We start from the raw sequence: 537,077 nt of genomic DNA on the forward strand, positions 1-537,077 counted from the left end.
GTGGGTGAAATGTTAGGAGTAAAACTACTATAGAAACCATGACCACACAGCCTGGAAAACCCACAACAGCCAGTGTATATTTAATAAACCAATCATGATTACTGGGTGAGAAACATTTTTGATGGTATTGTCGAAGGCTTTCACGGCCGGAATCACTTGGGTGCTGTGTGGTTTCCGGGCTGTATGGCCGTGTTCTAGCAGCATTCTCTCCTGACGTTTCGCCTGCATCTGTGGCTGGCATCTTCAGAGGAAAATTCCTCTGAAGATGCCAGCCACAGATGCAGGCGAAACGTCAGGAGAGAATGCTGCTAGAACACGGCCATACAGCCCGGAAACCACACAGCACCCAAATTTTTGATGGTGCTGCTTCTTTGAGTTTTAGAGTCTTGCAATGGTTCAACTGCTATTTTAAAACTGGTACAATGTTGGCTACCTCATAACGGGCAAGAAGACTGTCAGTAAATGGTTCTTTTGGCCAATATTTCGAGTCCTACAAAGGTCTTCCTACTAATAACTCAGTCCTTTGCATCCTAACTCCTTTTGAGTCTGAAGACACAGGAGGTGGATGGAACACGGGAGAAAGGCAGGACACACCTTCGGCCACACCCTCACCTCCACCAGGTATTCACCCCCCACTGCCCCCGCGCGGAAACAAGCCCGGTCGATGAGGTGCCTAAAAACATAACATTGAGGCTGCCACGGAAAGAGCCAGGTCCATTTCCCAAGCCGCAAAGACTGGAGAGGGGCGCTGTGTGCGCGCAGCTGCCATCAACGGCTGAAGCCACCAGGAGCCCTCACGGTCTGTGTGAAATCATCGCCCGCCTCCATTGTCGTGGCGCCACCTCACAGCCCCGGGCGAGACCGGCGCCTGCCCCCGGGGCTCCCCTCGCCGCTCGGGCTGAGGAGAAGCTCCCCACTCATCTAGGGAAGGACGAGAGAAGCCGGGAAGGAGCGGACATGGCGGCCCCCGCCGCCGCCGCCGCCGCCGCGCTGGAGCAGGCCGCGACCGGGCGGCGCGGCTGACTCGCCCGGGTCCAGCCCCTGAACGGGCGTCGTGGGAGCGGTGACAGAGAGCCGGAGCTGCGCTTCCCCGCCCGGCCATGTAGAGGGGGCCCGCCCGCTCCGGAGAGGCCCGCCCGCCCGCCCGCCTCAGCCGAAGGGGCGGGAAGGGAAGCGAGCGAAGGAGCGAGGAAGCGCCGCCCGATCGAGAGGGCCGCCGTGGGCTGAGAGCGGCGGCGGCGGCGGCGGCGGGTCCGGCCATGGAGGACATCAACTCCAACGTGAACGCCGACGCCGAAGTGCGGAAGCTGCAGGAGCTGGTGAAGAAGCTGGAGAAGCAGAACGAGCAGCTCCGCATCCGCAGCGCCGCCGGGGCGCCCGGCGGCAGCCCCAAGCGGCTCCTGGGCGGCGGCGGCGGCGGCGGAGGGTCCGGGGCTTGCACGCCGCCCCTGCCGCTCACGCCGGGAACCGCCGCCGCCGCCCCGCCGCTGTCATCGCCGCCGCCCTCGTCGTCCCCCGCCAGGAGCAGCCCGCTGCTTTTGGGGCTCGACCACGGCTGCCTCAGCCCCAGGGCCGGGCCCAGGCGGCCTCCGGCGAGCGAGGAGGACGGAGGCGAAGGGAGGTGGGGGGAAAACGCCGGCGGCCTCCTGGACGAAGTGGAGCCGCTGAGGCCCGACGAGCTGGAGCGGCTGGCCGGCTGCGAGGAGGACGAGACCGGCTGGTGAGGAGGGGGGCCGAAAAGGGCCGCGGAAAGGGGGTCGCCCCAAAGCCGGGCGGGGGCGGGGGCGGGGGCTGGCCTGCCAGTGATCTCGGCCTTCGGGAGTTGGGGAGGCGCCATCAATAACAAACGCCTTCCGCCGGAGAGATTGGGGTTCCCATAAGGAGTGATCCTTCTTCCTCCAGGGCCGGCGTGTGTGCTTATTTAGGGGTTCGCCTTCATCGGGGCAGATCCGCGCCTTCTACCTTCCCCTTCTCTGGGTAGAAGTGCTTGCTGGGATCTCCTTTTCTGGGGAAGTTGTGGGAAATGTACCCAAATCTCCCCCTGGGGGAAGGGAAGGGTTTATCGATGGAGAATCCCTTTGTCCTCTCCCCACTGATCACTTTTGTTGTAGCAATCCGGATTCACAGTGGCCGGGGAAGGAGACCCGTTCAGATTGGGCGGTGCTTTCTGAAGCATCCGGTTTTTTTCCCCCCTTAAATGTCATGAGATCTTGGGTGTGTTTGGAAAGCTTGTTGTGAGCAAAATGCTACATAGCTCACGTCTTGAGTGTTCAGATGTGCTTATTGGGGTGGTTTGATAACTCTAATGTGGTTTCGGCACTTTTCGGGGGGTGGGGGTGGGGGAGTTGAAATTGTGTGCTTCCTGGTGGTGTCCTTGGTACTTTGATTATTTATCCCAGCAATGAGTTTTATTGCTGCTCTCTCTAAGCCGGAACTACCTTGGTTTACAAACTTTCAGATATCTGACCCTTTTTCTCCTTGAAGTAACTGCTGAGCAAGTATTCTGTTATGATTTGAGTGATGGGCATGCATTTGAGGATTCAGAAAATGTCTGTTAGGGATCTTTAAGATATAATAATAAATTACATCAGTTTTCTGTAAGACTTCTTAACCCTCACACATAAAGAAATAGTGCGTATATTTCAGTGGTTCAGTGATTGTTACTGATGACTACAAATAGCATTAAAAATAAATATGTGAATGAAATCTTTATAGGTAGGCCATGCTGGTAGTGTGTGTTAGGATGGCTTTTAAATTTTGAACTGCAGTACAGATTTACCTGTTTACAGAACATTGTTGTGGTTATCGAGGGTGTGTGCATGAATAAAATTCATATGAGAGTTACTTTAAAATGCATATGAGAGTTGTTCCCCTCGTTTCCCCATTCCCTCTTGTGTGTGTGTTTTAAGGAGAATGCAACTTGTATGCATGTGACCCTTATAACTTGTTGGAGATACCCATGAATACCTGAATACAAATGTAAGTAGTGATTTTTAACAGCAGGAGACACAGTACAAGAAGTAATAGAAGAAGGCAAGTTAACTTCTTGAACAGAGTAAGGAATTGTATGGTTTAATCAGAAGGAGGGTAGTTTGAAAGACCAGCAAAAATATATATATGAAAATTTGGATCAAAACTACAATCCAAATTATGTAGCTCATGTATGTCCAATAACATCCACTTATTTAGCTGCTAAGGCAATAGAATTAATTGATCCATAGCTAAAAGGAATGAGGAATATCGCTAAATCAATGGATGTGAAAGGGACGTGAATATCTGGGGAGGCATAGGTGGTAGAAGTCCTTGCCTCTCACTGTCTAGCCTCCTTCTGTGTGAGCAGGCAGAAGCTTAAGGGTATAATCCTGTACAGAGAAACTCCAGTCAAACCCCATTTCAGTGCATTTCAGGCTGGAGTAACTCTCCATAAGAGCACTGCCAGTCTTTTGAGTGTGACTGTCAGACAACCGACTCTTATTCTTCCCCAACCCTACTCTGGTGAATCTTCCTTCCCCCTCACCATTCTGTTCCTCCCCTTCCACTTGACCTAGATTACCCCGGGCCCTGGATGAGGAGGGGGAACAGTCATATGAACTCTTGGTAGGGTTGGTCTCTGCTTCCTGGAGAGGCTTAATTGTTTTTAGTATTTCTAAATGGCTGTGATGATAATGCAAACCAAGAGCTTCCTGAGGTCTTTCAGATTTGCTTCAGTGATTATTGTTCAGCCTGTACTGAACCTGCAAGTGCATTTGGCCCAAATCCTGTATAAACTGTGTGGTTGGGTGGCCTGCCAATGACAAGCCTCTCTGTGTGAAATCCCTGTTGAGATACTTATTATGACATGTTTTGAAAGTCCCTGGTGTAGATTAGCTGCTCTCTACTACAAATACTTATAACTATTTTTGTATGCGTATAACATAGTCCAGTCTTCTTTGTGTAAGATAAAAGCATAGTTTTAGTGGATGGGTAAGTTTAAACAGCATTCATAAGTTCTTAAACTAATTTAAGAGCAGTGGAGTCTGCTTAAATGCAAATTGCATTTTGTTTATCTCAGCCTCATTCCTAAATAAAATGAAATAACTGTTCAAGCAAAAGCTGCCCTCTTAAAAATTGCATATTAATTTTAAAATTGTGTGGTCTTCTAATTAGACAAGTTTACTGTTTGGATATGGGAGTTACTGTCTTGTCCTGATCAGTAACCTGTAAGGTGACTCACTCAGCTAATTTAGGAGTTGTGAAATATATGAGGATAAGTTTAAACAACAATACTTGAATGCTCCATGATGGTTTTTGTGTGCCATGAACCAGGTAAAAAAAAAATATTTTAATGCCCTGCTAGATAGGCAGCCCAATTGTGTGTGGGGGTGGGGGGTGGGGGGAGGAAGATGAAGAAGGAGTTTGGATTTATACCCCCCTTTCTCTCCTGTAAGGAGACTCAAAGGGGCTTACAATCTCCTTGCCCTTCCCCCCACAACAAACACCCTGTGAGGTGGGTGGGGCTGAGAGAGCTCCAAAAAGTTGTGACTAGCTAAGGTCACCCATCTCGTGTGTGTCGGAGTGCACAGGCTAATCTGATTTCCCAGATAAGCTTCCACAGCTCAAGCAGCAGAGCAGGGAATCAAACCCAGTTCTCCAGATTAGTGTGCATCTGCTCCTACGCCACTGCTGCTCCTTTCATGGCAACACTTTCAGGACACTTTCATGGCAACTGGGAACAGCCGCCTACAATCGGAAGGGGAGGAAAAAATGTGAAAACTCCGCAGAAGCCCAAAACGCACCATTTGTTTCCAGTGGGTTGTTCATAGCTGAAGGGGGCATTCCTGAGCCAAAAGCCCTTAAGAAGCTCCGTTTCCAGAACATCCCCATCAGCACTGGTGCAGGCTCCTTTGGTGGAGGAGTGTTGGTGAAGAGCAGCTTCCACATTCAGGTTCTGGCAGAGTCATTTGGTGCCCCGCCACCAGCATTAGTGCTCCTCCCACTGGTGTATTTGCCCCTTGATTTAGTGTACGGGGCACTTTCCCCAGCGCCCTTTCATGCCACTTCCAGATTTTGGTTAAGAATACTATTTGCTTTCCACTTAAAACTACCTCTGTGTGTGGTTAGTAATGTTACATTATCAGAATTGGCTTTAGAGCTCAGAGCCTAGGGAATACACCCTATCAAGTTTCGTCACACACACTCACATGCTGGTAGGGGCTGATGGGAATTGTAGTTCCTGAACATCTGGAGAGCCGCAGGTTCCCTATCCCTGCTTTAGGGGAAACAAACCTGTATTTTAAAAAAAGAATCAAATTTCTAACTCTTGGGGCCGAAAGAGTAACTTGAAATTGAGCAGACAGTACCTGATGACATCTCACAAGCCAGCATGATTTCCAGTACTTCAAAAGAAGAATGTCAATGCTCTGCATAACATCTTAGTCTTCTGTAAGACTAAGAGGGACAGGCTAGGAATGTAATTTACACAGATCAAAGATACAGAGTTTCCTTGCCTTGACATTGCAGGTCTATTTAAAGTGTCTAAGAATGTAAAATGTCTAAGAATACAATTATATTTCTGAAAAGTTAATTTGAAGTGCAGCGTAATTACAAGAATTCTTCCTTTTCCTCACCCAACACAAGAGAAATGCATCTTACCATTGCATGCCTCTGAAGATGCCAACCATAGGTGCTGGCAAAATATTAGGAGCAAAAACTACTAGTCCATGGCCACACAGGCTGAAAAACCCACAACAGCCAGAATGGTTTCCAGTTGGCAAAGGGGTCAGACAAGGATGCATTTTATGTCCCTGTATGTTCAGTCTGTAAGCAGAACATATCATAAAGAAAGCTGGCTTAGATTTAGATAATAGTGGAGTGAGACTTGTTCTTGTTGCTTAGGCTCTCCTGCCATTTCTCTGTGTTCCTTTCTGCTGCTGGCTTCCTGGAGGTCCCTGCTCCATTTGTAAGGTCCAGGGCTGGGTCTGTCAGTTGTGGGGTGCTCCAGGGTCCCAGGGCGGGTCTTTGTGACAAGGAGAGGGTGGAACAGGGTGCTGGGAGGCAGCCCTGTCCCTGGACATATAACAATTAAAACAACAATAAAATACCATTAAAATAACCCCACACCAGAACAGCAGCTGTAGAGGGAGTTCCCAGGGAGGTTAGTCAAATGCCAGGGCAAATAGGAAGGTTATTGCCATGTGCCTAGGCACATGGTAAATCTCTGAGGGGAGACTGTTCCAGAGCCCGGGGGCAATCATGCCTGAAACCAAATTGACATGGGTCTAGAAAATCAGTTTCTTCCAAGTAAACCTGCAGCTGAGTCACCACCACTGTTTCCAGGACCTTGCCCTAAATTTGGGATGTTGGCTGTTAGGCAATAATTGCTCAACCTCGTAAGGTCCAAAGAGGGCCTCTTCAAAAGGGGTGGACTACCCCCTGGCACTATCCCCTCCTTCAAAGAGCCCTTTAGCACCTCCTGAACCCACTGGGCCAGCCCCATTCCCAGCTAGGTTTTATTAGCCAGGATGAACAAGGGTCCAGGGGACTAATAGTAGGCTGCATCCCTGCAAACAACTTGTCCATGTCTTTAGACATCAAAAACTGAAATTGATCCGATAAAACCAGACCAGACAAAATGATCACAGCAGATACCGGGGGCGGGGGGGCACCCAGGCTGCCATCCTTCAAGTAGAGGACAGTAAGCTGTTAACCACCCTGAATAACTCTGCTGGACGGCTACTTGCAGATGTAGTGTGGGCTGAGAAATACACCTTCTTTGCTGCTGCCACTTGGTAGGCCTGATAATGGGCTCTCATAAGTGTCCGGTCAGATCCGCAACACAATTTCTGCCTCCTGCGCTCAAGCCATCATCCCTCTTGTTTCATCTCTCTCAGATCCCCAGTATACTGTGGGGCCTGAAGGGCTCTGCCAGCAGAGTGAGGGCACTCAGGAACAATCATGTCAATGGCCCTCCTGATCTCACCATTCCAAAGCGAGACCAAGGTCTTAACAGGCCATGTCACTAGTGGCCATGTCACTAGGAAAATTTGCCAGAGCTCTCAAGAATCCTTGGGATTCCATCTTCCTCAAGGTCCGCCCACTCTGCAGTTGGGAGTGACCTCTGAAGATGCTGTGTGGAAGAATCCAGACAGTAGCTTTATGATGAGTAGTTTACCTCTTGTTTCTTTGTCCAGCAGTTTTCAGTCCAGCAAAGGGTAATGAAGCATATGTGGGGAAATCTCACACAGATGCTTCTATTTCATACTCTTAATTATGTGACAGCAACAGCATTACTGTTTCATAATTTTAACGTGGCACCCTACTTTGTTTTGGTTGCTCCAGAAAGGCTGAGTTTGCCTGGTTTGTGTTTATGTTTGGATCTGATGACAAAGATTAGTGAATTTTTTGAAAAAAAAAGAGTAGTCTAAACCTGCAATGCTTATCTACCCAGAGCTCAAAGGCAGGACTTTCATTTTGAAGTAAAAAGAATAACTTGTGTGAGGATATCTGACTTGGAAATCTCACTCTGTCAGCTTTTATATGGTTTATTTGGTTTAATCTTCATCAGTTTCAAGTAAAAAAAAAATCTGAGCTCCATTCATTTCAGCATTTGATCCATGAAGGGTTTAGTGCTACAATATTGGATGGTTTGGGATCTTGTTATGAACTCGTAGGTGGAGTTAAGATTTACAGTATGTGTAGTTATAGAATCTTTGGAACATGCTTTTGTGTGACTCAAGAATTTATGTTTGTGAATGGGTTTGTAAAACCTTATTTTTGAATACTGAAATTAACACTGGATCTGATTTTTTTCCAGAAGTACTACAACCATCAATTATAATATGCAGCAGTTCAGAGATACTCCTCTATTTCTTCAGATTGAAATTGTAGAGAGCTTCTTAGAATGTTGATTGGTCTGATCAGAATTCTTCTAATTAGCAAACGTTGATTTTTCAATGTTATGAACATAATCACTGAGACTCAAAATGTTTTGGGTATATTCAGATCCATTTGTATCTGGGCATTCCTCTGGAAATGGAAATTTCATGTTGTTATCTGCTCTGTGCCCGCAGTCTGAAATGTCATCTCTTGCTCATGTTTGAGCTATGACCTGGTTAAACATGCCCTTGTGTACTTTACAGTTAACTTGATTCAGCAAAGCACATTTTAAAAGTAGCAAGCTTAGCCTTTGAGCCTTTTTATGGGATTACAGAAAGCCATAATTTAAACTTATTAGGATATCAGAGCGTATGTACCTTTATTTAATATTGTATTCCTTTTTCTTCCATAGGTTATATACCTCACCAAAGAAAAAAGTGACCCCAGTTCAGAAATCAGTTAGTCCACTTGTTTGGTGTAGGCAGATACTGGATTACCCAACTCCAGATATCGAAAGTGCTAAAAAGTCATTGATCCATAGACTTGAACAAACAATGTCTGGTGAGTTTCTGCATCAGTGATTGTGTTTAAGTATACAGAGATGTGGAATCTGTTTTTAACAACCATGTTTTCTAAAACCTAGCCCAGGGCATTTTTAAGTCTAGTTGATGTTTATGGCAGTGGGATTCTTGAATTGCTTCTATTGAATTTCTTTCATCAAAATCAAAGCAATTGAAATGTTTAACTTTGGCTATATCATATTTGTTGCATCTAAATTCTAACACGCACTTGGGAATAGCAGTTATCTTGTGACTGCCTCATACATTACCATTTTCTGCTATGTGAATTTTTGTTTCAGGGAGCTTATATGTATGGTTCTGTAACATGTGATATTCAATGTCTGTGTGGGGTTTTTTTTCAGTTCCAGTTACTCAGATTAGGAAACTGCCCATTTAGGTTAATCTCCAAACACAAAATTGTATTGTGTTAAAGAAACCTCAGTTGTAACCCTTTTCTTTTAAAGAAAAGTGTATAACTACAATAGTAGAGGTAATGAATGAAATTTTGAGACAATTCATGAAATTTTGCTGCCCAGTAATAATTTAAATCCATAATTTTGAACTCAAAGAAGAAAATGTTGTTGACTTTGGATACTTCTTCACTTAATTCATTCCAACAATATTTTGGGTGTCCAACTCAAAGAAGGAATTGCCTGTGTCTATGCTTGACAGATGTAAATTCACAGTTCCTGCTTTACATTTATCCTGCCTCACGTTCTGTGAACGAAAACATGTAACTGGCCGGGGGAGGGGGGGTCCCACAAACAGGGAGCTGTGGTCTTGTGTTCTTAGTTCCTGCCTCATATTGCTTGTGTGAGTAGATCACTTCTCCTATTGAGCTGGAGGATATCTTGTGAGTAATTCCCACCATCCAATCAGGGAGGCAGGAAACAATACTTTCCCTTCCTATTAACCATAGGATTGTCCCTTCTTCCTAAATTCAAAAATCTCTGAATAGAAGCTAACTAACTCCCTTAAACATAATTTGTGCAACTTAACTGAACAAACTAACTCTCTTAAACATAATTTTAACAACTTAACTGAACAGTATACATACAAAGAGCGAGAGAGCATAATCAGGAAGGAATTAATAAGAATTGTCAGAGAAAAGCAGGTTGTCTAATAGGTAAGTTAAGGTAAGTGTAGTGAAAATTAAATAGGTTAAGATGGTGACATGGGAAGCCAAAATGTACTTCTTCTGCTCAGAGGAGAAGGACCTTTCATGGGTAAGTAATCTTTCTTCCTCTGAGCTGGAGGACATCTTGTGGGACCTCTCAGAATAGTGTCCCGCTGACGTGGGTGGATCATTGTCTCAAAAGGTTTCAACATCCTGTAAGATTCTTTGGCCACAGGCCATACTGTAGGTGTTAATTTTAGAATGTCTAATGAAGGTTGATATTGTGGACAACCTAATAGCCTTGTGAACTTCCTCCACTGATGCATTTTTGGTCAATGCTGCATTGGCCGACTGAGTGGGCTGCTATTCCAGGAGAGGTTTCAGTTTTCGGGCACAGTATGCCTCAATGATGCAAGATTTGAGACATCTGCTGATTGCTTAACAAGATACTGCTTACTAGGTTTGGTGGAGTGACAGATGTAAACATGGACTCAGTTTTCAGAAGGGTTAAGTTCTAAGAATGTACACTTTTAACCCCTTCTCACATCTGGGGGGGGGCGGGGGCACAGAAATTCCCTGAAATGTTTGGGATTTGGACAGACTGAGGGTAGACAGATTTCCTGTAGACAGTGGAATCTGGAATCAGCTCTGGATTGAAAGGCCGGATCCGATCTCAAGACAACCTTGTCTTTATGAAATCTGCATAAATTTGGGTTGATTGCTAAAACTGATAGTTCAGATACACAATATGCTGAGGTTACTGCAACCAGGAAGATTGTTTTCGTTCAGAGAAACTGAACGAATGGTGGCTTGGCAAGCATGCTTAGGACAGTGTTGAGCTTCCAGGTTGGAAGAAGATGAATCTGGGGCTTGTCCTTGACTTTAGCACCTTTTAAAAAAACCATGTGAGGATGTTTTGCCATCTGCCAACCATCTACTTGCTGAATAACTGAAGACAACGCAGCCACCTTTTTCCTTATCATCACGGAACGTAGTCTCAATTCCATGCTGTTTTGCAAAAAACTCAGAATAGATGATGTACTTAGGTTTAAGGGATATAGGTTCTTTCTTTCTCCTAGTCCAACACACAGCCTTCGAAGACTTGTTGTATGTGTGGTTTGTGGACTGTCTAGAATCTAGACCAGGGGTAGGGAACCTGCGGCTCTCCAGATGTTCAGGAACTACAATTCCCATCAGCCCCTACCAGCATTGCCATGCTGACAGAGGCTGATGGGAATTGTAGTTCCTGAACATCTGGAGAGCCGCAGGTTCCCTACCCCTGATCTAGACTCTAGATACAAAGATTGTCTGGGTGAGTTTTTTTGTAAGTCCTGAGTTTAAAAGGGATTTCCTTTCAATTTCCATTTGTCTGGGTCTGAGTGATAGATGGGATCCTTTTGCAGCATGGCCCAGTGTGGGGGAATTTCCAATGGCTGTCTGATTGGCACCTCTGCTTGAAGATCTGTTGAGTGAATTTGTTGCTTTTTAAACTCTGAATGCCTTAGCTTTTAGTACTCACAAAAAGCCATATAGAATCATAAAACAACAAAAATGCTTAATGTTTCACTGAGGTTTTGAACCTTAATTTGTCTGTAAAGAGTAGTCTTTTTTAAATGGGTGGAAAAATCATTTCCACTTGCGACTACATAGCATTTAAAGTAAACAGCTCGTTTCTAACTTCTTGCATACTGTTCTTGCCTTTTTTGTACAGCCCTCAAGAGACACAGTCTGTATAGTAATCCGTTCAGTGCTGTCAATTACGCAAACTCTTATAGTCCAAACACTGGCAGTCCTTACAACAGTAGCTACAACTCCCCTTCATCCACACCAGTGAAACCTCCTTTGATAAAACAGCTCATTCTTCCTGGAAACTCAGGTAAGGGCCTCTCTAAACATAATGGCCCCATTTTAAGTTTCAGGAGACCTCAATCAGCATTCTAACCATTTGTCTCATTAAACATGTCACGTTGGATGAAAGTTGCCTCCGTTTGACCACCTGATCATTGTGACAAGCTGCCGGGCTTCTCATCAGACTTAGGTTCCTTGATATGACTGAGTCTACCAGACACTAGTTGGTGCCACAGCCAGGTCAAAAAGGGCTGAATTGTGGGTTTCCCTGTGAGTGGCTCGCGGCTGTTGTAAAGAGCAAATTTTTCAGCTTCTTACATTATGTAGAGTGTTGGGCTATTTCCTGGGTTATTCCATTCAAAATATTCATGCCACGCATTCGATGTGGCAGAAAAAAAGCCTTAAAGTAACTGTGAGCTTTCTGCAAATGTGGGCATGTCCAAATTCATCATTGTCCAACCACATGGGTGCTTCTGCAGATAGCACAAAGTTGCTCAGTGTGATGGAATACGAGAGGATGGGGTGGGGAGATTTGGCCCTTACATATTCATTGTTTGTCCTGTTGGCACTTTAACTGGCGGGGATGGGGGGACATTCCAACGATGTAATTCCTCAGTGGGAAGGAATGTCGTGTGGGCCAGTGGAACTTGAACACACTTAGTTTATTCACAAGAATAGAGGGAGTCTTAGAAACCTGAACCAAAACCCAGTAATTTATGACTCTGTAAAAGCTGTTCAGTTTAAAATGTTTCCTAAGAACAAATTCACTGATCAAATGAGCAGTGCTGACACCAGTGGGTTTTGAAGGGTATTTGGGATTGCACTGCTAGTGTTTCAGCCTGCTTCCTTTTATTTCTTCAGACAGTTCTGTTTATCAGTCCTCAGCGAGGTTAATGTTATCTGTTGGACTGTAAATTTATCTGTGCTCAACCAAGGAAAAGTGTGAGGGTTGCGTGTCAGCTAGCTTGAAGTGCTTCTTGCACCACAGTTCACTTCCCCCGTCTATGTTAAATTTTTCATACAGGTAAGATGACTCCTGGATTCCTCCCTCATTTTTTTCCTTTTCGTTTAGGTCATTTCAAAAGTTCATCAGATAGAAATCCTCCACTGAGCCCACAATCCTCTATAGACAGTGAATTAAGTGCTTCAGAAATGGATGAAGACTCTGTTGGCTCAAATTACAAACTAAATGACTTAACAGATGTGCAGATATTAGCACGGATGCAAGAGGAAAGTAAGTAGTTTCACAGTAAAGAGTTGAGACATTTTTTTCAGGTTCCAGTCTTGATTTCTTTCGAAGAACTGATTCTTCTTGGTAAGCTATGGAAATTTAACTTGAAAAGTATCCGTGTTCTTAACAGAAAAGTGGCACATTTGATACTTGTAGACGCCTCAAATATTGTGTAAACAGAATTAAGCCTTTCAGTAACTCTAATTCCCGTGTTTTCTTTAATGTCCAGATCAGCATTGGGCATTAGGGTATCATTTAATCCCTGGTGTACTAATTTATGGCACTGCTTTGTCCTTTATACTCAGCAACTTGTAGTATGTGATAATATCCCAGTGTGCTCATTTGGAACTACAGCTCCAGCTGCCTTGCGAGAGAACTTTACAGAAGAGACTTGTACAGCACTCACATGGGCCTTAGTGCATGCAGTTCCTGGGCATTATAAGATAATATTATTTACCTCAACTTGAGGCTGCCTTTGGGTGAGGCATAGCCAAGCATCTTATAGGTTGATTGATGCCATGAGATGAGTGGCTTTGAAAGAGATGCGCTTCTAGGGATGTATTACATTATAACATGCCTTCTGTCCTTTCAACCTCAAAGGGAGAAAGGAAAGCTCTGGAGTTACATGTGAATTTCTTCCCTTTTGAATGTGGCTGAATGGGATGAGCATTTCTTCTAATCACAGGAATGAAGAACTATTAGTGTTCAGCCCCATTCTTCTTGTCTTCATGGCCAATTGGCCATGCCAGCAGGGACTGATGGGAATTGTAGTCCATGAATGTCTGAAGCTCCAGAATTGGACACCTTTGGTGGAGAGTATCAAATGTGATCATATGTGCAGACATGTTCTGTTCACTTACATTAGCTGTATATTTAAACCGAACCAAACATTGGACGTTTCTGCTTTTTGCCAGGTCTCCGGCAAGAATATGCAGCTACTGCTTCTCGACGTAGTTCTGGTTCTTCGTGCAGTTCTATCAGGAGAGGCACATTTAGCGATCAAGAACTCGATGCCCAGAGCTTAGGAATGGCAGAGGCGGGCTGCCATCACGCAGTGCTTGACTGTCAATCGATTCTCTCCATCACCACGCAACTCACCACGGCCTTCCCCAAAGCAGTCTCCGAGGAATTCTCCCAGGTCTCGTTCACCCGCTAGAGGAATCGAGTATAATCGGGTGTCTCCCCAGCCAATGATTAGCCGCTTGCAACAGCCTCGCCTTTCTCTTCAAGGTCATCCTGCTGATATACAGACTAGTAATGTCAAAAATGAAGGTAAAGGGCTTTGTCTCAAATGTTGTGCACAAAGCATTGAAGTGATGATGATGGTGGCTCCCAGCAAGCAGGCTGCTCAGTAGGTAGTATTTAAAACCAGCTGCCTGGTGTGGCGTTACTGCTGAATTGTTGAGAAAGGTTCAAGGAAAAACAAAAGCAAGTGTCTTGACCATTCGTTTCACTAGGCTAGCCGGAAATCAATAAGCTGAGTAAGTAATATGAACCTTACTGGGTTTCAGAGAAATGTAGACCGTCATCATTCTGGGCTGGCATAATTTTAAATTTGTGCTAGTGCAGAAAAGTCCCTCTGAAAGGCAGGATATCCAGACAAGAGTTTCAGGGCTATGAAAATGGATATTTGCTTCAGGGCAGTTAGTGCTCCTGTTCATAAGTTTTGTCCACTTAGTGTTTCAGTGGGAACAAAACTAGCAATGTCAACTGTTGCTGTGCTGAGGTGGTGCCTACTAAAAATGTGCTATGTGATTACTTGGAAAAGTAAAAGAAAAATATCCAAACTGCTTAGCTATTATAGTTGGGTTGATTATCATCTTCTAAAACACAGGTGTCAAACTCGCGGTCCTCCAGATGTTGTGGACTACAGTTCCCATCATCCCCTGCCAGCAGCATGCTGGCAGGGGATGATGGGAACTGTAGTCCATAACATCTGGAAGGCTGCGAGTTTGACACCCATGTTCTAAAACATACATGCAGGAGAGGTCCTTTTAGATATTTTGTTGGCTTGCAACGTTCGCAGATTTAACAAATTGTTTTTATTTGTAAAAAACAGAAAGCTAGTCAGATATGCTATAGGCATGACAGCTTCAGTACTCTTTATTTAGTTGTGTGACTTTTCTTTGGCAGTAACTCAATATCTTTAAAGGCAAGCCAATGTAATGTATAGTGAGTGGCAGAGCTGTATTTTAAGGTAAAAACCTCAGTCTTTCGTTCCCTCTGAGAAACATTACTGAAGATTTGAATTATAAACTGCCCTCAGTAAATTTCAGCCTCTTTTAAAATGGGGAAATGTAGAGGTTATTTAAATATACTTGAAGAAGAAACACTGACTGATGAACTCTTTTTAATAAGATTATCTCTAAAATGTTACTGTAGCTTCCTAAATAAGGTTCTCAAATAGATTTCTCCAAGGAAAGAGCAGTAGTAATGTTTGTGTTAGTTAGAACTAGTTGGGTGATTCCAAAAATGGAAGCTCATTAACAACAAAGCGGAATATTTTTTGTGACAACATTTTAATTTACTGGATATTACAGTTTTATATGGTGTTTAATGAAGTCCATAAGACTAGCATTTGCTTTGTGTCCATTGAAGTTGGCTGTATACCCGTTGTGGAGGATTCAAAATTAACAGTGCAATCTAGCTTGTGGGGGTGATGGGGAGCACTGTGGCGGCCAGAGGAGGCCTGGGAAAGGCAGCACTGAAGAACCTCCAGAGGTGTTTCAAGTGGTGCAGAAGGGAGGGAATTGCTCCATAGGAAATATAGGCTCGTACGTCTGTAGGTCCAGGGGTCCAGGGGAAAGTGTTGCCTGGCTGGAAATGTCCTCCATCTGCCCCCATCCGGCAACCAAGCGGACACCACTGCTGCTGTGTGTGAGCCCCAACTTCCAGGTATCACCACCATGGAGCTGAGGGGGAGCTGGCCGCCAGCACCTTTGCTGGCAGGGGTAGCCCTTACACTGGTGGTGGGGGCAGAGGCATTGGCATTCAGCCTCCCCCCTTCAACTGGATTGAGCTGCTGGACAGGGAGATTGCCCAAACATTATTTGGCACTGTTGTTTTTCTGTTGTTGTTGTTGGATGTCCCTTCTTGGCTCTTCACCTGCTTTACATATCTTGAGGCATGTCTGCAGATACCTTGCATTGCTAACTCTGCCTTGTGGAAGGGATGGGGGGAACAGATCAGACCAATGTGTTGTTGAGGAAGGGCGGCTGAAGAGTGGCTGTAAGTGCTTCCATTCACTTGACTCTTTAAAGCATTCATGTTCCTGTTCACTCCCATTCCTTGTTCCTAATGCTTTTCCTGACTTCTGTACATCCTGCGCACCAAAAGATCGCACCAAACTCTGCATGTTCCTAAAGGATCATTTGGGCAGGGGGCGGCCTTGGGAGTGTTGAGACCTTGTGAAGGCAGATTCAGTAGCCTTTTTCTTTCCCGCCCTTGTGCTCATATAAGCTACTGATTAGCTGTTCATAATTTTTGTAATAGATCAGGTGCATAGCATATACCTTTTCACAGCCATGATGGTATGACAGAACTGTTTTTCGTAATACATGCTTTTTTTTTGTTTTCTTTCTGCACTCTAGCTAAGGTTTTATATCTTTTCTAGAGCTTCAAAAACCATAGTTTTCCTAAGAAGTAAAACTGGCTGTTTTCTGAATACAGCCTCAGCATTGGGATCTGTCAGCCTAGAATGGAAAGACTTCATAGCAGAGACATATCTAGGGAAAATGTAGCCCGGTGCAAAATCTGAGATTTATGCATTCCCCCCACCCCCCACGTATGGGCAGCCGTCCTCCCCCACCACGACCAAACAACCACGAGGAAGAAGGAGGTGTGGGCAGGGAGCCAATTCACCCCCCCCCCAGGACTAAATGGCTGCAGCCCGGGGACATTTGAACTCACGCCCCTGCTTCATAGTAACAGACACCTCTCTTGTAGAAGTCCAACAGAAAAGGTTTTATAGACATCTCAGGGAAGGGTGTCTTTATTTATGGACTGTGCTTGCTCTTTTCATGGATCTTGTGGACTCATTTATAGGAGCTATCAATTAACCATTTCCAGACTTTAGAGAAGATCAGGAAAGGGACAAGAGTTCATGTTCTGAAAAAACCATGTCACAGACATCCCTGGGAGGCTAATCATACTAGGATCTAGGAAGCCACCGAGCTGCCCAGCTAAGTGGCTTGCCAGACTTTAGTCTACTAGAACAGAGTGAGAATTCATTAATAGGATTGTTCTCCTACAGAATAAAAAAGAAGATCTGAAGGATTGCATCCTTTTTATTACAAAAAGCATGTTTTCATTATAAAAACCTGAAAAATAGGTGCCAGGCTTTAAGAAACAAGCATGCATAGAAAATACAGCAGATTCCTCAGTATTATTTGAAGCTCTCTGCCTTCCTCCAAAAAGTAGTCTTTTTTCAAGCAAAAGCTCAGTTGTTGTGGCTTCTGAACTGACAGAAACAAGTTCAAGCAACTTGGCCATTTTCACAAAAAGGCATCCTGGCCTGACACCCTACACAGATACATGCTTCTCAGAAATGCAGGCATAGTTCGCCAAGGTGAATCAAGCGGAAGTCTGACATGCTGTCAGAGTTCAACCTGTAAATCTTTTGATGCCCAGCAAGCCTGTATCTGTCAAAGCCATCAAAGGAGGTGGCCAATACACATCTTGCTTGCTGCATTTGAAGGCTCTCAACAGCTCTGTCATTGCAAAAGTAATAATGTGGCCAAAGAGCAAAGCTTTGTCACTATTCCATAAGTTTGGCTAACGTCGCTCTTGCTGTCTTGCATGCCATGATTAAGCAGCCAGTTAAAAAGGAAGAGAGGAAGTAGGGGAGACGTTGGTTGATGAGATGCTCAAGCTTGAGAATCCCCGAAGGTGACAAGGAAATTTGCTACCTTCTCACCTGACAGGTTGCTGCAGTATTGTTTAGCCCAGGGGTAGGGAACCTGCGGCTCTCCAGATGTTCAGGAACTACAATTCCCATCAGCCCCTACCAGCATGGCCAATTGGCCATGCTGACGAAGAGCTGATGGGGAATTATGGACCTGAACATCTGAAAACACATGAGTTCAATTGCTATCACTCATGGAATACCCAGCATGCAGCATGCTGGAGTAAGAGGTAGTTTCTGATCTGGGGAAGATGGGATCCACTGACCTGAGGCCAATTCCTTACCAGTCACAAAAACAGAATGGCTAGCAGTGGAAATAGTGGCTGATGCTTTTTGACCACAAAGGTGCCAATATTCTCTCCTTTGTGACAAGAGCCTGTTTCCCAGACACTTCTTTCATAAACAGCAGTGATTTTTTTTGACTCTGGGTCTTGTCCTCCTTCATGGTAATGGCATAATTGCATGGGGCGGGGGGGGGGGGGGGACCAGATGAGCCGATTATGCTTATGTGCATGCTTACTTAATTTTTTTTGTTCACCTTCTAAAGTAAAGTCCTAGCACATGTTCCTCACCGGGATGAACAGAGCTGTTTTCTTGCCCTTGCTTGCAGTCTTTCCCCTTCATTTCTCTTTTGCTAACCTCAAAAGCATGGAAATGCCAACAACCAACAAGAAATGTCTGCGAAGGACCAAACCAGACTGAGTGCAGCGTGTCTGTGATTGGATTTCCCAACAATTTAGTTTTAATTTAAAAGCAGGCAAAGATGATTTGGTGGGTGAATAGAATTGGAATAGGGGTACTGTAGAGGGTTTAAAAAAAAAGTCAATTCCTACGGTACTGTTTCCCCAGTTTATACTATGCACTCCCTGCCCCTCCACTCAGGTGCTATTAGCCCTGGCATGCAAAAAAGTATTTTTTTCCTCCAGAGGAACAAACAGCAGCTTCAGGGAAGAGTTAGATCAGGAAAATGTTGCATAAAGAGAGTTAAATTGTCCTTCTCTAGTATCGGTATCCCTCAATCCAGTTAGTGCACCCCCCCACCCCCCCGAGCTGCATCACATCTGGTTTGGTCCAAATTTAAACCACACAGTAAATGGACCACTGGTGTGTTGTAAAGCATGGAAAAATTTGTTCCACCTAATCTATTTGAAGAAAATAAATCCTCTTTAGCCTTAGAGCTACATCAGAAGCTGCCAAGGAAGCTCTCAGCTCCTTTACGACAAGCCTGTTGAAAGGGAGATTATCTGCTCTCGTATTCCTTAATTGGGACGACTGATTTGGCGGCAGCCACCTATCCTGGTCAAGCAAGATTCATCCACTGCTATTCTTGGTGCCAGTTGAACTGATGGAGGCTTGAGATGCTGTATTCCTCAGAAGGGTGTCTTTTTAACGTTAGACCCTCCTGCAGCCTCAAGATCAGGTCATGCAATTTGTCATTTAGTTGGTCAACAGAATTTGCTAATTAATCTCATACATGATTTAATACCCAGTTATTCCTTGGCATTTACCTGGTGTAATCAGCTTTCTAAGAATTGAATGTGGTAAATAAACCCACTGAAAAATCCCCTCTGTTGATTTGGATGTGATGTTCATTGGACTTTCCATGGCAAGAACACTTTTAAGTTTGTGCTAGATTGAATAGTTAATATATAATACCCTCCCTGATGCTAATTTGGCTAAGCAACTGCTGTGCTGTGTCTTGGAGGGGAATGCTAGTTAATTATGTCAGATTATATTAGGTTAAAAAATATTACATCCTACGTACCCTTTAGCTGATCAAAGTTCTTCATTTTTGAAAGTAGGAATGGCAGGCATTTCTGTCCCTGTTTCTCTGTATTATGCTCTCACTGGCTAACAGTCAGATTTCCATACCTTAAATCCCAACTCCCATGCCAGAAAGCAAAATTTCAGCATTATTTTTTCTGTCTCCTGCCAATTCATTAAGGCAACTTCCAATATTTGTTTTAAGTTAAATGACAGAAATAATCAGAATAAAGTTATTAAATAATCAAACCAGGAAATGACAAAACATAATCATAAACATAATACAGGAACAAAAATATCACATTTAAATGTTTAGTTAAATATAATTTTGGTAATGTGGTAATATTACCACAAGTCAGTAGCGACTTTAACGCACATACAGTACATTGCCGGGCAATCATTTTCATGCTGTACATGTTTGTAGGAAATTTGGGTTTTCTCAGGACGCTTGAACTTTGGATCACCAAGGTTGGTAAAATGGTTGAGACTTCTGCATCAGATGGTATGTTGTGGTGTTCTTATCTTTCCTCAATACAGAAAAACTAAGGCGTAGTCTTCCAAACCTGTCCAGGACATCTAACAACCACGTTGAGTCAGTGAAAAACAGTAGAAGTGACTCAAACTTTCAAGTGCCAAATGGAGGAATACCTCGGGTCCAAACTCAACCCTCAGCCAGTAAGTATCTTTACAGTGATGCTGTAAACACAGCTTCTGGAGGTTGGCTGCAAAACCGGTAGCTATGTGTTTACAGTTTCATGGTAAAGGAATTAGACATTTCATTCTAATGATGATCACTTGGCCAAATCTGATATGTCTTAAGCAAATGAGGTGTTTTCCAAGTGCAGCTCTTAATAATGAAGCATGTGTGGTGTTATTCCCAAGTAACTTCTCGTTATTGGTATTATTCCTTATAGTCTGGTTTTCTACATGGAAACCATCACTCCATAAGAACTGGATTTTAAGCATATGACTTGGTCTCATTTTTATGTAAATGACATCTGACTTTCATTATCAAACAATATCCCTAAGCAAGAACTCATACAGTATACTGAATAGCCTCCTGCTGTGTTTCAGTTTGCAGCAACACACTATTTCATTCCTTTATTTAAAAGAAAATATGTTGATGTAGAGATTTTCGCATTTCCATCTTACAAGTGCTTGATTTCAAGGTTGTGCACTCTCTGTTGAGTTAGGCTAATATAAATAGAAAGCCAGGATTTTATTAGCTGTAATCATTCCCTTCAACAGATGGAAGGTTGAAAATACTAATGTCAAACTTAAATTTAGCTACTTTGTATGTCAGTCAGACCAAAAGGTGAAATCCAGGTTTTAAAATAGTTGGGATTTCATGTTATTGTTTATGTTCAAGAAATGACTGGAGCAGCTCATTGTATAAAGGTATAAAATGTTATACTTTTATAACTGTAAGCTTCAATCACCGGAATGTGAGTTATGATTTCATTTCAATCTTTAGTCTCTGTGAGAAAGGTGAAATGAAGTAAATGTATTTTAAACGTGGTATTTTAATGTAGATCCCCCCCCCTCAAACAAATTTTAAATTACTGTATGTAATCCTTTGAGCTGAGCATAGTAACATGACAGTGGGATCAAAGGCAAATAGCAAGCCCTTGTTCAAACATGCTGCTTTGCTTAATAGCCAAATTGGTCCAGAATAAGGAGTTGTGCATAAGCTTGTACAGATACTCACTGTCAAAGAATCGGGCTATTCTTAAAGGGATTTGGTTTGAGGGGATGTTCCCAGAAATATCAGTCTGATTTTTTAGTTCCTTTTTCATAATTTCTTGTGTTAAAAAAGAGATACAAGTTTTGCCCGTGTCACATAAAAATGCCTGTATGTTTTAAGACTTAGTTTTTACTTTTGAAGGAACATACAAATGGAACAAATATGTCTTCTGGCAATTTTATGCACATATAAGCCTTAATTTTTCTTATGTTTGTGCCTTGGTTTTCTGGGTCTTGACTGGATTTTCTTCTGCAAACACTGCACACGTAGCTCTCTTTTTCATTCTTTCCTTATCTGCCGTTGTGCATGAGCTTAACTTGGCAAGGTTGCTTTTGTTTCTCCCTAGGACCAATTTTGCTTTACTTGTTAACACCTAATTTATACTTTAGGAAGCTGCAGTTATTAATATTAGTGACCAGAAGTGTATCAGTGAGTCTGTCATGATGGCTTAAGCACAAACATATTTCATTTAAGCACAATTACAATCAAGTTTCTGGAGCTGTCCATTTATAATGGCTTTTGAACAATTTCAGTGCTTTCCATACTGTTCAGGCGTTGTTTACCTTTCAATTATGGATGAATTATAAATATTGCTACTTTCTGTAGCTTTTGTCAGCTCCCCTCTCTCTGGCCCCTTCCGCATATGCAGAATAATGCACTTTCAATCCACTTCCAGTGCACTTTGCAGCTGGATTTTACGGCGCGGAATAGCAAAATCCGCTCGCAAACAATTGTGAAAGTGGGTTGAAAGTGCATTATTCTACATGTGCGGAAGGGGCCTCTGAGTGAATGTTGCCAATCTGATGGTAGCAATTAATTCCATGTTACTTCATACTTCCCTAGATTTCTAAGGCAGGGAGAGACAGATATCCATCTTGCTTTTGGACCAGATTAGCGCTCAGAGAATAAAGTTTGGGAAGACAGGGTCTTGATGAATAGTGTGTATTATTGTAATCTTGCCCTGCATTCCACTGGTAGTCCCAAACTTACATGGAAGTTAATGCAAGTGTTGTCACTTTCGCCCAGAGGTAGATAAAGCTGTTTAAGTGGTTGTGATCTAACCACTTTTTCAGCCAATGAATAAGGAAGGCAGGAGTCTCCTTTAACCACCCCAAAAGACTATGCTGGGGACCATGGAATCTGTCATGTGGGCTTGGGGGGGGCGGGCTGTGGTAAGGAGGAAAGTTGGGCAAGATTGAATTGAAGCTTTCTGGATTCAACCCAGTGATTGGAAACTTTCTGACATGGAGGCAGAGGTAAAGTGAGAAGGGAAAATCAGATAAATGAGAGGTGCTCAGACTATAGATTATTTTGGACTTTCAAAAACATAGCAGCAGCTGAACTTCATTTTCAGTGTTACGCTTTACTGAAGTATTCCTCTTTTAGCTGTCTATGCACTATTGCTCAATGTAGGCATAAATCTAAAGGACAGGCTTGGGCTCTGAGGCCTGGTTCAGACTGAACCCAGGCTAAGGGATCAGGATCAGGCCATGCAACTTTGCTCAGTCCCTCCCTTGCACGCTGTTCCCTTCTCCTCCCTCAATTCAAGTTGGGTGTTGCTTGAGCAGTACTAACCTGTGTGAAACAGAAGCTGTACATACTCCCAAAATCATGTTAAAAACCTGGCTTTGGTCAGGCTTTTCAAGGTCTAGGATTGCCCCTAGTTTCACTTTGAAGCAGGCCATGACCACAGGGTCTCCGTCATATCTAAATGCTCTTCAAGTTTTGATATGCCTGTATAATTCTGCCTTTAGAAGAGAAGAGTTTGAATTCATACTTTTCTCAACAATATGGCATCTTACAGTGGCTTACAAACTCCTTTCCTTCCTCTCCCCACAACAGACACCTTGTGAGGTAGGTGGAGCTGAGAGAGTTCTGAGAGAACTGTGACTAGCCCAAAGTCACCCACCAGGCTTCATGTGTAGGAGAGGAGAAACACACCTGATTCTACCAGATCAGAGTTTGCTGCTCATGTGGAGTGGGGAATCAAACCGAGTTCTTCACTCTTAACCAGCACGCCCTGTTGGCTTTACACTTAGACAGGTTGTTAGTTGTCTGGTATCTTAATATACTGCCAGTGCCATCCTAAGAAAACTGTCCTTTGAGTAAGCCTCATTAAATAGCTGTGAAGAAGATCCTGAGTAGATCCACTCCGGATTGCTCTCTGCTTCTTGTCTCAGAGTGTTTTACTTCTGAGGCTTTCTACCTTTTTCTCTTATATAGAGCAGTCCATAATTATTGTTCCGTCTCTGTTTAATAAACTGCAGCGCTAAATTATTTGCCACAAACTTTTAGGAAGAGAACATCAGGTCAGGAAAGCCTATCTGAAAAGCTAGCAACCCACTGTGATTTTTATTGTTATTTTTAAAGGCAGACTGTTCAGGGGTGAGGACTTTGTGGAAAAAGAAAGACCTTTTAAAGATGACTATTTGAAATGAAACTCTGAGTTGTCTCTTAGGTTGGAAATTAAATCTGGCAGCTCACTGCATTGAGTGTCTCAGTGTAACCTTTCCCAGATTGAATGGCGCATGTTTGGCTGGTGGTTTGTTCTTCTTTCGGGTGCGCGGACTATCCTCGGTTTTGGCCTGCAAGAAGCTTTTAGGCTGCTCAGATAAATAACACATTTTGTCATGCAAAGTGGCCGACACCTCTTCCCTTTGCAATCCTTTATAGTGTAGTGAGAATCATTTCTTCAAAACAAAATTTATTTTTCAGCTGCTGCCGCCAGAGCTATAACTGCTTTTCATCTGTTTTTTGCTTCTTTGTGCTTCATAGGTAGATACAGTCCTAAAATCTTTGGTGAATTTTGAGTTGTATCTCAAAGGCCTTCTTTTCTCTCTTTAGACAAATATAACATGTCTTTGTTTCAACAGCTCTGCAAAGGCAGAAAAAATTGCCCCGTGTTGCCTTCAAAACCAAACAGCAACTTCATACTCCAGCTACCAAAGGAGGTAATTAGCTTATAGCCTCTTACTGAGCTGCAGCAAAACTCAGAAAAAATCCCAAACCCTTGGCTTAAACTTCTGCACTTCAAATAATGCATGTGGAGACTAACAATTCAGCACATTTGTTGGTGAATGTAATGTCATAAGTTTCGTATTGAGATTGTTGCGTTCTTCAGCCATTAGCTGGAGGGAGCGCTTTGATTCTTATGAAAATAAACTCTAAAGTCCCAAATCTTATATAAGTTTAAAATTAATGAGAGCCATTGCTTTACGTCCGCACAAGACTTTTCTTAATAGGTGAATGTAATCACAATTGTGTCAGGATTTGATTGCTTTCTGCTTTCGAGGCAAAGTTTAGCGATGCATATTAGTTTGGAGCACAACCGTCAGTTTCTTGCAATGGCTTATATTTTTGGAGTTTATTGCCTAGCTGAAGGTGTCTTAATTTCAAGGCTTAGAACTGGAAAAATTGACTGCTAAATTAAAACAACTATTGACTGTATTGTCAAAGGCTTTCACGGCCGGATTCAACTGGTTGTGGTGGGTTTTCCAGGCTGTGTTGCCGTGGTCTGGGGGATCTTGTTCCTAACCTTTCGCCTGCATCAGAGGGCAACAGGCACAGTGTGTAACAGACTTCCCTCTGTGATACATCTCTGAAGATGCCAGCCACAGATGCAGGCGAAATGTTAGGAACAAGAGCCACCAGACCATGGCCACACTACCCGAAAAACCCACCACAACCAACTATTGACTGGATCTTTTATCTAGAATTAAGTCCACCCTCTGTTGGCATAACCCTCAAGAATTTCAGCCATCAGAATAGTTCATAAGGAGTGTAATTCATTTGGCTAATTCTAAAGAGTCCAATTAAATTAATTCAGATAGTTCTTGTTTTGAAGGGCTAAGTATTTGAAGTAGTCCTACCATTGTAAAACGCACATCCATTTTTAAGCCACATCTTTCATTGTTGTCTTTTTTATAATGGTGGCACTTTCTGTACATTTTTTTTCTTTGCAAGTTCTTTTGGAACAGCTAGATGAAATTCTTCAGATCTGGAGATTTTGCATTCTTTCCAGAAATCAAGAGTTTCTCTTGGTCAGGGCTGTTGGCTTGGGCAAAAGTCAAATCCATTAAATTGTATTAAACTTCAACTTGTGAAGACTTTGAATAAAATACACCCACATGATTTAAATAAGCCCTTGTTATAAACATATGGTATTGCCTGGTATCAGTTCAATGCACTGATAGCTCCTGATAGGTTCTGCAGAGAGAAGTATTTCTTAGAATCTGCTATCCGATACCTTTTTGTCTAAGGCCCTTTCCGCACAGGCTAACAAAAGTGGGATAAAGTCAACGCGTTGGCTGGGGCATGTGCCTTCGCATGAAGGCGCATTTTTTTTCTTTCCCCGCCTTCGAAGCGCAGGACTGACCCCCTGAGCCATGATGCGGCCTGTTTTCCCTGCATGGCTCAGCAGATGGGAGCCGGGGAAGGGTTTTTCAAGAATCTCGATTTTCGGGATTCTCTTGCTCAAACATGCCTCACAGCTGCAGTCGTTTACTCGGTCATAGCTGCAAGGTGCATTAAAACAAAAGAATCACAAAAATTGCGATTCTTGAATAACCCGGGTTGGGGGAGGGGGAAATTCAAAGTGGATCCACATTAGGAGTGGGATCCATGCAAAGCTCCCCCCCAACCCAGATTTTTTTACTGGTGTTACCCTGGTGTAATTGGCCCATGCAGAAAGGGCCTGAATGAATTCAGAATTGAACCTGAACCTTATGTGTGCAGAGCATGTTCTGTACCCACTGAGCTACAACCCATCCTTATGGGTGGAAGCTCCCTACCTAGCAGGTGGAAGACCATTAATGTATCAGTTTCTAGATATAGGCCAAGTCCAATCCTGCTGGATAATTCTGCTGTTACTGTTGCTTGTTTATATGTTAGATCCAGACATCCACATATGCCATGGAAAGGAGTTGTGGTGCCTTAACTTTCTTTCTGGCACTCCGCTCACTCAACCAAAAGCCATTTCTGAGTATTGGGAACTTTGAGAACAGCATAAGGCGTGGTATGGGTGGCTACAGTGGGAAAGAGGCATTGAGATTGAATAATTTCACAACTCTTGTTCCACAAGCAAAAGCTCACCGAATAATGGCAGGCAGAATTTCTGCCAGTTTCACCCTCCCACTGCATCTACCCATGATGCATGTAACAGTATTCCTAAGAGTCCCCAAATTTCTACATGCGAATTTTCAGTGGGTAAGAAAGAAGGAGTTCTGGAAAAGATCCCTTCCATAAGCTTCATTCAGATCACCTCTGGTGATCTGGATCTTGCCCAATAGGCGCAATTTCTCAGTGTAACTTGTATTTTTCTCGCATTTTGAAACAAGGTGTATTAAAGAGCACTTTGTTCCGTAATCATTTGCAAAAGCCCTTGCAGAATATGCACATAGAGCCTTTCAAGTATCTTAGTATAGTTTGAAGTTTCTCTGGTTTCATAAGTTAGTTATATATTTGCGGTTAGTGAACTGGCTTGTCCAAGAGCTGTACATAAACTAGAGACTGGTTCTTGTTTCAAACTATGGCCCTTTCTGCACGGCAACGGTGCAGGAGTGTGTCGGCATACATAATGCCGACCCCCCCCCCCCCGGGACCGTTCGCACAGATGGTAGCAGGCGGCGGCACAGCCTTTGCACAGGCTGCGCCGTCGCTGAATGCCTACCTCGTCTCCTGGCCTCCGGTGCATTGCAGAAGCCAGGGGACACCACCCCCCACCCCCCGCAGGCTGGAGCGACGGCTCTGGAGTCGCAGGCCAGGGGCGTGTGTCCCCTGGCCTCTGCGACGAGCCGGAAGCCAAGAGATGAGGTAGGCGTGCAGGGACGGTGGGGGGGGGGGATGGTGCCTTCCAGCTGCTGCCGTTCGCACCGCAGCAGTTGGAAGATGCTGCTTCCGAAAAACCTTGCTCCCTGAGGGGGTTGCGAGGCCGGCGGTGCTGCGATGCAGCGGTGGTGGCTGTGCAAATTCCTCCCCAGGGATGCTGTTTTTAGCGTCCCTGGGGCGCTCTTTCCCGCCCGTGCGGAAAGGGCCTATGCTTCTTTCTTTTAAAGCAGCCATGTTACCTGCCATATAGATTTCATTTGTGATTTTTGGGTCTTCAAAGGCCATGTGCATTATGAGTTACTGGTATTATCTTGAACTTGATCTTTTCAGGATATTTCTAGGTACCTGAAGGGTGGTAGATAAGCATCATCTCTTGTCGGCCTCCTACATAGATTTTTAGCTTCAGGTCATGAGAAGGTATTCATACATTTCCCACACGGTTAGAAGAAACCATTGATAGAGGAAAATTATTACGCAAGAAGATAATAACGTTTCCTATGTTAGTTGCGTACTTGATGCAAATGTATGGTGAAACTGACATCTGTGTCAATTCATGTAGCTTATGAAATAGCCATTTTTATTCCAGTATTCATGCAGGAATATGAGAAAAATTTTAAGTCCTGGGTTTTAATTTTGATAAGGTATCGCCTAACCTTTTCTTGGAAGGTTTATTGTAACTCTTCCTGAGTTCTTGATGATTTAATAACTGTTACAGCTAAGAAATGTAAGTACTGTACCTCATTAATATACTTTCCAGGCTCTTATTATCATATGGCTACATGGAAGGTAACAAAACTAAATTCACAAGGAATGAGAATCTGATTATCATTATATTTTTGCCCAAGGCTTGCATACAGAATATTCTAGTTCATCATTAATATTTTGACCTACTTAAGTGGAGTTGTTTGTAAAATATCTAGCATGAGACTAGGACTGATATGAGTTAGATGTTTTGTAGTTTACTGGCAAGTAACTGAAAGTTTCCTTTACGCTCAACACTACATACATTTTCATAAAAAGGTAAATGTGTATAAATTCATACAGCCCTGGGTTTGCATAGTAGATCCAAAGAGTAGGGGAATTTTTTCTCACACTTAAGGATTAGTGGAGCTGAATCAAATATGTAATTGTTTGCTGACCAAGGATAAAAAATGTATTTATCAGATATATCCAGACTAGAGATATGAAGGCCCAGGGAAAAAAAACCTGGGATTTTTTTTCAGATTTTCTGATGGAAATTTTGGGGAGCACTAAAAAAACAACCCATACTAAATATTTTTCTATTTTAGAATTAGTGAAATTCTCTTAAAGATAAAGTGGGCATGCTGTTGATGTACATAACTCTAAAATCCAAGATGCATTTCAGCACCCAGAAGGGTACCTACTCTTCATGAGAGGAGAATTTACCCACAGATTAGGTAGCAAGTATCTTACTGCCGTACCTTTCTGGAGGGCAAAAAAGTTGGTGGAGGTGGGGCAGAAACTGTATTAGGGCCCCCGTGGAAGACTAAAAGTTTGATTGAGGACTGAGCTTTCTAACCAGGCAGTAAAAATTAAGATAGATGTGCTAATATAGCATAGCTTGCAGTTTTCTCTCGTGTATGAAGTATATTTGCAGTTTTGCTTGTATAAATTCCATAAATATCAAAATTGCATTTTTATTGTTATGTAAGTTATAAATGATGTACTGTATGCTGATAAAGCAGCAAAGTAGCCCAGGTTTCATATGATTGTAAATATTGCATATATTTAAAATTTTCTTAAATATTCCATTCTTCCCTCAAACCTTAAGGTTTTTTCATTGCTTCAAAAGTTCTGAAAATTGTATCTCTCTAAATCAGACTTTTTTCTGTAAATTCTAACTTTAAGGGTTTTTTTTTCCTGTTATTTGCCCTTATCTTTATTCCTTTTGTTCTGACTAGGATTATTTTAGGAATTTGGCAAAATGACCTCTCTTCATTGGGATCGTTTACAATTTAAGATGTTGGTTCTTAAGCTGGTCTCTCTCGCTGTGATTGTAAATCTTGCCAGAGCACAGTCGTGTGTCTTCCAGGTCAATGAAACAAATCTAGTGACTGTTGTTAAGACAAATAGCAAAGCTGAAATCCCAGGTATTGTTTACCAGACTGTTTAAAATCATGGTTTAATGAACAGAATTAGAAATCACATGGCAGTCATACCGTTTTGGGCCATATTGTTTGTTAAACATCATGGGCCTACCCTCCACAGATCTGCAGTTCTCAACAATCCTACTTACTAACTGCAAAACAAGGCAAATACATTCAGCTTTTTTTATCCCTAACCTCTGGCACGTGGTTTTGGTCCAGTGTCTAATGGGCAGTCCAGTTAAGTAAACTTGGGGAACGCTTCTTAATTCCTTCTAACAGAATCTTTCAATCCAATCTGAAACTTGGAAGTTCAGACTATAAGTGGCTGGGTGTTATACCTTCCAGAACAAAAACTGCCTGAATATGCTAGGTTTTGAAACCCTAAGCAAAGTGTTGAGGACCACCAGCTCAGTGGGCCAGACTACTAATCCCCCCCCCACCACCTTTTTCCTTGAGATTGTAACTTATATTTAACTTTTTGAGGTTCTGCGGACGAAGCAGTCCTGCTTGGTCATTTCACGAAGCATCGTCACTGGGTTATCATTTTCTTTCCCATAGTAGAATTTTGTTTGGGTCTTTGCACTGCCACAGCTTCTGAAGCTTTCTTGCTTTCCTCTAAAGAATGGATAACACGTATTAACGCTGCTAAGGTCTATTAATAAAAGTTGTCCTAGATTAACAACATCTTTTCCTTCTTTGGGCCTGTTCCATACTGAGAAGTTTAGATGGCTGGGTTTTGAATACTATAAATTCTTTGGTTTCTCAAGAGAAGAGGTACAGTTCACATTGCATGGTGCACTTTAGTTTGCTTTCCCTTTAATAGAGCTAACCATACCCTTCATGCATTAGGAAGCTGCTTACTGCTCAGTAGTGCTGTATATATTCGTAGTATGGACACCATTTTCCTGTTGGTTTAGGATTATTCAAAGTGCTCTCTGCATGCTGCCATTATGGGGTTCCTTTGGAAAAGTCCTGCCTTGAGCAAAGAGCCAACGTCTGTCTGCCACGTGATTCTCGCTTTAAAATGAGCTGTGCTGAAAAGGAGCAGTGTGAATATGCAGATGTTCTCTTTGCAGATGTGGGTCTGGATCGATGTTCTCTGGCAAAGACCTTCTATGAGCTAGGGAGTCTATTAATAACGGCGTCATGCTGGTCATAGCTTGGATCTCAAACAAAGAGATTCTTCTTCGAGCCACGTGCTTCTGCTTGCAAAGGATCTTTTTGTCACAGTAAAGTTCACAGCTGTATGCAATATGTTGGCAGTGTGGTTTGGTGATAACTGAAGTATTATACAGAGTCAGCTTGAATGTAAAGGACTATTGATAGACTAGCCTGGCTCATGTGGAAAGAAAGGGGAACAGAAATTAATTATTTTTCATTTTAGAGGCTACATTAACCTAGAGAGATCTCACAGATTTTTTTATCTTGCTATTTATTCATGCAGCCCATCTGTAAACATTGCTGTATTGTTCAGTGAGCTGTGTGCTTTATCTTTTTGTGAGAAATCTCGCCATGTATTGTGCTGAAAGTATATGACAATTCATTACAGGTTCAGGAGCTTTATAAACCTGCACTTACATTTGAGAGCAGTCAGACAGCCCACTCCCTTCATTTAGGAGTTCTTGTATGTAGTTCATGGAATTGTCTTTTCTTAAAGCAACTCACTATGATTGCCCGTTTCTACCTCATTTCCACTATCAGTTCATCAGTATCTCATTTCATAACGTTCCTATGAAATAATTCCTCCAGAAACGTTCAAGGAAGAGTTACCATCTCCATTTGTGTCTTTCTTCAAGATTCTTTTCTACTTTGACTGGTGTTTTAAAGTAGTAAATGCAGACTTCCTTGTGTGCTAACCTTGTATAAGGAGCTCCTGGAGCTTAGATCCCAAGAAGTTTCTGTGTAGGAGTTTGCAGAAGGTAGCTCATTTCCTTGGAATATTGGCCTAATAAAACATAGCCCTTCTCAGTGGGTGTAGCTGTACTTCCTGGATCTCTTAAAGGGGTGGTCTACATAGATATGTGATTAGTCTGCTTCATTTTGAGTTTAACTCTCAAATATCATTTTAAATTTAGATTGTAAGTGTCCTAACATCCCTGCTCCCCCCAGTCACAGGATATTTACAATCTAAATTTAAAGGAATCTTTGACAATTAAATCCACTGTAGGGAAACTGATTGAAATTTTCAAAGCTCCCCTCCATTATGTAAATTTATGCACGTAAACAAAATTTCTGGAGTACATTACAAACAAATTTACTGCATTACTTCATGAATAGATATAAGTTTTTCTGTCATTCTAATACCATCTTAAAAGGTAATAAAAATAGCCAGAAGTATCCAGTCTCGGGAATGTTGTGGAAATGCTTGAATTCATAACTTCTAAGACATTGGCCACATTTTCTTAAATTATGCAAAGGACAGTTCCAAAGGTATGTTTGGTGTATGAGGGAAATGTCTGTCTTCAGAGCATGTATAAAAGGAACAAATTAACTGCAGAACTGAGTACTATACAAAATAGATAAAGCAGCAACTGAAATAGCAATGTAAGATCATGATGTGGTACTAGAGGGATCAATGTAAGATCATGATATGGTAGGAACTAGAGGGGCAATTTGTAACAGTCTGCTGTGTTCTTTTTTGCAAGTAAAAACCGGTTAAGAGCTTCATGGTGTCTGTTTTGGCATTCTGTTTGGACTCTACCATATGCAGAGCACAGTTCAGACACTCTAACACCAAGCCAAAAGAAATCAAAAGGCCAGGTCAAGGAAGCTATGCCAAAGGGCATGCTTGAATGGCAGAGCCGTGACCTTTCTGCTCAGTTCTTCTTAGACCACTTTGGCAGCAGCATTTTTGAGATTTTTTTCTATTGTGAATGGAGCTATTTCTTTCTTCTGTTTTCTTGATAGTCTCTTTTCACTCATGAGATGGATAGCTTGTGCAGCAGATCCCCTGTAGAGGTGCCTCTAGAGCTAGAACGATGAAAATACATCTTTCATCGTAGCCAGTATTAGCCGGCCTTGGAATTCATAACCCGGGACAACCTGGTCCTTCCCAAGTGCTGTTCAGACTGTACCACTGAGTTCGTTTTGCTTATGCTCCCTCACGTGCCACTAAAAATGACCTACCAAAAACTCTGTGGGCCTCTTAGACAACTTGCACTTTTCTAGAAATATATACCATTCTCTTTTCAAGACCATGTCTCCTAGTACCACTCAAAAGAGAAGTTGGAGTCAGTGCTCTGACCTGTATTTCAGGTGACATTCTGGGAAATTGTGCATAATTATACTTGCTGCCATTCTGCCCAAGTATTTGGTTCACCTTAGTCAATCTCAAGGGTGCATACTTCTCTGTATCAACTTGACTGCAACATCACCAATTCTTCCATTTTACTGTAAGATTTCTGTTACTAACATCGTATACTTCCTTTTGGGTATTCCACAGCCGCTCTAGTTTTCTTGAGATGTGTATGGATTACATCCATGTACCTCCAACACCTGGGGACATCAGTCTTCCCTTGCATAGACGGTTGGCTTGTTATGGCAAACTCCCATCCTCTGTCAGTGCGTGCTCATCATTCTGTGTTTGTATGCAAATTTCAGTAATATCTGCAAGGAAGAAGATACCTGTTTCTGTACTTAAACTTGAACAAAACTGTTCTGTACTCTGCTATGATTTTCCTGCCTGAGATCGCTAGGTTTCATTTTAACCCATAACTAGTTTTGCATTCTTTAGACATTTGCAGAGCATTGGACTTCATATACAAACATTATGTCCTTCAGAAAGGACCTCTAACTTTGTTCTTCCTGTGGTGGGATACAGAAACTCCTGCCTGAGTTTCACTGGATAATGTACCTTATTAGGCTTTATGATAACCTGGTATGTCATCTACTCCCCACTTCCATTGGGACTCACTCTACAAGGGTAGTTGCTACTTTCACAGCCTTTGACATCTTGTTGCCTGATGTGCGTATTTACCAGCTTGGTACTTTGTCAAGGGCTGTTAAGCTCTTTGGCAGGAGAGTGTTCACCTGTGTTTTTCTAGTCGCCCCAATTCCAACTACCAAGTATGTCAAAATTATTTTCCCAGAGAACATGAGCAACGCCAAGACTACTTAAGTGTAACTAATAATCTGTAGATAATCATCTGTGCAGACACATACCCCACCCTCCTTCCACACTGTAGGGCCGGCTACATCGCTGTAGGGTAGAACTGAGCATGCTTTTTTGTTTCCCCATTGCTCAACTTGGGCCTCCCGGTTTCTTTTAGCTTAGCTGTAAAATGTTCTGGCTTAGCACAGAGTTCCAGAGGTGTGTTTGCACAGAGGACTGCTCAGAGAACACAATTTACAGGTAAGGAGCCTGCTCTTGCTGAAGCTGTTGAGATGGATGCCAGACTGCTTCTGAGACTGACGGAAATTCATTTTTCATACTGCTAACATCAGTGTAATAATCCCTCCAAGTTGAGCTCTGTAAGCATGAAACAGACTAAATGCTTCTTTCTCAAAAGATGGCTAAAACTCTTTATGTTGCATTCTGTGCGAGTAAATAGCACATTGTGGGTGCCTTTTAGGTTCTGCTGGTTTTTGAAATGTATTTTGCAACACTGCCTACAAAATGACTTTTCTATTTCATGATCTTCCAGTTCCTTCTCCCAGCAAGTTTCGGTCTCCAGCAGCACCATCTCCTCTGGCGCTGAGACAGCCGGTGAAAGCATTTAGCAACCATGGACCTAGTTCTGCTGCTCCAGAAGCCACCCAGCTAACACACAGCAGCTCTTCACCAGGGCCTTTAGCAGTTCCAAGTACAGCCTCTCCAAGCACAGGCAACAACATCAATAGTGCTACGCTTACAAGACCTGCAGGGACAACAGGGATGAGGAGTGGTTTGCCAAGACCTAGTGCCCCCTCCACTGGGAGCATACCAGTGCCTCGCAGCAAACTCGCACAGCCTGTTCGCAGGTTAGTCTGTTATGCTCAGCCATCTTTGCATATAACAGAAGAGTTTGGATGATAAGTTTATTGTTGAAATGACATGGTCATCACCGGCATGAAATAAAAAACATAAGCATAAAATGCCAATAAACTCTGCAATCATAAAATGCCAAGAGTGGTTAATTAAATTGTCCTGGAGCCATTAGTTGAGCACCTTGTGGGGGGTGTGTGTGTGTGTGTGGGTGTGTGTGTGTGGGGGGGTGTGTGTGGGTGTGGGTGTGGGTGTGGGTGTGGGTGGGTTGTAGGCAGTCCCCTTTGATCACTCAAGAAGCTTATGCTGGAGCCCATGGGGCTTAGAGTGACAGAAGCCACGTGGGAAGGGGGCTGTCGTAAGGAGGAGAATTAGGCAAGATTGAGCAAAACAAAAACAAAAAACCACCCGGCTGGATCAAACACCATATACCATGTTTGGATCGAGGATAGAAATCCCAACGTTTTAAATTTGCCCTCCAAACTGAGAACTAATCAAATAAACCAATGCAGCTCATGGATAGATGTCTTGGAGTTTTGGCCCTTCCTAACATACTCCAGATTATTTAACTACTTACTGTTCGTTGTCATTGTGCTCAAGTACAAAGTCTGAACTAATTTTGCCAGATGAAAAAAGTAGCTCACAGATTTGGTTTATGTAAAGACCGATTTCAGAGGAGCAACTGTTCGTCTGCTGCAGCCGAGACAATAGTCTTGTGATACCAAAAAGGCTAACAACTTCTTTGTGGTGTAGGCTTCCACGAGGTGGAGTTTAGTTTGCATGCGTTTGATAAAGTGGTTTTAGCTTATGAAAGCTTTTATCACACAACTTTTGTTAGTCTTTAAGGTGCCACAAATCTGTCTCAGATGTCTTAGCAAGGGTTTTCTTGTTTATGCATATAGATGACCAACTTCTTAGCTAATACCCAGGTATATTAATATTATCCACACTGCCACCTGACTTTTGTGAGACGGAAGAGCCCAGACCAGCTCAGCACCAAGAGTGGGGGTAGTAACTCTGCTTACTCCATGCAAAGCTCTTGTTAACCAGTGTACATTTCAGTGTGATTTGTTTATGTTGTTTGCTTTAAAAGTCTTGCTTTTCTACAGGGCAGGTTATCCTGGGCAGTAGCTGATCACACAGAGACAGCCTTCTTGTGCACTGCTTTAAAATGGCCACCTTGCAAAGGAACTTAGGATATGTTTACACAGCACAGAACAGAGCAAACTTGCTGAAGCAGGACTCTGTCTGCACAGTATCTGAATGAGGAGACCTCCTGAGAATCCAGTGAAAGCTTTCTGGATTTGCTTGCAGGAAGAAGAGTAGGAAGTCGTGTTTAATTGTGAGGATTAATTTTAGTGCTTGGCTAAGGGGAAAAGAGGAGCAGTCTTTTTTTTTCCAGCAAGGATCTGCCTGCTTGTTCGCCTCCCTATCGGATGAGAAAAATTATCAGGCAAGATTGATAAGGATTATTTTGCTGGGCCTTTGTGGCCGGCATTCTATTCCCCACCCTAGCCATGGTTCTAAATATTAACACTGATTAAATCTTAAATATTGCCCTTAACAGTGCATGTTTGCAGGTACCCAGACTAGGCATAAACTCTGAAATGAAAAAGCAGTTGGTACTGATGTGTTAAATAAAATAACCATAGCTGCTAAGAAGCCTGAGCACTTATGTGTTTTTATCGTTATGCTTTCACATGAATACATTTTGTGTTTCAGAACATTACCAGCACCCAAAACCTATAGCAACATGAAAGACGAGAGCTGGAAGGACGGCTGCTACTGAACTGCAAATAGCTCAGCGGGTGCTCCCTCCTTCACCTGGCTAAATGACAGATCGATATGCAGACCGATCAGATAAGACTTTGCGGGGTTTGTAAATCCCTAGACCTCTCTGTCCTTAATTAGCACAAACTGGCAGAGATTATAAAACAGCACTTTAATGACATTAACAACATCAGATACTTTGTGATCACTCAAATCACGTATTTTTTTTCACCTCTGGAGAGCCCTCACCCCTTCTTGCTTCTTAAAAATTATTATAAATGCTCACATGGGTAGAATGGCCAACATCTGGGTGTATATATAACCTAACCAAATGCCAAAGAAATGTCCATCCAGAGAAAAAGCAGCATGTAAAACAGTAAACTAAAATGTTCTAAACAAAACATGTGATTTGGTTTGGCTTAATTGCAGCAAAGTGCATTGTGTGAAGAAATAATATGTACATGTTAACATATTAATCAATGCACAAAAATTGGATTGTTACATGTTACTATGATAACGAGGTGGTTTAAAACAATTGTGGACAGTTTGGATGGAGAAAATGTAGCCACAATAAAGCAGTTGCTTCTGAAGTCCCAATATAAGAATGGCAGGGACATCATGCTGTTGTTTTACCTTTTCCAAAACAATTTTGACGCATTCAGTCTCTCCCTATCCTGAGTGGGATATATTGCATCCTTTTACATTGATGTATCTGGATCTGTGCTATGTATTTGGATTGCCAAAAGGGCTTCGTATCAGTTGTAAAATCTTTCTAAACCTTACAGTTTCTGGCTCAGGAAAGATGGCCTTTGTTATCACAGCCACGTTTTTTTAAAAAAATACATGGCTCATGTTGTTTCGAGTAGTCCTTGTTTTAACAGGAAGTTTCCTTGCAAAAGAAAAAGTATCCATTCAGAAATCACACCACAGTGCTTGTTGCCTGAAACTCAGCTGGACTTGCCTATAGATTAACATGAAGCAAAACCAACTATGCACCTGTAAGCTAGAAGCTCTAAGGAAATAAGTTGTACTGTTGATATCAAATGACATATTCATGTAGGTATTGTTTCACGGTATAAGGGAGTTTTCTGTACCCTTCTAAAATTTTGATTTCCTAAATTTATTTTTTAATTGTAAATACTTTTACAAAGTTATTGCCTATGTTAGTATTTTTAACTATGTACTTTGCCTTACACACCTGTATTTTTCATTGCTGGTAAACCTGCCACATGTTTACAAGGTATTCAGTTCTTCTAGTGGCTTTTCAGACTTACCAACACTTACCACTGTTTTTGCATATCCTTGTTGGAAGGATACCTATGCAGCAGAAATACTGCTATTAATACCCAAAGTGCCCCCACCCCCATTTGGGGTCCCCGGGCCATATGTGGTGGGATGACAGCTGGTTGGGTGCTAGTCACTTTCAAAGAGGAAATGCCTCTGATTTAGGGGCTCTCACTCTGTACAATGGGAAGTATGCAGAAGTCACAAAGTACATAATGAAACAAGTAGTTCGTCAGCTAAACTTGTATGTATTAACTGAAGAATCCCATTGGTATATTAGGTAGGTCACACTTAAATTTCATAAATGCTTGCCTCTTAAAACAGACTTTAAAATCTCTTTATGAAGAGGGTACTTGATATTGGAATTTCACAGCACTCGGATTTTTATCTAGTCTGTATATATTAGTGGATTAAAAGCCATGCAATTTTACTTGAATTGGAAAAGTGAGCAAGATCTCTTAATAATGGATTGCAACTCCAGCAGTCTGATCCCTTTATTGATCAAAGAGAGGCCTCTTCCCATGTTTTCGTTCTGAAAAAATTCTAGGATTCCTGCCACTTTCTAAAGGCACTATCTAAGAACAGTTTGAGCGCATGTCACCTGCCAAGAACAACTCAGCTGGGGCTGCTATACAGCCTTCTGGTTTTCTGCATAAACCAGACTTGAAGGTAGACGGAAATCTCTACCCCACATTTTTATACAAGGTGATTCACAGAAGCATTTGCGTGGATCACAAGCAGGAAGTTAATGATAATAGTTTCTTTTCATCTCCACACCCGGTTAAACAAACATCTAGTGTTAAGGGGTGTCTTCCAAAATTTACGTATCCAGTAACTTATAAGAGAACTGAAAGGGATGACACTGGAGACATGTGCTATATTAGTCCAATCATATTTAAAGTGCTGAGCAGAAAACAATATGTGGTACCCAGCTATTTTAGACAACTCTATCTAGCCTCGTTAACAACTGCTCTAATCCGATATCGCATTCTTCAGAAATGAAGAAATGCTAATTGGTTCTTTTATTAGGAAATTATTTAACTGATTTGTTTTATTCAGAAAACTCAGATGTTGCCTTCTTAACCAATCCACACGACCATATTTTATACACTTTTTATAAAGCTCAGCCATTGTGATCATTTCAAAGGCATATTACACTCTGCTACTGCATCGTAACAGACATTCAACAAATACAAATTCCTGAAAGAAGAAAACTGCCAGTTTACTAGGGGAGACTTTTTGTTACCAGTTGATTACTGGGACATCCTAGGGCTTTCTGTGTTTAGAGGTTTGGGTATATTGAAGAAGCGTGGAAACATGAATTTGATAAACTAGTGCCTATGATTTACTTAATTTATGTTTGATAATAGTAGTAAGGGTTTTATGAATGTGGATTATTATTATTTTTGTGCCAACAGCTGAGAATTGTTGTATGTATGTAGGCAGAAAAGAAAGAGTTCTGCTTCCAAAGTTATTTAATTTTTTTTCCTCAGTGTTTGAATGTTTTTCTAAGTGTTAATAAAAGTTAAAAAGGAAAAATATAAATATTATTACTGCAACACTCTGACTCCTTTTTTAAAGAAAAAATAAAATTTGTATGCAAAATGAACTTTCTGAAGTTTCTTCGGGTAAATTAAACTTTCTTCAGCTGTGCTAATTAAGAATGGGACCCTTTCTCTCTCTTTGTGGCATCATTTTAAGACATTTTAGGGGGGATACAGCCAAATTAGACACAGTAGCAACAACCTATTTTTAAAATGTGGATCTGTCCTCTTCATGTATAAAGTATGGCTGTGGGATCCACAGTCTGTCCCCCAGGCTCATTCCGCACATGCAGAATAATGCACTTTCAAACTGCTTTCAGTGCTCTTTGAAGCTGTGCGGAATAGCAAAATCCACTTGCAAACAGTTGTGAAAGTGGTTTGAAAACGCATTATTTTGCGTGTGTGGAAGGGGCCCCAGTTTCCCTTCTTTCTTAGCTGAACTCCAGTACCAAGCTACCAAGTGAGTCTTGCTAGGAAGAAATATGCCTATAGTGAGATTGTGAGGGAAGTGTTCACTGTCGTACATCCTGCACCCCTCTGCTCTTACTCAACTGTGCAACCTGTTACAAAATGTCTCACATGCAGCAGAGTATGGCAGTACTTCAATTGCTAGCATGTACACTCTGCATAATTGAACCAAAATTAATGCAGTTGGAAAATGGTTGGATCCAACCCACCATTTCTACAAACAAGAATAGATGGAATGGGAAGCAAAGGCTTATCTGATATGTTACTACTTTATGGTAAGTTGAAATGGGCTTGTTTCCAAGTCGGTGCTCTTCCAGCAAGGTGGAATTGTGCACAGAGGAAGACCACAGACAACATTGGAGCTGGGCTGCTAGGAATGCTGATATCAGAGAATGCTCGTTTTTAAAGTGTAACAATGGCTGACTTAATGTAAACTGAGCTGAAAGTTTGGCTGTGCTTTGGGTAACAATAAATACTAATAGGCAATGTGTTCAAAGTGGTCAATGTGCTCATATTTCCTGGAACCATTGAAAAACACAGCTGAGCTCCTAATGGAAGTCAAAACTGCTCATCTGTGGATGTAAGTGGACACTGTCCAAATAGTCAAAGTTGATTATTCCCACAAAAAAAGCATCCAGCACTATGTTAAAGACTGTCATAGTTACTCTGAACTGAAGCCATTTTTGATAAATACCTGAAGTGTACTCACATGGAGCTTGTGTATAAAATATTCAGACATAACACTTTATTTGCTGCACCTATGGATTAATTGTCTAGACGTTTTGGACTTTTGAGTACAATTCAAGAGGAAACTATTTTAATTTAGGGACACTTCTTTTGTTGTACTGCAAGGTTTGAAAGTATTTCATTCAGCATGGACAGCGACTTAATCCAAACAGTTAGTTCCCTGCACTTATTGCAGGGATGGAAAAGATACCTGCCTTTCTCGAGGAATGCTTTTTGTTGGGTGGGGTAGGATTTAATGCTTTGCACATTTCCATGAGTATTTAAAGAGAAAAAATACCATTGTTCTAGAGTGACACCTGCTGGTGACATTTGTCTTTGGATCTGATAAGACTCAAAAGATGTGTCTCGTTATTTGCATTCAGTTTGTTAACAGTGAAGTAAACAATTCTGGTGTCTCCATTTAGATGACATGGGGAAGATTGGTTGCAGAAGATGACAGCTTCTCTTGATTCTTAATTATTTGGAAAGCCTGGAAACATTTTGTGAATCATGATATATATCGGAAGTTTAATCAGAACAAAGCATCTGATTTTGCAGGGTGACTCAGCAGTGAAAATCTGTATAGTCCCCTGCCAACTGACGCTTGCGATCATTTTGTACTCCTTATTTTCATTCCAGTGTTGTATAACAAAAGGAAAAATTCTTCTGTAAGGATGAACAGTTTAAGCAAGGAACAACAGTCTGTCTTCTAACAGAAGATATGCCAGTCTGCCTAAATGAAGGTTTTTGACCCAGGGGCCACTGCCAAAACTTGGCAGCAGAATGCCTCTGCCATTTAAAACAATTTTCAGCTGATGATGCTGTGGTCACATATGCCTTCTTTAAAAGAGGGTTCTTTATTGAATTGGATCATACTGAGGCTAAATTCTGACTCAAAATAAGATTAAAATCTCTGCATTGAGACAGCATGCATGAGGCAATTAGCGTACTTAATGCTTTTGTACTATAGCAGCTATCCATTCAGCCACATGCTGCCTTAGTATACTTCAGCTTGCAAAATGCGGAATTTCCCGTTGAAAAACCCAGGCCCCGTTACCCACTTATTTGCAGTCTCTTTGCAGTGCCTTTTCCTCTGGGGGTAGCCTGTCCCGCCCCATTCTGGCCCACACTGGTCCTTGAGGAATTGCCTCAGATTTAAACACCTTGAAGGCAGTGGTGGGATTCAGCAGGTTCACACCACTTCGGCAGAACCAGTTATTAAAACGATGCTTGTAAACAATGAGTTGTTAAATTATAAGAATCCCACCAATGCTTGAAGGTCATATTGGTTCTTACGTACGTATGCTTCTGGATTTATCAATCTATGGTTGATGAAATTGGTGTCTAGAACACTCAAGTTAAACTCACAGGATGTGTTCTGTGCTGCCACCTTTTCATGCTAGGCCTGTAGTGGCGAACCTATGGCACTCCAGATGTTCATGGACTACAATTCCCATCAGCCCCTGCCAGCATGACCAATTGGCCACATGCTGTATAGGTGAAGCTTTGCCTACGTAGTATCTGCCTGAGCATATCTGCTAAATATGCAGAAGATCTGTCAGAATAAACAGGCGGCAATGAATGAATGAATGAATGAATGAATGAATGAATGAATGAATGAATGAATGAATGAATGAATGAATGAATGAATGAATGAATGAATGAATGAGCGAGCCTTTATTGGCATAAATTTAAAACAGGATAAAAACAGGATAAAATACACTTTACATCAGGCGGCACTGTTCTCTGTTCTCACACTGTTGGTGCTCTATAAACTTGCACATTTGTATATTCTTAGTTATGTTGCTAAGCTCACATCAAGGCAAATCCAGGTTGCCGTGTGCAAAGCATGAGAACCCGTAGCTGCTCCCTAATAGTCTGCAAAAAAGATTGCAAAAGACCAATGCATATAATGAATCTTTGAATTAGGGTGTTGTGGGTTTTTTCGGGTTGTATGGCCAGAATGCAGGTGAAATGCCACAGATGCAGGTGAAATGTCAGGAGAAAATGCTACTGGACCACAGTCATACAACCTGGAAAACCCACAACACCCTAGTGATTCCGACCGTGAAAACCTTCGACAACCTTTGACTCTTTTTTTATGGAGGGATTTTCCATGTTGCTTTTGTTGTTGCTGCAGAGCATCCACAAAGCAGTTTTTCCTGCGCTTTCCTTGCCTGAGCCCCCCAGCATTTCCTTCCCTTCCATTAGAAGACTATATTTTGAAGAGAATTGCTAAACTGCTGTAAACATCACAACATTAGAAGAGCTTTTTTGTTGAGAAGTTATGGCAATGTGCAGCCTGCATGCTGTGCCTTATAACTAAGCAAGGAATAGGGCTAGAAACTTTTTAGAAAAATGAAAGCTGAGAACTAGTACAATGTTGTAATCAATGGTTGTGGTGTAGCAATTGCCAGTTTTAAAAAACTGAAAAATTATTGAGTTGGTGGTGGGCCTAAGTGAGGTGAAATTGTGACGATTTGGGCAGGATTCACAAAATGTGCACCTTCCCATCCCTACAGGATTCAGAAGAACCTTGACTGATTTTCCCCAAAAGCCTGTACCAAACCAGGTTTACAAAAGATCACAGCAAAGGTGCAGGGGGCACAAAAGGAAAATATATAGAATATGTTACTGGAGTTCTCCTGAAAACAGCACTGTTGATCTGGGAGGAAGATGTATTGAACACATTCAGTATAAATACTAGCAGGCCCGGCCATGCGTTGCTGTGGCAATTGTCCTTCTCATCACAGTCCGCAACCCACACAGATGTCCATGCAGGTCCAATGATCTCCAACATAGCCTTTTGAGGTGGTCAAATGGAATTCCTCTTTCCCTTTTCAATGCACATCGTTATATGGTGCTGTCTTGTTTTTTTAGTATAAGGTAACCCTTCCCATTCCACAACGGAACTGTCCAGAGTGTGAATCCCGCTGTCTATGAGTCTGGTTGACATGCACAGTCCTGGCTTGGGTAAGGCAGAACTGGGGCAAGCAGGCTATCCCAGTCAGGCAGCAGAGAAAGGGTGGTGAGGTGCTCAGATCGAGGCCAGCTCCCTGGGTTCTTAAAGGACCATGTGCAAAAGAAGCGGAGCTGGTAGTGTTGGTTTGCCCCTACCCCGTGGATTTTCTTAGAAGAAAAAGGCAAACTCCAGCTCGCTTTTAGTAAAAGAGAGCTGTGGCGAATATGGGTGAGGAAGTGGGTAAGTGGTGGTTGGATGTGAGGGAGGGCAGAGTGAGGTGTGTGAGGATGAGCTGGATGTGTATGAGAGTGTGTGTGTTGTATGGTAGCAGTGGATGAGGCACAGAGAGTGAAGGTTACCAGCGTGCGAGGGGGGAACCCCACCTGACGTCTCACATGGCAAAGTGTGCATGTGTTTCACTTCCACTCGTATTACCTAACAGTATTACCTATTTACTGTTTTCACTGCTCATCTCTGCCCATCTGAGCGGGCATTCTAAGGGCATACCAAGCCCTCAGGCCACAGACATGCTGCATGAACATTCTAAGGGTGACAGTTAAACACAGCCAGCTTCATGGCCTGGTGCACCAGGAAAAAGACGTTTTACCTGGCTCAGGTATGGACTTTCGGCGATTTGAAGGTCCGATTACCTGCCCGCAACAGGGAGGAATGTCCTGTGAAAATTTGGGGGTGATCCATCCAGCAGCTTCTGAGGGAGACCATCAGGGACAAACACACGTTTAGATTTATATATATATAGATACAAGAATAAAACTGCCATCCTAAACAGAGTTAATGGGCGTGGAAGAGAGTAACTCCACTTAGATTGCTCTGAAAGCCTGCTGTATAAAATCTACAGTTTTCTTTGTAAGTGAGGATTCCCATGAAATAGTTTAAAGATCAACACTTTAACATACCGAAAGATCCATGTCATAGTAATACAACGTGACAGCCCTTCCCTTTTTAATCTAGCATGTTCGGTAGCAGCATTTTAATAATGGAATAATGGAAGCAAAAGAGTTAACAGTCAGTTTGGCTGGGTTTGAATGCCTGGAGGAGCTCTTGGTGACATCATCATTGTGTTATGCCTCCCAGCTACCCCAATGTCCACTGGGAGTATTACTGTTATTTATTAGTGGCAACACAGGAGCAATTAAGGGCAGAGTGATGTATTTCCAAGGGAACAAAGGAGCGGGAAAGGTTAGTCATAGCTCTCAGGCATGAGGTCAGAAGGCAGCTGTCTGAGATGCGGTGCTGTGCTGAGCCAATGGGCAATGTTCTGAAAACAGCCGTAACTAGGGTGACCACAGCTCCTCCTATGCCCTTAGCGATGGCACAGAAGAAGAAAATCTTGGCAGGTTCCGTTTGGCAGGCACCTGGTGAAATGTCCTCTTCTATGCAATAACGAAAGGCCTTCCTTTGCACCTGGCCTGCCAGCAATAACTTGGCGAGGACTTCGTGCTGCATCCAAGTTGTACAAAGCGGAAGTGAGTCAAAGAAGACCTCACCTTAGGCTCTTGAGATGACCTTGCTGATTTGTTCTACGCATAGTTTGTAGAAAACGGTTGCGGTGCCAGCACAGGGACAGCAAGAGAGTCCAGACAAGGAGACATTTCTTCCTTGTTCAGCATCACTTGTACAAACAGCCCAGATGCTCACTGGCTCAATTCTTTGGTTTTAAGACCTTGATTGATTAGGACTGTTTGGCATAGAGGTTCCTTCTCCCTGGGGAGAGTTCAGGGTGACAGTTTGCTATGTGCCCATGCTGACCAATATGCTTTTATAGCATTTGTGTAATGTTTTGTTGCAGTCTGAGCTCAAGTGACAGGGAAAATGCCTTTTAGAACCTTCATCTTTATATATAATAGCCATATGTTGGCCCTTAATACAGATGAAGAATGTCTGCGCAGGGTTTTCAGATTCTTGGTTTGCAGAAAAGCCAGTTTTTTAAAAACAAAACAAATTGGAAGATCCTCCGGCAGTCTATGCCTGCCTGCACAGTCACGGGCGCAGGGTGGTCAGATGCATTTGGGGTTGCCATAGTAACAGACATTGCATGGTGGGTGGATATAAGAAGGGGGGGGGGCATGCTGGAAGGAATATCAGAGCTGAAGGCTGAGATAGAGGATGGAAGCCAGGAACTAGAAAAGTGGGGAACCCAAGATGGAACCAGTGAAGAGAAGCAGGGCAAAGGAAGGGGTGCAAAAAGCAGGAATTGAGAAGAGCATAAGCATAAGCATTTTATTGTCATTGTGCACGCACAACGAAATTTACAGCAGCATTCCTCGATGCACACAATTTCAGACTCATACCCCATCCTCACTTTCCCCTTCCTCCACCCATCCCTACACAGCCCCAAACACATCACACGAAGCCACAGAGTTCAGCATAGCCACAGCTCTAGAGTAGAAGCTGTCTCTAAGCCTCTTTGTCCTAGTTTTGATAGACCTGTATCGTCTGCCGGATGGTAACAGTTCAAAAAGAGAGTGGCCTGGATGAGATGGGTCTCTCAGAATATTTTGGGCTTTTTTTAGGCTTCGGGAATTATAGAGTTCTTCCAAGGAGGGGAGAGGGCAGCCGATAATCCTCTGTGCAGTAGTGATCACCCTTTGGAGCGCCTTCCTATCTGCCACTGTGCAACTGGAGAACCATACACAGATGCAGTAGGTTAAGACACTCTCTATAGCACAGCAGTAAAAGGACACCAGGAGTTTTCCATTCAGTTGTTGTTTCCTTAAAAGTCTCAGATAGTACAGTCTTAGTACAGATAGTACAGATGGTACAGAAGAGGACACAAGAGTGAGTGACGTCAGAGTTCACCTCCTTAAATCTTTGTGGGTTCCCCTCCAGTACCTTTCTATTATTGCCATCTTCCATCGTAGGTTTAAATTAGAACAGTAGCTGACAATGGGAGTAGAGACAAGCCCTCTCAGGAGGGACGGCTTCATATGTGTATAGGTGATCTTGCTGTCCAGCCACAGCTGACTGATGATGACCCCCGTAGGGTTTTCAAGGCAACAGATATTCTGAGGCGGTTTGCCACCGCCTGCCTCTGCAATGGGCTGAGAGAGTTCACAGAGAACCGTGACTGGCCCAAGGTCACCCAGCAGGCTTCCCGAGGAGTTGTGGGGAATCAAACCTGGTTCTTCACATTAGAATCCACCACTCATAACCACTATACCACGCTGGCTCTCCACTTTGTATGTACCGTACACAAACTATCACAGACCTCCCTACAAAAATGTTTCCTTCAGAAGAGCTGTGTGACATGCAGTGTACGGAGTTGCCAACAGCCCTAGAAAAAATATATCCTGCCCTTTGATTCAGGTTTAAAGAGGTGCTATTTACTAGGCTGGTGGTGCTTTACTTCAATGCCATCAAAAGCTTCAACTGCCCTTTTCCACACATCAAGCCTATATCAAAAGACAGGACGTTTCCCTCCAGGCCTGTTGGCCACCTTAACCGTGTGTTTTTCACAACATAACTGCTTTATCATCTTAGGGCATAAAGATGCTAAAACATCACCTGACGGTAACATCTTATTTTCCTACAGGGAGCTTGTCTCCTTATAGGAAAACAGCAATGTGCTCAGCAATAGTTAATATTGAAGCAATCCCCTATAATGCAACCTCAGTCAGTTTCCACTGCCCAACCAGCCCCCCTGCACAAACCAAGGCAGCCTCAGAGATATGTCAAATTTTTCGTGGCATATCTCTCTTATCCCCTATGGGGCGGGCCAGGGAGAGGGCAGGGCAGCACCAGGGCGGACCCATCCCACCCACCTGCCCTATCTGGATTTGGCTATATAAGAAGCAGAGGAAGGAGAAGATCAAGAGAATTCATGGACACTCTCATGTGCAATACAGAATTTATGTATTTAGTTATTTATAGTCCACTTTTCTCACTGGGACCACGGTGGATTACACAAAGGAAGTCAATTACAGTCAACAGGATGGAACATTCAGTACACAGTGCAGTAGGGTTAGGGTTGTAGAACCAACCAGAAATCTAAACGAAGAACCTAAGCATCAGCAGAAATATAACATTAAATGATGCAAAGTTACATAGTAGAATCCTGTTTACAATAAGCCATGCACAGTAGCATAGATCAGAGTTCCTCATCATTTATTAGAGCTATTTTGTGAATAATTTTTGCACAGTGCATCCCTAGCCCCCATACTTTTCAGTTTCGACATAAAGCCCTCAAGACAATCATTTGTTGCTTGGGAGTTTGTTGTAATCCATATGCAAATGATATTTGCAGCTCTATATATCCTTATCCAAATTTTCTGGTGATATGATAGGGGTCCTGAATAACTGCCTGATTGCTGTGCTGCCCGCATGGTGTAATGGTTAAGAGCAGGTGGACTCTAATCTGGAGAACTGGGTTTGATTCCCCACTCCTCCACATAAGTGGCGGAGTCTTATCTGGTGAACCAGCCCACCCCTACATACCTGCTGAGTGAGCTTGGGCTAGTCAGTTTTTTGGAACTCTCTTGGCCCCTCCTACCTCACAAGGTGTTGTTTGGAGAAGTTAGGAAAGGAGTTTGTAAGCCCCTTTAAGTCTCGTTACAGGAGATAATGGTGGGGTATAAATCCAAACTACTACTCCTCTTCTTACTTGGCTAATATTGAACAAATTGAAACTAAATTCTAAAAAGGCAGAAGTGATGCTGGTCGGGAAGGCAGAGATCATCCTATCATGTCATTGTGATGCTACGTTACTTGTCACATGTTCACCCTCAGTGGATCTCATCCCCCCACCTGGGAGTTGAAGATGGATCCCAGGCCTACAGAGATTAAATACCTCTTCAAATGGATCATCACTATTTGTACATTCTATACCTATATCCATGTACTCCTCCTCCAACCACAAATAAGGTTTAATTCAGATGTTTTATGTTCCATTTAAAATCACTCTCTATATTCTTGCTGAGTTATCTTTCAAATGATTTTCATTTCTTATTACTGGTGTTCTGTAATTTCACATGGGAGAGATATATGTGCATATTCAGAAAGGAAACGGCAGGGGGAACTATTGCTTTCCGCTCAGTCTCTTTCCAGAGGTCTAGTTGAGTTACTCTGTGAATAGAAGCTCCCAGTGTTTTTTTATCTTAGGTGAGCTTCCAACGGAGGCCATGACGTGCGGGAAAGGGAAATAAGGTTAAGCCATCTCCATCTGCTACTTTTTGGAATGCGTAAGGCTTTTTTTCTATTAATTGCCTTGTTGGGGAAGGCATGCAAATATTGAGCCAGGATTTAATATGGTTCTTCATTTTATTCTTTCAGAGGTTAAGCACAATCTTATTTCATTTGACGGGTTGCAGATTTTTCATTTGACACAATACTGTGGCTATTTTGCAGCCGTGGCAAAACTGTTTCCCTCCTAGAAATTTATTCTGAATCGAATGCACAGCTGCAAATGGTTACACCTACTTTATATAAATTGCTAGTGCAAGAAAGTGCTTGTGGGGAGGGGGGTGGGATAATGACGGTCATAAGGCCTACAAGAAACTCACTGAAAAGATTTTTTTAAAAAAAACTGAACAAATCACAGGTATTTATGTTGTCTTGGCTTTACTCCTAGCCTTGATTAGGTTCTACCTTCTTTATCCCTTGCTGCCTTAAAAGATCCACTAGTGATATAGCTGGAGCCAGCATGGTATATTGGTCAGATCAGAGAATCAGGTCTAGAACTGGTAAGAACCAGGTTCAAATCCTCCGTTTGCTACAGAAGCTTGCTAGGTAGCTTTGGACCTGACACCCCCCCCCCCCTAAACTGTTCCATAGAACTGTTGTGAGGATAAAATGGAGAAAGGGAGAATGTGATAAACCACTCTGGGCCACTACTGGGGAGACGACTGGGGTATCAGTGGAGTGAAATAAATTGACTAAGTGTCCCCAGATGACTCCTGCACTCCCCCCTGCCAAATGTCTTGTTACGCGCACTGCTATGTAGCAACAATTCTCAAAGAAAATCCTTTGTGCGTTCCCCTGAGTATTGTAAAGGAGTCTTACCCTCTTTAATGCTTAGGCATTACAAAGAAATAACGCTGTCTACTTAGAATTTTTTATTACATGGTCTCCAAGAACAATCTGTTCATATTTACCACTGAGATCTCTCTCTGTTGCCTGTTCCTATGATAATTAACCTGCTCACTCAAATTAAACACAGGTTGGTTTTACTTTTCCCAGTGGACATTTAAAATGTTAGCTGATGGAAATTGTCTATTCTTTTAAAAGACAATAAATTGTGGGACCCCTCAAAGCCCCCTTCAAAGCAACACTGCTAGATGACTTTTCCCTAATACCACCAAGCCATGCTGTCTTTCAGTTGCTCTGAGATATAAAGGGGGGGGGGGGGGGTTTGTCAAAAACACACAAACAACAGTAAGAGCAAAACAATTAATTGCCCACCAAGTTTACAAGTATCTTTTGCATGGCTAGGATCATCTTACATCTTACCCTATGGGCCTTTCCCCACTTTTCCCTCTACCACTGTGGCTGTGCACTACTCACTGCACGCGTCATTTCTGGCGCGCGCCCTGGCTTCCCCACGACCCTGCACTCTGCGCGGGGTCGTCAAAAGGTGCTGTTTTCTCCAGCGCCAGGAATGACGCGCGCTGAAGGGGCGCGACAGCGGCAGCGTCGGGGCGGCTGCATTGTCGCCGCCCCTGTAGTGGGGAGTGCCCTGGGACCCCACGCTACTTGGCCCGAGTAGTGCACAGCAGAGGGTAAGTGGGGAAAGGCCCATAATCTACAACTTGATTTATTTACAAATTCCATGTTGCCCGGTTAGTATTGTTCACGAAAGCAAGAATGTCTGCATTTGTCTGTTCTGGCTAAATCATTTTCAGGAAGAGATCACGGAGGGTCAAAGCAAGCAGGCACAAACAATTTTAAAAGATGGGGAACAAATGAAAGAACTGAAGCAAGGATGATGTTTCAAAAATGGAAACTCACAACAAAGATCAAAGGACTGTTGTCAGATTAAGCTGGGCTGGTTCTCTGGTCATACCTCCCAAACTACTCCTTAAGGGTTCTCACCGAGGAGGGTGTTTTGACTTGCTACCACCCATTTGGAGGTAGGGGTTAAAACAATGCACACATGGAGTATTCTCACCTTTCTGTGTCCAGTTCATCACCTTCATTGTCATTGCCAAACTAAATATATCATACATTGTCCAAGGCTTTCACAGCCAGAATCAACTGGCTATTATGGGTTTTCTGAGCTGTGTGGCCATGGTCTGGTACTTAGTTTCACCTGCATCTATGGCTGGCGTCACTGTGAATAACTAATTCACTATAAATATATATAATGGCAGCACTTTGGTGTGTTTAAACAATGAATCACTCAAATGGTGTTAAAAAGGGTAGTGCAGTCAGATTTTCAGAGCAAAAAGGAGGATCAGGAAATACAGAAATTGCAGCCTGCCTCCCAGGTGAACTCTGTTCTGGTATCTGCAACTGCCTGATGAGAAAAGACCTTTGGAAGATGAGGCAGGGAGCAGAGAGGTAAACTATGAGTGGGTGGGTGAGGGTACTGCATTCCTTTCCCTCAGCATATATTTATTTAAATTGTTTTCACTACTCCCTTTTACAGACCCAAGACTCTTTTGGAGTAGTTATGTTTGGCATTCACACACTATCAGCAGAGTGTCACTGAAGTCCAAGAAGGACGGCTTAGAAATTTCTGGCCCACGTAACTGAATGCAGCTCACCAGTCAGGTCTGATGACGAAACAGACAAGCTTAATTTTTAATGCCTGCACTAAGGCTGCAAAACCAGAGGAATTATCAACCCCCTGGTACAAGACGAGGAAGAGTTTTGATTTCACTCCTGTAAGGAGATTCAAGGCTGCTTACTCACTCCTTCCCTTCCTCTCCCCACAGCAGACACCTTGGGGCTTTCCCCACTTACCTTCTGCTGCGCGCTACTCCGGGAAAGTAGCGCGGGGTCCAGCAGCGCTCCCCACTTGCAAGGGCAGCAACCACGCAGCTGCCCCAACACTGCCGCTCTTGAACCACCTCAGCGCACATCATTCCTGGAGCCGAAGGAACGGCACCTTTTGATGACCCCGCACGGAGCGCGGGGTCGTGGGGAACCCCGAGAGCGCGCCAGGAATGACACGCGCTGAGGGGGCGCGAGAGCGGCGCGCAGCAGAAGGTGAGTGGGGAAAGCCCCCTTGTGCAGTAAGTGGGGCTGAGACAGTTCAGAAAGAACTGTGACTGGCCCAAGGTCACCCCAGCAGGCTTCATGTGTAGGAGCAGGTAAACAAATCCAGTTCACCAGATAAGAGTCCGCCACTCATGCAGAGGAATGGGGAATCAAACCCGGATTAGAGTCCACCACTTTTAACCACCATGCCATGCTCATAACCATTGCACTGCACACGTGACACTGGACTGTGCTTGGTTTGATCGGACATAAGTTATCCACACCTCTTTTTATACTGCTTCCCCAGCTAGGGATTAAACCTTGAATCCACAGGAGGATCTTTGTGAATGAATCAGGAATCATCCACTGTGAGTCTTAAATGAATTAATCACAGGTTTGTGCAATTTGTGAACCCCTGAGATGACAGCAGGCTGCCGTTGAGATGCTCCCCAAATCCTCTGCATTCCCAGGAAACTAGCAAAACAAATTGCTCAAGCCGGTTGTGAGCAACCATGCAGAGCTAGGCACTGTACTCCATTTGGAAGTTCACATGCTTTAATGTAAATGCTAGGAGACTACTGATGAATAACAGCTGAAGCTGACAGACCAGAAGTGGCTAGCTGCCTTCTACTGAAGATCTTCTGGATTAAAAAAAAAACAACTGAAAATCACAGTGTTATTGTGATTTCACTTTTAAAATCTTTGTTTCAAAAAAAATATATAGACGAACAAGAAGGGAGGAAAAACTCAAAATCCAGCAACCAATTTTAAAAGGGGGGAAAGTAGGCTACTATTAAAAGCAGTGCATTAAATACATGATGCTCTTAAAGGTCTGACAAAGACCTAAGGGGGAACACAGTGGGTATGCGGCCATGGATACAAATGGGAAGCACAGTGCTATCAATTCAAACTGATGATATAGTTTGTGGAACATTGGGTCCTTAGTCACTGTGTTCTCATTTGCTGATTAATGGTACCATTACAATAATAATAATTTTAAAAAACCACAGGAAACACTTGAGTATGTGAAAGCAATTTTTATCAACTGCATATTGGTAGAGAGCTGAACATTATGCTGGGGACTGTGTAATGAGATATGATCGGAATTCCTCCCTTGAATAATTTTTGTAATGATCCTTCACACACAAAGGAGGAGTCTTTAGGACTACCGCATCATATATTATAATGACAAACACTACAGCACTATACTAACAAACATACACTTTCTCTGAGGCTCATTCCGCACATGCAGAATAATGCACTTTCAAACTGCTTTCAGTGCTCTTTGAAGCTGTGCGGAATAGCAAAATCCACTTGCAAACAGTTGTGAAAGTGGTTTGAAAACGCATTATTTTGCGTGTGCGGAAGGGGCCTGAGTTTTTTTCCCCATAGACTGAGGGCCAAACTACACATTACACAGTAGACATGTGCTACACTCTCAGACTGTATTCTATCCACCGGTAAATTCGGCTAATGGCAGGGAGAGTGAATTTCACTGATATTTCCCTTCCACTGCAGACCCCAATTCAGCCCTCCATTTGTTTCTTAGGATCCTCAGGCCTACAGGAACAACCTTCTGGGAAGCATTTTAGGCTGCAACAGGACGAGGTGATGAAAAAATGCCCTCCACCAATTGCAAATTACCACTGGCTCCAATCAGGTTTTTATGAGAGACCCAGTGGGTTTCATTAGAGGAGAAATTATTAGATCATTTTACTGGGCCAAAATCTTCCCCAACTGTTTTTCTAAACCCAAGAGAAAAGACACAGCTACCAAAATCATGGGGGAGGGGGCCAGGGGAGAGAAAGGAGAATAGTCAGAGAATCAAATGTTGAGGAAATCCCTCCGATTCCCAATCCTTGCTGCCCCCCCTCCCCCCCCCACCGGATATTTTATTATTAGAAAGTCAGCAAACTGTTACACAAATCTGTCTAGCCTGTATCTAGATCAGGGGTAGGGAACCTGCGGCTCTCCAGATGTTCAGGAACTACAATTCCCATCAGCCCCTCTGGAGAGCCGCAGGTTCCCTACCCCTGATCTAGATCTAAAGTTAGTGATGATTAATTTCAAAACATGCATGCATGGATGAGATTGCGGTGCAGATGCAAAAGTCCCGGGCTCATGCAGAACCAACAGGAGCATTACCTCACTGTCCTAACTTGAGTCCTGGGAAGAAGTGGGGAGCCACGCAGAGGCAGAAACTGGGATAAGATAGTCCTAGTAATATGGCCCCTTCTGCACATGCAGAATAATGCGCTTTGAATACACTTTCACAATTGTTTGCAAGTGGATTTTGCTATTTCCCACAGTAAAATCCAGCTGCAAAGTGGATTGAAAGGGATTGAAAATGCACTATTCTGCATGTGCGGAAGGGGCCTATGTAAGATCCCGGTTCTACCCTGGTATAATTGTACAGTGCGGAAATGGCCAAAGACTACTCATTACAAATGTTATATAGCAGTAACAATGAAATCTAGAACTGCCTTCTTGAAAGAAAGCTCTAATCAGTCAATTAAATGCTCTTCAGCCCCTGCTTTCTGGCTTGGGCTAGAAAACAGAGCAAAAGGAATGAAGTGAGTCACATATGATTAGTAGGTCTTGTTGGAGTGTGATTATGGGGAAAAAACTATTACGATCCTGCTTGTTCAGCAAAAATCTGTATGGAAATAGAGGGGGAGATTAGTTTTTCATGTTATAGCATTCATTGGGAAGTTTATCGCGTCAACGCACACAAATCAAAAGCAGTACCAGAAAAAAACAACCCTAAAAGATATGTTCTCAAGACATTTGGGCAGTATTCAAGCACAGGGAGTTTGGGAGCGGGGGTGTAGTTTGATGGTGGGTGGGCAGTGCCTCTGGGGTAAGAGACTCTGCACTGCCTGGTGCCCCCCCCCCCCCAAGCAGTCCCTGGAGTACAATCCATGATTTGCCCGATCCTAGATATGCCTTTGACCAAATGGAAATAGATTTTCTAAGACCAGATTGCCTTCTAGGTTAGGCTACAGCAGTGGCGCAGTGGTTAAGGTTTGATTCACTGCTCTACCACTTGAGCTGGGAAGGCTTATCTGGGGAGGCTTATCTGGGGAACTAGATTAGCTTGTGCACTCCAACACACACCAGCTGAGTCACCTTGGGCTAGTCACAGCTTCTCGGAGCTCTCTCAGCCCCACCAACTTCACAGGATGTTTGTTGTGAGGGGGGGGAGGGAAAGGAGTTTGTAAGCCCCTTTGAGTCTCCTACAGGAGAGAAAGGGGGGATATATATCCAACTCATCTTTTTCTTCTATAGGCTCAAAATGAGGTTTTGATTCCCTTTGTGAGATCCATGCATCCAGGATGCCTGGCAGCATTGCTAGACTGAGATGTTGAAGGGTGTGCATTACAGAAGTGTTTGTGATTCTGGATTCCAGGGAGAACAGGCTTTTCATTGTTCCAAAATTTACAGACCCCCATTACCATTTTGAGATTTTTATCAGGTGTGTGTGTGTGTGGGGGGGGGGTGTTCTGAATATTTGGGACCATTTTTCTCAACTCCCCCTGCCATTCCCTCCTCCGTAGACAGCATAAGCAGAGAGTAATAGAAACAGGTTCCTGTGCTGGAGAACTGCTAGCACCGCAGCGATGCTGGCATCTGAGCTTTGCACTGTTGGGCAGCTCTCAAACACTAGCATAAGTGCCTCAGTGCTAGCATAAATGCCCCCTATACTGGCACAAATGGCATTTACACTGGGGTCAGGGCACACCGCTTCTTGAGGGGTTCCCCACCTCCCACCTCAGGATCGAACTGTTAGGCAATGAGCGGTTTTATGCTCACCCGAGGAGTGATCCATTGGTTTCATTGTGGATCCATTGGTTTCCAATTTGCTCTGTGGGATCCAATGCCTCCTGGCGCCTCATTAGATGAGCTGGGGGGAAGACTGGCATAGTTGTGTCTCTGAAGCCATCAAGGAGATTTCCCCCTGGTGACCTCTCCATGCCCATTGAAACCCAGCTCTTTGGTACACCACAGAGTTGAGGAAAACTAAATGGGAGCTGAGACATCTAGAGTGAGTTTGGCAGTGAGTTGCCAGCTGGTCTTCCAGGACAAAGAGGTCTGACCATGGCACTTTAAAGACACCAGATCCACATCAACCCCTGTTGATGTGGAAATAAAATCCAGTATGTTGCCTGCTTGATGCACGGGACCTGTTCAAACCAAGGAGAGTCCTAGGGCTACCTTGGATGTCACCAGGTCCAAAGCCTGTGCTAAGGAGGCCGAATCTACATTGGTGTTGAAATCCCCCAACACCATCAGTTTGGGAGTCTCAAGCTGAAAAGGGGAAGTATATACCGAAACCTTTTTTCAAGTAATCTGCCACAGAGAACTGATGTTGCTCTGTCATGTATCCACCACATCTGTGAAAAATCTGTGTTAGGTAATTTACAGTTCTTATACATATCATGTGGAGCTCTATAAATTTTAGATAATTTATGCAGTGACAAGTGCCATTGGTATAACATTTTTATCAAATTTTCTCTAAATCTAAGGAAACTGAAAAAGTTAAGCCGTGCGTAAAGATATGTCTCCACTTTCCTTCAGGAATTTCATAACCCAGATCTTTCCCACTTGGATTGAAACAGATATTTAGAAATATTTACCGTTCAACATAAAATTGCTTGAATTTTGGGAAGTAACTTCTGACTTTTCTTTACAGTTTTTTTTTAATTTTGTAAGTTATCCCCGAAGCTGTATTCAAATACTTAATTTAAAAAACTCATGATCTGGAAATACTCAGACCAATTAATGTTACCATAATAAGTTTGATGGACTTCTTTGAAATCAATAATAGTATTACCTACATCAATTGATTCTACCTGTCTAAATTATACAACTCATATTTAACCAAATATTTAAAATTTATTTATTTATTGCCAAAAATTTAGGTGTCTTACTAGTGGTACCAAAGGTGAAATATCAGGTGATATTTGCAGGAGATCTTTTGTTATCCAGTTTCCTTTACTGCTATCCAGTTTCTTAAAATGGTTATTCAACCATAGAAAAATCTGCAAAGGAATCTTAACATAATATTGTTCTACTGCTGTTTCAGAAAGGTCTTAACTATCAGCCAGCCATTTTGTAATCAATGCTAAGCAAGAGGCATTGTGGATTAATGTAATATTGGGGATGCCAAATAATGCAATCCTGAGGGGAGGGGCAAATGCTGAACAAACAGTGTGCCCTGGCTGGTGCCAACATAAATGCCATTTGTGCCAGTGCATTTGTGCCAGGGCATTTACACTAGCACAGAGGTACTTAGGCTAGTCTTCGGGAGGTGCATGGCAGCACAACATTTAGCAGGACAGCCAGCATTATAGCATATCTGTCACTATAGCATATCTGTCACTGTGGCAACAAGGCCTTGATTATGTCACAATCAATGATGTCACAATCAACCCAACACATAAAAAGTGAGAAAACTGTGCCTACTCTGCAGTCTGCTAAGGTCTGCTGTATAGTATGAACCTTGCTATATATTTCTGCCTCGGGATCCTATTGGTGCCCTTTAAGGGCGTGGATGGAGCTCAGTGGCCTTTCAGGATCATAGCCAATCCAACCACAGCAAATTCAAGGAAACTGGAGAAGCCTTCGAACAAGACAGCAAGCCAGGGAACACCAGCAGATGACTGTGGAGAAAAGCTGAATTTTGCTTGATTAGTGACTGAGATCATCTTTATCATTATTACTGTTATCTAGCTGATTGAGAGGAGCTTGCAGTGTTGTTCCGGCAAAGATGTGACCTTTCCAGGCAAAAGGAAGAAATCCTTACTGGATCTAGAGGCTTCCAGAACAAATTCTCAGTTCAAGGAACCTCTTTTGCTCAAAGACGCATATGTTGAGGATGAAACACAGAAAGACAGCATGGTACGCAAACTGCGTGTCAAACAGTCCTCAACCGAAATGGATATTGTCAGCTGAGGTGATGCAAGGCCACCCTTCCCTGAACCCTTTCTGAAGAAAATCAGTTCAAAGGTAATGTGACCAGACGTCCCACTTTTGGCGGGACAGTCCCAATTTTCAACAATTCGTCCCGTGTCCCGTGGCGTTTTTAAAAAGTCCCGATTTTTGGAAAGAATGCACGACAAGCTAGGAACAGCGGGAGAATGGGAAGGAAATATACCTGTGATGGCGAACCTATGGGGTGCTCCCCTGTTTCCTGTCCTGTGCTCTTTCGCCGGCTCTCCTCGGCTGTCTTGTGCTGGTGACGGTCGCTGCAGAACCTCGCTTCCTGTTCCAACACCCCGTCACCAGCACGAGACAGCCGTGGAGAGCCGGCGAAAGAGCACAGGGTGGGAAACTTGTTTTCTGCTCTGTGCTCTTTCGCCGGCTCTCCTTGGCTGTCTTGTGCTGGAGACAGTCACTGCAGAACCTCGCTTCGCCTTGCCGGGTTGTCTTCTGCTGTTGCTGCAGCTGGGCTGCAGTGCCTCCCGGGGACCCTGAGAGCCTGGGGAGGTCTGGCGGCAGGACGCAAAGTTGGAGGGGGGACCGATGGGCGGGTGGCTTTGGAAGGGAACTAAAAAGGTTCGCCATCACTGGAATATACGGTTTTCGGCAGCCATGTGGCTATTTCGCCAGGATATTTTATATTATTTTTGTTAATTTTATAATGTTAAACTTTAATAATAACAAATAATTGTTGAGAACTGATTATCAAGAACTGATTATCAAAGTTCGCATTGTTGATCAGTTGTTAGAATTCGACCACCATTGTTTGGACTTAATGAACAATGGCATTTTTTGGCATTGGCAACGACGAAAACATTTTGTAACTGTCTCTCAGACAATACACCGTACTGCGTGCTAGTGCTAGTTAAACAAGTGATGTCAACAAATCAGCTATTCAGATAATTTAGGTAAGTAATTTATTCATTTATTTAATAAATACATAAATTTTCTTGATTTTAGCTGACAGTATTCGTATTATTTATATTTTATAGTGGCGGCAAAAAGTCTAGCGCCGGCCTTGAAAGTGACACAACTTACGTTAGAGCAAATTCAGGGGAAAAATAATACAAGTTAGTATTGTTATTATTTAGAAAGAAATATAGGATTAAAATTAAAATAATTTTAAATATATAGTTACTTTATAACAATCAAATTAATTTAATTCATAAACTAACAATAAAATATGTTCATGTAATTATGTACCTACTTGCTGTGTTTTAGCAATATGTACATAATAATTTATAGTATAATTTTAATTTTTTAAAGATTTTTAACATAATGAGTAAGAAAAGAGGATGCAAATTCAACAACGATCTAAGAAGTGAATTTCCTTTTATTAAAAAAACCAAAAGCGATTACATGGTAAAATGTGAGAAATGTAATGGTGAATTTTCTATTTCGCACGGCGGGAAGAATGATATTTCAAAGCACTTGAGACACAGAAACATAAAAGATATTTAAATACTGCTGCATCTTCCTCCAAAATACAGGATTTTTTTCAGCAAACAACTTATGGAGATGAAGAAAAGAAATTAGCATTAGCAGAAGGACTTATGTCTTTTCATGCTATTAATCACAATCATTCCTTCAGATCTATGGACTGCACATCACAAGTTGTCAAAAAGTTATTCAACCAAAAAATTGCCTGTGCTAGAACAAAATCCAAGGCAATTATGTGCTTTCCCCATATGCATTTTCAGAATTAAACAAAAATCTAGAAAAAAAATTAATTTTATATCCATATATTCTGACGCATCTAATCATAAGGATATAAAGTTATTTCCAACCATTATTAGATTTTTTGATTCGGAAACTGGAATAAAAATTAGAATTTTAGATTTCGTTTCTTTGCCAGCAAAACTTCTGAAATAATTTTCAGTTCCATTATTCATATTTTGGGAAAAAACAATTTAAAACATAAAATGATTGCATATTGTGCAGACAACATGAACGCAAATTTTGGAGGAAAAGCGAGAAGAGGTACAAAAAATATTTTTTATAAATTAAACAAAAACCTTAATCAAAACATTATTAGTGTTGGTTGTGCAGCGCACATAATACATAATGCCTTTCAAACCGCTGCTGACTTGTTGCCCGTAGATGTGGAAAATATTGTTATTAAAATGTATTCTTATTTCTATAGATACACTGTGAGCATTAAAATGCTTAAAGAATTTTGTGAAACTGCGGAAGCCGAATATCAGAAAATACTTGGATACAGTAAAACGTGCTGGTTAGCTCTTTTGCCAGCTGTCGAAAGAATTTTGAAAATATGCGATCCTTTGAAATCCTACTTTCTATTACAGGATAAATGTCCTAGAAGAGTTTTTTGAAAAAGAATCTTCAGAAATTCAGTTAGAGTTCGTACACAATCAAGCAGCTCTTTTTCAAAATGCTATAAAACTTATTGAAGGTGACAAAATTTTGGTAATTGAAGTAGCAAATGAAGTTAATAATTTAAAATTTCAGTATCAAGAGCAGTTAGAAAATAATTTTCTTCCATTAACTATCCGCAATAGTATAAGCCAGCTAGAAGAACAAGGTGCAATAAATCGTGCAGATATCATGAATCACGATAAAAAGTTCTATAGTAACTGCATAGATTATTTAGAAGAGTGGACGGTACATTACAATGATATTGAACATTTTCATTGGGTTACATTAAAACAAGAACTTAATTGGAATGATATGCAAAAATCATTCGATCATATTACTCAAAATTTCCCATCATTATTTATATCATTATCATTATTTATATATATATATATTGATAAGGAAAAGGTTAAATCTTGGGCATCAGCAAAAATCACAATAAAGAACAAATGGTTAGAAATATTTCATCATTTTGAAACAAACCATGTTCCATACAATAATGCACTAAAAATTGTGGAATACGCACTGTCCTTACCAGGAACTAATGCTGCGACTGAATGCGTTTTTTTCTACGGTAAATAAAGTGTGGACATCAGAAAAATCACAATTAAGTGTTGAGACTTTGAAAGCCATTTTATGTGTGAAATATAATTTAACAAATTCTTGTGAAAAATTTCATGGCCTTTTAAACGACAGCAATCTACTAAAAAAAATTCACTCAAATGAGAAATATGCCAAAGAATAAAATATCGTATGTAAGTAATAACTTGTAAATTCTACCCATCAAGTACTGTCTGCTGTGTTATTTCTCTGTCAAATTCTGACATTTCTCTGAAGTATCCCCTGTCACCTTTAACTCTTTTCTTCATTTGATGCCACTTGAAAGTATGTTATCCATTGCATTTATTTGCTAGTGTTGAGAGACTTCCATCTACAAAAACCAGGATAAAGGGGGGGGGATTAATGTCACCTCCCCCCTCTCCCGAGTGACTGATACTAAAAAGAAGACAAATTTGCAGGTTAATTTTACCAATATAATATCAAGTTATTGCTAGATTAAGGTAGAATTGAGCTTAACTTGCACTTGGGCATAAACTGCGAATAGGTGAAAAAAGTCAAGGGCTTCTAAGTAGTAGTTTAATATGTTAAGATGGCACAGTCATCCTGGAATGTGCTGATGGCCTCTTTAAAGAGCATATGGTAACTTTATTGAGATTAAATGAATGAAGGAACACAAGACTTAAAGTCCTTCATAGTAGTTCTTCCAGCCAGTTTATCTCCAGACATGAGCGAAACCTGGGCTGGAACGGCTCCAGATTACAGTATCCTGGGGCTAATATAAAACATGAAATGATTTTCTGAACATTACACCATATTGAAAGTAGCTACTTCTTCCAGGTGGGCTGGTCTATCTCATCTGGAGCTTAAGTGTAATTCTGGGAGATGTCCAGGGCCAACCTGGAGATTGGCAACCCTTTTTGAAGCCCTTTGTACTAGGAAAAAAGTTTATTCAGTGCAGAACACCCATCAGTCAGTGACCATGCACTGAATATGATGACATCACAGTATCATGCAGCTAACTGGAAAAGACTGCATGATGACGTCACTAAAACTTTCCCCTACCCTTCATCTGAGGAGGAGGAGGAAAGAGAGAACAAATCACCATTGGCAGGTAACTGGTCTAGGAGATATAAGAAATCACTCCCCACACCAGTGTGCTACTAACTATAATTTCCCACAGTATAATTTGAATGGCAAGCTACATTAGCCTGTACATATGTTACAATAAGTAGCCCTGGTATGTAAGATCCTGGTTCTACCCTGGTATAATTGTGCCATGCAGAAACGGCCGAGGAGGAGGAGGGAATTGTCCCAGCAGAAGCTGAACGAACTCTGAGCCAAATAACATTCCCAACAGGACCTTTTAAGCTGTAAGAGAGGCTGACTGTAGGGTGCAAAGGGCAATTCCTTTTTTTCTCGTAAGGCTGCACAATAATGATAGTTTCAAGGGCAATGAGAAAAGGAAACAAGTTCTTCCTTCTCTCAACCCCAATGCCAAGGGAGAGCTGCAGTGGTTAGAGTTGGGGTGGTCAACCTATGGTGCTCCAGATGTTCATGGACTACAATTCCCACTAGCCCCTGCCAGCATGGCCAATTGGGAGTTGTAGTCCATGAACATCTGGAGCACCGTATGTTGGCCACCCCTGGGTTAGAGCATCCGACTAGGATCTTGGGAGATCCTGATACAAATCCCCAGTCTGCCAAGGAAGCACACAAGGTAACCTACCTCAAAAGGTTGTTGTGAGGATAAAGCTAAGAAAGGAAAACTAATACAAGCTGATTTGGCTCCCAGGTTGTGGTTTTTATCTACAAATGAATACTGGAATGGAATACAAATGAGACCTGCTAAAGTTTCCTAGCTCAAGAAAAGGGGCTGGAGCAGCTGGTTCCCAAACTAGTTTACTACAACCAGAGAATTAATGTAGAGGGGGGTAGTCTTTTTTGCCTTATGCATTTCTTTTAAAAGAAACAGAATTCACAGAAAGTTAGGCTGCTGTTTGTCTTAGATAAGAAGGCATCCAAAAATGCTACCGTTGCATTATTATCCCAATCATTTTGTACTTCATGCTCCCAGTCTAGATAACAGACAGAGGGAACCAAGCCCACACTCACACAAATGTGCGTACACATACTCACATACTCCAGCCAGGCACATATTTTAAGAGGACAAACAAATACAACGAAGGAACACTCTACCTTGGGTCATTATAAAGCAAACATGCTTTTTGCCTTCAGTACATAAAGCACTATATCTTTTTTTGTTTTTGTGTACAAATGTGTACTTAAACAGAAGTACATACTTGCTGCTTTCATAGTGATATAGCAATAGTTTGTTTCAACAGACAACAGACTCTTCTCATACTCCTTTGAGACAGCCTGCTCTGTTCTAGTATCTCCATTCTTTAAATGCTATGAATACTAACACAAAATGCAGGTGGCTGTGCTATAGTTAAAAAATCAAATACAGTTGTAGACTAATAACTTCAATCAGAACCAAATAAAGTGAGTGATCTTTTAAAACTCTTCTTCAGACATTCGGCTCTGAAAAAAAAGTAGTGTGGAGAGAATAGAAATTGCTGGTGAAAGACACAGAAGAGAGTTTATAATTCAAGAAGGGGCTTTCCCTTAAAACTATATACCTATAGTTTTAGGCTTCTTTCTAGGGCTTCTTGTCGTTCCCAGAAGGATCGGGGTGGGGGTGGGGAGTCTTTTCTGAGAGGGTTTTTTTTTGTTTGAAGTTTTGCTACACCTGACTCTTTAATCACTTTTTTCTGAAAGCTGGAATTGAAGGAAATAAAGAATAGTCTCCAGTAAAGCCAGATCTTTCTATCACACTCTGGTGCAGGGGTCCCCAACCTTTATCAGTCTATGCAGACATTGGAAATTCTGACACAACATGGTGGCCATAGTAATAAAATGGCCACCACAAAATGGCAAAGTTGAGGGTGTAGGTTACAACAGGGGTGTTCCTGGCCTGGAGTGCCAAAGGTTCACCACCAAGGTATGGTACAAGCCATCTAATGTCTGCTTCACTTCTGGGAATGCTCCTAGCCCACCCCCAGCTGTGCCAGTGGCCAGGTTTAGGCTGGCACAGCTCTTAAGGGGACAGACATTTCCAAATTGGGCACTGCTGAGTTGAGTGACACCTGGTCACCTCCCAGTTGGGTCATCTTGCCAGCATAAGTGCAAGCCGATTCCCCCCTCCCTTTGGACTGGGCTGCCAGTCTAATTCATAAAAGGGACAAGAATGGCAATGTAATGTTCATTCTGCATGTATGAAGTGTGTTTGCATATAATTATTGTTCAAATGTGCATTTTTCACATTGCCTCATTACAATATTGCCACTTGTACTTCCTCTAGAGCCGTGGTGGTGAACCTTTGGCACTCCAGATGTTATGGACTACAATTGGCCATGCTGGCAGGGGCTGATGGGAATTGTAGCCCATAACATCTGGAGTGCCAAAGGTTCGCCACAATGGCTCTAGAGTCTAATGTACGGACCAGTCCCAGTAAAGTGAAATACTGAAGCAGAATTAGCTGGATGTGAGGACAGAACAAAATCTGGACTTTGAAAGAGAAGGTTCATCAATTACAAACACATCTGCTTGAACCTGGTGTGTCATTTTTATGAAACACTCCTCAGTATCCAAAGGTTGAACATGATAAATAGCAGAGAGACGCCGGTTTGTTAACAAGCAGGACTCATCATTTGTCAGCCCTTCCCCATTTGTTTCTACAGAATGGATACTGACGCAACATTTGTAGTAATTTCTCATGTTGTTTGTGAGGAAGGTGACATAAATTGTATAGATTTATGAAATACAAGGCACACTCGCAAAGTCATCATGAAAGCACACCCCAAATTCTTCTTTCAACATATTTTAATCTTTTTCCAATTATAAGGAAAGAACATACCGGGGGGGGGGGCGGGATTATGTTCTAGAACAGTGGTTCTCAACTTGGGGGTCGTACAAGCCTTTCACAGGGGTCGCCTAAGACCATCAGAAAACGGTCTTTTTATATTTTATACATACCAATTTTATGGTTGAGGATCACCACAACATGAGGAACTGTATTAAAGGGTCGCGGCATTAGGAAGGTTGAGAACCACTGTTCTAGAAAAACAAGGTGAATGTACTATGATGAAGAGCTGGTAAGATCCAGGAAAAAGTTTTACTGAAATCCTAAAGTTGCTAGATACTCTTGGGTAAGTCAGTTTCAAAGCCCTATCTATAAAATAGAAATCATAGTAGTTTACATAACAAGTAGTATTGTGGGAGAGAAATAGCAATTGTTGTAAAGTACTTTTCAAATTCAAAATACTATATAAACAACATATACCAGTGGTAGCATATAAATAATGAGAAAAGAAACAATCCCTTTAAGTATGCCATACCCTATATGTAATAATAAGGTAGATTACTCAAGCCAGTTACAGAAATGGCAAAACTAGGCCACTATATACTCAAAAGATACCCTAACAATGCAGAAAAATAAGCTACACACTACTCAAAACAAGAAGAGCCCTCTAAAATTAGCTTAATGAAGACTCCCAGGACGAATTGGGGGAATAGACATGGATGGTTGGGTGCTGCCTGGCGGGCTATGGCATGAAGTCACTTTTTGGAAAAATCCAGAAATTATGACACATCTCTCTAGGAATTGCTGAATTCTCTGTGGTAAAACCAAAGAGTTTTTAGCAATTCCCAGAGCAGACTGATGCCACCTCTGGGTTTTCTGGGAAGTGATGTCACACCATTGCCCAATGGGAATTTTGTAGATTATTTTACTCCTCTGACCCTTGGCCACAGGAGTAGCTGTGGAAAACAAGAGCTGGGGCAGGGAATCCCCAGCCCCCACCAGTAAACAGGCAGGCCAAGGGCTGGGGAGTAGTGTTGCCAACCTCCAGGTGGAGCCCGGAGATTAAAACTATTCTCCAGAAAACGTAGATTAATTATCTGCAGAAAATGACGGCTTTGGAGTGTGAACTGTATGGCATTATATCCTGCTAAAGTCTTGCTCCAGGCTCTACCTCTAATGTCCAGGAGTTTCCTACACCAGAGCTGGCAACCCTATTCAGAAGGCGTGAAATGCTCAACCACCCCATTTTTGCTCCTGCTGAAGCAAAGACAGTGCCTGGAAACCCTACCACCACCTGACCAAAGGAGAGGCAGGATAGCAACAATTTAGCCCTGATAACCACACAGGTGTATCTCTTTTCTTTGGCCAAGCAAATTGCTAATGTGAAGACTTGAAGTGGCAGCCCTCCTTCCTCTCTACCTGGCTCCTCAGGTTTACCTGAGGAAAAGGATCATGTCAAATGCAACCAAGTGTTGCTTGAAACCCACTTAATACTGTTAAGGAAGAGGTCTTGCTACCACCACATTTACCCAATGCCATTCAGTGCAGCATTTTTAATTACTTGGGGAATTTATATAACGAATGTCACCAGCTGCAATGCCCCTGCACGCTTTTCTTATCTACCGTGTTTCCCCGAATATAAGACAGTGTCTTATATTAATTGTTGCTCCCAAAGATGCGCTATGTCTCATTTTCAGGGGATGTCTTATTTTTCTGTGTTCTGTTCGTCGGGCATGCTTCCAAACAAAAACTTTGCTATGTCTTACTTTCGGGGGATGCCTTATATTTCGCACTTCAGCAAAACCTCTACTACGTCTTATTTTTCGGGGATGTCTTATATTAGGGGAAACAGGGTACTAAACAAAAGAACAATGTTCTTTTGTCTAAACAGGATTCCAACATGGATCACAACATTTTAGAAGCAGACATAATCAAATAATAAGCAGAATGAAAGTAACTATTAAAATATCCATCCAACAGAGATTGTATAAAATAAAGAACTAATAAATAAGTGACTGAAGAAACTTTTATAAGATAAGGTCCTAGGCTCTCTTCCTCAGATTCTGTGACCACTTTGAAGAAGCAAAAAAGTTGACTTTTGTAGCCCACTTTTCTCTGCTGAAAGGATTCTCAAAGCAGCTTAAAATCACAATCCCTTTCTCTTCCCATCCCACAACAGGCACCTTGTGCAGCGGGTGAGAGAACTGTGACTAGCTGCATGTAGGCTGCATGTGCAGGAGTGGTTCTCCAGATTAGAGCTCACCGCTCATATGGAAGGGTGGGGAATCAAACCTGGCTCTCCAGATTACACGTCTGCCACTCTTAACTACTACGCCACATTTGTTGTTGTTTTTGTTGTTGTTGTTGTTGTTGCTGCTGCTGCTGTTGTTGTTGTTTTTGTTTGTTTGTTTGTTTGTGTATAGGCCGCCTCACCCCCGAAGGGGTGACCTAAGAGATACATTCTTCTCAGTCCACTGACATTAGACTGTATAAGAGGGTAATTCTGCTTAGGTTAGCATTGATAGCCCATTGTGTTGATCTTTCTTAGGTCATAAAGTCTGGGTAGAGGATTTAGGGGCCTTCTCTTGTCAAAGTTCCTTGGTTCAGTTTAATTATATCGTTACCTGACAATATGCAGACAGGGAGAATAGAGACAGCATGCCTGTGATCTGATTCCCTTTATATTTTATTACATCACGTGAGAAGATATTTGTCATTTTGCAGCTGGTACTTCTTGAGTCATGTTTAATCTGATTTTTTTTTTAAAAAAAAAAAGTGTTAAGTCTCAGATGACCTGTAGGATTTTCCAGGCAAAATGGGTTCCAAGATGGCTTGCCATTGCCGGCTTCTATGTCATGACCCTGGTATTTCAGGGAGATCTCCCTTGTAGTACTAGCCAGGGCCACTCTGCTGAGCTTCTGAGACTAATGAGGTCGGGATAGCCAGGGGCTAGGTCAGGGCAGTCTGAAATCAAGAAGATGTATATCTGCTATCCTAGGAGACAGAAGCGCGCTCCCCTCCTCATCCCACGTTTTTGGAAAACCGGCAGGAAGGCGCAACTTTTTGAAAAACACGGGTAGAGGCCGGATCGGCCCTAGGGAGTGACGTGAAACGTTCCAGCCAATCAGAGCGCAGTGGACTGGGCACAGAGCACAGAAAGCCTTTTGTGCATGCCTGCGTGCCTGCGTGCGTGCTGGTCGTGGCTACGTGCACAGAGGTGCATGCATAGAGTGTTTTGGGGGGAGCTGTCCTTGCCGAAGCTCCTCCTCTAGGACACCAGTGGATGACGTTCAGGGACTGCCGCTACTTCTACAAAGCTGCGCAGGCGCAGAGGTAAAAAAACTACCTGCGCTTTTACGAAGCTGCATGAAAAAGAAACAAGCAGAAGGGAGGGGTATTGTTCTCACCCCACCCCAACACAACAGCCAATCAGAACAAAGAGCAAAACAGCTGCAGAGCAGATTGCGGGTTGCATTGTTTGATACCGGGATTAACTTCGAGCCCCTCAATAGACGCACGCTGCAATGGGGAGGGAGAAACCACAATAAAAAGGTGCTGTATCTTATTGAACCGGGGGGGAAACAGGTTTATTTTTTCAGGGGAAATTCACCCAGAGAAAAATTACAGAAGCACTGCCACAGAACAGTCATTATGGTTCAAGAAGGTTCCCTTCCTTTCTACATTCCCTTTCTTTCTAAAGACAGTTTTGAAGAGATTTACTAGGCATTGCTTCTGCTGAAATGTGGGTGAACTGAAGGATATTTGTAGACCAGACTTGGCTCAGCTGACTGCTGCATATCCCTGCTAAACGATGAAAGTTGTTTTTTTTTAATTTATTAACACATTTGTACTGGTTTGCCATACTGGTTAAACACTTAATTATCTGATTAGTGGACTGATGAGCAAACCAATACACAGTTTTCTTCTTAGGTATGAATTTCACAAAATTGACTTTATTATAGAAGCATATTTGTTAGTACTGACCCAATAGCAGAGCTGTGTTTTTCAGCGTAGTGTTTTTCCTCCTACAAGCTAAGATGAGGAAGAACTAAAACAAAAAACGGGCTGGGAGATGTCAAAGAAAAAGAGACTTCCTTTTTGTGTCCTCACAGGGGAGCTCCCTTGGGACACTTTGAGTCCCCAGTGGACAAAAGAACAGAATATAAATGTTGGCACGGGGTATCGTGTTTAATAAGAGTAAGCTAATAATTACCAAAATCTTTTTCTCTCTATTATTTTTCCTAAATAATGGAGAGAGAAAAAATAACCTTCTGTAAATCTAAAATCCTTTCCTTTTTCTCTTTTTCTTGCTCTCACTTTCTACTACTTTCTATTTCTTTCTATCATTCTTTCTTTCTTCTGCGCTTACATAAATAATAAACAATATGAAAGACCGTTTAAGAGTCTATTAGCAGTTCAGAACAATTTCGTTCCGTTATTCCAGAGAATATGGCTGTGTGTAAACATGTTTTGAATACCAGATCTCATTTTTGAGGCCTTGCTCTCAGGGAAGACTGAGGGAACTGTGTTTAGCCTAGAAAAACAACAATTAAGCAGCTAGTTAAGAGGGAGGGAGACGTGTCAACAAATATTGAAAAGCCTCACCAGAAAGAAATGCTAGAAACATCTGGTTAATTATATCAAATGGAAGAACAATTGTTCATTGTATGACAAGACAAACCATGCAAGTACCTGGTACTACTGAAGGGAATGGGAAGAGGGCGGTAATGTAACAAGCTGGTCTAGATCCCAGGCTGCTCTAGATGTTTATGTTGGCCTGCATCCCCTGGTGTGAGCCCTGTTTAGAACGCTACACGTGTCACAATAGTTTACAGTTCTGACACTAACAAATGTTCTGATGGTTTCAGTTTGTACTATTTCAGCAGCAGTTACAGTCCTTCGGAAACGGCTGCTTAGAGCAATGTAGGTATTGTGATCTCTGGTGATGATATATGTCTGAACTTTGAAAAAAGGCCTTGAGAAACTGACCTGATATTTTGCTAATCGTCTGGTGATTTGTTTCTGCTGGTTTTAATGTCTATGGTGCTATTTTTATATGTGAGTGTATGAAAAAAAAAGCAATATTTAAATATTTTAAATAAATACATATATTTTAAATCATTAAATAAATCAACAAGCGCCTTCACTCTTGCCATCATACCTTTCTAAGGACATCCATCATTAGTTTGGAGGCCACGAGGAAATGACTCTACTGCCTGCTATTTGACTTATGAGGAGGGGTCTTCTTCCATACCGAGGCAGACTGAACACTAGCTTCTCCTGTTTCTTTCTGCCTACCTCTGAGTGTTAATAGAGTTCAGTTTAAATATCTGCCCTCCAAAGTGGTGATTTTTCACATAGGGGCTTTCCGCACTACAGAAAGGAAGCTAAAGTCGACTCGGTTCCCTTTAGTGGGGGGCAATTCCAGGCAGTCTGCACAGCAACTTACTTGGCCCCCTGGAACCGAGCTAAGTGGGCGAGATCATCTTGGTGCCTGTTTTGCTCCTCGATCATGATTGGAGTTTGTGTTACCACGGGAAACGGGAGCGTTCTTTTTTTTTACAGTTTTTACAGTTTACAGTTACATGCCACTGTCCCGTTCTGCGCATGCCACAAAAGCAGCTCCTGATTGGTTGAACGGATGAGGTGTTGTTTTGATGCGTCCGCACTTCGAAGCTTCGAAGCGGTATCAACTTTGTTCCAGCAGAAAGGTGCAGTTCATAACTGCGACACGGATGTCGCAGTTCGGGGGGGGGGGGGAACTGAGACAAAACAACGTTGAGCTCAGTTGCAGTGCGGATACACTGAGGTGAACCTAGATAGAAACCAGTACAACTCTGTCAGTGCGGAAAGCCCCATAGACAGCTGTTATACCCTAGAAGCTAAAATGACTAAACTGAGGCTAATGTACTTTGGTCACATTATGAAAAAACAAAAATCACTGGAAAAGACAATAATGAAAGCAAAAGTTGAAGGCAGCAGAAAAAGAAGACTCCGGTCCTTTGTTTGCAAAACCTGTGCAAGGCTATTAACAATAGGATGTTTTGGAGGTCATTAATTCATAGTTTTGGGGGTCATTAATTCATCTGAGGGAACTTACCTGCTATTGGAGTACACTCCACCACATGTTGTATGCTTGGAGGATATCACAGAGCAGAAGGCATAAACTGCAAGGACAGATAAAAATCAGGACAGTCTAATGACTGGAGGGCAAACATACCTATTCACAGCATTCAGTAGAAATATTTGCAGCCAGAAAGTTCTTCTCCACAGTCAGTCTTAGAGCTGTTTCATGCATTACATTTCTGAGTTTGCCGTTGACTCCTCATTTCCTGGCAAGTGTACCCAATGAAAAATACATTAGCAAACATTGTTTTGTTATGTTTTAGATAAAATTTCACAAATTGTAAGTATATACCTAAAAACTTAATGTGAGCCCTAAGATTGCAGCTCATATAACAGAAGATCACTTACTGCAGGGGTGGGCAATTATTTTTTCCATGGGGTCACATAAGAAACAGAAAAAATTGTGGAGGGTCGGGCCCTCCTCCCGTCCAGAGGGGGCATGCTCAGGTCAGCCCTTCCCGCTCCTTGCCCTTCGGCGGCAGTTCGCATAGCAACAGTCACTCACTCTCGCCACCCTCCCCACCTTTTCCTCTCATGGCGCTTGCGCAATGTGGCGGGGCTCCGAGGGTGGGGAGAGAACTACAGCTTTTTAAAAACTCTCTTGTGATCCTCCCCTTCTGTTCCTGACACTGCGCCTGCGTAAGAAGACGGGGCTCCTAAGAGGGGGAAGTGCGCACGCACGCGTGAATGACCAAGAGAGGCTTTTAAAAATAATCCCAGTCTCGCGCCGCTTCTCCCGGCTGCCATTTTGATGACGGGTTTTTCTAAAGCAGGGGCCAGTCAGGGTCATCTGGCGGGCTGGATGTGGCCCGCGGGCCGTATAATGCCCAGGTCTGACTTACTGACTTGGTACTACTAATGTGTCACAAATGCTTCTGATCAATAACAATCGCCACCTGAAATTAGTCTGGACCTTCTCAGTTGTGACACCAAACTGTAACACTCACTCTTCAGGGATATTTATCTATCACATATTTCTCCTTCCTCCCCTATGTTTTAATTCCTGGGTCTGGGTCTCTCTTGCTGTTCATTTTTGAGGACAGGTAGAGCTTTCCCCTATGTCTCTGCTTCGGAAACATTCAGCCTTGGCTGCCTGGAAAAATAGCCCCCTGTTAAATTGATAATCGGCCAGGGATCTAGTTCCTCCTGACTGAGGTTTTATTAGTCAGAATAGATATAGGTCCCAGTTACAATGGTCCCCTTCTGCTAATATGATCTAAAATGGATCTTTTAAAAAGGCAGTGTTTTGGCACTCTTATATTCCAGATTTTGATTTTGTTTCTAAATCAGCAGTTATAGTATTACAATCCCAATTCCCTTTTAACTCTACTAACAACCTAGAGAGAAAAACTGAGGAAATGTGCAGGTGAACCTTTTCTTGTCATGGAGATAAATAACATTACCGGATAAATAACATCATCAAAAGCAGGGGTCTTCAAACTATGGCCCTCCAGATGTTCATGGACTACAATTCCCATCAGCACCTGCCACGGCCATGCTGGCAGGGACTGATGGGAATTGTAGTCCATGAACATTGGAGGGCCATAGTTTGAAGACCCCTGATCTAAAGCATTTATTAAGGCAGCATAACATTCAGTCTATTCCTTGTCCTCTGTTCAATCATGTGAAGGGAAAAAGTAAAAAATAAAACAGGGTACAATTTGTTTCAACCAAAACACCACAGCATACATTGACCCTCAAACAGAGCCTCATGTTTTAAATACTGAAAATGGGATTACAGTGATATATTTAAATAAATCATTTGATAGCTCATTTGAAGCCAATATATTCAAACCACTTAGTGAAATTTAGCTGTATGAACTCCCTTGGGTGGTGGTTGGGAATTGACCCTGTGCAGCACTATACCTCTGACTAGCAGCTTTGTTGTGAAACAAAAGATGAATATAAACTGTCGTTTCCAAAAAGGATCAATTCAATAGCTGTCTCACTGACTTAGACTTGTAAACAATGTAAAAGCAGTAAATAAACGTGGGGATTTTGTACAATTATGAGCTGATTGGATACGCTGTTCACAGCATTTTGGGGCACTTCCAACCATGAATGAGGGGGAAGAAGGCTGGGGGCACAGACCACTGCTTACCTGCCAGCGTTCAGCCACTCCTTTGGGTCCTGGCTGGGAAGATGGGTTATCTATTAGGGTTCAGAATTGGAAGAGTTCAGCCACAGAATATGGACATTGCTCTCCCAGCCACAGATGCAGGCGAAATGTTAGGAACAAGAGCAACCAGACCACGGCCACAGAACCCGGAAAACCAATTGGTCTCTCTGTTTGGTGTTGGCACAAAGGTCTCACCAGAGGTGGGATCCAGCAGGTTCTCACCAGTTCCCAAGAGTGGGTTACTAATTATTTGTGTGTGCCAAGAGGGGTTACAAATTGGGTCCACTTTTCCTTTAGAAATTCCATTAGGTCCAAAAATCATAAAGTCCTGTTGTTTCCTATGTGGCTGGTTAGCCAAGGTAGAAAACGGGATAATTCTCCCTGTTGGGCTGTTTTAAAAACATGTTTTAGTAATATGGTAAAGTTCCTTGTTTAAGAAAAGTATCCCTCTTTTGATTTCTAGAAACAAAATTAAGTATTTGAAAGTATTAAGTATTTGACAGGCAGTCAATTAGAGGAGAAGTAGTTGTTTCTGTTGGCAGTAGACGATAGGCCTTGCTATAATGAGTTTAAATTATGGACAGAAAGATACCAGCTGGAAATTAGGAACTTTTTTTTTACAGTAAGAGTTTTTTACAGTAACAGAGAAATTATCAATGCCCCACCCCCGGAATGCCCGGCCACGCCCCTGTTGTGCCCCACGCAGCCCCATTGGTGCTACGCTACTGTTTGAATCCCACCACCATGGGAGCCTGTTACTAAAATTTTTGGATTCCACCACTGGGTCTCATCCAGTAGTGTAAAGTGTGCTTTTCCTGCCACCAAGGTGTCTCGGCGCTACGGGAACTATCAAACAGTGCCCCATGCTGCATACTCTACCTCATGGGTTGTGGGGTATCCTGGCTAGTGTGTTTTGTAGGGCTGGGAGGAGCATGATTGGATATTGGGGAGGGGGGGTTGGCTGACACAGAGGAAGGAGGTGAGTGGTTGCACTCTCAGTTGACATCCTCAGCTGCTTGGAGGCTAGAGGGCATGATTGTGGCGGCAGTGGGTTGCCCTTGTTTTTTTGCTGCTCCAAGGTTGCCTGTGGGCTGCACTACATTTTTCAATGGCACAACTTTGTGCCTTTGTCTGGAGATGTCCTTAGGTTGAAAGTGCTTAGGGAGCAGACTAACTCCTGCCATCATGCCCCACAATCCACCTATGAGGATACTGACTTGTGCCAGAATGCAGCTGTTTTAAAGAGGTTTCAAAGAGAAGTTAGCACATATCGTTGTCCAAAACATACCTTACTCAAAATTAAGTCCTATTGGTCAAAGGTCTCTTTCTAACACTCCCTCACATACACACATAATTTCTTGCATTGCAAGTAATTATTTTGCAATGGTATAAATCATTTCAATCCTCACAACGGATGTATATTAAGTGCTCTCAAGTCTCTTCCGACCCAATCAATGTTTTATCGTTAACAACCTTGCTCATATCTTGTAGCTTCCTTTATAGTCAGTCCATCTCATGATGGAGCTTACTACTTTCCTTTAACCTGACTGTTTTCTTTCATCCTTTCTTTTTATAGCATTATTATCTTTTCCAGTTACTCTTGTCTTCTCATAAAGCATCCAAAGTACTGGTTCTGGTGGGTTTTCCGGGCTGTGTGACCGTGGTCTGGTGGATCTTGTTCATAACGTTCCACCTGCATCTGTGGCTGGCATCTTCAGAGGTGTATCACAGAGAGAAGTCTGTTTCACACTGTGTCCACTTCCCTCTGTGATACACCTCTGAAGATGCCAGCCACAGATGCAGGCGGAACGTTAGGAACAAGATCCACCAGACCACGGCCACACAGCCCGGAAAACCCACCAGAACCAGTTGAATCCGGCTGTGAAAGCCTTTGACAATACATCCAAAGTACGCCAGCATCAGTTTGATCATTTTAGCTTCTAGGGACAGTTCAGGCTTGATCTAGAACCCACTGATTTATCTTTTTGGCAGTCTGTGGTATTTGTAAAACTCTCCTCCAATATCACATTTCAAATTAATCAACCTTCTTCTTCATTGGCCAACTTTTATACCTGTACAGAGTAATGGGGAAATACTGTGGAGTAAATTAACTAGATCTTGAATGACGTATAATTATGATTAAAAATCTTTAGCTCCTTCATGGCTGCCCTTCCCAGTTTCAATTCCCTTTGGTTTTCTTGGTTGCAGGCTCTTTTTTGGTTAATGATGGAACCAAGGAACAAAAAATCTTGAACAGTTTCGATTTCTTAAAGTTGTGCAATTCCACTGTAGGTATTACTTTTGTCTTCTGGATGTTCAGCTGTAATCCTGCTTTGGCATTTTCTGCTTTAACCTTCACCAGGAGTTGTTTTGTGTCTTCACTATTTTCCGCCAGTAATGTGGCATCATTTGCTTACCTCAAATTGTTAATGTTCCTTCCATCAATTTTCACTTCATCTTCATCTAAATCTAATCCAAGGTTCCTTATGATATTATTCATAATGAATAAATGTTCCCAAATGTGAACTGGTTAATATTATTAACAGTTGAATGGCACTCTGCTTTCTAACAAGGCCATGATAAATCCATAGAGGCATTATTCAGAATGCATCCTTCTAAAGCTACAGTTCCAATGTTATTCCCTCAGGTGGACTACAATTATCAGTCTGCAAAAATCACTCTACTTTCTCTCCCAAATAATCCACTCCTGGGTTATCCGTATCTATCAGTTGGCAACTCCTATTATAAAATTCCTCTCCTTGTGCTTGCAAGTGAACTCCTAATTGTTTGTTAGTAAAAGAAGAGATAGGTTCTATTTTTACTCTACTTTTATTACCCTCTGTAATGACAAAAACAGAAATGAACTACGGTTACCAGTGTTTGAATTAAGGAAGATGAAGAGCTGGTGATGTTTTCCTTTGACTCCTTTTCTTTTTTGAAAAACTGAAAACAAATGGACTTGAACAAGGATAAACATACTTATTCTAGGACTTGTGGCTCTACGGTTTGAATACTAACAGTTATGCTATTTGCAGTCTCATTCAAAAAGTTTTTTTTTTAATAATCCTGGAGAATTTCGTTTTTCTGCTTGTGGCTGCTCCAATGTAAACATTGAATACACACGTCTGAATATTTGCAATGAAACTAGCAACACTATATCTGTAGTCCTAAGGACACTTTCCTAGGAAGCTCCATTGAATTAAACTGGGCCTTACTTCTGAGAAGATCTGTTCAAGATTGCTCATAAAAATAGGTGGTATAGTATATGTAGCTTGCACTGCTTAGCCACCTCAATCAAATCACAAAGAATATGTGACCGTTATCTTTAGCAAAAGACATCTTCCTTTCTGTTGTGAAGCTATAATATCCTCTCAGAAATCATACAGGTCATGAAGCGGGCCGCCACTGCGAACGCTCAGGGTTACTATGCAGAGTGAGGCAACTGGCAAACCACATCTCAATGCCTGAAAACCCTACAGAATCTCATAAATCAGCTCTGACTTGACAGCAGTTTCTACCAAATGGGAGGCTGACAGGCCTGACCCATGGGTCATGAGGCAGAGAGAAAATAATCTTTAGAAGATTCACTGAAATGAAACAGAGCACTGTGCTCTAGTGTGGCTCTCACTCATTTCAGTGGAACTTGCAAAGGATGATTACCTAGTACACTTGAGTCCCATTTTAATTAGTATATTTGAGGGGGGGAGGGAATAAACATTTGAACTTTTAGCATCAGGTGAGAAGATGTCTCAGACCTCCTCCTCCTCCTTCTTCTTAGCAGCTTTGTCCCACTAACGCAGGGTCCACTGCTGTGATGCAATAGCTTAAATCTGTAGGTGCAGAAGGTTTAGACAGGTCCTAGTAATTCACTTGCACAAGATATATATAATTGTTGATCTTTTATGCCGAGAACACACAGACATCTTCCTTCCTTTTGTGAAGCTATAACATCCTCTCAGAAACCACACAGGGGTTTTTTTGCTGAAGGAGGGGGGCATCTTCTCTTCCCACTCTCAAATCCCTGATAATAACTATTGTTGTTCAATGCCCTTAATCTATGGAAGGAGACCGTAACACATCACAGTAACCCACTGAATTGTGCCTGCCTCGTGAGTAATGAATAGGGACATCTGCCCAGCTCATTTTGCTGACATAATTATTTTTGTCTGGGTGAGCACCTCCCCCACCCCCCAAAAACCCTGAACTGCCCATTGCAGGAAGGAGCACTTATCTATGTTCCTGCTGTGAGCACCTAATGTGTTTTATGCTCAGGGCGAAATTTCCATACATTTCTTTCAGCTGGTAATTGTGCTTTAAGTAATAGTGGATGGAAGTAAGGATTAGTTGTGCTCGTTGCAAGGGAATTATTTTTGACACTTATTCTGTATAAGAGAAACTATGTCTGTTTGCACTGGCCAGACTACTAAACACAGCCTACTAAAAACTAAATAAAATAAATGCAAACAAGTATTACATAATTTGCAAAATAAAAAGCATTTCCCCCCCCCCAAAAGGGGTAGTAAGATTATATTGCTGGTGTTTGTATTTAAAGACCTATCTTAATTTATTTCCTTTTTAAAAATTCTGTCAGTCATGTGTAATTCATCATAAGGAGGTAAACTACATTAAGACATACGCTATTTTTTTCTGTGCACACTATCCACTGTACAGCCCCTTTTCTAAAATAACAACTTTTTAACAGTCCCAGGGGAAAAAAAGGCTTCTACAGAAAACCTGCACATGAAATCAGCTTAAGTCTGTCTTAATTTCTGTTATTCGGTGCTCAATGTCTGAAAAAGAAGGTAAATTCATTATGATGGGTAAATGCTCATCTTCTGAAAAAATAAATATGAAAAGAAATTAAATGGTGGGGGTAGGAGCGCATGTAATTTGCCATTCATAATGTTACTCCTGTGTATGGGCATAATGGCTTCTCTAACAGCGCACTCTCTGAGAAGATTTACTCCATCCTCAGCCCACTGAAAACCTTACCGTGCTGTCATAAGTCCTCTGTAACTTGACAGCACTTTCACCCCCATTTCTTGGAAGGGAATAACTCTGTTGAGGAGGACTCGTCAGTCGTAAAGTTGTCAGTCACAAAGTGCTTCTTGCAGGACCGCCACCAATTTCGGCGGACATTCTGTCAGAGAGGACCTTAATGGGTTTTGTCCCCGTGCCGTCTGCAGAAATGTAGCATCCCTGGCTTGCAACTGTCTGTGACACAGCACAGAAGGAATAACGGCCCCCCCCCCCCCCCCGAGTTTAAAATGGGTCCAGTTAAAATAAGGGAGCGACATTCTTGCACCTGAAGCGCTGCCTTTGGATGACAAGCCTGGAAAGGTCTTGAATACAGGAATAATTGGGACATGAGATGCTGCTGGACAACAACCCTGGCAGGATTTGAAGGGATGAAGTCGCGCGGGGTGCTGGTGGGGAGAAGCCACCTCCCTCGGAGCCTCCCCCCCCCCCCGCAACATCGCCTGAGTGACTCTGAAGGTCCCTGTGCTGAGTTGCTGAAGGGAAGGGGAACGAGGCTCTTGGGCGGCCTGAGGGAGGCGACTCGGGTCTCCCCTCGCTCGCGCGCACAGGGAGATGTGCTTTCTTTTGGGAGAGGCCGCCTGGCGGTCCTCCGCGTCCCCTCCTCAGAAGGCGCCATTGAAGCCGGAGACTTGCAAGCTCCTTGCAAGGCGCGCGAGGAGAGGCTGAGGCGAGGGGCTGCTGCCGGTGGAGGAGGAGGAGGGGGCCGAGGCGAGGCGCTGAGGAGGGGCTGGGCGACGCTGCGCTTAGTGGCACCGCCGGGTCTCTCCTTGGGGGCGCGCTCTGCTCTGCTCCGGTCCGGCGCGCCACAGCCAGAGGTGCGGCCATGAACAGCTCCTGGGCGGCGGCGGCGGCGGCGGGGGCCTCGGACGGCGCGGCCAGCCCCAGCCCCCCCGCAGCGGCGCCCGGGCCGGGGGGCGCGGGGGTCCCGCCGCCGTTCTGGGACAGCGCGCTGAACCAGGGGCTGAGCGTGTTCGTGGCGCTGGCGCTGGGCGCCACCATGCTGGGCTTGGGCTGCACGGTGGAGGTGAGCCAGCTGGGCGCGCAGCTGCGACGGCCCGTGGGGCTGCTGCTGGCGCTGCTGTGCCAGTTCGGCCTCATGCCGCTGGTGGCTTTCCTGCTGGCGCTCGTCTTCGCCCTCGACGAGGTGGCCGCCGTGGCCGTCCTGCTGTGCGGCTGCTGCCCGGGAGGGAACCTCTCCAACATCATGTCGCTCCTGGTCGACGGCGACATGAACCTCAGGTACCCGGCGGCGGCGGCGGCGGCGGCGGGCAGGCGAAAGCGGCCGGGCGCGGGGAGGTGGGCGGGCGCGGACGGCAGCGGAGCGCAGCAGCAGGCCAGCAGAAGGGACTCCGCGCTCGGACGCCGCACAGAGCCGGCTGTCGGGCTCCAGTTGAGCTTCCCTGCAGGCGGAAGTTCGACAGGCGCCCCTTAAGGAGACGCACCCGTGGAACTGCAGCCGCACGCGGGCAGGGGGAGAGCGCCTGCCGTGAAAAATCGCCGGGTCGACCTGTTGCAGCGGGAGAGGCGCTTTCTGATGCGGCGCTTTCTTCCGTTCCCTTTACTCCAGCATCGGGCGTGGGTGGGCGAGGGGGGGCCTTCTGCCGCCGAGGCAATGAGGGCTCACCCCCTTTGGGGTAGGAGAAAGAAAAAAACAGACCAGCAGCGGGGCATCCCGAGCACGTCCGCGCAAACGCGCAACCCAGTCCGAGCAAGAAAAACGCACCGCCAGGCGCCACCGGTACCCGACTAGTTAGAAACTAGTTAGAGGGGGGAAGGGACGGTTGCTGCTGGGGCATTTGTCTAGCTCTCTGCAAGCTGAAACGAGCGTCTTGAGGCAAGCGCAGTTGCTTTTCTGTCACAACTGGGTGTTCCCGATCACTGACACTGCCTCTCCAGGATGGAGCTAGCTGCATCTGCTGAATGTCTGCCTGTCACTCCCACCCCACCCCCCCCCCCACTCACTCATTCACTCAAAAGAATCCCCAGCTTCCCCGGCTTTGTAAACCCCGCTCTCTGCCGGCGGACAATAGGCGCAGCTCTGGAGCGGAGCCATGTGCTAGCACATACTTTGGGATGTTGCCCTCCTTCCTTTGTCAAGGGTGGTCCCCCGCTGTCGCCATTCACTTCTGCAAGATCGTCCAAGGGGTGGCAGACAGACGAGGTCTTGGCCAAAGGAGAGGCAGGAAGCCCGGGGGCTGGTGTGATTCTTTAGGGGCATCTGACTACCTGGCACACTTTCTGTTGGCATCAGAGCTGGAAGCATTAGTTTGTATGACCAGTGGATTTGGGGGGATGCAAATGGGGGGGGGGGAGCAGCGAGCCCAAGCAGAGGACAAGAAAACCAGATTGCGCCAATGATTTCTGCCCATTACAAGGGAGGTGGAGGTTCCTGAAGCCGCTATTATCCACAACTGCACTCACAAAATGTGCACACACACGGAATGCAAATGGGGGGATTATTTGGCTAGGCGCAGTGGTGGCAAACCTATGACACTCCAGATGTTCATGGACTACAATTCCCAATTGGCCATGCTGGCAGGGGCTGATGGGAATTGTAGTCCATGAACATCTGGAGTGCCATAGGTCCACCACCACGGGGCTAGGGGGTGGGGGAGAGGCAGATGTTTACATCCAAACTGCTAGCGAGGCCCAATCACAGACTGAGCAGGATGGGGATGGATTGGTGATGAAGTCGAATGAAGCTGTGCATCTTCAGCCTTGGGGGCTCTGATGACTTTCTCCCCCCACCCCCACCCCCACCCCCTGCAGCATCATCATGACCACGTCATCCACCCTGCTGGCTCTGCTCTTGATGCCTCTTTGCCTGTGGCTCTACAGCCGCGCCTGGATCAACACACCGCTGGTGCGCCTCTTGCCCCTGGGCGCCGTCAGCCTGACCTTGTGCAGCACACTGCTCCCCATCGGCCTCGGGGTGCTCATCCGCTACAGATACCCCCGGCTGGCAGACATCCTGCTGAAGGTAAGCCTGGACGCCTGCCTTCTCTGCTTAGACACAAGGGGGCGCACATCTAAGCCAGCTGCGACAGCAGGAAAGGCCTGGCCTTCCTGGGATCTTGCACTGGGCCTAGCAAAATGGTCCTGGGCTGGAATGATGCTTTTCTGTGGCCCACCCAGGGGCTCCGCAACAAAACCAGCCTCCTGCAACTGAGAAGAAAATAGAGGGCAAGAACTCCTCAGGGCTAATCCTCTTGGCAGTTATCCCAAGCAACAGAGGTGTCGTGAATGGGAACCATAAGGCCCCCACTCAAATATCATTTACTCCTCTTTCTCTGACTAATGCAACTTATTCTGATGGAGCAATGGCAGAACATATGCTTTGAATGTAGAATGTCTCAGTTTCAGTCCACAAAATGGTGGTGATTTTAATTATCTCTGTAGCAGGGCTGGGAAACATTTCTTGGGGAACAGTAGACTGCTGTTTGGATGGGTCACAGGAGTGACTCAGTTTAAGGCCTATGGTAACCACAACAAAATTGACTCCGGAGAAGTACAACAGCCATTTTTGTTACCAGCCCCACCCAAGTAAACAATGCTCAGAACACAAATGAGCAACAGCAGGTGGGTGGGAGCCCTGCTTAAATTCAGCTTAAGGTATGCAAAAGTATAAGAATCAAGAAACAAAAGATTAGTTAACTGTTAGGAACGTTTGGAACAAGATCTACCAGACCTCGGCCACACAGCCCAGAAAACCTAAAGTGTCAAAGGCTTTCACGGCTGGATTCAACTGGTTCTGGTGGGTTTTCCAGGCTGTGTGGCCATGGTCTGGTAGATCTTGTTCCTAACGTTTCACCTGCATCTGTGGCTGGCATCTTCAGAGGTGTATCACAGAGGGAAATCACAGTGTGTAACCATCAGCCATAGATGCAGGCGAAACGTTAGGAACAAAATCTACCAGACCTCGGCCACACAGCCCAGAAAACCTAAAACAACCAAACGATTAGTTAACTGCAGACATCACAATACATGTAAAATATAAAGTTGGGTAAATCTCCATGCCAATACCTGCTGGTCTTTAAGCTGAATGTTGCAGTCAAACAGGGGTGTGTGCTGGCCCCGCACCTATTTAACTTATATATAAATGACCTGCAAGATCATCTCAACACGGTAGAAGGACATCCACCGAAAGCAGGAGGCCATCCTATTCCATTGCTACTGTATGCTGACGATACTGCTATTATATCGCAAACCAGAGTCGGCCTTATGAGATATTTAAAAGCATTCTTCAACTACTGTGATATAAACGAACTGAAGGTTAACTACGTAAAATCCAAAATAGTAGTTTTCTCAACTCGCTGGAAACAGATGACATGGAAAATCAATAACATCCATCTTAATCAGGTCAAATCTTTTAAATATTTAGGCCTAAATTTCCAATATAATTTCCAGTGGTCACTACAAAGATCTTGCTCCATAACTTCCGGGAAAAGGCTGCTATCAGGTATCGCCCAATTCTATTACGGGAAGGGTTTTCAATCCATCATTGCTGCCCTGAAGATTTTCCAAGCAAAGGTGATTCCAAAGACTCTTTACGGGATCCCCATATGGATCAATGATTTCAACTCAGAAATTGATCTAATCCAAGCATCATTTCTGAGAAGAGTAATGGGAGTCCCCAATAGTATCACCTTCACTACTCTGTGTCTTGAATGTGGACTATCCACAGTCGAAACCCTAGCTTGGATTTTCACAATAAAATTCTGGCTCAAGATCCACTTTAGATCCAAGGATGACGACATTACCGTACACCTACTTAAAGATAATTACGTCTCCAAATGGTCCAAGGCAATTACCAACAAAATTAGGAGCATTGGAATAGATCTAACTGTCCTTCAAAACAGCAATGAGAACTTTATCTTCTGCCAAATCAAAGACAGACTGAAAGACCATGAACGCCAGGCTTTCTATTCATCCAAAATTCCAGTCTGTTCTCCTCGAGCTTTGGGCATCCTTCCCAAGTATGGAGTTTTAGCCAATTACCTAGCAGCTACTTTACCAGTTGCCCACCGTCGGGCATTTATGTTAGCCAGATTCAACAGTCTTCCTTCAGCCTCTACCAACGGAAGGTATCACCAAATTCCAAAACAACAAAGACACTGTCGCTGTGGCTCCATTGACTTTCTTACCCATGTCCTCCTAGAGTGTCAAATAAATGCAGATGCGCGTCTCAGATTAATTCACCCTTTACTAGTGGCGAGGAAAATTTCTAACTCTACTGTTGCCATACGTTTTCTTCTTGGAGATTACAATGCTCATACAACACGTATGGTAGCTCTATACCTGACAACCATTTTAAAGTGCTAATTTATTCTCATTTTATTACTTTTAACTGTATTTTTTAAATATATACATATATTATACCAGTACACTAAAACAAATTGGTTTTTTATTATTTGGCACAGAATCAAATTTTTAAATATAAAATATGATACATAAAACAAACGTAGAACTTCTTATAAAAGATAGGTATCGTCTCCAATCTGTCTAATCTGCATGGTAGGATACCTATTGCTGTATCATTTTGCTTTTAACTTGCTAAACAGATCTATTTTTATTGCAATTTTATATTGGATTGTATTTTTGCGCTGATGTGTAGGGGTATTTGTTGTCATTTGCTCTGGCTGTTTCTTTTAAAAAAAGGAATCTGAAGTGATTTGAGCCCCTTGGGGTCAACCGTCAGGTTATGTGGTCTGTTTCCTTGCTGCTGAACTATACTTGAGACTGAAGAATGTGTCTGTGTAAATCTTGATCTATTTATGCCTATTAAAGGTTAATAAAGATAAAGATAAAGCTGAATGTTGCCATTGAAACAAAAATAATCAGGAGTGGAAATGAAATAAGGAAAATTTGGTCTTGCTCTTGGCACAAGTTTTCCAATACCACATCTATTATTTAGGATATTATTAATTATCAGTTTAGTGCTATCAATATACACTGCATTTTACTGAGTGAAAGGCAGACTCCTGCTCCAGAGAGTATGACATAAATAAATTATATATCATCTTGCCATTTATTGGCAAGCAAAGGGATGGCCAGAAGTTTAGGTTGCTTTCTTGTAAAGTAACAGAAGTGGTGGGCTTTTCACAGCTACATAACAGACAAACATCAGCCAGCGAAGCTTTCCCCAGTGCATTAAATGCATGGAGTCTTAGTAATTGTTTAAAGTGACCCTCCCCCTTTAAAGTTTGTTTCATCCTCCATAAACTCCAGCAGCAAGTACCCAAAACTCAACATTACCAGTGCATGAATATACCAAAAGCTCTCCTGTGTTTTGAGATGGCTATAAGAAGGCAGGGTAAAACGGGTCAACATTAGAACAGAGGTATTAGTATTATTATTACTGTTGTGTAGGGGGTTGGATGACCCTTGAGGTCTTTTTCAGCTCTGTGTTTCTATGATTCTACTACTTCTACTACTATAGCACCTTTGCATTGAATGGTTGCTATACTAGCTAAGTTAATTGTAGATATCAGATTTTATCCAGCCACATTTTTCATTCAATGTTACCTAGTTCCCCTCCTTACTATGACCTGTTTCATGTCCATATGAGTACCTTGTCTCCTCACACAGTCTTTGTGGTGGTCAAAGGGGATTCTCTGTCCATTTTTCAACAGGGAGACAGCTGGCTGGAACCAATAGATCAACTAGTGGACAATTATATCTGTGTTAGGCTCTTATGGACAGCTAGCTCCATTAAAATATACAATATAAAAAGAGAAACAACTTAAATCAAAAGCAGTCAACCAAAATAAAATTGAAATGGCAGCAGGTTCTACCAATCACCTGTCTAAACAGGAAGGATCTAACCCACCTTCAAAGCATCAAGACAGCAGGCTGAGCCAAGGTTCTACTAAAAAGCTCCTCACAATAGGAAGTCTTTTTATTTGAAGCATTCAAATAAATAAAGAGGGAGGTCAACCACTACTTGAATTCCACAGGTGCAGTACCTGGTCAGGTGCAATGCTTTCCTGAAATGGCCAGCCAGGATTGCAGAAGGCATTTGTTTGCTATGATCCTGGCCTCTCTTTTTGGTGTTCATTATTCATTTGCGGGGCGGGGGGGGGGGGGATCGTTGCACGTGTATCATCAATAGGATAAATGCATCCGTATTCCAAAAACCCATTTGTCTGCTTCTCTCGTTACCAGGTTTCCCTGTGGTCTCTCCTACTGACCTTGGTGATCCTTTTCATCCTCACGGGTACCATGCTGGGTCCTGAACTGCTGGCCACTATCCCCGCCACCGTCTACGTGGTAGCTGTGTTGATGCCCTTGGCAGGTTATGGTTGTGGCTACGGCGTAGCGACGTTATTCCACTTGCCGCCCCACTGCAAGAGGACAGTGTCCCTAGAGACAGGCTGTCAGAATGTACAGCTCTGCACTGCTATACTCAAGCTGACTTTCCCCCCACAGCTCATCGGGAGCATGTACATGTTCCCTTTGCTCTATGCCCTCTTCCAAGCTGCCGAAGCTGGCCTGATCGTGTTAGCCTACAAGATATATGGCAAGGATTTCTACAAGCAAGATACTCTAGGTGGGGAAGAAGAAGATACTGACATTTCTTACAAGAAACTCAAGGAAGAGGAAGTGGTGGATACCTCTTATGGCACAGTGACTGCTGAGAACCGTGGCTCAGTGCACATGGAGTCCACGCAGACTGCTCTCTAGGGCAAGGGAAGGCATCCATGGCAAATGATGTAGCAAACCAGGAAGGGCCGGGGGGGGGGGGGGGGGGCACAAAGCAGTTCCTGTAATTTTGATTCCTGAAGCAGCCTCTGAGTATATGGTTCACAGCCTTGTCCAATATTCTCTTCTATAAGTAACAAGTCACCTGTGACAGCCTTACTTGTCATCATAAAGTATTTAATGTGAGCCATCTTCGTGAGTGTGACACAATATATTATGAGATGCAAGCAAGAAACTGGTACATAACTGAAAAGTGGGTGTAAAGGTAATTATAAGACGTGGGAGGGATGAGAAGGGAAACAAGGAGAAAGTAAACGCTGACGATGTCCGTCAAGTGTAACTGAGTACACCAGAATTCATTTTATTTTCAAAAAGCCTATTTGTATATCTTGCATATATTTCAGCGTCTGTGTATGTGGAAAGGTTAAATAACGTTGTACGCTTATCACTGGTTAAATTTCTTCCAAAGGTACCCGTCTATTAAACATATGACTGCCTGTTGATGAGAGACTGTTTCTTTCTTCCAGCGGAGAGCACAGCTGCTTGGAAGAAGAGTCATGCCGAGAACTCCTTTGTGCTTCTTCTCTGCATTCTGTGGGATTTCCTGCTGGGTGGCAGCCTCACAACCTCTCAGTCTAGCCCAGTCTCACAACCTCTCAAAAGCGGAACAGCAGCCCTGATTACTATTTACATAGGAGACCACCAAGGAAGTCCAGGGTCCCTAAGCAGAGGCAGGCAATGTCAAAACCGCACGGGGCTGCCATACATCAGCAATGACTTGGCCACACTTTCCACCACATAAGAAAAGGTTTGAGATAATCTTTTTTTGGCAAAGGAGTAAAACTTAGTAGGGGTTGTTCCATTTTCAATTCAGTTGTACATGATACGCACATTTGCCCTCTGAGTAAGAACTGCAGCTTCAAGAGGATGGATATGATCCTTCGCTGGATGTAGGCAAACCTACAGTGCAATCCTAAGAACACTTTCATAGAAGTAAGCCCTACTGCATAGTGAGATACTACCGTGTTTCCCCGAAAATAAGACAATGTCTTAAATTAATTTTTGCTCCCAAAGATGCACTATGTCTTATTTTCAGGGGATGTCTTATTTTTCTGCTCCACAGCTGCATGCTTTGGTGTTCTGTTCGACGGGCATGCTTCCAAACAAAAACTTTGCTACATCTTACTTTCGGGGGATGCTTTATATTTAGCACTTCAGCAAAACTTCTACTACGTCTTATTTTCTGGGGATGTCTTATTTTCAGGGAAACAGGGTATGTAGACCGGGTCAGGGATGCATATAAGTGTTTACTTTGTCTGTGCTGACAGGCTACATTTCTGCAAGGTCTCATTTGGGACTGTCTCTGCCCTGCCACCTGGTATCTTTTAGCTGATGATGCTAGGAACTAAATATGGTACGTTGTGCCTGCAAAACAGCATTATTATAAAGCACCGCTCCTTGCTACATGTTATCACATTCCAATTCATCACGAGTAAACTCTAGAATCAAACCTAGAATTAAATTGTTTGCTAAGGTTAACTCTTACACATTTCATTGAACTGTTTAGTAAATGCAATAAGAAATGGATTTAAACATATCACATCTTTAGACCAAAAGCCTTTTCTAATATTAAATATTATAAAAGTCTGACTTGAAATATCATTAAAGCATACAGGACCACCACAGACTCATAAGCTAATTTGAAATGCATTGTTTATAAGATGCAAGTTAGCAATACACTTAGGGTAAGTAAATCAGTTTACTGTTTACAGGCCAAGTTTGTGCATGTCAGCTTCCCATGGAGTTCACAGGAGCACGAAGGAAGCATCTGAAAATTTCCTTTTACTCTTTAGTACATGTTTACAGATTGTGAGCATCTAAAGCATCAACCGAGATTAACCACTCGACAGTGAGTACAACTTTGTGCTTTTATATTCAGAAAACAGGTGACAGTGCTCAGGAGGAAGTCAACCTCGTATTCTGGGGAATTTGCTCTTCTGTAAGGATGCCCTACCATTTTATTTACTATTTTATTTACCTCCACTGAACTGTGGACCTTACTTCAGAGCAAAGGTAAGAAATCCTAGGGTTTAGTGTATGCATTAAAAGAGCCATGCAAGCACCCGGAAATAAGTCCTCAAAAGCTCACCTGACCTTACTACTACTCTATAAGTACGCACAGGATTGCTCCCGTTAATGCCAATGGGAACACCCAGATCCCGCCCCGTCGGGGATTTAAGGCTCTTCCAAGGGCTGCAGCGCCTGGGACGCGAATGATGGCGATGTCGGTGGAGGAGGCGATGGAGAGCTACGTGTATCCCTCCTACAACCCCTACGCCTACCGTTACCCCCCGCCCAAGGGGAAAGGGCCGGGTCCCTGGAGGCAGCGGGGCGGTTACTTCTCCGGCTACGGCGACAGCGCGGCCGTGGCGGCGGCAGCGGCGGCCGAGTACTTCGACCACTACCAGCGGGCGCACCTCAAGGCCATCCTGTCGCAGGTGAACCCCAACCTGACGCCGCGGCTGCGCAAGGCCAACACCAAGGAGATGGGCGTCCAGGTCAACCCGCGCCAGGACGCCTCGGTGCAGTGCTCGCTCGGGCCGCGCCCGCTGCTGCTGCTGCGCCGTCGGGGCCCCGGGGCGCCGTCGGGCCAGGAGCAGGGCAGCCCCGTCAGCCACGTGGCGGCGCGCAGCGTGCGCTTCCCGCGGACCCTCGCCGTCTACTCGCCCGTCGCCTCCCGGCACCTCACCACCTTCCTCGAGGAGCCCGAGCCGTCGGAGGCGCCGCCCACCAGCGAGCCCGAGGACCGGGCGGGCGCCGCCGGGGAGAAGGCGCCCGAGGGACCCACCCAGGCGGGAAAGGAGGAGCCGCCGGTCTCCGAGGGGGCGCAGGAGAAGCCCCCGGAGGCCGAGGCCGCGGGGAAAGCATCGCCGGCGAAGGAGCAGCCGCAGCAGCCTCCTCTGGAGGAGTCCGGGCAGAGCAAGACCCGCGTCCGCTTCCAGGTGAGTCTCCGCGGGAGGAGGCGAAGGCGCCACAGGCCCCCTCCTGCAAGCGCCCGTGGCCAACAGTCAACCGGGAAAGGGGCCCCCTGCTGGTACCCAGAAACATTCCCTTTTCAGAATAGGGGGCAAGTCGTAGGTTGCCCCCAGTTGCGTGCATCTCTTCCAATTGGCCGTGCCAGCAGGGGCTGATAGGAATTGTAGTCCATGAACATCTGAAGCGCCAGAGTTGGGACACCCCTGATGTAAGCCCTTCCTTTCTAGGGCACAAAGTGGTTTTCTGCATCCACCTCTTAATTTTATCCTTGTGGGGTTGGTCGGGCTCTGTGTGTTTAATTGGCCCAAGGGCACCGGACAAGCTTTGAGAGCAGAGTGGGGGTTTGAACCTGGTTCTCCCAGATTCTCGTCCTGTGGTCTAACCACTACGCTGCAGTTCCTCAACCTCCAGAGGTGGTACTTTCTGCAGGAAAAGATGTGGCTGCTTCACCTTTTTTCAGATGCCCCTGAGGAAAGAAATCAAAATAGTAGCGATCGCCAGAGGGCTGTTTTCTTTATTTGAAAAAGCAAAGATGTAAAAGGGGTGGGGAAGGAGGGACTGAAGTGCCCCACTGGGTATAAGCAAGCCGAGGTCTTCTTGTGTAGTGATGAGATCTTACCACCAAGTCACACCTGAATGAGCAGAGAATTTGGCATTTTCTCTCAATCACAGACAGTCCAGAAGAAGGTGAAATTCAACGGTGACTCTTCCAGTCACAGTGGGGCCACCTCAGTGGATATTTTGGACTAGTGAGAGTAGTTAACTCGTTTTCACAAATTATTTATTGTGTATATGCAGTGGTGGGATCCAAAAATTTTAGTCACAGGTTCCCATGGTGGTGGGATTCAAACTGTGGCGTAGCGCCAGTGGGGCTGGGCGGGGCACGACGGGGGCGTGGCTGGGCATTCTGGGGGCGGGGCATTCCTGGGCAGGGCTGGGGCAAGGATGCAGCCGCTGTGCCGGTCCTTGGGCGGGAAACGAATGCATGCAGGTGCAGGCTGCCACGCACGCCGGTACACCTCCTGCTGGACTGCTTCAAGTTCTGCACGTTACTGCTGAGAGGAGGGGCGTAACGAAGGCAAAAATCACATGGCAAAATCACCAATTAGTAACTGCCTCTCGGCACACACAAATAATTAGTAACCTACTCTCGGGAACCTGTGAGAACCTGCTGGATCCCACCTCTGCGTATATGTATGGCAAAGAACTAAGGAGCCTAGAAAGTCAATAACTGATAAGTTTTCATAGCTCCTGAACATTAGACAGAGAACATTTCTGGGGTCATTTAATTCAGTTTCCTTGACCTGCATCAGCACCTAAATATGAAGCTTTGCTTTTGGCCAAGCAGGGGCTTTGTGATAATTGTCAGGTGATTCAATACTGGTTTAATTATTCCTCATGAGAGTGAATATTGGCAGAAGCTGTTCATCAGGGCTGCCCCTCACAGCCTTTTGGGCAGGGGTCTCAAACATGGGGCCGATGGGCTGGGTTCAGCCTCTTGAAAGGGATTATCAGGCCCACAAGCAATGTGAATCAGACACAACTCTGCCGGTCCCAATCTGGCTTGGCAAGCCTGCTGTGGGCTGGGGCTGAGGTAACCACTCTGCACCCCACCACCCCCGGCCTGAACTCATCCCAACCAAGGCACATTTATGTCATATCCGGTCCTTGGAACAAATGAGCTGGATTTATGAACAAATCTGGCCCTCTGCACCCACCCACCCCCGCTGTTGGGCAGTTGTTGCTGCCTTTTAGAGTGTGGGAAGATGCCATTGGGAGGTGGTTGACTACTTCTGCTTTTAACAGACAGTCAGGCTTTGGTTGGGAGAGTGACTTTTCTTGGGGGGGGGGGGAGGGAATCTGACTCAAGGTTCTCCAAAGCGCCTTTCTGTTGAGTGGTTCTTGGTCTCCGGACCTGCACTGCTGCAGCAGTATTTTTTTCAAGGGAGTGCAGAGCAACTCTTGACGTGTGCTGCTGTATCAAAGTGTTTTCCCCCAAGGCTGTGCTTTAATTTCTGTGCTGTCTAGTTCCTGGAGCAAAAATATGGCTACTACCACTGCAAGGAATGCAACATCCGCTGGGAGAGCGCCTACGTGTGGTGTGTACAGGGCACTAACAAGGTACATTTGGGAGTTGGTGGGGGAGGTAGATCTCGCGGAGGAGGCATTTACTTAACTATTGTTCACTTTTCATCCCCAGGTTTATTTTCGGCAGTTCTGCCGGACTTGCCAGAAATCATACAATCCCTACCGTGTGGAGGATATCACCTGCCAAGTAAGCATTGAAGTCTAGAAGGCTATCTAAGGCAAAATTTAGATACCTTCAGATGTGTTGCTTGCCTTGATACCTTCAGATGTGTTGCCCTTCATTTACTTGGATACATGTGCCTCGTTCATACACAAGGCAAGCCCTTCATATATAGACACTTAGAAGCAGTATTCAACTTTGTTGGATGTTGATGAACTGTTATCTGTCCCAGTTCAGGTATAGCCAGCCAGTTATCAGTCTCTGTATTTATGCTTTAACCAATATTGCACAGGTGTCAAACTCGTGGCCCTCCAGATGTTATGAACTACAGTTCCCATCATGCTGGCAGGGGATGATGGGAACTGTAGTCCATAACACCTGGAGGGCCACGAGTTTGACACCTATGCAGTATTGGTTAACATTAATTTATACCCATAACTTTTTTTTGCTCCAAGATGGCATATGGGCAAATATGGTAAATTTCCCCTACCATTTCAGTGTTGGTTTTGCTATTTGTCTCTTCTGTATTTCTTCCAAGATGCTCAAGGTAGAATAGATGTGTCTCATCCCATGGTATTTTCAAAGAATCCTATTAAAATTTGGCTATGGGAGTGGCTCAGGGTTACCCAGAAAGTTCAATGGAGCCAGGTGACTCCTGGGCCAAGTTCAGTGTGTTTAAAGTAGGCTCCTGATGGGCATCAGTCGTAATATAGAAAAAAACTTTGTTGTATTTCAATATGAGAGATGATTTAATCCATGGTGGTAAACCTTTGGAACTCCAGATGTTATGGACTACAATTCCCATCAGCCTCTGCCAGCATTGGCCATGCTGGCCGGAGCTGGCGGGAATTGTAGTCCATAACATCTGGAGTGCCAAAGGTTCACCACCACAAATTATATTATAGCTTTAAGCAGTCTTTAAGTTACAGAAGCATTCAAAACATTTTTTACTGGGAGGAGGCAAACTACCTTAAACTTGGAATGGCTGGCTCTGTTCAGACTCTTGTGCAGAGAAATGTTACATTTCTGTTAACATAGGGGTGCTGTTTAGAGTGAATTCAGTGGGAATGCGATAGTTTGCATACTTGCAGCTCATTGGAGATTAATACATTGATACTTTACTGTCCATATAAGAAATACTTGGGCCTGCCATGTGAGAATAAACAGAGAATGGGGTCCTTATGAACTAGTTGTGCAAAATTGTGGACTCTTAAAGCAAACCATTCTTTTCATGTATATTATGTCATCATCGACAAATAGCCATAGGCCTTCACAATATAAGGTATAAAATAAGAAATGAATAAAGAAATAAGTGCAATATAAATTGCTGAGCATAAATCATCAATCACAAGGCTTTCCAGTTGCTGAATAGACAATGTTTTGTATTAAGGATTTGAAATCATACTGAATGGAAAATGTACATTATTTCTATATTTGCACAATTTCATAAACTTAAAGGGTCTGTCCGGAGGCCTTTGAAGGCCTTAGCTGTGTATTCTAATCTCCAAGCGCACAAGACATCCATAAGATGAATATTGATACTTGCACACTACAGTAACTTTGGCAGTTGCCAGTTCTATAAATATTCCCTCAAAGATTGCCTGTCTGTTGCAGAGTTGCAAGCAGAAACGGTGCACCTGCCCTGTGAAACTACGCCACGTTGATCCCAAGAAACCTCACCGCCAGGATCTCTGTGGAAGATGCAAAGGCAAACGTCTCTCGTGTGATAGTACATTTAGTTTCAAATACATTATTTGAGCAGGAGAGTGGGATGTGTGCATGGAAGAACTCTGAATATTTAAAAGTGCGAGGAGCACAGATTTTGTTTGGAAGTAGCAGGTTGTAGCAATGGAAAGCTTGCCAGTGAAGCTGTAGTATAGCAAATGCAAATTATAATGCAACCTAACATCTACCTCATCTGTTAATTATATTAAGAATGGAAAGGAATCTGCTTGATATACTGGGACAAAACCAGATTCTCCTTATTGCAATCAGGGCTTGAAAAGCTAATTCAGCAATATTTTGTTTTTTGTTTTAGGGAAGGAGGCTTAGTTAACCATGGTCCTATCCACCTAGATGTGATAGAGAATGTGCAGCATCTTTCTGTATGTTCATATTTTTCAGAGATGCTTTTTCTTTCCACATCCTGAATGGTCCAGTACTGGCAACGGGAACTAAATTTTCATTGACAATCTTCCTAATCTGGCGGATGAAATTACACAAGTCAGGTTTATTTGTGGAAGTGCTAAATCTTGATATGGAAAGGGAGAAGTAATCACCAATTGTCTACTGTTTGGGGCCGGCAGCACATCTGTGCTACCTTGTGAACAGCTGTGTACTTATGGATCACAGGTGTTTGAAGGGTGTTAGATAAACTTAGACAATGGTTCTGAGCCAGTAGGTTGGATTAGAGTTGTATACATAATTCTGGGTCACCAACAAGCATAACTGGTATGTTGTATACTATCTCAGAAATTGCCTAATTGAAATTCAAAGGAGTGATTTACTTGTAGGTAAGTGCTAGGATGAATCTGATGCATCCAAAGTTTCCAGATGTTAACTTTTTTGTCCTCAACCATGACGGTGAATGTCAGTCTCTTAAGTTCCTGATAAACTAGTACCTGATAGCTAAATAAAGTGATTATGACTGTACATCTCTGCTTTTATCATTTAAGTGGAAATATCTTAATCTATGTCTGAGACTTAAGTATGAACCATTATCTCCACAATGCTCAGCAGGAGGCCATTATCCAAACAAGAATGAGGACAGACTTATGGAGGAGAAATCGATTTATGGCTACCAATCTTGATCCTCTTTGATCTGAGATTGCAAATGCCTTAACAGTCCAGGTGCTCGGGAGCAACAGCCACAGAAGGCCATTGCTTTCACATCCTGCATGTGAGCTCCCAAAGGCACCTGGTGGGCCACTGCAAGTAGCAAAGAGCTGGACTAGATGGACTCTGGTCTGATCCGGCTGGCTTGTTATGTTCTTATGAGGGAGTAGGGATTTTCCGAAAACAAAGTATGGTTAAGTTGACATTTGCACCTCATACTGTCCAGATTACATTCTTGACTAACAAGCAAACACCAGTTCTTAAAACATTGTTGAAACTCTGCTTAATTATTCTGCCCTGTGTCTGTACTGGCTGTTTTGCTTTTGCATTACATTTACAAGCACATCTCCATTTGGGTTCTGAATTCAACAGCATTGCCTCGTAGTGTGTTCAGTGCTGTGCAGGTGAAATGCATTGAATGATGTGCAAGTTCTGCATTATGGTTAAGACCAGTGGTGGGATCCAAAAATTTTAGTAACCGGTTCCCATGGTGGTGGGATTCAAACAGTGGCGTAGCGCCAATGGGGCTGGGCGGGGCACAATGGGGGCATGGCCAGGCATTCCAGGGGCGGGGTATTAATTCTCTGTTACTGTAAAAAACGCTTACTGTAAAAAAAAGTTCCTAATTTCCAGCTGGTATCTTTCTGTCCATAATTTAAACTCATTATAGCAAGTCCTATTGTCTACTGCCAACAGAAACAACAACTTCTCCTCTAATTGACTGTCTGTCAAATACTTAATACTTTCAAATACTTAATTTTGTTTCTAGAAATCAAAAGAAGGATACTTTCCTTAAACAAGGAACTTTACCATATTTATAAAACATGTTTTTAAAACAGCCCAACAGGGAGAATTATCCTGTTTTCTACCTTCGCTAACCAGCCACATAGGAAACAACAGGACTTTATGATTTTTGGACCTAATGGAATTTCTAACGGAAAAGCAGACCCAATTAGTAACCCCCTCTCGGCACACACAAATAATTAGTAACCCCCTCTCGGGAACTGGTGAGAACCTGCTGGATCCCACCTCTGGTTAAGACATTCTTGTACTTGTGCAGCATTGATTTATGGAAAACATAGCCAGGCTTGAGAATCTTATGTGCTTTCTAGAGTAAATTAAAAGTGGATGTTCATAAACGACCCAACAAACACTGGCAAGAAAATCAAATTGAAAAATACACCAATAACTTCAAGAGAGTCTTTGGGGCTTCTTGTTTTAACCTGGCATCCAAACTCCAAAAGGATTTCTCTTTTGTAGTCTTGGGCAACAATTTTGAAAGGGTGTTCCATTCCATATAGCAGTAAATGAAAGTAGGGAGGGGAGAAGAACACTGACATCTTATAGAGCAGCGGTTCTCAACCTTTGGGTCGCGACCCCGGGGGGTTGAACGACCCTTTCACAGGGATCGCCTAAGACTCTCTGCATCAGTGTTCTCCATCTGTAAAATGGATAAATGTCAGGGTTGGGGTCACCACAACATGAGGAACTGTATTAAAGGGTCGTGGCATTAGGAAGGTTGAGAACCACTGTTACAGAGCAAGCAGCATGTAGGCTGAAGTCCATGAAAGCTTAGACTGGATTAAAATTTGTTAGTCTTCAAGGTGTCACAAGATTCCTGATCTAGTTTGCTGTAACAGACTAACACTGCCTTCCCTCTGGAATCAACTCCCATAACTGGTTACTTTCTCTCACTCTGCATCTGATAAAATGACTCAATTTTGAGATTCTGCCTGCCGTTACCCCACTAGATTGTCCTAAGTCTCCCGAGTTAGGGAACCTTTTTTGGTGCAGAGCTCAAATCTAAATATTGCTAAATGAAGCGCTGTGGAGTGCCAAGCACATTCCTGACCTTTTATTTGTTTAGATGTATCTATGTAATTTATGATCATGCTTTTCCCCCAGTTGGGACTCCAAACTGTTTACATCACTGTCCTCTCATACGTTTGATGAAAGGTTAGTCTGAAAGTTATCTGTCGTTTTGGTTTCAAGAGTGGACAAAATGACCCATCGCAGAAGGAGACACTGTATCGTTTAACAGTTTGACAGTCCATTTAACAGATTCAACAGAGATTGAATCTCTTCTAAGAATGGTTCTGGGAATGGAGATGTGGTAGAGAGTTCTCATCTTGCAGGCTTCCAGAAACCTACTTTGTGCCTTATTTGGGGAGGGAGGCCACCTTCTGTGGTGGTCACAATCTAAAGCAGGGGTCTGCAACCTGCGGCTCTCCAGATGTTCATGGACTACAATTCCCATCAGCCCCTGCCAGCATGTGAAGCAAAGCTCATTAGAGGGCTGACTCTGTAAAGAGTCACTCAGGAACCCTGTAGGACTTGCTCCTGGGACCTGGGACCCAGTGCTTCAGGCAGGATTTCTAATATGGGAGTTCAGTGAGGAAGGTTGAGTGGGGACAGGAGAGAACCCCTCTAGTATGGGTTTCCTGAGAAAGGACATAGAAACTCCACACCCTCAAAGAGAGAGGCGTGCTGCTGTATGCTTCCTGCCACACAAGTTTAAGTATGCACCCAATTTCACTCCAGAATACTTTTAAACAATTGAACCATTTATGAAGGTAGAAAGCCATTGGGGGGCTATCCAGTGTTTTGCAAGGAGTGAGTGTCAGATTTATGATTTTACCTACCCTCTCGGTGGAAATCAAGGGTTTATGCTTGATGCATGGAGCTCTTGGCTCTCAAAGGAAGTTTGTTCCCTTGAGACAAGGGTTGCTGAACTGCAGAAACTGGGGCAGGAAGAGATTTAAGGAAGAGACCTTTAGGGACTTGCCAGAACAACTACTGTGTTAACAGTTCTTTTGTTGTTGTGGAGAGTAAGAGATTGTGTAGGATGTCAGTTGGAGGAGGAGGGTTTTGATCCTTCAGAGGAGATTCCTTCCTCGGGTTAGACAGTCAGAAACGTTTATTAGGCATCAAGAGGAAAATCAGCAAATCAAATTATGCAAGGTAAGGCAACTGAAAGAATGTACAAAAATATACAAATATAATATAAGCAGAAAGAACCCAGAAGGTTAATTCAATCAGGCAATTGGCCACTATTCCCAGTAGCATAGAATCCTGATTCAGGAGATAATTCAATTTAGTTAGGAAAGCAAGGGCCTGCCAAAGTTGGGGCCTAAAGAAAAAAGTTGGGTCTAAATTCCCTGAATTTCAGACAAACAAAAAAATGTGCTCAAGCAACACTTCAAAGAGTTCAGACAATAAAGTGTGCTTCTGGTGTATAGATTTCATAAATCTCCCTAGAGGTAGTATATGAGGAAATGTGTTGGCTCTTGCTCTAGTAACCACCCATCATCATCCCTTCTTTGGGTAACAGACGAAAATCCTATTGTTCTGAGAATATTCCTCTGAGAAAAGATGGGGTTTTGGGTAGTGGATGATTCGATTATGAAGATGATTCGATTATGAAGATATACACAGGACTACATGGTGACTACATGGTGTCTCTTGTCCGCCTAGAGTGACTGTTCCGGGCATCACACATTGTCTAGATAGATTCCAACAGGAAGTTGAAAGACAAGAAGCTCAAAGTTAGCATTCTCAGAATTCCCACTGGTTCAATAGGCACAAATCATGGGCCTCAGTACTTGGATGAGAAAGTAGTGCTGGCAGGAAGCTTTTGGGTTTAAAAATTGGAAAAGATGGGGGAAGTATTGCATTGTAGATCAAAGAGTGCATAGAATCAAATAAGCTGGCAAACATTAGGGGAATGAACTCCCCAACAGAAAGGATATAGGTAAAAATAATGGGTCCTAAGCCAGTGATAGCTAACCTTTTCAACACTGAATGCCCAAATTGCAACCCCAAACCCACCAACATGGCAATTTAACCCGAGTACTGATGTTTTAGTTTAGAAAAAACGATTGCCTCCTAGGTGGTAGTCGGTGGCTCTGCTTTGAAGCAACCGTGCAACTCTTCCAATGGATGAATCACGACCCTAGGAGGGTTTACTCAGAAGCAAGCCCCATTGCCAGCAGCTGAGCTTACTCCCAGGTAAAGGATCACGTTTTAGCTCTTTGCATGAAAATCAGTGGGGTTTAACAGCACTTAACAGGGTTACCTACACTGCTTCCCCAAAACTAGGTCTTAGGTTTAATGCTAATAATTGAGCCCAGTGGCCCAGGCCAGCCTATATATGGGGGGGGGGGGCACTCAGTTTGCGCGTGCCCACAGAGAGGACTCTGAGTGCCACCTCTGGCACCCGTGCCATAGGTTCGCCACCACTGTCCTAAGCGGTACTTAGAAATGAGCGTGTATTGTCGTCCATCAATCAAACTCTTGAGGCTGATGATCAGATGGAGGAGGAAATAAGGGAGATGACTAGAGCAGCTAATGTTTTGGTACTGGAAGACTTCAGCTATCCTCACACTGACTGAGCAAACACATGCTCAAGTCACGCTGTAGATAAGAGATTCCTAGACATCATAAACAACTGGAACAATTGGTCACAGAGCCAATGAGAGCGGAAGTGATCTTGGACTTCATTCTGAGCAGGGCTCAAAACCTGATGAGAAATGTAGAGGTTGTTGCACCAATTAGGACCAGTGACCACAATGCTATTAGGTTCAGCATTCTTGTCAGTGGACAGTTGTTACCACTAAAGTTAAACATTGTAACATTTGATTTCAGAAGAGGGAACTTTACAGAAATGACAGGAATAGTTAAAAGGAAGCCGAAGGGGAAAGCAGCAGAGTCAAATCCTAGAGAACGCTTCAAAGCTATTTTGAAACCACGCTAATTGAAGCCCAGATAGACTACATTCCAGGCGCTAGGAAAGCCAGTTCTTTAAAAAAGCCTGCATAGCTGACAATACATGTCAAGAAAGGTGTAGAAAGGATTTCTCCTCCATCCCCACAGACCTCAGCCCCCACCCCCCAAAAATCAGCCTGTGGCTCTAGCCACGGTGACTAAAAATAATAATTCAGAGGCACGAAACCTCTGAATACCAGTGCTAGGAGGCAATGTTAGGGAAAGACCTCAGCCACTAAGAGCGTGTTGTTGGACCTCCAGAGGAACTGGTTGGTCAGTGTGTGATACAGGTTGCTGGAGCAGATGGACCACTGATCTGATACAGCAGGGCTGCACTTTACCCTTTTGCTGAAGGGGGAAAAGGATGGCCCCGGGTTTCTTTACAAGCGTCTGCATGCGAACTCAATCTCAGAGATGCTCTGCTGTGCCTGAGGATAATCAAAATACATGTCCACAGTTTAGTTCCAATCCCTAATTTCCTTAAACAGAAATAAAGGATGTTTCCACAAGTGTATGATGTTCACAGTAGTCTGGCCAGATGGTCTTGGAGAGGAGTTCACGCCCTTCTTAAGCATTTGTTCCAATCTCAGCTTCCAGTGTGGAGGAAAATAGACTCAGGTTTGCCTTTCCCCATGTATCTTTTGTTACCTGCACTAACACTAGCGGCATTAGCAAGGCTACTGGAGCCTCAGCAGTGGAGTCCAGTAATCCAAATACGGATCTGGAACTGTAGATTCGGTGGTGGTGGTTTCATTTCCAGTCTCAATGCAACAGTTCTTGCAAACCGATCAGTATACATTTATGCCTGTATGGTTCTTATATCTCCAGTGGTTATGGATCACAATTACATCAGTCTTCTCTTCCAGCATGGCCAATTGGCCATGCTGGAAGGGGCTGATGGGAATTGTCCCCCCCCCCCCCACCCCCCCCCCCCCCCACCCCCCCCCCCCCCCACCCCCCCCCCCCCCCACCCCCCCCCCCCCCCACCCCCCCCCCCCCCCACCCCCCCCCCCCCCCACCCCCCCCCCCCCCCACCCCCCCCCCCCCCCACCCCCCCCCCCCCCCACCCCCCCCCCCCCCCACCCCCCCCCCCCCCCACCCCCCCCCCCCCCCACCCCCCCCCCCCCCCACCCCCCCCCCCCCCCACCCCCCCCCCCCCCCACCCCCCCCCCCCCCCACCCCCCCCCCCCCCCACCCCCCCCCCCCCCCACCCCCCCCCCCCCCCACCCCCCCCCCCCCCCACCCCCCCCCCCCCCCACCCCCCCCCCCCCCCACCCCCCCCCCCCCCCACCCCCCCCCCCCCCCACCCCCCCCCCCCCCCACCCCCCCCCCCCCCCACCCCCCCCCCCCCCCACCCCCCCCCCCCCCCACCCCCCCCCCCCCCCACCCCCCCCCCCCCCCACCCCCCCCCCCCCCCACCCCCCCCCCCCCCCACCCCCCCCCCCCCCCACCCCCCCCCCCCCCCACCCCCCCCCCCCCCCACCCCCCCCCCCCCCCACCCCCCCCCCCCCCCACCCCCCCCCCCCCCCACCCCCCCCCCCCCCCACCCCCCCCCCCCCCCACCCCCCCCCCCCCCCACCCCCCCCCCCCCCCACCCCCCCCCCCCCCCACCCCCCCCCCCCCCCACCCCCCCCCCCCCCCACCCCCCCCCCCCCCCACCCCCCCCCCCCCCCACCCCCCCCCCCCCCCACCCCCCCCCCCCCCCACCCCCCCCCCCCCCCACCCCCCCCCCCCCCCACCCCCCCCCCCCCCCACCCCCCCCCCCCCCCACCCCCCCCCCCCCCCACCCCCCCCCCCCCCCACCCCCCCCCCCCCCCACCCCCCCCCCCCCCCACCCCCCCCCCCCCCCACCCCCCCCCCCCCCCACCCCCCCCCCCCCCCACCCCCCCCCCCCCCCACCCCCCCCCCCCCCCACCCCCCCCCCCCCCCACCCCCCCCCCCCCCCACCCCCCCCCCCCCCCACCCCCCCCCCCCCCCACCCCCCCCCCCCCCCACCCCCCCCCCCCCCCACCCCCCCCCCCCCCCACCCCCCCCCCCCCCCACCCCCCCCCCCCCCCACCCCCCCCCCCCCCCACCCCCCCCCCCCCCCACCCCCCCCCCCCCCCACCCCCCCCCCCCCCCACCCCCCCCCCCCCCCACCCCCCCCCCCCCCCACCCCCCCCCCCCCCCACCCCCCCCCCCCCCCACCCCCCCCCCCCCCCACCCCCCCCCCCCCCCACCCCCCCCCCCCCCCACCCCCCCCCCCCCCCACCCCCCCCCCCCCCCACCCCCCCCCCCCCCCACCCCCCCCCCCCCCCACCCCCCCCCCCCCCCACCCCCCCCCCCCCCCACCCCCCCCCCCCCCCACCCCCCCCCCCCCCCACCCCCCCCCCCCCCCACCCCCCCCCCCCCCCACCCCCCCCCCCCCCCACCCCCCCCCCCCCCCACCCCCCCCCCCCCCCACCCCCCCCCCCCCCCACCCCCCCCCCCCCCCACCCCCCCCCCCCCCCACCCCCCCCCCCCCCCACCCCCCCCCCCCCCCACCCCCCCCCCCCCCCACCCCCCCCCCCCCCCACCCCCCCCCCCCCCCACCCCCCCCCCCCCCCACCCCCCCCCCCCCCCACCCCCCCCCCCCCCCACCCCCCCCCCCCCCCACCCCCCCCCCCCCCCACCCCCCCCCCCCCCCACCCCCCCCCCCCCCCACCCCCCCCCCCCCCCACCCCCCCCCCCCCCCACCCCCCCCCCCCCCCACCCCCCCCCCCCCCCACCCCCCCCCCCCCCCACCCCCCCCCCCCCCCACCCCCCCCCCCCCCCACCCCCCCCCCCCCCCACCCCCCCCCCCCCCCACCCCCCCCCCCCCCCACCCCCCCCCCCCCCCACCCCCCCCCCCCCCCACCCCCCCCCCCCCCCACCCCCCCCCCCCCCCACCCCCCCCCCCCCCCACCCCCCCCCCCCCCCACCCCCCCCCCCCCCCACCCCCCCCCCCCCCCACCCCCCCCCCCCCCCACCCCCCCCCCCCCCCACCCCCCCCCCCCCCCACCCCCCCCCCCCCCCACCCCCCCCCCCCCCCACCCCCCCCCCCCCCCACCCCCCCCCCCCCCCACCCCCCCCCCCCCCCACCCCCCCCCCCCCCCACCCCCCCCCCCCCCCACCCCCCCCCCCCCCCACCCCCCCCCCCCCCCACCCCCCCCCCCCCCCACCCCCCCCCCCCCCCACCCCCCCCCCCCCCCACCCCCCCCCCCCCCCACCCCCCCCCCCCCCCACCCCCCCCCCCCCCCACCCCCCCCCCCCCCCACCCCCCCCCCCCCCCACCCCCCCCCCCCCCCACCCCCCCCCCCCCCCACCCCCCCCCCCCCCCACCCCCCCCCCCCCCCACCCCCCCCCCCCCCCACCCCCCCCCCCCCCCACCCCCCCCCCCCCCCACCCCCCCCCCCCCCCACCCCCCCCCCCCCCCACCCCCCCCCCCCCCCACCCCCCCCCCCCCCCACCCCCCCCCCCCCCCACCCCCCCCCCCCCCCACCCCCCCCCCCCCCCACCCCCCCCCCCCCCCACCCCCCCCCCCCCCCACCCCCCCCCCCCCCCACCCCCCCCCCCCCCCACCCCCCCCCCCCCCCACCCCCCCCCCCCCCCACCCCCCCCCCCCCCCACCCCCCCCCCCCCCCACCCCCCCCCCCCCCCACCCCCCCCCCCCCCCACCCCCCCCCCCCCCCACCCCCCCCCCCCCCCACCCCCCCCCCCCCCCACCCCCCCCCCCCCCCACCCCCCCCCCCCCCCACCCCCCCCCCCCCCCACCCCCCCCCCCCCCCACCCCCCCCCCCCCCCACCCCCCCCCCCCCCCACCCCCCCCCCCCCCCACCCCCCCCCCCCCCCACCCCCCCCCCCCCCCACCCCCCCCCCCCCCCACCCCCCCCCCCCCCCACCCCCCCCCCCCCCCACCCCCCCCCCCCCCCACCCCCCCCCCCCCCCACCCCCCCCCCCCCCCACCCCCCCCCCCCCCCACCCCCCCCCCCCCCCACCCCCCCCCCCCCCCACCCCCCCCCCCCCCCACCCCCCCCCCCCCCCACCCCCCCCCCCCCCCACCCCCCCCCCCCCCCACCCCCCCCCCCCCCCACCCCCCCCCCCCCCCACCCCCCCCCCCCCCCACCCCCCCCCCCCCCCACCCCCCCCCCCCCCCACCCCCCCCCCCCCCCACCCCCCCCCCCCCCCACCCCCCCCCCCCCCCACCCCCCCCCCCCCCCACCCCCCCCCCCCCCCACCCCCCCCCCCCCCCACCCCCCCCCCCCCCCACCCCCCCCCCCCCCCACCCCCCCCCCCCCCCACCCCCCCCCCCCCCCACCCCCCCCCCCCCCCACCCCCCCCCCCCCCCACCCCCCCCCCCCCCCACCCCCCCCCCCCCCCACCCCCCCCCCCCCCCACCCCCCCCCCCCCCCACCCCCCCCCCCCCCCACCCCCCCCCCCCCCCACCCCCCCCCCCCCCCACCCCCCCCCCCCCCCACCCCCCCCCCCCCCCACCCCCCCCCCCCCCCACCCCCCCCCCCCCCCACCCCCCCCCCCCCCCACCCCCCCCCCCCCCCACCCCCCCCCCCCCCCACCCCCCCCCCCCCCCACCCCCCCCCCCCCCCACCCCCCCCCCCCCCCACCCCCCCCCCCCCCCACCCCCCCCCCCCCCCACCCCCCCCCCCCCCCACCCCCCCCCCCCCCCACCCCCCCCCCCCCCCACCCCCCCCCCCCCCCACCCCCCCCCCCCCCCACCCCCCCCCCCCCCCACCCCCCCCCCCCCCCACCCCCCCCCCCCCCCACCCCCCCCCCCCCCCACCCCCCCCCCCCCCCACCCCCCCCCCCCCCCACCCCCCCCCCCCCCCACCCCCCCCCCCCCCCACCCCCCCCCCCCCCCACCCCCCCCCCCCCCCACCCCCCCCCCCCCCCACCCCCCCCCCCCCCCACCCCCCCCCCCCCCCACCCCCCCCCCCCCCCACCCCCCCCCCCCCCCACCCCCCCCCCCCCCCACCCCCCCCCCCCCCCACCCCCCCCCCCCCCCACCCCCCCCCCCCCCCACCCCCCCCCCCCCCCACCCCCCCCCCCCCCCACCCCCCCCCCCCCCCACCCCCCCCCCCCCCCACCCCCCCCCCCCCCCACCCCCCCCCCCCCCCACCCCCCCCCCCCCCCACCCCCCCCCCCCCCCACCCCCCCCCCCCCCCACCCCCCCCCCCCCCCACCCCCCCCCCCCCCCACCCCCCCCCCCCCCCACCCCCCCCCCCCCCCACCCCCCCCCCCCCCCACCCCCCCCCCCCCCCACCCCCCCCCCCCCCCACCCCCCCCCCCCCCCACCCCCCCCCCCCCCCACCCCCCCCCCCCCCCACCCCCCCCCCCCCCCACCCCCCCCCCCCCCCACCCCCCCCCCCCCCCACCCCCCCCCCCCCCCACCCCCCCCCCCCCCCACCCCCCCCCCCCCCCACCCCCCCCCCCCCCCACCCCCCCCCCCCCCCACCCCCCCCCCCCCCCACCCCCCCCCCCCCCCACCCCCCCCCCCCCCCACCCCCCCCCCCCCCCACCCCCCCCCCCCCCCACCCCCCCCCCCCCCCACCCCCCCCCCCCCCCACCCCCCCCCCCCCCCACCCCCCCCCCCCCCCACCCCCCCCCCCCCCCACCCCCCCCCCCCCCCACCCCCCCCCCCCCCCACCCCCCCCCCCCCCCACCCCCCCCCCCCCCCACCCCCCCCCCCCCCCACCCCCCCCCCCCCCCACCCCCCCCCCCCCCCACCCCCCCCCCCCCCCACCCCCCCCCCCCCCCACCCCCCCCCCCCCCCACCCCCCCCCCCCCCCACCCCCCCCCCCCCCCACCCCCCCCCCCCCCCACCCCCCCCCCCCCCCACCCCCCCCCCCCCCCACCCCCCCCCCCCCCCACCCCCCCCCCCCCCCACCCCCCCCCCCCCCCACCCCCCCCCCCCCCCACCCCCCCCCCCCCCCACCCCCCCCCCCCCCCACCCCCCCCCCCCCCCACCCCCCCCCCCCCCCACCCCCCCCCCCCCCCACCCCCCCCCCCCCCCACCCCCCCCCCCCCCCACCCCCCCCCCCCCCCACCCCCCCCCCCCCCCACCCCCCCCCCCCCCCACCCCCCCCCCCCCCCACCCCCCCCCCCCCCCACCCCCCCCCCCCCCCACCCCCCCCCCCCCCCACCCCCCCCCCCCCCCACCCCCCCCCCCCCCCACCCCCCCCCCCCCCCACCCCCCCCCCCCCCCACCCCCCCCCCCCCCCACCCCCCCCCCCCCCCACCCCCCCCCCCCCCCACCCCCCCCCCCCCCCACCCCCCCCCCCCCCCACCCCCCCCCCCCCCCACCCCCCCCCCCCCCCACCCCCCCCCCCCCCCACCCCCCCCCCCCCCCACCCCCCCCCCCCCCCACCCCCCCCCCCCCCCACCCCCCCCCCCCCCCACCCCCCCCCCCCCCCACCCCCCCCCCCCCCCACCCCCCCCCCCCCCCACCCCCCCCCCCCCCCACCCCCCCCCCCCCCCACCCCCCCCCCCCCCCACCCCCCCCCCCCCCCACCCCCCCCCCCCCCCACCCCCCCCCCCCCCCACCCCCCCCCCCCCCCACCCCCCCCCCCCCCCACCCCCCCCCCCCCCCACCCCCCCCCCCCCCCACCCCCCCCCCCCCCCACCCCCCCCCCCCCCCACCCCCCCCCCCCCCCACCCCCCCCCCCCCCCACCCCCCCCCCCCCCCACCCCCCCCCCCCCCCACCCCCCCCCCCCCCCACCCCCCCCCCCCCCCACCCCCCCCCCCCCCCACCCCCCCCCCCCCCCACCCCCCCCCCCCCCCACCCCCCCCCCCCCCCACCCCCCCCCCCCCCCACCCCCCCCCCCCCCCACCCCCCCCCCCCCCCACCCCCCCCCCCCCCCACCCCCCCCCCCCCCCACCCCCCCCCCCCCCCACCCCCCCCCCCCCCCACCCCCCCCCCCCCCCACCCCCCCCCCCCCCCACCCCCCCCCCCCCCCACCCCCCCCCCCCCCCACCCCCCCCCCCCCCCACCCCCCCCCCCCCCCACCCCCCCCCCCCCCCACCCCCCCCCCCCCCCACCCCCCCCCCCCCCCACCCCCCCCCCCCCCCACCCCCCCCCCCCCCCACCCCCCCCCCCCCCCACCCCCCCCCCCCCCCACCCCCCCCCCCCCCCACCCCCCCCCCCCCCCACCCCCCCCCCCCCCCACCCCCCCCCCCCCCCACCCCCCCCCCCCCCCACCCCCCCCCCCCCCCACCCCCCCCCCCCCCCACCCCCCCCCCCCCCCACCCCCCCCCCCCCCCACCCCCCCCCCCCCCCACCCCCCCCCCCCCCCACCCCCCCCCCCCCCCACCCCCCCCCCCCCCCACCCCCCCCCCCCCCCACCCCCCCCCCCCCCCACCCCCCCCCCCCCCCACCCCCCCCCCCCCCCACCCCCCCCCCCCCCCACCCCCCCCCCCCCCCACCCCCCCCCCCCCCCACCCCCCCCCCCCCCCACCCCCCCCCCCCCCCACCCCCCCCCCCCCCCACCCCCCCCCCCCCCCACCCCCCCCCCCCCCCACCCCCCCCCCCCCCCACCCCCCCCCCCCCCCACCCCCCCCCCCCCCCACCCCCCCCCCCCCCCACCCCCCCCCCCCCCCACCCCCCCCCCCCCCCACCCCCCCCCCCCCCCACCCCCCCCCCCCCCCACCCCCCCCCCCCCCCACCCCCCCCCCCCCCCACCCCCCCCCCCCCCCACCCCCCCCCCCCCCCACCCCCCCCCCCCCCCACCCCCCCCCCCCCCCACCCCCCCCCCCCCCCACCCCCCCCCCCCCCCACCCCCCCCCCCCCCCACCCCCCCCCCCCCCCACCCCCCCCCCCCCCCACCCCCCCCCCCCCCCACCCCCCCCCCCCCCCACCCCCCCCCCCCCCCACCCCCCCCCCCCCCCACCCCCCCCCCCCCCCACCCCCCCCCCCCCCCACCCCCCCCCCCCCCCACCCCCCCCCCCCCCCACCCCCCCCCCCCCCCACCCCCCCCCCCCCCCACCCCCCCCCCCCCCCACCCCCCCCCCCCCCCACCCCCCCCCCCCCCCACCCCCCCCCCCCCCCACCCCCCCCCCCCCCCACCCCCCCCCCCCCCCACCCCCCCCCCCCCCCACCCCCCCCCCCCCCCACCCCCCCCCCCCCCCACCCCCCCCCCCCCCCACCCCCCCCCCCCCCCACCCCCCCCCCCCCCCACCCCCCCCCCCCCCCACCCCCCCCCCCCCCCACCCCCCCCCCCCCCCACCCCCCCCCCCCCCCACCCCCCCCCCCCCCCACCCCCCCCCCCCCCCACCCCCCCCCCCCCCCACCCCCCCCCCCCCCCACCCCCCCCCCCCCCCACCCCCCCCCCCCCCCACCCCCCCCCCCCCCCACCCCCCCCCCCCCCCACCCCCCCCCCCCCCCACCCCCCCCCCCCCCCACCCCCCCCCCCCCCCACCCCCCCCCCCCCCCACCCCCCCCCCCCCCCACCCCCCCCCCCCCCCACCCCCCCCCCCCCCCACCCCCCCCCCCCCCCACCCCCCCCCCCCCCCACCCCCCCCCCCCCCCACCCCCCCCCCCCCCCACCCCCCCCCCCCCCCACCCCCCCCCCCCCCCACCCCCCCCCCCCCCCACCCCCCCCCCCCCCCACCCCCCCCCCCCCCCACCCCCCCCCCCCCCCACCCCCCCCCCCCCCCACCCCCCCCCCCCCCCACCCCCCCCCCCCCCCACCCCCCCCCCCCCCCACCCCCCCCCCCCCCCACCCCCCCCCCCCCCCACCCCCCCCCCCCCCCACCCCCCCCCCCCCCCACCCCCCCCCCCCCCCACCCCCCCCCCCCCCCACCCCCCCCCCCCCCCACCCCCCCCCCCCCCCACCCCCCCCCCCCCCCACCCCCCCCCCCCCCCACCCCCCCCCCCCCCCACCCCCCCCCCCCCCCACCCCCCCCCCCCCCCACCCCCCCCCCCCCCCACCCCCCCCCCCCCCCACCCCCCCCCCCCCCCACCCCCCCCCCCCCCCACCCCCCCCCCCCCCCACCCCCCCCCCCCCCCACCCCCCCCCCCCCCCACCCCCCCCCCCCCCCACCCCCCCCCCCCCCCACCCCCCCCCCCCCCCACCCCCCCCCCCCCCCACCCCCCCCCCCCCCCACCCCCCCCCCCCCCCACCCCCCCCCCCCCCCACCCCCCCCCCCCCCCACCCCCCCCCCCCCCCACCCCCCCCCCCCCCCACCCCCCCCCCCCCCCACCCCCCCCCCCCCCCACCCCCCCCCCCCCCCACCCCCCCCCCCCCCCACCCCCCCCCCCCCCCACCCCCCCCCCCCCCCACCCCCCCCCCCCCCCACCCCCCCCCCCCCCCACCCCCCCCCCCCCCCACCCCCCCCCCCCCCCACCCCCCCCCCCCCCCACCCCCCCCCCCCCCCACCCCCCCCCCCCCCCACCCCCCCCCCCCCCCACCCCCCCCCCCCCCCACCCCCCCCCCCCCCCACCCCCCCCCCCCCCCACCCCCCCCCCCCCCCACCCCCCCCCCCCCCCACCCCCCCCCCCCCCCACCCCCCCCCCCCCCCACCCCCCCCCCCCCCCACCCCCCCCCCCCCCCACCCCCCCCCCCCCCCACCCCCCCCCCCCCCCACCCCCCCCCCCCCCCACCCCCCCCCCCCCCCACCCCCCCCCCCCCCCACCCCCCCCCCCCCCCACCCCCCCCCCCCCCCACCCCCCCCCCCCCCCACCCCCCCCCCCCCCCACCCCCCCCCCCCCCCACCCCCCCCCCCCCCCACCCCCCCCCCCCCCCACCCCCCCCCCCCCCCACCCCCCCCCCCCCCCACCCCCCCCCCCCCCCACCCCCCCCCCCCCCCACCCCCCCCCCCCCCCACCCCCCCCCCCCCCCACCCCCCCCCCCCCCCACCCCCCCCCCCCCCCACCCCCCCCCCCCCCCACCCCCCCCCCCCCCCACCCCCCCCCCCCCCCACCCCCCCCCCCCCCCACCCCCCCCCCCCCCCACCCCCCCCCCCCCCCACCCCCCCCCCCCCCCACCCCCCCCCCCCCCCACCCCCCCCCCCCCCCACCCCCCCCCCCCCCCACCCCCCCCCCCCCCCACCCCCCCCCCCCCCCACCCCCCCCCCCCCCCACCCCCCCCCCCCCCCACCCCCCCCCCCCCCCACCCCCCCCCCCCCCCACCCCCCCCCCCCCCCACCCCCCCCCCCCCCCACCCCCCCCCCCCCCCACCCCCCCCCCCCCCCACCCCCCCCCCCCCCCACCCCCCCCCCCCCCCACCCCCCCCCCCCCCCACCCCCCCCCCCCCCCACCCCCCCCCCCCCCCACCCCCCCCCCCCCCCACCCCCCCCCCCCCCCACCCCCCCCCCCCCCCACCCCCCCCCCCCCCCACCCCCCCCCCCCCCCACCCCCCCCCCCCCCCACCCCCCCCCCCCCCCACCCCCCCCCCCCCCCACCCCCCCCCCCCCCCACCCCCCCCCCCCCCCACCCCCCCCCCCCCCCACCCCCCCCCCCCCCCACCCCCCCCCCCCCCCACCCCCCCCCCCCCCCACCCCCCCCCCCCCCCACCCCCCCCCCCCCCCACCCCCCCCCCCCCCCACCCCCCCCCCCCCCCACCCCCCCCCCCCCCCACCCCCCCCCCCCCCCACCCCCCCCCCCCCCCACCCCCCCCCCCCCCCACCCCCCCCCCCCCCCACCCCCCCCCCCCCCCACCCCCCCCCCCCCCCACCCCCCCCCCCCCCCACCCCCCCCCCCCCCCACCCCCCCCCCCCCCCCCCCACCCCCCCCCCCACCCCCCCCCCCCCCCACCCCCCCCCCCCCCCGACCCCCCCCCCCCCCACCCCCCCCCCCCACCCCCACCCCCCCCCCCCCACCAACCCCCCAACCCACCACCCCCCCCCCCCCCAACCCACCCACCCAACCCACCCCCCACCCCCCCCCACCCCCCCCCCCCCCCACCCCCTGCCAGCATGACCAATTGGCCATGCTGGCAGGGGCTGATGGGAATTGTAGTCCATAACATCTGGAGTGCCAAAGGTTCACCACCACTGGCCTATGCCCACTGCCCAGTAAACCTATTGGAAAAGCTTGAGGTAAAGTTTTAATATGCTGTTATCTTTTCATCTAGGAACTGGTAATGCTACTGCAATTGGGAAATTTTGTGGCCTTTAACACTGTTCTCTTAATCCCGTTAAATGCCCAACTGTGATTTACTGAACAGCGAGATCCCATCAACAAGTGAGAAGGTTACAGATGTTCGTTTCCTTCCTCCATTCTTCTATTAAGGCTGATCACATACATAGGTATGACTTTTTAACTCTTGACTGGCTGAAAATGCTAATACTGTTCCTGCTCGAGAGACATTTGCTACATGTGAAATCACACAAGACCTTGTCTGCTACTTTGGAAGCAAATAGGTAGAGCTAAAGGTTCCCATTATTACATGAAACAACAAAATATTACTTCTTGAGCAGACTAAATCTACCCAAAACGTGTGTAGATTAGATTAGAGGTTTATGGTGCAGCAGCAGCAACTAAGGTGTGGTAGTCAAACACTGGGGGAAGTATCTTTCAGTGGCAGAGAGAGAGAGAGAGCTCTGGAAGCAGTTTATTGGGCACCACTGCTTCAAAAAACCCTCACCCACTTACTTCGTGCTTCTCAAGCAGCTGTCATATCAGACTCTCAGCAAGTAAAACTGAGCTAGATTATCTGGATGTTGATGAGCGCTGTACTCCCAACCTCTGGGCCTAGCATAAGACTTGGAACTGGACTTGTCACTAAGAGAGACAGATGCCTGCATTTGGAACGGTCACAAAAGCAGCTAGAGCAGGGGTCTGCAACCTGTGGATCTCCAGATGCTCATGGACTACAATTCTCCATGCTGGGAGGGGCTGATGGGATTTGTAGTCCATGAACATCTGGAGAGCCACAGGTTGCAGACCCCTGAGCTAGAGTGCCCTGAGCTGGATTTACAGCACTACTTATTATCTTTTATGGATATTCTCCCCAGGTGACTCCCTGGTCAGCTAGGTGCACTATAATTTCTGTAGCCATTAGCTGTACGGATCGTCACCTTAAGAAGAAGAAGAGTTTGGATTTATACCCCACCTTTCTCTCCTGCAAGGAGACTCAAAGTGGTTTACAAGCTCCTTTCCCTTCCTCTCCCCTCAAAAGACACCTTGTGAGGTAGGTGGGGCTGAGAGAGTTCCAAAGAACTGTGACTAGCCCAAGGTCACCCAGCAGAAATGCAGGAGTGTGGAAACACATCTGGTTCACCAGATAAGCCTCTGCCACTCAGGTGGAGGAGTGGGGAATCAAACCCGGTTATCCAGATTAGAATGCACCTGCTCTTAACCACTACACTGCACTGGCTCTCTTAAGGGAAGGTGGGGAGATACTGGGGTTGTTTGCTCCTGATTTGGGTGTTCTTTTTTGTTTTATTTGCTTGGCTTTTGAGGGAGTGCTGAGATTTTTACTGTAAGTGGGCAGAATTCTCTTTAGTTGTGGATCTGCCTTTTCCATGGTCCCCTGTTCTTGCCTGGGGAATGAATGCAGCAGTCATTGGTTTCATAGCTGAAGGCAGAAAGGAAAGGGAGACAGAAGTCCTTATAGAAGGGAGTCTTCAAGACTTCCTTCCTTTTCTATGCACCCACAGTTCTTTAAAAATACATATTAACAGAAAACTGCATTAAAACAAAAAATAGCAAAGTCTGTTCTGCTAAAATCTCTGCTCCTTGTTTGAGAAACAAATCTGGTCTGGAAGGACGTGGAGCGTTTTCCCTGATAAAAGACTGGGTAATTCAGGAGGCGTTGCTATCCCAGAAGGAAGACTGCCCTCTGGCCACATGGGAGAGAACTCCTGTTTTCTATCAAGTTTAGTTATGAAAATAGGATTTAAAACAACTCTGGTGACTGTGCTATAGTTGTACCTATCCATTTTTTATTAACATGTAAGGGACAGAATCAAAGCATTAATACCATAAACAGCAGCAAGAATTAACAGATTATTTCCACGTTTTATATTTATACAATATCATGCTATATGTTGTTTAGTAGTACGGAAAGTCTCGCAAGACTGTCAATTTCAATTACGGCATCTGCTTTGTACTAGATAGCTCTTTGCAAATGAAACAGGCAAGATTTTCATCACTCGAGTAATTGTCTTAAATGTACCCTCCTGAATGGGTCATAGATTTGTACCCAGGACTAATTAGATTAGACCCAGTACAGCTTCTGGGCCAGACAGTAATTTATCTGATGAGCAGAGCTTCAGAATACTAATTCTCTTGCTTGCAAGTGCAGCTGCATAACGGGCAAGCGTGTATTGGTACGCAGATGCTATCTGTTCTGCTTATCTGCTCAGTGTTATTAAGCCTAGACCTAGAGCCTAGCTCCTCACTCTAATAAAAAAAGGGAATCTATTATTTCTGAGGCCAATGCTTCATAACCCCCACAGAGGACTGCAATAACGGAAATGAAAAACTTGACAAGCAATCTCTAATCTGTCTGTGAATCTCAGTACTACTTCTGTGCCATGCAGTGTTGCTTTTATATTTAATATAGGACATAAAATGGATCCTTTAGCCCAAGCAGATAACTAACTACCTGTGCATCTGTGGCGGCTCCATGAATGCCATCGTCTGTACCAAACGTCCTTTTGCAGTCTTTTAACCACTACAAAACAAAAGCAGGAACAAGCTTAAAGTTATTCTGCAAAACAAAACTATTTGGAATATGAGCAAGGACCTGAAGAGCAAAGGAAACATACCCAGTCCTCTTAAGCTTTCAACAAACCTAGACTGTTGATTCAATATATGTTTTGCAACTATCTGAAAATATACTTGCTCTATTGGATTTGACGTTCTAATTCATAGGAGAGAAAGATATGTGACATAAATTATTATTTTCCTCGTTAGTTTTAAATAAATGTTGCTGTATAATTTGAAACGATAACAAAGAAAAAGGTAACCAGCACAAAATCTGTAAAAAGATAAAACTATTATAGCCATTCTTTCCACTATAGCATTTAGGTTATACATATTTTAAAAATAATGGTACATGTTTAAACAATCAAAATTAAGCATGTAAACATCCATTGGCTTCACTAGGGAAAAGCGAAGAACAAGTTTAACTGATTATTGTGCTAAACTTTGATTGGCCGAGGCAGTAAAACGAGAAGAATGCGTGCTTTATCTCATTGGATGTTATAATGATCTTTCCATTACGTTTGTACGAGAGAAAATAAAATTGAGATTTCCCGTCAGATTAATCTATTAAAGAAATACTTAGTTAACTAGGACTATTTGCTTATGTGGACTGCAACTGGAATCGTCTAAATGTTGTGGTGTCAGTTTCAATTAGCGGCGTATATGCCAGGGTGCGTTTTCAGAGTCGCTGATCTGATAGCATCCCTCAATAACATAACAGGCTGAAGCAAAGTAAAGGATATTAACAGAAACAGAGAACATGACAGCCCATGAATGGAGGACCGCAACAGGGCTCAGGAGAGTCATATTTTCTTCCTCTCTGTTTGGGCATACAGGTAATCTGGGATTAGGAGGTCCAAGACTTTCCCACTACTGCTCCTTTGTGCCGTCTGTATGGGAGTGTGAGTGCTGGCATGATGCTGGGGAGTTAATTCTTCAGCCCTCTATTTGCCTGGGCCACAGTACCTCTGGTGCAAATCAATTTGTGTTGCTGCCATCTAATACAAGCTAAAACTCATTTATATTTAATAGTAACATATTTCCCTTTATATGTCTGCAAAATGATGTACAAAATGATGTACAATTTTTTTTCCATTTACATAAACAGTATTTTATTTTATTATTCTTCCATGCTGGTTTATTGTTCCCCATTGCAGACATATGCAAAATCAAAACTATATTGTAAAGGAAAGTAGTCTGGAAGAGCCCAAGGGGCAAGCGCGTGCGCGCGCACACACGCACGCACACACAAAATGGGGCCAGTAATGGTAAGACAACTAGACATTGACCTAAACAGTCAGAAGCAGGATTCCTGTCACAGCAAGACGCCTACAGACACATGCTATTTTGTGTCATCTGTTCCCCTTCTGCATATTAGGTTGAGCTGCAGAGGTTGCACAATAGGGAGCCAGGGGCTCTTGCCTCAATCCCAGCCTGCCTACAAGAGATGGAATTATTAGGGAGATGAGCATCAGCACCAGTTGGGATTCTCTCTGAGATGCTGCATCAAAGCAGTACTTGGATCGCTCCAAACGACACTGGCATTTCTTCTGCCAAATACATAGTAGCATCCCCAAGCTCAGAAATCTCTAGGTAATGGAACTTGAGGTGGTCTTGTGCCACTATAAACTTAACACAGTGTTGACTGTGTGATTTTCCAATAAAGTACATATACTGAATCTTACTTAAATGATATTACATATTTATCAACAGCTTCCAGCACGCGTGGGCCATGCATGTGTGACGTGTCACCTTTGTTTACTGCCTCCAATCCAGTGCTCTGTGTTTGCCCACTCTCATGTACTTACACAGATTTTCAGGGAGTGGGTTGTAATCCAGGGGATCCCAATGTGGTGCCCATGGGCGCCATGGAATCTACCAGCACCCTTCCTGGTGTCCACCACATGTTTCTAGAAAGTGGGTGGGGCTAGGTAAGCCTTTTGTCCAACAAGGGTTCTAGTTGGCCATTGGAGATGTTTGAAAACATTGCTTTGGAGGCAGCTGCCCCACAGCACAAAAGATGGTCACTGTGTGATTGAAGGTGAGCTGCAGCAGCTATTTTATGACTGGCTTCACCTCCTGCTGCAGCCATTTTGTGGCTGCACCCACTGTGATAGGTCAGAATTCAGAAGATGCCCACAGGCTCAAAAAGGTTGAGGACCCCTGTCATAGACAGTGCTGGGAATGAGTATGCATTGTACAAAACTAAGGAAAATGCATTCACCTCAAGCAAAAAGGTATACTGTAACTAACATGTCTATTTGCTTTCCTTGCTGTAGCTGCAGTCAATTAGAATTAGAATATGGAACCCTTATCTCCCACTTACTCAGTGCACAGCCACGCATGCAAACTCTCAAAAATACCTGCATGTTGTTTATATACAAAAGAACTTGGAAGTTAGTAGCTTGAGCATGACCTTTGCCCTTGTGTTGCAACAGGCCACTCACAGCATGAGCTGTCGGGACGGATGCTGTCAAAGACTGCCTTGGGATGCATACCTGCACCCTGCCTGTCTTTCACAACAGTCTTTGTGTGTCATGAGGGCAGGGCAAAGGTTTAAGTTGGTTATAGGTTTATTTTTGAAGCAAGTGAAAGTCTTCAGCTGGTCTGAATTAATTTCACGGCTTGGCTCCAAAAAATCAACCATCGTGAATACAGATTTTGCTCATTATTGACAAAAACTCTCCACTGAGATAGAATTGCCTAAAATTATCATAATTTCTTGCAACAAAGCTGTGTGTTTGTTTTTTGGCACTGCCAATTAAAAAAAAATCTTTATCTGATATGATGAACAGACTGAATAGTATTAGAGCTAAAACATCAACAGGAGATTTTCTATGCTTTATCTCTAAACTGTTTTGCATATTTGTGTGTGACTTATCCCTCTCTCAAACAATGTGGGGATGACAGGTATTAGAAGCCACATTAAATGCATGTTTTCCCTGACAAGTAATAATATTTGGCCACCCAAGAATGGCATTACTCTTTGTCTTGAGGTCCCCATCTGTTAGTCACATGAACTCTTGCATCCCATTTCAACTTCCACAAAAGGACGGAATAAGACCTCCCCAACTACCTCCTTCTTCCACCACAGGGTATAATTCAGTATTCATACATCACTGTACACTTGCCTGCTCTGCGGCTTCTCTTTTAGCATTGTAAGTATCCAGATGTTCTTGGAGCTCAAGAACACTGAACTTCAGTGTTTCCAGTAATCCATAAGACATCAACTGCAATATTAAAAAGTAAGATGGTTTAGAAGACTGGTTATAACATACTAGCTGCATTCACATAGCAGGTACAAACTCATAATTTTGTCTCTAAAACCTTTATCATCTAAAACTTAACTCGTGCATTACATTAATGGCCTGCTAGGACTTGTACACTAAAAACTCCAAGGGAAAGGGGGAGTTGCAAAGACTGTTCATCCCGTGTAAGTTCTTTGCAGTAACTTCAGATAAAATCCATGCCCACAACAGTGCTATAAGGATTTCTGGTGTATGGCAAGACTGAATGAACACTGTCATCACAGCAGCTGCATATTCTTGCATGAGATACTTAAGCACTGTTCAAAATGCTCTGCTGAGACATATTCCTCCATCAGTGGCTTAATCATCCCTGATAAAGAATTTTCTGTGATACAGTGGAGCCAAATTGAACCAAAGTTACTAACATAAACAGGACTTGCCTAGGAAAGTCCTGTGTTATCAAATGCCACCCGTTATACATATAAAGGATGGAACACATGAAAAACATGACAATTGTATAATTCAGATCATTAGAAGGAGTGCAGTCGAGCTGTGATGGTCTTGTAAAATAATCATGTGCTGGAAATTATTTACTTGTAGAATAGTTTGGAAATAATTTTACAACCATGATAGATGCCAAACCTGCCACTATATAAGATTATAGAGCAAGACAACAGAATTCTCCCATGTTATCTTTATCAAGATAAGATCTAAACATCTGCAGAGGTGAAACAATTGCTAGCATATGCCTGAGTGAAGTGTCCCAGGTGTTTGTTTCATTCAATCTAGGTGCTTGTTTCATGGAGTGGTGCTAATTTTGATATCCTGACTAGAATAAAGTACTATTCAAGTCAAGGGAGGATGAAAAACCTTATCAGAGTATGTTAAATATAAGGAACATGGAATTATCTTTATTAGACAAGTCAAAAAATAAATTACTAAAGAACAAACAACAATATTATTTGAAGTAAGTGTTAAATATGTCATACAGGTTTCCTTCTTTAAGAACTATTTTTTTAGCATTCATAAATGTACCTATACTGGGCAACCAACACTGATAAAGAAGACAATGTAACGATATGGGAAGCATATAGGAAGTGAATACAATTTGATACTGTTCCAAAAGGTATCAGGTATTCACTACGGTTGCCTATTTTTGAAACATACATGTTAGTTTCATGAAGTTATTGAATTAACTTTTACCTTTCAGTTCTTAAAAACAATAAAGACCTGAGTAAGTCCTAATTGACACAACACAATTTATTTTCTAAACATATCTGGAACTGGATAAGTCCTTAATACATATCTTGTTCATCAGAGAAGGACTCTGCATATATAAATAAAGGAGGCGTTACCGTTTCAGCATCTACGAAGACTGTTGGGCATTCTGAACACATCATCATCACTTCAAGTGAACTTTTAAATTTTTTTCCAATTCGCTGTAGATTCTCACCAAGAAAACTGACAGATTCGTGTGTAATAGCACCAAATTTCCTTTGAATGGTCTGTAAAACAAAGTAAAAGAAAAAAATTACTTAAAAACAGTGTGGGGTTTTTTTGTAGATTAATTTTGGCAAAATATGAAACTGAGTTAGAATTTTGTAAAGCAGTCGTGAGATCTTTCAAAAGCTTAAACCCCAAACATCCCTATTGGTCTCTCAAGGTGATACTTGGACTCAAACCTAGTGGTTAACAGGTGAGATAACATTTTTTCTTGGCAGCAGCTGAGGCTATGATGCAAATTACACCAAGGAGAAGGGCTTCCTCTAACTACCTGCAAAGCTTCTGAGTCAATTGAACAATAAAAGCAGTGCACCAGCATGGAAGAATGAGCTATGAGACTTATTTTATAGAGTGCAACAAGATTCTCCTTTGCTTATAGCAAACTATACAGTAATGAACACTGTATATCTAACAGTTATGTTTCTTCCGAAACAGGTTGGAAAGGGCAGTTAGTACTTGTTGTAAGAACCCACTATCATTCTTTTTTCTAGAACAATACATTTTTGCCTTGAAATCCTGCTGTGACCAATGGACCACCCAGTTGGGGGCTGTGGAATCCTAATAGCTTTGTTACAAAGGAATCCCAAACAGTATCAATGAAACATTTCTTCTGAAATGGGAAGAAATACTATTTATTTTGTGAACGTGAATGAGGGAATGTTCGATAGCTACCTGAAACAACCGAGAGAACACGTGAAAGGTATAAACAGCACAGGATCCATCTGTGTCTGACAGCATCTGATTAACATGGCAACGCCAAGCTTCCTCTTCATCATCATATGATGCTGGCTGGAACGCTGCCAGTATGGCAGAAAGAAAAGGCGAAGGCGGAGGGGATGCCTGTGCTTCCTGAAAGCCATCTTGCTCTTCATCTTGACTATAAAGAAAGCACATACAAAACTTAACGCAAGTGAGTTAAGCAACTGCTATGTCAGAGCATTACAATCATCCTAACCATGCAATTTAGGATACATGCATAAAGATTACCCTTTAAAACTAGTATGCAGTTTGATTTGAATTACGGCCTGCTTGATGCATTGTAAACAATCACAGGAGGAAGAAGAAAGTTAAAGCTTTGCTGACCAATATCTATATTTTCAAACATCCAATGAGTTTTAAAGAACAAGCAGAATACAAATCGCTTAAAAACATTTTAAATGCCCCCCCACCCCCCGCAAATTCTGTCTCAATAAAAACAGACAATGCCTTTCTTTTCCATTATATATGGATAGCAAAAAAGTTAAAGTACACTTGCTGGAGTAAATCCGTTTTAGAACGTACTATTCTTTTCCAAAGTCTTAGTTGCTTAACAGGCAAGTTTTTAGCTCTTTTACAAACATATTGTCCCCAAATTCTTACCTGATATTACAGCCCTTAATTATTACAGATAATCCATAATTCCAATAAGCAATGTTCTAACATTTCTATCTGCCCAGAAGCACAGTTACAAAGTCAGGCGGAGTATGGAGTCCTCTGGTTTCAATGTTGCATTATTTGAGCAGAATTGGAGTTTAATCTTACTAGTATCATCACTCTCCCGTATCTAGCAACAGTTTAAAAACATTTTAATATGGTAAGGGCACCTTTGGGCAAAACAATCCCACGTACAATGGGGAGCAGACCCTACAGATTCTTTGTGGTGCTGATTAAGTCCAAGGTCTACAGACGTTTATTCACTGCAGAGCACATTGCTGATCCCAATGTTTCTAACTCAGTACTGCTAACACCCAGTAGTTGGAGCCTACTCTCCATTAATGGTGTAGCACAGGTGTCAGATTTTAGTAGAGACCCCCATTAGACACCCATTTAGTAGAGACACCCATTAGCTTCTGTGGCAAAACTGCTTTTCCAATGTAGATGGACTTGAAAACAGCCTCAGTGGTCTGCATCTGGGCATGAAATGCAGTTTCTCTGTAGCCTTCTGACCCTAGGAAAGGTCATTTCCAAGGATGCAGTACCCAGGGAGGAACAGCCACAAGGGTTGGAGGAGAGTGAGGAATGATGAAGGAGTGAAATTGCTGTTCCTTCTTTTCCAAGTGTCACTCCACTGACAATTCCACCTATTTACACCTACTCACTCCACCCCACTGCCCACCCAAGCTGTTCCCTTTGCAGTCTTTGCAAGCCCAGGAACCATTTTTCTTGAGTTCAGAAGGGACTGGAGGCGCAGGGAAGAATGTGGGAAAACTCTATAGGCCTCCCTGTATGGATGGTTGGGTACAGTCCAATACTTCTATTACAATTATTTTCAAAGCAGTTGTATTAGGTATTATTTGCTTTGATCAAAGGCTTTAAATACTCTCTTGTTTAATGTGGGCAGCCCTCAGTAACATGGTGCATTCGTAATCTTACAAACGGGATTGGGGCCCACCTTGAAACTCCCTTCATTTACTACTTCTCAGTTAACCTGGAAAGAATTCTATCATTGTAGATTATCCCTAAAACCCTGGCTTTAACTATGACTTGAATATAGTTGCTACTAGTAGTATCCTTGAAGTTTCCTCATTTTGGAGTTGGCTCTGGAAAGCACATTTTCAAAGCTGAATTTAATACAAAAGTGATTCCTGTGTAAGTTAATATGACCCCAAATGCAGGCCACCTCTAATTTCAAAGATCTCTCTCTAGACCAACAAGGGAACAGACAAACATTTTTAATGCGAGAAGAAAAGACAACTTTACAGCTTTACCTAGACAAACCAGAAAAGTCAGCTTCTTCTTCTTCACATCTTTCGTCTAGTTCCTTCAAAGCAAGGGTAACATCATCTTCACAGACTGATCCCGAGTAGCTCTCAGTAGCTGGGTGATCTGGAATTTCAGGCGGTTCTTCCAACTCCAGAGGTTCTTGGCAAATCAAGGGCTCCTGCTGCTCTTGCAATACAAACAACCCAGCGTCTTCACTTGCAGTACTAACTTGTTCATCCTTCATGGGCGAACTGTCATCCTGGAAAACAAACAGCATATTTTTTCAGCGCATACAGAGGAAGGCCTCTGTCTTACTGAGAACAGTAGTACAAAATCCAAAATGTATTTTGCATCATCCAACTGTTAAAGTTTTAGATTTACATTAGCATGTTGAATCAACTACTTTTGTATCTTTAACAAAATATTTTTCTATTCATCATTAGTGTTGAAACTTTTTAACATAAATTTGAAATTGTTTTTATTAAAAAAACCCAAACGATTCACTTCTTAACACACTAATTAAAGTATTAAAAACTATCAAAAAGCTACACAAAACGTTATCGAGATCTTCATTGCTCTGTAGATAGAAAATGACTCCCCCCAAAATCAAGGGTCTATGTCAGCAGCAGCTGAAAGAAGTCCTCCTCTTTTCAGTTTCCTTAAATAATCATGTCAGGTCTTCCTCTTTCCCTGCTGCCTTTCAACTGTTCCTAGCATGATTGCCTTTGCCAGTGAGTCTGGTCTTCTCATAAAGTATCCAAAGTACGCCAGCCTCAGTTGAATCATTTTTGCTTCTAGAGACAGTTCAGGCTTGATCTAGAACCCATTTATTTGTGTTTTTGGCAGTCCGCAGCATTCATAAAACTCTTCTAGCACCAGATTTCAAATCAATCCGCTTCCTTCATGTCAGCGTCCTTCACTGTTCAACTTATGGGGAATACTGGGGAATAAATTAATTTGATCTTGGTCACTGGTGACACGTCATTACACTTATCATGGCTGCCTTTTCCCTGTTGCCCTTTGGGTTGATGATGGCGCCAAAGAACAGAAAAATTTGAACAATTTCAATTTCTTCATGGTTAACCTTAAAGTCGTTTAATTCCCCTACAGATATTACTTTTAGCTTCTTGATGTGCAACTGTCATCCTGTGTTTTTGGTTGTCTTTTTTGGTTGTCTTTTTAAAAACCTTTTTTTTTTAAAAAAGGAGTCATTTTAAAGTCTTTACTATTTTTGGCCAGTAACGTGGCATCATCTGCATATCTCAATTTGTTAATGTTCATTTCACCAACTTTCATTCCACCTCCATCTAAATCGAAGTCTGTTCTCCTTATCATACATTCTGCATACAGACTGAACAGACAGGGAGATGAAATACATCCTTGTCTGACATCTTTGCCAACTGGAAACTATTCTGTTTCTCCATCTTCTGTCCTAGCAACAGTCTTGTGTCCAGAATACAGATTGTGCATCAAAACAATCAGATGGTGTGGTACATCCATTTTTTTAACCAATCAAAGCTTTTCATGATCACACAATCAAAAACTTGGCTGTAATATATGAAGTACAAACTGATTTTCTTCTGCAATTCTGCTCCAGTTTGCAATATGATCTCTAGTGCCTCTTCCTTTTCTGAATCCACCTTGAACAGTTGGCATTTCTCATTCCATACATAGTAACATTCTTTGTTGTAGGACTTTGAGCATCACTTTACTCATGTGAGATATTAATATGATGGTCCGATAGTCACTGCAGTCTTTGACATCTCCCTTGTTCAGCACTGGAATATAAATTGACTGTTTGCAGTCTGTACACCATTGTTTTGTTTTCCATATTTGTTGGCATATTCTCCTTAGGATTTTGATGGACTCTGTTCCTGTGGCTTGGAACAGCTCTATTGATATCCCTGGTGATTTGTTTCTCCCCATTACTCTCAGTGCTGCTTTCACTTTTCTTTCTAAACCTTTATGTACTCCTCCTTCTTTGAAGGAATCTATCATCCTGTCATGTTTTCTGTATAAGTTCTTCATTGTGCTGTTCCCATCTTTTCTTTATTTTCTCCTGTTCAGTTAATGTATATCCATGTTGATCTTTCCACATGCCTAATCATGCATTATTTTTTTCCCTTTGATTTCTTGGATCTTGTGAACAGACCACTGGTTTTTCCTTTCTTGTTGTTCTATTTCTTTACACTGGTTACACTTTTTGTATGTGTGAGTTGTGAATAATGCATTTAGACCTCTGATTCTGTTTCTGTGCTTTTTACTTTTGCTTCCCGTCTATCTGCAGCTGCCTATCAACACATCCCTATACTGCTTTATGCCAGTGATGCAGTTATTTTGTCCAAAACCCCAGTAGGTCTAAGAAGAGTCCTGAATAGGTTTGTGAAAATGAACATCTAATACTTAACTATCAAAAAACTGAAGTGATGTCTTTGGGTAAGTGTCCAAAAACTAGAGTCTGGAACATCTGTTTAGTTGCCTGAAACCTGGTTGGCTTCACAGAATTCTCACTCTTCTGTTTTATTTTGTGCTTCTAGCCCAAGACATCCAACGATTCTTGATTTGCTTTGTCTCCTACTTTCGCATTCAAACCTACTTTGCCCACCCAATATACAACAAGCTCACCTATTTTTGAACTGGACTCTACTTCTATCAGCTAAGTCATGAGGCAGAAGAGCCCCTTTAAAAAAAAAGAGAGTACCTGCTGCAGAAGACACGTCTTCACACAGCGCCAACTAGCATTTCTTTCAGGAGAGAATACATGGCTACTCTCTGTTTCCTTATTTTCTCTGTCCTATTTCTACCCCAATCAACTCCAGGCAAGAGGAGCCACTTCAAAGGATTTCCTTATTCCTGCTAGCTAAGAAAAACTAGGTGACGGTGCCACACCTTTGCAATGTGAGAGGCACAATGTGAGAGGCACAGTCAATATAAGCAACTGTGGTTGCTTATATTGACTGTTGGAAACAGAGGCGTAGATGCCCACACAGTGGTTTCCTGCCCTCTGAAGACAAGAATAGCTACATCAAAGATACTAATGAACATAAAAATAAAGGAATACTGAGACTAAAAATCAAAATGTGAAGATCCTGGATAATTGCTGATACACCAGAAACTATGTTTCCACTTAATTCCTTTCTGTTTGTTTAGGGCAAGCTCAAAATCTGGTGGTGAGTCTGCCAGTGCAACAAGTACATACAAGCTATTCTTCAACATATGCAATACATTCCTTAAGAAGGGCTTGGCAGTAAGATCCAAGCTCACCAAGGACAGAAATCCTGAGGGCTTCTGAGATGACTGTGCTCCTATAAATACTAAAAACACTTCCACTGCCTTTCAGTTTCACGCAATCGGCATTTCAAGAGGCAGGTATTTCCCCAAATACTGAACACAAATAATGCTCACCCTGAATTCAAGTAAGCTCTTCATAACAATAGCAGTTTTAAAACTGATCCTTGCTGCACAATACTAAGACAGCAGACAAGCTCAAAGAGAAAGATAATAAGATAAACATTTCAAGAATACCCTTCTATATAGTCTAGTGGATGGTCCTCCTCATAATGCAACACAATGAAGCTAAAGCTCCCAGACGTTAGCTCTGTTGGAGAGTGCCCAATTTTTATCTTTGTGTTCTTTTTGTACAAATTTTGTACTACTGCTGTGCTATCACTTACCCTTACACCCAATACTGAAAGAATTGAGGAATAGGTTCACTGCCGCTGTTTGGCAACAGGAGGAAGAAAGGTCTTTGGACAACCTGAAGAGGCCAAGGAGAAGGCACTTTTATCTAACTCCATTAAAATGGCTGCCACAACCTTCCCTCTTGAGGAAGGTGCCTAAGGCCTACAACAGCAAAGTCTGTCCAAACCTGCCCTGTGCTGGTTCTGAATGCCCTAAGATGAAAAAGAAAACCAAGTCTGCCATTCTTTCACGTGGCATTTTCTCTGCAAAAATTTCAAAAATCAGAGATGAACCGACTTTTATCTGAACAAGTATCACACAGACCTTTCTGTCTGTAAACAGCAAAGATACAATTAAAATACTCACTAGTTTCTTAGCCATTAGCTGGGAATCTGGCTTATTCCACAGAGGCATTTCCAAATGGGGACGAGGGGGAAATGCCACTAGCATGTAGAAGCACTGTTCACAAGGCCTCGCTGAATCAACCAATTGCTAACACTGCTGGCCTGAGGTCCCAATTAAAGCACCAATCACAAACGCAAAGGCAAAATCAAACATTTGGTGGGGGAGGGTGAAAGAGAGAAGAGGAGGATATATTGGAAAGCAAATATTGCAGGAAAGTAATTGCATACCCAGAAAACCATCTTGCTTGATATTGTTCTGCACCATTGGCAGTTCAGCTTTATTTTTAACCTGTGGTGAACATCGTCGGCCAATCAAGGGAATGATTAGTTTCTAGAAATGTGGTCATTCCTCCATGCCATCACAACAGGTTAGAAATACTGAAATTAAATTACAAAATCAACATGACAGATGAAAATTCCTTCAGAAAGGAGGCCAAAAGCTATTGCGCAGTGCTAGAAAGAACCCAGATCAGTCATGCGCCAGCCCCCATTTCTCCCCACCTCAGGCAGCTGATTGCTAGCATTATCTAGAGGGGAAACATCCAAGCTTGGACTCTCTGCTCTGAGCTGAAGAACCTCTTCTGTTCCCACGCTGCTAGTGGAGTCTTGAGACTGGAGTAACAATCCTCCATGATCTAGTGCTGGGTCATCAGCAGCTGAGTCGTTGATTAGCTAAGGAGGCAGACAAAAAAACAGAACAAATACAGATTCAGAGAAGTAGAAAACACCGCTATTCATTTATGTACGCTTCAAAGCAAAATACCAACAAAAGCTGATACTAGCTATCTACCCTGTTTCCCCGAAAACAAGTCCTAGCATTATTTTTTGGGATTTTTGAGGATGCTTGAAATGTAAGCCCTACTCCAAAAATAAGTGCTAGTTACAGATTCCCCAGCACAGCTGATCTGGTCATGTGGGGGGTGTAAAATCATGTAAAAAAATAAGACATCCCCTAAAAATAAGCCCTAATGCATCTTTTGGAGCAAAAATTAATATAAGACCATGTCTTGTTTTCAGGGAAACACGATAGAAACGTCATAGCAGCCACTTTTATTTTGGGTCAAGAGACACCCCCCACTTTTAAAAAGAAAAAGGCACATTTCCATGGGAAATATGGGAGGAGGAGGAAGAAGAAGAAGAAGAAGAAGAAGAAGAAGAAGAAGAAGAAGAAGAAGAAGAAGAAGAAGAAGAAGAAGAAGAAGAAGAAGAAGAAGAAGAAGAAGAAGAAGAAGAGGAGAAGCAGGAGCAGGAGCAGGAGGAGGAGGAGGAGGAGGAGGAGGAGGAGGAGGAGGAGGAGGAAGAAGAAGAAGAAGAAGAAGAAGAAGAAGAGGAGGAGGAGGAGGAGGAGGAGTTTGGATTTATATCCCCCCCTTTCTCTCCTGTAGGAGACTCAAAGGGGCTTACAATCTCCTTGCCCTTCCCCCCTCACAACAAACACGCTGTGAGGTGGGTGGGGCTGAGAGAGCTCCGAGAAGCTGTGACTAGCCCAAGGTCACCCAGCTGGCATGTGTGGGAGTGTACAGGCTAATCTGAATTCCCCAGATAAGCCTCCACAGCTCAGGCGGCAGAGCGGGGAATCAAACCCAGTTCCTCCAGATCAGATACACGAGCTCTTCACCTCCTACGCCACTGCTGCTTACCGTGTAAGAAATACATGGTAAGAAACTACACAGTAAGAAACTTTGTTTCTTACCGTGTCGTTTCTTACTCTGTATCGACAATACATGGTAAAAAACTTTATTGCCTGATCAGGTGCCCTGTTTCAATGAATGCCATTTGAGTCAGTGCAGATAGCCAGAGTGCTGACACCTGCGTTCCTTTCCCACCAGTCCACACAGCAAAGTGGATCAGTGGACCACAAAGGGTTTGCTTTCAACCAGAACCCTGCTCATGTCACTGGCTGTGCATGAAAATAACAGAGCTCTGCTTAAGAAGCTAATTGAGTAGATACAAATGATCATTACAAAAGGCGCCCTCTCAACCCCCTCCCCCTTCCATAGCCAGCATGGTGTCCACAGCAACATTCCTTTTGTTGTTCTCTGGGTTGGTACTTTGGGTTTTGGTCTGTAGGATCTCTCTCCAATATTTTTCCTTCCTTATTTATAAAGAACACTTGTCCATTAGCATTCAGAAAAACTGCAATCTACCGGTAGTTAATTTTCTAGATTGCAAAATCCTTGTTAGCTACTGAAAACAGAGTATTAGTTTTCCACATTTTAAGGTTTGTGATTGCAAATTCTGCAATTTAATTATGAAGTTTAAGGTGACTATGCTGTCACCTTCCATGATTGTTCATTTGCCATGTATATTTTTAGCTTTCCGTAATTATTCCAGATCACACGCCTCTCTCCTACTATAAAATTGACACAAGTCACACAGAAGTATTAATGACTAGTACAGCTAATATGGGAACCATTCATTGACAGCGTTAAACACAACCCAGCAGAAATCTTTGCTTGGTTTTAATGAACGTACTCTAGACCATATTTTGCCATTTTAACATTGGGTGCAATCCATGTTTCTGTGCAAGCTTCCCTGACATCTATACATCTGGAATGCTCCGTGGACCATGCCTAATTCAGAGAACTAGGAGCAGAGCAGGACATTAAGCAGCTACTGCTGGGCTCAGAGACCCCTGCACAAATGGCCCTATTTACATGAAGGTTTAAAACAGGAGTGTCAAACATGCAGTCTAGAGCCAGATCCCACCCTTTGAGAGGGCTTATCAGGGCCAGGAGCCAGTTGAGGCGACCCCCCCCCCTCACTCCAGATTACCAAGAGAGAGAGTGTGTGTGGGGGGGTATTACCCAAGATGGCTGATAAGTACTTTCGAAGCAGCCTCCCTGCCCCCCTAAAAACTGACCAGTCAGCCCACCCACCCCTTGTCATTCTGGGGCCAGCCGAGGCAGCTACCCTCCCCACAGGGCCCAGCCTGACCAAGTCACAATGATGTCGCATCTTGCCCTTGTAACAAATGGGTCTGACACCTCTGGTTTAAAACATCTACTATGATCATCTCAGAGCAAAGAAAGTTTTACCATTTGCGATCGCGATAATATCTGACTTGCAGTCAGGGCTTCTTCCTCAGAGGATTCATCAGTATCTTCTTGATTGGTTAAGTTCAAGCTGGGGGTGCTGCCGGAATACTGATGGTATTCCTGCAGGGATGGTGTGTCCCCCTTATCAATACTGTCTAGGGAGCGCCTGCGGACTCCCCAGTTGAAGTTGTCCATGCTTTCACCCTGCAACGAAGAGGAAGTTTATTCTAAAGCTCCCAGAACGCAACGCTGACACGAACACAGCAACACATAGCCACACAAATAATGAATTTCATGAAAGCAGAGTTTCAATCAGCCCAAGTTAACGCGAAGTTTAAATTCGGTTAATATTTCTTGTATCCAAAGGGTTTAAAGTACATGGCAAGAACAGTTTCCTGGATGTTCTCCCATTTAGATACCTTGCATTTGGAATTAGCTCAACGTATGATTGTCTATAACCATATATCTGTAGCAAAATGAGATCTCTGACTACTAAGCACACACAGACAAGTATACCACAGATGAGGACAGATGAAACAAGCCACTGCACCAGGCTGCAACTTACCTGCAGCTCCTGGTTCGCAAAAAGAAAAACACACATAATTAGAACGAGGACAACACTTAAAGAAACTTTATAATGGGGAGCATTTTCTATTACGTATGCTTGCCAACAGTAAAAGACTGATTCAAGCTCTGGAAAAGCTTTTGACAAAAAAAAAAAGATCTAACTCTTCGTTTTCTCCATGTTTTAGCAAAACTGAAAAACCCATTATGAGACAAACACTTAAAACAAAATGGCTATGGCACATTTTTTTTTAGTGCAACATATATTAAATCAAACCATTCACTGAACTGCTTGAAAACACCACAAATGAAGTCTTAAGTTGACTTTATCCACATTTGTTTGACGTACAAGGCATAATTTTATTTGCAGTGCCGGAAAGCATTAAGTGTTTTCGCTAGCCAACCTTATTATTACCTCATGCTTACAAATACCCTGACAACACGAACACTTTCCTGGTTCCTTTTGATCTACTTCAGTTGACTGAGTAATAGAAACACTTTTTGATACTTCTGAGGGCTGTCCTCGCTCTACTGCATTCCCTTTCAAAGACTGTGAAGCATCCAGCTAGCCTGCCTAGTGTTAAATTCAGCTCATCATTCTTCACATAGGAATGAAGGCACTTCTACCCACCAAGTGCTGCAAGGCAGACAGTGTTACTGGCGCAGGGCCTGCCTCTGAATGGGCTGCCATGGGCTGCACTGGAGTCAAGGGGTAGAAGACAGGCATCATGCAACAAGACAGGCAGGGACAAAGGCTTGAGACAGGTTGGAAACCTTTTCTCTCCTTACTGCTGCCCAGTTGGCAAGACTAATATTATAAGTACTCCTGAGGAAAAACTGCAATTCGTCAGCAGGACCAAGCTGGTAATACTTCAACATCTGCCCTGTTCTGATAAACTGGGCCTTAATGAATGAGCTCCCTAGTTTACAAGTACCTCAGACATAACATAACAAGCTGCCAGTATACCTATTCAATCAGGCTTCAGTTTGAAACATGTAGCTGCAATGAAAACATGCAGGCAGTATATTTGCAATATCTTCTTTCATGTGCTCTGTTTAAACTTTCAGTATTTCAGTCTAAGTTAATTTATTTTCCCTTTCAATCTGAGACAATATTAATAATAAGACTTTCAAATAGGCTCTAGGATGTTTACATGAAGGCCACCTGGAGCAGCTAACTCAAGAGTGAGTAACATATGGTGTCTGGGCTGCATATACAGAGCTATACTGTGTGGCCTGCAGTGACCCCCTCCCCTGAGATGGGGGCAGCAAAGCATGGACATTGTCTGAGTTCTGAAGGTCTTCATTTCAATCACAAGCCTCTTTGGATGGAGCAGAGAAGCTTCTCATCCCCAGGGAGAGGTGTGAATGCTGCCCCATAGGCAGCCTCTATCAGTCATTTGCTGTCACAATAGCAACTACAACATCTCAGGGACTCCCAGATACCGTATTTGCAGACCCACCTGCCCCCTTTTCACAATGGCAATTTCTCTGGCCAGCCTATTTTGTACCAGTCAAGATCCATTGTGGCCCACAAAACTATAAGAATCGTGCAACCCATGCCTAACTATATGTTACAAAGTCCTTGTTTGCCCTGCATGTTTGCCTTAGTCCTAAATCTCAGATGTGGACCTGAGACGTCCAGAACTTGACTGTGTGCATATAGTTCACATATAAGCCAGATAGCTCTCAGCCTGTTGGGCCACCTCAGCTTGTGTCTCCTCCACAGATGGGGAGAAACTCTCAAATGCTGAAGTAACATAGCAGTTTTGTACATACACTCAGTTAACTGCAGAGTTGTGATTACGATAACAGGACTTATTAATTATTTACAGCCAAATGGCTCTAGTATCCTGCAGTACCCATGCTTAGAAATCCTCCACGAATCATGTTTCTGAAAGGATAGGTAATTTACAGAAGCATTACAACTTAAACTTGTAGTTTGACTAGCAACTGTTTTCCAAAATGGTGTGGGTATTGCAGGCTCAGTCAACGTTACACATTATGAAAACCTCAGCTTTCTCTATGGCCTGTATTTGCTCAACCACTTAATTAACAGAATTAACAGACCAAAATTATATAAGACGAGCAAAATTTACCAAACTTTGGCTAGAGACCAAAGAGTTCTGTTCTCCTTGAAACAGAACTTTTTAAATTTATGAAATATGAACCACTTTGTCATAATGGCCGCCATCCTTCAGCTCCACTTAGCAAAGTTTGCAGCCTTCCTTCAGCCTATGTAGGCTTCTTCCAACTCAGTGGGTCTTCTCCCTGAGGAAGGAGTCTTAGACTAGGAAAAGACTTCAAACTTGCTAGCAGAGTGTGCAGGCCAACATGTTTATACCTCAATCCTGAGATGTCAGGCGTAATAAGATCCATTTTAAGAGGTCTAATTCTACTTTCCTTTTGTCTCTATTTTGGTCCAATTATTACGTTTTTTAAAAAAATCTGACATATATAGTATAGCACAGTACTGACCTCTAGCCATGATTTCCATGCACTGCAATGATAACTTGTATATCAAGAGTGATTATATTGCCTCAAATATAAAAATGCAGATAAAGATGACAAATGCACCATGAAACCAGATACAATGGGAATGGCTAAAGGTCAAAGCAATTTCAACATAAACTTTGCACCAAGATAAACAGAATAGTGAGGGACTCCACTGCTTTTCATATAAAATGTTCAGACCTAAGTGTGATGCTCAGGTTTTGATGGCAATACTGGTATCAAAGGCTATACTTCATGCTCTGTAAACAGGTTCAATAGACAATATTGTCTATGGGTTTATAGCTCTCCCACACTACAAAATAATGAAGTTAGTCCCCTTAACCAGAAAGATCAAGTACTGAACTGAGAAAAAAAAAATCAAATGTTCCAGTAAAGGCTAATGGCATTCCCTCATTAGAGCCAGATCAAAAGAAGAATCTGAAACTCTTCTTCTGTCCACACACTTCCCAAAGAATAACAATATGAAATCTGGGACGAGCTGTACTCCTCAAACAAGGACATCTGTTTGGCTAAACTGAAGCTTTAGACAGGTTAACAAAGGCTTCAATTGGTACAATAATGAACAATAGCCGAAGAAAATTAATGACTTCCCAAAACTTTTCCTCACTTGAAGGATAGCCTTGTGGGAAAAAATAATATGTGTATATACATAAAATTGCCATCACAGGGACTTACCTCTGCATCTTCTAACTCAACATCTAAAAAGTCAAAGTCTTTAAAAACTCCGAACTGTTGTTCACTTGTATTATCTTCCACAGCTACTTCTTCCTCTTGAATTACTTCTTCAGTTGCTGAAATAAGAGCAATTTGCTGGTCTCCAACCTCTAAGTCTTCATTAGAAGAAAACACAACCTAGAAAAAAGGAAAATAATGTAAGTTTATTTCAAACAATAGACTTGAGAAGTATATTGTATTAATCACGCACCTCTGGAGGATTGGCAGTCCTGCATCAACTTTGACCTACATTATTCACCACAAGATGATGAATAATTCATTTGATCTCACAAAAAAACCTGGTCTTTAACAGCCAGGTCATAAACACAGATAAACAACTATCACTGGCACTTGTCAAACATCACCATTTCAGAACGTTATGCTGTTGGAATCTACAAATACTTACAGATGGATTCTTAGGAAGACCCGATTCTGGACCACACAAGGAAAGAACATTCATTAACTTTTCTCTGGTTCTTCGCTGGAAAAAAATAACATCAAGAGAATACTTGTAATTACATTAGCATCTTTCATTTGTCAATAGTTCAAGGTTCTCCTACTTTTAATTCATGTTTGTTGTTACCGGTTTGTGCTAATTTTGTTACAACAGATATACAGAAAGCAATGTTACAAGTGAATGCACCTGAGACAACTGTGGCCTCTTCCAGCTGACAGGCACCAAGGCATTGGAATTGGATCCTGAGGATGTTGAAGAAGTACTCCTTGTAACAGCAATGACTTTTGGCTTTCCATTTCTGCCAGCTGCACTGTGCTGATCACCATATTTGTTCCCAATAATTGGGGTCTACAAATGGAAAAAGGTTACAGTTCAAATACTCCAACAAAGCAGATCCTTCCCAGAGTTATTACCATGAAGGGGTTTTATTCATCAGTTGAATAGAATGAGGAATGTATGCTAGTGGCGAGGGACAACTTTAATAGACCAAAGAAAACATCGTTAAATGATCTGAAGAGGGGACAGAATGGTTTGCAAATCACTATAGCAGTAAATGAAAAGATTAAGCAAAAGTAATGCAAAGTCTGCCTTCTAGGAGAGTGTAACAATAACTCCATTAAATTGATCTGTGTGGATAGTTATGAATGAAGGTTGGAGACTTATATATCATATAACAGCTGCTTCCTTTTGCCAATACTAGACTTTGGCTTGGAGTCAACAAACCACACAACGGTTTCTTCATGCCCAAAAGGGCTACCAGGTGTGTTTTTGGTATGGAATCCCATCATGCTACACAGTAATTCACTTTTGAAACTGAGGGAGCTTAGAAAAGCAGTTGGGCTAAATACACAAGATTTAGCCTCACTTCTAGGCCAAGCAAACTACTGCAGAGTTCAATCATATTGAGTATTTGTTTTGATCTTCCAAAATGCTTGAGCATAAAGAATGGTCTACTTGAATTACAAACTACTTACCTCTGATATGTCAAAATGAAAGTCTAAGGTTTTTCCAGGGAGTTCTTTTGAAACATTATTAAAAATCTTTGTGAATGATATTTCAGGAGAGCTTATATCACCACCATAGGACTTGGGAATATCATTAGGTACAACAAGACTTGCTGATCGAGAGACAACCAGTTTCAAAATATTAAGGGCTTCCTTCCAGTATGGGCTCTAAAGGGGTCAAAAGAACATGCAAGAAACAATTAAAGCCACTAAAATAGAGAAAAAAGAAATAAACATAACTCAACAGCCTCAAAAGTATTTTTGCCTCAAATATGACCATGATCATCATTGGCCATGTTAAGTTTTAGACAAATGTTGCTAATACTGTGCAAACATTTCATAAAGCCATGATGAAAAATACATGTCCAGAAGCAGCAATGTACTGAATGAAATCCAACAGGCTGAACATCAAAAACAGACAAAAACAGACAATAATATAATCCAACAACAAGTTATTGAGGAATTTGCCTGTTCTAAAATGGAGTTCTACTGCCACTAAAAAAGAAGTTAGTTTGCTGTTTGTGGATGCTATTAAGCCTGTGTTTGGAAATTAATATTCAGGTTGTATCTGTGGCAGGCTGCATCTTTACACTTTGGTTCATCTTGTCAGGTGCATCTGTTCCTGGAAAAGCAAGAGCTGCTCTGGATCACATCTGGATTACATTTCTACAATACTTCTTATATGCCTTTGAAGACTTTTCAAAATGCATCTATAAGATTGCTGATGGCACTGATGGTTGTAGTATATCTCCCCACATTGTAAGGAATTTCACTAGCTGCCAGATTATTTCTGAACAGTTCTGATTCTTACCCAAACAGGCTGAGACTGGGGAACTGCCAGCTGCCATACATCCAGCTGTCTAACTACTGAGATTTTTACTAGATTTTTTGCATGCTGTTGCCTTCTGAGGCAATATCTGTGGCTAACACAGCTATCCTTCTGCAATTACCAGAATCTCGCCTTTTCAGCTGCAGGTAGAATTCCTTCCCTGCCTCGGTTTGATACCGACTTTGAATTTGGGTGGCAGGGTTTTTTAAAAAACCAGATGCTGGCAATTGGTGTAATTTGGAGGTTACTATTTGGTTGGTTCCATGTGTTATCTCTTCAGCTCTTTGGTTACGTTTTCTGCTCTAATGTTAACGTTGATAATATTTTATTAATGTTGATGTAATTGGTTATTATTTTATGGGGAAACTGGTGGAATATAAATGTCTTAAATAACCAGTTAGGTTCTATAGGATCTCACATGCTTCTGTAAGAGATAATGCAAACTCTTGCACAAGCAGAGTTCCTGTGGATTAAGTGTCACTTGTCATGTGCAACGCTGCAGTGCGATGTGAAAACTGGACGTGTGCAAGCAGAAGACACCATCCACATGCACAAGTGCAAAAGTGGTTCCAACCCAAAGGATATTAATATGAATTCTGTAATAATGTACTTTGTGGGAAGATCGCCATTTCATCACATATAAATGTCCGTCTTCAATTTAGGCTTGCTCATTATTCTTCTGTGTCAGAAATCAAGTAATTCACCACAATCATTTTAAGAACATCTCATCTGTGAGTGTTGTTTAAATAATAAGCTCACAGCTAGAATAAATGGATTTTTTGCCCGAACTGCCCATGTGGGGTCAAATTTAAGCTTGTCTAGGAGTAATCAAGAGGAAAACACAATACGGCTAAATGCATTCTCTTTAATTTCATTATGACAAGTTTCAAAAGTGTGAATTCATCTAGAGAGGTCAGAGAAGGGGGTGGGGGGGAAATCAGGCAGCAAGGGAAACAGAAACACAGCAGGGCTTGTTTTCAAGTTGATGGAAGAGTTTAGAAATTTACTTGATTGCAAAGTCGTTGACCTTGGGTACAAAATAAGTGAAAATTAACAAGGACCTTTTATCACAGCATGCCTTGCGATGGTCAAAAAACAACAAGGTAATAATGAGCCTCTGTCATATTCTCTCAGAGATGTACGCTCAATATTCAGTATTCAATATTAACTTTTAAATTAATGTTCTTTTATCACTGGCATACAGTATATATTTTTGTTTTTTGTTACCAATAAGATTCCCTAATAATTTCAACTATATTTATTGGGCTCTCAACTTTCAATTATCAATCAATATGCAAATTACAGGCCTTTTATGTAGCTACAATATTCATTAAAATACAACCAATGAAACAAAAGACCCCAAAGATTCCTTAAACAGGGTCAGAAAAGAACAGATGGCGGGCTATGAGAACCTTAGCCACATTGATCAGTTACTTTGCTTAATGTCTCCTGACAAGACTACAATAACTTAAGTGCCTATCTATCAACTGCAAAAATGCATGATAGACACCGACATCTTTTCCTAGTTAATTAGGATTAAGCCCATTTTGTTGCACTGTAGTCCAAAGGAAAAGAATACACTTGAATCAATTATTTGGTAGCATGCTCCGGGCAGTATGGAAGCCTTCTGCAAAAAGCTTAAATATCTTCCAGGGATTATATTCTCAGTGAACTCTGTTAAAAGCCAATCTCCTAAATATAAAACAATGAGTTACTGGGGCACAACATGAATGTGTGCCCCTTCATACAAAGCAAGACACTTGGGTTCATCACAAGATCTCAAGTATAATGTGTTTATATTCATATGAAATGCAGCAAGTAATTTAAATGAAACTTTTCTTAGAAACAAGGCAGCTCAATTTTTTTACTCACTACAGTAATGTACTATCTTCCCCAAATTTTTTTTACTCAAAATCTATTTCTTTTGAAGAGCCATGCTGCATACTTGCACAAATAAGAGTTCTCAGATGTACAGACCTGTCCCAGAAATTACATGCCGTATTAATAATATTGCATGAGAAATTTTGCTTCCCAAAGATACACATTTAAAAATAAAAGCTGTTTATAAAACATAATATTAGATTCTGTTTTGCATGATTCATCTAAATAAAATTATATATCTTTAGTGTTTCTCATCAAAAATATAGTTGCCTGTTTGAGGCTATATACTTCAATATACCTACCTGAACATATTTACCAATGACCTTTATAATTTCTAGATTGAACTGTTTCACTGGTGTTGAAGATAGGTCAATGTGACTCAAAAGGCTGTAAATGATCTGCAGTAAAGATTGCTGCATGCTGGACAACCCTTTCTCTAACAGCTGAAAATGAATATATAAAATAGATTCAATCCACTGGCTACAAAATCCACAGAAACAAGTAACTAAATATCAAGTAACTTTGATGGGTCAATTACAATGCAAGTTGCACTGTAAAAAATAATAAAAATTCTGATATTGGAAACACAAAGCAACTGAACAAAACTGCATGTACAAGAAAAAGAATTTGGATTTATACTCCCATTTTTTTCAATAGTAAGTGGTCTCAAACTCATTCCCTTCCTTTCCCTACAACAGAAACCTTGTAAAGTAGATGGGGCTGGGAGAGTTCTCAAAGTCAAAAATATATATAATGAGCCAGAGACAGTATCTAATTCACAGAAGGGAAACTATAGTTCTCAAAGTCACTCAGCAGGCTTCGTATATAGGAGTGGGGAATCAAACCCGATACTCCAGACTAGAGCCCACCTGCCTTTAACCACTACACTTGATGAATTTCCAACTATCTGTTTCCAACATTATAGCTGAAATGGAATGCCCATGGTGAAATTTGTGCGTTTGCGATTGTCTCCAGAGAGCACACATCCTTTCATGAAAAAGATCCACTGGTCTCTGACTCATATGTTACATCAGAAGTGAGGATTCAGAACCTTCACAAGACCAAGATGTTCAGCTCAAAACTTGTTACAGTGAAACAGGTTTTCAGAAGCAGGAAGGGGAAAGGATAATCACAGAATGATAATTTCATTTGTAGTGTAGAGGGAAAGGGCCCCTGGGGAAAAGGGCTGTACAGGAGAATAGGTAAAGGATGAATATCTGGTACACTTGAAGAAAATCCCTCTTAGCAACATTTAAATACACTTTGAGGAGAGAGAGTAAAGCCTCAGCTTCGACTTGAAGTGGGAAGTGGCTACTGTAACTGAGATATTTTAAAGTATATATAGTTTCATTACCTCAGCAAGGTACGTTACAAGATTAAAAGTTGCTTCTGAAAAGGAGTCATGCAAATATCTACACACGACATTAATCCAGTTCGAGCAGTCTCTGGAATAGCTGTGTGTGCTGTATAAACTCATCATATGAGCCAAATTAGCAAGGGTTGGCGACTTCTCCTCTGCACAAACCTATGGGACACAACAAGAAACCATGATCTCGACATCTGTTCAAGTACAGTTTTGAGGAAATAATCAGATAACACTGATTCAACTTCAACTTCAACTGACCTTTATTAGACATATCAATAAAACAAAATACAGGACAGAGTGGGTGTTAAAACAGGACATAAAACTGGACAAAGCACGTAAGGTTGGTACAGAAGAGGTGGTCAAGCTTCCATTATGCCTTTGACTTGAGCACTTCTAATAAAAATTCAGCAGTTTGTCGAGTTATCCCGCTGTTGCTATTATTCAGCAGGTGAATAATCTTTGTATGCTCCGAACAACTTTTTTTATTCCCTAGAGCTGGGACAAGTAGGGAGAGTCTTGGTAACGCGTACCTCGGGCAAGAAAACATAATATGCTCGAGGGTTTCAACAGTATCCTGACAATCTGCACATGGATAACAGTGATTCAGTTAGTACAACTGAAGGTGTCACCGTGAAAATCAACCGGATTCTGCGATAGGTAAAAGAGGTTAAAAAACCAAGTGTAAAAGGATGCCTCCAGATTAATGTTGGATGAAGTGGCTTATGACAGAAATGACTCAGGGATCAACAAGAGTTTGCACAATGAAGTAAAAAATTAAACCCTTAAGGAATACACCCTTAAGGGTGACTGGTGAGTACACTATATTTTAAACATTTACCCAAAGTGCCTGCCATCCTCTGAACAGATGACAAAGTACAAGTTCAGCTTTACATGCCAATACCCAGGAGTTATTTCTCTAGAATTAGGAGATGTTGTATTACTTGGGCTTCTACATAAACAGCAGACCGGGCTCAGGCGCTGCTGAACTTATATCATAGAAAGAAGGGCACAGTTATTCCTCCACTATGCTAAACCTGAATGTGAACTGGAGCTGATTTTCTCTCTGCCACAGAGCAATGGGTCGGATCTCATGCACTTAATTATATTTTGGTCCTGCATTTTTAATACACTGTCTCAATAATTCTCTTTTCCTTCAGGCAGACTATTGCAAGTAATTGGCTGTTCTATAGACCTCAAGAGTCCCTTCTAAAAATAAATGCATTTTAAAGTCTTAATCACAAGAAAAGGAGAGGCCTGTTTTGTAAACCACATCTCTGACTTGAGAAAACAATGAATAGTCTATTATAAAAAGATTTTGATGGAATAAATTCAGGCCCCCAGAATGATAACATCCTTATTTATCAGCAGCAAGAATAATCCCACCAATTGAAGGGACTGACTTGGATACTGAACAACATATATCCGAAAAGTGACAGTGTGTTATTCAAGAAAAGCATTTAATCAAGTTTCCATCTTTTCATTGCTATAGGATCAAAGTCTGTTTCTAAATGCCCTCATTTTAGCCAGCCTGTTCAAACGGTTACATACCTTTGCTATTCTGTCAGCTGTTTCCTTGCAGAACTGAGTTGGGTTATCAAAATGTTGTATTAGATGAGGCAACAAGCATAAGATATTAAGAGGAAAACCTGCAAAGAAAAGAGACACCAAATTTTAACTTAACACAAACACATCTTCAGTGTTTTTTAAGTGCTTAATTCCAAGAAGTGCTCCCAGCCACTATTATTTAAAATAACAAATGTTCTGTCGAAGGCTTTCACAGCTGGAATCGTTGGGGTGTTGTGTGGTTTCCAGGCTGTATGGCTGTGTTCTAGTAGCATTTGTTCCAGGTGAAACATCAGGAGAAAATGCTACTAGAACACAGCCACACAGTCTGGAAACCACACAACACCCCAACCAATGTTCTAATTGGACAATGTTATACCTAGAGTAGCTATTCTCTCTCTCACACACACACACTATCTATCTATCTATCTATCTATCTATCTATCTATCTATCTATCTATCTATCTATCTATCTATCTATCTATCTATCTATCTATCTATCTATCTATCTATCTATCTATCTATCTATCTATCTATCTATCTATCTATCTATCTATCTATCTATCTATCTATCTATCTATCTATCTATCGCTCTCTCTCTCTCTCTCTATATATATATATATATATAAAATTTAATATTGTCCTTTATATGTAATGATGTCCAACTGGACCTGATTTGCTCTCTTTAATGCCATTATAGGTTTCTGACACTGATACTTCTGATACTATTTAGAACAAAGAATAGGAGCGCATTATTTTAAGGAGTGCCTGTGTCAAGACGTTACTTACAAATGCTTCAATATATTTTTGTTTCTCTTCCATACCTATTAAATGAACTCTATTGGTTCACTATTTTTCAAATCAGTTTTAAACTCCACAATTCAGTACAGCATGGCTACATATATTTTGAAAGCACACCTGTTAATTGGGAAGGATCCACCAACGTATGCTTGGAGACTGTGATGAGTTTGCTGAGTAAGTGAACTGTCATTTCCTGTGTAGAAACTGAGGTAAAACCCTTCAGGAATAATTGCTGAAGGCCTGGGAAGTTATTCCATTTTAATTTACTCTGCATCTTTTCAATCTTTTCCCTACTTTCAGATTTATCCAGAGGCAAATGAACAAGAAGTTTGTTGAGCAATCTGAGAGCCAGGAGGTATTCATACTCATAATCAGATTCCAGCAAGGACGCTGCGATCCAAAAGATGGTAGCCATCAGGTTCATGGGATCAGTAGTAGGCTGCACATCGTGCATTCCTCCCTCTCGCAGGGAGGAAAGGCTTCTAGTCCTTGCTAAGCTGTTGGAATGATTTATCCGTACATCCATTATATCCAGTGTGTTGCTCCTCCGACGGTCATTCCTCCGATCGCCAATTAAACTCAGTTTCAAAGAACTGCTTCGGGTGTTACTGTAGTATCCTAAAAAGTTTCCACTGCTAATGGGACTTGTGCTTAGATTTAGCTGTCCAGTGCTTTTCCTGTTAGCTGCATATTTGCTTCCCATTAATGGATCGTAGTATGAAGCACTGAAGTGAAAAGAGAATTATTGCATACAAAATGATACATGGGAAATAACTAGGAAGGAATGGTCATTTTCTCCTTGTACAATTAACTTCAAATCTCAAGGCTTAACTACAACTTCAGTGTTTGCCTCTAATTTTTTGAAACACCAATACAACCCTTCCTGTTACAGTGCAGAAGAAATACAATCTTTTATTCAGGCCGAATAATGCTAGTATAGAAACATGTCTACTCAAAGGGTAGGATCCCAAGAGTGCTTGAGTGAAAGGCATCTGTGTGTCTTCTGTGTGGAATAGGTTTTCAGTTAATGTTGCAGGTTGGGAGTTTGACACAGAAAATCAGCCACACCTTTGGTCCAAAGTGCTACTTTTTACATATAAGGATCTTGAATCCATCCAAGAATTATTTTGGTATGACATGGACCAATTGTACAGGTATAGCTGGATGAACTCTGGAAACTTAAATCCAACATTCAGAAATTATGAAATAGTGGTTAATGTTAATCAGTTTTTATGTCTCTTGTACTTCAGGATTTTAAAATATATTTCACGATACTTTGGCCAGCATAATGGGAGAGAATAAGCAGCAGGGAGCATTCCAACCTGCTTGCAAAATGAAGGCTTTGATTTTCGAACCCTCCAACAAATACACAGATTTTTGAACTTTTCTTTGGAACCGTGACAATTAACATTTTCACCGTCCATCTAATACCTCCCCTGCCCATTATGGCATCACAACTCTTCAGCAGAATTCCAATTCCACATAGTACGCTTACTCCTGTACATAATCTAAATTGTCCAGAGATTACTATGCATTGAAAATAATAAACAAGTTGCTCAGTATCAGTTCTTACTGGGAAAGGGCGGTGAGAAGATCATAATGCTTCATGGAGTCTGCCAGTGTATCAATGGCTGACTCCAGAGTAAGAAGTAGTTCTATGACAAAACCCTAGGGAGAAACAAAATTGGTCAACAAGATTTAAAACATAAAGAAAAAAAAGTAACAGGAAGAACACATGACATAAAGCCACAGGACATGGGCCCCAGTGAACATAAAGCATTTATTCCACCAATTATTTAATGCCCCTTTCTTTAAGATAACCATGACATAAGCATATGGAAACCTCTGCCTTTGGAAGTAATGGGTAAGCCACTAATGGAATGTTTTGTTACCAACATGTTGGAGAGCTTGCCCTCCATGTACAGTATACAGGAGGCTCTCCACTCTATACTCTCAGGTTTGTGCCTGAATGTATCAATTATACTCAGTGCTGCTTCAGTGCTAACAACATTTACCTGAGTGTCTTGACTTAGGAGGAAGGCGGGAGCAAGATCACTCACCTCTTCTGGTAGTGGAAGAGAAAGATCCTTTATTCTTATTGCCCATTGACCACTACATTCAGCCCAGTGTTAGGGCTGAAAAAGTGCAAGTATTTATTTGCTAAAAATTGACAATTTGAAAACTTTTTATATGCTTACGGATTGGTTTATATTTGTATTTAACACTTATGCAGAGTGGTAATAAATCATATGCAGCATTACTTCCTTCTGAGAGCACTACATGGGAACCGATCCCAAAGATTTATGCGAGTATTAATATTTGCCAATTGGGATACAACTGTCAATACTATTCATCCAAAATATCTTTCCAAAACTCCGACCTTCAGTTAAACTTGGATGTACATAATATACATACACTCCTAATCAGTGATTGCAAGAGAAACAGTGGATACACTGAAAAATAAGGTGCTTTTAAAATGTAACTACCTGAGCTTCTTCCCCTGCATCTCCAACAGTTTCTACAAGCCTAGACAGAATGTCAGAAAGAGTGGCGGCAGAAAGAGGTTGCTTCAGCGCTCTGAATATCTGAAAGGATCTCCCAGCGTAATGTCGAGAAGAGCAAGAAAGCGCAGTTTGCAGAGCAACTTCACTAAGATGGTGCTCCAGGTGAAACCCAACTGCAACATGAAGAGAAATCAGAACTGGAGAGGAATAAGGACTGGGACTGAGAAAAACTTTTAAGATTTTAAACAATTGCAATAATTGCAATCTAATAATTACAATAGAACAGTGTTACAATACACCTTTGTTTCAGCAGAAATTATTGATGCCCTGAGCCCTTTGGGGATGGGCAGGGTATAACTTTAAAAAATAAATAAATTAGAAGCATCTTGGATATGTTAATGCCCTGCTCCTCCCTTTTGTGTAAATTTCTGACATGAACAAATCTGGTGGTTGAGACAAAACAATGAATCAACTCAGAAATGGAGAGATGCTCTAGTTGAAGAAATGCATACTACAAAGAATTTTACTTCAGTTCAATTACGTTATATGTTAAGGGGTCCAAGAATACCTGAACTCGATTGTTTAAATACAGAAACAACATGCTTTAGAAACACAGTTAGCTGCTCGGCACTCTTTATGTTTGGATTCTTCGCTGAAACATCTTCATGGTTCCAAAATGGCCCTCGTTTCCTATGAGAAGAAAAGCACAAAACTCGTTTGACCAAACATGTCAAGAGAACTCATCATTAAGATTTGAAGTTTTACGAATTAACTCCCTCCTATTTCATGCATTAAGAAACACGATGTTATTTAGAGCTGTCTTCTCATGGTCCAGCAATGGCTTCTAGCTATGTTTAATAAACGGAACCTATCCATTTTAACTTATAGAGCCATATTTAATAACTATTTAAAAATTTTGATTTTATTTGTGCTCTATCTATTTGTTTGTTCGCCGCCCTGAGCCCTTCGGGGGAGGGCGGTTTATAAATATAATAAATAAATAAATAAATAAATAAATAAATAAATAATAATTAATAATAATAATAATAATAATAATAATAATAACAATAATAATAATAATAATAATAATAATCCATTTAGAGGCAGAAAGCATCTGAGCGCTAATGACACAAGGCAGCGCTGCATGCTTAGCTTCTATGCAGTAGTTGGCTATATGTGAAGCAGTATGCTACCCAAGATGGACCACTGGTCTGATCCAACAGGGCTCTTCTCATATTCTGAATCCAACACAGTTGCTCCTACAAGTACACAGCAACACTGAAGTGCATACAGCCTCCTATCCAGCAACTGAGCCACATCTGTTCGTCACATCCTAGCACCTGGTGGTAACAGGTTTATAAAAACAGAACTATAAGGCAGCATGAGAAATTCAAAAGGGAAAAAGGTGTCAGACATAATTTTGCAAACATCTGCACTATGATGATCCTTATGCATGAGGGATCAGTGTGATATAGGTTTTTTATTTATTTTATTTATTTATCTATGCTTCAATTTCTTATCCTACCATCCCCTCAAGGCTCCCATTAATAAATATGGCAATGGACAATCATAAAATATCAGCAGCCAAACTAAAAACTTATAAAAGCAGCTAAAACTAACTACACATTAACATTTAAAATGTGAAATGAGTAAAGCACAAGTATAGGTATAGGTACTGGATACCTAATATCAAATACTCTGGGTGAGAGGCGGCAGATCTTAGATGTTAAGGCCCAGGTATAGGGCCAAAAGGAGGGGGGGGGGGCACCATCAGCGGCTGGTCTCCAAAGGTCCGGGCTGAACAGCTCTGTTCCTGCAGCCCTGGGCGGAACTCACCTCAAGGTCCCTGCGAGGGTCTCGGATAGCCAGGAAGAGCTGCCTCAGGCCGGGCCAGGGCTGTGAAGGCCCTGGCCCGGGCGGTGGAGGCCAGCCGCGATCATCGTGAGGGCCGGAACCACTAGCAGATTGGCCTCACGGAACGAAGAGGCCGTGGTGGGAACATATGGGGTGATGCGGTCCGGAAGATACGCAGGGTCCTGCGGGTCAGCGAAGGCCTTTAAAGGTCAACACCAACACCTTGAAAACGATCCGGAACTCTACTGGGAGCCAATGCAGCTGGCGCAACACAGGCTGAATGTGATCCCAGCTGGCTGCTCAGGAGCACGCTACCGTGACAAGTTGACCAGTTTCAGTCTCCGGATCGAAAGCAAGGGAAGGCCAGCTGCAGAGCCGAAGTTAAGGATAGTCTAACCTGGAGGTGACCGTTGCATGGATCACAGTGGCCAGGTCTGCTTGGGAGAGGAAGGGGGCCAGCCGCCGGGCCTGGCGGAGATGGAAACTTTTTAAATAGCATTAGCTGTTAAGTCACAGGAGGTAAGACATGGTAAGTTCAGAACCAAACAGGACTTTTCAGCAATGAATAAAAAGAATCATTCAGAGTTCAGGCTTGAAAACATAGCTGCTTTGGGGATAGATTTCTTATACGGCAATGAATTCTGGACAAGTTATTGAAAACAGTATTAATTAGCTTGTTTCTGTTTATACTTTGCTTGGCCATGGCAAGCACTAAAGCATAACTATATCACACTTGTGCCATTTCTCATGCAAGAGACTGCGCTTGTGCAGTTTTTGAAAATGTTAATGTTTCATACACTTGAAACAATGATGATTGAGACTTAAATGGTACCTTGAAGTTATAAACTCCATAAGTGATTTCATTTTTTCAACTTGCTCTCCTGAAATGTCAACTTCATTGAGGATGGTGCTGTGCATATGAGAAATGGCAGCACTGGTATTTCCTAAGCTGATGCTAGAAGAGGTAGAACTTGAACTGAGCCCTGAGTCAGTCATTGGGGAGGGCTGGTGATCCGGTATAAAGTCATTAACACCTGCTTGCAGAAAGACATCATTATTTTAGATCAAACTAAACCTTGTAAAAGTAACAATACACAGAAATGAAGATTGAACACGGGCAACATAATCTAATATAAAAATCTAACAGTGGTAAACAATTCTATGAGATCCAACTGAACAGTTAGGTGCTGCCATCTACTGAACAATAATTAAAGCACCATTATATCAAAACAGTGGTAAACATTCCTATTTCTTTATTCATGCAGCCTGACTCTTTTTTTAGGGAATGGGTTTTCTCTGCAGTAGGTATTCCATAAAATATCACTTCATGAATGACCCAGAGAGAAACACAATTCAGTATCAGTTTCAAGGTGGCAACGGAACTCTTCTGCATTCCTTACAAACTAGTGTACCGTTTTGTTTGGTAAGGATGAAACAACAAATTACAGTTTGTTGGGAACACAAAAGATTTCAGTTCCACAGTCTAAGAAATTCTAAGATTTGCTCCCACTGCATTAAATTATGGTTCGTATCATGTCTGGATGCAAACGTGTATAACTGTGGACAGGGTACTGAATTACAAAAAAAAAAGTTGTGTGCTCAATTCAGAAAGGACATATATACGGTACCAGTGAAGATGTAATCCAAATGTGCTGCTTGTTTGACAGTAAGCACCCGGGGTTCATTAAACTCCCTATTCCTGAGAAGGACAGAGGCCACAGACTGGACGTTACTATTGGAGCCCGTCACGATCAATAAATGCAATAGGAGGCGTTTGCAGTGTTCATACACTTCAGGATGGTGATGGTCAAATCCTGCAAGCAACAAAAATACCAAATCAGATGTAATGGAGTCACAGTGATACACCTGATATGCTTTTATAGTACTTTTTGTGATTATAGGGAACATATCCATTTAACAAAGGAAACAGGAAACATCATTTCTTTACCATGCTGGACGGCAAATGCATTATTTTGCACGGAGGTTCATACATAATCTAACTTTTATTATACTCTTTCTTACATTTGATTTTTATCCTGGGCCATAACTGCCTAAGGATGGAACACATAGTAACAACTCACTCCCAATCCATTCCCCTGCCAGCCTCCCCCACCCCAAAGACGAAGCAGAGCCTGTTGGGGCAGCAGCAAAGAACCCACCCGTCGGGGTCAGTAGCAGCCCGACCAGTCCCTTGTCTGCCCTCCCCACCAAGGAGCAAGTTGGGCTTGGCAGGGCAGGGATGGTAAGTCACCTTCCCACCTGGCCCAGTAGCAGGTAGTCCAGTTCCCTACCCGCCCGCCCTGAGCCAAGGGAATATCTAAAATAACATGTGCAAGGGGCAAGCAGCAAAACTCCCCCCCCCGGGTGATGTGCTGGTTGGTACACCCCCATAGCATGGTGGCTGACATGAGAGGTGAGGCAAGGAGGGCCAGATGGGTGTGCAAGTGGGGGTAGCCCTCCCCCCGGCCCCTCCACCAACCTGTGGAGGATGCCAGGGCTGGTGAGTGGCACTGAATATGGAGAGGGCACCCGGAGATGGTGCCCACTGCCTCCCCATGAGGGGACCCATTGCTCCATGTTGCCTGCCTCAGCCCCTTCTTCCCCCCATCAATGGCTCGCCCACATGTCCAGTGCTCAGGACCCACCTGGCAGGGACGACAAGTGGCAGCAGGAATGGGTGGGCCCAGGAGCAGCATCCATGGGCAGGTCTGGCCCAAAGACAAGGGTGGGACATGGCCTTATAGAACTCGGGAGAACCAGCAGCATGGCAGAAACCCTGCGACGGGTATGTGTCGCTGGCCCTTGGCAAGCACCCACTGCCGGCAGGGAGTGCAAGGCCTTGAGAGACCAAGGTGACGACAGGGTCCAAGGGCAAGCAAAAGAAGTGGCAGAGAGGCCAAGTTGGCCAAGCTGGACTCCGTCCCGCAGCGCAGGTGGCTCTAGCCTCCTCCATCTGGCGAGTGAGGTGGGTGGTGCTGGACAGTGGGGCAGGCTGCAGGTTCTGCAGAAAGGATGTGGGGGAGGCTGCTCAGGTTACACACCAAAGCAGTGGCCAGCAGAGGCTGGTGGGTGGAGACATGCTGCTGGTGGGAGTGTGTAACCAATGCACCACCCACAAGATGGACACAAGTGGTGCCTGGGGCCCATGACTCCTCATGCTCCCCCTAGATTTGCTACTCTATCCCCAAGGAGCAAGTCAGGCCCGGCCAGGCAGGGATGGCAAGCCGCCCTCCCACCTAGTCCAGAAGTAGGTTGGCCAGTCCCCCACCCCCCTCACTCTCCCTCATCCTCTTCTAGCACCCATTGTAATTTTGACCACAATGGGCTGTACTGCTAGTTTACTATAAAAGACTTGCTCATAACTGTAAATTGTGATTGTTAAAGAGTATGCATATTATTCCAGAGATTTGTGATCTACTAGATCTGGGATTATTTTAACACAATCAAATCAACAAGCATAGAAACTGCTGGAGTACACAACTGTGATAATTAACACTGATTCCCCATTTCAATATGAATATAGTTACCTATAAAAACTGCATGAAGCAAGAGGTGCAGGTAGCTTCCCCAGTCAACTTTCACACTGTGATCAATGATCAAATCAGTCAACAGGATCACTGCTATATTGCATCTACAAGAAAAATAAAGTGGAATTGGTTAAGAAATAAAAATATAGAAGCTTTACGTTTCTGAAGGTATGTACTACCCTATTTTTATAGATTACTAATAGAAGCCTAGCTACTATTTTAACAAGTCACGATCAGTCAAAACAAACGGTGGTCTTAAGATAAAGACATCAGCAATGATAGCATAGGAGATGCTTCTGAGTACTTGAGAAACACTTTATACTAACTATATGTTATTTACATAGACCCATTACAGACTATGTGCTTTACAGAGAACAAGACAACTGACTCCTGCCCAACTAGAATTTGGAATGACAAAATGTGTTTATTTGTTCTTCTGACTACCATGAGTAGTCAAGACTAAAGTCAAGGACTGCTGGAGTTTCACTGTCCTTTGAAGACCACTACTTGAGTCTAAGAGCCTCGTCCAATGAGTGGGTGGTGTGTGTGCCCTCTCTGGGGCACTCACCCTGGCAGAGTGGTGAAACTTATGCCATGCGGCTTCCGCTGCCCTCCCCAGTGGTGAAATGTGGTACAGGACTCTACGGCAGTGGACCTGTACCTCCAGCCGCTACCGGTGTAGTAGGGTGGGGCGAGGGAGGAGCTGATGTTAGGAGCCGCATTATGTCAGCAGGTGTGAGTTGACACTTACCCAACCCTTTTGCGTGGCTTAAATGTATTGTGTACTATGGGGATTTCTTGGCAGCAGGGAGGCTGTCACGTTTGTGCAGTCTCCCCGTACCACTGGAAAACCCTTTTGGGAGTGGTGCCTCAGCCGGCTGCCTGGAGCTGTGAATGGAACTGCAGGGCACTCTGCTTGCCATCCTACAGGCTGCTGTGAGAATATTAAACATCAGTGGCCAAGGTCTACTTTTCCAAAGTGCTTTACGCTACACCCAGACCTAACTAGACTCACAACTGTGCTATTCTGAATTCACTGTTCCAGTGTCCATTTGGCATCACACTGTGGCCACCAGTGTCAAAGTATATACCTCCAGCAATGTGAGGCAGACAATAAATTAACAAGTGGTACTTCAACTTGACTGCTACATACAAACCAAAAGAAACTTGCTAAATCAGACCATGCTCTATTTAGGCCACTGGATGATTTTTCCAGAAAACCCACATCCAACCAGTGTGGTGTGAACATCAGCCTGCCAGTCAGTGCTAAACCCAAAATAGACTCAACCACACCTTTGCATAGGAAGTTCCACCCAAACATTTACAGGTTGGTCCCCCACCCTGGGACATGGACAATATACCCCACTAAACTTTCCCCTTCTCACTAGACACAGTGTGAAACAGACTTTTCTCTGTGATACACCTCTGAGGATGCCAGCCACAGATGCAGGCAAAATGTTAGGAACAAGATCTACCAGACCACGGCCACGCAGCCCGGAAAACCCACCACAACCAAAATAGACTATTTGTCTTGCCTTGCACCACCATAACCCTACCTATAATTTATAATACTAGAACCTATACATTGCTTAGGAGTAACTTTGGTGATCTCCCAGTTGCTTTGGGGAAAAGATAAGCTATGGCACAATATTCCTTCTTTGTACTGAGGATATACAAAGCCTGCTACTTATATTTACTGCTATTGCTCACCTATGAAGAGACATGCCTGGTGAGGACGTTTCAGGCAAATAATCCACCAGTGGTGACCAACAGCCCCCGGAAGGCGGAAAAGGTAAAGGCTCTCCTTCGTTGTGCTCCAAGACTTTCAGTCGCCAGTTTGAATACAGTGGCATTGAGTCACCTATTAAAGAATTCATTTTATAGTGGGGTATTTCAAGGTAATGTGTTTATATTAGCTAAAACGCCATTCTTTTCAACATGCACGCAGCACCATGTATATTTAACATGTCACTTGCTACAGTTCTGCCTTTTCAAGACTGCTCCATATAGACATTGCAGTTCTCCAATTATTGGGAGGGTTAGTCTGACTGCACAGAAAGTCTCCATGCCACAGCCACATGTTCCTCAGGGCCACCAACAGAGAGACTCTCCAGCCCAAAGTGGTCAGGCAAACTAGGTAAGAGACTTACAAATGATATAGCCCTGCAACAATCCACTACTAGGCCAATAGGGATACCAGTACATCAAGAAGGGCTGAAATGTGTAGTGTGCTAGCTTAAACGGACCAAAAAAAAGCCATTGTTGTACACGCTAAACTCCTATGAATAGAACACAGAGGTGGTTTTTTTAATATAGTATGTAAGCTGAAAGAATAGAAATATTCATAAGAACATGTTTCTCCTTGCTTCCCTTTCCCAGCCATTAGAAGGAAAAATGAAGCAGCAGCCGGCAAAGCCATTCAGCAGAATGACTTTGCTTCCTCTTTCTAATCAAGACCTTTTCTGTACAAGCCCTTTACAGTGGAAGCTCGGTTTTCACTGCCTTCAGTTTTCATCAGTTTCGGTTTTCATCGATGTTTTCAGTGAAAAATTTGTCTCGGTTTTCATCGATTTGCCTTGGTTTTCATCCATTTGCAGTAAGGTGCAGGGGTTTGTGGAGAAAAATCACCCAGACAAAGCTGTTGCAGGCTGTGTCTGCAACTTGGTTAATGACAATGTCTTGCCCCATTTCAGACAAATCTTAAAGAGCTCTTTGGACAGCTTTCTGGTGCGACATTAGTCCACTGGCTCTGAAGCTGGTCCTAGTGTTATTGTTTGTTACTGTTTTCAGCATTAAACACTATGTTTATTCACCAAAAAAATGTGGTTTTGGTATGTTTTTTGGAGTGCGGATTAATTGGATTTACATTGATTCCTATGGAAAAGTTTGCCTCGGTTTTCATCGGTTTCGGTTTTCATTGATTCTTTCCAATGAAAACCGGGGTTCCACTGTACATCATTTCTAGCCCACTAATAAAACTTTTCCTCCATGTAGTTCCACACATCTTTCTTCCGTTTCGTTCCGAAAATGATTCCAAGCAACTTTTTGCCTGTTGTTTCCAAAAAGAGGTTTACGGTGCCGTTTCTTGCTGAAATATTTCAGAGTCGGCTTCCCTCACATTGTGATCGTACTGAAAAGTTTCTTTCCTGCCAAATGGCGAGCTGTTTTCCACACACCCTGTGCGGTTGCCAAACCTCCGCTTCAGTGCCTGCACCACCATTTTTTCGTCCTTCGCCTCACTACTTTGCCCCTCTCTGCTTACATTTTAACTGGCTTTTTCCTCCCCCCTTCCCCACGTTCTGAGGATCATTGAATCAGCAATGCTATGAATCACTGCTGCAGCACATTTATGAAAAAAAGCTAAGAAAAAATAATGGTGGCCAGGAAACCATGTTTGGAGGAGGAGACTGCAGACAAATTTTACGGTAAATGATGGGATCGAAATGTGCCTTCAAAATGTGCGGTGTGCCGAAACAGCCATGGAAATCTCTTCTACAATGTACAGCACAGAGAATTTGGTACAATACTTACACATTTAGGAACTTGGGCTACCGGCTGTATCTTCTGAAGAAAAATGTGGCAGCAGGCAAGCGAATATATGTTTCTGCTCCCCACATTCCTAACTGAACAAATAAATCCCACAGGCGAACAATTATTCACATACTGACTTTTATTTAGATACTAAGGTAGAATAAAAAATGGATTACTCTTCTCTTCTTCATATGATCCTCCAGAGCTGCTGCTATAGCGAGATTCTAGTCTGTGGTGTTGGCGGTTCAGATTACTGTTCAGCCCACTGTAGATATCTAGATGTACATAGCTAAAGGAATAAAAATATTAGCATTAAACCAATGCTTCATACTTTGGTCTGACTTCTTTTGTTTTGTGTAATTAAACCAGGGGGTTGCAATCTGCGGCTCTCCAGATGTTCATGGACTACAATTCCCATCAGCTCCTGCAAATTGGCCATGGTGGCAGGGGCTGATGGGAATTGTAGTCCATGAACATCTGGAGAGCCGCAGGTTGCAGACCCCTGAACTAAATTATGCAACTTCAATAGTCTGGACTCTTTCACATTAGTTGCCTTGCTTCACTGAAGGTACACAGATGGAACAAAACCCAGCAGTTAGTACTGTTGTTCATTGAAACACTGCTTACCTCTCTTCAATACTATCTTTCATATGCTTATTGTCGGGATTACTATCTGTGGGTGCCACCATTGTATTGCTACTGGAGGTAGTACCTGCAAATGTAAAAGAGTATAAAATAGAACACTTAAGAACAGCTAGGCTATGTACAAGAATTTCTGAATGATACTCATACATTATTTATCTTGATTTGCACAGCAACACTACTTACTCATCAAGCTTTGGGCAAAAAGAATGCTACGGAAGAAATTTATATGGCCATGAAGAACAAAAATCATGACAGACGGATATATACAGTCTTGCAGCTAGTTTTACAAGATCTAGACAGCTTTGAGAAACACAAATCCATGTCACTTTGCAAATCGTTACAAGAGAAGAAAATTTCAGAAATCATCTTTGGCACTGCGGGTGAGAGTTAGCTGTTCTAACAAAAAAAGAAATTCCAGGCTTGAACATAAGAACATGCCAGCTGGATCAGACCAGAGTCCATCTAGTCCAGCTCTCTGCTACTCGCAGTGGCCCACCAGGTGCCATTGGGAGCTCACATGCAGGATGTGAAAGCAATGGCCTTTTGCTGCTGCAGCTTGGGATGTTTAGCCAGCTACATGATCTGAAGTGGCCTCCAACATGAACTTCTACCAATTAACATTCCTAAAGCAACGTTTGAGTAAACAACACCATATCTTAATTGCTCTTTCCCCAGTTGTTAATTTTGCAACCCAAACGTCTCCCTAACAGCCATCTCATTGTTCTCTTTTGGTATCTGCTCATATTGGAGTCTGAACTCAAATCTGATAGCAACTGCATATATAACATTCATCTGATTCAGAACACAACTTAAGTAAGGTTCCAAATTCACACAAAGGACTCTACAATCTCGCCCCTGTTCTGTAATTTAAACAAAAACAAGCCATGCTTTTAAATTATTTTAAAATACAGATTTCAGGTCATATTAGACTTTTCACCAACAATAAAGCCTAGATCAAAATGCAGCCACAGACCATTAACATTTACTCTCACCTGAGGTGACAGAAGGGATTTTGTAACTGGAAGTTATGCGATAATATGGTGGGTTATCCATATGAGTGACTCCAGAACTGACTGGATCAGTGAGCTGCAACTCGCTCACCAACTCTTCCAAAAGCTGCATGGTTTTATCCCTGCCTAAGTAAACAATCACCTTCTTCACCTGTCAAATAAACAGAAATAGGAGATAAAATTGTTTATACTTGAGGTGTTTTTTAAAAAAAATCTATTTGGATGTTATTCCAACCCTCTCATACTGTACAAATGGTAAATAAAAACAACTTCAAAATCATATTATTGTGACTGAACGAGGTGTACTCTCTCCACCAGAAACATATTTGGAATTTAGAAACAAGAGCAGAAAATAGTGGGGCATGGCAGAATTAATCTATAAAATCACATTTCCTTCAGTCTCCTCCTCCAGGATATGTTCCCAGGGGCTCGAAGTGACCAATTTCCCTCTTGCCCACTGATTATCAACTACACTCAGCATTCTAAGCTATTAACAGTGCAATCCAGATCTCTGAGGGAGTACTAAGGCGTCTGAAGACAGTGCAGTGAAGGTGGTGCTGTGACATTTCCAAAGGTGCGTTGGGCAGCACAGCATGTAGGGAAAACAACAAACCCTCCTGCTGCCCAAAGAGCCCCATAGCCCAAACAGACTTATGCCAAACGAAAGTGCAGCATAAGTCATCAGACTCCCAGGGTGGTGTTCTCGGACTGAAACACGGGCTTTACCCCTGGGAATACCCCGGCCCACCCCTCCCATGTCAGTGTCTGATCTTGATGCCAGTGCAACTTCAAGGTGGCCCAGACTTACAGGTTTCGCCGCCACAGAGCTGAGGGGCAGCCAGCCACCAGCATGTCTCCTCCTATCATTCTGCTTAGAGGTTTGAGGATAAGTCTTTAGTGGTCATCTCAATCTATCCAGGATGCTACATCAGTCTTTACATTGTTTTTGCTTGCCAACCAAAACAACAGCCAAAGAAGGGATTTGATTGAAAGCTATTCTCTAGTAGAACAGAGAAGCAATGCAGGAATACAGACCAAATACTTACATAAGGCAAGAGGCTGGGTTCACTATTCACTCCACAAATGCTGATCAAAAAGTGCAGAATTATTTTCAGATTCTTCGGCCAACTGTCTGCTAGAGTAATCCAAACATTCTCAATCTCAGACCAGGCCACCTCATCTCCATACTAGAAAACAATGTTAAGTCATTCCATGTTAAGTCATTCCATCCTGTCAAGAGCTTTGATTTTATAAAGCACTCAAAACAATAATCTACTGAGAAAGGTTTCAAAACCATAAAATTTATTTAGCAATTCAACCTTCCATGATTATCAAGCAACGGAAAGTTGGCTCAGTTGGCTCTGACTACAGCAGCTCTTAGGCCCCTTCCACACATGCAGAATAATGCACTTTCAATCCACTTTCACAGTTGTTTGCAAGTGGATTTTGCTATTTTGCACAGGAAAATCCAGCTGCAAAGTGCATTGAAAGTGGATTGAAAGTGCATGTGTGGAAGGGGCCTTAGAGTTTCTGGCAGAGAAAGAACCTGCTACTTGAGACCTTGTAACTGGACTTACTGAGGACTGAACTCAGACTTTCTGCACAAGAAGCAAATGCTTTAACACTGAAACAATGTCCTGTCAAAACTTTGTAGTAGCTGCCTTCTACAGCTTAAATATATGCTCTTGCAGCCTCTTTTCACATTTGTCTTCCCCAATGCCCCAGGCAAAATGTTTTATAAACACTATAGTAGCTGGGAAAGAGAAAGAAAACCCCTCGGCTAGAACCAGTGGCCAATAAGCAGCTTACTGGGCAAGTCACTAGTGTTACAGTACCTGAACTAGAATTCTCAAAAACAGGTGAAGTAAAAATTGTCAGTGTTAATAAAATGTGATCAATGAAGTCCCCTGAAAATGATACACATCAAAATGAACAATCCACTGCAACAGTGGGCATATTTACCTTTGCTGTCATATACATGAGGTTGTTTAAAACCAAAGCAGTAGCCTGTGGGGATCCCCAACCTTCTCCTCGCAGCCAGCGCCTGCTGTTCACCATCAGCTCTCTGTCTTTCAAGGGATCCTCTTCATCTTCATCTTGCCGACGAATTGTGGGTAAAGGTTTCAAATCCACCAGTTCAATATTATTCATCCAGGGTAGCAAATAGTGTAGCATCACCTGCCTTCCAGAAGGGTGTGCTGTCTGAATTCTCTGGCTAACTTCTGTAGCGATAAATGCAAATCCGAGTGTTTTTTTAGAAAAAGGACATTTTTATTGGTTTACATTGTTTAAGGCACTGGTGTTCAACACTAATAAGGACTGTGCTGAACAGCTGCTGCTTTATTTGGGTAGCAAAACATTCCTAATGCAAAGCATCCTCTATGCTTTCCCCGGAAACAGAACAGCCAGCCAAAATGGCATCAGGAAACTATTTACAGAACTTGCCACAAGATGCTGCAAAACGTGCACAAACACTTGAAACCACCATTTGAAAAACTGAGAAAATCAAATCAAAACTGCTATGACTGGAGCTGCCTCTCAAGTTCATAGAGACAAAGGCAGTCCTGCTGAGCAGAAAACACTTGCATTAACCCTTCACTTGAGAAACTGCCCTTTATGAATCTGCCCAATGTTTAAGACCCCCCAAAGATCCCTTTCTCTGCATGCACCTGCCTTCAGAATTTAAGAAGGTAAATAATGGAGAGAAGGTTATATAGCATGCTGGTTATACCAAAACACTGTTCACAGAAACATTCACTTGTTAACTTCCCCATTAAGATCTCGTCGTATTTGCCTGCATTTTTAAATCAAAGATAGCTTTGGTCTTGGTGGTGGATTTTTTTGTTAGTTCCAGTGGCTGTTCTGGTTTTGGTTTTATTCCTATTTCAGAGCCCCTCATCTGAACAGTAGCCTAGCCCTTAGCAAAAGACTGGGAGGGGGAGGTATTCAGAGGGCTGGAAGAAGAAGGGGAAGACAATAAAAGTAGCTTCCATTAGCTTGCTCCATTCATGGAAACACTGGATTCAAACTTTTGTTGCTGTCTTGCATCCACTAAGATTTATGGAGTTGCCATATGTTAATGTAGGGTATTGTTAACAAGAAGAATGTCAAACAGAGCTTAAACAGAATGTCCAACAGACGTAAACAGAATGCTCACCCAGAACGTCAAAGAGACTTAAACAGAACGTCCAACAGAAGTGCCTTTAGATGACTTAATTTAAAAAAAAATGGTATAACCAAAAGATACCTGAAAATATTGCAAGAGTTAATTCTGGGTATGTCCTTGCTAATTCTTCAGAGAGTTGATAATAGGAAACAGAATACAGATGTGGCAAAGGTGAAGGCTGACTCAATATCCCATCAGTTCTCTGAACTTCTAGTTTGTGAGCATAGCGAAACATCTTCGGTTCTAGAATCTATAAAAACAGAAGTCAGTGGTTAAAATGCCACAATATTGTTTTGAAAACAACAATCTCATATAAAATTCATTTACAGATTGTTAATATGACAGCTCCTCACTGAAACCAACATGGATTCCACACACCGTTTTTTTAACGAGTTGTAGTCATTATAAATATGCTCTGTGGAACTACTCTAAGTTATTAATCAGTGATGGCTGAGCAAGTTTTTAGTGCACTGTATTACTTGAATGCCCTGACCTGGATGGTCCCAGGCTGGCCTGCTCTTGCCGGATCTCAGAAGCTAATCAGGGTTGGCCCTGGTTAGTATTTAGATGGGTGACTTCAGGCAGGCAATGGCAAAACATCTCGGAATGTTTCTTACCATGAAAACCTTACAGGGTTGCTGCCATAAGTCAGCCGTGGCTTGACTGCACCAACAAAAATAATTACATGAATTCTTGCTTCTCACTCAACTTTACATACACACAACCACACTGTGGCCTCTAGATTCCAGATGTGGCAAAGCCATGGGTAGGATTAAAAATGTTGGAATTCTGTGCTTTAGGAAAGAGTTCTGCTACAGACTGGCAACACTAATGAATTTCTGCCATCTGCAGGCAAGTTGGGGTACTAGGAAAGTCAGTCATAATCCCACTGCAGTGAACAAGGGTAGGATAAAGAGGTTTATATACCAATATTGACACAACCACTGCTGAGTTGTGGGAATTCCATTTAAATTAACAGAGGGACCACAAAAATATGCTTAACAGTCTTACTTGCATAATAATATCCCGATCAATATTTTATATTTTGCAAACATTCCCAAAACATGTGTATTGAAACTTTAAAATTAAAACTTGCACACAAACCTGTAAGAGTTGCATAGCAACTTCATAGATAGCCCTGGAGGAATCTGCCGCTTTGAATAATATGAGATTGAGGAGAGTAACTGTATCACACTGGTAATCCCTGTGAAGGGGGAAAGAACAGAGACAAATTAAATTATACGAGTGTATACATTCATACATAAAATAAATAAACCTTAAGACTTTTTGTTTCTCTAGCACCTGTTTTGGAACACACTGGCTATGGCTTTAAAACATCCGGCTGCTACTCGCTTTGAGCCAGTATAACAACGATCAACCGCCCAATACATGAGGTTACTCTGGTCGGGGTTCAGCTCCAACAGAAGCATAACAGCCTCACAGCCCAGCTGATGAACCTAAACACACAAGATACAGAACTCATCACTCCAACAGTTTAATGTGGTTTCCAAATCTAACTGTTGCAAACATTGTAATTTTTACATTCAATTGGGCAATCACTTATACAATGGCATAACCCAGTAATAAAGCTGTATTACAATAGAGCAGTGGTGGCGAAACTATGGTACGGGTGCCAGAGGTGGCGCTCAGAGCCCTCTCTGTGGGCACACACAAACAGAGTTTGTCATGTCGGGGGGAAATGCCTCCCCCCCCAACACACATTTAGGCTGACCTGGGCCACTGAGCTAGATTATTAACATTAAATCTAATTTATTTATTTATTTATTTATATATATCTTGGATTTTAAACCGCCCACCCCCAAAGGGCTCTGGGCGGTGTACAGAAGGCCAAAACAATATTACACACAATAGGCCATTACATTACACACCATAAAATACATTAAATAAGTTAAAACAATTTACCGATTTCTTAAAACCTAGCAGCATCAGACAGCATTATAAAATACATTGTAAAAGTGTGACGCCCGATTCTAAGGCCTAGTTTTGGGGAAGCAGTGTAGGTAACCCTGTTAAGCGCTGTTAAACCACACTGATTTTCATGCAAAGAACTAAAGCGCGATCCTTTACCTGGGAGTAAGCTCGGTTGCTGGCAATGGGGCTTGCTTCTGAGTAAACCCTTCTAGGGTCATGATTCACCCATTTGAAGAGTTGCATGGTTGCTTCAAAGCAAATCCACCAACTACCACCAAGCTTACTCCTGAGTAACGCATGCCTCAGAGCCAACCATTTTTTCTAAACTAAAACCTCTGTATTCAGGTTAAATTGCCGTGTTGGCACTTTGGGTTGCAATTTGGGCACTCAGTCTTGAAAAGGTTCGCTATCATTGCAATAGAGAGACTCACAGCAAAGCTACAGTAGTCTTAGAATTCTAGATTTTCAGAGGTCTTCAGATTCTTTTTAGATTAAATCATGTTTTAGGGATAACCATTTACAGTAGTATATTCTAATTAAACCCACTCATGCTTGCAATGATAGGATGGCAGTCTTTGATCGTGTAAAAATATATATTACATTAAGAATGGTGTAAAAGATGGATAAAAGCAACACTTCTCAGCTTTCCTGAATCTCAATTATCCTGGGATTATTTGAAGGCAAATATACATTGTAAAGGTTATTGATGACATAAAAATTACCTTCTTATCCTGGGAATCCAAAATATTGTCCAACCATTTGTACAAATAGCCATCTGATGAAAGACCTACATTATCTGCAACGGGACCACAACACAGGACAGCGGACATAGCCTTTAAATTCAAAACAAAATTGAGAGATGAGATTGTTATAATTTTACTTCATAAAGCATTTCCAGCAGACTGACAGCTTTGCTAAACTGATAATGAGAAGGGGGCTTTATAATGTTATATGAAGTGTAGAACAAGCCAAAGAAATAGGTAGAAACATTGAGAGCCTAGAAGTGGAGTCAAACCCTAATAGGGTCTTAGAGATGTAAAGGAGTGAGAGAGTGCATTGATGCGAACTGAAAGTCCCCTCAGCAGAAGTTATTTACGGTAAATAATTTCTAAAAAACCTTTAAACTAAAGAACATATATAAATAAAAACTTTTAATTTGTTAAATTTAACCTGGAATGCCACACTAGTAATTTCCTCTGGACCACACAGCCCTTTGATACTGCTTTAAAGCTTGGACACACTATTTTAGGAGGAAATAAAAAGGGGGCTGGAATTAAATTCCTGGCAGCAGCAAAATACAGCTATGGAAAGAAAGGAATACATAAACATTATTTTGCATCTACTATATTTATTTGCAAAGGAATAGGAGAGTGCTTATCCATTGATTATGACCTTTTAAGCCTTATCTCACCAGGACCATCTTTCCTCATACTTGTCTGTGCCCTAATTATAGCCCTCTTAGATATCACCTTCTGCTTGTACTCCCAGCTCAGGTTGCTAACCCAATACCCATTACAGCCTGATTGTTTTCACTAGTAGTTCTCATCTTGTGGAACGATCTCCTGGATATTGTGAAGAAGGTGCTGTCCTCAGAAGTTTTATGGAGATGCTTAAAGGTTATTTTATTTGCTAGGGCTTTAACAGCGTTTAAGGTGTGGTCTTTGGGCGGGGGGGATGTTAATGGTGTTCTACTGTTAGGTTCCAGTCCAATAGCACCTTAGAGACTAGCAAGATTTTGGGAGGGACGAGTTTTTGAGAGTCAAAGCTCCCTTTGTCCCCCCTCTCTCTGCGATTTTACTGTGTTATGGATGGTTTTAATTTAGAATTTTAAGCGACCTTCAGCAATAAGGGAAAGATGGGGTATAAATAGTTAAATAAATCAGCCTACTTCCAGTCAAGACACACATACACACAAATATGCAAAAACAGCTTTACAATCCAGAAATTCTGAAAAGTGCTAAAACGCATACACCACACCAGTAAAAATCACATCTAACCCTCACTAGAAAAGAATGCTCAAGAAAGAAGAGTTGGGCAAAATCTCTGAAAGGCTCCAGCACCGCTGCTCTAAGTGCCTCTGTCTTATACCAAGTCAGATCTCTGGTTTATACAGCTCAGTATTAATGATGCTGCATGGAAGGAACTGCTCAGAATCTTAGGAAGAGAATGATCTTTCCCAGCATCTGCTGTCCAAGATCCAACCGTGGAGATGCCACAGACTGAACTCCTCCCTATAAACAGTGGCTGATGCAGATAAAAACTAAATACGCAGAAGCCGACACAATTGTCACTTCAACATTTAAAAACATTTGCCAAAGCATGTCTTAAGGTGACCCATTACCTTTAATGCACAGTACTGGTGTCTGTTTATCTGCATGTTCCTATCACTGTATCTATCAAGGGGAGTAAACATGATGCTGAATGGTCCCGCCCAGTGACTGAACAACATGAAGAGACTGTGACGTAGGCTCTGCTGTGGGAAGACGCTTCTTCTCTGGTGCACTGAAAGGGAAACAGGTTTTTAAAAGACATGTTTAAGTCTTTTCAAAAGCAAACAAACTTAAAATGGAATCTCTTCTGCAGGGTTGACACTGATATTTCACACTCAGTAATACAGGTCTTTGGCCAACAAGATGTTGCAGTTCTTCCCCAAGAGAGAGAGATACACTAAAATATCTTTTCAGTTCCAAGATGGAAACTGCTCGTATCTTTGTGCACAGCATCGACTAGAGAACAAGAGTTCAAGAAACTAAGTACCACAGATTAAAAATGAAATGCCCAAAGTTGCCCAGAACCAAAAATCATCATGGTCTTTCCATATTACAATGAATTATGGCAGCCAGTGCTGACAGGTGTTTTGCACAGCTATATTCTTTTTCAGAATAAAGCCCAGCAGAGCTTATAGACTCTAATATAGTTGTGACCAGGATATATTTTTAGAATCATTCTTAACCCTAAAGATACGTTATCAGTCACTGGAGTAAGTTTTATATATTGTGTTAACTTTTAAAGATTTAAATGGTGTTTTTAGAAATTGGGTGTATGCTTTATCTTCGTTTTGTTGCCTTGGACCTATGGAAAGATAGAATGAAACTCCTAAAATGTGTAGCTGGATAAACAAAGTTACTATGGATTTAAAACAGGAGTAGTAATCCTTTACAAAAACACACTATTTTGATTTTAAATATAATCCATTGGTCACTAGAACATTTAACTACAGCAATAAAAGCATGTTTGCTTACAATATCTTGGGTTTGATATTTAAAATGTAATTATTGTGATTTTTATTGTCAATACCTGGAACATTCTGAATGATATTCGCCACTAAGGCACTAAAATGGCATCGGATATCTTTCAATGTGTCAGAGTCCTTTTCGTTTTCTGCTTCTAGGAGTTGCCTGGTTAGATCCACATACTCCAACAAAGTGTTGTTAAGAGAATGTGCTTCATTATCAAGGCCGCCACTCGCACTACAAAGGAAAAAAATGCAACAATACTTATAGCACAGGTTTCTACAACTTTGTTCCCAAAACAAAGCTGTGGAGTCTGACAGTATTCGGCAAAAATTCCCTGAGCTACTAAGCCCCAAATCTTCTATTTAGCCGCAGCACTGCAGCAACTAACATCTCTGCAACCAAGACTGTGTCCAGTAGTCAAATGACCCATTTGCAAGACAAGCATCGTTAGTACTATAAAAAGCAGCTGTGGCTGCACCAGGTTACTGGATCAATCAATGCGCAAAGCGTGAATCCAGACTTGTGCTTTTTGATTAAGGTAGCTTGTTTAGAAACTTATTACAAATTAATCATTGTATTAGCAATTTTAAAGTTTTCAAAACATTTGAAATAATGAGCTAGTTCTCCCAACCCTCCCCATCATTGTGAACAGTAACTGGAACAGTCAGAATAATACCTGCATCATGCTGGGATGACAGAAGGATCAGAACTCAAGAATACACTGAAGAAGACAGCAGGCAAGGAGGAAAGCAGAACTTATGCACTTCTGGCACAAGTTGGCACTCTACTGCTCATGTGGACACTTCAGGACTTTTTCTCATATGCGTGGGACTTAAATAACCCACGCGGTGTTTGGATAATTGTAACACTGCCTATTCAACAGTTATTCCACAAAACACAAGCAGTTTGAAAAGGCCTGAGCTCTAACAGGAAATGGTATAGTACTCCATATTTTGGTTATGTCCCAAACAACTCAGGCATTTCCACCTCGCTCTTCTATACCTGAACTCCTACTGCCTCAATGAGGCAGACATCCTATAATTTCCTAAAATCTGTTGCCCCCGTAAGATTTTGTTGCATATAAATTCATTTGACAATCATGTGACATGCTCACCTGTGACTAATGACACCAGCATCAGCCAACAGTTCAAATATTCGTACTAGCTGTACGCGTAAAATATCTCGACGCCTGCGCCGTTTCATATTCTGTTAGAAAAGATAAAGGGGCATGATGAACTCGCACTTCAACCGTTCTTATGATGGTACAACACTTGTCAAATTAGGTATATGAAGCTAAAGCAATACGAAGGAACTAAAGGATCGCAAGTAGAGCTTCTCACAGAACAGTGGTGGTGAACCTATGGCACTCCAGATGTTCATGGACTACAATTCCCATCAGCCCCTGCCAGAATTACCAATTGATGGGAATTGTAGTCCATGAACATCTGGAGTGCCATAGGTTCGCCACCACTGACATAGAATATGGATTGTTGCTACATCCCCTGTCACACTGAAGTCCTCTTTGAAACACTGACAAGTTGCTTGTGAGGATCAGGAAATCCTGAGGAAGAGCTTGGGTGGAAGTCTGCAATATGATGAGGGATCAGGTAGAAATTCCTCCTCTCCCACATGAGAAATAACTCCCCAAGTTATTTATTTCATTTAGACCCTAGCTTTCTTCCCAGTGGGGATCCAAATCAGCTTATGTCATTTTTTCTTCTCCATTTCATCCTCACAATCCCCCCATGAGGTAGGTGTGTCTGTGAGTGTGTAAAGGGCCCAAGGTCATCCAGCAAGCTTCTATAGTGGAATGGGGATTCAAACCTGAGTCTCCTGGTCCCAATTGGACATTCTAAACACTAAACAGAGCCCTCCGGGCGGTATAAAAGTCGAAGAAACAAACAAACAAACAAACAAACAAACAAACAAACAAACCACTGGGTGTATAATTATGTAAGATAGCTCTGGATCTGACCAATAACATATTTAACTTTCAACGTGTAGCCAAAGACAAATCAAATAAAAGTACTAATTTGAAAAATAGCTTAATTTTGGTACAGGAAGAAGTTCTCTGGCACTGGGGACTGAAAGGGTAAACCAATTTCAAATGCATTCCTTTCTGCCAAAACTAGCCTAGACTAATGCCTACTTACATTAGGTACAAGACTGCCAAGACGTAATGTCTGGGGAATGCTTTCATGTTTAGAACAAATTAAGTTTTATTGGGATGAGTGGTTACTTCTGCCCATTATTGACCAAAAAGATTGCACAACACGTCCAAAGCGATTCAAGTTGAACCAAGGTATTTACTGCAAAACCATCCAATGCATGCTAAAACAGAAAATGCTCAGTCTGGAGAACAGGGAACTTTTAAGCCAGGTTTTTTTTCCTAACAAAGAAATCTCACGACACAAAACACATTGGAGGATGTTGGATAATTCTACAATTCAGAACAGGAGAAATTTACCTGAAACCACTAGTATCGCTTTGCACTGTATTTGTTATAACCAACTATAGGGCAGCTTCCAACTGTTGTATCTAACTACATCCCTTCATACTTGAACTAGAAAGTAGAGGATATATAAACTATTCCACATCAAAAAATACACACAAACACACAATCACTACACTAGCTGGCTAACAACATAATGCGTCCAATAGGAAATTAGATATCCTTTGGAGCATAACAATATATTTTAAGCATATGGATAGGATCTTGAGAAGGTGGCTTGTTCAGGCTGCAAGAACCGAAGCATATTCAAAGTTGTGTATTTTGCTTGTAGAGTTAGTTACACAAACTAAATATGCAAGTGGATGAGATATATCATTGTGCTTTGAATCCTAGTTATTTTAAATAACCATTTGAAACTTGTCTTTGCTTTATTTTCCATCACTGATCTGCTTTACATTTTAGTCACCCATATCAAATGTATCTTTTATTCTTTACCAAGTATTTAAAGGATAAAGACTAAAAACAAGACACTGAACACAATTTCCACATCTTCATTACCTCTGGCCTTCTTTCAAGTGCTTCTTTAATTATTGGATGCAGCTCTTCTATTAACTCCCTGGAGGCAAGACACAAATCAATGGGATCAGTACTTAGATTTCCAAATATTATTCAGAAAAAATATTGTCAATTTCCGTTGACTCTTACTCATTGCAGTGACAGTACAACACTTTACATATTAAATGTAGCACATTATTTAGATACCCAATCCAAAATATTAAATTCAATGATCTCAACAGATCTTGACCAATGAAATCTAGAGTAGCTACTTTCTGTGCAACTGCTATAGCCCATATCCAGTGGGCTGAATCAAACTAGCCCTTGCCTGAAGAGAAGGCCTGCAGAAGGAAGAACTGTGATTTCAGGATGTGGAGCCCAAAAGGTAAAACCAGGAATTCTTTCTGTAAGCAGAGTTCCGCTTTTTTTTCTGAAACCAACCAATTTTAAAAATGAGGAAAATTAATGTCTTCTTTTCAAGGATATTCAAACTGCATATACTTTAAAGTCCAAATCTTCCACAATCAGTTGAAAATGTTAATTCATTATTCTCAAGGTAAATTTTAAACATATGTATGTAAAGCTTTGTAATGTAAAACACAACAGAGACTTTCTTAATTGGATAGGGCAGGCATAATGAATCCAGGCAAGCACCCTGTATAGCAAAGCAGTTTCTGCTTCATCTTTTCCATTTTAAAAAATTGGGAGGAGTCAGCAGACCAAGAACCAGCAGGAGGAGGACTACCATGATACGTCAAATACTCGTCTACTGCAAACAGGTAGTGTCTTCGGTTCAGGAATTCAGCAAACAGCAAGACAAGAAAATAGGGTTTCACCTTCAAGCATTACTTTCTTTGTCCCAATAAAAAAGCATTCCTAAAAATGTACATTACGTTAGCCCTAAAGTACTAGAACCTACAGATGTTAGGAGGCAACGCTGTGGATTATCCAAAGACATTCAGAGGTCAGTCTAAGCATGTGAAGAGTGACGGAGCTCAAGAACACTTAATGTAGGAATAGAAAACCCAGCATGGACACAGCTTAGACAGCACTATTTATTTATAAAGTTCCTATTACTGCTCTATAAATTGGCTAAACTATTACATTCTGTTCCCTGCTGGATGGAAAGAACATGAACTGATTACCTGAAAGCACCTGGGCTAGTCCTGCCAAGGCCCAGCACAAGAGATTCTGTAATTTCCATGCTCTCTGAGCGCATCATTGGAACAATGTGCTTAAACAAGGATGAAGGGGACGGAATGCCAATTATCTGGAAACACAAGCAAGATATTACCATTCGCTGTGATGTCCAACCTATCACAATCAACTCAACATCAGACTACTAACGTCTTTATAAAAATATAACAGCGAGGCAGCTAAGAAAGATGTAGTGAAGAAATTGAGGACCACCTTACTACAAAGATTACAGAAATCTGCAAAAGGGTCATGGGATGTTTTCTACATTTTACCTTTTTACATTAAAGTCTACAGGAAGGTAGTTAAAAAAAATTCTGGACGATATGAACAAATATTACATGTTATATTCTAATTGTTGCTTTTGAATTTCAGGGAATGAATGAAGTCCTGGTAGTTCTACAAAACCAACCTAGATAATCAAGCTAGGTATAGTTCATAAGGAGCTAATGGCAATTTCAAATTTTCTTGTGATTTTCAAAACTGCGCTGTTTGCGCATGTGCGACGTTTGCGGATGCGCAAACAGCGTAGCAAATTGCATAAATTTACGTGAAATCTGAGACTGCCGGCAAAATCCGAGACGTTCTAACTGCAATTTCGGCAATTTCCGAAGGCGCTGAGAGGTTCCACTGTATTATCATTCAACATCTAAGGCAGGGGTAGGGAACCTACCAGAATGGCCAATTGGCCATGCTGACAGAGGCTGATGGGAATTGTAGTTCCTGAACATCTGGAGAGCCGCAGGTTCCCTACCCCTGATCTAAGGGATAGAGGCTCAGATGCTTCACTTCCCATTTGTAGGAAGAAGGCAAGCAAATCTATCATTTTGGGCAATAAATGACCTCATCCGCTATAACAGTATCCACCACCAGCCACCTGCTAAGAGGTAAAATAAAGCTTGGACATAATCACGTTGTACCTAACCCAAATCAAAGGACACCTTCTAGTAGGCTGAGAACATAACGCTTTATGATCTAAAGAAAGTTTGAGATTGAATGAATTCTGTACTTTTACTCCATTATAATAAAATGAAGATAAGGAAATGAGGTAATTCAACTTCTTTGCATTTCTAATGTCGTAAAATACTTCAGGTCGCTTAGAACAGCTTGAAGAACATACTCTTGAATCAAAGCTGTAGCCACTATCTGGAGTAGACGCCAGCGTCTCAGGAGGGGAACATCTCACAGAACCTGCAGATGCAGAAGAGGATGTGGAAGTTGCTGCACTGCAGCAAAGAATTAGGTAGTTTCTCCAAAGCCCAATATAAGAATCACTGCTTATAGCAGTATTTACTTTCTTGGCATTGATAGGGCTGCTGTTAAAAAAAAGAAAAGGGAAGAAAAAGGAAAGGTTCTTATTTAAAAGAAACGTTTCATGATTTATACAATGTCTCTGCTTAAAACTGTGCTAATGGTGTTTTGTTATGTTAGCTGGACTACATACAAATATTGTTTCTCGTCCTCAGGGTGGGAGAGGAAAATGGGAGTTATATACTTATCTACAGACTTATCTACAGACAAGGGTGTCGCTAGCATATTTCACCAGTATGAACTATAAGCACTTAATACACTCAATTAAATTAAGAAGGACACTTACTTTATGTCAACTTGTGGAGACAATAGTTGGAGTCTGATATAAGCAAACATCCAAGCATAGCTCACAGCTGTAGGGCAGTGCTTTGGAAGATATTCCTGTTTCATAAAACTGGAAAGGCTAATAATCCAGGGGTCTTGGCCCTGAGTTACATGTGCAAATATCCATATATGTGACGGACTGACAACATCAAACTGATGGCTGATAGGAGAGGAGCTCCAGTCAGCTAGCGTCTGTAAGTCTATTGAACTAGGACAGTACAGTAACATAGTCTGTAAATATAAAACAAAATGGATTCATTTAGTACACCAGCAATTGCATTAATAGGTCACAGTGGCCAAAGGCAAATATAACACTGCAAATCTCTTAACCATAGTTTCTTTTAACCTTGATGGATGTTCCTCTCCTTTTGTGCCATCCCTCTTGCACCATCACGTTTGCACCCCTTCCTTGGGCACATCATTTACAAAGCCAGAGAACATTTACAGGATGCGAAGCTCTTGAATAACTCTATAGCCTTTATAAAAAATCCCCTGCCCCAATAATGCTTGTTTTATTTCTCTGAATTCAGCCTCAAACTGGAATTAACAATTTAAGAAAGATACAAATTAACCAGGGTGCTTTTGGGCCTTTGGTTCATAGCTTGTAGCCCTTAGTGAGCTGAACTAAAATCAGCACCAGCCCAGGAGGATGAAACTTAATACTGCTATGTTTTTGTTTGTTTACATTGCATTTTTTTTGCATTTACTCTGTAAATCACTTTAAGCCCCCCAGTGGAGAAGAGGTGGATATAAATGCCTAAATAAAATAAATGAAAAAAATCTGGGATCCAGCTCAATGTAATGCCATGCCCAAAGTACATTTTTAGCTAAGTAAAGCAAAGCATTACCAAAAACAAGGGTGAATTAAATAAATCTTACCTGATCAGCACCAGTGAGATGTATGAAACTTTCAAGAACAGATGAACTCAGCCTGTCCATTACATCTATAGCCAACTCATCATCACCCTAAAAGTAATAATTTTTAAACATGTGATGCATAAGACAGTTGAGGAATATTAATGCATGGATGTTACTTGACTAATATCAGTTAGTAAACTAAGACAAATTACTCTTACCTTCGAGATGTCTAACACTGTGAACAAGGCCCTTATTTCTCTAAGACAACTGACAGCTAATCTTCTAGTGGCAGGTCTTGTGCTACAAAGAATGACCAACGCAAAGCCTTCTACCACATGGAATACATTTGAATAGGGGGTTCTTTCCAGAGGAAGAGTAGGAGCATTTCCATTGGCGACACCACGCTAAAGAGGGGAGGGGAAAAAACCAGGAGCAACCGAAATTAACAGTGATTAAAACTGTAATAGATTGATAGAAGATAGAAAGATAGACAGATAAACAAGACCTACTTTCAATAATAGCAATGTAAGAAATGTCTACACATTAATTCTTCTGATCTCTCCTATTAGAATTACTAATATTGGGTGAAGCTAAGAATGACATTTACAATAGTGTCTAGGTCAGCACAAGGAAGCCAAGAGAGTAACAAACAATTAAGCAGATGGTAAAACTCTATAAAGAAGGGGGTGAATAAGCTACCTACTTTTATAGTCATCTTCCAAACAAGATATCAACTATTTTCAACATCTTCCAAACAAGATATCAACTATTTTCAACTATTATACACATTGCTTGAAATGTTCTCTGTTTATTCCTAAATCTATCTCAACTAACTTCTTCCCATCCTCCTTTATTCTCTCAGTTCTTGGGTCTTAACCTGCACAATTCAAAAAGGTTTATTTTCTAGTAGTTTAGGTTTATTTTCTAGTAGTTTTCATTCTAAATAATTTTCAGTAATTTTTCTATTTGCATGAAACTGATTTTGTGACACCATGAAGATCTGGTGAACACAAAAATCTTCTGTTATTTCCAAATAACCGAGTCAACCACTAAAGGATAATGATTACCAACAGAGTAATTTCATATAGAAAAACAATACCTGAACTTCTTGGTTCTTATTTTGCATTTGAACAGCTTGTTTCCACTGATTGATTAGCTGCACTAACATCTTTACTGCATTGTCAAGAAGTGTTGGGTGAACGTCAGTCACTTCACGGACGATAAAATAAACAAATCCCGATAACACATCTTCCCGCCAATCTGGAAAATCAAGCATTAATGCTTGTAAAGTGTTGAAAGCCAGGGCACGCAGTTCTTCATCCATATGAATTGTCAGCCTGTTGAGAACATAAGCCATTGTTTAGAAATTATACACATTGCTTGACATGTTCTCTGTTTTCTGGCTAAAGATCTCTTTTGCTTGTGGTTACTTTTCACTCACAAAGAATCTATTTAAGATCACATGACTAATTTTTCCTTTGCTCTGTTAATTTTATGGTCAACCACATGATATGCTTCACAAGGATGTCTAAAAGAGTCTGAATCAAAGTCATTATAAGTTCACAAGTCTTCAAAACATCTATTTTGCTCAAAGTGCTAACAATAGGTTGCCCAATTTTGCTCAAAGTGCTAACAATAGCTAGCCCAATTTCCTCATGAATTCCACCATACAGCAAATATGCTTGCAAGATAGGCTTTTTTTACGAAATCTGATGGAGTTGCCTGCTTTCAAATCACCTCTGCTTGCTTTTATTCGAGTTGCCTATGGAATGTCAACTTTATATCAGAATCAAATATTAATCTTACAATCAAACTAGAAGGCTGCCTACCCATGAACTTCCCATGGGTAATGTCAGAGTGGCAATCCGTTCATGGACCTGAACTAATCTCTGGAAAATGATGGTTAAGAGATCAGGAGCACCTTGTCACATACTCTGAGGAGCTGGAGGGAGAATTTTCCCCACCCTGTTATTTCTAGCCTTCACCAATTGTGTTACATTGATAGAAACATTATCAGTGGCTAATGCTCACCAGTTTTCTTGTTAACCATCTTTAAAGCCCAGTTTCAAATTCTAGTTAAGGAAAAGCCCTGATTTACCATTCACACAAGTTAACTGTTATTGTTAATGTAATGCTGTGCACAAGTTCCAGAAAGGGAAGGGACTAGAGTGAGGAAGTTACAGTCCTGTTTTTTGGATTTCTTAATCATGATTTAAGAAATCCACATCATTATGTCCGCATCAGCCTCTGAATGTCCATATTAACATCCAAGTTCTCAAACCATAGTAGAAGCTGAATACGTGAGCAGGTGTCCTAAATGTAACAAATTAGTCATACAAGCTCTTCTTTTCACAATGTAAAATAAACCTCCTTGTATCTTGAGTTTCACTGAGATGTTGCCAAAAAAGAAAGATATCCATTCTGTCATACTGTATGCATAGTACTCCTCTATGTGATGAGCTGTGATTCACAAAGAGTCCCATCCAAAGGGGGGGGGGGGCAAAACCACTCATGGGAGTGGCAGGGCAGCCATGCCAGCAGGTTCGCCCTCTCTGGGGCACTCATCCCAGCAGAGGAGCGAAACCACCGCCGTAAAGCCACCATCATCCTCCCCAACGGTGGGACGTGGTATAGGATCCCTGTGCTGTTGCTGCTGGCATAGCAGGGGCAGGCCACAGGAGGAGCCGATGTCAACTGGCACCCTCCTGGCCACCTGGCATGTTACGCCAGTGGATGCGAGGTGTAATTTATGCAACCCCTTTGGGTGGTGTAAGCCTATTGCATGTTATGGGGGCCTCTGGGCAGCGGGGAAGCTGTCACGCTTGTGAACCCTCCCCATGTTCCTGGGAAGTCACTTTGGAAGCGGCAGGACAGCTGCAGCCAGCCATCTGAACTTGTGAATGGGGCCGTAAAGCTCAAACCCTGCCAGAAATTTTGTTAGTCTTTAAGGTACTATTGGGCTCTTGCTCTTTTCTAGTACTAATCTAAATAATGCATTTATTATTTTGATCACAATATATGAAATGCAATTTTTAAAATAGTCTTCACCAATGAAAGTTTGATCCTTTTCTTTACCTTGCAAGCAGTTCAATGAGGTCAGTTCTGCTCATGCCATCAGGAATTAGCCTTGGAATAGCAGCAATGCAAGTTCTAAATAAATCAATTTTCGGTTTTCTTTCACCCCTTTAACAGAAAATCAGTAAAACAAGGGTTCACATTCAGACAGTCAGCAGTAAATATACACATCAGGGATTCAGTTATCAATAAACAGGGTAGTACTGACCTGTTATTGTTGTTGATCAAGTGGTCATCTGTGCATGGGTACTGCACACATTAAGAATTACCGCAGAAATATTCTGGAGGTTCCAAAAAAACCCTAAGTGTGCTCTGTCCCCTTTCACGCACTGTTTACTAACTTTTTGCAGTGTGAAATAGAGGGGGAGGAGTACCCTTCCTTCAGTTACTCTCCACCACTCACAACAGGGAAGGCGAAATTGATTTATGAATGAACATGTGACCACTCAATGAACAACAGTTACAGGTAAGTGCAACCCTGTTTCATCATCATGGTGCCACATGGGAGTGTAGCGAGCTGACTTATTAATCTCAGGAAGGCAGGAGTTCTCACTCAATAGAAGCCTGCACTTAATGTGGCCCACTGTCGCATGTCTGCAGTGGTGTGCTTCTTTTATGCTCAGGGTAGTCAATATGTCCCTGAAGTCATTCACATATTTAATGCTAAATCTGTAGCTTAGCTATTATATGGAATTTTCATTTGGGTTAGCACACATAATCAGTTTTTTAGACAATCCAAGCACCTTTCCAGAATCACATTTTGGGTGTTCCATATCATGTAGTATTGAAACTGGGTTGAGGCTCTTAGCAACAGGAGCCTGGTTTTAGACCTTGAAATTCTGTGCCTCCACTTTATATCTGAATACCCTAGTTTGTGCATATGCTGTTGTCTGACTCTTTTTCAAGTAACTGGTTGTGTTTAATTTTGTGGAAAATTAAGGCAACCGGCATTTCACTTGATTCGCTTCTCATGCTGGAGAAACAACAAGCTTTTAGAGTGTTGTGCCAGAGATAGTTGGATACTGAGACACAAACTCTGTACTCATTAGCTAATAGGGCATGTTCTCCACTTGTGTATGATTTAATGCCTGATTATGAAGTACCAGCTGCTTATTTCTTGAAGCTCAAATCCCTGCAAATCCGCAGAGCTTTCATGCTCGCAACGTTCAGCAGTTCTATATTGCAAATTCTTGAGAACACCTCATCAGGACAGATTGCCTGTGTGGAGCTAGAGCGCCTGAATTTTTATCCCATATTTTGATTCACTGTAATATTTATACTTAGCTGAGGAACACTTTAATTAGCCCTCTTTCACGCAAGTTTAAAGGTCATTTTGATACGCACCTAGTTATGTGTCATCTCTATGACTGGAACCCTCACTTTACTAATTAAGTAGATCAGTGTCTGCTAGTTGTCATGAGGCTTCAGGAACTGATTTGTCAGTAAGGATAATTTCTTTTTTCTTCCTTCTTTACAGTTTATTATATTTAATTTGTGTTATTTCTTGATGTTGTCTGATCTGGTTATGTAGCTTGTAATAAATGCCTAATACAGATTTCTGATCTGATCTGCAGCCGGACCATTTTTCCACTGCCCAAATTTTCTCATGGCATCTACAGTCAGAGATACACAAAGTTGCACCTGAGGAGGCAATATGATGAAACGGAAATTGTTGGCAGTTTTGTGCTGGCTGAAAGAGTGATGGAGCAGCAGAGGGAGAACTGAGCGAAGGGGCTCCACCTCCTCTTTATCACATTACAAAAGGCAGGAAGCAGCATGGGGAAAGGGGATGGAATGTCCTCAGGCTTTTTCTGAGGCCGTTTCAAGACGTTGAGGTTTTCCACGCCGCAGAATTTTTTTGTCAGCGGAGGCGAGGCCGCTCGCGATGTTACGCGGGCGGCCTCCAGAGGCCGGGTAGACGGCAGGCGTTCGCGACGGTCGTGCTTCCTTCGTTCACGCCGCATTATTCATCGCTGCCCTCCGACCTCCAGGGGTCGGAGGACAGCGTGGGCGGGGCTGCGACGGCCAGCAGGCCGACGACGGGGACACGGTGAGTGGGATGGGGAGGGGAAACAGCGTGGATCAGATCAGATCATTCCCGCCACCGGGAACACGCTTTCCCCTCAAAAACAACCCTTTAAAGGGTTGTTTTTTAGGGCGGCCTGACGCCGCTCTGGGGGAGGGGGAGCGCAGTCAGGTCGGCGCTGCTGCGTTGCAGCAGTGCCGCCTGTGCGAACAGCGGCCTGGGGGCAGCGTTTTTACCGCCCCCAGGGCGTCGTTTTTGGCCCGTGCGGAAAGGGCCAGAGCTTCAAAAAACCCTCTGGGGTAGGCCTGTGCGTGTGGAATATCCATGTGGGACTCCACAGGCACCACAACAATGACCCACTTCTATTCTGCATGTTTGGTTGACACATTCTGGAGTAACATGATCGATGGGTCCAATAAAGGAAAAAACACAGGTTGCCATGCTGAAATCAACAGAACACAACTATTCAATTGAACATTAAGCTCCTTTGCCCCCAGTGGAATTTAACGTTCAACTTTCCCTAAATCAAGCCTCAGCTATTTCCAGGCACAAGCACTAGAACAGAATCAAGAATATTCTGTAAAGTCTACCAGTGTGACATAGTGGCTGCAGGATAGAATCTGGATTCAGATCCCTGGTTTGCCATGGAAGCTGGGATACCTTGAGCTAGTCACATACTCTAACCTACCTCACAGGGTGGTTGTGAAGATAAAATGGATGAAAGGAGAATGATATAAGTCACTGAGGGTTCCCATTAGGAAGACAGGTTGTAAATGAATAAAATAAAGCCCAGAAACCACAACTAAAATAAAAATAGCACCCAACTAAAACAAAAATACCCAAATACAATAATAAATGAGAAGGACTGATTCATTACATACGTGATCATGTCTTCAGGTTCTTTATTAGACATCTGTATACTGGTCATGCACATCGGCCTGCCAACCTCTTTGTCCAGATGCCGAAGGATACTGTCTAGTGCTTTTCTTACTTGAGGATAGTATATTGACATTCCTGAAGAGGCAAAGGCAAATGGCACTTCATTCTCAATGCTCTGCCAAGTTTAATGTTCACTTTCTCAAATCTCATTGGGTATTCATTTTGCTCCAATGCAAAACACAGTGCTCGATACAGGCTGAGACTTATTTCAAGGAACAACTTTAAGATGAAGGGCTGACCTTTAAAGCCCTAAATGGCCTGGAACCATGGTATCTGTGGGACCATCTCTGCCGCTATGTCTCCCAGACAACGTTGCATTCAGCAAACAACAACTTTCTGGTGGTCCCTGATCCCAAAACTATCTGGCTGCCCTTGACTAGGGCCAGAGCCTTTTCGTCTTTGACACTGGCCAGGTGGAACTCTGCATCAAATGGGACCTGGACCCTGCAAGACCTGACTCAGTTTCACAAGGTCAGCAAGACTGAGATGTTCTGCTAGGCCTATAATTGAAGACAGAAACGGTTCCACTCTGTTGGTCTCCCTGCCCTGCCCTTCTTCTCTCTTCCCTTTCCCTGTATTTTCTTCCTTTCCTCTCTCCCATTCCTTTTTTTCTTTTCTTCCTCTTGTTCTTTTGGTGCTCTCCCAGTGCTGGTAAGGATGTTGCTCGGAATTTTTTAATGTACTATGGAAATTATTTTAAGTTTGATTCTATGTTGATGAATTTATTTACATTGTATTTTACTGGTTGTTACCCACTTTGAGCCCAACTTTGGTTGGGAATGGCAAGGTACAAGTCTAATAAATAAACAAGTATACTACAGGCTTTAAGGACCACAAATTTTGGCTGACTTTTTATAGATTAAACTTTATTTAGTTGCTCAGTGAATATAAATCCTCTTTCTGGCCCCTTCCGCACATGCAGAATAATGCTCTTTCAATCCGCTTTCAATGCTCTTTGTAGCAGTGTGGAATAGCAAAATCCACTTGCAAACTGTTGTGAAACTGGATTGAAAACGCATTATTCTGCTTGTGTGGAAGGGGCCTCTGTTTGGAAGAACACTCCAGGTAGTTAACACTGAGCTTGACACTTAAATACATTTCTCCCCCAAGGAGAAAAGTCTTGTCTGCAAATTCCTACTGTGTTTTAGAGACGCAAATTAATTTCATGGAAAGGCAGGGTCTCTTGTCAGATTTAAAAATGGACTTGCCAGTGGTATTAGTGGAACTCTATACCAGTTAACTGTTACTTTTTCCCATAGTTTCTTCTGCTAAATTTTGCTAACTGCATAGGTTTAAAATAAATTAGGATGATCATATGAAGAATAAGAGCTACTGTAGGAATTACCTCCTAAACTGATTTAAGCAATAGGAGGAAGAACATGGATCAAAACTCTATTATGCATTTCTTCAGCACATAGGATGTTAACCATTACAATTATTTGGCATAGCGATCTATAGAAAAAAGTAATTTCTGCATTCAATTTTTGAGTATCAGACTTATTTCTAAGTTCAAATCTAACATTGGGCAGGTAAAAGCAGCCATGACTCCTTAACTGACCTATAACCTTTGCTTCTTCATCTGTCAGAGTTTTATTGAGGAAAATTTTCTTTACACGAAGAGTGTTTCCTGAGGGAAGTACAACTCCAGTCGTTGGCATAGGTGGTTCGCCATCCTTCTGCTGTAAACTGTCCGCTATCACAAGGAAGACTCTGAGACCTATATTCATTCTCTTGATTTGAAAAGGGGGGAACATTTATTAGCAGACAGACAATACAGTACATCATGTCATAGAAACTTAAATTTGAATGATTAGCATTCCGCACTCTCTTTTAAAAGAATGATCAGCCCAGGAAATGTCTTCAGCAGCATTCAGGCAAATAGTTCATTCAAAATCTATAGCTCCAGGAACAGGAAAAAAGTTCAGCTGTAAGACTCAGTATTTAAGGACAGATTTCGGCCCCCACCCCAAAATGTTTCTAGATACACAGGTAATTCTGTTCAGGGTAGAAAAACATTATCTATATGAGAGCATAATTATGGTTTACCGTAATTGTACCAGTTTTATTATTTTTAAATTATTAGTTTACATGGAGAAACACTGCTTTAATTTGTCCTGTTTTGGTGAGGAGAAAAAGCAAGCTATAAACATTTCAATAAATACCAAATCCACAGTGTTGTTGATTAAACCACTTGCAGGACATTTCAGTCAGACCCTTCAGTGAGTTAATTACAAAAGGAGGCTTTTGTTGTATCCAGGTGCCAGAATAATGAAACAGTTAGCAAGCCATGGTTTGATTAAAGTCAGGCTTAGGGTGATGTCTGAACTGAAGCTGCCAATGAACTTTATTTTGCTGATGAATGCTAAACTGGGATTCTAAATGTGCTTGGCTTGCAACTTATGATCAGTGGGGTAGATCCAACTATCCTTTATGTAGCCTTCTGCCATCCCATAGCATCCCTCTATCATTTATTATAGCCATCCAACAGTGAATAAGCTTAATTAAGGTTTCATTGCAAGACAGCAATGAAAAAGAGCCTGGGATATTTTGCTCAAAGGAAAAGTGACAAAACAGCAGATTAACTGGAATCTCTGAACATAATATGTTCTGTTGTGAATGTCTGTTAAACAATATTAAACAAACCACAATTTTGTGAGCTTGAACCAACCGCAACATGTGATGGACATAGGTGCCACTAAACAGTTTTGCCCAGGCTGATACAAAATTTAGTCTGTGAGCTAATCTAAAAGAGAAACAAAAAATCTAGTGTTATATTACATGTTTAATGACTGAACAAGTATACTGAACAAGTGTGTAAAATTCAAAGATTTCTAGGGATTCTACTTGCCGTACGTGTTTTAACTGATCATCACAAATATATCACTGTAACTTTTTCACTCTAATTATATTTTTACCTCTGGATTAATAGTGAAGGTCTTCGGTGATTTTCCAACACTCAAAAGGTCAAAAATTATTTCTTTCATTGCAAAATCCAAGCGTTCCTAAGAGGAAAGTCACATCTACATAAGAATCTTTTAAAAATATATATAATGCACACAATATAACTAGTTCTGTATAAGTCAACTTTCTGGTGAAACACTGAATTTCACTCCTAGCCAGAATATCAGTAAATTATATATTTAATGTGGATTATATAATAATCCGGTGAACTGATAACCTCCTAAAACAGGTCATTTTATGCAACTACTGGTTATTTTAATTTGTGATAGGATATTTAAAATGGTGGTCCTGAATCACTAGGATTTCTCCCTTGAAAGACAGGTTACCCACCACTATCATGCTTCTCCTGCTTTGTACAGCAACAAGGAACATAAAGAAAATGCTGGGTGTGCTACAACATAAACTCTCAGTTGACGTTCAACATGATGACATGAAGCGTGTGCAGAACAGGTCTCTAAATCCCCCGCAACATACAGAGCTTCCCTGGTGCAGCAGCCCATGTGAAGTCAATTATTAAAGATAGCCATTTTAAACACGAAAGAGCTACAGTATGGGATTCAGGTTCAAATCTCCTATTCAAACATGAATAGGCCTTTCAATTTAACCTGCCATGAATGAATGACGTGAGAATCCCATATATGCTGCCTGAGCTTCTTGGGGAAAGCATGCTACACAGGATAAATAAAAACCAAGCATTTGCTAAATCTTTACTGCACAGTCAGATTTTCATATGAATACACTATTGAGGAAAGTTACCTGAGCAATGAACTGAATAATCTTTACAAATATGTTCAGAGGCGTATCTCGAGGCACAACACTGCGAGAGCCTTTTGGGAAAAGTGCTGATACAATGCTCATGAGGCGGCTGCAAACGAAAGGATTGAGAAAGTGGTACTGAGCCAACTCAACAACTACTTTGCTGCAAAGCAGTAACAGTGCTTTTTAATTCAAACACCCTGACAAAAGTTTTAGTCTGTTAAGCCAAACAGCTTACCTTTGTGTTACAGTGTTGCTTTCACATTTTATTCTAATAACATAAACCCATAATAATCTGTATAGTGATTCCAGTGCAACTCGGGACATTTTGGGATCTTTATTCTGTTGGAAACAATTTTTAAAACAGCAAATGTTATTACACTTGCAAGCGTTAAGTTCTCTAAGGACATTTTGAAATCTCTGAAGTTGCTAACTGAAACAGTCTGCACAAATAAACCCATGTGTCTATTAAAAAGTTAGCTCCAGCTCAGATCTATATGCTGAATTTTGTTTATTTATTGAAAAAAGAAAGAGGCGAATCAAGAGCCTCTAAATTAACCAGTTTTACTAATGTAATATATGCCATCTGTCAGAGAAGTGAAGACACACAAACAGTTAAGTAGATCAGACAAATATTGAAGAGAAGGTTAATTTTAGATGAATTTTTGAGCCAGAGATTACATTTGTGGTGTTATGAAACGAGAAACTTGTTAGTGAAATTCAGCGGAAATAGTTAAGGTCCCCCAGAATTCTCTGTCAACACAGTATAGCTGCCAGATTTCCCTTTTTTAAACTAATCTGCTCAGAAAGGACTAGGCTTTTTGGCACACAATCAGGCTGCCATTAACATGCTTTCACTCTGCTTTGGCTTCTATCATCATCATGAGGGGTGGAAAAATAGCTATTCCTCCTCCACAAACAGCTTTCACATTAACAACCTATCAGAAGAATCTCTGAGCTTGGTATCCCAGCAGCACTGTATATATCTCCTGCAAAGAAAGAGGGATTATAGCAACCGACATTTACAAACTTTCAAGTCCAAAACTGTCACAAGAGGCCAAACATGGTAATGCCAAAACCCCCCCCCCCCAAAACCAGAGGGGGATCTAATAGCATCATATTTGAACTTTCAGTGCAGTTCTTGGATACTGATGACTGTCAAATATTTTCAAGAAGACCCCAAAAAGGGTGAGAGTGTAAATTACAATTCCCAATTCATTCACTCTTGTAATCAATGGACTTGCGGTTAAAACGAAGGTTTTTTTAAAAAAATAAAATCATTTTTCTTTTTAAATTATATTGGCTGGCCAAAAGGCCGTAATAATAAATATCTATCTATTTTTAAATTATACATGCTACAAGTCAGGGAATATTATAAAGTCTTGACAGGGTTCCAAGAATTTTCGGGGAGACTTGGATGGGAATTTGGGATTTATGCAAGGATTCCCCATTTCCTGTTGTGCTGAACAGAATCAAGGCCATTATGTATAACAGAAGATTAGACTGTGCAAAAAAACCCAATACATAACAGTAATGTAATAGCTTTATAAAGAGTAAACTTTTAATTAGTATCTTTTAATTAGTATCTAATTTAATCTTTTAATTAGAATCTAATTTTAGTATCTTTCTTTGTAAACCCTTCAGCAACTCCAGCAACTCTGCCTGAAGCTCCTAAAACTGCACCATGTTGTGAGAAATGTTCAAAACTACAAAAGTGTTGAACTTTACCATGAAGTCAAGAAACTGAAGAGTAATTCTCCCTTGTTATTAAAATTCTCCCTTGTTATTCTCCCTTGTTATTCTCCCTTGTTATTAAAATGCTGTAATTTCTTTGAAATGTGTTTTTATAACTGTTGTTACACTTTACCTTCTGTTATGATTCAAAATTATACACAGGAGAATAAACATTATATAACATATAGCCCAACCCAAAGGGTGGGGGGTAAAGAGGTGCCCGACGACAGTGCCTTGGTGCCACCTCCAAGGAGAGACGCCTCTTCTCTCCCGGGGAAGCCTATAACTGTAAATGACTTTGGTAGCGTAAATCTGCACTGCAAAAAGGGGGCGTTTCCAGGATGAAATTGTCCATACACACATACACCCCAGAACAGCCCAGATGGCCACCATTGCTGTGGGCTGTTGCGGCTGAGGGATGTTGATGCATGGGACAGCTTCCGGGTTCAAGTGCTACACAGTTGCATAGTACCCTGCTGCTAGCATAATAAGCCCTCCGCTGGCATATTGTTTCCAAGACTCTGTTCATCCCCCGCCCCTGGATTGCATGCTTTATTGTGTAAAGAGCTATCTTCCGTAGCACACTGCAAAGTGGACAAAAAGCTTTAACAGCTGAAAAAAACTGTTCAAATATGCATTCACATGAAGTAGTTTTAAATAAGTTTAATAGGAATAAATTTCACTTCATTTTGTAAATGCACATGTTACTGGCTATTGTGGGTTTTCCGGGCTGTGTGGTCATGGTCTGGTAGTTTGGCTCCTGAACGGTTAGCCTGCATCTATGGCTGGCATTTTCAGAGGTATGTAACAGCGAGGTGTGTTTCTGTGCCACAAGGAGAAACACATATCGCCATGACATACCTCTGAAGATGCCAGCCGTAGATGCGAGTGAAACGTTAGGAGTAAAAACTACCTCTGCCACAAATCCTGGAAAACCTATAACAGCCAATTGATTTCAGCTGAGAAAGTGTTCAGCAACATTTATTACTGTTTCTTCTATCAACTGGGATTGGATTATTAGGAATCCCCCGTTCAGAGATTAACCACCTCTTATACTGTTGGCTCTTGAAAGTGACATTGTTTTTGACTAAACAGGACATACAATACAACAATCAACAAAAAACAGGAGACAAAGCTTTATCTTACTCTCTTATGACAACATAGTAACTCACCTGAAGAGTTTCTATTTGTTTTCTGATACTGTTGTTAGATGGCATCTAAATAAAGCAATGCAAGACAGCAAAACATAACAAACATGAGAATGGAAAGCACATGCATGTTAGATGAAAAATAAAAAGGCACAAACAGGAAGCAGTTTTACGAGGGCTCTATTCAGCAGAAAGACATGTTGTGTGGATAAGCCCCTACTTTAAATCTGTGTTTCGCTCCTGATTTACCAAGTTTAGAAAAATGACAGCTGCAATCAGATTTAAGGCATTTTAGATGGCCAGCAGCCCAAGAACTAATTTTCATGTGCAGAGGAGATTCTGTTGAAGAGGAACTCCCTCCTTGCCCAGTCCTGCAATTTCATGGCAAACTATTGTTTTTGAGGTGAGAAAGATTGTTATGTTTCATTCAAACCCCTGATGAAGTGAAATCTAACTTTTAAAAGCCTGGCATGGAATAAATAAAATAACATTACCTGGGATCCTGTTTTATGGCTTAAAAATGCCTAATACTGCTATTTGGCTCATGGCCTGGAGGCTTATTAGATCTTAAATATTATATAACCGTTTCTATGATCAGAATTAATCGTTTCAATCATCAGATTAATTGTCTGCTACTGTGTGAAAACACATTTCCTTATTGTGTGGCTGAGCAAACATACAACTTGCTTGCTTTCTCAAAAGCTGCCAGCACACTTTCATTACAATACCTTGAATTGCAGTGGAAAATCCATCCTCCAGTACATATTCACTAACTGGCTGTGAATTCCATTATACGTCAAAGCAGGATAAGCAACCGTATGGCTAAGGTGCAGCCAAGCTATTGCAAGTTTCGTCTCATTAGGTTAATGTGATTTCCCCTTATAAAATGAATCAGGGATTTCCCAGGGAGCATGAAAGGCAGAACATAGAACCAAGCTCTATTACCGATCTCCCCTGAAACAATATGTGGCAGAAAGGGAAAAAATGTCTGAACGCTGCGAGTACCTATTCTTCCAAAAAGCTTTAAAATTTTACTCCCATTCCCTCAACTGATCTAAAATATCCACTGTTGTTCTTACCTATTCCTGAGTAAGACCAGCTTATTGCTCAGGAATAAATTAGGCCATTTTAGTAGGCCCAAGTTTACACTCAACAGTGAAAATATTATGCAGTTTTATTAGCAAGCGTCACAGTCAAAACAGATGTGATGTGGGAGATCCACGATGAATAGCTCTCATGATGTTTTCATTTTCACATTAATGCATCTCGTGAACAGGTTGCTAACTTTCCCTACATGGGCTAACAGTTTTGGAGGCAGCTAAACTGGGAACATGGTAAACATGTAAACAGGTTACATCTCATGGTTTTCAAAGTCTCATCTCCTTATGAGACAGGAACATACCACCACCCCCAAACCTATTCCGAACAGTTCTTTGACCCCAACTCCCAAATGCACTAACAGTGTCCTAATTAGTACAGAAAATTTCTATTGAACAGAGCCCCATGGTAAAATGTTATGCTGTTAAGGGTTGATAAAACTATATTAAAATATAAAAATACATGCTCTATGATTACTAATTAATTTTCTGGCAATGGCAGTTACCCATCCATTGGCAGCCATAGGAAAAAAAATCCTAAATAATAAAAGAACTAAAAGAGCATCCCCCCTCTATGTACTACATGGAGAAAGCTTCAATAGCAGATACAACACAGACAAATAAAAGGCAGACATGGCAAAAGAACTGCAAATGCATTAAAAGAAATATACAAAACTTTGACAAGTGTGATATATAAGATGATAAGAATGTGATCCTTTACCAAAAAAAAACCCTCAGGTGACAGAGTTTACCTTTTTCACTTTGTTTTACATAATTTAAACTGCAGGAATAATTCAAAGTCATTACAAAGACAGTCAAGAAAAACCTTAGCAACAAGATTAACCACAGGAATTCCACTGAAAAGTAAAATGCTATTAATATATTTTATATATAATATACAGCAAAATGCATCAACACCAACAGAAATCAAACTATTGCCAGTAAAACTGTCTTGTAAAATTGTGAACTAATCAATCTTACCAAGCACAAATCCACTAAAGCTACCATAATTACTACACACCGCAGTAAAACACTTGTTGGTTTACTAAAATCAGAAATAGGGAGTTTAGCATGTGCTTTTAGCTAAGCCACTGAAAGTGCCTAATTGTGGATGACCCCATCAACAAACGTTTTGGCTAAATTCTTACATTATGGGAATGGCACAGTTCACCTTACCCCATGCTACTCTTCGGAATATGAAAACCAGTGGAAAGGAAAGGTTCACAAAAGAAAAGTCACATTACACACAACTGCTTCTTATAAGATATTCCACTAACATTTTTATTCCCATATACTCGCACCCTTCTCCTCATTGCAAGAACATGTATTCATAGGGAAGGAGGCAACTTGGAACTTCAGAGTATGCCAGAAGTCCATCATCTTTGTTTAAGTATTTCAGGGGGCTGCCACTCTAGTGGAAAACTAAAAAGTCTATTTGAGTAGACCACAGCAATTCTTTGGAGCCTGTCCATAGTTTCCATATTGTGACCTTATTGGATGAGGCATGAATCTACAGAAGAGTATTTATACAATTTCTATAAAGTAAAAACCTGATCTTAGGCTGTTTCCACACGAGCGGAATACAGCGTCCCAGGGACGCTAAAAACAGCGTCCATGGGGAGGGGTTCGCACGGCTGCCGCCTCATAACCCCCGAGCAGTGCGAAGCCACTGTTTCCGAACCTTGCTCCCTGAGTGAGGTTTTTCGGAAACAGCGGCTTCCAATCGCTGTTGTGCAAACGGCAGCAGCTGGGAGGTGCCATCCCCCCCCTTTCCTGAACGCCTACCTTGTCTCCTGGCTTCCGGCTTGTCGCAGAGGCCAGGGGACACGCCCCCCTGGCCTGCGACTCCAGAGCCGTCACTCCAGGCTGCAGGGGCATGTCCCCTGGCTTCCGCGACAAGCTGGAAGCCAGGAGGCAAGGTAGGGGTTCAGAGACGGCACAGCCTGTGCGAAGGCTGCGCCGCTGCCTGCCGCCCTCCCGGGACTGTCCATGCAAATGGTCCCGGGGGGGTGCGTCGGCATTGTTTATGTCGACGCACCCCCGCACTGTTGCGGTGCGGAAAGGGCCTTAGTGACATACTGTTTTTATATCTAGATCACTACATTCCTCATCACTATATGCATAGTTTTCTTTAATGGGCTTTTATACATTAATGTATTTGATCAAATCAGAACTGGTTTAATTTAAATCTTTTAGTATGTTTGCATACATTTATGCGCAAATATAATGGAGAGTGGAGTCATTTTAAAAAACCCAGAGAAATTTGATAATAATCAAAGAGTAAAGAGATTGTTCTTACCTTTAAATGAGACAAACAGTTCTGCAGGAAGATATGCCAGTTATTTAAAAAAAACTGCTTCTGGCTAACGCAGAGCAAGCAAGTGATCAGTGGATACAAAGCCTATGAGAAGAGGAAATTTTGCTTTCAAAATTATACAGACTACCAAAAGATTGCCTTAAAATTCTTCATATACACAGTTTCTTCACATACATGGGACAAATTCTCCTGCTCCAACTGGCGCTCATTAAATAGCTTGACTGCATTGTGAACGAAAGTCACCTAAACATGTGACTAAGCAGTTGACAGCAGGGGATTTTACATTTTGTCCACAGAAAGCATATGCTAGTCACATGGAGCAAAGGAAATCAACCAGCTCTGGCCCCACTAGTTGGGTTTCTTATTCCTCCTCTTATGAAAAGAAGTATGCAGTTGATTTTGTGCAGAGCATCCACAAGATCAGAATGAGACTGCAGACATTGCTTTCGGCTTGGACAGCTGTACCCAACATAACACAATTTCCAGATGGCAGATCTCTCATGTAATGTTAGTTTGGCACTTAGTAGGTCAACTGATTGAAGAGTTTTTAGTTGATTATAATCATTTTTCCTTAGAACTGTTCATATGGCTATGGCAAGATCATGCACTTTTTCTATGGTGGGTCCAAGTCCTTTGGAATGGTCTACCTATAGGAAGGCATAAATTGCAGACCTAGTCCACAGAGCATTGGTGGAGAGTTAAGCAGATCTGGCTGGGAATTTGCTGACCTTCTGTTTTTGAATCCTTGCTTTTTAAATGTTGAGTGTTTTCACATTTGTAATTTGTATTTCTGAATCCTTTTTAATTTTGTTAATCACGCCCTTGCAATTTGACCGCTGCATTGTTTGCTACTTTGAATTCAAGAAGATAAGGCAGGATAGAACTGTTGTCAATAACTAAATATCAAGACTTTTAAAATAAGCTTGCATATTACCAGGCCTTCAGTAAAGGTCCTTTGTAGGAACAATGGCATGAAATACAATCTGATCTGATAGTGAATTGTAAGTTATCATTAATACTTCTCCCAACAATTACCAGTTAATTAAAACTTTAGCTGAAGCTTGCAACCCTAATTCTTGGGTAGCCAATCATCCAAGTCAAGGAATTGACCATCCTTGGTATATATATGAATTTATTCACTTTGTTTAACTGCTCTAGCCTAGGAAAACAAATAAAATAGTTCTTAATACCAATGAGTGCTTCTTTCTTGAGCTCAGCTCAAAGGTAGTCTGGTAAAGCATCTCCACAAAGTTTTTCAAACATGGCACGTTAACTTCATTTTTCACAGCCTAGTACAAAATAAAGAACACGACATAAATTTCTTCTAATAGGAGATCAATAATGACATTTAAAACAAAAAAGGATAAAAATTCTGAGATATAAACATTACAAATCACCCAGATTTTATTGAAATTACATTGCTCATATAATAATCAATCAATCATGAAGCACACCCATTAAGACAATAAAAAAGCTATAGCTATTTATGCCTTTAAAAGATTGTATCGCCCAGGTTCTCAAGTCTGAACCAGGAAAAAATGGAATTTTTCAATTGTGCTGTCAAGAGTAATATACAACACTCTCCCAATTATAAGACATCGGAGAATTTATGACCTGAAGTTTCTTACAGGCTTGAGACTTTGTCCTTACTAAATACTGGATTGGATCTGATGGATCCATTCTTTTGGGGTAGTGCTCTTTTCGGAAGAAAGTTCCTGCCACTAAAGGAAAATGCTACTTCAAGTGTAACAGACCAGTAGGATTCAGCCCAATATCTAAAATATATCCATACTCAAAATCTAGTTAATTAAAAAAAAAGATTGCAAAGGCCATTTAGCTGGCTAACCATCTGGATTTTAATGAAGTCATTACCTAAAATCAAGATACATATGGATACATCTAAATGAAGGTGCTTTTTGAAGATTAACAGCTCAGTCAATGGGCTTAGACTGGAGTAATTCTACGTAGGATCACATTGTTAATGTAGTTATATACTGTACACCAGGGGTGGGCAATTATTTTTTCCATGGGGCCGCATAAGAAACAGAAAATATTGTGCAGGGCTGGGCCAAAAGGCTGAACTCAATTCTGCATAATAGGGGCTGATAAGTGACAGACAGGTGCACAGATCAACTTGGAATCAGTGGCAACAGTTCTGCATACAACACTATTTGGCACAAAGAATCACAGGCTTAACCTACCTGCATAGTTGTCCACTGTGACAATCAAGCAAGTGGGGAGATTTAAGTCCCTTGACCTACTTTTTTCATCGACTGGTGCTTCTGAAAGCCCCGCAGAAGCCGGTTGCCTTGGTTGCCGGCTTCTGCGGGGCTTTCAAAGGCGCCTCGCTCCCCAGCAAGGCAGGGGGGCCAGTCAGGGTCATCCGGCGGGCCGGATGTGGCCCGCGGGCCGTATAATGCCCAGGTCTGCTGTACACAATAAGGTTTTCAATCGTGATCTTCAAGAAAAAAAATGAGTGTGGCACTGTAAAAGTTATCAAGATTTTATCCTAGTATAAGCTTTTAATATGAAATGCAATGCTTTGGCCCTCTTGGATCATAAGTTCAATGCATGGTTTGAAATTACAGAACTAACAAACATTAGTTCTAATCTCCCCCACAGCCAATACCTTTAGCATATTTTAATGCATGTTAACCATGATCATTAGCTATGGCAGGAAAAAAATGGACCTCACTCTCATCATAAGCAAGGATGGGCAAACAGACACCAATGTGTTTAAGGGGGGAAGTTCTTTATCTGAGCTTCACATTCCACTGAGGGGGGAAGACGTCATAGTCATGCTCCATTTGTGGAAGAACGCAATCTACTTACAGCAGCAACAGGGATAAGAATTTCCACAAACAACCCAGCAAGCGAGTGCTTGATGTCTTTATCTTTTACTTCCAAGAAATACTGCGCACATTCCTACATGCGTAAGAAAAAAGTTATCAGGTTTTTGTGGCTCATCACCTTGTTTAGCGACTAAATAATCACAGTTCTGGAAATACACTACAACAGAAGACCATGTAAGCAATTTTGAACTGAGATGAACATACAAGATTAATTTATCCTGCAGTCATACTTTTAAAGGGAAAAAATCAGAACACTGGTCCTTTGAAAAAAAACAACAACACGTAACTATTTAGAGATGTTATGCATGGAGATGCCATGATCAAGAAAGCCAATGGGGCTGTCGTACGGACACAGTGAGAATGATCACTCCCTTATGCTACCTAGGAAGTTAATTTTCACACACATCTCAGATTCAGCTTCCAGTAGCACAGATATCACCATCACTCACATCTCTGGACTGCGACCATTAATATTCCCATACCCATAAGATTATTAGCAATGCAAAAATTCAAACACAGCACATTCAGCTTTACCAGTTATAGTGATTTTACATATTAGTAGTCTTTGGAGAATGTGAAAATATATAATTCCTAGATTATTCATTTGATTTATGAAGAGAAATAAATATTTCATTTCTCAAAGCAGTATACATGTACAACTAGCCCAAATGAGCAAAAGTAATAGTAGATGATGTAAGTGAACTAAATGGAGGAACATAACTTTGATAATTTGCAGTATTAGAATGTATTATCTTGATCTTTAAAAGATCTGTATTAGCAAATTAAGATGGTTGATTAAGTTTTTTTAAGATAAAAAACTTAATTGACATTTATAATGGCTGTTGGTAGAAAAAGCTGTTTCAAAGCAAAAATCCAAACTCCACAGCCACATAATTCCTTTCATTACGCTATACCCTTTTTCAAAGGATCTAGCCTGATGAAGTATTCTAGAGCACTCAGACACTGGTGCACACTGTGTGTTATTCTGACTGGTCCCAATAAAACGTATTACATGGCTTCTGTGCATGGTAATGTGTGCCAGCATGACTCAAACCAAACCCATTTTAGCTCAAAAGTGAAAGGAGCACATTTACCTGCATGAACTGAAATGATGCTTCAAAATCCTCCACAGGATACATTTTTACTCTGAAAAACTTCATCCCCATAATCAAGCTGATGATACTTTGTACCACATGAGGACTCTGTTCTTTTTGTCTCAATTCCTTTAATTCTGTGACAAACTTCTTTCTAACAGCCTGAAACCTACATCATAGAAAGAGCAAGCCGCCAAAGATACTATTTAGGAAATTATTCCAATGCCAAGGAGATTTTCCAACCCATATTCTAACATTGTATGGTAACTCCATGATAAAAAGAAACATATTTAAGTTAGTTATGAGCAGACCTGGGCCATTTGGGTGACCCTAAAATTATCTGGCGCCCAGACCTGGATAGCTCCATGCTAGCCTGATCTTGTCAGCTCTCAGAAGCTAAGCAAGCATCAGACCTGGTTAATATTTGGATGGGAGAGCTTCAAGGAATACCAAGGTGGTGTATTAAGTACACAGAGGCAGGCAACGGCAAACTTCCTCTGAACTTCTATTGTCTTGAAAACCTACCAGGATCATCCGAAATCAGCTGTGACTTGGCAGCAAAAAAAAAAAATCTGGATTGTGATCTCAACAACTTCAGTTCTGAGCTCATATAATCCCCTACCATTCCACACTGTGACACTTTTAGAGAATTGTGACAAGTCAATTTCCTGGTTAATGTTTGCTCACTGAAGCTCATTTCTCCCAACTGAAAAAAGGGATGAGGAAACACTTAAATGTGACAAAACCATGGGACATGTGCAATATTTTGGGGAGGTTCTGAATGGTAGTCCTTAACAAGCTCTCTTCCAGTCCTTTGGTCCAGCTCTGTTTCATTGTCACTGGTCTCAGAATGTCACTGGTCTCAGAAGAGGATGAGTCACAGAAGAGGATGAGTGAGGGGTGCCATGCAAAGGAAAGGGAGTGGGGGAGGGGAGGGGGTGAAAGGTGCAATGCAAGGGTGGGGAGGGGGTCACATTGTCACTGGTCTCACATTGTCACTGGTCTCAGAAGAGGATGAGTCTGGTTACCACATGAACCTGCCTAGAGGAGATTGCTTCAGGAGTACATGTGATTTCTCTGGCTCTCTTATTCATTTGGAGAACCTTATGCAGCTCTTTCCAGAGCTGCAGACTTGAGCTTCAGCACCTGGCAAAGCTAGAGCAAAGCCAAGCGCAGCCACGCAGTGCCTATTCTGTGTCGGACGTCCCTTTGCTCGTTCTGATTCTGAGCTACTCAGCTGGACCAGCTCCTGCACACCAGCCATTTAAGAAAGGGTGGGGCCTCTCAGCATTTCCCAGACTGGGGTGTTGTGTGGTTTCTGGGCTGTATGGCCGTGCTCTTGTAGCATTTTCTCCTGACGTTTTGCCTGCATCTGTGGCTGGCATCTTCAGAGATTCTGGCCGTGAAAGCCTTCGACAATACATTTCCCAGTCTTCTAGCCTGACCTTAGCCAGCCATTGTTTCTACTCCTGAGGCACGGAGGAACCCCCCCCCCCCCCCGGCCTCTCACACATTCTTCCTGCTTCTGCCAGCCACCCAGGCACCAGCAGACCCTTTAAAGTCACCCCCCCCCACTCCCACCCCCACTCCCTGCTGACTCTGCCTGTTCCACCCGACCACTGGAGCCCACCAATATCTCCTCAGGTGAGTGGAGGTGCGGAGGCTTTGGGACACTTATTCAAGCCATTTTATCATTTAAACTGTATTTTATATTAGTCTGTTTTGTATGCTAATAAAAGGCTATCGAAATCAGGACACTTATTCACTAATTTGACAATGAACCACTAGAAAATTGAAGTTTTTAGGCTTAATACAGAGATTCACTTGCAGTAATTGTTCACAAACTTTTATACACAAAAATCCAAAAGAGGAAGACTCTGGATCTTGGAATCCTAATATATAAAGAGCAGCTTACTTTGATTGTGCAAGAACTCCTATTACTTCTGCATATAAATCTGCAATAACATGCACATTCCCAGTATTGGTTCCTGAATACCTGCAATAGGAAAACGATGTACAGAAAATTAAAAACCACAAGATGTTACTACTCACAAATACCTATTATCTACAGCACTGTACACAAATTTCAGAAATTCATCATCTGCTAGCAGATGCTTTGAAATTAAGTACAGAAAAAAATCCCTCTATCATTTATGCCAGCATTTAATCTTATGTTTCCACTTCAAATCAACTATTAAATATTCAAATTTTATTATTACTCTCTTGCCTTACTTAAATGAACAGTGGCTACTACAGCACATAATAAATTTCTGAACAAAAAGTATTTCCATGCAGAAAAGACGTAACGTGTAATAATCATTACATTTTATATGTATGGCATGAGCTGGCAATGCCTTTCCAAAGGTATAAACAATACAGCAAAACAGAACTAGCTACAATACAACCTCCTAAGGATAAAAATTGATCTTACTGTAAACTAGCAGTAAAGCCCATTTCAAACTACAATGGAATGTGCTCTAGACGGGGGGCGGGAGAGTGTGGGCAGAGGACTGGGCAGGCTGGTAGCAGGTTTTCCTGGCTGCCTACCTTCTCCACCACCTCCCAGCACTTCCCCCCTCCCACTCCAGAGTCACTCTGACACTCCACCACTGCTCTGCACCACCAAGTCAGGCCTCACAGGTGGGTGGCTGTGGCCTGGATGGGAGTTAGGAGACCAGGGCCTTGGACAGGAGGCTGGCTTGGCGCTGCTTTTCTGCCAGGTTGGGATTGGTTTTTGGGGTCGGGGTAGGGTGGCAGGAGAATGGGAAGGCAGGTGGGAGTTCTGACGAGAGGGGCCAGGTTTGGTTTTGGGGGTGGGTGAAAGGTGGCTGGATGAAATGGGGAAGCAGGTGGGAGGCCTGGTGGGAAGGCAGCTTGGCACCGCTTCTCCACCAGACCTGGGTTGGTTTTGAGGGTGAGAGAAGGTGGCTTGGGGAATGGTGAGGTGGGTGGGATGCTCATCAGGAGGGCGGCTTGGCACCGTTTCTCTGCTGGAACAGGATTGGGTTTTGGGGCAGAGTGGCTGGGGAAATGGGGAGACAGATGGAGGCCTGGCAGGAGGACGCAGGAGCCCGGCAACTTGGATGGGGGGGAGAAAGGCATGAGGGGAGCCCTGACAGGAGTAGCAGGTAGCAAAAGAGCATGCACTGCTAGAGCGATGTTGGTTTTGAGGGTAGGAGGCAGGGGAGAGGATGGTCACAAGACTGAAGAGCAGAGCAGCAGACAGCAAAGCTTGGCCAGGGTGTTTTCTCGGGGTGATGGGCAGGTTGGGGGGGGGGAGTGTGAAGTTGGTCACGGGTGGAGAGAGTGGTGGCGGGCCCAGAGGGTAAGGTGACTTCCCGGCGCCCTGCACCAGGCTGGGCTTGCTGCTGGATCAGGAAAAGATGGGCCGAGGTATGGCTGGAATATAAGGCACAGACCTCTGACCAATGAGTACGCAGGTCTGAGTTCTGCGCACCGACTGGTGGGGAGCTTATCGCTGGAAGGCAACTTAGGGTGCTGCATGATATATGGTGCTGCATGATAATCAAACTATTTCAAGCAATCAATTAAAGGAACTCAGTACACTGAAAAACATGAAGATTCCTCATTAAGGATTGTTTTGTCTTTACAGATAAGAGCACCCACTAATTCTAGTCAATGTCCAGATACGATCGGAGTTTGTACAAGTCTTCAAGGGCAAGTGGTATCTGTAAAAAAATTGAAACAAATAGATTCCCATGTCCACTGTACAAACTACCAACTTAAACACTTACAGAAAGCAACCCAACCACACTGTTGGGTCCGTCTCATTTCTGGAACAACTCTCTTACTAGGGCTGACATAGTTATTGGACATTAACGAGATATGAGTTGCTTTCTGTAAGTATTTAAATTGGCAATTTGTACAATGGAGATGAGAAACTGTTTGTTTCATTTTTTACAGACACCACTTGCCCTTGAAGTCTTGTATGAACTCGGATCATATCCGGAAACCAGCTAGGTTTAGCGGGTGCTCTTATCCATGAAGAGAAAACAATCCTTAATGAGGAATTTTCATGTTTTTCAGTGTACTGAGTTCTTCTAATTGAGTGCTTGAAAGAATATGATAATCATACAGCACTGCCAATGTACTTTCAGCTTTTGTACATATGTTTGTAAACAGATTATATGATACCGAATAATTTTGGGGGTCTTGCTCTGAATACTTTTTTAAGGGTTTTCACCTTGTAAATATTCCTAACTTACAAAACCGTTGCTGCTAGCCGTGTTCAGTGCACTTCATTTTCATTTATGTTGCACTAACTTCCACTTGCTCATTGTTTATTACTGTACATTATATAAAAATGGACAAATTCTTGTCCATTTCTCTTTAAGATGTAGTCTTTTTTGTCTTAAAAATGTTTCAATAACATGCAATCAACATCCAGACAGCTAATCAAAGAGACTTGTTGGAATTTTGAAGAAATGTTAAATACATTTGCAACAACAACAAAAGATGTTCTTACCCTTCTTTGTGTTTAAAGTGCTTAAAAGCCAAATTTAGAACTTCATGAACTAAAGGATCTGGCACTGGATGAACAGGTATCTGTAACAGATTAAACATTTTGCTCATCCTTATTGCTTAAATGTTCTATTAAAACGCAAATCACACTAAGATTAGACAAACATATACTTGCCATACCAACAGTGTAAGATATGTAATTATAAATGTGCTTGAAAACTGAGTTTTTATTAAATCAAAGGTTAACTACTAGGAAGCCATGTACAGGTTTTCTAATGTATCCAGAAAGATCTGATTTCACCAGTTCGTATTATCTGAAGATTTAATGTTACTTTCTGAGTTGTTGAAATTTGTCAGTGCCCGATTTTTTTCCCCTTCAAAGATTCAATTTATATTTTTAGAGAATTATTTATACATTATGATTATATGTGAATCACATACCATATTCTAAGTCTGGGAAAGGAATAAAATACTGTTTCCCTCACATCAAAGGGAAACACTACTCAATTTCTCAAATCCAGTCTGAGGCCACGGGAGACCTCTTCTCCTTTCATTTATAGAACATTGTGACAGACCCCCTCACCTTCTCAGCTCACTGAGGTAGGGAAATCACTCACTGACTCATCTCGTCAGATTCTTCCTTCATTTTTCATTTCAGGGACGGAGCTGCTTCGGATAATGGTAGCATAAGGTAAATCAGAAGCACTTTCCCTCAGCCCAGTAACTGTCCCCAGAAGGTGAAGGATGCCTGTTTTAAACTTCTGACAAATCTTTTTAGGCAAAACTTTTTTGAATACTAAAAAAGCAGGCAGCCATCAATGTAGGTTCATAGCCATAGGCACAAATATGGGCTACTTGGGAAGGGAACGTTCTAGAAAGTTCAATTTTTTTTAACATAGTGCATCCTCCAAATTTTAACAGTAAGCAGTTGGCTCAGTTACATCAATATCTCATATATTTTTCCCCACTGGAATATAAGCTTTGATTTAATGGATCTAGATTTTATCAGAGATGTAAAGGGGGGAGGGACACACTCGAAAGCAAAGAATGCTTCAGGGCTGAAAAGATTAGGCCTCAGCTTTGCATGTAAGAACTTAAGCAGACTATGAAAATATTCAATAGTTTTAAACAATTAAAACCAAAAAGATTACCAGTGAAAGTACATAGCTTGCAGAAGTTAAAGAGCTTACCTGTTTTAGAACTTCTACTAAGACTAAACAAAAAATAAAATCTACAGCTAAGTCCCTCCTTTCAAGTAGATAGTCTCTCTCACGTTGCTGCTCATCCCTGAAAGAAAAATTTGACATAGCATCAATCTTCTCCCCCTTATGTGCAAATTCATACATGTATATCATCAATATTGATTGAGTTCTTTGTTCCTCCCCAAATATATAGCACATCTGAAATAGTATAGCTAAAACAAAGAACATAAGAACAAGCCTGCTGGATCAGACCAGAGTCCATCTAGTCCAGGACTCTGCTACTCGCAGTGGCCCACAAGGTGCCTTTGGGAGCTCACGTGCAGGATGTGAAAGCAAGGGCCTTCTGATGCTGCTGCTCCTGAGCACCTGGTCTGCAAAGGCATTTGCAATCTTACATCAAGGCGGATCAAGGTTGGTAGCCATAGATCGACTTCTCCTCCAAAAAGTTACAATGTAATAGCCAAAAGGAAATGAACTTCATGAGAGCTCCTGTGAAGTCACCCAAGATGCTTCTAAAGGTAACCTTGGGAATAACAGCAACTGGCAATGTTATTGTTTCTAATGAAAAGCTGCACTTCATTTTTCCATGCCACAAATTTAAGAACATACACTTAAGGTGAGACGCCCACTCACCCTTTAGATTTTGTGCTGGATCGTGGCCTGTACTCGTAGGATTCGTCTTCAGTTCCATTTTGGCGCTTGTACCAGTCAAACAAGGTGCGTAGTAAGGAGGGGAGACAGTGCTCTGCTACTGAGCTCATGGAGCTTATCAACTGGAAAGAGAAAAGGTTGAGCATTCCATTACGTGGTTTACTACCCAACATATTTTCACAACACTTCCTCGTCTTTCTTTTTAAAAAGTATATGATAAATATTACAATAATAGATGACAATATAAGCATTACAGGACTGGGTCGATTATTTGTGCACCTGAAGAGAAAAACTAAGGTCTGCCTACCAGAGGCATACCGGGCCTAAATGGCGTGCAGGGCATAACTGGCTCCCGCCCCCCCGCCCCCGTTTATGGCAGCCAGCAGAGGGAGGCCAGGGCTCAGGGGGCAGCTCGGACGGCCTGCAGGCGGGGCTCAGTGGTGGGCAGCCCAGGCGGGCGCTGCGGTGGGGGTGGCTGTGACCAACTCAACTAGCGAGCAGCTCCCCAGCATGGGGGAGCCGCCAGGCGCTGGCCGGGTCACCACACCACGGGAGAGGCCAGGTGCAGGGACCAAGCCGGCGTCCCCCCCCCCCCCCCCCGTGATGAAATGGCATGCGCCTGGGAACATGGGATACTCCTGCTGCCTACACTCATCTCCCCTAAGCTCTAAACATTTATTTAGATGTTTGTACAACTCTGATGAAGACTCTGGTGCTTTGTGAGCAGCCATCAGTACGTATGGATAAATATGTGAAGGCTTAGCAAACTGGTTGGGTAGCTAATGCATGTGGTGTCCTAGGCAAGCAACACTGCACAGTGTATAGGTGCCTCAGAACCAATTCCAACGGTGACGTCCATGCTGAGTTGTTTCAGTGCCACACTTCCTTAAGTATTCAGTTTCAAAAGGTGAGCAACTTCATGCTTGCAATAATGAAAGAGTTTGGATTGAGAAATTTATTTCAGCCTTTGACATTAGCAAGGGATAAATTTTAAACTCCTTTACGTTCTTGTCTGGTTCAAACTTTGGCAGGCTAAGCCCTACAAATAAAGTAATGAAGAGAGCCTGCTAATATGTGAGAATGGCCAATTGGTCACTTCCGTGAAGGGGCCATACCAGAGCTCTGATCTTTTAACATTCTGATAAGAGCACCAGGTGGTTTAGAGAGAATTTCCAGGCTTTCACTCCTCTACCCTAAGGACTACAGAACCTTTCGTTCCAGGCAATTGAGCAAATTAATAATATTGCTGCATCATCCTGACAAGGAGGCTGCAGAGTAAATCCTGCCCTGTTATCTTCAATTTGACCATTAGGGCCACCTGGTCAAGCAATCAGCTACATAGAATCTTCGATCACTTTGTATTAATCTGATTGGTTCTTGCAATTTTAGGTTCTCCCCCTTAAAGACAGTGAGTAAATTCACTAAATTCACTAAAGCCCCCCAAAATTGTGCTTCTCAGGGTCTTTCCACAGATCTAAAAATTACCATTTGTGAACAAGCCTACTGAGTGACCCAAAAACATCCCTAATTCCTTGCTGCAACGCTCAGGACTGAGGGACCTGGTTGTGAGTATTGTTTTGGATAAGTGTTTAGTTAGCCACTTTCCAGGGAACTGGTTTATTTGTTTTTTGCCTCATTTGTTACTGTTATTATTATTATATGTACTCAGGACAATTTTAATAACTTTCTATTTTTCTTTTCAAAGGTGTTTTGTGTCTCCAAGCTGGCTTCAACCTGTCCAGCACCCATTTCAATGGTTGAGCTCTGAGAAATACCTGAGCTTTTGGGAACTTCAATCTGCAGAATCCTAACTCACCGGGCTGACCTTCCTATTTAGTATTCCTACAGAAGATGGCCCTTTGGCTTCTATGCTTGTGGGATAGTAGCTGGTGTGACCTTAAATGACCTTGGGGTCATTTAATTTGAGATGTTTGGAGTCCTCCTTAAACAGGAGTATCCTTGGATTGAGGTATTGTTACAATCCCTTCTTTACTTAAGTTCCATGCAGACATTCAACTCAATGTGGGGTGGAAGACTTAAGACTGGCACAGCTTAGCCAGGTTCCCAGCCTGTCAAATATCTGCATGTGCCTGGTCTGATCCACCAAGGCTCTTCTTGTGTGCATGACGAGTACAATTACATTAGATTGGAAGTACCTGCTAGGATTCACTAAGTAGTGCATGTATGCTGCTCTTCATAAAACAAGATCACAAGATTTAGAGGATTTCTTGAGTATGTAAAGAGTTTGGATGCTGCAAATTTAAAAATAGGTTGCAGTACTGTATTTCTATTTTAGTGAAAATAAACAAAAACACAACAGACTTCCTTTACAACTTGATTTTGTGCATATGCAGAAGTAATCACTCAGTTAAGGTCAACGATGATTGCTTCCATTGAGCAACTACCCTAATTTAAACATTTCTGAGAAAATCTCACAGAAAACAGTCTTGAACAATTATACAATCACACACACATCAACCTGAGGTAAAATATACCCCTTAAAAATGCCAGAACAGGGCTGTGTTGCTACCCCAAAAATGAACAAGAACCTAGCAGCATCCAGAACATTTCTACAGACTGTAATTTCCTTCCAGACCCTCACCAAATAGTAATTCACCCTTTAATTCCCCATTTAAACATTATATTTGAAAATTTTTATCAACCAACCCACTTATTTGTTTACCAGCTTTCTGTCTACATAGGCTAGTGAGATAATTTTATAATTTTTAACTGATCTAGAAACAGAAATGCCTTTCTAACCTGGTCAAATTGAAGATCTTCACCTCTCTGAAGAGATCTGGACAAGAGTTTTTCCTGTAATTAGAATAAAACATTAACACATCAAGATACATCAGACAGTAGCTCAAGCTCTCATACTATTAACATTTTATCAACTATGTTAAACTTTTTAAAATGAAGAATTGTATCTGTTCATTATAACATTTTGGGGGCTATTGCAAATGTACAATAAAATCAGACAACCATATAAAATAAACAGCAAGTTTGAGAAATGACAAGCAAAATGAGGTGCATATATCAGTTATCCTACTAGTATCACTAAATTAATTCCTGAAGCTTTCAGTTGTTTATTTACAGTTATTAATCTGTTACAAGCAAAAACATAAGGCAAAAAGTTAAAGGGATAAATTTCAGGTGACTCAAGAGTGAGAGTGAGAGAGATATGTGCCTTTATGACTGTCAATGGGTAGAGCTGAGAGATGCAGCAAAAGGAGAGACCAGTTGAGGCTTCAGCAAGCAGCTGCAGGGCAGGCACTGGGCTGCCTCCTCGCATGCAGTCACGTAGCTACCACGGGGCAGGGTGGAGGGTGCTGCGTCCCAGGCGCGTGCAGTTGGGGTCACGTGGGGGCGGAAAATCACCCCCACACCCCTTCCCCCGCCTCACCAGGCCTGGCAGAAGCTGCTGCAGGCCGGCCTCGCTGGGTGCCCCTGCCCAGCCCCACCCCATCCCGTCAGCCAGGCCCCACAGTCTGGCTGGGCTGGGCTGGGCTGGGCTGGGCTGGGCTGGGCTTGGGCTGGGCTGGGCTGGGCTGGGCTGGGCTGGGCTGGGCTGGGCTGGGCTGGGCTGGGCTGGGCTGGGCTGGGCTGGGCTGGGCTGGGCTGGGCAGCCAGACTGCTTTTTCAGCTGGCTGCTCTTTGCAGAATACTTTCCAACTGGCAAAGGTGTCAGACGAGGATGTATTTTGTCTCTGAATCTCTTCAATCTGTATGCAGAACATATAATAAAGAAAGCTGGCTCAGATTTAGATGAAGGTGGAGTAAAAACTGGAGGAGGGGGTGGAATATGAACCATTTGAGATATGCAGATTACTGGAAGAAAATAATGAAGACCTGAAATGACTACTGCTGAAAGTTGAAGGTGCCAAAGCAGGACTACAGCTGAATATCAAGAAGACAAAATTAATGATTACTGGAGAATTACTCAACATTAAGGTAGACAATGAGGAAATTGAAATTTCTGAAGACTTTCTATTCCTTGGCACCATCATAAGCCAAAACAGAGGCTGTAACCAAGAAATCAGAAGGAGATTATGACTAGGAAGGGCAGCCATGAAGGAACTAGAAAAGATGTAAGTGTGTGCCAATGGCAACCAAGATCAAGTTAATTCCTACCTTAGTGTTCCCTATTATTATATATGGGTGCGGAAGCTGGACAATAAAGAAAGCTGTCAGGAAGAAAGTGAATTCCTTTGAAATGTGGTGTTGGAAGAGAATGTATGGATATCGTGAACTGCCCAACAAACCCAATAAGTGAGTTGTAGGTCAAATCAAGCCTGAACTATTCCTAGAAGCTAAACTGAGGCTATTGTACTTTGGTCGCATAATAAGAGGACAGAAGTCACTGGAAAAGACAAAATGACAGGAAAGGTTGATGGCAGCAGGAAAAGAGGAAGACCCAAGATGAGGAGGAAGAAGAGGAGTTTGAATTTATACCCCACCTTTCTCTCCTGTAAGGAGACTCAAGGCGGCTCACAAACTCCTTTACAACAGACACCTTGTGAGGTAGGTGGGGCTGATAAAGTTCAGAAGAACGGTAACTAGCCCAAAGTCACCCAGCAGGAATGTCAGAGTGGGGAAACAAATCTAGTTCACCAGATAAGACTCCGCCACTCATGTGGAGGAGCAGAGAATCAAACCCAGTTCTCCAGATTAGAGTACACCTGCTCTTAACCACTACACCATAGGCCTCAGTTTGCAAGCCTTGAGCAAGACTGTTAATGATAGGATGCTTTGGAGGTCATTGAGTCATAGGGTTGCCATGAGTTGGAAGTGACGACAGCACTTAACACAGACACCTGTCTTTTCCTTCATCCTATAACTTAAAAAAAAAATCATTCTTCCTCCACACCCAAGCTGGTATTCATGGAATGGTACGAAGGGGGAAATGGAGATTATATCCGCTTTCTACAGCACCTGCCCTACAGAACCTCCCCGACCCATAGATACTTCAAGGGTAAACAGAATATAGCAAAATTCATTCTTAGATCTCCAATCGGGCATGGAGTTTTAAGGGTGTTCTGCTGCTAAGTAGAACACAGAACATACAAATGCTCATGCTAGCACAGGCAAGCAGAAGTGGACGTTGTGCCAAACCCTGGAGCGGGGGGAGTTTATTGAAACTGCAGGACATTCTTGAAGCAGAATATCAAGATGAAGGCGCAAACAAGTGACCATTTGTACTCCTGAAAGGGGTCACACAACAAAACGTGTTAATAGCACTGCTCATACATTGAGGACTTGTTCAGTCTTCTCCAACAGCAGCTACAAAGCCTCACAAAACCACGGGGGAGGACACAAATATCATCCTGTGCACTGTGAGGCGGTTTTATAATGCCACCAAGAAACATCCAAGAAAATCTGGGGAGTGTTGTGCAATGTTCTTCTGCAATGTTGTGCTAAATTTTTAGTAACCCCTTAATATGAACCAAACAAACAAACAAACCATTTTATTTACTTACTTCATTTATATCCCTTCTTTTCTCCCCAATAGGGACCTAAAGTGGCTTTCATAATTCTCCTCTCCTCCAATTTATTCACACAACAACCCTGTGAGGTAGATTAAGCTGAGTGTGTGTCATTGCCCCAAGGTCACCTAGCATGCTCCACCGGCATAGTGGGAACTGAACCCGGGTCTTCCACCCGGGTTCATTCTGACACTTTAAGCAATTACAGAATAACTGCTCTCAGAGCCTTTCAAGCACCATCATTAATTTTAGCCTGTGTTTGTTTTCATTTCGATTTGGCAGGAGGGGTCAACCAGTCACTGATTCCTGTCCAAGGACAACACGACCTTTCCAGCACTGACCCGTGGAAGAAGAACACTGTGTCTGCTCTTTTGTGCATTGTATCCTTATTTCCCAGACCTCTCACTCCCTTCTCCTCCTACAAATTTTTCAGCACTAGAAACGCAACTCAAACATTCCTTTACATTCTTATGTCTCAACTTTCTGCTGACAGATGCTGCACGGAGTGGTGCATCATCTTTCTTCACGTTGTTTATACTGGGAATCCAGTATAAATCACCGCCTACTCCCCCGCTGCTACACATAGCGGTTTTACATTTGCTTTTCATTACTGGTTTGTTGTTGACATTTTGTCCAGTGCATTTGCCAAGGTATGATATCCCTTTAGGATGTGACTTTTTTGATGGTCCCTACAGTGAGAGCAGACATTCCCTGCTGCTATTGTAGTCAGCACATGCCAAAGCAGGCAGCTGTGCAAGAGCAGCACAACTTGTTCTAGCGATGCAGCCAACATGTACCCAGATCCCTTGTTTTTGCCTGTTTAAGATCATGTGAGATTTCCCAGCTAATATTTAAACTCCCAGGCCACTGATCAAAATATACACCCTGCAAAATTAGTACTAGCTCAGGGTCAGAAAGTTAAAAATACCTACATAAACTAAAAGGAAGAACTCAAAGAGAAGTTAGCCCTCTTCCAGTACGTGTAACCACAACTGTTTCTCAGGGAATGCTGCAGTCTTCCTTCCTTACAAAATACCCTGAACATCTCTCTGTAAGAATACCTGGAGGGGAGATGGGAAACACAACAGCTACGAAAGCAAAAACATATTCATTCTCAGACCACTATTGGTAGTCATAGGCGTATACTATGGGGGCTTGAGCCCCCACTGAGATTTGGCTGGGAGGTCTGACCCCCCCCCTCCCCCTGGAGATAACCAGTGTTAAGTCATATTGACGAAGTTACAATGGCAGCTGAGGCACAGGACTGCACCACCTTCCTGCTGTATCCTGTAGGCCAGGGGTATGCAAACTGTGGCTCTCCGGATGTTCATGGACTACAAATCCCATCAGGCCCTGCCAATTGGCCATGCTGGAAGGTCTGATGGGATTTGTAGTCCATGAACATCTGGAGAGCCACAGGTTGCAGGCCCCTGCTGTAGGCAAAACCAGTGAAGAGCCCACTCTGCAGGAAATGAAACCCTCCAGGTTTGCCATAGCTTCACCCCAGAGGAAACCAGGAAAAGGCATCCATTTTTGACTATGTGGCATGGCTGGGTTGTCTGTGGAGAGAAGAACATTCTGACCAGGTATCTGGGGTGATCTAGAAGGAACGAGGCAACAGCGGTTGCATCTTGGAGAGAGATGATTTGTTGAAATGTGAGTTCATAAGAAAAAGACTGTATAGCTAAAACGTGTGAAAATTGGAGAGGGGGGGTCTTTAAGGGCACCACCAACTGGCAGGTGGTTGTTTTTTATCCAGTTAGAAGATTTACATGCAACAAAACTACTTGAGGGGTCTCATGGCACAAACAATGAAAACAAAGAATTCTGTAAAATTAAACAGCAGAATCCCCATAGCTCATCAGCATACACTTGAGGCATAAATAAGCCAAATGGTGTAAAATGTTTTGTTTTGCTAGCATACAAGTACCTAAGAAGACATAAAGAAGCCAACTAGCAGGAGAAGGAACAAAGATGCTAATTGAACCAGGACTCTTGCAGCTGGCACAACCCTTTGCAAGGCTGAGCCTAGGTGCCCTCTCCAAGCTGTTTGCCATTGACTTGTGAATGGCTGGCTTTTCCTATCGGAGATACCTTTTTTTCCCCTTTGTAAGGTGCAAACCAGGCAAGCTTCTGTTTGCATTTGAGCAGGCTTTGAATTGAGCTCTTCTCCTCTTCCCCCAGTCAATCATTTCCTGTCCTACCCCTGAGAGATCTGGAATTCTAGAATATATTTAACAAATCAAACTAGACTCCTTTTCAATTGAACAACCCTAGCATCACTCTTTTATTACACCTAGGTGTCAATCAATACTCAATATACCCAGTATAGTTACAATTTCCCATGCCTTTATTCTTGTATAATTCTTATTCTTGCCTTTTCCCAAGCCAAATAGTTCCCCCTCTTCATCATTACCTGAGGGCCAGATGTTCCTGTATTAATCCCCCCTCCCCATAGCTTTTCACCACAGTGTCTCCTGAGCTAACTTTGGGTCAGCTACATTGGTACCCAATGCATTGTTTCTTCTTTGGCACTGAACAGCGCTGGTTCCGGGTCTCTGCTATTTTGGAGTTCTTCACTTCTGAGGAGAGAAGATCCAGAGCAAAAGCAGATGGATATGAGCAAAGCTTACTGAGATTTGATTCTCACTTCAGGCTATAGTTATTGCTGCTTGTGTCCAGTCATTTGGACACCTTAAGCATAGCTCTTCAAAAAAGTAATCTACAGTTCCATCAAGCATAACTTCTTGGCTCTGCAAAACAGAATGCCAAGCAATAATAAGCAATAACATAAACTGATTTTTGTGATTTTAATAATAATTCATTCTGAATGTCTGTGTTTTTAAGATGGAGTTTTAAAGCAGTGTACTAAGAAAGCAAGGCATATAAGAACATAAGAAAGAGCCTGCTGGATCAAACCAGAGTCCATCTACTAGTCCAGCACTCTGCTACTCACAGTGGCCCACCAGATGCCTTTGGGAGCTCACATACAGGATGTAAAAGCAATGGCCTTCTGCTGCTGCTGCTCCCGAGCACCTGGTCTGCCAAGACATTTGCAATCTCAGATCAAGGAGGATCAAGATTGGTAGCCATAGATCGACTTCTCCTCCATAAATCTGTCCAAGCCCCTTTAGAAGCTATCCAGGTTAGTGGTCATCACCACCTTCTGTGGCAGCATATTCCAAACACCAATCACACGTTGCGTGAAGAAGTGTTTCCTTTTATTAGTTCTAATTCTTCCCCCCAGCATAAAATCCTAAGGGACATAACTGTGGGTTTTCTTTGGGGTCATGACTATGGGCACTGTTCTGAATTGCCTCAAAATGTGCTTGCACTCACAGGATATCAGATTAAAGTGAGAAGATAGCTACTACTCTGCACATTGCCCCTCCATATGATGTCAGTGGGCCTCTAGCCCAGCACCAGCCCCTGGAAAATTGGAAAGTCTACGTCCCTGTTGGTAGTAATAGAAGGTACTCAAGGCTGCTCAACTGATATACAAAGTTCTGAAAAGCTGAGTGATCTGAAAATGTTTTAATATAGCAGAAGCAGTGCATACTTCCACTACAGTGCCACAAGAATGAACAGTGAATCGTTCAGGTTCACATTCAACGATTAAAGCAAAATAAGCTAAATCACTTCTAGCAACAAAGTGGAGGAGGAATTAATACTGAAAGAACACGGCTGCAAAAATTAATGCACCCTCTTAAAAATGAAGTAAGTGCAGCTCCTTGTCCCTGTACTGTTCTGGGTATGAAATGAGCGTCAATCTCACAGCTCATCTAATGTCAAACTCTCCCCTCAACATGACTGAGACAAATCTGTAAGAGATCTCCAGGAATTTTTTAAAAAATTACAGAAATTGTAAATACTTTACAGGAAAATTGCTTGCTTTATAACACAAAAACATAACTTTCAAACATTTCTAAATAGTTTCTTTCTCTGCATGTAGGTATTTTTGAGCAGGTGGGAGAAAGAGGAGAGATGGGTAACATTATATATTGCTGCTGTGAACACAGATATCTTAGGCCAGAGGAGATGTCAATGCATGGAAAGGGATAGCCCTGTAACAGGTGGCCTTTTGAATAGGAAAAAGTCTGAATAGCAGCTTAAAGAGAAGAAAGCCTGGACAAGAGCTTGAATAGCAAAAAGTCAACATTGCAAACATCAGAGCAACTGTATGCATTGTACTCACTCTCTCCCTTAGCCAAGATAAATAAAGAGAACACTGGAAGTTTCTAAACTCATCCATGTACATGTACCATTATTATAAGCATAAACATGATCTCATCAATACAAGTTGGGAAGCACTCAAAGCTCAATAAAATTTCAGGAGGAGAATTGAGGGAGTTTCTCCAATATTTATTTGTTTGTTTGTTTGTTTGTTTATTTATTAGATTTTAAACCGCCCACCTCCAGAGGGCTCTGGGTGGTGTACACCAGGCCAAAAACAGTATTACACACAATAGGCCAAAAACAACATTACACACAATAAAATAAATTAAGTTAAGTTAAAAACAATTTACAGATTTCATAAAACCTAGCAGCATCAATACAGTACAATAAAGTACAACAGCATTATAAAAAGTGTGGCGCCCGATCCCAAGGCCGAGTGGGGGCAGCAGTGCAAATTAGATGTTATATTGGGCGTGCCAATGATGGAATAGCACGCAACACAGGGGCATCCTGGAGGGATGGGGTGATATAGTAAAATGGGGAGATATAGTTAAAAGGAAGCCAAAAGCGAGAGTACAGACATTAACCATACTTTAGAAAGGCAACAAAGTACTAAAAGATGCCAATGTTGATAAATATAGTCAACAAGGCTATAACTGGGGCGGGGTGTGTGTGTGTTTCCTTTAAAAATTAAGCACACATGTTGATATGCGACACATGCATACACTTTTGTTTTATTAGAGGCTTACACATTGCTAACAAGGGAAGTAACCAGGGAATCTAAACATCTAAACAAGAAATTACTGGAGAAATATTGAGGAGCAAACTGCTGAAAGTTTTAATAAGGAAAAATAAGACAGCTGAATAAGTTATTTGAATCAGGATTTAATACTGGTATGATGAGACTATTTGTCACAAAGATGGCAACTATGCATCAAATCAAGTACTGAAACAGAAGATGAACATGTTCAGCAGCAAAACTCTTAAATACACATGCACAAATGCACAGCTCTATCAGTAGAGGAATCTAAATCTGCTATTACAGTCAAATCATTTAATAGTAGTTACCACCAAAATATTTATATGCTTGCTAATTAAGAGGCTTAAAAATAACATCATGGTAAGAAATTTCCATAAGTTCATAACACCAGCCATGATCTATGATAGTGATGGAGAACCTACGACACTTGACATGTCACAATGTTTTGAGTGACACGCCAGCGTTCATCAACGCCTGACAACAACTATTCTCCCTGTTTGAGTTGAAGTTGTTTTTGTAATTATTTGATGTTGCTATATATAATACATAGCACCACACAATTGAATTGGATTTTTAAAAATAAATGCCAGCAGAGTCAAATTAGTCATTTTCTGAATTTTTGTCACACTAAGTTCAAAAGGTCTAATTTATGAGAACCTTAAAAGCAGTTTGAATTGTCCTGAATGCAGTAAGCTGAAGCAATAAATGTAGGGAAGTGAGTGAATATTCAAGACAAAAATATATAGAGCAAACTAGAAGATTCAAGCTTTAGTTTAGCCCAGGGGTCGGGAACCTTTTCCCCTCAAAGAGCCATTTGGCTCACCACCAAATTTGGCTCACCACCAAAGAGCCATTTGGCTCACCCCCACCCCCCCCACCCACTCGCTCGCTCCCCGTCCGCTCCCCCGGCGACTTGCTTGCTCGTTCGCCCTCGCCCCTCCCCCCGCCCGCTCACCCCCCCCGCGGGCTGGAGATGTGCCCGCCCTGCTTCCTGCAGAGGGCAAAAAAACCCGGCAGCTCGCCCGCCGACGCCGGAGAGCGCCCACCCGCAAACAGCGAGCGGGCAGGAGCCGCCGGCCGCGGGCTGGAGATGTGCCCGCCCTGCTTCCTGCAGGGCGGGCGAAGAGGGGGCCGGCGGCTCCGCTCATGGAGCCGCAGAACAGCGGCGGAAGAGCCGCATGCGGATCGCGAGCCGCGGGTTCCCGACCCCTGGTTTAGCCGATGCTCAAGGAGTAGCAAACAGAGAGCCAGCATGGTGTAGTCGTTAAGTGCAGCAGACTGGAATGGGGAGAACCAGGTTTTATTCCCCACATGAGCGGTGGACTCTCATCTGGTGAGCTGGATTTGTTTCTCCAGTCCTATCCATGAAGAACAGTTATCTCAGAATTCTCTCGGCCCCACCTACCTCACAAGGTGTTTGTTGTGGGGAGAGGAAGGGACGGAGTTTGTAAGCCGCCTTGAGTCTCCTTATAGGAGAGAAAGGCGGAGTATAATCCAAAATTATCTTCTTCCAGAAAAGAGGAAAGGAAACAGTCTTCACACCCATTTGTGTAAAGCGAAATCAAGTCGAAGCGGAGGGTTTTCAAAGCAAGAGACTAACTGAGGTGGTTTGCCACTACCTTCCTCTGCATGATAACTTTGCTATTATTTGTTTGTCTCCCATCCAAGTACTAACCAGGGTCGATCTTGCTTAGTTTCTGATACCTGATGAGATTAGCTAGCCTGACTGATTCAGGCCAAGGCCAAAGCCATCTACTTAATTATAATGATTAGATTCCAACACCCAAAGTCCATTAAAAGTTTGGATTTAGAAGAAGAGTTTGGATTTATATCCCCCCTTTCTCTCCTGTAAGGAGACTCAAAGGGGCTTACAATCTCCTTTCCCTTCCCCCTCCCCCACAACAAACACCCTGCGAGTTGGGTGGGGCTGAGAGAGCTCCGAAGAACTGTGACTCGCCCAAGGTCACCCAACTGGCATGTGTTGGAGTGCACAAGCTAATCTGGGTCACCAGATAAGCCTCCACAGCTGAAGTGGCAGAGAGGGGAATCAAACTCGGTTCTCCAGATGCGAATGCACCTGCTCTTAACCACTACACCATGCTGGCTCTCCACACCACTTAGCAGAAGACTGGGTTGCACTTGCCTGTAGCTGCTGTTCATTGAGTGTCTCCTGAGCAGGCACACACTGGGGGCCTGTATATGTGCAGACCAGCCTCTGTCTGTATTCTAGTTTTTAAATACTAGGGGACCAGCACCCCTTAGAGCATAGGTGTCAAACTCTATTTTTTTGACACCTGTGCCTTAGAGGTTAAAAGCTAGAATACAGACCAAGACTGTAAGCGCATGCACAGTTCCCCAATGTGAGCGAGTTCTTAAAGATAGAAAGCCCCCTAAATGTTGTTATATCAGAACAGATGAACAAGCAAATTGAACAAATATCAGGAAGGAGGGCAAAATACGGTATTTATGTTGGTATACCCTAAAGCCCAACTTCAGTGTTACCCTGATATGACAAAACACCCACCTCAGTGGAAAACTTGTTCCCAGAAACAATGGGTCATTTGATGAAGAAGAAAATTCTGTGATACTGAATAAAAAATACCGTATATACTCGTGTATAAGTCGACCCGCATGTAAGTCGAGGCACCTAATTTTACCACAAAAAACTGGGAAAACTTATTGACTCGCGTATAAGTGGAGGGTGGGAAATGCAGCAGCTGCTGGTAAATTTCAAAAATAAAAATAGATGCCAATAAAATTACATCAATTGAGGCATCAGTAGGTTAAATGTTTTTGAATATTTATTTCAAAGAAAAACAGTAAACTGGCTCTGTAAGTGGAAAAGAGGGTCTACAAGAACAATATAGTATCAACAATAACTTTAAAAGTACAAAAACCTTAGCTCAACCAGCAACCAAGCTAAAACATAAGAGTTAAAATCCTTCAAAATTGGATTCCTCATCATCATCTGTATGTCCAAATGTAACCCAACCTAGATTTTAAGAGGGATATTATCAGAAATGGAAAATCTACTATTAGATTCCATTGTAAACAATGGGGGATGGGGCATCCCCTTTGGGGGTCAATAACTTTGGATCCCCTGACCCAAACTTCACCAAACCTGGCTGGTATCATAAAGAGACTCTCCTGATGAGACCAGCCAGGTTTGGTGATGTTTGGTTCAGAGGGTCCAAAGTTATGGACCCTCAAAAGGGTAGCCCCATCTACTAATAGCTCCCATTGAAAACAATGGGGAGTGGGGGCACCTCCTTTGGGGGTCCATAACTTTGGACCCCCTGAACCAAACGTTACCAAACTTGGCTGGTATCATCAGGAGAGTCTTCTGAGGGCACCCTGAAATTTTGGTGCTGCTAGCATAAAAACTGCGCCCCCTGCTGGCTGGAAAAGTAAAAACACACACAAAAAATGTAATGACCCGCATATAAGTCGAGGGGAGCTTTTTCAGCATTAAAAATGTGCTGAAAAATTCGACTTATACATGAGTATATACGGTAGGTTTTTTCCCCATCCTCTCAGGCAATCAATGCATCACAAACAGCTAAACAGCCATGGCCAGAGAAGCAGGCTAGCAATCATGTTTGTGAGAAAATTTGTGTATATTTATCAGTCTGCCCACTCCAGTTTCAGAGAGAGGGATATAGTGTTGCACTTACCTGTAACTGTAGTTAATTGAATGGGTTCCTGTGCAGGTACACATTGATCTGCATGAGTGCAGGCCAATCACGGTAGAATAGAAAACTTTTAGATGCTCACTGGCTTACTAAAAATGCACTCTTTCCCCTTCCCCAAAGCTGAAGGGTGGAAAACTGTCCTGCCTAAGGTCACATGATGAGAGGGGGAGGAGTCTGTCTTCCCTCAGTCTTTCCACCATGGCTGAAGTAAATAAGACCACACAAAGAACAAACCATTCAAAGAGCAGTCCACAATGGGGTTGAAGGGAAGGATGTGCAGGAACCCATTCAATGAACTAGTTACAGGTAAATGCAACACTGAATTTAATCTTCGTGAGTTCACTGCGCAGGCCCATGTTGGAAGCATGGCAAGCTTAATCACCTTGGAGAACGCCGAGTCCTTATCCGTAGACATTAGAGAAGAGAACAAGAGCCGCATCGAAGTAGATCAAAAACAGAAGAAAATGATGAAAGAAAAATCCAGTCAGCAAGAGCGAAAAAGGATCCTTCTAACCACTGTGGCGGCAAAAGAAATACTGAGGGGAAACACACAGCTCCCCCTCTCGTCATGTGACCATAGGCAGGAAGGTTTCCCACCTTTGGTGTTGGGGGAGAGGGAATGAGTGCATTTCTAGTCAGCTAGTGAGCATCTAAAAGCTTGCTATTCTACTGTGGCTGGCCTGCACGAATGCGTAGATCAGTGTGGGCCTGCACAGTGAACCTACAAAGATGAAAAATCATAGGTAACAAAGATTATGTTTGCAAAGCAACAAAGATTTAGAAACTGACACAATGCAAAGATAATTAAATAAACAACAGTTAGGACTGATACTGAATGTGCTGGCAAGTCGTAGTCGATTATGGCAACCCTGTGGGGTTTTCAAGACAAGAAATTAACAGAGGTAGTTTCCCATTGCTTTTCTCTGCAACCCTGGAATTAAACAGGGCTGGTCGTGTTAAGCTTCCGAGACCTGGGCTATCCAGTAAAAGAGAAAGTGAGCACCCAAACTCAAACAGCCCAGGTCTTGTTTGCACTGTGCTAATACTTTAATATCATCAGTAATATGAAGTGCTAGTGGTATATATGTACAAGAAGATCTCTGTTACTTATTAAACACTGAATATAAGATTTTTTTGAAATGGAAAATACAATAAAACCGGTAACCTTGAAAGTTAACGATCTTGGACATGCCGTTCATCATAAAAAGTGTTTACACAGCGTAACAACAGTTCTGTGCACAACGACAGGGTTTCATAAACCCACTTTCCTGTTCAACAACAACAAATGTCTTTGCCCTGCCAGGCGGTGCCCCTCTGTGAAGCCCAGCAAGCAAGAGAAGCACACTCCCATTTCTATGAAGCAGAAGTATTCACTTCAAGCTGGCAAAAAACAAAACAATATAAAGGAAGCAAACTGTTCGGAAGTTAGGGGATCACAAATAAAGACAGGAACTATGCCAAAATGTGTGGATCCCTTCCCATCCAGTTTAGCAAGATGTGTTTGAGAGTCGACTCAGGATGCTAGAGAGAAAGGGCCATTATTTTACGTATTTATAAGAATGTAGGAATGAGGAAACATACACCTAAGGAAATTGGTGGTAAAGCAATGAGTAACAATTGTAGTTCAGAGATCACAGAGGATCACTACCCTGTTTCATAAAACATTACCTTTTTTGCTTATTAGTAAATACTTAAATATAGTGAAAGGTGGATATTGTTGCTATCAACAGAAATTGGGAAAGGGCTATTATTGAATGTGTATGTCATTTAACCAGGACAATTCACAATTCTACAAAGCAGCATGTAGAAAAACTAAGCCAGATTAAGTTATTTTAGCAGGTAATTTTTCTGTAGTATTAGATGCTTTGCTGAAGAGGTTCTTTACCAGTTAAGTGGTGCTACAAGTGCTGATTTTTTTTTTGAAAGGTGGACACAGGAAGACGGTTACATTTTAAGGGGAAGGATTCTCTTTTCTTGATAGTCCATAAACATTATTCCAGAATTCCTCATTTTCTGTGAGAATATCTGATATTCTCATCTTCAGCCAAAACATGAACTGCAACTTTCTGATGTTTCTTCTACGAGTGGACCTTACTATGGAATCAAGAGGACAAATGAACCATGAACCATGTAAGAGTTTGCAACTCTTCATTTGCAGGATAAAGAACAAAGCAAAAGCTCCAGAAACTGAAGGATTTAACTGAAATCAACAAATGCTCATTTATTTCAACAATAAGATTATACAGATTAGATTCCTTAAGAACAAGTTCTAATACTTTCTAAAATGATATAAGAAAGCAACTTAAAACTATAACAATTGGAAGGATGTTTCCTAAAAGGGGATGACTTTTAAACAGAATGTGATCAAATGGGGATGTTTAAACGGAAAAAAAAAGAAATAGATAAGATTCATACTAATCAAAAGGTGTTTGTATTAATATGCAATCTGTTGAATAAAAAGGATGGTTGCTAGCCTATAGGGAATACCCAAGAAATTTAGAAGTGACTGACTAAACACTGCAATACTTACAAGCTGATATAATCCATATTATTATGGTTCAAGATAGCACGTCAACTGTAGTAAAAGAATATTAGGGATTAGCAGATTGCAGATACCCCCCCCCCCCCCCAGATTTGGAACTACCAGACCTTCTGAATAGCTACAAAAAATGGATCCAGAAAGAGCATGACTTGCTTTGGGCTGCCCACGCAGCATCTAATCCTTGGTTCAAACCAAAATATCGCTACATATCATGCCAAGATGTCTCATTATGAATGGTGCCAAACTACTACCCCTAATGTAACTGCAAGTACTAACCAAGTCACTGAATCCCCACTAGTGCCAGGAAAGCATGCTAGGTGACACTGGTCAGACACATTCTCAGCCTAACCTACCTCATAATATTATTGTGAGGATACAACAGAGGAGAGGAGAATGTTGTAAGCCACTTTGCACCTGCATTGGGGGGAAAGGTTGAGTATAAATGAATTAAAATGAATTGAAATTTTAAAACTGTGGCCAAGGCCAAATGCTAGAGAATAACCAGGATGAGAATGTCCTTAACTGCTGCAAGATTTTCAGCATTCCATTTTGTACGTTGTGCTGCTAAGCACTCAGCCTGTAACAAAAGAGGCTCTGGAACATGCTTTCTTTTTGGCCTCCCCCTTTGCCGCAACAATCTTAGCTGAATTCACATTTAGATATTTATAAACCACAAGGAAAAAAATGAAATTTCTGAACAGGAACAGTAGCGCCCTATTTCTACTTTTAAGCAACAGAAATTGTGCCCCCCTCCCCCCCCCGAATATGTCAGTTTTAAAACTAATTCCCAGAACAGAAACAGGTGGCATATGAAAGCAGTAAAATGCCCCAATCCACCGTTATTTTATTGCATTACTGTTCAAATGTTAACTCAGGCCACAATGAACTGGGTCATATAAGAAGCCGCAGCAGGTAAGTAAACAATGGTTTATTGTGCATATGAATGAATCACATCTCCCTGGCTTACGTGTTGCTGAGAAGTCGACCAAAAGTTTGCAACAAGCAAACAGTACAGTAGGATTTTTTGATTGGCTCACAATCTCGGCGCGATCAATGCAAGTTGTAAATGCAAATTCTACAAAGTATTTTGCTGCTTAGGGGATCTTGGTGATAGAATCTGATCAGGCCAACCAATGTATCTTTTTGTGCAAAGAAGCACTAGAATTTCAGTGACACAAATTTGGAAATGAAGAAGACTGGGAAACACTGTCAGCTGTTGGGCAGACAAGTCTCAAATGCAAATCTTCCTGTACTACATGTACCTTATATGAATTCATAAAGCACATGCTTCTTGCAGCACTGGCACATTTACTGAAGATGTACACATGTGCACAGAAGAATTTATAAGTGTCACAATGTTGATTCAGTCCTGTCATAGCCAAGTCACAGATGCTTCATTAAAAATCGGTTGTCTCAAAGCCACTAGCTTGCACTGCACTAAGGGAGTTATAAAAGAGTCACCAACCTGGAGGCTTCCTTAAGCAGGAACATCTTTCTAAAGTACTGAGTTCTAATGGCTAGAGTTGACAATGGGAAACATTTGGTCTGCTTTAACCGAGCTAGATTTTATCTTTTATTACCCATCTGAACTAGATACGGCTTGTCACTCTAACTTTCCATCAACTGAAACTATTCAATGCCCTGTTTTTAACTTGTCCTCCAAAACCAATTGAACCTTCTGAACTTCTCTCCAACCATCTCTCAACTAACCCAGTGTGTGAATATTCCAAGTGCATCTCATAGCTGGGTACAGTTCACAGCTGAATGAGAGAGAGGGTAGGTACATGGGACAAAACAAATATTACTATTGCAACTCTGTACCAAGGCTCTGGCTTTAATATCTAGTCTTCATGTTAGATTTGTTCACTGATACAGCTACTAGAAAATACACATGAACCTTGTAAAGTGTGAAGAGCAAACACAGGCAGAATTAGTTGCATACATTTCAACTGACAGCCTCAGCGTATCCTCCCTGGCAACCATTTCAGAAAGTGATCTCTGTTGCTGCTTGAAAGACAAACAGAGGAAGAGACCTACTTTTACTCAGACTGCACTTCACACTTGACAGGTACATGTGTATTTTGAACTCTACTATTTGTACTGAAGTACGAAAAAGAAAGGATCAATTCTCAATGTCTCTTACCCCATTTGACTATCAAAGGATACAGGATGCTTAATTATTCCCCTAAATCACCCCACTCTGATTTCCACAGGCAAAGCAGCTGTCCTTGCAAGGTAATCCACCTTAGTGAACAAACTCCTAATCTACGGACTACAAAGACTTAAAGAGAGGTGAGAAATAAAGGAGGAGAGCTATAGACGAGACTACTTGCTCTGTTGCTTTTTTTTTTATTGCAGCCCATGCTGAAGCATGCAAAAGACAAGGCAAAAAAGAAATATATAACTAATTTTCTGCAGCTCCATCAAGTCCTACATAAAGAATCCCTAAACCTTTTATCCCACTCCTTCCTTGATACTAACTACAACAAAGAATACAAGCTCAAATAGAGACAATGGAATTGTGTTTATTATTTCCAATGAGATATGGAACAAACTTACATGAGATTCCTTATTTGTATCACTAAATGTTTTTATATCACTATATATATATATTACTGAGAGCCAGTATGGTGTAGTGGCTACAAGCACTGGACTCTAATCTGGAGAACTGGGTTCAATTTCCAACTCGCAGACATGGTGTTAGAAGTGTTTTTCTAATAGCCTGATGGGTGATCTTGGGCCAGTCACGGTTCTCTCTGAACATTCTCAGCCCACGTGAAGGCAGGCACTGGGAAAACCACCTTGAAAAGGTCTCTTGCCTTGAAAACGCTATAGCAGGGGTAGGGAGACTGCGGCTCTCCAGATGTTCAGGAACTACAATTCCCATCAGCCCCTACCAGCATGGCCAATGGGCCATGCTGACCAGACTGATGGGGTATTCCTGACTACATCCTGGAAAACACAGTTCTCTAAACTATAGAATCACCCATAAGTCAGCTGTGACTTGATACCAATACACTCAAGTATATTTCTATGTATATTTTTATGAACCCATACTGGGGGATTGGGAGATGTTTATTAATATACAATGGGGGATTGGGAGATGTTAGGTCCTCTGCACACAGTGGCTCTTAACCTTTCACCTGTACAGCCAGTTCTATCACCATTCTGTTATCTAAATGAAACTATTCCAGGGGAACAGAATAATTTAATGAGGACTCACCAAAGGTTCAGCCATTACAACTTCAATTTTCTTTTCAGCTTGAACAGCAAACTCAGCAAAGAGGCTCTTGATGACATATTCACCAGGTTTGACATCTGGATCAATGGTAATATTAGACATGATGACGCTTCTCTTTTCCCTGATAGAACTGACACTGGGAGAAATTCTCCGTTTAGCAATGGTACTGGATGGTGCTGATGCTAGAAGAGAAAAAGAATATAGATAATTAATAATAAAATAAACCAAAATAGCAACAGAGCTCTTCTTAGAAGTATGCTAGCCATTCAGCAAGATATTATTTATTCTTTTTCTACATGCATGTTCTCCTAATTTTGTTGCTACTTTCTTATTTTTTTACTTAACATGAAATTCTAGGGTATGTATCATTTGGCAAGATTAGGTAAGTGAACATTACCAGCATTCTCGTTCATTAAACTCTTGCCTTCTTGTCAACTTTGGGTGTGGACCTTGATGAGCAATTAGTTTTGTATGTACTCATCAAAGCGACTTGCCCTATAGTACAATCTCAAGTCATCCTCGAATTCTATTCACTTCAATGGACTTAAAAAGGTAGAACTCTATTAAGGAGACAAAATAGAACTAGCTATATTTTGTAAAAATGTTTAAAAAGCCCAGCAACTTTTCAGGCATATTTAAATCTCTATATACATTCAGCCTTGAAACCTCTGGAACACAGTCACAAATAGCTTTTTGGACTCTAAACTTGTTATAATATGATCTCCGTAGGGATGAAAGTCACCGATTGTTTGTACCTTGGAAAAAAAGAAATACTAAGCAAAAAACAGATGGACCCAACAGGGAGTTTAGCAAAAATGATGCTAAATTTCTGCAAGAGTAGGCAACATGGGTTCCAGTGCCAAAGGCAGGCCGTTTGCAACATTTGTCTTCGCTACAATCAAAGCCATGCTATCTACAGTGCTGACAGTCAGTATATAAAACACAAAGCAACTACAAATCAGCATGAGCACATTTAAACCAGGAAGAGACATGCAATCCTGTGTTTTCTGGATAAAGAGAAAAGGCAATCAGAGACAAATCAAGTAATATATGCCACACGTTAACTCAAAAATGTTGTTAAAGCAAAACATTTTCTTCTCAAACAGCTGCTGATGTTTCTTTAAGTATAACAAAACTTCCCAATGAGGGTTTTTCCTCATTATGATATTTAATATAGAAAATGATACGGCATGGCCATCACTGTTACATCGTTATCACCAAAACAAACAGGCATTTTACATAAATGTAAGTTTCTAACCGTTATAAAAGAAGAATGGTCTCTCTACACAAAAGTCTTTGGACTAAGGGTTGGATCATCCAACCATCAAACTTATACTACCCAGTACCAGAAAACAGTTAAAATTACAAACTGCTTGGCTATGGCAATATAGTTTTATACCACTGCTACAAGCAAATTTGGACCACTACTGCAAGTATTCTAAGAATCCAGTTTTCACAATGAATTTTATGCCACTTCTGCACTATTCCTTAAAAGATGATCTTCATAATAGAAAATAACAGTACTGACAAGGGAAAGAAATCCTTCAGATATCCTTGCTCTGGACCACTTACAGTTTTAACCAGTATTTTCAAATTGGTCCCAGAAGTCGGAGCTGGATTATTTACAAGGAAGAATACGCTCACTATTGCATGTTCCTGTTAATAATCTGGCTGTCATATTCTGAAGTAGCTGCTATAACAGGAACAATTTTTCCAAAGGAAGTCCTAAGTGTAATTTATAACAGCAATCCAACAGACATTAATTAACAAAACATAGATAATTATGTCAAGATATTCATTTCTAAATCAGCGGATCTATACTACCTCAATATTTAATTCAATGGACCAAGGTTTTTATTGTAGTGATGATAGCCTGGGTTATCTCTGTATTTATACACAGTACTTTTGTCATAGGTTTACAAACTTATGAGGAGAACATAGCAGGGGCGTTTATTGGGGGGGGAGTCTCGCGACCTCGACACCACACATCTAGGTCACATGGGGCTCATTTGGCCACCAACTCCCCCCCCCCCAAGGTCAGAAGGGCAAGCAGGGGCTGGATGAGAAAGGCCACGGCCCGCATGCGCCTCTGTCTTTCTGCCAATAGCCAGGAGGAGCTGACAGCCAGAATCCTCCCAGCTGCTGTCACCACCCGGGCATCCCATCGCAGCTCCCGCTACCAGCTACAGGGTTCAGAAGGGGCAGCAGGAGGGTGGTAAGCTCAGCTCTCAGACTAGCACTCCAACTGCCAGGCCATGTGGCTGTGGTTGGAAGCAAGCTGAGTTTTTGGCGCTTCTCTGACAGGCAGGTAAGTGGTGCATTGCAGCCTGCAGGAAGAAGTTGCAGATAGAAACCTTGACGGGGCATTTGGTGGCTCTGGGAGGAGCAGAATTGGTGAGCAGGGGCTGGGGGAGTGGGCAGGGGAGGCACCAACTCTCCTCCATGTGGAGGTAGGGGAAGGGCTGGGCAGTCACATAGACCCCCTTGCTGGCTGGATGCTCACATGGGGAGGGGGCAAAATCAGTTCTTGCATGGGGCTCCATTTTCTGTATATACTCCACTAGAAGTTAGGATCAGGTTCTGTAGTAGCAGTAAATAGAAAAATAAGGTCATTAAAATACAAAACCCTGAAGAATGAACATGCATTTGGCTCCGAATGTTTTAGCCTAGGTACTACAGCAGAAGAAAATTTGTGAAGGCCAGGATCACAGCATCAGCGCTGTGAACTAGAGTAGGAGTCCCACATCTCTGCCACATTTCCTATACAACAGCACATGTAGTGCCCCCAGGCATATGCCGTACAAGCAGTTCAGCAGCTCATCTTGACGGATGGAATAAACAGGTTGAAAGATCCTAAAGAATCAAAAAGGAACATTGACATTTACAAGGGTTTCTTCTGCTCTGAGGAAGGAAGGGCGTCTTTACATGAGCGATTCCCCTCCACCTATCAAGGAGGCAGAACTACAGTTCTTCTAGATATCGTCTCTTGGGTGGAGTCAACCATTTTCCTCAGTTCAGTAACCCTCAATACAGTATTAATATTAATATACTATGTAAACTACTCAACATTGTAGGAAAGAGGAAACATGTTGGGACAGGAAATAAGGTGGCATCAGCATAGGGAAAAATGGTTTATCTTTCTCCCTTTTAAATCAGGGTGGGACAAGATGCAGAGGGAACCTCATGGTAAATGCCACTTTTCTTTTCTATTCTGAGGGGGAGAGCATCTTGATATCCAAAAGCAAATGTATTCTTTGTTTATTCCAGCATACACTTTCATGATGTTAGGTTTCTAGTTTATTTTGTAAACAGATAGCACAATTATTTAAATACTTTTGTTGGGATTAACAGGTCTACTTCAGACAATAGAAAATAAATATTTCACTTTTTTCTCTAAAGACTAGCATAGCCCAAACTTGCTTTGGAAGCCACTGAGTTTCAAAAGCAGTTTGTCATCTAGCATGATGGACAGCTACCAGAATAAGACAAGTCAAGAGCTTGCTTGTGTACATGGAACAAGTAGTGTGGTTTTTCCAATCTTAGCTTTTACGTTTGTTCAGTAATACGTCATAGAAGTAGAATGTTGGTAAATAAAATAATAAAAATCAAAAGAGGCCACTTGACATAAAGTAAAAGTAAGAAACCTTCTCTAAGGAACAATTGTTTTTCCTTCAAAAAGGACAAGTGTTTTAGACAAAACAGATGCTGAGAAATTAGTTTAAAAACCCCTTGGTACTATTGCAACTTTTAAGCTGCTATTAGATGGGCCAAAGTTAGGATATGATGACTCACAAGCAGCTCTGAAGGATGACTTGGCCAATCCAGATCTGAAAGACAAATAACTTTTGCTGACTACAAAGCCATACTTGGCAAACACAACCCTGAAATAAAAATTCCCTTTAAAGTTAACTGTGCCTGAAGTAGTTTTGCTGTCTAGTAGTGAAGTAAGGCCATATTTCACCACATGACTGAGATCCCGAAACATCTAACCTTGGTCTGTTTCCCAAGTTCAATGCAAAGTACTGGTTTAACGGTCTTAATGGTCTGTGACACGTGCACTTGCTGGACCCCCTTGCCCAGTATGAGCCCATGAGTATGCAGCAAACATCACAACCGCGGCTGCTCACAGTCCCAAAATCGAGAGATCAGGATAATGTGATCTCATGTATGGTCTTCTTTCAGAGACACACTCCCCCCGCCCCCTCACACACAGTAGTTTGAAATGGGCAAAGAAATCCAGAAATGTCACCTCTGGCAATCCTTAGCAGCAGGGGAAACACACAGGGCTGAATTATTTAAAAGGGTCTTTGAAAACTGACCTGCTGTTGTGCTGATTGATTGAATCTATTGTTTCTGGTTGTTACAATATTATCTGTTCGTCTGGAAACTGCCTTGAATATATAAATTTTTTAAAAAAAATTAGGCAGTTGTAACAAAATTGTTTTAGGTGTGAAAAATGTATACTGTATAGACCAATCTGTATCTACTCATCCAGGTTGTTTTCAAATGTGCAAGTACCCCTCATATATTTAGGTTGCAAAATGGTAATACGATACCCTTAAAAACAAAGACTCATGTAATAGATTAGTTCCTCATGCTATTTACAGGCATTCTTCTGCCAAAGATAATAGGCCTACCTACCCTTTTCAATAATCAGATGATTGAGTGAACAAAAGTCCACCCTCAAGTCAAGGAGATAATTTAGAGCACAGGTGTCAAACTCGCGGCCCTCCAGATGTTATGGACCTCAGTTCCCATCATCCCCTGCCAGCATGATGGGAACTGTAGTCCATAACATCTGGAGGGCCACGAGTTTGACACCTATGATTTAGAGATTAAAAATGAGTAGTGTTAAGACCAAACCTGTTAGGGACAATCCCAGAGGTAGAATCAGCCAATATTTCTATACAAGGTAGCCCAAAATTGGCCTGTAAAGAAGCCGGAAGAAGATGCACCACTTCTAAGCCTCACAACCCCCAGCCGTCAACAACCAACAGATTCCACCCCACCCTGATCAGGGGAGAATTCCAGGTATGGCAAAGTCAACACTGCAAACATATTAGAGAGATCTGGATTCAAGCAGCAATTCCACCATGCATGTATTCTGCATCACAGTCAGTCCCCATTTTACAGTGGACGTAATGTTGAGTCCTTAATGCCTTTAAAAATACATTAGCAGCAGCAGCAGCTTGACATCAAATTTAATAGCACCTCTCCATCTGAGTCCATGATCCGCAGTAATCACCATTAACATGGCCCGTGGTCATGCAAACTAGTTACCAAGCGCTGGCAAAGAGTCATAAACTTTTAAAAACCATAATACTTATGAAGCTCTGGCATCGCCTCTGAAATAAACTGACAAACATTTTTTCTTGCTTTATTTTGCATCTTAAAAGAAAGAGCCAGGAACCATAAACAGCAGCAGTAAAATCAGATAGCAAGGCTGTGTCCGCTCCAAAAACAGGCAGTTATCCCAGAAAATATTTCTTTGGCATCTTCCACTAGTTGTGCAACGAGGATGGCCTAAAGATTTCCTCTACTCTGTAAACTAAACACAAATATAGAATACTTCTGCTTCTCCTTTGAAGCGGCTCACAAATGAAGGGTGCTCTTGAAGAGCCAATTTATTCTTGCTTTGAAATTTGAGAATGTATTCTGGAAAATGTTTCTCAAAACATCTGAATTTCAAAAGAACACAAAGGCCTCTCGGTTCTCATAAGTTTAAAATCAGATTTCGTTAGAAAGATAGTAGCTGCTTCCCAAAGACTTGTAAGAATGTTTTACAGTGCAATGCTAAGATTAATGACTTCAATTGGCTTAGGAGGTGGAACAACGCTCAGGATTGGCACAACTAATGAAATAATTGTGATCGTTGTCAAAAGAATGTGGGTGCATGCGCACACAAGCTAGAACAGCTAATTGAAAACAGTGGTTTAAATATGAACGCTCACTCTGAGACTGCTGGCATAGCCTATACCAGTGGTGGCAAACCTATGGCACGGGTGCCAGAGGTGGCACAGTGCCCTCTCTGTGGGCACACGCAAACAGTGCCCCCCGCCCTCACATCTAGGCTGGCCTGGGCCGCTGGGCTTGATTATTAGCATTAAACCTAAGACCTAGTTTTGGGGAAGCAGTGTAGGTAACCCTGTTAAGTGCTGTTAAACCCCACTGATTTTCATGCAAAGAACTAAAGCGTGATCCTTTACCTGGGAGTAAGCTCGGTTGCTGGCAATGGGGTTTGCTTCTGAGTAAACCCTCCTAGGGTCGTGATTCACCCGTTGGAAGACTTGCATGGTTGCTTCAAAGCAAAGCCACCGACTACCACCAAGCTTACTCCTGAGTAACGCATGCCTCGGAGCCAATCGTTTTTCTAAACGAAAACCTCAATATTCAGGTTAAATTGCCATGTTGGCACTTTGAGATGAATAAGTGGGTTTTGCGTTGCAATTTGGGCACTCAGTCTCGAAAAGGTTTGCCATCACTGGCCTATACTCTGTCTCATATAAAGATGTTAGTATGGTCAGTTGAAGGGCAGCTGTTGAGAAAATTGTTTGTTTTCCCATCAGAATATAGTCTTGAACGAATATGAGAATTATTATTCATTTTTACACTATGACTTTTTCAAAACCATTACTGAACATGGTACTTTGATACAAGAGCATCTGTAGCTCACTGAATGACTATCACCAATACTTGCCTTTTGAAAACTGCAACAGGTCTAGGTATTATTATTATTATTTATTATTAGGTAGGTAGGCACTAGGACCCAGGCAGAGCATTCTACAACAAAGAAGGTCTGACATGTTGAATTCTACAGTGGAGGAATATGCAATCTACTAACATCTTTTTGTGAGACAGAGTATAGTTGAACTATTCTAGGAATCTAGCAGCACCAGAGGCCACCCTGCCTGAGCTTACAAGAGAGGCTTCACCAATGACCCCTGAAATAGTCATCAGGTCTCTGCTGGGCAGGCCACAAGCCCTGAAGCCCATATCCCCACAGGGAACCCTCTCACTCCACTGGAAGACCCCAGCAGAGGTAGTCAAAAGGACAACTGAGATCAAACAAAAGCAGGTTCTATTTTTCTCATCTGGGTTGGAAGGGGAAAAGGAAGCCCCAGTTGAAAGGGTGGCCCAGCTTTGGGAAGGGGCAGGGACTGGCTGGGGTGGCCCTAAATCCAGAGGAAAATGAAACAGTGACTATTTAATACTAATGGGGTGGAAAGAGGACCCCTCCCCCCAAATATGGCTTACCATCAAGAGGTTGGAACAAGTCTCTTCCCTTCCATCTCCACTCTGTCCTGAAGAGGGATAATAAAGGATAATAAACTGGCATTTGAAATACCAAGTAACTTGTACCAAAATTGTGGTGGAGGTAATGGTGCCTGTCCACTGCGTAACCCCCAAATTTTATGTGAATTGGACCAAACAGTACAATTCTATGGGCCGCCGAACAAGCTACCTCTACAATCCTCAAGCCTGTGTCTGCATCCCCTGAAAGGACGCATCGATGAATCCTTTATCACTGCAAGGATGGGGGGGAAGAAAATACAAGCAGTTAAGTTTCACTACAGCAGTAGAGCAGATAATGTTAACCATGGGAGTTGAAACAGAGTTTATTTGCACTAATTTTAATTTCATCCTTTGCACACAACTCAGAGCAGTTTACAAAAAGCCAACAGAGTCCCATTTAAACAAGTTACACATCAAATCTACTTCACTGTAATTACTTGGCACCAGAAATATATCCATTGAAACGTCAGGTTTGAACTTTCAGGAGGAAAAAAACCCTCAAACCACCTCTTTAAAGCTGGAGCAGACAGGCTCTCTTCCTTTGGGAACCCAGGCCACAAGGTGGGAGCAAAGACAATAAGTGCTCTTGAGAGGGCTGCAGAATGCCCCCTGCAGTGAAGGAAGAGCTACTGAGCTAACCAGAGTTGGCACGCAGCCACATACATGTTAAAAAGGGTACGTGAAAATATAAACTTAAATTACAAAATATAAACTTAAATTACAAATTGCTTCACACAGAAAGAAATTAAAGGGAAAGCCAAACAGCCTATAGCAGCTACTCACAAACTAAGATTTCCAGTATCTGGGGAGCTATGTTTCCCAGGGGGAGCCCATAGTAAAAGTGACAGAAACACAGGCTGTAGATTTCAGTTCAAAATCAAGTAATTCTTCATGCTGCTCACTTCTGTTAATTCAAGAGAAAGGATTATGAAAGCCTGAGGGGTGAGACTGGAAAACTGCAAATTTGGAAAAAAACTTATTCAAGCCTTGGGGAAGCAAGACTTACTCCATCTAATACTAAAAACTGGCTTTTGAAATACCAAGTTTACAAGAAAAGAATTCAAATAAAATGGGTGGGAGGGATTGTATCCAAAGACTAGAGAACAACTTCAGTTGTGTTTGTATCTAAAAGCTTAGGAGCAGCAGTGGCGTAGGAGGTTAAGAGCTCGTGTATCTAATCTGGAGGAACCGGGTTTGATTCCCAGCTGTGCCGCCTGAGCTGTGGAGGCTTATCTGGGGAATTCAGATTAGCCTGTACACTCCCACACACGCCAGCTGGGTGACCTTGGCCTAGTCACAGTTCTTCTGAGCTCTCTCAGCCCCACCTACCTCACAGGGTGTTTGTTGTGAGGGGGGAAGGGCAAGGAGATTGTCAGCCCCTTTGAGTCTCCTGCAGGAGAGAAAGGGGGGATATAAATCCAAACTCTTCTTCTTCTTCTTCTTAACAGCTATCGTGCATTCAAGCTGCTACATTCAAAGTCATTATACAGTTGTGCACAAGACATTGTACATAACAATGCCATTCTCCTCAAATCCTGCTAAAGCATTGCCAGTATCAGTTCAGGCTACCATTACCTGATTATCGGGATGCAAGACTGCAAGCTCCTCTTTTCCATCGCAGTTCCACCCACCTATGTTTGATCACGGTTAGTCATGACTGCTTATATCAACACGGGCTGCTGGCAATACTAACAAGGATTCGTGTTTTAAGCTGGTTAAAAGCGAGCCCTAGGGTTGTTAACCGTAGTAAAAATTTAATATGCCAAGTACTATCACTAATGAATGATGAAGTAAATTAGGGGCTGACTGTCAGGTAGGTTGCAACTAGCAAAGCACATTGTTTTGTAACTGCCATGACAATTCAAGGAAAACTTAATGAAATTTATTTAGGAGATCATAAAAAGTGAGGTTGAGAGGCTGAGTAATTTGAAAGGCTAAAAGAGCAGACATGCTTGCCTTGAAGAAAAGATTTTAAAAGGACATGTTGACAACCTTACTTGAAAGACAAACAAAATACAGGAGAAACCATTATCACTACTATGCCATGAACAGCAAAACTCAAAAAGTTCCATCTGACACTGCCCATTTTCTAAAAACACTTGGCAGAAGCCATGGCGGCGGCGGCGGCGGCGGCGGCGGAGGAGGAGGAGGAGGAGGAGGAGGAGGAAGAATGTTAATTTAGACCCCCCCTTCTCTCCTGCAAGGACAGTCAAAGTGGCTTGCAAACTCCTTTCCCTTCCTGTCCTCTCAACAGCCACCTTGTGAAGTAAGTCGGGCTGAGTGAGTTCTGAAGAACTGTGACTAGTTCAAGGTCAGCCAGTAGGCTTCATATGGAGGAGTGGGTAAACAAATCCAGTTCACCAAATAAGTGTCCGCCACTCATATGGAGGAGTGGGGAATCAAACCTGGTTCTCCAGATTGGAGTCCACTGTTCTTAACCACTAATAGGTGCTACTGGGAGACCCCCATCTTAGAGACATAATATAGTCAAATCTGATGGGCTACATCATTTCCCACAAGACAACTATATAGTAACCACATTTAACAAATGGTGCCAAAGCTGTGACAGAAAAGGGAAATAATAATTATGAAAGTGATCAAAAGAGTTGATCAAGCATTAAGCTAGAGTTAACCACTTCTTTCCACTCCAAAATAAAAACAGCTTAGTATTTTTCCTTTTGGTCATCCCTGTATTTCTTTCTTGTGTTTTCATACATTACAAGCTTGTGGACAAGATCTTCTCTTTGTTTTAATTACTGTACACCATCTAGCTATCTGTAAGTCCTAAACAAATGCTTTCATTAGTGAAATGACAAATTGCCTTTTTACTGCAGCACAATGAATAATTCAAATATGCCCTCAAGTCATTTATGTAGCAAGGGAGCAGACGAGGGAATCACTTTTGATATCCAGAATCACACAGTCATTTCTGCCATAACACAGTAGTTGTACTCCAAAAGATTTCCATGTTATAGCAATATAATTATCCCATATGAAATAATGTAACAAGAGCCAGAAACATCCCAGACCCCAACCCAGTCCAACCCATTTAATCAACCATTCAATCAACACTGTCGGTGTTTACTGTATCAGTGGGTTTGGACTCAACCATCTTTTCCACTGCTGAAAAAGGAAAATAGGCTATGCTGGAGAAAGGTTATACTAGGAATCCTGGGACCTGCGTGGGCAAAAGTGATGTGGAACATAACCTGTTGTAAGGAAGGGATTAACAGCAAAAGGTGGCTAGATCCAACCCAAAGTGTTATCGTGCTAATATCAATCATGGTGGAAGCAAACAATAGAAACCTTAAATCAATTTATCTAGGATACATGAAGCAGGTGTCAATAGAGAACGGTACATTGGTACTTACCCTGAAGGGACCTTCTCCTGGTAGGCGATGAGGGCATCTTGGATTGGGTGATTTCCAACCTATACTCAGGGAGGCAGGACTAAATGATGTCACTTCCTGTAGAGGCTGGAATCCATCTTAGATCCCCAGTATTCCGTTGACTCAGCAGTGAGAGAAAAAACTCTATTATCTTAAGAAGTAGAACAGGAAGTAACGAGAACAACATAATAACAAAGAATAACATTGAAAACAAACATCAAAACGTGAGGAACTCCAAAGTATTTTGCATAACTAACTACCCCGATCCATAGATCATAATAATAAGCATGAAGGAATGATTAATTTTTTGGAGACTGCATAGAAAGTCTGCTGGGGGAGGGCCAAGATGCTTACTCATAAGCCTACCAGGAGAAGGTCCCTTCAGGGTAAGTACCAATGTACCGTTCTCCCTGGAAGCGATCACCGAGCATCTTAGATTGGGACCTCAGAGCAGTGTTCCCGAAATGGGTGGGAATGTTGGTCTCCAAATATATGTTGAACACTCTAGTTCCAAAAGCGGTTTTGTTAAGCGTAGCCATGTGGAAGGCAGCATGACCTGTAATGTCCTGATAAAGGAGGATGAGGAGGACCAGGTGGCCGCCCTACACACATCCTCTCCAGAGGGTGAACCAATTAGATCTGAATGCAGCGTTAGTTCGCGGCACTTCCAGAGTGGAATGAGCATTGATGCCGCTAGAGCTGGGTATGTGAGATGCTTTATATGCCTACGGTGGCCAATGCACATTCTGAGGAAGGTGTAACTGAGGTGCATGCCTTGGACATCTGAGCTCCCAGATTAGGCATGAGTAGCGTTTATGAATAGGGATTAGAAGTCCGTCTGATATTCTCTGTTCTGATGATAAATGTCTTGGCCCCCTACAGGACATCTAAGGTGTGCCAAAAGGATTTCTTCTTTTGGGATGTGAAGGGACTTGGACAAAAGGTGGGGATGATCACCTCCTGCTTCATGTGTGGAACCCTGGAAGCAACTTTGCACGGAACAAAGGTGGGATCAACCTCATGACTTCTACCTCTGTCCCTTGTAATGAAAGATGCAGAGCTCGGAGTTGGCAGCCGGATAGGGCCTGCAACTCTGAAATTCTTCTGGCTGTAGTGATGGCAATCAGAAAGAGAAGTTTCATGTGAACCCATTTCAGATGCAGGCGAACGGATGGGCTCGAGAAGGCGGTTTGGTGGTGGCGAGAGCTGGAGAGCCGCGATGTTAAGTCTCCCATGAAGAAGGGAACCCGATGGACTACTCGGAGGTTGTTTTTGTAGCAGAGACCCCTTTGAGGAATCTAGTATTAGTATATCTGGGTGCCTGGACAGTGGTAGTCCATGAACCTTGGGCCAAACAGTCGTGAGCGCTGCCAGCTTTATTGTCTCTTGCGAAGAGTAGCACTTCTAAGGCCCTTCTCGAGATCACGACCTGGAGAAACTGTAGAAACCTGAGGGGACAGCAGAAGGCCTCCAGTGGGGTCGATCCGGAGACCTGCTTGAGCCCAGGAGAGGAAAGGTCCTCCCACAAAGAGAGTTGCATAGATTCGAGAGGCTGATGGTCTCGCGAGGGCAGCGATATTGATTGTATTGATGACCTGGCCGGAATAACCTTTTTTTGGTTAGGGGCCTCCCGCTCAAAGCATGGCGGTCAGACAAAACCACTTGGGGGGTTGGGATGGACCACGGGTCCCCTGAGAGAGCAACTGTCCACACACGCGAGGCGTAGAGCAGCCTCAGAGGCTGCGGAAGTTTCCAATGTGAAGGATTGAGGAGAACCATGGGTGCAGCCCTGGAGGCCCACCCATGGTGCTACTAGAATTCCCCGTCAGCTTTCTCTGACCAGACCTTCCTTATGAGCTTGGCGGGGATGACTGGGAGTAGAGTGGATAGGCATGAAGAGGAGCTCCACTGGAAGCCTGGAGCCGTCAGTGCATCTACTGCTAGTGCTTTCGAGGAATGAGAAAGGTATCTGGTGAAAAATCGAGGAAGTTGTGCATTTTAGTGAGGAGGCAAAGAGATCGACATTGATTACAGGACAACCCGAGGGTTTGAGTGATCAGTTGGAAGATCGTCGGATGGAAAAGCTTCCACTCTGCTTCCGTCACCGATTGGCGGCTTAGCCAGTCCGCCTGAGCGTTGAGATTCCCCTGTATGTGCTCTACCGACTGATAGGAGATGTTTCACCGGCCCATATCAGTATCTCTACTGCCTGCTTAGATGAAGCCGAGGGGATCTGGACCCGCCCCTGATTGTTTTAAGATGGAGCCTTTGCAGCGATGTTGTCGAGTTGGGACCAAAAGATGACAGCCCTGGATCCTGAGGCTGGAAGGCCACAGAAAGCGCAAAGAGAACCAGCTTGCAACTCTAAGAAGTTGATGGGCAGTGCGTGTTTTGGGTCATAGTCCAGAGACCTTGTGCTATATTGTCCTCCAAGGATGCCCCCCATCTCTCACGAGGCTTCAGCGTCCTGTGAACAACTGCATTCGATGAGGGTAGATGAAGACTTTCCCTTTGGAAAGGTTTTTCTGATGAGACCACCAGCGAAGACTGTAAGCCCAGTAACTGATCTGTGATCTGGAGTGACCTGTCTTCCTTCCTCATGATCCGGTATTGGTGAGGCTGGAGAAACTGTTGAAGGGGGCGCGCATGGAACCTCCCCCACTGCAATATATCGATAACAGAGATGAAGAGACCCATCAGTCTGGCTAGCTGAAGAAGGGAAGCTCTCCTGGCTGGGAGGAAGACCGCTACCAACCTCTGGATCTTGAGAATTTTGGACGACGGAATGAAGAGACAATTGTGTATTGTGTCTATGGTCGCCCCGAGATGTTCCATTCGGGTGGCTGGAATCAGGGAACTCTTTTGCAAGTTGACTATAAACCCGTAGTGACGAAGGGTAGTCAGGACGACATCCAGGTCTCGAAGGGCTTGTGTTCTGGACCCGGACCGAATCAGGATGTCGTCCAAGTATGGGTGGATATGAAGACCTTGTTCCCGAAGAGCCATGATAGGTGCCAGAAGGAGCTTTGAGAACACTCTCGGGGCTGTGGCCAGCCCGAAGGGGAGAGCCTTGTACTGGTAGTGTTCCGACTGTGACGTGAACCTGAGGAAACGTCTGTGGAGTGGGTTGATGGGGACGTGAAGATATGCTTCGGTCAGGTCGAGAGATGTTAAGTAATCGCCTGGGCGAAGAGCCTCCACTATGGATCTCAAGGTTTCCATCTTGAAATGGCGTAGGCGCATGAATCTGTTCACGTACCGCAAGTTCAGGATGGCACGCCAGTCGCCGTTCTTTTTGGGTACTGTAAAGAAATGTGAGTAAACACCGCAAGAACGCTCTGAGATGGGTACGGGTTCGATCGCCTGAATACTCAGTAGATGGAGAATGGCTTGCTGTGTTCTCTTTAGTTTGTCTGGATTGCATTGGGGGGGGGGGGGTAGGTCCGGAATTTGGATCTTGGAAAGGTTGAAAATTCTAGGAGATAGCCGTGTGTGACGACCTCCTTTGTCCAGCGGTCGATATGGTCGCCCACCCACCGGTGTTGAAAAAATTGCAGACGACCACCTACTGGAACGTGAGTGTAGTCAAGACCTGGGCGGTCGCTCAGGTTGGAAAGGTTTGCCACCTCTATTGGTTTGTCTAGAGTAGTTGGGACGAAAGGAGCTGCCAGAGAATCCTCTTCTACGAAAGGAGTAGTGTTGCTGTTGAGGTTGTTGAGAAAACCACTTTCTGCCATCTCTGGGAGTTCGTGCAAGTGTGCGCTGAGTGCGAAATGAAGTGTAAGGTTTGTAGGTGGAGGAGCCCTGGTCTGGCCTAATGTACCTAGGCATAGATTTCTTGTTTCCCTTAGTCTCCACCAACACAGCGTCTAAATCTTTGCCAAAGAGCCTGGAACCATGATAATCGTAAGTAGACACCACCTGTTTTGAGTGGAAGTCTGCGGTCCAGGCTCTCAACCAGGCCTGTCTCCGAACCACTATTCCCAAGGCTAATGCGCGGGAGACTAACAGGAGAGAATCAAAGGTGGAATCTGCCCAGTACGAAACTGCTGTGAGTACTCTCTCTAAACCCTCTCTGAGGCCTTGCGCTTCGGGAGGGATCATCGTAAGAAGCCTCCGAAGCCAAAGGATGGAGGCTCGGGCCATGGTGGAAGAAGGGGCTAGAGCCCTAATGGTAAGGGCAAGTCTGTCATGAATCCTTTTCAGGAAAACGTCGGCCCTGCGGTCTGCGGCATCCCTTAGGGAACCCTCCCCGTCCTTGGTGACTAATCCACCAGATTGGAGGGCAACCACAGGTGCATCAATTAGGGGAGTTTTAATGATGTTATGTATGTGTTCGGGCAGTATATATAGACTCTTGAGATGTGACGGGCAACTCTTACTAGCCTCCAGATTCACCCATTGCTTTTTAAAATTCTTTTCAAAGTACTCGGGTAGTGGAAAAGCTTCTGGGACATCCTCCGTCTGGGGGAAAATTTTTGTGGCCCCTTTAGGGACACCTTTAACTGTTCTCTTGGAGGATGGGAGACCCTCAGGGTCCTCAGCGTCTGCTGAATCCTGGAGTTCTAAAGTGGAAATAGTTTTTGACATAATCAAGGCTAAATCCTCCTTTCTAAAAAATCTGATAAGTTTTTCTTTTGGTTCAGTGATGTCCTCCTCCCCTTCAGAGAAATGCTCTGAGGAATGTCCCACTTCCACCTCACTGAATTCCTCCTCCCCATATTCATTAAGGGGATCTCTATAAGTGGAGGTGGAGGGCTGGGGGATGGTGGGGGAATTGGAAGAAGAGCTAGATGAACGTCTGCGTCTACCACCCCTCCTAGAACGGGACCTGCATCTCCCTCTGCGTCTACTTTCTTTTTTCTTGTCATGGAGGGAGATCTCTTCCCTCATTGCAGCCCTGAACATACTCATTAGCTTGGGAGCAGGCATGCTAGCCCAGGATGCAGGGTCTGAAAGGGTTGGAGCAGGTTCGCGCTGGGGACTTCCCTCCCCCACCGGGCCCCTCTGATCTTGCCTGAGTCGCGAAGATCTATGAGGAGACTGCCGGGAGGCCGTTTGATCATCCGCTCGCTCCTGGGTCCCGCGACGCTCCCCCGCGCCACCGCCGCTGGCGTGGCTAACACTTAAAAATTGGGAGCGTGGGGGGGAGTGCGGAGCTACACCTTCCGCGGCCCGGACTGGGACGCTGGTGCTCCTGCGCCTTGGCATAGCCCGGGAGGGCTCTAGGCACGATTTCTTGGCGGCAGGGGCTTTGTTCTTTCCGGCCTGCGCCATCTCCTGCGGGGGCGCCGAAGCCGCCGCCGCCGCCGCCGCCTTCGATGCGGCAGAAGAAGAAGTGGACGGAGCCTCAGCCGAGGACTCCTGACTGTTGCTCTTCTGATGCCCCCTTCGGGTTGCTGCCCGAGTGCCCTCTGCCGCGGTCTTGCCAAAAGACTCAGGCGGGGGTGAGAAGGAGCGAGCGTAGATTCCATGGGCGGCCATTTTAAGGCGGCCCGTTAAGGTGGGAAAAACTGACAGTTGGAAAAAACTGACAGGCTGATTCACAAACTGACAGGCTGATTCACAAGAGGACAGGAGCCGACAGAAACAGACACACAGAACACACGTGAGAATAGAAGTAAGCTGAGAGAAATAAGGTAGAAATAAGGTAGAAATAAGGTAGAGAAATACAAGTAGCTTGGAGCCCTCTCACAAGCACTGCGCTCCCTGCTAGGCAGGAAGTAATACTGGGGATCTAAGATGGATTCCAGCCTCTACAGGAAGTGACATCATTTAGTCCTGCCTCCCTGAGTATAGGTTGGAAATCACCCAATCCAAGATGCCCGAGATCGCCTCCAGGAGAAGAGGGGGCATTTAATGCAACACACATGACAAGACAGAAGGAGATGACTTGCTGTGAGTGGCAAAGAAGTGGAGTTGAAATGATGGAAGAAAAGGTTGAGGCTACTCAAACACTCTTGCAGACTGCACTAGGGTTCAAACTGACATTTCAGATGCACTTCTCTTTTGAGACACCATAAGATGCACAAAACACACACTTCTGCCTTTTGTACATTGGGTTTTCTGATGCAAACATCATTCAACTTGGCACATCACAGCTCCTTAATAGCAGTAAAGCCCTTCCCTAATTTCCCTAATAGCAGTAAAGCCCTTCATAAAAACAAACGCAACAGGCTCTAGAAATCTGTGGGTGGGTTAAGGGCACTCACTGGTGGGAAGGGGCAATTCCTCCAGCCTTCCCTCCCCTTGACCCCACATCACCAGCTCCCTCCTCAACGGCTTCCTCTTCCCAGACACTTGCATCTACAAGCAAGGGTTAATGGTGGCCACCAAGGGGCAAACCCCCCGCCCCATTCCTCTTCAGCTCAATGTCACCAGCACCCTCCTCCTTCTCCCAGATGCCTGGGCTCCTCTTCTCAGGCATCTCTATCGCCACGCAACATTTAACGGTGCAATTGCTGTTACTAGCAGTTGTGACCCTCCCACAGGGAGCAGCCGACACCAACACTGTTCTTTCTAAGGCAGCAGTAGGTAGCAGTGACTGTAATTATTCAGTAGTAGGGGAGAAGGAGAAGCTTGCGAGAGAGTGAATAACAATCACATTCTGCTGTTTTGTTTGTGTTGTTTTTTTACCCAGTCTATGTAAGCCCCGCCTCCAAGCCATGTGGATGTGGCAACCGGCTGGAAGTCAGTCGTGTGTGGCAAATGGCTGGAAGTGGCTAATCTTTTATATAATAGGATTTTTCCTTCATGATCTAACCAATCTGATTCTAGCAGACCTACCTGCATTTCATCTTCCCAGAGATTTACTTTAATGAAACTCCCATTCATCTATATGTAGTCACAACCTCTTAATATCCATTTGTCGAAACCACCAAAGCATTTTGTAAATTCTAAAGAACATCTTCACAGCTGTCAGTGCACTCAATCAATTTCCCCGCATAAGCAGTGAACGATATCAGGAAAAAGAACCCTCCTAAAAAGAGGTTTTTCTTATAATGAATAATATTCACTGTAATCAAGGAAAAAAAACAATTCTGTTTTTGTTTTTGTTAGTTGCCATTTTCAGACTGAGTTCAATGACCATTCAGTAATGTTAACAGAAATTAACAAAACAGGCCACTGTTTCCTTGTAGTGGAGTGCCAGTGGAGATAGAACATCTAGCATATTCACAGGACAATGCTCCTTCTAGTAGAACAATCGTTTTGAAAAAAAGAACAAATTACTTCATGGTTGGAACTGAAGCCAATTATTTTGTTTACAATCTGAAATATGTGGTGATCTGGAGCACAAATGGCAACACGCTGAACAGAATAAGACATTTCAAATGAGTCACAGAGTGACGTGCAACATTTGATATGTACACATTACAGGTTGTATATTTGCAGAGAAACAGTAGGATCCAGCCAATGGCTACTCATATGGTACACAAATGATTCCAAAATCGCTTTAATTTGGGACAAAAAATGAGTTAGCAACCTGTTTCTTGCAATAAAGGCTGCAAATGGAGAAGACTGAACTCATTTCCAGTAACTACACATTGATGTAGATACAAACTATGCCATTTTTAGGATGATTTAATATGATATTAGGCTATCGAACTTATTAAAGTGCATTAGGTAATTCAGTATTTTCAATCATTTTATCTGAAATTCTGGATGACAGGCTGTTTTGTTCTCTCATAGTCAACTCATATACTATGAAAGATGTGCTCCAAATTCTCTCAGATTTCAGTCCAAGTCAGATGTACTAATTTCAATCCAGAGTTCAATGTAAAGAATTCAACTGCAGAAGTCAGATGTAGGTCCAATTGAACACTGCCCTGATTCAATTCTCATATACACACCTGTTTGCTGAACTGCCACTCCCTTGTATGTATAATAGAGTAGAATGAAAAAGGCACTTTTCACACCCATTAAACGTTTGCCATTTTTTCTTTTGCTTTTCTTCATTATGTTTTGCAGAAGTAAATTAATTTCTATTTCCTTGAACCTTTTTCCTAGAAAGTGCAAGATGATTCTAATCACAAATACATTTTTAAAAGGGCTCCATCTCACTGTAAAGAATTGTAACACTGACAATTGATGCCTTTATTTTTAAAGGCATGAGTTCATTCCCCATGCACAAACAACATATGTCAACATAGCCAAATCTATGGATGCTTAAATGCAGAGACTGAGGCCATAAAGAGACAATACAGATCTTTTCACAAACCTGAAAAAGCCATAAGTTTGCAGAAAAATCTGAAATCTAAAAAAAAGGGTTTTTTTAAAAAAACCTCCAAATTGATAGAATCAGTAGCTTTAAGTCGAAGGCTTTCATGGCCGGATTCAACTGGTTCTGGTGGGTTTTCCAGGGTGTGTGGCCATGGTCTGGTGGATCTTGTTTCTAACGTTTGGCTGCATCTGTGGCTGGCGTCTTCAGAGGTGTATCACAGAGGGAAGTCTGTTATGGACACAGTGTATAACAGACTTTTCTCTGTGATACATCTCTGAAGATGCCAGCCACAGATGCAGACAAAATGTTAGAAACAAGAGCCACCAGACCATGGCAGCACAGCCCGGAAAACCCACCAGAACCAGTAGCTTTAAGGATTCAGTGCCTTTAGTGGCTGTTGCTAGAGAACCACAACAGCATTGCCAGGGTTGAAGTCCTAGTTTCTGTCAGTAAACAGGCAGCAGGAGATGGGGCAGGGCCCTTTGCATGGCTGTTATGTTGGAGAGGAAAAACTCATTGAAACCAAGACCAGGAACAACCACATGACTTCCATGATTTACCAGGCCCAGCTGCTTGCTATCATTCATCATCAGCCACCCCACAAAAGCCCGTGGTGTAGTGTACAGCCTCAAACTAGGATTTTTCTTACAAGATTGTTGTAAATAAAATGGAGGAGAGGAGAACAATATAAGCTGCTTTGGATCCCCATTGTACAAAAAGGCAGTGCGCAAATAAAGTAAGTAAATATCAGTGCAGTCATCATAATGATGTAGGAAGTTTTTGCTATAAAGCCTCAACTTTGTAAGGGCTGCCTACCTAATAAAGCAAACCCACACCGTATTACACAAGACATATGACTTAACCTGAAAACAGTGTGCACCCATGAAGACTCTTGCTCAAACTACAGAGTAAGGAATAGGGGAAGTATCACTGGAGAATTACCAACAGGCATATCTGGTCAGACTAAGCAACTGAATCCTCAGTACGTTTAAAAACTAGCTTAGGCACATCACTAACTAGATAAATGATTTTAATTTACTTTCTCCCATAATGGCACTTCTGTTATTCAAACTTAAATCGTAAAACAACACTAGCTTTTCCGTGTCCCACGATAAGCATTAGCTGGTTTATTTTAGCCCACCTCAGCAGGGGAAGTACAGAGCAGCACCACAGGGGAGAGTTTTCCAATCAGATTATTCATTCCCAAAAGAAGGGGATCCTTTGGTTTACAACTGAGAATCTCTGTACGGCGGCACTGCCGAAAAGCCATGCAATGCGGGTTAAGGAAAATGTTTCCAATGTTTTCAGTACAACACCGAGTCAAGAAGTTGCTTCTGAAGCCAGAAGTGAAGCAACTCAAAACAAAAATAATTTAAATTTAGCCAAGGTCACTGAAGAGGCACTAGAGATCATATTGCAAATTTACGTTGGTTACTAGAGAATGCAAGAGAACTTCAGGAGAAAATCGGCCTGAGGTTCATAGATTACAGAAAAAGCTTTTGACTGTGGATAATGAAAAGTTATGGCTACTTTTCAAGGAAATGGCTACGCCACAGCATCTGATTGTTTTGATGTGCATCCTGTACTCTTGACAAGAGGCTACTGTTAGACAGAATATGGACAAACAAAATGGTTTCCAGGATGTTGTGGGTTTTCTAGGTTGTATGGCCATGTTCCAATAGCATGCCAGCCACAGATGCAGGCGAAACGTCAGGAGAAAATGCTACTGGAACTCGGCCATACAACCCAGAAAACACATAACACCCTAGTGAAAGCTTTTGACAATAAAATAGTTCCCAATTGGCAAAGATGTTAGACATAAATGTATTTTATCTCCCTGTCTCTTCAATCTGTATGCAGAAACACTGGTTCATAAGCAGGGGTGCAGTTTTTAGGCTAGCAGCACCAAAATTTCAGGGATTTTTCGGGAGACTCTCCTGATGATATCACCAAGGTTTGGTGAGGTTTGGTTCAGGTAGTCCAAAGTTATGGGCTCCCAAAGGGAGTGCCCCATCCCCCATTGTTTCCAATGGGAGCTAATAGGAGATGGGGGTGCACCTTTGAGGGTCCATAACTTTGGACCCCCTGAACCAAACTTTACCAAACCTGGGTGGTATCATCAGTAGGGTCTCACGAAGGTACCCTAAAAGTTTGTTGCTGCTAGCTTAACAATTGCACCCCTGACAGTAGGCATCCCCTAAATTTCCCCAGATTCTCCTTTTAAATCCACCCCCTTCCTGCCAATACTTGTTTTCTTTCTCTCTTTTATTCTCTCAATGCCTAATAAAGATTATTATTATTATTATTATTATTATTATTATTATTATTATTATTATTATTAAATCCACCCCCTTCAGCATGGATTTAAAGGGAGAATCTGAGGTCCTCAGTTTAAACATTGAAAGTGATGCTGTTTCAGGGTGGGGGAGAATCCACCCCAAAATAGCATTACTTTCAATGTTGTTTATACTGGGGACCATTAAATCCAGCTGCAAAGTGCATTGAAAGTGACTTGAAAATGCATTATTCTGCAGGTGAGAAAGTGCCTTTGGCCTCACTTCCAAAAACACCTTTAGAAGGTGATTTTGCATCAGTTCAGTAAGCACCGTGGACCTGCTGCTCTAGGAAAGTGATAAAGTCTACAGTTAACTTTAACATATGCTGATCTTAAGAGGGATATGAAGATGGTGGCCATGCTTGGAAAGACAGCACCCCTTACCTTGTGGTGAAGGTGGTGTATTTGCCTGGGGTTGTTTTTCGTGGAAGTATTTATACCCCATATTTTAGCCTTTAAGTTTAACCAGCATTCAGAAATGTCATCAAGAAATGAGTGGACTGTGTTAAGACATTTGTATTAAAATCAAAAATTTTGTCTGATTCTGAGTGACAGTATTGGAGTCTGTTTATCTGCTTCTGATTAAGTACATTTAATATTTACACACTGATTTGTACTGTTAAAATATTGTACCGCCATGAGTCCTCCAGAACAGCTTGCAATACAAACACATCCCACAAATTGCATGCAGAACAATGACCATTGTCCCTTGAACCAGTAGATCCAACAGTCTTCTTGTTTTCAGTCCAACCCACCCTGACCATCTTGGTGCTGCTGCCTTGTGGCTGGTTCTCAGAGAGAGGGGGGGGGCGCTCCAGCCTCCGCCTTGGTGCTTTCTTTTTTTTAGCTGAGAGAGGATCCCTCTCTTGGCTTGAAAAAAAAAGCTCTGAGGCTGGAGCATCCCTCTGCGAGCTTCCCCTCATCCCCAGTATGCCTCCCTGCCCATGAATAGAAGGATCCAAGGGCAGAGCAAGCTCTGTTAGCCTCCCCCCATCCCCAGCACACCTCCCTGCCCATGGATCACAGGGTTAGGGTCAGTGTCAAATGGGAAAACAAATGAAACCCATTCGGAAGTTCCTTTTGGGGTCCTTTTATTTTATTTTAATATTTTTTCTCAGCAGTAATAAAACATTTTGAAAGCATTTTGAAAATGTCAAAAAAATTATTTCCACTGTGTGGCATGAACCATCCCTGTGTTCAGATTTGTGAGTTGGGGCATGTTCTATAATGTGATGGTGACTTTGAAATGACCTGGGGGAAAAAATCATTGTTTGGTTATGGTGGAGGAGGGTGGCTGCCCAGGGCTCCAGTTTGCCTAGGTACGCCACTGTTCATAAGATCGCCATGAGTTGCAAGCAACTTAACATTACTTAACATACACAAACTAATCAGAAGGGAACCCTGAAAAACTAGCTTGGTGACAACTAAAATACAGAGAATGCTGACAGCAGGTTCTCTGCCATCAAGTCACAGCTGACTTATGGTGACCTCATGGGTTTGTAAAGGTAAGAAATGCAGAGGTGGTTTGCCATTGCCCACTTCTTTGTAGCAATCCTGGTATTCCTCGGTGGTCTCTCATTCAAATATTAGCCAGGGCCAAGCCTGGTTAGCTTCTGAGATCTGACAAGATCAGGCTAGCCTGGCACTGCCCTGTTAAAAGAGAGGAAATAGGGGTGGGATCAGTCTGCTCAAGACCCTGAGAGAATACTGGAGGTAAAGACTTTGGAGTAGAATTTCCTAGCTGTCCCTCCCGTACCATTCCTCACAAGCCCCCAATCTTGTAGACTTTAGCTGATATCACACAGAGGGGAAGAGCAAACCTTTGCTGACTGGACTGTTGGAGACAAGGCTGCTCACGGAAGCACAAAACAAGTGATGCCATCTCTATTTCACACCAGAAATAGTCCTTAATATCTATGGATTAGACTTTTGGATGTCTACCAAATATCTGCCATTAACTCAATATGTCCTACAAACACCCTGGTGAAGGTCTTTTACCTAGGCAAATTGTCAGCTTTGGCACAACGATGTGCTTTGATAACAGCAATGGGGCAGGCCTGGATCAGCCACCAATATCACTATTTCCACATAAGAGGAACACTGTGAGCAAAATGGCTGGTTACACCTGGATGTCAACTCCATACCTAAATGGACACAGCTGACCTGGACATCTTCCAGGTGATTTGGAACTCTCAAACTAAGGGGTAGTGGAGCCTTCCTTTCCCTTGATCCCCAACTGCAATGGGACAGCAACATCAAAATTATACTCCAGTTCCAGTCACTTATCAATACCAAGGTCTTTGACAGGGAAAACTGACCCCCACATTCAACAGAGAGGATACAATCAAGATTGGGCAAAGGAAACCACATGTTTTCAACCTGGTGTTACCTTCAGATACAACTCAGGAGCAATTTTATAACACTTGGACCAAGCAAACTGTGAAAGATGTTGCTGAGGGCTCTTTGGCAGGAATATATGTTTGCAGGGGTAAGAAGAGAAAGAGGAGCAAGACAGCCCTTCTCTGAACTTAGAAGCCTCTTGCCCTCCCCTGTTTCAAGTCTTTCTATTGCATTTTTGTAACTATAAGCCACTTTGGGTCTCCACTGGGAAGAACACCAGGATACAAATGAATAAAGAAAAAGATAATTAGTGTTGGAAAAGTATAAGGATTTGAAACACAGTGCTCAGATCCTACATGAATTTATGCTGTTTGTGGTTGCTCAGGGGTATGGAAAGTATGATGATGCAATTTAATTGTACTCCCAGAGCCTAAAACATTTGATTTAAATCATCCCTAGTAGTCAACACTTCAAGAAATGAGGAAAGAAAAGTGAACAAGCACAGATTATTTTGTGTAACCTCTACTCAACATAACCACCAACTTTTTTGCCTTTGGAGGTAAATTTTCCTTTAGCTGTGACAGCCAGCATCTGTCTTTCAGATTCTGAAGACATCCATAATCTGCTCCACTGACTACCGATGTGCTTCACAGGAGTCCACACCATCATATAGAGCTGATCTAAGTGAAAAAAACAGCCAACACCATCAACTGGCAAAGAAAAAAAATAGAGTGGTTGCTAAGAGCAGCTATCAATTAATGGGATGAAGTGATAGAAATGCCTTGAAACCAACACTGTGGTTTATAGCTCGCATCAGGAAGAAACAGCTAGGAGTCAGAATGTATTAATCAAATTAATCAAGTCACGATGCATCAAAAGGAGTAGTTCCATACATGCAGCTGTCCAAAAATAAAAACTTATATTCGACGCTTATATAGATTTGTCCATGCCAAGGCTATAGCTTAAGTTGACATAAACATTTTGGACAATGGAAGAACAATTCCACTGCCACCTTGCACTTCCAAATATAAACATGATAAATGGCTTGGAAACAGGCAGATTATTCAGAATCGTGAAAGCAAGGAAGGGCCTCTTGAGTTTGTATAACCATAACCCAGGTTCAAATACTTAGTTATAAAACTCCAAGTAACCTTGGATAAGTCGCTCTCTTTCCGACTAACCCCCCTCACATGCTTTTTATGCATATAAGCTAAATAATCATGAAGATGTTTTATAGAGAAATGTAGGCCCTTTAGAAACCAAATTATTTACTTTATACATATATACATATAAACACAAGTGGAAGATCTACAAGGACCTGTGGGAGGGGCACTTATTCCATCCCTCCCTTTCCCGGAAAACCCCGATAGTCTTTCCTCTTCTCCTGTTTCCTTCTGACCTTCTCCATCCACTAGCCAACCTACCTTTAATTTGTTCTCCTGTCTTCAGCTTTTTCTCCTTCCCCTATCACCGGAAGCATCTCCCTTGGAAAACTCTGTGTGAATCAGACCCAAAGTCACCCAGCAAGCTCTCGTAGCAGCTTGGGGATTCTGAGCCAGGTCTCCCAGATCCAAGTCTGAAATGCTAACCACTATACCACAGTGGCTGTTGACCAGTAGTGAACAGCTGAACTGGTTGATTCATGGAAGTTGCAAGGTATCAAGTCACTTGGTGGTGGTTGCCAGGTCTGGCCCCAATGAGTCCTCCCTCAAAGGCGAAAACAGCCCCAGAAAGGGCTGGGCCTTTTGCCATGACTTTGACCGACAGAAACCAAGGCCTGAACTTTTATAACTAACGGTTGCTAATCTTCAGATAGGTCCTGCAGTTCAACTGATCAAAGATTATTTCCCCTGGAGAAATGGCAGTTTTGGAGGGTGGACTGTGCGGCATCACATTCTTGCTGAAATTCCACATGACTTTTCCAAATCACTGTTGGCAATCCTAACTTGAGGCCTAGCAATACTTTTTGTGATCAGCTAGCACCTACCAGAGTCCATTTGTCTCTTAAAGCTACAAGAACTGTTCCTATTGTTTTGGGGAAGTTTCCCTAGAATACTGGGTTGTTGTTTTTTGGAGATTTTGGATTTTTCCACAAACCTGAGACTTTTCTCAGGTTTGCAGATAGATCAGTCTTATCTGTTTGTGGCTCCAGTCTTTGGATATCCACATATTTGGCTATGTTGAGAATGATACTCAGGCAAAGATAAGCAGGCTCTGAAAGTTAGTTACACAGCTGTGAAAATCATGTGACAGTTGTTAATATACTAGCTAGAACAAACCAATATGATAACATCCTTTGAGAAAATTATGAATGAAATAAGGACAGCTTATCCGCTAAACATCCTCACTACACAGCTGGTTTAACAGAATGTTCCTGACTCAGTGTAAAAAGAATGCCTCAACTGTTGGCACAGAGACAGAATCCTGAATCTAGGCCATATGAATGTCACTTCATTGTTGCGAGAGAAAGAAAAAAGTGCAACTGCAATCAAACCCCAGCCAGCACTGCAACAACATTCTGCCAGCTAAGCAAACCTTTTAACTGGAGGAAGCAGTCTTGCTGAGCATATATGTCCAACCATTTAAACATATATAATCATTGAATATGTCAATAAGTAATTGTTTTACTTTGTCTGATCAGTGAGATTTCATGTCTCACAAGGACTGTCATGAATACAGGTCACTGGCTGTGTGGCTCTCCAGATGTAACGTAGCATATTAACGTATAATAAATTATCAAACGATACAATCAGTGGGAAATGTCTTAAACTGATACACAAGGGAGGGGAGGGAGGGGAAAGGGGCCCGTCATCTGAACATGGCCCACCCACCCTAGTGGAGGGAGGGGAGGGGTGGGATGCAAGGGAAGGGGAGTGAGAGAGGGGAGAGAGGGAGGGGTGGCATGCAAGGGAGAGTGGAAGCCACACTAGTGGGTTTCCGTATTTGAAAAGAGTCCAGATTCTCTTTTACCATTAAAGAATCTTACTTAAGTGCCGCCTTCATCAAAACCATTATCCTCTGCACTGTTAAACATAGCACTTTGATAAAAGAGCATTTATATTGCTCTGGACGACTATCACTAACATTTTCACTTTTCTACAGTTGCGCCCGCCATTTTGTTTCCTGCCACAGCACAGACACTACTGAAAGAAACAAAATGGCGGGTGCAATTGTAGAAAAATGAAAGTGTTGCTGATAGCTGTCCAGAGCAATATAAATGCTCTTTTATCAAAGTGCTACGTTTAGTGCTAAGTTTAACAGTGCAGGCATAAGTAAGATTTTTTAATGGTGAAAAGAGAATCAAAAGGAGTGGGAAGGCAGGCACTAGGACCCCAGTGAGGAATTCCTCCACAAAAAAGGCCCAGGAAGATGCAGCACATTAATTTACACATCTCCTGAGATTTTTTTATGGGAAAAGGTATAGACAAGACACACCAAACAAGACTGACTGCTTGGAACCATGTTGACTATCTTTAAACTACTTATCTACTCAGTTTCTGTAAACTGGCTGCTGTGGATTTTCCAGGCTGTGTGGTTGTGGCCTGGTAGTTTTAGCTCCTAACAATTTGCCCACATCAATCGCTGGCATCTTCAGAGGCGTGTCATGATGAGATGTGTTCCTCTCCATGGCACAGGGTGGAGAGTAAATTGCTTAGCCTCTTTAACAATAAATGGTGGATACCTCTTAAAGCGTCTGAAAAGATATTAGACCAGAAGCTCAGCATGTTTTAAAAACAAACTAATGGAAGCCTTACTACCGCTGAATATTGAAATGCCTCATCTTCTATGAGCATCGGTGTAGAACTCATTTGTTATGGGAGCTTAATATAACATAAATACGACTTGAGCAGGCCAGGCTTGGGGGGGGGGGGGTAGCTGCCTCAGCTGGCAAGCCCCAGTAGACTCCCCAGCCAAGAATTGGCACCGGGGGTGGGATGGGGTGGCTTCCTCAACTTGAGAGGGCTTATCAGGCCTGTAAGTCCGCTGAGGCAAACCCCTCCACAACTGGCTCATGGGCTCGATAAGCCCTTTCAAAGGTCCGAATCCAGCCCCTGGGTAGATGTTTGACACCCCTATTCTAGAGGATATTTCATGCTACCATGCAATGGGTTAGTCTGAAAGTGCCTGTATCACACCACAGAAACAAATGCTGGTATGCGATTTCTATATTATTGTCAACTAAACTGAGCAAGTTAAAGTGAAGTTTCTCAAACTTCTTGAACTTTGCATCCCTGCAAAACTTTTTCTCTCTCTTTGGTGGTGCTTCTCACTCATGACTGTCTATTCCACATGCAAGCATGCAAACATCATTGGATTATGTAGCATGCATAGCAATATGCATGAAATTCCATGCAGTGGGTTATTAATCCCAACACCAGCATTAGAAATCCCCAAACCCCTTCTAAAACTATTCATAACAAAAGAAAGGCAGCAACATTTCCTAGGATCTCTTCTTACAGTTCTCCTATAAAATCTAGTGTAGGTGAGTATATTTCATCTCAAGAGGCCAGGTCTTGGTTAGCAGGGGTGGTAGACATGCCAGAAGTTTTATGACTCACTCCCATCCCAGCTGTCCATGTCCCCCAGGAGGGCCTACCCCACAGCGACAGTTCAAGATCAGACTTTTAGCCAAAATACAATTTGTTTTTGTTCACTTGATTTAGAGAATCTGAAGATGACATGCATCTAAATGAAAAACCTTTTATATTTAGTTTACTGCAAGTATATAACATAAATTTAGCCATCCAAACATCTGCATATTAATGTACAGAAATGCTACATTTGTTATATCAATTATTTATGATCTGCATGCAATTGATTTTGCTTCACGAAATATTTTCTGCTGGAGGCAACTATGGAATAGTACTGGTAAGATCCTCTGCAGAGCCTGAAATCTAAACTGTCACCTCTCCTTCTGCAAGGAACTCAGCCAGAAAACACACACACACAAACACACACACACAATAACTCAGTATTTAAGAAAGTATTTTCTTACATGGGAACCAGGAAGCAGATATTGTACTTGCCTTTGCTTATCTAGATCACCCATTTATCTTAAACAAAACAGTCTGCCTTTCAAAAGCTTAATGTTCAGGAATTAGCATGCAAAGAGGAACACCCATGATGTAGCTGTCTCAGCCAAGATAATATACTTACAGCTGCTGCTCCATGACTTTAGCAAAGATTTGATGTTAATTTCAAAAAGCACAGAATCCTGTAGGCTCAACATCATGCTTCAGAGAGCTGCTGCTGCTGCTGCAGCAGCTACAATTTTGTTCCTATAGCTTGTCTAACGGTCATCCCCTTTTTGCTCTCAGGCAACACAGAGTTTTGGCCCACAGCACCGGCACTTCATTACCATGCAGTCTCCGAGTGACGCACAACTATAGTAGAAATGCTGCTGAATGCAGATGAACTCTCCAGTGAGGGAAAATAAAGCTTATACGTTTGTCATGAGTACCCTGAAGGACACCTTCATATTTCCTGAGGCTGGCACAGATCAGACCCACATGCGAGAAAAACGTTAGAAGAGAAGCAGTTCAATTTACAGCTTCTGGTTAGTCACCTTGCTTTCAGTCCACACACACCCAGGTAAGAGTCTGGAACTTCAGACTGCAATGTATTGCAGTGACTCTCCTTGTTATTAGAAGAAAAATGGATAATGGAAAAAAGAGTCTGCCTGTAAATTGCAAACAAAATGTTTCCATGTTATTCTATATTAGATTCCAACTTCAGAATTGCTATTATTTTGCTCATCTTTAGGACAAATGCATTAATTCTATTTAGTTAGTCAATAAGCAGCAACTACTCAGACTGCTTGTGAAGATAAAGAGTATAACATCCTATTTAATCCACTGGGGATAATGCCAGCTAATAGAATGGGAGGGGCAATGTTACTGTAGCTATTAGCTTTCTAAAACTACTTAGTATAACATTTTTCCCGACTCTCAAGTACCTAATGCTTCATTTCCTAAACACAGTGCTCACTTAAGAGACATGCGTGCATGCACAGAAACAGAAATATTCCAGCTCCAAATATCATTCATTGTTACTTCAATTCCAGACTAAAGTGACTTAACATTTTTGAACAAGGTTTATTTTTTTAACTTTGACAGGGCACCTGATAAATCTTTGTAAAGCTCCCACACGACAAGCAAGTAGATGAAGAGGTACCAAATGTTCCTAAAATGTTATAGCACATCTTTCAATGGCAGCAACTTTTCAATTTCAGAAGAAGCTAGAAAGTAAACCAGATGCACCTGATCCTGACTCATATTTAAAAGGGAGACCACTTCTTGAAGGAAGGAAGTTAGTGTCCCGTCTCATAATTTCCTTGTCAGGATGAAAAGATAAGGCAAGTTTGATTGCAATCCAGATAACTCATCTGTACTTCTTGCCCAAGTAGTAGTTACTAAAATGGCAGTCTTGACAGTAGCCAAAGATTACATGGTGCATAGATTCAACCAGGACTTCTCATTAACAATGGAAAAACATAAGCATAAATTTGAAGAGAAAGAAGCCTGTGAATAGATGGGTAAGCTTTTTAAATGCATAATCTATATTCACATTCATTCAAAGGACTTTTTGGATATTTCAAAAGACATTTTGGAAGTGTTGGGTAGTAGCTCTAGAATCCAGAAGGTAACTGTATGTACATCACTTTCTTTTGTGAAGGATAGATTTCTGGGTTGTTGTTTTTAACAAATAGGTAAAATTAACCATATGGAAAGCAAAACAATCGCCCACAGGCTGGAAACACTCAATCTACATTCCAATTCTGTCAAAGACTGCAACAACTATTGGGCCATAACATTAATTTCTCATGCAAGTAAAATGATGCTCAAAATCTTACAACAAAGACTGTAACCATATATGGAATGAAAAATGCCACATGTTCAACCTGGATTCCAAAAGGAAGAGGCACTACAAATCATATTGCAAATCTATGTTGATTACTGGAACATGCAACAGAATTTAAGAAGAAATCAGATTGCGTTTCACAAATTACAGCAAAGTTTTTGACTGTGCGGATCATGAAAAGCTATGGTTGGTTTTAAAAGTAATGGATGTGCCATAACATCTGTTCGTTTTGATGTGCAACCTGTACGCCAGACACAAGGCTCCTATTAGGATAGAATATGCAGAAGCAGAATACTTTCCAATTGGCAAATGTGCCAGACAAGGATGTATTTTATTTCCCTCTCTGCAATCTATTTGCAGAACACATTATAGGGAAAGATGGATTAGATTTAGATAAAGATGGAATAATAATTGGTGGAAGGACCATTAACAATTTGAGATTTGCAGATGGCACCACATTACTGGCACAAAAGAGTGGCAGAAACAACTAGTGATGAAAGTTAAAAAAAGAAAGTGTCAAAGCAGGATTACAGCTAAACATCAAGAAGACAAAAGTAATGAACTGCTGGGGAATTACACAAATTGAAGGCTGACAATGAAGGAACTGAAATGTCCAGGTTTTCTATGTCTTGGCTCCAGCAAATGCGAGACTGGGAAGGACAGCCATGAAGGAGACAGAAAAGATTGTTTAATGTAAGGGTGTGTTGCTGGTAACCAAGATCAAGGTAATATTCCTCATTATTCTGTAGGTGTGAAAATTGGACAATGAAGAATGGACAATGAAGAAAGCTGTCAGGAAGAAAGTTGAGTAATTCAAAATGTGGTATTGTAGGAAAGTTTTAAGGATACCATGGACTACCAAAAGACTAATAAGTGGAGTCTAGATCAAATCAAGTCTGAACTGTTCCTAGAAGCCAAAATGACTAAACTGAAGTCATTGGACTTTGGAATCATTATAAAAAACAAGAGTCACTGGAAAAGACACACTAAGAAAAGTTGAAGGCAGCAGGAAAAGAGGAAGACTCAATATGAGATGGACTGGTTGTATAAAGAAAATCACAGTCCTCAGTTTACAAGACTTGAGCAAGTCTGTTAATGATAGGACATTTGGGAGAACCTATTCATTCAGAGGGTCCCCATAAGCTGGAAGTGACTTGACTGCACTTAATACACAAACTTAGGCAGATTCTGCACAGGCCAAAATCACCGGTGTCGGCCTGGTAAAAACACCTCTAAATTGAGGCAGCGCCGCTCTTTCCCCCGCCCAAGCGGTGTTTTGTTGACTCGCTAAATGTTGCTTTTTTAAAAAAAACTTACTTCCTCCTTCCTGCATAGCTCCGTTGGGACGAGGGAACACACCCCCTGCTCCCAAGCTGTTGCCAAGGCCACGGGAGGGGGGGGGGGGCTCGTCTTAACGGTGTCCCGCTGCTCCCGGAGCCCTTGCAGAATCCACCTTAAGCAAGCTTTTACACTGTTTTATTAGGGGTTGAAAACACAGATTTATCACATGAAATGACTGCTAAATGACTGTGAAATGAATGATGAAACTGCTAAACTAGATATGCAGACATGAAGCAAATAGCCCAAAATTAGACAATGGACAATGAATAGGATTGATAATATGGCTCAAGTATACGTCATGAAGTTTTGCATTTAAAAGCACAGGAGTGTCTTACTGACATTTCCTGGCACTCAAAAATACATGGTTCTCGTTAGCTGAACAGGAAGAAGTTTGATCTGCCATGCTATAAAAGTGCAGCTTGAGTATATCTAGGTGAAGTACTCTCACCTCCCCCCACCCCCACCCCCCCACACCATTTTAGTTAGAATTCTGTTTGAAGATTATGTACAAAATTAACCTTGGAAACATGGAGAAATAAGACAAACCATGATTGTCCTGGCCAACAGGATGTGCTCAGAATGTAGTTTGCCCTTTGAAGGTAAGAAGAAAGGGTGGAAAGACAACCTGTTCAAATGGTTCCCAAATGTATCTCCTTTCAAACACTGGCCTAATCCCACCTGGGGTAGAAACTGGGACCCTCACAGTTTATCACTAAATCATACCTGTCAGGTAACAGCATTATTTGGAGATTTATTCTTGCCTATCAACCATTTGCAAGCAATACAAGTTTGCCTACTCAGCCAGGATGTTTTGATGGTCTAGCAAATGAACTGCCATAGAACAGCAAATAAACTGTCAACAAAACATGCATTGAATGCACCTGTTTCATAACTAACAAGTAAGGATACAAAATGTTGTAGAGCCTGTTCACTTTGTGTGCTTGATGTTTTACACCAATTTTGCACTGTGACTTAAGACTAATTTGCTTTTCAGAATGGGATGAAATGATGAGAAGATACTCTAAAAATCACCAGGAAATCCAAGAAAACATGTATCTCCAACTCTGTGATGGACCATGGTTGGGTTACGAATTGGCCTTCATGCCTACTGCCCCATCCCCATAGGGTTAACATCACCTCCAGTACTTCGTGCATAAAAGTCTATGCAGCTCATTCACCACTAGAAGGAGCATTAGAGGAATACATAGAGTGGGAGATTGATCTTGAACCTGTGGTCTGAACACACAATCAAACTGCATTTGTAAAGGCTGCATATGCAGTCTAGTAAATGGCATCAATGGTATGCTAGAGCAAATAAGGCCTATGGAAAGCAAAGGAAGTTGCTGGCTTTGCAGAAATTCTGTGCCCCAAAGTACCTTCCAGAAGGAATGTCAAGCCTTTCATGGCATCTAGAACTATTCCTATGAATTGAACATATTGGGGAAGAATGAAATGGAACACCTTTCCATTCTATAGTGCTACATCTACCTGCAACCATAAGGTGAGTTGGTAATGACAAGGTAGCATACTGTAAAATGCATTTGTTAACAACCAATTGTCTATTTAAGGATACAACAACTCATATGGTAAAGTCTGAGTGATGCTGAAAAGTCAAACAGAAGGACGTGGTACTGAAATTGTCTGTGGCCAGCACTAAATTGTTTTATTTACTTAATGTATTATTTAGTCCAGTTTTATCCCCAGTAGGAACCCAGAAAGGGGGAAGGGCCCCAACCTCCACCTACTCTCATCCTGCCCCCCAAAAGGGGGAAGATGAATCTGCCCAGCCAACCCCAAACAGCATGTGCCCAGCAGGGATGAGGTGAGGCTAGGATGGGTCTCCCTTGCCAGACCAGATGGGAGTATCCCTTGCCATGCTGGTTGAGCTCAGGCTAACAGTGGAAGACAGACTGGATGTTTCCTTGCAGTTTGGCCGGGCCAGGTGACTACACCTGTGCCTCCCGCACATGGCAGTGGCAGATTATACCCATCAATCTTTGGACTGGGGGTGGGGGTGTCCCAGCAGGGAGCAAGGCATCAGCCCACCAGGACTTTTTCTAGAGGCTTAAATGACCAATATGTCCCTGGACCTATAGCATTTCTGGATAGAGCAACCATCCTGAAACTTCTTAGGACAACAAAACTGTTCACGCCTCATAGATCTAAAATTGATAAAATGCCGCATACTTCTGAGGGACTGCAAAAACTTTATAATACATGCCTAAATGTGTCTGAGAAGGGTACATCAGGTTTATGACTTTTTAAAAATGAAAACCCATTCACTTCTCCCAAAAGAGTGGGGTGGTAATTCTGAATACTGTATGGGGTGGTAATTCTGAATACTGTGGAAGAGTCGGGCCAAGCTGCAACTGTGATAGCATAGTAGCCTATTTTGATTACTGCAAGGACACAGTGATCTGTGATGCTTTTGCATTCATAAAAATGCTTCTTAATGCCAGAAGAATGGGACAGCATCATTCGTGAGTCACAGACCGACTCTCTCTCATGATCTCTAGTCATTTGTCCCTGACAATATTTACTGCTATTGTTATTAAGTTTGCAATTCCTGCCACCGCTCTTTGCAAAAATAAATTTAAACACTATTTTGTTATAAGCCATATTTTTACCCTTTATGGTCATCTTATTATGGTGCTGGTGCTGACCTTTAAGGCCTTACGCGGCCTGGGACCCTCGTATCTTCGAGACCGCATCACCCCATATGTCCCTGCACGGCCTCTCCGTTCGGTTGAGGCCAATTTACTGGTGGTTTCTGGCCCCTTAATGATGCAGCTGGCCTCCACACAGGCCAGGGCCTTTACGGCTCTGGCCCCGGCCTGGTGGAACACTCTTCCTCCAGCTGTCCGGGCCCTGCGGGATCTTGGTGAGTTCCGCAGGGCCTGTAAGACAGAGTTCCGCAGGGCCTGTAAGACAGAGTTGTCGGGCCTTTGGAGGGACCAGCCGCTGAAGGTGCCCCCCCCCCTCTTTTGGCTCTTTACATCTGGGCCCTTCCTCATCTAATGGAACTCACCGTCCCTCCCTCTTGGGGAGGTTTTTAAATATGGGGTTTTGTGGGACACCTCTTACTGTTCTTATTGCTGTTTTTAAAGGTTTTAGCAATTATATTTAAAACTGTACTGAGATTTTATGTTGTACACTGCCAGGAGCCCCTTGGGGATGAGGCGGTATAAAAATCTAAATAATAAGTAAATTAATTAATTAATGAAGTAGGTAGAGAGTGACATTTTTTTCCTAACTATCAGATCACAGCCTAACAATCATGTGTGTGTGCACTGGACTTTCTGGCATGCCTGTCTACTGAAGTCCCTCACCTTGGAAAATTGTTCATGAAGATCAAAATATCTCTAGAGCAGCATGAAGGAATTTAGCCAGGTAGGAAAAATGTTTCTTTTCATGTGTGCACCTTCTGCTCATGGTTGGGGCCTCTTTGCAGGCAGACATAAAACGTGGGTTTAAAGACCACAGGATTTCCTTTACTTCAAATCAGAAACAATTGAGAAGTGGGTTTCTGCATAACTTCTATTGTAAAGCTCTATAATGCATGTAGTCTTCACATTAAGTATGCTAAGCTTGTATTATTTGTTAGCATGTTCTTGTCTCTTAACAGAACCAGTTGATAAGATACTCTGGTAATCAGAGCTAAACATTCAATAAACACAAATTGCTTGCAGTAGAAGTTCCCTTATTCAAAACCTGCTTGATTCTTTGCTTTCTGAAATATGAAAGAGAGGAAGTTAAATGGTCTTCTAAACTGAGTAAACCACCCAGTGCAGAAAATAAACATCTATTCAACCTGAGTTAAATCACAGTAAAATAATGTTGACCTTATTTGCATATTTGCATCGTATATATTCATTTCTAGAAAGAAACACTAACTATAATAGTACTGCAGATGCAAATTGACATCTGCTTGTTTCCTAAATTGTTCTTCCAAGCAAATCTTGGTTCTAACATGATGTTGTAATAAAAAGCTTTCAAGTAGTGTCCAAACCCACTCTAATTCACTAAATATTATTTCCAGCTACCTGCAGTGCTGCTGCTGCACCCTATGGCTGGATCCAATTTTACATTGGTAATATTAAAAACAATAGAATCAAGGGTGAAAGTAGCTTCCATGTCAGTTCTGCTGGCCTGACACAATAGAGACTTGAATTTGAAATTGGTTCATCGCCAAGCAGCAAAACTACCAAGAATCCCACTATAGCTTTCCTCATATAAATGACCTGTAACAGCACTCCTGGAAAGTTGAAAATATAATTGTTACCCAAGTCCACTCTGTAAACTCATAAAAGGAAACACAAATACAGAGATGCGTTGAGCTCACTAACCCTCTCATACTCAAAAGAAAACAGGTTTTTAAAAGAACCAATACTGGCTGCAATCCAGTGAGAAGGGTCAAAGCTAATCCCTGGAATAATAAATGAACATCTGATTCTCTGCATCCCTCAACCCCCTTTCCGAAAGGCCACACAAATTTTGATATGAATCGGCTTAGCTTTGTAAGTTATTAGTAGTCAAACTACCAATTTCCTATGTACGCAATCATTGCACTTGATTTTAGAATTCTCCTCAGCCTGGCATCCACATCTGTTTTTGTACAGCAAGGAATGGACCATTGGATACTTACTGGGAAGGGTCCTTATCCTGTGGGATAGTAAGCCATCTTGGATTGGGTGGTTTTGCCTGTCTCCGGGAGGCAGGAAGTAGTTGTTTGAATTTCCTGTCTCCGGGAGGCAGGAAGTAGTTGTTTGAATTTCCTGTCTGGTCGTTGCCCTCCATTTTGAGTCAGTATTTTTAACTAACAAAGCTATGCAACATTTAATCTTTAACAAACAAAACTCATGAAACAGGAAGGAAAACATGGTAACAGTAAGACATGGGATGCTATCCCGTTAAGTCTCCTAACTTATTCCTATCTACCTAATCCTGCAACACTGATATGGAGTAAAGGAATACATCTTGATCATATGCCGTGGGAGGGCCAAGATGGCTTACTATCCCCCAGGAGAAGGACCCTTCCCAGTAAGTATCCAATGGTCCGTTCTCCAGGAGGCGTAAGCCATCTTAGATTGGGACCTCCTAGAGCAGTGTCCTCCAACAAGGGAGGGTTAGGCATGATCATCCAAGATGTGTTCCAGCACTCATCTGCCAAATGCTGTTTCAGCGGCCATCCATGAACTTAGTTTATAATGTTTAACGAATGTGGATGGTGTAGACCAAATGGCCGCTTTGCAGATGCTTTCTACTGAGACACTATTCCTAAAGGCCACAATGTGGCAGCACATCTAACTGAATGTGCTGTGATCCCGGATGGTACTGGTATATTAATGGCCTTGTGAGCTTCAATAATGCAAGCCTTGATAGTTGAGCTTATAGAAGCTGTAGACATTTGGTGTCCCAGGTTAGGGCTTGTCACATTGATAAAGAGAGAATCTGTTCGACATATACTTTCAGTTCTAATGATGAAGGCTTTTAACGCCCTTCGAGCATCCAGATTGTGCCATAGTAGGCCGTGATGGCTTTGGATAAAAACTCGGAATAACAATCTCTTGTCTGTTGTGAAAGGCCGAGCTGGCCTTGGACTTAAATGTGGGATCAGTTCGTAGGACGACCCTGTCCGGGTGGAACACAGAGATGTTTGAGTTTACCGATAAGGCCCTGAGTTCTGACACTCACCTGGCGGAAGTAATCACCACTAAGAACAGTGTCTTCATGCGTAACCACTTCAGGTGAATCGTTTGCACTGGTTCGAAGGGAGTCTTGGAAAGTGCCAATAATACCGTGTGAAGACGCCAGGATGGAAATCTGTGTATTGGTACAGGTCGTACTCCGCGAAGGAAACGCACCACGTCCAGGTGGTGAGAAGCTGGAACATCCTGAAAGGTGGGCCACACGGTGGTTAGTGCCGCCACCTGTCTTTTTAGTGTGGTGCTCTTCAAACCCTTCTCGAACCCGTGTTGCAAGAACTCAAGAACCGATGCCAATTTCGGTGAAATGGAATCTATGTCCTTTGATCTAGACCAAGAGACAAAGGTCTTCCATGTGGCGTTATATATTCGTATCGTAGCTGGTCTTCTTGATGCTAATAGGGTGCTCGCCACCTGATCTGAATACCCCTTTTTCCTTAAGGAGTCCCTTTCAACTGCCCCGCGGTCAATCGGAACCAATCAGGACATGGATGCAGTACTGGCCCCTGAATGGAAGATCCCGTATTTGAGGCAGGTGGAAAGGTGGCAGGATTGCCAGCTCCTGGATCACTGAAAACCATGGACGTCTAGGCCAAAATGGGGCAATCAGGATTACATCGGCCCGAGTCGCCATGACCTTCCTGAGGAATTTCGGTTGGATTGGTAGTGGTGGATAGGCATAAAGAAGTTCCTGTGGCCACGGAGCTGTAAGGGTGTCTGTATCGTAAGTGTCTTTGTCTAGGAATCTGGATATGAACGCTGTCACCTGGCTGTTGTCTGTGGTGGCAAACAGGTCCAGAATTGGCCGATTGAACCTCTGGACCACCGATTGGAAGACCGATCTGTTCAGCATCCACTCCGCGTCCAACACTCTCTGCCGGTTTAGCCAGTCCGCCGCCACATTCAGCTTGCCCTAAATGTGTTCCGCTTGGAGGGACAAAAGGTTCTTTTTGGCCCAGTTCAGGATTTTGAAGACTTCTCTGTGCAACCTCGAGGATCTGGCGCTGCCCTGATGATTTATGTATGCCTTTGCAGCGATGTTGTCTGTCCTTATCAGGACATGTCGATGGTAGACCTCCAGTTGGAAATATTGAAGAGCTAGGAACACCACCCTGATCTCTAAGAGATTGATGGGTAGTTGAGATTCCGGTGCTGACCAAGTTCCCTTAACAAATTTCCCTTCCAGGGTGGCTCCCCATCCTGAAAGGCTGGCATCTGTAAAGATTTGTGGTCGGTCTGGAAGGAGATAAGCTTTGCCCTGTATTAGATGACGTCTGTTCGTCCACCAAAGCAGATCTGCCTTCAAGTGGCTGGGTCAATGTGCGATCGCGTTTTTGTATGATGTCCATCTGGTATGGCCTCAAAAATTGTTGTAGAGAACGGGCATGCATCCTCCCCCATTGCAGGAGGTCGAAAGTTGCTATGAAGAGGCCGAGAAGGCTGGTCAGCTGGAGAAGCTGGTATGTCTTGCTGCGTCGAACCGCTGTCACAGTTCTCTGAATTTTTAAAATCTTCTCGTTGGTCAGATAGAGATGGTTGTCCGATGTGGAAATCACGGCTCCCAGGTGTTCCATCTTCTCTTCCGGTGTTACAGAAATTTTCTGTCTGTTTATGACGAATCCATGCTTCTGGAACACTGAGATGACTGTCTGGATGTCCTGTGCCGCCTGCTCCCTGGACCTGGATCAGATCAGGACATCCTCCAGATAAGTAGAAGAAGAGTTTGGATTTATACCCCCCTTTCTCTCCTGCAGGAGACTCAAAGGGGCTTACAATCTCCTTGCCCTCCCCCCCTCACAACAAACACCCTGTGAGGTAGGTGGGGCTGAGAGAGCTCCAAGAAGCTGTGACTAGCCAAGGTCACCCAGCTGGCGTGTGTGGGAGTGTACAGGCTAATCTGAATTCCCCAGATAAGCCTCCACAGCTCAGGTGGCAGAGCTGGGAATCAAACCTGGTTCCTCCAGATTAGACACACGAGCTCTTAACCACCTACGCCACTGCTGCTCCTAAGGGTGTAAGTGGATTCCTTGTTGTCTGATCCAGATCACTGGAGCAAAGAGGACCTTCGAAAAACTCGGGGAGAAGTGGCCAAGCCGAATGGAAGTGCTCAATATTGGAAGTATAGGTGATTGACCGCAAAACAGAGGAATTTCCTGTGAGCCGATGTATCATGATGTGTAGATATGCCTTCATAAGATCAAGAGAGGACAAGAAGTCACGGTGTCTGAGTGCTTCTGTGATGGTTCTCAATGTTTCCATTCTGAACTTGCGCAGTCTGATGTGACGATTGACGTGGCGCAAATTCAGGCTGGCACGCCAGTCTCCATTCCTCTTGGGAATGATGAAGAAATGGGAGTATACTCCCAGCCTCTTCTTGGTCTCCGGAACTGTCTCTATGGCTTGGATGTTGATGAGGTGTTGAATCACCTCGATGGTTCTGCAAGCTTTTTCTGGTTGCTTCGAGAGAGACGACAAGAGGAAACTGTTTTGGGAAAATGATCAAACTCGATAAGAGTAACCCTGAGACACCACCTCCTGCGTCCGCTCGTCTACGTATTCGCCTGACCACGTGTTGCGAAAGTGATACAGGCGTCCGCCTATAGGAATGGCTGAATAGTCAGGCTCTGGTCGACTTGTCGGCTGTGGAGAACTTCCCTCCTCTGCCGAAGGGGCGAAATGAGGACCATCCCCGAAAGGACCGGTTATTCCGCCATTGTCGCTTGTCTCCCCATGAGGAACGTCTGGGATCCCTGTTGAATTTGGGAAGAGTACGTTGCGTACGAAAGGTGGTTTTGGTTGACCGTTGCGAAGAGGTGGCCTTGACACTTTTGGGCAACGATTTCTTCTTGTCCTTGCCTTCAATCAAAATCTTGTCGAGGTCCTTCACAAAGAGCATTTTTCCGTGGAAGTCGAAGCCAGCCACCACGATTTTTGAATGTGGGTCTACCCCCCAAGGCCTGATCCATGCATTTCGCCTGACCACTACCATAGCTGCCGTGGCTTTGGAAGAAAAGGACATGGCATCAAAGGTGGCGTCGGCTATAAAGGAGTTGGCTTTTAACATGCGTTCTAACCCTTCTTTAATTCCTACTTGTTCTGGGAACAGCATGTCCATGAGGCTTTTTAACCAGACAATGGAAGCCCGTGCCATTATTGAAGAGGCAATTGTCGCCTTGAGTGTGATAACCACTCATGGGCGCGGTGTAAGGCTGTTTCAGATCTTTTGTCTAAAGAGTCTCGTGGTGAACCTTCCCCTTCCTTAGAGACCGCCCCCCCCCCCCGTACTGGAGGTTCACCATGGTGGCGTCGACCAGTGGAACATGTAGGATGTCATTGAAATATTCTGGCAAGACATACAGCTTTTTTGCTGCGGCCAGTAGGCCCTTACTGGCTGGGGGGCTAGCCCAATCCTTCCGCATTCTGGTTTCGAACATTTTTGGCACTGGAAAACAAGAGGAGCACTCCTGTTCTGCTCGAAAGTATTCCTTGCTACCCTTGAGTCTGCCCTTTATGGTTTGACTGGTGCACGGTTCTGCTTCAGGGGGTTCCAGAGCATCCTCTGAATCTTGAAGCTCCAAAGCAGCTATGGCCTTGGTGAATAGATGTGGTAGATCCTCTAACTTAAAAAACCTGAAGGACTGTTCTGGTGAATCTGTTCTAGGATCCTCTGAATCAGAAAAGTATTCTTGGAAATCCATGATTTCCTCTTCACTTAAGAATTCATCTCCTGGAAAAATGAGTGGGTCTCTTTCGGCTACTTGGCCACTAGAGGGCAGAGCTACCGTTGGAGAAATAGAGCGAGCTCTGTTCACATTCTGAATTGCAATGGGGGATCTTGAGCGGCCTCTAGTGGTCACTCGTGAATTGCGAGATATGCTCCCACTGTTCCTCCCTTCCATGGCTGTTGAACAGTCTTGGCTAGGAGCTGGGCGGGATCCTGAGGGGAAAAATCCTTCCACCCCCCCTAACACCTTCTCCCGTGGCCGATATGCTAGTTAGGATTTGGGACCCACTCCCCCGCTCGCTAGGGGAATCTTGCCTATGCCCAGCCGAGACATCGGGCTGGATTTCATGCATCACTGAATCGCCTTCTTCATCATGCGTCTGAGAAAAGGTGGAGAAACGGCGAATCTCCGAGCCGCGCAGCGGAGCTGACGGGCTGCCGATTTCCTCTTCTCCCCCCCTCAGCTGGCTCTCCTCCTGTGCCCTGGGCTGAGGAGCCATGTCCTCGGGTGCCGGTAGCGTCACGGTGTACAAGCGCTCCAGTCCCTGCAGCCGCGATCTTCCGCCTGGTGTACTGCTTAGGCACGTTTTTGGAGTGGCTCTCTGAAGCTTCGTCCCGCCTCTCAGAAACCAGTTGGTTTTGGAGGCGGGCGCCGTCGCCCAACTCACGGCCCGCCGGATGGCTGCCCAAGTGGGTAGGGGGGTGACGATGGGCAGATCTGGTCCCTTCGGCCGCGGACCTGACGAAATTTTCCCTTTGGGTGGAGAAGGATTGGACTGCCATTTTAGTAATCCTGGTTTTGGCACCAAAGTGGGTGTCCTGAATAAACTACCCCTTTCCCCTTATTCTAACATTAACCCAGGGGGGAAGGGAGGGAAGACAAACCAATGCACTAAGGGAAGACAACAATTACAGACCAGACAGGGGCAATTTTAGCAAACTTGCAGGAACTCTCCAAGGAGCTATCAAGGTCCTTGCTCTCTCTTTCTGAGGCAGGAAAAAATACTGACTCGAAATGGAGGGCAATGACCAGACAGGAAATTCAAACAACTACTCTCTGCCTCCCGGAGACTGGGGTACGAAACCACCCAATCCAAGATGGCTTACGCCTCCACGAGAAGGACGGATTTCCATGGGCTGGATCCTACAATCGCTAACAGTGGTGCTTTTCTCTATCACATGCCATTTTCCTCCCCAATACAAAGCCTTGCTACGTTCCTCGTGTGTTGCAATGCCTTACTGCCCTGCAGGAAAGTGTCGTTAATGGTACAGATCCATGGGATATAATCCTGTGGATTGTCCCTTCCTACGTTCATGGGGGGTGTCTGGGATGGTATAAAGATGGTAGAAGTTGGGAAGCTGCATTGCACTAGCAGAGCTTATGCCAGGTATTTGGAGTCAACACATGGCCTACATGAAGTTTTAAAAAATGTTTCTGCAAAAGACATTTACTGTTTTTGTACATGAGGATGGCCTTGAACTTTTTCTACACAATGCAATTGTTTATATGAATTTGAGGCCATTAACCAACAGTTGTTGTTACAAGATATGGCACACATGTGTGTATAGTCACGTGCACTTTGTATTTCGCAGATGAACATGCTTATCTATTCTTACAGAAGCGACATTAATTTAATAGATGTAAAAGGCTTACATTAAATAGAATTGAGGTTTTACTTATATCTGGCCTTCCCCCAGTAAACTGAGCTCAGGGAGACGTACATCATACATATGAATGCATACAAAACACAAATTAAAGCCACATTTATACAATCAAAATCATCTTGAATAATATGATTTCCTATAATCGGCATCTAAGTACTATAAGAGAACAACCTTTTTTAAAAATGCAGCATTTAAAAAATTGCAATATACCTCTGAAAAATTTGAACTAAAAGTGCCATTCTATTATCTATTCCAAGAAAGCCAAAATTACTATAATCAAACACACACACACACACACACACACACACACACACACATATATACAGAGTAGGTTCTGATTCATAATAACTTATGTCACAATAGATTTGTAAGTCTTTAAGATGCCATTAGGTTTTCTTGTTTTGACTGCAGCAGCTACCAGAAAGGCATGAAGTTTTTCAACTACATCATGAGGTCAGTCAAATGGATATTCAAACGCAAACCAACTTTACATAACCTAATTACTGGTTTTGTCATGACTATAACTGCCATCAACAAGCCCATTCTGGAGCATTGTGCACCCCATTTTACCTGCAGTGGAAATCCTCCGCTTTCTACTGACATCCCACTGGCAATGCTGCAATTCTCTGCTCTGTGCTATAAGAGCACTTCATTCCATTATCAGGATACAAAAATAGAAATAAGCAGATAATTTAAAGAGGATTCAGCTGCTGTCTTCTATTGTAAAAAGCATGATCCTAGGAGACTATAAATCTGCATTTTGTAAAATACTACCACACGCAACACATAAAACTGATTTGAGGACATTTCTAATGTCATAGGCAGTTTCCAACATTTAAACAATTCAAATGCCGACTTAATCTTCAGTTGCAGAACGAGAGAACTGCATGTCTTATCTCAATTGTTTAAGCTAGAACATACCCAACACAAATGTCAAAGGCCTCTCTCTCAGTTTTAGTGCTGAAGAGTGCCATTTGAAGGCTGTGTTCCAAACTGTACTACAGTGATTTTTTTTAAAGCTTAGATCTAAACTACTGTGGAAAAGATTCACAGTCAAATATAAGTAAATGTATTTAGCCTTACACTAAACTGGTTTTGTAATTGGAGCCCTTGACGAGGCTTTACAAATTAGTCCTGATTGTTAACTGATTTTTGGCTCAGGGGAGCTGCTTTTGAACAACTTTGTAATAAAGTCTGAAAAACATCTGAGAGATATGTGGCTTCCCTCACAAAAATTCTGTGTCAATACACTGAATCCAATACTTTTTATAACACTGGTTTCTTTCACAGTCAAATTGTGTTATTTCTTTCATCCACCACACATATTGATTATTCCACTTAAAATGCAAAGAGTTCCTTTTCTCATATTGGCTGAGCTGTAAGCTAGGAAGCTGTAAACTGTTCAGACTTTACCTCTACCACAAACATTTTCAGGCCACTACAGGGAATATACTTCCCTTCCTTATTTGCCGGAGACAAAGATTACTAAGATAGTGTGATGCACTGACATTAGTGCTAAATATCATGCATATCACAACATCTTAAGATTTCTCAATCTGAATAACTTAATGGCTTGAGTATTAGATGTCAGGGAAACTCAGCAGTTCCACAGGAGGCAAAGTGCTTGAAGGCATTAAAGATCTCAGTTTATTGCTCCTCCGTAAGGAAAACTGACATAGTAAAAGACGCTGCTCAACTACTGTAAAGTAGATTGAACTCTCACAGTTCCCCAAACAGTTCTTAAGGATATTATTCAAACACCTTTTCAATATTTCCACACCAGACTAATGCACATGCTTTAAAGTAAAAGCAAGATCTTCAGATTTTAATTGAGCTCAACTGTGCTTGATACTCAGTGTGCAGCAGATACATCTCCACTTACAGAATGAGAAGACAGTTTGCAGCACCCCAGAATTGCATGGTCCAACTAGGGAAGCCTCAACGAAGAATAAATTGTTTTGAAAGGCACACTTGTCTCAAAGCTTTCAAAAATTAAGAAACATAAAGATACATACTGTAATTAGAGTGCAGGAGACCAATCCTGTCTTCATCTATGGTCTGTCCTAATGAAAGCAGGCTGACACGCTTCATTTTCAATAGTTTTGGAGAACTTTCACGGATAGTACTCCCAACATCCAGAACCACATCTCCTGACATAACAGAAGGCACAACTTTTTTTAGGAAATCCATGTTGAGTTCTACCTTTTCTCTAACACTGATTAAAACCACAGCTAAGCTGCCTCAAATGCATGTCCAGGCACCTGTGCATACTTCCTTGAAGAGACATTAAAAACTGGCCTGTTTGTGCCTACTTTACATAGTGATGTCATACCAAACCTGGGTGGTGCTCAAACACCAGTGAGGCAGCTGCTGCTCTCGCAGATAACAGTTATCACTCTGAAATGTTCGTTTACTGGCCCTATAAACACAGTTACCAGAGCTTCTAGTACTACGTGTTGCTCAGGATCAGTGCAGCGAATTAACTTTTAAGTTTGAAAATACTTCCTGCATTTTATTTGCCGCCAACGGATCGCCAGTGAATAGCAATTCCAAGTTACAGCCTTCTATACAAAAGAAGGAAAAGATGCTGGTGTTCCCCAATGTTCTCTGTTATCCAAGGATGTCATATTAATAAGGAAACAGACACAGCTCTTATTCATATGCTACCTTCCTACAGGAACATGCAATACAGTTGTGAATACACAAATAATTATCAGCCGGATAAAGGATAAAAATCCAGCAATTAATGAGCAACTGGTTTTTTTAAATAACTTTTCTTATTCATCCCTACTGCCTAACAAGGCAAGCAGCTAGTAAGTTACCTAACATTTTCATCGCCTCATCTGCATCAGTGACAGGAAGCAATTCCATTACCTTGCCAATGAGCTTACAATCCAAGTTTATAAAAACGTATTCAACATAAACTAGATCACGTTATACGAAAGTGCCTTTCAATGCTATCTGGCCCCCACAAGTTTGTTTTTATGAAACTCATGCAACTCCCCTACCTGCACATGTGCAGAATTCTCAATTTTTCAACTTCTTCACTTGCACTGCTACACAATCTCAGTGACAAGAAAGATAAGGGACAGCAGATCCCAATGAAAATCTACTCTCCCACCCCTTGAAATGTCAGTTCTCAATCTTCAGACTCGTTCAAACATACATACGCCTGTTTGATACGTTGAAAATGAATGACAATTTCTGCCAATTTCTCCCCTCCTGCTATAGACCCTCACTTTGCCATTCAGTGGGAGAAATAGACAAGCCCCCACCCTGCCCTGACACTTAAGCCTGTGGAACTGCACAATCGAATACAAGATTCTATACTTCATCCCTCTAGCTATCTGTCCATCTGTCCATCCCTCCATCTATCACCTCAAATGGCTTTTTAATGAGGCTGACTCATGCTAACATTCTCATTGAAGAAAACTTAAGTGCTTTTAAGTCTCCAGTTCTGTATGGTTGGATACAGACCAGTGTTTGATCTTGGAGGATCCATATACCACATACAAGTCACCTATTCGATATATGTGCAACCCTTGAGTGCTAAACGTAATCATTAAAAAAAACACTGTACATTAGCAGCCTCTGGTCAAGTTTCTCTTGTGTAAGTGCACTTGTAATTCTTAGCCACATTTGCATGCCTGCCAAGCAGGAAATAACTGCCAGCTTAAATCACTCTGTGAAGTTGCTATGTTAGAATTAATGTGTAAACAATAAAAATACATGTACCTATTCATATGACTGCAGTTTTTCTAATCATCACCATATAGATGCATGTGCAAGCAGAACACAGAACTAACAGATACCATGCATTTCTCTCACACACGAAAGCCACTTATCACAATTTTAGCTGCAGATCATCTATCTGGATTGATGAGTTGTGGGTTGACTTGTCAAGCTGAATTTCACAAAATGCACCATTATACAGCAAGATGAATAATTTTTGCTAAGAGAAACGTATATATATTTTAATACATATTTATATATATTTATATATAATATATTTATATATATATATATATTTTAATACATGCACTGGCTACTTGCAGTCATTGGAAGTACATTGATATTTTTGCATAAGTAATCAAACACAGAATTTACATTCTTGAAATATGATTGCCATCTTGATAATGAATATTAACAGGTCTTTAATACAATTATGGCCCTACTTGCAGTAAAGTCTATTTTATGTGGAAATAAAATGGGCTCTAGATGGGGATGGGAGCAGTGGTGGGATCCAAAAAATTTAATAACAGGTTCCGATGGTAGTGGGATTCAAACAGTGGAGCCGCCGCACACACGCACCTCCAGTTCCTATTGGGCAGGGAAGTTGCTTTAGTAACCCTTCTCGGCACTCAGAAAAAATTAGTAACCACTTCTAGAGAAGTGGTGAGAACTGGTTGGATCCCACCTCTGGATGGGGGGCAGAGTGGGCAGGGGACTGGGTGGGCTGGTGGCAGGCCTGCCACTTTTCCTGCCTGCCATCTTCTTACCTCCCACACGTCTTCCAGACTCCTCCCCTGCCCAACTCACCTCTCACTCTGCCTGATACTTCTCCAAAAGGAAGTTCATGTTGGTGTTTTGGGGTTGGGAAAGGACGAGTGGGAGGACAGGGGAGGCTTCTGGCAGGCCTGGCAGAGGGCAGTTGGCTGCCCATGCCCCACCAGGTCTGGCTTGGAGTTTGAGAATTTGAAGAGGGTGGGCAGGAGAACAGGGAGGTTTCTGGAGGGCTTGGTGGGGAGGATGGGTGGCCACCCATGCCCTGCCAAGCCCAGCTTGTTGTTTGGGGGTTGAGAGAGGGTGGGCTGGGCAAGTGGCATGTGAGCTGGGGAGTTTGGGGAAGGTGGGTAAGGAAATGGGAAGTCTTGTGCTGGGTCCCGCAGGGAGGGCAGCTGGCTGCCCACACCCCACCAGGCCCAGTTTGGTTTTGGGGGGTTGGAAGAGGGAGGGCTGGGGAAAAGGGAGGGTGAGCCACCACTGTCCCGCTGGCCGGCTTCCAACCAATCAGAACACAGGGCTCATTTTCATGGCTAGAAGTGAGTCCTGTGTGCTGATTGGTGGGAAGTGAATTGTCACAACATTTCAAGCCTTAGTGAATTATGTATAAGGATTGTACTTGAAGATAAGTCTCCATATCTGACCTAAGATTTACAATTCTGTGACTATTATTAAAATGCACACAAAAATATCAGTTTTCTCTAAAGTTATGCACGATTTTACCCATTTACATTGCAAAGATGCACACTACTTTTACCCATTTACATTGCAAAGATGCACACTAACCATAAACAGGGGTGCTGTGTGGTTTCCGGGCTGTATGGCCGTGTTCTAGCAGCATTCTCTCCTGATATTTTGCCTGCATCTGTGGCTGGCATCTTCAAATCCTCTGGAGATGCCAGTCATAGTTGCAGACGAAACATCAGGAGAGAATGCTGCTAGAACACAGCCATACAGCCCAGAAACCACACAGCCCCTTAGTGATTACGACCATGAAAGCCTTCAACAATACAGACCATAAACAGCTTGTACAACTGATCCATGTTAACACCCGTTTATATAAAGAGTAATACTTTTTTAAAGTGTCCCATAAACATTTAAACTATAATTACTATCACACGCAAGTCTTTCAGTTTAATCGAATTAAACAGTTAAGTAGCCTCAATGCTTATAAACATCTTGTACAGTTTCACCGACTATCAGCATGTTTGGAAAAAAACAGACATTCAATTGCTTTAAAAAGAACAGGTTGTTTCATTATACATTCTGAAATCCATGCATCTACTGGGTCCTCTAGCTATGCAAGTTCACAATTATGTATTATTTTGTACTAGCTGCTTACAACCATTGTGGAACATACACAGAAACTTTTCTCATGCAATCTCATGAGAACAGGTCATGAGAACAAGTGCCAGAACAAGATGACATTATTAATAACGTCAGTGACAGGTGATTCTAGATTGGAGCACCTGATTGTATAGCTGATGTTATCAGGTCCTGCAAAAAGTGTTCCCTGAGCCAAAACTAGGATTCTGAAAAAGCCTTCTGAGTCTGTACTCAACCACCAAGTTAACACAGCCTTCTAACTTCCTACTTTATGGGAATCAACTCTGGTAGTATATTTAAGAGAGATTTATATTTCCAATTTTAAAACAAGCATTAAGTACAATAACAGAACAAACAGGTACGTTCTGCAGTGAAATTTATTCCAAATCGTGGTCTTATTGTGTTTTTGAAAAGCCAGTCAACCAGCTCCAGCTTCATCTGGGTTAACTGTTAAAGATCACAATTTGTTGCAGTAGAGCACAGCACAGTAGATCACACACGACATCTAAGTATTGGTTTCTTGGTAAACAGTCATCAGACCTCCCCTTAAAAAATTGATTTTATGCCCCATCAGTTCTCTCCTCGTTTTTTATTTTTAAAAATCCAAGATGATCTTTGGAATTCAGTTACAAATACACTCAATAAAACATAGTTTAAGTACTGAAGGTGGGGCATCTACTGGAATACAGAGCTCCCAGTGAGCACAAACTCTAATCTGGACGGCCCAGGCTAACCTGATCCTGTCAGATATCAGAAGCTAAGCAGGGTCAGTCCTGGTTAGTAACTGATAGGAGACCATCAGGAAATGTGGGGTTGCTGTGCAGTATGCCTCTGTTTGCCTCCTGCCTTGAAAACCCTACAGGGTCGCTGCAAGCTGCCTGAGACTTCACAGCCCTTTCCACCAATGAATACAAACTTTTCATGTACCATAGTTCTAGCAAGGGAGCAAAACTTTCGTATAGCCTTGACGGAAGAATGGTATACTCCTACGTGGGATGGTTGTCCTCTTCCACCAAGCATGCAGCTGTGGAAGAGACACACATGGAGCAGTGAGGGTGAAGGGGACATCTGGCAGCTAGGGGCTGCCAGATCAGCTGAATCAAACCTGGCAATCAATAGGGGTGACAGAGGTTGCAGCCCAACAGTCCTCACATCCAAGCACCATAACGTAACATGCAGCTTTCTATGCAGAGGATAAGTAAGGAACTAAATAAGAGTTCCATGAACATAAATGATTAAGGATTGCTGTTCTCTAAAGAGATGTGGCCCTCCAAGATTATACACAGAGAAAAGCCCTTCTCAGCACCTTCTACATGATTTTTTAGCAGGAGATGCCAGCAACTTCCTGTATGCCCAGCACATGCTCTGCCATGAAGCCACTGCTTCTTTCCTGATCTCTGCTCCAATCCAAACCCACACATCCTTTCTAGTGAAAAAAATACTGGGGTCGTGCCAATCTTTCATCAAGAATGTATTCATTCAAAAACCATTGTTCTGGTTCATGTCTATTATTCTGTATCATCTACATTATCCATCAGAATATGTTTAATTATATTTGAAGTTTTTAGTCCACCCCACTCATAAAACTTGCGTAATTTTGCTTTTACAGAATATTATTTTAATCCTGCCTTTGCACTGCTAACCTTACCCCCCATTTCAGATGCAGAGAGCGAAAAGATGTATTATGCTGATTATAATTACAGATTACAGTACGCCATCTGCTGAAAAGTGTTCCATAAAATGGTACTGAATTGTAACCTGCTGAGCTTTACCTGCTAAAATCTAGATCTTTGTGCTGATAAAGCAATGTTCCTCATCTACAGTTTGGAATGCCAGCATTGTGCTGATTCTACATTTTAAAGGGGAACTGCAACTATATCCATTGCACCAAGGATACTGAAATTTTCCATTCAGGAATTAAGGAGAGACATGCAATGTCATTTAGCCTAGAGGACAACAGCATAGTGCAGAAAATGGAAAATAAAGCACATTTTGTGACTAGCACCAAAGAAGCTGAAATCAGCATGCACTTAATGACCTCAACTAGGTTACACATATGATGACATATATGAATGTGTTACTGCAAGTTTCCTCCCACTCCATGTACCCAAGCAGAGGAATGCTCTCACCCCAAGCACCAACTGCATCAAGAAGGTTCTATTCTTAGCATCCCACTGTGATAAGACTTTTTTGTTTTGTTTGGGGGAATGAATACAGAGTCCTAAGATTTTTGAGATCTAGATTTGTTTTGAACTATAAACCTTCCCCTCCGTTTTCAGTTGTTCTACAGATAGCAAGTGTATAGACTTTGGGTTCGCTGCTGTGAAGTAAGTTTTGTGCACAGGGAGCTTATTGAGATCACTGAGGCTGGATTAATACATAAACAACTAAGAAGACTTATTTATTTATAGGATGGGTTTAAAGGAACTAACCAGCAGCACTGGGTCTTCACGTAGAGTAGAAACCTGGCTGAGGCATAAACAATTAAACTTCAAAGAGTAGTTAGACTTTTCTATAATGCTTTCAGGCACAAAAACTTTCACTGACTAGCCACTAAGTTGGATCCTCTCTCACCCACAGGATTCCACCCACAGGATTCCACCCACACACCCACTGCCCTTTCTCTAGAGCCAGACTACGTTATACAAGGTCTGCTCATCACCAGAGACAGGCCTAATAATCAAGCCCTCTCTTCTCTCCCAGAGACAAACTGCTCTGCCACACTACCAGGCACAGCTACCCTTAGCGCCATTTGCTCTTTTTTTCTGAGCCAGACCTGAGTTGTCCCCATTCTCTCCCTGAAAGCAGAACTCAACTCCTCTTCTGTGTTCCCTCCAAGATCTCATTCCCCTTCTTGATGGCATCTGGGTGGCTGATTTTTCCTTCCCGGATAGGACAGCCTCCTGTCCATCACATCTGCTATGTATTCTATCAACAGTATCTCTGCATAATCATATTGTAGTTTCAATTATCACCCGGGTTCATTTTAAAGCAGACTCTCCTCTATTAAGAGTGACAAATCAATGAGTTTTAGTTTTATGGCAAGTTTCTTGTTCAGAAAAGTTTTATTTAGAACTGGAAAGCTAAGCGGTCTCTATAGCTTTTGTGACTCAGCCAAAAGAAGCAAAATATACTATTAATACAGGTTAGCTTAACTGAATACAGTGATACTAGGAGACTTCTATGGCACCCAAAAATGTTTTTTAAGGATAGGTAGAGTGGGTTATTCATTTTCACTGCCAAAATAAGTAATGTATGACTCTGGCAGCTAACCCAAATTAAATCTCTTAAGCTTTCAAGGAACACAACAAATATAAAAAATGTATATGTGAGATCACGAGACTACACTTTACAAGAGGCTGCCTAGACTGACATCTACTGGTAACAGTTTAGAATGCTCAAAGCAGTTTCAAATAGTGGGGGGAAAGATTATGGAGCGAGGTCGTTCAAAGATTATTTGATTCTTATCTCACTTTCCAGGCAACGTTCACTCTCACAAGAATCAAATGAATGAAACCAAATGACACGTCAATGCAAGTAAAGCAGCCTGGTGGTACTCCATCCACTACAAGAACCCAGCAAAAGTTAAATAAGCACAAGGCTTTATGCTAGGATACAGCAGATACACACCACCTACTCATTCCCATTTACATAAGACTGTATCTCCATCTTCATAATTCTAAAACATCAACTCATAAATCATGGGTCTGCTACCTGTGGTTCTCCAGATGTTAATGGACTACAATTCCCATCAGTCCATTAACATCTGGAGAACCACAGGTTGCGGACCCCTGTGATAAATACACGACGCTTACAGAATCAGAACACCTATCAAGGTCTATCAAGGTCAGCAGTGTCCACCCCCTGACTCGTAGGGGCCTCGTGGAGAGCTCTTTAACATTATCTGTCACCTGATCCATTTAACTGAAGATACTGAGACCTGAACCTGAGACCACAATCTCTCCATCCTCTTACTCTTCCCTAGCTCTGTATTCAGGAAATCCAAGGAAATGCATTCAACACAAACAAGCCAAGTAAAAACAAAGAACTCAAGGAAGCAGGGGAGCACAATTTGGAGCGTAACAAGCTCAATAAAGAGACCTATTTTACATGACTAGGTGAAGATAGTATGAAATTTAAAAACAGGGTTGCAAATCACAAGATCTCTCAAGCACCTATTAAGATAATACCAACTAAGTTACAAAACTAAAAGGGTTTCGCAATCACACTGTTTAAAAAAAGATTATTGTTATAAAGATTAAACTATTCAAATCTGATTCTACAGAATTCAAGGGAGAAAACAAGTTTGAAATAAATCAGTCCACTTTGGTTATGATCCAAAAAGGATTCACCCCACTAGCAGCTGGGTTTCTCAGTTAATGCTTATGTTAAGTCCCTGAGGCCACAGCAAATGAATGTCAGAAAACAGGTAAAACTACAGGCCTGATGGAACACATTTCAGAGACTGGGGTATCGCTCCTAAACCCTGAACAGAATTCAGAGTAAAACTCATTCCTTTAATAACTCATCATCATCATCCCTTTAAGCAACTCCAGCATTTGGAAGGGCAGTTTCAGCAATACACAATTAATTCAAATAAAAAGCAGACTGTGGAAGAACAAACTGTTTCAGAACATTTACTGCATGTTTGCCTTTCACACAGCAATTCCAAGATCCCAACTTCCAAAAAATATTTCAACTTTAATGACTTGCATATTGTAAGAGCAGGTCTACAAACATCACAAAGCACAGGAATAGACAGCAGTACAAAGCATCGCCCTGTACTTCAGCACTGAATTCAACCACTGATAACCCTGGAGTTCAATTGAGCATAAGAAACACGTATATGAGAGAAAATAATATGGAAGATTCCTTATTTAATATACCTCTCGCTCCATAAATACAAAAGAAATGCTGTGTTCTACTTCTACCTTTGCACTACCCAACGATATCTTCCATTCCCTGTGTTATTCCATAAATAGATAAATTGAATAAAATAAGTAAATAAATTGCCCTGTGCATTTTCCCATGCCCTTGGAAATTTATTTAGATTTATCAACTGCTTACAACATTTTTTCTCATCAAAACAGGAGTTTCCTGCTACTCCTCTTACTAGCCAAATGGAACTCAGCTGCAGGGTGTTAACCCCATACCTCACTTAGCTACATGAAAGTCAGAATGAAGTACAGAAAGCCAGTGCACTTTATCACTTCTAGAAGGTTCAAATTATGGCCTGTTCATAGACCATGACAGACTATGTACATAATACGAAATCACCCTTCAGAATCATGAAAACCAGCCTAAAAGACAACAGTCTACAGATATAACAAGGTGAGCCATGTTTCTCCTATTAGAGTTATGCTTTTACAGCAACAGCACAGCTGTTTCAAGACCAGAAGGTTTTTGTCTTGTTTTTACGTTCTTCTGTTTCTCCTATGTAAACAGTACAAGGATGTGCCCTTCTTGGACCAAGTCCTCACAGACAGGCTTTCAATTTTCTTTCCCATTGAACACTTCCTATTAAGGAAAGTTCCCTTGGCTGATATGCATTCTGATGTTTTAGTCAGGAAACTAAGTATTCTCCATTTGCAAGGAATGAAAGGAATAAAAAACCCCAAAGCTTTCTGAAATGAGCAGACATGTTTAGATCACAGAAAGGAAGTAAAAAGCTTTGAAATCCCCATTAAGTCCCAACTAATCGTACAACCAAAAAAGCTTTTGAGAAGGGCTCCAACACAGATAAATCAATGTGAGTAACCTGAATCAGGCACAGTGAAAACTTTTAAATACTACATTACAAAATGTGCAGACAGTTGATGATAATGAAGGCATTTGCTCTCAACTCATGTTTCTTCTAAGATGTATCCAAGTGCCACAGTAGTAATTATATAAAACAGATATTTCTCCCTTTTCTTAACTATTCTATTCATAAGCAAACTGAGTCAATGACAATGTATGTAGTTAATCAACTATGACAGTGATGGCTAACCTTTTCAAGACCGAGTGCCCAGATTGCAACCCAAAACCCACTTATTCATCACAAAGTGCCAACACGGCAATTTAACCTGAATACTGAGGTTTTAGTTTAGAAAAAACAGTTGGCTCCAAGGCATGCGTTACTCGGGAGTAAGCTTGGTGGTAGTCGGTGGCTTTGCTTTGAAGCAACTGTGCAACTCTTCCAACAGGTGAATCACGACCCTAGGAGGTTTACTCAGAAGGAAGCCCCATTGCCAGCAACTGAGCTTACTCCTAGGTAAAAGATTGTGCTTTAGTTCTTTGCATGAAAATCAGTGGGGTTTAACAGCGCTTAACAGGGTTACCTACACTGCCTCCTCAAAACTAGGTCTTAGGTTTAATGCCAATAATCGAGCCCAGTGGCCCAGGCCAGCCTAGATGTGGGGGGGGGGGGGCGACTCTGTTTGCGCGTGCCCACAGAGAAGGCTCTGAGTGCCACTTCTGGCACCCGTGCCATAGGTTCGCCACCACTGAACTATGACAAGACCTGTTTAACTTTCACTGATCCCCTCCCACTCCTCCCCCTAAAAAACACTTTGAGTTTTACTATCTATCGCAAGGTTGCCACACAGCAGCCAGAAACCCCAGGAGGAACTGGGGCAAGGCCTGGCATGCCAGCATGCAGATGCCGCTTCCAAGTGACAACTGGACATGACATCTTTAAACGGTCTATAATTCTAACTCAATTAGATTTATTACAATTCTATTTGTACATCAGCAACACAATTCTATAAGTACAATCAGCAACACATAAAAGAAAATACATTCATACAGCAAAAACTCACCGACTCTCTAATCTAACGAGCAATCAAAACAAATAGTTGTAAAATGAAACCTTTCAATTTAAGATCATTTTCTGGGTACCATCGTTTAATTTTTAAAAATTGAAAGCTGACGCAAGCCACTAAATATGAATAAATAATTCATGTGGTGTAAACTACAGAATTCTTATGAAACCAAGAACAATCGTGTTATTGAATTAAGCTACTCCCACTAAACAAAATGTAGAATACATAAAGAGTTCTTTTCCCCTCAGCCACTGCCCTAAATGTCTGGAACACCATTACGCATTGCCAAAAGGCAAAAAAAGTCTTCGCTTCCTGTAGTCTTGCTTCATTACCTAACGTTTCCCTGAAATTAGAACTCTCTTAACAGATTGACGGCATGTTGCAAGTTTTAACCTTTTAAATGTAATTTGATCGTGTTTACCCAGAAAGCCCTGTTGAGAAGACTTTCACGGCCAGACTCAACTGGTTGTTGTGGGCTTTCCGGGCTGTATGGCTGTGGTCTGGTAGATCTTGTTCCTAACGTTTCACCTGCATATGTGGGCTGGCACCTTCAGAGGTGTATCCCAGAGAGATGTCTGTTACACAGTGTGGACTCAATGTGTAACAGACATCTCTCTGGAAAGCCCACAACAATCCTGTTGAGAAGTTTATTTTGATCCTTTATACTACTGTTGTTTCTGCACTCCCAGATTTTACTTGATGAAGCCAAACATTTTATGCATAGCTATTAATGCAGCTAAGCAGAACGAGGATTGTCTCGCATCAAATTGTAAACAAAATACTATTTTTGAATGTTCATTCAGTTGCTGCAAGTAGAAAACCAACATACTGAACAGAAAGTCTACTAGGAGTAGATATTAGCAAATGTTCCTTTTCCTAATTTATAATCCTCTGTTGTTGATTCTAACAATGGAGGTCTCTTCTACCACCTTCATATGAGTAAAGTGATAGCGCTGCTTGTCAAAATCACCCTTGGCACTTCAGTATCAACACTGAGTCAAACTTTCAGGCACCTTATTTTAAGAAGTCAGTGTTCTGGGAAAAGAGATAAAAAGGAATGAGTAAAAGCACTCATCTCCACATTTTTTTGACTTCCCACAAAGAAACTGTTCTGTCTGTCATCATTATACCTATCAGTAAATAGCCTGGCTCATGCAAATAACAAAAGCATCACAACTGGGTCACCCAGAGACAAAGAAAGGGTCTCACCTACTCCGAGGATTCACCAGGTATGCAGAAAAATACAATTCTGTAAATTAACAAAGGAAAAAACTCACCTAAAATACACCTGCACTCCAAAAAGCACAGAATACTACATGCAACTAAATGTAAACTGAAGGGGAAAATAAACTAGGTGGAAGAATGAGCCAGCTCAAACCTCTGAGAACTTACAATGCATGGAAAGGGAGAGGGGATGGGATTCAGTTTCCAAGTTGCTACTCCTGAGATTCCTTTAACACCCCACGTTTGTCCCCTCTTAACAGCAAAACTGTTTGCCTGTCTGGTAGAACACCAGCATTCCACAGGAAGGCACAAGATTTAGTTCCTGCCTCCCTGAGGAAGGGATGGGAAATCACCCAGCCAGGAGGCCCGGAGTCACCTCCAGGAGAAAGGATCTTAATGGCAAAAAAAAATCTGGGTTCAGAATGCACATGAATGACTGTACCTATCTCCTGCCCATAAACCGGACCATAAGGAAGCAAGCACCAAATCAGTTGCTAGAATCTAAACACCAGAGAAAGGAGGGAGATGAGAGGAGGAAGCTCTCCCTGAACTGCTTCTCCTCTTGGGTCATCAATTTGATCGATTAAATGTCTTACTTGCCAAAACCACACATTTTCAAGGAATAAAAGGTGATGAGAGTAGGGATTGAACACATATAAATTTAGTCCAGGTATTGGTATTATTCAGGTATAATGGGGATTCTTAGGAAATACCTGTATCTGAGTTCCAGTTTTTCCGGGAATATATGGGAATATCCAAGTAGGAATTTCTCCTTTTAACGGGTTTACTGAGCAACAGGGAGCAAGGGGAGGAAGGCAACTCTCCAAGGAAAATGAAATCACACATTAGGGGCCGCTATTTCGGCCCAATCAAGATAATTCTTTCATAGCCTTCTGACCATGTCCTTCTGACCAAGGACAAAGAAAATAAAAGCAGGGCTGGCTGCCACTTGATTTCACTACAGGATGAGATATTTTGTAGTGCTGCTTGTGGCTTGCCTCTGACTGCACTGGCCTGTCTGTGGCTTATACTGCAATCCTAAGGAGAGTGACTGGAGTCCAAGCCCAGTAATTTCAATGGGGAGCTCCTCTTCTTGTTTTCTGCCACGACTGGTTTGTGCTTTAGTTTAAAATATTCTTTCTATTTCTCCTGTGTATTTTTGGCTGGCGCATTGTACTGGGGAGAGGGGGTGCCCCCTTCCTAGGTTTTCTTTGGTTTTGTATTGCATTGTTTGGGGATTAAATGGTTTGTGCCGCTTTGTCAGAGTCACTTGGCTTGTTTTAGAAGTTTTAATATTAGCTGTTTGACACCTTAATTTTTAAAGAGACTGTGCTGGGGGGAGGGGGTCTCATATTGTTGCAATGTTTCAAAGTTTACCTTCTGGTATTCTTCATGTTTTACCGTTTCAGAGGGTAGCCATGCTGGTCTGCAGTAGAACAGATAGATTTAGGTCAAATAGCTCCTTAGAGACCAACCAGATTTTCAGGGTATAAGAATTCGAGAATCAAAACTCCCTTCATCAGATACACGGATTTCACAGTCATCCTTTGATAGGAAGACTGTGAAATCCGTGTATCTGATGAAGGGAGTTTTGATTCTCAAATTGATTCTCAAATTCTCAAACCATACCCTTTGATAGCTATTGGAAAGATCATTCTTTGTGTATTGTTTGGGGAAGTGGTTTACTGGACTTCTGGGATGTTTCGGTTGTTTTTGAAATATTTGATTTGATGGTTCCCTTCATCCAAACACTTCAGGCAGTCACTTTTCTGGACCCAGGCACAAGATGTGCAGACATCACTGAACAGGTTGAAAGAGGGTATCAGGTCCAGCCTGGAAGCTGTCACCAAGCAGCATGTCTAAATAGCAGAAACTTTGCAAGGGTAGTCTTGCTGAGTGGGCTGGCCAACTCTTTCACTGCAGAGATAAGTTCTCTTGGTGGGTGGAGCCTTTGCAGGCTGAGAGGGTCACACCACCTTAAGCAAGGGAGGAAGAGGGGGAAATCAACCCTGATACCTCTTGCTGCCTCCACTTCTGAGAAGAACTTCCCCCCTGCCGCCTCCAAGATGTGTATGTAGACTGCAGCCATCAAAGAGGCAGTGAGCCTCTCTGGGAATCTAAGTCAAATGAGTCAGGCTTCAGTGGGAACAAGGACTACCTAGGTGAGGCCCGTGAGTTGATTTCCAGCTATCCAGTGAGTTACTGTAAGTAGGAAAAAAGGTGCTCTGGCCAGACCTCTCACTTGTGGCTCAGAGGCTCATTTCATACCCTCTGATTAGTGTTTAGAGTACGTTTTTGCCCAGACAGGTGAAATTGTCAGCCTACACCACCATCCTTTCCCTGAAGGATCAAGTGCTTGATCTGCCTGAAGGTCAACTAGTCACTCTTCAACTATCCCTCCCAGACAGCAAGTGAAGTGAACACATCCTTGTTCCTGTATCCACTGTGCCTGTTTTGGAGAACTGGAAGAAAATGGTCTTTCCAAAACTTAAAAATCAGAACTAGAAGGAAATTCCTTGGGGAAGTGATGTTAGTATGTCTGTCTGTGTCAGTGTCTTGATGAATCTGGCTTGCTGACTTGGTACCACCTTGCAAGGGTAGTTTGGGTCAGATTCTCTGGTTTGATATTGGATCTGGGCTCTGCTTGGTTTCTGTGGTCTGACATTGGTTCTGATGCACTTGCGACAGCACCCTTTTCTTCATTTGGGCTGGCTTGGATTGTCTGGGTTGACACTGATTCGGTTGGGTTCGCTAGTTCTGTTCCCATTAAAGGGCTTTTGGCCAGTTTTTATTTGTTCTTGTGTATTTAGCTATTGATTCTGTCCCAGAGAAAGCATGAATATTTTTTCCCATAGGAAACAAGGCAGACAAGTAGAATGGCTGATGGCATCTTGTTCAGGGGCCTGTAGAATTGGTCCTCTTGGTCCAGTTTGCTTGAAACATTAGGGATGAGAGTTTTTAATGGACAGGCAGTATTAGGTTCCTGCAATCTGTGTTACTGGTTGAAAAACAGTCACTCCAGCTCCCCCTGAGAAATTCCCCCATACAGACTAATTAAACGTAAATAATCCCAGAATCTCACCTACCCCCCAAAAATGGACCTAAATCCTCAACCATGCAGCTATTAGAGACTATAATCACGTAGATATCTGATGTGACATTTTACATCATAAACTTTGAACATCTGTAAGAATCTGTTTCCAGCAAATCACAGCCTTCACTATGAGAAGAAAGAGTTCCGTCCCAAATACCTCACGCTTCCAAACCTTAGCAGGCTTACTTAATTTCTAGGGAGGGTATGTGTACCTTCCTGAACATAATATAGCCAGGCTGAAAACAAATATTAAAATATGCCATCATGCTGATCTCATTATATGAGCGCTTATTTCCCTGATAACAACACTATCAACCTCAGCCCAGTGCTAGAAGAAAGAAATAATTACTGTGATGACTTTCGCTGTTTTGTGAATCCATGAAAGGACAGGCTGCTGTCACCTCTTCAAACTCCCATTTCACATACTTACTTGAGAAAAAATTCCTGCTTTGAGCAAGAGTTAATGAGACATATTTATCACTTATTAAGAGACGAGACACCAAGTATACCTTAAAAACAAAAACAAATCAGAAGCTAACCTAAATCACTGTTCAAGAACACTGTATTTGTAAATGTGAGGAATAAATAAAATATTGCCACGTAACTCTTACAGGTAACATTCCTGTACGCTGTGCATGTGTATGGCTGCATGGCCACCATAATGGGACCGCCTGGCAAGGGAAGCTCCCCTGGTTGGCTCACATCTGCGCAATGTTTTCAGACTGAACAGCTCTAGGGAACACTTAGAAAGAGGCAAAGAGGTTTTGCTTACAAAGTGATGGTTTATTTTTAATAGTTTGGTAGCAATAAGAATTATATTAAATTAGGGCAAATGAAATACAGTATCAAAACGCTCCTGCAGCATAATTAGGAAAAGATGAACATGAGGCAAAGGAAGCAGAGATTCAAGCAAGATAAAACAGGAAAATAATTCAAAAGGATAGTCTTACCAATGTGAAGCCATTTATCATCAACAGTGTTCAATCCAAGTCATCTGGGATGGGCCCATCATGATATCCCCCCCCCCAGAATTTGAGCTTGTACTTTGAGAATGCAAAAGTAGGCACAAAGATGAAAGAAGGCTCTTGGTCACCAACTACACAGGTTACAATGAGCAGATGTGCAGAAAGCTAGGAGGAAAAATAAAAGGAAAAGAATATAAATTAGTAAATTGTAACATTCATTTAATTTACATCCTACCTTTGCCCCCCAAATGGCTCTGAAAATAGCTTCCACAGCTCAGTCAGAAGGTTTGACAAAGAGGTCAACTACTTACCTCTTTGCCAAATGGCAATGAACCTTACTTTAGTCCATGATATAAATGAAATTTATTTCCAATCTATTTTCTCTCATGGACTCAATTATTCTGTGTACACAGAACTGTAAAACGACACATTTTTTAAAAAAAGACTATTCCCTACAAACCTTACATATGGCAGAATAATATTTAGCAAACATGTAGTATGTATGTAATCTGCAAGTTTAACAAAAGTAGTGTGTCCTGACTGGAATGAAGAAGACCATGTAAGCTTCTGTTCCTTTGCCCCTTTGCAAGTATGTCAAAAAGGCACTTCAAATCCCATCTTAAAGAATGAAGTGAATGAAGATCACTTTTCTCTGAAAATACATATTAGTTTTATCGAGCTAACCACACTGTACACAAAACAGTGCAATCATCTTCTAATGTAGATATAACTATGTTTCAATTATGACCCATAAAAAAATTGGGGAGAGCAATAAAGTCAGTTACATACTTGTTTTAACTTGCTTAAGCTGCAGAGAATTTCTCCCCTTCCCCTTCCCTACAGCAAACATTGTAATGTTCAACAGACTTACAGTGCAATTCTATGCAGAGTTGCACCAGTCTGAACTCACTGAAATTAATGGGCTTGGACTGGATTAATTGTGGAAAGGGCTGCAATGTTATTAATTTCACCCTGGAGGCCGCTCAGGCAAATGTTAACTGCTTACTACAATTCAAGTCTCAACATGCAACAAGACTGCTTACAAGGCTCAAAAAGAATATTGTTAGTTATCACAGTATGAAAAATTCTAGACGTAAACAGAGCTGCACTCAAAACAATTTTATTGGTGTTCTGATAGAAGAATTTACTGATTTCCTTTTAGCAGTAAACAATGGAAAATGAGTTAAACATGGGAAACCCACTCCCTCTTAATCATATTTCACATTTTACACACAATTGATTTAACTTCCTGATCAGAGTTGTCCAGAAGCACAAGATAAAAATCAGTGTTCAGAATACGTAGAACAGACAAGAACAGCTGTAGAGACCACAAAACATTTATTGTAAGTATGACTTTGAAATACTTTATGTAAGCAACAGTTCATGTTGCATACAATGGGGCGTCAATACACTAATTACTGTGAACAGCACCTATGTACAATATCAATGGTGAGGGAATCTTCCCTTGGAGGTACCCTTTCTTGAAAGATTATATTTTGAGATTTATACTTTGATTAATTTAGACAGTCCACAAAAAATTGATCTTGCACAAGCTCCACTAAAATAAATTAGAAGTGGGACCTTTGCACGTCATAGCTTTTTACCACTTCACAAACTGCCTAAAAACGCCCAGATTTATTGAACGTTCTTATTACCCCGACAACAGACTATGAAGGCAAGAAATGGAGACTATGACCTCAGAATGTAAAGAGTAATGTGACTCCTTCTGTACCCTTCCACCATTCTTTACATAATGTTGCGATCACTCTATATTAGAGCTTCAAATCAATTAATATTTTCCTAAGTGGCAAGGACAAGATCCACAGACTATCTGCCTCAAGTTCCCATCCGGAGACCTCTATAGCTTACGATTCTATACATGATAGTACACTTTACTAGTGAACCTCAAAGAAAGCTTACTAGCTCTGAAAGGCTAGGTTTTTTACATATGTAACTATGGGACCGCTGCAGAGGAAATTCAGATTGGCAAGTAGGGGGATAAGCCTGAAGCTTAATTTTAAATCTGCATAGCCACTCGATACTATAATTCTCACTTTTGGCACAACCTGCTATGTATTTAATTTCTATTTTCTAAGTAAGAATAGAGAAAATTTGTATCATTAACCAGCCCTGATTTATAGCTGGCAACAATGTTCCATCATATCCTAAAACCTCTATTTGTTAATTTGAAGACCCAGTGTGTAGATGTCCTCAAGTAGGTTGGCTTGTCTATGCTGAAACATTCAAAATTCTCAAAATAATCTTCTAGACAAATTCATATAGTTGTAAAAGACTGGAAGGATAAGTTCTCTGTCTGCTACATCTTCTAAATGCTGCTGTACACAAAGATCAAATCTGTTCTTAAATGGTCACTGCCATGCCTAGAACTGGCCACATGTACCTGGACTTTCAATCTGAGCTACAGAACCATTAGACCAGGGGTCTGCAACCTGCGACTCTCCAGATGTTAATGGACTACAAATCCCATCAGCCCCTGCCAGCATGGCCAATTGATGAGAATTGTAGTCCATGAACATCTGGAGAGCTGCAGGTTGCAGACCCCTGCATTAGACATTCAATGAATTAACATGGAATTGAGCACAGTTTATAGAACCCAGAATGTACAGACCTACCAACAAGCACTGATGGTACGCCAGACTATAAACAAACTCTTTTTTTTTAAACAGTTGTACACTAGACCCCAAAACTGACTTTTTCCTAAGCACCTGAAAGGCTACAGTATGTGGGCTATTTGTGGTATGTATTGTCCAAATGTTAAACAAATACTTAGCTATTTTACACGCATACGCATCAATATTTAAAACCTTCATGTTGTCATGCCCAATGCAATTGTAATATGTCCCCTAATAATTTACCAGGGCTTTATCCAAGGACTTCAGGCAAGGTAAAAGAACCCAAAATGAAGCAGTAGTGAGTCTCAAGGACTCTCAAAAATCTCCTTATCAAATATATACACACACATACACACACACACAGCCACTATTAAAGGTTTACTAGGCAGTTGCAATAGACATGCACAAGAAATACAATAAAAACACTAAACATCTAACTAGATGGCAGAAAAAAATCAAGAACTTTGATTTCTTGGGCATCATTTTGGATTCGAAAGAATAAATAAATCGAAAGAATATCGAAAGAATAAATAAATAAATAAATAAATTACTATGACAAGCCAAAACAATATGAGATCCATACCTCACACAGAATGTCCTGTGGGATCTAGAGAAGGATTCTGTGCACTCTCCAAAACAACAATCACTTGACAACCCCCTCCATGTCTGGGAGAGGGCACTCAACCCTTTAGCAGATGCCAGGCAATCTGAGGGAGGTAAACTGTGTCAGAAAGGGTATGGAAGAACAGAGATGGAACCAGGAGTCAAGGAAGGTTAGAAGGGAGGAACTGGGTTTTGTTGGTCCCTCTTTTGTAAGTAGACCAATCGATCAGCAAACTCTCCAAGTAAAAACACTCAGATAAAAAAACCTAAGGACTGTTTTAGCACGGCATATAAAACTAGCTCCGGGTAGGCACAGGGGCAAACCTCTAGTGGGAAGGAGTTTTCAAGAATTCTCAGAGAAACACCTTCCATAATAACGGAATGCCAAGCAACAGACAATGCATTCCCTACCACAGGAGGGTATACAAGCAGAATGCTTTGCTAGATCACCCCCAAAACCATAGCACTGTTTTCTGGGGGGCAAGAAGCAAAGCTTGCCCCATCCACACCACTGCTGTTCCAAACTTACCAATGGAATAAACTTGCAGGAGAACACCATTGGTTGGTTCTCCAGATGTTAAGAGAGCTCGGCAACACAGCACCAGGTATAAACAGACCACGCTTCCCAACAAATTTACTCTGAATATCAAAACTCCTTAGAATTGATATAATTCTAGATGTAAAATCTAAGTTTTGCTCTTCTGTTTTAGAAAAGGATGCCAGACATCAAGTTCTAATATAGGCCAATGCCATCATGTGAGAGCCAAAGTATTACATAAGACTGATACTTTTCTTTAAATCCGAATAGCAGATATGCAGGCAACCATTCCATTACAAAGCATATTCCCAGTTGTTATGCCCCAGTCTGCTCATGTAACACATACTATTACTGATGTCATCATTTTAAGAACAAGTAAAAGGATTCTAGCCAGGATACAGTTAACATAGTAAGAGTTCCTTGAAGCATTATACATTATACATATGCTCACTACAGTTCCTATTTAAATGCTCTCTGGGCTATTCAAACACTTCCTCCAAAATGAATTCCACTCATGGAATGTTGGGCAATATCACAGGAGCTAATACTGCAATAGAACAAGCTAGCCATTTCCTATCTATGAACAAGGCTGGGAACTAATGCAGTATTTAATATAAACCCAGCATCAAAAACATAGGAAGTGTCCACAGACAGCCAATTTCACCTATTCTGATGCCACCGCTGTCCTGTGCTTTCAAAACACATACACAGCCTGCACTAATTGGTTAAGCATCTTGGTTTCAGGAAGGCATACTACAATTTAACACTATAGGTAAAGATTTCTCAAAATCATGGAACAAATGACCAGACATACACGAAGAAAAATTGGAGGGGAAAAAGGCAGCAAAACACATAAAGCATATGTGTCAAACTCGCAGCCCTCCAGATGCTGGCAGGGGATGATGGGAACTATAGTCCATAACATCTGGAGGGCTGCGAGTTTGACACCTGTAACATAAAGGGATCACTGTCATGAGAACAGTGAAGGAAGTTAAGCTAAACACATCTATCAGCCCCATCCGAAGGGGGAGGGCAAATCTGCCAGTGGGAGCACTGCGGCACAGCACTGGCAGATCTGCCCTCCCCAGGGCACTTACCCTGATGGGAGGGGTGAATCTGCCAGTGTGCAGCAGTGGAATGCCACGCCAACACCCCAGCACCCATGCCACCAGGGTAGTAGGGGTCGGCCCGGGGTGTGGTCAGAGGAGGAGTCAACCTTAGTTGGCTTTCTTCCAGCCACTGCCCACATTACGCTGGCAGCCAAGGCCTCAGACTTAGACCACCAAAAAGATGGCATGAGTCCATTCAGTCCAATGGGGGTTTCTTGGCAGTGGGGAGGCTTTTTTTGCATTTTAAGCCTCCCAATGCTGCTGGAAGCCCCCATGAAAGCAACAGGTCAGTGCAGTCACAACTAGCCACCCAGCCCGTTGAGTGGGTCTGCCCCAACAGTTAGAATTGCTAACCCCCTGGGAAAAAAGTCCTGCTTTTTAATAGAAACTTAACTTGTGGAAATGGACAGCTGAAGTTTCTTATGACACAGAGCTAAATAGCATCCCGCTCAATCTCCATTAAAAGGACAGGAGTCCAGGCAGTTGACAACCCAGCTGATAGTACAGGAAACCTAATAAAACCATACTATTAAGGCAAGAGAAGATGGAACGAGTTGTGCCAACTTAACTTAGAGGCCCAAAGCTGAGTACACAGATCATTATACTGTACAGAGAAATAGAAAACCAGACCTGTAACAGACCCTGGAAATAATATAATCAAAACAGTTGCTTAAGGACTCACTTTATATTCTCACTGTCCCACACCAATCAAAAAGCAGGTAGCTGCAGTCTGCACTAGCTGGAATCAGAGATATCTTTGAGGGCAGCCCCAAACAGATTACAGTAGCCCAATCTAGAAGATGCAGAAATGTAAATTGGCCTGGCTACAGTGGGAGATTACAGAAAGAATGACAGCTTGCAGGTCAAATGTACATGACAGAAGCCAGGCTTAGCAATTACTCCAATCTGTTCTTCAGGAAGCAAAGAGAATCCCCAAACATTTCACCCTATCTGATAAGGCTTTACACCAACCAAAGTTGGCATATCAATTTTTTCTAGAACATCCGATACCCTTACCTTGACCACTTCCATCTTCTCTTAATTTAATTTCAACTTGTTTCCCCTCATTCATAACATAGATTCAGGACAGAGACCATGGAATATGAAAACTGTGACAGAGATATCTAACTGGGTATCCCCAATATCAATAACACCCCACTATGATGCTATAGATTACCTCAGGGCCTCATATAAAAGCACAGCTACAATGTACACAATATATTGGGTACAGCACATTATAATTCCCCAGATGACCAGTGGAAATTGTTTGCTGTCTACAGAAAAGGACAGAACAAAGCTACTTGACGATGGTTGACCTTATCAAAGACCTCAAGAAGGAAATGCTCTGCAATATCATAGTTACAGATCATGCACTGGCCCTACCAAAGGAATGAAATAACCAGGTCAAAAGCCAGGCTGGAAAGGTCACAGGAAAATGTATCAGTCATGTCTGAAATTGTTCTGCCATCAATTTCTGAATCTTTACCATCACATTTTTAACAAAGGCCAAGACTTAAATCCCTAACAATCATTTGTCTGTTTGACCCACATCTTCCCTCTGCCCATCAATCCTAACTGAATCAGATAGAAAGGGATGAAACAATAAATAGCTGCATCTGAAACCTTGGTGTGCATTCTAAGTACAGGTCTGGTGCGACCCGTGATCAGTCAAAACTGCAATGTGGAAAGTCACGGTGTGGTGGGGGAAGCAGTCCAAGCAGTGCTCCGTGCTAACCACAGAACTTTTCCCCTTTCTCCTTTCCTCTTCAGTCTGCTGTCCTCCCAAGTTCGGTGGAGCCTCATGAACTCTGAAGAACAGGCAAGCAATCTGCAATCAAAGACAATCTGATGCAAGTAAGAATGGGGCTTGCACTAATGGAAGGAAGACCCAATCCCCACTATCCTTATCATATGCCATTAATAGAAAGGCTGCAGTCCGATGTGTAGAAGTTGCTTCTCCTCTTGTAGCCTGCAAAAAACTATAGTTGCCCCCAACCACCACCCCGTGACTTTCCACATTGCAGTCTTGACTGATCACAGGTCACACCAGACCCACACCCCTCACAACACAAGCACACAAGCTGCCAGAAACACCTGCAGCTCTGACGCTCACTCCCACCCTGAGGCAGCTTGTCTGTGCATGATGAAAAAAGGCCACAGACGTCACCTTGCCAGCCCAAGGCTCTTTGATACACGCTTTGGGAGGGCCAAAAAATTGTGTGCGCTTTCCAAATCGTGGGGGGCGCTGCACCTCTAACCCCAGGGATGCGAAAGGAACAACTGTAATAGCAGAAGCACTAGGTAAGCAGGGTTGCAATTTTCTAGTACTTGTTCTATAACCTTCTGAACTTTTTCTATGTAACTTAAGTTGCAATTGTAACATAAGAACAAAAATCTACTTGAATACAATGTAGCTAGCCAAGAGTATTGGTGTTTTATTGCAACAAATGTACTGTTTGGATAATTTGTTTTCCTTTCTTTCCACAAATACAAAGGTTACATAGAAATGTTATTACTGTTTTATTGTTCAGTGATCTTTTGTTATTTATTCTTATAGAACAACACGCCTAATATGAAAGAATGCATTGTTATCGTGAGTCTCCTGAAGGTTCAGACAAATACCTGCTCCTTTTTGCTCATGTAAATCCACCTCCCCTTTGCACAGGTCAGAGAAAATTCTTACAACCAGTACATTAGTAATTCCAGCAAACTGAACAAAGCAAGGAGGACTACAGATGTTTAGATGAAGATGAAATATTTACACTTTACTATAGAAAAACTGAGTGAAAGGGGAGAGATGCTTATGCCACATAGCAGAAGTACTGAAAACCTGGCCACCTCATCCAGCAGAGCATTTTACACAGCAACCAACTAGATGCCTCCAGAAGGCATGTAAATAAGGCACAGAAACTAAAGCCTTCCCCACTGGTATTCAGAGGATTACTACCTCTGAGTTTGGAGGTTCAGTTTGGTTGCTGTGACCGTCTGTAGTGCTATCACCCATGAATGTATCTAAACCCTTTTAAAACCACCTAAAGCAGGGTTGTTGCACTCGTTTATTACCAGGACTGGATATGACAGATGCAACTTGGGCAGCCTGGGCCCAGTGAAGCAGGGGTGGCTGCCTCGCCCCCAGAACAGCAATAAGGGATGGCCTGGCCTGGTGACCTGACAGTGAGGTGAGGCGGCTGCCTTGAGAGGGTTTATCAGGCCCACATGCCAGCTAAGCAAACCCCCCCGCCCTTCACTCCAGATCTGGAGCAATGGGAGCTACCTCAGCTGTCCTGCAGGCCTGATAATCAACTTTAATGGGGCACATCTGGCCCCCGAGTCACATGTTTGACACCCCTAAGCGATGCTGTATTTCAACACTACACCCTGCTTTCCTACTCAAGTGCTTCTTGTTGTCTGTCTCAAATCTACTGTTCATTAAATTCACTGGATCCTACTAGTTACAGCATTATGAGAGAAAAAGTTCTTTCTATCTACTTTCCTCCACCCCACACATAATTTTATAAACCTCTAACACATTCCTTCTGTCATCTTCTCTCTAAATCAAAATACACCAAATTCCTTTGTCTTTTCTTGTCAGGAAAGCATTCAAATCTCCGTATCGTTTTGACTGCCCTTTTCTGCAGTACTATACAATCCATTCTGAGAAACAACAGCTAGAACTGCAGCTCTGCCATACATGAACACCAGAGCACTACAATACTGGATGTTTCATTTTCCCAACAAACCCCATCATAGCTTTGCTTATAGCTTTGTGGGCGCTAAAGTTTTACATCTGGGATTTGAAACATACTCCTGAAATGGGAAAAATAATAAGCAGGGTGCTGAAGCACTTGTCCTGGATTCAAAATAAGGCCATGGAGGCTTCCCGTTGTGGAACATTTTATACAAAAACAACATTAGCCTGAATCCCTTTGCTTCTTCGAATTGGCCACCATGGAGGAAAGAGACACACAAACCAATATACAACAAAAACTGCATAGAATCAAAGCATTCTACATACACAGGTTGAAAACTACATATCCTTTGGGATTCAGTTCCAACCTGGACTTTTCTGCTTTTCTATGGTCCCTTCCATACATGCTGAATTTCACTTTCAATCCACTCTGCAGCTGGATTTTACTGTGCAAAATAGCAAAATCCACTTGCAAACAATTGTGAAAGTGGACTGAAAGTGCATTATTCTGCATGTGGGGAAAGGGCCTATGAACTGTACCACTTTAATTACTAACACCTGCGTGGAGGTGTGCTGGCAACTGACTTTTAGAGACTGACAGAGTTCTTTCTTTTCAAGGACATTTTCTTCAGCAACAGAAACCTTTGCAGAGCCAAAAGAAGTTCAACTTGGTAATTTTTATGTCTAATGTCTTTGTTGAACTAGAAAAGAATATCTCTCTCTGTTGGTCTGATGAAATAGGGACCTGCTCATGTATATATATTCTATTTCAGATTGTTGTAAGAACAAGTTAATATATGACTCACTGACCTGCATTCAAAGTAAGTAGAATGAAAACACTGCCTTTTAGAGTTGGAACTGTAATATGGAAATAAACAATAATATATTTATTTACATTGTAGATACAAAGCACTCACAAGCCTTTGAAGATTTTCAAAGTCAGAATATATCCAGAAACTGGTCACTCGTGTTGGGTTTTCAATATTCAACATTTAGTGATTAGCTATCCCTGAAAAGATTACGGAAGCAATTGTTAAAGCGCTGATTAGTTCTTACGAATGCATTCTTGTCTGTATGTGAGATTTACTTGAAAATGTATTGAGGCATTACTGAGACACAGCCCTTTTAATGTATATATTATATTTAATCAACTCACAAATTATACAGTCTGTTAGCCACATTGAGTGCAAATATTTGCTTGTTTGGTTATTCCATTTGCATGCCCCCCCACCCCCCACCAAGTACTGTATACATCCTGAAATGGATGGAATTCCACCCATTCCCTGGGAAAGAAGAAATGGATGTGTCTGCCTCAAGAATACATTTGCTTTTTTGCTAGCCAGGATGCAAGGACAGAGCTACAATAAAGTACATCACATCAATTCCCATGCCTTGAAAATATGATGACCTGACTGTGTACCACCAAAATACAATATCAACAGTTTTCATACTGGTAATAATGTATTTGAGCATAAATTCTATTGAGATCCAGAGAAACTGGCCTCCACTATACTGTAATATTACAGTCAGAGAATCTTCAGTGGTTGATTTCAAATATAATTTTTCATATTTAACCCCATCTTTAGAAATCTTCAGGACATAAGTTTCATTCCACAGCCATAACATTACTGAAAACAGACATTTCGCAGCCAGAGATGTGTCATTTGGACGTACAGATATATATTTTCTTTTTTAAAGTCCCCCATATTGGGGCAGCTAACTAACATCTACATGTTACCACCATAGCTGAGGTCCAAGAATCATTTCCCAGGGACCAATACAAGCTGGCAATTCAGCCTGACTCCATGCCATCCATCCAATGAACCACAAACAAAAATCCTGTATTGTTTTAGAAATTTTAAAATGATATACTAGTAGCCCAGGCCAGATACCCTGGCAAAATGCACTTATCTTCTCTCATGGCCCCATGCTTGTATCCTGACCCAGCTGAATAGAAATATATATGTTAAGTGAATGTTTAACTTTACACAATAAGATATCATAATTTTTTAAACCACAGTTTGTTTCTGCTGTTCAGGCACTCCAGACAGACACATTTCCCAAAATAAGGTGATACTCTGCCCAGGAAATTCTGCTGCACTGTTCCCAAACACTAACAATACCTCAACTATAACAGCAGAATGCATAGAATGTATTCTCCCTCCCCACCCCCACCCCCTGCATTTAACAGGGTTCTGGTAAGCCTGTTGGACCTAAAGAGTGAAAAACACAAGAGCTGGCTGGAGCAACAAAGACACATTGCTTCACTTGTTCCATGTTTCCCTCCAACAGAAGGCCCTTGTTCTCCTACCACACGTGTAGCCAGCCTCATGTCTTGGCCCCTCCAGCCCAGAAGCGACCTGCCACGCAGTCCTCCCCTCTTGGCCTGTACATGCATGCACACACTCCTCTTCATGCTGCTCTCCTTCCAGCCACCAGGCTAACCTCTGGCAAAACAACTGCAGCTTCCACGACAGGCCAGAATATGGGGAGAGATGGGTAGGTTCACGCCCACGTCTCCCGTCTAGCCTAGGTGTGATGCATGTTTATGTTACACATAATAGATCTGCGAGAGAGTATCGGGAGCATGAAAGCTAGGTGCCTGCAAGAGCGCAAGGGGAAAAGCTCATCCTCCCCACCCCACTGAGTTGATTTGCCTTCACGGGTGTGTGTGTGTGTGTGTGTGTGTGTGTGTGTGTGTGTGTGTGTGTGTGTGTGTGTGTGTGTGTGTGTGTGTGTGTGTGTGTGTGTGTGTGTGTGTGTGTGACTTATTTCCACCCCTAACCCACCCCCTGCAGAAAGAGAGATTAAGGCATTGCCTTAAGGGCCTCTTTTTTCTCTCACAAAGGCATGACCATGCTGGACAGTTACCTGGGGGCCCCACGCACATGGGGCCCCCTATGTATGTTGAGACTTGCTGCCAATAAATACTATACTAACCTACAAATACTTGTTACTAGAAAATGCATGTCTACCAGGTATTTTACTAAAGATAATGAACATTCACGTTAATCTTTAGGACAACAAGAAAACATAAGGGCATTCGCCTCTGATTTAGGAACACTCTCACATCTGCAACCACACGTGCATACATGTGTACGTCTCTCAAGCACGGCTTGGGTGGGGGGGAGACTATAATGCTGTTAAGGCGGCCCTGCTCGCTCGCTCTCACACACCTCCCCACGTAAGAGATGCGAGAGGGCACAGGTGGCTGAAAGGGAGCCAACGGGGAACGTCGACCCACTTAATTCACCCTGCTGTAAGAAGCCCAATAAAGGACGGGAGGGTGAAGGATACGGGAGAGGGGGGAGTGGCAGAGGAATACACGCGACCCCTCCCCCCCCAAAAAAGATGGGGTTTCTAAAGGGGACGGTAGAGGTGGGAAGAGAGGGAGGTGGCTGAGGGGAAGGAAGCGCTCAGAACAGACAGGGCTTCTTCCTCCTCCTCCTCTCCTCTCCTCAGGCTGTAAACAAAAGAGACCCAGCGGGCAACGAGCGGGTGGTGGGGCGGAAGCTTCCGACTGGCTCTGCCCCGTTTACAAAGCGGGTCTCGAGGCGGAGGGGCGGTTGGTTTCAGTTGGGAGCAGGGGGGCGGGCTCAGCCCAACCTTACCCGCGACGCCGCCTCCTCCCCAGGTGGGCTCAGCTCACCTCCTTCCCTCCTGCTTCCAGGTGAGCTGGTGGGCGGGGGGCTCCGACGCAGCCCAGAGACTTTCTCCTTCTCCGGAAGCGCCTCGCGCACCGCCGCGGCCACTCGCCGTCTCCTCCTCCTCCTCCTCCTCCTCACGACGGTGGGTGCGGGCCCTTTAAGGATTTCGTTGCGATCCAGACCGAGGGACGACTGCAGCCTCTGCCCGCGTCTCTCCCTCCAGCTTTCTCGGCTCCGTCCTCTGCCCGCCTCAGCCACTTCCCCATTGGCAGGACCCCCTCAAACAGGAACAAACATCTCCGCCGCTCATTCGCCAATTCTCACGCCCCTCTGGCGTCGCGGACTCCGTTCTTCATCCTGAGTGGTGCTCCCGCAGTTCGAGGCCCGCCTCTGGGACGGGGCACAAAGGCGGGAGCTCGTCTCCGCCAATGAACGCGGAGGAGTAGGAATCCGTCCCTCCTATTGGTGTCACGGAATGGCCTCCTCTCCTTTGGAGTGGTCGCGAGTGAGGTCACTCCACCGTCTTAGCCAGGCTGTCCTCGGGAGCCCTTAGTCGCCCAAGGAAAAATGCGGACGCCTGCGAGGACTTGCCCTTTAAGTACGGCTTGACCAGTTAGGGACCATGTGAAAAAACACAACTTCATTTTTCCATGAGAACAACAGTAAACGGCCCAGTGAAGCTAAATGGAAACATGAGTTGCTGCCTTAGAAAAAGGACTTTTTAAAGTCTTTGTCTGCATGCAAATGCAGGTTGAAAGGGAGTCGGTAAATGCAAATATCATTTGTGAATTACCTGATAGAGCAAGGGTGTGTGAATTGGCACATAACGACAGAAGTACTGCAGGTATGACATTTATATGGTTGTGGGAAATATTAGGACAATAAAAAAATTTACTTATTTAACATTCCTTCCCCCCCCCCCCCACACACACACAGTTGGGGAACAACATGGATATCAGTTACATTGAGCCTTTGGACACTTTTGGAATTCTGGCATGGCATGATGGGCACACAATGGTGGCCACAGGAGGTGGAGCCAGCTTCAAGATGATTGCCACAGTTTGTGTCCAGTCACTCAGGGAAGACTCTTGTGTTATAGTGGCAGCTGCTATCCAAGCAACATTTTTAGTCAAATTTCCAATGTCCATCCAAACCCTTGCTGGGCAAAAGTCCTACCTGGCCATACATACCGGTACTTCCTAAGAATACTTGGCAGGTGCTGGAAAAGATGTCTTTTCCGTGGGCACTACGTTTGGGACCCCTTTAGAATCACTAAAAGACAATATAACAATTAAGGTGCCAGATTAGGATCTGGGAAACCCCGGTTCAAATCCCCACTCATGCCATGAAAGCCTGGTTGGTGACTTTGGGCCAGTTACACACTCTCAACCCTGACTAGTACTTGGATGGGAAAACTAGTACTTGGATGGGAATACCAGGGTTGTGACAAAGAGGCAGGCAATGGCAAACCACCTCCAAAGGACTCTTGCCTTTAAAACTTTACGGCGATTGCCATAAGCCAACTGTGACTTGGCATTTAAAAAGGGGGGGGGGTTGGAATCTCTGAGCCAGAATGCTGTGGCCAGGCTGCTGACAGTAAAAAAATGAAAATCTAAGTAAGACATAGATTGGGGCATCCAATTCTTACCCTCTACATGTTTATGGACTATGATTCCCATTAGCCCCTGATAGGAGAGAGAGAGGGAGAGAGAGTGTGTGTGTGTTTTATGAGTATCAGAGAAATGTAAGATTTAAGCAAGACACTAGCTCTTGCAAGAAGCTGTAAATTCACTGATAGCTAAGGGTAAAAGAATGTAACAATGAAGCCAGGAGAGATAACCGGAAGAAAAACAGGCTTGGTTGATATAGCAACCAAAATCCTAGTACAGGGCAGAGGTATGACATAAAGAATATAACCAAATATAGAAAGCAAAGGTGAGCTATGGGAGGGGGAAAAGGTTAAGAGCATGACAGGTACCCTATACGTCTTCACAGCCCAACCAATGAATAATGTTGGAAGAGTTGCTTTGGAGGGTCTAATGGAAAAGGTATAAGCCATGTCTGCGAACAATAGAGCTCTAAAACTCCTCCCTGTAGCTCACAGGAAATCTCCCAAAACTATAGTTTTGAATGATTAAAACTTTGAAACAGAGGAATCTCTTGGAACTGGTTTATTTTAACCTGGCAGAGCTTTTGCTCTGTGCTTATCACCCCTACCAGCAATCCCTTATTCAGGCTTAGTATTCTGAACAAAGCTTCATAAAAATGAAACATTAACACCAAAGTTGTAGTCCATTTTCCTCATGATAGATGAGGTTACCTACTCAAAGTAATTGACAGATAAGCTTAACAATTTTTGCATCTCCTGCATTCTTAAACAGGCTAACTTTATAAGGCCAGTATTCATTTAAGCGTTCATGTATTTCATTTTTAAAAGCAACATTTATTTTAAGACTGCCAAATATTTGCAGATGGGATGGGAGATGTATTCATAATGTAATCAGTTCTGTGCACAACAAACTTCACATTCAAACGGAACCAGATTTTCTTGAGCTCAATCCTGGAGATAAAATTGGTCATTTGGATGGACTACTGTGAATGCACATTCAGAATACCTCCATCTGATTAAAACAATCTATTTCTCCATCTGAAATGTTAAAAAGTAACAGCAGATTCCAACGATAGTTTTTCTCAAGAATTACACTGGGCAAAGCTTCAAAAATGACTGGTATTCAACATACATTTGATTAAACTGAAGCAGAATTAGGATCCACATAGACTTCCATTGTGAAGGAGTCTAGCTGAAACATCCAAATCCAACCAGAATTTGCATCAAGAAAATCCTTCACTTTCTTATTTATTGCTGAAACGAGGAAATGCTTCATATTCTCCACGTAAAATAGATGATTGCAAATTTCAAATGGTATTGAATCAGTTAGGAAGAAAGTTTATATGTAATTGTAAACAAAAATACATATATGTTATAAAACATACTTCTTGGTACATACTATAATGTATTAACTGTTTCTGAACAAATGAGATGCAAGATATTGTATAATTTTAACTGATTTTATTCCTGGAAATACTGCAGCTAGGGTTGCATTGCTATGCACTTACTAGTGAGGAGGTCCCATTGAAATCAGTTGATATTACTTCCCCAGCAAACATGCTGTCAGGTTAAAAGTATTTTGCTTGCAAGTTAACCTATGAAGAATCTGTACAACATGATTTCATAAAACCATGACTGCAATCTTATGTGCACTACCATAGGAGCGAGTCCATTATTACAATAGCAAGTTAATGTGCAGTTAAGCCTGTGATTAAAAACTTAATTCTCTCCAGAGAAGTTAAGTTTTTAATCTAAGATTATGCCATACACTATGAAGCGAGGAAGCAAGAAAACATTTCCTTTCCCTAAATAAAATCAAGAGGAAACTGTCTTTGTGCCAATGTCATGTAAAATATGCAGATATCTTTGCCAGAAATTATTCACATTGTTTTACCCAGATAAAGTATTGAACTTCCCAGACTTTTCTAGCTCAGTCCAGAGTCTGAGAAAGCTATAAAGCTTTATAGCTGGAAGAACACATTTCATTATAAGGAGGTACAAGTATAAAATATTTCAAAAATCTTTTATGTTTGTACCTTCTTTCATAAGGGGATATAATAAGATGTATACAGTTTTTGTCACCATTTGGACACTTCTTGCAACTCCTCTCAGACAATTTATATAATCTATTAATAGTACACAAGAGAAAGGGACCTTTTCATGAACATAAACACGGCTGCAAAATTCCAGGGTTTATTTAAATGGCTGTGAGGATAAAACTCTGAAAAGACTTTAGAGTGCTGAATACAAGAAAGAATTTAACTAAGCTCAACTTTTCCAGCCCAAATGCAACTAGTGCACATAAAAGCAGAGTAAATGTGCACAAACACAGGCCTACTGTAATGTCATTAGTTTCAGGATAACAGCAAAACGCTTTCACTTCATAACATATCTACAGATACACAATTAACTTGTTAAATGTTGTCTTTGAAAAATACATTCTTGAATCATGTTTACATCAAGTGCATCTGTCTGGTGCTTTCTTTCTCAGGCTATTTATAGGCACTCTGGAGAATATGTCATTGACAATCATTGTAACTGGTGGTTCCTTGCTGGGCTAAACTTCTAGACATTTTCAGCCAACTCTTGTAATGTGCCCTCGAGCCTTGGATGTTGATTTAAATATCTGCAATATTAAAAGTACCAAACTACAGACTATATTGCTATACTGCAAAGTGGCCACTTGTCATACTAGTTAGTGTTCCTATGCTATATCCGCTGTGCTATTTTTACAATTCACCAGGCTTTGGTTTAAGTCCAAAACCACATTAAATAAAGGGAAAATAATTGTATTGATTTTCCGCTCATATAGCTTTTTTCAACTGCTACAATTGCAGAATTCATTGCAGCTCTTTGGATCATTTGGCCAATTCAGATCTCACATGCTCAATGCAAACTGTCCCCAGGGAACAGCCAATTTGCACTGTGTAAAGTAAACTCACTGGTGTAGCTAGGGAGGCATGAGGGGGATGGAGACCCAGGTGTCATTTCTTGGTTGCGCATTTACAGCTGCACCCCTCTCCATAACTGTGCCCTGGTCCAGAACTCCCTGAGGAGTTTGGGATAGGCACACAGTTGAAAGCTTGGGAAGCTAACCTTGGAGCTTGCAGGGGCAGAGCCAACAGCATAACACTACAGATGCGAGAGCAATTTACTTCAGTCTGAACCTGGCTTGAATTCAGGCCTGGAGGCTGGAAGCCTGCAACTTAGAGATAGATCAAAGTTTGGCTGAGGCCAGGCTAAAATGGGCCCTTGCTGCTTCCATCACCACATGGAGATCAGGCATGGGGCCAGTCGGCTGATCCCACCCAACCTCCACTTGGAGATGAGGGCAAAGCAAGCCTGGCTGGCCCCATTCCCAATCTCCATGTAGAGATTGCGGGCAGGGCGAGACCCGCTTGCCGGTCTTCAACTGCCCTCAGTCTTGGCAGGGGCACAGCTGGGAGAAGCACAGCTTCCAGGTTAGCTTTGGGCACCATTTTAAGTAGCTCTGACCCTGTGTAAACTGGACCTTAATGGTTTAATTATTACTGAGAAAGGTTATTGTTCATTACTTAGTGTTAATTCTTTTCCTAATTTACTTATATTTAAGAGTTTTCTTCATGAATAATATGTACCCTTGCTATTGTGAGAAAATACTTGTATAGTAAACAGCAGTTTCTGCATTGGATTGTTTTGCAAGAGTCAGTTCATGGTTAATTCTGTTCTTTGTGGAACTCAGAATTATGACTCATATCATTGTATAAATGAACAAGAAATATTTTAAGCAGTTTTGTGCTTTTGTAATAGGTGGCATTCACCTGGCCAGTTAGATAGTTTGGTGCATGTTCACAATGGACTGGCTTGCTGGAATTACCTATGTCCCAATGTCATAATGGGCAAGTCATACAACATTTAAAACTAGTTAGATTTTGAGCATATGCACTACTACTTTTGCACTTAATCAATTTATAGCATTCATCTCTCAGCGGCATGCACCATATTGGAATGTACTTAGAGCATACTGGATGGAGCTAAAGTTCCCAAGCAGCTATACAAAAACATTGCAAATAATTTGTAATCCAATTTTGGACACCTGGGAATATGAATACTCCTAGTTTTGAGAGCAGGTAAGACTGGAATTACTCAAGTAACATCCAACAGCTCCTTCCCCCCCAAAGCAGGACTGAGATAACAAAAAAAGCACCTCTTTTGGTTTTCTTTTTCTGTCAGGTGGGGTGGAGGGGACAGGGAGTGGGTGAAGGGGACAGGGAGTAGAGTTACCCACTCTGGCTTGGGAAAATCCTGGCTAGTTGGGGGCAGTTTCAGGGAAGAGTGGAGTTTATGGAGGGAACTCGGTGGGGACGTGATGCCAGAGTTTGCTCTCCAAAACTGCTTTTTTCTCCAGTGGAACCAAGTTATATAGTGTGGAGACAAGTTTTGATTCCAGGAGAATTCCAGGCCCCACCCGAGCAGGGAGACAGCTGTGGCAAAGAAGCTTGAGAACACATGCCACCACATCTACAGTACAATTTCGAACAGTTTTGAGCAATTGTTGCCCTAACCTTTCCGAACCTCTGTACAGAAGTTCCTTATCTCTGTGTGGAACTGAGCCGCCTGCGAGAGTTCCCCTTGTTGGGCAGCTGCCCAGTCTGCACAGCACCAATATAGTGTCAGTGCAGTTGGGCAGCTTGAGTGTTAAGAGAGTGTTTCAAGGTGCTGCTCTCAATTTGGTATCAAATAATAATTGAACGGATCATTGTAAACCATATTCCCAGGATCACTTCAAAGTAACAAGTACATGACAAGGACTGCTCCATGTTGTCCTTTTTAATATGCTCTATTTGCATTGAAATTCCATGCAACTCTTATGCAGAGTTATTAAGGCCTGCTCCTTCGGTTATTGATTTATATCACACCATTCTCCTAAATACTCAGGGTGCATAACACATTCCCAACTGGCAGTGAAAGGAAATACAACCGAACCACAGAATATGACAGTCAAAGTGGTACAAATTGGGTTGAACATGGAACATTTTTTCAGTAGTATCTTTAGACAAATTCAATTAGCTTCTTCTGCTAAGAGACCTCTACATAAAAAGACTTTACATGCCTTTGTAAAAATAGACCGTGCTGCTTCCCTTTGGACTCTTTCCAGCAAATTGTTCCATCAGATTGGTCCAGTGGCTTCAGAAAAAATTGCATTTTATTTCTAAGATAGCAACCCTAAATACTTTCCGAGCAAGCCCCAGGTTGCTCCTGTGACTCTTAATCTTTGCAATTCTCACTTATTTCAATACTCATATCTTGAATACCAGTTTTTAGCTCCTCTACGGTTTTCTATCTTCCCACATTACCATCTTCCCAAGTGCCTTCCCCCAGTTTTTCTCCCTGAAAGTACTTTTATTCCAAAGCACCGTTGCGAAAAGGACTGTCGCTCTTGTGGATTCCACACAGCATAATCATAACCACTTGCAATCGTTCATATGTCGTGTGGAAGGGGGAGAGTCAGCCTGCTTCATGTTTTCACTCTGATCCCTTTGCAGATGAAAATAAGACGCAGCAGGGCAAAGCCATGGGGGGCGGGGTATTAACGCCATTTCCAAAACTTCATTTTCAAGTTCACCCCTCCTCTTCCCGAGACTAGAAGTTAAACAACACAGGGCACAGGGTGGAGGTTCCAGGGCACGTCGGAAAAACTCCCGTCTGTTATTCTGTCGTGCTGTTTTAGTTGGTCTCTACGCAGGAGGCATGCCCTGGCTTTCGTTGTTTGCAATCGCCGGTCAAGCTTATTTATGCTTCCGGTTCTCCCTTTGGATGGAGCCCAGCAACTACAATCTCTTGCCCGTGTATGGGGATGGTTTAATCGAGCTTGCTCTGCGCAATCCTTCAGCATGGGCAAATGTGCGCGCATTGGGACGCCTTTGTTGAAACCCCGCTCCCTTCCCGCCTCCTTCCTTGCTCCCTTCCATCAGTTTCCGGGGTGGGTTGTGCAGGGCAGGAGTAGTCGCCCTTCGTGCACTTCCGGTTGGAGAAGCGGGACTTCCGGGTGTGTTTCTTGCAACCTCTTTGCTGTCGATCTCTTCCCCTCTCCCCCCCTATTTTGATCAATGGAGCCCCACGGGCAGGTTGGGGGAGAATCACAGCGGCCCGACCACGGCGGCCCAGGCCAGGTATGCCTTGCTGCGGGTGGGTGTAAGGTTATAGTGTCCCTCCCACCTAAATGTTCATTGGGCACTCACGATCTGGGATTTTTTTTCTTCTTGAACTGTTTTAAAGGGGGCGGGGGTGTTGGTTGGTGGACGAAAGAACTGTAATCCCAAACTACCGAATCATGGATTTTTCCGCAAAACAAAAACAACGGATACTTTCTGCAGATACAGTTTGCATAAGTTGAATTTTGCAAATATATTTTTCATAAGGTGAATAGGACCTAGAGATGTACTACAGAAATAATGTGTCACACGTACTGCTTTTGCCTACATAATAGTTCTGTTTATCCTATGGGATTAGTTTTATTGTGGTACATTCCTTTGCAAAGTCGCTCTGACCTAAGCCTATTGACTTCAACTGGTTTAGACTTGAGCAACTTTGCATAGGTTTACAAAGAGGCAACTTAAAGGCTCTCAGACTTCTTCTGCATCTAAAGAACCAGAGTAGTACACCTGCTTTAGACTAACTAGAATATGATAAAGTGCCAAAGAAGCTTTTGAGTTCACATCAGGTTAGATGCTAAGCAAGAAAAAAATACAAGTGAGTGAAAAATTATGCTGATGTGATGTACAAACTGCTGTCTGAAGCCTTGAACTGGAAGGGAAGAGATATTACACAGACCAGTGCAGTACTACACAGAGAGTTACAACCCTTTGTGAAGGGTGAAGTCCACTAAACTTTGTTTAGGTTGGCACTGTTACTTAGGTTAGGTGTGTTCAGTCAAAATTAATCTCCAGTTGCACAAAAGGAGTTTGTTGGGACAAAGAACACTGCCCTTTTCTGACTGTAAAAGCCAAAGAGCACTTAATGGGATGTGCTCTGGTGTTTAGTGGATCGCACAAGTCTCTTGTCAAACAAGTTTGTTGTATGTAGACAAATACAACAGTCCTTTGCAAAGCTATATCCAGGGCCAAAACTACAAGCCATATCCCACCTCCAACCCCTGTTGGGAGTTTTCTTTTTATGACTGACTTGAGTCACAGAATCCCAATATAACATCTAGTCTGTACCTAGTGCAACACCTAAACTAGGACCAGGGTCGGGTAGTGTTACTGATGGGTTGAAAGGAAAATGCCTAATAAATGCCAAGTCCCGCTATCAGATGGAATCAGGTCAGATCCATTTGGTTCTGGGATCCCCTTCTTGGATAGTCAAATATAGCATTCTTCAAAGCAGATAAAAATTGTAGGTCCACTTGGGGGAAAAGTCCAAAAAACCTCACAAAAATCACAGAAGCAGATCTTTGTTAGGATGAACTGAAGTACATTGCATGCCAGAAGTCTTCTTTGGGTTGTATGTAATTCTCAGAAACCTATGTTGCATGTTTACCTTGTTCTCTTACGATCCTGTTTGTGTTTACTGCATTCCCTCATAACCATATCATCTTAGGAAAGGGTTGCAATAACAGGAAAATTCTTTTGTTAGTGTTGGAAGAATTATTTTGGAGGCAGGTACGACATTTATGTAGAGGTGGCAACTATAGTCTGAATGGGCCGTTTCTGTGGGTGTCTGGTTATCCAGAGGACAGTTCCTGGCAAAAAAACCCCACCCCTATTATCTTGCCCTCATCACTTTTGAAAAAACCCACATGGAAGGTACATTCTGATGTGACAATGGTAATTAAAGATTTGATAAGTATATTTTCCCACTTGAGTACATGCTGCTAGATCACCCAGCAGCAAAAAAAAAAAAAAAAATTGCACAAAGACTTGTAGTTTGCAGAATTAACAATAGTTTTATAGTTTCCAATTTTGCACCAGTGTTGTATTGCTAAGGATCAACAGCTGTATACTAGTCACAGAGATTAGGTTACACAAATAAAATCAGCCAAATATTCATTATGAGGTATACACAAATAGCCAATTAAAATACTATACATCCTTCATATGATTCTGTTGACCTCAACTATGTATGCTGCATTGTTACAGCTTTTGTAAAACTAGACCTGCATTGTTACAGCTTTTGTAGACCTGTAGTATTTTTAATTGGTTATTTGTGTACACCTTACTATAAATATTTGGTTGTTTTTATTTGTGTAACTTAACTATTGTGCATAGTATATGTTGAGTTAGGGTTGAGTTTGTTTCCTCTTTTCCCTTCTGGTAAGAATCAACAACCTCAAAGAAGTATCTCTGACTGGACAAAAAATTCTACACCAGCGAGAAAAATATGTGCTTTCATCTCTATGATAAATTATGGTTGGATAGATGAAGCATATATTTAAACAGTATCTTTTAAAATATATTTCAAGTCCTAAAGAGCATGTTCCTGGTAGACTCACAGCTCTTTTTGATAATTGTTCTCTCTCTCTAGATCAGGGGTAGGGAACCTGCGGCTCTCCAGATGTTCAGGAACTACAATTCCCATCAGCCTCTGTCAGCATGGCCAATTGGCCATGCTGGTAGGGGCTGATGGGAATTGTAGTTCCTGAACATCTGGAGAGCCACAGGTTCCCTACCCCTGCTCTAGATGATGAGCAGGTGTTCATAAGAGAATATCCCTGTGATACAAGCTGTTCTATGGAATGACATATTTTGTAGCTGCAGATAGTCTTAGATGACAATGGAAAGATGCAGTTCACATTTAATTTACACATATTAATGGACAGACATGCAATATGTACCCAAAGTTCTTGAGGAAGGAAATATTCCTTCATAACCTATAGGCCAAATTAAGTATCAAACACTGCATGTCCAAGCTGACAAGCCCGCTGGTTCTATACCAGTTTCGTGGAAATATTAAATCCACTTTTTCAGCATTGATTATAGGTTCTGGCCCACAATTTTCCAGGGATCACAGTGTAATAAAATATCCTTCAGCCATCCTTGGAAGTCTCATTTAATAAATTTAAAAAAGGATTGGAAAGACATATTCCAAGTATATCACACCGCATTATCAAACAGCTTGTACTGGATTGGATTGTTCGACGAAACTGGGTTTTGTCAGATCACCCAAGAAGCGCTCATAAAATTGAAGGCAAGAACCTATAATCAAAGCTGAAGAAGTGGGTTTAATGTTTCCACAAAATGGGCTTCGAACCAGGAGGCTCCAACTACTTGAACATTCAATGTTTGGATTCTCAGTTTGGATTATAAGTTTTAAAGGGATCTTTCCTTCCCCTTTAACTTCATATTGCATGTGTGTCCGTTTCTAGGTATATATTAAATGTGCAGTTGCATCTTTGCTTTGTCATGTAGCCCACAGTATAGTTTATAATTCTTCTGGGGGTCTGATTTGACAGCCCTATGCCTGTTTTTGTTTTATTTACATTTTGTAGCCAGTCATTTTGTACCTGACAGGCAGCAAAGTGCTTTACACGGACAAGACTTTGGACTCTTCACATCGCAAACTGCTTTTGAGGCCTCTTTCCTTTCAAAAGCGGTTTGCCCTGCAGCATAACGCACTGCTGTTAGACAATACAGAGTTCCTGTTTGAACTAGTCATGTGGTTTTTGCAGCTGCCTCTGGCAGGATCCTGAAGAGGTGGCTTAAAATTTTCCCAAATAAATTAATACAGTTTGTAAATATGGCCTGGACTTTCATACCATGGGGTTATGATCTTTAGTTAATACAATAATATAACTGTCGTACAGTTTCCCAAAAGAAAAGGAAAAGCCAAGGAGTCGAAACCTGGCAAATTCCTAATGGCACAAGCATTTGTGAGTCGTTCCTACTTTGTGAATGCCATGAATTGCTCTATATATATACCCAGGTGAGGGGGGGAAACCCAAGTGAGTCCAAAAGGCTCAGAAAATGCAAGAATCAGTAATGTTACAATTCTATGTATTATACCAAGGTGTTATATTATATCAATGAACATGGTGTTATATCATGTATTATATCAGTGAACATGGTGTTAGCTTTCCTGAAATATCATCTCACTTTCATGTACATGGAAAACCTTGGCAAGCATTTGTGTTGAATCTTTCATTGTATTTCTAAGATCTATCACACAGTAAACTTCTTTTTTCTAAAAAAAAAAAAAAGAGGTCAATAGATGTGCATTATATACCAACGGAAGATGAACGGAGAATCTTCAAAGAATGCAACGAGGAAAGCTTCTGGTACAGATGTAAGTGAAAGGTGTCCGTTTTTCTTTTCCTTTTTGAATTCCTGGCTTTGTCTTCATTGCGTTCTGTGGTCTGTGCTGCGCAGAAGTTGCACAGTTGGTGCCGGGAGTTGCAAGCAGTGGGCTGAATTAGCAGCAGCCTACGAAAGAAAATTCGCATAATTCTAAAGGCGTGCCATGCAGTAGTGTTTTAAAACAGTCTTGTGTGAGGTTCAGACACCCGGCCATTACAGAGATAATTAAAGGGTTACTTTCCCCATTCAGAGTAACATACGTGATTATCCCGAGCAGTTACATCACCCAGTCTCCTAGACATGGCCTTGATTGACTTGCACTGTAACAAAGGATGCTGGGATGCAACTCCATGCTTGTGATGGGAGATGCAAAGTACCAATTCTGCAAGGGAGCTAACGAAGTGGTAGGTCATGTGGAGCTGCTGCAGAAAGATCGCCCAGATCAGGGGTCTGCAACCTGCGGCTCTCCAGATGTTCATGGACTACAAATCCCATCAGCCCCTGCTAGCATGGCCAATTGGCCATGCTGGCAGGGGCTGATGGGATTTGTAGTCCATGAACATCTGGAGAGCAGCAGGTTGCAGACCCCTGGTCCAGACTGAGTACAAACAGAGGCACAACTCCACAGCATCTGCTGTCATGGTATTGCAATCACAAGTAGATACTGTAAAACAACTTCTCAGTCAAAAGACTGTAAATTTAAACGCACACTGAAACGGAATTAGTGTTGACTAAATACTGTAACCAGATGTATTGTCGAAGGCTTTCATGGCTGGAATCACTAGGGTGTTGTGGGTTTTCTGGGTTGTATGGCCGTGTTCCGGTAGTATTTTCTCCTGACGTTTTGCCTTCATCTGTGGCTGGCATCTTCAGAGGATCACAGTCACATGACTGTGTTTACATACAGATCCATGTGGTGCACATCTGGCAGTGTGTGCAAGTACTACCATTATTCTATATGATGTATTGTCAAAGGCTTTCACGGCCAGAATCAACTGTCTGTTGTGGGTTGTGTGGCCATGGTCGGTAATTTTTGCTCCTAATGTCTCAGCCAAATCTATGGATGGCATCTTCAGAGGCATGTCACAGTAAGATGTGTTTGTCTCTGTGGCACATCTTAACGTGACATACCTCCAAAAATGCCACAGATGCAGGTGAAACGTCAGGAGAAAGTGATACCGGAACACAGCCGTACAACCCAGAAAACCCACAACTCCCTACTGTATCCAGATGTTAAAGAAGTGTAAATAAACAGACTTCAGCTCTTCAGTTAAGTTCTGAGTTATTAAACAAGGGACTGTTAACAAAAAAGGAAAACTGCACAACGTGTGTTCAAGATTAAACAAATAGAACTCAAAACAATCCCACGAACAAACCAGAACCTGGATGCAGCCACACCTTATGCTCTGAGTGGCGATTAGAAACCCAGTCATCCCACGCTGTCAACAATGCACGTTATAAACGATAGCTATTCATTCGGCAATGAAAATATTTACAAGTATTCGATATTGTAATAATCGGTTCAACTCGCTCTAAAAGAAGAAAGGCTTTCCTTTTTTGTCAACAGTTCCTTGTAATGTAAGAAACCACTCAGAACTTTCATGGAAGGGTTGCAGTCTATTTATTTACAGTTTCTAACATCTGGTTACAGTGTCTAGTCGACACTCATTCTGTTCCAATGTGTGTTTAAATTTACATCTTTTGAGTGAGAAGCTGCTGTACAGTATCTACTTGTGATAACAGTTTTCTATACCTCCCCACTGTATAGCAATTATTGTTGTGGTATTACAAGGCAGCCTCATGTTGCAGACTAGGTTCGTTGCATTTCTGTCCTTCCTCAAGGAAAGTTCCAGATGGAACACAAAAGGGGTTATTTTCTTTATAGCAACCACTTGCTCAAACTCAGCAGGTCTTTCATGACTGAACTGGAGCCGGACTCTGATGACCCCTGTTGTCTAAGTCAAGCATTTTGCTCACAGTCTTAGAACACAAGCACCTCTAATATGGATGCACAAGTACATTGCTCAGTATCATTCTGCTTTCTCCTGTAAGGGTGGCTGTTGCACCTGGCTTTGTGATGATGCAATGGGACTGGATCGACTTGCCAAAGCCTTCATTCAAGATAGTGAGAATGTAAAGCTTTGAGTCCAGTCAGCCTTGCTTAGGAAATCCATGCCAATGGGAAAAATAAACTGAGTTTTTCAGACACAAAAATAAAAATGAGCATTTTAAAAAAGGAATGGGTCACTTCATGCTTGTATGTGTACTTGCAAGGACTTGAAACTTTTAAATGGAAGGCAGCATTCTTTATTTAAAAAAAAAAACAGACTTGAGCCTTGCCAAAGTATATGATAGACTGCACGTTGTACCTGTTTAAAAATACAGTGTCACCTCTGCAGGATTCCTTAACTATTAGAGTTGGCATTTCTGCTGATGTTCCCTGTCCTTTTTTTAAAAAGGTGGGATAGTGGCTCTGATAAATATTCATCATAAAAACAAATACTGTTCTTTCCTTGCTTTGTAGCTGTGCCGTTGTCTACTATCAGCATGCTGGTCACTCAGATGTTAATTAAGAAAGGTAAGCCTCAAATAACAAGCCTCATAGTGGTAAGCTGCGAAATGCAGTCCAAGCTCTGCCCCTGACCTGAGTTCGATTCCGCTGCAAGTCGGTTTCAGGGAGCTGGCTCAAGCTGACTCAGCCTTCCATCCTTCTCAGGTTGGTCAAATGAGCACCCAGCTTGCTGGGGGTAAAGTGGGGAAGACAGTGTAAATATATTCTGCCTAGTAAATATTGTGATGTGATGTCACCCCATGGGTCTGTAGTGAGCCAGTTCTTGCACAGAGGACTATATCTTTTTAAAACCTCAGATAATTTGAATGAATTTATCCATAATGTGTCTGTAGTAGTATTTAGAAATCAGGTAACATGGAAGAGATGCAGATGGGAGGGAAAACAAAGCAGCTCAAACTGTGGTATTAAATTGGGGGAAACTTGAAAATCAATGAACTTGTAAATCAATCTATAAAATATTTGGGATCCTAATGATAGCTGCCCAGAGCATAGAGTAATGCAGACAGTACACGACACTGTTGCAGGTTTAATTGAGTTATAATATGTGATATTCTTGAGTGCTATTAGAAGCTGATGCTCCAGTCCAGCAATCTTATTTGTGCATAGTAGTCCCTAGTAGAACAGTTTCTCCGTGCTTTTCAGTGAAGATAATGTGTTACTTGGCATATGTGGATCTGCTCTTTATGTTGAGATGATTACACTACACTCCATGCATAGCTCTATCTAGATCAGGGCATGGTATTAATTAGCTACCTTACTTTAGAAAGCCATAGAAGATAAGGACATCCCTCCCTTCTATGGCTTTCTAAAGCAAGCTAGCTAATTCTAAGGTTTGCTTCATTCCACCCCTTCCTCTTTCCCCTTCCTGGGCATAGCTGTTAAATCCTTTGATCACTGTGCCTAAAGTGTGTAACAGACTTCCCGCTGTGATACACCTCTGAAGATGCCAGCCACAGATGCAGGCCAAACATTATTAACAAGATCCACCAGACCACGGCCACACAACCCAGAAAACCCACCCGAACCAACTGTGCCTAAAGTTCATCAGCAAGGACATTAAAAGCTGGATGCTGTTCTGGTTGATTTTTAGTTCATATTTTAAACTGTTGTTGCTCTTTTTGTTTTCAGGCACTCTTACTGCACATTCAAGATTTGGCTCTCTTCCAAAAGTTGCATGTGAGTTGGAATCCTATGCCACAGTTCCATTTTACTTAAAGGATCATGGTTGAGATGTAGGGTCGTCACTAGATCCATGACAGCGACTGTAAGCTTTTGAACAATCCCATGGCAGGCATGGGGGAGGGGGTCTTCTTTTTGATGGCGTCTTGAAATTATAGCTTGAGCATGGGCAACAATAACATGTTCTTGTAAAAGCACTAGCAAAGGGCTCTCAGAAATGAATGGATATCAATAGCGCATCTATTGCAAGAAGTGGGGAAAATCCTAAGTTTTCTCTGCTCTAGAGCAGAGCTCAATGAACTTCTTCCATTCAAGCATCTAAAGGTAAATGAATGTGATGGGCAGCTGTGCAGGTGTCTCCCTCCTTGTCAGGCCTCAACATGTACAGGGAAGAAGTGGAGGAAACAAATATTCAGTAACGTGAGGTGGTATCCAACTGAAAGAAACCATTTCCAGTGAAAGAAAGCATTCCCACTCTCCTAATGCCAAATCTTCAAGATACAGATGTTACTACCAGGGACTGGGGTGGATTTGGGATGGAGTTTCCTCCTCCATAAGAAATCTACAATGCAGTCCTATTCAGAGTTACTCCAGATTGAGCCCAATGGGCTTTAGGAAGTACTCGTCACTCTGCTAGACAGTTGTAAAAGATTGCAAGCATTGCTAAGAAATAATGGAAGAAGAACAGTTGGATTTATATCCCCCCTTTCTCTCCTGTAAGGAGCCCCCAAAGAGCTTACAAACTCCTTTCTTTCCCCTCCACAACAAACACCCTGTGAGGTGGGTGGGCTGAGAGAGCTCAGAAAAACTGTGACTAGCCCAAGGTCACCCAGCTGGCGTGTGTTGGAGTGCACAAGCTAATCTGAATTCCTCAGATAAACCTCCACAGCACAAGCAGCAGAGTGAAGAATCAACCCCGGTTCCTCCAGATTAGAGTACACCTGCCTTTAACCACTATGCCACTTCTGCTCCCATAATGTGGAGATTTCACATTATGCTTATAAAGCAAGTGAAACACACACACACCTCCTATCAGATGTATCTGGTGCTGACTTGTTTTTTAATTCCTTCCTTCAGTTGAAAACCTGTTGAAAAACAATAAGCAAGTTTTATAGCTCAAAGCCAAACTTGTCCTGCTGTATATGTTTGGATAATGTAATTTCATTTTCAGTTATTATGCTTTTAAAACATATTTTAAATGTTGCACTGTAAATATTACACACTCTGAAATGGCTTAAATAAGTGTTCTTTCTTCCTTTGCAAACTAGTTGCTGGATTATGTGGCTACATTGGTGGAAAACTTTCCTATATGAAAGCATGCCAAGAGAAGTTTAGGAAATCGGAGAATTCACCACTGGGAGAAGCTCTAAGGCAACGTAGACCCATTTCACCTGAGTAAGATTTTTGTTGCTCATTTCTGTTTAAGTCTGTAAGAAACTCCCTTAAATTTTAACACCAGGCCTTCCTCCTTCCTGGAAGTGTGGGGGGTGATTTTTCCGCCCTTCCCACGTGACTCCCAAGGGGGCACCAGGGCGTTTGTCCTCAGATGTCTCCGTGGCAGCTACACCTATGTTAAAACGTCTACATAATAAAGTCACGACTCCTTTGTTTGTGCCCTATATAAAAAAAAGGTAAAGTTTCCCCTTCAGCTGTGTTCGACCCTGGGGTACCACTGCAAGCAGTGATTTTATATGCAAGCCGTTTTTGTGGGGTAGTTTGCCATTGCTTTCCCTGGGTATTCTTTCCCCCCTAGCTATGAGCTAGGTACTCATTTACCGACTAAGAAATGGATGGATGGCTGAGTTGACCATGAGCCAGCTGCCAGGATATCTGACCCACAGGGGGCTCGAACTCCTGACCATGTGAATGGCAGTGCAAGCAATTAACCACTATGCCACGCGGCTCCTAGTGCCCTGTATAGTGTACTCATTAATCCCTCCCCACATTTCCATTCTTTCCCTTCACATTTTTGCTTTCCTCCTCAGGTAATTTAACAAAGTTGTCACAGCTACCACAGGCTTCAGTTCGTTATTGTTCTGGGTGGGGTTGAAGTAAGGGCAACGTTGAAAAAACAAAGGGTTCAAGAAATTGTTGCAACTGATCTCTTTTCAGATATTATTCTCAGAAACAAGAATTCTCAAACATGCCTTCCTCATCACCGTTTGAAATGCCTCCAGCAACAGAAGCACCACTTTCTTCCATGTACTCTGGGGAGAATCGTCGATCGGAATATTCTAACTCTGAATATGAACCAGTCCCTTTTAGTTCTTCCATGAATGAATCTACCCCTACTGGAATCACAGACAGTGTCCCTCAAGGTAGAGTTTGTTTTGAGCCATGTCTTCTGTTCAAAGACTAAGAGTTTGGATTTATATCCCCCCTTTCTCTCCTGTAGGAGACTCAAAGGGGCTTACAATCTCCTTGCCCTTCCCCCCTCACAACAAACACCCTGTGAGGTAGGTGGGGCTGAGAGAGCTCCGAGAAGCTGTGACTAGCCCAAGGTCACCCAGCTAGCATGTGTGGGAGTTCACAGGCTAATCTGAATTCCCCAGATAAGCCTCCACAGCTCAGGCGGCAGAGCAGGGAATCAAACCCGGTTCCTCCAGATTAGATACACAAGCTCTTCACCTCCTACGCCACTGCTGCTCCTACAGTGCTTATAATGGTTTAGTATTCTGCAGTTTTCAGGTGTGGGTCCTTCAGCTTTAAAAAAAAGTATTGGGATGAAATTCTATGTGATACAAGGGTACATATATCTTCTGACCACAAGTTTGCTTATTAGCACAAGTGTAAAAAATAGTGGATGAGGTTGGAGGTGCCTAATCCTTCTCATTCCAGGTGTCCTCCCTGCAGGTGTCCCCCCACCCCCTGGGTAATTTCTTTTCATCCAGTTGTGTTTTTCCCAATCCTGGAGTTTTGCTGAGGAAAAGCAGTAAAAAAACCCCAGGAAGTTGGATTTGCAGAGGATAATACGTCTTGAAAGGTTGGGAAAGATTCAAATTTTCTTGCCTGCAAATGGCCAAGGCAGAGTGTTTGGGTAATAGACCCACACGTGTTCCAGTCATCAGCACTGCAAACAGCAGAACTGTTCATGCTGTTTCCACATGAAAGCTGCATTGACATCTGAAGGCAGGCTACAGTATTATATTGTAATGGTGAATTAAATGTACCTCGGACTCTATTCAGCTTAAAAACAGTGAATAACGAATAGGCCATTTGTATCTGAATAATTTCAAACTCTTTGGCCCCTTCTGCACTTGCAGAATATTGCACTTTCAATCCACTTTCACAATGGTTTGCAAGTGGATTTTGCTATTCCACACAGCTGCAAAATGCACTGAAAGTGCACTGAAAGTGCATTGTTCTGCATGTGCGGAAGGGGTCTTTCATTCCGCCTGTCAAAGGAGGACTACTCCAGAGCAAAGGCATGTCCTTTAAATATTCCTTCTAGGTGTGATGTTGTTAACTTTTATTCTACATTTGATTTTTTTCCCTTTTGTCGTTTAAGAACCTGTTCCATCACTTGAAGCCAGTTCAAAGAGAAAAGGAATCACATATGATGAACTGAGGAGCAGAAACAGAGAGATGTATGAAGCAGGAGTAACACAGAAGTCAGAACTTCCACCAAAGTCTTCACATGAAAGATTTTCCAAGAAAGAAGGTAAATTGTTAAGCAGTTGAACTGTTTGGTAATAACATCTGCTGCAGTTGTGATGAGGAAACGGTTTAGCTTTGTCATGATATTCTTAGAGAATAAAATTGCTTTCCCCTGCTTGATTTTTTTTCAGTGGTGAGGGAGAGTTCTTACAATTTTGCAGTGTGCTTAATTCATGCTTGACTTCCTTCTTAATGGATAAAGAAAATACACTTACATTTTTGATTCTTCAGACATGCATTGGTGGAAAATGGAATAGGGTGTACTGGAGTAAGATGAATACAGTTTAATGGAATGTTTCTCATTAAAAAAATCTAGAAATGAATGGCAAAATTAGGGGATGGTAGTATGTGATATGGTACAAAAAGCAGCTCTATGGGAGTCTGTTTTTAAGTTGTTCATTCCTGTGAAAGTTCATACATGTATCTTCACCAGTAGATTACTGCAGCATCAGCAATTAGCATGTATAAAATAATGTTCAAAAATTGAAATCACCGCTGTTGCTTCAAATGTGATGGTTTTCTCAGTGCTGTCATTTCACAAGTTCAGCTGAGATTCAGAAAGTGATAGACATGTCTTACCCCCAGATAATTGGTGTAAATATGAAGTAGGAGGAAGTGCATTAAAATTGTACAAGACAAGGAAGCGTTACAGATACTATGGAAAAGGGATTGATCTGATAAATTAAAAATCTGAACGGAAAAGAATAAGGTTGTGTTTAGCCATAATAAATAAAAGTTCAAAAAGGTTAAATTGGAAAAAAAGGGAGAGTTCTTTAATTCTTTTGGGGTCTGCAACCTGCAGCTCTCCAGATGTTCATAGACAATTGGCCATTCAGGCAGGGGCTGATGGGATTTGTAGTTCATGAACATCTGGAGAGTTTCAGGTTGCAGACCCCTGGATCATAAGCTGAATCTAAGCAAGTGTTCAGCACTCCATTTCAGGTTGCGTTGTGAGCCAATGGGGAAAATCAGAACAGAGTAAAATGATACAAGATTTGGAATACATGAGTAAAAAGCTGAGGGAGCGTGAGTATTTTTTAGCTTCTACCTAGGAGTACAACGGGATCGAATAGTATTATTTGCAAAGAGGATATGACAAGGCAGAAGAGGGAATTTTTCTCTGGCATGACAAGGTGTCACAACCCCAGACTTGCTCAACAAAAGGAATCAGTACTTTGAAAGCAGAATTCTAATTTATTGATGACAAGCATAGGAAAGCTAATGACTTCTATTGTTTGAACTAGATACAAGGCAACAGGCAAAAGATTATATCCCCCAGCAGAGACAAGTCAGACCTTCTGAAGGTGAGAAGGTACACACACACAAGCATTCCTTTGTGGGCAGCCACGGATACACACACACACATTCCACAGACAGTGATAGCCAGGAAGGAGAGGGGGTGAGAACCTAACGGGTTTCACTTCACTTCCGTACAGCTGCAGCTCCATGCAGAGATAACAGTGTGTAGTACGAGCAAACTTTCCCAGGCCGTTTGAGCAGGAAGCTTTCAATAGCTAGAAATATGGCAGGACCCAGGCTAAGATATTAGAGGGTCACGACACAAGGAGAGAAAGGAAAACAAACGGTCTCATTAAATGGGAAAGTGGTGTTTTTGTGGATGTCAGGCTGTGTGTGAGGCATGACACCCAAGGAAATTGCGAGACCGATGGAGGTCACTGGTTGAGCATCCCCCTCAAGAAACTTTCCAATATTTCCAGAGTATCAGTCATCTGCTGATTTGAGCTCTGGCTCACAAAAGTATTTGCCACAATAACGTATCTGACTTTATGATGCCACAAGACTCTGTTGTTTTGCAAACTAGCATGGCTGCTTTCTGAAATGCATCTTTCTAATGCAGAGATGGAGCGAACTAAACCTAGATATCCTTTTCAGTTCTACTGAGCTTTTAAGAAGCTCTCGTCATGAAAGATTCTTAGTCAGATGTTTGCAAACTGCCAGTTCCTTCAGAAAGTTGCTCGGATCCTCTCTCCCTGACCACCAACCCCCCCCCCCCCCCCGCTTATGAATGCAGAGCATAATGCCAGAGGATGTGCCATTGTGTTCATTTGTTTACCGTTCTGCTGGAAGGAAACTGCACTTGGTATCAACCTTGAGACTGTGTGTTTCTGATTAGAAAACAAAACTATGAATGAAAAACTGTGAAATCACCTCCCTCTGAGTAGAAAATACTGTGTGAAAGCTTGAACAATAACTTGTTCTGCCTTTTAATGCACTTTCCAGGCATTGAATTTACACATGGGGGAGAAATTCCATGAAACAATGCATAAATGCTAAATACGCTTATATTCAGACATTATGATGGAAGAGATTTTTGTCTGCTGTAGAGGAAGGAAATTCACTAGTGAGCAGTGGCGGAGCTACCAGAGGACAGGGTGTGTGCCATGCACAGAGCGCACGGCTTTGGGTCACATGGGGGGGCAAAAAATTCCCCCCGACCCCTCCCCCTTCCCCCCGCTGCAAAGGCAGGCCTGTTCTCCAGCCTGCTCAGTTTGCTAAAGTAAATGTGGGGGGGGGAGGCGCCACGGGAAGGGGGTGCCATGCAGGGGTGGTGCTGCGAAAAAGCCAGAGTGCACACCAGGTGCACTCTGGCCCAGCTAAACCTCTGCTAGTGAGTGACTGTTAAAGCCACCCACATGTTGCAAACATAGTTCAGCCATTCAAATTTCTGCCCATGTAACCTGAAGGCAGCGGTATCTTATGTGACCCAAATGAACCAGCTCTATCAGGTGTAGCCCCACAGTGTCAGCCTGGTTGTTTTTGACCATCAGAATGTTGTCAAGATGTCGTAAAGGTCAGGAAGCCACAGTCAAGTTTGATGTCTTTTAAAGGCTTTCTGTGATGATACATGTATGTTGTGACAGTCAGAGCCAGCACAGAAAGGGTTGTGACCTACTGGCCTAACAGTTCTGCCCTGTCTTAAACATTTACTGGTATAACTTGCTCAACAGATCAGAAGGGTCTTTGTCTCATTTCTATTTCTGTTTTTTTTTTGTAGGTAAAGTTAATAAATATGGAGATGCTTGGGAAGAGTGAAAAATCTTTCTACCTCCAGAATACATCTCTTCAATCAATACTTCTGCTTTATCGGTGTCCGTCAACTATCTGAATGTCCTGCTGTATTTTTGGAATACAGACATACTATAATCAATAAACAAGTATTTGCCTTTTCACTTGACAAAATATAAGAATAGGTTGTTGCCCTAACAGTGTTTAACTGTAAAAAGCTGGTAATTAATAAACCCACTGCTGTGTTTGGGGAATGAATTAGAAGCCAAAGAACAAAACCTTTAATACTGGTGAATTGCCTGTTGTGCACTGCTGTAGAAAAGGGAAGGGGTTAATTATTTGCAATGCCCTAAAATCAGTTAAATGATAACTGAACATAAACCATATAAACATACAAGAACAAATTACTTCCCAGTAACCAGTGTGTCTAAAGTAGTAGTTGAAGGGCATGAGAACATGTTTTAGTTCCTCTTTGCAAATTGAACTACAACACAAGTGTTACATTTTAGTTGTTGGAGAGATACTTACATGTTTACTTGTGAAGGGCCCACATAGGTCAGGGGCATAGCAGACGATGATTTACTTACACGTGCTTGATTCTAGTGTCCCTTGTTAAGAAACTGCAAGTAGTATAGCTTGAAAGTCAAAAGAAAATAGTCACCCACTGGAGAGCTTTTGCCGGTCTCTGAGGATGCTGCTGTACTATGCAAATTCTGATCTGTTGTAAGGCAGAGCCAGTGTGGTGTAGTGTTTAAGAGCATGTGGATTCTAATCTGGAGAACCGGGTTTGATTCCCTACTCCTCCATCTGAGTGGCAGAGGCTTATCTGGTGAACCAGATGGTGTTTCCACACTCCTACATTCCTGCTGGCTGACCTTGGGCTAGTCACAGTTCTTTGGAACTCTCTCAGTCCCACCTACCTCTCAAGGTGTCTGTTGTGGGGAGAGGTGGGGAAAGGAGCTTGTAAGCCATCTTGAGTCTCCTTACAGGAGAGAAAGGTGGGGTATAAATCCAAACTCCTCCTCCTCCTCTTCATATATTTAAACTTGTGATGCTCTTCCTGTATAAGGAATTGAACTTAAGCTTGATAAGCTGATCCTGAGAAAGCAGTGTCATGTTTGTAGGAGAAATGAGCATCCTGTATCATGTGATTTTTTACTGATTGATGTATTAGGTCTTAAGGATGAGAATGTTAACAACAATAATCTTCATTAGGCATTTAAAATAGGCTCTAGAGAGTTACCAGACATTTATGAAGTACAAATCAAGAGTACATTCAAAATGCAGACAGAAAGACTGTATCTAGCATTGGACATTACTTAGAAAGTTCTGTCACTTGCAAAATAAATTTTGCTACTTGTTCCAAGAGCACAACATCTGTATTTGGGTGCTGTATGGTTTCTGGGCTGTATTACCATGTTCTAGCAGCATCCTCTCCTGACGTTTCGCCTGCATCTGTAGCTGGCATCTTCAGAGGATGCAGGCAAAACATCAGGAGAGAATGCTGCTAGAACAGGGCCATACAGCCTGGAAACACACCCCAGTGATTCCGGCCGTGAAAGCCTTCAAAAATACATTGAACATCTGTATTGTTTTACAGCAGCTCCACAATAGAACGGTCAGAGTCTCTTTCAGATTTGTCTTGGGCCAGCCTGGGAGGGATGAGAATGTTCATATAGTACTGCATCAAACATATGCAACTAATTCAGCCTTTCCATACTAAGCATTTGACAATTATTTCCATGTCCACTGCCAACTTTGATGTAAGAATGGTATAAGTTGTATCTGACATATTCTCTAAGAATAGTTAAGTCTTTACAGAACAAACAGCAGGCCTATATGATAAACTTCTTGTACTGAATGGAGATTGTGTGTAGATGCTTAAATGACTGAAATCGAGACTGCAAGACGTTAAGGCTGTAAATTTTAAGTAAAAAGTTTGAAAACGTTGTGATGTCATGAGTACATGCTGAAAATTAGTATAGAAATTATTTGCATCCTGCCAAGTAGCAGAGAAACTGCAGGTAACATGAGAAATGTGAAACCATTAAAACATTTCCTTTTCCACAAGAATGTAGAATGGATATCTTTTTATTTTAAAAACTGGAAACTGTAAAATTTGAGCAACGTAATACTTATTACTAAATTATATGAACATTCAAAAAAGCTTGACAGTTCATATCCCTTCAGTAAAGGAAGCTGCTGTACCAGCAAAGCTCCAGTTGTGTGCCAATTCTTTGAAAGCACGTCTGTTTTAGGTCCAGACTCCTATATCCGGTTTTGTTCCTAGTCCAATATAAAGCTGATTTCCAATGAGGCTGCTTCTTTCCAAAAGGCAACTGCTTTTTTTACTTAATTCAGAATTGAACATTCTTATTTTCTCTGCTAAGCTGTTCTGAATGAATAACAAACAATTCAGCTGCAACAATGAAAATGGATTTCCTCTAACAATATTCTTAGGTGCACCAAAATGTCTTGTAGTCTAACTTGGGTCCCTTCCGCACAGGCCTGGGGAGCGGGGGTGGGGGCATCAGTGTACATGACACTGGTGCAGCCCCGAGGCCCTTCGCACATGGGTGGCCCCGGAGCTGCTGCAGCCTGCCATGGCGCCTCTGCACAGAGGCGCGTTGCTTTAAAAAAAAACTTACCTCTTCCCTGCGTAGCTCTGCCGGAACAAGGGGACACGCCCCCATGGCCCTGACAACATCCTGGGAGTTGGAGGGCAGGAGGCGTGTCCCCTGGTCCTCACAGAGCTACACAGGGAAGAGATGGTAAGGGTTTTTTATAAGCTCGGCACTGGGTGGACGCCATTGCTTTCTAAAAGACTCACTCATTTAGCAAGTCAAGAAAACACTGTGGGGAAAATGGGTCGGTGCGGCTTTGCACCAGCAGCAGCAGCTGTGCGAAGTCCTCCCCCACAACTGTGTTTTTACTGGCCGCACACAGCTGTATACGGCCCGTGTGGAGTGGACCAGTGCCATTTTCAAGCTGGCTTCCTTGTCAATTTAAAAGTGTAATGATGTCTATACTGGTTATTTTTTCTAATATTTATTAGGCATATACAGGTGGGTAATATTAATTTAGTTTTAACAAATCACAGCCTGGGCAACACTACCACACTGGATCCAAATACCCTTGGCAATGTATTATTTTGTCTGTTTGACAATTGCTCACGGCAGCATGCTTACAGTGCCATCCTAAACAGAATTAGGATGTAAGTCTGTTCTGGATGGCACGGCTAATATCCCAAACTAAAATAGTAGTCTAAGAGAAGTAACAGTATTCTTGAAAGGTCAAACATGAACAATCCATAGATATGAAACATAAAGCAAAGGAATTCTTAAAACTTTATACTTTTATTAAAAATCTTGTTATGATACACAAAAGGTAGGTAGATTTTTACAAAATGTTGACGTCGTTGCTTTAATAGAACAGGTACCTTGATGATTCCATTGCTTAATTCAGTGAGATCTGAAATACATAATTATAATAATTAAATGCAATGATAACACAACTCCTTTGATATCGCATTACATAAAGTACCCTAACTTCCTTGACCTCCCCCCCCCCCATGTCAACATTACTCAGGGTCCATCTATATACTAACAGCAAAGTCTGAGGATGCTTAAATTTGGTGATTTGAGCTGAAAACAGGCAAGTCAGATCTTTTTACAAACATAAAAAGGGCCCCACGTTTGCACCAAAAAATACATTGGGGATTTCAAAACAGATCACAAATGGTAAAAGGAGTGCCAGTAGCATTAAGGAATGGAGTTCCCCAGTGGCTCTTGCTATGGTGGCAACCTTAGCAGGAGAAAAAGAATCAGGAAAAGGGGAGAGACTATAGTGGCTTTCAGGAAAGGGAAAGAGGAAATAGCAGGGGAGAAATTGCATGCCTCCTTGCAGTTTCCCACTTGTTTAATTTTAAAGTTGTCCAAATTTAATATGGGTAGAAAAAAACAAAACAGGTCACGAAGTTACTTGTCATCACTTTACAAATGATCACCTTACGGATTCGTTTGTTTTTAGAAGGTATTTAAATATAAGATACTTTAAATATTAAAATCTGACATTTCAGAGTGTACCTTTTAAGAAATGGGACTCTTGGATTTTTCAAGTTCACTTTTTTCATGCAGAGCTTTGCATTCTTTGCAAGTATGAGGACAATGCCTGAAAACATCAGAGGACAAAGGGAAGGGATATATCAGCATCACACCCAACAGTCTTCCAGAGAAGAATGCACATATAAAATAAAGGCCAGACGTTTGTTTCCCAATCCTGAGATCTTCCCTCATGAACAGTACTGACCAGTAGTGACCTTATACATGGTAATCCCCTACTCTTGTCCTGGGTCCTAAACACACACACACACACACACGGCTCTATCTTCTTCTATTCACACTGATCTTTACATTATCCTGAAACATGCTTGGGAGGGATAGGGAAAGGATGACAATGATATATATATATACAGACTGATTTCATACAATTCCAATGCATTCTAGAGAGCCACTTTGCCTCCCTAGACTTTAGAAGCAAAGGCTACACATATTTCCATGATAAGTTTCCTGGTGTTTTTTTCCTGGGCATAAAATTATTCAGCAAGAACAGACTCTGGAGGATGTTTCGGGTCAAACTCCTTCACCTGGGCACCCTCTAGCATCTCTTGGGGAGAATTTGCACCCTAGACCAAGAGGGGCTCTGGAGGATGTGTTGGTCCTGCCTAACCCTGTCAGTGTGGAAGACACTCACACCTTCATAATCAAGAATGTGCCTCTTGCCAGAATGCTCTGCAGTGCACCCAGGAGAAGAAAGCCTGACGTCAGGCCAGATATGGAGACCCATGCAACTGAAAAGGGCAGTTTTCTCACTCTAGAATTGTTGTTGTTATTTCTGCCTTCAATACTTAGGATTTTGGTAAATTCAAGTCACATCATATACACTTTTCAGACAAACCATTTGGGTCCAAACGGATGAAAACCAATACTCTGAAACTTCTTCTGACATGTTCTCATGTACGACATAGTTCCGATAGCAAAACCCAAGCCACCAGCAACTGCAAAGAGAGATCAAAGAATTGTTCTGCATAATAGGCAAATAGAAGTATAAATAGGATGAACATTCCTTAGGACAAACATCTCTTAGTTTCAGCTGTTGCTTCATTACCTCACAATGACTGGAGAAGAAAGCAAGGCCAGGAATAGTTGCTGCTTTGTCCTTATGTTGCCCAAAGTATCGTTTTCTGAGAAGGTTAACAATGTCCTAACAACCCAAATAACCCAGTTTGGCCTGAGCTCATTGGGGGTTTGGATCTAGCCACAGCCAGTTCTTGGATGGGAGATCAACCAAGGAAGGTTACATGGAGGAAAGACTTTGCCTTCCTCCATGTTGCAACCCCAGTCTTCTTTAGTGGTCTCCCATTCTAGTACTGACCATAGCTGGCCACTTCTGGTCATCTCTTGCCTCGAACACCCTGTGGTTGGGGGTCACCATGAGCTGTCTGATGGCACATTTTTCTTCTTAAGAATGCCATGTTCTATCAGCCTTTAGGGGCGAAGTTAGATCAGTGTCAGCCACTGGCTAGTCAAAGGTGCAGTGTATTCGAACAAGGGAACAAATCATTAGTAGAGGACGGGGTGACCTGACTCAGTTGTAGAGCATCTGCTTTTCATGCAGAAGGTCCCATGTTCAATTTCCAGTTCAAAGAGCTAGTACATAATGTGCCTAAGACTTTGAAGAGTCAAAAGTAGGAAACAGTGACCTTGATAAACCAATGGTCTGATTCAGAAGGGCAGAGAGAAATTTTTCTCTCTTTCTCACAATACTAGAACCAGGGGGCATTCATTGAAAATGCTGGGGGGAAGAATTAGGACTAATAAAAGGAAACACTTCTTCACACAACGTGTGATTGGTGTTTGGAATATGCTGCCACAGGAGGTGGTGATGGCCACTAACCTGGATAGCTTTAAAAGGGGCTTGGACAGATTTATGGAGGAGAAGTCGATTTATGGCTACCAATCTTGATCCTCCTTGATCTGAGATTGCAAATGCCTTAGCAGACCAGGTGATCGGGAGCAACAGCCGCAGAAGGCCATTGCGTTCACATCCTACATGTAAGCTCCCAAAGGCACCTGGTGGGCCACTGCGAGTAGCAGAGAGCTGGACTAGATGGACTTTGGTCTGATCCAGCTGGCTTGTTCTTATGTTCTTATGTTCTTATGAGGTAGTATCACGTATATAAAGGATAGCTGACTGACAATACTCAATGAGGCAATGAGGCACTGATGATTACTGGCTTCACTATTGCCAAATGGGGAGCTGGACAGATTTATGAAAATTAGCTATTGGCCATGTTAGCTGGATAAGACTCCCATATTTGGAGGGAGGGAGACCTTTAATGCTGGGAAACTCTCAGATCCTCCCAATGGCCACTGTTGGTAACAGGATGCTAGAATATACAAACCACTGGTCTGATCCAGCTTGGCTACTCTTATATTAAAGTACAGCAAGTTTGTGGTAGAGGACAGAGATGACTCTAGGAAGTTTAAGAAAAAGAAAGAAGTTTAAGAATATCCCTAAGGGATATTCCTTTCCCAACGCAGGTTTCTTACTCGCTTTAATTATCTAGGAATCGTTACTCAACAATTATCTTTTTGTTACGCAACATGGTATGCACTCCACCAGTTTACCCAAGGGCCTTCTTGCCTTGAAAACAGGAGCTGGACTCAATCATCCAACTTCTATCTATGGTAAGTAATTATTACTATAAAGTCATTATAAATTGAGAGCATAATGTTTTTAATACTAAACTGACTTGCAGAAAGCAAAGATGGGCAGGAGCCAAACGCTGCAGGAGAGGGATAGTGCAATCCGACCAACAGTTTCATCTTTTTAAGCTCACTGACAACAGCAGGAATTGTGTCATGAATTCTTCAGCCTACAGTGACAGCATAAATTCAACGTTTCCTTTGTAGCAACGAGATCTACAAGACTGCTTTTGGCTAATACTGAAAATTAAGATTCTCAAAATGCCAGAAGTGATATTAGACAGATTTGCTCCAGTATGAACATCATGACATACGAACCGAATGGTTTTTATCTTTCCCATTTTAACATTACAAATAGTTTTCAGACTTACGGGCCATTTTAGGCAGTGCTCCAAATCTTGGGTTTGCTTTCAAAGTACCTGAAACATATGATGTAATTTATTAGAAACAGGCTTCTATATCATCAGTTAAAAAAACAGCAACCTTGTGCATTGTTTGAGAGATAGAATGATTCAGTGTACTAAGTGCTGCTAGCATAATTTCCAATTACAAATGTTGTCTCAACATAACAGAGCATTATTGTCAGGTATGAAATAATTGCATCCATTTATTTATGTTAATTTCCATTTCAAAATCTCAGTGATTTACACAACACAAAAATGAATTATTGCTCCCTAACAGCGTCTTAAGATTTTTTAAAATTTGCTCCTTCATTGAGTTATACTTAACTTTGTAATACACAGCAGTATGTGAATAAATACCAGTAAGTAAAGAAATACGCAGTATTGAAGTACCCGGTACGTGTAAGCCAACTGTTAGTTGCCTATATCAGTGACATATATTTTTTATTGGAAGGAAATCTTCAAAAGAAGTGAACACCTATTCTCTCATATATGTGTGTGTGTGTGTGTGTGTGTGTGTGTGTGTGTGTATGTATATACACACACCCCTATACAAAAAATGAAAGAAAATTATAGGGGGGGGCATTCATTCCTTTAAAAATGCATGGTTTCCCAACAAGTTTATTTCCAGATTTACCATAATACCATTCAGAAGGCACATTTCAGTGTTGTTGTAAACACGCTGGATTGAATCCAGTTAGCTTTTCCACTCAATCTGTCACAAGTCCCCTCCAATCTACACCCCCAATCCCAAATAACTTTTGTAAACTAAGATCCTATCATTCTCAGAATATTTATTTAGCTTATTTATAGCCCACCTTTCTCACTGACAGTCAAGGCAAATTATAGAGCAAAAACAGGAACAAAATGTAATCATGCAACATAACATTGCCTTCTTGGGTACTCTGAGAGGATACCTCTTTCCTTTTTTCACTAGCAGAAAAGCGGATTGGTATCCAACCCCTTTGCATTTAGACGTGCATCCAAGATGTTCTAAATGTTCACTTAAAAACATAAAAAGTGAATATGCCAATAACCTGTCTCATTTGGGTATGCTTGTCAGGGAGCTCCCAACTGAGTATACATTCATTGGCAAATCCGGGAACATCCCTGTATAATGTATGAAATGCCCCCCAGGATTCTCACATATTCTGCCGATGATCAGAAAAGCCCATCATAATGTATGAGTTTTATTCTCCATCATGATCTTTCAACCATCTTTGGATCACCAGATTTCTAGAGTTCAAATTTCCTTCAAGTTGAGCTTTTCCTAAAATTCCAACAGCCAACAACTGATGGTCCCAGAAATTTTTTCACATCCGAAAAAATCTATTTACCATGGGCAACTAGTCCTTGAACCACAAGCATACTTCCAAGAGACAGAGGCAGAGCTGCAAACAATAGAACAAAACACAAGTTTATAGTATTGACAAAGATTCTGACTGTTTTACTGTCATCATGCTTTGAGCTGCTAATTACACTTTTGTTGATTTTTATTATTCTGCAACAGTACCTGTAACAACAAAAGTGGGGAAACCACAGTCTCCACATTTCATGTATATTAGTTAAATAAAGACAGTGAATCCAGCTCTTGTAATACACTCCCAGGCACATGCAACAGTTTGGATTCTCATATGAGAAATTCAGTCCCCATCAGCATCAAAAGACTCATTCACTGGGGCCGGATGACCAACAGGAGGTAGATATGAATTATCCACTATGCATGCTAAAGTCTTCTTCTACCAAGGAAGATCTATGCACAGATCAGAGTATCCGCACATTAAAAAAGGGGGTAAAACAATTACTGAGGATACTAAGGCTTAACAAAGTATTTGCTAGTCCAGTATTTTTGGCCTCAAAGCCAGGGGGAGGAAAAGGAAATACAGCAGCTTTTTGTAAAGGTTGATAGCCTAGAAATGATGCTTCCTTATCACATGTGATTAAATCAGTGGCTGTTATCTCAAGTGCTATTTAAGACAGACAGCCAACATGATATAGTGGTTAGGGTGTTAAGTCTGAAACTGGGGAGACCTGGGTTCAACTCCATCCTCTGCTATGAAGCTAGACAGGCAAACTTGGCACTCTCTCCCTCTTCCTGTCTCCCTGCCTAACCTAGTTCATTGACTTAGGACAAGGAAAAAAACAGGGAGAGGGAACCACGTATCTCTAGAAGTGTTGAGAGTTCTTTGGAGATGTTATAAAAACATGATATCTACTAAGATTGCTCTTTGAGTGCCCCCACCTTCAGAGTTTAGGTGGGTAGTAACTGGAGGGGCTACAGCAACCCCCTAAACTGGGGAACATCTTTCCTATTGTTTCCTGTTGCCAAATTGTCATCTTTGAGTCACCAGATGAAATCTATTCAGTTTACTCATGATCTTAACATCTAATTAGGTAAAACTTCTTTTAGTAACCTTATTTTTATTTTTTATTTATTTATTCATCAAATGTATAGGCCGCCCTCCCCCGAAGGTCTCGGGGCAGCAGACAACAGAGATAAAATAACATAATATATAATTTAAAACAGTTTTAAAACCCATATAATACATATAAAACTAGCAGGAACCATTTAAAACATAAGCAGATGGCGAGAGAAAACCCCAACCCTCACCCTCCCCCAACTGAGCCCACCAGAGGCCAGATGCGATCTAATCATATTCAACCCGGCTGGCCAAATGCCTGGCGGAACAGGTCCGTTTTACAGGCCCTGCGGAAACTCTGAAAGTCCCGCAGGGCCCTGGTCTCTCTAGGGCAGGGGTCTGCAACCTGCGGCTCTCCAGACGTTCATGGACTACAATTCCCATCAGCCCCTGCCAGCATGGCCAATTGGCCATGGTGGCAGGGGCTGATGGGAATTGTAGTCCATGAACGTCTGGAGAGCCGCAGGTTGCAGACCCCTGCTCTAGGGAGCCTGTTCCACCAGAGGGAGGCCAGGGCCGTAAAAGCCCTGGCCCTAGCGGAGGCCAGCCAGATGTGTTTTGGGCCAGGGACCTCTAATAGGTTCTCCTCCGAAGACCGGAGGGACCTAGAAGGGCAATATGGGGAGATGTAGTCCCTGAAGTATGTAGGCTCAAGGCTGTTGGTCCTATTTATTTTAATGTTTTAACTCGATTTCTGATTGATTTCAACTGTGTCTTGTACAGAACAGAAATGCTAGAATAAATAAACTATAGTCTTATCCACATCCACACAATCTCCCTGGCAAAGTAACCCACAACTTCTTGATTCAAATACTGTGTATCTGAAACATGATTGAGCAAGACAGAGCAGCAAGTCTAGCATTTCCCAAGGAGACCATCGGTAACAAAGCAAACCAGGAGCAGGGAAAAGAAGAGATGTACCTCGGTACCAAAAACTTTCCTCTTTACACTCTTGACGGATCCTCGCAATTTCTTCAAGATTAACATTTGAAGGTGGAAAACTGGGATGGTTCTGAAAAGAAAGAACAAAGATCATTTCAGAAGGATACCCGGGTAAATTATAAAGAGGGCAATATAAGATTTTATTTATTCTCCCACTTGTCATCTTCCTGTACCTTGCTGAAGTATCGAAGAAGGCTTTTGCATAATTAAAATGAAATGTTTCAGGCAGAGCCATTCAGATGGGGCGGGGAGATTTGGGCTGTGGATACGATGCCAGGCTGCGCCGGCAGAGGGAGCAAATATGCCGGCAGTTGGCCACCCCTCAGCAACATGGTGGCAAAACCCAGAGGTGGCCGCTGCGGAGGAAGCCTGGCATCCATTGGGCCGCCAGCACAAAGGGAGAGAAACCAGGGTATTTCTGGGGGTGGAGCCGAGTTCAGTCAAGTTCCACCTGGGTTTAAGGGCTGGAGATGCCGTGACCGGGACTTTCAGAATTATGCCACCCTTTTGGGTGCTGTAACTTTATTAAGCCCTGTAGAGGGCTTCTAGGCAGGCAGAGGAGGGCTTTTTTTTCAGTTGCCTCCCCACGACCCCTTGGAAGCACTCTGGAGGTGGCACGGTGGCTCGGCAGCCGCCTCCTGATCTGAATTGGGCTGTAAGTAAAAGAAAATAAATAGGAGAATGCTCTGTTCCATACAGCCTGCAAGACCATTTGAAACAGTCTTAATGTGTAATCATCAATGCAACCAAACATGCCTGTCCCAAATAAGAACACATGAAGCTGCCTTACGCTGAGGTAGACCATTGGCACTGTCTATTCTAACTAGCAGAGGCTCAGTAGGGTCTTAATCAGAGGTCTCGCACAGCATCTTCTATCTGCTCCTTTTAGATGGAGGTGCTGCAGACCGAATGCGGGATCTTCTTCACACAAAATAGGTGCCCTGCCACTGAGCCAAGGCCCCGCCCAGTGAATCAACGCACAATACAGGTCTCTGGAGAGACAGCACATCCATAAATATATCATAAAATTTTACAGCACAAAAGACCCATTCTCCCCTCACCTCTATAACTCTCATTGTTGTTAAGGAGTGTGTAATTAACAATTTATATTGAAGTGCATTAATCATTGATTTATTTTGCTGTCTGCAAGAACCATCATGTCTGATACTGTATCTCTCCCCTCTCACTACACCCCAATGGTCTACATTTTCTAAGTTTTACGCAGAAGCAAAATCTGTCCAAAGAAAAATGCTAAATACTTACTTTATAAGTTTTTATATACTTTGCAGAGCACTAAACTGAACCCTAAAGTCCATCAGCAATTTCACCTTTCCTATCAGCCTAGTTTATTAGCCAGTGATAGCTGGGTGTACTCAGTGCACCAGGTAGTGAAGCCCTTCTGGCAATCCATTGCTGTCATAGAGACCTCGGCCAGAGGTGGGATCCAGCAGGTTCTCACAGGTTCCCGAGAGTAGGTTACTAATTATTTGTGTGTGACGAGAGGGGGTTACTAACTGGTGATTTTGCCATGTGATTTTTGCCTTAGTTACGCCCCTCCTCTCCGCAGTAGCGCGCAGAACTTGAAGCAGTCTAGCAGGAGGTGCACCGGCGTGCGTGGCAGCCAGCGCCTGCGTGCATTCGTTTCCCGCCCAAGGACCGGCGCAGCGGCTGCGTCCTTGCCACAGCCCCGCCCAGGAATGCTCTGCCCCTGGAATGCCCGGCCACCCCCCTGTCGTGCCCTGCCCAGCCCCATTGGCGCTAAGCCACAGTTTGAATCTCACCACCATGGGAACCTGTTACTAAAATTTTTGGATCCCACCACTGACCTCGGCCCCAATATAATTCTCAGACTTTGCCTAAGAATGAACAACAAACCTGGTCCTTTTGGTCAGGGGAAGAGGCCTGAACTTTCTGATCCTCAGAAGCCATCGTCGCCAGAAAAAAATGAACCTCAACCAAACCGAGACTCCTACAATGAAGAAGAATTCAATATCTATTGTAAGACAATTTCATAAATGTTTGTTCTACTGTTGCTTTTACCATGTGGACACATCTATCTCATATTACTTCTGATTGCCAGTCTATCTAGCTCAGTAGAGTCTGTTGTACGCTGGAATCCATACATGCCAACTGAAGCGCTTTTTAGACCTTTGCTCTCGATTGGTGTTCTGCAAGTAATAACAGGAACCTTTGTATCAAATTTCCAGATTAGCTGAGGGCCATTCAGGTGCTTTTATTATGGTGTTTCATTGAGCACACAACAGGGGGTTTTTTAATGGTTCTAGAAGTCAGTTTTTAAAATAACTGTTAATTAAAAACAGAATTTCAGTGTTTGGATGTATGAAATTAGTTCCGTCTGCTTCATTTCGTTATGGCACAAGGCTGAGGACAGTAAAAGATCTCAACTGTACTGCTGGGCCACAGTATATAAACAACGCAATGTACATTATGCCAAGCCTCTTGAAGGAGAACAAGGTGAACCCGTTAGCAAGAGATTTCCTCCTTCATCCTTTCCCAGGATCTGCACTCAACAATGTTTAAGGCTTTGCTTGTGCAAAACTGACTGGCAGCACAGTTCTTCATGATTTATCCACGAAAGGTGATTTACAGCCTTTTAACTCTGATCACACTCTGAACTCTGAACTATTCGCTATTGAAATCAGACAGAACACTTGCAGAAACATTGATCTTTTATTGAAAAGAGGTCCTTTTTGTGGAGCACAACGCAAGCATGACCAAGTTAGCCCTACAATGACTGTGAAGATCAACGCTCAAATTCCCAGCATGGCTTGATCACAACAAGGAATAGTTTTTAAAGGTAAATCAGGGTTCAGCCTTTGGGGAGCAAAACGCAAGCCTGAAAAAGTTAGCCCTACAATGACTGTGAAGATCCCTGCTCAAACCCCACAAACTCCCAGCACTGCTTAATCATCAGAACCAGGAATAGTTTTTTTAAAAAGACAATCAGGTTTCAGTATTTTAAGCTCACTCCGTTGGTTTGTTTGTTTTTGCCATCAAGTCACCTATGACTTATGGTCACCCCTTTTCAGAGTAAGAGTGTTCAGGAGTTCCTGCCTTTGCGCCATGCGCCCTGAGTCAGGCGCCCAGCAATCCTTGGAAGTCTCCCCCACCCCACCCCGTTTGCTTTACGACATTAGGAATCCCCTCTACAGGCTATATTGACTTAGCTCACCCCAAATGTGCTGCCCAGCCTGTCCTCCTTCCAGGCACCGCTCTTTGCCCGCTGCTTTCGCCCTCTTGCTTCTCCAAGGACTTTGTTTATTCTGCTCCACCCCAGCCTCAGGGCGGAAGTATGCTGAAAATCCGGCGCTCTCGGCTGGGCAAGCAAACGCAAGGCCGGCTTATACAACATGCTCTCAGCAGGCGGAGCCTTTGGTGAGATCGTGCGGAGAGAGACGTGGAGGGGTGTATATTTTTTAATGAAGATTTCTCAGGAAAAGAAGGGCCAGCAGAACAGATAGCCGCAGAAACGTGTTCCAATGACGAGCATGGCACAGACACAAACAAACACTCACAACAGAAGTAGTTCTGAAAGCTGTGCTTTTGAAAGCGGGCCTGGGCGTTTTGTTCCCTTGTTAGGCATTTCTTGTTCAGAATCTGGAGGGCTGTTTTCTTTGTTTACTTTTGCTGGGAAAAGAAATCGTTAGGCATGCGGACAGAAGTTTAATAAATACTGGCAGAGCTGGAAGTCTCCCTTTCATGCTGAACCAGATGTGCCCCTCACTGGTGTGAGGTTTGCGTTTGCCTTTCAGAAAGTTTCTGGCTTGTGTAACTAGAGCGCCATAAACCGCAGGAAGCAAACCGGCCCATTCAAGGTTGTTTCTGTATCTACTTGGAAATATTGTTCTAGGTGGAGTTTACTACCAGACTTGAAAATCTGAGTTGCAACCTCCAGGTGGAGTCTACAAGCTGATACTGAACTTCGGACTGACAGAGTTTGCAAGAAATACAGTGTGGAAGCATGCCTCTCAGTGAAAGAAGAGCCAATGAAGAAGTTTTAATTGCATTAAAGAGTTTTAATACCTAGTAAGCAAACTGAATTCAAATATAGTGGCATACTTGGGCTGAAAATGAAAGCCCAGCCAGCTAATGCACCAGTGTTCTAAAATTGAAATTCTGCTTTTAAGGGGCCGTACTAAGAGGGAGGGGAAATAAGTACAAATATCCGCAGCTAATGTGTTGGGCAGCCCAGTCTGGGGGGAGGGGACCATAGGTGTCAGCACAACTGTATGCCAAATTGGGTGCCAATCCCGCTTATGTAAGGGGCTGATGAGCCAGTGAAGGTAGATGCACCAGCGGAGGGGGCACTTATGCAGGTAGATAGGTGCTGAGCAGCTCCGAAGTGCCTGGCCTCAGAAGGCACCACCATTTTCCAGCCCCACTGGCACAGAAAGATGCCCTGGTGTGGCTAGGGGCATTCCAGGGGATGCAGCCAACCTTATTGGCTTCCACTGCCCTCCCAACCCCCGCAGGCTGACGGAGCCGGATTCAGATGTGCACCACGTCCACTATCCCTTATGTGGGAATTTTAGCTGCCTGAGGTTTTCATTTCATTTTTGGGCTTCCCACACCACAGAGAAGCCCTTGGAGGCAGAAGCGTAGCTAGGGAAAATGGAGCCTGGGGCAAAATCTGAGTTTTGCGCCCACCACCCCCGTATGGGCGGCCACCCCCACACACAACTAAAGAATTATTTTTTGCACCAGGTCATCTCAAAGTCACCATCACATGCCCCAACTCACAAATCTGAACACACTCAGGGCTCCCTACTTTAAACAACATTGAAAGTGATGCTGTTTTTGGGGAAGTGGGGAATCCACCCTGAAACAGCATAACTTTTAATGTTGTTTAGACTAGAGACCCCAGATTCTCCTTTTAAATCCACATTAATCCACCCTGAAACAACATCACTTTTACTGTTGTTTAGACTAGAGAACCCAAATTCTCCTTTTAAATCCACCATAAAGGAAGAATCTGAGCTCTCTAGTTTAAACAACATTGAAAGTGACAGTGTTTCAGGGTGGATCCACCCCCCAAACAGCATCACTTTCAATATTGTTTAGACAAGGGAGCCCAGATTCTCTTTTAAAATTTTGTTCTTTAACAATAACTACAGATGGTAAGATATCTTATTTTGAGATTTATTTATATATGATTTGTTTTGTGTACATACGTTTATTGACTGTAAATATTTAACTGAACTGAACTTATGTACTAATGCTCAATTGACAAACCGCTAATGCAGAGCAATTAACAGATTGATCTAAACATGTAGAAATAGGAGATCCACAGTCCAATTAGCAAATGCAAGCATCATGGTAGGTGCTTGTAAGTTCCCAGATCAGCCAACAAACCACTTGTAAGTTTTCAAGGATTTTATTGCAGACATAAAAGGAACAGAAAAAGATGGTTCTGGCAAAAAAGGCACCAAGCAGTTGATAATATGTATAGCAGGTTTCCCACCCCCACATGTGAATGGAAGAAAGATACAGAAAAGTCCAGCCTGGAGACCCACCCCAGCCGCAGAACTCCAAGGCCAGAGCTAGTAGATAGCAGTGCACCTGCAAAAGCAAAAGTCACTCCCAAACAGTTCCCCCTCCCAACAATGCCACCCTGACAACGCTCTAGAATCCACCTAATATACAGTCTGCTGTTCATACCTCCTTCCCAATCTCTACATTATTCAAAAACTTCTTCCAAAATGTTCTATAGTCATAACCCTCAACATGCACCCCTTTTTAGTTCATATTTATTTCCCAGAAACTCAGTGTATCCCAGTTACACATTTTCAGTTCCTCTGGATTTGGTGAAATGTCCATTTATTTGAAACTGAATTGTTAACAGTCCTTTATAACCTTTGTGCATCACTACTTATCTCATGGCTTGTTTCAGTCACAGGAGGTTTTTCCCACCTGTTTACACCTGAGATTCTCCTGCTGTGAAGTGTCCCTAGCTGAGCTGATCCACCATTTTGCTCTCCCCTTGTTTACTTGTTCTCTGTGTACAACCTTTATCTGGGGAGGTTGCCTGCTGCCTTTTGGGGTTGGGGGAGTGCCGTGTGTGGTCTAGCGAGACTATGTAAGTGCTATGTCAATTTCAGCGTGAAAATAATAATAAAAAAACCCAGCCTTTGAGCCTTCCAAAGCGGTGGCCAGAAGTTTCGAAGAAACTGTTGTTGTGTTGGTGGGGGGAGGTGGGGAGGAGCGAGAAAACCTGAAGGAAGCAAAAAGTCACACTTTCAGAGCTTTCGGAAACCATGCAGATTTTCTGATCTGAGAGCATTGTGAATTCCCAAGCGGTGAGTAACCAAGAATCCAATTCTAAGGGAATATACACTCAGTGTGAAAAAGACAAGTCCATAAATGTTCTAAAAATGCATCTCCTATCTTGCCATGATATGCTAGCCTTCTGAATCAAATGCAAGAATCATTACAATATCATTACAATACCATGATTACAGAGATGTTAGTATTACACAACGAGAACATGTGTGGTAGACTTAGTCGTCAGCTATTTTTGTTCATAGATCCAACATGAATAAGAATCTCACCCAAATCTACAAACAAATCTGTTTATAGGATTACAGCCTCAGGAGTGCCTCCCTCTGTGATCTCCGTGCCCAGGCAGGTACATATGGGCACAGGTGCTCCTTCAGGTAGGCAAGACCAAACCTTTTAGACCCAAGCTTGTGATAAATGAGAAATGTGTTTTCTAGGAATGAGGGAATGAGTCATGAGGGGGATGTTTGTGGATGGACAAAATAAGACCTACTGAGACCAGTTGAACTGAATAACTAGGATAAAGGGCAAGGTTTGCATCAGACTGTATACATTGAGCATGCTTAATGAGCTAATGCATATTAACTTCTCCTCCTGCTCTGACAACAAGCTGTATTATAATGAACATGCAGCAAGAATTTGGGAGGGGCCACATATCAAGGAACAACATCTAAATAGGCGGACCAGAAAGTTGTAACTCCAAGTACCCTTAGCCAATGGGAGAACGGAGAGGGTGTGGCAAATTTGGGAGAAGGGAATAAACATGCTGTGGATATATTGTTTCGGTGGAGTCTACCTAGGCAGGGTGTCTCCCCTTAAATTGCAAATAAAGCTACTTAAAACTCTCTTCTGTTGGCTTGATATTTGGTAAAGAAATATTGGGCAGCACATGCTGAATGGGTCTAATCACCATAATTTTGCAAGTAGCCATATTAGCAGGGGCATAAGGGGGAAAAGTGTGCACGGGGCAAGATGGCCCTGGAGCCGTCCCCCATGGCTCTGCCCCCACTTACCTTTTTCAGCCAGCTGAAAACAGGCCAGGCTGATGGGGTGGGGCTAGGCCTGGTGAGGCAGGGCAGGGGAAGGGAGGAAGGGGCGGCGCGATTTTCTGCCCCCACCGGCGCGTGCACGGCGCACTTCCCTCTCCCCCTTATAGCTACACTTCTGCATATTAGTCTGCAGCAGTAGAACCAAATTCAAGTCCTTTAGAATATAAAGCTCTAAAGTTTTCAGGGTATAAGCTTTTGTGAGTCAAAGCTTACTTGGGTGTCTGATGAAATGAATTTGACTGACAAAAACTTACATTCTGGAAAATTTTGTTGCTCTTCAAGGCATTACTGAATTCAAATTAGTTTGTACGGTCTGGCAGAAAGTGAGTCTTACAGGCATCATAAGAACATAAGAACAAGCCAGCTGGATCAGACCAGAGTCCATCTAGTCCAGCTCTCTGCTACTCGCAGTGGCCCACCAAGTGCCTTTGGGAGCTCACATGCAGGATGTGAAAGCAATGGCCTTCTGCGGCTGTTGCTCCCGAGCACCTGGTCTGTTAAGGCATTTGCAATCTCAGATCACATCACATTCTTTAATTGCTATAGATGTTTTCTCAATAGAAGCAAATAGTTGAAAGCTGTTTTATTCTCTTGTTAATGCCCCATCTGATCTAAGGGAAGATGTCACTTTTGCAGCTGAAGGAAAGAGGCGTGTTTCCACAAAAAGACAGGAGTTTTCACAGGAGGCAGAGTAAGCAGTGGAGAGACAGCTGTGCTGAAGTAGCTAATGACGTATATGACACAAGGTATATGTCTATGCACCCTTGTTGAATAGAGGCTGTGCAGGATAAAAGAGAGGTTGACAGCAGAGTGGTGGGATCTTACTAACATTTTAAGCTTCTCGTGAATTAGCCAGTCAAGTCATTATATATAGTCTGTCTCAGAAAAATATGTTTGTTGGGTTGTATATTCCTCCACCACAGAACTCAACCTTCTTCGTCATGGAATGCTGTGCCTAGGTCCTAGTGCCTATCTAAGAACATAAGAACTAGCCTGCTGGATCAGACCAGAGTCGATCTAGTCCAGCACTCTGCTACTCGCAGTGGCCCACCAGGTGCCTTTGGGAGCTCACATGCAGGATGTGAAAGCAATGGCCTTCTGCGGCTGCTGCTCCTGAGCACCTGGTCTGCTAAGGCATTTGCAATCTCAGATCAAGGAGGATCAAGATTGGTAGCCATATGGCATAGACCGACTTCTCCTCCATAAATCTGTCCAAGCCCTTTTTAAAGCTATCCAGGCTAGTTCAGAGTGTATATCCTTATAATCTTGGATTCATACCTCTATCAGCCCCTTCCAGCATGGCCAACTGGCCATGCTGGCAGGGGCTGATGGGAATTGTAGTTCATAACATCTGGAGTGCCAAAGGTTCGCCACCACTGATCTAGGCCATCACCACCTCCTGTGGCAGCATATTCCAAACACCAATTACATGTTGCATGAAGAAATGTTTCCTTGTATTAGTCCTAATTCTTCCCCCCAGCATTTTCAATGTATACATAACCCTGCTCCCCCACCTCTATCTGTTTGAAAATTTGAAAGTAAAAAATACATTTTGGCAGTTTAATTATACAATGTTATACAACAAAATAATGGTTTTGACAAAGCCAGCACACAACAATGAATGATTATTCTCATATTCATTTGGGACTATATTCTAGTGTAGAAGCATACAGCTTTCTTGACCACTGCACCTCAACTGAACATACTAACTTCTTTTTCTGAGGCAGAGTCTAATGATACTTATATGCTAAACATCTATTATTTATGTCTTTATTTACTTAATTTACACCCTGTATTTTTCCCCAATGGGTACATCATTCTTCATTTTATCCTCACAACAAATTGTGAGGAAGGTTAGGCTGAGATCATGTGATTGGCCTAAAGTCACCCAGCAAGCTTCCATAGCAGAGATGATTAGCACCCGGATCTTATAGATTCTATTCTGATGCTCAAGCATCACTATTCCACTATCATCATTTACCCCTAACACACTTTAGGCAGCTCATTATTGATCAGGAATAGCATGTACAGACATTGAGAACATGGGATAAGAACCATAGTATAAACATGCTTATTAATGAAATTTTTTAAAGTACCTAGACAATAGTTATGTAAATGGACATTTATAATGCAGGAGCACCTTCTTAATTTACTTAAAATATCTATAATTAAGGGCGCTGGTAGTCCCTGTGCTTGTTCAACTCCCTAATTAAATTCCAATAACCAATTTCCTTCAGTCTTGCCTCCAGCTCTAATCATTAACCACAGAGATCTGGTTACTTTGTTCAGACGTCTTGAAAGAAGTCTGTCTCCCCTCACACAGAGTGCTTACCACCCACTCTGTCTCTCAGGTTCAGGGTATATGTAGGTCAGGCATTATTCTCATCACTGTTCTCGCCTCTTTTAAAATATAGGGCCTTTGTGCACCGTTTGTGGCGCAACTGTGTGCTTTGCAATGAGGGTTCCCTGCAGTTTCCTATTTGCAGGAGAAGCCTCCTGCTGCAAAGCATCCCTAATCAAGCCAATCTGCCATTTTGTCCGCCTTGCCTGCTTCCTCACAGCCCTCTTGTTGCTGCCTTTTTTTCTTTGTCTCCTGCCCTGAGTCCAGCATTGTTTTGTTGGGTTTAGGAGGTTACAGCAATAGATCTTGACTGTTAATGTTAGAAAATGTTTACAGAAAAGCCCTTCAGATTGCTCAGTAATGCAATAGTGTGGAGGAGTGAGAAAACTTGAAGAGAGAGTAAGACACACCATCTCCTTTGTTTGCCCTGCAAAGGCAGAGGTAAAAGTCACACTTTCCTTGCTTTTGAAAATGCGGGGATACTCTCATCTGTGGCATGGTGAGTTTGGGAGCAGGGAAATATGTGCACAATTGAGAATCTGACCCAAAGGGTAACGTATGCTCACTGGCCATATACAGAGAGCCATGACCATTTCCCACCTCAGGTTCTCTCTCACCTGCAGAGGCATCAGCAGACTAGGTAGCCTTAGATTCCTTTATATATATATATAGGAACTTGTGTATTGGGTTTATTATTGGGTTTTGTATACCGCCCTACCCCCGAAGGGTTAAATGTGGGTTAAATGTGGGTTAAATAAAGCAAGAAGTTAACTTTTATTTGCAGTATGAACATAACACTGAAGAAAGGAAGGTAGAAATTAAAACATTTCTTTTCCATTGAACATTTGAACTGTGGTCCTATTCCTGCAACTAGAGTTTTTTGTGACAAACTAACTATTTTCAGTCAACTGTTGTTTATACTTTATCTATACATATAATAAACCCTACACAGGATTCGGTCTTTTTTCTGACAGTGTACTGCCAGTAGAGATAGATGAGTAGGAGTTGGTAGGTGAGCTCATAGGGCATCTAGAATTAAAATGCATCTATGTAGATGATAGAGTCCAACATGATGCCAAAATGGAAGAGGTGCTGGATCAATTGAGGCAAAGGAAAGTCAATAGGCTTTAATAACCGGTGTATAGTACCATCCCCAGAACCTTTATTCATAATGAAAAGCATGAGAGCCAGCATGGTGTATTTGTTAAGAGTGGTGGACTCTAATCTGGAGAACTGGGTTTGATTCCCCATTTCTTCATATGAGTGGCAGACTCTTATCTGGTGAGCTGGATTTGTTTCCCTGCTCCTACACATGAAGTTTGCTGGCTGACCATGGGCTAGTCATAGTTCTTTCAGAACTTTGATCTTTCAGATTGATCAATTTTCTCTCAGCCCCACTTGCTTCACAAGGTGTCTGTTGTGGGGGGAGGAAGGGAAGGAGTTTGTAAGCCGCTTTAAGACTCCTTACAGTTGGGAAAAACAAGGAGGTATAAATCCAAACTCCTCTTCTTTTGTATCAGCTTCTGGTATTATATAGAAGGCATGGGGGGAGGGGACAGAGAGAGAATGTTAGGCCTTCCTTGTCACCTGTCTGGCTAGGAAGGATCCATGTAGACATTTTTCTTTTTTTTAAATCTCTTTTAATTATTTTATCATTTACGAATACATATTAATTGGCGGACAATCTGACTTAAAGTGGTTCCAGTAATAACAGAATATGATCTGCCACATGAATTACAATGTACGTAACATTTGCAAGTGATTTAAGACTCTAGTACATAAATACATTATGAAATATATACATACACACACTCACACACACACCTACATGGATACAAAATAATAATAAGTAATTTAATAATAATCTTAAGCTATGCAGATAACAATAGGATTCTATTTTGAGGATCAGGATTGTATAGATAATGTAATAAAGGATCCCATACTTTATAAAAAGGATCAAGGCACTTTTTGTGTATTAAAGTTGTCAGTTTGTCCGCTGTTCTGTAATCTTGAACCTTTAACAACCATTCGTCATAAGATGGCAATTCTTGTGTCTTCCAATATCTGGCTATCACTACTCTTGCTGCTGTCGTTAAATAATAAAGAAGTGTTTTGTGTCTTTGTAGAATAACATCATTAGAGTCCCAGATCGATAAAAGGTCAGGTTTTTTTTTTCTTCATGTTTGCTTGAAGTACCCACAGCTTGCCCTTTGATCAGCTGTTCTGGTAGACAGTGGCCCTTTCCCCACTTACCCTTGTCGGAGGGTTGCTAAAAGACAATTCCTGGCGCCACTGTTTTCCCACCCAGTCGCTACTGGGTCATCAAAAGGTGCCATTTGAAAAGGCGCCAGGAATTACACGCTGAGGGGGTGCTGAGAGGCAAGCATCGGGGCGGCCCATGCGTTCGCACCTCCAGTCCCTGAAGTGCCCGGGAGTGTTGCTGGACCCTCGCTCTTGGCACCTTTTAGGGAGAGAATTGCGTGGCCACTTAAGGTAAGTGGTGAGAACTGGTTGGATCTCACCTCCGGTTGGAGCCCACTATCCAACTTCTTACTCGAGCTGTGCAGTACCTAAAATCTACCTTAAAACACTCCCTATAGTGGCTTTTTTATGTAGAAAGTTTTCCATGCAGATTGATCAATTTTCTCTGCAACATTACAGGTAATTTTTCTGCTGGCTAGCTCTAGGAATTTTGAAGGAAATTACTTAACTGTTCAGTTTTGCGTACCACTACACATTAATGGCTAATATTGCTGTAATTAATTTGGCCTTTGATCACTGTGAATCGGTTTATTCTACATGAAAAAGGGAATGATAATATATTTTTATAATTGTAAATGGGCCTCGAGTGTCAGAAAATTATTTTGTTCAAGAGCCCACTGGGGCTGGAAAAGGTTCGCTTCCTGCTTCTCTGGAAGGAAGGAGTAGATGGGTCTAGAGGTGGGATCCAGCAGGTTCTCACAGGTTCCCGAGAGTAGGTTACTAATTATTTGTGTGTGCAGAGAGGGGGTTACTAATTGGTGATTTTGCCACGTGATTTTTACCTTAGTTACTCCCCTCCTCTCAGCAGTAGCGCACAGAATTTGAAGCAGTCTAGCAGGAGGTGCACCGGCGTGCATGGCAGTCTGCGCTGCATGCATTCGTTTCCCGCCCAAGGACTGGCGCAGCGGCTGCGTCCTTGCCACAGCCCCGCCCAGGAATGCCCCGCTCCTGGAATGCCCAGCCACCACCCCCCATCATGCCCCGCCCAGCCCCATTGGAGCTACGCCACAGTTTGAATCCCACCACCATGGAACCTGTTACTAAAATTTTTGGATCCCACCACTGGATGGGTCTGAAGAGAAAGTACAGTCTAAATTAAGGGTGTACAACTTATGGCCCTCCAGATGTTCATGGACTATGATTCCCATAAATTCTGCCAATTGTCCATGCTGGCAGGTGCTGATGGGAATTATGGTCCATTAACTTCTGGAGAGCCACAGGTTGGAGACTCCTGGTCTAAATGCTGGGGAGGGGGAGAAGCAGAAGACTCTTCTTAGAGTGACCTGAAGGATGAAGGAAGACCCACAGAATCTCTCTCTAACCAGAGACCTGATGTGGGGTAGTGAATCAGGTCCCCCATAGGAGTGCCTCTTTCCCTCCATTTGTATTCTACCTACAAATTTGTAAATAAAGCAAATAATATATATAAATACCATAAATTGTTAGTGTTATTTTCTCTTAAGGGAATCAGCCTGGATAGGAGCAGGACCTGAAACTGCTTAGCTTTCAAACTGGGATGTGCATAACAATATGTTGACAACTATCACATGGGTTATTAAAAACAACTATAGACAGCATAATCTTTTGATGGCTTGGGTACCTCACATGATTTTCCAGAATAACCCATTGGTCTAGAACTGATGCAGTCACAGCCCTTCTTCATAGCAGGATGTAGAATGAAAGCCTTCATAGAAGTCTATTTACAGCAAACTGGTAAGGCCACCTTAGAATTTCTTATCTCCTGAATATTAAAATGCTAGCATGAGCTGTATAATCTTGAAATCGCAAAGCAAACATGAAGCAGTTAGCACTAGCTGGGATAATGTGAGACATATTTAACAGAGAACTAAGTGAAGGGTCATTATACTGGCAGGATAAAAGAAAAAAAATAAGGCAAGTTAAGTATGCCAGAAGTCAACCAAAGCAACTCAGACATGAAAAACTGTGGAAAATTTACTTCATTTCTAAATTACATTTATTTACATTTTTTTTCTGACAAGGGATAGGCCAGAAATATTGCAATGCACATTAACTGGATTCAGACAGACTTTTCTCTCTATCTCAGGTACTTCCCCATCCCAGATGGTTTTTGTCCAAGGAAGTCCCATTATCCCCAGCATAGATTTTTTGGTGGTCAGAGAGGATTCCTTCCTCCCTTTTTCACCATTAGAAAAGCCTGGTCGGATTCTATCACAATGCCTGACTCCTTGGCACTCAACTCACATCCTTTTACCTGTTGCAGTTGGCTTGATCCCTGAGCTAAATCGCTGAGGAGCAGGATTTGTGGAGTAAACTTTGTAGAGCCTGCGCTTCGTCCATTCAAACTGGGATCAAAACCTGGCTAGTGACCTCAACGGCCACCACAGTAGTTCCCAAAAATGAAATGTTTCCAGTATAATACTGAAAGATGGTCTCTGGTCCATCTCAGCCTAAGGTTTGTGAATCCATGTCAGAGCAAATTGGACACAGTCTTCCTGGCCACTCACCCGCACCTTCTGGGTTTCCCTCTCTACTAGAGATGGAGCCAGAACTATCAGTAGCTTTGTATGATTTAGCAGTTTGTGGACTTATGTGGGTTGGAGTTGTTGTCTTGCTCGAGGCCGGGTCTCAAGAATCTGCTTCTCCAATGCAATGACTATTGTTCAGTGAACAGGTTGTGCATTAACCCTACTCAGTCTAAGGTTGTGGTATTCTCTAAAATCTTCAGACCTGTGAGGTGGTCCATTCAGGGAGCCGTCATTGAACAAGCAAAACTTTTTAAATATCTATATTCCCACCTAGATACATGACTGCTGGCTTATCAGCTCCCCGCCAGCATGACCACTGGCCGCTAGTAGGCTGATGGGAATTGTAGTCCATAAATCTGGAGTGCCAAAGGTTCGCCAACACGGAAGGGGTAGTTTTTAATTATAAGCTAAGTTGGTCCACTCATAGAGATATTGCTTTGAAGAGCTGCAAAAACCTGACTGCTGCCATTCAGAAGTTTTTTAACTGCAACGGTGGTAAGTGCATCCCGGCAGGGCTGAAAGTATTTAATGCAAAGATAGTGCAGAACCTTCTGTACGGTGTCCCCATTTGGATCCGTGCCTGGAAGCCAACTATAGAATGGATTCAATCTAACTTCCTATACAAGATCTTTGGTGTCCCCCATTGCATTCCATACACAGTTTTATGTTTAGAATCGGAGCAACACCTGCTGGAATCACGGACATGGGTTGCAACCTTCAAATTTTGGGTCTGCCTTTGTTTTCATACAGACTCATGTAGTTTATCTCAGCTAGCAACGCAGGAACTTCAGCGCTCGAATTGGTGGCTTCACATTGAAGCCAAAGTCCTTTCTCTGGGTTTTACCTGGGAGTCTTTACTAATGCTTACTGCTCCTGAGTTATTTCACCAACTAAAAGCTAGACTATTTGAACAGGAATACCAATTTCTTTTAAGTGAAGCACAGAGCTCTTGTTCTCCATTATTTTTTGGAATTACTCCCCAGAAATCCTACCCTGCTACTTACCTGAGCCAACTGGTAAATTATAAACTTAGATGGGTTATGACCAGAGCAAGATGTAACTCCTTTCCCTCAGCTTTTCTCCAAGGTCGTTTTTCGAATATTGCTCATCTTGAGCGAGGCTGTCTGTTCTGTCTCCATATGCCTGACTCGCCTGCTCATGTCTTGCTCCACTGCCCTAAACATAATAATTTTAGATCTGACCCGATTGCATTATTTCCTACAGGATTTGCATCTCTTCCAGACAAAATAAAAATGATTAAGTTACTGGATAATCCTGAGGTAGAAATATTCGAAGCTGTAGCCACATTCTTAATACGTGTTTTGCATGCCTTGTATTAATGTTCTTTTAACTGTAACTTTATTTAGTTTTAACTGTTTGGGGGGGGGTTTCCCCCCTCTAATGCCTATTAAAGGTTTCTGAAATCTGAAATCTGGAGTTGTTTCTGCAAGGAATTCTTTTCTCCCAAGGATCAAACGTTTTGGTTTTTAAAGGAGCTTTATTGCACTAAACATCAAATTAAGTGGAAAGAACAGATAGTTAGTATTTTACATCTAAGGAAAATATAGTGGGTCTCAGAAGCTGACACCTGTCTCCAGCTTGACTGACTCACTCATGTAGGGAAGGCGGCCAGGACCCAGCAGCAGGGAGAGGTATAGTCGGAAGGCAAAGCTGAGACTAGATGCTGGGATGGGAGAAGCTAAGAGGCAGTCAGTAGAAAGGGCAAGGCAGGGAGACAGGCAGTAGGGAGAAAGGACAGGTAAGGCTTCTCTTCTTTTGACAGCATCCCAAGTGGAAGGAGATTTGGATACAGGCTAGGTGTGGCTAGGTCTTGGTGATCCCATAAAAGGTAAGGCATCACACCCAGCCTTGGAGAAGTAGGCTGAACTCTTAGAGGGAGAGAGAAAACTAGACTGAGCTAGTCCAGGGAATGGAGAAGATCAGAGTGCCAGAACTCTTTTGCCTTCCCAGTTCTGAAGCTGGGGTGGGGACCTCCTTTTCGCTTCCCTTTTGTCTAGGGAAACCATAGAGGGCAGGAAGGCTTCCATGCAGATAGGACAGCTTTACAGTGTAATTTACTTAAAAAAAGATTTTAAAAGTTCTAGCACCCGGTGGGATTAGAAAAAAAGAATATTTAATAGTTCTAGTACCCTGATCTAGATGGTCCAGGCTAGTCTGAGCTTGTCAGAAGCTAAGCAGGGTCGGTCCTGGCTAGTATTTGAATGGGGGACCACAAAAGAATACCAAAGTTGATATATAGAGGAAGGCAATGACAAATCTCTGCTAGTTTCTTGTCTTGAAAACTCTACTGGGTGACCATAAGTTGGCAGCAACTTGATAGCGCTTTATTCATACAAAGTTAACTTAGGGCGATTCCGCACACGAGTAAAATAGATTCGACCCAGTTCCCTGAGAAGGGTACTAACCTAGGTCGAAGCCATTGTTGTTCCCCACTGCAACCAGCTTGATCCCAGCTCGGAGGGCGGAATCATCCTGTGCCTCTTCGCCGCTCCGTTCTGATTGGCTACTGTTCTACGGCCATGTTCCGTCTATCCCCACACACATTATTAAAAAAACTGCCACAGGAGTGGAGGGACGAAGGTGCCGTTTTTTGATTGGCCAGCTGTACGCATGCTCAAAACACTTAGCTGTGATTGGCTGAATGGGGGACTCCTGGCAGCAGAGATTCCGCACTTTACTGGAATTGAGCTGAGTTCGAGCGTGGTTCCCTGAAAAAGTAGTAGTTCCCAACTGGAGTCGGAAATTTGACTGTTACACGGGGCGAAACTGATACAAAACCACGTCAATCCCAGTGGTTGTGCGGAGCACTTAGGTCGAACGAACGCAGCTCGAACTTAGGTTGATAACCCAAGTGCGTAATCGACCTTACAGTGTACTAAAAGAACCTTGTCTGCCTTAGGTAGAGGGATGAGTCTCTGAATAAGCTTACTGAGGTTCATTTTCTTGAGGTTCCAGGACTGGGCAAAGGCTAGATCTGTCTGGCTTGTTAAGAGTTCAGAACTCATCAAGAAAGATTTAAACATTTAGGCAAAGAGAAGGCTAAAGAGATTATTATCTGACCAGAAACAGATTTATTAAATATTGGAACAGTATCAAGCCAAAGGAATCAGTGCAGTCCTGGGCATTAGCAGTTTGAGACTTCTACTTTAATTCAGAGATACGGACATTAGTGTAAGGATGTTTTTCTACTTGTTCTGATACGTGGATTCTGTAACAGAAAGATGGATGTAACATGTTATTAAAAACATTATTTCAAAAATAAAATAAGTTAAATGCTTTGTGTCATACTTGCTTAAACAGAGACTTGGATTTCCTTACTACAATCTCCAATAGCTCTACAGGATCTGGGGTTCCCATTTCCTGATTGGGAAATTCTTGTAGAGCTATTGAAGATCTAGGGGCGGATGGAAGGGGGCCCTGTGGGGGAACTGATCTCTTTACATTGAAGATCAGTTTGTAATTCCTGTAGATCTCCAGGTCCAACTAGTATCTGTTAATTTTCAGTTAAACGTTAAGACTATTTTTTCCTGAGCAGTTATTTACCCGATTTATTATACCTAATTATTTCGTTCTGTTTGAATTTCCGATCTACTTGATCATATGTAAATGCTGACTTTGTTGATTTATGATGGGATTCACACTTACACTTTTCATCTTAACTCCTCCCTTTCCCTCTTACACTGATAATTTACCTTGGAAAGATTCATGCCAGACTTCACGCCACACTTGCCTGCTTCAACTCCCCCACACTGTAATTTTTCCTATAAGAAGAATTCCAAGTATGATATCCCACCTCACATGTCTGAAGAAGTGAACCGTGACTCATGAAAGCTTATATTGAAAGTAAATATTATTAGTCTTTAAAGTGTAACTGTCCTTTTGTTTTAGATTGCAAAATTGCCCACAATCAAAATGTTTTGTTCTTGAGCAAGATTTTTTTTTTGTTACAACTCGTTGGATGAATCTAGTAATACTGGTTTTATTCTCTACCCATTCGATATTTTTTGTTGATTCATAATTAGATGAAATCAGTTGGTCATCATAAATTAGAAAATTGTTGTTGCAATATTAGGCCACACCCTGTTTCTGTTGAGATTGTTAATGCTGGCGTTATCTCACAGGAGTATTGAAGAAGGAGGCATTCTAATTAAAGTTGATTGAAGGATCCATCAAGTATAATGACTTTCAGGTATGTCCCAGCCCTATACCTCCATCGTTGCACTGTTATAAGTATGCAAAGGTGTATTTCCAATTATAAATACATGCAATTGCTGCAAGATGGCAGCAAGCAGCCATGTAAGATATAGGCCTTGTTGTCTCAGAGCCAGCTGCAAATTGCATTCAGCAATACATTTAAATGTTATTAGAGGAAGAAATGGGGCTCACGTGCAACATGTAAAATGGTTCAGAATGCATGAATAAGCAGGCAAGATATTAGTAAGGAAGAGAACTTTTAATGCACAGCGATTACAGAGTATGTTGCACTGAATTTATGGAGACTTTTGCAAAAAAAAGAAAATTCAAGAGTGTAGGGTGTTTTTGAAATCCACATACAACATAAAAGATTTCACAGAAAATAAGTGCTGGCAGGAATGGCCTGATGACCGTGAGAAGTTTCGGGGATCTGCGAGCTGTTTATCCATAGCAATGGCATAAGTTGGGCAACTGACATATGAGACCAGGGCCCTGTCAGATTAGACCTGGGCCCTATGGGACTTGTTGCACTTCTGCAGGGCCTGTAAGACGGACATGCTCCACCAGGCCTATAGTTGAGGCAGCAACAATTTACCATCCTGCGGCCTCCTTCCCTCCTACCCCTCTTCCTCTCCTCTATTTCTTGTTTATGATGGCAGAAAACTTATTGTTGTTTTAACTTCTGAGAGTTTTTAACTGTCATCTGGATTATTTTATAGATGGATACAGATTACTGGATATGATGTGTCTTATTTTATTCTATTTATTACATGTTGGAAGCTATCCTGAACCTGCAAGACGAAGAACAGCCTTCAAATTGAATAAAGTAAATAAACAAAATGTGCTTGTAAGCACATCCTACCTCCTAAACACTTTTTGAAAACAGTTGACAGTGTGACCTCCTAAACTTTATAAATTACTAATACAGTTTTGGTGGTGAACAGTACCATCAAGCCACAGCTAATTTTATTTCGGTCCGGCCACCACCAGTTTAACCCCACGGCGGCGTCCAGCAAAACGAACGTTCCACAACAAATGAGCCAAACGCCAACAGGCGTAAAACGCTTTTCCCGTCCATTAAATCCCAGGAGAACGAGTTCAGATAATGCCGCAGTCCAGACGCCGCCAGAGGCCTGCCCAGCGCCCAGCAAAGCCAGCTGGGCACCATCAGCGGTTGACTCTCCAAAGGCCCGGGCGAACAGTTCGCCTTGCAGGCCCCCCCTGCGATCCTCACCATGTCCCGCCAAGAGGGCCCGAACAGCTGGTGGGAGAGCGTTCCACCAGGCCGGGGCCAGGGCTGTAAAGTCCCATAGGGCCCAATTTATGGTGATCCCAAAGGGTTTTAGAAGCAAGAGGTGTTTGGGTGGTTTGCCATTATGGCCTGCGAGAGTTCTGAGAACTGTAACTTTTTCAAGGTCACCCAGCAGGTTTCATGCGGAGGAGTGCTATAAACACTTTCATTTACTCATCAGAGCAGGGTCTGGAGAAACCAATAATTGAACCCAGTGATCAGAATGTTAATCAACTTTATTAATAAAGGTTGCAGGGCAGGGTGGTATTCCCTGTTCTACTTAAAGCAGCATGGAAATTACAGTAGTTTATATTTCCCTTATCTCCCGTGACACAACGATCCCTCTCCGTTCCCCCATCGGCTAAGGGTAATCCGATTTGCCCATTACACATTAAACATATCAAACATTACATAAACATATCAAAGCCCCTTCCCGTAACAAGCCCCCCTACTCCCCCGATTCCCATGATCATTACCAAAGCCCTTTATTACTTATTTTTGCGGTGAGTTTAAGCAAACTAGTTTCTTCATAAAAGAATATCTGCCTGCATCCGTACTTCTGCGAAATTGCTAAAGATTCTTGAGCAAATGTTTCTACATACCTTAAGCAAAACTCCTTATGCCAGCTCTTTGCAAGTGTTTAAGTCTGTTAAAAACATCTTAACCCCTTCATAACAGGAGTGAGGAATCCAACCTGGTTCTCCAGATGGACAGTAGCTGAGCTTTATCTGTGAAACCTAACACAAAGCCTTTAAACTTACAGGAACGAAGAAGGGAAGAAAAGCTCTACAACCTGACAAATCTACAGACTCGGAGAAGCAAACCAACACTCCCAAAGACGAGTTTTAAAGTCAAATGAATGAGGTTGTAAATGTATGTGGATTTGGAAGAAACAAGTTGGCAGCTTGTCTTGAGCATCAGTGTAAAGGAGGTGAATGGCCTGAGGAGTCCCATTAATGTTTTCCAGAACCTGTGCCAAAATGCCTGCATTTTGCTTCCTTAACTGACATAGCATCTCCCTCCTTTGACACTAGATGTTGCTCTTGGGCTCAGGTGCTTTTTGGTCAGGCCCACAAGGAAGCAATTTTAGAATAGGTGTGGACTGCCAAGGACAGGTGTTCCCTTGAGCATTAAAGTCTAGTTTGCAAGAGACATGACATGGATTACAGCAAACACAAAAATCCATTTTAGAAGAAAGCAATTTCTTGGCTCCTCTGGACTAGTTTAATAATTTCTGGCTAGCAAAAAGAACTCAACGGTGAAACAATGGTTTTCCTCTGGAAAGAAATCCTGACAGAAACTTTCATAGGTATGTAACATTTTCAATATGTGCAGCATATTTAAATTCTGTGAAGTAATGATTGCAAATAGTTCATTTCAAATTGTTTTGTTGTGATATCTGTGAACATAATTTGGCACTTCAGATAGAGATTAGTGTTTAAGGGTGTCCCTGTGTTGGTAAATATATTTGTAGTACGTAATAAACGATTGCTTTTACAGAGGTGGGATCCAGCAGGTTCTCACCAGTTCCCAAGAGTGGGTTACTAATTATTTGTGTGTGCCGAGAGGGGGTTACTAATTGGGTCTGCTTTTCCATTAGAAATTCCATTAGGTCCAAAAATCATAAAGTCCTGTTGTTTCCTATGTGGCTGGTTAGCGAAGGTAGAAAACTGGATAATTCTCCCTGTTAGGCTGTTTTAAAAACATGTTTTAGAAATATAGTAAAGTTCCTTGTTTAAGGAAAGTATCCTTCTTTTGATTCCTAGAAACAAAATTAAGTATTTGACAGGCAGTCAATTAGAGGAGAAGTAGTTGTTTCTGTTGACAGTAGACGATAGGACTTGCTATAATGAGTTTAAATTATGGACAGAAAGATACCAGCTGGAAATTAGGATCTTTTTTTTTACAGTAACTGAGACATTATTAATGCCACCCCCCGGAATGCCCGGCCACGCCCCCGTTGTGCCCCGCACAGCCCCATTGGCGCTACGCCACTGTTTGAATCCCACCACCATGGGAACCTGTTACTAAAATTTTTGGATCCCACCACTGCTTTTAGACCAAATATTTATGCCCTATGAGCAACAGAAAACACACACACACAAAGCTTTCATTCTAAATTGCCAGTTACTCGGCACTAATGTATTTGTGAACTCCAATGTGTGCGTCAACCTTACCCCTGAAAATGCCCCAAATCAAGCCATCTGGCGAAGAAAATGTCAGTGCTAACCTCCTCAAGGGGAACAGCCCAAGAAGGGCTCCATAAAGCTGAAGATGGTGTTGTAGTTGCAGAAATGGTCCCTTAGCAAAGTTTTTGCTAGTAGTTTGAAGAAACCAGCTGTTATATCCTCAGCTTAGAACTAATGGCTAGGAATGTTTTCTTCAAGGAGAATTGTACCTGCAAAGTTGGTCTGAAACTAGTACTGTACTGTGTGTGGGTAGTGGTGATGGTGGTGGAGGAGTGAAATTCAGAGACAAGGAATGACTGCAAACCCCTCCATTTAAATCCACTCATGCTCTCATCATGTATAGAATAGGAAACAGTTCGAAGTTTAAGAGTTCTTTTCTCTCTGGGAATTTTCTCCCAGTGAAACTCACCTCTGTCTGGTATTACAACATACCTGGGGATTAGGAAGTTCTAGTGATGGATTGCTTTGAACTAAGTGGGAGGGAGCAGAGTTTGATATCTTTGGTCACCTTTTGATTCCTGGCACACCAGCTTCAAGTAAATGGATGTTTGGTTTTAGCTGGAATTGGCTGAAACAATTGCAATGCCTTTTTGAGATCTAACATCAGGTGGATATACTACTGGCTTCCAGAGGCCACTTGCTCCCAATATGGTCCATATATTTGTAAATAAACGGATATTACCAAAAACAAACAACCCCCTAAATCCTGCAGTACTTTTCACTGCCAAGGCAAAATAGGACTACTCAACCTTTGCCAAAATCTCTTTCTGACTTCAATTCTTGAGAGCAGGGGATGAATTTCATTCTCAGTCCAGTGCTTGATCTGCTCTTGAGAATGAACCAGGGAAGATTTGCTGGAAGACAAACACAAGTATGGAGTAGCTTTGTTCTTGGGCCAAACAAAAGCACATTCTACTGTAGGTGGGGGACATCTTAGATGGGTGTCTTCTTCACCAATAGCAAGGATGTCCCCCTTACCTACAGTAGAAAGACCCTTCACAGTAAGTATTCAATGGACCCTTTTCCTCAAGTCCAGAGCTATGGATCCCAATGGCAACTCATTAGGTCAAGCATCTAATTTTTGTGTCTGTCTCTGTTGTTTTAAGTATTTAAAACAAATGTTGATTTTTAAATTAATTGAGGGACCACATTAAAAACCTTTGGTGTAGGGTGGTGAAAATATATTTTGTGAGGTCAAGAAGGCACAAGGATGGGAGACCTCAAACGAATACCAGGATCGTGACACGGAGGCAGATAATGGCAAATCACCTCTGAAGATTGCTTGACTTGAAACCCCAACTAGGAGGTGTTGTAAGTCAGATGTGACTTGCCAGCTAGCAAATTTTACACACACACACACACACACACACACACACACACACACACACGATTGTCCTATGCAAATATTCATGCCTTGACTGCCATTGCACATGCTCCCCCTCCTGCATTCACCCGCTCACCCAACAAGTCAGACTAATAGCTGTTTTTTATGTTGACGGTAACACATGAGTCAAGAAAGGAACTAGTATTCCTTTTTTCCCCCCTACTTCCTCATGTTTGTGAGACAAGGGAAGTGTAGAAGTGTAGATAGACAGTGTTGATGGTTATATAAGCTCTTCCCTGACAAATAAAGTTAGACAGCCTTTTGAAATGTGTTCAGAGAAACCACTGACAGCATGTAACTGTCTGGGAGATTTGGAGGGTTAGTCAGTTTTTCTTTTTAAAGTGAAAAAACAACTTTCTAAGATTTGTATCTTTGGGACACTGTTTGAAACATGCTATGAATTCCACAAAAGTCGTCACTGTTTTGACTTGGACTCAAAACAGGCTTTACTTGTTAACCGCCCCCCACCCCCGCCCCGGCCCGGCCCAGGCAAAATCATTTGGATGGTACCTCAAATTCTTGTAGATAACCAAACATCTGCTTATCAGTAGCATTCACAAGTGCTTAAATCCCACAGGTTTCACAGTGCCTAACACAAATGATGAGACTTTGAAGATGTATTGTCGAAGGCTTTTGTGACTGGAATCAACCCACTGTTGTGGTTTTTCCAGGCTGTGTGGCTGTGGGTTTGGTAATTTTCACTCCTAACATTTCTCCTCCATCTATGGCTGGCATATTCAGAGGCATATCATGGTAAGATGTATTTCTAGCACATATTGGGAGCAAAAACAACCAGACCACAGCCACACAGCCTGGAAAACCCACAATAGACAGACTTTGAAGACTTTGGTTTTGGGTGGATCATTTTCTAGGAAATGTTATAGTTAATGTATCAATGAAAGCTATGTGGTTACATGAACTTTAGTATTTTAGTAATTCTGCTGTAGTTAGGAGCAATTAACTCATGTGGTTTAGGGTTCGCAGCAGCGTTTACTCTGGAAGATGACTAATTTTTGCTTCAGGCTACTTAGGTAGTTGTAGCGAATTGGTGGATTTCCTTCTCTTTCATGTCCTTAATTTTATGACATATCTTAGCCCTTGATTTATACACTTCCAGTCTTTTTGCCTTGCACAACAGCATTTCCCAAAGCGAAAGAACAATGCACTCTTTGAACACTATCTATTTTGTCACAGTGTCAAGATAAACTCTTCCTAGATCTCAAGTAAAAAAAGAAAGCAACAGAAGTTGCAAATTTGTGTAGGCCCATGGAACTGTACCAAAAAGTTTAAAAATATCTTTTTTTAAACTTAGAGATGTTTGAAATAAAATTTGCTTTTCAAAATTATTGGGTCAAAACCTCCCAGCATCAAGAAGCCTCAGTGGGTCATGGCGACGCATGGCCCAGATCAGTGTTTCCCAACCTTTTCGACGTTGCAGTACCCTTGACCTTGCTCTTCATATCTCAAGGTACCCTTGAGGTTCATTTGAATTTTTTTTGCATTTTTAAGGTTTTTTCCCTTTTTTGGCCTGTAGGTGGGGGGAGTGGCAAGCAGGGGGAGGGGAGGGAAAGCAGCATTGACAGCCACATTGTTTGTTTGCCTAAATTCGGCATGGATTTGGGGGGATTTAAAGGGAAAATCTACCCCCCAATCCACACTGCATTTAGACAAATAAAACAATGCTATTTTAAATGTTGTTTAAAGGAAGCCCATGAGGTTTCCAAACCCCCCTCCCCCCGCCTCTTCAAAATCCATTTGATTCCGGTGTGGGGGGGAGGTGGTAGCATTGTCAGGGTACCCCTGGGATGTGCTCATGGTACCCCAGGGTACCACGGAACCCTGGTTGAGAATCACTGGCCCAGATGATAGATGCTACTGTACTGTACTTGAGAGGAAGGAGTGTTAAAGAAAATGGTGGAGAGGAGATAATGTCATGGTAGTAAATCCCTTCCCCTCAGCCAGCACTTGAAATTGACCAGCAGTTCATCAGTAGATTATGATCTTTCTGTCTTTTGTTTGCTGTCACATCACAGCTGGCCCATGGCAGCCCTGTAGGTTTTCAAGGCAAGAGATGTCTACAGGTGGTTTGCTATTGCCTGCCTGTGCATAACAACCTTGGACTTCCTTAGCAGTCTCGCATCCAAATACTAACCCTGGTTGACACTGATTAGCTTCCGAGATCTGATGAGATCAGGTTAGCCTGGGCTATGGAGGTTGTAACAGATAATGGCTCATCCTGCTCATTCATGTTTTAGTATGTTATACAACAAAAGATTGCTCGTTCATTCTTCATTCTAATAAGGATCTGAGTGACTTTCAATGTATGCAGAATTAGTCTAGCCAGTGAAATCAGTGGCTTAGACTGGAGTAACTCTGCACAGGATTGCACTGTAATACTCACAAAGTGTTCAAAGCGGCATAACCAAAAAGAAATTGTATGCTTGTGATACTTGTACTGTGTTTTCACATGTGGCACCCTAGTAGTATTAATAAAACCAACTTTTGAAACCAAACATGACCTGTTCTGGAGGATGTATAACATTTATGTTCCCTTCTATTTCAGGTTATGTTTCCTGGTCTCTTTACCATGCCCTACCACCAATGATCTATTATTTTCCTTTACAAACCTTGAAACTCACTGGATTGGAAGCTTTGGGTCTTGCTTTCCTATCTCCTGCATTCTTAACAATTGGTTCATTTTGGAGGTTGGTTAACAACAAATACATCCTAGCTTTATTGAGGCTGATTATGATCGGTAAGTTTTACTTGCATAGATTTAAAGTGTCTTTAAATGGCTTAGCAAGATCCAGCAGCAATATCATAATTTTCAGACTATATTGATATGTGACTGTACTGGAATGAAGAATAATTTTCCATTGCTCACCATTCCCATTACAAGATAACTGAGATCCTGTGAATTCCTAATACTGTTCAGAAGAAAGGACAGTTGAATGTAATGGAAAGTGAACAAAGGGACAGTTATAAGCAAGTAAGGTTGTTAAGATGTCCCTGTTAAAAATCAGTAGAACTTCTTTCCAGATTCCAGGTCACAGACTTTGCAGGACAATCCTAAGAAACTTTTCCAGGATCTAAGCCCGATTGAATAGAGCTGAGCTGAGTAAGATTCTGAGTAGAACTGCTTAGGACTGGCCTGTTAGTATTGAAGTATCTCATTGACTTAAGAGTGAACTGTCAAGAAACTGGCTTTACCTAGCAGTTTCTAGGTTTTTCAAAACTTTGGTTCGGGCTTCAGGCCTAGTAAAAGTAACAGAAGGATTCTGTCAGAGAAGTAAATGTCAGTCTGCAGAGGCATATCTAGGCAAATTGGATCCTGGGGACAAAACCTGAGCACCCCCCCACCCCCGTATGGGCGGCCACCCTCCCCCAACATGACCAAACAATGATTTTTTGCACCAGCTCACAAAACACCTCTCACCCCCAGCAAAACATACATGGCTCCCCACTAACTCTTTCCTAATTTTGTTCTCACACCAACTCTATGAGGTAGTTTGTTAGCCTGAGAAACAGCTCCAAGCCAGTGCAAGTGGGTATTAAGCATGTAAATCTCTTACAAATCACCCCCAGCAAAACATTTACCAAACAAATGTTAGCATCATCTCACATCCAGTGGAATCCACTCCCAATCAGCATCACTTTCAATGGTGTTTAAACTAGGGAGTCCAGATTCTTCTTTTAAATTCACCTTAAAGGGAGAATCTGGGGTCCCCAGTTAAAACAACATTGAAAATGATGCTGTTTTGGGGTGGATTCTCCCCCACCCTGAAATAGCATCACTTTCAATGTTTAAACTGTGGACCTCAGATTCTCCCTTTAAGTCTATGCCGAAGGGGGTGGATTTAAAAGGAGAATCTGGGGAAATTTGGGGGGGGGGTGCCTGCTATCAGGGGTGCAATTCAGAGGTGGGATTCAGGGGGTTCCGTAGAACCTGTTGCTAAAATTTAAAATATCACTTTTTAAATACTTAAAATATTTTTTGTTCAGTATTAATATTTTTAATACTTAAAATTAAAAAGTGATATTAAAAATATATTTTAATACTTTTTAACAGTCATTATTTGAATCCCACCACCATTGGAACCTGTTGTTAAAATGTTTGAATCCCACCACTAGTGCAATTGTTAAGCTAGCAGCACCAAACTTTCAGGGTATCTTTAGGAGACTCTCCTGATGATACCACCCAGGTTTGGTGAAGTTTGGTTCAGGGGGTCCCAAGTTATGGACCCTCAAAGGTGTAGCCCCCATCTCCTATTATCTCCCATTGGAAACAATGGGGGATGGGGCACCCCTTTTGGGAGTCCATAACTTTGGACCCCCTGAACTAAACCTCACCTAACTTGGGTGGTATCATCAGGAGAGTCTCCTGAAAAATCCCTGAAATCTTGGTGCTGCTAGCCTAAAACCCGTGCCCCCTGCAGGCCAAAAACTGAAAAAACACTAAAAAATCCAAAACATACACAAAGGAACCTGAAATTTTTGCACCCTCCACTAGGGGGGCACCCGGGGCAAATACGCCACTGTAGGGTCTGACTTGTAAATTCAGAGAAAGAAATAAGGATATAAGATGACACAGACTCTTATACTGTTATCTTTTTACACATTTTTTAAAATAAATCTTATTAAATCTATTCTTGTGGTGTTATTTAGGTTCTGGAGCTTCAATCTAAACACTGGCTACACTTACCAAAGTCATAGTCTTTGGAATTTAACCTGCAAGTGTCCTACCTTGTAAGGCTGACTTCTTAACACCTAGTAGGGCTACAGACTTGATGCCTTGGTAGTGTTCCCAGGTCCTGCTTAAGGACCTGGGAACCTTTGGGGTCCATAACTTTGGACCCCCTGAACCAATCTCCAGGGGATTCCTGCTGGTGCCTGTCAACACTCAGATGTTCAGCAGGCGGAAGCAGACTGATGGAGAGGGGGAAGCGATATTTGTTGGGCTAAAAGGAAGGGAGCGATCTGAGTCCCTGTGTGATGACATCTACTGTCATTGCGTGAGGGGATGATCTGTCATTCACAGAGTTTTGGTGCAAATGCTAGAGTATCCTCCTGGTGTGATGCTGATGCTTCTGTATCATGTCAGAAGTGGCATCATCACATGGAGATCACCACCCCTCATACCCACCTCCCAACAGCTCCCGCCGGTTGCCAGGGACACAGCAACCCTACTATTTGCTCTCTGCTGAAGATTAGTCAGAGGAAGTAGTGGTAGCCCATTACCAGTGAAAATTCACTGTCAATATTAGAATATCTCAATACAAACAAGTCAGTTTAATACATGTCAGGGAGAGTGGCTGAAATTTTGTCCTCTTAGACCTTTTCTGCATAAATAATTTTTTTTTATATGTGGGTTCATAGATTATGAGACTTCTTCCCTATGGGTTGAAATGTGTAAAAAGGATTCCATTGCACAGTTCTACTGGGTATGGACCTCATCTCTTAGAAAATGGGACACCTTTGAAGCTGAAAAGATTATAAATGAGCTCACCATTGGATTCAATGGCCTTTGCGCCATCTCTGAGTAAACATACTCAGGAAGTAAATGATTGTTTTGTGAACAATACTGTTACTATTTGCAATAGTAAAGTGGCCAAATTGAGACCCTCCATAAACTACGGGGACTGAATTGATAGGAAGAAAAGATGACTTTGTAAATTAAGACAACAAAATGAAAAGACCTGAGTATGGTCCAGGAGGCATGAAATGTTAAAGGTGACTTACATATCAGCTGGAGAAACTGAAGCAGTGCTTTACTGTTGAAATTAGTGGGAGATAAAAGGCATTAAACTGTAACTGAATTGTGTACTTGTTTATTTTTAAACATGTTTCTCTACACAGGAAGCATAGCTTCATACCAAGCTCCAAATGCTAATCTTCGAGTTTTAATCTTGGCTGTGGGCGTTTCTTCCTCCTTGGTGGTTCAGACAGTAACATGGTGGTCTGGAAACAGTGTGCAAAGGTATTTGTACAAAAGTGAAGCCTGCATGAGTTTAAAGAAAAAAGCAGATTGTCTTCTTTGATATAGTCAAAACCAAAGAAAATGCTTTTGTCAGATCCTTTATACAACTGATTTTGCCTACACTATAAATATTTGTTTACAGATACTGCAGAATCTGGGGCTTTATACTGGGAAAAGTTGTTCTTGTTGTTCTTCGGATTTGGTATACATCGTTAAATCCAGTCTGGAATTATAGGACGTTCAATAGTACCATAATGATGCTTGGTTTCATAGCCGTACTTGAGCAAACATATACAGGTAAATATACACAAATCACTGCTCCTGAATCCATCCCTGGAACCTGTTGGCAGATATGCTCTGAGAGTTGATGCCTGGAACTTAATTTCTAGGCAAGTGGGGCCCTGTTCAGTTTTGGACCATAGAGCAGAGTTCCCCTCTGAACCATTTTCCTGACGTGAAAGGGCTCTGGGGAGCTCCCATTTCCCCGTTGGGAAAATTTATACGTAGACCATAAAAGCTTCTCCAATGGTGCAGTCCGACCTATAAATACTCCCCCTTGTATATTATGCAGCCAATGGCAATGACAGAAATAAGAAGAAAAATGTGACCATGAAGGTGGCCTGTAACAGGTTGGGCAGATCACATGGCAACTTCCCTTTCTGGCTGGTGCGACTCCCACCTTGAGTTTAAGGTGGGATATAAATATTTTGGGGGAAAATAAAAGATCCATGAAAATGGTCTTATGCATTCCCACTTACTTCTTACACCTATGTTGCAGGGCTAATATTTTCCACATTTGGTTTTGATTTTTAGGTATACGTGAGAACAAAGGAGCACACAAGAATGTAGATACAGCAAAGGAAACGATTCCTAAATCAAGCTGGTTTTTGTCAGGGACTGCTTTTGGCAGCCTTATGTTTCTCACTTTCTGGATTTTTGGAGAAGTGTCGTTGGTTTCCAGATGGGCAGTGAGTGGTCATCCACAGCCTGGGCCGGACCCTAATCCACATGGGTAAGGGATTGTTCTGATATTCCTCTAAACCAGGGGTGGGCAATTATTTTTTCCATGGGGCCGCATAAGAAACAGAAAATATTGTGGAGGGCCGGGCCAAAAGGCTGAACTCAATTCTGCATAATAGGGGCTGATAAGTGACAGACAGGTGCACAGATCAACTTGGAATCAGTGGCAACAGTTCTGCATACAATACTATTTGGCACAAAGAATCACAGGCTTAACCTACCTGCACAGTTGTCCATTGTGACAATCAAGCAAGTGGGGAGATTTAAGTCCCTTGACCTAATTTTTTCATCGACTGGTGCTTTTGAAAGCCCCGCAGAAGCCGGTTGCCTTGGTTGCCGGCTTCTGTGGGGCTTTCAAAGGCGCCTCGCTCCCCAGCAAGGCAGGGGGGCCAGTCAGGATCATCTGGCGGGCCGGATGTGGCCCGCGGGCCGTATAATGCCCAGGTCTGCTCTAAACAATTACAGTTGAGAACCATAGAGTTCAAGTCTGTGCATGGATGGATCCTAGTCAAATATTGGGATTAAATTGAGATGATCTCCTCAGAAGGTACTGTGGATTGTCTTTAAAGAATAGGACATAAATTTCCTGACAGATTCTTCTCTAGGGTGACTTCAATCCCCCCCCTCCCGGTTCATGGAATAACTTTTTGTTTTATGTAACATGATTTTTGGACAATATGTACTCAAGGACAATGGATGTTGATTGTTACAACTAGGATCTGACCTGCAGAATTCTGTAATCAAATGCAAGGTATGGGGCAGAGAGAATTAAAAAAATTAGTAGCTTATTTTCTGCTTCATTTGGATGCTTTGCTATTCAATAAGCTAGTAATTGCATTAATTTGTCTCAAAGTTTGAATGTTCTTCTCTTACCTATACTTTGAAAAGCTCTATTGTCAAGTATTCATGAAGTTAAATTATTTCATTGGTTTTGAAGAAGAAACCAAGGCATCTCCAAATGTCTCGAGGAATAAATTAATATAATTTCTTAGTTACATTTAGTGTAGGCCTGCATCAGATTCCAGAAATGCAACAATCCCCACTGCTGCGTGATCGGCTTGGCAGGTCTCTCCTGATTGGCTGTCGTGCCATGTTGGGGCGGGAACTTTTCTTCATGTCATCAAGTCAGCCAGTGAAGATGCTTGAAATTATTCTGCTTGAAGAATTTATTGGAACATGTATTGAAGACATCTAGTATCTCTTGTCTAATAGTATTTCTCTCTGGAATGTAGATCTTCGTTTTGCTGTTTTATTGTGTATTTGAATTGCACCTTTGATTTGGGTTCACTGTGATGATTTTACAACCTTTCTTTTTACAACCTTTCTTTTAAAAAAAATTAAAAATCCAGCTTGCATTTTGGAGTTTTGGTTCACAGCCCATGGCTTGTTGTTGTTACCACCCCAAAGCCAGGTCAGATCTTTCACAACAGCACCCTTACAATATCTGATCATTGATTCCAGGTCTAACTGCAGGACCCTAGTCTTTTTCTACTAAGCTTTATATTGGGTCCCATTTTTGGCCAGGAAATTGAGATAAATAAGCCCAATTCTGTTCAATATTATCTTGCCTTTCTGGTAAAGCCTCTAAATGGTCAGTATCAGAAACATGGAGAGAAAATAATCAAATGGTTTAAACTAGTTAAAATATTGATTTGAAAGTTTAGCTCTTTTTCCTATGAGAAAAATATTTTTCACATAAATTGTTTGGCTTTAAAGAGGCTAAGATTGTTTCTATTTGCACATGAGCCATTCTCAGTTTCTCTTTCCAGTGGTAGCCTCCACACCCCACAAAATCCCTCAATGGGGAAATCATCATATACTGAGAAGGACCCCATAAACTGCAAAATGCTGCTGGCAGAACTGGCTGCACCTACACCATACACAGGTTTCTCTAGGTCCAATACAAATATTTTTATTTCACAAGTAGAGGAAGTTGCAGTTTTCCATGTCAGCAATAGTACTTGATCCATATTCAACACTGCCATGTTAAAGGATGAGCAAGCTAAGAGAATTTCCCACTTCCTTTTTCACTTAGCTGAGCAGCTCCCCCCGTTCCCGCCACAGGCCCCATGTTAAAATATAGAATGCTGAGGAATTGAAAGATAAATTGTAAATATATGCCTGGATTTGGCACATATGAAGCTGTAAGTTTTGTAAGTATATGCCTGGATATGGCACATATGATCAACACTTAGACAGCTTTATTGTTCTCTCAGAGCACAAATGTCAGACCAGACTGTCAAGAGAGGTTTAAACTTGGCAGGTAAAAAGGCAACAAGAATAAGGGGAATCTCACATAACTATGTACAATAGTCTGTCACAACAATGTACTGTTTTGTTCTACCGACAGATGTCTGTAACTACTGAGAGAGATTTCTTGGCTGTCATTCCTTAGATAAATAGGCATAAGCTTTTTGACGCAACATTTCTAAAGTCTGTGGAGGCAGGAACATACACACAGGTTCCAATTTTCCTTCTTTAACTCCTGAAAGGGATCATTCCTCTTTCCTTGGAGTTATTTCCTTTGGGGAAAGACTACTGGTTTCACTTCTATATCTCAGGATCCTCCTGGATCCTACACTACTCTCCTTCAATTCTTCATACCAACCTCTAACTGCCACTCTCTGCTGCCACTCTCAAATCACTGGCACAGCTAGGAGGAACGAGGGGGCTGGAGCTCCAGGTACCACTTCTTGGGGGTCCATTTCAGCCGCCCCCCCATAACTGTACCCAGGTCCATGGAATTTGGTATGAGGAGCAGTTGAAGACCGGCGAGTGGGGCTTGCCTGGCCCACAGTCTTCATGTGGAGATTGGGAACAAGGCCAGCCAGGTTTGCCCTGCCACTATCTCCATGTGGATATCAGGTGGGTCACGCCCGATCTCCACGTGGAGATGGGAGAAGCAAGGACTCATTTGAGTTTGGCCTCAGGCAGGCTTGGATCCAGCACTAAGCTGCAGGCTCTTGGAGCAGGATCCAAGCCTGGCTGAAGTCAGGCTCAGACTGAAGCCACTAGCTTTATACTGTTGGCTCCCAGAGCCGGCTGAGGCCAAGCTCAAACGGGCACTTGCTGCTCCCATCTCCACATGAAGATCATCCATAGAGCCACCCAGCTGGATCCACCTGACCTTCACGTTAAGACGGGGTCAGGGCAAGCCCAGCTGGACCCATTTCCAATCTCCATGTGGAGATTGCGGGCGAGGTGAGTCCCACTCACTGGCCTTCAACTGTGTACCTGTCCCAATGGGAGTGGGGTGTAGCTGTGGGAGGAGGCACATGGCACCCTAGTTAGCCTGGGTGCCTTTTTAAGTAGCTACACCCCTGAGTAAAATATTTTCCCCCTCAAACCTGCTGTCAATCTGGGTTCTCAAACTGGTGTAAGGCATCTGCAATTCACCGTCCATCACAGAAGCCTATATAAAGAAGAGAAAGGACAGAGAAAAAGCAAAGGAGGGAAACTGGAATAACCAGCATCTAGCAGTGTAGTTTAGGCTCGGTATATGATGATTTCCTCATCAAGGAATTTTTGTGGGGTGTGGGGGCTACCACTGGAAAGAGAACAGTTATAAAGGGACAGAAAGAAGCTGTTTGTATAAAGAAGGTGATCTCAAAGTACTATGTAACCTGAAATCTGCTTGAGCACTTATAACCAGTAGTTTTTGTTTAATTAAATGTCTGGCTATAAAGGGATCATAAGGTATTCCTCTGAAAATCCTGATTTAGCTACTAAAACATTATCCGGGACTTGCCTTTCATCTCATTATAAGTCAGAAGTATAAGAGTTGACAATGAGAAGATGTTCAGCCAAAAATTAATAGCAACTTTATGAACTAATGCCATTATTGGGGGTAAAGAAAACTCTGACCTGACAGTAAGCAATGGAGTTGAATTAAGTACTCCTAGCGAGTGCAAATTTATTTGAGTTCTTTCCAGTGGATATAAATTCCCAAATCAGGGTGCAATAGAACAACTGAAGGAGTAGTTTTGATTTTAAAATTTCAAAAGGCAGGACACCTCCCCTTGCTCTATAAAATCTGAGTGTGCCAGTCATAGCTCGTTCAAGTTTTTTTGGTATGTTCAATTTGTGCTGACCAAGAACCTGATTGGTTTTGGTAGGTTTTCCGGGCTGTGTGGCTGTGTGTAACAGACTTTTCTGTGATACATCTCTGAAGATGCCAGCCACATATGCAGGCGAAATGTTCAAGATCTACCAGACCACGGCAACACAGCCCAGAAAACCCACCAAAACCAGTTGAATCCAGCCATGAATGCCTTCAACAAAACAAAGAACCTGACTGATAAAACACTACTCCTAATTTAAAAGAAGTCACCTGTTCTAAAAGGTTCCCATCATCCACTTGGGTTGTCATATCTGCTTACTGAAGACCATGAACTTTGTTTTATCATAATTAACATGGAATACATTTCTTTTGCAATATGAGTTGAATTGATTTAGCAATTTTCTATTTGTGTCTGAGCTATAAGTAACGTATCATCTGCATAGAGGAGAACTAAAATAGCCTAATCATCAAGCCTCGCTGGAAAAAATATACTCCTGTGAGATATTTCCTCATATCATTTATATAAAATTAAATGGAAATGGAGTAAGAATACAGCCCTGATGCGCCTCTTCTGAAGTTTTGATTGAGTCAGACAACTGGCCATACAGGCCTAACCTAACCTTTAACAAGGTGCTAGTATATTGTCCTTTAATGCACTTTAATAGTTAATGCTCAACTTAGGCGATTTCCTCACTGGCGATTAATCCCAGGATAGTCACTTGAAATAGCGAGGTTTCATCACGTTCTCCCCACTGCCGAACCTTGGAACGCAGGAAAATCCTGGCACTGTTGCTCCCCCCCTTATCCCGCATCTCTCCTGTACCTGGTTGCTTGTGCAACTTTTTGGCAAAACACATTATCAATCCGCATCGGTGGGGAGATTCAGGGGCCTGATGTAGTTCAATTTCCCACCATTCACAGTGACGCAAATGCTGCCAGCCAATCAAAGCGTGGCGGCCTATGCGCGATGCGTGCAGTTATTTCTTTTTGTTTTCATTGCGTTTGGTTTCATTTCACTCGGCTTCTTCTGTTTCAGTCTAACGTTTAACCTCTCTAATGAGAGAACGAGAGCAAGAGGACGCTCAATATAACGTTTAAACTCAGAGGGGGTGCCTTGCTTACGGTCTCACATCTTCACTGGCTGACGATGACATGAAGAAAAGTTCCCGCCCCAACATGGCACGACAGCCAATCAGGAGAGACCTGCCAAGCCAATCACGCGGCGGTGGGGATTGTTGCATTTCTGGAATCTGATGCAGGCTGTCTTCCCTGGAAAAATGGTGCAGTGAGGATGTTGAATCCGCAATGAAAAGTTGTGGTTCATTTTGAAACTTGGATTAATCTACTTTTAATTTTCAGTGGGAAATCCTCTCCAGAGATGAGATCCTGAGATAGAATCAAAAGCAGCTTGAAGATCCATAAAGACAATATATATTGCCTATATTTCTCATTCACATATTTATTTATCAAATGTTGAACAATTTTGACCTGTGGTAATATTCTTCTCTCTTTTGTTTCAATATACAGAGGAGCAGTTCTCTTGGGCCTAGCTCATGGATTGATGTTTTCCTTTTGGTCATGGTCTACCCTTGCACTTTGTGGTTGGTGCCTTATAGGTGAGAATAATTTGGAGCACACTTTGTTTTGAAGTGAGTCCTCATGCCTTTTAAAAGTGTAGAAATCTGGAAAGAAGAATCACCTCTGCCAAAATTCATGAGCGAAACTTACTGATGTTACCGACAGTGTAATCCTCAAGCATGTTTGACTTGTTACTTAAGAAGATGGGCCATCTTAAGTTTCCTCCTTTTTTTTTAAGTTTCCTCCTTTTTTTTTCTTAATATAGGCTCATTTTTCCAACTCAGTGTTCCTACTCCACAGCAATTAGTTTAAGAACCTGCCTGTTTGTCTGCACTCTCAGAGAACCTTTGTTTCCATGTTGTTGTTTTCATTACAGAATAAAACGTAAATATTTCTTTATTTAGTAGTTAGCTGAAATCAACTCAATTTCTTTAGGCCAGGGACAGGAAAATATGAATTAATGTTTTACCACAATAATTGTTGGAACTGAAGCCTTCTTGGAATCCTTAATCCATAACCAGTTTATTGTAGTTAAGAGATGTTAGGTTCAGATATTCTTCAATGACATATCTTAATTGTGACCCTTTTCAATCTAAATTCTGGCCTTTAAAAACATCTGGCAACACTATTTTCATCCGGCAGACAGTCTTTATTTGCAGATGGTCAGGGCAATGTTCCAGTCCTTCTGGACTTCTCAGCAACTTTTGGTTTAGTGGATCAACAAATTCTGCATAAAACTGCTTGCAGAATCTTTTTGGAATACAAAGGATATTTCTAACATCTATTTCTTTTTCTGATGAGCCCCTATAAGAGAATGAAGTTAGGATATTCTTCTTCCCTGTTGGAGCTATCCAATAATATCTACCCTGTTCTCCAAGAGGAATGGTTTAGAATTCTGTGTGACCAATGTACAGATAACACCTACCTCTGTTCTAATTTATCTACAATCCAAGAGAAGAGGGGAAGGACAAGCTGACTGAATCCATATACGACTGTGTTGGTTGGAGGCAAATTCCATAGCTAAAGAAGCCATTCTAAAAACAAGCTCCCCCACAATTAAATGGATGTGTGAGTAGGGCCTTCTCATTGGTGGCCCAGGGGCAATATTTTATTATTATTCTTGACATGTCAAGTCTGGGCAGCATTCTTGGAGATTATTCAATTTTATCTTTATAGCATAGCTGACCACTGTGGTTATTTTCACAGGCCCTGCTTCAGATGCTCCTGCCATCTGGGCTTAGATGGGTAGCATTCCAAGAAAGGGCCTTCTGTTTTGATGGCATTCCCTGACTTTCATTGACTGTCCTTCCCACTGGTGTTTTTATGCTATTAGGTTTTGTCTAACTATTTTTCTTTGTTTTACATATGTGCACTTTAATTTTTGATGCCTTGGGGACCCCAAGTTGTGTGGAAAGATGGCATCAAAGTGTTTTAAATAAATAAAAAAGCCCTGTGAAGTAGCTTAGACTGAAAGGTAGTGACTGGCCCAAGGCAGTGACGTAGCGCCAAGGGGGCAGGTGTGTGTGCACGCGCAATGCACTGGACGCGTGCCGGTGCGGGGGAGTTCCAGGGGTGTGGCGGGGATGGGCAGGAGTGTGGCAGGGACGCAGGGCAGTACGCCTGCCCTGGGTGCAGTTCCCCCTCACTCCAGCCCTGGCCCAAGGTCATCCTGGCGGTGATTTGAAAGAGGCTCACTTAAACCTGAATATAAAGAAATTTGGGGGCAGGGTTGCAGAAAACATTGGGGAACGTCTTTGTTGTATTGATTTTCCAATTTTACTGCAATTTGCTCCTAATGCTATTTTATGTGACATCACCCCATAGGTAAATAATGGTTGCACAAGGGACTACCTTTACATTCGTAGATAACAGGATAGACAACCTGAACAATAGACAATACTGAATAGCAGCAGTCCAGGCTGTTGTGCTTGGCACACAGGGCTGGTTTTCCACCTCAGTAAATGAGAAGGCTCTGGCAGGACCTCTAGGGCCAGCAGTATGGGAAAAGTCTCATTCCTGTTGTTGCCTCCTGGACCCACAGAGTTATTAGCCAGGCCAGAGGTCAGATTCTGAGCCTGAGGCATGGGCTTCAGTACTGCCAGACGTGACTTGCTCCCTAAGTATATGGCCAAGTTTAGCCTTCATCACTCCCCAACCCTTCTATCAGCAGAGTTTGAAGCGGAGTCACTCTGGTAAGATGAGAAGGATAATAGTCTTCTCTCACTCACTGCAGCCTCCTACCACACTTGGAAAAGAATACTCTCCACGCAAGATGTTCTTTCCATAGGAAGGCTTTTACTTTAGCAGTTGCAAAGTTACGCAAGTCTATTCTATACAAGACTATAAGACTAGGATCCTTTTCCCCGCCCAGGCCACAACCTCTCATTGGTCTACAGTTGAACTAACCAATCATGTTAAAGGTTAACTGCTCCTTCGCCCCTAGGCTGACTGTCTCCGTCCTCTTGGTTGAGCAAACTTCTGCTAACTTAGAAGATGACCTTTTAGTGAACCTTTACTTTTTTATATATATATATCATGACACCTTCTCCATGTCAACATCATCATAGGTCGCTGTTGCCTGCTTCTGTTTTATTATATTAAATGTAGATTATGGTTTTACCATGCTACTATGTAATGTTTATTGTAGGTTGCAGCCCCGTAAAATACTTTGGTGTGGCAGGAAAATAGACTGATGTTCTGTAACTCATCATAATTCTTTTATCCTTTTATAGGTGCAGCAGGAGCAGCCGGTCTGCTGAGCTTACCAACATGGGGTGCAGCTCTTGCTGGTGATGTTCTTGCAATCTTTACTATGTGGACATGGCCTCGCATAACTGGAAACTTCATTAATTGTATATATCCTGTAAAAGTCATGACTACAGCAATGCTTGTGTACCTGCTGGGGACATTCTTCTGTGCGTGGTGTACAGCTTATAAGTTTGTACCTGGTGGAACTTACGTTCGAGAAAAATCTCATGTTCTTTTGGGTATGTTTGCTCTTCTTATCCGAGAGAAGATGACAAATATTTCTTTGATCGATTTCTTATCAGTAAAATGTAACAGTAGAATTTCACAGTCTTTTCCTGTTTGCCTTCTCCATTTCATTGATATTCATAGTTTGTAGGTCAGGGAACACTGAAATTTAGAACACATCTTGATTTGCTGTCCCCTTTATCGGAAGGCCCATATAAGGTTTATTTCTCCTCTGCTCAGCAACCTCCCTGTCCAGTCGGACCCATTATTTGCTAAGATGCTTCTAATAGATGAAAACCCACAGGTGTAAATGCTGACCACCCAATTTTGTGCTGCACCAGTTAAAACATGCCACTCCTTGCTAGCTTAAGATTTAAGTAAAATGTAACATTTCAGAACGTTAATGGAGTTATAGTACATTTTGTCATGAACGTGATATGTATTAATAACTCCATTAACGTTCTCCATATAATACAAAGTTCAACACACACAGAACTTAACTCAGACTCATTCAGAACGTTAATGGAGTTATTAATACATATCACGTTCATGACATTTTTAATCTCATATTTGCAACTTTATATGTATGTTGTTGCTGTAATAATAAAATTTGATTTGATGTCCATAGTTTAAAAGAACACAGAAATTAAAATGTTGGTAGGTATACAGAATTCTAAAGCCACAAAACAAAGGGAGGATCATTACTTGTACAACAAGTTGACCTTTGAGATGAAGGAGACACCAGGACTGTGAATCTAACCATTGTACAATGACCTTAGAGATGATCAACTGCTGAACAGATTGTTAGAGAACATTCGGAAGAAGACAACCACAAAAAAGAACATCTAGTTCTGTTATGAGTCAACCCCTTGGAAGTACATATGTGTATAGCTTTAATCTGGGTCAATATTTTCCCTAGATGAAAGGAAAAAAACTGGCTATGAGTTACTTGCATATATTAATTTATATACATGGATGGAAATTTGGGCTACAGAAAGATTAATGGGGGAATTCGGAAGCATGGCTAAGTAGCAAGTTAATCAAACAAAACTTGAATTGTCAGTTATTAATGATTTAGTTATTAGTTATTAATGACTTAGACGATAAAGACTTCACAATCCATGTAGGCTTCTTTGATCCCCCTTTATATGAAATTGCTTTTTCAGCATATCCAGCTCATTCTTTTCCTAACGTTTCTTTTTAAATGTATTGTTGAAGGCTTACTTATTCTTTTTAAATGCATCAACTCTGGGCCAGGATTCACTTTGCACCACTCTGAGTGGCAGTCTCCATCAAAGGCCCTTTTCACACAAATTTCCTAAAACGTTTGTAAAACATTTTCAGTGCCCCTCCCACTTCGTGCACACTCACCCCCCACCAAAAAAAACATGATTTCTGGCCACCGTTACGTGGTTTTTCCTTTTTTAAAAAAAGTTCTATGCTGAATTGATGCTTCAGTGCTTCCTAGCCTCATGATGCATTCTGACCTCCACATATACTTGATGCTTCAAAGACTGGCCTCCCCCAAAATAAAAGAACGAACAGAAAAATGATGCAAATAAACAGCTCAGAAAATGGCACCAAGGCGGAAGTTCAGGGAAGCAGAGAAGCAGAGAAAACGTAGTCATTAGATCGCACAGCGACTGAAGATGTTTTCAAAACATTTCAGCCAGAGAATTGTTTTAAAAGGGGATTCGTTTAAAATGTTTTGAGGACAGAAAAAATGTTTTGGGGTTAAAAAAAAAAAGCATAACATTTTATTTCCCATCCCAACACGTTTTTTAAAAAATTGTGTAGATAAAATAAACTGACGACACTGTGACCTTGGTAAATAACTGATTCACAGTATTTTGGGATGAATATATTCAAGGTTTAGCTGTGTGTGCTCAAGCATTTTCTCCTTATCAGAAATTTTAAAACATAACTTTTCATTATAGGAATCATCATGCTATTTATTGTCATAGACATGTTAGTGGATGGCAAGAAGGATCTTGATCTTCATCACCTGTTTGGGATGAAAAAGAGTCAGAGGCCCCTCTTCAAACAAAGCGAAAAATTAATCAAATTATGTATGTGTGACTTGCTTCATTCCTAAAAACAAATGATTTAAAATTCCATTCTTTAAAAAAAATTAGATTAAAAATGTGAATGTGTAAGATTAAGGATTTTTGCATGCTTTACCCATAAATAAACTATTAGGGCTTTGATTATGCTCTTGGGATTCTTGAAATACATACAACCTGTAGTACTTGAATTACTGCTACTGTCTCTTAACTTAAAATGCAGCTTATTGTTAGGTGGTAGGGTGGCCCTCAGTGTTAATTGGCATTCCAAGCTCGGGGGGGGGGGGCAGGTGATGATGGGCCTGCAATGGGCTGTGGTGGTGGCTGGACCCCATGAAGCCTTTCCAGCTGCTGAGGCGATTGACAGCCAGGCCAAGAGGAAAGCTGTACCTGGCACTCAGCTAATTGGTGGCCAGGTCAGAAGGGAACTCCTATCTGCCATTCAAGCCCAGTAAAGCACCCCACTACCACTCAGCTGTCCCACAGCAACTGAGGGCAAAGTATAGTGGAGCCAATGACTGACCCAACTCCACAACTTGTATGGGTTGGGCTGCCTGTCTTCTGTGGTCAGGATATCCTGGCTGGGTTTATTTCATAATGGGAGCTGGCCAAGGATGTTTAACCAGTGGGGGGCTACCTGGTAGATGAAGAGGTGGTTGTACAGTCTGACACTGTTGTTCCTTGTGAAAACTCCTAAACATCAGTGGATGTTCTGACATACTTTTCAAGTGTGGAGAAAAATCCCCATTGGTTTCTATTGGTACCAGGGGAAAAGTAATGCTAGTTTGCATTTTCAGAAGAAAATGTTTTAAGGGGAAATAAAACATCTTCCAAAAGTTTTGAGGAAAAAGCAGAATGGGTCAGAGAGAATACATATTATACTGCCTCTTCTATCCTCTATCTCACTGTATTTCAAAAGTTCTGCTATGCAGATCTGCCACTATTCCTGTCAGGCTGAAGTCTGCATTTTTGGTAAGATAATATTAAGACTTTATATTGTAGACTTCCAAAAATTCATCTTCTTCTTGTGTTTCCTTAATATTAACATATGCTGTAAATGTTCTGTTTCTAGTTTTGTGGCTGTTTGTTGGTATGGGCTTATTAGGACTAGGACTACGATATAAAGCTTATGAGAAGAAATTGGGCCATGGGGTAAGTAATGCACTTTATTTTAAAATACATCACCTCTTTAATAATACATCTCATATGCACCCACTAGGACAAGACAAAATATTTTAGGATGAATACTGTACACAGTATTCAGTATGTAATGCATAGATTTATAGTGTGTGTATTGCAAGTTATAGCCAACTTATGGCAGAGGCATGGTGGGGGGGAATGGTGCCTGGGGCAACACCTGCTTGGGGCGCCTCCCTCTCCCCACGCTCCACTTACCTTGGCCCAGCCCCACCAGGCTGCTCCTTCAGCCAGCGGAGGCTCCGCTGGCTGACGGGGCAGCCTGGTGGGGCCAGGCTGAGGGGCACCCAGCAGCGGCCTAGCCACACTGCTCCTTCGACTCGCAGAGGCTCTGCCAACTAAAGGAGCAGCCTGGTGGGGCAGGGCCAAGGGGAGGGGTGTGGGGTGATTCTCCATCCCCCACATGACCAGCTGGCCATAAACTTTATGGGTTCCCTGTAAGTCAGAGATGGAGTGTTCACAGGGACATGTGGGGTCACTGACTTACAGTGACCCCATAAAGTTTTCAAGGTAAAAGAGGTTCAGAGGTGGTTTGCCATTGCCTGCCTCTGTCTAGCAAAACCCTGGTATACACTGGTGGTCTCCCATCCAAATCCTGATCTTGGCTGACCCTGCTTAGTTTCTGAGATCAGACTGCTTTGGGCTGTCCAGGTCAGGGAGGTTTACTATGTACAACAGATAATTCAAAGTTCTGCAGAACTCCAGCATCCTGTGCTTTTGAGTGGAGGCAGTTAACAGTTTTGGCTGCAGTTCATGGAATGATGAGAAATCGAATGACAGACATGAGTGAATCTGTCCTTGAACAACAACGCTCAAAATTGGATGGAAATATTGCAAAGTATAATTATCTTTTTAGGGCTATACTAGGTCATAATTTTTAGAAGTAGTTGCTCTTTTTCATTGTCATTTACACTATTCTTTACATTTTCACAAGTGAAACAGATAAGTCCCTGTCCCCAAAAGCATGCAAATGGATAGGTGCAAATGCAGTTAGCATACGTGGGCTAAATTATAACTGGGGGGAGAAAAGGGATAAGCTGGGAGTACTCAGTGGCTCAGGAACCACATGTGGCTCTTTGTCATGCCACCTATGGCTTTTCTGAGCATCATTCCTCAACTGAGCACCTTCACTACATTTAAAGAAAGCAAGCAAGCCCAACGGGGCTTATGGTTGGTTTCCATCTTGAAACCACTACCACCAGAGAAACGGGAAAACTGCAAGTCTCCCTGAGGTGGAGTCTTCATATCAGGGTTGGAAGTAAATATGACTTGTTTAATTAGCTGTAATTGTGAATGGGGTTCTCTGAGCCAAAGAGTAAGTGCGATTGAGGTAAGCCAAAAATTGATTCACCAGCATTATTTTATATTGTGTTGTGATGTCTTTCCTGTTCTTCTTTTGGGCAAATAGTATATTTTTAATAATTCTATGAGCTTCTAACACCTGATAGCGATTATCAGTGCAATCTTAAGAGTACTTTCCTGGAAGTAAACCCCATTGAACAGACCATAGTAGGATTTGGAGTTGACCTGTTAGGACTGCTCTCTTTGTGTTCTTTGGATACTGGGAGGGTATGTCAATGATATTAGCCATATACCTGGACCAAACCAGTACAATTTATGTTTTCCTTTTTCAAATGATCTGTAGCCTCCAAAGAGAGACTTCTCCACCTTGATTTGGCCGTTCAGATTTGGCTACGACAATGAAGGATGGTCTAACCTTGAAAGATCAGCTGTTTTGCTGAAGCAAACAGGTACTCTCAACAAAATGCTTTTTCCCATTATTCCTGTGGTCTTTTCCATAAGTTACAGAGGGAGTGGGGACTTTTCTGATGCGGAATGAAGAACACAGATGGTAGAGGTACCAATGGTGGTCATTGCCGAACAGTGGGCTCCACTTTTAAGGCTGATCAGCAACTATCACAGCTGTAATGTGATATTGGAGTAATTTAACAAGTTTGCTTTGGGACTGAAGTACGTTGAAATGGCAGCAGTAGTGGTGAAGGCTGTGGAGGGAGACATTCATGGTTCAAAGAGCCAACCTGGTGAAATAGCTGAAATAGAATCTGGGGGACCCATGTTCAAATCCGCACTCTCCATGCACCTTGCTGGGTGATCTTCATCCAGTAGCTCTCTCTCTCTCTCTCTCTCTCTCTCTCTCTCTCAGTCTAACCTACCACATATGGTAGTTGTTGTGAGAATAAAATGGAGGACAAGATGTTGTAAACTGCCTTGGGTCTCCGTGGGTTGGGGGGAAGTAGGGTATAAATAAAATAAAAATAAAATAAAACTCTTACCTGTAGCCAAGTGACCTGTGACATGCAATTATTTATCAGCCATGTAACCATTTATCATAATTGTCTGTTATATATATTTGGCTATGACAATGAAGGATGGTTTAATCTAAGCTTTTCCACTCGTACCTATAGAAATATAGGGTTAGAAGTTAGAACACTAATATTTTACAAACCCCATTTTGTTTGGCAAGCACCAAAATTGGTCTATTTAAGGATATCTGAAAAAAATAATAGGGAAAATTTGTTTTGGTGCATTCAAATCACCTAGCTGATTTTTCTGTCCGACTTTTTGAAGAACAAAATAGCTGATTATTCATATTGTTTGTGGTTTCTGTTTGTCGTTAGGAATTTTTGGGGAGAGCCGCAAGTGGAACTGAGTGCACCAAAAAGTTTATTCATGAAATGTTATAATCTGAGTGCGGTATTTTAATAAGGACCAGTACTAAACGTATGGGGTTTATTTATTTATCTACCTGTGTTGTATATCTATGTTGTGAACCGCCCTGAGCCCTCCGAGGGAGGACGGTATACAAGTTTAATAATAAATAAAATAAAATAAAAATACAGACAGACATGTTTTGCTCCTGTTGGATGAGTGTAATGGAATTTTTTTTCTTTGCCTAATCAAAGGGTCTGTTAGACAAACAAAGAGATATCATTACCAATAATAAATGTTAATGCTGCATCTTTTGATGGAAGGAAAACAGGTTTGTCAGAAAGAACCTCCCAGTTTATTACTGTCTCTCAGAAAGTTATTACTGAAGATTTGTTGAAATCCTTAAAACCTTTCAAACATGTTACCACCTTTTTGCCCTCCAGGTGTGGACTTCATTACGATTATAGAGAGTGATGCCTCTAAACCTTTCATTGGCAACAATGATCTAACCATGTGGCTAGGAGAAGAACTTGGCTTCTACACAGACTTTGGTCCAAGTACACGGGACCATACATGGGGGTGAGTCATATCTAAATTCAGAGATGCACAGGCTATAAAAGACCAGGATATCTTATTGTCGGGGGAGTGACCCCCCTGCACTCATCTGCTTCCGAGGACATATCCATGGAGGATGGCCTTATGGACACTGCCAAGCAGTGACACAGAGCCAGCTGAAGCCAATTTCTACAAATTGTGCTGATAGACAGGAAAGCAACAAAAGGAAGGAAATTATGATATAGTAGGTCATGGTATGCCAGATTAGGCCTGGGTAAATCCTGGACAGGGTTGCCAACTACCTGGACAAAAACGTCTTGTCCCTTTAATAGAGACTTCATTGGATCTTACTTACCTCTCTTCCATTAAAAGCTTCAGCAGCTCATTTCCACACATAAGCCTTTATTAAAGGGATGGGGCATTTTTCTTAATTGGCATGTGATTGTGTGTATAGCAACACATTTTTATCAAGTATGTCCAATATTTTTGTTGAACCCATCTAGCAACCCATCCCATAACACCCATCCCCTAACCCATCCCATAACACCCAGAGAGAGATGGATGGCTTGAGATAGAAAGAGTCAAAAGTGAGCTAGAAACACCCCCCCCCCCCAAATAATTGAGGCTTAACCAAGGCCAGGCCAAGAAAAAGGGAACATTGGAGGACATTGTGGTTCTGAACTTTGACCCACTACTTGGGGAGTCTGATATTTATGTAATGCAGGGGCAATGCTCTTTTAAAACATAAAGTAAATGCACCCATCTCTGTAGTATAATAGCTAGCACAATTGCTTACTGATCATTGATGGCCAATATCTGCTAGGTTTACAGCACACTCTTCCTAGGTATCCGTCTAGGGACAGGGCTGCCTCCTAGCACCCGACAGCTTTGTTGTTCTACCCTTCACACCCCGCTTTTCTGAAAATATGGATTTTATATTTTTCCTCCAATATGTACTGGCAAATGCCAATTCTCACATTTGTGTGTGTGTGTAGCAGAATGTCCACCTAAAAATAGGCCAAAGGCAAAAGGTCTGTTTGCAAGATCAGATCAGTGAATGAGTTACTCCAGTCAATAGAATCTGGAAGCCTCATAGACTATGGTAAGGTGACCAGATGGTCACCTTTGTGATCCGGGACGGGGGAAGCGGCCCCGCGCGCGCGCACAGCTGCAGAAGCGCACGGGCTTCTGGGGCTTGCCTTTTCCCGCCCTGTGACAGGGCGGGAAACGGCAAGCCCCAGAAGGCCATGCGCTCCTGCGGCCGGGCGCATGGGAGGCTACCACACTGCCTTGCGCCCCAGAAGGCAGTGCAGCAGCCTTCCAAAAATCGGGACAATTTGCAGAACCCACGGGACGCAGGACAAATTGTTTAAAGGCGTGACGGTCCCGCCAAAAGCGGGACGGCTGGTCAGCCTAGACTATGGACATGTATCTTGATTACCACACCCCGCCAAGCTACTGTATATTCTAACTGTTAAGCTAGGTAATAGCTTGTTCTACCCCTCTTGTTGTCACAAATGCCCATCCAGGGACACTGGAGCACCCTACAACCACCAGCCCTACCCTTGAATTTACCAGCAGGAGCAGTCACCTCCAGGAATCCAGAAGCTGAGAGATACTGCAGAGAAATGGCAGGAAGGCCTGAGCAGCAACAGCAAGCCTCAGTGGTTCCAGGGGAAAGGATGGAGATAGCACAGCCCTAACCAAGCTGCAGTTAGCAGTCCTCTGCAGCCTTAGAGACTGGGGTAGGGGCAGCACAGCCCAAACCATGCTGCAATCAAAGAGGAGGGCCAGGAAAGCTGAAAAACCAGAGTTGTGTCCATAAAGGTAGCTGAACTCCTCCGAGGTCAAGGTGGCCTACCCTGCAGAGATGGCCAGCAGAGAGGTGGTCACAGTATTTCATTCCTTCTTCATTTAATGAGTTGGCTTATACATTTACAAAATGTATATGCTACCTCTCCAGAGAATCTATTTGAGGCAGTTTACCAAGTCAAACAATAAAAAACAGCATAAACATAGTTAAAATTAACAACCACTGAAAAACTCAGCAATTAAAAACCTGCAATAACACCCCCGTATTTAATCTGTAGCCTGACCTGCATGGTCCAGGCTAGCCTGCTGGTTTTGGATCCTGGAAGCGAAGCAGGTTGGGGCCTGGTTAATATTTGGATGGGAAGTCCTGGATTGTGGCATAGAAGCGTACAACGGCAAAATCGCCTCTGAATGTCTCTTGCCTTGAAAACCCTACAGTGCAACACGCCAGCACTTTTCCTTCACTTGCCAGCACTTTCTCCTCATTGTCTCCTCACAACAAAAATATCCTTGTAAAAGGCCTCTTGTGAAGCTTCTCAACCAGAACTGAGAAACCCATACAGTACCCATGGTTATTGACAAATTAAAATGCATAGATTACCAAACAAAATTCAGAGAACTGAAAAATACACTACTTGAAACTTCAAACGGTTTGTAATTTTTATTTCAAAACTCATTACCAAACTCTAGTTTTCCTTAATTTTTTTTGTTCTAAGAAGGCCATGTTCCTTTTGAAATCTGAAACAGATTTGCTAAATGACTCATTGTTAAACTGTTGGCCATAATGCATCACTATGTACACGTTTCAAACAAGAATGCTGAATTCTCTTTAGAATGTGTTTTTTTTCCGCACCTTAAACCTCCTATGGAGACATGTCTGTTTTTACACTTTACCATTAGGCTAAGGTGATCAGGGACAGGCGGGTAGGCGGGCAGCCTTTGTGAACCGGGACGGGCGGGTAGGCGGCCGGCCGCATGCGCATGCACAACCGCAGGAGCAGACGGCCTTCTGGGGCGCTCCCGTTTCCCGCCCTGTGACAGGGTGGAAAACGGCAGCGCCCCAGAAGGCCGTGCTCCTGCGGCTGCGCGCGTGGGAGGCTGCCGCACTGCCTTGCGCCCCAGAAGGCAGTGCGGCAGCCTTCCAAAAATCGGGACAATTGAAATAACCCGTGGGACGCGGAACAAATTATTTGAAGGTGGGACTGTCCCGCCAAAAGCGGGACGTCTGGTCAGTCTACATTAGGCTGGATGTAATGGCATTCTCCAAACTATTTTGGGCTTGAGAAATTTTGGTTCAGAGTTGCATCGGCCTAACTTGTAAGGTGGAATAACTGGGGGTGTCCTGAGGATGTTCCCAAGTATGTTCTGAGTTTTTGCCCCAGCAATGCAGGCAGTGGGGAGGACAGACTTATGCCATCCTTTTGGGTGGCATGACTCCATTTTCCCTTATGGAGGGTTTTTGGGTGGCTGGGAAGGCTTTTTGTTCCTTGTGTTGCCTGAAAGCCCTCCAGAGGTGGCAGGTCGGCACATGAGCACCATCTCTGGCCGTCTCTGGGATCTGGATTGCGCCGTTAGGATGATGAAATGCAAGCTATATTTGTTTGTGTTCTGTATCAGAATTAATCATAGTCCATAATTTTATTTTCCTGTCATGCAGGATGATGGTTCTCTCAAGGTACCCTATTGTCCATTCCAAACACCATCTTCTTCCATCTCCTGAAGGAGAAATAGCTCCAGCCCTGTCCATGACTGTTAATTTCACAGGGAACCTGGTGGATTTTGTTGTTGCTCATTTTGGAAATGAAGAGTATGTATAACAGTTATATTCATATAAAGAAATGCTTGTTTCCATAGTAGTATTATATACTACGTAGTAGAGATGTACTATCTACTAGAGCAGCAGTGGCGTAGGAGGTTAAGAGCTCGTGTATCTAATCTGGAGGAACCGGGTTTGATTCTCCGCTCTGCTGCTTGAGCTGTGGAGGCTGATCTGGGGAATTCAGATTAGCCTGTGCACTCCCACACATGCCAGCTGGGTGACCTTGGGCTAGTCACAGCTTTTTGGAGCTCTTTCAGCCCCACTCACCTCACAGGGTGTTTGTTGTGAGGGGGGAAGGGCAAGGAGATTGTAAGCCCCTTAGAGTCTCCTACAGGAGAGAAAGGTGGGATATAAATCCAAACTCTTCTTCTTCTACTATATCAGAGAAAATACTCTGACATTAATATTGAATACCCATCGACCAACATTTGATGATGGGAGTTGGCATTATGTAGCCATGTTTAGGGAACAGCTAACTAAGAGATATACTCCATCAGGCTCCATTTATCAGGAATAGTTTATCTAATCTGTATTCCTGCTACTGTTGAATTATTGATGCTGTTTTCTCCCTATTTTGCCTTTTTGGAGGAATTCTGAGAGTACTGTAGTTATTTTAAAATAACATTTCTTCCTGTGAATGTAACTAGAATACCTGGTAGGGCCGATTAAAATGTCTGAAGCTGAGCAGTTGAGGAGAAGGCTGTTTGCTGGGAAGCTTAATAGCATTTCATGAGCTCATCTGCTTGATTAAGGGTTGTAACATTAAGCGGAAGGCAGGTTCCAGTTTGTTACACAATCAAGAGGATTGTAGCAAGGAACTCTAGCATTTGGGGAGACCTGAAAGTTGGGCTTTGCTCACCATGAAAAGGTTTAAAAAGACAACCAGTTATAGAGCTGAACTCAAGACATTATTGGCTGCAAGTTTCTGTTCCTTGTTGCATCTTTGTGTTGCAAAAAAGGGAAAGCTGTATTGTTCTGCAAACTCATTGTCAAATCCCTACTCAGCCTTGAAAATCAGTGGCTTGCTTTGGGCACATTGCTAATGCATTTCATATGGCTTACTGTGAACCCCATGTACACCACCCTGAGAACCTTGGAAGAAAGTGTATGCTACCCTGAGTTTCTTGGAGGAAAGCAAAGACAGAGACCAATATTTTGTAAACCAATATTTTGAGTTGGTAGCTGATGTTTACCAAAGTACTGTAAATACTGAGTGCATATGGCCACTTCTCTAGAAGGAAGACTGAAAGTAATGTCATCTACCACTTTCAGAGAAGACTTGGACAGAAAGCTCCAAGCAATCACCATTTCCCATCTATTGAAGAATAGCTCTGAGCAGCTCGTGTTTCTAGGATATATTACTTCAGCTCCTGGTTCCAGAGATTACTTGGAGTTAGTTGAAAACGGCAACGTGAAGGTACTGAAGAACTAATTTTCATTATAGCAGTGATTGGTTTGTTGCTTTTAAAAAAGAGGGTAAATAATTTAATATAATGGGTGACAGATATGGATGCCTAACAAGTAAAAGAGAAAAAAACCTTGCATACATTAAAACATTTCAAGATCCTGAAGAGTCTGTAAGCATGTTCCTCTTTTTCTCTGGCTTTTTCTAGCTGTACCATCTTAAGCAGATGTCACACCTGGTTCCTCCGTGGTCTCAGTGCCTGCCGTAGTTCTTATTTATCTTTCACAACCTAATACTTTAAACTAATGTTATAGATAGTATTTTTACTTTCCCGAGTTTGATCCCAGGTTCCCAGGCTCAGGGTTGATTCAGCCTTCCATCTTTCCAGGGTCAGTAAAATGGGTACCTAGCTTGCCAGGATTAAAGTGTAGACTACTGAGGAAGGCAATGGCAAACCACCCTATAAATAAAACCTGCTTAATAAATGTTGTGATGTTACATCCCCCATTGGGTCAGTATTTTTACCTTTCTGTTCTTCTATATATCCAATTCCAGATCAGTATTTTTGTGTAGAGCTGGAAAGTTTAGTTTCAGTTCATAGTTCTTTGCTAAACTTTAAACATAAAAGTGATACTTGCCTTAACCATTTTTTCATCTTTTTTTGTTTATTTCATTGTTAGGATATTGACAGCACAGATCGTGAAAGATGGTGCAGTTATATCATGTATCGTGGCTTAATAAGGTATGTCAGAATTGTTACCTTCCTTCCTTTAAATACTACGTTGTCTCTCATTAACAGTCCATATGATAAATCTAGTTGATTCAAATTATTCATTCAATTTCAATTATATACAGTGGGCAAATTATCATTAACAAACGATGCAGATGGTATTAACACTGTAGCTTTGCAGAATTCTGGTAAGGTTTGGATTGGCAGAATGAAAGGAAAATGCAGAAAAAACATGCAGAAGAGAGAATATGGAAGACAGTACATGGGGCAGTGATGCTGTTCAGCAAACCACTGTTAAAGAGAGGAGGACAGTTGTAAACAGAGTTATACCCTCCCAAATCAACTGAAACTGATTGCGTTAGAATTGTGTAACTTCAATTTGGATTGAATTAAGGGGTGGACCGGTCATTTAAAGGGAAAGTTCACAACAGGAACTACTGTCCTGGAGGGCCAGTTGGCAGCCAGGAACAAGCAGAGCCAAGCCCAGTGGTGGGATTCAGCAGGTTCGCACCACTTCAGCAGAACCGGTTGTTAAAATGGTGCTTGTAAACAACCAGTTGTTAAATTATTTGAATCCCGCCACAGGAATCGGTTGTTACAGTATTTGAATCCCACCACTGCCCAAGCCCCAGTAGCTTTACCTGTGCCTCAGGGGCCACCAAGCACAGACCTGACTAGTGGAGCCAAGAGGGGTCATTGGCTCGCCTGTGGCTGCCTCTTATACTGATGGTGGTTGACAGGCAGTTGGTAGCAGTGCAAGAGAAGGCAACAAAAAAGCTGGCCATCCTTCATTGGTGCAGCTGACCAGGTCTGAGCTGATAGACCCCTGCAGCCTGAAGCACTGCCAGGGCCATTCCACTCAGGATGGGTTGTTCATGGGCCATTTTAACTCCCCAGTTTGCCCCTGACTGTACCCTTAGAGTGGCGTGGGCACAGTGTGGGACATATGGCATCCTTAGAGTCATTAGAACGCCTTAATTTCAAATAAACCACTGCTGCTCTGCTTGCTTGCCTTGACCTGGTAGCTCCAGCTAGCCTGGGCTTGTCAGATCTCAGAAGCTAGGAAGGGTTGGCCCTGGTAAGTATTTGGATGAGAGACTTCCAAGGAATACTGGGGTTGGGATGCAAAGGCAGGCAATGGCAAACCACCCCGAACGTCTCTTGTCTTGAAACAAGATGTTTGCCTTGAGAATCAATTTATATTATCTACCTACTAGTCAAGAGATCCTAATTTTGTGGTGGGGAGGGTAACGTAGTGCAATCCTAAACAGAAAGCCCAGAGGTCACCGTAAGTCAGCTGTAACTTGATGGCACAAAAAACGTTGCTCGCTTGCCCTAGTGCCGTGGTGGCGAACCTTTGGCACTCCAGATGTTATGGACTACAATTCCCATCAGCCCCTGCCAGCATCTCTAACATTTTTTTTGCCATGGTGTGTTAACGTAGCGCTGGTTGCTATTTGGACAGGAACAGCAAATAGCTATGCAAGAGATTATAGTTGTTGATTACCCACAATATAAACTGTTTCTAGTGCAAGTGGAATGCACAGTACAGTGTGGTATAATATTAGGAAGCAATTTATCAGCAATTGTACTAGTTCAGGCAGGTATTTCTGCAGCTTTATGTGACTTTAGACAACCTGATATATCCATCACAAAATACAACAGGATATATGCACATGTCCTTCTTAGCTCTGGGAAACCTTATTGCTTTCAAGTGAACCAACTAATGTTGGGGTGTACTCCAAGACTGGTTTTCCTCCAACACAGTGATTTTTCCTTAATTTTCTGCTAATAGAATTTAGAGAGGACCAGTACACTGCGCCTCAAAGCCAATTCACTCATTAAAGCTGAGCCTTTTTCCCCTCTGGATCTCTTACTCCTCAGCATTCCTAGGGCAGAAAAAATCATGAGAATTGGGAGCTCAAGGATCGCAAGCTGTGGTCATACCTATGTACCAAATGGCAGCCAGGATATATGTGTGGCCAGTGCTTTTCCACTTATAACTCTGCAACCAAAAGGACTGGGAAACCAGTACAGTATTGCAGTATATTGCTATATTTCTACAGCATCAGAAAATTACAGCAATTACAAATTGTTTTAAAACACCTCCTTAAAACCCCTTCTTGGGAATGTGTGCAAGGGATGGCCAAGAACATAAGATGCTATTAATATGGGTAGACCTGAAAAATGTGACCTTCCTATCCACATGGTGCCCAAAGATGTTTTGACCGCAATCTTTAAAAAACAAACATATCAAATCATGTTTGGTAGATATTCACAGCAAAGTGGGGGACAGATGGAAACAGGATGAAACAGCAGTTCAGGAAGGAAGCCAAAGTGCAGTAAAACATCCATGTAGAAACAGCAAAAGTTTTATAAAAATATTAAAACATATAAAGTAATTCTTCCAGGTTATGGACTTGTTGCTATAAAGAAGGTGTTTTTAGATTGTACTGAGAAACAGTGTAGTGAATGCAGGTAAATGTCAGTTGCTATTTTTATAAACAGTGACATGTGGAAAAGTTCATTACTGAAATGATCAGACACTGATTTGGAACCTTGAATGGGTGAAAAATTTGAGAGGCTATTATTATTACTTTGCTAAAACAAAATTATATCTACTAATGGCAGGTTGGGTTATGCTCGAATTTCTCATGCTGGTCTCAGTGATTCTGAAGTTCAAATGGCAACATTTAGGATCCCAAATGATGTTGATAATTATGTGGACAATGACAAAATCACCATTGACCCAAGTGAAGTCCCGGCAGAATTGCACTTCAATTCCAGGTTAGTGTACTATAATAATAAAATGCAGTGCCATAATGGGGTGAAACTGCGCCCAAGGGCATGACCGCCTCCCTGTGCCCCCCTGGCTCCCTTTGCCCCCCCCCACTTACAAAAGTTAGGGAGCCAGCAGGGAGTCCGGGGAGTGGGCGGTGCACCCATGTATCCCATGTCCCCGTTAGCAGTACGCGGCTGATAAAATGTGTTGCTACATTTTTGAAAGACCTGATCTGGATGGCTCAGGCTAGCCCAGGGGTAGGGAACCTGCGGCTCTCCAGATGTTCAGGAACTACAATTCCCATCAGCCTCTGTTAGCATGGCCAATTGGCCATGCTGGCTGGGGCTGATGGGAATTGTAGTTCCTGAACATCTGGAGAGCTGCAGGTTCCCTACCCCTGGGCTAGCCTGACTTTGTCAGATCTTGGAAACTAAGCGGGATCAGCCTGGGTTAGTACATGTATGAGAAACAACCAAGGAAGTCCAGGGTTGAGATGCAAAGGCAGGCAATGGCAAACCTCCTCTGAAAATCTCTTGTCTTGAAAACCCTATGGTGTTTCCATGTGCCAGCTGTGATTTGACAGCACTTTCACCATTGTATGTTTTTAGGTGAGTGGCTTGAGAATCAATTTAGCAAAGCAACCTCTACCTAGTAGTCAAGAGATCCCAATTCTATGGCAGGTGCGATCCTAAACAGATTTACTTTGGAAGTCAATCTCAATGTATGTCACTTTGCTTTGGAGGTACCATTAATGTTTTATTGCAATTCTATGTAGGATAAATAGTTCTTGGAGCAGAGGTTGAAGTGAAAGTATGATTTACGAGTCCTAGACTCAAATCCCCACTCTGCAGTGTAAACTTGCTAGGTGATCTTGTGCCAGTCAGTCATTCTGCCAGTCTAACCAAGCTTGACAGGATTGCAAAATGAAGAAGTGGAGACTAATGCATGTCACCCTGAACTCCTTGGAGAAAAGACGGGATAAAAATTCAGTAATGAATAATGTTATACACCAAGGGTGTCCAACATTGGCCCTCCAGATGTTCATGGACTATGATTCCCATCAGCTGGCAAAGGCTAATGGGAATTGTAGTCCATGAACATCTGGAGGGCCAGAATTAGACACCTCTGTTACGCACACTTCACACTGAATTGTGAATTATATGCATGTACCTCTGAATAAGATGTACTTCCGAGCAATGATGCTGAAGTTGCCCAGATGCCTGGGGAAACAGAAAAAATTAGAACAGGACACAGAAGGATGACAGTGAAATCAAAACCTCTGATTTCCAATTCATAAACTCGGTTGCTACTGAGGAAATATTTGTTAAGCTGCGACTGCAACTGCTGTATGAAATATTAAGACACTTTCTCCCTAATTTTTCCATAGGTTTGGATCCTACAAAGAAGGACACAATTATGAATTGAAGCATCACTTCCATATGAGCACACCAAAGTATTTCAAACAAAATAACTAAAAGGATGACCTAGTAACAGGTTAATAAGAAGCAAAAAATGCCCATCTTCTGAATGCCAGTACTCTGACGTGCTTTGAGTAACACCCACAGTAATTTCTTTGTGTCAATTGAGGAGTTCCCAGTCACTTCAGCTGGTTAGATCAAGTTTTGCACTACCACTGTTACAGTGTTCCTGTGTCCTTTGAAAAGCCAAGAGCAGTTCTGTTGGACCACCATTCCGTTTCCTATAGTGGCCAACCAGATCCCTCTTGATGCCCATGTAAAGAGCCAAGGTCATCCCTAAAACACAAGTAGGGCTCAAGGCAAGCTTTAGTCACTTCCCCAGCCTTGCAAGATTTGTAATGCCAATTACCTGGTTGGCAGGCCACACACAGATCCCACTGCCCTGCCAGTGGCAAGTTGGGGCAGAAGGTATATGGTGATAGGCACTTCTCAATCCAAACGACCACCAATCAACTGTGGTGCCCTGGTGACTTCCATAGGGGAGAATGTTTTCTTAAATTTCATTAATGTTTGAGAATTCATGTTATATTGTCTTAAAGTTTCATGACTAATATTATTCCAATAAAAATAATTTTCTCATAAGGTTCTGAATGTCCATGAATACACTGAAACTACACTTGACTGTTTTCTTAATAAAATAGTTCAGTTTAGGTACTTCTTGCTGTGGAACATAAAATCAACAAGGTATAGTATACAAATGTCATTTACTAAATGTAAGTTAAAATAAAAATGTCAGCTCAAATAACTTTCTATTTAGAGCACTAGAAAATTTTGATATTCTTTTTTTTCATGAAAACCTAGATCTCTGATGCAAATACAGCAAAAGTGAGAATTCAGAGTTCACTTTCTCTTAAAACGTTTTAAAGCCACCTTGCTACCCAACGAAGAGTCCCTGTAGTGGCAAAAACACACATGACTATATCCCTTGGTGGCGAACCTATGGCACTCCAGATGTTCATGGACTACAATTCCTATCAGCTGATGGGAATTGTAGTCCATGAACATCTAGAGTGCCATAGGTTCGCCACCACTGTGTATACAAACAGAACACGCAAACATATTTATGGGAGGAAGGGTTAAGAAGAATCAGTGAGGGAATGCCAGACAAAAGAAAAAAGGCTTCGCACACTGGTTGAAGATGTGATGGATGGTGGCTATAATGTGCACCCAATCTCTGAAAGTTTAAAATTAGAGAAATAGCTGGTTGTAATTTTCAGATAACAGTTACACACAACACCTTTGCCCTACCTTGACGAAGCAGAGTACATGATATTAAAGAAGCAAAATAAGATATATTTGTTTGACTAATTCAGATCACAGTATTCATATTTACTTCATATTTGTATGTTGCTGCAGCACATTTTTTAAAAATGAAGCTGACAATTATCCTTCCCTCCCCCCACTAGACATGAACAGTATACAGATGTATTTATGACCCCATCTAGGAATCTGAGGAACTGAAAAACCCTTTTTAGTTCCTAATTTTTCCCCAGTTCCTAATGTTTTGCCTGCATCTATGGCTGACATTAGTATATGTTAGTATATGGCACAAAAGAGCCTGATATGAATTCTTAACACATAAACTGTTTTATTGTTCTCGTATGAGGAAATGGTCAAGTCAGACTGTCAGGGAAATTTAAGGTTTAAATCTGGCAGATGAAAAGGCAAAAGGTATGTATGACTCACAGAAACGAAAATAGTTACAGTTTTGGTGTCCAGAAGATACAAGCCTTTTATAAAATATTTTGGATCATAGCTTATACAGAGTAACATCTGTTGCACATGCCTATATAACAGACAGGCTGTGAGTTATCTTAAGGACCAGTAATATTATTGTGACATATAACTTTGTGCTATGGCTGAGGAGTTTTCACTGCAACAGACTGATGGGCAACTGCTCATGTAAACAAAGATACTCTATAGCTGTTGTGGGTTTTCTGGTCTGTGTAATCTGGTAGTTTTTGCCCCTAATGTTTTACCTGCATCTATGGTTGACATTTTCATAGGCAAATCACAGTGAGATGTATTTCTCACTGTGGTGCAGAGTGGAGTTACTTTTGCAAATATTTTTAGTTGTGTCAGACCATTACAGCATTAACAATATAACCTTTAATACTTCTTATACACGCATAGCAGCTGTCTTTGAAGTATTGGAAGTTCCGCCCAGGATTCTCTTTACCAGAGCAGACTAAAAAATTAAAGTAATTAAGTAACCTTGTTTGTGTGTAGCCGACGCCGCGGCCGACCATTACCTCTTTGCCAGTGTTGGGTATCTTAAAAGTTTACTTACACTGACAAATACAATTTGTTTAATAACACCTACCAGGTCGCCAGTTTTATCGAATTCCGAGCTAGCAACTACATTCACACCGAACCACAGCCCTGACGCAGCGTTCAATTTCCTTCAGTTTCATGGAAAGACGGGTCAGCGGCAAAGACCTTGCGTGCCACCTACCGGTTATGCAATGCCAACACTCGACAGCCGCCGCTTTTGATATTGTGTTTGGCGGATATTCGCCTTCGACACCAGCACCGCCACCTTCATATCGAGTTGCCTTCTTAAACCCCTTAAGAATCTGACTTTAACAGAGGAAAAAAGCACACCAAGTTTCTTAAAGAACATCCCGAACCTCGTATTTCCCCCAAAACAATGACAAGATCCATTTACAGAAAAGGAAGACCCCCGCCCCAAGGGCTTCCTCCGTTCCACTCAATTCATTGATTCATTCATTCATGAATGCTTTTTATTCCCAACATTCCAACGCGCTAGCTCGATCCTAACCAATGCGCTAAAGAACCCATCTCACCAAACTCATACACCTTCAACATCCCTCTCCTCTCAGCCAATCAATTCAGGAGATGGGCGCGGCCTAGAACCTACCCCGCCTTGTCCAATCAGACTCCAAGAACCTTCCCACAACATTGAGGCCAGGCCTTCGCCCAGCGCTCTGTGCCTCATGATTGGCGTTTGCCATGGGCCAATAGATGCGGACGGGGAGGAGGCGGGCGCCTCTCAGGTCCCTTGGCCAATTCGCACGCGCGACATCCCGAATGTGGGCGAGGTTGGAGGAAAGAGTGACAGTCCTATTGTCTAATCGAAGACTGAGAGAGGGCAGCGGTGGGAGGCGAGAGCCAATGGGCGTTCCAGGGGGCGGGGCGAAAGGGCGGGCCTCGGCATTTGTGAGAGCAGAACGGAACAGTGCAGGAACCGGCCGGAGCTCCCGTGCGGGGCGGTGCGTGTGCGACTGCCGCTGCACAAAAATGCACTCGGATGCTGCCGCTGTCAGTAAGTCACTGACCGGCGTCACCAGGGGGTCGGGCGACCAACGGCCTCGGAGCGACCGCTGAAGCGGGGAGGGTACGGGGGGGGGGGTCCTTCTTACCCCGCAAAGACATAAGCAGGGGAGGGGGAGTACGTTGAGAGGGAAGGGAGAAGAGGCGGCTGAAGGCAACGGGCGAAGCATGGGAGGTGGAGGGGATGAAAGGGAATATCGGGAGGGGGGGATGTCTGTGACGCAGTTTGCCCAGCTCCGCTCAGGAAAGAAATTGCCCTCAGAGCCAGGTGGGCGGATTTGGGGAGGGGGAAAGGAGGTCGTGTCCAACCAACCCCCGCCTGCCCGTTGCTGCCTCGCTCCCCACTGAATTGGAGGAGGAGGCGGCGAAAGGAACGAACCCTTTCCCATGAATGTGGGGCCGGCTGGGAAAGAGAGAAGGCAATGCTCCCCCTCCTCCTCTTCTCGCCCTTTTCCTCTCACGGCATTCTGGGACTTGGAGTCCCGTCTCTTGACTTCTGGGCGGCAAGGGGGTTAGTTGGACACTACCGTGCCCAGGATGCACCGCGCTGCCCACTGTCTTTCTCTCTCCACGCCACATACACACCCCCTCCTTTCCCTTCCACCGCTTTCCCCCTCCGTTTGGGGCTGTGGGGTGCAGCCGAACACGCATGCTCTTCCTGGAGGAGAAGCTCAGGTAGGAAGGCCCTTGAAGGAGGGGATCCAGGGGATCTGCTGAGGAAAGGCGTGCTGGGTTCTTGTTGGCAGGGGTTTAATAGTTTGTGTTTCCACATTTGCTCTTTAACTTGTTGGCGTCTGTCTGTTTCTCTAGGATTCTTGCCTGCCGTGGGCAACATTCTGTGTTTCCTGATTGCATTCTAGAGAAGTCACTGCGTGTTGGTGGTGGGGGGAGTAAAATTGCCCTTACCGATGTGGTCACACATGCTGTTATGGAAGCAAGACGTGTTGAAGTCAATGACTGACTTCTCAGTAAACTTGGAGATCTCCACAATTTGCTTTGTCAGTATGTAGCATTTCTGGAAGACAGACTGCATCTTGTCTTATCTTGCATCAGTAACATAATCCCCATGTAGCTCATTATAGGTCACAATTCCTCTTTGTAAAAAATTCCCATCAAATTATCTCTGTTGTTATCTCTTGAAGATGCAAGACTGTATTCAAGCTGTAAACATAACTATCCAGAAGTTATTTTTCATTGATTTCAGAAGCACTTCCAACTAAATGCTCTTTGACCTACAACCTTTGTTTTCCTTAATTCCTTTGTGGATAATTTTCAGGTACAATTTAAAAATGTGTAAAAGCACGATTCTGTAATTTTTTGTAACTGTTTCTTCTGAAGGGGAGCCTGAAACATAACAGATTATTTGGTTTCTTTATTCAAATTTCTTGATTTTTTTGGTAGTAGGGAAGATAATTACTATCCTATTCCATGACGCATCTGGCAGCATATATAATATGCAGCATGAATTATCTTACTCTGCATACGACAAGCTCCATATGAGTTCAGATCTTTAGGATGGAAATAAGCTGAACAAAATTCCATGCAAAACTATCAAGATTTTGTGCATCAGCTTTATTTTGGCCACCCAGGGTTCATCTTGCCTCACAGAGTGTTTGTTGTGAGGGGGGAAGGGAAAGGAGTTTGTAAGCCCCTTTGAGTCTCTTATAGGAGAGAAAGGGGGGATATAAATCCAACTCTTCTTCTTAAAAGGCTTTCTGGCGGTTCCAAAATCCCAAGCATATTTAAAACGGGAAATTAGTAACTCATTATTCTCACATTCTCTTAGAAGCAAATCTTTCTGTAAATATAAAAGAAGCATGGTCTATCTCCTATTTCTTATCAGATATGAACAGAAATATCTGAGGATTCAGAAAAGATCTTGAAGAATACCAATCTAGCAACACAAGCAAAACATTTAGAGACTGGACAATGTCCATGTGCAAACATCGCCAGTGTGTTTTTATTATATTCCTCAGTGCTGTTTTCACAATCATTTACAAGTCCTTACAAGGTAAAGAACTGTAGCTCTTTCCCTCACAGGAAGATGTGCCCCCAAAGTCTTTCTTTAAGGATTATTCGGCTTCTTTTCTAGTTGAAGAGTATTTTTAATATGAATCTCTACGTCAAGTAACTGCTTTCAGATTTATGAATCAGAAGTTCCTTACCAACAATTGAGTAGAATAAGAAATTTTAGACTACCTGGCCAATGTGAGGCTTCTGCAGACTGAAGGATGAGTGATATTTGCCCTTTTCACTGCAGGCCACCTACTTCATTCATGTTGTTTCTTGGGAGTGGGTTCCTCTGGATGTCACATTATTCTGACAGAAATGTCTTCCATCAGCAGAAATTTTCCTTTGCTTATATCCACTAATGTTGAGAGTATCAAGCATCTTTTCCATTTTAATATAAATTCAGAGGCTGGACCATTACTAAGGGCAGGAACTCTGTTGTCCTTTCAGAAGTAATATCTTTCCCTCTTGCAAGGTACTGAGAACAAGTAACTGCGTTCTAATTTTCTTTATAAGCATTTTGTCTTCAGGCAGGTAAGGATGAAGGTAGAATATTGATTTATAATATAGATGGATATCTACCTTGTGAAGAAGCAAACTTAATTGAGCATTAAATGTCTGAAGTATACTTTGCATGTACTAGCCGTCAAATATTTGATCTGTAAAATGAATGTAAAATGAAAAAGTACATCTAATTTTTCCTCCCCTACTGTCCTGTAGAGGAATGTTTACATATGGTCCAAGTAGCCCACCAAAGACTGAAAAATTACTTTCAGTGTCCTCTGAAAATGGTGTTGGACTGCTCTGGGAAACCAACTTGTATTATATACTGAATTAATGGAAATAAATTTGATAGTTTGAATAAATAAAAACAAGTGGAACGTGGTCTGAGAACCTTGCTAACGTTTACCAATTTTTTACAAACCCACTTATGCACTTTTGTGATGGATGGAAGATAAGGCTTTCTTTCTGTTTAGGGAAGCTTCCGTGTCTGCTCAGAGATGCATGTCCTTTTTAGGGTGGTTTTATCAAAACCGAAAAGACATTTGAAGAACATTTGAATTCAAGGCAGAAGAATTACAAGCAAGTTGGTGTTTTTTAAAGAATACGAAGCAGGGTTTTAGAGAGTTTCTTACAAAAGGTAACTGTGTCCTATTGGGTTGTGCAGTCACGCTATTAAATGCTCCATCAATCAATGAATGGTGTGTTTTAAATTAGTATTCTATTTATTCTAATTTTAATCCTGTGAATTTGGCTTATTCTCTTCTGTTTTTCATTCTACTTAAGAGATTATGAAGTCACTTGCCACTTTCACAAGCTAGATTCCTGCCCTCAGAATTTCACATCACAATAAACTAATTTGTGTAAAGTCCAAAGGGCTTTTGCATGTACTGTAGATCTTCATGCATTTCCTGGCAAGTTGCTCTTGAAGCCGATTGGATCTTAAAGAGTATTTTTTGATACAGTATCTGGTCTACAACTGGAGAAAAGGAAGGGGAGTCCTGATGAGCGCATAGAAAGTGTGCAGCTAAGGTGCTCATTACATCCCCACCTTGAAGTCTAAACTTCAACATGTTCAGTTAAAATTTTGTTTTTAGTGGTATTTACTTTCCAACATGTTGTTTAGGGTTGCTCCTGAAGACTGTCCCCGTGGCTGTATAAGCGTAAAAACATAGGAAGAATCCTGCTGGATCAGACCTATTTTACTTAGTGGTCATCCAGTTCCTTTGGAGGTCTAACAACATAACATGGAGGCTGAGGTCTTCCTCAGTGGACAACTTTCAGGATATAAAATCTATAGAAGGAAAACAAAGGTTATTTGAAAACTAACCGAGACAGAGAAATGAACATTGGAAAAGTTACAGGATGTGACGCTTGTTCAAATAAGGTCAAATATATAGGAATTAATCTGAGTGGACAGAATTATATATTATATAAAGACAATTATATATTTGGAAAAAAATACAGGAAGATTTTCAAAGATGGTTTAAGTTGAAATTGTCAGGGTTAGGAAGAATTGCCCGTGATGAAATGAACGTCTTGCCAAAATTGAACTTCCTATTTCAAATGTTACCAACTGTGTACAAGAAAACTTTTGAAAGAATGGCGAAGTCAGATGAACAATTTTATTTGGAATAGCAGAAGACCAAGAATAAGGTTCAAAGTGCTACAAGATGAAAAGAAAAGAGGAGGCCTGGCCATATTTAATATTAAGTTACATTATCAAGCAGCAGGACTTGTATGGCATCCGGACTGGATTAAAAATCTATAACAGAGAATCATAAAATTGGAAACTGCAGACTTGAAAGAAGGAATACACAATTACCTATGGAGAGAAAAACTGAAGCCGAAGAAAGGTATTAGCCAAAAATACATTCGTGTGATGAGAGCTTTTTGAATTTTGGGCAAAAACATAAAAGACAGAGCCATTTAGTCTTACCACTGATGCCTCCAGTTGAAGGTTATTATGACAGAGTTCTATGTGCTACATATCTTCTATTCTCAAATAAGGTTGATGTCTCTCTGAATAAAAGGTGTAGTCTCTTAAACTGGGGATTTTTTTAATACACCAAGAATCCATCAAATTCAGTACTTCCATATTTTTAAACACGTTTTTAGGAAGTTTTCTTCCTTTTAACTTTTTGGGGTCCGACTCTCCAGATGTTCATGGACTACAAATCCCATCCATGCTGGCAGGGGCTGATGGAAATTGTAGTCCATGAACACCTGGAGAGCCACAGGTTGCAGATCCCTGGTCTATACTCTCTATACTGGGATTTATTACTGCATTTGTATCTCCTACTATTAGTTCCCCTTCTTGAAATTCTAAAACTCATTGAAAAAAAAATTCAGTAAATTTCTCTCTGGAGTTGTTTGTGTTATCTTGCTATTTAGTAGCTTACATTTTCAGTAAAATCTATCTTCCATTTGGGTCTTTGACTTCTTCAAGAACATTTGTCTACTGATCTATAATCACCCCACTGTTTTTTGTATCAGTTCAAGCCACATGTACTTTGCCTAATTTCTTGTTATTTAATATATGTTTTGCTTCTATATGTGGTTCTTGAACATGTATAACACCTGCTTTTTGTTTGTATAATAAATTATTTTTTTTGTTCTTTTAGTTGTTAATGTAATCTATTACATTAACCAGTATAATCTTCATTTTGTTTCATGTCAGAACTGCTGCTTGGTCCAGTTTATTTTCTTGTAGGGTTCAGGTTTATCCTCTTTTTTAGCTTTAGGCAAATTGTTCTTTGAATGATCTCAACTTGTGGATTGTTGTGACGTTTTCTGCTCTGAGAGATGTTCTGCTAATCATTTGTCCTGGTTCAGTGTTGTGATTGTTGTTCTGCCAGTGAGTAAAAAAACTTCTAATGCAAATTGAATAGCCCAGTAGTATTTTATTTCTTTCCTTATCAAGATCTGTCTCAGAAAACTGAATTAACTTCTTGTTCTTGGAAGGTCTAGAAATATTTTCACCTCGGTCTCGGCAACTACTAAAGGTTCTTCTCTGCTTTTCCTCAAAATCAGGGCTCTTGTTTTCCGATGTAAAAACCTCAGCAGCATATCTCTTGGCAGTTTTTTCTGTATATAAATCTTGAGTTTAATAGATGTGCTAATCCTGGGAAGTCTTCATCCACTCTTAGGTGATCTTGTATTGATTTACGAAAATCTTCAAGATCAGATTTTTTCAAATTGTTCAGAAATTCCTCTGAATCACAAGTTAATACTTCTTCCTTGAACTTTTAGCACTTCAATTTATTCCTCTGCTCTCCAAAGAAGTTTGTCCTGCTCTTTGAGAAATAAATCCTTTTCCCATTGTTTTTATTTAATTTTCACAATTATCTGAGCATTTTCATGTGTGCTCTTCTTGTTATCTGAAAGTCCCTTTAAAATTTGTTGTCTTAGGTTGTGTACTTATTTCTTCAATCCTTGCTTCAATTCCTCTTTCGTGTTTAGCTCTGATTCCTTAATTTGAGTAGAAATCTCCTTATACCGTACTTTAAACTTCTTTTCTCAGTTTTTCTCTTGTGTTTTGCTCTGACTATTTGATTTATGTTGTAACTCCTTGAATTTCTGATTGATATTGAATATTTTCTTCCTCTACATTTACATTTACTTCCCCCCAGCTTCTGAGATCTAGCCATTATCTTATATTCTTCTTAATTGTGATGTTACACTGATTTTTCATATATCAGTAATAGAAAATTGCAAACATGAATTGCATGAAGCAAGAAGGAAGAAAGAAATGTTTATTTGTCTAGATCAGGGGTGGCCAACCTATGGCACTCCAGATGTTCATGGACTACAATTCCCATCAGCCCCTGCCAGCATGGCCAAAAAGACAATCTGAGGTGCCATAGGTTGGCCACCCCTGGTCTAGATGTTGTTAGCCACCTGCCCCTCAGATTGTCTTTTTGTATGCTTACTGACTTACATTTTTTTGCTGGAGCCTGTGATCCCTTCTGCTTTTAAAGCTACTCTGCTATGTTTTTGATATTAATTGCCAGGAGCCTGGTTCCCTTTTGGTTCAAACGATGCCCAACCCTTTTCAGCTTGTCCCAAGTTCATCTTGTTCCAGAAACTTCCCTATTGCCTAACAGGTTTAAACCCCTCCTGCCAGTACCCCTTTCTTATATTGGTCTAGTTTGCCTTGTGCATGGAGCTGGTAGCAATTCCAAGAATGCTACCGTTCAGGTTTTGGCCTTTAACTTTTTGCCCAGTAACCTAATTTTTTTTCCTCCAGGACTACATGTCATTGGTGCCAGCATGCACCATGACTGCTGCCTCCTCCCCAGCACTGTCTGTCAACCTATCTAAACAGAGCATGATGTCTGCAACCTTAGGACAGGGTAGACAAGTCACCATATGGTCAAACTGTTACACGCCCCATTCTCTATATTCCTAATAATCAAATCGCCCACTATAAAAAGCCTATCTCACCCCAGCTTCGGAGAGATGTTTTTGCTATGAGGATATCGGTCTGTTGCCCAAGGAAAGGGTCCCTTCTAAGCTTTTTCATCCCTCTCCAGACTGATGCCCTCTGGCCTTATGATTGTCATTCTCCTCAACAGCAGAACTCTGTCAGGACATACACTTATGCCTGTTCACCTCTTGCCAATCCCAAGTGCAGTTCTTCTTTTAGAAACCCTACTTGAAGGACTGGTTAGAAATCGCACAGGGATTCCAAGTGCCTGTTACAGGCCCAGACTTCTTCATGTGTACAAGAGAACAAATCCCATAATATTTAAATGAACTTGGTTTCAAACAGACTATTTAAACATACTTACCTAGAATTAAATCCTATTGAATTTGGAGGGTCTTGGTTTCACAGAATAAGGTTAGTATTGAATTGTTGGTCTTTTCAGATGCCATAGTACCAAAACAAATTAACTCTTTAAAAAAATCTTTTCAACAATGGGGTGCTGGGTGGTTTCCGGGCTGTATGGCCGTGTTCTAGCAGCATTCTCTCCTGACGTTTCGCCTTCATCTGTGGCTGGCTTCTTCAGAGGATCCGGGCCATACAGGCCGGAAAACAAACAGCACCCCAGTGATTCCGGCCGTGAAAGCCTTCGACAATACTTCTCAACAGTGTCTACCAGTATGTAGTTTTGTGTTCTGTGCCTGTTGTTCCAATCTAAATTACTGGGTTTCCCTGAAAATAAGATGTGCTGTGTCTTATTTTCAGGGGATGACTTATTTTTCCTGGTGTTCTGTTCGCCGGGCATGCTTCCAAACAAAAACTTTGCAATGTCTTGCTTTCGGGGGAGGCCTTATATTGAGCACTTCAGCAAAACCTCTACTATGTCTTATTTTTAGGGGATGTCTTATTTTCGGGGAAACAGGGTATGTATGATTCAAAATATTATAACATAGACCTTCTCTCCTAGAAAGTGGGTATTGTGTTCGTACAGTGGAGACCAACTATTCCAAAGTAAAAGATCGTTCTGTTTTCTCTGCCAGGATTCCTATAGTAGAAATGTTGCTTCACTTGTTTTGAGGATACAAGGCTATCTCGCCATATGAATAATCATCCAATTCTGTGTGTGTTCTCAAATGTAAATTCTATTTTGTTCAATGGAGCGTGCTCCCAAGAAAATACAAATAGACTGTAATATTAGTTATCCAGCATTACTGCTGGGGCCATTCAAAAGATGAATTTGCTGTGGCTGCTAATTCACATTAATTTTATTTTCCATCTTTAAGTAACTTTTTAGTTCCTCTTATTTTTTTTCTGGTAAACTGTTTGGCCAGTGACTTAGTGTTTACTGTGCCCACTGGAGGTTTATGTGCATACATGCTCTTATTCTGGTATAACACTTACCCTCATGTAGGAATGAAGTCCTCTTTGTAGCATGCAGCTACAGTTACAAGAAAAGATTATTTTATTTTTCCTGGTATGCATTTGTTAGATTTGTTCTGTTACCTAACATTAACTGGCATCTGCTGACATGATTATGAGGCCAGAATGGAAGAATGGATCATTGTTCAGAGCAAATAGTGGATCCTTTTAACAAGCAGCCAAATGTTTGCAGTTTTTAAAATATATATGTACTACTTGTGCTGCAATTGCTGTTGTGTTACCCATTGCACCTCTACTCTCTGTACGTGTAGAGGTGGAATGCACTATTGGCTGCTGCTGGTCTATGTAACTATTAGCATTCTAGATCCATTCTGGTAATCTACATGCAAGACAAGCTTGTTGAATTGCATGCCTATGTTGTTTGCAGCCCTTCCCTGTAATGATGGAGTTGGACTTAGTTGGCAGCGGATTGGACAATCTACGGCACATTCTTCTGTACTGAGTTTTGACAAAAATTCTTTGTATTTGTTATTAGTGGCTCTCTTCTGGTAAATAGATTTATCAGACTATTAGTCCTTTTGATTTTGCTGTATTTTCAAATTGCACTGGAACTTATGATTGTTACGATTGAACTTACGACTGTAGCAGACATCCTGTCACTGCACACACTGTGCTTGTTCAGAATTCTGAAGCAGCCTACCCGCTCAAATAGATTGGAGACCCCAGGGGTGAGTGATCATAGGGGCTGATTCTGCACAAGCAACACTAACAGGTTAAATGAACCTATGTTGCCTGTGCAGTCGTTTGGGATCCCGGTGGCAGGAGATGGCACGGGTCACATGAGAAATGGGGTGTTTCCCTGCAAACTGCACACCCGAGAATCCCACCCACCCACTTACCGGCACTACATAGTGACTGCCTATTAGAGAATCCATTCTAATGGCAGCCGCCTGGGGAATCCACCATAACGGTGGACGGGATGGGGTGGGAATAGAATGCTTCCTGCTCGCCGTAGTTGACACAGGCAAACAGGAAGCGTCTGCAACCAGGGTTGAAGACAAAAAGTTGCTGATTTAGTGACTTTCAATTATACTGGGTTCAGGCAAATATGATCGATTAGAAGCATTGGGGGGGGGGTTTGAGTGGGAACTCCCCCCCCCCATAAAACTTTACAAAAGGGCCTGAACCTGTTATATTTGCCTGTGTAGAATTATCCAAGGCCTGGTTTAAAATGGTGCTGAAAGTTAGTCTTAAAATGAGCTTAAACTTCAATACAATAAACAGCTCTGGCAGCAGAAAGCTGAATTTGGGGTTGGTTATAAAGTGACTAAGAGTTCTGTGTGATGCTGCCTCACACAGCATTATGGTAGAAATATCTGAAGCACCTGTATATCCATATTGTCACTTTTATGCAGGTGCTTCAGATGACTCGCCTCCGAAAAGTCCTAGAGAGAGATCACTGTGAAGCCCATCACACTGGTGGAAACTTGTGTGTTCGTCATGAACTGTAGTTGTTGAAGTGTGCTGTAGTTCTGCTTGTCGTGCACAGTTTGGTTCCATGTGTTTGAGTTGTATAATCCCAACTTCCCTTGCCAAGTATCACTGCTGGAGAGGGTTGGGTGTTTGCTGTACCTCTTTGTGCTCATTGCAGACTTAGTGCCTGCCAGTCCTTAACCATGATTTGAACCAGTCTCAAATGAGATAAGCCAATTTATGCTGCAGGTTGCCAGTGCAATTTTGTATATGCAAAGGGACTTAATAGTCCACTTGAAAATTCCATTTACTCTTTTTGTGCAAGGATATGCCAAAGAGTAACTTTAACTTTTATTGGAAAACTTTGGAACTTTTTAAACTAAGATATTTATGTCCTGCCTTGACGCATGACTCATCATTTGAAACAGTACAACTTAAAGCATACAAAATAAAATCTCAGCTACCTCCCCCTCCAATATCTGTATTTTCTAACTCATTAAAAACTCTGGCAAATAAAATAATATTGCAGCACTATGTGCAAAATATCCTAAACTCTCCTGCCCCACAGAATATGTTACATTTATCTCGTGAAATTATCTCTCTTGATACATGAATAATCGACATATGGAAGGAAATATATATATTTGGAAGGTTGAACTAATGTGAGTTGCAGATTGTATGTCTTATAGTAAAACTGCATTTAAAATGCATCCCCTGTTATACTCCCCATTTGTGGCGTGTTTGACAAATCCTAAATTCATTCTTTCTGGTAGCCTGGTAACTTTTTTCTCAATTTTTCATCTATGAAGTGAGGCAGTAGATGATTTCAGTGCAGGCGTGATTGACCATTCTGTTTGCTGAACTGCATTGGAAGTGATTTTTTTTAAAAAAAAATATGGAGTATACCTAAGGAAAATGCCTGGAAAAAGAATGATTTGACATATCAATGACATTCAGGAATATTAACCAATAGAGAATTTTAAATACAAACACTTACTGGCCCATATGATAGAGTAAATGCCAAGAATCTTAACATTTTCATTGTATTCCCCAGGATTACTTTAATCTGTGCATTCATGTTAAAAGGTCTTAATTACCACCAAAAAGTAACAACCAAGATAAGAAACTTTTTTTCTTTTAATTTTTTCCCCTCTAGATTTTCAGCTGAACTCCCACCTATCAACACTGGCAAATATTCACAAGATTTACCACACTCTTAATAGGCTGGTAATCACTTTAATTTTTTTATTGGTTTCTCACATAGTTTTAAAAATATATGGTGAAGGGCTCTTTGCTTCTTAGTATTAAAAGTAAAACGAATATCTGTATGAATTAGTGAATATATTTGTCATATAATTTGTGGCTGTTATTGTACTGCCCATTGTTCATGCATGGCCAACTATTGCTCATCACTCACAGAGTTGGACAGTTGACCCATATTCTGTACTTCCTGTTTTGCTGTACCTCTGAGCAGGTAGCTGTACCTGCCAATATGATTATACCAACACCTGAGATCTTGGGATCAGAGTGATGGGGGGTTCGTTTTATTTGTTTATTTGTAAAGCAAGAACTTTTCCAACAAATTGCTATAAGGTTTCAAATAGCAGAGTGTACATTTAGCTCCAATCACAGCCTTCTGTTAAGCTTGTTTCTTCCATTCGGGAAAATTGGCCAAACTCTTAGAGATGGCGGTTTAATTTAATACCATGTGTGTCCCTGATTAGACATACCCCAGCAAATTATTCAGAGTCATCTGTACTTTGCAGTTAGATTTATGATGAATAAAGGCCTATGAACTTTACTTCAAACAACCATATTGCTTAGCTTATTCTTTTGCCCAGAAATATAGCTCTACATCTTCTTCCTTGCCCCTTCTCACAGAAAGCATTAAGATTTCTCTTTCCTTTATGATTACAGGAATTGTGTGTGGGAGAGAGAATGTGCACCAATACATTTAAGGCAGGCACTACTGCAACTTCTTCTGAACACAAACTTATTCCTCTTGCACCTTCATTCTACTGCTAGGGGAGCAAGTGATTTAAGATCCAGTCCTTCTAGCCATGTCACCCAAAGCCGGTTTTGCCACAGCTGCTATGACTAGCTGAAAGCCTTTCCTTAAGTGCCAGTTACTTTAAAGCTACTTGGCCTTTCAGAAGTGTTTTCCTTTCCTAACCGGAGCTGGAGTTCTATGCTCGCTTGGTAACCTCTCCTGTCGTTCTGTTGATTGTTTCCCGTGCCTCTCCGATTTCTGTCATTGCAGACTTGGCAGGGTATGACCCCTGGCATTGTATGGTTCAAGTTATACTGTGGTAACCAATCCCTTACCCCTAGATTTCGCTTCAGTTGACTTTCCCAACATGGTTCATAGTTCCCATGGAAACTGCAGCCATTCCAGGAGTCTTTTTGGACATGCTCAGTAGGTTCTGAAGTCAAGTGCAAACACCATAGGATTGTCAAGTTTGTTTTTAGTCCTGCTCCTCAGTACAGGCATTTCTCATTTCAAACCTGTTCTTTGGCAAACCTTAACGGCGTTAATTAGATATCGTACTTTATCTCATTGTCATATTAGTTATTAGTGGGCTGCAAACAGGTTGTAAATGGCTTCCTTTGAGGGGGATGGGCTGTGTTTTTTTAGCTATTAATTTGTGTGTGTCTCTGTTAAATGAGGTATTGGGCTTCTGTGTTCTGGAAAGTTAGTCTGAAATCTGCACCTTCACTATGAATGTAAATTTTTGTAGTTTCAGGCATTAAAAGGAATGCGAATTTCCGGCTGCCTCTGGAGTTATGCTAGCTGTTTTAGGACTTGTGCACTTTTCTCAGTTGATGAAGTACATTTTCCTGCTGAAAGTGTCATGGACCTTAATGAGAGACTCATAGATCTCTATGAAAATGTAGCTCTTAGGGTTTTTGACTTCAAATTAAAAGTTTAGGAACCAAACAGTGGGTTTTGTGTGGAAAGCATTGTAGACTTCAGTGTTGTAGTAGTTATAACAAGATACACTAGGGTATCTAGGATGTTTTCAGTGCTAAACAGCAGTGGTTGATCTCCCAGTTAATTGCAGTGATTGAAATATTTTACAGAATTTGACAGAAGACGCAGGCCAAGACGATCGCCAAACAGGTAGGGTCTCTAAATACAAAATCCGTCGTGGTGTTTTATGAAATCGGGACCGGCAAGAAAAAAAAAGGATGATCTTTCTTGGGCATAATTAGGGGAAGACTGGTTAGGTCCAGAATCAAGAGAAATTATCACTTCATTTACTCATTTCCATTATAGCAATTGTTTGTGCCTATTGACGTAGGAAGTGGAAAGTTAGAGGTCTTGATATTCTGGCTTTAGTTATCTGATAGTGGTCCCTGTAAGGTTTTAAATTCAAGAGCTGGGTATAAGAGGGGATTTTATTTAACTTACTAATAATCTTATGCATGCCAGGGGACTTCTACCATGCATAAGCTCTTAACTTATCCACTGGTGGCTTTGATTTGCAGACCTCCTGAGTGGCTCCTGATTTGTGGCTGTCAGGTTTGCTGTTGAGGGATATAAGCGGAGAACTCTCTTGAGCAGGGGTCTGCAGCCTGTGGCTCGCCAGATGTTCATGGACTACAATTCCCATCAGCCCCTGCCACCATGGCCAATTGGTTGCAGACCCCTGCCCTTGAGAATCCAGTTGTATTGTTACCTACAACAGCTAGGTAAAATAAGCAATTGTGGCAACAATCTGCCTTTTCATTTTTGGAAGTGCACAGCACAGGGAAAGGAGTCAAAACTGTAGGAGCCATTGCTGCTTGTATAGGTCTAGTGGGGAAGATAGAGATTCAGGTAGAGGGGGCTCAGGTGTATGCATCTCAGCAATGCTCCAGTTTGTAGTAATAGAATTCAGATTAGCCTTAAAATGAATGATCGTTGTTGTACTATGTCTAATTTTTTGTTGCTTGAACTGATTGTATCCGTGGCTGTTTTGAGTACCGCTTAGGATTACATGTCTGTTTCGTCCATCCACTGTTTTCTTAAATCTCTCCGTAGGAAATCTCAGGTCTTGCAGTTCATCAGACTGCTTTAGCAAAGTGATGCCTCCAAGGAAAAAGAGGAGACCCACAGCTGGAGATGACCTGTCAGCTAAAAAAAGTCGACATGATGGGTATGGTGTTTGGTTTTTGCTTAATGATAAACCTTTGCACTTTGGCTGGTTGTGGCGGGTTTTCCAGGCTGTGTTGTGGTCTGGTAGATCTTGTTCCTAACGTTTCGTCTGCATCTGGGGCCGGCATCTTCAGAGGTATATTAGAGGGATAAGTGTGTACACTTCTCTCTGTGATACACCTCTGAAGATGGCAGCCCCAGATGCAGACGAAACATTAGGAACAAGATCTACCAGACCACAACAACACAGCCTGGAAAACCCTCAACAACCAGTTGAATCCGGCCGTGGAAGCCTTCGACAATACTTTGTACTTTGACTTATAGATGGAATAGTTTAGGAGGTATAAACTCAAATTTCAACTCTCCCTTCTTTCTTAGAGAATTCTAGGAATCCTTGTTTCTTTTGTTCATGTAGTAACCCAGCATAAAGAGAGTATCTCAGTTCATAAAAGGCTGTTTAGGATGAAGTATCGTAAAGATTGGAGTAATGGGTCTTACTCTATGATTGTTCGGGAAAGGAATAAGAATATTATTCTGGTCTCTAAATTTATTTGCAAGGAAGTCGGAGATCTTTCCCCCCTTGTCTCCTTGTTCTTGAAAAAATGTGTTAGTTAAAATTTGATGGCAGTTGACTTGAAGAATATTTTTAACAACTTCTAGTATATATTATTTTGTAAAGTCCCGCTAAATATTTTTGCGCAGTTGCTTAGTTTTAATGAAGTTAAAATAACAAGACTAGAATTAACTAGAATAATCCAAGTAACATTGGTTAACAGGGAACATGCTTGCTGTTACTTTTCAGATAATGATAGCAATATTAGCATATTAACAGGAATATTTGTGTCCTAACAATGCAGCATGTATGCACATGTAATTGCATATGAATTTCTGTCAAGCTACTGAAACTATCTGATAGCTGCACAGATAGAAAACAATTAGGTACTAGTGGCAGTATAAACAAACTGAAATTGTTTGAATAAGTGCCTTCTGTCATCTGCGTGTGACATCCTGTTCATTATTTGTCATAACAATTAATCAGTGAAACATAAGCTAAACAATAGAATAGCTCATTTCAGTCAGTGAACATTTTATTGATATTTCAGCTAAGTTATCTGTTTCTAGATCTCACACACACACATTCGTATACTCAGAAAAATGTTCTGCAGAATGAAGTGAAACTGATTGCCAGGTGAATTTAAATTCTGTTGTAGCCTCTGACCACACTGTAGTGCAGAAGTAGGCATACTCAAATCCATAGACTCCAGTGGCATTATCTGGATCTAATTTTTATGGATGGGAACCTTCAGATGCTCCACTAACCGGTAGTTTTAAGATGGGATGTGTGAATAGAGATCTCTGCCTTCCCCCTTCTACTCCTCTTGGATGACTGAAATCTTTCAACTTTGACAGCATGTACAGAAAATATGATTCTACTAGAATAAAGGCAGAAGATGACATGTTCTCAAGCAAAAGGTGCTTAGAATGGTTCTATGAATATGCTGGTAAGTAGAGACAGGATCTTGGCTTATACATGGTTACTCTGATGGTGCTGAAATTTTAAGAACAGCATCGGCACATCACTCGTAGTCTGGATAAACATTTAAAAAATTTTTGTATATGCAGATCCTAAAACTGCTGCTTTGGAAGTACAGCCTATTTAGAATGCTATCGCCTCTTGAAAGAATGAAGAACCTAATGACAATTTCAGTGCTGACAGAACTTAAATTTTGACTCAAATTGCACATGCTGACTGGATCCAATCCAATAAGTATTTCTGCTGCTGTAAAAGGGGGTCCTTTTGATCCCCCCAAAAGATTATGCTGGGGACTGTGGACCTGCATGGGCAAAAGACATGTGGAATGGGGGCTATAGCGGTTGAGTGAAAAAGCTGGTAGATTCCAACCTACAAGGTGCATTAATCAAAACCATCGGTCGTAAATATGAATCAGAAGTGTGCAATCTTAAAATCATTAAAGTCACTACATAGATAATAGATTAGATTGTTAGATGAATAAATTTGTGCTTGATAATTTAAACATTTGTCAGAGGAGCCTTTCAAATAAGGCATTCTCCCAGTTCTTCAGTGAATAATGAAAACCAGTTCCTGCATTTTGTCTAAGGGGCGTATTAAGATAGAGCACTATAGATGAAAGAAGTATGCAAAAGAAGTATGCAGAAGTATGCAAAGCTGTTTATTGCTTTGTGCGTAGAGCAGTGTGCAATCAGTTGCATGTTTGCATTACCGGGTACACATAACTGTGCATCTTCAAGTGAAAGTAACACACTCTCATTTGGTTGTAGGAACAGATGATATTGTGGGCCCTGAGGGAATGGAGAAATTCTGTGAGGACATTGGAGTTGAACCGGAAAATGTACGTTCAGGCTCATTACAGGTGGCGAAGAGTTTGTTCAGTTAATGTAAAATTAGAAAGCACAACATTCATCTTTATACCATTACGTCAGCCAGTTCTAAAGGCTTGGAGTGAAACTCTTTACAATTTTGTGATAAACATAAAAAGGTGTCATCTTACTAAGAGAGAGGGAGTGACCTAGCTATTTTTCTTCCTTCTAGTTCACATTTTTAAAATGTGCAAACCAGACTGTTCCAGCACTCATGAAATATGTTGCCTTTGGGTTTTAAATATTCCTCGTGGCAACAGAAATAATGTGAAGCAAACATATGCTCTATGTGTAGGCAACTGGCTACCTGGGGTCTTGGTCCAGGGGCAGTGTGGTATAGTGGGATTTGGGCTGCTTATTTTCTTCAGGGATTTGAACCAGTGGTGTAGCATCGAGGGGGAGGGGGGGCGTGCCCCTGAGGGGGTGTGGCAGGGTAGTGTCATGGCAGGAGCAGATGGGCGCGGGGCGGAGTTCCCCCTCACTCCGCCACTGATTTGGACGACTTCTTTCCATTTACTTTTGTGTTGTGGGCAAATTGGTGTGTGTGTGTGAGACAGAGAATGGCTGAAGTGCAAAAAGGGAAGGACTCAGTCACAGCCTCTTGAATGTAGTCTTACTTCTGTTCACGAGGAAAAGGGAAGAGGCCAAGGAGCCCTTTGCATGTACCTTCTTGTAAGAGAATGTGAACAAAGTCAATATGGCTGGACTGATGATCCTTATTAATTAAAAATTAGAGACCCGTACAAAATTAGCTACTATCGAGTATGTATTTCAAAGACTCGGCCTCTTGCTTCAACTGATATGCGATTACAGATTTGCTCATTGGACACATTCAACCAACTGAGATGCTTATTTTTGTTCGTAAAAACATAGGCAATGGAAGACTGGTGGCGTGCAAAGGTTTTCTACTCTTCAAAATCAGTCTGCTTGCTATAGATAAAACAGGAATATCTTCTTGTGGCCTTGTACAGATCGCTAGGGTAGACTGGTGACAGAGAGACTCAATGTGAAGATGCAGAAGAGTTCAAAAATAGTCCCCTCTCCATCCATCATTCTCCTGGATTCTAACACGAATGTTTGTTTTTAAACAGGTAGTTATGCTTGTTTTAGCTTGGAAGCTAGATGCTCAGAACATGGGTTACTTTACATTGCAAGAATGGCTAAAAGGAATGACGTCGCTGCAGTAAGTAATACTTTATCATCAAACGTGAGGTAGTGTACCATTGTTAGCTTACCAGACACAATCTTAAACGTAATTATTATCTGTAGAAGGAAATTTCCTATATCTTCTGTCATTAGTTTGTGGATCCAAATTAACCTAAGCAACTTTTGAAGAAAGAGGGTCAGGGCATTGTGTAATGGTCATTGTGTTGGACTAGAACGGGTCATTCTCAAATCCCTCCTCAGATATGACTTTTATTATCTTGCACTTCCGCTGTCAGCCCAGTCTGTCCCACAGAGTGAGATGATAAAATGGAGTATGGAGAGAATATATGTGCTGCTCTAAACTTTTGGGAGGAAGGGGAAACTAAAAAATACATTAAATAGCAATACTATCTTTGCCAGTCTTTCTATCCTTTTGCAGCACATTATGCCCCCTCAAAAGGCTACTTGCAGTTATAGGGAATGTGGTGTGAAATGGCAGAAGGGCTCAGTCCCCTTTACTGTATCCTATTCCATTCTTGAGGTCCTGATGGACTTTAGGAATGGCTTTTCAGGAGCACACAGGGCAGCAGTGAGAAAGTGGAGGAATCTTCAAAAAAGCCCTTGCTTCTGCAGATTCCATTCACTGTTATTTGGATCTAAACTATGGAGTATTTGTATTTCCTATTTTGGAATTCCTGTAAAATGCAAGGGAGAAAGCAGTTACAATTCTTAACTATAGACTAATTTGCCTGTTACCATAAGAGAATGAATTACATGACAAGTTTGGGTTTAATTTGTACTGTGAGGTAGATCCTATCTAACATGGTCTCCACAGACAGTGGTGGGGGCAAAATACTCTGCAGTGGAAAGGAAGAGTTAGCAAAAATTGTCCCCCTACTAAGTAGATTAGGATGCACTCTTATAGTTGTATAATTAATTTGAATATTTTTGGCAAAGGTATTTCATATATTCTAAAAAAAGTCATATGGGTTGAAGACCAAAGAAGAATGGTTGTTTCACAGTTAAGTTCTGTATGAGCTCTAAGTCCAGAATGCTGATAGTCTAATTTTGTTAATTTTTACAGATGTGATACAACGGAGAAACTAAGAAATTCTTTGGATTACATGAGATCTTTATTAAATGAACCTACTAACTTTAAACTTATATATAGATATGCATTTGATTTTGCACGTGTGAGTATCCTAAAGCTCAAATTTTGGACTTGCTGCATTTTTAAAGAAAATAAGGATTGCTTTCAAGGGGAGAAGTTCATAGACTTGAATTAATGATTCCCAGTAAATATATCAGGTTTACTTCATAAAGATAGTTCCAGAGGAAAGCTGTGTTGGGCTGTAGTACAACTAGATCAGAGTCCCACAGCCCCTAGAGGCCAACAGGATCTTTGGAGTATACGTTTTTGAGAGTTAAAGCTCTGACAATCTTACTTGAATCAAAATGCTTGCAAGAGAGTATAATTGTACTTTTATAGAATTTGTCTAATTATCCAAATATTTAAAATGTGTAATTCTAATTGTATATTCATATCATTATTTGAGTCTTATGGATATTTTCTTGTAGAAGTTTTATGTTAAAACCTGACCTTTAAGATTACATTAGATGGTCTTGCTAGGATTTCTCTCACACATCACTTCCATTTCTTTAAGATAGTCCACATTGGTAAGAATTGTGTCTAATTATTATTCTCCCCCCGCCCCCTGCCCTGGGGACTATCATCTTGAGCAGCCAGCTAACAGTCTGATAATGAGAACTCTGTAGATACCCCCTTTTCCCATGCAGGCTGAATACAGGTAGAAGAAATGTTCCAAATGTTGCATCTTCAGGACATTTGTGCTTTTTTTAGGAGTTGGGAAGATTGGGTGCTGGTCCTTCAGAGTTCATACACATGAGCAAGTGCTGTGACCATCTAAAGAAACTCCTAGCTTTTCAGAAGAAAAAGGGTGTTTTGCCTAAAAGTATCTGGCAGTAAAAGGAGCAATGAAATGGTGTGAAAGATGAACACTTGCTTAATTAGCTAACTGTGTGGACTTTGAAGTTGTCATTAAAGTTATCAGGGGGACCTCCATTCTGTCCCCAATGACAAAAAGTATTAAAACTGCATCCCCAACCATTCTGTATTTTAGTGACTAGCAAGAGAATCACTCAATTTGTTCATCATTTAAAAGGATGTCTTGACTCCTAGTGCAACTGAGGAATATTTCAGTTAAACCTAACCTTTCTCTTTTGTTTGACAGGAAAAGGATCAGCGAAGCCTAGATATAAATACTGCCAAATGTATGTTAGGACTTCTCTTAGGAAAAACATGGCCTCTGTTTCCAGTATTTCATCAGTTCCTAGAGGTAAAGTAGAAAAATCTTTTCATGTCTTGCTCTTTAAAAGAATACAGTGTCAAAAAGTTGAGATTGATGGGCCAATCCAAATTCCAGGGGGAGGAACATGGAATGGGCCGTGAGAGTGGCGCAGAGCTGCGCTAATGTGTTTGACCACCCCACCAGCTTAAGGGACACCTATGCTAGTGGGGAAAGCAAATGTGCTGGTGGGTGAGCACTGCAGAGTTGTGTGGCACCCAAACCTGGAAGGGTTCACTGCTTGGTGACTACACTGGGCGCTGGAGGCTTGCAAGTGTAGCAGGGGGTGGGCTAGGGGTGTTCTCAGGGTGAAACCAACTTCGGTCAGCTTCCACTGGGCTTTTAGCCCAGGAACGCCTCAGAGCAGCCCTCTGATTTAAGCCACAAAAAGACATTGTATAGGTCATTTGCTCCAATTAAGCTTTTCTGGGTGGCAGTGCATCCCCCCCCCCCCCCCGATGCTTGCTGCACTGTCTGAAGCTCCATTGGAGGTGTTGCGGCACTGCCTCCCCTGTGCTGTTCCCCCAGTCTGGATTGGGCTGTGAGTCATGTATTCATTCTGGAACACCATGCTCAAATGTTATTAGTTAATTTGAAGATTTGAATTTACATGTAAGCAGACAGATTAAAGATGCCAAGTTAAATCTGTACGTAACATCTATTACATTGCTTAATTTCTGATACAGCCACTGAACAATTGGGGATGAGCGCATTAGGTGACATTCGACATCCCACTGTCTCAGTTTCCATTCCCATCCATCCGAGAGGGTAGTTCTGGCTGACATAACATCCCGTGCAGGGTTACACCTCCCTTTCCCCATTGAAATGAAAGGGGTTAAAACATTGTAACTCTGCTTCACATAGCACTGTTAATATTGTAGAGTGTTTTCCTAAGTGTTATTAAAATTGTCGAGGATGTTTTGGAAATTATTTCTTGGGCCTGCTAGTATTCGGAAGTGAAAAATAATTTTCTCAATGAGCATATATATGTTTAACTTGAGCAAAAGCAAATAAAGTTAGGGTAGCTAATTTCTTGGGTGTTTCAGCAATGTAGAATAAGATGTGGAAATCAATAGACCAGTGATTCCCAAACGTTTTCAGGCTGTAACTGTAAACATACTTCTAACTGTAAACATACTTATGATTTCACAAATAAAACACGACCTAGTACAAGTAAGCCGATTAACTGAGTTGTTTTGGCAATATGAAAGGGTCTGTTTGCATCTTGCCCGTTTTGGCTTCATAGTTTCAGTGAGATGGATGTGCTTGTTGCAGGGATATCAGCTTTTCAACACCAGGCTTTCTTTTTAAAAAAACTTGCCTTGCAGAGCAGCAGTGACGGAGCTCTTTGTCTTGGCTCCCCCCTTGGCAGTACAGTGTGGAGAGTGCTGTTGAAAAAAGGAAAGCAGCAGTGACAAGGCTCTTTACCTTGCCCCCCCCCCTCCCCATATCCCAGGGTTACACAGCAAGGACAGTGCTGCTGCTTTTACTTTTTTTTAATGCTTTTAAAAGCTGTAGCAATGAGACTGTTTGTCTTGACTCCCCGGCCTTTTATAAGTTCAATATAAGTAAGTAGAGTATTAAGAGACTTTATGCAGTAAGTACAGGTTTCATATTAAAACTGATTAAAAGCAACTCATTGTGGCTGAAACTCTGAAATTCTGATGTAAATGCCTGTTTTCAGTAACTGCCAATCTTCTTTTTTTTCAAGCAGCAATCTAAGTACAAGGTTATCAACAAAGATCAATGGTGCAATGTTTTGGAGTTCAGCAGAACCATTAATCTTGACCTCACCAACTATGATGAAGACGGAGCATGTATGTATTTGCATCAAAACTGAAAATACCCTATCCTGTAGTAAGACTGTCCCCTCTATTTTTTTCCTTTTTTAAGCAAAATCAAATGTTAAAAAATCTCGTTCTTTCTGTCTTCCAGGGCCAGTGTTGCTGGATGAATTTGTGGAGTGGTATAAAGAGAAACAAATGACATAGGAATTTTAACTATGCACAGCCACTCAAGAGTCTTTGTTACTACAGTTAAGTCAACCATTAGCCATAAACTGCTATTTGTATCAAAGTGCATGCTGCTTTTCCTGCACTGTATTCCCATTTTCAGGAACCTTTTGATGTTTTGCTGTTTAACAGGCCAGCTCTGCTTGCTGTGTAGCATTGTTCTCTTCGAAGGCTGCTTTGCGTTTTGTATTGACACTACAGATGGTGAACTTACCAGCATCCTCACTGTGATTATGTGTACATTGCTGTCTGAACTTTGTATATGTGTATAAAAAGAAACTTTCACCTAGGAAATTATTTCAGCAGAAATGTATTGTAAAAATAATTTTGTGGCATAATTTCTAGCTGCATTCAAATAACCATGTAACTTAATTTTTAATTTTTACTTGATCTCAGACGTAGCATTTCAGGAAAAAAAAAAGATTGTTGGGACAGTTACCGTGAGGAGCTATTACCAGTTAGCAACATTGTTGAAGATGCCAATTTATAAGGGGAGATCTTGCAGTATGATTTCTTCCACAGCTGGATGCCCAACGATTATGTAGTGAGCAAATATTGGCTTTCTTCTTTTTTTAACAAAAATTAAAACCTTTGTACTGTCCCTGTTGTGAACACTTTCCTTCGAGCAGTGTATTCAAATCTTTGTAATTTGAATCCAACCAAATTTCAGATTCACAAGAAAATGAAAGGGCAAAAAAACATGCAGCTGAGTGTCTTTGTTAATGCCATGTTCTCGGCTGCTGCTTACAGTCACCTAAAAGCAGGACATCTAAAATACAAGACCTGTTCCTACCCTAAAAGCCTTCTCTACCCAATCAGGTACTCCCAACTACCTCTTGCAAACCTCCTACTCTACAAATGGACTCCCTTCTCTCTTACCTTCACACCGAATAGAGTTACCTGTGCCACAAGCAGCTCCAATTGAAAATAGCGCTGACTTTCTAACGCTCAGATGGCTAGTTTGCTAATAGGTACAAACGATTGAGTTAAAAATCTGATTTAAAATGGTTTTTAGGCTCGTAAATTGGTATATTCCTTTGTTTTGCTTTTGCTGTTCCCAAAGTGCATTGACTGTCTTGATGAGGACAGTGAAGCTTTGCGTAAGATTAAAGTTAGCATAGTTTCATGGTGGGTGATGTTTGGGGTGTCAGGAGCTTAAAATGTTCCCATGTTGTAAGATGAAAGAAACTATTATCAGTTCTGAAGACGCCCTGAAAACCTTACAACATGGGAACGCTTAAAAGACACCCTTGTAGGTAAAGGGCAAAATGATCACCAGCATTATGTCAGTCATTTGGGATGACTTTGTGTATTGGTTTGCACAGAAAGGTTCAAGCCATTGCTTGCTTGAGGGAATTGAATCGAAGAAGGCATATGCTTTATGTTACCGTAGCCACAGTCGTCTTAGTTGTTCAGTCCTAAAATTAACATAAAACAAAATTTAAGAGGATAGTTCTAGTAAACTTTTATCCCTGAAATATAATTGTGAAAATACCTCCCGAGAATTCAGTGATGTCTGTCTTACAGAAAGTCTGCTGTGGAATTAAAACTTTAGTTTTTGCCAGAAGCTAAAAATTAAGCGTGGGATGGGTATGTGTCTGATTATATTACATAATACACTGCCTGTGTGCTGAGACCCCCAATTTAGCAATCAGTACTAAGTCTGTTCAAATCCCTGATTCTAATTTTCTGAAGTTACTGGCAGAAGATGCAAAAACATCAGGGTTTTTAAAAATGACCGAGTACTTCTAGTGCTGCTTTGTTTGTTTAATAGTCATGGGCTGGAATTCAAAGGGACCGGACGCAAAGTGTTCCTGCATGGCACATGTATGTGGGAATTTTCCCCTTCTAACACAGCCCCTCAAATCAGGGAATATCTTTCTTGAAAGGCCTCTGCTTGTCAATAGATTTATGTAGGGCATTGGAAAGGGGAAGCTGGACAACTTTTGGATCTTAGCCATGATTCTTTCAGAGGTATTTGGACTACAGAAAACTATGTTTTTGAAAAAGTAGTGTGAGTTATCTGCAATACAAGCAAGGGTTTAGAATTTCAGAATGTGTTTTATAATACCATAACTTATTCATGCATATTTTGCTTTTTATATAAGAGCAAATATGAAAAAAAAGATACTACAGTTGTATTTCAACAGGTATGACATTTCTCAAGATAGAGTGTATATAAGCATCTGATAACTTTTGGTTTTAAAGCCTACAGTATGTATAGCAGTTAAGGAAATAATGGTAAAGTAGCACGACGCACAAACATTTTTTTTGAAACAATGTCTGTGGAATCAATAAAACAAGCTTCCAGTAATGGAGGCGAGAGCCAAAGAAAATTAATGTGATAATGAAGGTCAGCACAAAGTCAACAGAACTGTGACTAGCCAATTCTTGCGTTATATTTTGTGCTTTGCAATGGATGTTGGAGTAAGAAACACAAGCATCTCATCATTGTGAAGTGGAAGGCTGTGAGAAGTCTTCCCTGTGAGAAGTCCTCCCCTGTCAAAATTTAACAAAAAGCTTATGTATTCTGTTCCTATATCCACTGGTGTACCGGGCCTAAATGGCGCCCAGGGGCATGACCGCCTCCCCGCACCCTTCCCTCTGGCCCGGCTCCCAGAGCCCCTCTTACAGGAGCCAGCAGGGAGGCTGGGGAAGAGTGGGGCTCAGACGGGCGCCACCTGAGCTGGCCTGCAGGGAAGCTGGGAGGGGGGAAGGGCTCAGTGGTGTGCAGCTGGGTGCACGCTGTTTCATCACGTGGAGGACGAAATGGCATGCGCCCGGGGACATGGGATACCCCATGTCCCCATTAGCAGTATGCCACTGCCCATATCCAAACAGAAAGCAAAGTTGGTCCATGATTTTACTGAGGACAGTGAGATCTGAATTGATGAAGTTTTCACTACTTTTGACAAATGTGTATATATAGAAGAACTGGAAGACCTAGTTGGCTTTTGGCCTGGGGTCTAACAAAGTACTGACAGTACTATTAACACACTGTCATGTGTCTATATTATCCAGAATGGCATACATTGCTGAATCAACCCAGTTGTTGACTTGATTCATTGTTCTGCTGGCTTAAAAGTGCTCTGCTGGACATTCAAAACTTTTCCCTATCAAAGGCAATGATTTCTAAGCAAATAGTAAATTTCCCTAAGTTTCCTAAGATTTTTTTTAATGCTTTGGAATTCTCTAAATAGAGTAGTGTGTTAAGGGCTTTTTCTTTAAAAAAAATTGTCATCATTCAGTCAATGGTTTGTCCTTGCCTTTTGTACAAGTCATTCTGGCAATATGTTCATGAACTATTCTCATTTAAAAGAAAAAATGATTAATGTAACTTTTTTAAAAAGACCTAGTGGATAACTGATATTGTCACTGGAGAAAGCAGACTTCAAAAACTGTCACTTAGAATTCTTATGTAACTACCAAGACTCCTAGGTTAAACCTTGCTTCACCTTTTACATGACTTTTAGAATTAAAAATTGAATTGAGGATTCAGGGCACTACAACACATACTTTTGAAACTTTCTTTTCAAACATACTGAAGATAAAGACATGGTTAATGTTGCTTATGTACATAGGGAAACAAAATTGGGGAAACATCCAAAAGAACGTGCAAGGGTATAAATTTACCATCAAATGTGTTTTGATGTTTATCATGTACTTAGCTCACTTAAGTTGAATAACTTGTTTTCAGAAATTATGTGCCATGGGGTTCTGCTACTCAACGAGCATTGGTGAAATCCCTTTGGAGGTATTTGAATGTATGAACTTACCTGCATCCATCTTGTCCCGAAACATGGATCTAACACTGCTTAAATACAATAAAGCTCTAAGGATTTGTTCTGTGACTGTGTTAATTACAACGACAAAATACCTCTTGAGAGCCTTGGACTGTCCTTTCACATTGTAGTGCAACTGCATAGAACTCATTCACCAACTTAAATTTGGTAATTTCAGACTAAATAGGAGTTGTATTAACAATTTCAGCTGTGACATGTTGCTGTTGTAGAAACAGCAGTTAACCTGATGGCTGTGACCTGCTTTTTCAAAATGTCTTTGGTATTTCCATATTGCAACTTCAGGTGTGCTTAAAGTCCTGTGGCTCAACCTGAAAAGTACTGTTATTCCACCTAATCTGACTTTGGTAGACTGCAGTCTTCTATGTAAAACTGATATTCCACAAATAAACAGTATTTGTGTTTTGGTTTCAGAAATTGATTTCTTCGGCTCTGACTATCCTCATCTCTGATCTTGTAATGGAAAACTGTAGCTTTTTAAAGTAAATGTCTGCTGTCTTCAAAATTATTTTAATGCATGGGTTGGATTGAAAGGATTCCTTTAAATTCTGCTTTGTATGAATATCAAATAATGCTCACAAGACACATGGCTCCCTTGCTATTATGAAATATAAATATCATTCTTATGAACAGCCAGCTTGCTTTTCTTAGTGGTTTAAGTTGCCAAGTGTGGAACTTCTAACCTACTAGCAGAAGTTAAAAATTCTAGTACAGGGTATTTTGTGACTGATATGGTGAATAATACTTCTATGGTTGCAAACAGACACTATATGTTGTCGAAGGCTTTCACGGCCTGAATCACTAGGACATTGTGGCCGTGTTCCAGTAGTTTTTTCTCCTGATGTTTCACCTGCATCTGTGGTTGGCATCTTCAGAGGATCCTCTGAAGATGTCAGCCAAAGATGCTGGTGAAACACCAGGAGAAAATACTACTGGAACCCAGCCATACAACCTGGAAAACCCACAACATCCTAGATACTGTATAGTTTGTGAAAATGCATTATCATTTGCTCAGCTTGAAATACCAGCCACAGATGCAGGTGAAATGTTAGGAACAAGATCTATCAGACCACAGCCATACAGCCTAGAAAGCCCACAACCAGTTAAGCTGATGTTATCCGCCTCCTTTTTCAGGTGGAGGCCTCAGGTTGGAGCTTGAGGTCTGATTGGAGGCTTGTCTAAACCTAGTTAGGAAGTGAATGGCACAAGTCACCATTGAACTGGAGGGTGCCTAGGCTGATACTACTATTCATGCATGATTCTGAAGTTATTTATTTTTTTAAAAAAAACTTCATTTGAAGGGAGGCTTAAATAATTTAGTTTAATTTGAAGCAATGTTTTACAAGTCTGTACAAGAGAATTTTCCTTCAAGTGTTAGAAATCCAGGTTGTAGAGGCGCAGTTTGTTATACAGCACACAAATGAATTTAAAAGCAATCTTATTCAATGAAATTCCCCCACCCACCCAACAGCACAGCTTTTAAAAACACAATATGCAACTTTTATATTGTGAAAAAAATGAATGCTTCTCAGTTACAAAAGTGCAGATAAAAACACTGTAGAGGAATATGGAGAATGTTCGTTTTGGTGTAGTCAATCTTCTGGCTGTACTTAGGACTGCACTGTAATAGGTACAGCTATTGCATGCATCCTTGACATTGAGTTCTCAAAGGGTTTTCAAATTTTAGGTGTGACACAGTGTAGTGCCCTCAGATGGTTAGATTAATAGGTGGAAAATTAACTGTCTGGTCTAATAGATTAACTGTGCCAAATCCTGCTACTGTAAATATTTACAAATGAGCTGTTTATATGTACAACTACACATGAAGGGACATCTGATCTACCTCCTCCCTACTCCACTGAGAAGCTAGTCCATATTCTTACACAAGTGCTTTGGGTGTGTTCATGGGGAATCTTTGGATCCTAGCCTGAATAAGTATGCTATTAACAATCTGTACTGAAATAGTGTGTTACAATGTTGGACTAGGGTTCAGCACTGCCATGAATTTCATTGGATGATCCTGAACCACTCCCTCTCTCATTTTAACCTACTTCACAGGGTTGTTGATAGGAGAAAATAGAAGAAGGGAGGCTTTTTACTGCACTCTTTAAGATTCTTCGAGGAAGAGTGGGAATAAACATGTGGCTGTGGCAACCGAAGAAAGGCCTTTCTTGAAGTTAAATCTCTAACATGGAATCCAAATACTCTGGGATAGTGCGAAACGCTTACAGCCCAATCCAGATGGGGTGGAGGGTGCGGGCTGAATGCTCACAGGGAGTGATGGAGGGCTGTGCTGATGTACCTGCCCCCTCCTCCAGCACAAGGGCCACTCCCACTGGTGGAGGGGGCAGAGGCACTGGTGCCTGGCTGCTCCTCAGCTCTGTTGCAGCAAAACCCAGAAGTCTGGACCTCTGTGGAATCTAAATTGGAGGCTGTAAGCTACAGGCACCCTGTATGTAGTAGGAAATCATGGCCGACATAGGCAAATGTAACAAACACATTTTCAGCACACACAATCATCTTATTGATTTTCATAGGTCCATTAATGTACTATGCAATCTGTCCTTATAGGCCACCGACTGCACCTGAAGCAACATCAACAATAGCATTTATATAGTATATTTCAAGTGGTCAAAATACTTAACATACCGGTACATTGAAACAGTAATCTTTATAATAGCCCTAAAGCAGGTTGCTGTTACTCTCATTTTAAGAGCTTGTTATTTAAATATATAAATAGCACATTAAATGATTGCTTCTCACTTTTTAAATTGAAAGTGACAAAGTGATCTAGCATCAAGACAGAGTCATTTCTCTCTACCGCAGCAGATAAAAAAAACTGTTACTTTGACTGTTTCAGCATGATATTTGAGCATATACAACCCATACTGAAATTAACCGTATATGTCATCTATATCAGTTCTGGAATACTTAAATTGCAAGTACCGAATTTACATTTCTAGCAGTTCCGGGCAATGATGATACAAAACACCAAGCTTCTCTCACGACAGAGTATAGAACAGTCATAAAATCACTGCTTTCCCCTACTCACTACAGCAGGGGTACAAACCCAGTGATTCAACTTATAAAGAGACAGTACAGGAAAGCCCAACATGTGATGGATTGATTCAATAAAGGAAGTCATAGCTTTCCGTTTGCAAGACCTGAGCTAGTATGTCAATAAAAGGACGTTGTGGAGATAATTAATTCACAGAGTCACCATGAGTCATAAGAGACTTGACAGCACTTCACACACACACAGAGAAGTTTTATAGGCAATTAAAAGTGAATTAATCTTTAAAAATTATACACAGTACCATTAAGAACACTACTTAGTAATTTTGCAACGTACAGGGACACTTGCAACGTTCAGGAAGATTTCTTCATTAAAGAAGTATTCAGTCCTCAAAATAATCAGGAAGTAGTCAATCAGCAAAATATTTTATTTTTTGCCATGTATGGTGAGAGATGAAATAGATCTCTAGGAAGGATTCAATTAATCAATACAGATTTCATTTCAAGCATGAATTTTACTTTTAATTGCCTATAAAACAACTGTCTTTTTATCTGTCTGAAATTTGGCAGGCAAGATTCCTTTCAGGGCATACATCCAAATCAAATGGAAAACAAAGATGGCGCTATTAATGTTTCCCATTGAAATCAATGGGGGCAAACAACAGTCACAGCAAACAGAATTACGAAAAAAATGTTTTTGTAAACAATTTTGTTTAAAAAAATGCACATCTCTAATAATATAATTTTTGGAGCATGGGGCGGGAGCTGCTGATTAGGAATAAATTCAGAGTACTAAATGGAGTAGCTGATCCTGGATCACACTTTCTTTTCAGAAAAAAGTTATTTCTATCTGCAGGGATATATTTAACAATGCAAATTACTGTTACCAATAGCAAAACTCAGTTTTAAAAGTGGGTTTACACAGGTAATTTAAAATTAAAAATCCAAATCACAGAAAGCAGCAAGGGAAAGACACGAGGGCAGATTCCGCATGGGCCAAAAACAGTGGTGTGAAAACAGTGTGAAAACGGTGTAAACCCTTTTACACCATTTAAAACCATTTTACACCATTTCCACACTGTTTTCACACCACTGTTTTTGGCCCATGCGGAATCCGCCAAAGATATAAGGCACCTGGCTGGTCAGAAGGCTCCAACACTGTGCCTAAAGCTACTCACTACAGACTGTGCCCGTGGTGGCGAACCTTTGGCACTCCAGATGTTATAGACTACAATTCCCATCAGCCCCTGCCAGCATGGCCAATTGGCAGGGGCTGATGGGAATTGTAGTCCATAACATCTGGAGTGCCAAAGATTCGCCACCACGGCCATAAAGCAAGAGTTCACAGAAGGGTCTGTATTAAACAGTTCAGCCAAGAAGCTAGTTTTTTTATATAAATAACATTCAATTTTGTATCCTTTATTATGTAGCCATTTAAACATCTATAAGGGGTGTTATGCTGGAGGAAGGAAGTGCCCCTGCCTGTAACAGGAAGAGAACCTAAGCGAAGGCAAAATGGATTACCCGATAATCGGCAATCATTTTTAAAATACTTAAGTCTTTTACATTCAGTATGGCATGGTCACGGTCAGTTATCTTCAGAATGCAGAGCATGCAGAAATGCAAAAGACAAAAGATGCCTCAATGCCTCTGGGATCAAAGGAAAGAGCTGAAAGATTCTCTCTCCTGATGGAGACTTGGAAAAATAAAAGTTGGAAAATGCAAGTAACTGCATAAAGCCTTTAGTAATAATTTCAGACCCATTAGTAATAATTTCAGACCCAATATAACAAAGTATACCAGGCTTGTGCCTAGCTATTTTACCGAAATGCAGTCTAATTTAGCATAAATAGCCATTTTAAACAAGCTCATTGACATGATGTAATATTGTTAAAATGCAGTATCTTGCATTAAAAAATCCAAATAATACTTCTACAAACTGCTGTAAAAAAAAAGGAATCCTTATCAAACATGCAACTCTTTAAACAGTGGATTGTATCCTATCAGCTTTTCCACGGGCACAAGATGTGTGGTCTAACTTGATGCCCTTTGTAGTCCCACCCTATGTCCCATGATTCCAAGCACAACTTCCTTAGAGGTCAAAAGTAGCCCCTCTTTCCTCTTGCACAAATGGAAAAACTGATAGAATCCAACTCGATAAATACAAGGGTCTTTCAGCCATGTGCTGGCATTGCATTTAATATGTATTACCACATGGATTAACTGAGGTTTGACAACCCATGTTGCGGCTCTTCACTGGAACACGGAAGAGAGTCCCGTCAAAACACATGCAAAGCTTGTAGCGCTCCCAATCGCCATTATTAAACTGTTCTCCATAAGAATAACTTGGCAGTCGGGTTGTATTGACTACCACGCTTCCATTTAGGATAATGCTGTTGTCCTGCCAAAGATAACAAGTATGCAGAAGTTGGCAAACAGTATTTCCATACGAATAGACTAGTGTTTATTTTCATGTTTAAACACAGTAGCTGTTTAGAGCAACTAATATTGCCTTTACACAGAGTTAGACCAATCACCTCTTGACCAATATTCTCTATTCTCAATAGGAAGTGTTAACCCAAGGGTTCTAGCAAAAGCTTTTCCGTTCCTCTTTGAGATCCTTTTAACTGAGATATCAGGGATTAAATCAAGAACCTTCCATATGAGTTTAACGACTGAGCTGAGTAAACCTATTGACCTTTTAAAGACAGGGTTACTTCACTGATTTGATGTTTGGCTACAAAGCTGCTAACGCCCACTGCAGCAGCCCTTGATTTCCCCCTGGGAACCATCTCCTTAAGAATGGTGCTGTTGAAGCAGATCATTGGTCCATCTAATGCAGCATCTCATCTCACACAGCAGTTAATCAGTGATTTGGGAGGTCCAGTCACAAGCTTTCCCTCATGTTGGTTCACTGCACTGGTACTGAATGTGAAGGTTCTGAATGTGAAGGTTCCCTTCAGTTTACTGAATGTGAAGGTTCCCTTCAGTTACCATAGCTTGTAGCCACTGACAGACCTCTCCTCCATGAATCTAATTCCCCTTTTAAAGCTGTCCTATGCTTGTGGCCATCACTACATCCTCTGGCAGCAAGTTCCACATGTTGATCACTCATTGAGTAACAAACTATTCTGATGCTATCATCCATCAGCTTCACTGGATGACCCTTAGTTCTAGAATTTTGGGAGAGAAAGAAAAAAATCTCTGTCTACTCTCTCTACCCTTTACATCATTTTATAACCTCCATCATGCCTCCCATCAGCCCCTCCTCCTCTACTCAGTTTGTTCAGATCTGTCCCAATGACGAGAAATGGGAAGGTCCAAGCCTCTCTGTGTGTGAGAGAGATAGCTGATTGCACTGCTCTCCTGTACTATAGATGGGGATGTCTTTGCCATGAATATGGCAGCATTGACTCCTCCTGCTGTAGTGGAAGGGTGAGGCTAGCTCCCAGCACAAGAGGAGAAGGTAACTCCGGTGCCTGAATCTATCCCCAGTGGCATGGTGTAGGTAGGATCAAATCCCTGAAGAGAAAAAAATAAATACACCTACAACATGATCTGTAATATGTTACAGTTTCAAAGAACTTTTAGCCACCAAGGTATTTTTAATGTTCTTGCTGTGCTTCTGGGGTTGTGGCAGCGGCATTTTTCACTGGATATTGTTTTAATTTTAGCTACAAGCCTTGAGTTTTGAAGAGGGACAATATAAATGCTTTAAATAAAACTCCATATACACACTGTCAGGAGGGTTGTATCTAGCTGATTGAGATGCATTCCTAACTCAATGTAGTTGCTACAACATATATATAACTATCCTGCTGTATGTTACTCTTCCCAGTTGGGACATTCTTTCCTTGATCTTTACTTTATGGTTTCACACACTGAGTAGATAACTAGGCTTTCCCCTGTCACTTTGGTCTCATGAGAACCGGGATTGTTTCTGTTATCTCGTGGGAGCAGGACGCCAGGTGGCTTATCTATCACCGACCTTGGAGCGCCTCAGCTCCAAACTAACTGTTTCTCGCATTTCTTGGGAAAATGGGAGGGGGGACTAACATGGGGATAAAGGGGCTAGTAAATGGAGGTTTCACCAGAACTGGCTTTGTCAAGCTGGGTGCTTCAGTGCCTATCAATAAATGCTGCTGATCAACAACACAGAGTCTGCTTCAAGGTTCGATACCTAACACACACCAACTGCAAGCTCCAAAAGAATTACTCACAGCCCTGAGTTCCAGATCGCCTCCCATATGAAATTCGATTGATTTGCCCATAATGAAAACTCCTTCATTTCCACGGACAACAGCACGCTCATCAGTTTTTATATTTAGATCACTGGTCGCATTGCTGGTAACCTGAGAAAAAGGACGAGAAGTATACAATATGGTTATGAAACATAGTAACGGCTTTACAGAACAACCCCACCCCCACAAGCTGGACTAGAATAAAGGGCTAGTGTTAAATTTATATTTGACAGTGGCTGCCATTCTAATCATGTTTACTACAAAGAACACTTTATTCACACATGCAGAAGAACCTGGCAATGGAATGCACTACTTCAGAGTGAAAATGGTGTAATCTAGCCCTGAATCTTCTTTCCCACAAAAAAATCCAGGCAAACAGAAAGCTAGTCCAGCACGGAGGAAGGTTCTACCTCCTCTTTGCAGAGAGGTTTGTTTAAACACATAACAGAATATTCTACAACATTCTCCTTTACATTTCCCCACTTCCTGTATCTGAATTGGTGTCATCCATTCTAGCTGCTCAGGTCTCTGCCATCTCATTCCATGAACACTACCCTGAGCTCCTTATGGGAGGGGCATGATGAACATGTCAGTCATTCAAAGGAATGAGTGATGTCACCATCTGATTTGGAAATGATGGCTCATCTACTGTATGCAAGTACATCTCAAATTGCTATTCTGCTGCGTGAATATGCAGACATACAGAAAATTAGCCTTATAATACATGACAGAGCCCAGCCATAGTGTAAAGAGCATTACAAGTTTAAAACTATAGACACGTTATGGAGATTGAAGAAGCAAGTAAACAATTCAGTAAAGATATTTTATACCCTCTCGGTAGATGCTCTTTGGACATTCAGAGTTTTTACTCCACTTGGCAAATGAAATTCATGAGTATTGTAGTCAGTGCTGAACAACGTGTTCTGTGTCCGTGGGTCAACAAATTCCATACCGATATCACTGGTAATTAAAGTTTTATCTGTTTCAATGCTGAGTTTTGTTTCCCCTTGCTGAAACACAATCTTAAAAACAAGTTAGGTAAATGTGTTAAATACAACAAAGGCAATTGACTACTTTAAGGTAACAGAAGGCACTGCAATTTAAAAATCTTACTGGTTGGTTCTCTCCAACAATCACCAAATCTTCATTACGCCGGCCTCCCACTGTGCTCTTATACAACGGATGTATAATTCCCATGTCAGAGTCTTGCTTAAATCGCAGTAAGCCACTCTCATGAAACTCCATGCTGTCGCAGCCATTGGGCCCAATACGAATCACAGTCCAAATGACAAGTGTGATCTAAAAGCAAAATCCAAACGTGATTTCAGACTTGAGATAAAGCCAGTGTTTAAACCAGATACCTTTAAAAAGAACTCTGTTTAACTAGAAGGGGACTATAACACTTGCAGCCCACCAAGCTGGCTTTAGCATACTACCCAGGGCCAACATCAGCATTAGGGTTGCCAGGTGCTTCTTGGTCACTGCTGAGAAATGTGGGGTAGAATTGCCAGGTTGGGAAGCTCCTAGAGATTTGGGGGAAGAGCCTGGGGAGGACAGGTACTTTAGTAGGGTATACTGTCACAGAGTTCACCTTTCAAAACATCAAAGTCAAAAGATTTGCTCATGACTTGAGTTTGATTCCCAATAGAAATTAGTTTCAGCTCAAGGTAGATTCAGTCTTCCAGCTTCAGTAAAATAAGTACCTAGCTTGCTGGGGGTAAAGTGTACACCACTGGGGATGGCAATGGCAAACCACCCTGTAAGACATAGTCAGCCTAGTAAACGTCATGTTGTGATGTCACCCCAAGGGTCACTAATGACCCAATGTTACCTTTACCTTTATCCTACATAATTACTTGAAACTAAGCCTGACTGAAAATAGTAGGATTTTCTTCCAAGTTAACAAGCACAGAACTTATCTGTAAAATATTTACCTGTGGGCTTTTCTTTCAAGCATATACTTTTTTTAGTGGTGGAGAAATGGAATAACATTATTTTAATTCTTAGCCTGATCATGAATGATTAACAAAGTATATAAGGAATAAAAGATGAAGACTGGTTAAACTGCAGCTACAGATATTACACTAAATTGAGGGGTGCATCAAATGAAGAAAAGGCTTTAATGATGAATTTACAGTACCACTTTCCCACAGAATGGGATGTTTATTATGAAACAGCATATACTTTATTAGCGTATAATTTATTATCCCAATGACCTAATTGTCTTGAGATCTTGCAGTATGTTTATTTCAAATTGTATTTAGCTCCACAATGAAAAAAAGGGTTGGTTGATTGTCAATAACAGGCAGGCTTACAGTCTCCGACTCATTCCAAAGTAGTTAGCATTATTTCATAGCTGATAATGGTTGACACAGTCAGAGAAAATAAGCTTAGATCTCAGAAGCTAAGCAGGGTCAGCCCTGGTTAGTATTTAGATGGACAACCGCCAAGGAACACCAGGGTTCTGATATGGAGGCAGGCAATGGCAAATCACCTCCAAACATCTCTTGCCTTGAAACCCTACAGCAGTGATGGTGAACCTTTTTGAGACCGAATGCCCAAACTGCAACCCAAACCCCACTTATTTCTTGCAAAGTGCCAACCTAGCAATTTAACCTGAATGCTGAGGTTTTCGTTTAGGAAAAAAATGGTTGGCTCCCTCTTACTCTGCCCCACCCGCTCAAGCATGGGCCAGCCTGCTCTAGCCTCCAGCAAGTCCCGCGCGCACCGCTCTGTGCCTCTCTAGCATCTTTGCCTCTTCTGCCCTCCCCCCCGGGCAGCAGCCACCCAGAGTACAGGCACCAGGCCCGCCAGCCGAGTCCTCCCTGCTCACCATGGTGCGTGCACGTCATGCTCAGTGGCCCAGGCCAGCCTAGGTGGGTGTGTGGGGTGGGTGTGATTTTCCGCACCCCCCCACATGACGAACTCTGTGTGCGCATGCCCACAGAGAGGGCTCCAAGTGCCACCTCTGGCACCCATGCCATAGGTTCACCATCACTGCCCTACAGGGTTGCTATAAGTCAGCTGATTTTACAACACAAAGAAAATGTGCTTAGCAGAATATAAGTGTAGTAGACTTTCAATAACTATGCTATTTTGGCTATTAAACATTAACAGTGGTTGTATATTGTTTTGTCTGAGTAGTGAGGATAGGATATTCTTTTACAGGATGTTTCAGATGACAGAACACTGAAGAGTTACAGTACCCTACATATATACAGGCTGAGCAGGGAGCCAGCAAGCACAGAGGTAGGTAATGCGCCCACCCTATCATTAGTCTCAGAGCAACAGCAATCCACTGTCTCTGGAATACTCTTGCTTACAACATAGGCTCCAAGAAGCAACATGTTCCCTTTTAGACCATGTGGTCTTCCTTTGCAAATGGGGGTACAATATCAAGCAAGCTCTAAAAATGTTCAGTTCAACTGGGTCAAATATACATAAACACATAATAAGAGTGGAATCCATATTAAAATAAATGGCTGTTAGTTCAAATACCTATATGAAGAAATGGATGTACTGTAATAGCAATGCCAATCTGGAAAAAAAGGACAAGGAACGCGTGGCTGCTTGGAGCCTAAATCCTTTCATATTCAAACTAAGCTGTTTACTTACCTGTGGCATATAGTTTGAGGAGGTGGGTTTAAATTTACAATGTCTACAGCAGGGGAGGCCAACCTGTGGCACTCCAGATGTTCATGGACTACAATTCCCATCAGCCCCTGCTAGCATGGCCAATTGGAGTGCCATAGGTTGGCCACCCCAGTTTACAGTTTCGGGAGCATGGGGGATGTTTTAACGCATCTGTTAAAGCAAACTCTCTTCCACACTCCAATATCAAAACAATACATGCAGAATAGAAATTTGACTTTGATCTTTAAATCCATTTGACTAGTCCAGGGGTCCGCAACCTGTGGCTCTTCAGATGTTCATGGACTACAATTCCCATCAGCCCCTGCCAGCATGGCCATAGTCCATGAACATCTGGAGAGCCACAGGCTGCAGACCCCTGGACTAGGCCCTACTGAAATGGAGGGGATCTACTGTTGCAAATACAAATTTTGCTCTCTATCTAATAACCACGAAATTAACAATACCAACAATAGCAAAATGTCTCTTGCAGCTTGTCATACTCACAATCAAATTGATGACAGCCAAAATAAAAAGCAGGATGATCACACAAATAGCCAAATTGCCTTTTCGGCCCCGTAAGCCAGTTTTGTGCAGCCGATCTTCATCAATGGGAATATATCCAGCTTTGAAGTTGCTATTATGTTCTTTGTTAATGTTCCTCCGCTCCACAGCCTTCTCACGCATGGACTTCTTCATGGGGCCATTAGAGCTTTGCTAAAATGTCACCCAAATAATAAGTTCAATACCAAGTGTGCAAACAAATAATAGGAATTTTCAGTTGTGCCAAAATGAGTCATAGGCCAATTATGCAGCAAATGCTTACCACAAGACTCTTCTCTGCACAGGGTGCTTGCGGGGCTCTCCTCACGTTTCTCTGTTTACACACAAGGGGGCAGTCCAGTGCCAGTCCTGCATTGTCTCAACCTACCTCTCCTTTTGCTGCTTCTTTTAACTTTGTCCATCTAAAGCCATTAAGGCACAGATCTCACTGATATTCACTTCCCCTCCCTTCCCCTGCAAACTCACAAGCACACAAACTCTCTCTCTTGCTGCTGCTGCTGCTGCTGCAAGAGAGAGAGGCTTGTTGTTAAAACAGAAGTGTGTCTGAAAGAAAATTTTAAACATCACCTCCCAATCATCAGGGAGGGCAGAAGTGGAGCAGGGGAGGTGAGATGGAGACAGAAAGAGACCCTGCTTGTGCTGTTTCTTTGGAAAAAACCCAACTCTTTGTTTTTACCGTATCAATGTACTGACACAAGCATTTAGAGAAGCAGGAAGGAGTTGGCGACAGGGAGGAGTGTGAGAGGGAGGTGTGCAAAGCAGGGTGGGGGAGTGGGGATGAGATTAGGTGGGCTTGCTGTGGGCAGAGCGAAAAGGTTTGGGGCAAAGCTATGCCTACTGACAAATCTGCCCACTCTGGCTGTGAAGCAAAATTAAATTCTTGCTAGAAGTGGCCTTGCTTGCAGCAGGGAGAATAGAAAGTGAAAGCAGGGCTTGAGAAAATACGTCCATACAAGAAATCTTGTGGCGATGCACTACCACCACCATGAAGCAAATGCTTTGTGTATAATCGCCCATAGTAAACTATTAAAGCCCTACCAGAAGGGGGGAAAAACTTTGAGGTATGGGATATGTGCAGTATTAGTACCTATAGAAATAAAAAAGAAGGTAGCCACGTTGGTCCTTAGCAAAATCCAAATACAGAAGCTATGTGATACCTTTTATTGACCAATCAAAATAACACATTGAGTTGCACTTCAATGGGTTGGTATTAATAAAATATATTATATGGCTTCTGTTTTAATCTGCAAAAAATCCAAGAGAAACTCGAAAACCAGGAAAATCTCGGATGCCTAAGTCATTGTGGGTGCCAATAGCTTCCACATGCATTGCATCCTTAATTTGCTCCACTATCTCGTTTCATCCTGCATAAAGGATGGCTTTTATTTTAATCTACAACTGTTGTCTGGGAGTGTCTCACATGTACTTTGGATGAGCTGATTTCTCTTTTGACCGGACTCTCCTCTCATACGGGTCGGTCTTTGTAACAAACTCTCTTCTGCTGGGCATTTCAACCAGGTCTAACGGATGCACGCTTCTGCGCCTCTGAGGAACTAAGCTCAGACTCAGGAAAGCTCATCCTGAAATAAATGTTGCTAGCCTTTAACGTGCAATGGGATTTTTGTGTAAGTTCCTCCCATGCTTTTAAAACACACTGCACAGTCTCTATTTTTCAAACCAAAAGACTTCACAGGGTGGTTTGGTGAATCTCAAAATCCACAGCGCCCCAGTTCTGGGATGCTTTTGGACTGAATCAAAAAGTGCTTTTCAAAACAGGAGGTGTGCATAAAGAATAACTGTTGTCTACTACCCTGTGTAACAAGACGCTTCCCGTATAAGAGGAGATTCAGTCAAAAGAGAAATCAGTTCATCCAAAGTACATGTGTGACACTCCCAGACAACAGCTGTAGATTAAAATAACTCATCTTTGCACGACTCCCCAAAGGCCTGCGGTGCTAAAAGACGATTAATTCCTTCCAAATCCCCACATGTTTTTATGCCACAGGCGAGACCCCTTCTCCAAAATGACAGAATTGGGGCGCACAAGCTCGATGGCCGGACCTTTTACGGGTCATACCCACAAGGGGCGGGAAGACACATTTGCAACTTTATTTATGTCTGCCATGCTGCTATTTTCGCTAGCTGAGGACCAAGGTGGGGCGCCAGCCGTAGCCTGTGGGCGCCCCAGTCCCGTCCCTAGCCGAGCCTCCCCTTCCCTCGTCGCTCCCCTCAGCCTCTTCAGCGGCCGGCTGCAGCAACCAGGCGCCGGAGGGCGCTCCCATAGAAACGAAGCCGCCTGACGGTCGGGCCGCCTAACGGTTAAGCCGCCTAACGGTCCTGTCCCTTTCTGCGCTATTTGGGGGCGCGAATGAAGCACCCCCCTGCCCCGCCGCTCCGTCCGCGGCCCAGGCCCCCGAGAAGGCCAAGGGCGGGTAATACCGACCTGTTCTGAGGCGGTCGCCGCCACAGCAGCGGTCGCCGCCATCTTGGGGTCCTCCCTTGCCTTATTAAGCAGAAGGGGGAGCGAGCCTCGGCGCCGCTCCTTTCGCCAAAGCTGGCACGGAAAAGCGGAATCCTCCTCTACGCCCCTCGGGTTGCTTCCTTAAAGGGATTGGGGATGGCGGCGAGAGGAGGCGTCTGGACAGCCATCCTTTTTGGCGGGGGGGGGGGGGGCAGACAGTGCAGGCACCAAGATGGGGATGTGTCAAAATAGGACTGCAGTTGTTGAGAGTCTTCAAGTGTAGTTGCCTGTAGTTGTTGAGAGTCTCCAGATGTCACGACACGTGTAGCCAGATGTCAGCGTAGGCCCCTTCCGCACATGCAGCATTATGCACTTTCAGTCCACTTTCACAATTGTTTGCAAGTGGATTTTTATTCCGCACAGTAAAATCCAGCTGCAAAGTGCATTGAAAGTGGATTGAAAGTGCATTATTCTGCATGTGCAGAAGGGGCCATAGAATGCATGACCAGAGCTTTTTGCATGCTGCAAGCAGTTTTGTGTCCGTGTTTGGCTTTCCCCATGCATACATGATGCTAAAGCTTTTGGAGTTTACATGGAGGATAAGATCTCAGTGCTAGGAGATGGATTTGAAATGGGGATTTTATCTGCCACTTCAATGGCAATTGAAGAATTCATTGGGAATTTTAGAAGCTCTGCATCTAGAATCTGTACTTGAATAAGCAGTGGAAGTGATTGAGAAAGCATTTGAACCTGGAAACATGACCTATAGCTGGCCGTCCTTCTTGGAATTTGGCTTTTCTCCACAGTTTGAAGTGTCAGCTTTCGTTCATACATAATGTGGAGCTTTGGCGTTCTTCAGTCATTAGGACATTGTAATTTTTCCATACTTGTGGCCTAGTGCATGGTCTCTGTATCATTTGCATTATAATTCCAGTCTTTATGTAAGAGTAAACTATATTTGACATTGACTACAGTTTGCTTGTACAGTTCTGTGTTGTGACATTTGCTTATTCTTGTGCTGTTTATCCCTATTGTACTTTGTTTCTTATTGAGAGCCAAGCAAAGCAAAAAGCAAGCAGCCGTCCCGGTGGCTTTACAGGCTAAATGAGGATAGGATAAGGCAGTAACAAGGGGAGCAAGCATAAAAAAGAGAATTTGGTGGATTAAGAGGGACAAAGACAACATGCGCACATTTGTGGCTCCTTCCACACATGCAGAATAATCCACTTTCAATCCACTTTCATAACTGTTTGCAAGTGGATTTTTCTATTCTTCACAGTAAAAACCAGCTGCAAAGTGTATTGAAAGTGGATCGAAAGTGGATTATTCTGCATGTGCGAAAGGGGCCTGTGTTCTAGCTATATACACCTGATTTCTCTTAAGTTCTGATTTCTCTTAAGTTCTGGGAGGCCAAAGGAGGAAGGGAGGATCCTGATAGCTGGTGACTTTATAAAAAGCTTTTGAAATCATGAAGCTCCCTCATACCGAATCAGACCACTCACCTATCAAAGTCAAGCCTGTCTACTGTGAATGGTGGCAGTTCTCCAGCTTGGCGACTTTCACATTGCCTACTACCTGGTCCTATTAATTGGAGATGCCAGTGATTGAACCTGAAACCATGTGCAGGCAAAGCAGCTTCACTACCATTGAGCCAAGGTATTTTGGTATTTGCCAAAACATGGAGACCAGAGAAATGCAGAATAAATGGGAATGATATAGAACAGTGGTGGCAAACCTTTTCGAGACTGAGTGCCCAAATTGCAACCCAAACCCCACTTATTTATTACAAAGTGCCAACATGGCAATTTAACCTGAATACTGAGGTTTTAGTTTAGAAAAAAACAGTTGGCTCTGGCTCATTCCGCACATGCAGAATACTGCACTTTCAAACTGCTTTCAGTGCTCTTTGAAGCTGTGCGGAATAGCAAAATCCACTTGCAAACAGTTGTGAAAGTGGTTTGAAAACGCATTATTTTGCGTGTGCGGAAGGGGCCTCTGAGACGTGCATTACTCGGAAGTAAGATTGTAGGTAGTCGGTGGCTTTGCTTTGAAGCAACCGTGCAACTCTTCCAATGGGTGAATCATGACCCTAGGAAGGTTTACTCAACCATTGTCAGCAACCGAGCTAAGTTCTTCACATGAAAATCAGTGGGGTTTAACAGCGCTTAACAGAGTTACCTACACTGCTTCCCCAAAACTAGGTCTCCCTCCACCTTGCCAGTTATACAGCCCACACAAGTTCATTTACTACTTTCACCAAACCTTTAGGTCTTTAGAGTGTTCTCTGAAGATTTACTTTACTAGAGGGCATTTTTAGAAAGCCGACTGAAAATCATTTGGTTTAAACCAATGGAAGGACTACACAGCAAAACAAGAGTGGACCGTTGTTTCCTTGCCCAGTTCCCTGTACCAAACCTAGGCTGGGCTTTATCCATATGTGAGTGTAGGATATCCTCCTTCAGAGGCAAGTGCCGCAAAGACAAGGGACTCCTTGGATGCCCCCTTACGGGGAGGGCAGTATACAAATTGAAATAATAATAATAATAATAATAATAATAATAATAATAATAATAATAATAATAATAATAATAAAAACCTCTAAAAAGACACGTGTCAAAATCGCTGCCTTTTACGTGTGCAAGTTTTATTCGTTTTAAAATTTTGCACCTCTGACGGGTAGTAAAGGCTGTTTTGCGGCTCCGTAGCGATGGTCTTGCAAAGGGACGGAAGAGGGCTGTAGGGGGAAGCCAGGGGGTTGTTAGGAAACTCCCACCTTTCCAAAGGACCGCTGTCATTATCTGGCGAGGGGTCCCCAGTCCGGCAGGCCTGATCTTTCCTTTGGATCCCACGGGAGCTCAAGCCAACCTCTGCATTTGGAGGGAACAGAAATATCAGCCGGAGGGCAGGGCAAAGGGAGGTGGGGTTTTCGGCGTTGCTACAACCAAAGCGGCCTCTGGGCGCAGCCGTGGCGTCCCTGGCATCCGAGCAAAGCAGACGTCAGTTTGTTGAACAATCGCCCCGTATAAAATGCCCCAGTCATAGAGGGAGGCTGGTGGCGGGGAAACGAGGCAGAGCCTAGCCTGGGGCCATCAGCAGCAGGGGGCATTTCCTCGCAGATCGCTCCCCCCTTGGGTTCCCTGGGGTAGCTGAAAACCGAGGGGGGGAGGGACAGGAACATCGATGCTCGTTGCTCTATAAGCGAAGCCTCGAGCTGCCCTCCAGGGTCTGAGCCATGGCCGAGAGCCTGAGACGACTGATCAGCAGCGAGACCTGCGGGGTTTTGCAGGAGAAGTTGGAGCGGTGGTATAAAGACTATCACGTGAGTGGACTGCAACGCTGTGGTTTCTGGGCGAACGCCGATGTGGGCTCTATTGGGCTCTGGCACTATGCAGCCGTGTGCTGCTGAATCCTCGATCAGGCCAAACGCTCTTTCTCTTTCTCTTCTCCCGCATTTTGCAATTGGAGCGTCCGGCGGAAAAACGCCCGTTCTGAGCGCCGTCTCCAAAAGAACGAGGTGGTTTCAGAGACTTTTTAAATCTCAGGGGCTTCCTAAAGGAGAGGAGAAGAGCCGCGCTCGGAGTTGGGGGTTCAGACTGTGCATGGCATTTATGGCGGGAGATGAATACGAGCGGATGTCTCGGGGAGCGACCTGGAGCGATTTCCCGGGAAAGCCGTAACCAAGGACGCTGGTTGCTAGGCGCAGCAGACCCTGTTGTGGTTGCCATAGTTACAGAACCTAGCGATAGTCCTCAGACAACATAGGGAGGCAGCGACACATTGCAGTGATTGACTGCTCGCCTTCCGACGCTGCTTTGTGATTGGTTGTTCTGATTAGATCCAGGCTAAGGGTGGGATGGAGAGGTTCGGGTCTGCTGATGGATGAGCATCAGCGTCAGGGTTATCTGGACCTCTTGCAAGGCTGCTTACTTCTGCAGAAGAGGTGTGTTTCAGCAGAGTGGAAAGATCCTGGCACTCGAGGAGGACACGTCAATAGAACAGGACTTTTGCATGCAATCCAATGCCAAGCTGCCGCAACAAACTGAAACTTGCTGGAAAAGTTCATGACCTTTACTTAAATTAAATCCCATTTGTAGGATGTGATTGCCCGCCTGATCTGAGTAGCCCAGGCTAGCCTGACCATAGGTTGTGGAAGCAGGGTTGGCCCTGGCTAGTCCTTGGATGGGAGACCTCTACAGAATACCAAGGGTGTGACATTAAGGCAGGCAAACCATCTCTAAAAATCTCTCACCTTGAAAACGCTGCAGGGTCGCCATAAGTTAGCGGTGACTCAAGGCACTTTCCACCACCAGGGTGTGATTGCTTCCTAACATTATAACTCATTAATTTGGGTTTATAAAATGGGATTCTGCTCTTCTTACAAGAGGCTCAAGGTGGGGTACATCGTACTGTCCCATTTCAAGGGACTGCATGGATCATGGTGTGTGTGTCATAAATTATCTGGTCCGTGGAGGCAAAGCAAGTCCTTGACTTCTGAATATAAAGTCTGTGCCCAGTAGCAGATTTTAAACATGCTCATACCTTGTTTTTTTTTCAAAACACAACGGCAATTCAAATATAAACATATAATAATGGCAAAAGAGTTTTAACTGGAACACAGTGTATTATGCTGGTTTTCTCTTTCACAGCCAGTTTCTTTGTCTCTTGACAGTCCATTTTCTGTTTTTTTCCCCTACAAGTGTTAATACTTTGCATGAGTCTGCTGAGGCAAGCAAAATAAGTGTTTGTGCTTTGATAAAGAAATGCATACTTTCCTGTTTGTTTATTTTGGCAGAAGTGATAGAACGTTCAGTATTTTGCTAGATACAATTGGTAGCTCTAAATTTGGCCTTTATTTTGAGAGAAGTAAAAATGAGAGTAAAGCACTAGTCAACCTTTGCATGTCTTCTTGTTGCATATTCAGGCGTACTCGAAAGCTGTGGACAAATATACATTATACACTTATCAAAGACTAAAGGTAGTTTAACATCCATAGTGTCTCCCCACCCATCCTTGAGAGGCTATTGAAGTTTTGCAGTTATAGATAAGGGGTTTTGATCCCAGTGTATTCCTGAGTGACAACTCTGGTAGTAAATAGAATGAAGTCATTGCTCTAATTGCCAATGCCAATAAAAAAGGAATGTACCTTAGATGTGTAGGTGTGGAGTAACACTCTTAACCGTGTACGTTCAGCGGTAGCTATTAGTAACACTTTAGTTTTGTTAACTTTTTGAAGAGCTGTAGACTAGGGAATGACTGTTAAATGAGTAGTGTACTATAGTATAGTATGCCCTTGGAAGTGTGTTGTGGTACTTATACAAAGTGCCTTTCAATCATGAAGTTTATCCTCCAAAGGAGAGGCCAGTGTGCTAGCTAGGATTCCCATAATACTCTCAGGATTTCCCTCTACTGTGAAGTGTTATTTTCTTCATCAGTTTGGTCTCTGCGTGATTGATTAGATGTTATAGTCTTGTGAATCCTAGGGACTGTGATGCACCAAGATAAAATGTTATTGAGTGAACAATAAAAATACAATATGATGATGGAGTAAATAAGGAATTTCTGATTTACAGATAAATTCATGTGATCAAAATCTGAACCGATGCTGTGAAATCATGGAATTGAGTGCCAAGATTCAGGGGCATCTCTTCTCCATCTTCAATCAAACAGCTCGAGAAGGTGAGGTTGTTGCCCATTCTGTATGTGCAAGTTATAGGTATCTATGTGCTATAGGGATTACATTTTTGTTCATGTCTTTTTCACTCATTGTCACAGGTGGACATTATGCAGGAGTGGAAACCATCAAATCACGTCTCCTGCCATGGTTGGGGACTTGTTTTTCTAGCCCTGCTCCAGGACGGCCCTTCGAAACCAGTTTCTCCAAGGTACATTTCAGAGTCCTTAGTTGTATTGTTAACTAGCAAATCACAAAGTTTAGGAGGCTTCACTGGAGATCTTGCATTGCTGTGTATTTTGCAGTTTTCCTTCTCCTGATTTGAATGGACATTGAGGCTGAAGTGGTGTTCAAATGGAGAATCACATTATAAACATAAGTATGAAGCACAGTTTGTGATATCTGCCTGTGAAGAAAGGTATCATACTACAGTGCTTTATGGCTTGGGTCCAACAGAGCATTTCCATACATGGAAGAATTTCAGCTCATAGATTATTACTTTCTTGTCTCCTCTTGTTGCAGTCCAAAATGCCCCCTTAAATACTGCTTCCAGAAATTGTATCTTAGGGTACACTTTGGACTATAAAAGAAGAGGCAAAAAAGTCAGAACGTTCTATCGGATCCAGTCCAATCCTGTATCTTTCTTAGTTCCTTTGAATGGAAGTGTGAGGTTTGCACATGAAGTGTAGAATTGTTTCTTGTTTATGAGTACCAGTTTTAATCCTAACATCTTAGTCTTCAAACCGGCTATCACATTTGAATACGTTGTTAAATGCTGCTCATTTCTCTACGTAGCTAGAAATTCCAGGTTTCAGAGCCAGGATTAGATCCAATGGTTCCCTCTACCAACAGAACTTTTGTTAATGGAGGAGGTCTTCTAGAAAGACAAGACCTGACTTGGCAGAAGGGAACTACTTCATGCAGCCCGACATCTATTTATTTATTTATTATTGGGTTTTATAGATCGCCCTACCCCCGAAGGGCTCTGGGTGGTGTACAACATAACTTCACAACAACATATAACTAAAACCCATTAAATTAAAATTAAAATACAGTGGTCAATACAATAAAACGGTGTCCAGCGATAAAACCCTTATTAAAATCCACCCAAGGAGGGGGGAACAGTGGGTCTGATGGATGTTAAAGGGACCCCAAACATAAGGAGAATAAAAAGGGGCATTGCAAGTCAGCGGCTGGTCACTCCAAAGGCCCGGTTGTGCTTTTCTCTTTCTGAATAGATACAACATCTTCATTTAAAATAAAGATACCTGCAACTAAAGATTCCCAAAAGTACCAACATATTTTTAAATAAAAAAGACAGCTTTTTGTGTTTAGTTTCTCTATTTATACTTCATTGTAGGAGTCACATGAGAAAGAAAGGCAACTGAGGGAATTGGCCAACTCTCGGAATCATGAAATACTCCAGCTGGAAAGAGAACTGAACTCCACTCGTTTACAGCTCAGCCTTGTCCAGCAAGAGTAGGACAATTAAATGTTTTCCATCAGTCCTTCATCTCTTTTTCCCCTCTAAAAGAATTCTGAAAAATGTTTAATTATTTTTTTGGGCGGGGGCATTTATAATATATGTCGATTTCAAACTTTGTAAATTAATTAGAGAATGATTATGGCTGTGCTAGGGTATTATGCTGTATGTTTGTCAAATTTGGGAGTGTACTACTTACTATACAGACTTTGTAGGAAATCGTAATTTGTGAGGTGATTCTCAGCTGCGTTATCGAAGCTCTGGAGTTCTCCGTTTCCTCAAAAGTGGAGGCTGGATGATGGTACCCTAGTTGGAATCTACCATCTAAAGCCCGCTGCTTTTAATTGCGGGTTTAATTGCAGGATTATTCATGGAATACGTGGGCCCTAAATCAGTGGTGGGATTCAAATAATTTAACTACTGGTTGTTTACAAGCACCATTTTAACAAACGGTTCTGCCAAAGTAGTGCGAACCTGCTGAATCCCACCACTGCCCTAAATGTAGTTATTCTTGATTTATTCATTCTCTTTGGAAGTTGGAGCAGTTGCTTCCAGAAGCATGTTGAGGGATTCCTTTTGTGCAAGGGGTGATCTATTCAAATCAATTTCCACTGACTGACATTTCTTGAATACCAGATTATGGCTGGAGATGCAATCTTTACCTACGCTGGTTTCCATGGCAAATACAAAAAAATGTATGGCTGGTTGACTATACGCTTATAAATTTTTGTTTGCTTATAAATAGGATACAGCTGAGGCGTTAGATTTTCAGTCTTGTATTTTAAAAATACCAATATAATTTCTTTAAGGAAATCTGAAGAAAATTCTCTGCAGATTGCTAAATGTAATATGATTGGGCCAAATTGGCCAGCAAACTGAATATTGAACATTCAGTACGTGCTAAAATGTGTAACTATGAAGCTTCTGTGGAGCTTCTGTGGCTTCTTTGCTGTTTTTCCCAACTGATATTTATATTTATTAGTTCTTTAAACCATGGATTAAGTGATATCATTGAGAGAAAACAGAAGCTTGTCAACAATTGTTGTGGGAACCATGCACACTTCTAAAGAGCATCTGATCTCCACAATTGAAATGTGTAGGAGAAATCAACCCTTTGTCTTTTCCCTGATGAAGGGGGAAGATTGTGGGATCAGAACAGGCTATTGAGTCTCTACATTTATGCTCTTGTTTTCAGTGCCTCAGGAAAAAAGGGCTGTTCTTTATTCTGGGGCTGTTTCCTCAACTTCTGGATTCTAGTTACACTGCTGAACCAACAGCCTAGCTGTCTATCATATGGGCATGTCTTAGATATCTTGATGAAATCAGACCACTCATCTGTGTCATCATGTATCTACAGCTAGCTCTGCAGTTATGCCTTAACTAATCTCAAAGATTCATATAGATATTCTTTATCTTTTCTATATCTTTCTATGGCCCATTTTCACTGCACTTTGCAGCTGTGCAGAAAAACAAAATCCACTTGCAAACAATCATGAAAGTGGATTAAAAGCGCATTATTCTGCATGTGCGGATGGGGCCTGTGTCTGCACCATTCAAGAACTTTTCCAAAACGCTTAAAATTAACTTTTTTTTCATGACACTGGAGAGGATTTTCTTCCATTTCACTTTCACTGTTACCATCATGAGATTTTTTGAAAACATCACAATTGTTGGCTTTTTATTTTTTACGTACATGTATACAGCAGCTTCACTTGTGCAGTTTGCTTTAGCGTTCTAATATCTGCTAAAACATGTACAGACTACAGCTTTGATATAGAAAATAAAAATTCAACTGGCACCTTCATCAGATATCTGACAGAATGAGCTCTGGCTAATGTTAGCTCTTAGCCTGGAAAAGGTTCTGGTACCGACTCAAATTTGTTCTGGTACCACAGACTAACACTTCTACCCACCTGAAACTACCTTCAGTATAGAAAGTGTGCTTTGCATATTTAAATTCATTGGTACAGCTCCCGGCATGTCTAATTAAAGGATTTTGGGTGTGATACTCAAAGTGGGCAATATTGGACTAGGCAGAACAATGATACTCAAACTGGGCAATATTGGACTGTGATACTCAAAGTGGGCAATATTGGACTAGGCAGAACAATGGTGTTTATTATAAGGCACGTTCATATGTTGTTTTTGTACCTCGGGAACTGAATTCCAGGTACTAAATGTATGGAGACAACATGTACAGAAATTGGTATTTTGTCAGCAAAATATATGTGAGGCCAGTGAAGTATACTATTCTGCATATTTTTATATTGAAAAAGGTGAATTAGACAGATATATCCAAGCAGAGAGAGAGAGTACAGAAACTAGAAAGACTGTGAGGTGGGGAAAAAAGTAGAGACTTAAGTGTCTGATGATCTTCACTGGTGATGCTGTGACAGTTCATGTGACTTGGCTGAGCTTCTTATTTGCGGGGAACTTGCTGGTTGTCTATGGCATGACTTTCCAAAGACAAAGAATGTCTTCAGATGATATTTCCGCCACTTTACCAAATGTGCTTCGGGAATTCCAATTTTTATTTTACATTAAAGTTATATCTCTGGTGTTGATTTTCTCTTGCAGTCTTGAAGAAGCCCAGTTGGCTCTTGAAGACACAAAGACCAAATCAGCCACCACTCTTTTGGCAGCAGAGGATGAAATAGTTCAGCTAAAAACAGAGTAAGAACGATATGGTGCAGGGCGGCTGTCATTGCAAAGCTGGGTTCAGGTGTACTTTACTGTGTCTTTGTTCCTGTTGTGCATTGCTACTTGTTGTTCTCAATTGTTCTAGGCATATAGGGATGAGCCCTCCCACTAGTTTCTATAAATGTGAAAGAAGCTAGGTTGTGTAATGTTACCTCTGTTTATGAAAGTGTTGTGGCTGTTAGATTTTTTAAAATGTATATTTAAATCTGGTAATGTAGCAGAGTGCCCAAAGGCTATTGTACTTTGCAAAGCCCATCTAGTCTCTCTGTGGGCACTTTCGCACATGCAGAATAATGCACTTTCAATCCACTTCCAATGCACTTTGCAACTGTATTTTATGGGCCTTTCCCCACTTACCTTAAGCCCCGCGCTACTTGAGGAGAGTAGCGCGGGGTCCCCCGGCACTCCCCACGAGAGGAGCGGCGACAGTGCAGCCGCTCTGACGCTGCCGCTGTCGTGCCCCCTTGGCACGTGGCATCCCTGGCGCTCTTGCAAAGGGCGCCTTTTGATGACCCCACGCAGAGCGCAGGGTCGTGGGGACGCCCGGGCGCACGCCAGGGATGCCGCACGCTGAGAGCAGCGCGCGGCATAGGGGGGATAGGGGAGAGTGGGGAAACGCCCTATGTGTAAAATTGCAAAATCCACTTGCAAACAATTGTTAAAGTACATTGAAAGTGGATTATTCTGCATGTACGAAAGTGCCCTGTGTGCCAGGAACAAAATTACTCTGGGCTGGTTTATCTATTCAAATTAGTATTGCAGAACTGTTCAATAAAATAGCAGTGGACAGTGAAGATAAAAATAATAATGCTATGAGTCTAAGCTAATCACATTTGTAAGCATTGGTTCAAGATTGAGATGTTACCCAACTGAGTCCAACAGGGTTCCAAAGTCTGAACCAGGTTTTCTGGTCAGTGTGACACACGCAGAATCAAGAAGTGCCCCATAGTCAGATGTAATCCAGACACAGGGCAAAGCTAGAATGAAAGATATTTCTCATATGTTCCCACTTTGGCCTGATTCTAGTTAACCAATCAAATGTATAGCTGATTATGTATATTGACCAACATTTTCCCACTTTGGCCTGATTCTAGTTAACCAATCAAATGTATAGCTGATTATGTATATTGACCAATGTAGTATATTGTTATCCAGGGAATTCAACCAATCAGATGAGTTTGCCAACTAGACCAAATGCCCTGCAGCTGCATTGGGTTTAATTAAGCAAGCATCTTCTTTCACCTGTGAGCTTGGACATTAGTGATATGGGATGTGTCCTCCTTAATTTTTATGGCCTTTTGAGGCCTTGAAATTTGCCAGGCTTAATGGAAAAACTGACAGGGATGGTAGAGATGTCAGCCTCCAGGTGAGACCTGGGGATCCTCTGGAATTTCATCTCATCTCCAGACTACAGAGATCAGTTCCCCTAGAGGAAATGGATGCTTTGGAGGGCAGACTCTATGGCATTGTATACTACTGAGATCCCTGTCCTCCCCAGGCTCCACTCCCAAATCCCTAGGAGTTTCCCAACCTAGATCTGGCATACTTATCCCCTATCCCCTGCCATTGGCCAAGGGGTCTTGGCAACCATACTGGATGGATTACCTCACCGCTCCCTTAACTGGATCTATGAAGCTTGACCTAAGTTTTTAGAGAGAAAAGCTTCCATATTTTCTAGGTCTTGGCCTAAACACATTATCTGAATTTAACAAAAATGCTGCTTACAGGGATCAAGTTTCTTGACTGGGCATCTTGCCTCCTGCCTTGCAAGGATGTTTTGAGGAACAGCAGGATGACAGGCAAGGCAATTTCATTCAGCGTTGAAGAAGGTTTCTTGTTAGCACATGTTCAGAGCTCCCCTCTCCCTGCCACAGTTTTTCTTTGCCTTCTCTCTCCCTCTGCCTGGACTGGTAGCTACCCTCCAGTCCTGCCTGTTGGCCCTTCAGTGCTCCATGCACACTTGAAGCATAGAACCCTTCTTCCCAGAGAAGCTCTTTATCATCTCACTCAACCCCCACCCTGCCAGATCTCCACTGCCTTATGTATACCCTTCCATCATGGATTTCCGTCTGTCCGAGCTAACCTGTTTGGGAATCTTTGTGCGGTGATTTCAGGCAAGGAGTATTGGTCAGCAGCTGGTGAGATTGGGGTGGCTGGGTCAGGCAGAGAGAGAGGAGGGGAAAAGAAAAGAAGAAATGGCAAGAGAGACTTTTTCTAGGAAGTGGGTTTCATGTAAGTCACCAGAGAACCTACTAAGTGCTGATTCCTATGGCTGCAAACCTCTGCTCTGCTTGATAAAAAAGCCTTATCAAGCACCTTAGTTCTGAAGCACACACAAGCTTGAGCTGCAAGTCAAATGTAGCTGCAGTTACTCACATTTCTTCCTTGTCTTCTGTATTATGCACTTTCTTTTCTTCTTTATCCAAACTCCTTTACTCCTTTAATCCTTGTACTTTTATCAGCTTCCTTCTGCCGATTTGTGTTTTCTGATATTTTATTGGATTTTTAACATTGGTCTTTTCCACACAACCAGAATAAAATATTTTCAAGCAGGAAATAAAACATTTGCTTTTGGAGTTCCGCATGGGTCCCCCCCCCCACGTTCTGAAAATGTTTTATTTTCAGTCTCAACATGTTTTAAATTAATCCTCTTTTATAATGTCTTGAGTCTGAAAAGTTTTCAAAATGTTGTCTCTTTGCAGTGCAGGCAAGCAGGAAACGTTTTATTTCACCTATTCAAATTTGTAGCTCCATGTCCCTTTTCTGTTCTGCTACTTTCAATTCTCTGACTGTCTGCCAATTTATGCTGATTCTAAAATTTCCTAAGTACATTTTCTCATTTGCCATCATGGCGGTCCGCCATTTACATTCATTATAGTCTGCATATTAAATGGATGCGCTGTTTCCCTCCCTTTTAAAAATCCTCTTTGGAGATTTGATGCTATAGATTCAAATGATTGAAGTCTCTTTGAAGTATCAAATCCATGCATATTGTTTTTTAAAAAAGGACATTTTTTTCAGTGAAATGTTTTATTTTGATGAGCTAAAATGTTTGCAGAATGTTTTAAAAGGCAGAATGCAGACAAAACGGTTGAAACAATAGTTTTCAAAAACTATTCTGCAAATGTTTTCAAAAGCTATTCTTTTAAATGCCTTGTTAAAAAAGGGGCCATTGTAAGTCTTTTTGGACACACTAGTATGGAGGGACGAGGTATGAACATTTCAGCTAAACAAATATAGCACCAATGTATTGTCGAAGGCTTTCACGGCTGGATTCAACTGGTTGTTGTGTGTTTTCCGGGCTGTGTGGCCATGGTGTGGTAGATCTTGTTCCTAACCTTTCGCCTGCCACAGATGCAGGTGAAACATTAGGAACAAGATCTACCAGACCACGGCCACATAGCCTGGAAAACCCACAACAGCCAAATATAGCACCACTTTGATTATGGATATATGATGCTGCCTTATTTTGAGTCAGCTCCCAGGAAGAAGTTCTTTACACCTGATTATTTTAACTGCAGAAGCTGGGGACCGGACCCGTGACCTTCTCCATGCAAAAGAGATGCTCTACCACTGAACCATAACCCTTTCCAATATAATTTATATTTTATTGTTTTCATCCCAATGTTACAGATGGAGGCTTAGAAAGAAATTGCTTCTCAAATCCAACTAGCATGTTCATGACTAGTGGAAACTGGAACCAGGGACTTCCTGATTTTCAGCAGATGTTCTTAACCGCTGTGCTACATAATTAGATACCTTCATTCTTGTTGTAGTATTATAGCTTAATTTCTAATGGAAGAGTTACCTGTTTAAGCACTGTTATACCTCTACAAGCCCGCTGGTTTCAATTATATTTTTCACTTAGAAAAATATAATTCTGTTTAGGACTGCACTGTAAGAAATTTCACACTGCTATTGAATGAAGTGAATCGGCAAGTTTAAATATCAAATGTGCAATTCTGTAAATATGAGTATAGTTATCCCTTCCACATTGCTGCGGTTAGGGGTGAGCTCCCTCCATGATCTGTAAATCTGCATAAATTTTTTTGGCCCTCCTTTTGTACCAGAGGAGGAGTCTGAATTTTTTCTTTTTCTTTTCTTTTAATTTTAAAAAAGAATTTGTGAATTAAGAGATGAAATATGTTGATATTATGCAATAGTATACATTTATTTTATGAATTTATGAATTTCTAAACTTTTGTTGTGTCATTCACGCCTTTTTGTGTTGTCTGCAGCTTCCTCAAAATTCCCCCCAAAACTTCCCATTTAATTGCTTATGCTGACCTGCGTTAAATCAAAATTGTGATGGGAAAAGTTGCGATATGGAAGTGATAACTGTAGACATTAAATGCCATTTTAGTTTTCCTCTGCTGTGTTTTAGTAACTGGAGTTCTTTCTAGTATAGATTGAAAAGCATGCTGTTTTGTGGTTAGAAGCACCTCTTTCAATCAGATTTTTGTGTGGTTTAGTTTAAAGGCATATCAGGCAAAAGAAGAATGCGCTTTGAGGAGCCTGGAGAAGTTGAGTGACTATGAGCAGCAGGTTCAGACACTGAAGGACGAGATTGCCATCCTTGGTGCTCAAAAATCTGTTTTGCAAAGCAGGTAGGGACCTTCCTCTGGCTTGAGGGGCCACTAAACAACAATTTCACTATATTAATGAAGGTGTCTAAAAGTGCTATCCTTCAAACTAGGATGGTATATGTTGAGGTTCTGTTGAAGAGGAAGAATTGCATCCTTCTTATTTTGGGGGAAGAAACACTGATGTGTTTATGAAAGTGGGTTTGAAAAGAATGTTGAATGAGAGAAGCATAGCAATATGGAAAAAAGTTATGAGAGAGAGACTGGCTATTTTGTACTTCCTGGGAGAAACTAGGAATTGGACAAGAGCTTTCTGTTTCTCTTTAGATGGGCCACAGATTGGGAAAGCTCTGTAAAAAATTTATTCAAATAAAGCTTGAAGTTTGTTTGAAGAAAAAGAGTGCCTTTTGATAATGCTAGCAAGAACAAAATTTGAAACAAGATACCATAGCTTGGTTGACAAACTGAAGGAAACTGCAGCCCAGAACAATGGAATACCTCATTATTATTATTTTGCAATTAATGATTATGATGAGTTAAACAAAAGGCTGTTTCCGCACTGCCACACTGGGGGGTGAATCTGCGTATACAACGCCGACACACACACCCCGGGACCGTTTGCACGAACAGTCCCGGTAGGGGCAGGGAAGATGGTGCAGCGCTGTGCCGTCGCCCGATCGACGTACCTCCCCTGCGACCTTCCGGCGCATCGCCCAGGCCAGGGGACACGCCCCCCTGCCCTGCCCGACAGCTCTGGAGTTGCAGGACGGGAGGTGTGTCCCCAGGGCTGGGTGACGCACCCGAAGGTCGCAGGGAAGGTACGTCGATCAGGAAAGGGGGGGATGGCGCCTTCCAGCTGCTGCCGTTCGCACGGGGGAGAGAGGTTTGGAAACTGGCTTCGCACCACTGGGGGGGAGCGAGGGGGGCGCGGCTGCAATGCAACTGCGCCCCCCATGCGAACAACTCCCTAGGGACAGCGTTTTTGCGGTCCCTAGGGCGCTGTAAATGGCCCGTGCGGAAAGGGCCAAAGATTTTCCTCAAGGATCCTAATGTTATTGATAGAATGATAATAATAATTTGCACTGTTATTATTGACTGTGTCCATATTTCTTTAAATTCTAGTCCTTGAGGGAGTCATCTAGATCAGTCTTCACTTAAGGTCATTTTGAAATGTTACAGGCTTGCGCGAAGTCGATCCCCTTCTCCAAGATCGATCCGAAGTAGATCCCCTAGTCCACTTCCAATCAAGAGCATTTCTCCGGGCAGATCCAGACTTACGAATACATCCCGTCATGCTCACCTTGTGGAACGCTTCAGAGACATTTATGCTCAAGCGCGCTTAGATGCTCAAACCCTCCTGAGGAGCTATATTGATGATCTGGAAATGGTGCAGAGAATAATCTATGTGGCGGCTGTGGTATGGAAATCTAACATTGTACTAACTTATAAACAAAAATGTATCATTTTTATATCTGCTAGAATAAATATCATTTGGTTTAGTAACTTTCTCTTAAGTACAGGAACTACTTGAGTCAAGTCTTGTTGACCCTAAAAGTATTATTTCAGCTATAGAGGAATTTAAAAATCAAACATGATCAGCAGACTGACCTGAAGATGCATGGCACCAGTGTACGGGTCTTAGGATGGGGTGTGATATGGTTGGGTCAATGATTCATTTGTAAAACATGCTGTTGAAGTGATAAGATGGCAGAAAGTAGTGTGACTTATTGGGCTCAAGTTCCAGAGACCATTCATTTGAGGTCACAGACTGGGCCCAGATGCATGATTCAAATCTCCACATATTTATTTCTAGGTAAGTAGCAGGAAGGCGTGTAGTAAATAGTACAAATAAACTTGAGTCTACTTCTGGCTTGTTTTTCCTGAACTGCTTGATGTAACTACCTGTTCTATTTATAGGAGTCTTTCCATGCAGCAAAGAAGGCCTTCAGGCAGTTCAAGATGCGTGTAAGAAAGGCATTGTCCCTAAGTTTCTCAGGGACTGAGTCAGTCGAAGACAGAGTAATGGACTATATTATACGCCAAGAAGATCTATATGATGTTCAGTACAGTGTCAATGTAAGTTTGCAAGCAAGCTATGTTCCTCTTATGTCCTGTTTAGCTTAATGAAGCATGCATATTTCAATATTGTTGGACTTAAGTACATGATGCTTTTTAAAAATCAGGCACAGAAGTGGGGCTCTTCTGCATGCAAACGATACAACCACAGCTCTGCAGCAGTGGCGTAGGAGGTTAAGAGCTCGTGTATCTAATCTGGAGGAACTGGGTTTGATTCCCAGCTCTGCCACCTGAGCTGTGAAGGCTTATCTGGGGAATTCAGATTAGCCTGTGCACTCCCACACATGCCAGCTGAGTGACCTTGGGCTAGTCACAGCTTCTCAGCCCCACCTACCTCACAGGGTGTTTGTTGTGAGGGGGGAAGGGCAAGGAGATTGTAAGCCCCTTTGAGTCTCCTGCAGGAGAGAAAGGGGGGTATAAATCCAAACTCTTCTTCTTCTTCTTCTGCCGCTTGAGCTATGGAGGCTTATCTGGTGATTAGCTTGTGCACTCCAACACATTCCAGCTGGCCCTTGGGCTAGTCACAGTTTCTCGGACCTCAGCCCCACCCACCTCACAGGGTGTTTGTTGTGGGGGGTGGGGAGGGAAAGGAGATTGTAAGTCCCTTTGAGTCTCCTATAGGAGAGAAAGGGAGGATATAAATCCAAACCCCTCCTCCCTCCCCCTCTCCCTCCTCCCCTCTTTCTTCTTCTTCTTCTTCTTCTTCTTCTTCTTCTTCTTCTTCTTCTACTACTACTACTACTACTACTACTACTACTACTACTACTACTACTTTAATATTTGGGTAATCAGTGAATTTTCTGGTGTGGTTTCATTTTTTAGAAAGAGTAAACCAATTTTTAAAATTCTTTTTCTCTTGTACTTATGGGCCATCTTTCTACCAAGATGCACCTTCAAATACCAAAATGAGTATTAAATGCTCCTATAAAATAATGGCAGTCTAAATAGCAGCAGCACAAGGTCCCTGTCCAATAATAGTCAAACAATTAATAAATTCAAAATAAATACAGGCTAAAGAGTTACCAAACTTAGGGATAGAAGATAATATAAAATATACCCAAGCTGTTAATATAGAAACAAAAAAAGCAGCAGTTTAACCAGACGTGTACATATAATGATATGCTAATAAAAATACAGGGTCCACGTGATGGATATGTTAACTCATTTGTCTTTTTTAGCTGTATGCACGTCAATGTTCAGAAAAGAGTTCATCTCCTTGAGTCTCAACTAGGGGTAATAACCAAAACTTATTTTATGCCAAATGATGGTGTTGGAAAGGGCCATCAAGTTGCAACCGTCTTATGCAGTGATGGGATTCAAATAATTTAACAACTGGTTCCGGTGGTGGGATTCAAATAATTTAACAACTGGTTGTTTACAAGCCGAAGTGGTGCAAACCTGCCGAATCCCACCACTGGTCTTATGGCAGCTCTGTAGGGTTTTCAAGGCAAGAGAAAAATAGAGGTGGTTTGCCATTGTCTGCTTCTGCATAGCATAGCATTTCTTTGATCTCCCTGGACATCCTTGGTCTCTCAACCACCATCCTTGATGGTCTCCCATCCAAAATACTAACAAGGGCTGACTTCTTAATTTCTAAGATCTAGGGAGATCAGGCGACAATGGTCCAACCACATCAGGGACTTATGTAGAACAATATCTATTAATTATTATATTTTAATGTTGTTGTCACAGTGGGGTATTATATTAGGCAGTTTCTGCACGGGGAAACAACAGCGCTCCAGGGACGGAAAAAAACGGTTCCTGGGGCACTGTTCGCACAGGAGGTGCTGCTGCATCGCAGCAGTGCCGTCCTGGTTCCCCTGAAGTGGCGCAAAGACGCCGCTTCCAAAACTCGCTCGGGGGGGTGAGTTTTTTGGAATACGCCGGTTGCCACCTGTTGCCGAGCGAACAGTTGCCCACCTTTTCCCTGCCTTGCGTCACTTTGAGGAGGGAAGGGGACACACCTCCTTGCCTCTGTTGCTTCAGCCTTCGCTCAGGGGGCGTGTCCCCTGATCTACTCAGAGCGATGGAAGGCAGGGGAAAGGTAGGCAGCTGTTTGGGGGGCTGTGCGGCTGTGTGGAGCGTGCTCCGCCAGCAGTGCAGCCTATGGGGCTGTTTGTGCGAACAGCCCAAGGGCTTGCATCGGCATCAATCATGCCGATGCAAGCCCTCAAGCCTGGCTGTGCAGAAACCGCCTAAGATAAACAATATAAAAACCTTATAAATAAGCAATAGCAGCTCCCTGTTTCTCTTAACTGACATGGGCCATGTAAGGAAACAGTTATCTGAAAACAGCAGAAAAACTATTAACAACTATGATAATTTAGAGGGCGTAGGAAAGCCATGCTCACACCCCCTTTCTTAATCACAAAAGCCTAAATAATGACATGGTAATAAATATAGCGATCTGAACTCTGGAGAACTGTGAGATAAAAAATATTTGTATACCAAATGATGTCTGCATTCTAAGCAGCACAGTGCAAAATGACCTGCAACTGATGTCAGCATATTTAGGGAGGTACTTAAAATACAGGGTGTTTTTTTTAATTTAAAGCATAATGTCCTACAGTATCTTAATACAACATTGCCCTTATTCCAAAGTGAGCTTGAAGAGGTTAAAGTAACGGGAGTCTTATGCATATCTCTAACTGGGAAAAAGTTTTGTATCTTCAGGTTTGTTGTTTCCTCTGGAAACTGACAATCTCTCTTCCATTTACTTTTAGGAAGTAATTAACGCAATGAACATCCACCCTAGGATTTCCTTTCCACCAGAAGTTGATTTTATCATGATCAGCAGCTTAATACGAGAGTTGTGCCGTGTAGCCTTTTCAATGCAAACCTTGGATCCTCCACTTGATATTTCATTTGCTACTGAGGGAGAACTTTTTAATGAGTACAAGTAAGTGAAAGACAGTCTTGTGTGAAGGCTGACGGGTACAAAAGATATTGGATTGAATCCTAAGTTTCCATTTTGCTAACAGTGGATTGTTCATGCCTCTTCCATTGCAGCAAGGCTCTTTGTGTTGGTGGAAGGTTCTTTGCATTGGATGAAGGTCCCACCACTAACAGCATGGAAAACTTTGGAACCAACTCACAGTCATGGCTCTCCCTGAGAACATGCTATATGTGTATAGACTCTGAGGATTGCAAATTCTGTTTGCATGTGTTCAATCAGATGCAATCATTAGTTGAGTAGATTATTGAGTAGTTGCGATACTAAGGAAGTACAAAGAGTGTAATATTTTCCACCATAGGTTTCTTTGAGCACATTTGACCCACAGTGGCCCATTCAGCATTATATACTGCAATGGCTAGCTGCCTAAAAGGACCCATCAACTTATAGATTTAAATCACAGGGAGGCAATTAAAGGGGAAATGATGAGGGAACAGTTTGAGTGTGCTTATAGCAGCATATACTGGCATATACCAATGGCACTACTGATGTGAAAAGGATTGCCAAAGGCTATTAGGTCGATGTAACCTGGCAATGTGTACTCCAAGGAAACCAGGTCTCTTTCTTTTCTTGGGTGGCATCCAGCACTGTGTAAGTGCTCAAGTCCTCACCACTGCTGGGCTAGTAGAAGCACTGTTAGGTTAGTAGATTCCTTACAGACAATATTGTGATTTCAGTTTGGGGCAGTGAAACAGAAAGAATTGTCCTAGATCAACATTTAAAAAAACCCCAAAACATTCAATTTTTACCATACCATATTTCTTACCAGGATGCAATATTTGCAATCACGGCAAAGAAAATTTGAACCTGGTTTGTGGGGAAATAGATGTACCCAAATGCTTTTTAAAAATTGTGATACCTTTTGACTAATATCTCATGAATCTGTACATGATTTCTGTATTTTATTAATGTGTTTGCATGTGGAGTTGTTTATTTTCACCATCAATTTTAACCTGTTTTGCTTTGCTATAGCAATAAAGTTTGATCTAGACAATTGATTTTTACCAGCAAAAATGGGGAAAAGAGTGAACAAAGATGTAGTCAAGAAAACATTTCAAAGAATTCCTTTGTTAGAGATTCTGCCATTTCTGGGGTTGTCATGATGGTTAGCAAAATACATATTTGGGGAAGATGTTCTAGTTCAATAATATACACAGAGAATTCTCAAAGTTGGTGGTGGGTGTTAGTGAGATTATTTGTAATGCGAGATTATTTTTGTGCTGATAATACTGGACTAGTGACAAAAAACATCAATGCAAGTGGGACACACTGAAACCTAATGAGTTTAAATCCTTGTTAACTCATTTGATGTTCCTTGTGCCCAATTAGGTACCGTCGCAGCTTTGACTCCGATTTCACAGCTCCGCTTGTCGCCTATCATGTGTGGCCTACTCTTATGGAGAATGATTCCGTCATTGTAAAGGGAGAGGTAGTCACAAGACGAGGTGCTCTGGTAAGAGCTCTATTTGGATATTTTTATATTTTCAGCACGGAGGCCCAGAGGCCTGAGCTGTTTAAACAAAACCATTGGCCTTCCGTTCCTGCAACCAAGCAGATCATTAACGGTTTTGCCTCTAAATTATTTCTACATTTTCTTTCTTTGATGATAGCGAAGTAGGCAGAAGAGCAGATCCAGGAGTCTCTGTCTCTGCTTGCTATTCAGTATTACTGGACTGGGGTGATATCTTTGTGAGTATTAAACTGGTTAGTAATGAAACATAAGGGCCAAATTACATGTGATTCTGGGAGTCCTATGTGTGGAGCTCCCAGACGTTGAGAGCCAGTGTGGTGTAGTGGTTAAGAATGGTGGACTCTAATCTGGAGAGAGGGGTTTGATTCCCCACTCCTCCATATGAAGCCTGCTGGGTGACCTTGGGCTAGTCACAGTTCTCTGAGAACTCTCTCAGCCCATCTATTTCACAAGGTGTCTGTTGTGGGAAGTGGAAGAGAAGGAGTTTATAAGTTGCTTTGAGACTCCTTATGATTGAGAAAGCAGGCTATAAATTCAAACTCCTCCTCTTTCTTCTTCCTCAACAGATGCAGAGAGCCCTGATTTGTACAGGAATCACTGCAGGGAATGGGAATTTACCCTCAGTGTCATGTCTTTAACTTGACATGTCCCCTGCAATGGTCTGGGGACACCACAATCTCAATCTTTATCTAGGCCCTTAAAAAGAACAGAAGTCTAGGTGTTCTGAAATAAATGCTCATGAATACTGTCATGCCAAGGTACAAACTATGGCTTTATATTTTACACGGGACTGGAAATGTCTAATTTCTGTATTGTGCTGCATTTGGACTAAAAATGTATTAAAGTCTTTTTAAACATACAAAGACCGTGCAGTTAACCACAGAGAATGCTTCCTGCTTAATGTAGATCTGTTTCATATTCTGTATTCTGTTTTAGTGGTCTCACAGGAGTAGGAGCCGAAGTAGAGGCCGGAGCCAGACTCGTAGCCGCAGCTTGAGCCCTCTGTCTCATGGTGCAGACCACTCCCGGCACTTGGTAAAAAAGAATGTCTTGATAAATGTTATGATCCAAATGAGACAGTGGTCTATTCCACACAGCAAATATACGTGTTGCAGTCATTATGAAGGAACCTGTTTTCCTTTTCCCCATTCACATGCGTGCAGTGCAAGCAGCGATTGGAACCCATGGAAGCAATCTGGGTTGCTTTCATGTCTTTGCATGAAGTTGTGTCTCTCTTTTTAAACATTTCCTGTTACACATGCATAGCTACGCAGACATGCAGAAATGAACCTTCCTACAGGGAGTATGGTAAGAAGCTGTGTGGGAGAAGTCTGTACTGTTACTCATGCTGTGTCGGTATCACTCCTCCCAGAAAACAGAAGGAATGCTTCAGATGTGAAGGAGATGCAGCATGGGTTCTTTTCTGAATGCCCCTGCATAACTCTGGTGGTGTTAGAAGGAGCTATGCTGCAACGGCTTCCATATTAGCACCATAAGATAAGAAAGGGACTTTAGTATCCTTCCCTTGAGCTAGGGCAGCAATGTGTAGCATCCGTGTTTTTCAGCAAGATGTCTGGCTAGAACAAAGTAAGTCAAGCGAGACCAGAGTATTCACCTTGCCTTTTGTGATTTGTCTTTCAGCCATCTCGAAGCCGCAGCCCTTCCCCGCTAAGAAGTGGAAGCCCAAGTAAGTGGGCATATTCAGAACTTAGACAATCATGGCTTTAACCTCCTGAATAATCAAGTAAAGAGAGAATATAACAATGGGCAGGCTGGTTTTTGCCTCCTTTTAAAAAGCACATCTCACTACCATTATTCTCTTTTCGCATTAAGAGGTTTTCATTGCCGTCTGAGGGTGGAACCTTCTCGTGGATCCTCTCCCAATAATCACACAACACCTTGGCTGGGATAAATCAATTGGCCATAGCCATTTATTATACAAAAGACAGAAGTGTGAGGCAAAGCATGGGTCTTGATCTGATCGTCATGGCGAAGCTCCCGCGGGCGGATGCCTCATACTGGAGCTCCACTCCGCTGAGGGGCTCTGCCGGGCAGACGCTCCTGGCAAGAGGTGTTCCCCATTGGCCCTGCCCGGCAGGGCGGTCACCTCTTGCCGCCGTTGGCCACTCGAAGTGGGGGAAGAGATACCTCCCTAGCTCCCTTTCCCTTGCTCTTTCGGATCAATACCCATGCGCCAACTGCCGAGGCTATGACAAAAAAACATGCATTAACAACTTGTAAAATTGGGGAGAGGTGGGCGGGCAAATCGTCGGCAAAATTGGGGAGAGGTGGGTGGGCAAATCGTCAGCTGGCCAAACCACATGGCCGGCACAAAGGAGGGCTTGGTCATTTAAAGACTCGGATCTGCCCTCCTCCAGGGACGTCTGCCCTGCCGATTATAGGCCAGGGCTCGGCCTCCGCCCTGGCCTGGCCTGGGCAATTGCAGCCAGTTCTGCTCCACTAACCCACCCCGAGTGGCAATCGCAGCCCGTGGTGATTCACAGCTGTCTTTGTTTTAATATTGTAAAAAGACTTCTGACTCCAGCTTACAGGATTCCCCATTTCTCATGTCTTCCGTGACAGAACATTTAATCATTATTGCTTTGATAAATTCACATGGCTTCTTTTAGAGCTGTTTTACTGTGGCTAAGAGCAAAGAATGTATGAGGGCCACCAACCCACATAGAGCTTGCTTACATAATAAATTCAGTTGACAAGTGAACTTAATTCAGCATTGGATTGTAGATGTTTTGGCTCAATGCTGAAGAAAGCCAATCCCAAGGCCATTGCTTCCGATCCTGCTTGCCTCTTAGTTGACTAGGAAAACAATCTTAATCAGGTCTCCTTTGTCAGTCTCCAGTCCTATTTGGTTCAGTGGGGCTTACTTCTAGGAACGTGTTCTTAGGATCATGGTGTAATTGGACCACTTTACATGAGGAATATCTGGATTGTACATGCAGACCCAATTTGAAGCCCTTCAAATGCAGATATTAAGCAAATCTAGTTATGTACTGAAATACGTATTTTTCTCCAATAGGACTTTAGGTTTAACTGGATACGGTTATTTGATTCGGTACATCTGGATCAGTTCGCTTCTGTGGTGCCTTCTCCTGTTCCAAGAGTACCTCAAACCTCACTTAAAACAATGTGAACAACAGTTCTGAATCACTCCAAGTGGAGAGTGAAATGGGATTGATAGTGTGTTTTTATAACTGTTTTGGAATTATTGCAACAAATCTGATTTAAAAATTGCATAGCATTTAAGATCATATTAATTTCTTTTCTTTTTTTTAAGAAAAAGTGTTTACATAGCTCTTGGAGCCACCCTTTCGGGGGAGACGTATTACTGGTGTAATGAATATATCTTAAGCGTCCAGTTTTGACATCCTACATTATAACGTTTTGCAATTTTTCATTTGAAATACAGTCGTCACACAATGGTGCTTCTTTAGGGCAAAGGATAAACCCTTTTAAATTCCGTCTAACTATATGAGAGTTGCTGTGTCACCCTAAGCAGAGTTAGAAGGGTGGCACTGTTTAAAATGTTTTGCATTGGCAGGGTCATGACCAACAACGTTCTGGGCCTTGCATTCACATGAAATTATAAAATTGTGATCTCTAACTAATCCTATTTCAATCCCTGGTTGTGTTTGATATACTAATCATTTTGATCTTGGAAGCACATGTTTCTACAGATCTGTTGTACGTTTTTTAACATTTGGTGCTGAATGCTGATGAAACATTTTAGCCATGCAAGAGATCTTGTCCTCCCTTTTCCTATACTTCATCCTTGGGACCAGTCTTAAATACAAGCAACACCAGTGTCTTGTTTGGTGCCTTGCCTTCTTACATAGGATAATAGGATTTGTTCACATGGATCAGAGTACTAATCTAACCAACATTTTTACTTCTGATCCCGAACTTGGTGCTTCTGCCGATCATGTAATTATCAGTACAAAGCTGGATGAGTTTTGCATTTCTGTCCCTAAAATTTGTTCATAATATACTTCTGCCTTGCGGGTGTGTATGGGGGAAGGGGGCATTAAATCTCTAACTTCCTTTTTTTCTCTTTCTCAAAAAGGGCTTTGAAATTGGATTGAAGATGGCAAATTTTCTAACTAGGCCAGCTTTTATTTACAATATTGTTGTTACATTTGTTTGAAAATACAGTTCCTGATAAGAAAAGACTCGAGTTAGAGTCTTATGTGGATTGCCGTGGATACATAATATTTAGATTCTTTAAAACAGGGGCTGTATTCCTTAAATCATACTATCTACAAGCAGTGCCAGATTAATCTAGTAGAAAAAGTAGCCTATGCTATGGGCACTGCACTTTCAAGGACCCCGCACTAAATGCTTGCAAGCTGTCTGGTATAATCGGGATCTCACTGTATTCTCATGATCTAGCAACACTGTTGAAAAAGTAACTTTTAAATGGTAGTTTTCTTGCTTTAGTTCTCTGATGAGAGCATCACTATGGTGTACCTTCCAAACATGTGTTTCCTCATTTACATTATAGTTTTAGTTTTTTTAAAGATGCGTATGGATGCCAGTCTCCCAGTGGGATCTGGGGATTCACTGGAATTACACTCATCTCCAAACTACTCCTTGGAAAAAATGGATGCTTTGGAGGGTGGACTCAATGGCATTCTATCCCCTCTGAGGTCCCTGTTCTCGTCAGGCTTTGTCCTCAAACCTCTAGCACACAGTAATTCAGTTTGGATCATGTTCCATCATCCCCTGCCAGCATGCTGCTGGCAGGGGGTGATGGGAACTGTAGTCCATAACATCTGGAGGGCCACGAGTTTGACACCTATGCTCTAGCAGTTTCCAACTTGGATCTGGCAACACTACTCCCCCCCCCCCCTTTACCCTTTGCTGGTGGCCAAGGGGGACTTGGCAAATCTAACCTGAAGAGCAATAATATATGCCTACCCTTGAATATTATAAACAAGTCCAGCGTGTAGCAGGATGAATGTCAAGAGTGTGTGTGTATTTCTACACATGCACTAAGATACAACAGTGGAAAGACAATATTCCTAGCAGGTTGCAGCCCTGTCTAAACTTTCTGCCCATGCAAAGTCAGGGAGTGATTTTGCCAATTTACTCCTTCCATGGAAGACTTCCAATTACTCCCCTTGTGACTCCTGGGGCGGGGGCAGGATCCATCACCCCCCAGGAAAAATGCTTTAAACAACGTTTCAGGCTGCAGAGGGAAAGAGAAGACGGGAAAGGGCAAATTGCACCTCCGTGAATAGAGATTCTTCCACCCACATAAATTCCATTCTGGCAGATAAGAAGGCAACGCACTTAATTTAAGTGCAGTGTTTACTGAAATGATCTTATGAGCTTCAAATTAATATAATCAGAAGAGCTTCTGCTAAGTGATTTCCCAGTACAGTGTTACTTGTGATTAGAGTGATATAGCTGATACACTGGACCACATTCAGACCTGATTTATGGTCTGCACAATCCCATTAAGACTGCAAATAATGTAAATCGGCTCCCCATTTATATAAACTGTGCATAGGTGTAAGAGAGATACCATGTGAAGAAGCATGTGTGTAGGTGTAAGAGAGACACCATGTGAAGAAAAGAGGAAATAGATCGTGTATGGCAGCACTTTCAAACAGGATGTTGTTAAAGAATTTAAAGGAAATTCTCACTTCCTTTGGACTAAATGAGAGCCCAGGCAAACATTACACACCCAGGTGAACATAAAACCCCTGCCATGTAATGGTGTGTTTACAGGTAGCATAGCATTTGGAATCTGCCAACAGGATGGATGGCTTCAACAGGTCTCCCTGCCAGAGGACTCCAAGTGCTGGTGTGCAGATACTACTTTCCATATGACTGGCTCTATTTAGATAACAATCAGACTTCAATACTAACACATTCCTCATACGTTCTGGGGCTCTCTAGCTTGCTGTGTAGCTAAATAATGTTTTAATGAACCCAGAATCTTTTTTATTAGCTATATACGTTTCCTCCCTTTGGAAATGTATACCATTAAAACACGGATAGTTTTTCACTCTTTTCTGAATACAGCTTGAAAGTGTCTCCAAACATCCCTAGATAGAGCAGAGATAAAGCTAATGCATATATTAGTAATGGGAGCTGGAGGGCAACTCTGTTGTACTATAGACAGTGATTCAATGTGTATTTTGCCTCACAAATGAATCCTGGGGAGTGCCATCATCTCCAGATGATACCCTGAAATTTTGGTGCCGATACATCCAAAAATGCACCCCCTGCAGGAACATCCTAGAAATTTGCCCAAGAATCTTTGTTCTGCATTGAGTTTTCTGCATTGCTGTCCATGGGGGTTGCAGGCTGTGGGGGGCACATTTCTGAAGGCACAGTCTCAAACCTTTCAGGGTCTCATCAGGAGACTGCCCTAATGATACCCCCCAAGTTTGGTGCAGTTTGGTTCAGGGGGGCCAAAGTTATGGACCCTCAAAACTGTAGCCCCCATCTCCTATTAGCTCCCATTGGAAACAATGGGGGATAGGGGCACCCCCTTTGGGAGTCCATAACTTTGGACTCCCTGAACCAAACCTCACCAAACTTGGGGGGTAGCATAGGGACAGTCTTCTGATGATACGCTGAAATTTTGGTGCCGCTAGCATAAAAACCGCGCCCCCTGCAGGCCAAAAATGGAAAACCACTAAAATACCCAAAAACGAACCCAGCATTTTGATGCCCCCCACAAGGTGATGCCCTGGGCAGCTGCCCACCTTGCCCAATGGGCATTACGCCAGTGATCCTGGGCCAGTCACCTGAAATATCCAGGTACCCTTGAGATCTCCTCACAGCCAAACCATGGAACACAGATCAGTCCCGTTTCTGGCGCTCCCCCCCTCCCTTATCACGGGATTTCCCTGGACCTGCTTGTATATGCACCTTTTTGAAAAAACACTCCAATGGAAACTAATAGGAGATCAGGGCTACACATTTGAGGCTCCATAACTTTGGCCCCCATGAACCAAACTTCACTAAACCTGGGTGGTATCATCAGAAGAGTCTCCTACTAATACCACCCGGGTTTTGTGAAGCTTGGTCCAGGGAGTCCAAAGCTATGGACTCTCAAAGGGGGTGCCCCATCCCCCATTGTTTCCAAAGGGAGCTAATCGGTGATGGGGGCTACACAATTGAGGGTCCATAACTTTGGCCCCCATGAACAAAACTTCACCAAGCTTGGGTGGTATCATCAGGAGGGTCTCCTAAAAATACTCTGAAATTTTGATGCTGCTAGCTTAAGAATCGCACCCCTGACATCAGGCACCTCCCCAAGGGGCAGGCCTAGATGTCTTCACTAGAAACATGCTGCAGTGAGGATGTTGGAACCTGGATGAAAAGGTGCCGATTCTTTTGAAACTTGGCTGTATCTAGATTACATTTTTCACTGGGAATTCGGCCTATATGTACTGAGACACAGCTGGGATACTCAAAACAAAATTAAATGAGATATAACATTAAATTGTGGGTTTTCTCAGCTTCTTACAGCTGCAAGACATTTTCCCCTCCTCTTTATAGGTAAAACTGTGGGCAAACTATTTTATTATTTTTGATCCCATCTTTTCTCTTGGCTCCAGGCGGCTTACTAACCTGCATGTGGAGGAGCCTTTCAGCTGTCAAATACATAGCATTGGTGTGTGTGTATGAAATATTTGGCCTATAGGTCAGCAGCTAACATCTGTGTTCTAGATAAGTGGGATAAATGGTTGGTTCTGGCTCTGATGAATTTCACTCTGCTTTGGAATTGGGTAATATTAGCATGGGATGGAACCATGTCATTCTCTTCACCCAAAATCTCCTCCCAAAGACCTCTTTACAATGGATAACGGCATGGAAGAAGTCACTGGATGTTATTTCTATTTTACTGAGGTAAAGTATGTATTGGTCCTGTCACAGAACTGTCTTTGGAAATGATACCCATGTGGATGAACAACAGATATGGCTAATGTGATATAGTGTACGGAGAGCTCATTATAAATGAAAGAGACTTAGGTTCAAATTCTTGCCCAGATTTGAAGGCCATTGAGTGACCTGGGTCCCATTTTCAATTCTTAGCTTGGCTTACCTCACAGTTGTGTTCACACTCTGTCAGGAAACAAAAGTACTAGAAACTTAACTGAGAGAGTCTGTTGTTGCAGAAAGATAGGAGCAGGATTTGCAGAACCACCCAGAGCCATAATAATGTACATTTATTTTGGTCGCTGGCATAATTTCAACATTCCACCACGTTGATTGTTTTTGGGCAGCATTTTTCACGATCTGTCTGACCTTCACTGTTACAAAGGCATAGCCAGATATTTGTATTGATTAGTTTTGTTTTCTCTTTTCAAATATGACATATTTTGCTTGCTGTTTTGGTGACTGTTCTCTTTAAGTTGTTTTTAGTAGTTTAGACTCTAGCGTTTTTTTAAATTAAAGAACTTGTTTGGTTGCAGATATTTTACCATATACCATTTCAACAGAGTGCTCATATTGTATGTTTACATTGAACTGTATTTCTTTCACAACTGCTCACAAACCATAAGCCCGTACATTGCTTCATAACTAAATTAAACAAGTATTGATTGGATCCTATCCATGTTTGCAGGCATAGAAGGAGGAGGAGTGGTCTTGTCTAATCCACCCCCCCCCCCCCAACTGTAGCTCCTGTCCTGGGTAGCATTTTGGCCAGGCAAGTCCCACCACCCTCAGCATTGTTCTGGGGGAGGGGATGGGGGGTGGTGTCAAAATAAGGCTATCTTCCATGCTGTTCTAGAAGGATTCAATCAAATGACCTTGCTCCAGCTAACGAATGAGGCAATATTGAAATGAAATATGAATAGTTACGGATGTGCAGGCAATGTATTTTTGGGAATCGTTTTGTTTTGTGGCGTCATGAAAGAATACCGAGATTTTGGCAGTTGTGACACGCAAAATGTGTTTTGATGCCTTTTGTAATTGCTGCAAATGAGAAATAAAAGAATAGATTCTTTTCCCAATCAAAGATGGCTTGGAGTATTCATGGTGGGTTTATTGCCAGGGTATTAAATGTTCAATGCAGGGAGATAGAGAAAGGACTAGCTAATGTTCACACGGGAGGTAGGCACAGACCTCATTTGAAAGCAGTGACTGGTGCGTGGCCTTGTGTAAGCACATCTGTGCATGAGGCTGAGGGTATCAGCGATTGGCCGGGGGGGGGGGAGGAGGAAAAAAGGCTCCATTGAGCCTTCCCAAATTCACAACTTTACACTCAAGGTGGATAGATCATGATCTGCGATGCACCTTTAAAAATATAAGAGGCAAAACAGCCCGGAGTGTGAGATGCAAGGGGAAGTATGCAGTAGGTTCATAATCTCCTTTCAACTAGTGTAAAAATTGCCTCCCCCCTCCATTTATTATGCATGATTAGGTCAGATCCAGATTTCTACTGCTATAGTTTGAGCTTCAATAAGTTATGATGGGATGTTTGTGTGTGTAGAATAGTATTTTCCACAAGATGGCAATCTTGTTCAAGGCATCCGTACATATTGTTAAAGATCTCCCCATTGTTTTTAAATCACAGGCTAACAGAAGTTTGCAAATAAAGTAATCCACACAATACATTTTAATATCTAAAGTCTCTCACATGGTTAAATTTTTTTAATTGTGTTGAAATCATGTAGTATACTGTAGGACACAACTCAGTCTGAAACCAGGGGACTTTCACATCTACTTTGGGTTGCATCTGTATAGAGGGTTTTTTTTTAGTATGTCATAATGGTCAAGCTGCCACATTCAGCAGTGACAGGCTTCTCATCCACCACTTCCATCACCTGTTCTACTCTCCTGGTTTCAGTCAATTGAGGGAGATTGAGAAGCAGACATAAAATCTGATATGATTGGCTAGAGCAGGGGTCTGCAACCTGCGGCTCTCCAGATGTTCATGGACTACAATTCCCATCAGCCCCTGCCACTATGGCCAGTTCCATGATGTTCCATGAACATCTTCCATGAACATCTGGAGAGCTGCAGGTTGGAGAGCCCTGGACTAGAGCAAGGGTCCCAACATTTCAAGCCTGTAGGCCCCTTTATGTGATGGGCACCTTTGTGTCGTAGGCAAAAACACAAAAATGGCTTCCTCAGATGGCGAAGCCCACCTCATAATGGCTGCCACAGCTTACCTTCAGTCTCATGGTGAAGATCCTTATACTGCTGTGGCAGCTGCTGACAAAACAACATTTGTTTAAAAAAAATCTGAACAGCCAATCAAATCTCCAGGGGCCAATGAGAAGCCTTGATGTGCAGAAGTCCCACCTGACCTCACCCAGTTTCTAAAAACACTTGAAGAAGATGATTTAGGAGTAATACCCCCCCTTTCTCTCCTGTAAGGAGACTCAAAAAGGCTTACAAACTCCTTTTCCTTCATCTTCGTACAAGCAACACCTTGTTAGGTAGGTGGGACTGAGAGAGTTTTGAAAGAACTGGGACTATCCCAGTTGTCTTCGTGTGTACTAATGGGGAAACAAATTCAGTTCACCAGATAAGAATCTGCCGCTCAGTTGGAGTAGTGGGGAATCAAACCAGGGGCAGAGCAAGGGGAAACTGCGCCCGGGGCATGTGAGCGACCTGCGCCCCTGCAGCAGCACTACCAATCCCTGCCCTGCCCCGCCCCATCCCAGAATGCCCCCGGAATGCCTGCGCCATGGCAAAGCCACGCCTCCTCTGCTGCTCCACCCGGGGTGTTGCGCCCCTCCTGCCAACAGGTGCTATGTCACTGAATCAAACCCAGTTCTCCAGATTAGAGTCCACCTGCTCTTAACCACTGCATCACACTGACATTCATGGGTACCTTGTTGGGGTTTTCAGTGGACCATGAGTTTCACAGTCATCATTATTAGCAGAAGTAGAAGCAATAGAAAAAAGAAGACACATGAAAGCCAACACCTCAATTTATAACATACCGATTGGGAGAGAGACAAGATACATTATTCAAATAATTACTCTCCCTCCAAATATTCTTGATGTATCCAACACTGGTCCCTTAGCAGTTAATCAAGCACTTGTACATCAGCCTATATCCTCAACCAGTTTCTGAAGGCTGCCCCATGAACATAATTGAAACACACAGCGCATTGAACCTCCAAACCCACGTGGGAAATGTGAATGAACCAAGAACAAGACATTTTCACAGGCCAGCTTCCTCCCCCAGCTGCAGCCAAATCGACTTTTCAGAACTAGAATAAATAAGGTTATTCTCATCCTTTAAAAAATGGCAACAGCAATCTTAACCCTCAAATAAATGAGGAATTTAATGAATGGTAAAAGTTGCCGATGAGAAACAGCTGCCAGCAACTGGCCCTTCTAATTAAAATGCATGTTGGAAACACTTCAGTCTGTGAATAATCAATAAAATGCCAGCAGTAGACAAGGGACAGATAATTCTTTGTGCTTGTTGATTTTGCCCTGTAGTTAAGGAATGTGAGTCCAGCCAAGGTAATTCTGATTATTTCATGTCATGAAAAGGTGCTTTTTAAAAATCACAATAATTTAGAACCTGTCACTTGCGCCATTAAGCAGAAAGACAAATCTTGGACCCATGAAAATAACCACTAATATCAAAAATTTAATTTAAAAAGAAAATATTTCATGAATGATAAAAATGAAAAGGAGTCCATGTAGGAGAAGGTCTTGATTCTGTAAATAGCCCAGATTTGAGGTTTGAGTATGTTTGAGTACTGTGCTGTGACCTTGAAAATCAGTTCACAAGGAGCATACTGGTTTGCAGAAGTCAACCACCCTGCTTTAAGGAGAGTTGCCACTTGGAGTCTTGGTGGATGGAGGGAAAAGCAGGATAAAAATGTTTTATAAGATAAAGCTGGCCTCTCTGCACACAGGTGCCTTTTCTTGACTGGAAGTTGGAAGAAGAAGAAGAAGAAGAAGAAGAAGAAGAAGAAGAAGAAGAAGAAGAAGAAGAAGAAGAAGAAGAAGAGTTTGGATTTATATCCCCTCTTTCTCTCCTGCAGGAGACTCAAAGGGGCTTACAATCTCCTTGCCCTTCCCCCCTCACAACAAACACCCTGTGAGGTAGGTGGGGCTGAGAGAGCTCTGAGAAGCTGTGACTAGCCCAAGGTCACCCAGCTGGCGTGTGTGGGAGTGTACAGGCCAATCTGAATTCCCCAGATAAGCCTCCACAGCTCAGGCGGCAGAGCTGGGAATCAAACCCGGTTCCTCCAGATTAGATACACGAGCTCTTAACCTCCTACACCACTGCTGCTCCAATAGACATGAATACATGTTTGGACGCATGTCCATGTTGTGAGATCCGTGATGATGTAGAACATCTGGAATAATCCCCACCTGCCCACCCAATGTGTTGTGCTGCTGGGATAATAGAGGTTTCCTGTAGAACATTCACGTAGAATATACTGCAAGCCTCTTTAGAATCACTGTGCACTTCACAGGACCTTTACCTTGCTCTTCTAGGGAAAAAAAGTTTACTTCTAGCCCAGGAACCAGACCCAAACAGTCATCTAAGCAAGCATATGAACCGTTGGAGAAGCAACAGCCTGCTAAAAAGCTTAGTCAATGTAAATACAGCTGAAATAGTTGTTTAGTCCATTTGTGCCCTAGGAGGCACTGTGGTTCATTTTTGATTAATTGGGGCTTATTGAATTTTTTCTTTTGCAGTTCAGTCTCTGTGTTGTTTTTCTTTCTCTATGTATCTTAGTTCTTGTAGCCTGAAGGGGTCTCTGTTGTCTTTTGCAAATCCTGTTGCAATAAAAGTCATTGAAAGCAAGCTCCTAAGGTGGAGCACATGAAAAGCCCATCATTTTCGCTGTCCGTATTCTTAACCAAATGCTGCTTGGCTATTTCATTAAAGCTGAATCAGTCAATGCTCTGATGATCTAGCACTGAGCAACAGCCCCTCTCTATGGAACAGTCTGCTTTATTCTCTTTTGAAATTCATGGCTTTCCTACTTACATGGTCTGCAGGTCACTGACACCAATGCAAATGATATAAATATTTCTGTGAATGAAATGAGACATAACTATTCCCAAACATAGCTCAGCCTAAAATAAGCACTTTCTTCAACCAGCTCGCTCTAAAACTGGCAGTATGAGCTTACCTATAGGCTGTTCTGAACGATCCACCTCACTCGCTTGGATTCTGAGTACATCCTCTATTCATGTTTGCTTTGAACACAACAATGTTCATCATTTCCTACAGGATCACAGGATCACCTACAGGAAAAGCCCTTCTGGACAAGAGCCAAATGGATCCATCTGGTCCAGTCTCCTATCTGTCACAACAGCTGAACAGATGTCACCAGCAAACATGAGATTAAATTTAATACATACCAGTTCTAAGGACGAACAGGGATGCATCCAGGAGGTGACATGAAAAACTATACTTTAAAGATCACCCCCCCCCTTTGAAAACAAATAAATGCTTGCTGCTGACGCACAAATTTGTGTTCTGGCAGATTTGAAATATTAAATTTGCAAAGACAGTTTCTTGTTATCTTTTGTCCTTGCCTGGCATTTTCACACCACCCACTCCTGGTTTTCTCTTTTCTTCCAGTTTCTTTTGTGTTTGGTTTGCCCAAATCACTTTATGTGATCTCATTTTAAATGATTGTGAGGTCTTAATTAACCAGGAGTATTTAAAATAAGAAGAAGAGGAGGAGGAGGATTTCTCTCCTGTAAGGAGACTCAAGGTAGCTCACAAACTCCTTTCCCTTCCTCTCCCTACAACAGACATCTTGTGAGGTAGGTGGGGCTGAGAGAGCTCAGAAGAACTGTGACTAGCCCAATGTAGGAGGAATGTAGGGCCCTTTCCCCACTTACCCTTGTCAGAGGGTTGCTGCGCGTAATTCACAGCGCGCGCAATTCCTGGCGCGCCCCCCGGCTTCCCCACGACCCCGCGCGGAGTCATCAAAAAGGCACCATTTGAAAAGGCGCCAGGAATTACGCACGCTGAGGGGGCATGAGAGAGGCAGCATCGGGGCGGCTGCATTCTCGCCGGCCCTGAAGTGGGGAGTGCAGCTGGACCCCGTGCTACTTTAGGAGAGTAGCGCGGGGCTTAAGGTAAGTGGGGAAAGGGCCTAGGAGTGCGGAAACACATCTGGTGAACCAGATAAGCCTCTGCCACTCAGGTGGAGGAGCGGGGAATCAAACCCAGTTCTCTAGATTAGAATCCACTTGCTCTTAACCACTGCACCATGCTGGATTCTGAGAATTCTGTCTCATTGACTTCACATGTTAAAATAAACATAGAAAAGAGACCAGTGCTTTCAACTTTCTGCTTCTGAGTGACAAGCAAATGCAGAACTACAGTATCTCCTGCGCCGGAAGAAATGTAGGTTGGAGTTGTACACAAATTCCCTGTTTGTATGTTATTCATGAATATGAACCAAGGGAGGACTGCACTAAATAACCACCTAGAGTCTCCTACCTTCATCAGCAGTGGCGTAGTGGTTAAGAGCAGGTGCATTCTAAATCTGGAGCAACTGGGTTTGACTCCCCGCTCTGCCACTTGAGCTGTGGAGGCTTATCTGGGGAATTTGATTATCCTGTGCACTCCAACACACGCCACTTGGGTGACCTTGGGCTAGTCACAGTTCTTCTGAGCTCTCTCAGCCCCACCTACCTCACAGGGTGTTTGTTGTGAGCGGGGAAAGGGAAAGGAGATTGTAAGCCCCTTTGAGTCTCCTACAGGAGAGAAAGGGGGGATATAAATCCAAACTCCTCCTCCTCCTCCTCCTCCTCCTCCTCCTCCTCTTCTTCTTCTTCTTCTTCTTCTTCTTCTTCTTCTTCTTCTTCTTCTTCTTCTTCTTCTTCTTCAACAACTAAGAAATTTTGCTAAACAGAAACTGGAAGTGTTAAGCAGATTAAATTATTTACCAGTAGGAGTTTTCTTCACATCTGCTTATATTAGATGAAAGTCTTTGATGGTTAAGCATAATGGAACAATCCACGAGGATCTTCTTTTGAATTAATGGAAGGATGGATAGAACTATGGTTCTTTTCGGTGCTCATGTGCTTATTCATATTCCAGTCATTTGCTTGTGGAAGAGACATTTTAAACTGCTTGCACATATAATGGTTTGTGGTCATTCTGGGGACTGTAGTAGACTTAGCAATATGAACGAGTATCTCTGTACCATAGTTTGAGTTAGGGCTGTGATCACAGGCATATCACATTGGCTGTTTTGGACATAACCATCTTGCACTGTGCTCATGTATACGAATGAGAACTTGGCCTCAAGTGTCTCTCTCTGATTGGTCTCAGACATTTCAAGCACATAAACACTGGCAGCTTTGAGAGTCAGGTTTCCTTCTGATCTTAATTGAAGTAAGCAGCAGACAGTTTATGGGCTCTCCTAAGCTAACCCGCATGAGTTTATTTGGCATAGCTGATGTTTCTGACATCTTGCTGCAAGTCTAATCAAAACCAGACTTGTTCCAGTGTAGTCTAGCCTAATGAGCATCTACTGAATTGCGAAAAGACCAGGCTAAACAAAGAGCCACTAGCATGGAAACACCATTTCTTGTACTTTTTTATTAGACTGAATCAAAGTTTGCTTTGCTTCTGTTATTCTCTCTTGTTTGAAAATGCTGGGAAGCTAAGCCAATGTGTAGTAACTGCCCTCTCCCTCCCTGCTTAGGTTTTAGCCAGGAATCAGCGATCGAAATCTGTACCTGAGTTATTTGGAGAAGTCAGTGGCCCTTTCCGCACGGGCCAAAAACGGCGGCCTGGGGACGGCAAAAACGCCGTCCCCAGGCCGCCGTTCGCACAGGCGTTTATGTGCCAGTGTTTATGTGCTTGAAATGTCTGAGACCAATCAGAGAGAGACACTTGAGGCCAAGTTCTCATTCGTATACATGAGCACAGTGCAAGATGGTTATGTCCAAAACAGCCAATGTGATATGCCTGTGATCACAGCCCTAACTCATTTCAGCAGCGCCGACCTGGCTCCCCTTCCCCTCCCTCAGGGCGGCGTCAGGCCGCCCTCAAAAACACCCGTTTAAAGGGTAGTTTTTGAGTAAACAGCGTGTTCCTGGCTGTTTCCCCGTCCCTCTCCCACTTACCTCGTCACCGTCGTCGCCCTGCTGTCCTCCTAAGACCCTCCCTCGCTGTCCTCCGACCCCTGGAGGTCGGAGGGCAGCGTGGGCGGGGCTTAGGAGGACAGCAGGGTGACGACAGCAACGAGGTAAGTGGGAGAGGGATGGGGAAGAGACGGCTCCGTGCGGAGCCGCCACTCCTGCGCCGGCCTCTGCTGGGGCCGCTCGCACACTTGCGTGCGAACGGCCCCCACCCTTCCACCGGCAGAATTCTTGCCGGTGTGAGGGCGCATAGAGACCCGTGCAGAAAGGGCCAGTGATTCTTCAAATCCTTTGTTTCGAAGGCCTAATGATCTAGTATTGAGGCCTTGAAGCAGCCAAGATAGTTTGCTCCTTGGATACTTAAAAGTTCTGGAGATATTGCATAATTTGGATCAGGGCTGCGGAAGGGGAATTAACCCTTCAGCTTCTTTTAGTTTTGAAAAGGAGTGAAAAGATGAGCATTTAAAGAACAGTCCCCCATTTTAAAGCTCAAGTTTACTGAAACCAAGGCCCTTTCCTCACAAATCACCTAAAACGTTTGAAAACCATTTTCAATACCTCCCTTTACCACAATGTTTGTCCGCACTCATCCCCTTGAAATGATTCATGGCTGCCATTAAGTGCCCCCCCTTGAGTTATTTTGTTTAATCTTTGCTTCAATGCTTTATGCTGCAATTCTCTCTATCTCATATACTTGTCGCTTCGAAGATTTTACTGCCCCCCCCATGATGAAAATAAATGGGGAGGGGGAGACAGAGTGAGCTCAGCAACATGATAAAATGGCACCAAGGAGGAAGTTTGGGGATTGCACAGAGGTGTGGAAAACTTAGTAAATAGATTGTTCAGCGAGTCAAGACGTTTTGAAAATGTTTCAAACCAAAGAATCCTTTTAAAAGGGGATTGAGGCTGAATAAAATATATTCAGGACATAAGGGGGAAAACAATGCAGAACTCCATGGAGGAAACATTTAATTTCCTGCCTCAAAATATTTTGAAAGGTTTGTGTGGAAAAAGGTTTGTGTGGCCCGAGTAAGGATTGAAAGGTCACATCATCTCTCCCCACCCCACAGGGGTGTGCCAATATGTAATTTCCTTGAAGCCTAAGGTCCAAAATGAGTTTTGTGGCATGAGGGTTCTATCTTTTGGGGGGGAGGGCATATTCTGTAAAGTGCAATTTACACTGCAAGATCCTCATCCCCAACTGGCTAAATATACGTAACTATGGGCGCTTCCGCACGGAGGCGGAAGGGGATGGGTCGGCGCATCCCACGCCGACCCGACACCGCTGGGACCGTTCGCACGAACGGTCCCAGAAACGGCCAGGACGATGGCACCGCAGAGCGCCGTCGCCCAGCCGACCCGGCGTGTCCCCGGCAGTCCGGCACGTTGCCGAGGCCTGGAGACACGCCCCCCGGCCCTGCGCGACTGCTCCAGCGTCGCAGGCCAGGGGGGCGTGTCCCCAGGCCTCGGCGACACGCCGGATGGCTGGGGACCAGGTAAGTGCAGTTTGGGAGGGGGGGAAGGCGCCTTGGAGCTGCTGCCGTTCGCACGGCAGCGGCTCCAAGCCGCCGTTTCCCAAAAACCTCGCTGGGGAAGTGAGGTTGGGAAACGGCGGCTTCGCACTGATCGGGCGGCGCGAGGACGGCGCGGCTGCGAAGCAGATGCGCCCCCTGTGCGAATGGCTCCCTGGGGACGGCGTTTTTGCTGTCCCCAGGCCGCCATATTCCGCCCTTGCGGAAGGGGCCTCAGTTTGTTGGAGGGCAGCCATATTAAGGCACAGGAAGATAGATGAAAATGACAGCTTCCCATCAGCCTGCAAAAGATAAATTGAACATTTGCACATAAAGGGCAAACTACTAGGTTACTAGCTAGCTAGGTTGTTAGCTGATGGTTAGCAATTGACAGGAGATGTGTGGGAAGGCACATGTGGGGTCTCAGACATTGCAGCATGACATCATAATCTAGGAAATTCAGAAGGGATATCACATTACTTTAGGAATTGCCAGAAACCATAGAGTTTCTGATGATTCCCAGAACAACATGATAGCAGTTCCAGGTTACCACCAGAGGCTGTGTTATGCCCTGCTCAAGGCCAGCAAATCTTTTTCTTCTGCACCTTGAAGAAATAGCAATGGGAAGAGAGGGTTGCTGACAGGAGACCTGGCAACCCAGGGTCTGGGGTACATGGACCTTACTCATTTTCCCGGCAGCCACACAGCAGCCACAGGGACTGGCATTTAAAAGGTCAACAAGGGCCAATGTAACTGAGGAGTCAGAGAGAATGTTGTATTGCAATGAATTAGCAGAACAAGTAATAGGGCAGAGATGTGAGTGAGAACTTTACCGGATAACAAATGAATTTACACTAAACAGAGGAACAGCAAACCCTATCTTTCAAGTGCTCAGTCTGGGTGTCTGGGTAGTCTATATGTGAACAGGAGGACTCCTCTTTTGCTGGAAGAAGAAGCAGAGAGATATTTCCAGAAGCTCATATGATTCTAGTCATGTGACTTCAACAGAACTCTTGTTTGAATGAATGAATCAGGCACTTGTAAAATCTTAACAGGGAACATAGCTGCCTTCTTCCCTGCACCACTTTCCTGAGCTGAAATTGGAGAGCTATTTGCCCTGTTTTGCTGCTACATGTTCACAGAATACAAAAAGGAAATTCTAGGAAAGGACTGTGAACCAATACAACTAGGCATACTTATTCATGGGGATAATTCTGTAATATCTTTTGATTTTCAGCCCATTGCTTTTTACAGAGTGCTGGTTCCTGGTTCAGAGATTTCAGTTCCTGCTGGTTCCTGGTTCAGATATGTGAACAGTTTCCCAGCTGTTCATATATCAAAAGATATCTGGAAATCCCGTTGAAATGACCTGCATATGCCTGTTGTATGTCAGGGCATCATTGTATGCTGGTCTGTAGCAATGTAACTCCTTTCAACAGCTGGGCTGCTAATGGATTAAAGATCATTCATTCCAAGGCATCTTGAATGGATCTTCAGCTTTATACGCTGACTATTACCAACGAGCATCTCAACTGATACGACCCAGAAAGTTTCCAAGTCATTTGGCTTTTTCATGTAGGATGTAGTGACAGCTTTTTATGTTGCTTCAGTGAATCCTTCCTTTGTTTTGGATCTGCATATGCTGGAAGAGTTGTTGTAGCCGTAAAAAAAAAGAAACTTGCTTGCAGTCTGAATTATGTCCAGTTTCATGGTTGTCATTGCAGCTTTCTAAGTAAACAAAAAATGAAGTTCGAAAAAAAGGACTATTTCACTTGCTATTAACACATTCCAGAGAAGATTGTCCTATCAGTCTATTGCAGGTGACACACGAAGATAGATAGATAGATAGATAGATAGATAGATAGATAGATAGATAGATAGATAGATAGATAGATAGATAGATAGATAGATAGATAGATAGATAGATAGATAGATAGATAGATAGATAGATAGATAGATAGATAGATACATAGATAGAGAGAGAGAGAGAGAGAGAGAGAGACAGATAGACAGACAGACAGACACACACACACACACACACACACACACACACAGAGAGTTGTGTAACATTTCTCAATATGTGATCAAATCAGAGATCAGGATAGTTCCCTGTTTTACTCCTAAAGCAAAAGAAAGACTTCATTGAAGGGGGGGGGGGGGAGCATTTGGCATGCAGTGCTTCAGCCTGATAGAGTAGAATTTAAATTGAATCTCTTTTCTATGACCATGGAGCATTGACATCGTAATGACCAGATATGCAAGCGGTTGCTTTGCATTTGAAAGGCAATGCCTGATGTAGCTTAATTAATCAGAAGCACACTCCCTGTTGCACTTTTCAGTTCTGTGAATACCTGGGGTCTATAGGGAGACTCTATTATGTACTGTAAGCTATATGGCGAGCATTTCTCCAGCTGGACCCTAAAGTTTGCGTCATGCTGGCCTGCTAACTGTAGAAGGTTTGTTTTTCAGAAACTGTGTCCCAGTCATGAGGGAAGCGTGGCGCTCGCAGGATTAAGCATCTGGTCCTTGAAAGGGCAGATGGTCAGACTGGTTTTCAGCTGCCTTTATCCATTTGTATGCAATCATCAGACTCTGCCCCTCCATGCCCTCCCCTCACCCCAGATGACAACGAGAGTTCCCTCGGATCAAAATAAAGAGTATTGCAATGGTAAATTAAAAAAATGGTCACAGAGAATTGGTTTTGTACATGATACTGCACAAGAGTTGCCACCAAGATTTGTCTTTAAGTGTGAAATAAAAATGGAGGGTTTTGCTTGGCCTTGTAGTAGTAACAAACTAGTGGGACGGGTCAATATATTCAGTCTTAATGGGCTACAAATAGAAAGATAAAGAACAGATTTTTATGGCATAAAATATCATATGCAGTGCATGGCAGGGATATGCATGAATTTATTAACTAGCAGATAAAATTACATTTTATTTTTGTTATTATTGTTATAACAGAAAAGCTAAAATGAATTCATATTAATGTATGTTGTTCTGGTACCTGACTGTCTAGATCAGGGGTCTGCAACCTGCGGCTCCGGAGCCGCATGCGGCTCTTTCAGCCTTATACTGCAGCTCCACATGGCCTGGAGGTCGGAGAGTAGCATGGGCGTGTCCCTCCAGAGCAGTGCTGGAAGGAAAGGTGAGCGGAGCCGCCTCTCCGGCTCGGTAGATCTTCGGGCCATGGAAAACGGGTCCAAATGGCTCTTTGGGTGGTAAAGGTTGCCGACCCCTGGTCTAGATGAGAGATTTAATGTTGGATGATGGTTTTGTCTGACACACCTGAGGAAAGTGAAATGAATTCTTATAAGGTTAGTGAATGTTTCAGTTTGAAGCAAAGTACACATTTATACAGGCGAAAAGTCCCAAGATTGTCATTAGATTTTGACGATAGAAAAAATCCATGAGAATTTCTGGAGTTCTCCTCCGATGAAACATCAGAAGAGTTTTGAGGGAACATTTTTCAGGGGGGTTGTCACATATTGTTAAGTTACACAGCACACACAAATCAAATGCACACTTGGAAGAAAGAAAGTGGAAGAAATAATGATACAAAACAACTGAAATGAAAAACATACAAAATGTAATATTCCTACAACATGTGACATGAAAGCAGATGGTGTGAACACATTTGATTTCTGGTACCCTGTGCATATTTACTTGGAAGTAAGCTCTATTGAGACTCAGTGGGACTTACTTTTGAGTAACAATGCATAGCATTGGGACAGGCAAGATGGCAGCTTAGAAGGAGCTTGCAATAATACTAAATTCAAACAACTCAACAATTGCAGTTGCAGTCATTGAAGAAGAAGAAGAGTTTGGATTTATATCCCCCCTTTCTCTCCTATAGGAGACTCAAAGGGGCTTACAATCTCCTTGCCCTTCCCCCCTCACAACAAACACCCTGTGAAGTGGGTGGGGCTGAGAGAGCTCTGAGAAGCTGTGACTAGTCCAAGGTCACCCAGCTGGCGTGTGTGGGAGTGGACAGGCTAATCTGAATTCCCCAGATAAGCCTCCACAGCTCAAGCGGCAGAGCTGGGAATCAAACCCGGTTCCTCCAGATAAGAGTGCACCTGCTCTTAGCCACTACGCCACTGCTGCTCCAAATTGTTTTGCTAATTGCAGGGACACTGATTTGGTCCCTCAAAACAACACAGCAGCCACTTTGAAGTGTTGTCCTTTTTTTAGAAAGACCTCTAGATAATGTTGTTTGCTGAAATAGTTTTCATTTTTAAACCGATGCCAATTAAAATATTTCCAAAACAACAGAGCAAGGTTATATTTCAGAAATGCATCAATCACACTTTAGAAATCAATGAATTACAATACAAATATACATATTGTGCCATATTCTTTCTATTTCTCTTTAAGCAAAAAAAAAAAAAGCCTCTCTTGCACTTGTGAAATAGTGCTATATGCAGCATAATTTAGAGAGAGCAAATGGAATTCCTGCTGCTTGCCAGAACATAAATCATGAATTTTGGTTTCATTTATACTGTGCCTTTTGTAAAAAACCAACGTATCTTGCCAAAAATAATTAAAAGAGGGGAGGGCAGAAACCTGAGGAGGAAAATTAAAATACTCTATGTTTCCATTTATTTCTTGCCAGACCTTTTCAGCTACAGGACCCTGTAAAGGCCAAATGGTTTGAAACTTATTAGAATTGTCACGGCAATCAAGGAGAACTGTGTCTGAGCGACAGATATAGATCTACGCTACATCACTCTTGTGCAATGACAGGGTACATGTTAAAATCAGTTTTTCTCCCTTTCACTTCATTCTTTGAAGGCAACATCTGCTCATAATGATGTGGCACCCTGCAGACTCATGTTGCCAAAATGGATTTTTAAACTCTACTTCTTTGTCGCTTGAGATTGTAACGCTATTTTAACGTGTTCAAATGTGCCTCTCTCAGGAGGGCACATTCTTTAAATTTATAGAGATAGTATTTTAGCTGAATGTAAGATCACATCAATGAACCAGCATAGTGTAATGGTTAAGATACCAGACTAGGATTTGGGAAACTAGGTTCCAATCCCCACTCGCTGGAAACTTGCTCTGTGACCTTGGGCCAATCACACTCACAGTCTCAACCCTGGCATATATTGGGATGGGAGACCTCCAAATAATACCAGGGTTGTGATGTGGAGGCAGGCAGCTGCCAACCACCTCTCAACATCTCTTTCTTTGAAAACTCCACCGTGGGTTGCTGCAAGGCAGCTGTGACTTGATGGCAAAAAACAAAACAAAAATCACATTAGCCAGACTGAAACACATCTGGGATATCCTGCTGATTTCAGTGGAAGAATATGCTTGGCTTCTCCCATTTAAATTGATGATACGTGAACGTTCTTAAATTTCCAGATTCATAATTTCTTTATACAATTGGATTGGGTGTTGGATCCCATGCCAATCAATGCCATGATGCTGAACTAAATGCCATGACGTGGATCCAACCAGCTTTTCCGGGTAGGAGAAAGGTCCCCTTTGACCATCAAAAATGCTCTGCTGCTGCAGATCGTAGGACCTGCATAGACAAAGACCGTGTGGGATGGGGCTGTAATAACCAGAACCTTTATTGGCATAACAACATTATATACACAGATCCACTTAACCAAGTAGAGGGAAGCTAAAATAAATGTACAGGTAGAGAAGGCTGATGTTCAGGATTTGCTCCTAAAGCGCTGTTTTATATACAAATCCAAAAATTTGGTGACTGCATCGTTTGCATCACTACTGGAGCTGTCCAACAGTAAGGTAATCTTTTGCAAGTCAGATGCATACTCTTTTTTGAGTAGCAGAGGTGACAGGTGTTTGACTCTGGGTCCTGTGTAAAGTGGACAATAAAGTAAAATATGGTCTATAGAGTCAAGAGTGTTTGTTTCTTGGCATATTGTATTGTCGAAGGCTTTCACGGCTGGATTCAAGTGGTTCTGGTGGGTTTTCCAGGCTGTGTGGCCGTGGTCTGGTGGATCTTTTCCTAACGTTTTGCCTGCCTCTGTGGCTGGCTTCTTCAGAGGTGTATCACAGAGGGAAGTCTGTTACACACTGTGTCAGTAAGAAGGGAATGTTTTAGTGGGGTATAAATTGTCATGGAACCAATCAGTAAGTGTAATCAGTAACCAATTATTTCGAAAACGTCATGCAAGTACTGGGCGTTTAGAAGAGAAATCATATTTCATTTGAGAACTACACGGAGGGATCTCCTAGTTGCGCTGAAGCCAAAGACACGGGCTCCTTCTATTCTCACACCACGTAGACACGTGATTATTTGATTTGCTCACCTGGAACACCTACAGTTGATTCTTGAATGAATTTATATACATATGAATGAATATAAAAAGACTATTCATGCAGTTGATTTATGAATGAACTTTGAGAATGAAGACAATTGATGCTATTATTTTATGAATGAACTTTTGGACTTATGAATGAACTATAGATTATTAACTAAGCAAACCCTGATCTAAAGAACCTCTGTTCATAATAATGGTCAATAATGGGGGAAAAATTATTTCGAAAGGTTTAGATAAGATAAAAGACATTTACTCCAGTGCTTGGCTCAGGGTTCATGGAGAGGGAGAGACAGGCGGATTCTGCATGGGTTAAAAACAGTGGTGTGAAAATGGTGTAAACCCTTGTACACCGTTTTAAACCACTGTTTTCACACCGTTGTTTTTGACCCATGTGGAATCCGCCAGATAGTGGTTCAGCAGATACGTTACTGATGTGGGATTTACCATTTGGCAAAGTTACCCAGATCTGCATTGCTAAACTGTTTTCCCAGTGATTCCTTTAATCATATTGTTTGATGCACCATCTTGTGGAAGGCTTTGAGTCTATATGAAGAATTACTTCAGCTGACTTGAGCTAGTCTATTCTCTGGTTATGTCACAATCCATGGACACTCTGGCATACAGACATTGCTGCAGGCAAAGGGGGAATACTGGTGAATACTATACCTGTCCCCCACTGAAGTAGGCAGCACTGCCAATTAACTAGATGAAAATGGTGTTTTCTTTGCATTCGTGCGGGTGGGGAAGGGTGCTATACAACAAAGGCTGGATTTCCTCCACAGCTGGATGGGAGACATCTTATCCTCTCTCAGTAATCTGTGCTGCCATGAGCAACATACCACAGAGGTCGAATCCCCACTACCATCTTAGCCAGGTTTCAGAACACAAAACCAGGTTTGCGTGGCAGATTCCGTTTCTGGTGCTCGTTCTCCCTGTTAATCTGCGTTCCGGCAGGACCTGGTTGCAAGTGGCATAGACCCCATTAACACGGTTCAGAGCTGATCCGAGGGAAGGGATGAGGGTTGAAACCCTGACTCGTTTCCCGCCCTGGAGTGTGACGCAGAATTTGGGCAACCAATCAGCACTGCAATGCACACGCAGCCTTTCCTTGGTTTCATTTCCGCTTTTGCGATTGGCCAGCAGAAGGGGATGCAAACATTAAACAGTCAAACGCGTAACTTTGAATCGTTCATCATTTACACAGGTAATGATTAAGTGTTTGCACAGTTAAACAGTTAAATGTTAAACTTTTACACACTGTTTTTTTTAATCACACCCCTACAATGTACGTTTCTGCAGTGGGAAAAGGTCCCGCCCCATCAAGGCACGCCAGCCAATCAGGGGAGACCAGCGAAGAGAGCTAGCCTGGTAGTGGGGATTGCTAAGAGTTCTGCAACCGGGTGTATCTGCTGTGTGCTCACTGCAGTGGGGAGGGAGAAACTTCGATGAAGAGGACACAGTTTCACAATGAACAGGTTTGGATCTGCGTGCAAATTTCAAGTGGGGATTCGACCTGAGTTTAGAGCTCCAGTCTGTGGCTCCATTCATTCAAAACAAACACACATTGGTGAAAATCACTTGAACTGATACAGATGTGTGGAACATGTGAAAAGGGAACTAAGGGAGATCTCCCAGAACAAAACAATTTCAGAGTTGGCTGAATGGCTGAGTAGTAAATCTACAAACTGTGCCTCCACCTGGTCCCATTTCCTGTATGTCCACCATGTTCCAACTAAGTATGGTGTCCACCTGATAGCTTATTTATTCATTAATTGTGTATAATTTCTACACATGTTTCCATGATGTCTGCTTGGTTGGGCTGCTAAATGCAAACTTATGTGCAAGCTTCTATCAAGCTACCTTTTTTCTTGGGTTATCTTGCCAAAATCTCCCTCTGCCAGCTCTGTCTGAAATGTTGCAGGAAGCATCCTTTAGGGATGTCCTTGCAAGTTTCTGTCAGGTGGACTGATGGAAAGTGAAAGAGATATGCTTTCTAGTTAAATGAAATGAAAAACAACAGCGCTGTACTGAACAACTAAAACAAATAGTTTTACTAACAAATCTAACAAAACGGGATCAAGGCCTTTAATAAGAGAGAGAACCAAAAATAAAACTTGTGTTGTGTATGCATGTGTGCACGTTCCTAATTGTTAATGATCTCAGTTGTTCCACAAGCACGAAGTGCATATTGAGGAACTACCAAGGGATCCAAAGAATGCAATGTAGAAAATTGAAGCAGAAATCTCCAAACTTTCTAGCTGTAGATACATTTGAAAAAATAATAATGCATGGAAGATCACCTGTGACTTCAGAAGATGGCTTCTCAATTCTATGCTTCTAATGATCCAACTTCATGTTCATCAGTGGTGGCATCCAAAAATTTTAATAACAGGTTCCGATGGTGGTGGGATTCAAACAGTGGCGCCGCCGCACACACGCACCTCCAGTCCCTATTGGGCAGGGAGGTTGCTTTAGTAACCCCTTCTTGGCACTCAATAAAAAATAGTAACCACTTCTAGAGAAGTGGTGAGAACTGGCTGGATCCCACCTCTGATGTTCATGTTCTTCTTGCTTCCATGTCGCTGTCAACCTCATTTGCTCACTGACTTGGAGTCAGAATCAAGTGTGTATTCCAGAGGCGAAGCAAGGGGGAAAAGCACCCAATGCACTGGTGCATTCTCCCCCACCCCGCCATGCCCTGGAACGCCCCCACCCCGCCCTGTCCTTGTCGCACCCCCACAGGGGCATGCGCCTGGTGCATCACGCCCCCCTGTCCCCTTGGAGCTATGCCTCTGGTGTACTCAGATCATGTGGTTTTAAGTAAAGTTTTGGAAAAATCAGTTGTATTGATTTCAAGTACAGTAATATAAATGTTTGCATGATCCCATCATGAATCACTTTTCAAATAAGCAAATGAGTTCCAAGAAGGAACTTTTGAAAATGATTTCACATGAAGCCTACAAAATATCTGACAAAGCAAAGGGCTTTTCAGAACCTCCAGAATCAAATAATTGGTTTTGTTTACATCAAATGCAGTCATTCATGAACCAAGATAAGCTAGAAACCAGTTTTTTAAAATGATAGGTATAGAAAACTTTGGAGAGGAACAACTGGACATCTGAGATATGGAAAGTTAAAATTTCCATCTACACTTTTACTGGAAACACATCTCAGAAATGTTCTCTTGACACCATTAATGAATCAGCACGTTGTTCCCAGAGAGAACTAAGATAGCAGGAATGAAACGTGTTCTGTATAACACAGTGATTACTTTGGTGTTTTTCTCCACAGGGGATATGTGATTAATTCTGCAGGAGATCTGCTCTACAAGAGCTATTAAATGTTTTACATTTCAATCACCTATGTAAGAAATTTACCAGGAAAGCAGCTGTGTCGCATTTATGAGGTTGAATTAGCAGACAATGGTTGTCAGAGACAACATTTTTATGGAGCAATAATTGAAACTATTGAATGCCATGCAGTGTCTGAAACTTGTTTGGTGTTCAGAAAATCATCATTGACTTCTAGGGGAAGACCAACTTAACTTGTTCTCCACCCTTACCTACATTTGATTCTCCAGTAAGCCTGAATTTTGTAAGGTAAAGATTCGGCCATAAAAAGAGAACTGTGAACATGCTCTTACCACCATCTGCCCAGCTGACAAAATTGAATCAAATGTATGACCAGCAGAATCAATAATATTTTGGGACATCCCCCTGGTGACCATGGCAGCCATGAAGTCGCAAACTGCATGTGACCAGGGAATTTTAGAATGGATGCATGAAAAAAGCCACCTTTTATAGCATGTCAGACCATTTGTACCTGATTTTACTTGCAGTCACATGGAACATCTGGCCCAGTTCAGCTCTGGAACATGGGATGGGACAATGGGTTTCAGCTTTCCTTTCCTCGCTCTTTTCCCAAACCAAAATGGCCATGGGGGGACCTGTTTGCTCTGTTGTGGTGTTCCCCATTTACTGACAGCAACATGTGACACATCATAGTTGAGCAAACAGCCTTTCCTTCATCTGGCCATTTCAGCTCAGGAAAATGGTGCAGGATGAAAGGCTGAAGCCTCACCTCCCACTACTCAGTACTCCCAAACTAAATTAGGTCCTGGAGCAATTTGGAACTTTAGTTTCTCCATGTTATTGGTGACTGCACATCAGGACAAGGGACCACACAACCTGACATGTCATACGCATTGTCTAGTTTGGCCTTAAGGTCTTGGAGTCCTCAATACCAAGCATACCTTTGTCAGTTTGAGAGGGGAGAAGTGGTCCGAAGGTGCAAAAGGACACACAGAAAATCCACTGTGTAAGTAAAAATTGGCCACAGCTGTTTTATTGGTGTGCTGGCAAAAGGAAACAGGCTCGCTCCCCCCACCCCCAGGCCTCTTATGGAGGCTCTCACCAACCGATCAGTCCCCATGCACAACCCGCCAGACTGTGACAGATGAAATGCAAATAACAACAACAGTCACCATAATCAGAATGCCAACAACTAAAAACTCAGACCTGCTGGGGAGGGAGGGCGGGAGAAGCTGTCGGTGCTCGGGCGAGAAGAGGTGTGGGATGGCCCGGCCTGCCCCTCCTTCAGGCACATCACTTACTCATGCTGACAGCTGGGAGGCCCAGCCCCATTCTGGGCTGGATGCCAGCGCTGAGCCTGCCCCTCTCCCTGCCCCAACCCCGGGCAGCAATGGCGGCCAAGGTAAATCTCAGCCGCTCTTTAACATTGTTTATCAAGAACCTCCAATCGGTTAGCTTTCTTTGCTTTTAAAATGTGTGAGTTTCCTTCCTATGAAACAATCCCCCTTCATGACAAAGAACATGATTTCAGCTTGGGGAATCTCCTTTGGCTTTTTGCAGACCGTTCAGATAAGGTCATTTGCAGCATATATTGAATATCAGAGAGGCACTCAAATGGTTAAGACGAAGGCAGAACATAGCAGCTTGTTTATTCCAGTGGGCTGTCTCTTTCCTTACAACAGTTTCTTTATTTCTTTAGCAATGACGTTAGCTCCAGGCTTTGCCAAAAGCAGACATTTGTTTCCCATTAACTGCACATATTCCCTCTTTATAGCTTATTATGTCTTGAAATTCAGTGCTGGGCACAGTTCTGCTTTGTGCAAGGCATATTTAGATAAGGATAAGAAACTTCATATGCAAAACTTACTAGGCCATTTTCCTGCTTTTATCTCTTTTTATCTTATGCCCTGAACAGTTAGGGCTTTGACTCTCCCAGAGATGGGTCCTAAAACAAGAAGGGCTGAAAAAATATCATGAGAATGGGTGGCAGTGTGTCTTTAGTACCCCTGCAACAGTCTCCCTCCATAATAGCTCTCTCTCTCTGTGTGTGTTTGTATTGTGGGGAAAAGAACAGCCCTCAGCTCAGCTACAATGGCTTTAAGATCCAACCCACCTGGATTTTAGCAAGGGAATATAGAAATGCTCCAAAGAAGACCTGTTTCAAGACCCCAGACCAGAAGGAAGGAAGAACTGTTTTATTCATTCCCGTTTATTAATTTATTTTCATGTCTGAAGGACTCTCTTCATTCAATAGATTGTGTGTTCCTGTATTGCTAGGGGTTGGACTTGATGGCCCTTGGGGTCTCTTCCAACTCTATGATTCTATGATCACAAAAACAGTTTTACGTGAAACTATCCATCAAACCTGAATACAAGAGGCTGTCATTTTATTTCCTTTTAGAACCAAGGTTATTACATTATGAGTGACACCTGGTCTGCTCTTCCGCATCCATTCATCTACCCCATGTCCTGAGAATCCCAATTGACACGTATATTTTGACCTCCTCTGTTGCTGTATCCTGCCTTGCCTTCTCCCACAGCCACAGCAAATTCCTCACCCTCATCCCTAGAAGTCTTCTCATTCACCACTCACTCATCCCTTTTTGCCACATTCTGTTCACAGCTCCACTGTTGAGACATCTGGCTGTACTTTTTCCTCTCCTCACTGTTATTTCTAGTCTTCCTCCTCTTCCATAGCCCCACTTTCATCTTCCAATGTTCATCTTCTTCTTCCTGCCCTTAAACATGACTCATAAGCCAGGGCTGACACGGCTGATATTGGGGTAGGCACTGCTGGGTCATTTTCAAGACCCAAGAGCTTTGGGAGGACTCACTGGCAATCTCTGAGCCTCTTGAGCTGTGTTGTGGTAGCAGGATTGGGCCACCTGCAGTGAATGGTTTCCCTCTGAGTCTGCCTTGGTAAGTACATTTAGATGGCAGCTAGCAGGTGGAGGATCTCTCTCTCTCTCTCTCTGGTGGTGGCTGCCACTGCCAATGGTTATTCTTGCTGCTCATTTATTGGGTGAGTAACCAGTAAAAGGTGGTCCTGAGGAGCAAAACCGCCACTATTATTTTGCCTCTGTCTGAACAAGGAGGGGGGAAAACAGAGAGGAGGAGGAAGAGGGAGGAACTGTGGGTCAGTGGTACAGTATCTGCTTGGCATCCAGAAGGCCCCAGGTTTGATCCCTGGCATCTCCAATTGCAAGAATTAGAAAGGAGGTCATGGGAAAGTCCTGAAGCTCAGTTCACTGAGAGTTTTTGCCAGTCAGAGGAGACAATAATGACCTTGACAAGGCATTGGCTTGACTCAGTATGAGACAGTTTTATGTTAGGTGATGACAAGACCACTGCAGTTAGAGGTAAGGAGCCACCAGAGGGTGTCCTTGCCAGGTCCCCCAAAACTTGGAGTCAACCCTGGGGCTGATATGGTGTGGAAGGAAGGTCATCTTATAAGTGTCTTAGCTATAAACAATTAATGTTTTAACAATAAATGTATGCACATGATTAGCAAAATCACATGAAAGTCTGAATTAAGAGACCATGCCCTTGCTGAGATGCTGGGCACGGCTAATCCCAAGTCCCATGCTGCATTTCTGTGGCAACACAGTCATTCTACAAGGGTTTGTTGAGGTGTATATTTCACTCATTCTGGTTACAACAATTACTTAGGCAACAGCTTGAGGGCTATTTAATGTGTTGCCAACCATCAGGGAACTCTGTGATGAAGCAGTGGCTCCATATAGCAATCCTAGTTCCTAAAGTAAACTGATCAAGAGTTGTCTGGAATTTGGAATCAACTGGCTATTGAGGATTTTTTGGGCAGCGTGGCCATGGTCTGGTAGTTTTTGCTCCTAGGGTTTTGCCCACATCCATGGCTGGCATCTTTGGCTTGCCTCTTCAGAGGCATGTCACAGTGAGATATGTACCACAGAGAGAAACACATATCACTGTGACATGCCTCTGAAGATGCCAGCCATAGATGCGGATGAAACAATAGGAGCAAAAACTACCAGACCATGGCTACACAGCCCAGAAAACCCACAACAGCCAGTAAACTTACTATCTCTGGTTCACTACCATGTTTCCCTGAAAATAAGACAGTGTCTTATATTAATTTTTGCTCCCAAAGATGCGCTATGTCTTATTTTCGGGGATGACTTATTTTTCCGCTCCACAGCTGCATGCTCTGGTGTTCTGTTCGACGGGCATGCTTCCAAACAAAAACTTTGCTACGTCTTACTTTCGTGGGATGCTTTATATTTAGCACTTCAGCAAAACCTCTACTACGTCTAATTTTCAGGGGATGTCTTATTTTGGGGGAAACAGGGTAGTATAGTGATCACATATGCTAGCACCACACATTTCTAATAGTCACTTGTATGGGAGTGGGGATCTATTAGATTTGATTTTACAAAATTTATATCTTTCCTTTTTACCCAAGGAGACTAACAGATTAAAACAATAGTAAAATCACATTTAAAAACCGTTAAAACTGATAAAAAGAACAACATATTATTAAAACAATTAAAACTAGTATTCAAAAGCAAAGGCATCAACTCTTAAAACATTGGGCTCACTGATCACTGAAGGAACACCAAACAAACAAGTCTTTACCCATTTATTTGTGCACATGACTGTTATGATCTTAATTGGGCAACAGAAAAGCAGAAACTGAGGAAAATCACAACTTGACATGTGACATAGGGTAGGGAGTCTGGACCCAGAAGAAGAAGAAGAAGAAGAAGAAGAAGAAGAAGAAGAAGAAGAAGAAGAAGAAGAAGAAGAAGAAGAAGAAGAAGAAGAAGAAGAAGAGTTTGGATTTATATCCCCCCTTTCTCTCCTGTAGGAGACTCAAAGGGGCTTACAATCTCCTTGCCCTTTCCCCCCTCACAACAAACACCCTGTGAGGTGGGTGGGGCTGAGAGAGCTCAGAAGAGCTGTGACTAGCCCAAGGTTACCCAGCTGGCGTGTGTGGGAGTATACAGGCTAATCTGAATTCCCCAGATAAGCCTCCACATCTCAGGCGGCAGAGCGGGGAATCAAACCTGGTTCCTTTAGATTAGATACACGAGCTCTTAACCTCCTACGCCACTGCTGTGTGTGAAGAGTAGCTTTTCCATGGTACTGAGCTGGGCTTGTAGGCCTGGAAAATGTGAGCACACTTGATATAGTTAAGCTCTGAAGACAAGATAATAGCAGGAAGATCAATTAGTTCAATAAGGAATGCCTTGCTCGAGAAGTCAGTACATGAGGTCAGTTTCTTCAGGCAAGGTTGGAGAAGGCTAATGAAAGGAAGAGCTCATGTACTGCTGAATCTGCTGTATCTGCAGGGGATCTGTTGGGGATCTGCTGAAATGCAGATTCTTGATTATAAGAGATGAGTGTCCCAATATGAGCCTCAAGGTTGTAGAGAAAAAGGCACATGCAGCATCTTGACAAATACTTGTAAGGACTGAACGGTGGGATATAAATTTTGTAAATAAGTAAATACTTGCAACTTAGAACAAGCACGGAGGGATGTTAATATGGTCATAAGTATCCTGTGGCTTTTGGAAGAGGCATTGCTCAGAGCAAAGGCAAACTGGCTGTAGGCCAACCTTCTGAAACTCAGGGAGAGCACAAGATGTAGAAAATGTGTTGATTGGAGCTGGTGATATTTTTTATTCAAGCATGAATAACCCATAGCAAGGAGACCCAAGTGACCTTCTCAACCAAACATAATCAAACCCGGAGATGTTTACCTAAGGAAGAAATAGCTACAGGGAACAATAGCTCAGATTTCATTATTTTAACTACTAGGGCATGACAAAGAGACCTCCTGCATACACACCTATTTAAATATGTATCTCAGTAGTACTCACCTTGTAAAGGAAGCTATGGGATGATTGGCTTATACATCTCTCTTTGCAGGCAAGATGCAAGAGTTTCCCTTACTACATCAAAAAGAAAAAAAGAGGAAACAGTGAGGATTTGAAAATCTTGCATTATTTCTTAATTCTGTAATTCGAGTCCCAGTGCCTTGTTCTTTGTTTGTTTTATGCTATTTGATTGAATTGCTTATATCCTGTAATCTGCCCTGAATCTCAGAAAAGGGAACCATTAAAAATACATTGTGCACAAGAATAATAAAATGATACTTTCCTAGTCCATCCAATTTTCAATGAAATATACTTCTTGGGGAAGCTGCATGGTTACTTCTTGGGGAAGATACAGTCTTCTAGATTATGTTCTGATAGGATGCAGTACTAGAACTTGGCTAAAGCTCCACAGATGTGGCTTTCAACAGAGTCTAGATGAGTTCCATGGAAGAAAAGCAGTAAGTAGTTTGTTGGAAGGATGTCTGCAGGCAAATAGCTTACTTTACCTGATGCATAACCAAAATGGCAGCTGAACTAATTTGGGGAGGTCCGCAGAACTTTTTGTCATTTGTATTGTACAGAAACAAATTTACATAGTTTCTATGACAATATTTTTTTCAGCTGTAGTCCTCTGGAGGGAACAGCCAGAAAGGAAGCACTGAATCGATTGTTAGAGCAATAGGGATAAACAGTAGGGATTTTAGGCTCCAAAGAAAGGCAGAGCTAACTTAATTAAACATGTAGGAATATTTTCTTCTGTCCTGCATTGTGATTTGATCTGAAACAAACAAGCAAGCAAACAAATAAACAAAACAGATTTTCTTTCCTCTACCTTACAGAAATGTTCCTTGCTTAGAACAATATACCGGTACACAACTTCTGTTGTTTTAATCTATATTTATTTTTAGTAACTGCTGCTTAAGTTTTAATGGGTTTAAGTTTTATGTTGTATTGATTTGCTGTCTTGGAGAACAGCCGTGTTGTGAGCCGCCTCGAGCCCTTCGGGGATGAGGTGGCCTATAAATTTAATAAATAAATAAATAAAAAAAATGTGGAACAGACAGAATTATACAGAAACAAAGAAATGCTTGCACAGTTCTACATAGTCTTGGATTAACGATGTGCAACATCCATCACTGAGCGGAATCCCAGAGAAATCCAATCCCCATTATGTGGCTTAATAACCTCAGGGGGGTAAGTTCCTTGCTATTTCTGGACCTCTGCAGCACAAATGGTAACGATTTTCTATTTTCTCATCATAAATCAGGGAAGGAGAGAATAAACAGTTAACCATTTTAGAGCAATTGGTAGCTGCCTGGGTCAAGTAGAGAAGGGAATGTTATTTGGATGGCCATCTCTTGGAATTCCTGAAAACTCTATGGTTTATAGAGTTTCCAGAGATTCCTTGAAAGGTGTGGCATCACTTCATCCCCCAGAAGTGACGTCACACTGTTACCACCGGTTGCTGCCTAGGGTTGCTAACTCCTGGAGATTTGAGGGTGCAGCCTGGAAAGGTGGCCCTTAGGAAGGGTAGGGACCAGAATACGGTATAATGCCATACAGTCCCCCTCTCAAAGCATCCATTTTCTCCTGCGGAAGTGATATAAACACTTAAAAAGTGATATAAACACTTAAAAAAATAAGTAAGGAAGTAAATAAACAATAAGCTATCAATGTAGTTTGAAGATTTCATTTATTTATTTATTTATTTATTTATTTATTTATTTATTTATTATTACATTTTTATACCGCCCTCCCCCGGATCAGGGAGATCTCCATCTCTATTCTGGAGGTTGGCAACCCTACTGCCACGCCATGCTCCTTCCTCCCATTGGTTGCCAGGCTGGAGATGAGAGAGTGACAAGATTTAGAAAGACAAGGACAATGACAGATATGGAGCACTGAAGAAGGCATCAAAAAGCTTTAGTTACGCGACTAGCTTCTGCTTGCTGATTGTTTCTCCGCATTGGGGACAAGGCTCCTTTAAATGGACTCTGGAAGGAGATCACGTAAGAATTCAGCCACGTATCCAGAATAATAACATACTTTGAAGGATAAAAACTTTGTAAATATTAAGAAAATATTTCCATGACCATTAATTTGGATATGAACATATGAAGAGCAAGATTGTTATCTTTCACGATACGTTGGACTAAGCCGGGTGCGAATTGATTAAGCACGCAGGAAGCGACCACAGCGTTGCTTCCGAGGGAGTCTTTTTGGAATAAGAAATATAAATAAGCATTGTTCATATTGCATTTTATGTATGTTTAGAAATATAAGTGTGTTATACATTGAAGCCACTACAGCAGCATACGTGTGTCTTGTATAATTTTTTCGGTCTGTTCTTTGACAAGAATATTGCATGCCCAAGAAGAATTAATTTACTGAATTAAGAGAACTCTTGAAAGTTTATACCCTGATCTTGTTTGTCTTGAAGATGCTACTGGAGTGAAATTTTGCTCTTCTACTGCAGACTAACGCAGCATCCCATCTAAAACTCTCAGGTCTTTGTGGACGGCTGGCTCATTTTCCCCTTGTCCTTCAGCTAAGAAATAACAGTGATCTTCTGGCTAAATGAATGTACATATTTTACTAGTAATCCAATTATAGAAACAAACATGGTCTGAGTCCTTGAAGGAGCTAAGGGTAAATTAAAGGTCAGGAGACAGTATTGAATTATACTGTGTCAATAAACATAAGGGAGTCTGTAAGTGTTCTATAACCATTATACATTGTTCTTAAAAATATCTGTATATGACAAATTGCGATTCATTTTCACTGTTATTCTCTTGAGACCTTCAATTTGATTAATATAAAATCAATAATGTTGGGAAAATGGTATCTCAAATTCTTAGGACATTTATTCTAACTGCAGTTCCCTTTGTAATGGCAAGAACATGGTATGTGTATTTTTGTTCAACAACAACAACAACATATATAAGCATATAAAATAGATTTTTATTTTTAAAAGGGTACAGATTTTTATTTAAACAGATTTTAAACAGATTTAAATGGATTTTTATTTTAAAAAGAGTACAATTAAGTGATGGATGAAATAATAATGTGTTATTATATCTATAACAACTGATTATCAAGTTGTTAATAAAATGTTAATATGCTCTAAGCTTTGCAACAGGGTGCACAAATTTGCCAACTTTATAACTTCCCTAGAAACTTTGTCTAATAAGTACTCCATCTTTTGATGTTCAGATAGGCCTTCTTTGTTAGCAAGTAAAGGAGAAAGCGGATTATGTCTACGAGTCAACTAGAAAGGGCAATTCGTAAGACATGAGGGACTGAGTCAATTTGGTGCAACTCACAAGCACAAAGCCTTTGGTGATATGGAGTTTTTAATTGTCTTCCCTTGGTCACAGCTGAGGGGAAAACATTTCACCTTGCCAGAGTGAGAGCTCTGCGGTGGTTGTGTTGTGTTAGCTGCCTCAAACAATTGGCTGTTTTGGATAGACTAAGGGGTAACCCCAGAAATAAGGGAGAGCAAGATTTGTTCGCGGTGCTAATCAGGTATTGGTGTTCCTGGTTGATTAGCTTTTGCTTCAAGGCACGATAGATTTCTCTAAAAGCAAGCTTGTTAAGTGTGTCGATGAAGTATCCTAGTGCTAGGATTTTCTTTTCGCCCAAACTATTCCAGGCGTTGAATTGTGGCTCAATAAGGGCATGGAGACAGCCTTAAAGCAAATGCGAAGTCAGAACGTAAATGTTATAAGCCATACTCTTTTTTCCAGAAGATTTTGGCCAGTTTCAAGACAGAGTATGGTACTGCATAGGGAACAGAATGGGGTAAGCCCAGAATCTTATAAAGAAAATATGATTGCACTTGTTCAATTCATCTGTTCCAAGCCCCTATCCAAAATGGCACTCCTTGCAATAGGTTCCCTTGAGGAAATGGGCTACTAGATGACTGTCACAAATTTTCCTCAGCATTAATGTTTTCAGATTGTTATGCTTCTAGTTGGAGATCTGGAAAAAAAACGTTTAGCAGATTACAGCGGCACTTACGTGCTGTGCTGCTGGAATCTGGTTTTGTTTTGTTTTTCCTTGCTGACTTTGCACTATTTTCTGTTTGGACACATATGACTCAGACTTCCATTGGTGAAGCTAACAAACTAGTTTTGTTTTCTGCTTGCCACATGATGGCGGTATTTCATAAGAGTACAAAACTGAGCCTATTCTGACGCTTAAGGCATCCTCAGTTTCCCTCTTTTGATTTACAGTGCAGTTTTGTGGGTATTGATTCAGAAGTCACTCTCCATATTCAATAGGGCTTATTCCCAGATACAAATGCATACAATTGTAGCCCTAAAAATAATTTCTGCCATATTCTTGTATTAAGCGTGTATAATTTATGAGCTTCCAAACTTAAAGAAGCTCAGCAGCTATTTGTGTGTTGGCTGTCAGGTAAGCTGGCAACCTCCCATTTTTGCAGAGAGGTAGCCCAATCCAAAGTCTGAGGCAGCCAGGGATGACACTGCTGCTGCGCTGTCCCACCACCTCCAGAGGACTTTCGGGTGATTCAGGGAGGCAGAACCACCCCCCGCTGAAATCCTCCACAGGGCTAAATAGACTTGCTTCACCCTTCTGCGTGGCGTAAGTCCAGGGCACGGATTGCCGCACTCCCAGCACTAAAGACTGGGTGGAAGCTTATTAACATCGGCCCCATCCCTGGGAATAGCCATCAGCCTTCCTCTGTGGCAGCAGCCACTTCCTGGTTTTACTGCTCTGGAGCTGAGGGGTGGCCAGCTGCTGGGACCTTTGCCCTCTGTGCCAGCGAAGGTGCCTCTTATGCTGGTGAAGGGGGCAAAAGTACTGGGGTGGCCGTGGCCCAGTGTCATCTCTGTCAGCCTGTTTGCCTCTTTCCAAAGGATTACGCTGTAAGACAGACAGCAAATACAGACGATTTCTGGAGACATGGAATATTGCTATAGTTGATGGGCTGCATTTGGTTTAGTAGGGCTCAGGTTGTGTTTGATTCTGGAGTTCACCCTACTTCAGCAAATAATGTTGACTTTCCTGGATCCAGATTGTTAGATCCAGGTATACTGAAGCCCAACATAAATATGTGGTTTTAAGCCACTTTGATTGGTGGGAGAGGTGGGGTGTAACTTTTTCAAGTACCTCATTTTCTCATTGCTCATATGTTCCTTCACTTCCCTCCAACTTAGTGTTGCTAGGTACCCTGTGCAAGGTACCTCATTTCTAACCCATGGGGTAATGTCATGATGTTTACTAGGCAGATTATATAGGGTGTTTTGCAATTGCCTTCCTCAGTCTTCTACATTTTACACTTTACCCCCAGCCAGCATAGTGTAGTGGTTAAGAGCGGTGGACTCTAATCTGGAGAACTGGATTTGATTCCCCACTCCTCCACATGAGCCGCGGAATCTTATCTGGTGAACCAGATAAGATTCCCCACTCCTACACATGAAGCCTGATGGGTGACTTTGGGCCAGTCACAGTTCTACCTGCTGAGAGAACCAGGGCTTCCAGCTCTCCTGCCCTGATTGATTGTGGATTCTGTGCATAAAAATAGTCTTTTAGGGGACTTGCCCATGACTGTGATTGATTTTTGGGGATGCCCTGCTATAGACTTTGGTTAAACTGATTTTACAGATTTTCGTAGCATATTTAGCTTGATCGTGAAAAATCAGAAACCAACATTACTAGCGCAGCTGTAGCATTGTACATTTGGGTGGGATTATCACAATTGGATATGATTGTGGAGGAGAAGCATGTCTCTGGAGGTGTTTTGGAACTCCTTAAAAACTTGCATAATAAAAGTTAAATCAATAGGAATATTATGTAATTTCAGAGGCATCTTATGAGAGAATAACCAGTGGGAATCTCAGTGGATGGAGTCTTTGCGGTTGAGAGTCTTTGGGACTCTTTGTCCAGTTTTATAGTAACTAATTAAAGAACTTTATGAATTGGCCTCATACTGATAGTTTGATAAGACTACTTTCTGACTATTAATTACAGATGGGAGCAACTGGGACGAATGGGATACAATTGCTAGTGTTTGTATAATAATATTTATTGGCCTTATTTAGTGGAGGGAAGCAGCACAGCAAGCACAAATCCTATACTCTGTTCTCTTCTTTTGTTAATATCTGGTTTACAAACAGCAGAGGTCAACTTGTTTGGCTTGGTCTGTGAAGTTTTATGCTATGCAGGTGCTTATTCCCACTAATTGCTTCCCTGGGAGCAATGAAATATTAGCTCACTCAACTGAAAGAAAATAATAATACCAAGGAAAATTCCCAATGTGAAACATAACGTGGATTTTCCAGCATGCAAGTTTAAATTACACTCCCTAGGATGGGGAGAGGGGAGTTGAAGTTCTAAGCAGCCACATTTAAATTTCCTGCTTATTAGAATAGCTCTCATGTTCAAGGTATAAAGTGGCAGAGGATGGAATTCCCTTTCATCCCGCAGCAGGTACCCGACTTGCAGCCAATTCCATAAATAGCTGTGTCAGCAAATCAGGGTACGTCCTTATGGAATGGGGTAGCGTTGCATGATGGTTGCTTTAGGTGTACACATGATTGCACCCAGACAGCCAGTAGCGCAATGCAAATAATACTCTGTGCATGTTTAATCAGAAATAAGTTCCATAATGCCCAGTGGGTCTTGCAAGGTATACATTGCATTTCTACACTCCCGCTCCTCTAGCTTGATAGTTGGAATCCTTTCCACAGCCAGCAGCTCACGCAACCCCACAGCCGGCACAACAAACCCACAACCGGCTGTGGGGTTGTGGATTTGTTGACTCTGTGTAATCTATTTTAAGTCTCTGTGAAAAAGGCAAAATATCAACCAATGAATAAACAAACAAACAAATAAATAAACTAACTTGCATTGCAGTCCTAAACAGAGTTGTACCTTTCTAAGTCCATTGAAGTCAGGCGGCTTAGAAGGTGTAAGATGTTTAGAATTTCAGTGTCAAACTGTTACTATGAGGCTATCAAATACATATGTGGATGGAAAATTGTCTGTAAAACCCAACAGATTTTTATTTAACTTGAAAGGGAACATTGTTCAAAAAACGAGACTGTTAACTTGTCACCTAACAAACCCACAACCCCACAGCCGGCAGCTCACACCCATGGGTCTTGAAATGCAAAGTAGATCATTAAGCACAACTTGCGATCCAATAAACTGAATGTAGTCCACTAGTGATAAATTCAGGTGCATAACAAGTATCTGATTCTGTTGTCTCTGATAGACCACAAACTAGGAGTCTTCTTGAACCTCTGTTGGGCTGCCATACATGGCTTGTAGGCTTAATTTAGCTTGGTGGATCACAGGGTGTTCAGGCCTTGTCTAGACAATGCAAGGGAATGTTTTTTTTCTCAGTTGTTTATGAGCCACCTCCACTGTGAAGAAGAAGAGTGGAATGGTTTGGATTCATACCCCGCCTTTCTGTCCGGTGAGGAGACTCAAAGCGGCTTACAAACTCCTCCCTGTTCACTCCCCCTAGCAGACACGAGGTAGGGGGAATTGAGAGAGTTCTGAGAGTTCCATTAATATATATCTGACTGCGTAATATCTAAAACATGGTTTTCTCCATGCAAGGCTGGGGAGAGTTCTTTGGGGCTTCTGAAGGTCATCTTTAAACTTTGGTGCAATTGGTAAAGAGATAAACAAGAACCATGTGTGCCCGTCCAGAGAATTCCTTACTGTCAATGAAGCCTGCTTAGCTTGAAGGCTGACTTGCTGCAGAAAGGGCTCTGTGCCAAGAAGAGGTGATTTGATCTTTGCAGAAGGCCTGAACCATCTTCCATATGTTCAATGATTTAGACAGTTGTATTGCCCCAAGATGTGCCGGCTGAGCCTGTGAAAAAGGCTATTTTCTCGCTTTCAGTGTGGAAATTGCTGACTGACATGTTGGCCCTAGCCCAGCGTTGCCTGGAGAGACATGGCTAGATATATTATTTTTATACTCTGAAGCTGCATTTTGAGCCCAGGAAAAGTAAGTTGATCCATAGAATACTCAAGCAGAAACAGGTATGCAACTGTACCAGTTTTGGTCCACAAAAGGAATTTGGCAATACCCTATGAGTTTGCAGATTCCTTCCAAGAAAAACTAGCCATAAAAAGCCTTTGGGGTGTTGGGCTATCTAGGATGTCTTGCATTCAAGTTGTAAAAAGACAATTTACTCCCTGCATCCAAAAAGAAAAATCGGGACTAACCAGTTCTATAAGAATTAATCTGTTAAAACATTTAGCCCCAGATATCTCCATGATCTGTTTGATAAATGTTGTTTTGCAATTGTTGTTTCTGATAGTACAAATTGATAAATTGTGAGTTCTGCTGTTTGAATTAATACTAGCAAGCTAGATAGAAAATCCTCAGGGTTTTATTGAAAAAAGAAATAGTTCTCTTTATTAGGCAAAACATTAGAAAATACAAACGTGAAAAGTAACCCTACAGCTACTTTGAAAACAAGTCCCAAAATAATCAAATCTAAAAATTTTCAACCAGATTACAGTAAATAAAATTCAAAGCAAACCAGATTATTGTTTTAAATTGCGTTAAGGGATTTTTCTGTAAACCCAAGCCAGGCCTTTTCCGCATGCACATCTTACCATAGATTTTCCTAGTGGTCAAACCTTGTGTCTTGGAAATTTTTTCTGTGAAATCATCCCACAGATCTCCATCCGCCCCATTGTTTCTTACCTTGTCTCTTCAGTTGCATTTATTCCACACGCTACTGCTGAAAATCTATGGCCCCTTCCGCACATGCAAAATAATGTGTTTTCAAACCACTTTAACAACTGTTTGCAAGTGGATTTTGCCATTCCGCATCGCTTCAAAGAGCATTGAAAGCAGTTTGAAAGTGCATTATTCTGCATGTGCGGAATGAGCCTATGATTATGGTGATGGGATGCCATCCATGATGCAGAAGAACAGCCTTGCCATGTTCTTGTCTCCCTGATCCTCGGTTTTCAAAAGAATTTTGTTTCTAAAAAATCCTCTATTGCATTAGTGATGTAGCATAATGGCACAGACACAAACCAGTTTCATCATGTTGAAATGGTCTTTATTGCTCCACTCTACCAAACACTTGGCCCTTATCCACACCCTCCCTTTAAGACATGTTCTCCTCCCCCTTGTCCTCCATTTTCAAAAGGAATTTAAAAAAACCCTCTATTGCAATTGTGATGCAACTTAAGGGCAAAGGCTACAAGCCAGGTCAATTGTATCAGCTTTGTCAATTTCATTCCCAATGAGCGATGTCAGCTACAACGTGTCTGTAGTTAGTGGCAAGTGAAAATGACAAGGTAGGTTGTTTTGCAGGATGAAATTGACAGGTAACTACTGTAATAAAGCACCAGTCTCACTGTGGCAGTCCCTTGTCAATTTCCTCCTATAAAAAGCAACTTCCTTGTCAATTTCACTCTCTCTTAATAGCAGACACATTGTATCTTTGCCTTAATTGCTCGTTTGGGATGATATAGACAAAGCTAATACCATTGACCTGGTTTGTGTCTATGCTTTTACATTATATCGCTAATACGATAGAGAAAAAGAGTGGGCTGGGGCATTCCCGGGGCGGAGCCAGCTTTAATCAGCTCCCTCCCCTATGGGGGTTTTCGGCAGTGGGGAGGTGTGCAGAAAAGGTCTCTGCTCCATGCCAACACACTACATTCATGGTCTATACTACAACACCCCCTTCCATACACAAATTACCCACATTTGGAACCTGTTAGCTGGGCTCCAGGTTATCCGTCTTATTTTTTCTTGTCCAGTTCTCCATTTCAAAAAGCTAGTAAATGTTTTATCATGAATATTCCGTTGGGCAAAACATTCTCAGATGGTTTTGTTTCAACAGTTGATCTGATCTGAGTCTTCTGGAGTTGTCCTCCACCTTAGTAATTTGTTTTAAAACACTGAGTAAGTTTGTTTTCATTGGCAATTCCATCCCAATTCATTCAGTGGAATTTATTTCTGAAGAAAAATGCATGGCTCCTAACCTACAACTATATGAAATTTGCTTACAAGATTTTGCTCTAGAATATCTGCCTTTCGTAGCTCTTTTTAAGGGATGAATTAGAACTCATTTCCTTGTGTGGTTATCAGACCTATGTGGCAGCACGGACAAGACAATAGAGTGGCCATGCTGGCAGGGGCTGATGGGAATTGTAGTCCATAACATCTGGAGTGCCAAAGGTTCGCCACCATGGATTTAAGGTTTCCTTCTTTTGATATTATAATACAATCCTAAAATCTAGGGGTGTGCATTTAGGAAACCCAATAAGAAACCCACCCAGAAAAATACCAAAAAGGAACCATGTGAGCAATTTTCGAATTCAATAGTTATTTCATGGAGCCACAGAAACATTTCCTGTAGTCTCCAAAATGGCAGAACTAATAGGAGCGCTGTTCCTTAGTGCTATACCATGACATGCCTCTGAAGATCCCAGCCATAAATGCAGGCAAAGCATTAGGAGCAATAACTACCAGACCATGACCACACAGCCTGGGAAACCCAAAACAGCCATTGATTCTGGCTGTGAACACCTTTGACAATATGAAACAATAATAATTTCCATCTTTTGTAGCTGTTTTATTTTCTAATTTTGCAATGCTTTCAGCTCCCAGTGCAAAGTCATCACTTGCAAAGTGCTATAATATTTGATTAAAAAAAGAAATTAAAATGAAAACTCCATTCCTCTGCTTCCCTTTTCTCCAATTATTACCTTTCCATTGTGCCCAGTGGGCTTTTAAATCTGCATGTAAGCTCAGGATGGAGGCTGGCAGGAGAGCCCTTTCTTGAAAAGGAACTGCTAAACAGATGTCCAGGCTCCATTCCTGCCAAAATCTGTTCCACGGAGGAATTGTTTCAAGTTGCTCCCCAGGTCTTAGATTTTCTTCCCGTTACTTCTGTAATGCAGCCCGGGTCCCGCCAAGCAAACTCATTATTATAAGTTTTAAAAGAGAAGATATGACAACATTCATGACAGGTGTCCAGAGCAGTGAGACTGAATGTATAAACAGACTGCAGATAAGTTCTTCCCAGCTATCTTTTATGTTCTGTTATTTTCATTCAGAGCCACAGCCATTATTCATTATTTAGGACAGTTTTATCTTGCCCTACTTCAGGTACACCGTTTCCCCCTGCTCCATTTCATTCTCACAACCTGGTGACGTGATTTAAGCTGAGAGTGAGCGGCTGCACGCTTTATGGCAGGGTCAGATATGCTAGATAGTTTAGATCCTACTCTAATCCTAACCACTACATAACTTTTTATACTTACAGCTTTTTTGCGAACATGTTTGGCAATGCTCTTTCTTTGGCAATTTTTAGTACTCATTGACATGTTTGAATATTATTGTACATTGCCTTCGCTTATTCTTAGTTGCCGTCATCCTCAATGATGTCACATTGAAATATCTGGGTTTAATACATGCCTGTCGACCAGTAGCATTTGTTTCCAGCAGTTTCTCATATACAAACATAGGCTGTTTCCGCATGGGCGGAATACTGCGCCCCAGGGATGGCAAAAACACTGCCTCTGGGGAGGCGTTCACACAGCAGGCAAGGTTTTTCAAAAGCGGCGCCTTCCACCCGCTGTCATGCGAACGGCAGCGGATGGAAGGCGGCGTTTCCCTCCTACCTTCCCCAACCAGCTTACCTGCTCCTTAACATCTCCAGAGCTGTTGCTCTGGCCAGGGGGCATGTCTCCTGGCCTCCACAATGTGACGGCAGCCAGCAGGAGCAGGTAAGCCAGTTGGGGAAGGCGCCCCCGATGCACACCCACTCAGCACCCGTGCGGAAAAGGCCATATATATAATATTTACTTTAATGCAAGACTAGATTTTTCCCAGGTACACCATTAAAAGAGTGGTTTTTATACTTTCACACACAGGTTACAGTTTTATCCAGTAAAAAGGGGGGGGTTAAATAATATTTGGGGGGCATACGGTTGCCAGCTTTTGCAGAGGATGGGTGATCCCCAGGTTATACCAGGCATCCCCAACCTTTTAGATCCTGTGGGCACCTTGGAATTATGATACAGGCTTGTGAGTGCAAACACAATAGGCAGAGCTAACCACAAAATGGCCACCATAGGAGGTGGAGCCACACACAAATATAGGGCTGTGAATCCCCCTGTGGGGGCAAAGGATCTTTCACCTCCAGGTGCCATTGCCTGCTTCCACACCAAGCAGTGATGGAAGAAAAATTAAGGGGAAAAAACAGCTTTGTGTGCTCACCAGAAGTTGATACAGGAAGTGAAAAAGGAACCTCTGGGAATCTGTACCCTTCCCTGGTGATTCTTGGAGCTACACTTGTCACTTCCTCTGTCAACTTGCTGTAAGTACATGAGGCTGTATTTGTTTTTGTTTTTTAAATTATCCACATGACTGTGCCCTCCCACGGCCCTCCTGCCCAGCAACCCTACCAAGTATGGGGGAGAAGAGCAGTAATTTAAAAAAACACTCTGACAAAGGAGTGAGAGCTCATAAAACCAATATTGTGGTGGCAACGTCTGCTGAAAAAAACATAATTTTATTCTGCTCAGCTAATCTGATGTGCAGTGCCAAGTCAGAAGCACAGCAGGACTGTGATGAGATGTCTTTAAGAGTTTGGGTTGATAGGAGTTAAGAGACTCGGGAAAGTCAGTTGGAACTGAGATCTGGGAGAGTTCAGACTGAGAACTTCTGTTAGATGTTAACTGTTCTAGTGTTAGTAGTTCATAGTGGGCCTTTCCCCACTTACCTTTGGCCCTGCACTTGAGGAGAGTAGCGTGGGGTTCCTCGTCGCTCCCCACGACAGGGGCAGCAACAGCGCAGCCGCCCCGACGCTGCCGCTGTCGCACCCCCTCAGCGTGCGGCATCCCAGGCGCTCTTCTTAACGACGCCTTTTGATGGCTCCGCGCAGAGCGCGGGGTCGTGGGGACGGCCAGGCGCGCGCCTGGGATGCTGCGCGCTGAGAGCAGCGCGCGGCACAGAGGGGAACAACGAGAGTGGGGAAAGGCCCAGTGTTAGCTGTAAATAAACCTGGTTTTAGACCACTACAGTTGTCTCGCCATCCATCACAACATGGACAAGACCTCCACCTGGCCCCAACCACCTCCTAGAAACACTTGGTGGATAATACTAAGCAAGGTGTCATCAACCATCAGTATCCACAGGTGCCACACAGAAGACCCCTGGCCTGTACAAAGGTTTGGGTAAATATCGATGAGCTTTGTTTGAAAACAAAATGATTGATAGGGCTAAGCACTGTGTGATTCTAAAATGGCACAAACCCTTTTCTAGCGATCTCATGACAGCTAAGCCTTAAAGATCGGTGAGTTGTTTCACCCTTAGAGGGTTGCTTTGTGGCTAAAACAGAGCTTTGGAAAAAAGGCAGGACAGAAGTCTAACAGGGAAGTAATTACTAATACTATATATTGATTTTGCCAGGATATTGAGATTTCCAGAAAATGACACATCTTATTGAAAGGGAATCTAACATCCAGGCAACTTGATTGGTTAAAATGACTGGCAAAACATTCTTCTCAAAAAAACTTCAGACTTTTTCACTCCCACTGAGATCAAATAAGACCCTGACATCTCTCAGCTGTAAGGTGCCCTGAACGGTGATGGAAAATATCAAAAGCAATGCACAGATCTGCTTTTTTCTCTTTTCCTGGACAGATGGGGATTAAGAAGTAATTATCACAGAACTCAATGGAAGTGACTTCAAAGGCTACAGAAATACATTTGCTGTGTAACAGTTCACTGTACCTAAACAGTACCAGTCTACTCCTCCGTAGAGATTTCTAAGGAAGGCATTATGGCAGCTTTATCTGTGCAATATGATGTTATCCCTCTGTGTAGCTTTAATATGAAACTGGTTTTAGAACTGGAAAAGTTATAAGTGAACCAAAACACTTTCTTGAGGGCATCACTTTCAGGCTGTAATCCTAGCTGTACGACTCAAGAGGAAGGTCTATTGAAATCAATTTACTTTCAAGTAAATTTGCATAGCACAGGGAACCATCCATTGGGGTGTGCACTCAGCATCCGTAGGGGTGTTCATGCAGCAAAGCCAAACCTCGCAATGCAGGAAAAAGTGATGGCAGAATAAGGGAGCCAAAACATGCTGACATTTTCCAGCAATGGGGGGGGGGGGGGCAACTGTGGCCCTGCTCCCATTAAGAAAAAAATTAGGGAACCCCTCTCCCCTTTCCTGTCCCCCTCATTTTCCCGCTGGCCGGTCACAATCCACATGGGCTTAGAGGGAACAATGGAAAGAGAGCGAAATGTTGGGCTCAATCTGGCTGGGTCCATTATTCAGTTCTGCCTAGATCAGGGGTGGCCAACCTATGGCACTCCAGATGTTCATGGACTGCCATTCGCATCAGCCCCTGCCAGCATGGCCAATTGGACTACATGGCTATTTGGCCATGCTGGCAGGGGTTGATGGGAATTGTAGTCCATGAACATCTGGAGTGCCATAGGTTGGCCCCTGGATGGACTTTGGAGGTGGTGGTGTAGAGCTGACTGCTGAGTCTAGTTGAACCAAGCCTATTATTCAACTCTGCCCTACCACCTCTGAAGTTCACAGGGGTCTTGGGGGTGGCAAGTGGTGCACCAAGTGGATTTCAGAAGCTTGACATTTTTGGGGTTCAGGTTCATGGTTAAAAGTCAAAAAAGCCATGAAACACCCCTCCTACCAATATGGGGGTTCAGCTTTTTAAAAAAATGTCTGGGTCTTTTAAAAGCAAACCTGAAAACACAGAGACACAAAAAAAGGTACACAGCCCCATCCAATGGTTCTTTATCTCAGCCATTTGTTCCTGATGAGGTGTCAATTTTAATCTTACCATAATGGTATGTTTAGGCAAAGCCAAGGATACGAACGTTATCCATCTACTTTTGACAGTGAAATAGCATACGGATTAGCTGCAAGCAGAAGAAACCTCTGTGGGGAATCTTCACGGAGAATCTGTTGCAGCACTCAAAATGGTGGGCATGAGCAGTGGAAGTGAAAGTGGGAAGTTTGGGCAGGAGAAATAAAGGGCAATTCCCCACTGGAAATTAAATATAGTTAAAACCAAGTTTAAAAATAAACTGCACCTTTTCATCGAGGTTTCAACCTCCCCGTTGCCGCATTTATTCAGCGAAGACATGTAAGACTATATCGAGTTCCAGAAATGCAGCAATCCCCACAACAAATTGATCTCTGTTTTTTTGGTCTCTCCTGATTGGCTGGCATGCCGTGTTGGGGTGGGTCCTTTCCCCCCGCAAAAAATGTTTATCATGTCATGACGCGATCATGTCATGACGTTAGAATGGTAACACGTCCCCCCCTGCTTTCTGATTGGTTATCGTTTTCTCGTTTTTACGTGTTTTCATGTTCTTTCAAGACCTAACATTTTCTTGTTTTCTCACGTTTTTGTCAACAGCTACTTTAAAAAAGTTTTCCTTTGTGGCTGAATAGACGGGTTTTCGCTCGTTTGGAAGGGTGAATGACTAATTGTTTAAGTGGCTGCTTGATCTCCTATGGCAATGGTTTACCAGTTCACGTGTTCTCATCTCCTTGCACATGTGCTCTCTGACCCCAAAGGTGAAAACAAAACCAGGAAATTTTGCGTGCGCATCGCTCAGTGCCCACCGATTGCTGATTGGTTGTCGGCATTTACATCATGCTCTACGGTGGGAATTTTAATTAAAGATTAGTCCCCTGTTCCTCCCCTCGAGACTGGAAAAAACCGCAGTAAAAGAAAAAGTTGTTCTTTCAAGCAGGTACAGCCAGGACGCGGAATAAGGGAGGGAACGAGCACCAGAAATGGTAAGAATCCCTCTTTGTCGCTCAAGGAGTGGGGAGGCATTCCTGAAACCTGTTTTTTTCGCGTAAGTACCACGCGATTAATTGCCAGTGGGGAATCGACCAAAGCATTTCCTGCTGCTTAATGCACACTCAGCAGGCAGGAATTGTCTTCAGCCTGGGTTGGGGGGAAAAGATCAGTAGTTTAGCAATTTTTGAAAAACCCAGGTTGAGATAAATGTAATGGGCTGGACTCATTTTGTGGAAGAGAGCTATGCAAAGTTCTTCCCCATCACACTAGGCAGAATCCACCATTATTATTATTATTATTATTATTATTATTATTATTATTATTATTATTATTATTATTATTATTATTATTATTATTGTTGTTGTTGTTGTTGTTGTTGTTGTTGTTGTTGTTGTTGTTGTTGTTGTTGTTGTTGTTGTTGTTGTTGTTGTTGTTGTTGTTGTTGTTGTTGTTAAAATTTATAGACCGCCCAATCCCCAAGGGGCTCTGGGCAGTGCACAACACTATATATGCAATATACAACAAGGGTCACAATGGTGACCAAATACACTAAAATCCATTAAAAACAATTAAAACCATTTAAGCAGCAGTCAAAAATAGTAACAATAATAATGATAATGATGGTGTCCCATAACCCAATTCCTTTAAACCGCCCCAAAAAGGAGGGAGCGGCCGGATTCTTCCTTAAAAATAACAATAAATATACAAAAATAAATTATAATTATAAATTATAAATTATTTACAATACTTTGTTGTGAACTCTCATTTTGGTTGATCTTATCAAGACATTAATTGTGGAAAAACCAGATCAAGAGGGATATTTGTAAAAAAGAAAAACCTATAACACACTTTTATAGCCATCTATCACTTTGAGTTTATAGCTGCATGCTTAGAGTAAAGCATTACTTTGTAACACAACCATTATATCTCTTCTTGGAATTGTTCTATTGGGGTTAAGTCCTATTTTGAAAACTCTTAAAACGGAGGGGAGCAATGCACTTTTCTCATGAGCTCGTTAAAACCGATATAAGATTTAAATTTCACATAGTACTGAGATTAATTTTTATGACAGTTACTCTAAGCGAAGTAATTAAAAATGCTCAAAAAGAGGCATTTTGGCTGGTTCTTACTATTATGTTTTATTTGTCTTTCAGTAAAATAACATGATTCCACTTTTAATAATCTTCATATTTTTTTATCATGGCTGGGATGGAGGCAGTCTCCTCACATTCAATTAAAGCAAAGTTCTGAAAGTTTGGGACAGGAGCCAGCTCAACATGGCATTGACTGGGTAATATCTATTTATTCATTCCAAAATATTTGCAAATCTTAGAAGCATTTTTTAAAAAAACACAAGTTTACTTATTACTAATTGGATGGTGGATTAACAGATAAATTTTACATGCAGTGCTTTAATGGTTTTTAAAAAGACGGACCGTCCACTTTTTGTGGGAGGGAATGACATCAAAATCAGGGTTTGATTTATGGTATGCATATTTGTTATTTTCACTTGAGAAGCTTAGCTCCTTTAGCCAAGAGACCTGCTATATGTCTGCCTTCATTCATAATCTCCAAAATTGCTTGTCAGAGAAGAAAGGCTAAGGTGGGACAAAGAAATGACTACAGAAAGGGAAGGCTCTTGGAGGTGTCTTGAGGTGATTGAGGTGTCTATATTTTCTTTGTTTCATCAATGCCAGTGAGGAAAGTAACCAGAAGGGTTCAAACACCAACAAAGCTAAAACAGCAGTAACAAAAACCACTCCCCCCCCAAAAAACCTGTGGTCTGGAGATCCCCTTGAATTAAACTGATCACCAGACTTGGGAGAATGGCTGCTTTGGAGGATGGCATCTATGGTACTATACCCTGCTGAGGTTCAGCGCCCTGCTCACCGAGGCTTCACTCTCAAGGTTCCAGAATTTTCCATCCAAGAGTTGGCAACCCTATCCAAGCTGCTCTCATAATTTTGTGGTGTTTACTGGAGGTGTACTTTTAACACTTAAGAATATTGTCAGGAGAGAGAACAACATTTTTGCAGCCTGTGAGAAGAAATGAAACAATCACAGATTGCGATCTGTATACTGAATTACGGATTAACCAATCACAGGCTGATGCCTCTGTGACACCAGGGTGGCAAGAAAGCACCTGTCGAAAGCAGGCATCTGTTTTAATGAAATGATCATTAATACCTGCTGCTAGGCAAGTGCAGTCTCCAAATCTAATGTGGTTTGTTTGCTTTTCTTTGTCAAATGTGTCAGTAGGAGTAAAAGTATACACTGCTACATCCAGGAACCAGTCTTGGTTCAGTTAAAGTCAATTAGATTGTCTACTTTATGTCATTGTATTTTTATGGTTACCAGTATCTGCAGCTTGATCCTGAAAAGCTGCTGGTCTTGTAATTATGAAGGGGGAGGGAGGGGGAGGGGAAGGGGAAGGGAGGGGACAGGGGGAGGTGGAAGGTTAGTCAGTGGTGTATCTACAGAAAATGGGGCCCCGGGCAAGAACTGTTTTTGTGCCCTCCCCCGTGCAAGCATCTGGCTGGTGGCCTTTCTTGCCCAAATCCTGAATGCCAGCGTGCTTGGACCCTGCTTGCTCTTCTGGCCTACGGTAGTGGAGAGGGGGGCAAATGCACTCCTATGTGACCTAGGTGCATGGTGCCTGAGTTGCGAGACCCCCCACCTCCCCAGGATGTATCCCTGAGGTTAGTTGTGGGAGTTTCATTAGAGGGATGCAGGATGGACATAGAGATAGGTAGGGGGAGGGGTTGGAGCAAGGGCCTGAGGCAAGCAGGCCGAAGGCAGTTCTCTGAATAGGGTTGTCAGGTTTGCGTTGGGAAATTCCTGGAATTCTGGGGGTGGATCGTGGGGAAGGTGCAGTTCAGGGAAGGATGAGGGCTCTGTCAAGATATGATATTGTAGATTTCACCCTCCAACTGCCATTTTCTTGAGGGAAACTGATCTCTTTAGTAAGAAGATCAGAAAAGTATTTCTGGAGCTCTCCAAGCTGGAGCTCTCCAAGCCTCACCTCGACATTGACAACCTTGACTTGCTTCATCCATCCATCCATCCATCCATCCATCCATCCATCCATCCATCCATCCATCCATCCATCCATCCATCCATCCATCCATCCATCCATCCATCCATCCATCCATCCATCCATCCATCCATCCATCCATCCATCCATCCATCCATCCATCCATCCATCCATCCATCCATCCATCCATCCATCCATTCATTCATATGCCTCTCTTCCAAATTGGCTCAGAGCAGCTCACAGCATAAAATACAAAAATATACAATTTCATCTAAAATACTCAATAAAATTGCTAACTATTCAAACTAATACATACAATCTAAAAAGCAAGCAACCAAAACAATAACCTCTTGAACTCCCACCCTCCAAGGAGAGTCCAGCATAGTTTCGATATAGATGGAGGACTGGGAGGACATGGGAGAAAGCCGGCCTCAACCAAATGATGACCACACAAGGGCAGATGCCTAGTATACTTCATATTGCTGCCAGCCAAGTGTTCCCTTATTCTGAAACATATATAGTCCCTTGGTGATGTAGATCAGTGGTTCTCAACCTGTGGGTCAGGACCCCTTTGGGGGGTCAAATGACCCTTTCATAGGGGTCGCCTAAGATTCTCTGCACCAGTGTTCTCCATCTGCAAAATTGATAAATGTTAGGGTTGGGGATCACCACAACATGAGGAACTGTATTAAAGGATCGCGGCATTAGGAAGGTTGAGAACCACTGATGTAGATAGTCCTAGGATAGCCTGATCAGAAGCTAAACAGGGTCAGCTCTGGTAATAATTTGTATGGAAAACCTCCAAGGACTACCAGAGGTGCAACATGGAGGCAGGCAATGGCAAACCACCTCTGAACATCTCTTGCCTAGAAAACCCTAAGGGGCCTCATGAGTCAACTGTGACTTGATGGCATCCACACACAATTCAAGACAGCAGGCATTTGCTTAAGGACGCCACTCAGCCAGACAGGCAACCAGTGGGAGTCTGGGAGGATAGAGATATGGGGGAATTGTAGCACAGAGTTTCTGGCAATTCCTAGAGCAGACTAATGTCACTTCTGGGATTTCCCTGGAAATCATATAATGATATTGCGATGATGGCGATTAAGCAATAGGAAATGAAAGCTGTGAGCACAGGATATCCTGAACCCTGCAAACCTGCACTTGACACTTTTTAGACCTCTATTCATGAAGTTACTTGTTCAAGGTCTTAAATAGTGCATAAGAAGAGTTGTTTCTTGCTTTACCTGCATTTCCTTTTCTCAGTTCTTAAGTGGTACCTTTATGCAATTCTTGGACCTCTGTCGTCTGCAAACTAAAAGTAGTTTCCATATTTGTTCATAGAAAAAAATAATGTAATTAATACTGCCTGGAAATAGTACACTATGGCCCTTTCCGCACGGGCCATTTACAGCCCCCTAGGGACGGCAAAAACGCCGTCCCTGGGGAGCTGTTCGCATGGGGGGCACAGCTGCATTACAGCCGAGCCGCCCTCGCTCCCCCCCAGCGGCGCGAAGCCGCTGCCATGCGAACGGCAGCGGCTGGAAGGCGCCATCCCCCCCTTTCCTGATCGATGTACCTTCCCTGCGACCTTCCGGCGCGTCGCCCAGGCCTGGGGACACCCCCCCTACCCTGCGACTCCAGAGCTGTCGCTCAGGGCAGGGGGGCGTGTCCCCTGGCCTGGGCGACGCGCCGGAAGGTCGCAGGGAAGGTATCGGCCGATCGGGCTGCACAGAGCCGCACTCGAACCGTTTTCCCGTGTTTAATACCGGGCCCGCTTCCATGCCTAAACGGTTCAAAGGGGTGCATCGGGCGCTGTATAACGTCCGACGCACCCCCCCTTCAGCGGCCTCAGGCCTTGCGGAAACGGCCTATGAGGAATTGCAGTGGCATTAAAATAGAGATGTCCGAAGTCTGATATGCGTTCCAATTATTAGGTGGAGGATTCTGTTTCTAAAAAGAGAGAGAAACCCTGCATTGTAGGTAGCAATTAAATTATTTTGTAAAGTAGAGATTCAAATTCTCTACTACTTTGCTAGAACTGCTCTTAATCCAGTTGGGGAGGTGATGATTTTTAGTCATAAATGTGGAAAATTGTTGTGCTTGCTGTGACACTGACGAGCATGGCTGGCAGCCAGAATCTAAAGCAAACATCTTCTCCAAAGAGATGAAATTGAAAAGTGAGGAAAGAGAAATATTGGAATGAAAAACAGGCTGTGACCCATCAGAGAGCTGTGAAGATAAGAAATTCATTCCTGCAGTATAATCAGTACACAAGCCCAGGTATTACATCGGATATGCTAAGATTCTTGATGGATGGATATGAAATAAAATCTTGGAAAATGCAAGTGTTGTCCTTCACATTTTGAATGTGAAATGTTGAATCCAGAATTCCAAATATGAATTGTGAATGAAAAACGCACACGCACTTTCCTTCAAAAATCAAAATCTGCTGGTGTTCCTTGAGTCTTCTGGTGATTTGGTCTCAAATACGGCTGCTGTCAACAACTCTCTGCAGTTTAGCTTGGCCAGATCAATGGGAAGAGGAAACAAGGCTGCAAGGGCAACCTAAGATTCCTCTAAAGCAGTGGTGGCGAACCTTTGGCACTCCAGATGTTCTGGACTACAATTCCCATCAGCTGATGGGAATTGTAGTCCAGAACATCTGGAGTGCCAAAGGTTCGCCACCATAGCTCTAAAGTCTCACAAGACTGCTAGCTCTCATGAGGCTTTGCGGGAGGTAACTGTACAAGCAGACTCATCACCGACTTAGAAGCAGGACAGGTAAGAGGTGGCAGGGTTCTCTCTCTGAATATTTATGTACGCGTGGTTTTCTTTGCAGTGAGCGTACATTCCTGCCGCATCAGATTCTGGGCTGGCACACATTTCCCCCCTTCCTGAATTTGCTACCTCACAGATCAGAGAAGCCCTATGGCTACTGAAACTTTTTTCTTCACTGATTTTTGTTGTGTGTTCAGCTCTCCTTAGCTTTGCTTGCCTCTCTGACCTTCCCCCACCTGCCTCTCCGCTGGCCTTGGAGGCGCCCTGCTGGGGGCCGGGTGTGCAGGTGAGAGGGGGAAGTGAAATGTGTAGTTGTGCTTTTTGACAGCAGCAAAAATTTCACTGGGACATCTACTTTGGCCTAGTTTCTTGCCAGCAGGCTGTGAATAAAAGAAAAACCATCATGTTCTCCCTCAGTGTATACATTACCCTCTCTGGGAAAATTATGCAAACAGCCGACACGAGAAGCAGTTAGAGTGAGCTGTCTGTATCAGAGGAATGCTACAAAAGGTGCTGATGTGGCAGTGGTGTTTAGGATGTAGGTTGTAGGTAACTTGAGGACAATAGTAAAGAAATTATATGCTTTAAAATACTTTTGGAATAGGAATCTGCAAACTCTGTTGTTTTGTACTGTCAGAGATTCTGAAGCAGTTTCACTGAAGATTAATTTCTCTGTATTTCTTTGACAAAATCTGTCCATTAATATGTCAGGAAGCTACAAGAATTCTGGCAACTTACTCCACATACCTGAAATGCAGACTAGGATCTTCCCCTATATGTCAAAAGGGAGGAGGGAGCCATACATTTGTTTACAAATTACACTTTTTTCTTTTGAAATAATTTCTGCATAACATATTCTTAGGGGGACTGTCTTCTGTTTAGCACATCTTCTTTCCAGACCAATACAGTATAATTTTAAACAGGATAGGGTGGTTTTGATTTCTAATGTCACAACATTCTTGTCTGAGAGCTGCCATTCTGGATGTCCTGTTACTTTGATATACATTTTTAAAATTCTACTTATAGGTCGCCCTTCTCCTTTTGGGCTCAGGGCAACTTCAAACATGAAGCGATAACAATAAAATCAGTACAATACATCAATATACCTTATAGCACTCTATAAAATTCCCCCAGATGGCACTGAAATAATAACATTGTTAAAACAGATCGATTCCCTCTGTTTTTCATTCATATTGATGGAAGGGAAAGACAAACAAAAATACGGGAAGGTGGAAAGGGGAAGGAGTCTCACTAGATAGAATATCGTTGCTGCCTCAATTATAGGCCTGGTGGGAAAAGCTCTGTCTTTCAGGCCCTGTGAAGTGAAATGAGTAGTTTCATGAATTCCACAGCCAATATTTTGTAGATGATGGCAATACTTTAGAAGAAAAATTATTAACACATGCAAATCCTCCCTTTCATCCACCATGAAACTCAAGGCGGCTTCCCTGGGATTTTCCATCTGGTCAGCGGTCACACCTAGTGCCCCTTCCACACATGCAGAATAATGCACTTTCAATCCACTTTCACAATTGTTTGAAAGTGGATTTTGCTATTCCGCAAAAATCCAGCTGCAAAGTGCATTGAAAGTGGATTGAATGTGCATTATTCTGCATGTGTGGAAGGGGCCCTAGTTTGCATCCCAGAACAAGTTACTATATCATGTACCTTGGGTATAGTTGCTGGTAAGTAGGACTGCTTTTCAAAATGCATGCAGAATGTCAGCTTTGGAGAATAAGTTACAATGGAATCAAATGAATTTACAGTTTACAGATTTGTTGTGAATTTTAAGTTTGATAGCAATGAACTGTAAGGAGAAAACAATAATGGAATTGAGGCCCAAGCAGAAAATTCACAAAAAAACCCTGATATGCAGGGCAAAAGGTTCTGACATTATGGTCAGAAAAAGTCTTTTCGGGTTCTTGGCCCAGGAAGCTGGTGTAGGAGAGGAAAACAGGAAACTGTATTTGTTTAATTGTCTCAGTTTGGCAAGTCCCAGTCTGTCTGTTTATAATCCACACGATGAAAAGATTCTCTGTTCCTCTCAATCTTTGTTTGAAGTAGACCTTTGCGGACTGAGGTGGTATCCTGTTGGCCCAAGCAAACCTTAAAACCTCCCTTTGACCCAATAAACACACAACAACTTATTTTGTGGGCAAATATTTGGCCATAGCCAGATGTATTTATTGCCAAGGAGTTAACAGGAAGCACAATGGCGCAGGATAGTGGAGTGATCCGAGCATCTGGGCAGCATGAGTGCTGTTCCCCAGAGCCCACCAAATTCTTCAGCTCGCCTGCTGGAGGAATTGACCACAATGGGCCAGTTGAGCGATGGACCTCTGCCTGGTGCCTGTTCCAATTTGCCGCAAGGGCATAAGCCTGGTAGCCCCTGCCGGGCATCCCAATTGCTGGCTTGCTCCACCCCTACCTCTTAAGGAGGCGTTCCAAGAGGAGAGCTCCCACAGCTCCCCCTTTCCAACAGATCACCCCCCACGCGCACTCCGCCAGCTTGGCTATGACATAACAAACAGCAACAAACAGAACAAATACATGAAAACAAGGACGGGTGGGCGGGTCCTTCTTCGGTTGTCCGGGCAAGACTGGGCTCGCCCATGTGGACCTGTATATTACATGGCCCCTGGCTCTGTGAGATCGCAGAGCCAATCAGAGCCCGGCTCCCGCACAGGCGTGGGTCGGGCTCTGAATCTGCACTCCTGCCCTCATCTGGGCAGACAAGGCGTGTGCCGGGCCTGCCTGTTCCGCAATGGCGGGTTGCGGTCAAGCCGCGGCCGCGCCTTTTAAAAATATATTGTCTTCATTGGTACTCTTGAATATCAATTCTTCCCCCAAAGCCAATGCCAGTTGCTTCACAGCTTCCTTCTATCCTGAAAGCGGTTGAGAAGACATAGAAGGATGGTAGAGATAAAGTATGTTGGTGTGCTTTCAAAATATGACAGAAGCAGCATAGCATCCTTTGGTCATTAAAGCAGCCTTTTAACACCATAATGGCTTTTAACTTCGCTTTTTAAACTTCAGTTGGCCCCCTGCACATTTTTTTCCACCTGAAAATAGCTTCTTGAGGGTGCTATTTGGGGATACATACATATTGCCTGGGAGAACATGTGTTATTAGTTATTAATACAAGAAACATACTCCCTAATTCAGCTGTGATTTACAAACCCAGTGTTACAATTTATAGTTTACCTTCACAATCAGAAGCAGAGTACCTTGGTTGCTAAGGAGTGGGGGATGAAGAAGGGTGCCTACATGCTGTGCTTGTGGACTTCCTGGACACATCTGAGTAGCCGCTAATAGGATGATAAACTAAATGGGTTTGTAGTTGGATTTTTTGTTTTCATTTTTTGCAGGTATAGCCCACTAGCACATAACTACTCAGTCTGCATCAGGTAATCTATGAACTGTTTCTGAAACCCCTTCAGATGGATGAAACTCATTAAGAACATACTGTAGAAGCAATCAATTTTACAGGTGGAGCACGTAGAGAATTTGAGGCAGCAGGGGGCAGCAAGAGAAAGCGAAGAGTGTCCTATTCTGTTTTGGGATAATAATAAAAAAATCAGTGGCTGTGAGCCACTACAGAGTTAAGCACACACAGACCCACCAAAATGAGTCTTTAAACTCAATTCTGTTTTAGAGGCTGCCCAGCAATTTTAACTGCTGTATTTACCCAAGGAAGGCTATTTTCCCCCCAGGTATGCCATCAAGAAAAAGAGGTGATTGTCTTTCATTCACATGCATGTTACAAGTATGGATAACAATACACTTGTGTGTGCGTAACTTTTTTAAAGGGTTCATCTTATATTAAGGGTCGTTCTCTTTTCTGAAAAATACAGTATAACTGAATAATCCATGGCATGTGTAAAATATTCTTAGTCCTCTCCTTTGAAGAGTCAAACTGAATCCAACAGGACTGAAAAGGAGCAGAGGATTAAATTGCATTGTAGTCGAAAAAGAAGAGACTGTTTTATTATATCTGCTGGTTTTAGAAGGAAATTTGTTATCTTAGAAAGCAAGTTATTTTGAACTGAAAGTCTGTGGCATTTTGTCATCTAGTCTATTATAAATTAACAAAGCAATTTTGATTCATATTCATACAATTTTACCTCATTGTTTCAAAATTTATGAGAAAATTAGGCTCCTATCTTGTGCAACTACAATGATATTATGCAACAATAATCAACTATATTCATATTCTATTAATTCCTCAGAAATAAGTATGGTTTGTGTGTATTTTAAAGTGAACCTTGAATTTCTACGGCTGGAAGTGAGTCTTGCACAGCGATTGATGGGAAATGAGTCATTGATTCATTTTGTCCTTTAGCGAATTATGTTGGATTGCCTAACTACTGATTTATTACGCCGCAATTTATCTGGGCCATTAGAACTTTGAGGCCCATTATTGGAAACTGGGTCAGTACCACCTAGCGGGCAGATCAGCGAGAGACGGATGGCTTTCTCAAGTCAAAGGGCTCTTCCGCATTCACATTTTCATCACTCGTTATCCCTGCTTCTTCTTTTCCCTCCTTTTGCCTGCATGTTTTTCTCCTTCTAGAAGTCGATTCAATATTACATCACTATATGTCTGGCATATTTTTTTTTTGCAGAGTTAAAGTGCAGGGAATTATGCTGGACATACAGCAATGTATTATAGAATCAACCACTAGAGAGAGCAAAACACAAGCACAAAAGAAGCCCTGACCCCCAAAAGCTATTGGGACACACAAGTGACGAAGTTGAAAATGCAGAAGAGTAAACCACACACTTGTACAGCACTCTGTTGTTGGCATAATAGCCCCTCTGCTGGCATATTTGCCCCTTATGTCGGTGGAGTGGGCACTAAGCACCCGCACTGGCAAAAACCCATGTCACTTCCAAGGTTTCATTTGTCCCCTACCTTGAATTGTAATCTTAGTTTGAAAATGCATGTAGCTAGTTTTAATGGAAATGTAACCACTCAGAATCAGTCTGGAGACAGAAAATTATTCTTCCTTTTTTACTCTCAGATGCAAAATATAATTTTTGTCGAGTGCTTCAGATAGTCCTTTGAGGACAGAGATACATATTGGGTTTTTGTAATGAGTCCAGGCCCGATTCGAAAATGGTGCCGATTCGGATGCCATTGCTTCCGGTGAGCCCAATTCGGATGTCATCGATTCGGACCTGGCTTGGTCTGAATCTGTCTGAATCGGGGATGGTTCGGACCGAATAATTGATTCGGCTGACCCGAATCGCCAACCTTAATATTGACAGTAACTTGCTCTGTAACCAGAAGAAACAATGGGTAGACAAAGAATGTGTAATCCTTTAACCAGGATGTGTTTATCAAGCTTCTGTCATGGCCGATCTCCTGACAGACTTGATTGAGTAAATGGAACTCCTAACCAACCTGTACTAAACTATATGGGCCACAAGCCAATGTTCAGTTCCTACTGCTTAAACTATTTGGGTTGTGGTCACTGGTCATAAGGCATCTCCATTCAGTTTCCCTCTTAATATATATCCCAGCTACATATAATTATTTTATATCCTTACTTCTTTATGTTAACTAATTTTTGGGGAAAGGCTTTCACTTTTAAGCAACCCCAACACTGCAGTTCTTTGCTATGTATCTATTGCATGTTACCCAGGCTACTCTAAGGGCATGCTTAGATAAGCCTTGAATTTCAAAATCCATCAATGGGAGCTTTGATACTATAAGCAACTGTGCATTTAGGTTAATTAGCTCTGAGGGCTACATCTCAAGTTACTTGGTGGGTAGCACTGGCAAATGGACAAGGCAAGTTTATTTTTAAATGCAAGAAAGCTCCCTACAAACATAGAATGTTTTGAAGTTTATTGAAGGTAATTGCTGACAAAGCACATGAAAATAAAGCCATGCGGCCCAGCCCAAGGAAGTATGTTCACATGCAGAAACAATCTTTCTTGATTACAGTTGACATAGATGCAGAATGTCATGATGCTCTTATAGACCCCACTGAGCTATCCAAATGAATCTCTTGATGAAAATGGAGATGTTTTCCTGTCTGAGGCCATTAGACATGATGGATGATTGTTATGTATGATTGGAGAGGATGTGTGATAGGTTCCATCTCCCCAGCATGGCACCTGTGGCTGCCATGTGCCTGCTGAGTGTTTATTGTCCAACTACTTGTTTCTTCTCCAAAGCAAAAAGTCAATCTTGTCTTTTCTTTAGCTCTTGGAAACAGGAGTCATCACTGCAGGGTCTGAAAGGAGCACCCATTTAGAAATAGCTACCCCCATCATAGGTCTAACAACTTTCCAACATGTTTAATATGTTTTCTCACTTTAATATGCAACTTATCCCTGAAATCAGGCTCCATCCCTGAAGACTGGAAGATGGCCAATGTCACACCAATCTTTAAGAAAGGATCTAGGGGGGACCCAGGAAATTACAGGCCAGTCAGTTTGACATCTGTTCCTGGTAAATTAGTAGAATCTATCATTAAAGATAAAATTATAAAACATGTAGAAAAGCAAGACCTGCTGAGAAAGAGTCAGCATGGCTTTTGCAGAGGCAAATCCCAATCTTTACAAACTTACTTCATAGAGTTCTTTGAGGGTGTAAACAGGCATGTGGACAGGGGTGGGAACCGGTGGATATTGTCTACTTGGATTTCCAAAAGGCTTTTGACAAAGTTCCTCACCAGAGACTGTTGAGAAAACTCAGCAATGAAGGAATAAGAGGGGAAGTCCTCCTATGGATTAAAACTGGTTGAGAAACAGGGAAACAAAGAGTGGGTGTAAATGGGAAGTTCTCACAATGGAGAGATGTCAGGAGTGGTGTCCCCCAAGGATCCGCTTTCTTTGGGACCAGTGCTCTTTAACCTATTCATAAAATGACCTGGAAGTAGGGTGGGTAGCGCAGGCCAAGTTTTGCAGATGATAAACCAAATTATGTAGGGTGGTGAGAACCACAAAGGATCATGCTAAGAGCTCCAAGCGGATCTTGGATAAATTAGGTGAGTGGGCTCTAGAAATGGCAAATGCAGTTCAATGTAGCAAAATGCAAAGTGCGATGCACATAGGGCAAAAAAAATCCAAACTTCTACATAACATCGCCACAGGGGTCAGTGCTATCAGTCACAGACCAGGAAAAGGGATTTAGGGCGCCTTAGTTGATAGTTCCATGGGAATGTCAACTCAATGCATGGCAGTCTGTGAAAAAGGCAAACCTCTATGCTGGGGATCATTAGGAAAAAGGAATTGATAATAAAACTGCAAAAGATTGTCATGTCCCTTATATAAAGCAGTGGTGCTGACTTCGCACTTGGAGTACCTGTGTGTCCAGTTCTTGGTCACGTGATCTCAAAAAAAGGGGATATTGGAGGAGATAGAAAAAAGTGCAGAGAAGGGCAAACAAGGCATTTTGATTCTGAGGGACTGGAGCACCTTCCCTATGAGGAGAGGCTGCAGCTGCTTTGGGACCTTTTTTTAGTTTGGAGAGGAGGGGCGGCTGAGGGGGGGATAATGATTGAAGCTCTATAAAATTATGCATTGGGGTAGAAAATGTTGACAGAGAGACATTTTTCTCTCTTTCTCACAATACTAGAACCAGGGGGCATTCATTGAAAATGCTGGGGGGAAGAATTAGGACTAATAAAAGGAAACACTTCTTCACGCAACGTGTGATTGGTGTTTGGAATATGCTGCCACAGGAGGTGGTGATGGCCACTAACCTGGATAGCTTTAAAAGGGGCTTGGGCAGATTTATGGAGGAGAAGTCGATTTATGGCTACCAATCTTGATCCTCTTTGATCTGAGATTGCAAATGCCTTAACAGACCAGGTGATCGGGAGCAGCAGCAGCAGAAGGCCATTGCTTTCACCTCCTACATGTGAGCTCCCCAAGGCACCTGGTGGGCCACTGCGAGTAGCAGAGAGCTGGACTAGATGGACTTTGGTCTGATCCAGCTGGCTTGTTCTTATGTTCTTCTTATGTTCTTATGTTGTGCTTGTCCCTTCCGCACTGCAGCCATTTCAGGGTGGCACCCACCCACTTTCCTTTCTCAAAATTCCAAAAACACCCACAAGCTCAACAAGTTTGAGACTCCACTTTCTCAGCTTGATGTTCCTCAGAACACTGTGGTGGGGATACAACTGGAAAGGGGGACTCTGCCTTGAGCTCCTTGGAGCTAAAGCAGGATACAGATGTAATAATAAACAGAATTGAAATTCTATAAAGGAATGTTCAAGAACGTTAATTTGTACAAAAGCTTTCCTTTCTATCCTATCTAATGTATTCTTTCCTTCCTATACTTCTTCCTCCCTTTTTCTAGCTCAGTCTGATTCCGCTGCATAAGAAAGAATAAGTGATTCTTAATAGAACTGAGTGAGTGGAAGGCATGGAGATAGCCCCGAGGCCAGCACATATGTTAGAGAGTGTCCTGTTGGCATAAACAATGTCATGTGTGCCATGTGTCTTCATGGAAGACACATAAAGGATTTGTGGCCCCTACAATGCTGTCTCCTCCTCCACCACCATTTCAGCTAGGCAAGAAGCTCACCTCTTCCAAGCCCAGAAAGGACCTTGAACACAGCTTTTTCCTAGCAATCAAGGCCACAACACTACATCTTGCTCTCTGAAAGGTTCAGAGTGGCTTTCAGCAAGACAATATGTGCTATTAAATAAATACTAAAAGTCCATTCCATCATAAAACAATAAACAGGTGCCTGCAGTCATAATACAATTTATCAGCCAAAGGATTGACCCCATCTCAGAAGGCACTCAGGATTAAGCAGATTTTACTAGCTTTCTAGAAAGCTAGGGGGCTGATATGCAGTTTCAGAGAGCTGTTTCTGGCCCAGGTCTCTTTATCCAATTGGCTATTTCCATTCCATTCCATTCCATTCCATTCCATTCCATTCCTTCCTTCCTTCCTTCCTTCCTTCCTTCCTTCCTTCCTTCCTTCCTTCCTTCCTTTCTTTCTTTTTCTTTCTTTCTTTCTTTCTGTGAGTTAGCTTCTGATTCTTAATGTTTTTGATTCTGAATGGTTTTGATACTCTTTTTCAACTCTGTTAGGGCCTTGAGCAGTTAAACAAGCTGAAAAGTAGGACATATTTTTTTAAAAAAACAGTGGCAGAGCTTTCTTCATTTGCGACCCTTTTTTAAAAAGCTGAGGTCAATTTTGTATTTTAAAATTTTACATTTCCTTCCCTAGGTATTATCCTATTCTTTAAATTAGTTATATCCTATGTCTTTCACTGAGCACCACTGCATTAAGGTTGTTTTGAGTACCTCTTTATTAAGCATGTTATGTAACTAGCTTCGACAATCAAACCAGAGCAGCTCTCTCACAGCTCTGCTTTGTTCACCTTTCCAAGACTAAGCCATTAATATTTTAACAAGCAGCTCTTGAAAACACCTCGATTTTCATGAGTTTGGAGCAGTGCGTCATTAGCAAGACTTGCCTATTGGGCTAGCAGAAAGCCCAAATGAGGTTAATGATTTCATTTGGACTTTTAAAAGCCCCAGGAAAGACAAAATAGTCCTCTGGTGCATGGCCAGTTCATATAGGTGGGATTGATCATGTGGGCCTGGGAACTGAATCCAGGACAATCCAGGCAAAGGACTCACAGGGTAACTTGAGAAGGCTTTCAGCATGCAGCAGGAACCCACACTGTGGGTCTTTTTAACACTAGTGCCAACCTTTAAAAACTAGCCTGATATTGGAATGGGGAGGGGATGCAGAAGTGGACTCCCCCTGGAGTCTGGAGCTCCTCACTTTACTCCAGAAGCTCAGTGGGGATGCTCTGAATGTTTCTGGGGTCCTTGGGCAAAAATTGGGGCAGGTGCCTGCAGTCATCACTACTGATTTGGCTGCCCGAGCCCTAGATGGGATGGATACAAGCAGCCACTGCTGATGACTCATCTGTTCCTCTCTGCCAGGGTTAAGGGTTGGGCCAGTGGGGGCCCCCAGTGTGGAGTCCGAAGCAGCTGTCCCTGTCGTACATTGATTAAGGTCACCCTGCAACACAAGAAGGAATGGGATAGACATTGGTCCATGATGTCAGGATCAAGTGAACTCTCAGGTTCAGGTGTAGGCTGAATTTCCTTGCCCTTGAATCCAGAATTCACTGGATTGGATTTTCATGGACAGGAAGGATTTCTGTCTGGAGTAATACTCTCTTTCGACCCCCTTCTGTAACAGTCAAAATGCACCCCCAAAACACTGCTCCTAGGGGACGAAGGACCACAAAGAACAACCTGGGGGGAGGGGAGCTGCAGGTTTGCAGGAAGGGGAAGTGATTAAAATTTCCCCACTTTCTGCCTAAATCCACTACTGGGACCCAAGCCCTTGCTAACCATTTTTCATAAGTCTAGTTGTGAGAAGATGTTTTGGAGGGTTATTTCCAGCTGGTCTACTTGTACTGCTCCATGCAGATTATTTCCCCCTGCTCTGTTTTTATCCCTAAGTACTCCACAGAAAGATGACAACGCTGAGACAATCTGACACTAACGCCAATTGCTATATTCTGTGTATTTCAATGTCACACAAAGTAAAGTTCCTTACCGGTTTTCCAAATGAAATGGAATTGCATTCTCTGATGTTCAGTAGCCTAGAGAATGACTAGGCTATAAATTAAAATTGCAGAAAAGTTGTAGAAGAACGTCTTCTGTGAAGATTGTGCATGCCAGTATAAACTTCTTTGAAGAAGGAAAGTTTGTTTGGAATTGGAACAGGACCCTCGGCAGATTTGAAGATATTGTCCATGCAGATATAAAACAGATGACGTCCTTGTCTGTTCCATTACCACCTACTTGTAAGCTAACCCATTGTGTCAGGAAGAGGCAACAGGGCCAAATAAAACAAGATCAAAGAGAAGTCAAATGGAAGTTAGTATCAGCACATTTCAACTCAAGGCTGTCCAAATCTGAAGTTGTTTAGGTTATTTTGTAATGAACAGTTGATGGACTTTGACACAAATAAGATTTTTGGTGGTTGAAATAAATGGCTGTAGTTTTATTCTAGCCAATTTATAAGATATATTACACTTTTACCACAGACAAGCAAGGAAGACCCACCTCCCCCCAAGTCCCAATATGGAAGCAGGTTTTCATTACAGATTTCTGGACTAGGATCTTCAGTACAGACTGGGCATCTGCATCATGATTTGCTTTGAGTAGTCTAGTTGAACATCCTGCACAATGTAAAGCTTAGACAGGGATGTATTTTCTGTCTTGCAACACGGAGAAGAATGGGCTCATTTATCTGCTGCCTCAGGAGACAGCCAGCTGTGTGCAACACTTTGACTAAATTCACACATGCCACTTAAAGTTCTCCTTATCTGCCACTATCCCATCATTCATGTGCACATGTGAAACCTGAAAGGCAATTCTAAATGGACTGAGTTTCTGAAATGATTGCTATGCAGGAACACAGATTTACAGTCACATTTCAATTTTTCCATGCTTCACAATGTATCTGTGATTAAGGTGATAAAGTCAGGGGTTGGACTAGATGACCCTTGAGGTATCTTCCAGCATGGTGCAGTGGTTTGGAATGCTGGACTCTAATATAAAGAACTAACGGGGCCCAGCCATGCGTTGCTGTGGCTTATTGTGGTGAAATGGGAAAGGAACAGTAGCAGCAAATCAATTGCAGAGGCCATCAGTACGTGCTCATGCAAACACGCAGCCTGGTATACTGTGCAATGTCAGTGATGTGTGTGCCCCATTCCTTGGGGGGGGGGAATGGAAAGGCACCCCTCCCACACATCTAGGCTGGCTGGTCATGATCCTTTACCTGGGAGTAAGTTTGGTTGGTGGCAATGGGTGTTGCTTCTGAGGAAACCCTCTGAGGGGCGCAACGCAGCCATTCAAAGTATGTCACGGTTGCTGTACCGAGCTTACTCCTGAGTAATGCGTGCCTGGTTTTCTTAACTGTAACGGCAGTATTCAGGGAATCTAGGGTGCCTGGCCCCTCCCTCCCATCCCTTGCATATTGCCACTCACTGTCTTCCCTCCCTCACTTCTCTTCCCTTGCATGCCACCTCTCCCCCTCCCTCCCTTCCCTTTCCCTCTGCTAGGGTGGATGGGTCATATCAAGATGCTGGGCCCCCTGCCTCCCCTCCCTTGCATGCCACCCCTCACTCTCTCCCCTCTCTCATTTCTCTTCCCTTGCATGCCTCCCCCTCCGTCCCTTTCCTCTCCCTCCCTCTCTTCCCTTGCATGCCACCCCTCCCTCTCCCTCCCTTCCCTCTCCCTCGTGTGTATGTGTGTGTATGTGTTTCACTTCCACTCGAGTTACTGCCTATGTGCTGTTTTCACTGCTCATATCTGGCCATCTGAGTGAACATTCTAAGCTGCATGAACATTCTAGGGATGACAGTTACACACAGGCAGCTGCATGTCCTTCACCATGGAGCGCCAGGAAAAAGGTGTTTTACCTGGGCCAGGTGTGAAAGTTCAGGTATGTGAACATCTAAAAACACTCTCACCTGGCTGACTACAGTGGCTTAGAATTTTCAGAGGGATTGGCCCAGCAGTTACTGAGGTATACTATCATTAACAAAAACACTGTTAGCTTTTTATATATATAGATTGGATTTGATCCCCCCCCTCAACATGAGCAGCAAACTCTAATCTGATGACCAGGTTTGTTTCCCCACTCCTACACATGAAGCCTGCTGGGTGACCTTGGGCTAGTCACAATTCTCTCTCTGAACTCTCCCAGCCCAACCTACTTCACAGGGTGTCTATTATAGAAAGAGGATGGGAAGGAGTTTGTAAACTGTTCTGAGACTTCTTATGGTTGAGAAAAGTGGAGTATAAATCCAAACTCCTCCTCCTCCTCCTCCTCCTCCTCCTCCTCCTCTTCTTCTTCTTCTTCTTCTTCTTCTTCTTCTTCTTCTTCTTCTTCTTCTTCTTCTTCTTCTTCTTCTTCTTCTTCTTCTTCTTCTTCTTCTTCTTCTTCTTCTTCTTCTTCTTGATCTATGGCTCATTCCACACATGCAAAATAATGCACTTTCAAACTGCTTTCAGTGCTCTTTGAAGCTGTGCGGAATAGCAAAATTCACTTGCAAACAGTTGTGAAAGTGGTTTGAAAACGCATTATTTTGTGTGTGCGGAAGGAGCCCCTGTTTCTATTGTGTGAATGTCTTTCATTGAGCATACTGTTTGGATCTGGATCATAACCTCTGTTGTCGAGTAATTTTGATTGCTATTGGGGCAAAGTTGATTTCCATAGGATGGGCATTAAGATCAGGAGCTAAGGGTATACTTACATCTCTTACCCTATGATTGTGCCATAGCAGCTGGTTTGTATTGTGGGAAGAGAAAGGGAAACTGAATGCATGTAATAATTTAACAATGGCAGGAGAAGAGGAAGAGAGAAAAGCTGTGGTGGTGAATGTGCTCCAGTGACCAGTCACATCCAATTTAGAGTGATCCTGTATGGTTTTCAAGGCAAGAAATTAATAGAGATGGTTTGCCATTGCTTGCCTCTGCACAGCAACCCTGGACTTCCTTGGGGGTCTCCCATCCAAGTATTAACCAGGGCTGACCCTGCTTAGATTCGACAATCTGACAAGATCCGTGCGTACACCAAATACCCCAAAACATGGAGGCACTCTTTTAGACAGAAGAACAGACTTTTAAGTCAATGGAGTCAAGGCTCTCTGTCAGACATATCAGTGGTTGACACAAATCTTAAAAATATGCAACTTGGGGAAGGGGAAAGAGAGAGAAGTTATATTTCTGTAGGTTGTGGGGGTGGGGGGGAGGATTCCTGGGCTACTGGTGTTTTGGGGACATGGGAAGTTTTAGATCAGGGGTGTCCAACTCTGGCCCTCCAGATATTCATGGACAGTGATTCCCATCAGCCCCTGCCAATTGGCCATGCTGGCAGAGGCTGATGAGAATCATTGACCATGAACATCTGGAAGGTCAGAGTAGACACCCTTGTTCTAGACATTTAGCATCACAGTATACCTTGAGAGCTTGAGGACACTTCAGCTGATCACCCATAGGACTTGCAGAAGATCATTTCAGAAACATTTCACTATTCATATTATAGGTGCTTGATTCAATATCATTTTCAATATCATTTTCAATTTGTTTGATACAAAACTGATGATCAAAAAGCGGAGAATAAATACGAAGTGTTTGGGATGGAAAACATCAGCTAAAATGCATATGTGTTTTTTGGTGTACAAAGTACAAGAAGTCAGCTATGGAGTGGGCAACACATGTCTTCATTGAGCACATATAACATATTGGCAAAAATAGTTTCAGGTTTGTTGGGTTTTAAGTATGACAAAAGTATTTACAATGAAGTCAGGAAAACTGAGTGAAAAACCAGTAGAGGGCACTGCTAGTACAAGTAGTCCTCCCAAAACTCTTGGGAGACACAGAGGGGGAAAAATTCAATATCTTTCTGCATGAAGCTTTTCTAAGGAGGTAAATCCTTACACAAATCCTACAGCTGAATCATTCAAGGTCAAGATCTCTGCCTGAAGTTGCCTCCTAGACTTTGATACCCAGAGTTTCTGGCTTTTGTTATTGTGACTTGTATGGAGCCCTTACACCTGAGGCTTTTTGTGTCTCAGTTTGTGTGTAAATAACTCACTGAGTAAAGCTAATTTTCCTGCCCTGTCCACCTTTGCTTAATTAAAAATATGGAGATTTTTTTGTTTAGTTTGATTTTCTTTTTATATCTCATTTGACATGATTCGTAACTATCCAATCTTGAAAATGGTTTGTTATTGTTACCAGGAAAAAATGAATAGAATAGAATACTTTATTTATGGTCAATGACCAAATATAGGAAAAAATGATAATTATATATGGCTCTGGAAACATAGAGTGATTTCAGTAGCCACTAGAATACACAACTGTTTTCTTGATGAATCACAAAAACGAGAATATGCTGGATATTTTGCATAGCACAAACCCAAAGCATGCTCTTTGAATTTCACTAACGCAGGAGACCTTGATTATAAATGTCTGAGGGCAGATTATGACATGACCTTCTTCTCTACTCAGTACTCCTTCTAAATCTATTTGACTTAGAGGGTGCAACTCTGTTTAGGATCACACTGTTAGCCTTCTAATGGGTCATTTTATAGTTGATGCTAACCATTCTGCGTAGCACTCCCCAAAAGTTGGTTTTTCCTCATTCTCTTCCTGATTGTGCCGCTCTTTCTTATGATCTTCACTGATTCCTAGAGACATGTGATAGACACCCATTCTCTGGGTGCTCCCCCGCTACGCCTGGGGCGAGGCCCAGCCCCGGCCCCACCCCCTCCCGGCTGCTGGCTCAGAGTCGCCAGCCAGCAGTCCCTTCTGCCCTCCCCTCTGGGAGGGACAGAATCAACTGGAAGGCTCCATTCTGGGGCCTTTGCTTTTATAAGCTTGGGGGCGGGGCCAGTTGGTGACAATCACCTTCCATGTCTCCTGCTGGTTGCCTGACTTTGTAGCAATTTTCCCCAAATGACTGTGGCAAAGCAGGTTTCAGAAAACACCACAAAATTTGAACTGGAGGTGTATGAAGGCACCACAATGCTGTACAGAAGTGTGTGTGTGTGTGTGTGTGTGTGTGTGTGTGTGTGTGTGTGTGTGTGTGTGTGTGTGTGTGTGCGCGCGCATGCGGGAGAAGGAAACTGTTCCCAGGAGCATCCAAACCAAGGCAAACAACCGTGTATGAAATCCCTCTGTGTACTTCTATGCCCTCATTTCTGCACCTTCTTCATCCCACTGTTTTAAAACCATGGTTGTTTCCTGTTTTAGATTCTGGTGATCTTTGCAATTAACAATACGCCCACCATCAATTGTTATTTTTCTAACCCTTTTTTCTTTACATATCTAAAAACTAATTGTTTGCAAAATCTGTTTTTTACAATAAGTCATGCATGGGTTCAATATTCTTTATACAGTTTCTCCAGCAAACAGTGGTTTGTTGCAACGCCAACATTCAGTAATCCAATTTAGTTGCTGATTGCTTGCTGATTACTTGCTTTATGTTTTATGAAATAAGTAAATTTAGCTATAATTGTTCTGTCTCTTTTCCTATTGTCTTATTATAGCTGTATTTTCTGGTTTTTGATACTTGATGTAAAGAATTCTTGCTATGTTGATCACTCAGAGGAAAATTCTTTGATGTTAAAGTATGCTATTTTCTGGAAACGTTTATCAAATTGTTTTAGATCCAGAGCTATACAAAATGCAGTTATTTTAAACATTGCATTGGTTGTTTTTGATCACTTCTGCTACAGGGCATGTCCACTGCTAACAACAAAATACTGCCTCCTTTTTACATTTCCAGGAAGGTTAACTTTAAAAATCTGATAAGATGTTATAAACAATCTTGTCATAATTGTAGCACATTTTTTCTCCATGGTTAGTTCAAAGTGAATAATTATTTGCATGTATTAACTATAGATAGAAACTGGATCTGAAGAAGCAGATTCAAATCCCAACTCTGCCATGGAAGCTCATTGGGTGACCTTGAATAAGTTATACTCTTTCTGTCTAAACTGGAACTTTTGTCGGGAGGATGGATTGGAGGCAGGGAGAATGATGTCATGAGTCACTCTGAATCCCACCCCCACTGGGGGCAAGGCAGGAAACAAAATAAATAAATAAATAAATAATATTTGCAAATATTTTCCCAAATCTTCCCAGATATGGCATACTCCATGCCATGAGAGCATTTAATTATACATTCATTCAATTGTTTTTCATACATGAGGTTTATTAGTAAGCAGGCTTGTGATTGAGGCAATGTGGCCATACCAGCTACCTGGTCTCCTCTTTCCCTCTCCCTCTCCCTCTTTCCTTCTTTTTCTTTTTCTTTTTCTTTTCCCTTTCCCATCTCTTCCTTTTGCCTACCCCTAGATGAGGAATGATGGGGTGCCAGTCGCCTGTATATCTGGAAGATAAGGGTATATCGAGATCAGTATTTTAAACTATATTATTATATTAATTTACATTGAAATATTGAATCGTGTTACCGTATGTATGTTGTGAGCTGCCCTGAGCCTGGCCTTTGCCTGGGGTAGGGTTGGATACAAATCAAAATAAAGTAAATATGATAAAATATTTGCATATATTAAGTTCATATACATATGTAAAATAGAAATTAAGGAAATATTATGCCATAATGTAAACTAAAAATGTATGTCTTTTCTGCCCATTTCTTTTGCATGCTTCAACAGACAGTGATACATTTTTGCAACATGTTACATAATTAGTCTCATCTGATTTAAAAACACTTGGGGATAATTGACAAAACTGATCTAATTTACCAATGTTACATTGCTAGTTTGATATGACAAAGAGAAAAAAATTAAAAATTCCTTTTGAAAATGGAGGAGGAGGAGGAGGAGGAGAGGAGGAGGAGGAGGAGGAGGAGGAGGAGGAGGAGGAGGAGGAGGAGGAGGAGAAAATGTCTGAAGGGGAGGTTGGCCAACTACAAGTGGCATCAATAAGAACCAAGTTTTTGGACAAAATGGAAGTAAAAAAAACTTCTGGAGCAGACTTCATTATTTGAAAGAAGTAACACACACACACACCCTGCCAACGAATCACATTTTTTTTTACAAAAATAGAGCTGCAGTAACACATGATAGCTACTGAGGTGGTCCCTTGTTAATTTCTTCCTGCAAAAGCAACTCAACTTGTCAATTTCACTCCTAATTGTGGACACAATGTATCTTGACCTTAGCCTTACATCCCTAATTCAAGATGAAATTGACAAAGCTGATACAATTGATTGTATCTGGCTTGTATCTGTGCCCTAACATTACATCACTAATGTGATATGACAAAGAAGGGAAAAAAATCATTGTAAAAACAGAAGAGGAGGGGGAGGAGAAAATGGCTGAAGGTGAGATTGGACAATTACATGAGAGCATGGACAAGGGCCAGAAGTTTGCACAAAATGAAAGCAAACCCCCTCCCCCCTAGAATGCCAAATTCATGGTCTAGTCTTAGTCTAAGTATTGTCATTTTTTCTGAATCTCATGGAATTATGGTAAAGGCATTAAGTGTTTTGCCTTGTAAATGAGCAGTAGAAAATATGTTTGGCAAGTTCCTGTACTAGTATGAACTGGTAAAAATCCATTTTATACAGTTGTTGTTATTATTATTATTATTATTATTATTGATACAAAACAGTTATACACAGCAAACAAGATCAATATGCTGGATTTTGTATTACATCACACGTCGGACACTTCCCAAGCATCTAGGACTGTGTGATGTATCGACGAATTTAATGGTCACGCGCAGTAGAGCCTGAAAGTAGGTGGTCTCCTTTTGCAGCTGACATATGGTGATTTTGTCAGCGCCAATTGTTTTTAAGTGCCGTTCAAGATCTTTAGGCACTGCACTCCAGTGTGCCGATCACCACTCGGACCACCTGTACTGGTTTGTGCCAGAGTCTTTGTAGTTCAATCCTTAAATCCTCGTATCCTGTAAGTTTTTCCAGTTGCTTCTCATCAATCCTGCTGTCACCAGGAATTGCAACATCAACTATCCACACTTTTTCTTTTTTTTCCAGCCAATAACGTGAGGCTAACAGGAGTATTGTGTTCCAAAAAACTTTGTCAGTCTGAATTCGGAAGTCCCAGAGTAGTTTTACGTGTTCATTTTCAGTGACCCTTTTTTCAGGGTTTGTGATTCCACCCAGTTCTTTGTCACAGGCAGATGGTAGTTGTGGCACAAGTTCCAGTGAATCATCATCTGAGCAACGGTATTATGCCTCTTCCTGCTTGTAGGTCCCGTCTGCATGCTGATCTTCACTTGCAGGCAGCTAAGTATGTGATCTTATTGTTTCGTCTGGGCTTCCCTTGCAGAGTCTGCACTTTGGGATCTGTGGTAGTTGACTTTTCAATTCCTGGCTTTGATGGCGTTTGTTCGAATTGCTTGTTCTTGGGCTGCAAGAATCAAGCTCTCAGTCTCCTTTTTCAAAGTTCCATTTGTGAGCCACAACCAGGTTTTTTCCTTGTCAATTTTGTCCTCAATTTTTTCTAGGAACTTTTACGGTATTCACTCTTTGTCTTTTGCACTTTGAGCAGTTTTCTGCTGTTGACTTCCATCAATGTTGGTTCTTCACTGTTTTTCACATAATCTGCCAGTGCATGTTTCTCTTCTTCCACCGTTTGTTTCACTTGCAGAAGCCCTCTACCTCCTGATTTTCTGGGTAGGTAAAGTCTGTCAACATCACTACGCGGGTGTAATGAGTAGTGGATTGTCATCAGTTTTCTTGTTTTTCTGTCCATTATTATTATTATTATTATTATTATTATTATTATTATTATTATTATTATTATTATTATTATTATTATTATTATTATTATTATTATTATTATTAATTGGGTTTATAGACCGCCCTCCCCCGTATGTGAAAGCTATGCGTTGATTTCAGGAGCAGCAGTTTTCTGGCACCTTCAAATGCTTTGATCCCATTCTTAGACGTTAAGTTTAATAAGGAGAGCAGTGTGATACTGTGATATGACAGGTATCAAAGTATACAACAGGATGCAGAGAATGACCTGTCTCCTGAATGTGCCTGACATTATTGTACTTTTCTTTTAACAAAGTCCAGTTCCTTTGGAAATTGGAAGATGAATGATTCTTTGATGAACTGCATTCATACTCCCTCCCCCCAGCCTTCAAAGGGCAGAATGTACAGAAGAAACCAAAATGTGACAGAACTGTGAAAAACTCCATAGACTCTTATTTTCTTTCTAGTTCTTGTGCTTTCATTACAGGCCTTTTAATACTGGGCATTACTTGAAACTCTCAGGCAAAAGCACTGTTGTATTTTAATGCTCATTGTATTTTTTTTAATAAACCAATTCTTCAAAGCCATAAAGAAACAATTATAATGGATATAATGGATACGAGCGTGCTTTTTGCTAATGCTGATTTTTAAGAAATCTTTTTAAAAGTCTGACTAGAACTATTGTAATTAGAGATGCTGTCCTTTCTTTCATACTGTGGTGAAAACTGCTCTTTGAAGGTGGAAAGAGGCCAAATAACTAACCACTGATCATTATAATATACATTATAATATACAGTTTTACATTGAACCTATGAAAAAAGTGGGTTTTCCTTCATGATTAAGTACCCCCATTATACATAAAAGAATGAAAATTCAATGGACTGCAGCACATACTTCCATCGTTCCCCCAAAATGGCTGCCAATTATGAAAAAAATAAGAGGCCATCTTCTGTTTTTCACTAGTACCCAACGTGGGCAGCCATGATGAAGATATCACGCAAAAATAAAGAACCCTAACCCTAACCCTGCAGACATTCTGATCAGTTCATGGTGGGAAGGAGCAGGCACAATCTTTATTCAATTTCTATTTATGAGCATTTCTACACTCCTTAATAGTACAGTCTGCAGAAGGCCACAGTCTGTTCTAAACCAAAGCTGTTTTTCTGCACACGCCCACACCCATAGAGCTGCCTGACAAACCTATATTATTTTCATTTGCTATTCTAGGTTTGCCAGCCAGTGGCTGGCAACCAGTGAGAGGCTGTGAGAGGTACAGACTTACCTTTTCAGTGTTACACAGATGCCATGACATCAGTTCCTGCGCAATCCAGATCAGATGTGACTGGAAATGATATGATGTCAAGGTGGGGGGGTGCTCTAGGATTTGTGGAACATGCCAAGTTTTAACTGTTGAGTTTGTGAGTGCCAGAACATCCCCTTCCCACATCGGCAAGACACTTCCTGTTTGTGCCAGAAGTGACATCACTGTGCTGACATGATGCCAGGGTACCTGCCCCCTCCCAATACTCTGCTTTCTTCTCAACAGGAGAAAGGTGCAAGGGAGAACAGTACTTCAATTTGATGGGAATGTTTTGAGAGGGGGAATGGATGCCACGGAAAGTGTCTTCCCCCTTGTCTGCTCTTGACTCAATAATTTTTTGGGGGAAAATAAATTGGAGGAAGTTCCACGGGATTTTGCACAACATGAAGCTCGGTCATTCAAGGCTTGGCCCAGAGGTCTGCACAAGAGTCTTCTTGGCGCCTTCCTGTACCAAGCCTGTCTCTTCTTCTTTATGTGAGACCTTTAATTTCATGACCACTTAATGCCTCCTTAAAATATTTGTAAAATTTTATTGGGCTTTTACAAAGTACACATCTCATGCAATTAGTCTTAAAATAAATCTACTACATTTTGTTTATAAGCCTCGACTGTAGTTTCTCTGGAAACTTTAGCATTTCCTATTGAATGATGGGAGTGTACCATGTGGTACAGATACAGAAGAGGGTGGGCCGGGTCAGAAAGAGATCTATTCTTGTCTATGTTACACTAAACACTGGGTGGTATAAGGCAGATGGACTGCTAAAAAAAATGGCTTTGTTATGGCAACAATTGTATTGCTGGTAGAAACACATTAAAAAACATCTCCTGTTCTGAATTTGTTGGGAGTTGATAAATGAATACTAAAATGTTGGCTGGCACCATAGAATGTGTTGTGTTTTAATTCTAGTAACGAAGTCAGGAGATTCAAATGTTTTAGAAAATGGAGATTTAGAGCCCTGTCCAGAGGGGGATGGAATCTGCTGGTGGAAGCAGCACGTGGCTGTGCTGGTGGATTTGCCCTCCCCAGGGGATTTACCCTGGCGGAGGAGTGATTCCGCCGGCGTGCAGCCACCTCTGCCCCCTCCCACAGAGCTGGGACACAGCACCGGATGCAGTTTCATCATCCCAGCCCCCCTGCGCTGCCAGCATAGCGGAGGTGGGCTGGGATTGTGGCCAAGGAGGAGCCGACTTCAGTTGGCTGCCACACGTCCATTTGCGGCATTACACTGGCAGCTGGGACTGTAGACTTACGTGACTCTTTTGAGTGGCACAAGTCTATTGAGCCCCATAGAGGCTTCTGAGCAGCAGGGAGGCATTTTCACTTTTCGGGCCTCCGCATGCTGCCAGAAAGCCTCTTTGAGGGTGGGTAGCCTGCTGGAGCCAGGCACCCCGCTCTTGGATGGGGCTGCTCTATACTTAAATAATCTAACAGCCCAGGTTTGTGACCTCTATATAATAATATATCCCCTGAATACTACAGTTATAGACCAGCAAAGTGAATCCATCACCTCAAATTATGAAAACTTTTGTTTTAGACGTAGTCACACTGAGGGAAAAACAGGGCTTTTGAGAGGAGGAGATGAAGGAGGCAGAACTTCAGGTATATGTCATGTGCTTTGCTTTCATGTGATGTTTGTATTTAGGGCTGCCGATCTCTACAATATATCTATAACAACTAGGACCAGCCTGTGGTCCTAGTTATTATAGATATATAAAACGAAAAGTATCACAACAGTCACAGAGGGCCTGTGTGTTTCATGTATGTACATCCTAAGGGTCCAGGGACCTGTGGCAAGACTCCCTAGAAAAACTTCACCAGACATCATTTCACAGAGGTAATAATAATCCATAATCTGAATGGACAGCTAATAGATCTGAAACTTCCCTTGATTAGATATTTGAGGTGTACACCTAAAATTATAAGGGCTGTTTATGCGTACCGCGGAATATGGTGACCAATCAGGGACGCTTAAAAAAACAGTGTCCCTCTGGGAAGTGGGGTTCGGCGACGTGGGTCACCGGGCCAGCTGCATCGCAGAAACCTCCTGAGGTTAGGGCGGGGTCCGCTGTTTCCGAACCTTGCTCCCTGAGTGAGGTATTTCAGAAACAGCAGTGGCTGGAAGGCGCCATTCCCCCCCTTTCCTGAATGCCTTACAGTCCCTCCAACCGTTTGGTGCATCGCCCCAGCCTAGGGGACACGCCTCCCCTGCCCTGTGACTCCAGAGCTGTCGCGCAGGACAGGGGGCGTGTCCCCTGGCCTGGGCGACGCGCCGGAAGGTCGGAGGGATGGCAAGGTGTTCAGGTGACAGCTTGCGAGCTCCTCCGCGAGACAGGCCGCGCTGCGTCTTCCCTAGGGACCGCTTTGTCTGAACGGTTCTCGGGGTAGTGTTGGCATCATATAACGCCTAACGCGACTTCGAACGTGGGGTCGCGTGGTGGGAAATGGCCTAAATTTTGTGTGAAAACTAGGGTTACCTGCTCTGGGTTGGTAAAGTCCTGGAGATCTGGGGGTAGAACATGAAGAAGGCAGGGATTTCAATGAGGTATAATGCCAATGCAGCCATTTTCTCCAGGGGAGCTAATAAGCATAAGCATTTTTTTATTGTCATTGTGCACGCACAACGAAATTTACAGCAGCATTCCTCGATGCACACAATTCCAGACTCATACATCATACTCATACAATTTCATACAATACATCATACTCATACAATTTCAGACTCATACATCATCCTCACTTCCCCCTTCCTCCACCCATCCCTACACAGCCCCAAACACATCAACACGAAGCCGCGGAGTTTAGCATAGCCACAGCTCTAGAGTAGAAGCTGTCTCTAAGCCTCTTTGTCCTAGATTTGATAGTCCTGTATCGCCTACCAGATGGTAGCAGTTCAAAAAGAGAGTGTGCTGGATGAGATGGGTCTCTCAGAATATTTTGGGCTTTTTTTAGGCTTCGGGAATTATAGAGTTCTTCCAAGGAGGAGAGAGGGCAGCCGATAATCCTTTGTGCAGTAGTGATCACCCTTTGGAGCTCCTTCCTGTCTGCCACTGTGCAACTGGAGAACCATACACAGATGCAGTAGGTTAAGACACTCTCTATAGCACAGCGGTAAAAGGACACCAGGAGTTCTCCATCCAGTTGTTGCTTCCTTAAAAGTCTCAGATAGTACAGTCTTTGCTGGGCCTTCTTAACCACCGCGGCAGTCTGTATGCCCCAGGTTAAGTCCTCTTTAATCAACGCCCAGAAATTTAAAACTAGCCACCCGCTCTACTTGATCTCCATTTATAGTCAAGGGCTGAATTTCTGAACTATTCCTGGTGTCTAGAGATAAATTTTAATTCTGGGAAAACTCCAGGCCTCACCTGAAGGTTGGCAATTCTAGAAACCCATCTTCAAGTAAGTATATCAAAACATAAACCTGTTGGTGAATCCAGATTTTCTGCAGCTCCATGTTGTACCTCCAGAGATGTCACCTAATATGTGAAGTAGTCTATGGAAATCTTCAGGTTGGAGATGAGGTTTCATGTGAACATACCGTCAGAAGAGGCACGTAAACAGATGTGAAAATGAAGGTTTGTTTTTAAAGCTTGGGGATTAGGAAAGAATGTTAGAGATGAACTAGAGAGAATTGTGGGTGGGGGGATATCACTAGACAGAGACAAGATAGAGTTCTTAGGTAGGAATGAAAGATTGTTTTTCTAGAAATATCTCAGTTTAGCTCCAGGTGGCAGTTAGTAATAACATATTATTTCCTGCTGGGAGCAAAGCAGTGAAACCAATAAAATTTGATGCTAATAGAACTCGAAACCCCCCACAGAGATGTCCAAACACTTGCTTTTGAAGAACGAACAGAAATTAAATTCTGGGAAATGCTATAGCAACAATCACTGAGGATACTGTTGGAAACTTTTTTAATCCAGAAGACTCGTGAGCTGTGGAGTAGGTTGTTGACAAATTTGGGAAGTATATTGTAAAAACGCTGGTCTGTGAATCTGACATGTGTCAAAAGAGAAGCCAGTCTCTTTCAGCAAAGATAAAGAGTGTTATTATATTAAAAGTGAAAAAAACATTTTCCTGTGTGGAAAACAGGGGTGTTTACAGTGAGCAGTGCAGAATTCAAAAGGAGCATGAGGATCAAGTGGGAGTTCCACCCACACATTTATTTTATTTTATTAAAATGTTTATGTATTGGAGTTCTCTGAAGAGTTCTCTTCAGGTCATTTCAAAGCAAAGCTTATAATAACACAATAAAAGAATCCAAAAGCAGAGAACACTAAAAGCAACATTTCCAATAAAGGATCTAAAAAGCACAGCAATCTCTGCACGCAAGCAGCATTAAAATAGAACAATAAATAGAAGCAGAATTTAGATAAAATCAAGACCACGGTAGCATTAAAATCTTGATTAAAATTCCTGGGATATTCTTGTGAACCTTCTGGGCTAAGCTTCCTACATAGCCTATCCAGCCTGTCTCAGATAGACTATTTAATCGGGTAGGGAATACCACATGATGGCTTATGGCTGCTAATCCAGTCCCAACAGATCTCAAAAGAAGAGTAGTAGTAGTAGTAGTAGTAGTAGTTTGGATTTATACCCTGCCTTTCTCTCCTGTAAGGAGACTCAGGCGGTTTACAAACTCCTCACAACAGACACTTTGTGAGGTAGGTGGGACTGAGAGAGTTCTGAATGAACTGGGACTAGCTCAAGGTCACCCAGTAGAAATGCAGAAGTGCAGAAGCAAATCTGGTTCACTAGGTAAGAGTCTGCTACTTTTGTGGAGGAGGTGGGAATCAAACCCAGTTCTCCAGATTAGAGTCCACCTGCTCTTAACCATTACCCAACACTGACTAAGCATGGGTAGGGTTGGCTATGGTTAATACTTGGACAGGAAAAGCTCTGTATCTAGCTCTCACATATCTGACAACAAGATGAGGTTTGTTTGTTTGTTTGTTTGTTTATTAAACCAATAATTCATCAGTGGAGCAGAGCAATGCCAGAGGAGCCTATCAGAATAGATAGTCCAATACAAATGCTTTTAAAAAATGGTTTTGGTCTGGTGCTGGCAAGTTGATAAATTTGGTACAGGTGAAGGGTCAGAAGGAGGGGACTTCACATATGAGGCACCACAATCCTTCATGGACTGGTTGCCTAAGGGAAGCCTAGGGATGATGAGATTTGAGGTGAAGAGGGACCTCTTTGGATACACTGCCAAAGCAGCCATTTTATTTAGGGGAATGGACCTATGCATTGGAGATCAAATGTAATTTCAGGAGATCTGGAAGCTGGCAACCCTACTTCATGGCCACCTCACCTTGAAAGGCAGGGGAGACAAAGCAGGGCCTGTGACAGTCATAAAGCCTGGGCTCACATAACTGCCAATGATCCTTAAGGAAACAACAGTTTGAACAGCAGGAACTGAGATTCAGGTTGAATGGAAATAAACATATCTATAAAACAAAATGCTCAAGGACCAGCTCTAAGCCCTGTGGTTAATATCAAAGTTTGCAGTAGCTCACATTATAATTACAACTGGGCAACACGGAAAGGAATAAACATCAACCAAAGGACAGTAGTGTTATGCCTAAAGCAATAAAGGATACCATATAATTGGCTATTCAAAAAATTATTATTGTTCAAAGCATGTACATAACAGGGAGTTAAGATGCCTACATAAAACAATTATAGCAAGCACAATCTCAGTTACAGCCCTGTAACCACTAATAATTGTAATTTCACAGAACATAAATTAGTGACATAATTAGTAACAAATGCACCACAGTTTTGGCAGAAATCAAAATTATTTCCTGTAAAGGAAAAAGAAGTTTTGTATAATCTTTGACTTCTTAAGTGCTTATGTTCTTTTGGTAAGTCTTTTGGATGATATGCAATTTCGTTCGCTTTTAACATTAAGCAACTGTTCCTAAAAGCTTTTTAAATAGATGCACTGAAGAAGACCACATCGAAACAAACAGCTATTCTGACTTCTATTTGTGTTTATGCTGCATCATGTAAACATCATCTCATGATATAATCTTTGTTTGCGGACATTCCACATTTATATTAGGTTCTTTATGCCATGTGAAACTTGTGATTTCGGCCAAAATTGTTGCGCATCTGAACGACGCCTGTGTTACTAATTTATTTATCTTTACTTTCTTTTCGTGCAAAGATTTTGACTCTGTGCTGTCAACAGTAAAGTCAGAACAGTTTCAAATGTTGAAATAGTTTATGTATCAGTCAGCTTGTGAATTATTTTTGTCAGTACTGTTAATATTTTTCCTCAGCTATTCTCTTGTTAAACATCTGCCACCCATCCCTGTAAAACTGTTAAAGGTCTCTGTTGTAGCCTCTGCTTTCCTTCAAATGGTTTAACAAGCAGTTTCTCCCCCACAACACCCCCAATCAAGGCTACATTGATCCAGATTGCAATCTACCACACAAAGCACCAGGAGCTGTTCACAGACACCCACTCAAATGTCTGTGACTGCAGCAATAGAGTGATTCTCTCAAGTTTTCTCTCCTTAGTAATGAATGTTGCTGTCTTATCCACATTGGCAACGATCCAAGGGACAGTACAAGCATTAGATGGCTGCATGAACAATCATGTACACATCCCACCTTTTCTTCAATTGGCTCACACTGACAGATAATATGTTGGATCCGGTACACTGATTTTGCTAGAGGAAGGACTTTCCTCCAACAGGGAAAGGGCTTCTGCTAGATTAATGAATCATAGAATCATAGAGTAGGAAGAGACCCCAGTGCCATCAAGTCCAGCCTCCTGCAATGCAGAAACAGATGGCCTGACAGATGGTCATCCAGCCTCTCTTTAAAAAAAAAAAAAAGGAGGAGACTCTACCACATTCCAAGGTAGTGCATTCCACTGTCAAACAGCCCTTACTGTCAGGAAGTTCTTCCTGATGTTTAGGTAGAATCTCTTTTCCTTCACCTTGAACCCATTACTCCTGGTCCTAGTCTCTGGAGCAGCAGAAAACAAGCTTGCTCCCTCACCAACATGACATCCCTTCAAATATCTAAACGTGGCTACAGCGGCATAGCGCCAAGGGGGTGGGGGTGTGCATGACGCACCAGGTGCATGCCGGTGTGGGGGCATGGCGAGGGCATGGAGGGGGTGTTCCAGGGGCATTCTGGGGCAGGGAGGGGGCAGGTGGGGGCAAGGCAGGGGCACAGGGTGCATGTATGCCCGGGCGCAGTTCTCCCTTGCTTTGGTTCTGCATGGCTATCATGTCACCACTTAACCTTCTCTAACGGATCCACAGGATCCAGCACCATATAATATTATACTTTATCCTCATGTATGTTGCCTTTATAACATTTGACTGTAAAACTAGGAATATGAGCAGAAACCGCTCATAATGCTAATCTGCTGCTGGATTGTGCAGAATGAACTCCCCCCATTGCCACCTGATGTTTCTGGTGCATATTGCTAACTATAGGCTGTGTACAATGTTAAAATGGAGCTGTATTGAAAAGCCTGTTTACTCTTCAGGATTACATCTGTTGTGCTGACTCGATAAGTCTTGAACCTTAGCGAATGTGGCAGAGATGCTCCCTATGTATATATATTTTTTAAAATAATGCAAGACATAGAGTTTTCCTAACTGGCCCAGGTCTCAAGTCAGTGAGAAGTTTTACTTTCTAGAGGCTTGTAGAGAACTACTGCCGGTAGTCATGCCCCTGTGGAAACAAAACCATCTCCCCACACCTTTTAAAAACCTCTTCTGTAAATTAAGAATACTGGAATGGTATGTGTAAGCCATGTTAAGTGCAAAACAATCATCTATGTATCTAATTCTGAAGTGTACCCTCTGCCTGCAGATACTTAAATCCACAGATAGAGGGGAACACTTCCTGCAGTAGATTTTTCTGCAGACTCAGGACCTCCTAGGTCTGCAGAAAAATCCAAAAAGTTAAAAAAAATAGGGAGTTTAAATCCCCCCAAATCAATTAAGCATTCTTTGCACATGCACAGAGAATGCACCTGCTGTTAGCAGCTGCCTCCGATCCTCTTGGCCCAGCTGCTGCCAGCTGATGGGGATGCTGAAAGCTGGAACTATGTGGGTGTTGTGTGTGAGGGGGGGCTGCTTCAACTGGCAAGCCTGGCGTGGAATCTCCTGCCAGGATTGGGAGTGGTGGGGAGGGTGACTGCCTCAGCTATTGAGCCCGAAGTGGACTCTCCCACTGAGATTGGGAGTGGGGGTGATTGCCTCTAGCTGGTGAGCCTGGAGTGGGCTATACCACCAAGGCTGGGACTGGGGCGGGATAGTTGCACCAGCGAGTCTAGCAATGGGGAATGGGATCCCCTGTGATTTTCACAGCCCCCACATGTAATAACACTAAATTCATAACAAGAAAATTGTTTTGCTTTAAATTGAAGCCATTCATTGCAGAATGTACTTCACCCAAAACTTTTGCTCTAGTTAAATTAAAGCCATTCGTTACAAGAACTTACAATGAGCAATGTTTTTAGGTACTACTGAGCAAAAGAAAATGGAGGGATAAATTCTGTTTTCTTAAAGGTAAAGGGCTTCTGCTAGATTAAGATTGTTAATCTAGCAACCACTGGGTCATTCATAACCCATGGGATGACATCACATGCCCCATAAACATGCCCCATCAGGCAGATTATGTTTATGGGGCAGTTTGCCATTGCCTTTCCCAGTCATCTACCCTTTATCCCCAGCAAGCAGGGTACTCATTTTAGGTCTAAAGCTTCCCTGTTTTGTGATACTGAGTTGAGAAGCAGCGAGAATGAGTTTAATGTCACTGTAATTCAGTTTCTATATTTTTCTGCTGCTTCTTTCTCAGTCACGTTCTTACAGCCATTTTTTTTCCTACCGTCTTTCTGCCCCCCCAAAGACACTAAAATGATAGCTGAATCTGGTGCTCAAGATATTGAAAATAGTGAAAATTAATAAAAGGAGGGTGTGTGATTTCAATGCAGAACAAACCAAGTAACCAAAAAGGATGAAAAAAAGAGAAAAACCTTGTACATGGAAATGTCAATGTAAATTTTTTTAAAAGCTAAAATTGGGATGTTGTGGGGTTTCCGGGTTGTATGGATGTGTTCTAGTAGCATTTTCTCTTGATGTTTTGTCTTCATCTGTGGCTGGCGTCTTCAGAGGATCTCATGGTAGATGGTAGAAGCTAAAATTATATCAAATCACAAAAAACAATCAAACTGTAAATATTACAAACTAGAATGTATTTGTTTTCCTGTATGACACAACACACACCATTGGGCAATGCTGTATTCTCTCTCTCTCTCTCTCTCTCTCTCTCTCTCTCTCTCACTCACTCTCTTTACTGGAATACTATTCAGAATGAAGAAACATAGGTATAACAAACACCACAAAGTTTCAGCAAGAATAGAAATTAAATGGGAAACAGTATGGATAGAAAAAGGAGAAAATAACGATACACTAAGAAAACTTAACTTTAGCTTAAAAACCTGTGCTAAAAATTTCACAACCACCACTGAGATTTCAGGGACATGTCATTCAATAAGTTCTGAATTATGAGCTCCCTCTTAACAAATCCTTCAGACTGGAATAAAGGTAACAGAAGTTCTCTGCAAAGTCCCTCATGAAGATAGCAATCTGAGACTATAAACTGGATTGAATTAGATGTGATGGGTTTCCCTGCTAACAAATTTACGGGGAATGGGTTCATTCTAGCCAACAATAAGGCCAATAAACACTTGACCTTTGGAAGTAAAAAAATTATGTGGCCTTTATAGATCTGAAAAGTGAGTTTGATACGATTTCCAGAGATTTATTATGGGATAAATTGATGAGATTGGGAACTGAGCCCTTGCTGCTATTTTTTCTAAGGAAATTCCATATAGCCGGTACATGTCAAGTTAAATATTCAGCACATGGCTACCACCCAGAATTTCAACTATTAAGAGTGTCAAACAGGGATGTGTTCTTGCTCCACATGTTTTTAACCTTTTTTTGAGTGATTTGGCCCAGAAACTATCTCTTGTAAATAGCCATTTCCCTAAATTTGCTTCATTAACAACCTCTGTATTACTTTATGTGGACAATACTGCCATTCTTTCTTGTACTAGAGGGGGCATTCAAAGATATTTAAATTTCTTCTATCAATACTGCCAAAATAATGTGCTCTCTTTCTTTCTGATTAATCATGTGTCCTTCGTGCAATTAAACAGAGATTTTTGATTTATGAGCAGTATAAATTTTCCCTGTCTCAACCATATATTTGTTCTCCTGCCAAGCTAGGCCTACAAAATTAGGGGTGATGGCTCATTATTTTTATATTCTTGATTATCCTCCCCAATGTAAGGCCTTTATATTATTGTATTCTAACCTGGTTTATAGAAGCATTTGGATTATTACCAACTTCTACCTGGAAACAATGGAGATAGGTGAGGCATCTGAATAGAAGTAGTCTGGCCCTGCCACATCTCAAAATGTCGAGAGCGAGAGCTTTAAACTCAGGTGGGAGCAAAACGGTGGGCGGCGGGGGGGGGGGGGAGCCTCTTCCTCCTCTGACCCTTTTTTGTCTGTGCTGTCCAAACAAAAAATGAGGAGGTGGGTTTTTTAAAAGACATTCCCAGGACATCTTACTTGTGCTGTGCATAATCGGCCGATGTATGATTAGCTCGAGGTTACCCAGTTAGCTTCCAAGACAAAGTGAGAATTTGATGTTGGACTGGCTAGTACAATGCTCTAACCAGAACACCGTTCTGCCTCTCATATTTACTCATGTTTGCTCTCAGATGGAAATATCAGACATTTAGTTTTGTTCACTAAAGGTGTTAGTTGGCTTTGGTGTGCCTGTTTTCATTTTGTTCACATTCAAATTCTCATTAAAAGCTATCCCCTCTGGCAAGGTCAGATAATGTGATATCAAAATGTACTGTCACGGAATTTTAAGCGCAGATGACTGAAATGGTTGAAGTGCTGCAAACTTCCCAAAGATGTTTGCTTAGCAGTACGTTAATTCAATATCCCTGTTCACTGGTTCATGCTTTGTGAAAAACTGTCTTGATTATTCAGTTCTATGTTTGTCTTATTTTGAAAATTCCTAATACATTTTTAAAAAGATGTTTACCTGGGAAGATACCGTGTCTCTTCGTGCATACATGTACATGTGTTTGTATGTGCAAATATGTGAAATCAAAGAGCACGATACATGAAAATATCAAAAATACAATAAGCCTTAATTTTCATTAAAAATCCCTAGCATTTACCAAACAGGTTGTAGTGGGCTACCTAGTAAATTAAATGTATTTTCCAGTTATCTACAACTTTGGTATAAAGGTCTATTGGTTATCTCACTGGCACATGTAAACAAAAAATATACTCTGATTTAGTTTTACTGCATTCTCCCAGACCCCCAAGAGTTTCTGAATTCACTTCAGTGAAGTGGATATGTTGTGCATACAAAGATACAAGCACAGGATACTTGATACAGAAATATATGCATGTACGTTCATAATATCTATCTTATCTAGTTTCAGATGTACATGTAGATGCATTCATCCACACATATCGATCTAATGTATCTAGTTTCAAAGACAGATAGTTCTATCCGCCTAACGTGGAAATTTTGCCCACCACTAAAATTGATCAAAACCCCATCCACCTAGAAGCCCCACCTCCATTATCCGACTTTATCAGACTGGAGCATAGATGTTCACCTTACATAGAAAACATGACTGGTTTTTCTTTGCGGCTTACAGATCTCATTGTATCCAGGCTCTCTTGTATGCCAAGCAATGCAAGAAACACAACTCTGATACAACAACACAACCAGCTCCCCCATTAGAGCTGGTTGAACATCCACATCTGGATGAACATCCTGGTCTGACTCACAAAGCTCCAAGCCTCCAAGCCCCAATGATTACATTATATCAGTGATTTTCAACCAGGGTTCCGTGGTACCCTGGGGTACCGTGAGCATGTCCCAGGGGTACCGTGGCAATGCTAACCCCCCCCCCCACTTTTATGGTGTCTCCTGCTGGCGCCAGCAAGGACATGGAACTGGCTCGGGGCAGGGCCTGCCAGAAGGTCAGCAGCCACTTCCTGCCCCCCCCCCCAGTTCTTCCCTTCACCCTGGGAGGGGAAGGTGGGGGGTGGTGCGAGCAGGGGCATTGGGAGGGGAAGGTGGGGGGGATGGCAGAGGTACCGTGAGATATGAAGAGTGAGGTCAAGGGTACCGTGACATCGAAAAGGTTGGTAAACACTGCATTAGAGTGTAATCATGTTGCATCACCATTATTTGTAAACCATACTGACAACAGAGTTTTCTACTTTCTGAGTAGACACATCAGGCTATTTTACTGATTTCTCAGGCTATTTTTAAAGTCAGTGCTGTTGGGAATCCAGTCTAGAACACAAAGAGTTTCTGAGGCTTTTGCAAAGAGGCCGCTGCTTTCCCGGGGAAATTGCTGACTCCTACCACTGCCTTTGATCAGCAAGCCAGCATGACAGGCATATCCAATCCGGATTTTGAAATGGCTTTTGGTTTCAAAAGTAGTTGGCCACTCAGCATGGTGAGCTACTGCTTGGAAAAAGTCCCATCTGGCTTACAGAATGGATTCCAGAGTTCACTGAATATGGATCGAAGTAGATGCAATACTGGGAAGACCATGACTGGATCCTCCCACAGCTTCTAAAACTCTGGTAGGAGCATCATGGGGCCAAATATAGATCAGGATTCTACATAGAGAAAGGGAGGGATCAATTGTTTCCCCCACTGATCAAATCTGCAATATGGGTCAGGTGGAGACACTCGATCATACCCTTTTTCATTGTGTAAGGTTTGCAAAAACCAGAATGTCGCAATCTGCACTTATCCCATTTCTGTATAACAATCTAACCGATGCTCTTAAGATACCTATGCTTTTGAACAACATGGATCCCACAGTGTGCGAGAATGTAGCAAAATTTCTGCTAAAGATAATAGCACAATAGCAGGTAAGTCTAGATGGATACTAATCAATGTCTATGTATTATGACCACATATAGCCAGCAGTAATTTTTCTAGCTTCTGTAAGTATTCGATGACGTTTAAGTGAATCAACTTGGTTGAAGGAATGTTCTATAGTTACAGAAGGACCATGTATATATTTTAGTACCAGTGTATATAACTGTGAGCAATAATGGGCAAATTTTGTATGCTTATTTTGTATGTTTATTTTATGCCAATAAAGGCTTGTTACTGTAACTGCTCTTTGCTTGATTACTGGCCCTCATGGGAAAAAGAAAAGAAGCCAACCTCTTTGCCCTCTATTTATACATTATGTTTACATTTTGATGGAAAGATGAAAGGTGATTTCAGCTTGTATGCTTTTATGAATGAACACATGGAAGTGAGAACTTTACTAGCAAATTTTGTTGTTGTTGTGTTTAGCTGTATTACTATTTTGGAAGTAAATTTCTTTGATTTCATAGGACTGACATTTTTGCTTAAAATGCTTGAATCAGTAATTTAAAAAAACACACAATCCAATTTTATTTTAAAACCCAGAAGGTCAGAACACAGTAGCCGAGCAAACAGTTACATAATGCAGCAATCACAGGCTTATCAACAAATTGAAAAATGCTCCAATTATGTCCAAACACAACACTGGGCAAAAGTTTAAAAGAAAAAGAAGCATAAAGAAAGAAATCCCCTTTAAAACATCTTAATGTGCTAAATATCAAGTGATAGCATTTAAAACCGATTGTCCAAGCAGCTGCAAACGAAAGACAAACATTAAGGGATTAACATTGCAAGATGTTTGGTTGATGAATAATGAACACGCTAGATGTGTCTTAGAACCGACTAGCCGGGATTTACTGCAAATGGGTCCAAATGTTTAATGAACTGTATGCGCTCAAAGATTAAAGCATTCTGTGGCCAAAGACTCAGAATCATTTTAGATCAGCTGTTAACTATCTTTGCAAAATAAAGCACACAGAAAGCAGCTGCTGTTCTTTTCCCCTGGAGCAATTTTAATAGCATCTGCCTAATGAAAAATATTCACCGCACTTCTCGAATTCAAAGATGGAGGAGGACGGTGGGGGAGGGGATTTTCCTAATGTATCTCCATCAGCATTGAAAACAGAACTGAGTCTCTGCACCGTGGAATTCTATAGTTTGGCTGCATGAGGAATACTTTCACACTAAGGCTTGTTACTTGGAAAAGAAACAGGAGTTCTTTATTATAAAAGAACTCCATACTGGACAGGAAAGGCAGAATAAAGGCCTCTAGATATCTAAGGATGGAGAGAGATTGTGGAACACGTGTCCAGTCTTCATGGTGGATAACAGGTTAGAGCAGTGGTGGTGAACCTATGGCATGTGTGCCAGAGGTGGCACTCAGAGCCCTCTTTGTGGGCACGCGTGCCGTTGCCCCAGTTTGGGCACTAGACAGTGGCATAGCGCCAAGGAGGCGAGGGGTGTGCGATGCACTGGGCATGTGCCCCTGCGGGGGTGTGGCAAGGGCGTTCTGGGGGGATGGTGGCATTGTTTCAGGGTGTTCCGGGGGCATTCCAGGGCAGGGCGGGAGTGGACAGGGGCATGGCAGAGGCACGAGGCTCACGCGTGCCCTGGGTGCAGTTTCCCTTTGCTCCGCCCCTGGCACTCGGTCTCTAAAAGGTTTGCCATCACTGGGCTAGAGTGAAAAGAGGATGATTAGAAGGAAAGAATCTCAGAGGAAAGCATTCTGTGTAACAAAGGGGAAGCTGTAGTGATGGACAAAGGAAAAGTGTGGGGAGCATACTTTCTCCCGCTGTTCTAACTTGCTTTTGCCCTCCCCTGTAAATCTAAAGCTTGGCTTAGCATTAAGTGACACTGCGCAGTCCATTCCTTCCAACAAGCTTTTATAGCAAAATTAAATTAAATTAAATTAAAAAAAATGAAAGACCAAGGGCTTTGATTAATCTAGTTTTTCTGCAGGATTGACTTTGCCCGATCTTAAACTTTATTAGCAAGCTGCAGGTCTGACATGGTTTAGAGATTTGATGACATTAATAAATAATTATTAAACTTAGAGGGGTTTGACCTAACGTATGGGTGGCATATGCACATATGGAAAAGAAAACATGCATAACGGTTTGATGGATCATTACGTGAGAAAAACAATTTATAACATTTGAGACAGTTAAAGAAAAAAAAGTAACTATGAAGATCCCACTATGGGGTTCTCCACAGGAGGCTGTAACAATGAAAGCAAGCTTGAAAAGTAATTATCTAAAATATGGTGATATAAGTAGAAAGAGAGAGGGGGAGTACAAATTAAAAGAAAGATATGAGATAATCATTATCAAAGAACAATGTTAATGGTTCCTATATTGTAAATTAAAAGAAAAATGTAGACTAGATTAAAAAATAGGTTTTGAAGAGGGAGAATCAGAATTATGGAGGGCACTATGTAAAAAGGAAAACGTCTTGATAAAGAAAACATATAAGTTGCTGTTACAAGTAGAAACAGAACAAATTATGATCAAATGGTCACAAGACCTAGGTAATATAGGCGGTTTCTGCACAGGCAAAAAACCGCCCTAGGGACAGTAAAAACATTGCCCCTGGGGCGCTATTCACGCTGTGATTGCCCCCCCAAGTGGCACGAAGACACTGCTTTTGAAACTTGCTCCCAAAGCGAGGTTTTTCAAAAGCAGTGTCTTCCCGCCAGCACAGTGCAAAGTGCACCAGTGTGACGGCACCACTTTTGGCCCCTCCAGTTTCCCGATCACCTACCTTTCCTCCCTGCGCAGCTCTGGAAGGCTGGAGGATCACGTCCATGCTGCCCTCCAAACCTGGTGTTTGTCCCCTCCCCTCCCTCCCCTTGCATGCCACCCCACACTCCCTCCCCTTTGCATGCCACCCCTCCTTCCCCTCCCCTCCCTCCACTAGGGTGGGTGGGCCATGTCCAGATGCTGGGTCCTCTCCCCTCCCTCACATGCCACCCTCCCTCCCCTCCCTCCCTCCCCTTCCATATACAACCTGTGTTGCGCCGCCTACATTGGCTCCCAGTTGAATTCCGAATCATCTTCGTGTGGGTTTTAACCTTTAAGGCCTTACGTGGCCTGGAACCCTCGAACCTTTGGGACCACATTACCCCATATGTCCCGGTTCGACCTCTGCGTTTGGCAGAGGCTAACTTACTGGAGATCCCTGGCCCCTCAATGATGCGGCTGGCCTCCACTCGGGCCAGGGCCTTTATGGCTCTGGCCCCTGCCTGGTGGAACACTCTCCCTCCAGCTGTCCGGGCCCTGCAGGATCTTGGTGACTTCCGCAGGGCCTGTAAGACTGAGTTGTTCCACCGGGCCTTTGGAGAGACCAGCCACTGAGTGTGCCCCCCCCCCCATTATTCTCTGTATCCTCAATGTCATCAGGACCCATTACCTCCCCCCCTCCTCCTTTATAGGAGGGTTAAGTTTAAGTTTTAGTTTAAGTAAGGCTTTCGTGTGACGCCTTTTTGGAAACAATTATTGTTTTAAGCATTTTTATGGAAATTGTATACATGCTGACTTTATATATACTATTTTATGTTGTACACCGCCCAGAGCCCTTCGGGGATGGGGCGGTATACTAAATCAAATAAATAAATAAATAATAATAATAATATAGAAACACTGAGCCCCACAAATAGTGTCTCTTGAAAGCTGCTGTATTCTGTGCAGCCTGACTGTGGTCCCACAGAGTACTAAGGTACGAACATCGTGAACAGGCCCTCTTTCACGTCCAAAGAGGCCTGAGCTGCTTTCAGTTTTTGAGGCCTCCTAGTCGTAATGAAAAATGTAAAATGACAATACATGAAAAGGCATCAGAAACAGAGTGACAAAATCTGTATATCCCCCAAAATTTTACCAGCAGGGTTGCCAGCTCTGGTTTGGGAAATTCCTGGAGATTTGGGAGAAGGAGCCTGGGTGGGATAGGGGTGAAGAGGGGAAGGAGCTCAGTAAAGTTTAACCCACCAAAGTAGCCATTTTCTTCATGGGAGCTGATCTCTGTGGTCTGGAAATATGTCGTAACTCCAGAAGATCTCCAGTCCTGATTCGCAACCTCATACCTTCCAACTGGCCCTGCTAGTGACTAATGTGAACCGGCCCATTATTCTGCTGTCTAGAAAAGCTGGGTGGCACAGATTTTTCTGCTCCCATTTCCTGCCCTCCACTAATGTTTATTACTTTGCACCTGGAAGATATGGAGTGTATAAACTATGAACATTTTCATTAACAGCCAACATAAGCTGGTCACACTTGGTTCTTAGCAATCTAACACTTTTCCCCGTCCAGGCATGGAAGAATCTTTGGTCACCTTGGTTTTGTTTACTTTAAAGTCAGCCAATATGCTCAGATATTTAGACTGAGCACAATTATTTTGTTTATTTACATTATATATGGACAACAATGAATCAGTACTATAGACAATAAGTGTTTCTCAGCACTAAAGTAACACTGGTCTTGGCAGTGCAGTCACTATATTTTTCTATGGCATTCACTCTTTTTTTTTCTCAGTCTGGGCAAAATCACCCTTGGTGAGAATGAATCTGTTGCATATACACCTTGATATGGTGAGGGGGTTTGGGTGTGTTGGTGAAGCTGGGGGCAATACCATCAGAAGTTTGGACCTCCCAAGAGACTAAACTCCTAGCAGAGTCACTCCAGGTAGAATAGTCAATACCAGATGTAGTCAGTACCATCCAAAGATACCAGATGTACAGCCCCATGCAAAGGAGGTGGGAATCCGCTCTTGGGAACAGCGTGGGGCAGCAGTGGTGGATTGGCCCTTCCTGGGCCACTTACCCCAGCATAGGGGCGATTTCACTGGTGTGCAGCTGCTCAGCCCCCCCCCCCCCAGCATTGGAATGTGGTGCTGAATGCCACACAATCACCCCAGCCTCCTGCCACCCGCAGCATCCCAGGGCCCCTGCCGCCACCGGCATAGCATGTTGCTTCCAGGTATTCCCCAGAAGTGATATCATTGTGCAGGCAATGCCGATGATTTTTTTTCCATTTCTTTTTATAAAATGTTATTCAATCACCTTGCAACTGCAAAAAGTGGCAGCAATAAGTGACTTATTGACAATTGCACTGCAAAATAAGGATATGCAGGAAAATAAAGAAGACAGCTGGTCTCCGTTGAAAGAATTCTTCGCAAACAGATTTGAAACTATTTGAACTAAAGTATTTACTAAAGTTGTATCTGATAATTTTAGTTCTTTTTTGGTGTAAAGGATAGGAAGATGTTATGTTATGTTGTATAAGATAGATGGCTAGCAAAAATTAATTAATAATTTCTTAAAGAATATTATTACGATTGGTGAAGTCAAACTTAAGTTTAGTTGTAAAAGTTGATCATTATGGATATGACAATCCCAATTAGGGGTGTATGTATTGGGAAGGGAGTCCATCTTACCCTTTTTAAAGTAAATTTCATGTAAAGTTCTAATTGTGAGACAATGTATGTCTTTTCTGTAATGTTGTTAAGTTAAATAAACATTTATTAAAAATTTTAAAAAAATGGCAGCATGGAATAGGAACGGGGGAAATCCCCGATTGAACCAGGGTCTTGGCAGCCCTACATGGCCTTCAGCTTATAAGATCTCAGCAAGGCTGTTAATGATAGGATGTTTTGGAGGTCACTCACTAATATATAGGGTTGCCATTGGAAGTGACTAGACAGCGCAAAGAATTTCCATTGGGGAGGTTCTAAGATTAAAATAGATTTTGAAGCTCTGACAAACACATGAAAAGACATTGCTTTAAGGCCACTGGAAAGATACATATCAATGGCCAATGCAAAATTATGGCATAATTTAATTTGAAATAAAAGCTGCATTTTGTGCTAAAATGGTATGAGAATATATGGCGGAAACGTAATTCAGAATAGTTTTGAATCAAATTATCAAAAGGTTCGAGCGGGTTGTTTAAAAGTATGGAACTGACGATTTTAATAAAACCTGAAACCAAATATTGAATTTGGAGGGGATAGATGTATAAAAGATAAGACTGGAGGCAAGGTATAATGAGTCTTCACTACAGAATCAGTAACAGTTCTATTCCATCTTAATATAGCCTTCCCCATACATTTTAGTACCTGTAACTTTGTGAAGGAGAGAAAAATCCTCTGCTATCGATCCACAGATAATTCCCACAGAGAAACTTTCTTGGGAAGATAAAATTACTATTAATTGCTGGATATTTTGTAGTTATACCCCAGGATGAGAATTTTATAGCATGAAATACAACTGGGGTGCTGTGTGGTTTCCGGGCTGTATGGCCGTGTTCTAGCGGCATTCTCTCCTGACGTTTTGCCTGCATCTGTGGCTGGCATCTTCAGAGGATCATACAAATAGCCTTCGGATCAGAGGATCATAGCCTTCAGAGGATCATACAAAAAGCCTTCAGAGGATCATACAAAAAGCCTTCGACAATACAAATACAACTTGGTTCCTCCAGCATTTTAACATAGGTTTCTGCAAGCAGAATGCAACTTTCCCCCCCCCCCCCCACCCCAAACTACTGGGGTAGCTTGAAATATGCTCCAAATCCTATTGCCCAAGATCCTGTCCCCTATAGACAAGATTCTAAGGGCATTTTAGCTCCAACAGAGAAGAGAAGGTGGGAATGTATTGTCGAAGGCTTTCACGGCCGGAATCACTTGGGTGCTGTGTGGTTTCCGGGCTGTATGGCCATGTTCTAGCAGCATTCTCTCCTGACGTTTCGCCTGCATCTGTGGCTGGCATCTTCAGAGGATCTTATGTTGGAAAAGCAAGTGGAGTATATATCTGTCCAGGGTGTGTGGGGAGTGTCCAGGGTGGGTGGGGAAACCTTGTCTGTGAGTAACAAAGGCGGCAACCAGGTCAATAGTTGAGGGCATCTATGCAAAGGATAAGAGGGATCCTTTAGCTACTGCAGGAGTCTATCGCATACCATGCAGCTGTGGACAAGTCTACATAGGAACCACCAAACGCAGTGCACAGACACGTATCAAAGAACACGAAAGGCACTGCAGACTATTTCAGCCAGAAAAATCAGCAATAGCAGAACACATGATAAACCAACCTGGACATAGAATATTATTTGAAAAAACAGAAATTCTGGACCACTCTGAAAGCCACTACGTCAGACTACACAGAGAAGCAATTGAAATCCATAAGCACATGGACAATTTTAACAGGAAGGAAAGAAACTATGAAAATGAACAGGAGCAACCTGCCAGTGTTGAAAGAGTCAAGACAGTTTCTAACCAGCTCCACACAAACACAGGATGACCATGGACAAAAGAAACAAAGGCCAGGATACTTCTATTCAGATGCTCCCACCAGTGACCTTGCTATCTCCATTGACACTCCCAGGCTATAGTCTTCATTGTTACTCATACTTCTATTCAGATGCCCTCAACTATTGACCTGGTTGCCTTCTTTGTTACTCACAGACAAGGTTTCTCCACCCACCCTGGACACTCCAACAGATATATATACTCCACTTGCTTTCCCAACATCAGATCCTCTGAAGATGCCAGCCACAGATGCAGGCGAAACGTCAGGAGAAAATACACTAGAAACTACTGCAACCATAACCAGCGAAGGCTCCCCAGCTTCAACGAAATTGAGGAATGTTTGCAAATGGAAATCCTTTCACCCTCCTTAAAACTCTGGGGGGATCTAAGTCATTGGACTTTCTTAAAAGGTCAACATATAGAATTTGGCAAACTGGATGTAAGGTTTTTTTTAAAAACCCTCCTAGGAAAATAATCCTGGCCTCGCTGGATAAGAAATGGTCTTGAAAAGTATATCAGAAAATAGGCTTTGGTTACCACAAGGGCCTGTGTAGGGAGGGAAGGAAAGGAAGGGCCGAAAATAGCAATACAAAGAATAATATATTGTCGAAGGCTTTCACGGCCGGAATCACTGGGCTGCTGGGTGGTTTCCGGGCTGTATGGCCGTGTTCTAGCAGCATTCTCTCCTGACGTTTCGCCTCCATCTGTGGCTGGCTTCTTCAGAGGATCTGAACGTCAGGAGAGAATGCTTCTAGAACACAGCCACACAGCCCGGAAACCACACAGCACCCCACTAAAGAATAATAGTTTGATTCTGCATGTATATGAGAACCAATGGCAGTACCATAGACTGGAAAGTTTCCCACTGTGTATATCATTCAGTAGAATTCACCATATTAATTCTATCCGGCACAGGGAATTTATTCACCCACATATCACATGGGGATGGTCAGCCTTCAAGGGATGCAGAAACTTGTTGTGCCATGGACAGGATTCCTGTGGTGAGTTCTACCAAGTGGGACTTCTAATCCCTGTGGTGAGGCTCAGCTGTGAGGCGGATAACTGTATCACACTGAGCGCATTTACAAGGATGTTGGATTTGTTTTGCAAACAGTATCCCCCCACCTCTGAGCACATGGTTAGCTGGCTTTGAAACAATTTCAACAGCAGCTGGCAACAAGGCACAGTGGTTGGTCTGCAGCTCAAAGAAAACAAACAATGGGAATACATAAGTCTGTGAGCTACCTTTAAGTTGCTCTTCACCGTAATCTTTACTCCTTCCTCCAACACAGTAGAGGAGATACCATAGAGTTGAGAAAAACTCATTGATGGGACTTCAGCACTGCAGGTTTGATGAACTCACACATGTATTGAACAACCAGCAGCAGGTAAATGTGGAAAAGTGCCATAGAGATGAATATTTATACCAGCTCCTCTTAACCCCATTGTGATCACACGTTCTAGATTTCTGCTTGAAATCTCAAGTGCAGAGCTATGTGTACCTAGTATTTTCTTGTCTCCATGATATCACACCTACAGATTGGATGTTGATTGATGTAGGGTTGTGCCCATTATAAATGTCCTTGTGAGGATTTGTTTTGGTGACATTGACAACTCGACAGATTACTGCCAAGACACGTAGCAACATATCCTGATGTTTGTTAACGGCAAGAATGTTTTTAAATTCCTTTCATTACAAATTAGTCTCACATTTCAGTACTCTTAACTGGGACCAGTTAAGGAAAGGTTGATGTGCTGAAAAGGACCCAGTCCAGGCATAGCTTGGACAAGATGGCTTGTGGTTCTGTGGTTTAAAGTCTGACCATTCATTCTCCTTTGGTTGAAACCGAAGTTACATTAGTACCCAGCTTTGATAGACAGCCTGTTGTTTCCAGACCTGTAATATTTTCATACAATTCCCAGTTTAGTTTCTCCACACAAACTACATGGATGTTCATAGGTGCTCTACAAACACTATCCTAATGGTATTTACATGCTGTAAACTCAGACTTCATCCAGATGTATAATACACCATGGGTATGATTTATTATAAACATGCATATGCATCCTTCTCAATACATATATACACCTTTTCCTTTAGCTGCAATTCTTCCACAGAAAATAACTTTTCAGGTTAGCACATCCGGCAGGGTGTCAGCTGCAGATTGTGAGGGAGTACAGTACATATTCCCTGTCCACCAAAGGCATATCTCCAAATCTCCAATGTCCACTTCCCTCCCATCCTCCACATGACCTCCCTACTCAGGGACCATCTCAGGTGCATGAATGCTCTTCCTCCATATTCCCCATTCCTCACTTGCTTTAGTTTACATAGGCCAATTTAAATTTTGTTTTCACAGCTTTTGCAAAGGCTCAACATTTAGAAGTTGCATCATTGTTTGTTTAAACGCTGATATATACCATTTCTTTTCAAGTGATTCCCCTTTCATTTTTGCAAACATGGCCTAGAGTGTGTGGAGTAACAGAAAAGCACAATGAAGGTCTAAATCTTATTGATATACAGGTTTACGTGAAGGTCACATCTCTGAGCAGGGTCACATCGTTTACCTCCATGGAAGTACCGTTTTACCTCCTATCTCCATGGTGGCGAACCTTTGGCACTCCAGATGTTATGGACTACAATTCCCATTAGCCCCTGCCAATTGCCCATGCTGGCAGGGGCTGATGGGAATTGTAGTCCATAACATCTGGAGTGCCAAAGGTTCGCCACCACTGTCCTATCTATAGTGCCGAAGAAGACTGCCTATCCTCCTGCAACAGCTATAAAGCCATCAGTGTTTCATAAATGGATAGACAATATTGTGGGATGAGTTTAAACAGTGAGCACAAAAGGCATCCATGTTTATGACCTCTGAATGCAGTACAATTGTGAACCACAAAAATAACGGAAAATAGTGGAAGGTATATAAAGGAAGGTATATAAAGTTCAACGTGCACGTTGCAAATGAATGCAGGGATACATCATACCAGCTATTCACTAAAGAAGAAAGATTTGCCTACCAGAAAATTAAAAGATGGAACAAAAACAGAATTTTGATTAAACTCTCCCAGGCATTACTAATCTGCTCCTTAGTAAAACATAGAAAAGTGGGGAAAATTGTTTTTTTTGCTTCGTCCAGCTGACTCACAACACACCAACACATTCATACCATATAAGAAAAAGCACCTTGAATTTGATAATCATGAACATCATATCACAAATATTGACATGTCTTTGTTATAGAGATATGTTTTCTGATGCCATTTTTCTCTTACTCTGTATAGAAAGATAGCATTAAATTGTAATGACACTAAGGCAATAGATAATAACAGAATTCGTGAAAATGTTAAGACATACAATTTGAGAAAATAATTCAGCAAGACATGAAACAAGAGACATTTCAATGCTGATGAAGGATTTTCATGTAAAACCTGTAGTATATATACTGGTGTTCATCAATATATTGTCATAATAAGTCATAAAGTGTTGAACCACATATGTAATGTTTTATAAACATGATGTGTTTGCGAATTGTGAGTCAGCTGTAATGTTTTACAGCCAGTGCTTATGAATTGTGAGCCAACTTTCTTTTCTTCCTTAATAAAACTAACCTCTGGACATGTACCATTTGGCTTTCTGCAATAAGAGAAACGCTGTTGCTCCAATGTTCAACTCACTGTGGGAGGGGAAAGTGAGGAAGGATGAGGAATAAAAACACACTGACTACACAAAAATGTCGATCTTTGTGTGTCCTCAATTCCCTCAAGCACAGTAACCACTTAATTCTTAGTAAACTGGCAATGTTTTGACTGCAGTAAAATCCGCAGGGGTTGAAGCATTTTGTACCTTATTTGCAGCATAAACTGGTTTCTGCACATATAACCCTAATAGAATGGGAAATCATAGTGTTAAGTGAATGCTGTGTGTGAGATTTCACAGCCTGTTCCACTGATAATTATATAGACTCCAAACTTAGTAGTCTGTTTCACCAAACAGCACATTTAGCAAGCTTATCACATGCCATTGTGTCACCTCCACATAAACACATATCGTGTAAACTCACGTGATGTGCATTTTCCCATTCTGCTCAACTGGACTTGCTAGCTACAGGTCTCTTGGAGATTTCCCCTGCTAAACCAGGACCTCAGACATCTAATCCAAAGGCTGTTCTTGACAGGAGCACTGTCCACAATACATACCTAAAGTACCCAAAAGGTCAAGAAATTGTTTAAGGGGCCTCTAAATGTAAAACTGCTAAATATCAAAACATGTATTTATTAAAATCATCTATACTTAAAATCATCTATACTTGTAAAAGGTCCATAATAGCCTTCCTATACACACATCACAGTTACAGGACACAAAAGAGTCCCATGGGACATTTTTTAACCCTTAAAAGCAGACATGTTTTGGCCAACTCGCCTTCTTCAGTAGTCAAAAATAATATAGTTATACAGTGTTTAGCTGCCAGACTACAAATTGCAATTATAACACCTTTTCTGTGACTGAGAGG

At 43.2% G+C, this 537,077-nt stretch overlaps 10 protein-coding genes across 18 annotated transcripts; 7 read left to right on the forward strand and 3 right to left on the reverse strand.

Annotated features, from left to right (window-relative positions):
* Positions 1-654: 654 nt before the first annotated feature.
* SLAIN2 (SLAIN motif family member 2) lies at positions 655-38,522 on the forward strand. Its single transcript, XM_048508879.1, is given in 9 exon segments — positions 655-1,720; positions 8,267-8,415; positions 11,243-11,407; positions 12,452-12,613; positions 13,525-13,669; positions 13,671-13,882; positions 19,815-19,952; positions 33,599-33,914; positions 35,641-38,522. Coding segments are annotated over 9 exon segments (1,815 nt in total). The 5' UTR covers positions 655-1,259; the 3' UTR covers positions 35,708-38,522.
* Positions 38,523-77,018: 38,496 nt separating this feature from the next.
* SLC10A4 (solute carrier family 10 member 4) lies at positions 77,019-85,094 on the forward strand. The gene is made up of 3 exons (XM_048508829.1): positions 77,019-78,131; positions 79,662-79,872; positions 84,057-85,094. The coding sequence occupies exons 1-3, from the start codon at positions 77,716-77,718 to the stop codon at positions 84,573-84,575; spliced, it is 1,146 nt and encodes a 381-aa protein (XP_048364786.1). The 5' UTR covers positions 77,019-77,715; the 3' UTR covers positions 84,576-85,094.
* A 1,775-nt stretch (positions 85,095-86,869) lies between these two features.
* ZAR1 (zygote arrest 1) lies at positions 86,870-92,519 on the forward strand. Its single transcript, XM_048509843.1, has 4 exons — positions 86,870-87,595; positions 89,658-89,750; positions 89,830-89,904; positions 91,492-92,519. Exons 1-4 carry the CDS (start codon positions 86,870-86,872, stop codon positions 91,633-91,635), a joined length of 1,038 nt encoding a protein of 345 aa, XP_048365800.1. The 3' UTR covers positions 91,636-92,519.
* A 3,695-nt stretch (positions 92,520-96,214) lies between these two features.
* FRYL (FRY like transcription coactivator) lies at positions 96,215-284,949 on the reverse strand. Its single transcript, XM_048508727.1, has 62 exons — positions 284,723-284,949; positions 211,696-211,895; positions 194,580-194,633; positions 191,802-191,941; positions 191,157-191,253; positions 189,971-190,050; positions 187,400-187,480; positions 185,485-185,653; positions 184,371-184,463; positions 182,729-182,827; positions 181,521-181,622; positions 178,149-178,193; positions 175,481-175,584; positions 175,243-175,351; positions 174,441-174,527; positions 173,084-173,255; positions 171,468-171,600; positions 168,561-168,668; positions 166,585-166,822; positions 165,704-165,889; positions 165,507-165,593; positions 164,590-164,858; positions 164,113-164,308; positions 162,944-163,068; positions 161,802-161,859; positions 159,906-159,997; positions 158,853-159,025; positions 157,897-158,057; positions 156,278-156,388; positions 154,926-155,080; positions 154,728-154,827; positions 153,705-153,873; positions 152,420-152,679; positions 151,504-151,644; positions 150,440-150,608; positions 149,430-149,514; positions 148,979-149,091; positions 146,982-147,132; positions 145,272-145,375; positions 143,373-143,558; positions 142,577-142,778; positions 140,459-140,580; positions 139,873-140,063; positions 138,960-139,054; positions 137,504-138,111; positions 136,571-136,668; positions 135,011-135,181; positions 133,959-134,099; positions 130,917-131,114; positions 130,129-130,290; positions 129,892-129,966; positions 129,447-129,623; positions 126,259-126,267; positions 125,694-125,897; positions 123,157-123,327; positions 118,576-118,829; positions 116,561-116,765; positions 115,741-115,890; positions 114,269-114,367; positions 111,037-111,105; positions 97,280-97,283; positions 96,215-96,279 (listed from the first exon to the last, which is right to left on the reverse strand). Exons 2-62 carry the CDS (start codon positions 211,813-211,815, stop codon positions 96,215-96,217), a joined length of 8,592 nt encoding a protein of 2,863 aa, XP_048364684.1. The 5' UTR covers positions 211,816-211,895; positions 284,723-284,949.
* Positions 284,950-292,316: 7,367 nt separating this feature from the next.
* Positions 292,317-307,207, forward strand: OCIAD1 (OCIA domain containing 1). Of its 2 annotated transcripts, XM_048509138.1 has the most exons (9): positions 292,317-292,481; positions 296,508-296,592; positions 299,128-299,181; positions 300,304-300,351; positions 301,623-301,749; positions 302,467-302,672; positions 303,863-304,015; positions 305,256-305,315; positions 307,028-307,207. In XM_048509138.1, exons 1-9 carry the CDS (start codon positions 292,419-292,421, stop codon positions 307,063-307,065), a joined length of 834 nt encoding a protein of 277 aa, XP_048365095.1. In that variant the 5' UTR covers positions 292,317-292,418; the 3' UTR covers positions 307,066-307,207. The 2 variants fall into 2 exon arrangements, with proteins under 2 accessions (XP_048365095.1, XP_048365096.1); XM_048509139.1 differs by lacking the exon at positions 305,256-305,315 and having other exon boundaries at positions 292,318-292,481.
* Positions 307,208-310,375: 3,168 nt separating this feature from the next.
* OCIAD2 (OCIA domain containing 2) lies at positions 310,376-320,943 on the reverse strand. Its single transcript, XM_048509140.1, has 8 exons — positions 320,762-320,943; positions 319,444-319,537; positions 317,548-317,638; positions 315,544-315,597; positions 314,177-314,224; positions 311,995-312,094; positions 311,124-311,208; positions 310,376-310,509 (listed from the first exon to the last, which is right to left on the reverse strand). Exons 2-7 carry the CDS (start codon positions 319,495-319,497, stop codon positions 311,127-311,129), a joined length of 429 nt encoding a protein of 142 aa, XP_048365097.1. The 5' UTR covers positions 319,498-319,537; positions 320,762-320,943; the 3' UTR covers positions 310,376-310,509; positions 311,124-311,126.
* A 17,705-nt stretch (positions 320,944-338,648) lies between these two features.
* CWH43 (cell wall biogenesis 43 C-terminal homolog) lies at positions 338,649-373,698 on the forward strand. The gene is made up of 16 exons (XM_048509806.1): positions 338,649-338,839; positions 343,667-343,858; positions 346,960-347,080; positions 347,223-347,377; positions 347,894-348,092; positions 353,688-353,776; positions 356,471-356,725; positions 358,649-358,780; positions 359,847-359,926; positions 361,617-361,722; positions 363,085-363,220; positions 366,666-366,815; positions 368,100-368,244; positions 368,913-368,974; positions 371,594-371,749; positions 373,132-373,698. The coding sequence occupies exons 1-16, from the start codon at positions 338,797-338,799 to the stop codon at positions 373,217-373,219; spliced, it is 2,109 nt and encodes a 702-aa protein (XP_048365763.1). The 5' UTR covers positions 338,649-338,796; the 3' UTR covers positions 373,220-373,698.
* A 2,686-nt stretch (positions 373,699-376,384) lies between these two features.
* Positions 376,385-402,585, forward strand: DCUN1D4 (defective in cullin neddylation 1 domain containing 4). 4 transcript variants are annotated; one of them, XM_048509282.1, is made up of 11 exons: positions 376,385-376,508; positions 387,463-387,533; positions 389,388-389,427; positions 390,331-390,445; positions 391,855-391,946; positions 392,746-392,816; positions 393,936-394,027; positions 395,075-395,183; positions 396,243-396,347; positions 398,071-398,173; positions 398,292-402,585. In XM_048509282.1, exons 1-11 carry the CDS (start codon positions 376,484-376,486, stop codon positions 398,345-398,347), a joined length of 879 nt encoding a protein of 292 aa, XP_048365239.1. In that variant the 5' UTR covers positions 376,385-376,483; the 3' UTR covers positions 398,348-402,585. The 4 variants fall into 4 exon arrangements, with proteins under 4 accessions (XP_048365239.1, XP_048365240.1, XP_048365242.1 ...); XM_048509285.1 differs by lacking the exon at positions 376,385-376,508 and adding an exon at positions 377,116-377,191; XM_048509283.1 differs by lacking the exon at positions 387,463-387,533 and having other exon boundaries at positions 376,410-376,508.
* Positions 402,586-406,512: 3,927 nt separating this feature from the next.
* On the reverse strand, positions 406,513-416,313 carry SGCB (sarcoglycan beta). Of its 2 annotated transcripts, XM_048509502.1 has the most exons (7): positions 416,062-416,313; positions 413,881-413,931; positions 413,562-413,771; positions 410,538-410,723; positions 410,255-410,446; positions 409,404-409,535; positions 406,513-407,584 (listed from the first exon to the last, which is right to left on the reverse strand). In XM_048509502.1, exons 1-7 carry the CDS (start codon positions 416,101-416,103, stop codon positions 407,381-407,383), a joined length of 1,017 nt encoding a protein of 338 aa, XP_048365459.1. In that variant the 5' UTR covers positions 416,104-416,313; the 3' UTR covers positions 406,513-407,380. The 2 variants fall into 2 exon arrangements, with proteins under 2 accessions (XP_048365459.1, XP_048365460.1); XM_048509503.1 differs by lacking the exon at positions 413,881-413,931 and having other exon boundaries at positions 416,062-416,308.
* A 2,760-nt stretch (positions 416,314-419,073) lies between these two features.
* On the forward strand, positions 419,074-441,717 carry SPATA18 (spermatogenesis associated 18). 4 transcript variants are annotated; one of them, XM_048508872.1, is made up of 13 exons: positions 419,074-419,398; positions 421,650-421,755; positions 421,852-421,961; positions 423,111-423,229; positions 425,811-425,906; positions 430,406-430,540; positions 431,696-431,933; positions 432,434-432,592; positions 435,316-435,491; positions 436,875-436,998; positions 437,953-438,051; positions 438,658-438,703; positions 440,054-441,717. In XM_048508872.1, the coding sequence occupies exons 1-13, from the start codon at positions 419,312-419,314 to the stop codon at positions 440,059-440,061; spliced, it is 1,503 nt and encodes a 500-aa protein (XP_048364829.1). In that variant the 5' UTR covers positions 419,074-419,311; the 3' UTR covers positions 440,062-441,717. The 4 variants fall into 4 exon arrangements, with proteins under 4 accessions (XP_048364829.1, XP_048364830.1, XP_048364828.1 ...); XM_048508873.1 differs by lacking the exon at positions 425,811-425,906; XM_048508871.1 differs by lacking the exon at positions 440,054-441,717 and having other exon boundaries at positions 438,658-438,744.
* The last annotated feature ends 95,360 nt before the right edge of the window (positions 441,718-537,077 follow it).

This window comes from Sphaerodactylus townsendi, linkage group LG10 (assembly GCF_021028975.2).
Source record: "Sphaerodactylus townsendi isolate TG3544 linkage group LG10, MPM_Stown_v2.3, whole genome shotgun sequence".
Lineage (NCBI taxonomy): Eukaryota > Metazoa > Chordata > Lepidosauria > Squamata > Sphaerodactylidae > Sphaerodactylus > Sphaerodactylus townsendi.

Bases quoted from the DNA above. Each gene is read 5' to 3' on its own strand.
- OCIAD2 (XM_048509140.1), bottom strand. From the start codon at position 319,497: ATGGCTTCTGAGGATCAGAAAGTTCAGGCCTCTTCCCCTGACCAAAAG. The intron at 317,639-319,443 runs GTTTGTTGTTCA...CTTTCTTTTCAG, and splicing joins CCCCTGACCAAAAGGACCAG to AACCATCCCAGTTTTCCACC. The intron at 315,598-317,547 runs GTACATCTCTTC...TATTGTTTGCAG, and splicing joins GGAAAGTTTTTGGTACCGAG to CTCTGCCTCTGTCTCTTGGA.
- ZAR1 (XM_048509843.1), top strand. From the start codon at position 86,870: ATGGCGATGTCGGTGGAGGAGGCGATGGAGAGCTACGTGTATCCCTCC. The intron at 87,596-89,657 runs GTGAGTCTCCGC...TGTGCTGTCTAG, and splicing joins AGACCCGCGTCCGCTTCCAG to TTCCTGGAGCAAAAATATGG. The intron at 89,905-91,491 runs GTAAGCATTGAA...TGTCTGTTGCAG, and splicing joins TGGAGGATATCACCTGCCAA to AGTTGCAAGCAGAAACGGTG.
- FRYL (XM_048508727.1), bottom strand. From the start codon at position 211,815: ATGTCTAATATTACCATTGATCCAGATGTCAAACCTGGTGAATATGTC. The intron at 185,654-187,399 runs GTAAGCTGCTCT...TCTATGATGTAG, and splicing joins GGAGTTCTTGCACAATCAAA to GTTTCAGGCTGTTAGAAAGA. The intron at 129,967-130,128 runs GTGCATTCACTT...ATTTTTTTCCAG, and splicing joins AGAGGCCACAGTTGTCTCAG to CGAAGAACCAGAGAAAAGTT.
- DCUN1D4 (XM_048509282.1), top strand. From the start codon at position 376,484: ATGCACTCGGATGCTGCCGCTGTCA. The intron at 387,534-389,387 runs GTAATCACTTTA...AATATTTTACAG, and splicing joins ACCACACTCTTAATAGGCTG to AATTTGACAGAAGACGCAGG. The intron at 398,174-398,291 runs GTATGTATTTGC...TCTGTCTTCCAG, and splicing joins CTATGATGAAGACGGAGCAT to GGCCAGTGTTGCTGGATGAA.
- SGCB (XM_048509502.1), bottom strand. From the start codon at position 416,103: ATGGCGGCGACCGCTGCTGTGGCGGCGACCGCCTCAGAACAG. The intron at 413,772-413,880 runs GTAAGCATTTGC...GTGACATTTTAG, and splicing joins GTGCAGAGAAGAGTCTTGTG to CAAAGCTCTAATGGCCCCAT. The intron at 410,447-410,537 runs GTAAGATTTTTA...CTTGTTTTTAAG, and splicing joins TTGTTGGAGAGAACCAACCA to ATTGTGTTTCAGCAAGGGGA.
- SPATA18 (XM_048508871.1), top strand. From the start codon at position 419,312: ATGGCCGAGAGCCTGAGACGACTGATCAGCAGCGAGACCTGCGGGGTT. The intron at 421,962-423,110 runs GTACATTTCAGA...ACTTCATTGTAG, and splicing joins TCGAAACCAGTTTCTCCAAG to GAGTCACATGAGAAAGAAAG. The intron at 431,934-432,433 runs GTATGGAAATCT...TTCTATTTATAG, and splicing joins TAATCTATGTGGCGGCTGTG to GAGTCTTTCCATGCAGCAAA.
- CWH43 (XM_048509806.1), top strand. From the start codon at position 338,797: ATGGTTTTCCTCTGGAAAGAAATCCTGACAGAAACTTTCATAG. The intron at 347,081-347,222 runs GTATTTGTACAA...ATTTGTTTACAG, and splicing joins TCTGGAAACAGTGTGCAAAG to ATACTGCAGAATCTGGGGCT. The intron at 363,221-366,665 runs GTGAGTCATATC...CCTGTCATGCAG, and splicing joins ACACGGGACCATACATGGGG to GATGATGGTTCTCTCAAGGT.
- SLC10A4 (XM_048508829.1), top strand. From the start codon at position 77,716: ATGAACAGCTCCTGGGCGGCGGCGGCGGCGGCGGGGGCCTCGGACGGC. The intron at 78,132-79,661 runs GTACCCGGCGGC...CACCCCCTGCAG, and splicing joins GACGGCGACATGAACCTCAG to CATCATCATGACCACGTCAT. The intron at 79,873-84,056 runs GTAAGCCTGGAC...TCTCGTTACCAG, and splicing joins TGGCAGACATCCTGCTGAAG to GTTTCCCTGTGGTCTCTCCT.
- OCIAD1 (XM_048509138.1), top strand. From the start codon at position 292,419: ATGGAGCCCCACGGGCAGGTTGGGGGAGAATCACAGCGGCCCGACCAC. The intron at 296,593-299,127 runs GTAAGTGAAAGG...CTTGCTTTGTAG, and splicing joins GGAAAGCTTCTGGTACAGAT to CTGTGCCGTTGTCTACTATC. The intron at 300,352-301,622 runs GTGAGTTGGAAT...TTTGCAAACTAG, and splicing joins CTCTCTTCCAAAAGTTGCAT to TTGCTGGATTATGTGGCTAC.